Here is a 541,736-nt window from a genome sequence, read left to right as displayed (position 1 = left end):
CATTTTCCAATGTTTCTGAGGAAACAGATGTTGTGGAAGAATAGTAGCTGGAAAACAATGTCCCATGGCACTGCAAAAGCACAATGAGCACCTGGGAGTCCAGAAAGCATCGAGGGAGGTGACCTGGATCCTGCTGGTTGTGCTTCTTTCTACCATAACCAGGTTTCCTCTCCAAAGTTCTAAGCCTGTGTGTGGGTTTGTGTCCCTGGTATTTAGGTCTGATGGGCCACCTGGGGAACCCTGGGCAGTTGCATGCTTCAACTTTTTCCTCTTTCAGTATTGCATGCCATTCCCTGTGTTCTTGAACTTTGCTGTGAGACATGCATGAATCTTGCAGATAGCAATGTATGTAAATGGAGATTTTTATACATTTAAACAAAAAGCTTGTATATAGACATGTATTTAACTGTATTTATATTTAGCATTGAGCTAGATTTTCAAGCATTTATCTCTGTTTAGATTCCCTTTACCCCATGTACAGATTCATTATTTTCCTGAATCAGGAAACCAAAAGAAAAATCAAGAGTAAATTTTTTTCCAATCTCACTTTATAACATCATCTGATAAAATGGAAATTCATACTCCAGATAAACTGTAAAAAAGTGAGGCCTTTGCCAGAATCTCTACAGTGCATGTAAAATACTTAACAGAGGGCTTGTTTTGACAAAATGGTATCACCCCTAATTGTCAAATCCATTCCAAACAAAGGTGGGAGAAGATGGGTGGGGACTGTTTTTTGTCATTAGTCGGGACTTTGGGAAGGTCATTGTGAACCATAATGTTTAACTTGTGAAGGTGGATGTGACAGGACAGTGTTTGGGAAGAGAAGGGCTGAGCTGATCCCCACCAGGTGTGTGCAGACCTGGACCAGCCCAGGCTGGACGGGGGCAGGGCTGGGCAGCAGTGACAGAAAGGTCCAGACACATCAGCCCAGGTACAACAAGGGTTCTTGGAGTTTTTGGAGTAACATGTGTCAGGAATGATGTTTCTTCACCCTCTTGCACTCCCCATAAGGCATCATCTTTTCTCTTTTTCTCAACTCCTTTACACTTTGGAATTCCTTTGAGACTTGTTCCCTGTACTGTTTCTTCAGTATTGTGTTGCTTAGAGGTATTGTCTTCCTTTCTCTAAGGTCTTTGCATTTTTAACTGGAATTAATGACATTTGGGCCAGACAGCCAAGAGAAAACTGGATCCTTCCAGCTTAGGGACCAACTTTGTCGGCACTGAAGAACAACCAGCCATGGGGATTGTTGAAATAAAGGGAGGCCACACACCCTTCTCTGCGTGGATAGTTTAAAGTCTTTATTTTCAAACAACTCCGATTTTTTGGAGAAAAGAAAAAAACACAGGATACACTTACGAGGGAAATAATTTCTAAAGCTGTGCCAGATCCCCAGCTCTCTCCTCTGGCCCAGCACTGAGAAGCAATCTTTAGGCTGCCTGCAGAGGACATCTGGTGATCCTGTGGTGTAGGGGAGTCATCGTGCTGCTTTAGCCACTTCAGGACATCTGCTCTTTTGAGCTTTTGGAGAGCAATGGGATACAGCCAGAATTTACAGTATTTTGAAATGGATCTTTCAGCAGAATAGTCCCTGGAGAGTTTTATTCCTGTGGTGTAATTTCAGGTTGGTCTCTCTTTGCTATTTTCAAATCAGCCAGAAAGAACCCAGTGTACCTCCAGCTGAGAACGAGGAGTTTTCAAGCATCTTTTATCACCTCTGTGGACTCTGCCCAAAAAGTAAGTTTTCAGGCAGGAGAGACCTCTTCTGAACACTGAATAATTTTATTTTTTTTTTTTTTTTTGTCCTAAGAAACGCCTTAGCCAATAGTAAGGAGAATTGTGTAGCTTTATAGTCAACAGAAATCCAGAGCTGTGGATCATCCCGAGCCACTGAGAGCACAGGGCAGTTGGTAGAGCTCTGAACTTCCCTGGCCATGAACTCAATGTGAGATGATTGCAATTGCCTGATGTGCTGGTGATGTTTCTGTCAGAAATGCCAAAGCTCCAACCATCAGCACTGCTCCCCCTGGACCATTTTCCCACCCTATTTCTCTGTTCTTGGATTCAAAGCATCAAGGACTTGATTGCATGGAGTTATGGTTTATTTGCTACAAAACACGCACATAGACTTGGTCTTGCTGTTCCTATTTGAACAAAAAAACAGAGTAAATCATTCAAAAATCCATTGTGATGGAATCAGAAAGAGAAAAATCTACCTGAAAAGTGGGTGGATCATGAATTAATCACCTTCTCCCATTCCCTGTTGCCCTCTCTTTTGGTAAAGATGGCCCAACTTTTACCAAGAAAATAGGATAATAAGAAGATAAACTCATTTGGCATGATGTCAAGGGGGTTGATATAGAACTTTCCATCCACTCCCATGCTATACAGAGCAGGTGAAGAATTAGACCATTTATTTTGTTGCTTTTCTAACTAATTATTCCATTTCATTATTCTCATAAGTGATTAAAACATAATGTGTAAATCAGGATTGATTCCCCCCAAAAGTCTGATGGTTTTTCTTCTAGACAAGTTAGCACTCTTGGAAAACACACTGTAACTTCTGTAGGGATGAAATGAACTGGAACCTATGGAATGGCATCATCTCTCTTAGCTCTGAGTTGGTATGTACCAAAAAATGTAAACTACTTCTATACTTATAATGTAGAATGCCAGAGAGGGAGTTCTAGGAAAATTATTAGGAGGATTGTGTCTGACTTGTGTGATATTAATTTAACCCTGTCCTAAACAGATAAAAATTCACTGCCAACAGTTTGTGTAAATGTGAATTCCTCTTAAAGCATCTTAAGCACTGAGAAGTAAACTGAGCTGTGGAATAAGCTGTGGAATAATGACCACTGCTTTCAGAAAAGATTTGTGTTGTTTATGCAGTCACTGAATTTGGTGCAGAATCATTTAATCCTGTAGATCTGATCTCCTGAAATCTTCTTTAAATTTAAGCCTCTTCTGCAGGTCTTCTAGGGACAGATACATTTCTAGAGACATTTAGAATTTTAAACACTTTTTAAGACTGCTGGCACCAGTGATATGCATAATTCACAAGTTCCACATTGCAGACATGTTGAGGCAAATGAGCTGTTGCAAACATGTAACTGGCTACTGTGTATGTACAAACCCAGAAGTAAATAATCATACTTCAAGCCCAGTGCAAAATGCCTTTTTGCTATTGAAATAGAGAAGCAGCATTTTATTATTTCCATGGCCACTAAGAAGTACGAGGGTAATTGATGGATTTCAGTATTTTTGTCATGATGGAGAAGACCACTTATTTTCCTTTCCACAAACCTTAATTTTTAAAAAGTGTAAATATAAGTGATTAGAATTTTAAATAGAAATGCATATGTTAAGGAAATTTCTCCTCTGCTTTCCTTGCACAGAATCCAAGATCCCTCTCCTGAATTGACTAACAAATGCAGAAGAAGTTTTTGAAGCACTTCTTGTGCAAATCTCAGCCAGAAAAGAGAAGCAGTGACCCCTCAGGGTCCTGAACTGCCTCAAGGAAAATGGCAACATCAACATTTACATTTATATTTGCATCAACATTTAGGTGAGTTGACGCAGAATTTTTTATATGGGGATCCTCTGCATTATTAAAGGTCCCTTTGTTTCTCCAGTGCCTGTGAAGGGAGACAAAATGCTGGTTGTTATTCTTTGTCTACTGCTCCTTAGTTCATTACCATTTTTCTGCTTCACAGCATTAACCACTGCATGGAGCAACACTCTCCCTGTGCTTCAGACATCACAAAAAGCCACCCATGCTTCTGAGAGATGCTCCTGGCTTTCATGGCAGTGCAGGGCAGCAAATGGGACGAAAGACTTCAAAGCAGGCAAATTGAAAATGATCTCTAAGATAAACATGTATTATTCAGTAATGTCTGAAGTCCATACCTCTTGCTTTGTGTTGCCCAGGGCCTGTTCTTTGTCTGTTGTCAGGTTTTCAGTGTACCACTGGGGGTGGCTGACTTTTCCATTCATTTCCAGGCATAACTATTTTCCCACTATTCAGTCAAGTTTTGTGACATTTGCATGAATTCCACCAGGAGTGAGGAAGAGAAAGATGTAGCACATTTCCAGCGAGACAACTCAAATTCTAGTATTTCTGCCACACTCCTCTGTCCCTGCCCAAAATAATCAAAAAACTTTACCTTTTGTACCTTTATATAGCTTCAGTGGTACCTTCTATACCTATTGATTCATTGTTTCTGAATTTTTCTTATTTTTGTATTTTATATGTACCCTCTTCCTGTTTAACAAAGGAGATGGAAGAAGGAAAAATAACTGCTTTCAGTCATTCTACCGGGACTAAAGATGAGTAAGTTTTGGATTTTTCATACCAGTGGCATGAGAAGGGTGCAGGGACCATGGAGATTTTATTTATTGCATATGAAAATACGAATGATTGGTATAAAGCACAAGTTTACTGCAGTTATCACTTTAGTGAAGCTCACTTTTGGCAAGGCTCAGTGAGAGGAGCAGGGGAACCACTGTTTACCATTTGGGTTTTTCCCATTCATAGCAGAAAAGGATGAAAATTAGAGCCCTGTCAAACATAGGAGATCCATCTCATGCAGGGTCTTGAAATATGGCTTTGTTTCAAACTGGGACAAAGCTCCAAAATTTCCAAATATTCAATGAAGAAAATTGTCGGAGAAAAACAGTCTAACCCATGCTCACAGAATTAGTTCATTTTGTGAGAAGTGAAGTGCCCTGTTTTCACTTTGATTACTTCATATTTCTTATATAATGCATCTAACCTGATGCTAAATAAAATACCTCTTGCAAAACTTTCAAGTCCAACAACACTGGAAAATGACATCATCCAGGGATTCCACTTTGAAAGAAGAGTTTCCAAAATCTTCATGGCTGTCTACTGAGATGGTTGAGAGGTGAATTTCAGTCATTTATTGGTTTGTACTCGCTCGTTCAAATGAGCAGTATTAAACCATGTTGCCAAAGTCCCCCATCATAAAACATCAAGAAGCAGGGAGGCCCCCTGACATACACCCAACCCTGCCCAGTAATTCCATCAGAGTGAGATCCCAGCAGTCCCTGAGGAACCCCAGGAAGATGTGAGGAGGGGTCACAGTGTGGGCTGTGTGCCTCTTAACCCAGTGCTCCAGGTCCCAAACCTCTTCAGATGAAGGGTGAACAGTCCTGGCAGACAAGGTTAACAAGTTCCCCTCATGGTGGACTGTAAGCTGGGTTTCCATAACCTTGGAAGATACTCCTGCCAATAAACTTTGATTAGGAACCAGCAGGAGCGAGGTCAGCACATGTGCCTGGCCCGCACCAGGCGGGGTTTTAGGTGTCCTAGAACAGCCATTGGCTATAATGAAATATTTAATGGCTGCATTATCCTTTTTGTAATTATTTCCAGTACCTATCTAGAACATAACCTGGCTGTGTAAGTGGGAATACGTGTTTTGAAACGACTGAAGCCAGCCCTGGGAAAAATGCTGTGCTGCCCCTTCTCAGCTGCCACAATGTTGATCCTGAGAGGCTTGTTGGGTTTTGTTTGTTTAGTAATCAAGCAGGGGCCTTTTTAGTCATTGTATAATCACTGGGGCATAACTTGCTCACATGTGGTCATGACACAGCTCCCTCACAATCCCTCCCTGCTGAGTACACGAGGTGTGAGCTCAGCCCAGCCTTGGGGGGCATTGCTCACCCTTGTTCCACACCACACTTAGAGCTCAGTCAGTGCAGCGCAATCACTGATGTATGACTGTGTGGGAGCTCAAACCACCACATCTCTCAAGTTAACTTGGTGCTAGAGAGTAGACCTCTAAAATGCAAAGCATTAGGGTGGAGAGTTGGTTGACTCCTGCCATTCATCTATTTTTTGCAGAGCATTGATGCACTGAAACTCCCATCACAAGGAACTATCATTACATTTATTTGCTTAAGGAGTCTAATAATCAATCATCAAAATTTTCCACTTGTTTTCTGGCATTGTATTTCATCACTTGGTAAAGTACGAAACATTATCATTCTTTACACAAGTTTGTTAACGGAATATTTATTTGAAGACGTTTCAGTATAAATAAAGATTTTCTACACATATTCCTTTAAACAGATTTATTTTCATTTCAACTATTTGCTTTCCTATGAAAAATTTATGTGAAAAAATAATCCAAAAATGTAAATGCCATGAAAATGGAATTATCCATCAGATGGGAAGGGGTGATCACTCCAAGCCAGGTATGCGGGTTTGGGTGGGCTACAGCAAATGGCTTCATTGGTTTATATGTTTGGGGGATTTCTCTGCAAGCCCCTCTATCCCCACTACTGTAGTCCATTTATTCTTTGGGAAGGAAAAGAAAGGCTGGTATAAATTAGGAATGGTAATGTAAAAGCTTATGCCCACTGCATAAAAGTTTTTCAAATCATTACAAGCATTAAATTGCCAAACTTCTTTCCATATACTGCCAGTATTAAACATGACATGCCTGCTAGGGTTGGTATAAAGTTTTGTCAACATTTTTGGCGTACAAGGTCTCAGCCTGGGGTCAATATTTTCTCAACCAAATTTTGTTGTTTCAGTTGCCTTTTTACACTCATATATTGTAACTCAAACATTTCCAAAAAAATGAAATTTGGCAGGCTATTAGTCCATAATGTGGTCTGATGCCTTTGGGTATTTTTTTAAATGTAAATCACTGAGATATTTAAGGTTTGAGGTTTAAGAACTGTGCACACACTTTAACAACTTCTTTTAAAAATATTTAGTATGCATATTTACTACATATGTATCTTATAGAGACTAGAGATTAAACTGGAGATTACATGCTAAAATATGCAAACTGCTGTCCATGAATAAACATCCTCATGAACTCCTATTGAAAGTTTCTTATTAAGGAAAAAATGTTTAAAGCTACAATAAAAACAAAGGGAAGTAAGATGAGGGGAGAAAAAAAATCAACATTTAAATAATTTTAATGGTTTAACTTGGCCACAGAAAATAAAGAAGTTCATTTTTTTTCTTCTCTCCTGGAATCTAATCCAAAGCCCACTGAGGCCAAAAGAAGGCTTTCCACCTATCCCCATGTGCACTGGAGCTATGCTCTGCTCTGCTGCTCCCTCACTGCCTTGTGTTGATGGGCTCAGGCAGCAGCTCCCACAACATTCCCATCCCTCTGCCTTGTGCACTACTTAATGTTGGGGTCAGCTACTGGTGGCAGGGGAACCCTCCTCTGGAGTGTCCCCTCTCTGTAAATTTGAATCAGATTTCCCCTTTTGCTTCCACTAATGTATTAGTGCTTCCCAGTCATTTGTTACAGTCCTCACACAGTGAAGTGTGGGAGAAAAGATTTTAGAATCCTGCCATGGCCCAAATGTCCCTGTGCCCACACTGGTGTTATGTCCCACACAGCATCCCCATCCTGAGAGCCCCAGGTACTAACCTCATTTCAAAGTAACTTCTAGCATCAGCCTGGGAACACATTCCCTGATTTTTGTTAGTTACAAATGACAGGATTTGTGCAATCGAGGAGCACTGGTGCCATCCCATGCAATGCTCCTTAGAGTGCAGCTCCTGCAGTTCCTGGACAATCTGTTCCTTATGGCCATTGCTGGGAGCTTGCAAACTCTCACTAAGATGCTGGCAATATCAACCAAACATCTCAGACACATTGTCTTTCTGAACCTGAACTTTTTTAATGGTGGTTAAACATGTTGTCTGCTTTAGTTTCCTGTCTATCTTCATCATAAGCCAGCACCTGTTTCCAATAAATTATACACAGAGCTGTATCAGCAACACCTTGGCAGCAGCTGCCACCCTGAAAAGCAGAATGCCCTGGAGGACAATACACCTGTGAACACATACAGTGTTTATTTAGCTGAAAGGCAAAACTTTAAGTTACATAAAGCAATTATCTAAAGCCTAATGCATGCCCATTATTAACACAAAATAACCTTGTTCTTTAAAACCAATAAAAATCTATTTAAAGGCTTTTTCCAAATCCCAGGGAAACATGTACTAGCACCATGGATCTGCTATTAGCCTAGGAGTTCAATGTCTGATGGTGGGAACACGTGTGGGGGAGGCTACATGTGCAGCTACAAAGAAATAAGGCACAGATTTGGAGTTCATTATGCAAAGACATGAGAGAAGAAGCCAAATCATTTTCGGAGAGATTGTTGAACAACAGAGTTGGTTTTTGTTTCTTCAGTTGCACATTATAAAGAAGCATTTTGTTGCTGAAATATAGAACTACTGTGTTTAGAAAAGTGTTTGATCTTTCCATCACTATGAGACAGTAGAAAAAAAGTAGTTCTAAGAAAAAGGTTTTCTTATTACTGGAACAAACCTTTCATTTCCAGTTCACAACCAGCACTGGCCTTTCATGTAAGAGCAGCCTATTTTAGCAGCAGTAAGTAGACTTGGTTGTTTGCAGCAGATCACAGGATAATGGAAATGAAAAAAGGTTATGATTAAAATAGAACACAAATCTGAGAAAAGTTCTCAAGTTTTGATAAAGCAAGAACAGTAGGAACTCTGTAGTTCAAGGAAAGTGTAACATACATTTTCAGTGTAACATGCATACTTTAATGATTATTTGGCACACAAACCTTGGAAATAATTTAAAAGGGAAGATATTTTCTATCTGGTGTTTTTAAAATTTGCACTAAATATAAGAAGTTTATATATGTGCATGCATATATGTATCAATTGTATTAAATGCCCATAAAATGCCTACTTTCAAAGGCATAGTGTAGAATAATTTCATTTCCTGTCTTATGCCTCCTGATGCCATTTAAGTGATCAGTAGGAATGCTCTTAGGTGAAAATGTGTCTCAACACTTCTGTTTGACCAGACCTGAAAGCTGTGGAAGGACTTGTTCATGGGTATTACAGCCTTCTTAAGTGTCATTTTTCTTAGCCCTTACAATGCTGAATACAAATGCAGGTAGAGTGGTGATGCCAGCATGTAGATATTCTCCCACCAATAATACTGGAGAATTAAATCCCAGGGGTTATGCCATATTTAATGAAATGTAAAATAAAATTCCAAGAGAATAGCATTAGCTTAACCTCTAAATAAATACCTTGTCTTTCAAATGTTACTGGTAGATCTATTTAGTTTCATATTTTATTATTAGACAGTCCAAAGTTTAACATATCTATATTTTTTTACAGTTGACTTCCTTAAAACTGTTCTATTTTCTTCTCAGAACAAGCATCTGAGCTAAAACATATGGATTAAGTCAGTGATTCAATTTCTAAACCTCCAAATGACTGTTCTGATTACTCATGCAAATCTATATTTTTGCCAGATTTCCTGAAGACTTTAATACGAGTAAAATTAATATTAATATATTTTCTTCTCCTGATGCCTGTGAGAATATGATGGAATAATGATCTCCATGCTTTGATACAAACCTGTGTCTTGATTCTAATTTTCTTGGCTGTGTTTGACTCTAATTGAATATAAATGCTATGAGCACCCAGCTAAGATTCCATCTGAAAGGAAATACAACTATGGCTACAGAACAAAAACTATTTATTTTCCCCTGGAGTGTCTAGCTTTTATTAAATGTCAACAAATCCAAAATCAGGCTTTACTAACCTATGGTTTGCATGGGAAATAAGTCACAAGCACAAGTCACTGAAGATAATGTTTGCTTTGCTTTAAATAAACAGGTTCCAGGGAACTGAAATCTCACACAAGCATTTAAAACCTACCCCTTATTTTCCCTTAACATTTGTGAGATCTCCCACTGGTGCTGAACAATGCCAAGATGGATGCAGCGCGGGGGCTGGAAGCAGACCTACATTTGGGATTGTTTACTGCCCTCTGTGATGAGTTTATCCATTAGTTTCCTTCCTGTTGACTTTCGTGCATGCTATTAACCCAGGATGTTACATGTTCTTAAACAGAAAATGGAATTACAAGTGGAAGACGCTGCCACCTGCGGGGTCTGCCTTTGTTCTGCCCACTGGAGCTGCCTTGGGAGTGAGGACTGGAGACACAGCTTTGTGCTGGGACCTGCAGGCACCCCCCACCTTTCCAGAGTGCTCTGGTTCCTCCTGAGCTCACATCTGTGTTCACACAAGTTTGGCTGAGATTGGGACATCAGAGTGGAGATAAGCCCTGCAATATGAGAAAATGTGGCCAAAGAGCTCACAGCCACTGTGCTGTGCCTGGCACGGCCTTTCAGAGATTCAGGGGGGGCACCAGGAGTGCAGGGCCATGTGGGTCACTCTAGTCCCACCCTACAGCTATCAGGTGTGGTTTGATGTGGTGAAGAGGTTTTATAAAGCTGAGCTGCCCTGTGCAGGGATGGGACAGGGCAAACCATGAGTGATACATGGCATTGCAGCTAATATGGCCAGGAGAGACATTCTGAGACAAAGAAAGGGAGAGTGGAGCTGTGGAAACCTGTCACCATCTCAGCAGCATCCTTGCTGCAGTGTGGCCTCTTCTTTGCATTGGCTGTTACCACTGGATTTCTCACAGGGTGGTGCTTGAGCCAGGTAAATGCAGGGCTTGGCTTTGGTCTGCAGTCGGATGATATCCAAAAAAGGTATCAAAAGAAACACACATCTTTCTAAAAAGCCAAAGAGAAGTACAAATGACAAGACAGTTTGAGTATGGAAGGCAAACAACCACAAATAAGGTTAAGTATGTATCAAATCATCTTGGAGAACCTTTTATCTCAGGCACAGTAAGGTGGCAAAAGAACCAATGGAATGAGTTTGCTTTGTTGAGATGTTTCTTTATGACTTTAATTAAGTTTCTTTCCACTCAAGAAGATACAAAGAACAATAAAAGAAAGTAATATGAAAGTTCATAGTATACAAGATTCGTCTTGCATTCACAGGTTTTGTATAACTTGTTTTAAGCTGATGTTTGCTTGTTTAAGAATGCACACCTGCATATTAGCACTTGTGGTAAATAAGTTTATTAGCCAAAGAATGTCTGAATTCTTACTGGAAAACCCATATAAATGCAATTATGTTTTCTTTCAAGATCCCATTTTGGTGAAACATGCTATCCCCACTCTCATACTCCAGAGCAAAAAGAGGCAGTAAATGATGTACAAACATGCAGGAAAGATTCAGGTGAAAACATTCACAGTGCTTAAAACTGTCACATGCCTTATGATTCAGTGTCTTTCCATGTATAATTTCAGCACTTGGTTTCATATTATATTCATGTCAGATCAAATGCTCCTCTCAGAGACTAGGACTTTATTAGTGTCTCATTTGTATTTGTTTTTACTTTGAATTAAAACCTAAAAGTGGTGACAGAAGAAATTCTGATGCTTGGCATAGGATTAATACTTGAGAGCCCTTCAACTTCGTTAATCATCCATTTGAAGAGAATTTCCTTATGCAAAGAGTTTGCTCCACTTTGGACAAAACAATTTTTTCATCTCTGAACTCTGAAAGAGCAGAAGGGTGGAAAGAAATTGAGGGGAGGCAAAGGAGCAAAGGGAGACAGAGCAAAGTGTGAAGCTTTGATCCTTTCACAGAGAGGCTGAGGCAGTTAAAAATGAAAGAATCTCTCACCATTAAAAAAAAAAGAAAAAGGAAGAGAAACAGAGAGAGCAGTATGACAGGAGACAAAAAGTGAAGCAGGAAGAAAATCCTCAAAGTAAAGGAGTCGTGCCAGGCTCTGAAGGGGAAGCTTAGCAAGGAACAGAAGAGGAAGCACCTTGGCTTTCTAAATGCGAAGAACTTCCAAGAGAAATAAAGAAATAACAGCAATTAAAGATGTTCAAGCGAATTCTGATTTTGCATTTCTCATTACATTTCTTACCCTATCTAAATTATAAAATAACTGTGCTATAACTGAACACTCTGGACCTATAGATATAAAACACACCGAAGCAATTGGGCCAGTGCAACAGGAGCACTGGCCCCAAAGCCTTCAGCAGTGGGACTGAAAACCCCCATTTCTAAAGCAGAGAGGTGCCTGAGTGTGGGACAGTTTGGGGAAGGTGCAGCGCTGGTTAGGGTAAACTCAAGAGAAAAGTGATCCAGCAGCAGGTCAATAACTACTGTGTGTAAGTAATTATAAACAATGTATGAATCCAGTGCCTGAAGACCTGCCATCTTGTTTTTCCTACAAACAGCAGTCACTGCTCATGAATTTAAGTAATAGAAATAGAATGCACAGCTTCCCACTGTAATTTATGTCATCCATTTCCAACAAGGTGTCCTCTTTGCAAAAAAACCCTTGAAAAATCCACATCAATCCTTCATCTCTCCTCTGAGGAATGTGTATTTATATTATTCTTGAGCCAAGAATGGATCATCATTCACAATTCAAAAGAAACATTATATTACTTACAGAGTATGGCAAATCTTGTTTTATTCTTTTTACATTTTTTTTGTGCAGTTATACATAAAACCAGTGCCTCTGCTGAGTTTAATAGGAGTACCTGGAACCTTTCACAGAAAAGGGTGCTAAGAGACTGGGTGCAAAATTCTATTACTTTTATAGAGGAATAATATAAGGAGAGGCTTGGGCAAGTTATAGCAAGGTGCTGTTTTCTGAATTCTTCTGGAAATACTATTTGCAAGCAAGCCAGACCTTTTCTTTGTCTCAGTCAATGTCCATGGTCGAAGAGAACACGACTTCGCATTTATTTAGCTGTATATGTCTGTTATTTCAAGTAAAACTCTCAAACCATCAAAAGGTCTCTATACATGAGGTATTTCAAGAAAGTAGACACAGGCACAGCAGATCAAAGGTACACAATACAGTCTGATTAGACTAATTCTTTTAAAGTGCATCAGAAGAAATTTTGATACAGGGAACATGAAAACCAAACTACCTTTTTTAAAAAAGTGCCAATGAAATCCAATATTTTCTTATAATTTAAGAAATTCAGTGGCTTTAATGATTCTTTGCCTTTGCCTTCTAATATGTCAACTAGAGTGGGACAGAACTGTTTCATGAAATATATATGGGGTCAAAGCCTAAAGCAGAGCCATCAATAACATCATCTGCAGAATACCTTTTTCTTTGAATTTCATCCCACTTTAGAGTAAAGATGTTTGCAAAAGTCACAGCAAGTAGTGACATTTTAGATTGCTCACTAAAAAATAAGCAGAGGCCAAACCTGTAAAAGGTGCACTTTATATACTTTTACCCCTTTTAATTAATTTGGAGACTTCTGTTCAGCATTTATTGTGTTTAGCTACCACATGGTTGGTCTCACAAGATGTAAACTATCCCCAATACCTAGGACATCAGAAACATCATGGGAAAAGCACATATAGAATATGACTCATGAAAGCAGTTAGACATGAGTCCTCTCTATATCTTATTTCAAGTAGAATTGTAGTATCTGCTCACTGTGTGCTCAGCTTTAAAAATTAGCTCCTTTCCTCCATATTCAAATGCTGCTATTGTTTTCTTACCGTTTTTCATTGAAAAAAATGAAGAAACATATCCCTGAAGATCTGAAGTTCTGGGATTTTTGTCTTTTCCATTGAAAAAAAGCAGCTAAAGTCTGAAAATACACAGCTTTATTCCCGAGCTGTGCCAACAGCAGCACACTTCACTGTCACACTTTCAGTATCAACTTATACGTGGTAGAACCTCCAATATCTAGTTTCCAGTCAGTCTGGGAAGTACATGCTGTCCTCCTAATTTATAATTTCTCTTTCTCCTGTAAGAAATTGCCTGTAAGTTTTTGTCTGTCCATCAGATTTGGTTTCCTGCCCAGCGGGGTTTCCTCAATCCTCTTTCTTACTCTCAGTTCTCTTGTCTCTCACTTCCACAGCCTTTCAACTTTTATCTTCAAACCATCCTTCAGAAGCTCCTGAATTCTCTGAACAGATGAGCCTTTCTCATGGCATTTTGTACATTCTTGAACCCAGTCTTTGCTTACTGGTGAACAGATCTTCTGCACAGTTTCTTCTTCTCTAGAATTAACAGTATGGCATCTATTGGAAGTACTGCATAAAAGTCACCAAATACATCTATTTTTCTACTTTCTATTTATGACCCGATCTTGTTTTGAAAACTGATAGGTGAAAGCCAAGATTATGAAAATTTTTCCCAGGAGTAAGTAAACTTTACAAGTTATGCTTCTAAAGATGTGATAACTATAACCATCATGAAGCCTATGAGTTTTCAGCACTGGCAAGCACAAAAAATACAGCTGAGTAAGTGCCACAGGCTGTTAATGGATTCCTTGGCATAATGACAGAAATAAGAAAATGTCTGTTGAACAGTCTATTTTACCTGTTTGACATGTGTCTAATAACAGTCACCTTGACCACTTGTTGTGTGGTTCTTGCTCACTTCCAGGGTATTGATGCAAACACAGGCTTTGGACTGTGATTGCAATAATGAAAAACCTAAAGTCTCACCAAGTGATTGAGTGCAAGGGGGCTGAAGAAGCTGTCAGACATTACCATGTGTTGTCTGTGCTGTAATTGTTTCCAGTGGTCAGCAAAACCTGAAACAGAACCATAAGGTTTTGAAGATTAGGCTTAATGTCTCCCGCGTAGTCTCATCCATGATCTGGCCCTTTCCTGGAACACTGCAGCTCTCAAAGAGAGTGATGAAGCAGAAGAATGGGCACTATGCCATTGCATCAGATGAAAGGGACACTGGTGGATATTTGCCATGGGAATACTTGACTGGAAAGCACTTGATCTACTGTCTGTTAGCTCATGGGAATGGAACTGGTAAACTTGGAAAACCTCAAATAAATTCCCATTGTATATATAATATAATCCAAAACAGAATCTTCTCGGGAACAATTGCTAACGATACTGGAAGTCATCCTTGTTTAGTGGAAGAAGAGACAATTTTCTAGCATGCATTTCAGACTTCTACATTGAAAAGCTTTACCCCAATATTTACAAGATGGGAAGTCTGTCATTAGTGAAATCTTCTTTTTAAACACCAGTTTACCAGGGGATTACAAAAATATTTTTTTAAAAAGCCTGTATCTGCCACCCTTGAAATGACATGAAGAACCTTTAAAATTACCTAGATGATAAATTACTGTTTCAGAAGATTCTTGAATGAGCTCATCTTTGTACGTATCCACCATAGTCATGGTTTCTGTTACAAACCAGATGAGCTGAACATATATCTTGAATCTTTTTTCTAATTTACGAAAATAATGTGTAATAAAGACTAAGTTTCACATACAAGCATTTTCACTGACATCCAATGATTTGTCAGACAATCCAGTGATTTTTGTCACTGTATGTTCAGAGACAAAATTATTTAAAAATTCTTCCTTAGCCCAAAGTTTTCCTTAGCCTGTAAATTTTTTTAATCATCTGCAGATACCTCACACTGAATAAGTCATGCATTTCTAAATAGCTTTCTTAAAGGATTTTTATTCAGTGTTTAATAGAAACCATTGAGTGGATCAAATCAGAATACACAGCAAACATATTAAGAAGTCTAGAATAAAATAACTGAGGTCAATTTGTAAAGAATTTTTCTTTTACTTACTAGACCCCAAACAATGAATCAACATAGACCCATGAATGATATATCAAATGTAACTCATTTATAAGATACATATAAATAAATAATGTGGTACTGCAGTTGAGGACATGAAATACAACAAAAAGTTTACACGTGTTCATTTAGAAAGTAAATCAACTGGTGTAAGTTTAATAACTCTTTTTGGTTATAATAACAGTTTAATAACAATATAAAAATAATTTTCTCTCCCTTGCAGATTTGCTCTTGTTTTAAGTTTTCTTCTCTAACCCTTGAAAGCAAGTTTCTCTACTTGCTGTCTAAAACCCAGTATCTCCATTCAGATTTTATCTCAAAACATCTTTTTTTGCCCACTTCTTTTACTTTCACAAGACATAGCCAGAGAATAATGTGTCTCAGCTGCCCCAGAATGCATTCCACCAAAAGAATGCACCCAAATTTGACCCAGGGAACAAGATACACCCCACAGTATATAAAAACCTTAATAGTAAGTTGCCAGAAGGGTATCTGGCAAGCTCTAAATTAAATGTCTTTTCAGACAACTCCAGCTACTCTGTTACTCCATAACCTTCTCATGGCCCATTGCTTCTATTACTTTAAAAAAAAAAAAAGAAAAAAAAAAGAAAATCATTTTTTTGGAAAGACAAGTCTTTTCACAATAAATCCAAGGTGCAGGGGAAACTCCGTTTTCCTATTTAAATTATGCTCAGTTTTCATTCCCCTCTTTGTCTACATTCTTCTCCCTTTCCCTTTCTTTCCTGTTCTTGTTTCTGAATGGATTAAAATTAAATTAAGCTCTTTAAAAATAAGGGAGAAAAAAGACTCACACGTGTCTTCTCACCTGTTTTTAAAAATCTCTCAGCCCTAATAAAAAATACTATATACCTATGCATTTCAAAACAACATTATTTTTGCTGTGAAAACACCACGTGCTTGTTCTCAGACATGAGTCCTCTGTGCAAGATCTTCTCACACGTGGAAAAACAGCTGACATTTCATCACTTTCATGAAGGAATAAATAGAAGAATCATGGAAGAGAAATCCACCGCTGTTCTTGCCTGTTTTTCTAGTCACAGATGCTGCTTCTTCAGCATCAGGGTTGTGCATGTGGATATTAATCATGGAAGTAATTTTCTTATATAGTTTCTACTCCAGTGTCTGTTGCATCAAAAATTTAAATTATTTCAGTGTGCCCTGCACACAAACTTCCTACGAAATGAGGAGAAAAGCTCATTCCTTAAACCTGCCTCCCTCTGAACCTAATGCAAGAACTGACCACTATCCTATTTCAAGAATCACAGAATGGCTGAGGTTGGAAGGGAGAGTGGAGGCCATTTCACACAATCCCCCTGCTCCAGCAGGACATCTGAGGTCCAGTTATCTCAAACCATGTCCAGATGGCTTTGGAACTCCTCAAAGGATGGAGACTCTACAACCTCTCTGTCCAGCCTGTGCTACTGTTTGGTAAAACTCACGGAAAAAAGTGTTTCCTGGTGTTCTGCCAGAGCCTTCTGTGTTCAGTTTGTGTCCACTGCCTGTCCTGCCACTGGGCACCACTGGGCACCAAAAGCCTGGCTGGATCTTCTTTAACCCACCCTTCAGAGGTTTATTGGTGATACATCAATGATTTATTATTGATTATATTCCTCAGTCTTTTTTCATATGAGAGGTGCTCCAGGCCCTCACTCATCTTTATGGTGATTCTCTGATCTCTCTCCAGTATGTGCAATATCTGCAAGTAAGGATGGGTTCAAAGCAAAGCAGAGCCTGAGTTAAACACACTCGAACAGTGCAGCAGCACGGGCAGTGACACAGAAACAAAAAAGCTGTGCAAATATAAAATATCAAAGGTAATCTTGTTACACCTTGGATTTTGTACAGAAAGCCTTAGCACCCAGGAATACAACCTGCGTGGGGCATGTTCTGTTCTGTTTCTGATGGGGAACAAAGAGGGAAAACCAGAGAAGCAGCAGGTTCAGGGAGACAGCAGAGATGTTCAGAGGAGCCGTGCGTCTCTGGGCGCACATGTCCGTGTGTCTGTCTGTGCGGGTGCCTACAGACAGTGTCTGCTACTGCTGAGGCTCTGTAATCTGATGCAAACTGTTTCATATATTAAAAAGCTGTAGTAGTAAGGAGATCTTTTCAGAAACAGACAGATGTGGTATCTATGCCAAAAAATGACATTGCAAAGGGATTAACTGTTTAAGTGGTCAAATTAAACACGACAGAAATAGTTAGCTTCCCTTGGCCTGCAGCTCCTCTGCATGAGGCAGCTTGTCTCAAGTTGCCAATAGCTCATTGCTGCTAAAGCTAGGAGACAGTAATGTTAGGAATTGGGACATTTCCCAGTCTCTCACTGTCTGAACCTATGCCTCCTACTCTTATCTGTGCTGGGGAAGAATCCTCCAATCTCCCTGTGCCTAAACCTGGGCCACAGCAGAGTGCAGCTCCCAGTGCAGCTCTTTCTACATCACTGTCCTAGCTCTTGGCATAGACATGTTTATTCTGGCAAAACTGAACTTCTGCTGCGTAATATGGGTGAAATAATAAAAATACAGAGTTTTGTCATATCTAAGTCCACAGCAGGGACTTCTGCTGACACAACAAGGGATAATACTCATACTCATCAACTGATACTGCAGTTTGTAGTGGAAGTCTGGCCTAAATCGAGGACTGGGACTTATCATCATCATGGACATCATCATCATCATCATCATCATCATCATCATTATTAGTCTTATTTAGATTAAAGCCCTGGCTTGATGCTTGGTTCAAGATATTAGGAATAGCACTGGGAGAAAGGACAGAGGCAAAGAGTTCCTCCAGCCAGATCCATGGCTGTCCCAACACCATTGCATTGTCTCTTGCACTTGGCTTTACTCTTTCATAGCTCAGCTATTTTTGGACAGTTCTTCATAAGATTAATAAAATATTATTAGCCAATGTCAGAAAATATCAGCTGGTTGGGCTTTTTTCCTACTTTTCAGCAGAAAAAACCTACTTTTTAAATGCCTACCTAGCTGTTTCAGTCTCAAGTCTCATAGCAAAGTATGTGAGATGTGCTTTAGTACTAGACTAGCAATATCAATTTACAGTATAAAATGAATGAAGCTGTTTTCAAAGTCAGCCTAATCATTCCAAAGACTATACCTGCCCCCTTCTCCATCCCTGTTGTCCAAATATCACAATTATTCCACACTCTGTCTGCACACATCCTGTCACTGCTTGCTGCACTGATGAGTGGCATCTTTCACTGGATTAACAAATGCCCGCTCTGGGTTCATTTTTCTCCTTCCAACTGGGATAACACCTCTGCAGCAAACCTGACCTGAGCTGCACATTTCCTGGGCTGCTACAACCCAATGCCAGGAATTTTGTACAAGTGTCTCTGTAACTTATCGAAGGTCTGTCCTGGCACAGCTCTTGGAGCATCTTGAGCTAGATTATTTGGACAGAGTTACTTAAGAACACTAGGGCTTTTACCTCTCAGTTGCAGTAATCCAGTGCTGTTGTGGTGTTTTAGGATAGACATAGGCATTTTCCTGCCTCTCACATAAGGTATCCTAAATGGTTCACTGACCCTGCTCTGGACCACATATGATCATCATGCCAGAGGGATCAACTGAAGTCTGACAGACTTTTCACTACTAAAACCTCCTGCAGTTCCTGAGCAAAATGCCAGAGACTGTTAAAGGCCCTAACTAATGAAAATTGGCTTTGCAACCACCGTAAATTGGAAAGGGGACAACAACACTTGTTGCTGATACCAGGCTATGAAAAATAAAAGCATTTGCAGAAGAATTGTATTGGAATGAACACACAGTCCCACACAGAGCAAAAGGGGGACACTGAGGTACTTACCAGCACTCCCAGGGAATGAGATCTGGTGCCATAACAGATGTGCTTGGGAGAGCACCAGCTCACAGCAAGCCAGACCATGAGGAATTATTAGAAAAGAAAAACAAAACTAAGAACTATCCTGTGCCCTGTGCCCACATTTTAAATGCTGGGTACAATCTTGGTGTTCTACATTGCAAAAATAGTGGAGCTAGAAAAGGTCCATAAAAGGGTACCAAAAACTGGCCAGTCCATGGAGGGGCAGGGACAGAAATCCGAGCTGTGTATGGCATGATCCCCTTGCTATCAGTGGCATCAGAGGCACAGTGTAGCCTTTGCTGGATCTCTGATCAGCCTTTTGGGGTTTTTAACATGAAAGTCCTGCATGGAGCTAAATCTGCATGGCCTTGAGACAAAATGTCAAGAATCTCTGAAAGAGCCAGTCAACACAGCTGGTAAAAATGTTCTGGATAAGGAATTGCAGGCAGTAGAAGTGCTGAAATGTAGTTAGATTAAACTAGTGCTGTTCTGAGCAGACTGACAAAAACATGCCTGCACACGCAGTATCTTCAGCATCATTCACAAAGCTGCTAGTGTCAGTGAAGCTGACTATTTAGCCAAATGTGCCCAAAATAATCATGCATTTTTCTACTTTTATCTAGGTTTAGAAAAATATCAGCTCTAATATCTGGAAGTCAGCTGGACAAACAGACAGGGATTCACACACGCAGTCACTGGAGTTGCATCCAAATTCTGGTGAGCTACAGCAAACAGAGCAGCTGGAGAGCCTGTCATGATCCAGGGGCTGCCCAGGTGTCAGATGGCCAAAGTACTAACACAGCAAATTGCTGGAAAAATGCTAAGTACAATACACCACTGATTCTGTCTTATTTGTGCTACATTTCTCATTCATGGTGTCATGTCTGACTATTGCTATAGCTTTGATCATAGAGGGGCCTGGCAAAGGCCCATTCAAAAAAACAGTTTGGATTGTTCTTTCTGGGAGCAGGCTCAGCATGGTCATATCTCCCTGTGCACGTTGCCTGTTTGCCATGTGTTATCCTTATTTATAGACATATGCACACACCGATTAATAAGTTAATTTAACACAAGAATTCGATGGTGAGACAGAGGACCCCGAGAGGAAAGTTCTTTCCTGTTGAGATAAAGCAGTTACTCTGTTAGCTTAAGCCAGCAGAGACTTTTTTTACCTTACCCAGAATTGCTTAGACTAAGATTTTCTGAACATCTATGCATTCAAAAAAGACTAAACTATTTGAAAGGAGCTATTAGCATGCATGCTTTAACTTCACTTCTTTCTCATGTTAGGCTCTTACGGAAAAATACCAGATTTTGATATGAACATCTGTTTCATGTTTTTCTAAATGTGAGCTTAGTATGAAAATTAACCCCTGAATTTTTGGTTTCAGCAACTTTCTAGCTTTTCAGAGTGCATTCAGTAGCCTTGTCTTTCTAGCTCTGCTAGGAACTCAGCTCAGCCTATGGCTCTGTCGTCTTCTGAAAATAACTTGGCCAGCACTGGATGTGTTCAGATGTTTCATGACCTTTTTTTTCAATTAGTTTCCATTAGCTGTTGTCACTCGTTTTTTACTAAGGCGCTCCAAGAGAAGTTACTCATTTCTCAGTCTTGTGCAACCTCATTTAACTTTTATCCCAGGAAAATGCAGGGAAATAACAATCATATTTGCTCTTTCCAGAAATGTGTTTTAGTTACCAACAGGCCCAGCAGATGTTTAGCAACTGGGAAACCACTGTAGAGAGCATAAGTCTGAGCTTGATTTAGTGGGCAATTCTTCCTCCCACCCCAGAGGATGAAGACATTAGGCACCATCATACTTTCATCTACCAAAACAAAGGCAATTTTCTATCCTACCAGCTGAGGGTACATTAGCTAAAGATAGCGAAAACTGCCAAATGTCCCCAAATGCAGGAGTTCCTTTCAGTGTGGGTAGCCCCCAAAAGCCAGAGGATGTTCCGAGTTATCCAAATTCCCACACCAACAAAAACAGACCATTGGTTCTTCCTGTCTCAGGCTGGCTCAGAAATTGCTCAAATGTGCTTCCTTTTTGACAGATAAGCCGTTCCCATTTCAGGTTAAAGGGGATATACAAGGAGAAAGAAAAGAACTGAACCAGAAGAAAATATTTTATTCACTTTAAACCCTACCAAGTGCTTGACCTCGACCTGGGTGATTCAGGTACAATTCATCTCTCACGAGTCTGGCTGTCTGAGATCATAATGAGGGTCTCCTTCAGTTACGAAAATTGTGGGTATTCTATTCTGTTACTACATGAAGAAATATTCTTGCCAGAGTGAGACAGTTTTGCATGCATTTTCACTGAGAACCTAAAAATTCCAATACTGACATCTTTCAAAGCTGCTGAGACACTGTTAACTTCCCCTTCAAATGTATGGATGACATACAGGGTTTGCTTTTAATATCTGTTTATGTATATTTTTTTTTCATGCTACCATTGTATTTCTGAGGCCATCAGTGACATCCAGTGGCCAACTAGATTAAGCCTAAACATGTTTTATATGACATCTGCCCACTGCTTTCATTAGTAAAAAAAAAAAATCAATATAAATGTTAAACATGCAGTTGACTTCTTCAGTTTAATTCTCTCACAGGTGTGATGGGAATCTTCTGGTAGAAGACTCTCAGGACTGGATGCTCACTCTGTTCCCTCCCTTTGAGATGGTGAGCCCCATGGGAGCCACATGGATGTGATTCCAGCTCTGTGTTCTGTGCCAGTATCAGTCAAAATTAGAGCTGTGGTCTCTCAGGATTTGCATTGGTGCACAATTATAAATAGATAGGTTTTGGTTTTGATGCAGGCAGACATGCACTTAAATATAAGTGTGTTCTTAATTAATTAGTTGTCATTAATGTCATTAATTATGTGTCATTAATGAATTTTTACTTTTACTAGTTTATTTTAAATTAGCTACTCTAAAAGCAGCTGATACAAATATTTATTCAGCCAGAATCATACATCTGAATAAAAAATTGAATTGAAAAAATTAAACACTGTAGAACAGGTAGTCATACTGTATCTAACAGAAATGTAGAAATAAAATCAGGTGTGATAACAAATTTTCAATACCGAATTGTACACGTCCTTGCAGTGAGTGACTGTTGCTAGCTCAGTTAAACAGCCCTTACTGGGTTACAGAGAGCTGTTCTGGAGGAGGTGCTTGATGATGTTCAGCCCTTCCAGTGGGGACAGCACGGGGGTTGTATCTGACCCTGGCAGTGCAGCTCTCCCTGAGGGTGTGAGGTTGATGTCACCCCCTCCTCCTGGCCCTCCCTGGGGCACTGAGCTCAGGGCACTGGTCTCATCCCCAGGGTATTGTCTCATCCAGCAGTGAGGATGTCACACCTGGTGAAAATGAATGGGGGAATGTTTGCTCTCCCCTGGGTAGCCCATGCAAAGTAGAAACTCATTATATTTTAATGAGTAAAAGATATCTTTAAATAGAAAATGGTATGAAAAGAGTAGAAGTTGAGGACCAAAACTTTTGTTGTGCAGTTCCTGGGGCACAGGATGGGTTCAGTTCCTGGTTTAGCAAAGCACAGGCAACAGTACCATGCTTGCTCCCATGGTGTTCCAGCAGCCATAGTGGTCATTGTGCTGCTCACATGTCTGTTCTGTGGTGCCTCTCATCTTTAGTAGACAGTCAATTTTCCTGTGACCTGTTTCAATAAACTATTACGTCTGTACTTTGCAAAAAAATTAAGGAGCTAAATGCAGTGCTTTGGAAAAGGACATTCATGCCAGCTATTACCATTGTCATATATGTGATTTATTTCCTTCCCCCCCTCATTATCCTTTTTCCATAGCTGGCATAAATTAAGAAGTGGGGCTGCCTATGAAAAATAGTTGCAGTCATCAGAAACAAGGAGAAAAAATAATAAATTCCAGAACTCTAGTTTAGAATAAAGTGGCTCACTTCTGGGAAACATAGTGTAAGTATAAAGTAGCAGTGACTAAAAGCTAAATGTCTGTTGTTCATTAGTCCACCAGATAATGAACTAACAATACTTCATGGATTAGGGCATGCAAAGATGGAATCTGTGCCCATCTGTACAACTGACACTGGGGAAGAGCATCAATAAAACTTACAGGACAGACACTCACTTTCTCCCTGTAGGCAGAAATTTTCCATCATCTCAACAATCCTTACTACACTTCTGCTCCTACTCTTTCCACAGTAACCAGCAGCCACTGAAATGGCAGCCCTGTGCACCTGGCTGTGAGCAATAGGGAAGGACTGCAAATATGTACTTTTAAACACTTGTAGAGAATTTATATATTATATATATTATATATTATATCTATTATATATATTATATATATTATATATTATATCTATTATATCTATTATATATATATATATATATATATATATATATATATATATATATAGTGGCCAAATATACCTTTTTTTCATGCCAAGCCCTTGTTCATAAACAGCACTTTAATGAATCTATTAAGGTGTCAATACAAATATCCGTGTTCAGTTCCAGGGTTTGAGTGCCTTCATTTCTTCATTTTTCTCAGTGGGAGACCAAGAGTTTCCTCCAATTTCACAGCAAAGAGAAAGGGCAAAGCTTGCAAAGCTGCTGCAAATGAAATACAGAAAAATGTTGTGGATCATTTCTGTAGTAATTCCCTGTGAAAGCCAGTAATAGATTTAGAAACTTGCAATTATACATGCAAGGCATCTTTACTGGCAAGTAGCACTGCAATGAAAGGCTGTACAGTTTGTATTGCGGTCACTGACAGTTTGCTCTGTTCTGCTGTATGGTTTCCTTTTTATGTATCATGTAAAGATATTTTGATGATGTTTCACCACTGTAATATACAAACAGCATTTTCTGTGAGGCAGAAAATTAAAATCAAAGGTGGATACCCAAAGGCATTGGGAAAGTATGTTAGCTTCTTTATTTATGCAGTTATTTAAAGAATCTCGTAGGAAAACTGGCATAGCTAAGTCAAGAGTACTCATTTGAATAGTTGAGCTCAAGGTCTTCAACTCACTATCAGCTACATATTCTGCTCATTGCAGGAGCTTTTGCCACGTTTGCTTTGAACAGTGCTGATAACCCACATTGTAAAAATGCCACTTCTTCAGTCAGTGTGGAGCATTTGCTAATTTTTTTCAGCGAAACTAATCATAGCTGCATTTTGGAAATCTAACTTTCAAAAGGCTCCTTTGCACTTCTAACGTTGGGGCTCAGGTCTGCTAAGCTCCTTCTCATTGCTGAGCCTATTTTCATTAACTTTTCCTGGCTCAACAGAGAGCTGGTCACAGCCCTGCCAGCACAGGGTTTCCATCTAAGGTTTGTCTCAGTTTTGGTCTAGATTAGAGCAATTATGGAATTAATTATTGACTGTACAGCTGTTCTCCCTGCAGCCTGCCAAAAGGCAGCCTAGCATACAGTCTTCCCTGCAAAAAATGCTGGTGACAAAGCAAATCTGGTGTGCTTAGTCTGATAGAGTCACAGCAAGTCCCATCATAGAGCCAAACCAGAGAGTTACAGAAACTGCTTGCCAGGAACTGCTGCCATGCCCCCAGCATGCCTGACCCTCTGCAGGCTTTGGGCAGGGGTTCTGAACTCCTCTCTGGGATCCGTACCATGGAATAGCTGAGGATCAGGGATGCAGGCATGTCTACACATAAAAAGTTTTATCCTCTGTTTAGGCCACCAAATCCTCCACCCATGTATCCCAATACTGAACCTGCTTCATCAGTTGTAGGAGAGTTATTTCTCAAGTGCATTGTTTGTGCTTTTGATCCTGTGCATTTCAATATGCCAGAAGAGTCCTGTTTGGTCCACTGCCTTTATTGACATGGACACATTTTCTCTAAGAACTAGAGGTAAAATCAGCAATACTTCAACCTAACTGGTTGCACTTTCCCCTTTCCATCTGCTTCCCTACATCCTGCCCAACCACCAGCCCACACCATACCTCATGTGCTTCAGCAGAGGATCAATTATAGTTATAAAATATCCTTTTAAAGCCTGAATAATAACGAGTATCATTGGAAATTCGTGCTCCCGCATGGTCCAGCATGATTTAATTTCTCTTGCAAGATTTACTGCTGGGCAGCTGCTGCTCTCAAAGCCACATCTTGCCTGCTTCTCTGCTTGAACTAACCAAGTGAATTTCAATATTGGTTTAGTCTTTGGGGATTTAGGTGATTTTCACCTCTGCTTACAAACTGATGGACCATCCTGTGCTTCACGTTGCATGGAAGCTGAAGTGGTGTGCCAGGAGAAACGAGGGCAGTCTGGGACAAGTGTGTGGTGTCCCAGTGCCAGGGCAGGGCACAGGGGACCCTCTCAGCCAGGGAGGGACACAGACCTGGCAGGGCTGCTGTGGGCACTGCCTGTCCCTGCCCCAGGACAGGAGCTCACAGGAGCTCACAGCTCCTCTGCAGGTGTGAGGTGTGGGCACAGACCTCACCTGGGGCCTTTGATTACGTGTCCCTGGTTCCTTTGCTTTAGTCAAAACTGCAAACACACACCTCGTCCTGCTACAACCCAGTAGAAGTGGCAAGAAACTTTGATGCTCTAAGAAAAAATCAAGAACCTGTAGGACAAAACACAGCTGCCATGAAGCAACCTGGGCTGATTTTAAAGCTGCATCTTGAGCAAAAGTCATCTGCAGTGGCTACAGCTCAGCAGAGCTCCTCCTAGGGCTCTCACCAAGGACATCATCTCAGTCCATAATCCCCAAGGCAGCTCAGTGTAAAAGCATCCACTGTGCTACATGCTATTGTCACCACTGGAGACCTGGAGAACTTGAGGCCTACAAAGATGAGTCAGGCTTTCAAAGATAGCACTAATTCTCCATTGTTGTGCTTGCAATTTGCAATTCATTGGATTGCATAAATCACCCATTAGCAAACTGAAACTTTGCCCAATTGCTGCAGAAGCCAACCACACCAAGGCTTCTGACATTTGAATAGTGAACCCTTACAGTGAACTGCTTGTGTGCTATTCAAAAAGCAAAGCAACATTTTGAAGAAAAGGCAAGTAATTTTTGACAAATAGAATGGATAATTTAAAAAAATCTGCATGCCAAAAAAATGACTCGTTGTAGTTTAAACTTTCAGCATGAACATCTTCTAAACCAAATCCCATAGCCAGGTGTTTGCACTCTGACTGTCCTCACAAGAGCTTTACTCAACAGCTAGCAGAATTGTTGAGATTTTTTTTTAGAATTGTTTTCATTTGGAAGCATTATGTTAACTATAAAAAGCAGTAATAAGAACTTTTTGGAGTTATATATTTATTTCCTAATGAAATATATTTCTATTGTTATCACACTCTGTAAGTGAAATCTGAATTGGCCCTCTAATATCTGTGAAACTGCTTCCATGTTGAACTCTTTCATTGCTTTCAGTGACTTTCAGTAAGTTGTCCAGTGGCTCCCTGCCAATCTGAAAGTCTCTGTAAATGCAAAGCAATTCTCTGAGGAGCATTTTGGAAGCACAAGTGCATTTGGTTTCAGTAACAGACAAGGCAGAATCTAAAAAACATTTTTGGATATTTATTTATACAGCATAAATGGGTATAACACTGTGTACGATGCTGTTGGCATTTTAATTCCCAAAATGCATCTTAGAAATTCAGAGCTTTTCCCTTCCCACAGTGAAGCCTGAATGTGGCAGAAACACAGAGAAAGAAATGAGATTTTTTGAACCAGATGATCTTTCCAGTCCCTTCCAAACCAAACCATCCTATGATTATCAATAACTGAGCTATCAAATTTCACCCCTCTGGTACATACGATGTACGTGGTTATAAATGTGAAAAAAGCTTCAGCTGCATCACTCCCAGACGTATCTGACATTGCAATTTTGCTTCTCTGTGATGTTCATCAGCTGCTTTTCTACCTGTGCTCTTAATTGCAGGCACAGAGACAGGACCACACACCTTCACACAGGGCACAGGACCTGCAAGCTGAGCACTGCTGCTGTCCAGGGAAACAGAACAAGCTTTTGAAGAAGTGTGTGCTCAGGACTGGACGTGCAGTCCAGCACTCCTGGCTCAAGCAGTCAGGATCACAGGTGAGGTCTGTAGGTGGTAACACCTCCTTTCAGTGGCTGTTTATGGTGGAGGACTGGACAACCAGGCAATTAACCCTGGGGTTTGCTATTGTTGGTTAGCTGAGTGGTTGGAGTCTTTTTACATCTCTGAAGAATGTTAAAAATTTGCAAAGCAGAACTGGGCAGAGAGTCTACTGGAAAAACAGGAGAATCATAGGAACGACCAGATGTTAGGACTGAAGTTTCATCTACCCCAAAATAAGCAAGAATTATATTGGATAAAATTCTTTGGGGCCAGACAAGTTTCATTTCAACTGAAGTGTTCAGGGGGTTGCTTCTCTTTTGAGTGGGATTATTTCTGGCTAGCTTTTATTGACCTGATTTTTTTTGGTAAAAATGAACTGTCAAAAAACTTCATCCACCTCAGCTGTATAGGTCATTTTTACACAGAACTACTCATTGCAGAGCAGTGGAAGTTCATCTATCATTTCTCCCCACCAACACAAGAGAAATAGTGGATCCCACCACGCTTGGGATGGAAACAGCACAGACTGTGTGAGTTTGAAGAGGTGTGAGCACAGACACTTGCTGGGAGATCAACAGGACTGGGCATCTCTCCCTGCCCTCTCACTTGGTTTTTCAGTCGTAAAATACTGTACCATTTTCTCTGATCTCAGATAGAATCATCTCTCTCTAATCCATGGAGATCCTGGGACTGAAAAGCAGAGGTAGGGATTTTTTCCCTAACAACCACTCACAACCAGTGAGTATGCTAGTCTCACTAGTATGCTCACTGTCTTCCCTGAGGTGTACTGATTCAGTCAATGCATGAGATTGCACCATCAGCTTGAGTAAAGGGACATCTGAGACAAATTTTTTTCCTAAAAAACTACTGTGAGAATGTATGTACAGCAAATACAAAAATACAGTACACTGAATACACAACATTTTCTTCTTCACCAGATAACACACTGCTTTAGCTGCCATTGGTGTAAACAAATAAGCAAAATCAGGAGACATGCAGAAAGAGTTCATTCTCCTGCAAAATGTTGTTTGCCTGCTAAACTGATTACTCAAGACAGGAATCAGTCCTGACTGGAGATGGCTGCTGACACAAGAGTGAGTGGTACTCAAAGCCCACCGAGGAGCATCATCAGCTGACCTCAGTGGGGATTCTTTTTGCTTTGCATGCCAGAATGACCCCACAAGCATTGATTATATTAAAACAAATATTGGTTATGCTTGCCACACCATGTCAGATAGCAGGTGCATCTTAAAAGACAAGTAATTGTAACCTTCCAAGATTATTAGATTAGCAAAAATACAGAGGCAAAACAACATAGAAGCAAATTTAATTACCATGGTAATTTTCTCTTGCTATGAGAAATACTGACTATACTTCTGTGATTGCTTACTTTATGCAGCAATCAAGTCTTGCCACTACTACTGTTTAAGTTACCAAAGCACTTAAAAACATAGAAATGGATTTTAGATGTGAAGTTTTATGCTGGAACAGCCTATGAGTATTGTGTAGTCCTAGGATCTTTAAAAAAATTATTTTCATCCTTTTTAGGGAAAATAAAAGCTGGAGCTGCTGAGCACTAGGTAGAATACATATGTATTTGTTCAAACTCTGTCTCCTGTTAAGAAATTCTAAAGTTTTAATAATTGATACAAAAGGAAAGAGTTTTGTGAAAAATCTGGGTATTTTCTCCCTTGCCAATTAGCATTTTAGCATCGCTAATAAGAGTCTTTCTAGTGAAAGGATGGAAGGAATCAGCAGGATATTCACTAAGAAAATGCTCAGACTGGGCCCAGACCCTTAAATTTTCTGACACTTCTACTAAGAAAAAGTGGAACTTGACACTGAGACCTGTATGAGTTCAATCATCCAGTCTTTAACATCAAACCCCCACAGCTCTCCATATCTTTAGTGTCGTGGGATCAAAGTTTTTTTTAAAAATCAAGAAAAGAGTGGCTATGCTTACTTTGCTGCCTGATAGATGTAGACAATGTTGCTGATGGGAGACCGGAAAATGCCATTGCTCAGGTACCATAGGAGACTTTTGATCAGGTCCCCTAGAAGACAATTCATTTTGGACATCAGAAATATCTACCAGTCTTTTTTTTTTTCCCCTCCTGTTCTGTTTCAAAAATTTACCTCTTGTTCAGTTTATATTTACTTTAGATAGCAACAACTACCTTTAATTTTTATTTGATAATATTTGCTGCAGCTGGGACTGGTATTCAGGAACAAAGAAGTGTGCAACATAAGCCTTCAAGGAACAATCTGCCCTCAGATGTTCATGGACAAGTTCCATTGAAGCTAAAGCATAACTTAATCTCATAAATTGGTTTTATCAGCAGAATAATATTTCTCTATAAAGTGTTCTGGATTTCTAGAGCAAATGTAAAGTGCTATTTCTGAACACTAATGCTATTTCCTCCACAAAAGTAGAATATGCTTCAATTTTTGGCAGGAAACTCCCTTTCTACCCTGGGATACATTGCGTGAGTAAAAGGAACAAGCCACTATGAACTGAATACTCAGAAAGAAAAAAAGAAAGCTCGCTCTCGTCCTGGTTGCAAAGAGAAGATTGGTTCATTCGCTCACGCTGTGCAAAACCTGCCACAGAGTCCTTTGTGTCATCAGAATGAAAAGAATCCTTTGCCCAGGCAGGAGATTAAGATGGCCAGCAGGAATCCCTGCACCCGAAATTCAGATCAGAATGGGTAAGTTCATGGGAAGTTGGGATTTTAAAGCGATTGTTCTGATGATGCCAAAAGAGCAGCAGGAACAGCCAGCTCTGCTGCAGGTCCATCCAAATCTCGGTTTTCTCTCTCAGTAAAGACACACCGAGGGGACAGAGTGGTAGGGGCTGGTTTTGTTCACCTTTCAGGAGCGTTATGCAGGAGCCAACCATAAAGGGGCGGGCAAGTCCATCGGGCACCCGCGGAGCCCCCAGCCCAGCCCTCCCTGCCCTTTAAACCCCGCGGGGCTGGCGCTGGGGCTGGCAGTGACCTGCAGCACAACCCCTGCATCCACCAGCACAACCTCTGCATCCACCAGCACAACCCCTGCCCCACCAGTACAACCTCTGCATCCACCAGCACAACCCCTGCCCCACCAGCACAACCCCTGCAGCCACCAGTACAACCCCTGCCTCCACCAGTACAACCCCTGCAGCCACCAGCACAACCCCTGCAGCCACCAGCACAACCCCTGCCCCCACCAGTACAACCCCTGCCCCACCAGCACAACCCCTGCAGCCACCAGCACAACCCCTGCCCCACCAGCACAACCCCTGCAGCCACCAGCACAACCCCTGCCTCCACCAGTACAACCCCTGCCTCCACCAGTACAACCCCTGCCTCCACCAGTACAACCTCTGCCCCACCAGTACAACCCCTGCCTCCACCAGTACAACCCCTGCCCCACCAGTACAACCCCTGCATCCACCAGCACAACCCCTGCAGCCACCAGTACAACCCCTGCCCCACCAGTACAACCCCTGCATCCACCAGCACAACCCCTGCAGCCACCAGCACAACCCCTGCCTCCACCAGTACAACCCCTGCCTCCACCAGCACAACCCCTGCATCCACCAGTACAACCCCTGCAGCCACCAGTACAACCCCTGCCTCCACCAGTACAACCCCTGCCCCACCAGCACAACCCCTGCCCCACCAGTACAACCCCTGCCCCCACCAGTACAACCCCTGCATCCACCAGTACAACCCCTGCCTCCACCAGTACAACCCCTGCATCCACCAGTACAACCCCTGCATCCACCAGTACAACCCCTGCCTCCACCAGTACAACCCCTGCCCCACCAGCACAACCCCTGCCTCCACCAGTACAACCCCTGACCCCACCAGTACAACCCCTGCAGCCACCAGCACAACCCCTGCCTCCACCAGTACAACCCCTGCATCCACCAGTACAACCCCTGCCCCACCAGTACAACCCCTGCCCCACCAGTACAACCTCTGCCCCACCAGTACAACCCCTGCCCCCACCAGTACAACCCCTGCCTCCACCAGTACAACCCCTGCCCCCACCAGTACAACCCCTGCAGCCACCAGTACAACCCCTGCCCCACCAGTACAACCCCTGCCCCACCAGTACAACCCCTGCATCCATGCCCGGACAGGGGGCTGTCCCCCCGCTCCCGGGGCCATCCCAGCCCCGAGCAGGGCAGCGGCACCGGGCGCAGGCGATGCAGCCGCAGCTGCCACTCCCCTCCTGTGCCCGCGATTGTGCCGCCCCTCGGGAGCGCTCCCCGCCCGCTCCAAAGACCTCCGAATTAACCTTTTCAATGGAAAAGAGATTGGGGCCCTATAGAAAAGGATGAATTCAGAGCAAAGCCTTTCTGCAGGATTAGTCCATTAGAGGCAAAAGAGAAAGGTTTTTTTGTTGTTCTGCAAAATATAAGTGATTACGGGATTTAAAGGTGGGGGGGAATGGTCTGTCTATAGTAGGGAATATCAGTGTTGGAACAATGAATGCTCTTATCCTCTGCCTTAGTCCTTGAACTGCCCTTATCTCCACCCCATCGGCCTGGCTGCCAGGAGAGCGAGCTAACAGAGATAGAGTAACCACTGTCCTGTGTGGTCCTCCCTCCTTGCTGCCTCCAGAGAAAAAGGTGTGGGAGAGATGGGGATCTGCTTCCACACCGCTTTTGTAGGCAAGGGGGTGGGCTGCGCTAAGATTTTATATCAGAGGAGAAAAAAGTCACCTGATTCCGTGACAGAGTTTATTCTTGTTTACTTTTTGACTTTTTTTTGGGGAGGTGGTGTTTTCTTCCCCCATCCTCCTGCTTTTCCAAGTTTTTCCAAGTCAGTAATTCATCCTATTAATAACCAAAGCATCACCAGCTGCTCATCTCACCTTTGGGAGAACAGTAAAAAACTGTGGACTGTGGATTTATCATCACCTTTAAAACAAAAGATTGTTACATATTTTCTTTTTAAAAGATCCATACACTTGGTTAGAATACAAAGGATTATTTTTTTTAATCAATTAATGGGAGGGCATTTTCAATCAGGTCACAAATCTGAAGAATCTTAAAAGAGCAAGATTTTTTTCTTCCCAAGGGCTGAAGAACAGCTCTTAAACTCTTAACAGCTCTAAAGCTCTTAACAGAAACCAGCTCCCTGTTCAGTACCTGATAGAAAGAGTGAACACCTCTCTTTTAATTCATCATGCAACTTTAAAAAAAAAGTGGGGTTCCTTTAGGCTCCATAGTAACTTAGGGTAAAAGGATTTCAAACTTCAGACCTTGCAGTCCTTATGTCAAAACTGGTCAGTCCAGACCTTATGATCAGACTTTCAAATAGATTCTGATCTTTGGAAACCATCTGGCCAAAGAAAAACAGCCAACTGTTTCAGCTCTTTTTAAATTTTTTTATTTTTGTCACCTCATCCCAAAAATATATTTTGTGAGCAGCATTCCACTTTTCACCCCTATGTGTCAAATGAGATAAAGGACTTTTAAATACCCAATGTATGTTCTTTACACATAACAAAGTTTGTGTAATCACGTGCTTTTAGCAGTAAAATTCAATATTTCTCTTTACAGATGGTACAGTAATTATCATATAGCTCCCAGAATATAACTCAGGGTGTGGAAAAGACGCACAAAGTTTACCTGCATGCTAATCTACCCTTTTACAGAATTTCAAATGTAACCAGTTTTTTTTTTTTGGTGTATGGTCACATAAAATTCCCCTTTTGCAACACTTTATACAAAAAACAAACACCTGGATTCAAAGTTTCCTAAAGGAGTCATCTGAAAATAGGTACTCTCTGCCAAAATGTCACCAAGATTTATGTGCCTACATTCATGGATTAAATTGAGGACAGGTGGGAGAACATTCAAGTATGAGAAGGAATGATAGCAAATTTATGTGTTAAAAAAGGTGGGGGGAAGGAGGGTAGTTATTATGATTTCTGGTGGTTTAGATAAAACAGACATAGATTTTGTAAAAGGGAAGGTACCATGCCTGGAAAGCCATCCTTCAGCAGTGAAATAATTACCTATGGGATTGTATTTCCTTAAAGTGAAGTGAGAGGCATTCTGGAATTCAAAACAGAATGTTTTGAATGCTCTGCCTCCACCACCAGCTCGACCCTGAATGGCACTGGGATGCTGCACGGGGCATGGGAGCAGAGGTTCGTGGGGTGGGTTTGCTGTGCACCAGCACGGGGCAAGCAGGCACTGAAAGTCTGCAGCTGCTTCCCTTCCCCGGCCAGGGGAATTGTGCCTCTCCCAGGGACACCCCCTTCCAGCTCAGAGGAGAACCAGGGGCTCACTGCCCTTCCCTGGAGCCCCTCGGACCTGGACACTCACACTGAGTAAGCTGCAGTGAAAGCAGCAGGGGCACCAAGCTGTTTGTGAAAATTTGGTTTTATGCTGGTCTTTATTTCTGACAACTTTCTAATCCCCAAGTAGCCTTGAAGCAGGACTACACGATGCCTGGCCTGCTAGGAAGGGTTGCTGGATTCTGACAAATTTCTGCCTGGATTTTAGTGGGGGTTGGGGCAGTGGCATCCATTAAAAGCCTCTGTTGGGCCTGGCTACCAAAGCTGCACCATGCAAACCCAAAACAAGTCCTGCTGTGCTCAGATCCCATATAAGACACTTGCAAACTAAATTTTACACTGAAGAAAAAAAGCCCTATAACATAGCTCAATAGTCAGCCAAGCCAACTGCAGTTCTAGCCTCTCTAAAACACCATCCCAACTATTATTAGGATCCATAGCTAAGATATGCTGTAAATCAAGCTGTTCAGTGCTCACTAAGTTCCTTTCAGAATAAAATTAACTTGATTCCAATCCATGCACCCAAAGCTGGCTGTGTATACCTTATCATTCCTTCAAAACAGTGATGCAATGAAGAACAACATATTCCCACCTTTTAAATCACAGAGGATGATTACATTGAGGCAAATGAAAACTGAAGCATATTGACAAGATCAGGGGTTTTTCTTCCCCACTCTGCAGGAAATGATTCTAGAGGTAGGCAGTCTAGTGTTTCACAGAAGTACTGTGTTTTATATAAATAAATATATAGCTAGGAACAGTCACAGAGGTTAAAGGGCATCTGTAAAGAGAAAACTATGATTCTTAGGCTCTGTTAAATTTATTTAGTAGAGGGACTAAAGAAAGTTTCAGACTGGGCTGTAAGGTGCTAATAGCCCAAGGAGATAAATGTTAGCTTCCCAAGTCTGGATGCCAGAAGAAACTGTAAATGACTAAGAGCTGACACAAAATTCTTCTATCCAAGAAAAACATGTTATCCTGCACAAAAAACAAACAAACAAACAAACAAACAAACAAACCCATATATACATATATATAGGGCATAGAGTATTATATCTCGGTATAACATTGTTTTATAATTCTTTCTCAACCTCTGGACTTCAGGAGGGTGCAGTGTTATCATTCTATATTAATCCTCCCATGCATAAATTTATCTTTAAAATTGTTAAGTAGAAGCCATTTAGCTATGCTTCATAATTTAATATTTATTTTTATTCACTGTTGCCTACAATTACTTCTTAGAAATTTAAAGCTGCATTAGATTTCCTCTCTGAATTTATTTTTTCTGTATCACACATACCTAAAGATTTATCAACATGGAGCACTTGCATGCTGAACCACCAGAATTGCTCTTCTGTCTAGAACTGAACTAAATTATTTGTACAGAGACAATGACTTTTGGATTAGACCTTAATTACAGCAACATTTCTGCAAGCAAAACAGGTTGAATATAGCAAGCTTATAATTGATAATCACTTTTAACAACCTGCTCGGTGAGCATTTCACTATTAGTTTAACAGCATGCTTTAGGAGGTGCTCTAAACACAGGGGCATTTCTGAGTCTTTAGTTACCCTGTAACTACAGAGTTTGATTCCTGACCATAATCAGGGGAACACTGACTCATCTGGATCTTCCTCCAAAATCTGAGAGAAGGGTTACTTTAAAAACTATGACTTGTCATTTCATCTCGTGAGGTACAACTGAAACTTCTAGAAACTCATTGTTCTTCAGATAACATGGAGTTTCCTGGCTACAGTTCACCAGCTTAGCACAGCCTCTGGATATATTTAAGTTACACTAATATGTTATAGCTGTGTTGTTTGCAGCCCTTTAAAAAGTGGCAGATTCAACATACTCTCTTTTCCCAGCAGGACATTTAATTTTTGGTACCTATTTGCATGGTTGGATCAAATTCCATCCTGATTTTCACCTGTACAACCGCACTGAAACCAGTGGAAAAAGCCAAGTGAAAAAGAAAGCAAATGTAAAGTGAGGTCACTGTTCCCCTTTTCTCAAAGATAAGAAGTTTTCACATAGCAGCAGCCTTGGGAAACAATCCATTTTAGACCAAATTAGTCCCAGCGGTAGTGTTGATTTTTAGCAACTCTGTTACACCAGGGATACATTTAATTCCACTGTTCTTTGTTGTTCTCATTAATAAGCCACCTTATGTCACTCAGTCTGCATGCAATAGTGTGATTACTGCTATTTAGTTACTTTGTTTTTGAAGGAAAAAACGACCCAATTGCGTTAAGAATAACCAGCAATGTCCAAATTAAAGTTGTGCACTCCAACCCAAATATTTTTTCTTTGTTTCTGCACATATAATTGCATGTAATTCTTAGTTGTATACAGAATTTTTACAATAAAACTCCGTTAATCACAAATTCATCAATGCAGCAAAAATACATCCAAAGAAACGTGGTATAATGTTACAAACATAATACATGTTTTAGGATGGAAAGAGGCCAGGATTCCCATCTTCATCTATCCCCTAATGTTACATAAATGACTAAGTCATCATATCCGTGGTTTTCACATGGAAACATAAACACCACTGAAATTCCGTACACTATAAATGGCTATGACTCTAAAATTGCCAAGAGGACTGTAAGATCAGCGTGCACAATATCCACTGAGGGGTGAGAGCAGGCAGGGCAGCGCTGGCAGTGGGTGCTGTTCATGCAGGGCACTACTTCTCACCCAGGCTCCCAGTCCTGGCTGTGCTGTCACCTTCCCTGTGCCCTCACACTGGGGTCCCTCCAGATCTCTGGACAGTCGGCTCTCCCTCGCTCCTGAAGTGGTTTTTGTTATGCTTCTGTCACTCAGATTAGTCTGAAGGTCTGGCATGCAGGCTATGGCTCCTGAGAGAATAGGGGCTCAAAGTTTATTTAGCTCCTGAAGGCTTGTTCTAGCACTAATTAAAAGTAACCTTTCATGTGGGGCACTGTGGGCTCAGCTCCTGCACAGCCAAGGAGCTGAAGTCAGGGAACCTGACTCCAAATGTAAAGCAGCATCCAGGTGAGAAAAATTTCTTTCTCACTGTGCTTTTGCAACTAAACCAAAACTAGGGTCTATTCTAATCTAATTATAGTCCTTAAATCAGGAGTGTGTTACCAACTCAGGTTCTTTTTATCTTCAGAGCCTCAAGAAGACAATTCATAAACAAACAGTGGTTGTGAAATCCAGTCAGGCAAGAGATGCCTCTGATTTCAGAGCAGAAATCCATATTATGTTGATGGCATTACTGGCTCAAATATCATATTTACATTCTAGTTCTTAATGGCTTGCAGTTAGGAATCAGACAAGCTGTTCTGTAGGTGGTCTAAATTATATCCTATGTGCACGCTGCATGCTGAGAGGAGTTTGCTGATCTAACAAATGATAAAAGACTAAGCAATCACCCACTGTAAGTCCAAATCTTTACCCTGGCAAACCTTACGCTGATTTTTCACAGGGGTTTTGCCTGAGTAATGGCTGTAGAATTTGGCCCATTTTGACCACTCCAATGATTAACAGTCAGCTATCAGGACCCCTGTCTCTCTGCTCCATTTTAGGTATTTAAAGCTGATTCACATTAGTGCAATAGCAAAAAAAAAATTACTATTTTCTATAGCCTTTTTTGACCTCAAATTTCTCTGTGATGAAGATATTTTCCCCATTTAATGTTAATATTTTTTAGACATATCTGATTACCTAAATATGCACATATGTGACTGGTGGGATCTTCAAGAATAGCTGGGTGTCTGTCTCTCACTAAAATCAAGGAGAATTAATAGCTAAATATCTTTCATGAGTGATACCAAACTGATTGATTAAAAAAAATAATATTAGAAAGCTTTAACAAAGCTTTTATTCTGCCACCCATATGTCAAACCACTATTCAGGTCCCTGCATTTGACTTCTGCTAAGAGAGTCAGTCTCCTTTTTCTTTAACTCACTACATTTCATGTCCTTTAAAAATGGGAGTCTCTAAGATATGACCAGGTCTTTCAATCTGTGCATAGCTAGCATTAAGGCTCTTAAACTTGACTGAGACCGGAAATTAAAGAATCACAGAATAGTCTGAGTTGGATTGGACCCACAATGGGCATTGAGTCTAGCTTCCTAAGCAAATGGCCCATACGAAGCCTCAGCCTTGGGGTCATTAGCAACATGCTCCAATCAACTGAGATTATTTCAGAGAACTGGATTAATTTAACTGCAATGAAAGGTAAAACATAGAAATTGTAGTGGCACCAGTGGAGAGCTGACACTCCAGTTTTGGTTTTAATATATTTGAAACAAAATACTTACAAGGAAGGATTCTTATTAGGGAGGGTGGGTGAATAGAATTCAAACAATTCTACGACAGGCCCCTAAACGATACCCAAAATTAACACCTTTGTGTTATAAAAAGCAAAGGAAAAGATGCTCTGCTCCCTCCCCTGCTCCAAGGTTTGGGCATATCTGAGCCCTCTTCCCTGCAGCTGCTGAGGGCAGGCTCAGCAGGAGTGAGCCCAACCCCTTGAGGACGTTCACTGCCCCATCTGGGGCAGCAAGGAGCAGGGCAGACACGGTGGGTTCCATCCTCTGGGCCCCAGAGCAACACTGACTGCTGTGCTGGGGGAAAAGGGATTTAACTCCAGGACAACCCTATGGCCTGGGCTCACATTGATGGCAGCAGCCCAGGAGGTGTCTTTGGAGCACACCTCCTAGGAATTTGTGCTCTGAAAACACACTGGCTAGCGGGAACAATTGGGGGGATTTACCTCCAAATCCCAAGTAACATGAGACATCATGTAAAAATAAGATTAAAATGATTAATTTGAGGCAATTGCAGGAGAAACAGCCCTTTATGTCACTTTTTCATAATCCTGAAATAACCCCTGGTAGTAGGCAAATTTGAGTTTCCTTCAACACCTGCTAATATGTTTGAGATAAAAGTTGTAACCCTTATTCCTCCTTCCTGTATCTTGCTGGACTATGGCTTCTGGGGAGAGATTTTTGTCTCTGTTCTTGAATAGAGCTCTGCTTGCAGCAATAAGTAAAGTCTCTGCTCCCAGCACTCCACCAGGTTTGGAACATTTTAGCAGATAAGATGCTTGCTTCCCCACATTATCCCATTTCCTTCCTCCAGAGCCACTAAAGAGCAGGGATTAGGAATACCAGGGCCATCTCATCATTCTCCATAAAACACTGCTGTGGTTGTGAATAACCATGGAAGGACAGAGGAAATGCCTCAGCAAGTCAAACCCACTGCCAGGCCTGATGGTCAGGCAGAGGAGGGAGCTGGTGGGACTCAATGGGGACACTCAGTGGGGTGGGGGCAAGGGGAGCAGGCAGCAACCCCTGTGCAGGTCTCCTCTGTGGGAGCTGCTGCCACGGTTCATGAACAGGCCATGGAATGCAGCTTCCAATCCCTCTTGTAGTAGTTATTAGCAGTATAAGAGTTAATATTTTAATTTACAAGCAAAAAAGTTACTCTTTTCTTTCTGTTCTGCCGGACAAGCACTACTGAGAGCTGATTGGAAATGTATTGATCTGAATGGTATTCTCCACCTGAGTGCAACTGCCCTGGAGAAGGTGGGACACCTGCACGGTGTCAGTGGGTGCTATCCCACAAAGGGGTTAGAGCCTGTGGAGGGAAGGAAGAGCTTCTTCTCCAGAAACAAAACCCTCATCTCCATGCCTTGCAGGCCCTCAGCAGCCAAAATTCCAATTCTCCATGATTATGCTTTGCCCCCTTTCCCATCCCTGGAGGCTGCCCACAGCTCTGCCTTAGGGCTGCAGGGCACTCCCTGCTCTCAGTGACCCGGAATGAACCATGAGCTGCTGAACTCTCAAACTTGCTTTTTTGTTTTTGGTGGGTGCACACAGTTACGTTTTGTCTGCTGCTCCTTTATCTTGAGTTCATTTGTCTTTGGTGTTTCCCACAGATGGTTACAATAAGACTGAAAATGGTTTCTTTATTTATTAAAAAAAAAAAGGCAACAAACTCCCCCCTCTCCTTTCCATTTACTTAAGTGAAACTTAGATGTCTTAGTTAGGAAGTAAAGTCTGGATATTAACTTAAACTGTATTGTGAAGTCATTTTAGTTTGGGTCACCTGGATTTTTAAGCAGTCAAATCTCTTCTGGCTGGAAATGTTTTGTCTCCACTCCCCAGGAAAGAAGAATCTGTTCTGCAGTAGCTTAGGTGGTAAAGGCTATAGATAATAAATAACAGCATGGTTGTATTTTCAAAACTATCCTTGGTCATGGCATTAATCACTCCTATGCATAAAGGTAGGCTTTGTGATCTGCATATATATTGTTCTGCATATTTATTCATTGTTTGTGGGTTTTTTTTTCTCATCTAGCTTGCTGGATTGTGATGGGATAACTTCAGGAAATCTGTAGCCAGATTCCCTCCTGCTTGCACTGACTCTCCTCTGAACAGCAGAACATCTACTCCAAACTAACAGAAGAAAAATAAAAACAAGTTTTCTCTATGAGCAGTTCCTCTCCTACTTAATTTAGACTTCCTGGGAAAAGGGATGAAAATAGCTTTTAAAATGAAAAGGCTGCTCTAGCTGACTCCTCCCTGGGGTTTGTCACATCCCATTAGCAGTGATCTAGAAATATCAGAGCCATAACTTGCTGGAAATCACTCACCTTCACCAGTATCATGTGAATGCCCATCCATGGTAATGTTCAGCCAGCACTGGAACACCTCCAAAGAGATTGTGTAACAGGAGAGAATGTTAATGCAGATAGGCTTTCCTGGGATGAGTCAGAGTGAAGGAATAACCTGCTTTATCCTGTAGAGTCAGTGCACACTAGGCAAAAATCATCCACAGCACAGGGGCTTTCACCACTTATGAAGATTTTACATTTTAGATACTATTTTATCTCCATTAAAATCCCTTGCTATGCATGTTTTTCATGTCCATGGTGTTTGTTGAGGTTTCGATCTAAAATATAGCCTCTCTGCTTAATAAAACTGCATTTTTTTGCACTTATGTTAAATTAGATCCATTTTATAACAGAATTAGGTCAATTTTATTACAGAAAACTATATGTTCAGTCATTTTAAGGGATTACTATTTTATATTCCAATAAAAAAAAATTGTTCACTTTTAGGATAAACTGAGTAGGAAATTGCTTCCAAAGTACTTTCATCAATATGCTGTCAGCTTTTAGCTGATGCCTTTTAATTACATGGTATTTTTTCTGGAGATTTATCCTTAAATCTCTCAATAACCCCTGCAAATTCTTCCTGTCAGCTAATGGACCACTCCCAATGCAACTGCATCAGACAAAGAAAAAGATCTAAAGAGCCCCTTTCCTTTTTCCTCAATTTAATATTATTAAATGGGAATTGAATGTAGGAAATGACAGTCCACAAACAAGAAAACTCCCAGTAAAAGAGACTGGGTTACTTGTGCTCCTGTGAACAGAAAACATTCAGCTGCAAGTCTGTGGCATGCAATTTCATCTTTCAGGAATTTTCTTCATACTCACAAATGAATACATATTATTCAGCTTTTGTCTGCAAATGATAAAACAAAGCCAGCACAAGTTCAGAACAGGAAACAGAGCCAAGCCGAAGAATAGCCTTGAACACGGAACAAAATCTAGATGCGAGGTGGCTGAGCTGTGTGAAATATAATTGCAGTTACAGATATTCCAGGCTGGCTGGGTGGAATCGGGTGAGTAAATAAAGAACTGGGTGCGAACAGGCCGTAGACGCAGGCCCGGGCGAGGTGCCATCCATCCATCCATCCATCCATCCATCCATCCATCCATCCACCCACCCATGCGTCCGTCCGTCCGTCCGTCCGTCCGTCCCTGCGGAGCCGCGGAGGTTCCGCACGGCTCTGCGCTGCCCAGGCGCTGGGAGCTGCCAGGGATCACTCATCAGCCCCGCTGCAGGCCCCGCGCCAGCCCGTCGAGTGCTGGGCTCGCAGCCAGTCTGTCATGGTTTGGGGCTGGTAGCCAAGCAGTAACTTTGATGTTTAAGGGGTTAGCCAACTGGTATGTGAGGGTGGCCTATCAGCTCAGAAATAATATACCGCACTCAAAGGTCATGAGTTCTGAAACTAATCTGGCTGTTATAATATTTCTAATAAAAACTGAGGTAGACCTTTTATATTGTAAAAAGTGTTCAAATTATTTCAGTATTTGTTTTGATTAAAATTTCCATTACACGTGCTTTTCATTACGCAACTCAATTAGTATATAAAAGATTTTCTGTTTAAAATGTTCAAATGAGCATAATTGTTCAATTTGGAACGATTACAATGCTTTTATTTAATTAACACTGTAATAAATACTTCATTTTGTAATGAACCCCATACTTTTGGACCATTAACCATTCAATAAATTTACAGTATGGAAGGTTCTTTATGGGGAAGAAGATAAATAAAGCGATTTAAATGAATGTGCAACAGCTCTGATGCTAAGCAGCAAATTATAGCTTTTTGCTTCCCATCCAATAGAGACGTACCTTGATTGCAAACATATGGGAAGGTAATAAACACTATACATTTCAATTACTGTTTTGAACATGAGTTACACAACACTTTCAAATTTGCTACGTAGAAATGCTACATTTGCAGCATCTTCCCAGATAAAGAAGATAAAATAAATTTTCATCTGCCTTTCACCTTCCCTTCCTCCCACCTCAACCACTGCATCTTTGGTTCTGAAAACCTGTGTGGGAATTCCCTAGTTTAGAGACGATCGTTTGTTTCTTCATGAGAGTAAAATGAACCAAAAAACATCCCAGCCATTCAACAGTTTGTTATTCGTAAAACAAGGGAGGAAATTCCCGTGCCCATAGTGCGTCATGGTGTGCTTAAACACGCCAGTGAAATCACAGAAATCAGAGATGTGACAGAATAAAAGGAGCACAGCTTGAGCCCCAGTGCTCCAGCTGGATCATGTCCATCCATCCCTCCATTCTGAGGTCTACAAGTGTGTCTAAATTCATAAATCGCGAAGAGGATCAAGAGGTGAAAGTGGCTGTGTCAGGCAGTAGAAGTACTGCTCCGTGTTGGATGGGAAGCAAGAGCCTGGAGTCACAGAGCCATTTAGATTGGAAAAGACCTCCAGGATCATTGAGTTCAACCATGAACCTCCAGGTCCCCACAGGCTGGGTGATCTGAGCCCCCAGGCCTGACTGATCCCAAGGTGTTAAATGCCTTCAAATCCCAACAAAATCACGGAGCTGGGGGCTGTGGGAGCTGGGAGCTGTGTGCAGGAGCTGTGCAGAATCCTTTTTCATCCAAGCTGCCAGGGACCTGCCATGCCACCCACCTGCCGGGGAGCTCTCATGGAAAAGGGACTCACTTCTGTCAATATTTTGTGTCATTTCATGGTTGGACGCATGGAGGGCAAAGCTATTTCAGATTTACAGGGTTTCTCAGCCAAAAATGCTCATAAAACTCCAGTTTGCCAAAAATGGTAACATTACCAGTAACAAAATCTAATTTGTGAACTTCACTACGAAAAAAGGCTCTTTGTAAAACCATGATTTCATCTAGGAATATGAATTCAAAAGATTTTATTATTCCATTGACCATAGCTCTCTTTCCCTCTTCCAAAAAATTGCAATCTCGAATCCTTAAGTGAAAACCATAAAAACAAACCCCAAAACACCCCAAACAAAACCAACAAGACAACAACCCCAGAAAATACTTTTGAAATTATTAGACATTTTTTCACACTTTTAAAATAGATTGGACAGCATTTTTCCACAATGTCCACTGGAGTCAATTCAGATGTTGTGCTGTGTTTACAGTATCAGTAGTTTACAATAATTATGAAATTAAATTAAGCCACATAAACATGTATTTAGGCATTCCTTGTGAACTGTAACCACTGAGCAAACTACTTGAAAAACAAACACCGCATGTTTTAGTTCTCAACCCTTACTTGGATTTTTTTCCTAATCTGAAAATAATACATAAATAGCATGGACATAAAATGCATAAAACCTAGACTTCAAGAATATTTAAAACTACAGGTGAAAACAAAAAGTACTACTAAAACTTGATTGATGAAAAGATTTTCTTGAGATCATTCAAGATTCCTAAGTGTACCTTAAAACAATTAAACATTTCAATTAGATTTTTATTGGGAAATATAGCCACCTGTTTTTGCATATTATCTGGAGAGGAAAAAAAGATGGACTCCTGTCGTACAAAAATGAATTTTGCAGTTTGTCTTAACTATATTAAAGATGACCAATTTTTAAAGCTAGCAGTGAGACATAAATATTTAACACAAGGGTCTCTTTCTTACAGAAGCTTTGAATAAGGACATGCCTTATAGTTTTAAACTAAAGATTTACAGGCAGAGAAGGAGCAAAATATTTTAAAATATTAACTGTATAGTCTAGTCAATGAAAGTGTTAAAATCAGATTAAAAACTCAACACGCCACAAGCTTTCCTGTAGTAGTTCCTTAGTCCCTGGCACTTGCAAACCTGGTGAATTAGGATATGGTCTCATTAGAAGGCTGCTCTCACTGCCATAACAAACTCTCCATTGCTAGGAGAAGAAAAGATATATCCTTTAAAGTCTATTTTGTGGGCCTATTTTAAGGACCCGATTAATAATCGAGACATTTAAGCATGTGCTACATTTCATGGTACTTAAAAACAAGTTTATGAATTAGTTTAGTTTAACTCTGATAGTGATCTCTGTCTGATTACTAGTTTTTTTCCAAATGTCCAACTATTTGAACTGCCTCTGTCTTGTTTAACTGCAGGTTTTAAGGTCAACTAGATTGAGAAATGATAAAAGATTCCTTTATAATTAACTGATTTTATCAAACTCTAGACAAAAAATTCAAATATTCTGAAAAATCAGGTTCTCCAGTGCATTTCTGAAGTATTGTCTCTGAATCCTCTAGAAAGGGAGACACCTCTGGTTTAGAGCTCATGTACCAAAGAAATAAGATATTACTATCTTTCATCTAAATGGCAAATAAAAATCACAAGAAACAGCCATAATAGTCTAAGGAATAAATTATTGATTTCCTAGTTTTGACTGTTTTGCTAAAATTACTTCTGTTTACACAAAGGAAGTTGATTTAGTTTTTAAACACCTTGCTTCCTGCTCTTATCCCAATCCTGCAAACTCCTCACTCTTCTTGTATGGAAATATAAACACTGAAAGTAACAATGATTCTCTCACCAATGCTGTCTTTGTTCATACTTGGACACCTTAATCTATTTATGGCATCTCAAGAAAATTATTTAAATCACCAGAACAGTGTTTCTTTCACTCATTCAATACACGAATATGAAACAAAATAAATTCTTTTGTGAAGTATATGCTGGTAGGACCCTGGCATGGTCAAGCTGGGAATATGGTCAAGAATGTTAACATTTTGACCAAGCTGTCTCATAATAGCAGTAGAAAGGGCTGGGGCTTTATAGGCCTCTTTATTTATTTATTTATTTATTTATTTATTTTCCTTTAGCTTTGCAGAAGTCTGAAACAATGCCATTGAGACACTTCTGAATTACATGGCCAACAGACAGTCTTGTCTGGTTCCTTAAATGAAAGTCTTCTTTATTATCTGGATCAGAAGTTGAAGTATTGCCCGTCTCATATGCACAGCACTCAGCACTCAGTGTGAGCTCTTCTGAGATCCTTATCTCTAAACCAGTTTTTCTTCAAAGTCATAAACATCTGGAAATTGTGCACTATTCTTGTTATAGAAATCAAACACTCTAGTCCTTATTTGATCTCCCAGAGAACATTCCCATTGCTTTCTTCTGTTGTGTAGGTGCTACAGGATTTGGCTTTTCTATTTGACAGCTTCTTTCCTTAGGTGACTGGGAATCAGTCAGACAAGGATAAATTAGGTCCTTTTTTGCCAGCTTTTTTGCCTTATTTAACTGACTAAATACTGCAATGTTTGAGAGACAGTCGGAGGTTTTCTAGCGAGATAAAATTGTTACAAGAGAAAATAGGAAGTCTTTTTTTGCACTTACCACAAAGAGTGCCCAGTGTCATTCAGGATTTACCTAGAAATCTGTGGGCCATTATGAAATCCAAACTCTCAAACATGCTCCTGCTTGTGGGTGAGACATATGCCTAGCAGGAAGGAAAAGAAATAACCAAAGTATGCAAACAGTGATTTCTTCCTCCAGAAGACCTTGCAGCTTCTGACAGTGTCTGACTTTGGGACTTCCTAATTTGCTTCCTAAGAGATAACACTCAGTACTCTCACCTAATTGAAACATTAATAGTTTTTTCCAAAAGAGACGGATCTTTCTTCATCTGAATCCAGCAGAAGCTGAGCTTGGTTTGATGTTTCAGAATGGAAATTTCCATAGCAGCTTCTAAAACCAGGTCTCAATAGAAGGCTCTTGTGTATGGCCACAGCTCAGGTTTAAAAGGAAGAGCTTTAAAGGATTGTTGGAAAGTTTTTACTATCTCATTCTGATTTTCCCATTTTCTCTGTTACTTCCATCAGGTGACCTCAGTAGCTTCACAAGGAATTGAGGATATTTTTTAATTAGTTGAAATAAAAATCAGTGGTATATGTTACACTCCTGGTTATTCTTTAGAACTAGAGATTACCATGCCCCTTACCATAGTGGTCCCATTGGCTTTACAGTTGAAAACCTGCTCCCATCCAAGCAGAGCAGCCAGTATAACATTTTGTTTGTAGTTGTTCATTTAAAGATTCAGATGTCTCACACATCTCAGGAAAAAAAAAGCATGAGCTAAATCTTACATGAAAAATAGTTTGAATAAAGCAACATGAAAACAGAGATATGAACTGCACATCAGAGAAACAAATCTTCCATTGTTCATATAAAACACATAAAATTCCTCTTTAGAAAAGTTTTCTGCCTGTGTTTTCTCTCCCAAAGAGTATGTGGTTCCCTTCCATTATTGTTTTTATTTTTATTTTCTTTTAATGTTTCTTTCAGGGAAAAAACAATTCTGACTAGGTCTACTTTCCTGGATGCTCAAATAAAAAATTTCCCTGGCAGTTTTGTGTCTGCAGGACACTACCCCTTGCATGGAGTGGGAGTTTCTGGAGGAGCTGGGCCATCAGACTACCTCATACATGGGAGAGACCAGCAGAAGGTGAGCAAATGCGCCATATTTCAGATGCCACTGTGTCTTTCTGCCCTAAAATCCTGAAATCATTTTATATAAATGCCTTAATAGTGAGGCTGTAAATAAAGGCTGTAAATAAAGATTCTGGAAGGGAAGTTATGAAAATACATTTTCTTTGCACGTCGCACCCACATCCTTAAAATCTCTGAAGAATAGTCTATATTTCTTAAACCTTTCTTTTTGCAGAACCCTTTACAAAACATTTAAGTATTAAAATTCATTTGGAGGATATTTATAGCTCTGATGAAGGATAACAAGTTTCATGTGGGCATCTGAATATTTAGGAATAAAAAAGCAGCAAGTGTGACTGACTATACACGGGTAAAGCATCAAATATGTATTTGCTTTCTTGAGTTCAGGATACCTAGCTAGTTTATGAGCAGCTGAATGAAATAGAGCCATAAGTGAGTTCAAGTTAGTGGTCATTTCATATCAGTAAAAAATCCTACACTGCTACCCTTGGATTTAACCACTGGAGGTGTTCCCTGTCATGTTGGACCTTGTATATTATCTGTGCAATAAGGCTCTTCAAGGGGTCTAAAATACCACATTTAGTGGTATTAGTAAGCAATTGTGCTGCAGGAATCTTTGTGGCTGTCTGTCTTGTTCTGGTCTGGGAATTGTCAATCTCTGTACAGCACGTGAGAATAACATGTTGGGATGCCACAAGAATGTGGGTAACATTTATGTAACCTTCAGCCTTTGTGGGAAAATAAAATCCTTTGTTACTTGGAGTTGACTCTGCACCAGATGGTATGAATAAATGTTTGCAATGCCAGTGCTGTTCAGCTTGGCTGATCAATTCTGTCATACTCCCAAGGAGGTAGAGAGGCCTTAAATAACTGATTCAGGATGTAGAAAATATTTTCCTTTTCCTGTTGCAGTAGTATTATGCATAAGTGATGCTATTCTGACTGCCAGCTTCTCACTCAGCAGGATGAATGAATTATGTAAATATTGATCAGCCTTTTAGCAAAGCTGACACAGCTCATTGCTAACATTTTTATGTATTTTAATTAATTGCAAAGATGATTAAAGCACAATAGTCACTAACTTTCTTTTTTTTATTTTTTATTTTCTGTTCTGGTACTACTGTTGCCTGAAGAAACCGAAGCTGATGCAAAACTTCTGTTGGGTTCTTTATGAAATTCTCTCTCTTTTCCAGTCTGGCTAACAAGTGCATTCTTATGGCAGAACAGTTTGGCAAACCTCTCTCAGCCAGTATGAGCCTGATGACAGCAATCTCCTTCTTTCCTATGTGTGGAATATAGTGCCTAGTGCTGGCCTGAAGCTGACTCAGGGTTTCTAGGTGCACACTATGAACAAATCCAACAAACTGCCTCATTTATAGAGTTTGTATAACACCTTTTCTCCTTCTTCACATTTTCCCCTTTTTTTCACAACCCAAGGTGGTGGATCTCAAAAACACAGGCAGCAGAGCTTTTTTTGGAGGGTTCAATCCTTTTGCCACACATCCTCTAAAGGCTTCTGCCCATAAAGTTTGATCCTCTGCCAAACCTTATGTGGACCCTGCTAAACTGAATCGCAGAGCTCAAACTGCTATTTTTTTTCTGAGCAAATGCAATCAAAAAATCTCACAGATTTTTCATCACTGCCTAAAACAAGTGCTGCTTTCAACTTCCGTCCTACAAACAAAAATTTGCTGAAACATCTACTGTGATATCAGGTGGGGAAAATTACTTTCTGCATGCACACCAATTTTTATTTTGTCAATGTCAGATAAACACCTTTATGTAATTTTGACTTTTCAAACTCCCAGTCTATTTTAACTCACCTCTTCCATTTACACTGCGTTATGTCAATTAGAAAACTGTGAAACCTCCAAGGGGTTTTCAGCCCTTTTATATCCTTACCACAGCATGTATCAGACTTGTTCTGCAGAGAATTCCCTCTGCTCTTATCAGACCACAGAAAATATAATTTTCTCTATGTCTATAAGTGGGACAGATGCATAAGTATTTACATATTGGTATTATTCCAAAGAACAGAAAAAAGTCTATGAAAAATTTGCATATGAGTAGTTTCTTTGATACCAATAGAGCAAAGCTGCATTTACAATATTGTAACTTAGAAAGAAATTCCCCTATACCTGTCCTACCTGAATTTATAGCAGACATGCAAGCACACATTTGGCTGTATACATTATGAACATAGAACTGTTGTCACAGCACTTGGGACTAGATTTGAACCTGTACATGTGGTGTACACCTGTGCTTTGTATGACAATGCACTTGATTTGCAGTGTGGCAGACTCCCAAGTTCAAAGTTAATCTGGTGTCTTTTTTATTCTTTCTCTTACAAGATTGTTTTAAGATTTTCTCTGTAATTCTCACACGACTTCTGAGGTAAATTTAGTTCAACTTCCTTTAAGAGTATGGAACTTCTTTTCACTAATGCAGAATTAACTACTATGAAAAGAGCACCAAGGATTATAAGTCACAGCAGCGTGGCTCTTCAAATGTCCCTCTCTATATATTTTCTCTTAAAGCTAATAATGCTCAGGAAGAAATCATTTTCAGCAAATTAAAAAAAGGACAGAAAGCCAAACCCACAGGTAAATTTAGAGTTTCTTCACTGCTTCACTTCAAAAACCATAATCACAGTCCCTGCTCTATTCACCCTGCAAACAAGCCTTGCACTTTCCTGGGATGAGCATTGTGGAGGCATTGTACAACTACTTTTCTTTCCATTTTACTCATTCAAAGAAAGATCACCAAGCACATCTCTTTCTCCCAGGCCAGACTTCTCATGGACCCAACTGGGACCATCCACCTCCCTTTCCTTTCCCTTCCTCCCCCTCCCTTGCTCTGCTCAAGGCAGCTGCTGCATCCTAAACTGAACAATAACAGAGGTTGGCTATCTGGACTTTTCCAGGCAAAATGGCCATATCCCATATATGGAGCATACTAGCCTCTTTGTAATTTAATGCTGGCATCCTTGACAAGGTAGCTGCATTCTGTCTCACAGCATGTTGTATATTTTAAATGCTGTTGTACAACTGCTGGCCAGACCGCACAGTATAAAGTAACGGCTGAACAAAAAAGAAATTCAGTACTAACAGGCAAACCACAGAAGTTTTGGCTGAGCATCCCAAACTGCTAATGCTTATCGGGACCTCCTGAGAGCCCCCCTCCTTCCTGCAGCCCAGAAACCTCCATTGCCAACTGTCCTGATCCTCATTAACTTCACATCACTGTCATTTGCTAGATTTTTGCAGCAGCAGCTTCCACAAGCTGCCTTGGCACTTCCCAAACACAATATGAGACATGCTTTGCTATTGTTTCCTCTTTTTTTTTTTACTTTTTTTTTTTTTGGGGGGGGGGTGGAGGGTGGGGTTGGACAGCAGGAGACATGAGCTGTGCTGGAGAAATTAGAGAATTAGTGCAAGCCTTGCCCTGTGCCTGTGCAGCAATGAGGTGCCATCTGATGAGAGCTGGAATCTGGCCTCCCCAGCCCTTCAGGGGTCCTTTGCTATTTGTCACACCATCAGGCCTCCAATCCTGCCAGCTCAGTCTGAAGCATGGAGGCAGCTCCATTAAGTTCAAAAAGACATCCATTTTAAATGTTCTGCCAAGAGAGTTTACATCTGAGCAGAGACAAGGGCTCTTACACACGTGAAGTGAGAGTGCATCAAAGTGCAGTGAAGGAAAGATTGAACACAACTCTTTACATAAATGCCTAAAACACTTGTTTACCTGCCAGACAGCAACTTCTCAAGCTTTCCCTTCTCCTCTCCATTCCTGCTCAGCCTGTGTCTGCAGCAGGATGACAGCTGCCATCCTCAGCACAGCTGTCAAATGCAGTGCTCAGACTCCATGCATTTCTCCTGACCGAAATACCATCACTGGTCCTTTCCTCTGCCTCCTGCAAAACCGTTAGGGGGTTTATGCAATTTCTTAGAAATGTCCTGGGATTACAGCTGAGTGTCAGCATGCACCATGTAACCACAACTCTACCTGAAAACTGCAATTACCCTTACAAAGGACAGAAAGGAGAGAAAGACAACACAGACCCCATCACAGGATCAACTGGATTCACTAGTACTTTTTTGGTTTTCCTTTCCTTTCCTTTCCTTTCCTTTCCTTTCCTTTCCTTTCCTTTCCTTTCCTTTCCTTTCCTTTCCTTTCCTTTCCTTTCCTTTCCTTTCCTTTCCCTTTCCCTTTCCCTTTCCCTTTCCCTTTCCCTTTCCCTTTCCCTTTCTCTTCCTTCTTATCTGGATGCTCTTCTACTGCTATTTTACCCATTTGGATTCTCATTACAGGCTTCTCTGCTTCCTGCCCCTTGATCTCCTTTCTTTGCTTCTCCCGTGGTTTGTAATGTTTTATTTCTACATCACAATTAGTAAATTAAATCTGCACTCACAGGACCCAGTGTCTGGATGACCCATCAGTAGAAAGATTAGCAAAACTAATTTTTCTACAGACAGTTAAGAATCACAGTTTTTCAGGAAAGCAACTACTCTCATGAATCTGTGACCTGCCAGTGCCCTGGGGAATATCTGTTAGGTGTCACCAACACTCAGATAAAAACACTTGCTAACATGATTTCACTCACTCAGTGTGATAATATGATGTTATCCCTTGGATCTGATCCACAGCACCAAAAAGGGTGAGCATGTATTGGGAGGTTTTGTTTTGTTTTTTTTTTTAACAACAGCAAACATGGCTTCTGGCTTCCTTGTGGGTGGTATATTAAATTTGAATTTTTTCCCCCTAAAGTGGTTCAGCTATAAATTTATTTTCTCCCTGCCTTGCTTGAACCATAATATTGTGGTAATATTAGTTACATATTTGGATTGCTACAAATCAGATATGCTGATTTAAAGATTTTCTTCTTGTTTTGTGCCAAGTGTTAGAAGTAATTAATTAGCATATAATGTAGCACCAAAAAGATCTTGATTCCCTGGATTTTTATAATGTGCAATATCTTCTTACAGACATAATCTTGCTGTAGATAATAAAATAGTGTATGTTCAGTACTTGTGGGGTTTCCTTAGCAAAGGGCAGCAGTGTAGATTTAAACAGCAAATTCTCAGAGTTATGATTAGAAAATTCTCATGAAGCCACAGACAATCCCTGGGACATGAAGTGGTACAAGCACCTGTGAGATGGCTCTAATTAACAATGTAGGGCTTGTTGGCAGTTGAAAAAATAAATCAGCCTTTAATTTAGGAGAGAACTTGAATCCAAATAATAACTGTCTGAGGGAAAAAAAGCCCACCATGCAGCACATCCTTCATTGCTCTTTAATTTCTCACATTTATAAGGAAATGGGCTTTTCTTTCCACATCTGGTCAATAAGAAAATAATGCACATCTCACAAAGCAAATCTGGTTTTTAACTGTACATTAGAATTAACCAAATCATCTAACATTCTGCATAATGAACAAGAAATTGAACTTATGCATATAGCTGAGTAGGTGTGCTACAAAAGGAATAAATCCTACCCGAAATCATTCTGCTAAAGGTTGGATATCGCTTATGTGAAGTTATGATTTTACATTAACTCTTATCAGTGGACACCGTAGTTTGGCCAAGGATTGCACACCAACTGCATTTGCATTTCATAATTGCATATGGTTCCATAGATCCTTCACATCACTCTACTGCTTCCCTCGTGCTGCTGGATAACCTCACAGAGGAGGGGAACAAGGCCTTTATTCCCTGTTTCCCTGAAATTGAGTCTTACTTAAGGTAAAAATATGTGTTCAAAATGGCTTGAGATGTTTCACAAGCAAGAAACTAGACACCATGCCTCCTAACCCATCTCTTAGAACCATTAGATATAGTGGTTTCCCACTAAGAAGTCACTTCCAAGCACTTTGGCTCGTTGGTTGGGCACTGTAAGAGGCATTTATGTATACATTGGATTATATACAATCTTTGTCTGGCTAAGTCTTTTGCTTTTAAGTTTGTTAATCCTGGTATCTTTGGGCTCTGACTCACAAGTCAGATAGTTATCTTTGGAATTCTGCAGTGATTCTTGCTCTTTGGTGCCTGGACCACCCATCTCCCAGAGCTCTCCCCCAGGCCCACCTTTCTCCCACTGCAGTGGGACTCAGGCTGTGACTGAGCCACCATTCCCATGGACCAGCTGTCCCTGTCTCCCATCTCTGCAAGGAGGGAATGACAGCAGCCCACACCACCTGCAGCACAGAGCTCATCTGCAACACGGGCAATGCACACTGTGCTCCCCTTGCTTTAAGGTACTTACACTCACTTTAGCTGAATTAATCTGAAATCTGGGCAAATGGTAGAAGGATTTCTCCTTACCTCCTTTCCCAGAGGCTTCTTCAGCACTCACTCAGCCCCACTCAATGCAAGTCCCTTTTCTATAGATCAGGTCCAGCCCTGTTCAGAAGCAGATAGTCAAGGGTTTAGGGATATTTAGGTGTTTAGAGATATTTACAGCTACAAATATATTCATGCAGGAATTCAAACAAACTGAGGTCTTAGCTACAGGGAAATATTTCAGGACCTAAATTTAAAGCACTCAAGTCCCTAAAGAGAGCCTTACATGCTAGTTGGTGACTGTTTCAATGCTAATGGGGAAGTGAGCAAGAAAATAAAGATTGCTAAAACATGTGTGGCACAGAGTTTGAAAGACCATGGTAAGCAATGTAAGGAGTGACAAGACCAGAACACTCATTTTGACACGTGCTTCTTTGGGTTGTATATGATGTAGAATTCTGTTTTCATGATGATGGAATTTAGCAAGGATAGTGTTTTGCCTTGTAGTCCACTTTCTTGAAAGTGGACACCCCACTGGTTGTGAAGAGATGGACAAATACCAAAAATTTGTGTGAAATGTTAGAAACTGTCTCTGAGACCAGTTCACTGTACAAAGTTAATCACTATTCTGTAAAGAAAAAAACCCACATTTTGGTGAGCACTGACCTCTCTGAAAACCTTTTCTAAAAGCTTCCAGTGTTGATTTTGATTCCAGAGAATAATAAAAAGTGTGTGCTGTTATACAAATCTTCCCACTATTTTCTCTTGGTAATGGAAAGATTATTATTTTTAATACAAAGTCTTCCGTGTTCCTACTTGGAACAAGTCATCTCTAGTACTGACATTCAACCTGGGAAAAATGTATTAGCACCCTGACTAATACTTAGGCAAGGCACCTAGTACTAGTCTATGCTTAAATTTTTGACTGCAAACCTTGTTTCAGCTCTTCATGTCATGGTTCTCTGTCACCTGTCGAAACAATATTATTTAACAGGGTTTTCTTATCCTCAGACAGTTCTTCACAGAATTTTACCATCTGGCTGTCATGGCCTGTTTTTCTGCATGTCATCTGTTTTCAATTTAATAATTCTGGTTTGTGGTTTAGAAACTCTGTCTGTGACCTCTGTATCTTGAATATTCTCTGCAAGTCACCTTCTTCATTACTGTCTTCTAATTCCTCTCATTTCTTCTGATCTCCTGTTATTATACCTGACTAAATAGATTTGTTTGTTTTGGCCCTAGTCTAGCCTCTGATCTTGTGCTTATTTAATCCTTAATCCTCTTAACACCTCAGTTGAAAGAGATACATTTTTCTTTATGGGGCATCTGTTCTTTCTAAATTAATTCTTAACAAAAATAGTGTCTTAAGCAGCCACTTAATATTTAGATATTCCTGCTCCTTCAACATTATTAGCATTCAAAATTTGTTATTACTGCCAGTAATGCAGAGCCCAAGCAGTAGGTGGAAGACAGAGCTCAATTAAACCATGGCTCCTGTAACATTTTCATTGCTCACATAAATGCAGCCACACACATGAGCTAAGGCCCTGAGACAGAATTTCCTCCAATATACATTGTGCAGCTGGCAGGAGGGGATATAAGGCTTTCTTTGGTTTGGCATTTTATCCAACAGTAAACTGATATCCAGGTTTCCCTCTATTGCCTGTGAAGAGCCAACAGTGAAGTCAACACTACTAAATCTTTTCAGTACAAGTCTCTGAAGGTCACTGACCACCTTTGATAGACTTTCCTATTACAAATGGGATGAACCACCCCTAATATTTCTTCATTACTCCTGTATGAAAAATTAATTTCATAAAAATTGAGTGTAAACCTGCTGAAATGCAACAAAGACTGAAGTAACGTGCATCGATTCAGAGATTTATTGTACTTCTTCCACAAGACTAGTGATCAGGACAAAATATGGATCACTGATGTAGTGATCTGGAGACAATAATTTAGATTTTTATTTATTTTTTTTTTTACTAAATATATCTTCTCCAAAAACCTTGCCTGTTTGCCTAATTGCTTTACTTGGAGCCTGTCTGAGCTAGCTGTCAGAGGTGGGAGCATCACCCAGCACATCTGTGTCATCTTTTTGGTTTTCAGTTTTGCAGTATGGTCTGTCATGAATTCACAGAAAGGCAGCAGATGCTGGGCATATTGATTGCTGTGCTGTTCCTGGAGATTTCTCACACTGTTGTCCTGGCTGGCTAAGCAAACCATCAGCCAGACCTTGGCACTTTGGTCTGTCCTACAGAGAGCTGCTCTTAGCACCTTCTGCATTAACCAGTGCAACTCTCCAGGGGGGGCACTCTGAATATCTCCTACACCATCTGCTCCTGCCAGTGCAAAACATTTCTTTGTAAAAACTGGGCTGTGCCATGGGCACAGGAAAGAACTGGATTTGTGTTTCATTTATGCATCTTCTTTATCCTATCACATACCCATTTCAACATGTCTTGATAAAGAGAGAGGAACAAAACCAGAGTCTTCCACATGTACCAGTCTGGTTGCTCTTCATTGCCACACAACTCTTGTAGCCATATCAAATACCAATCAGTATTTCTTGTTCCGTATCACGTACAACACACAAAACCCTTGCTGAAAATACTACTGAATACAACCTTGACAAAATGATGAGGCGGTCTAAGACATCTGTACCTGTCTTAGAAGTGTTTTTCAGGGAAAGATGCTTAAGGGAAAACTTAAATAATCCAGCTATCCAGCTTTTAACAGATAGCAGATAAAAAGTCATTAAAACTTCAGTCTTTGACTATGCTGACCTTAGTGACTTTTCTCAGTTTTGGAACTTTTATCAGTTTTCCTATCAAATCCCCTTAATTCATGAGCCTTTGCTGTCAACAGTGTCTCATATATGAGAGGTCTTCATTAAGGAGAAAAGGAACACTTAAAATATTTGCTTTGCTTAATATATATGCTGGGAAAATTATTTAATTACTAGAGAAGTAAATACAACTGAAGTGGTATTTAACGCAGATAGTTCCTGAAAATTCAAGAAAATTATCTGACAGTAAACTATTTTGTTAGAGAAATATATATTTTTAACATTTCTTTCTCTCTTTGAGCTTTTTTGTTCTTGTTTCACAAGGGCTTCATACAAACATTTTGTATATGGCTGAACTCAAAAAACAGAAAATCTGTATGATACATGAAATAGGAACAGTGTCACATTAATTTCTGTCTTCATGATGGACATTGAAGAATTTTACTTAGTTTCCAAACACTTTCCATGCTTAGGTACAATATTTGTGGTTAATAAAAGCTTGTGTTTCAAACAGACAGAGATCTCTTTTTCTGCCTTGAATTAAATTCTGACTTCTGGAACGTGACTAATTTACATTTGCTAATGTGGTGGTAAAAAAACATGCTCATCCACAGCTCAGTGAATGTGAGCAAACATGCCTTGCCATGCCTGGCCACTGTCAGGACTGTATTTGCAGTCAAGTTGAACTAGACAGACCCAGACCTTGGCTACAACCTGGCAGAGGGAGAGTATATAGATGTGTGTGGATAATTTTATCATTCTATCATCTGTGGCCTTGGTAAGGTTGATGTAAAAGCAATGATAAATCACATCTCTGTGAAATTGTCACTGTGCTGTCTCTTGGCTGCTGTGGCTTTGGAGTAGGGCAACATAAACCCATTGCTTCTGTAGATACCTAATATCTTTAGAAAGGAAAGGACAAAACTTGTCCTGAAAAGCTCCTGTTTCACACTTCAGCTGGCATTTGAGTTCTTTGAAAGAACACATTACTCAAAGAGGTGTGTACAGTTAGGTACCACTTGGCTTTGTCATATAATATGAAACATATATGGGAAATATAAATCCTGCTTCTAGCTCTGCTAATTCACAGCGAGCTGCTGGCAATTTTCAGGTCTTCTACTTTGATTTAGACTTTCCCTCTCCCCAAGTAAGAACAATAATACTTGTCTCTGGATCTTTGGAAACTGTCTGGAAACAAATACAGAACTGTGCAATTACTATGCCTTTAAAAGAGCAGAACCTCACATTTGTATAGCTCTTCTAGAAGAGCTGCTGAATTACTTGTGATGGTTTCTCTGCTCCAACAACTGCTTCATAACTTCAAAAATATTATCTCTGTTCTCATCTCCTTATTAGATAATTTTAACCACTTTGAAGACCTGGCAAATCCACCTTATTAGTGAGGAAAAAAACCCCATGCATAGTTTTCACAGTTGAGATGTTTCAACATAAAAGCAAATATTTCCTTCAGAAAGATAATTTGCTATCCAAACAAATATAATTGGAAGCAATCTGGTGAAATAACACTTACAGTCCAATTAATGTAGAAGAAACTAAGAGAAAATACAAAACTAAATAGTACCTACAATCTTTTCTGAGTGTTCTTGTCTGATTTATTCTAATTCGTCCATTATCCAAATTTTAGATGTGAACAAGGCAATGTTGAAGTAATCTTGCCATTCAAAGACCAAGTCTGGACTGTAATTACTTTTCTTCCTTGAAAAATATAGTAAGCAATTCTGCAGTGTATATGATTTAGTTTATCATTGGCCATGATAATTCGTATATACTTTACCCTTTCCAGCTCAAAGGAAAAACATTGCAAAAGTGAAAGATGTAGAAATAGCCCTCATTTGTATAAGTTATAAACATGAATAAATGTACCAGTTTGCAGCAATAACAGATCCAACCCTCTGGAGAGCATTGAGCATTTCTGAACTGTTCAAGCACTCATTAGCTGTTGACATTCTTCAGAAATTAATAATTTGTTTGAGTTTGGGAGAGTAGCACATGATCTAATAAAATAAACAAGTCATTGTCATCTGCAGGTACTGTGCCAGATATATGACTTAAGCCTTGGTGGAAGCACTAGTGCTATTTGCATAGAATACTCATTTGGTGCTAATGTTCAGCAAGCTCTGCTGACATCTCTGGCCTCTGCAGGGAGATATGAATCTTCACCTGCTGTCTGCTCCCACCTGCTGCTGAGGTGTCTTGTAAACTTAAGGACAGTCCTTGGGTCCTCTAAGAAAAAATGAACCATTCCATATATAAGTATCAACAGCAGTCATTTAAAGCATAACTTGCAGCCTCAACCTTTTTATCAGTACTTATATGAGCGAGCTAGGCTGTGTCTTGTGAAAATAAATACAAGGGGAGTGATTTGTGATTGGTGCCTTCTGCTCTGCTCGGACTGAGGACAAGGGCTGCACACAGCATCCTTTTCCCAGGCAGTTCTCCTGGCTGAGCAGACCCCAGCTGGCATGTTCTGTGCTTCCTGGTGAAAGGGTGTCCCACCCGAGAGGCAGCCACTCTGTATGCCAGCCCTTAGCTCCAGAGACAGCCGGCTGGTCCTAAGGAGCTGACTACGACTTGGCAGAGTTATCTTTAACGCCAGCACAGAAAACTGCATCAGCTCCCTCAAGCACATTACGTCTACTCAAATGCTTGTTATTTACCACACTCAAGGGTTTTGTTTTGCCCAAAGGACATGAACATAGCACCAACTAGAAGGAACATTTTAAAAGTTCATGGATTTGTAATAAAATTGCAGATTACACCAACTGTTACACCACGGGAACTGACAAAATGTATAATATCAAATTTAACTGACTTGCTAGTTGTCATACAAAGAAAAAGGCACGGATTTGTAAATGTGTTAAGCATCAGTTCACAAAGCAGGAACTAATTAAGCATGCATTTATGATCTATGATCTTATGAAACAAGAATTAATGAAACTTCAAAGTGTTACCTTTTGAAGTACAAAGCTGGCAAAAACAGCTCCAGATAATTGCCTAACTGCTCAGAGACAGGACCAAGACTAGGCTCCAAGACTGGTTTAAAAATCCATCACCACCCTCTCCTGTAGCCACAAGGAAGTGGACAATCCATCTGGACTAACTTCTGATAGTGGCCTTTAAGGACTTGCTCAGCACCCCAACATTTATATTTATATAATATGAACAACCTCCAGCAGGAAGCAAGGAATACCATCACCTTGCCAAGAGGAAACAGCTGGAGGCTAAACTACACAAAGCTGTTCAGTCCTGTGTCTGCAAGAGAGTGTTTTGAAGTTAACAGAGAGAAGACAAATTCCTGATTTTGGCAGCTGGAGCTTTACAGCTTTGCTATCAGGAACTTCATAAACCAGTGTTTAGGAGTTTCTCTGGATAATGTACCAAGGGAGTGACAAAACCCAGGGTTGGAGTGTCCAACTCCTATTGCTTCCCTCCCTGCCTAGTGAAGAGTTAGCTAATACAAAGCAGGACAGCTAGAAAATTAAAATCAGGGACACATCCAGAAATAACAAATAGTCTGGTAGCTAAGGATGCATGCCAGACGTGCAGAAGACTGCCTTGTAGGTCCTGGCTCTGAACCAAGGCCATGCAAGGACTTGGGTTTGGTATCCAACACTTGTATCAGCAGGTTACAGAGGTCATTCAAGGAGCACTTGTATCCTCCATCAGCAAAAATATTTTACTAGGCTAGAGAAACACTGTGAGAAATTACTTGGTTTGGAATTTTTCACAATTTGTCAGTATAAGATGTGCCACTTCAAAAAATCCAAGGATGAGACTACCTGGGACAGAGAACTAATGTTGAGGTACTTTTTCAGTTCACCCTTATTATCTCACCTGAACTTCCAAGGCTTCAGTAACAAATGAGAAACCATCATTAGCTACTCTTCAGACTCTTTCAAAATGTGCTTAATCCAAAAGATTCTGTTGCTGATTTTTCACCTTGACCACAAATTGCACTTCTAAAGAACCAGTTGCTATCTGGCTTGCTGGACTATGAGCAGAATGCATGTAATATGAAAAATGGCTTATGCCCTGGCAAGAAAAATACAGTCATTCTCACATTCTAACATCCAATTGCTTCAGGGTCACTTACATGAAATATAACTCTATAACATTCAATATGTTCCCTCTACCAAAAGTTCAGCTCATTACTGGCTTTCACCAAAAGGACTTTACACCTTTGTGTCAGGGAAAGCCTTTATAGGAACTGTGTCAGACAATCAGACAAAGACTTTATAGGAACTACAGATTGTAACCACTATCACAAATGTCCTATAAATATGAAAACAGTTTGCATACTACCAGTATTTAATATGTGCCTAGAGGAAAAACTTCTCAATCTAACAAATTAAATGCACTTTCTTCCTCCAGGTACTGTAGGAGAGCAATAAGTGACATTCCTAGCCTCTTAGGTGAAGTTTATGATTTTAATAGATGTCAGGTGTCTGTGTGTGAAGCATGGAACAAGTTTGGGACTTCAGCCTGGGTTCATTTCACACAACAATAGAAAATGGTACTGTGCAACAACATAGCTCAAACTTCCCAAAGTCTGCATACTGATTTTTAGATGTAAAGAGATAATTTTCAGCATTTCATAGTTTGCTCATGCACTCCCATTTAGGATTTAGAATATTTCACTGTTGACCTACTCTAACGTATCTTGTCATCCACTTTACCTCTTGCTGTGTGAACTGCTGCCTCCCCACATTTCACACTGTATATCATAAAGACTTTGAACCACATCTGAGATGTCTGGAGTTTTAGTCTCTCCCAAATTACTGTGACTTTAACTTCTTCAACAGCTCAGGTTTTGATCTGATTTATTAGTACTTGTCCTTCTTATTTTTACTATGGTATCAAAGAAGAAAACAAAAACTGTCATGTAAATTATTGTTCTCATACATATACTGGAAATCCAGATAAGGACATGGGATTTAGATTTAAAGTTTCTTCCTTTTATTTAAAACTAATAAGATTATTTTCATTAGAATATCTATTAAACTTTTTTGTAGATATGCTCTTGCCCTTTTTTCTTCAGATGGAAAAATATTTTCAAAGGACATTTGGATATATTTCAAAAGTATCCATAACCATTGCACAGTCACAAAATATGCAGGATCATATCCTCAGCTGGTGTAAACTGATGACAATCCATTTCTTTAAAAGCTAGCTTTGTGCAACCACCCCGTTTATTGCCAGTTGTGGCTCAAAAACTATCTGGAAAACAACCACTTTGGAAATGTTTATGTGCCTGGCTGATCTTATTCTATCCTGTTTTGTTTATATCTAAAATATTTTGGACCAGATATATGATTAATTCAGTGGAAATTTTACCCTCGTTACTCATGAGTTTCTTTACAGCGGTTTGATTTCACTTCAGGGAGTGGAGAGATTGTGTTTACTGATGGAGGAGAACAAAACAGCAGCGATAAACTCCACTCTTTGACACTGCCGATGTGCAGGAATGCTGCATTCCGCCCTGTCAGCATTGCACCATGCTCTCGTACTTCTCTCACAGCTTACCGGGGAGATTCAAGATTCCTGAAACTCCCAAAATAACCAAATCTTCAAGACTGAGGCCAAAATCAAGTTATCACAGTAAACTTCAGTGAATTGTTGCAGCTTTTCAAACTGTATTTATAGGTCAAGAGGAGGATTTGGTTTGGTTTTTTTCCTCTTTGAAGCCTCATATACTTTTTAACAAGATATTATCTTCTAATTAGAAAAAAAGAAAAGGCTTTCTGGCCCTAAAATCTATGGCGTGCAAAATAAACATACAAGTTTCCTTCTTTCATGTTTTCCAGACCAGACATCTTTACACTCCTGGGAAGATGTACCTCCTGTTGCTGTCAAAGGGAGACAGCAAGGAGGGGGATAAGGGAAGCTGGGGCTTTCAAAATTGGTTTATTGGGGGTTCAATTGTAGACTCTGCAATGCTGCTTTTGTTTTACACACACATCAGGACTCGCAGCTTCCTTCCTTCCACAGACTCCAAACCTCCCTTGTCCTCCCTAGTACTTCAGTAGCTATCAGAGCTTTCAGCTACACAGAAGCTGTAATTTGCAGATCCAATCTCCAACAAAGCTCAGCTAAGTTGGGGAAATAACTTTCATAAAAAGCTAGTTTGAACACAAGCTATTATCCCAGTTTGTCCAGCAGCTCCCCCTGCTACTTCCTACTCTTGAAAGATTGGGCAAAAGCCACTTCTTTTTCCATTGCAAAGAAAAGTTTTAATGTAATGATGCAGGCATTGGAAATGAACTTTACATGTCTACCTTAAAAATACTTCACTGTGTGAAACAGAGGTTGAGAGAAAATCCTGCAGTCAACTGAATGAACAGGGAGAAGATGAGCATGTGAATATAACTCCCACAGTGCTGCTCAAGGCATGGCAGTTGCTCATGAGCAGCAGGAACACAGTCAAAACACATCAAGTGTTTTCAGCTGTCATTTCATGAGAAATAGCAGGTAGAAATAGGCAGACGAGAGAAGCAGCAGCTCACCACAGCCCACCAGAGCACCACAGAGATCTTTTGTCAGGAGGATTTAATTCTGTAAAGCTGAATTAACTTTCTAGTTAACCCGATCTACACACCCAGAAGTTATGAATGAGACCCCCAAAATCGGGAGAACAGTTTTAATGTGAGATTTGAGAAAAATATGACTGTTTTATTTGCTTTCTGGGTGTTCAGCCTCCAGGGTTAACATTTCCAGGATTCTGTTTGTAATCACAAGGTCTAGAAACTCACTGTTTAACTTCAATTTGTACGTGCTTCAAGGACCGAGGTGTGAAGGAAAACCCTGAGCCTTGTAAGAGATGTGAAGAAGTCGTCATAGCTGGCAGTGCTGGATATTATGTGGCTTGGCCCTACCCAGGATTAAAAAATTCTCTCCAGCTGCTGATCTTTCAAGTTCTCCTGGTTTCTACTGGAGATATCGCTCAGTCTCAGGCAATTCTTACACCTTTGCACAACTCTTCTGAACTCTGAAATGTTTAGAGTTTATTCCACAGTAAACTGAGCCCAAGCCTGAAGGGGCTAACCAGCCAAGAAGCCAACATCAACAGCTTTTCACAGTCTGGTTGGCCCCAGGGGTGCCAAATATACCATAGCAGATATAAATCTGAAACATATAATATTATTGCAAAAAGAGAGCTAATTTTCTCAATATCTAATTGAATTCTCTAGTAGTTTCACTGTGAAGTGTTGTGCTGGTTTCATCTCAACATTTAATGGATACTGATTTTTTTAAAGAAACTGTTTATTTGCATTAAAATTTTACTTCCCCACACTCCTCAAAGTATCAAAAGAAATTGAATGTTAGATTTATAATTAATGTGGTTTGGATTTTAAAAGAAATTTTTTACAGTAAAGAACATTTCCATAAATCATGTCCATGATTGAAAAAACATGGTCATAACTGAAGACAAAACTGCTTCATTTTGCATCTGTTTCACATATATAAAAATGTCAGGTTTACTTAGAACACACTGATAAAGATGAGGAAGAAGGAAGAAAATGATAAAAATAGCCTAGGTTGTATCTGTACCTCCTTTATTATAATTCTCTCTGATACTATTGTGACCACTCATTACTTTTCTTGCCTGGTTTAGTCAATTAAGCTTTTAAAAAGTTAAAAGAAAAACAACTTTTAGGAATTAAGCTCTTAGTTCAACCCTAGAAAAAAGCTGGCGCGTGCAATGTGTCATTGCTTTATTTTCTTCTGACCATTTCAGAGATAACAGCCCTAAATTAGTTCATCACAACTGATTTCTTTCTGCTCACACCAAATGTGGTCCTGTTGGTCACTGTAACTTCAGGATCAGTGCTGGTAGGACACTGCCAGTTTGCACCATGAGAGAATCTACCCAGTGTTCCCACAACGCAGCAGAAGTAAAGAAATTTGCCAACAGAACCACTTATTAAATGCAATGTCCTACTCGCAGTATTCCATAGCATAACATATGTCTTCCAAATAAATAACTTTGCTGCCTAGTCAGCCAACAGTCTGCAGTTAATAAAAAAAGTAACACTAATATGTTTCTTCTAATATTTTTAATTACAATATACATCTTTAATATATTTGACTTCTTTTTACTACAGCAGTTTGGCATGAAGCATCAGAGAAAACAAGAGTATACAGCAAAAATAATTAAGTGTTGAACCTACCACCATCTTGATGGGAAAACATATGAAGTAAATTTTTCAAATAGAGGTAAGCAATGTGCTACATAATTCTTTTCTTCTAACAAGTGTGTAGTTGGTGTGGCTAATATGAAGTCTATGTCTTTCACACATAAAGGCCCTCTAAAGTTATTTCTAGGCTCTTTCCATTTATATTGAAATCCTTTTCTGTTTACTTAGGACTTAAGGATTTAACTCTGTGCTTAACAAAAAAATAAGCATTTCTTATTTCCTTCAGCTTATTTTAGGAACAATACATTGTCTAGGAAAAAAAACATACTTGTGAGAAATTTCTGCCAAAAGATATCCAGCCCTTCAGTGGTAAGACATATTTCTTTTTATGTTACATCCATTTTCAAATTAACGGGGTGGGAATTCTTAAACATTTTCAAGAAATGGCAGGTAAGGGAGCTAAGAAGTAAAACTATGTTTTCAAGTGTTTAGTTAAATTTGCAAGCAGTTTGAAGCTCAAAGGGATCTAAAAGAGACTCCAGCCCTTACACTGCTCCCCCAGTCCAGCCTCTAGAGGTTCCGACAGCCGGCGCGTGGCAGCCTCATTATTGCTTTGTGCTTCCTTTTTATTTTAGTTGGCGTTTATTTACTTGCTGAGGGCAAGGTATCTTCCAAACTAAAGCAAACCGCACTTTTAGAGGCCCAGGGAGCAAGAAATGATACAATTTGTGCTGACAAGATGGAAAGCGGATTGTGTTTCCCCACAGCCCCAGCAGCCACTCAGCTGTGCCTGGCCACAGGGCCTTGACATGGCCACAGGGCCTTGACATGGCTGTGGGGACCTGACATGGCTGTGGGGACCTAACATGGCTGCAGGGCCTTGACATGGCTGTGGGGACCTGACATGGCTGTGGGGCCTTGACATGGCCACAGGGCCCTGACATGGCTGTGGGGACCTGACATGGCTGCAGGGCCCTGACGTGGCTGTGGGGACCTGACATGGCTGTGGGGACCTGACATGGCTGCAGGGCCTTGACATGGCCACAGGGCCCTGACATGGCTGTGGGGACCTGACATGGCCACAGGGCCCTGACATGGCTGTGGGGACCTGACATGGCCACAGGGCCCTGACATGGCTGTGGGGCCTTGACATGACTGCAGAGCCCTGATATGGCCACAGGGCCCTGACATGGCTGTGGGGCCCTAACATGGCTGCCTGGCTGGGGCCAGGCCTGCGCTACAGCCCGCAGCCTTGGATGCCGGGCCACGTGGCATCCCCGAGCACAAACATGTGTGAATATTGATCCCATTTGGTATCAGATGCCCCCACCCATCCCATTGTCCCGACTGACATTTGAAAGGGCTTTAAAGGTCCCGTGCCCTCCCCGCAGTGTGTGAGTAGAGTGCAACCAAGGCTGTGCTCCAAGGGGCTTCTTGGCCAAAAAAGCCTTGCATCAGGGAAGGACCTGGCCCCACTCCCTTCCCAGGGCCAAGAAACATCGAGCCAACAGCCACAATGGAAGTGTCCTTGCTGGAAGTGTCCTTGCTGGTGTCACCAGGGGTCTCTGAGACTCTGCCACGGCTGTCCTGGCACTGTCCCGTCCCATTCTGAGACTGCGGGAACACAACGCCAGACAAAATGAAGGGCCTGGGGGAGGAGGAGGAGGCAGGACAAGGGAAAGTGGCAGAGTTAGAAATAACTATAAATAAAACAGTGGAAGGGAAACAAGAGGGTGAACCTGTCTAAAGCCTGGGCTGCTGGCAGCCAGCCTGGCACAGGACATGGCCCAGAGCAGAAGGTTGTCTGTGCACCAGGGCTGGGAGGATTTTGGGAGAGCCATGTCTGTGCTTTCCCTGTGGCCTCTGAGCAAACCTGAGTCCTCTGCACCTCTGTGCTGACCAATTTGTTGTGACTTCAACAGACACCAACAGCCCAGCAAGGAAGGATATGCCAAGGGCCTGAACAGCTGGAGAAATGTTATTGATCCTAAGAAGCAAATGACCTAGTCATGAGATCTTCCCCCTAATATGAATATGCTGTATGAGGAGTTGGTTTTGCATGAGCAAGGCTGCAGGACTGAGCCTAGGGACCACCTTACAAAGATGAAATATTTCTTTTGATTTGGTTTTAATATTCCAAGTCCTTGCATTAGCCAATCTTCCAAATAGCAGCAGTGCCAAACTTCCTTCCAGGCTCAGTCAGATGGCTTTAGGTGCCCAGCCAAAACCAAAAAAGAATTTATTGTGTGCTGCTATCTTCAGCTCCTAACAATATATTATTCAAAACTTGAAAATTTTAACTGTGCCAAACATTCTTTATCAAGGAGGTACCTGGATAGGAACCTTAATTTCTGAGTGTTTCTGCAAAACATACACTACTGCTCAATGGTAGGAACATTAAAAGATGGATATATTCTGCCTCTAGAAATTTGAATTATGTGCTGATTTAACCCCATATATGCAGGAATATAAGAACAGCCATGCTGGGGTGAATCCAACCAACTCCAGCCTGCAGCAGTGTCTCAGCTAGCATACAGGGAAATGAAAATTAAAAAACAACAAAAAAAATGAAAGAAAGGGAAAGGGAAAGGGAAAGGGAAAGGGAAAGGGAAAGGGAAAGGGAAAGGGAAAGGGAAAGGGAAAGGGAAAGGGAAAGGGAAAGGGAAAGGGAAAGGGAAAGGGAAAGGGAAAGGGAAAGGGAAAGGGAAAGGGAAAGGGAAAGGGAAAGGGAAAGGGAAAGGGAAAGGGAAAGGGAAAGGGAAAGGGAAAGGGAAAGGGAAAGGAAAGGAAAGGAAAGGAAAGGAAAGGAAAGGAAAGGAAAGGAAAGGAAAGGAAAGGAAAGGAAAGGAAAGGAAAGGAAAGGAAAGGAAAGGAAAGGAAAGGAAAGGAAAGGAAAGGAAAGGAAAGGGTGTTCAATATTCCCAGTCCTGAGAGCATTCTCAGCTCCACTGAATCTCAACCACAGTCTGGTTTGCTCCCTAACCCCCATAGGGTCTTTCTCATGACTATTTGTTTCTCCAGTGGTGGCTGGAGCCCATGTGAGAGCCTGACACCTAAAATATTCTCAGCCCAGAATATCTGCTCATCTTACAGAGAATTTGGGGTCTTGGGCCTTGGTCCCCACAGTCCCTCACCTGTGAACCCTTGTTCTCTTAGGCAAGAATCAACCCCAGTCCACCCACTTACAGTTTTCTAAACTTAAAAGTAAGCGGTAAGGCATTGTGCTTTTAAGAGGTGGGGGGCAAATGAAGAAAAAAGCAATTAGGAGGTAATAGCTCCGCTGAGAGAGCTATTGAAACACTTTGATTTCCACATTAAACCAGCAAAACTCTGATGTTTCCAAGTTCACTGGGATGTGTGTCCAAATTGACCTTTTATTGCATATGGTCAAGTGCTGTGAAAAATCCCACCACTTAGCATCTCTCTGTTATCTCAGTCACAGGCAGGGAAATTCCCCCCTTCAAAGAGAACCATAAAATGAGATAACAGAGACAAGGGCTTCTGTGCCATCAGCATTTCAAACTCCACATCCCCTCAGGAAAAGAAGAGGGTTTTTGTAAGGGAAAAGAGGGTTATTTGTAAGAGTAAACTGATCAATGGCTGTAGTTTCTCACTGCTCAGTCTCCTGCAACCCCTAGAAGAAATGCCTCCAGGCTCTCTACCTGGAAAGTGAAGTAGCAAACCAGTGCAGGTACAATCCTTGAAGTACCAATCTTGCACCAATGGCATTGGAAAATAATTTTTACCAGATACACAGGATTACAGTTCTCCCATATATCTACAGTGCAAAGACAGATTTCTACCCCAGTCTTCCACATTTTCAGCCCCCTTTTTACCAAGGACTGTGATTTTTCTTACACTAATAGATCTATAGTCCAAACTGCTGCTGTGTACTGAATGCCAAAATAGATGCTGCTGTGTGGGTGGGAGGGGGAAGAAGTCTGCCAGTATAGCACATTTAATTCAGGGAACTGGTATAAACTACATACAGACAAAACACTAGCTTGCCAGTATAAGCTGTGGCTACACTAGGAAAGTTTGCCAGAATAGCAAACTGCCAAATCTTTTCTAGCACAGACAATCCATGCTATCCCACAGATAAATGTTGCTTCAGACATTAACTCTTTCCAGTCTCACCATACTGCATTGTAGGAGACATCACTGAGATATGCTACTGCTTTTGTCCATAATCTGTCACAGGTCAGCAATTTCAGGAGGCCCAAAGGCTTTTGAAGAAGATGGGAAGGGAAGAAGCATTTGGAGGCTGGGTTATGCTCCCCTGCATTTCCTGTGATGGGACAGTTGCACTAGGGCAAGGTCCCTGCCACATAAAGAGGCAGAAGAACTGCATTAGAAATGGGACTGCCATTCCATTCTTCTTGATGGAAGAGTCACTAAGATCCTCAAGTGATTTCATCAAACTGTCTTCTATCATAAAACATGAAGGAAATTAATTTTACTTGCAAGTGACAGAATTGGACAACAGCTTGATGATGAGTTGGAATGAGAGCAAGAAGAAAAAGAATCCCCTGATACAGCAACACTAATCCATTTCACACTGTTTCCCACATGTTTGTGCAGGACTTTTTCAAGTACCACCTATGGACATTTTTCTTGTACTTTTACCCAGAGCAAAACTTCACAAAGGGTAGGCACAGAAAGGCCAGAACATCTAGCAGAGTAAATACCATAGATACAGAAGTGGGATTATCAGTTTTACACAGTGCATTTCCTTTTTTTTTTTTTTTCCAGATGGTACTTTAAATTAAAGTCAAGAGTTTTGCTGGGAAAACATGTAAAAATCACACATGAAAACACAACAAAAAAAATATTTAAAAGATCATTCTATATTTAAAGCATTTACCACAGCCTGAGAAAATCCTTTTTATTGTTCAAAGTAATGGTTGATCTCAGCATCTGAAAGCAGATAGAGGGAGGCAAAGCAGATCATCATTTACCAAAGCAGAGTATTGAATATATGGCTTTTTCTGTGCAGGTTTCTTTTTTCCTCACCTTCACCAAATCTTGATAATTAACATTCTAAGAAGATTTAAACACTAGTGGTCTAGAGTACAGGAAATTAAAGCATTGAAACTATCAGGAATAACCTGTCTTAACAAAATTTTAAAGATGGTGTTTCAAGACCTTTAAATAATGGCTCATGCTTTTGCCACAGCAAAATTTCTGATATAGGTTTAAATTCCAATCTCCCTCTCTATTTTTCTCTTTTTGAGACTTTTTCTTTCCACTTTGCAGGTAGGTTGTCTGCTTTCTTATTTAACGTATGCATTTCATTCGCTCCCATATCATTCAGTATTTTATTAATCTAATTTCTGATAAAAATGAAGTCTTCAGATTTCCCTGCATCCCCAGGCTGTCTGGCAGTTGGTCTTACACTGTTAAAGGGGAGATGACAGTTTATTAAGCATTAAGCTACAGACTAATGAGTTCTTGCCAGAGCCTGCCAAAATTAATTCATTTTCCAATGCAGTGAAACAAGTGGCTGAATGGATCAATACAATTGCCTGCAATCAGTGCTCCATAATAAATGCAGGAAAGCACTGCCTCTGGTATTCTGCTGTATTTGCCATTAGTAACTGAAGTGTCAAATTACCCAGATTCTTTTCTGATGCAAAAAATGATTTGCCAGGGAGGGTGAGGAAATTCAGGCAAAGTAAATAACAGTGTTATTAGCCAATTTCTTATTCTTGTTCAACATTTTCCCAAATATTGCCCACATTTGTCAGCACTCAGATTTCATGTCTCCTTTGACTTTCAGGAAGAAATATTTCAGTTTCTCGTAAGGACCAGATCTTGGCTATCTTACCATTGTATGGGATCTGGCTTCAGAGACAGGTTTTTGAGAGGGCACCAAAAAAGGAAAAAAAAAATAAAATAAAATAAGGGGAGAAAAACAGCAGAGCAAAGGGTTTTGCATCAGTGGAAATACACATTCCTGGGTTAGGCAACTCCACAGTGTGAGCCAAGGTGTTAGCATGTTGCCACCAGGTTATCTAGACTGATTTATTTTAAACACCACTTTTTATTATTACAACTTATTTCACAGTTTTGTCCATAATTCCTGAGTCCCTGAGTTGGTCACTGCGACTCATTCCCCTGAATGCTGCTGTTCTGTCCCCTCACAGTTGAAAAAGAAATGAAGAAATTCCCCTTCCCCACTGTCCCAGTCATCTTTCCTGAGGATAGCATGGCCTAATTCTCTTCACAGCAGCTCTGGAAAAGGCTCTGGGAGCCCTTTAACAAAGCCACTGACTGATTTAAGAGGCGATTCTTATTTATTATACATTATAGTAATTCATTTTTCATTGTTTGGGAGGTTCAGGGGGCTTTGTGTTACCTTTAAGGAAAGTGCTGACAAGCTACCACAAGTGTAAGGAGAGAGGCCACACAAGAGGAGGAAAAGAACCCCAGTGCTAATGGCTGTTTGCTCGGATATGGCTGGTGTTCTTCAGTCAGTCCATGTTTATTCAGGAACTCAAGGAATATTACAGTTGTGGCAACTAGTCAGGGACTACATCATTTTATAAACTGGCTCGCTTATGCATGCCAAGTGCTCGAATGCAATGAATGTCCTGGTCTGGGATGTGGCTCGGAAGCGCGGAGTGCCCAAGGAGGGCAGGGAGCTGCCTCTCCCAGCCCAGGACCCAGCAGGCAGTGATGCCTGGCTGCTGCAGCAGGGCTGGGCTGGGCTGGGAGCCGTGCTAGGCACTGCCTTGTGCTCCAGCCCAGCCCAGCACCACTGCCTTGGCTCTGCACACAAACAAGGGAGCTCCTCTCTTCGCACTTGGACATAGGAAGCAGAGCCCAGTTTTCCTTTAACGTGTTTACTTATTTCTCCTGTCTTCTGCTTTTAGACAGATGAAATATATTGACTTTCTAGGATCAAGAATTTAAAATATTGAGAATGATCCCATCTCAGGGTATCTTCATAAGCAACCTCCCTGTGTGATAGCAGTTTCTCTGTCAACAGCAGAGCCAGCAAAGCTTGCTTTCCTGAGAATTTGTGCCTGACACTGAACTGCTGCATGGACGCACCGTTATCTGTAATAAGAGATTAACGTTCACTGCAACCTGCTCCTTGGTAGTGATCCAAGTTAAGTCCCTTTTCTCTGCTGGGTTATTTTTAAAAAATAAATTAAAATGGAAGCTATTTTAGAATTCTCCCCTTCTGCAGATTTTGGTTTAAGCACCACTGGATGAGGAAGGAGGCAAACTGACAGCCAAAAACCCCCTTCAAGAACAAGCATTAAGTACTATGTAGACCAAAAGTGGGGAAATCTAATCAAATCTACAGCTGGTAAGAAACAAACAGAGTAATTTTTCAGTGACTAGCATTCAACCGATTAATAAACTCTGTGAAGTATTTATAAAATTCAGAAAAGGAAGAAAAATAAGCAATGTAAAAAATGCCACAGTATTTACAGAATTATACCTCATGCCCTCTAAAGTAGATATACAGTAAGAGAAGAGTGATATTTTCTCACGTCTTTTACACTATTTCTACCTTTCATCACTAGCTAATTCTAAGATATATTTTTATTTCCTTTCAACTCTGCATTCCGTAGAGATAACATTATAGAATAAATTTACCAGTCCTAGGCCCCACAGTTTCCTATGTTCAGTTACTATACTAATACGTCTGGATTATGCACAAAAAAATAAAAGCAGACAAACAGCACATGTTTGAAACACTAAATAATTACTTTCAAGCCAATATCTCAGTACTTTGAGGAAGACATATGGAGCAGGGTGACACCAATGTGCTCTTTCAGCAAGAAAGATACCCACATTCAGAGTGCTCTTTTGATGGCCATGCTTAGAGCTGAAGTTATTTTATTTTTTAATCAAATCTGCAGCTCCATTACCAGTCTGTCAGATTGAAACTATTGGCCTAAGTAACAGAGCTCCCTCTAATGGTGTTTCTATAGCTATACTGATTTATAGTGCATTGTATTTATGTTCTTCCTACTTGTTGCTAGTAAACTTTACGTCAAGCTCAGGACTGCCTTTGTTGGATGTATTTGTGTTTATTCATTCCCACTTGGTACTGCATCTTTTCTTTCTGAGGTAGGAGCAGTTCCTTGCAATGGTGTCTGAACATCAAAGGAAGCTTGTGCAGAAGAGGATCATTATTATGTATTAAGGAATCCAAAAAGGAAGCAAAAGCATTAGCATCTGGGTCATATTTTATAAGGCTTTTCCCCCTGTTGCAAATACTGGTTCCTTGCTTGCAAAAAGCATACATTAAGAAAGATAGTAATATTTCCTTTGCATGTTTGGATTTTCTTTATTATTTTCTTATCCTGGCATCCCACCATGGAAGAGGCTCCTGCTGTCTTTGGGATACTGCCAGGCATATAATTGTTGAGGTGGATTGAAGACAATTTAGAATTCAAAGAGTAAATTTGAGGAAAATTGTAAGCACTTAACAAACATAAAAGATAATATGAAAACTTGCTAATGCAGAATGTTGGTTTATTCACTTGCTTTTCAGCTAGAAATTGGCCTAAGACAGATTTATTTCAGATAATTCTCCCTGACCCATTCCACTTGTTGCAAGTGTTGCAAGACACAAAGGCAAACTAGTCCTAATTTTGATCCAAATAAACTTATCTACAACAAAAATTCTGCTTGTTTTACTCACAAAGCACTCCAATTTTGCCCAATTGAGAGTTCCAAATATTCCAGTGAGACCACAAGTATAAATATTTTGCAGTATCTCATTTTTCCCTTCATTTGTGCACATCACCAAGCTTAGTAAATCAGCAAAATTACTGCTTCTCAGTGAAGGAGTAAGTGTAACATGGAAGGGATATTGCCAGCATGAAACAAGAGGTATTGACATGGTCTTGTAAAGTCAGAACCATTAATTCACTCTTTAGTACCAGTACGGAATTCACGCACACATCTTAAACAAAACAGAACTGGACAGAAACTTCACTGTGCAATGTTGAAAGAAGAATAAAGGTAAGACCATCTGTCCAAGAAAAATTTAAAAATAAGGGCAGGAGAAAAGGGAACAGAAGCTGTTGGAAAGGAACCTGGTTTTGCAGAACTGTAACTATGCACAGCTATGTTTGTACTTATTTTGTGCTTTATAAAAAAAATGAGTATACACCACATTGGTTTAAGAAAAAAGAGCAGCAGAAGTACTGAGAGAAATAAAACACACCCTTGGCTAAGTATCCTGGTCTGTCTCCCCGGGGAGAAAAAGTATTTTTAGTGGTCAGGCAAAAAGGAAAGCAGGGATTCATTATTATTACTTTTGTAAAACTATGTTCTACTTGCAAAAGGCAAGAATACACAGAGGGCATTTATTTTTACTTTCCCATGTATTTAATTGGTAGCACAATTGTAAATAACTCATTTTCATTCTGCTTGGTACCTGCCTATAAAAGGCTTGGCCAGTAATCACCTCCTTTCTTAAGTTTTAGGAGCTTTTAAGCTGGTATTGTTGTATATCCATGTCTTCAAAAAAAAAAAAAATAAATTCACAAGTCCAAAACCCTGGAAAACAAGACCCAACAGAGGCATCATCATTCAGCAGCTGGGGCACTGCAGGTGGAGAGGTTTCAGGTCCCACTCAGGTCACAGTAATGGGTGGCAGTGGGTGGCACTGGTGGTGGCTTATTTGATCCTAAGCTACCATCTTATTTGAGTTGGAAAAAATGCCTATTTGTGGTTTTTAAATTATGGAATGAACTTAATTAAACTGTAAAACATTTAACAACAGCAGGAAAGGTGATATCCTTGTGGAAGAAAAGAAAAAAGAATAAATCAAGTTCTTAAGTGACTTGGAGAAAATAAATGAAGTGGCTGTAAAAATAAACCAAAAATTTCCAGTCCCATCTACCACCTGTTTAGTGGAAAAAGCAAGGTGAGTCTGTTTTTTCAGAGAAAAATGTCTTTATAGAAAAAAAAAAGAAAAAGCTGATATATAGATGCATGTCCTTACATCCTTGAGAAAGAATATTGGTTCATTTTTCTTTTTTTCTCTTCTTCTTCCCCTCTCCCCTGATGTCACTGTCCTGCTAAGAGCTGCACACTCCAAAGAGTTCTAATGTTTTTCCAAAGCTGAAGAAACATGGTAATATGTGGAGCATTACAACATTACCATTCTAATTTATCAAAAGTTTGGAATGTTTCTCAATATGTGCGAGTGGGAAGGCAGAAAAAGGCATTTTTGACATGTAAAATCATGACTGGAGAGATTCATACGAAGTGCAGGCAAAAAAAGGAGAGCAAAGGAAAAAAAAGCAGAAAATAAAAGCAGAAAAAAAGTGTGGTGGAGAAATAAACTCTCAAGTGTATCTGACATTAGTTTTTTACAGAATAAAAACCTGTCATAAATTGTAAAGATTTCCTGCATAATAATTGAAAGAAGAAATCAGATGAAGTCTGACATGGGACCAAAAAATGTGTTTCTACCAGCTGTCATGAAAATATTGGACAATGACTGGCACAAAAAACTAACCTTCAGTGGTTTTGGGTCTTTTTCTGATGGTTTTGAGTTAGAGGGGTTTTATTTTGGGGGGGGGGGGGGGGTTGTTTGTTTATGTTTGTGGGGGTTTATTGTGGGTTTTTTTGTTTGTTTTGGTTTGGTTTTGGTTTTGTTGTTGTTGTTTTGTTTTTGTTTATTTGGTTTTTTTGGGCTTTTTTTAAGTATAATGAATGCATAGAAAAGCTAAACTGGAAAAAGAAGTTACCACTTTGTATTTAACTTTCAAGCAAGCAAAAGCCTGATTCTTCTCTTACTCTGTACAGTGCACAACAACTGCAGACAATGTCATACTGAGAGATGAATTCAACAAGACACTTAGCAGTGTGCCCGGCTCCAGCTCAGAACCACTGCTCCCCTGGGTCAGGGAAATTCTTTATCAGGATTGCATCAAAAATCAGAGACAATCTTAACTTGCAGAGAAGAAACCGTCAGCAAGAAATGAAAGTCCTTGGTCTTTAGAGGACTCGTGGAACTGAGTAAATCACAGGGACTGACCAGCAATGTGAGGACAAAGACTGTCAAAGAGATAGGCTGGGACTGTGTAACACCTTACAAACAAGGAAAGCAATTTCAAAACCAGTATGGTATTTGACTGGCAGCCAATACATTTTCAAAATAAATCGAATGTGCTCTTGTCATCTCCTTTTCATAAAAAACCTGGCAGCCACATTCTGTGCTAGTTGGAGTTTATGTAAAGTCCCCGGTTCCCTTAACATAGTGAAAACCCAGCCTGCATTACAAGTATTTGCACTGTTCATCCAAACCATACTCGCATCCTCAAACACTACTCTGTTTTCCCATGATTTTTCATCATATTGCATTAATGAAGAGCCTTTAAAAAGTGGGATTGTGACGATAAAAAAATCTTAAAAAAAAATTTGCTTGCACTGAGAGTTCTCAGGAAATCTTTATTTATCATAAATAAAAAATAAAAGATTGATTTTGTATCTATAATTGAATGCTAAACAAAAACTGACCATTTTCAGAGACTAAATTAACTGTTCTCATTAAATTTGGAATGAACTATTCCTTTCTGAGATTCATTTCAATTTAGTACATTAATAGGTCCTTAATATGATGTTGGTCTTTTTCCAAGCATGAAGTATTAGTAGTGAGAATTGATATTTACTGAACAGAAACAAAATATTTCAGCATCAGTTGACTTATGAGTAACAAATGAGTAATTTCCAAAGATTAAGCAGAGAGGGAATTGGCAACAAACCGTGGGAGGAGCAGGAAAGCAAAGGTATGGCTAATCATTGAAAGGGAGGGAAAGATGCATGCAGGAATGGTGCAATAAATCTACCTTTAGGAAACAATGAAGTAATCAGCCAAAATAGATAATGAAGGGCTATGCCATGACACACAGTAATCAGCAGGAACAAAGGCTGTGAGTGGAGAAATTGTTTTTTTTACATCGCTTTATACAAACTGAAAAATCCAAATTACCGAAGTTCAATTAGATTTTTTAAAATCCAATTATATACAAAAGTCAGGATTCTTAATATCAGACTCTTGATTATAATTTAGGGAAGATTCTATTAGAAACAGCCAAGACCAATATAGCAAGCAGAATATTAAGTGAGAGAAAAAACTCAATGGATAGCATGTGCTGTCATAAATGTCTTTATAAGGGCAAAGAGCAAGTGATTTCTGGGTAAATAGCAGAACCAATTTTATTTAACATTTTTATTAATATCTGTAAGTGGAAGCACACAGCACACTAACTAAATAGGCATGACACATTAATTGGGAAGTGCAAATATCAGGAAGGACCCAGAAATGTTCAAAACCCCAGAAAGAAAGAAACAGAGTACCACCCAATAAATGTATGTTAATACCCTGGTAAAGGAGATGGCTAAATTCTGCACTGAAATTGGAGGTCTAGTGGCTTTTACAATATATGCTGAAAGCAAATTAACTGTGCAACACTTGCTTCACATAATGTGACACAGGGAGAAACCATCCTGAATGTTTTGTGTGTCTCCTTTGAGACAGGGAAAGATATTTAAGCTCCACTGTGGCAAGGTTAGGTCTTTGCAATGATGCAGCAAGGCAAGAATGCCACATTTGGCTCGCATTTATGTAGATAAGCAGGTGAATTATTATGCTTTTTCCTAATTCATAGGAATATCTTACATCTTTCCCCACTTTTAAACCAGAAGGATCCTCCCACTGATCCCAAATATGAATCCTAATTAAAAAAGAGATCACAGTGCAAGTTGATTGCAGTGTTTTACAAGTTATTTGTCTAAATTATGTGCCCTATGTATGAATAATTACTCCTTATCATTCAGTTTGCTCTCTATAAAGATAGCTGAAAGCTAATTAAAAGCTGTTCAGTGGTTAGCCAGCACTGTCTTTGATCACTCCTTGCTTTTAAAGTTTGTGCCTGTGCCCATATTGCATTCCCAAGATGTTTTCATTTACCATCAGGAAAGCAGACAAAATTAGATCACATCACAGGAAAGGAGTGTTGAGAGAATGAGTAAAAATCAATACCAAAAACAGGGTAGTTACATTTTATCTCACAAGTCTGAAAAAAAAGCCCAAAACACAAATTAGGTACTTTAAGACTTTTAGTAAAGAAATTAAATTTGTACAGTCTTTCCAATTTGCCTATGATAAAAACCACATCGTGACAGCCAAATATCCCGTGCTCATTGCTCATTGCTTCAATAGGTCCTTGTTAATTCACTTAAGTCAAATATTGGAAGTTATGTTTGGGAAGCCCCACTCAAAATTTACATGGCCAACTGACTCAGAAACATCCCCCTGCTTCCATTAACTCTTTTTATATCTTCCTTTCAAAGCCCCATCACTCATGGAAAATGAGTCATTTGTGGCAGTTTCTGATTTTGAGAGGAATGCCACAGGAAAGGCAATGCCTCCATGGGCAGGGTGGGCAGAAGGCAGATCCTGTAGCACTCTCCAAAGCTCTTGTGGGTGCATTCAGTATCACGGTAAACAAGGAACTTATCAGGATGGACTCCACACCACTGGCCATTTGATACCTGATTATGCAGCAGGATTGCCAGCAAACTTGCTGGATAGGCTTTAAAATATCTTATATGGCTCAGTGGTCTCATAATCCCCATTATATGAGACCTGGAACATCTCTTTTAGAATTCACCTCTGCTTTGCTCAGAGTAAGCCTAACTGTCTTCAGTCTGAGCAGAACATATTGATTCTATTTGATTCTACAATGCATCTGCTGCCATCACAGCTTTTACTGGGAGGAAACTTCTCCATAAAGGGCAGCCTGCTGCCTGCCCAGCATTTATCAATACCTATCTTCAGGGGAAAGGAGCTCATTTGTAATGTGCTGTGCGGAAGGTCTGGGAACAGGGAAACTGCATGACAAATGACAACCCATAAATTAGAAAGCAAAACATGCTGGAACAGGGGTGGACAAATTTGACATCACAGCAATGTCCCTGTCTATGCCTGGGAGTAAAGGAGGTCTGCACTGCGTTTGAAGTTTATTTGACAGAGTAAACAGTAAGTACTGCTCTTGCATTTGTCTTGCAGAATTAGCAGTGTGGTTAGAAATTGCTCTTCTGGGAAAAGCTTTACATTTTATGTTCCACATCTTCTTGGGAATTGTTGGCACCTCTGTCTAAATCTTATCAGTAGGTTTTACCAGCTATCTTCTTCCTCAGTCCAATTAGCATAGAAAGAAAAGAGCATTTGTCTTTTTCTTCAGGGGCTGAACAAGGTGAGAGGAGCAGTACATACTGGATGCATTACTGGAATTTTTAGACCCATAATTGCTTGCAGTATACCCCACAGCACAGATTTTGAGTTCCTGGTGCTCTCCAGTCCCAGAGGCCTTCTACAACCAGAAGTATGGTAAGCAGGGACGTGTATTTTAAATGGTGAGAGTGACTGTTCTGAGTTTGCAACAGAAACTTGCTCACTTCCTTAAGAAGACAAGCCCCAAGCTTTACATACACGGGTGCCAGTACTGCACCAGATCAAAGGTTCACCCAGCTCAGTGGTGCCTCTGACAGCAGCCTTGGCACCCAAGGAGAGGGTTCATCTGAATCTGGAGATACAGCTAAAGACAAGTGGCAGTGGCACCCCCTCCAACACTTGCCCTCTGAACTTCCAGTCACAAGGACATCCAGAGCTGGGAGCTTCACCTGCATCATAGGTGTTAACAGTCCCCAAAGGATTAAATCTCTGTAAATGCACTAGTTCCTTTTTACCTGTTACACTTTCAAAAACACGGGCCCAAGGGTCATTGCTTCCCTCACAGGAATGCCTTCCCTCCCTTCCATCAGCTCACAGGGAAGAGAGAGACAGTCAGACCACGCAATCAATCACTTGGCTCTGGCTGCTTGGCTGCACCTCTTTTGGAAATTTCTTATGATTGCTGGGGTGACACTGGAGAAAGGGGTAAGCAGGACTTCTGTTTTCATCATGTTTAAAAACAAACTTCCAGCACCACCTCAGCAGTCTGGCAGTAAATGGAATTGTATCCATTCCTGCAAGTCCTGTGTGGCAGATGGGTCTGTTAGATGTGAACCCACTGGTGCTTCAGAGCAGCGTTTGAACCATGAAAGAACAGACTCCTCACAAACTGGCTCTGCTACGGAAAATTAAGCAGAGTCTTTCTCTAAGAGATTAGAAGGTGCTGGAAACAAGTTTGCTGGTCTGCAAATTAGCTGTGCTGGATATACTGGCACTTTTAAGATGTTGTTCAAGGAAAATAAAGTGCTACAATACAAGATAGACAAAGTAGATAATGAGGCCCAAAACAGGATTTCTAAGAATAGTTCTGCGTGTCTGAGAAAACCAAAAGAGGGAAAAGGGATTTTTGCTGTACACGGTGGCCTGAGGACCTGTAGTACTGGGGGAGGACTGGGTGCTGGTTTCTTTGATCTCTGCCAGAGGAGCACCATGCAAAAAGCAATATACTCTGTAGGAGTTGGTTACCCAGCACAGGGGGCCCTTCCACACCAATGGGAAGTTCCCAGAGACTGGAGTATCTCAAAGGTGGCTCAAGGCTGGGAATTAAGTCCCCCATCTGCTCACCACCTCTGCTCCCAGGGTGAAATATGGCTTTTTGACCTTGTCTTCTCTAACAATATTTATCTCGTAAATGGCCAAGAAGCTGCCATGGGGCAGCCTTTTACCTTTGGGTTGGGGTGAGACTCTCCAGGGGCTGCTGTGATTCATGCATGGGTGGAAAGCTCTACAAAGAGACAGGGGAGCCCCATAGCCCCATTTCTGTGCTCTGATGGTTTGGGAAACTGACTCTCCTTGCTGAACACAGCACCTAGTTGTTCATTGCACGTGCTAATTTCTCATTTCAGTCAAGTCAAATACTCACCTAGAACTAGCTCTGAAGTTCTTTTCTGAAAACATTTTTCTCAGAGAAGTTTGGCAACCAGATTATAACCAAAGGGAGAAGAAATTCTCAAAATTTCTTTTCTTTTGCACTCACGTTCCTCTGATATCAGCCTGCTCATTTTGGCAAGTGCAATATGTATTGAGTATTTTTAAATTTAAGGTTTTTATTCTGACCCTTCTTGAGTTTCATCTGAGAGTAAATATGCACAAATTTCTATTCTGAAATCCTTCCTTTTTTTCTTTCCAGTTTCCTGTTTCTTCCTCTCTCTTTCCTCTGACCTCACAATTGGGACCTAGCTCAGAAAGCATCTGCAGTGTCTCTGTCTCATAGACCTCAGTGAAGCGGCTGTTTAAATTGCCTCCATGGTTCCTGAAGAGAGGCCAGATAAAATGCATCTTTAAATCTAAGTCCGGGTGTTGCAGTTAGCAGAGGCACAGTGCAAAGCCTCAGCAAGGCAGCTTGTGGGAATAGGGACCACTCACCTCTATTACAGTGCTAAAAGCACCGGGTTTCTAATCCTGATGTGCTTTAAAGTCGCATAAACAGAGACCTCTCAGTGCCTGGTGAACAAGAGCAGTTTTGGTGCATACAGCAACTGCTCTGCATTTACAGCCCCAATTCAGCTTGTTTAGATATCCGCAAGTTGCATGCGAATAGGTTTGTTCCCGTTCCCCTGCTGCATTCTTGTCCCTTCTGTCACTGAATGCTGCTGCAGTGGATGACAAACAACTCCCCACATTAAAGGCAAGCTAAAGGTCATCCTGCTGCTTCATTCTGAAAGCACAACTACTCAATTTCATCTGCTGTGAGAGCAGACACAGTCCTCAAGGGTTCTGAGCTGAACCGGAATTATTTGGATACAGAGGGGGCAACATCTTGCAAATGCCTGAGGTACCAGATCCATCCCCTAAAACTGGAACTCAGCTGCCCTGGTGCCAGCACAGTGGTCCATAGGCATCAGTGCCAGGCCTCAGGATGGCAGAGATGTTTTTTAATTTTTAGGAATTACTTCAGGAGGAAGGTATGGAGGGAGTGTCCAAAATTCAGAAACATCTACTTTGATGTTGCATGCTTTTCCCCTGTCATTCAAACACATGTTTTTTTGTTTAAGGATGATTAATATATTTTTAATGTTTTTCCTAACTGAAGGGAAACCTGTGCTATATATTAACTGAGTCTAGAAAAACACCCCGAAAGCTGAGCTGGCATAAGTGGGCAGCCTGTGTGTGATGTTTATTATGATTTTTCCTTAAGATCCTTGTCTTCTCATTTTTCACTGTTTCTTTTTGCATTTGTCACTGCCCTGTTTGAGGCATCTTGTCTTCACTCTCACATTGCTCCAAGTCCCAAGAAAAAGTCAACCCAAAACACTCTCTGGGAAAGCTTTAGTAAGTACAAGAACGAGCCAAGCTCCAGGCAGAGCTTGCAGAATTTACATAGCAGTAACTTACTGCCACTGCAGCTTCACTGGCCAAAAAATCTGGGTTTGCTGGTGCAGGTTTCAGGGCGTTTGTCAGGTGTCTGGATTAGGGGACAATCTGGACCATTCACACCTGGCTGTGGCAGGGGAAGAGGAGCATTCCCCCAGAAATCCCAGGCCAGGGCTCATCTCGCCCTGCCTGTCCCAGGTGAGCTCTTGCCTCCCCTCCACCTCCTGGGCATGGAAAGGCCACGTCAGGGTCTAACCCTGAGTGCCAGCAGGTACAAGTCCCACTGAAGGCAGGGGGGGCTTTTGGTCATATCATGATGACACTTTGCATTTTCAGAGGAAGGTGATGCTTGGCACAAGGAAAAAAAAACAAAACAAAACAACAGCAGAAGTTTGTCAGTAAACATGCAAAGTAAATAATTCTGGAGCTGGAGTCACACTTGTCAAGCACTGGAAGTGGGAGAGGTACCAGGTTTAGCAGCAATAGCTGAATCTGAGCTCAGGCTTACAGGTCAGATGGAACAGCTGCTCAAGTGTCCAGAAAAAATGACTACTCCACTGGCATGTGGCACAAACTGTAATATTTATCAGAGAAATAAACACTACTCCATGAGGTCCTCAAATCCATTCACTTCTATCCCTATCTTTTTCACCTTGCAGATAAGACAAAAAGCCTCATTATATTTTACTTTCCTAAGTTTTATGGCTCTGACATAGACTCAGAATGATTGCCTTTGCTGCTGTTAACTACCTGCCAGCTCTCTTATTAGAGTTCATTTAGGAATAATCTATTACCAAAAAGGAAAGGTCCAAGTTTCAAGGATGGATTATTTAAATCACAGCATGCCATTCTGCAGCAACAGGAAGACAGCCAGTTCCCCCCACCAGCACCTTTCAGAGCTGCTCAGTGGGGGAAGAGGCAGCCCTTGGGAAGGTGGATTGAATTTCCAGATGGAAAACTAATGGCAGAAAACTCAGGTCACCACAGCTCTGGACAAGTGCAAAAGAGCAATATTTCACTCTAGTATGAAGAACTGCATAAAAGGAATATATATTCTGCACTCTCCCTTAAAAAACTATCCAGATAAATTGAACATTTAAGATAACATAGGCCATGCAATTTTATTTGCATATAGGGCATTCTTATTTGCATTTATAAAATAGAAATAAAAGTAAAGATACAAACATAGGCAGAATACAAAGTATAAGGTTACTCTAAACTAAGGTAATAATGCAGATATCCATTTTTCTTTTCTTTGATTTAACAAAAAATCTATAAACTTAAATGTATGCTTGAATGAAAATTTAACAAATATTATCATTTATATTACTATCCAACTACCTTTGATGGTTCACTTAAAATATTTCTCATCTATATTAAGTTTTAAAATGCGTTTAAGCATAAATATTTTAGGAGACAAAAGCCAGCCCAAAAAATCTAATGGAATAAGAGTGGAAAAAAATCAAGTCATGTTGACTGACGCACAAAAGGTAGGCTTTGTTAATGTTATATTCATTACCTTACAAAATGTTTTACAGGAAGTGTAGTAAATCCACCACAGATGTGATAAAGATTAAAACCTCTTTTAAAGAAAGTCTGTCCATTTAAAATAACCTAAAAGGTATGTGCAACGTTTCTCAGCAATTTTCCAAATAAATAGCTGATGAAACAAACTCAATATTAAACTGAAGCATTTCATAATTTCTATGTAAATGCAGTCCTGTAAATCAGGACAAAAATCACAGAACCCCCATTTTTCCCTTCATCTCCTAGAGATATTAAAAAACACTTAAAAGGTGATTTGGAATGGCAGCCCATTTGCTCCAGCACTGGGCTACCACCACGGCACACAAACCCACTCACAGGGCAACACACTGCAAGGAAAATACAAGCATTTCCCTAGAGCACTAGTTAAATTTAGAAAAATCATTTTGAAATACAAGTATCTAAATTAAGAGTACATTATTTTACACACTTAAGGGAGGAAAAGTTACAATTTTTATCCATATTTCATTTTGGGTTTTTAACAGACCATCTTTAGATGAACCAGGATTAAATATTTGCTTTCAGCTCACCTGTAAATGTTCCAGATGGGTCCTGTCAACCCAAACACCACAAATGGCTTGAAAAATACTGATTACTAAATGCATATTAAATCAGCATTAACATTTTCCCCTAAAGATTTATATAACAGTGCAGTGGAGTTAAATAAGGCTTTAAAAAGAAAGAATCAAACCAGGCACTTCATCCCGGTAATGTGGTATTTCACTCTCCTCCTATGAATGTCCCCACCTTGCAGTTTTTGATTAGGGTTTCTACCATTCTCCTGTACATTTAACAAATGTTTTAAAGCAGTTAGTAAAGGAGCATTTAGACCAACAACAGACAGTCAGAAGAAAACACACAGATATATTTTGCTATTTCTTTGTAAGATATGGTATGACTTGATCAGGGCATACCATTCCCCTACATGAGAGTTATAGAATACCAAAATGGTGAAATGGTGCAGCTGAAGAGCAAAAACACCCTTGGGACTCAAACCTGCAAACATTTCTTCCCATGATTAACAACTCTGCCATGAGGAATTTCATTTGAATCATTAAGAGTACTCAAAGTACCAAAGGTAAATACATACATAAGAATTTACAGGCTTGGACTTTGATGTGACCCAAGGAAATAGCAAAGAAACCCAGTCCCTATTATTTTTTTTTTTCTCAACTGAGCTGATTCCCATTACTAACAGAAAGGATTTACTCAGGAAAAAGATGGGTCATTGGGTGGAAGCTTTCCCTGGAGACACAAAATTTTAAATCATACTGTTAATTTTAAGAAAAAGCTATCTCTCCCCAACAAAAGCAGTATAAAAAGAACACTTGTGCAGATTGGAGCCCATAAAACAGCCATGTATAACATTAAGTATTTGCTTATCTTCTTATGTTAGCTTGGCAAGAATTAAATTTGCTACTCATGACTACTGCTGACATTCCAAGTTCATGCCAAGAAATGTATTTACTACCACACACTGCCATCTTTTATATAACATGTGTGTTTATATGCATATACATATATGCATACACAGTCAAAAAAGAGCAGTGCCACAAATAATAAATCAAGTGAAAGTAATATTTAACCCACAACCCCAAACCTGCTAATAAACATGTGCAATGTACAGACAAAACCTATGCTAGACTTTCATCATGATGTAATTGCTATTTCAGATCAAAATGAGAAAATTAATATGCCAGCAAAACTAACATGAAGTAGGCTAATTTGGCCAAAACATTCAATTTCTCACTTTCTTTCTGCAATAAAAATATTACTGAAAAATTCCAATTATGTAAATAAGGTAGGAATAAATAAAGTATTAAAAATATAAAACAGTTTCAATAGAGAAGGAACACACAAGGGCATGAACTCTGCTTCTCAATCAGGCTAATTCTCTGCTGAGGAAAAGAGTGCACAGATCAGGGGATGCCAGAAAGAGCACAGTGCCTGAAATCCAGAACAGTGTGTTACAAGGGAAAATAATCTTTTCTTAAATTAAAGCAGTGCAGTAAGTGACTAAACTTAAATGCTTAAGAAATTTTCCCTGTGGATGACATACACAATTAACTGGAATTGACATCAAATCTTTCACTCATCCACGAGCATGCTACTGCCTAAAAGCATTAACCAAGAAGCAAGCATGCTTCCAATAAATTCTCTGATGTCCCATGTGCCATGTCTCCACAACAGGACACTGGCCTAAGTGGTGCCCAGGGCACAACAGCCATGGCATGGACTCGGGCAGAGCCCAGGTCCTGGCAGATATTTGCATTCTCTGCTGCTCAGCAAGTGGGATGTGATCAGTGCTGAGCTCAAGAGCCAGGATTTACCTTTCATTTCTGCATCAGGACTTGAGAGGACTCTGTATCCAGATGCTCAGGGGTGTGCTGTGCTGGTACCAGATATCCTCTTACAACACTCATGGACCCCTGTCTTTGTTTTGTTCCACCAAACAGCACAGCTAGTTGTGTAAAGGGGTTCTCACCTGCTGAAACATTCCCTGGAGTCACTGGGAAGGACACTTGGTGCAGTTTAGAGAAGCTACACCGAGCCCCAAAGCAGCTATGAGCAGAGACTGCCATTTCCACACCATTTGTGCACCCGTGTATTGATTGGGTTCTTCCAAATCTGCATCTGAGCCTGGAGCCCAGCAAGAGCTGCAGTGACTTGCAGGGCTCACATCATGGAAATCCGCACAAAGGCCAGTAGGCTCCTCATGTCACAGATGTCTCTGGCCAATATCAAATGTTTATGTAGTCCATGACCACATCAATTCTACAAATTAATGTAAAGTTCACCAGAAAAGAGAAAATCAAAACATGTGGGTCAATACACAAAATTCCACAGAGTGCACCCTCAGGATTTCGTCTAATGAGATAGAGCAAAATGCCCATAAAATGTGGACAGCTGGTAATAACATCATGGCAAAGAAGCCTCTATGGATTGCTTAGAAGCTCAAGTACATTTCAATTTTAAAATGCTTAAGCAAACTACATAAACTGAGTGCAAATCATATTTCCTTATAAATAAGAAAAACTATTACAGGGAAACTGGAATATACAGTTTTAGAATTTATTTGCATAAGAAAAGCACATTCTAATTTTTGTAATATATACTGTTAACAGTATATATTTAAATATGCCTTTATAATTTCTCCTCCTGCTCCTCTAAGTGTTTTTTAAACCAACAGAAAGAGAGGCTTTGATGTCAGCAGTCCTGAGGAAGCACGGTGTTTCTCCTGTGAGAGCTGTGCAAAGCTCAGGGCTCCCCACAAGGTACCCATGGAGCAGGGATGCTCCCTGGCCTGCTGGGAGCTGGTGGCTCTGGTTCTGGCACAGCTGTCCCTGCACACACACTGCTTTCTTCTTCATGTGAAGGTCTCAGAATCTGATCTAATTTAAATTTAAGTTGGAAAACAAAACTACAATTTTAATAATACATTAAAGCCAGAACTAGACAAGCTAACTACTGGTTCCTGCCTGCCTTTCCAGATACAAGCCAACTACAATTTCAGAAACAAAGTGGATAAAGAGCTCTCATGCTGACACCAAACATAAGATCTGTCAATGGAGCAAATAGTAACTTCTGTAGTAAGAATGTCAAAAAATCAGCTTTTCAGCATAGAGCTCATCAAAAGCATCCATCTAATAAGAAAAAATAGATTGTGGATTATTTTGAAATTCAAAGTGTTTTATCAGCTCCTGAGAGATATTAGGAGTGCATTTGTGATGCTCCTCTGGCATGACCCAGGAGGTATCTTAATCAGTCTTTGGAGGAGCTTTAACCAAAGTTTTGGGGTCCTTGTGCTCTCCAGAGACATCAGAACATCTCTCAGGCTCCACTGATCCTTGCAGCAGAATAAATAGCAGAGGGAAAGGGATGTATCCCATCCCTGGAGTGCTGAGTGTCCCCTGAGCGAGCCCAGCCAGGGCTGATTGCAGGTGGGCAGAGGGACACAGCAGGGGCAGCAGGGGTGGCTGGGACTGTCACCTCCCTCCCCTGCTCTGGCTCCCTGACCTGCAAGGGGGTTGTAGCAAGCTGGGCTCAGTCTCTTCTCCCCAGTGACAAAGAAATAGGATGAGAGGAAATGGCCTCCAGTTGCCACAGGCGATGTTTAATCCCCTAATTTGATATTTCTAATTGGAAAATTTCTTCCCCAAAAGGCTTTTCAAGCACTGGGACTGGCTGCCCAGGCTCCACCTGCAGTGATTGGAGTTGCCACCCCTGGAGAGATTTAAAAGATGTGTAGATGTGGCACACAGGGACATGGTCTGGTGGTGGCCTGGGCAGTGCTGGGTTAATGGCTGCACTTGATAATATTAAAGGTCTTTTCCCACCTAAGTGATTCTCTGAGACACTGAACCCAGTGCCATATGGCCTGGAATATCCCTTTGGCCAGCTGGGATCAGCTGTCCCTGCTGTGTCACCACCCAAATTCTCTTGCCCTGCTCAGTCTCCTGCCCATTGTTACAGCAGGAGAAACTGAACAGTCCTTGACTGGTACAAACACTGCTCAGAAACAAAAACATCAGGGTGGTATCAGCTTTATTCTTATCCTAAACACTGCACTGTACCAGTAGTACTCGGAACAAAATGGACTCAATCCCAGCTGAAACCAGGACAACAGGAACCCCTGCCCATCCTGCCCATCCAGAGACAGTTTCTTCCCTGCACTGTCTGCCAGTAATGGGTACCACAGCAGGAGAATGAGATGTGTGGGAGCTATAGCAAGCAGCTATGGAGCAATCTTCCTGAAAGAACAAATTCTTCTGAGCCCTTAGCCTAGGATCTGAATGTCTGCACTTGCACGTGTTCTGAGCGTTAAAGAACATTCGGATATATTTTAATGTATGTAATAATTTAATTGTAATAGCTGTCCGTGGGGTGTGTTGTTTGTGTAAAGAAGTCTCAGGCAAGGTCTGGACATTTGGAGGATTTAATTAACAATTTCCTGGAAATTATTACTTGAAAACTGACTAAGTTACTGAGTGTGCAAGTGACTGTCACCTGCAGCGTTGTGAAAGAGTCACCAAAATCATTTATGAAACTTAAAAAAAAAAGAAGAGACTGCCTCGTCTCATTTTCAATCTGATGAATGACATATGTGAGCGTGCCCTTAAACAAATAAACAAAACAAAAACAAAATGAAAAAAAAAGTTTTCCTGATTAAATAATGAGCTATTGCCTGGAACAGCAAAAACACATAAACAAATACAGTGACTGTGAGAGCTAAAATGAGGAGAGAAAACTCTTTCAGTAAAGAGCAGGATCCTCTCCAGAGCACGAGCTGTGAGCAGCAAGCCGAGCCCACGTCATCAGTATGGTTGGCACCAACTACTACTGAGGCCATTAGTTACTAAAATGTGCTGACCTTTTTTTTAGCCCTGACCCAAGTTCCTTCCATCTCCTGGACTGCATTCCCCCCCCTCCCCCTTTTTTTTTTTATCATTGTGGGTTTGTTTTGGGATTTTTTAAAGTAGCAACACAAAGAGTTGGAACAGGCTGATACAGCGATGGCATCACATTTTGATTTCTTACTTCAAACAAAAGATGCACACCCAGCTATCAAAATAAAGTGAACTTTGTTTAACACTACTTGCCTGACTTTCCCTTGTCTTTTACCCTGCGTAGTCATATAGAACTGAGCCAACAGGATATAAAATGTTACCCAACCAGAACTGTCCACCATGCTGACATTTGATACCCTATTGCCTCTGCTTGTTTCTGAAGTCATTTTAGAAATGTCCTTAGTCTTCTTTGTAATATTTAAGAATTTAAAAAAGAATAACAGACTCATCTAACTCACACTGTCAGACTAGCAAAGTCATTTTTCTAGGACAGCTTCCCTTCCTTTCTGTCAAAGGACAGCAGGCTATGGCAGGTCCCAAAGCAGGGGACTGACTGATTTGCAGAAATGCTATGCGAGGAAACCCTTCTCTGTTAAGCAAGAACAGCTGCAGCTGCTACAGTGGTATCATCATTATGTGCAGTGTTCTTTCAAAAGGCTTAGTTATGATATCAGTGTGCAACTAAGAACTTCCACACCATCTGTATTTTAACATTGCCCAACCAGAAATATGTCATTGTATATATATTATTCATAGGGATTCCAAACTTTTAGATATCTCAATCTGGGAAAACAAACAACATTCCCCCTGCTCCCTCCAAGCTTCCCATTTCCTATTCCTGCAAGGCAATAAAAATACTTGCAAAAGTTTTTGGATACTCTCCTATCTTTTCTCCTGTTTGAGGAGAAAAATAAATGTTCCTCAGATTCCTTATAACAGAGAGAGGTTTAAAATAGTTTCTAAAAGATTTTATAGCATCTTAAAATATTCTCTTTTATCTTTTATATTTTTCTTACAGTGTCTGTAGATTATGGGCTGAGTTTAAAAAACCCTTGGGTGCTACTTTTGGAGTTGAGAGTATGCATATGGTGCACACATTTCCAACTAAGTGATGACTTCCATGAGACGTAGTACTACATGTGGGTGGGATGCTGGCAAATAACATATTTTAATGTACAATTCAAATAAGGGCATGAAAATCCAAGTTCTGCAATAAAAGAAACATGTCGAAATTCAATGGGAGAAATTTAAAGTTATTTATTCTAAGCCTTCAAAAGAGCTGGGAATTTTGGTTCTGTCCTGAGGCTGCACAAAATGGCTACATGGAAAATCTGTCTCCAACCAAATCTGCCCAGGACTGCAGGCATCAGGCTGGTTTTGTGATGTCATCTAGAGTATTGTTTCACAGAAAATATGGAATTGATTGCATTTTGCTAAGTGAAGTGGAAACAAAGCGATTTCTCATGCTCAGATGTAATCACTTCAAAATTAGGGCTAATACATCTTTCTGCCCTCAACAGGAACCTCTCTACCTGTCAGTGCCTCCTGCAGCCTCCAGTGAGGGGTGCCAATATCACTGTAGCCCTGGCCACAGCAGGGTGGGGACAGTGTGGTCTTTCAAGCTGGAGTAGCAACACTACCCAAATTCTTTGCCCAAGGCACTAACATAATTAGGGATGGCTCTGATCGTTAGTGCTGGAGAAGCAGTTATATTGTTTAGCAATTTATCCAGTACAAGCAACATGCTCAGCTCTGTACAGTACATAGCTCACATTTATTTCCTTCCCCAAGGAAAGTATAGATTGACCACACCACGAAATGTACTGTAACTGGGACATTGTGTACCAAAAATCCTGTAACATGCTCTGGTCTTTGTTGGGTAGACACTGTTACTGAATTGTGTTGTAGCTCTACATTAATAAAATATTTTTATGTCTTTAAGAGTGCTGACAGAATAGTACATAACAGATAACCACTAGATTCTTGAAAGCTTAACATCAAGTTTTTACAGATCCAAGACAAAAGTCTTAGAGGAAATATTTATTATAAACATAGTTTCTGAAGAAAGAAAAGTAGAGGTCTGTTTACTACAAAAATGGGAAGATGTTCTTGTAAACGGAGGGGGTGGGTGGTGACAGCACAAGGCATAGGAACGTAAGTGGGAGAAGGATGAAGAATCTGGGGGACGTGGTACCACGAAAGAGCAGGAGGTTATGTAAAACTAATGAGACATGCAGAGCCCTAAAACCACATGCTATTACCCAGGGATCAAATCCCACAAACATCCCATGCAATTTAAGAAAATCATTTTTTCTCATCACATCTAAGACATACAGTGTAGTAGGAAAATAGTGTCTCCTGGTTTTTTATGCTTGGCACACCATCAAAGTGTCCCATGAACTCAAAGAAAAGCACCTCCACCCTAAACTGAGGCTTCTACATGGGGAAAGAAAATATATTCTCTTCACTGGCTGTTTCTACCAAAGAAAGCAGAAACCAGGTGGGAGACGCACAGAGCCATCAGCTCTTCCCCTTCCACCTTAATTAATCTGGAATTCAGCCAGGACATTACTCTTGTAACAATGCTATCAAAACCTGAGGTGGTCCAGTCCCACCCCTACACAAAGATGACACTTTTGGAAGGCCACCACTTCCTCAAGCTCTCATTTGCCCCTGACTCAGAAGGGCTGTGCCTCCCAGTAGCCCACTGGGCCAGGTCTTTGGTGGCTTCCCAGAATGATGGAGGCCTGGCCTCGCCCTCGCCTGGGAGCTGGCAGCTCCCAGGCCAACAGGGAATGGCTGCAGACTTGAAAGACACGCTGCTTAAAAGGCTCTCTCATGTTTCAGCTGACCATGTGTTTTCTCTTAGTACCCTGTGAGTTCAAATACCTCTGTATAACAGAAGTCAGACTGAAAAGGCATTGTGCATAAAATAATTCTTATCCGCGTTGGTACGAGCCTTTGTGCTCTTTAAAAGCATATACAAGTAGGCAGGGTCCTATTCACACTGCTTGGTCCACAGATTGTGTCTTGTTCAAATTCAGTGATAAAAAAAGGGTTGTAAAGGTTTTCTTTTAAACCTGATATGTAGCAGCACAGAAATATTTAACAACATCCACATCATTCATAGGTAACTATCTTTTGAGAAAGACCAGATTTCTCCCTCTTCCCGTGAAACACTGCCAACTCGAGTACATTTGCCAACAGCAAGATCAGGCTCAAGGGAATGACAGAATTTGCAACAGCATCCTACCAGGTCCTAAAGCCAATCCTAATCCACAGCTGTTAAAAAAATTAAAATAAATTATAAAAAAAACCAACAAAAAACCACAAACCAAACAATCAAAAAAAATAAACAAAAAAATCATAGTCCGGAACTATTTCAAAAGTACTGAAGGATGCAAATGTACCAGTGGCAAGAAATCAGAAATATGCCAACAAGGTGTGTGGTGGACACACCCCAATTCAGAAAAAGTATATTTTACCTCTGATTTGTATTACCTATTTAATAGTACTGGTTTTACAGTTTATTCAATGCACTCAGATTGCCAATAAATTAATAATCACTGAAGTAAAACTTCCACACAGACTGAGTCGTCACTGTAGCAAAATAAGTTGGTATTGATTCAACTCAGAAACTGGGACTTCTTGTAGACAACAGCTTAAGAAAGAATTTTGATTAAATTGAGAGGCTCATATGTCACTATGCTTTCTGCAAAGGTAGTCATTGTCCACAATAAAAAAATTCTGCAGCACTCCTCAAAGTCTTTGCATTTATACTGCAGCCTCTGGCATTTTCTCACAAATATAATTTAGGACAATGTGGTGGACTCTGCATATTTGATCTCATCATTTACTTTCCACACTAAACCAGTTGCTCACTCATTGGCGTGGGAGCCAGGGAGCAGCTGAGAGGTGCCTTCACTGATGCTTTTAGCTACTAAAACATGGAAAATGGTGATCTTCTGGTGGAGACTTTCCAGCCTTACAGATGCATAGCCTAAAATGAACTGCAGACACACACTTTCCCCCAGGCACCCTCAAGTCCAGGGTGGTGCAGCAGGTTTGCTTCCAAGACTCAGGAGCCTTTTGAAGCAGGGCCCCACTGTACAGCACTGTCCTTGCTCCACATCCTCCCTCTTGCAGCCCTGGCATGCCTTTGCCACTGCCATGTACTCTGTTCTTCTATTCAGCACAAACCATGATACAAACAGGATTGCTGAGAGTGCCCACAGACTCCAGACTCCTGGAGACCCATGGTTAAAGTCAGCCATTAGGGATTTAGCCAGCCATCCATATAAGTTTGAAATAACTTCTCTCCAGCCTCTCCCCTGCTTAGTAGACAATGTCCAAGAGCCAGAGAGGACAAGGATGTGTTTTGAGGCAGCAAAAATAACAATCTCTTAGGGTTATTATCTCTTAATGATAATAATCCTGGAGTCTTAGAGTTCAGGAGTCCTTTCCCAAACCAGGTCAGGAGGGCTGGGGAAGCTTTGCCTCCTGCATCATGGGGCATTTGGCTGCTGAGCCACCTGAGCAAGCCACATGCAGCAGCTGACAGCTGCCAAAGCTTTGGTGAGTGCAGCACAGGGCAGGTCCTATTCTCTGTGTCCAGTTTCACTTCCCAGTTTCTCCTAATCAGCCCCAGTGAAGCACCTCACTGCTACAATCATGTTATTCTGAGTACTGACCCCATTCCCTGGGTTGTGCTGTGAACTTCCCTTAATAGTCTGAGGAACTCAGTCTCTATGACCTGATGCTCTCCTATGGAGTTTTGGAAACTCTGAATTCTTGTAAAACCTACATTAACATACTATTGTCATGAAAATTTTTATCATTAAAGAAAATTCCAGTGTCATGAAAGCATTTAGTAATTATTTCCATGTCAGAACAGTGTTTTGAAGAGGCATTTCTCATTTAATAAAAATCAGCCTACCTACTTTATTAAGTCAAATGTTCCCAAGAAAAGGCAAGCCTAACTCAAGAACAGCAAAGATGATTGCAACTTGTATTGCTTGTATCTGAGCCAGAAACAATTAGTTATAAGATGGTTATTAATGGGTGCCTTTAATACTCTGACTCAGCCTTCTGTGTGTTTCTTTCCCTTATACCCCACTTTATATCATCCATCCTCTCTGTTCACACAGAAACCTGAGACTGGCAGCCTTTAAGAAGCATGATAGCTGGAAGAGTTAGAGGTATATTCCAGATCTCATGTATTAAATTCCCTCAGCCTGCTGACCTCTTCTAGTCCCAGGGAAAACGCAGGCTGCATCACTGGGCAGGACTTCAAAACAATTAGGGACAGGGATCAGACACCACTGCACCAGTGTCTAATTTCTTTCTTCAAAGAAAGAAAACCTACGAGACATGCTTCAGCTCTCCTTCACAGCTTTTCTGGAGCACAACATGTTCTGTGTTGCTATGGGTTATGAACACGAGTTAGGGAAATTAAATAAGTACCTAATCCAAGCACCACTCTGTAATTAATGCTGTGCTGTTAACAGGGCTGTAACTGCATGTGTTTCATGAGAATTAACAAGATTTGTTTGCATTAGCATGGTCTTCCATCTCCCAGGTGACAGCAGGAACCATGAAACAGGGATTTATTCTCTCCTGGGCACTGCCAGCAGTGCCCAGAGGGGGTGGGCAGGGACACTGGCACTGCTGCCTGGGGGCTCTGGTTGTCACCCATCACCTCCAGCGCCCTCCCAGGAAGGGCACAACTTGCACCCGCTGCTGAAGCCAACTGCACCTCGTGGGGGAACTGCGGATGGCTCGGCACAGACTGAGGGGAGATGACCCTCTGGCCTCCCAATTAAATGGACTAGAACTGAACTTGCAACAAAAATAAACGCAGCAAGTACACAAATCAGCAACACTTGCGTGACTTTATGAAGACAAAAATCAAATTACTTCAAGATGATCTTTACAACTACGTTAGCAAGTTCAATAGAGCATCGAAGTTGACAGCTGTAGCTTTGTGTGGTGAGGAGCCGCAGAAGGCGGTGCCAGAGCCCCTCTTCAGCAGGCTGGGCTGAGCCCCTCTTCCCTCCCATTCATCAGCCATTAGTCACACGAGTGCCATGAAGAATTCCATGGCTCTGTACTGGGAAGAAAGATAGAAGTGGAGTTCTGCTTTGTGTCTGGCACCGGTTAGGCAAAACTTCTACTACTTTTAGTTCATGATTCCCTCCAGTTGTCCCTCTTCCATCGTTCCTCTCCCCAGCTTTGCAAACTCCTACAAATACAAAGTTTATAGCTTTGGTTACTCATTTGATGTGGACTGCACAAGGATTAGCCAAATGACACAGGCCACATTACAGGGCAGATTTCTATAGATCTAAGATGAGGTCCACATATTACTCTAGTCTGCTCATTTGCAAACATCTGTAGCAGAACACAGTGATCTTCCACTAAAAAAAAAACAAAACCCACACAAATGGAGACAGTTCCATTTGTTTTCCATATATGGGAAGAACGTTCTCTAAACAAATTTAATTCTTGACTCCAAGTGGAATTGAAGATGCTTTTCAGATAACAAGTGGTAAAATAAAATCACAAAAGATCACAGAAGATGATGTTGTTATTCCCTTCCTGCAGCATTCATCTAATTTTATATTTCACATTGGGGCAGTTTGGCCTTCTCTAAGACCAGAAAGACAGCAGAAAAACAGCAGTTGAGTGGTGGTTAGACTGCACTCATGTAACCCAGCAATCATAACTCAAGGGAGAAAATTATTTCCTGTCAGAAATATAGACTGAAACTGCCAAGAAAATCTCTCCAAAGCTACAAACTTATCACCATTCACCCCTTAGACTTGTGATGAAGACAAAAATCACGACTGCACTGCTTAGTAAACCATGGATGGAATACCACGCAGAGAGAAGGAAAGGAAGACATAGCCATGAAGTCAGCTTGAGTTCTAGTAAATACTCTGTTCTGAAATCACATTTCTGAAAAAATCAGAGAAGTAGGTAAAAATACAGTTGCATTTACAGCCTACCCACTGTGACATTTTTTCCAGACAACTGGCAAGATTTCACTTTAGCTACAGAGCCATGTCTTAACAATCTTGTGGATTTACTCATCTCTCCACCCTTGGTGCCAGAACATTCATGTGTGATGAGGGCTTGGGTTGGCTCTAGGACACGATGCACATGGTGAGCAACCCAGGGAACACAACCTGGAAGCAAGTGCCTGCCTAAGGGTTCAAACCTCCCAGCTGCACTCCAGCTTTCGTCAGGTTCATACCACAATTAAATTTTTTTTCAAAATGAAATAACCAAGAAAAGAAAGATTGAGAGGTGACATCTCCTGGGCTTTTTCAGAAGTATTTGCCCAATGATAGCAAATTTTTCTCCCTGGGAAAGAGTGTTCTGCTCCTTTGGTACCAACAGTGGGAAAAGGGAGAAAAGCCTGCACAGTGTGATTTCCTGATTAAGCTACTCATAACCTGTAACCTTCTTAGTCTGTTCTAATATGTTTTGCTCTATTGTGTTTTCCCTTTTGCAGTTTCATCTGCTGAGCCCAAAGGAGATCCAGTTTATAGCTGGATGGCTGGTTCATAGCCACATTATCAAAAATTTTCAGATGTGAAACCCTTGTCCATTCTTTCACACTGGCATCCACAGCAGATAAAGAATCATTATTAATGCATTATCCAACGTATTATTTCAATGTCCTAGAGAAAAACAGACTGAAATTCAATTATCTATTGCCACAAAACACTTTGTTACACCATGAAAGCAAAACACAAAGCTGATTGATTTTTTTTCATAGAACTCCAGAACACAAAACTTATCAAGAAATGAGAAACACAGTAAGAGCTGAATCTAACTTTAAATTCTGACATATATCCACTTACAATGATTAATGACTAAGAAAAAGAAAAGAGAACTGAACTGACATTAAGACACACAACTATTTTAAATATTTTCCCTTCTAATTACCTGTATCTTACTACTGCAAAATATTCATCATACAAAACCCGATTGGCTCTCCTGCCTCTCTCAAAAGCAGCAGGCAGTCAAATAAGCTCTGACAAGCCAATTCAAACGCCACAAAGTAAAACAACACTGCTGTTTCTTCCATAGAAAATCAAAATAAAGGTCATTTACTTCTCTTGGGAGCATAAGACAAAAGTATTAACACACAGCAGAGTTTTTCTATAGCAATTTATGAACAAAGAGACTGAATGCCCCAACTTGCAGTCACTACTACAGCCTCACTACAGCCTCCATTATATTTGCTTATATCTCAGTGAGAGCTTAAGGAAAGGGCTGTGGCCACACTAACTCATCTTGTTCACCATTTCAAGAGTGATGTCCAAAAGACATAAACAAGATAGAGCTCCAGAGTGCACTAGTAACACCATTCAGGATATGCCACTTTGTTCACTACTTTCCAAGGACCAAAATTCTTTTCCTGGGCAGAAGGGCTGATTAAGACAGCTCTACAGCTAAGGCATGGCGTTTCACATCCTACAGGACCAAGACAGCAGCTTACACAGACCAAAGCCACTGAGCACACAGTTTCAGGGGCTGTGTTGGGTGTTTCTGAGGCATGAGAGTACAGGTCACACCACGGGTCCCAGCAAGGCCACATCTGGCATAAAGCAGGTGCCTAGTGACAGAAAACAAACCCCATCCCTTCATGCCAAAAAGTTTAACAAAAAGTTTAACAGTGTGTTTGGGGATATCAAGGTGCCCTCTTTTCTGTCCACGACCATGCAAGATGGAAATAGTATCATTTGTCACTGGTTCCATGCCACGTAGCACATCTGGAACCAGGGTGTTGGCCATGTTTGTGTTATGCTCTCAGCAGGAGACGATTTGCTGGTAGAGATCATGTCAGCACTGCTGGAGATGAAAACATCCAAAATAGTGTCCATGACTGGCAACTTTTATTTTGCAACATATGTCAAACTCCTGCCTGTGACGTGGCACAACTAGCTATCGTATGATGTAAGGGCTACAGCACATATTTTAACATATAATGCAATTGTCTGGGAGAAGTTAATGTGACTCCCCACTGCGAGACACATTTCACGACAACCAAGTCCTGAAAAGTGCTGTTGCTCACTTGAAACTGAACTGAAAGGGCTTCTCACAAGGCGGGACGCACTGGGCAGAAATTTCCAGAAGAGAACTGTAGATGGAAAACTTTTAAGCAAACACCAATATTAACCAAACTGGATGCAGAATTACTAGCATGGGTTGGGCCTCCTCAGAGTAATGAAGCAATTCCCTTAGAAATGCCTCTATATGTTCAGAGCCTGCTCTTAAAGCAGATTAGCTATGTTGTCATCTTATGTGAATATCAGTCTTTGCTTGGGAAAATGAATTAAGACCACACCAAAATGACTCCAGTGAAGGGCTCTCAACAGCACTCATAACCTCAGGGATGCTGTACCAGCAAAAGGAACCAGCAAAATGCAGACTGGTTTCCCAAAGCTGTTTTACTGTAAAGCAAAAACACAGTTTATGAAATCGAAACACAGCGAGGAAACACTTCAGTCAGGCCACAGCATGGTGATACAGTTCCTCAAGGAAAGAAAGTCATTTTTCATCCCTTCCAACATGGAGCTTAGGAAAAAATCACATGTGATGTGAGTCATCTTCCCATTCAGACATGAATTCAGTTTATCCTTGCTGGAAGGATGATCTAACCCTTACCTTCTCCAGACTTTCTCAACAGGGGATCGAGACACAGGGTAGAGAGGAGCTCAGTGACAGAGGTGAAAAGAGGAAGGAAAAACATACACAAACACACAGAAAAGTGATAATTATGGAGCTTTCCTCCAGGAAGTGCTGTGCCACTGCACAGCAACAAAAATAACCCAGGGGTTCCCTCTCTGCTCCGGCTCCCTGTGAGGAGCCACTTTAAAGCTTTTAGAACATTTGCAGAGTTTGAGAGAAATGTTTTTTGTTTAACTTCAGCTACTTCAGAAATGCCTGGGGCCTGAAGAAACATATTTTTGGATTGCTCCTAAAGAACAGGCTGAACTTTGAAGTTTGGGGATTTTTTTTCAGATCAAATGCTAAATTAATAAACACCAACATGACAAACCCTTCTGAGAATTGGGGGGGGGGAAATTAACAATCACTAAAAGATCTTCTTGGATTAATTAATTGTGGCATATTGTTAGTTACTCTAATATGTTGATGTGTCTGGCAATTCAAGTCCTGTAAGCCATGCTGCATATGTGGAGTTTCTTTACTAACTAAGTACTTTTGATATAACTGCCTATTTTTCCCTATAATATAAAAGGCATATCATCACCAGCATCAGCCTGGGTAAGAATGAGATCATAACTAGTTTACTTATGGATGGTTTAAGAAATGCACACAACAATTCAAAGCAGCTGGATTCTAAGAGACTTTGTACACAGCTTATTTATAACAGAAATGTCATCGATGCCACTGAATTTACCTTGCACTTTCTTGTTGATTGAGGTGTCCCACGTGACTTATTTTCCTTTCACTGTATTGCAAGAAATGGCTGGATAAGGAACCCTTGAGTCCCTGGGAAGCCATGGGTCAGTTGGCTGCAAGCCACACACCAACTATTAATTACAGCTATATGGTCAGAGCCCTCTGCTAACACTGCAAATAGGAACAGGATCGTGCCAGCATTGCCACATCCACATTTTTGTATTCTTGCCTCAATTTTCCTCACCCTATTTTCAGAAGGAAAATCATGATTCATTTCTAATAGGTGCCCTAGTAAATAATTAAAAAGTGATAATGTAAAACAACCTCCCTCTATAAACACTCGCAAACAACAGTTTGCTCATTGCTGTAGTTCCTTGCCATCCCAGGCAATTATAGAGGGGATACATATACACACACACACACACACACATATATATACGTATATATAGGGACACTTTTTTTTCAGGAATCTGAGGACTGTGATTTGAATCCAGAATTGTACCTGCAGGGACCACTGGAGCAAATTTGCTTCTCACAAGACCATTTATTTATTTCAAAAAATCTGTAAAACTCACCCTCTCACATCCTAGTCTATTCTCATTCATACAAGCCAGGTTAATTGCACCAGGATATTCCTCCCATGGGATGGAGCTGAGGGAGGAGAGCTCCTACTGATGCTCTCCCTGTGGACTCCTAGAGCAGAATCAGCTCCTGGGCAAACGCGGTTGGGGTGGAGGGCCAGGTCCTGAGCCTGCACTGATGGACAGGGTGCTTTTAACACCACAAGCTCCTGACCCAGAACATCAGCGCCCTGAGGAGGATTCCAACAAACATCTGCTACCATTAAAGATCTCTGGTTGAGATCTACACCCTGAGAGGGCCAGGGCTCAGGGATTGCATAGTTCCTCTCTGAGGCTGAAACAGCACACAGATTTGAATGTTAGTGGAGCAACATTTAAGGAAATCAGCATCAGAGTAAGGAATGAGGAATGTGAAGTTATTCATTTAGTGGTTTCTCTAATGCTTCTCCATTTAATATTTGCAAATTTAATATTTACACATGCAAGTCTTACAAAAATTATGTTACAAGGAACAGCTTCTGTACTTCTTATAATAAACAACCAACCAAAAATACATGGTATGTATAGCAGGGGGTTACAGCTGGGATCCTATATTACTTCTTAGAGTAACTTATCTAAGATCTAGTATCTATAAAAAGCCTCTCTGTTTGCTATTTACACAGGTGTCCTGGAGCATTATATAATCATGTAGCAGATCAACATAGCCTTAGGATCTCAAAGTATAATAAAAGTACATTAGGATCATGACGTAGAGGGAAAGAGTTGGCTAGCGTTTGACACTGGCCTTTTATTCCATCCAGAAGTTCACCTGGGCATGGAGGATGGATGTCTTTAGTTCTTCATGAGAATAAGACAAAGAAAATATAATTTTCTAGATTTTTAAAATGTACAGTCAAGCTGGCTCCTCACATAAATGTTTAAATTTTGCCACTCTTATTTACGCTATGTGGTTCCACTAAGCTTGGCAACAGATCTCCTACAGTAAGGTCCACAAGCCAAGGTTCTGGCAAGATGTCTACTTTCAAGAATCAGACTTTAAAAAAGTAAAGCCATAGTAACCTAAAGTATTCAAAATATACACCACCAAGGAGGATGAGAAGACATGAGAGATGGCAGAGTCTACACAAGGCGTAGATGTTTCCACATAGTCTCTAACCACAGCGAGGATCAGAAAATATATTACAAATTAAAGCAGATTCTGTGATAAAAATGCCCTCCAGGAAAGGCATCTATCATCCCTTTAAGAAAAGAAGGAGAAGAAGAAAAAAAAAAGAATGTGATGTATTATCCATAAAGTCCTCCACAATGACTAATCTATCATTTCAGTCAGCCAAATCCAGATGACAAGTTTGAATTGTAACAAGGTAACAACAAAATCCACTAGAATGTAAGAACAAGGGACATATTCAGTTCCTATTACATCTGGCTTCATTAGAACTTATTCTGCTTTTAATCTGCTGTAATAAAATTCTTACGTTTGAGCAAAGATCTTAGACTTTGACATGCTCACACATATAGAAAATATAGAAATACATATTGCATGCAAGGACAATACAGGTACATCAGGCCTTGTACTTAGTATGAATGAATTATGTCCTTCATTCATGAAGTCCTACTGTCTTTCTTTACCAAAGTATCTCCTACACAGGGTCAACACTGTCTCTTTACAAGAGACAACATCAGGAGGAATCAGCTTCCACCTCCTATTCCCTAGGCTGTGTATAGCTGCTGCTTATGCCAAGACATTCACCCTCACCCAGTATTTTTATCAGCTATTCAGATTCTCATATATATTAGAAGGCTGTAGCAGAAAAAATAATTCATATGTAGATACATATGTATATAATTCAATGTAAATTGTCACACTTTCACAAACGTTTTAGAAAACCTTATCACCTATTTGCAAGTACAAGCATGTCATCATGCTTACTGGGGATTGCCAGAGATCATCAGGAACAAGCATTCCATATAATGCATATAACTACCAGGGAATTGTTCCCAGGCTCCTGTCATGGGATTTTGCCTACTTACTTATACAAATCTTTGGTACTTTGGCTTAAAATGGACATTCAGTCCTTGACACTACCAACCATTTGCCTGTGAGACAGCTACAGCAACACTAACCCTTAAAGCATTTGTTTGCTGCATCCTGCACTGCTATCTTTCTCCATAGTGGTTTTTTTTGATCTGTTTCTCAGGTGATGGTTTTACTTCTAGTTATTTAAGTCCTCAAACTTGATTTACTTATGGCCTCTTTACCCACAAATGTACTATGCAAGATGAAAATAGCAAGGGATTACTTTGATCCAGAAAACATATATGCAGAAACACACATATTCTCAATTTTATATGAATGGCAATCAACACCAAGGGAGACTGCTAACAAAGTCAATGAATTATTTTCTCCAAGTATTACTAGTTCACATCTCACTGAGTATCAACTTTCTTTTTCATGCTGTGAATATTTTTGCCCAAAGAAAAGCATAAAAATACATCTGAACAGTATTTTATAGCATTAATGACCTCAGCCTCCCTGCCGCAGGTAATGACCAGTTCAAGTTTGCTCAGGGATTACCCTTCACTTCTCCAAGGCTGCTGATTTACAAAGCAAAGAGATACTTGAGAAGCCCGAGCACTATTTGCCTACTAAGCATTACCTCTTCTGAGATCAATAGTCATGGAAAGTAAATCCAAGCCCCTACTTGAGAAAAACCATGAAAAGTTATAATTTTCTGTATGAAAAACAACAGAAGACAAGAGGATAAGGAGAAGGTAAGCCAGGAGATGGTAAGGCTTGCTTGAGTGGGCAAAAGAAGAGGCAGAAAGCAGCAGCAGAAAGCAGCAGCCAGTGCTTTTAAGACTGACAAGCTGCAGCTGCTGCACTCTGCTAACAACTGCCCGGGAGAAGCGGGAGGAAACCTTGAGGGATGGGTGGTTTCTGGAAGTGGCTCTTGCCATGGAACCTGTCACTGAGGTCTGGGAGTCACTGGAGGGATGGCACAGAAATTATCACCTTTTATTGAGGGGACCAGATCCTTTGCTCAGGGTGTTCAAGAAAATTGCTTTTAAAAAAGCAAAAACAAAACTTTAAAAAAGATGGATGGTTGGTATGGAGTGCTTAATGAAGACAGAACAAAACCAAAAAAGAACTGTGAGCCATGCTATGAACTCTACACTAGAGTTTGCATTTTTAAAATTCCTCACAATGGATCTGGAATAAATCAGCAATGGGTCAAACCGGTTCAGAAAGTGTTTGAATAACTGCCCATGGAGTGGCCAGAGGTTCTCCGTCAGCAGAGTATTTTGACTGCTGCTGTTCAATTACCATTTGAGAAAGCAGGACTGCTGGGAAAGACAACACAAGGTAAACCAACACTGGCTACAAAAGCAATCAGTGCACCAATACCCACACTGCAGAGCCCAGCCCTCGGAGACGTTCCCAAAAGCAGCTTCACCCCACGCTGCTCCGAGCCAGCAGTGCTCCACAGCCAAAGGTAAGGGGCTGTCAACAAATCAGGAGAGCCCGAAATATCTCGTTTTATCTCTATAATAGAAACTGTAATTGACAAATCATTATTTTACATTTATAAAATATATGATGAGGAACATACCACATGCATTCTAGACTTTCTGTCTGCACTGGAAATCAACTGGGAAATTAGGAGGTATGGCGTAGAAACATCACTACGAATATACCGTATTACTGCTTTTGCAGCTGCAGCCCCAGAATTTGTTTCACAATAATTCAGTTACCCATGTTTAAACAACCAGCCAGCAGAAGAAAGGCTGATATATTTCATATGCATTCTCTTTGAGCAGGGGGGCCTTCACGTCTGGTCGAAAAATGTCAGGCTCATATGACACCACCAGAGTCAGGAGAGATGCCTAACCATAACTAAAAGCAGAATTTGGCCAACACAATTGGAAAATACCAGCACAGTATATACAAATGCACACACGCAATCTCATATAGGAGCAGAGCATGAGACAGAATGGATTTTTTAATCACACCTTTAAAGAAAACAGTATTTCATGTACAAACCTCTCGCTGCACTCCTATGTGGATCCTTTATCCCACTGCAACATAAACAGACATACCAGAGTCTGGAGTAGGGAAGAAAGATTCTCCCCCCCCCCCCAATTGAGGACTTTAAACACAATTTGAAAAACAAAAGAACAGATCTGGCCTGCCTTCCAAACTGACTTCAATAATAGATAGTTTTAAGACTACCACAGTCAGCAAGTACATACATAAGCTTTACATTAATATACTTACCTGTATTTTTAAGAGAGCTTCATTTTTCTTGTTCTTGGTTTCCTCTAGCATATAGCCCAGTAGAAGAAAAACTACTTTTCCTACTATTTTTCCTGATTCACCAATATCATGCTATTATTCCTCAAAACTTCTTATCCAAAGAAAAGCAGCCTTTCTATCAGCTTCAGTATCAATTCCTACAAGTTTTTTATGATCTTTCTAAGATCGTGCTATCAAACAAATCCTTCAGAAAGGAAGGATTTTAACTTGCATCCTGCATGCAGTGTCTGACTTGAAGCTGCCATTCTCTTCAAGTCTCTTATCTCTGGTGCACTTCCTGGTAACACCTGAGGGCTTTGGTACTTTGCAAAAACAGGGTGGATCTCAGTATTGGCAAAGACAAAACCAAACACAAACATTTGAATTTATTACTAAAAAAAAAAAAAACAAACCACCAAGATTCTGAAACAGTATTTTTAAACAAAATTAAACAGATAAACTTTGGTGCAAATTAAAAACAACTCTCTTGTATCCGAGTCCATAATGACTATTTTGACTAGAGATTATTTACTGCTGGCAATAAAGAAGTTTTTTGGTAACTTTTCTGTTATTGGGAAGAGTCTGAATACAATCCAGTAAAAAAAAAATGCTGACTTTCCTAAACAGGGGCTGTGTTTTTGCAATAAAGAATACTGGTCAATATACAAGTGGAGGAAAACTGAACCAGATGTCAGTAATAGGACCACAGAACGTTGCGTTTGCCCAGAATTGCTATTTTAAACACATGATGTTGGTCTACTGGTTTGTGGGATAATACATTCTTGGCAGTCAGAAGGAGTTTCAATATGTTAGAAGGTTATCCTTGAGGAAAAAAAAAAAAAAAAAAGTGGAGAAGAGAGGTAAAGAAAGACCACTAATTCATCAAGTTACCACTAGCAAAAAATTCAGTTCAAAGAGAAACCAGTCTCAAAACAGAAAGCTTGGGGTTCGTATTAATTTTTGTTTTCTGCTTTACTTCCTTAATATGAATACTTCATTCATCCTTCATTGCACTTTGCCTTCCTGTTTTTTTTTAAGGATTCCTCCTCTCATTTCTGGTGAGCTCCCACCTTGCAGCTGCACGCAGCGCGGTCGGAGCGATGTGGGGAGCCGCCCCGCACAGCCAGAGCGCACAGAGCCAGCACCCAGGGCTTCTCCTTGCTCACACCAGGATCCTGCTGCCCTCACTGGCATCGCTGAAGGCAGCTACCCCAGCATCCCTGAAGGCAGCCCTGCAAGCCGTAAGCGTGCAAGTAACAACCCAGGTCCCTGTCCACTGGCAATTTAGTAGTTATCCATCTCTAAAATGCTTCCTAACTCAGACTCGCAGGGGCTTCTGAGTGGTTTTTTGGTGTGTTTTTTTGGTTTGGGTTTTTTTTTCCCCTTCTACTTAAGAAGTAGTTACATCTGTAAGTCTTCTTAATACTGAAATAAAACTTCAGAATGTACTTTGTATGTTTGGCCAACAAACACTTCCCCGTTTTACCATGTAGTAAATTTAAAAATCAACTCTGCCCATTGTCTTAACAAACCCTCCTCTGAAAGATAATTAAAACCACTTCCCAATATACAACCAAAGTTTTATTTTTATAGTCTATCTTCAATTATGGCATAATCCTTTCTTTTTTTTTAACCAGTGAAATATACAAATCACACAAGACAGAAATATGTACATTAAATGTACAGAACAGAGGAAAGGACATAGAAGATTTACATATCGGAATGACAAGTAAAATATTTTACATTAAATAGGGTTTTAGTAGCTAGGATCATGAGATTCAATTCTGCTCAGACAGAAATCACTAAAAAGGAACATGAGGTGATTCAGCAAATGAAAAAAAAGATCATGGTTTTTGTACAATAAAAACCAAAGTGACATATTCAATGAATTAGTGCTTTATTTATTTCTCTTACTTTAAAGATATTCTTTGCAAACATCTGAAGATGAGGGGTAAATATGTCCTTGTACAATAAATTAAGAGCAATAAAGCGCCATTAAGAAGCTGATAAATGATCAAGATTAATTTAATGATACAGCTTTAAAGGCTTGTGAAAAGTCAAGGCTTCAGTACAACTAGGCTAAAGTGAAAGGTTTTCCTCACTTGGTATCTGCAAAACCATTTTCTTTAATTTGCAGGATGAGACTGAATTGGAAAGAGGCATGTAGACCAAAGATTGACTCCTGTGTAACACACAGCGTGGGGGGAACACATACTGTTTGACAAACAATTCTCTGTTCAAAAACTGAAAAGCAAGGGCCGAATGCAGCACATTTTGGAGTTGGAAGGTGTTTCCTTTCAGCAATAATCAATAATGCCCTAAAAGTGAGAGTGGAATAGAAGTGATCTCCAGACTGGTATCAATTCAAGTGCAGGGTGCTGCCTCTACCAACCACCCAAGGAAGTCCTGAAATTGGGAAGAGGCTTACTTCTTTGTGATTATCCTTTAAATTTTTGAATGTTAAAAGTTCTTTAAAAAAAATAATAATTAAAAATAAAAACCCACCAAAAGCTTAAAATCAATCTAAACACCTGAAGAGATCTGAAAAAGAAAATAAGGGATGAACTGCCCCTTTAATTTAGATGTTTTATTATTTTCTAAATCATTAAAATATATATGTACAAAAATCTTTGAAGTATCAGACACCAGAGACCACAGTTCTCTCTCCCATATATATGTAACTGCTCGAGTATAGTCTGAACAGTTGTAGTGTATATCTGCAATATATTATCAAAAGCATGTGTATTAAAGACATAGGATGATAAATTTGGTATTGCTGCAACATTTCATTGAACTATAATAGTCAGTTAATGTTATTAAAATATGAAACTATTGTCTCCTTGAGTGAAAACGTTCCCAAAATCTGCAAAAAAAAATAAAAATCAATCATTCCAAAAGCGGATATCTAATGATTTATTTTCTCACATAAAATTAGAGGAGTTATTTGTCAAGCTGTGTTTTGAAAGCCAGCCAGCTATTACACCATTTTAAGGCATTTTCAGATTTGGGGAACTCTCCTTTCCATGGGCTTTCCAGGCTGGGAACCAAAGCTGTTTGTAAGCATTGCCCAGCTCCAGTGCTCCGGGCAGCCTGCCCCGGGCTGCTCCACACCCGGCAGCAGGGCAGGGCTGCTCCGGCACACGAGACACAATTAGCTGATGAGACCAAGCTCTGCCTTGAAGAACATCTTCGTTATTCACCAAGGCAGATTAGAATTTTTTTCTGGGTTTTTTTCCCTGTCTTTCTGGGTTCTGGAACCAGCCCTGGTGACTCAGGGATAGCTCAGTTGAAGCCTTTCTGATCCTTTGCTCTTTGCCCTCTGGTGATCCTTGGCGGGCAACCGACACCACACCTTGTGATGAACATACCCCTTATTTACAGAGCCCTACATGCACTGAACAGCTTTATACACCCTATTCTAGGAACTTCTAGTGTCTGAACCTAATAGTCATGGACAGGTCTGTGTGTTCCTCACATCCATAAGGATTGCTCTAACATCCCAAGCACATTACATGGTTGCTCTGCCTACTGCACATGTATTACGTTCTGTGGATCTAAATTAGCATATGTCAGATTTTCCCCTGAAACTACTCTATTGTTTGTAAGAAAAGTCAATTATTTTTTTCACTTTGCAAAATAAATATTCTCAGATTCTCCTCCATTATTGCCAAAAATATAAGCCTCACACAGTTCTGGGATGGACACAGAGAGGGTTTCCAGGCACTTCGCTTTGCAACCTTTATATTTTTCTTTTTTCTTTCTTTTTTTTTCCTTCCCCGCCCTTTCTTTTTTTTTTTTCTTTTTTTATTTTCTTAAAAGAAGACGAAAACTCGTTGGACTCTATAAATAAAGTGGAGATAGTCCTGCGGAAAGGGAGAGGGGCCTGCACCCCTTGCTGGCAGGCGGCTGCAGTTCCTCCCACCTCGTCCGTGCCCTATTTGCACACAAACTGGTCCACGATCTCTGTGCACAACTTGCATTTCACGTAGCAGCACCAGTGGAACTTGCAGTGGCAGCGCTCTCGCTGCACCGTCTTGAACTGGTCGTAGCCCCGGCCGCAGCACATGAGTTCACAGCCGTCCATGCCCTCCGAGGTCTTATTGCACAGGCGGCCCTGGGTGCCCAGGGAGCCGGTGCTCTCGTTGCGCACGCAGTAGTCGGGGCTGGGGTCGATGTACACCAGGTCGTGGATGGTGGGGGCGTTGAAGCGGCTGTTCACCTGCACCAGCTTCCCCCGGCTGTTGAGCTTCATGGCGGCGGCGCTGTCGTACTTCTCCTTCAGGGCATCGCCCACCTTGCGGAAATCGGCGAGCTGCAGCCAGCAGGTCTTCAGGCTGCAGGAGCCAGAGACGCCGTGGCACTTACAGGCCACGTCAGCCAGGTTGTACACCGTCTGCAGGAGTCGGGGAGAGAGGCAAAAACCACGATGAAAGACCAGCATGGCTGTGAGAGCGTTCACACCCCTCATCTCCTGCCCTCTGTCCTATTCCCACTGGCCCCTCCATGGTATTCACCTGAGCGTCCTCTCCCCTCCTCCAGTACAGTGGGAAGGACAAGTCAACTGACACACCCATACACCCCCAGCACCCCGAAGAACCAGGAGGAGGAGGAGGAGGAGAAGCAGGAGGAGGAGGAGGGGAGAGCCTCACCAGCCTCTCCCCACAACAAAGACAGCCTCAAGAGCACACACTCGGACAGCAGCATCACTCAGGCTGCGCTCAAATTTTAGGAATTCGTTCTCACGCCAGCAAAATTGAGAAATGTAAAACATCTTATTTTCTATCTGAGTTACTCTCCCTATTGATCTCCGCTTGAGGCTGCAATTAGGGAAAGAGTTAAGATTCCTCTTGCTCCTGGCTCAGCTGCAGCTGATTGTCTACTCTTGGCTCGGCATCCTTCTCCTATCCCAAATACTGCTCTGGAAGAGAGACTTAATCCAAGAATAAACCCCCAAACACCTATGGGTGGGAGTCAGAGCTACATAGCAATATCCTCTTTACAAAGCTTTGGCAGGGAAACCTCAGTCATTTGCCCTGTACAAATAAAATAAGAGTCAGTGTTGACACTGCCCCAAAAATCCTGGGGTCTGACACATTAGATGATACTGTAGACAGCTTCCACCCAGCAGTTACAGAGTCTTAGTGCTGCCAAATGGCACTGCAAGGATGAGGCTGAGGAAGGAAAAAACTCCTCGAGTCTCCGTAAGCAACTGTGAAAGTGTAATTTTTCTTCTTGCTAATAGCAATTGGCCTGTCCATTGCTTTCAGACACCCTCCTCTTACATTTAAATACTATTAATTTTCAATTCTATTTCATCCTTCTTTACTCTAGAACACAAGTGTGAAGTCTCAGCCGACTATTGCTGGCACTTCAAGCTCTAGGAAAATAATGATTTTGGCTGTTCATATTCAGACCATTTAAAAAAAAGTTTACACCCATTCATTTAAAGCATTTTTGAGATTAAAGAAACCATGAAGACATGTTCAACCACAGAAGACCACGTTTTCTGATAGCATAGAGAAGCTTTTCACATACTATAAAACCAGGCAAAGAAAAAAAGTCAGAACCATCCTGTGGCACAATTCCAGCCTGGGAAGCCCAGCACACCCCTCTTCCTTCCAACACACACTGTCCTGGTTGGAAATACCAACTAATAAAATTCTGCTCTACAGAGAATCCACAGCGAGCAGGGTGCTTTTCACAAAACAATACAGAGGGAAACACAACACGCTTTGGTCCCAGCCTCCCCCACGAGGAAACCAACAGGACTGTCAGACAACAAAAAGCAACACCAACTCACGCACTCCCCACCCACCCACACCCCGCATTCGCCTTCTTCTTGTTTTGTGCGTCGAAGCAAAGACAAGCTACGGTGGCTGCCCTGTGCCCCACCGTTTTTCCCACAAAGAAGGAATGAGGAGGAGCGCGGAGGGACACGCTGCTGTGCAAACACTCACTCTTCTGCCGGCCTCGTTGTTGTGCAGGTTCATCATGATGCGGGCGCTCTCGTAGGAGCCTCGCTGGTAAACTCGCTCGCGCTCCCGGGCGTCCACGAACTCCTTGGCGAAGCGATATCCGTACTCGATGTTGTCCCCGCAGCCGCCCCACAGCCAGTCCCGCGGCAGGTCCTTGGGGCGCGCGGCGCGGCTGCAGCCGCAGGAGGACAGCTCGCCCTCCCGGCACGCGCGGCTCATGGCGTTGACCACGCCGGCCGCGCTCACCGCGTACGTGAACGCTGTCTCCCGGCTGCCTGCAGAGACACGAGCGGGGTTAGGGGACAGCCACCACTCCGCTGACGGGCCAGGAGGACAAAGGTTCCCCAGAGCCACCAAGCTGACTCGCACAGTAGAAGGTAGAGTAACCCTGAACCACGCTGTCCAAAAACACCCTCGCTCTGAAAGAACCAAACGAACCCAAGCCATTCGAGCACACACAGTTTGTCAAGAGCAGAAATCACTTCTCATTCACGCTAGGCCAAAGCAGCCATGCCTGCATGTGAGGGGAGGGAAGGGCAACAGGCTCCCTGTCCTTCAGAAGAAAGAGATGTTAAATACAACCTTTAAAAGTCCGGTTCTTAAATTACTACTTTTCAAATGTGATTGATGCTCTTCACCCACTTATTCCAATTTATTTAAAGTTCAAGGGTTTTACTAAGTCTCCTGGTATCAAAAGAAACACTCAGCAGAACAACAGACAGCTTTCCACCCTAGAACAACACACAACTTTCCACCCTATATGTTAGCCAGACACTTCTGGAGGAGACTATTTAAACCTAACAACCTGTGCTGGTTATTGTCCACCACTCCAGCCCTTGTGAATATGGCAAGGGAACCCATGGACAATAATTTTTACAAATTACAGGGAAGGAAAAACCCTTGGCACAAGGTGGCCTTCAAGGTTTTCTCCTGCATCTGGTGCCTTTAAATGGAAATGGAAAACCTCAAGTTTCCAGCTTTCGTTAAGAAAAAGTTACAATACCCATAATGTAAGACATGGCCATATACCATCCTATTGACAGAATCTGTTCCCATCTCATTAAGTGTCTGACTTTCCCAATCACTTTTCCATGGCTGCCACAAGTTCTGAGTACAACTAGCAAAGCTTGTAGATAAACAAGAACAAAACTTGCACCAGAGAGCAACACTCGAAGTTTGTTTTTCTCCTTAGGAGACATCATCCCAATGGGTGTTTTCCAAGATTCTCAGAATGATTGAGAATAGACTAAATACTTTTTTTTCTGTTTATATAATTTAAGTTTTATTCCTAATCTTTAGTCTAATCAATAGATCAAGACAGCTTTTAATCTTGATTTTACGTGATTTTACTTAGGGAATATCATGGACCTTTGAAAAATTAGGACTTTAAGAGGCCACATTTTTGGGCAAGTCATCTATATTTAGACAGCAACATTTTTAGACAAAATTTCTTTGTGCAAGATGCATCATGACAGGTCAAATCTAATAGGAGCTTTCAAGCACTTCTGAAACATAAATAATTTGAAGCATGGTTCATATTTAACATCACAATGACACCGTTATCAGAGCAGCTTTGTCAATATAACAGCTGTCATCCGCTGGATTAATTTTATTAACTGAGGCTGGGTTTAAACGGGAAAAATCAGAAATCTTATGTCAGGGAAGATGAGACTTAAGGAAGATCAGAAGCATTTTGCTACCTTACAGTGATCTATATTCACCAACACCTGCTCTTGGAAGTATCTAGATGAATTGTGGGTATAAAGGGTTACAGGAGTAGCATTTTCAGTTAAAAAAAAACCATTGGCTTGATGTGGTGACTTAGGCCCTGCATCTACTGCAAACTGTAGCAGGGGGAACCTCATACAGATTTTAATGTTCCCGTTTGCTCTGTAACACACATTTTTGGATTAATTCCTTAAGCAAAATTTCCATTATATTGAGAGGAAAGAAACGTGGTCTGCTTTGGACCACAGGACTCGCCTCTTCCGTTCCATTTTTGTTCTTTTTCATGTTTAGTTAGCTCATGCTTTCACATGGTTAACTCTGCCGCTTATTGCGGGATTTCAACTCGTAAAGCTGACTATTTTTGACTAGTTTGCATTATTACCCTGGAACAAATTTTAAAGAACTTACCCTTAGTGGGAAGGAGAAGGAAAGGCTTGGGTACAGGAAGGCGAGTTACCCTGCAAGTTCCCTCCTTGAACATTTAGGCAAATTATAAAATAGCATCAGCTGCTGAAGTACACTTCAAGCCAACACTGCCTCAAGTCATCAACCCCAGGATCACATTAAGAGTCGTGGTTCCACACGGATGAGTTACTCTGAGTTTTCTCTTTTTTTTTTCTTCTTTTTTCAGTGTTTAGGCACAACTGTGCTTTCCTTCACTGTCAAACATATCTGTCTTTTCCCACAGTCCAGGATTTCTCTCTATTGTAGCCATGGCAAGCAAACACACATTCCAAACACGTTTGAGTCCCCTCTCTCCCATATATATAAAACACAGAAATGGAACTGTTCAATATACACACACTGTAGGAAGCCACCCACAGAGCAAGGCACTGAGCTTTACACTTGATCTGAATAAGTCTGCAAGAACAGAACCTTTTCTTTTTTTTATACCTGAACATAAGATACAAAATGTTCTTTGTCTTGCATTTTAGAAGCATTCAACACCAGGCTGAAGGCAGAATAAACTGGACCCCAACCACACGGAGCTGTAGGGGGAGGATGCAGTGATTTTGTTTCCTGTTAGCACTTAGCTGTATGTGCAAAGCCCATGTGCAGCCTGCACGGGGCTGGCCACAAAGCCAGGGGATGGCAGTGAGCACTGTGCCCAACCTGGGAGCCAGCACCCAAGGAGAGCAGTGCAGAACACAGGCCCTGAAACTTTACAGTTCAATAAGCCACAGAGCAAGTTTCCAAACCCAAGGGCAGGTTTATTTGTACAGCTTTAGCTAACTGCAGGGTAAATCCTGGAAGAAAGGCTGTCCATTGACACACGGGGCCGTGGCTGTGCCGGCGGGCAGTGCCGTGCCCGGGAACTCTCTGGGGCGCAACCAAGGGCACATGGCAAAATGTCCCAAACAATGTGCACTCAGAGTCTGCCCCTCCTGCACTGCTGGGAGCAAGGGCTATCCCACAGCCCACCACACAGGCCATGGCAGGCTGAAGTCAGTGGAACAAGGCTCTCAAAGTGTCCACTTTTTCTTCCATGCACAGCAACACCAACTGGTCATTAGTGAGGGTCAACAAGAAATACCACAACTGCTACACCTCTTTCCTTGCTCTCAGTGAATACACTCTTCATGCTCTAACTCCTGAATATGGCTATTAACTTTGCTTCCATCAGCAATTAAAATAAGTGGCTTAATTACATGATGAATTGCTGTGTAGACATCAGGTAATACAGTCACATCCAGCAATAGGGTGCGGCAAAGTTATTTAACTTGAAAGGAACCACCTTTAAATAGATCTGTCATACCTGCAGAGGGCAGAAACATTGATTCCAGAGAGAGACACCACAAATCACGGGCCCCATCCTGTACACTCCTTCACACCCTGAGCTAATTTTTACTTGATTGGATAATAAATAAAGGCTGAAGGCCTGAATTTTAAACAGATTAATTTTCTGACATTTGTTAGATTACTAGAACATAGAGGTGTACAGAAGAAGTTTGCTTTCATGTTTTTAGACTTTTGCTTGGGCAAGGTACAAAAAAAACCACCTCTAGGGAGGGTTAATACTGTGCTTTAAAAAGCCTAGGGAAGGTTGTTCATCTAAAATCAAATGTTCCAATTCAGTACTTTCATGCAATAGATTTTCTCTATTTGTCTGACAATCTCCAAATAAAAACTTTTAACAAAAATATGAATTGGTGACCAAATGTGAATTGATGCATTCCTTCAACTTTAACTGCAGTCAGCCCATTTACAGACAAACCTAGATTGAGACTGATTTTAAAACTTTTTTCTTTTTCTAAAGCAGGACAGAAAATCACTGCCATAAAAGCTTTACTTTACAACTCCATCTAAAAAGCGGCGCTGCATTTGCCAGTGTACCGCTCACTACGTAAAAGATCACAAGTGTCACCCAGAAAAATAGGCATTTTTCAGTTGATTACCCAAAATCAGCTGACTTGAGAAAGTCAGAGGAAGGTTTCACCATGAACCCCGTTCAAGAGCACTGGTTAAAATTTTGCCAAGGACTTTAAAATACTATGAGGCCCTCAAATGCCAGGAAAGGCAGGCAGCACGGGAGCACTGGAGAAGGCCATTTCGAAGAGGATCTGATAGGGTTGGGTGTCCACCAAATTGAGATAAAATGTAAAAAAAGAATCTGTCTCTTACCAGTGATGCAATTTCATTAAAGGTCAGTTACAAGGAAAAGCACATATCTTACCATGACAGAACTGATCTCATGAATGTTACAGTAATTTAAAAATAATTTTTTCCCTAAAAAAGATAAAAAATATTCTATCTGGAAATAAGCAAAGAGGAATTGCCTATAAACACTAATCAACAGAGCAGCAATTTTCAGTTAACCTCTGGACCAAGAGCGATTTATTATCCAGCTGCTAACTTTCGAACTAGACAAGGACATCTTTAATTTTACAAGATGCTGATGGTTTTAATTCTTGTAGGTTGCTTTCGTTTTTGTCTCAGGTTTTCTAAAACAGAGATTTCAGGGCCTCATTTTCCTTTCTCCCTTATTCCCATATGCAAATATATATTCCTATTTTGTTTTCCAAGACATATGGCTGGACAGTGGTGGGAAATCACCTCCAGCTAAAAATAATCCAACTCCTTTGCCAACTTTTAGAAACACTTGATTGTATACAGTACTCAGTAAGAACCTGGCAAGAGATTCAAGTCCAGAACAGTGTGTGCCATACATATCCTTAGACAAGAGTTTAATCATAAAGATGTTGCTTCCTACCTATCTGCATGACTCTGCCAAAAACAGAGTTGTTGTCCACAGTGCTGCAATTCCATCTTCTGTGTCTGAATTGATACTGGCACTCCTTAATGCCCGTCTTTGCACCCTCTCCAATGAACTGCATATGGTCCTGATACAACTGGCAGAGTTTCTTCTGTCCTTGGGAAAGCCCTGCTAGCTGGCTGCATAGTGGCTGGGCTCCTATGATATACACCTCTGACATCTGAACAGGGTTCATGGGGTTCATGGGGTTCATCCCTAAAGACCTGCACAAAGAAATATTTGCATTAATGAACAGAAGACATCAAAATAAAATAAATTTTTTAAAAAATCCATAAATCCCAGACAGAACTGTATCTTATACAGGAGTACACAATTGTTTTTGTTAACAAGTGGGGAGAAACCCCAGACACTTAAATATGAAACTTTTGTTTTAAGAACAGGACAGAAATTAGCAGTTTCCACCCATGTGGTTATCACCATACATTAGATACTGAAGTATGACACAGACTTGGAAGACTTACATCTAGGCAGCTTTTTACCAGCTTAAATTGACACAGTAAAAATAACAGAAGCGCCAAACAACTGCAAGGCCAGGAAAATAAATAAAACAAAAATGAAAAAAGCTCTCCAAATCCCAATTTGTCTTAACACATATTTTATATTTAAGTCTGGGTTTTTCAATCCGATCTATTATAAACAAATAGGGAAACCCTTAGCAAGCTAGAAGTTAGAAACTTGCTACAGACTACTTCTATCTTCCTCCAAATGACAACACAGAAACACATACAGACAAATATATTCATTCTAAACAAAAACAACTTTGTTTTCTTAATTCTTAAAGTGCTCTTCACATGACACATTCCAGTTAAAAAGTGGCTATTAATCCAAAAGGCATCACTTGAAGGAGCAGAGAAACACCTATTTCAAGAACTCTCAGCATTGTACACTACACAGACAATTTGCCAAACCAGGAATTTAAATGTACTCCTTTGTAACAAAATATATTTGTAAACCTTTCAGTTACACAAAACTTCAAACTGAAACTTTAAGCTTTTCCTTGCAAATCAGCATTTTCTCTTGTACATACAAAACATCTAACATAAGGGATGTAGAAACGTCTCTTTTAAAAGAGAAACAATTATAGTAATTTAAGGATGATAAAATGCATAGAGAATCCACCAGACAGCATTCTAAAAACCGTATTTTACAAGACGAGATGTTGCACATTTACTCTCATTCGACAGACCCGTTCCTTTTCCTACACAACATATTCCAACCAGCACACTTCTCCCCTGCTGCCTCGCTCCTGCCGCACTCTCGTAGAAACAAAGTACAGAAGAAGCACAGAGACATTGAAGCAAGCAAATCTTGACACCCCCTTTCAAAACCAAGTCGATACGAGATGCTTACCACCAAGAGCTGGCTTCTATTACAACCTGGGTAAAAGAGGAGAAAACGGCCAGAGCCACTACGAGGTACTGAGAAGCCATTGTACTGCCAACTGTCCCCACAGCACCTCCGTGGATTAATACTGCGCTGGATTTCTAGAGGGGGGGAGAAAAAGGATCAGATTGTTTATTGCTTCTCAGACCATTTTCGAGCATTCAAGTTTAAACAACGGAAGTCTCCGGGCCCCTTTTAACTTGACTCTGACTCGCCGGCCCTTCTCCCCGCCGAGGCTCTGGTGCCAGACACAGGCACGTCGCAGCTCCCGCTCCAGCGGGCAGAACCCACCCCCGCACCCCCACCCCCGACACCGCCTTCCCGGGGCGCCCGCCCGTCCCTCTGCCCCGGCCCCGCCGCTCCCGCACCCCGCACCGGGACGGGACGGGACCAGGCGCAGCAGCTGCTCCGGACACGGGACCCATCCCCGCTGCCCCGGGGCTGCAGCCACCCGCGGGTCCCGGGCCGGGCATTACCCCATCGCTGCCCGCGCCGGGACGCGAAAGGCTCACGGCTGGCTAAAGGCGGCTTCAGGTTTGCAAAGCGAGCCCGAGAGGGAGGGGGACCGGTGCCCCGAGGGGTCGGTTCCGCGGCGGGCCTCAGGGCTCCCGCTCGGGGGTGATGCGGCCGGTCCTTGCCCTCCCCCGTCGTCCCCTAAAACATCTCGGCGCGGCCTCGGGGCTCCCGCCCTCCGCGACCGCCGAGGCAGCCCCGAGCTCCGCGCCGGCACCGCGGTGACTGCCCCGACGGCAGCCCCAGGGCCGGTACCGGCCCGGGGAGGTACCAGGAGCGACAAGGAGCAGCTCCGCGTCCCGACCCGGACCCTGCAACAACCGGGCTGCCGTCCTGGAAGTCAAACGCTTCCCCGACAGGTCCCGCGATCACCGTCTGGTCCTCACACGGGACTCTTTCACTCGTTCCCCAGAGCCATTCCCGGGGTTTATCTCCCCTCCCCTCGGAAGGGAAAAAAAAAAAAAAAAGAAAGAAAAAAAAAAGTCATTCCGACACTTGGGGGCTCCCTATTCCCTATTCATTCTCAAAAGGCCCTTAACGCTGAATTGAAGGTGTTCTTAATTCTAATTTATTTCTGTTTGCGAAAGGGCCGGGAGGAGCGGAGCGTTGGCAGCGGGGCCGGGCAGGGAACCTGCCCGGGCACACGCAGGGAAGCTGCCGCAGCGTGGGGATCCCCATGCGGCGCTCCCCGACACCGCTCCGGGGCTGCAGCCTCCCCGCGGCTTAAACATCCCCTGCCCAGGGGAGATGAGCACCCCCCCCCCCCCCCCCCAGGTCCCCACTGCTGGAGGTGGGTAAATGGGGGCAGGTCTCCTGCAGCAGAAAGAGCAAAGAGCCCGCCCGCCCCACAGGGGCTCACCCCCGGCAAAGGTGCGAACGCCGAGGGCGCACAAAGCGAGGGACGAGGCGAAGCGAGGTGTGCGCGGGGCGAGCCGCGACAGCCAGCAGCGCACAGCGCGCCGGGCTCCTTTCATCTGTTACTTCTTGAAATAATGACAGTAACAAAGAAGCGCTACGAAAGTGCCCGAGCCCTGAGGAGGTCGGAGGCGCCGGTGCCCACCCGGGACGCCGACAGCTGCGCAGCCGCCCGGCCCGGCAGTCAGCCCGGACACGCCGAGCTGCCCGGCCGGGACAGCGCCGGGAGCGGGGCGCTGACCGCCCTGCGGGATGCGCTGGGCAGAGTCAAAGGGCGCTGCCCCGTTGCAAGGGGCCGGGTGCCCCCCGAGCTCGGGCGCTGCTCCGAGCCCCCGGCCCGGTGGCGGCGCCCCGGGGAGCGCTGGCGGTCCGCTCCCAACAGGGGGCGGCCGCGCTCGGCGGCTCTGCCCTTCCGACGGCAGCTCCGCCGGGCCCCGGCCCCGCTGCCATCGCCCTCCTCGGCTGCGGACACCGCGCCGAGCTCCGAGGCGAAGGAGGCACCTGCGCCCGGGATCGCGGGGGGACCCGGCCCTTCTGCACGTAGCAGCTGACAACGTGCCACCAGAAACAACACAAAAAAAAAAAAAAAAGAAAAAAAAAAGCCAAGAGTAAAAGAACAAAAAAAAAAAAAAAACCAGGAAAAAAAAGAAAAAAACAAAAGGGAGACTGCCCAGCAGCACGGAGCACGGGAGATCAAGGAGCGTGAGGTTCCATGTTGAACTTTGTAGGGCCGCGGAGATTGAGTTTTGGTATTTAACGCACCCCATGCGGAGCCCGCGCTCCTTGCCGAGATGAAAAGAGAGGCTTTTACAGATCCTGCACCGCGGGATCGCCTCTGATCCTGTTTTACACGGGGTGTCTGGAAAGCCTGCGAAGGCATCTGGTTTTCTAGGAGCACTACCAGCGGGCAGGCGGCATCCAGAGCCTGGCTCCGGAGGGCTGTAAACCGCGGGAGGCGCAGCGGCTCCGCGGGGACCCCCCGGCCGCCCCCTGCTCCCCGCTGCGCCTTCACAGCCATTTGGAGGAGCGAGACCACGTCTCACGTTTGCAGGGAAAGGCACTGGTCGGGTCCCGGCCCAGCTCTCCCCACCGAAGGCGCAGAGGGGTTGTTTTCCCGGGGGTGAAGGCACATCGTGTCCTTCCCTCGGCGCCCGGGGACAGCCTCGCTCTTCGGTCTCGCTGAACTCCCCGTGACCCTCAGAGCGCAGCCCATTTACCATACAATTGACAATTAAAAACAAACAAACAACAAAAAGCCAACAGCCTTTCCAACATGGAGTCCTCGCAGCGCCAAGGGGACCCCGAGGAGCCGCGCTCCTCCGCGCTGACCCAGGCGGGACCCGCTGCAGATGCAGAGTGATAATCTCCAGAAACTGAGAATAAAATTAAATGGGGATGGGGGGGGGGGGGCTGACTCCGGGTCCTCCGCTGGCCCCCAGCCAGTTCTCCTTAAAGGTACAGGCCACCATTAGCGCCGACGTTGGGCTCCACCATAGCGATCCTCCTCGGGAAAGTTTGGGAAGTTTGGAAAGATGTCTTTAAACTCGCGTTAGGAGCCGCTGCCAGAAAGATGCACCGGGGCGCAGCGGGCAGAGCGAGCCCAGCAAGTGTCCCTGCGGCGGGCAGCCTCTCTTCGGGGGGAAATTTGAAAGGAGAAGGAAAACCAGAAAATACAAGAGCTTTTCCCAAGTGGAGAGCAGAACTCTCTTTCCACGGTGGGTGAGAGCGGAGAGGTGGGAGCGACCGGCGGTAGCCGAGGAGGGGAGGAGAGGCCGCCCCGCGCCGGGGCCCCGCACCCCGCCGAGCGCAGCCCACCCTGCGCGCCCGCGGCCCCCGCGGCGCGGAGCCCCCGCGCCCTGGCGGACTCACCTCCATCGCGCGGGATCGCCGAGCGGGAGCAGACAAGTAATCCAAGCGGAGCAGGAGCAGAAACGGCGAGACGAAAGTAAAATCCTGGCTCGCAGGAGCCGGGTGGTATCGTCCCGAGCCGCGGCCGGGAGAGCGCGGGGGCCCGCGGAGCTGGCGGGGGGCGGCGGGCGAGCGGCCGCCCTGTCCGGCGCAAACCGAGCGTGTCCGACTGCGGAGCGGGGCACCAGTGCAGCCTTCTTTCCAAGGTCCATCAGCAATCGCAGTAATTAGGGCTTTCCACCAGCAGAAGAAGGAGGTAAAAAAAAAAAAAAAAAAAAAAAAAAAAGCCAAAAAAAAGGCAAAAAAAAAAAAAAAAAAAAGAAGCCAACCCAACACACGCACACAACGCCCGTGGGCGTGATTGTGCGGAAGCAAATAAAAATCTTCACAAGCGGCAGCGAAAGCGCCGCGGGCGACGATCCGTCCCACCAGCCCAGGTGGTGCCGCCGCGGGGCTCCCCGCGCTCCCACCCGGCTCCGCCGGCGCTCGGGCCGCCGACCGCCCCCTCTGCAGCTCGGCGAGGACCGGCCCGCCAGAGGGGGACGATGGAGCCGAGCGGGTGCAGGGCTCCCCCCTGCCCGTCCCCCCTTCACTTGCTTAAAGGCTGCGCGGTGCAGAGCCGGGGGTCCGCCGCTGCAGAGCCATCCCGGGGCCGGCTCCCTCCATTTTACACTGAGAAGAAAAAGCCCAAACAGAAAAAGAACTTTCTGCACAAGCGGGAAGGGGGAGGGGGGCTGTGCACGCGTGAGCCTGTCTTACGGGGCGACTGATCCTGCAAGGCGAGCAGGAGCAGGGGGAGGGGAGAAGTCCGGGCTTCAGGAGCTGCGGCTCCCCCAATCCATCGGTGCCAGAGGCGCCCAGCGCCGGGGAGCGGGATACCCGGGAGAAGAGCCGGGAGAGCAAGCCGGGGCAGGCGGCGTCGCGGCAGCCGACCCTTCCTCCGCGGCGCTCTGCCCCCGCCCGCTGCAGCCGGCACCGCTCCCCCGCGTCTCTCCCTCGTTCCTCTTCACCCCGCTGCTTAAAACTGCGAAAGGGGAAAAAAAAAAAAAAAAAAAAAAGAAAAGAAAAAAAGTTAAGAGAGCCAACGGCAGCTGGAAAACTTTCTCGGCAGCGCATGCGCCCAGAGCCGACCTATTGCAGACGGGGCTGGATTTTAAAGCTGTACGGCAGCGAGCGGGACCCCGCGCAGCCCCCGGGCGGGCGGCGAGCGCCCGCGGTCCGCTTCAGCCCGCGTCCCTGTCCCTGTCCCTGTCCCGTCCGCCACGCTGAGCCCCGCATCACCGCGCCGTTCTCGCTGGTCAAGCACGGCGTGAGGCCCCGTGAGGGCAAATTCTTCCTGCAAAGCTGTGTCCCTGCGCCCATGCCGGGCGGCGGGGTGCGTGCGGGGGTACACGGCCCCTCCAGCACCGCCGGCTGCTCATTCTGGGGCGGGATGGGGACACACCTACACCCATATGCACCCACCTACCCCCGTTTCCATCCGTGTGCACACACCTGCACCCGTGTACACCCACCTACTCCCACGTACACCCAGGTTCTGCCGGGCCGGCCCCGCGGTGCTCCCCCTCGCACACGTGCACACAATGTGCGGCGCACATGGCCGTGCCGAGGGGCTGTTCCGGCTCGGTGACAAGTCCTCCTTGTCCAATGCTCCGAGGCGCGGAGGCGGCCGCGTGTGCCGCCTGCCGAAAGGGGGACGGAGCGAGCTCGACGGCTCGTGTTCCCCTTCTGCAGCGGCTTTTTGCCCCTGTAAATTTGGGAAGTTGTCGACAGAACTGTTCGGGTTAAATCAAGTAAGACCCAATGAGAGCTACAGGGGAAAGAGACTTCGCGGACCCTTTGTCACCTCCCCGCTCTTTGCCTGCTCTGCAGCCCTCGGGTTTTTATCGCACCTCTCCCGTCCCCTGTGCGCCCAAGCTGAGGAAATGGGAGCGTTCCTCCAGCCACACCGTAACTTCGCAGCGCTTCCCCTGTATCCGTCTGCAACTGTGGGTCCACGAGGGGATGCGGGGGAGGGGGCACATTATCAAAGCAGCCCTGGGAAATCCAACCAGGCTGCGAGAGCAGCTCCGCTATCAATAAATGCATTCACTCCTTCAAAGCCATTCCAGCGCGAACAAAATCCCTTCAGGAGGCCGATGGTGGAGAAGGCACATCCCGGCCGGGCCGAGCCGCTGCCGCTGCCCACCTGCTCCCGAGCCAAGAGCTCGTCCGCCCCGCCGGGGCGCTGCCCCCCAGGTAAGCGCAGCCTCCGGGGGCCGAGCGGGCCAGCTGCCCCCGCCAGGCCCCGATGGCCACGGCTCCCCCTCGGCCCTGCGCCCCCCGGGCCGCCCCGAGCCCCCCGGGAGGAGTCGCGCTGCAGGGGCCGCCGAGGGGGCGCGGAGCCCCTCGGCCCCCGGGGGACAGGGATCAGTGAGCCCGGGGCTCTGGGACACCTGAGCGCCCCGGCGGGGGCCGAGCCCGCAGCATCGCTCCCGGCAGGTTTCTTTACTCTGTAACATCCAAAGAGCCTTTCCTCACTGTTAGGAATCCTCACTGCTGTTCGTACCTCGGGACGCCTGGTGAGGAATTTAGAAATTAGGTGTAGCACCAGGTCCGGGGAGAGGGAAGGAATAAGGGGGCTGTTCGTTTCTTTAAGAAGACCAACCTTAGTTTTATGCCTAGTAAATAATATTTTATTGCCTTTGGTTTACTGTGGCATTTCAATTATCCCCTTTAGGAGTCTGCAAACTGCGTAGGTTAAAGGTCATTTCTCAAATCACTAGAATTAGTAAAGAATAGCAGAAAACTGTAAAAGGGGGAGGAGCCGAGCAGTAAAACAAGAAAGATCTCCTGGAATAAACTAATAAAGAGCCCCGAGCTGTTTACCTCTCGCATTTGTATTCCCGAATGATGTTTATCATCGTGTAATTGCATAATGTCATCGGGCACAAGAAAACGCCAAGCCCGGGACGATCCACACGGGCAGGGCTGTGAGCAGCAGCTGGGTGAAGCCAGCACCAGATCATTTTCTTTGCCGGGATTCCTAGTCGCTGCTTTTAAAAAGAGAACTGAAGGGGGAATTTATAAATCATGGGCAAATTTTCAAGCTATGGCGCATATAAGTGGAAATAAAGGGCAGAAATCCAAACATCCTGCAAGGCTTTAAGAATTTTAATTTCTCCTCACTATTTAAAACAGCTGGGTGAAGCTAGAGGGGGCAGGAGGGAGAAGTATCGACAATGTTACAGGCATTCTTGCTGCCCAAGGTTTTGTTTTCCAGGTTTGTTAGTGATGGAGCTCTAAAGGTAACCAGACAGTTGATCTGTCTGGCTTTACTGCCACTATTGAAGTGTTTTCTGGAGAAAAAAAAATTTCTCAGAGTAATGTCAAAAGAAGTGTGATGATATCGTTGAAACAGCACAACCTCAAAAAGCAGCACTGTAGGATTTTAGAGATTTAGGTCTGTTACAGCTTTGCAATTCTTTGTAGGGCAGAAGTAAATTATTTCTGGTCCTTTCGATGTGTTTCTGCCATTTTTCTGCAGGGTAATGCATTTTAACAAAGGGGTGGTCACGTAAAAGCTTTGCACTCCTGCGTTCATTGGAATGTGTGGTGCTGTGTGATTTACATCTTTCCACCTTGGCCAATGGCAGGGTTTTCGGCATGAAGAACCTGTTTGGCAAACAGACCTTTCAAGGAAAGGAGGTGTTTTCCTGTATGTCTTCTTAGCTCATTATGGAATTGGAGTTTATAATGTAGGAATAATGATACATCTCGCACTGAACCATTGTGAAGGCACAGCCCATGTGAGGCTGGTTTGGTATTATTACAGTGAATCTGCTTTTTTTAGGTTGGGTTGTACCATAATGCCCATTTGACAGAGCAAAGATGTCACATCACTTTGGACATGTAACCTGCACTCTGCCCACCATCTTCTCGAGGGATTACTTTATTTTAAGCTCCCAGGGATTTAGATGTAACTGCTTCGAAATCATATATGTACTTTCCTAAGGCTGCTTTCTTTCCCAAAACATGCTGTTGCTTTTTTTTTTTTTCCATTTTCTTTCTATAGACCACCCTGTCATCCAAAAGATGGCTAAACTCCAAAAAAAAAAATGTCAAAGATGATAATTTTATGCCAGATACTGCAATAAGTGTTATTTTCCTAATCCTCATCCAGTAGAGGCAAGAAATAGCATGGGAAACTCTCTTTGTAGACAATAATTCTGTATTTCTATCTTGCCTAAATTCTGAACAGACTTCGACAAGTTAAGAGTCCAGAAGACAAAGAAAAAAGTATAGATGTATATCCATGTATGGGTGTACCCCCAGCATGTTCCTTTTCCATCTCTCAAATCTCTAACTCATGATGTTGAAAGATGCCAGCGTATCATGAGCAGCAATAAACCACTAGAGAGGAAGAAATAAGACTGTAGATTAGCATTCATGTTTACCAGATGAAGACATACTTCAGATGCTGTGAGATGCAAATAAGAGGCAGCAGGCAAAAGAGGAAAGTTTACAGGGTAATGAAGTATAGCAAATTCGGGTGAATACACCAAGCTCCAAAGCCTGTAGAAAAGAAATATATACCACTTTACATTTAAATTGATGATAACTATACCAATTTATTATTACTAGTAATGAACTGCATAGCAAACAGCCCCCATTTGTCTGCATTATCAGCTAGAGAAGGACAGCTGTGGGCTCATTTTTCATGTGCAAAACACACGTGGGTTCTCTCCATTTCCTTCTTCTGATGTATTATAAACCCCAGTGCCACTGCAGAAAGCACAGCCCAGGTACAAGGCATGCTGGGTCACGGAGGAAAATAAGGAGATGAGAAAATAATTAAAAAAATATAGCAGAAGTAACAAAAAGCTACTGAACCAGGATGCCAACTGGATGAACATCTATTGCAGCATGGGGCTCCTCTGCCATCAGCTCAGCCAGGTGGAAGATGGTAAAAAAATGCCCTTTCACAAGAGCAGGGAAGGCTGTGCTTTGGTGCCTCACAGCAAAACTGGTGCCATGGGCAGCAGCTTGTGCCTGCCCTGGCTCTGGCACACTGAGCTCAGTGAGCTGAGGTGCAGGTGCTGATGGCAGTGATGGTGTCCAAAGGTGTTCAAGGAGGACATGAGTCCCCTGCAGCCAACAGGACATGGGAAAATTGTCTGGACCTCTGGAGTTAGAGAGACTGTGGGAGGGTTCTGACATTTTTAAATTTGATCTCTGGAATAATAAGGTTGTTGAAGGTAACTATCAGAGGGATAAATGTACACCCCTAGAAAAAATGTGCTGTTTTCTGTCCTGTCCTGTCCGGCCTCTCTCTGGGGCATGTGTCCCTCTCCTCACACCTTGTACCTTCGTCTCTGTCTGTGGGTCTTTATCTCGGTGATACCTTGCCCATCCACATCTTGGCTGTCCCCCTGCTGCCACCATATGTCATTGGAATGTTTCAAGTAGTGAGTCTGGTTTACTTAAAGAATAGTGCTTTTAGAGGAATAATACTTTGCTTTGTTTCCATTAGGACCTGAAAAAAAAAAAAAACGTTTATGGGAGGAAAAATAAACAATCCCACCACCACTCCTTAACAACAGAGTACTTACCCTCTCCTAATGCTACCAGTTCCTTCTTTCACTGAGGCCAAAGGCACCTCCCATAAACTCTGGAGGGCTCTTACATGTTTCTTCTGAGTGCCCTGAACATAACTCTCCCCAGTCCGTACACACAAAGGCACACAGAGACTTCATTTTCCAGAGGTGACCGGGCAGGGAGTTCTGTCACACTGACTACAGCCCAGTGAGGTGTCCTGGCTGCTCCTCACAGAGCTGCACAATAGGTGGCACAGGGAAGGCCACGGCAGAGGGGTCAGCATGGGAGACAGTGGGACAAGGACAGCACAAGGCACTTTTCCACAGCCCCTCCGCACCCCTCCTGTGGAACAGCCAGTCCTGTTCTCCATGCAGTCTCTGCCACGGTGCTGTGCTTCAGTTCCCAAGTGCAGGTGCAAAGGGCTGGAGGAGCAGCCCAGCAGCAGCTTAGAGGTGAGGGATCGCTCAGGGACCTCTGCTCTTTGAACACACCCCCTGGGACCTTAGGAGGTAGGACTCCTACCTTAGGAGGCTTTTAAATCGCATTTTCCTGGCATATTTTACTGGTGTTGGTGTGATCGCTGTGCCGCACTCACGAACTGCAGGTAACAGGATTATCAGGAGATTTTATTGACGGCAAAGGAGCAGACCATGAACTGGGAAGAAGGAGAAGAGAGGAAATGGCTCCACAGGCCCTTTCTATAGGCATGGACCAGTCTGACACCCACTCCTGACGTGGTCACAGCCATGTGTGGTTGCCTGGGGCCACACCCTCTCCTGAATAGCACTCCTTACCTCCAAGAAGATTAGAAGATTAGGCTGGAGTTTATAATTGTAGCAATATTAGATCCTCATATTCCGCATAGCTCAAGGAGGAATGTAGGTGGATGTTGTTTGAAGCTCTCACCTGAAATATCTCCAAGGATTTCTTTAGGATATGTACACACACATGTCATCACTAAAGTGTGTTTAAGAGTGAGAGAAGGGATCTTAGTTAGCCCCTGTATGACACTTATCTTAAAGAGTACTTAGCTAATTCATCATTTCCTTAGGACTAAAGATATGTCATAACAGCTAAGCCAGTGTGTATTTGTCCATGACTGCTAAACCCAGTATCATTCTGAAGATAGCGATTAATCTAGGCACCATGAGCAAAACATCTGATACATTTAACCCTTCCAAGCTCCAGAGTAGTCTGTCAATCGACCTTGATGCTTTCAGTTTATTTAGAATATGGCATTATTTAAAACTCATTTTAAAATATATTTAAGGTTAAGATGACTTTTGAGCTCTTTATTTTAAGTATTTGATCAGAAAAACTTTGTGACTTTTTTCCTTGGTGATATTATTTTCATTATTTTTCATGATCAAGGTACTATTTTAGCTCTACATTATTTTCCTCAATTTACATAAAAGTGTGGAGACTTTTGCAAATGGCACTGACAGTGTGTATGTTTGCCCACAGTGAAGAACATAAGACTACACTGACAGCAGAGACATGGGACCAGACTGAGGAATATGTACTAAGATTCTACACAGAATAGCTGAAAAGGGCACATGGCACTTGGTTCTCCTGCTAAAATAAGTAACTTGGAAAGTTGGAAATTGGTTTATTATGAACCACCTCTTATTCTCGTCTGCTCTTTAGAGCCTGTAGAGTGTCACTTTTTGAGGTGTGACCTGACAAGATGTGTTTATAGTATAATCTTGGAAGAAACAAGGACCACAGTGGTGAAAAATGCATTGTCCTTCCAGGCAGGACATGAGGTCTCACTGCCCTCCAACCTCTCTAGGTCCTGGTGTCAAAATCCATAGCCTGTGTGTGTGTGACTCTTGTTCTTCACCCAAAGGCAGAGAAACAGCATCTGAGCAGCTCTTGGGGCTGACAGTCCCACGGGGATGGAAGATGATCTGTCCTTCATAAGGGTACAGAACACGGTAAACATTTCCATCAAGTAGCTGTACTTTTGCTTCTGGGAGAGTGTGACAGGTACTCATTAGTGCCCAGTGTGATGGTAATTGCCCAGCCCTGCCTTCTTGGCACCTGTCCTGGTGGCAGCATTTCTTCCAGCCAGACAGTGATAACCTATAATTCAAAGCAGAGTGGTGACTCCATGATAGCACTTTCAACAAAGCAGCCAAGCAAAGGAACAGCTACAGGAGTAGCCACTTAATTGCTAGATAATAGTCACTGCACTTCAGTTTATCTAATAGTCTTTATTACAGGTTGACAATTTTGCATTTTTTCCTTATTTAGTCCGTTGTTTTGCCAATATTTACATAAAACACTTCCTTCCAGATTATCTGAAGCATACAGGGGAGCTTACAGAGGTGGATGTACTGAATAACCCACAGCTGCTTGTAGTGAACTTCAGGGGAAAGCCAAACCTCATTCCTTTCTGTAAGGTTTTATACAGAACATTTATTGCATTTTCATGGTCAGGTAGGTGTATTTCTACAGCCTTATTTTTTGGTTTTTGACAGTAGTGTCATGATGTTATTGTGGGGGCTGCATTAGCACGGGTAAGATGTTCTGAGGATATTTCCACGGAATCTGATAGCATTCTTCACTACCCCACATTATCAGCTTGTATTTGTTCAGAAAATATTCCCCAGATTTTCAGTATCTTCTTTGTACTCTTCCTCTGTGTCAAAAAGGTGCCTTAGTTGTAAGTCCCAGCTTGCCTCTGTAAAAAGAGTATAGAATATACATTGTAAAAGTCACTTAAATAGTTAAACGTGTGTCACAGCAGGGCTTTTTGCCACTAAATGGGCAGGGCACTCCCCTTCCAAATGCTGGACTTTATACTTGCCATTTGCACTGCAATGCATATTGACAGTCCTGTCCCTGAGACCAGAGCACTTTTGGGGAAAGCACTCCTTGTCTGAAACACAATTTGAGCAGTATTTTATTATACTGTGACCCTGTGAGCATACATTCAGGAGGGACTTTTGGGGTTTATTTCAGCTGATTATGGAACACAGACCAGAATACAGCCAGTGACCTCTGTAAATGATCACATATTTGACTTTTGGATAAGAAGTCATCTAGTCATAAATGATTTATCTAAAAGATTCTATCTGATCTGAGGCTAAGCTTCACACAGCTGCATTAGGAAAGGAAAGCATGTAACAATTTATAATTTTCACATACTGTAGTACTTTAGAAAATATATTTATGTTCTATATTCTTTACATATATCTGGACTGGATTTTGAAAGCTAACTCAAAGTAAAATCAGATTTTTTAAATGTTTGTAACAAAGCTCTTCCTAAAAGTCTGGCATTCATTTCAAGATGATATCCTGTATTTAATAAGAATTGTTAATATTGTCTGTGTAGCATAATTACAAAACTGTACTAAGATGTGGCGTTCAAAAGATGTGTCCTTTTCATCTTCATTCCTGTGGTGCAAGTAGGATGTGCATCACATCAAAACTATCTCTTCAACTGCCATTTTGTTTATAACACAGTCCAAGGCAGCAGCTTTGAAATGAATATGCAAATAGGAAAAAATTTAGAAAAATAAAAACATCTGATTTTTTTGATTTGTCTCATTCCTCTGGTGCTTGACCTTCCTGGAAGTACTGGGTCATCACATATCAAGGCACCATTCCTTTCATACAAATTACTCAATTCAAATACTACATTTACTTTATTTTCAGGCTGCAGTTTAATATCTGTGTTGGTGAGTAATCTAAACTCTTCTCCAAACTTGCTCTGGTGGCAAGGCCAACCAAACCAGTTGCAGAGAATGCCCCTCCAATGCAATTCTTCTCTAATCCTTCAGAGTTTACCAAATCTGCATGCATCACAGTTTGTATTTGGACTTTCAGAATTGAGAGGGAAAAATAATTGAGCCAAACTAGGCAGGTAAAATCTGAAAAAAACATTTCAAAACAACCAATTTTGATATTTCCTGGTTTGCCTGATTCCTTGGGACACTGATGATGGCAGCGTAATATGCATCCAGAAGGTTTTGTAATTTTTCATTGTATTTCAGCCTCTGTTGTGCCAGTTGCTGATTATATTCAAATCCCACAGCAGTCAAAGGGCACTGGACACATGGGTAATCCAAGTCTCAAGCATGTGCTCCATTTCAGGCAGTCTTACCTTAGGTGCCTCCTGCCTCATGCCAAATTCTCTCTGCACCCCCAGAGAAGATGGCAAAGCACTGAAGAATCACAGGGTTCCTCCATGAAGAAGCTTTCAAAGACTGCATATGGAACTTCTCTGTGAGGGAATTTAGAGCTAAAAAATGTGCAAAGCAGTAGAGGAAGCAGAAAAAACAATGGAGAAGAGCAGCAATGCATAAACATTGTAAGCTGCATCTTTCCCTGTGACCTGTGCAGAGAACAGATGTGGACAAGGATTGCTGTGAAAAGGTACCAGTATGACCACAAGCATTCACATTAACCCAAATGCATTTATAATTGATTTCAGGCTTTAAGTCCTGTAAAAATTTGCTCACATGAGTACTTGTATTCTTCTATAAGCTGTCTGACCAATTACAGCCCCAAATACCAAGCACTGATATCCCTCACTCACTGGAGAAGGACTGAGAGTAATTCTTTCTTTTCAGTAGCGTGGGAACAAGGTGCTCCTCCTGCTTCCTGATTTTAAACTTGTAACCTGTTTCACGGACACTACTGAATATAATAACATTTATAGTCATCTTAGTAAATGGTTCTCTGTATTTTAGCAGAATAACTACATACAGTCTGCTATGCTTCACAGAGAAGGAAGATTGCAAGACATTTCAGTTAATTTAGCTACAAATCACATTAACTGATGGTAACCTTGAAGAAAAATAAAGAATATCTGCAAAATAATCAGGTCTGAGGAAGAGGCTTCCTCTGAAATATTAATTTTCTTTTTAACCAAGACAAAAACATTCTTATCATATGAGCTGGACAGGTCTTTTCCCGTCGTTTCCAGACTCTGATGTTTTATTGACCAAACTCCTTGCTTTAGACTTGAGCTCATGTTCTCTGAGGAAGTACAAGTGGTAATTATGCAAGTCTTTCCTTCCCTGTCATGGGCAACATTCACAAGGGAGATTTACAGCCTTCAGCTTTCAGATACGGAGACTACTTATTTAACTTCAGAGAGAACAACTCTGACATGGTGAATGGCATCAGAATTGGAACAAATCCTCTAGAAACTGGCTACATGGACAGTCCTGGGAGTTAATAATTGTGGTGGGGGGGGGGGGGGGGGGAACGGGACTGGCCTCTTCTTACTCCTGTAGTAACCCCAGCAGCAAGATTGCTCAGAATTCAATTTGTTTCAGAAAAGAGACGCCTAAAAAAAAATGCATTTAACTCCTCTAGGCAATAGCAGACTTACCTTTAGCAATAGCAAAGTAAGCAACGGACTGAATGATATTTATTAAATCGTAACAAATTCAGTGAGATAAGTGATCATAATGTAAAGACACCACAATGAAAGATTGTATTAAGAGTTGGTAGGAGTTGAGTGCTGGCCTAAATACACAGTCAAGACAACTATAGACAAAATATACTGTAAATGAACTTCAGTAATGTGATCTAAGATCTATTTTCTTATCACAAAGCATTCAAAAAGTCAGGCAGTCTGTTCATCTGACTTACATTTAGCTGGAATTTTGATATATACAAGAAACAGTTTGGCCCCATGCTCCTGTAAATGTACACATTTGCTTCAGAAAGAAGAAAGTGGGTTACCATCAGAAACTTACTTTTAATCAATGGTCTTTCATTTCACTTCAGTAAAGTTTGGATTAGCCCCTTAATGCACATGCTTATCATGACTGACAACGGTCCTGCCTTCAAACATTTGGTTGATCTAAGCCTGGGGAAGGTGCAGAGGGCAGGAGAGCTGTACAAGGAATATGCCTGGTCTGTAACGGCTGCATTTTTGTGACCCTTTGTGCATTGTAATAAGGATCTTTTTATTAAAACAAAACAAGACTGCAAGAGCTTGGGGGCAGATCTGTGTTCTCTTTTGGCCTTTGTTAACCTCTAACTAAAATCTGGCCATTAAAAAACAATGTACTTCAGCTGTTTTTCTTTATTTTTGGAAGTTTAAAATGAAATATAAAGCGCATAATAAAATGCACATGAGGACACAAATCAATAGACATGAGAACTATGTTAAGAACTATGCAACCATCAAGTTCTTCATTAACAAGGGTGTTCTACTCGTGAAATTCAGAAAATGCTCTTATTCAATTGTATGCATGTTGTTGTTTGTGTCATTATTTATTTCTATGGTAACCAAAACAGTAAAGACAGCAATATTAGACAAAATAATCAAGAAGAAAAAAACTACCTCATTGCAAAAGGAGACAACTGAGAGCCAAAACAGAGGTGTTTAGATGATGGAGTAATTTGCTATAATAACTGTTTAACCACATATTTGGCAAGCCCTGGATAACTCACTTATGAGTAATGCATTTGTCCAAATTACATTCAAATAAAAAGTAGTTACCATGCTCCATTATCATGTGTTCTGCACAGAGACTTCCTCCCTATCGATTTTCCCACGGCAAGAAGGCTTCTCCCTGAAGCCAGGTTAGCTGTGGATTGGTGCTGATTTCTCTTGTGCAGCCCCTGCGAAGCTGGTTAGGTGCTCTGGAGCCACATATCATCAGTCCATTGCTATCTGGAGCTATCAAACTTCCTTGTGCAGCCTCCCACTCTCCTGTTCCCTGTCTGCTCCATCTGGAGGGAGCTTGGCTGCTCTCCTCCAGCCCCAGCTCCCCTAGTGCACGGCGGCTGCAGCTGCCAGAACATCTGCTGTCTCCTGGCCTTACAGGGGTGAGGACCAAAAGCACGGCCTTTTTAAAGTTGGACACTTGCCTCCATTTGAGACTGGAGGAGTTCAAAGTTCTTCTGTTTGTCCTGAGACTTGCAGCTTCATGGGAATACACAACTGTCTGTAACACAAATTCAAGTATACGTTTCAAAGGGATACAATGCATTGTCTTTAGGATGCACTGGCATCGTGCCTGCTTTTCCCCTGCATCTGTGGAGATTTGGGGTTAGAACAGTCTCATTCTGAAGAAAGAGTAATTTTCAAGAGCAAAGAGTGGAAGGAATGCAAACCCAAACAAAATTAGACCTTGATTCTGCAACTGCATCCATCAAGGGTGGGCACCAGTGCCTCCAGCCTCATACAAAAGCTGAAACAATGTGCCCTGGGCTATTCGTGATGAAGGCAGAGGTTGCCTCTTGTTTGAAGAAGAGATATCTTATTTGAAAAGTTATGAGAATGAAATAACATCCCTGTAATCTCAGAGGAGGAAAATCTGCACGGCAGCCCCTCATCAGCTGTACTTTTCATCTGTGGGTCAAATCATGCCCTGGCTACGTGCAGAGCTCCCACTGACATCATAATGGGAAATGTATTGCTTATTTAGAGCTGACTTGGCTTTATTTAGAATGATTTAATACTTTGGTTATTAAAAGTTTTGTGGTTTGGAGACGGAGTATCAACAGGTGACACACACCCTTCTTTGCCACTCTCTTCTGTACTTTCTGACAGGTTTCTGCATGGGGGAGGACCCAGTGTGTGCTGGTTAGTGGGGGTCTTCCAGGAACAAATGCTGGACCTCGAGCACAGTGTGAATAACCTGGGATGCAGTAGGAGATCAGCTTTATCCAACTCGTGCTGGCATGGAGCTGTTTGTGACTCTCAAAACATGTTGGCTGAAATGCAAGCTGACACAGCTTCATCCCCTGAACATCCCCCACTGCTTATACTCCTGCTTGCTCAAACCTTGAACTACTCTGGCTCAGGCCTGGAGTGAACAAACAGCCTCTCTGAGGAGGAAACCTCAAGCTCAGAAGAGCTTGATCCTTAATCAGGCTGTCTCAGAGCTGGAGGAGCTCTTGACTGTATGAACTCAAACTTCAACATCAGTGGAGATGTTCCCGCACCCAGAACTGCCCTCTGGGGAGCTCCCCACCTCTGCAGCACCCACAGACATGAATATATTAGTCCTGCTCTTCCCCTGAGGCCCTGACAGCTGCTTTTTACAGAGGAAAGGTCCTTGCAGAAAACCATCTTACAGAGAATAGGCTTTAAGGGCTTTTGACAGTTTCCCTAAATCCACTGTGGTCCTCTCCATCTCCTCAGTAAGATACATTGGTACCTGTCCCTCTCACCAGGTGGGAAAGCAGGAGGAAGTGATCAATACTGAAAACAATCAAAAATGTGTCTCCAATGAGATGGAGAGCCCCCTGAAATGGATACCAACAGAACACAGAACAAGCTGCTCCAAATAATTGTGCAGGTCTGAAAAGCAGATAGAAGCTACTGCTATTCAATTTGTACCATTGCAGCTCAAAGCTAAGTAGGCATAAGTAGAATACACAATAAATGTATATTTAGCTGTAGTTAAAAGTGAAACAATATCCTATGTTAGTACATAGTACTCTCTTACAAAGAAAACTAGTTTATAGGTAAAGAAACAGCTTAAAACTAAGAGACTGTGTGGTTTTAAACAAGCTAAGTAAAATGCATACTTACTTACCTTTTATTCTCCTGCTGCATGTGCCCTGAGCTGGTCCAGGGAGTTCTATGAGGTAAGAAATTCCTGGTCAACAAAAGTTCCTTTTCTAAAAAAAGTGAACATAATGGAAACGGGGTGCCACTTACCAGGCAGCTGAAAAAGGAGCTGACTGTGCAGAGAATTTCACACCTTATGGCTTTTGGTCAGTAAAGTACATAAACAAAATGTAATTTTCTATGCAATTACGCAGGGTCACACAAGAATATTATGTTTTAGAAACCCACTCAAAAGCATATTGCTCTCTAAGAGCCCAATCCAGAAAATGGTTCCTCACTTTAGTAAAGTTGCTTGTAAGTATTTCTGAGAGTGGGGCCTACAAGACATTTTCTTTTTTATGCTTTTTAAAACAGTTTATGTGATAGTAACAACAGGAAGATAAATTACTTTGAATGGTAGCAATTACAGAAATAAGGAGTGTGATAGATTTACCATGTGGAAAACATCTCTCACACATTTTCCTACAGTCATTAAACCTGCTTTTAATGACACAAAACTGATTTCAGAAAGAAAAAGTTTATTTGATGAAAATAAACAAGCTGATCAACACTAAATACTTCCCATACACATGATAACAATGTTATGAACTCTAAATACCTTGGTACTTTACACTTCTACAAGACATTAAATTACAATGACTGTCTAATACATGCCCACTGGTAATTTCTAGGAATTCCTTAGTTTCATATCAATGTCCTTAGCCATATATCAATATCACAATCCAGAACATGCCACTCACTTGAAAAAATTATTACAAGAAGCACTATCAAATGAGGATCTAAGGTAAATAGGGGATACTGACCCATTGCTGCAGAACATCACATTCAAACGTCACCCTACGCACACAAAAGAAACATTGCAGATATAATTTGTGTCAACACGTCTGAGGTCTTTTCATAAACACTGTTTAAAAAGTAAATTGAAACCCACTTTCAAATGAAAGTCAATGTGCAGGTACGTGCATACTGGATACACAAAATTCATTAAATACAAAATTCATACTGTACATTTAAATGAAAGAAAGACTGTGCAGTACAAGACTGATCTCACATTAAAATAATAACCATTATCTTAAATGTTAAGCAAAAGTTGGTTTGCTTCATTACACTCAGAGGGGGGGGGAAATCTACCAAACATTGCTCAAATAAAATATTTCCCAACATCACAGTGTTTATTGTAAACCCCGAGATTCTATTTTAGGATATGAAAAGATTTTCTCCAAACATCATAGAATATCACATGAAATGAAAAGGAGGAGAGAAAAAAAGCAAACAAAACAAAGCAAGAAAGAAAAACTCAATGTTAGACAAAATTTTCCTCTTTAGGGGCTAACTTTTAGGCCCTGATAAAAGTTTAGATCAATACTCATACCAACATGATTGGAGCAAAAATGCCCCTAAAATAATATCTGTGACAAAATTGGCACGTACATATAAATATCTAACTATACAGCTTTGTATCTGTGACCCTATTTCCCCCTAGTTTATATCCTATTTCAAGTATTCGGTTGCAGAGTTAAGGTAAAGACCTGATTGTAAGAGACACAGACGATTGTCCCCTACTGCGACAACAAATTTGTCATGAGAAACCAGTTTTGTTGTCTGAGTTTCCAAGTGCAACATTTGTCATATGTGCTAAATATACTCCCAAAAGCTTTGCTGTTTCAAAAACAAAGATCTAAAATGCCATTGATAGTTAAAGGACAAACTTTTTAAACATGAATGAAATTGAGATTTTCTACACTATGCTATTTCTATACATTTTATTCTATTTACTGACAAGAGTAACATCCAGCAGGACTCCTGCTCAGATAAATTTCTCTTTGACTGCACCAAGAATCATGGTACAAATAAATAAAATATCATCTCTAGACAATAATTTTAAGGGAATCACTACGTATGGCTCATGTAGGATGTTTAGGGTTAATTGCACCACAGGTTCAAAAAAAACTTTTTCTAAATTCAGTGCAAGACTTTAGGAGTATCCATTTAGATTTTTTTTTTTCCTTTTTTTTTTTTTTAACAGCAGCAAAGAAAAACTACTAAGGATTAAGGCCACCCATGCTTAAATTTATTGTTTGTCCTTTAAAAATGCAGATATTCTATTTCCACTGCCATCAGCATGGAAGAATTTCTTCCATGGACAAAAAGATGCCTCAACAAAACAGCCAAACATTTGCACATGTTTGCCAGACTGACTAAAAAATATTTGTGGAGTCAGAAGGAACCTCTCCTTGAGAAGTGGTAGAGATCTCACTGTCAGTTAAGAGTCTCTCACTGAATGTAATGACTTCACATTTTTATTTTTCCTTGCATGTGCTTTATTTTACTAGACACATTTTGTTGGCACAAACAGCCTTCAAGTGCTGTTTGTTCATTGGTATTTTCTTTAACATCTAAGATTCATTGGGGTCCATGTTGGAGACTGTTTTTCAATGTAGAGAACAGTAACAAACAGTTCCACATTTACAGGAGACCTAGTGCATATACTGTATTCACAGCAATCTTTTGTTGTTGTTGTTGTTGTTTTTGCTTTTGTTTGTTTCTTTAAGAGTCCCAGCTTTCATTGTTGAAAACATGTATGCATTTGGATGGTAAAAGGTTGATACATCCTTGTGTACATGTCCATATACACACACATATGTATTTATATACACCTCAAGCTTTTACCATCCAGGAATAGATACATCTTGTATATAATCATATATTTATGTTCAAATTAGATGTCCTATGCATTGTCAGAGACACACACCATATTTTCATAAAACTAAGCTTTGTCATCAGTTGTTAGTACCAAAAATTGATTTCATTTCCAACCTGGCCCAGAGCTTAATACCGGTTATAGTATCAATATTTGGTTTTGGTTTGTTTTTAATTTATATTATTTTATCAGTAGAGAAAAGAAAACAGAGGAGGGTAAAGGCTTGTTTTTGTTTCTGTGGAAAAGCCTGTATCTAACTAGGGGTAAAGTTAATGCCAGCACCCTTATATAGCATTTTATTAATACCTCTTTGATAATCTAGTGCAATAGAAGTGAAACTTTAGAATAGACTAGGTAAAATCAGCAAATGCAGATACCACATCTAAGGGGATCTGAATTACCTATTAAAATCAATATTAATTTACCAAAAATTAGTTAAATAACCTGTTTAACTGAACTTCATGAAATAACTATATTCTGAACAGATGGTTTCTTTATAAAAACAGAGTAACTCACAAGACCCATTAAAGACAGAAATGAAGCTCTTAAAATTTCTGCTTGAGTCTCCTTCATTATTTTCCAAAGTATCTAATTTCACAATAGACTACAAGAAATAATGGAGAAAATGCTAATTAATGCAGCATTTCATTAGATGTCAACCTTAGCATTCATTTTCTGCATCTGTGATCTTCTCCAGGATATCATGGTCATGTTTGGAGATCCAATGCAATAGATTATCATTGTTACCTTCCAGAAGTTTTTTCTTCCTTTTTCACTAGTTCCTCTGACAACTGTAACAAGGGAAAAAAATATTCCAATTAACAACATGACTGAAGCATCCAGAACATCTTAGTTCTCATCTAATCAAGATTCTCATCCATATGAGTGGAGATAATGCTTTTCTAGGGGCTGAGGATTAAATAAGGCGTTTAAATTCAATTTGAACCCACTTATGTTCATAGAGTGGCAATTGGTTTTATTGCTGATTTGTATGACACGCTTCCCCCTAAATGGGAAATATTTTAAATTCCTAAGATGTCAAATTCTGTTGCACTTGTGATTGTGTAAACAGTGGGTTTTCTGATCTTGTCTGCAAGCACAGTAACTTTGAAAGGGAAATGCTATTAATAAATTAAATATTTTTCTGTGGGAACCAAGGGAATAATTCGTTTATTTCTACTCAGTTCCATGGCAGGTGGGAATGTGTAATACCTCTACCAGCCTTCCAAAATTGAAGCACCGTTTTCCTGTCATATTTTAAGCACTTTAAGTTCACTTTAATTTGCAGAACAGTGGAGAAAGGTTTTATGGATACAAGAAGCTCAGATTTGCAGAAGTTAGAACACACAGCAACGTGTTAGGAGGTTTTCAGCCACACACCCACTAATCACAGGTGCTCTGCCTGGCTTGGCTGGCACTGCTGAAACCCAGGGACTACAAGAGGGAGCTGGGGTCAGCACAGCTCAGCCAGTGGGAAGCATCTTCCTGCCTTCCACTAACTTTGGATGAGACTGTCTGATTGTGACTACAGAGTGAGGCTTCAATGATTTTTATTGTTACTTCAGTTGTGCTGCAAGCAAGCAGCACAGTATTCTTGAACAGAGAGCAGTGAATTTGTCTTATTCACGTTATCTGTTTATCTGATGAGTGGGAGGAATTAGATTATTCCTTTAGAGGGCAGATGTTCATTAATCCACTGACTATGTTTCTAGAAAATTTGAAATGCATTATGTATGGGATTCTCCATTATTGCCCTTCCATTTATGTAACCTCAAAAATTTCCAAAACATCCCATTTTATGAAAAAGAATTTGCCATGCAATGCAATGGGTTTTGTATGCAGCTGAAAAGTTGTAAGACTAAAATTCCCCTTTAAAATTTCAGTATCTAATATTTATCAGATAAATTATTCTGTGAGTAAAGTGAAACACTGTTTACAGAATAAGCTATCGCATAATTTTAAATCCCTGTTTTCAAGTTCACATCTTGCTGGGAAGCACACATAGCAGTTTATATCATGCGAACATAGACAAATAGTTCTACTTTTGCAGTGAGAGGTTCTGGTTAATTCTTCTGGTTAAAACACTTAGGGACTTATCCAAAGCCCACTGAAATGTGGAAAGGTTCCCACCGATTTTAACAAGTTTTGGATCTGGCCCTTGAACAGTCTAAAAATGACTTCTGCAGAGTTGGAAAGCCAGGGAGTTCCTAAAGTAGATCATGTTACTAGTTCTGGCACATAAAATCGTTGCAAACTTCTTATGAAAACTGTAAGTCAGTGCATGCATTGTGTTTGGTGAACTGTGCATAGCTCCCATTCTTTTGCGTGCTGACAATTTCTTAATCATCTTTCAAAGAGATACTCGGGCAGAGGAAGCACACCTATAAATTAATGAGGAGAGCACATTCCAGAAACTGCAGCACAATAATGCCTAGGTTTTTTAAAACTAAAACGTAATCACAGCAAATCTTCAATGTAGTTGCTATTTTACAAGCTGAAGTTCCTCTGCAATTAACACTTTTATGCGCAGAAAAAATAAGAACCCAGAATAAAGTGTCCAATCTGAGGAACAGCAGCAAAGTACAAAATGCACTCCCTCTCCAGCCTGCTCTTCAGATTTTCACTGGGGTTTTACTACAGAATGAAAGCCCCCAAATAAACCTCACCCACTTAATCAACCCACCCATTCATCAGGAAACCATACATGTATTGGAAGTGTAACAAAAACTTGTTCACCACAGGTAGGAAATGCAAAGTATTTCTCAAGTAAGTCAAATAAATATATAAAAGGATATTGCTGTCAAATACCAACTGAGGTTGAGTAAATTAAATTTATATTTGTTTCTTCAATGCTATACTTGGTAAAATTCACTGAGCCTTTAAAACAGAAATAAAATTTGGTAACATGCATTGGCCTGAATTCAGCAGTGCTCCAGCTGAAATTATTGTCTTATGAGTTTGGCACCTCTGTCAGTCCATTAGATACCAGTCAATGAAAACAGCAGAAGGATGTGAAGGTATAAAAGTGTAGTAGCCCACAAATATTTGTTCAGATTGTTTTTGCTTTGGATAAAGACACCTGTCTGATTAGTACTTTTTACCTCCAGTCCTTTCCTCTCAGCAGTGATTTGCAGAAACAAGCTGGAGAGGGTGGGTAAACACAAAGGGGTTAAAGGGGAAACTGTTTAATAACAGTAGTAAAATGCAGGCTATTTTTGACATCTGGGTTAATGTCCATTATGCTCCATATGCTTTCCAAATGTTTGCAACGAGCACCCAGATACAAAAACAGATACCCATTCACATAGGCTTAAATTGCCCTCTCCTAACCTGTTACACATGGTACCTACATAAAAGGCCAACGACTGATATGGTAATTAGTGAGTAAGAAAGGGAGGGAATAGGCACTTTATTGCAGGGAACTGGTATCTGACCAAATGTTAGTAGAGAAGGATATAATTAATGAAAACCTGTGAGGGCTATTTCTGCTCCCTAATCTACAACAAGGCCTCTGTACTATAATGTGACATCCTTGAAAAAGGACGAATTCCTCAGTTTCCTTCTCCAGACCCATTCATCATTACTGCAATAAGAGTACCAAAAAATGATGGGAATTTATTTCATTTTCTGCAAACAAGTAACTAAATTGGAATAAGGCTATAACTCATAAAGTCTTTCTCAAGCGATGTCCTGGGATTTGCCTGTGCCTCTTGCAACAACATAATGTAAATTATAGGAAGGAGAAAAAAAAAAAAAAAGCATTCTCAATTTTTACCTTTGTCCAAAACCATGAAAAAATTACTCCATTTAAGTCAAAGCCCTGACACTCCATATTGTGTCCCTGCCACCAGCCTATTGTGGGACCAAGGAAAAAGGCATATCATTTTCTGTGCTTAACTTGCTCTTTGCTACAGCAGGCATAACATCAGGCTCCTAACAGGAATTTGCAAGGCTTAATGTTTCTAATGTGCCTTAAGAGTCTTGGATGAGTGCTAAGTATTATTATTTTTCAGTTCCTGCATTTGATTAAAACTGAACTAACACAGTAAAAATTAAATTAATATATTAAGTTACAAGTAAAGAGCAAGCATGTGGTTTGTGGAGCTACTTGTAACACTTTTAATATGAACATGTATTACAGAGTAGGTGATTCCCAAGGTCTGTACTGACACGTACCATGTGGGCATAACTTAACAACTGAAAAACCCCCCAGAAGTTTGATTCAGCCAAAAATCTGTTCGTGGCTTCTGTGTGAGCTCAGAGCTCGGGCCGCAGGGAGCACTGTGGGCTGCTTTCCCCTGCCCCTGAAGTACAGTTGCAAACACAATCACAGCCCAGATATTTGCAACAAAAGCAACAAGCAACGAAATTGGGCAGCACAGATCTGCTGGAGTGCTCGCCCGTGTAGAGGTCCCTTAACACAGGATGTGACAATGGAATGATATGTGCTGTTTGAACCTCCCTGTCCTTACAGCCCAACAATAAATACTGGTTTTGCTACTTCCTCCTGGCCTAACTCTTGAGGAAAGAAAGAAAACCCACGTATCACTTTCTAGAGAATACAGTAACCTGTTAAAGCCTGTTAATATCGACATGGAAATCTCTCATGAGGAGGGCCAAGAAGAAAAATAATTAAGGCTTAAGTTTGTATCCAACCTACGTAGAAAATTTTCAGTGCTGAGATGCCAAAGACACCTAAGACACTTGTTGAGCAGAGTGAAAAGGTAAAATCTAGTTTAAATTTATAGCATTCCTTCAGTGTCCCTCTAGGAGTTTGGCTTTTTGCCAGTGTTCCTTGTTAAAAATTTGTTAAACGTGTTTGGCATTAATGCAAACACAAAGTGCTCATTTGTTACAAATTCTATTGGAATGCATTCATTTAAGGCAATGAAGTAGTTACCAGAAAAGAAAAAATGTTCATTAAGTACATTTTAAAAATACAATGATGTATGCGGTGCATAACTATGGCGCCCCAGTGGCTATATAAATATCTGACAGAATAACCACAAGTTGTGTTTGGTTTGAAATTGGAATCTCTTAAACATAACCGATAGAACAAAAACTGGTTTTGTTTGTTGTCAAAACTGATGTTAGTCTTTCTTGTTTAGATCTAGTTATAATAACCTAAGTTTTGCCATACAATTTCTTTACATCTCAAATCAATAAAGCCCACGGGTTAAAGTAATGCTCAAGGAACTTTCTTGACTCAAAAGGTAAGTGCAGCACTGCACATTATCTGGAGAACACTGGACGCAGAAAGTAAACACCCTGCTTGGAGGAGAACAAATTTTAGTCATTCTTAAAAACTCCACTTAAGGAAATGTTACCTGGGAGATCTGCAACTGTCTGACAACATTCAGGTTCACCTCAGCAAAAGGTGTCCTGCTCTACTCCTTTCAGAAAATAAAGGGCTCAGACCTAGTTTACAATATCCCAATAACAAATCCCTCTTTCATAATAATGTGAAATATCCCTGGTAATGATAACTCTTGATATTGAATAAGCAACTCTGAATCTGTTTCTTAGATGTGAGAAAATATCTTCTGATCTGCACTGTGAAACTATTTTCTCTCTATTTTTTTCCCAATGATTTATAGCTACTTACAAAAATGTTAAAAAATTATAAATACCTAAGTAAAACGTATTCAAAAGAAAGATCCAGAAACCATGTGTTTTAATTAAATATTGAAAGGTTCACAAAAATCCACCAGCATAAAAATTTATTTATAATGACAGAATTAACTTTGCTCCAATTCTGGCAAAGAAATTACTTATCCCATTTGTTGCTATTTATGTTTTAAATTCATTACACAGTAAACTTCAGAAGGATCTGCAGCTGGTGGCAGAATCATTGCACGAATGTGATGAACTTTCCATACTGCTATAATGCCAGAATAGTTAATCTTAGTTAGGGATAAAAGCAGATACCATTGGGATGAATAAAATCAAATGGATTCAAGCCCTCTAGACAGTAAGAGTTCTTGAAACTACTGTACAATTATATCATAAAATTAGATGAAGTTTATGAACCTTGAGACTATTTGGACAAGGATGCCTTCTCTGCTGGGAAAGTTTATAAATCAAAATTAGACAAGTGCTATATGAGTTAAAAGACAGCTATTTTTTTCTTTGCATAAAACAAGTCCAGTCCGAATCAAAGCTGTTCAGAAATATGACAACAGTCAGTACATATCCTTCAATCCGACACTTGGACACTGAATTAAAGAGAGGGTTACAGGGGGTGTTAAGGGTGGCTTCAGAGCAGGACTTTGCAGTGGGCTGAGCTGGAGCGAAGGTGATGGAAGAGTTTCCATGGATTCCACGAGAGCCCGGGGCCGCACGGGAGGCGGCCGGGATTCGGCAGCGCAGGGCACGGGGCTCTTTGGCAGGACGTTTATGACATCCTACAGATAGAGCACATTGACACCACCGGTACGTTTTGTGCCTGTTGCTATTTAAATCGAATTGAAGTGACAAGAAAAGAAGAGTTCTTGCGTTTAAGTGCCACAAACAGCGACGCCCCCAACGCGATCCTGAAAGCCGCGGGTAGCGGGGAATCACTTGGCGAAGTTGGAAGGTGCCTTTTCCATCCTGGCTGGTGTGGAATGCCATTTATTCTCATGCGCGGGATTAATTAGGGGCCCTTTTCTTGTGTGTGTGTGCGTGTGTGTTTTTGTTTGGTTGTTTTTGGGGTTTTTTTTGGGTGTTGTTGTAGTTGTTTTTTGTTGTTGTAGTTGTTTTCTGAAGATCAAGGTTTCGCGCTCGGTGCTGCCTAATAACACGGTGTGCCTGCCCGCCACCTGGCCCGGCTCCGGCTGCGGCTGCGGCTCCGGCACCGCCTCGGGCCACGGCAAGTGCGGGCAGGAAACGGCGGCACGGCCGCGCTTAACCCGCGCTCTGCCGGCCCCGAGCCCGCCCTGCGACCCAGCAGCGACCCTGACTGCGGCTGCAAATGTGGCAAACGCGTCTCTGAGAGCCAAGTTACTGCAGCGGAGAGCGGCCGGAGCGCGCCCGCAGCGAACCCGCGCCTGCTGCCTGGGAAAAGAAGTGGTTAAATAAACGCTGTGTCGAGCCCCCAATCTAATAAGTCATCTTATTAGGAAGTTGTGATGCCCTGTTTGCCCTCGCCTGTGGCTTGTCTGCTCCACTGAAAGGTCTCCTGCTGGGACCTTTGTGGCATTATACGAGGTAGAGAGGGCTGCTGCAATATATGAGCCTTGGTTTGGAGCAGCCAAAACAGCAGGAGAACTAAGCTGCAAAGAATTAAACATGTAACAACTTTGTAAAAGCACAGACAGTGATTGAGGTTGGCCCTTTTGCTGTTGACACATTCTGGCCCCTGTAGGTTGTGGTCACTAAGCCCATTAGAGCTGCAGTGTGGCAACATCCAGCAAGTTCAATGTGTTTCTGGTTTATTTCTAAATACTGGATGCAAGCTGGCAGTGATAGGAGAGTGGAATATGGCACCAGAAATATGTCATAAACACGGTCGTCATTGTCAGGAATGTGAAATAACTTTTCAAACTATTTATTTTTGGCAGATGGAGGGGGGGTGGTGTATTTTTGCACTTTGTTAACTGAAATTTAATTGCAACTTGCTGCGTGTTTTGTTTAATTAAGAAAAAAAAAAGAGACAGGAAACCTCAAGATGCTGTTTTCTCTTAAAAGAGAAAATTTCACTAGAGAGAGAAATCTTTGTTGCTAGAAATTCACTGCAAAATGAAACCAGGAAAAAAAAAAGCCAGTAAAATCTCAGCTGGGATAGGTTTCACTTATGAGCATCCACTTATTTAAATATAAACTCCCCACTGTACTTTTCCCCCCCCATTTCTTTAAGATAAGATGTATATTTAATTCAGATTTTAAAACTTGGGTTGTGAAAGGGACAAGAAAGATTAATTAAATTAATGAAAGGAGGTATTACAGACATAACAGGGGGTAGATTTAAGTTCTAAACCCAAATATGCAGAAGAATACACCTTCCCATCTCCTTGTGGACCACTCTTCCTCAGGGAACAGTGCAAGGTTCCTGTTGCACATTGGTGAGGATGCTGGTGGCTCCTCGGCTCTGAGGGCTTTGTTTGCCTCTCAAAACTGTGTCGTGGTCCCAGGTTTTATGAGTCCCTGCAGAATCATGTCTGCCCAGAGCTGCCAGCCTGTAGATCCGGAGCAAGGGACGACTTGGCTGAACACTTGTGCATCTGAAACCTTTGTGTCTCCCTCGAGCCTGTTCTGCTGCCTCTGCCCTCCTCCCCAGCTGAGCCAAAGCTTATGTAAGAGGTGAAATGTGCAGAGAGGGATAAAAACAGGTCACAGCTGAAGGAGGGAGGGTTTGGCAATCTTTTGTTCTGTGTGTCTGTAGCACAGGCATTTCCCTGGTGCTGTCCCCTGTCTTGTTCGGGGGTTTTTGCTCAGGCGTGGTCGCCCTTCGGGTGCCCTGAGCTCCCTGCTCTGGCAGCACAGCTGAGGGTCCCTGATCCCCTGATCCAGCTTGCTGATCCACAGAAATGACTGGCCACTCCTTTTGGAGGGATGAAAATTATGTCAGGGCCAAAGCACATTCTTTCTTTGGCCACCAGTGATGAAGGAGCATTTCTTTTCTGTTCTTAAAAGTTTGTCTGAGCCAAGCAAGGTCAGAGCTGTGGCTTTTCTCTGGATAAGGGAAGTTTCTAGAATTTGTAGGAGGTGTTTTTTTTTTTTCTGCCACCTTTTAAGATCTGCTGATAATTTGTGACTAGAAGGAAATTCTTAAAATCTCGCACATATTTGTCTGGTTGTAGGGTGTATGATTTGGGTTTTGCCTCATGCATCCTACCAGAGTCAGTCAATATTCAACAGCTAAAATTGGCTGTCTGTTGTGCTTGGAGAACTCTAGTTACTGTGGCTGCTACCACACTGTTGTTAGAAGCATATTGGTTACTAGATGTTGTACCAGAGTAAATACTAATAAACGTGGTGGTTGTGGAGAGGAAGTTTATTCCAAAAGCATCCCAGCCAGCGAGGAGGCACACAAGGCTGTACTCCTTCTCTTGCTTCACCCAAAGGCTGGATGGAGTCGGGCAGGAGAGAGGTGGTGAGGGCTGAGTGCAGCTTTGAGGTGCTTTATGTGTGTGCCTATTTCTGCCTTTAGGAAAAGGGTGGATCCTTGGCCAGGGCAGAAAAGTCTTCTTAGAAATGCTGGACACATGACTCCAGTAGGTTATTGAAAGTTTGCTGGGGTTATTTTTTCCTTAACCAAGCAATAAAAATAAATTTAATAAAGATGCATGTCATGGCTTAGTCCTGTTTTCCCAATCACCTCAGATTTCTCATCTAAAGCCAAGAATAAACTAAAGAGCTTCAGGGTATTGCTCTGTGGATCTGAATATTTGCACCAACATCTGTATGTCCCACTTATACTTTATAATTTAAATAAACCATTAACATGCCATTTCCTTCGTTTGTTCTTCTAGTTGATAACCCAGTACTTACTGAAGTTATCCTACCAGGTGTATCTAAACACTGACTGTGCTGTGAAAGGCATGGTGAGATATGCTTATTAGCAATAACAATATAAAATTAATCAGAATGTCAAAGTATAGTCAGAGTTCTATTGTACACAAAAAGCCTGTTTTACAATACATGAGATATACTCTCACCTTTTTCCCCTCCAAATGATCCTAAATACATTTTTTTTGATTTTACACAGTTCGTGATACAAAACTGCTTATAAAAATGGTGTCTGATGTACAGTTGTGTCTTCTAATGTTAAGAAGAAAGAAATACAACTAAGGCGAGTGTTAGTAGGTTTGGTCTGTTTGGAGACCAATGCTGAATCCATTCAAAGCCCTTCAAACTGCTAAAGCATTACAATGACTGTGTGTGGCACTGGGAACAGGACCATACATGCTCGACAGCTACTTATTTTTTAAATACCCATCCAAGTAACACGCAGCATTTTGAAATCTAACTTGTGTGGTCTAATTATGCAATAATTTTTATAATTTAGGCCCCAATATTATGAGCTTCTCCACAATTATGGCTCTGCCCACGCATTTCTCAGTGCATGATAGGGAAGACTTAGAGGCCAGCTCTATTAAACATACAAACATATGTTTTAATTTTTAAATGTTTACTCTATGTGAAACTTAAAAATGGACTTAATATTAAGAGAAGGCTTAAGAGTCTATCCTGAATGGGACCTTGGAGGCTTTCATTTAACTAAAGGCACACGTATATAATTCCATGCAGACTAAGGACCCACATTCATCAGCATTCCAATGATAATGAGTATTACATAAAGAAAAATGATAAAATAGCAGTAAACAAAATTTTGCTCCCTTCAAACACCACCTTTATAATCACTGTACACACTCGAAAACATCCATGTGTAAGAGTTGGAGAGATCAGAGGCTTAGACTGCAAGATTTCCAAGGATACTCAAACCATCCATGCAAGTGTCAAACGACAGGTAAACATGTACAACTAAAAACATGAACTTCATTACGAAATCACATAAAACTACAATGGTGACATTTTCTACTTGATACTATTTTTTAAAAATTGGATGCATAGCGATTAAAACTGTTTAGCAAAACAAGACAAGTAAATTAATGAACAAGAATAATCACCACAATTCATTGCTAAGTACAATTTACACTGAGTAATACTTTTTTCCTAGTGAACACCTAATTCTCTATGCTCATTTTCTTTCTCCTCTCAATCTCCCATTTCAGCTGGGCACAGACCTTGTCTGACTTCTCTCTATATTCTTCTGCTTGCTTAAACTTTATTTCTCCCCACTTTTTTTTAAATTCCATTCTCTGCAGCAGAGCTCTTTCCCCTCTGTCAGGCTGTTGCCAACCTCTGCCCAACTCACTGCTGAATGGTGGCATTGGCCAACAGCTGGAAATGGTGTGACACCATCACCCTCTGCTTTCCCTGCATCTCGCAGTTCTGGAACAAGATGAAACATGAGAAGAGTAGTTAACAAAAAAAGCAGCTTTGAGGACACTAATTTTCTAATTAGAAACAGCAAAACAAAACCCAGAAGATGCTCTTGATGTGCATGCACAAATGTGTCAACACCACTGAGGAAAAGGTAAAGCCCAGAGTGGAACTTAATTAACGGAAACAACTTGGAAAATAAGAATAATGATGGCAGTACAAAAATTTTTCATTCCTTCATTAATTTTAGGAAGAGCAGCAACCAAACAGGGAGTTATAAAAAAAATCCTTCCCACCAAAACAACTAGAAGAAGGACAAGATAGTTTTAGGGCTACTTTCCAGAAAGTTTGTTTTCGCCAACTCTCTTCTTCAAGAAGGTAAAATCATATTTGACAACATAGCCTAATTTCTCATTAAATACTCTAAATGCAAACAAAATTATCTAGCCCGTTTAAGTAAAATTTTCTGGATTTTTCTCACACTCGCGTATCTTACCTCATTTTCTACAGGATTTTAAAGATATAATATATAGGTCACTGCTTCTAGATACACCTCTACATTAATATTTTACAGTCTGGAAATGAGACAGTCTGTGCTGTAGAAAGAATATTGGATTTGAACAAAAAGATGTGGGGAATTCAGCAAAAAAAAAAGCACAGCTGGATTATTATTTCATATCTGAATGCAGCATGTTGTATTAAGAAAATGTGAGGATTAAGTCAAAGAATGCAGTTTCACTGCATTTTTTATGAGGAAATCTTGGTTTACAAACATTTCCAGAGACCAAATCGAGCTAACTTTTTACTAATTTATCTAAGCTACTTGTTCTTTTGAACAATCCATGTTTTTTTTTTAGAATATACCCCAACTGTAATTTATCAATTCTTTTGCCATCAGAAGTTATTGTTTAAGCCAGGAATAGTTTTTTGGCAGAGCTCAATGGTTAATCATGAAAAAAAAAAAAAAAAGCCAAAAAACAAACAGTAATTTCTCATGTAAGTCACAAGTTCACAAACAGGGGATGTGAAAAAGGAGAAAAGGAGGAAGAAGGTCACCTGTGTCCTTTGCAGATTTTTTTCCAATAGAATATCTGGGGATCTTGCATTTCATTAAATCTTATTTTTACTTCCCCAAGGTATGCACTTTCCATGATCAGGCATTACCACAGTAATGATCACAAAATATTCTGTAGGCTCGTTGTAGAAAATGCAGCTTGTTCCAACAATAATTTCTAATTTATATGTCTTCCAAATTTTAAAGTGTGGGTCAGGAACCTTCCATCATCCCTCTGCAGAAGGAAGGAGGGAATGAACCCTCCAGGCTCCCTGCAATGCACGTGGCCCCCAGCTCAGGGCTCCTGCTAAACCAAGAACATGGCATTTAATGATCCTCAGGAGGCCAATACCATCCACAAATCACTTAGCACAGTTCCAGTTTCATTTTTCCTCGAGGTCTCTGCAGCTGGCACAGTAAGCCTGCCAGCAGTTCCATGATATCTGAGTCAGCACTGCTTGTGCTCCATCCAGAACCAATGCCAGCCCATTTCACTGAGTATCCGTATTGCAGGAAAATCTACCACTCAATTCATCTTCACCCCCTTCAGATTATTAATGATTTTACAGATTCATCGTATTTCTATTTCTTTCCCAAATTGAATATTTATATCGCAGTAGCTTCTCTTTACATAGACAAAATTTAAAATCTAATTTTTATTTTTTTTGGTTTTTAGCCTTTGTTGTGGTCTCTGCTCTTTCTCAGTGGCTTGTCAGAAATGGGTAGAATAGCAAAGATGTGGGCAAGTCTTGAACGGGGGTTAAAAATGGCTGTGTGTTTAAATAACTTTTTCTTTTCCAACTATTTATTACATTGTTTCCCTTTTTTATTATTGCTGCAAATAAAGGTTAAGTTTTTAGAGGACAGTGCACAGGAATTCCAACATCTCCATGCTGAAGGGTAACAGCTAATATTATATCCTGATAATTACCATGTAGTCTTAGAGTTTGGGATTGCTTTTCTTCCATACGCTTCATTTTACATTTATCTGAAGGTAATTACATCTGCCCAGTCCCTCAAGTCACTGCAACCTAGATTTTTCATTTTCAGAATTCCTTCAGAACAACAAAACAGATTTCGAAACCATTTTGTGGGAAATCCCCATTAAATATAGCTGTTTTTTTGAAAAGAATGAGCTGAAACCTGCAGGGCAGCTGGGATGGAGGGAAGGCAACAGACACAGCTCCATTCTGTGCATAATTCAACAAAGTGCCAAGCCATGCTTGTGGAATCCTTTGCTGTGCTGGTGCTGCTGGCTGACATAGTGTCAGCATTTTTCAGCATTACACCATTATCAGCCTGTACTGGGACCCTTTAAAACAGCAGAAATAAAAGAGCTCTTTCTGCATACTTATGCCATCCTGCTTGGAGCACTTCCTGTTGGCCCCAGTAAATCTCTGCTAAATTTCAATCGACTCTCATGGTGTTCCAGCTGTTAGATAAACTTCCAAGGATATTTTTGTGACAGGTACAAACCTAGACAGGAAATCTCAAGAAGAAATCCTAAATTAATTATATGTCAACATTCAAGCCACAAGAAGGAGCAATTGTCATAAATTTTTGGAAGTTAGAACCCAATTTTAGTTGTAAGTGCAAAAAAGTTCACTGACTCATTTGTGATTCAGTGCCAATAAAATAATATATTTCATATTCTTCAGCAGTTCGCTTTGGCTAAACATAGAAAGGAAGCTAAGAACAGTGAGCTGTATATTAAAGTCACATAAAAACTCAGATGCAAACTAATAACAAATTGCACAGTTACAATTTATAATTCAGAATTGCCTAATCTTATCCCACCTTTTTGAAAAGATACAACATATAAACTAATTCTGTGTTAAATGAAAACATCTTCACTACCTAAAAATCTGATAATGGTGCCAAGAATACCTTTCTGCACAGAGTCCACCTCTCTTCTCTCCCCCAAACACGGCACCTTTCGTGTGTTTTGTGAATGTTGGTAAGGCAGTAAGGAGGGGTTGAGAGGGCACGGGGTGCTGTAACAGTCCTAACCCACAGAGCATTGCCCGTCTTTCCTTGGTTTTAGCATTGCTGTGGAATTCTTGACAACTTCTGCCATCCCTCTGTCACGCGTCCTTGGAGAAGCTGTGTCGGTGTCTGGGCCACAGGGATGGTGTGGGTGCTCCGCAGCAGCACGGGCTGCTCGGCCGGCAGAGGTTCAGCCATCCTGCTCCCCCAGCACCCCTAACATTTCCCTGCAATGCTGCTGTGGTCCATAGCCCTCGCCGTGCTCCCCAGACGTGCTGCCCCAGCAGCAGCGCGGGTTTCTCTCCAGGGCAGAGCTCCCAGCCCCGAGCAGCTGAAAAAGCCAACACCTGTGTGTCATCAGGTGCTCAAAAGCGACCTCGTGCTGGAACCTGGCAGGGACCCTTCCCAACCTGTCTGTCTAAACACAAAAGGGAGAGTTTTGAGACACCTGTTGTCCCAGTAGAGAGAAAAATGTGTCGTGGCAGGGGGAGAGGGAGAGTGCAAGAAAAGCCCATGAAGCTCTGCAGGCTGCTGGATGCAGCTCTGTGGCACATGTGGGACATGCTTGTGGTCCTCATGCTGGCACCAGGTCTGCCCCAAGCTCTGGCAAGGACCCGAGCACAGGGCACTTTTCCAAACCCTGCAGCCACTGCTCTGGCCCTCAGCAGAGCTCACTGGATATTTGAGAAGGGAAGAATCATTGCTCCAGACAGGAAAGCCCAAGCAAGGAGCTGCAGCCACCATCCTTAGGCACAGGCAGGAGGAAGGAAGCAAGGCAGGGGATCTGCTTTGCAGCAGCAAGAGCTGCAGCTCAGAGGGAGAGCAGGATAGTTCAGGCTATTGACAGGAGAGGCAAGGAAACACATCACACACCATAGGCACAAGGCCACAGCTGAATATTCTCTTTGTACATGATGTTCTTTAACACAAAGCAGGTAACATTCCCTGTGCTTTACTGAGTACTTTCTCTTCCCAGGCACTAAAAGGATCCATCCAGAATCTTCCAAACAATTTCAGTGGAGATATATCAAGTAGTCCCAGGAAGCAAACACTCAAGAGCCCCATCTGCAGCCAAAACTGGGCCCACAGCACAAACACAAATACATCAGAAATCCTGCAAGGAACCAGCAGCAACATACTGCACTTAGCTGACCACCTTGATTCTGTGTCTCTCAAATACCATGGATAAATAACTACTTATGTCACTCTGGGAGAAAAGGAATGCATGATATGGCTATGAAACCACCTGGATTTTTTATATATAAAAAGTGTTTTCACTACTTATGGAAAGCCAGACATGTAAATTACACTGCCCTTAGCAGGAAAAATATGTGCCAAAGACCATGCCTAGGAGCAGAACTCAGGAAGAATGGAGGTATGGTCATGCCAGCTTTGCAATGTTTTCTTTTACAAGCCTGTTTTACTGCTGAGGTGGGGGAGACTAATGTTATTGCTTCCTCAGAAAGCTGTTCTCACAGGATTTGACTATTGATCACAAAACTCTTATAAGGTCAGACAATCCTGCAAGATTTCAACAAATTGAAAGTTTACACGTGTTCCCAAGATTCCGGTTATGTCTGTTTCTAAGATGGAAAGTAATCCCCTTAACAATGTGCATCGCCTGGGAAACAAGAATTAAATAAAGGCAAACCTGGAGACCTTACTCAGTACCCTTGAAAGTTTACAGAAATTTGTTATCAAATATTTTATCTACTTTCAGCCTTTCCGCACGGACAGATATAGGTGGCACGACCAGAAAACAACACCTGCATATTCAGTATGGAAGTAAAGTATAGACTTGGCCTGTTCCCTTGGTGCTGATCCTGTGAAGGATTCTGCAAGAACAAGAAGAAACAGCCACAGCATCCTACGCCATTAGAAGTCCCTTCAAGGCTGATTGTTAGCATTAGAACTTTAGCACTCCGGGTATTTATCAAAATGTGGACACTAGAGTGGCTTGAAGTAGTTTCACTTCCTCTTAAATGATAATAAATTGGCAGCATGAGCATTGACTGCCTGCAATGCAGCTTCATTACTGCAGAGGTTAATGGAGCAACCTCTCTCTGTTCATCTTCCTGTCACCATTGGCTACAAAAGACTCTCTGACACAGTGCAATTTTCAGGAGAGGCACAAGTACAACAGAGATTAACCACATCAAAAAGAATACTGTCCCACTCCATTATATTCTGCAAAGCTGGTGTGCAGCAAATCGCAGTGGCCAGCAGTGTTATCTGCCTTGTCTGGCAATGAAATCAGCATAAAAAGAGGTGATGATGCTCTGTAAGAGACACCTTTCCATCTTAAAAAAAAAAAAGGAAAAAGAAAAAAAAAAGACTAAATGAAAAAAGAGGAGGAGAGGAGAGGAGAGGAGAGGAGAGGAGAGGAGAGGAGAGGAGAGGAGAGGAGAGGAGAGGAGAGGAGAGGAGAGGAGAGGAGAGGAGAGGAGAGGAGAGGAGAGGAGAGGAGAGGAGAGGAGAGGAGAGGAGAGGAGAGGAGAGGAGAGGAGAGGAGAGGAGAGGAGAGGAGAGGAGAGGAGAGGAGAGGAGAGGAGAGGAGATTAATAATAAGAAGGGAATACTTTAATTATGATGTAAATATTGGAGCCACTTACCTTGAGCTATTTTTCACTAATTCTGTAAAACTCCTCTAGTATTTCTTACAGAAAGCTACACAGTGAATTAACCAAACTATTATTCTTTTGAATGCTGGACTCATGATTTTGCAGGAGATGAAATCTGACAGGAATAGAGTAGGAGGTGGCCATGAGATTCAAAGAGGATTACATTTAATGCTGGCTAAGTGAATAACCCTCTGAATGAAAATGTATTCATTTAGGGAAATGTGCCTCTTCTTGTTACAGGTTACTGCCCTGAATGCCTGGCAGGCATGTTAACTTTCAATAATTCATAACTCCTGTTGATCACTAACAACACAATGAATGTGTCCCTCAGTTGTGAGCAGAGAACACTGCCCAAGGACGCTGAACATTCTGTACATCCCATGCACAAACACTTAGAAGTCACTTCCCAGAAGGGAGGTTACTCCTGTCCTACCAGCAGCATCTAGTTTGTCAGGAGCACAAACACAAGTTCACAGTACACCCAGGCTAGTTTTATTTTTGTGCATGAAATACAATGGCTCGTTGGAAATATTTCATTTTGTTCAATATTTCTGTTCTCTTCAGCAGATTGACAGACAAACAGGTAACTAACAGTGCATCAGACATGCAATTACAGCACTGTAAATGCATGCACATATCCAGTAATTACATGTGTAGTTGTGCAAACCATTCAGGGGTGTTTCAGGTCACTTGCATCCACTCTCCACTTCCCAACCCCACCAGTGTTTAGGAAGGGACTTAGCCAGTCTGACAACACCTCTACAACAAATACATCAAATTCTTGTTGAACTCTTACCTTTTGGAGGTCTCAATTAGAAGTGAATACTTTTGAGCATGAAAACCATCAGCCTGAATGAAAGCACCAACTTCCTACACACACACAGTGCCACGTACTTGGACTTTTTCTTAGAAGAAACATTGATAATAAGGAGTGTCTGCTGATAGCATAAAGGAGGAGAATCCTACTGGAAATTACAGGAGATAAGGAAGATTGGGATTTCTTGCTGGAGAAGCAAACGGGGTGAGATTCCAGGACAGAACTCCTCCAAACACCAGAGCAAATGTACCCTACCAGCCTGTGACCTAAATGTTGTGAATGAGACAGGAGTTCAGTGTTCAGCTCTGACTGTGTCAGTGGCTCTGTTGAGACCTCTGTCAAGCTTCTTAATCTCTGTCAAGATTTTCTCAACTGTAAAATCCAAAAAAGCTGCTACTAAACATGGAGAAATCCCTTTCAAATTAAAATCAAAGTAGAATGCAAATTCTACAGTTTCTCCTGCATTATTACACCATTTTCAGTTTCTTTAAGTTGATAAATATATGCAATGTTATCTAAATTCAGGCTGACAAGGAACCATGGTTTACCTTTTAAAAGCATAAATAGTGGATCTGGATGGCAAATTTGAAAAAAAAGTTAAATGTTTTACTTTCACAAAGTATTCAGTCTCTCCCTAACTTAAGGTCCAAAACTGAGGTCCACCAGTTTGAAGTCAGGTTTTTAATAGCTGCTATGCAGCTGTGGAAAGATAATCCTTTACTGAAGGATTCACATAAGAATTAGGACACCTCATCCTTGGAAGTGTTCAAAGCCAGGTTGGATGGGGCTCTGAGCTACTGGCCTAGTGGAAGGTGTCCTTGCCCATGGCAGGGCGTGGAACTGGGTGAACTTTAAGGTCTCTTCTGACCCAAACAGTTCTATGATTCTATGGACTGAAGAGAAAAAAATTGGTATTTCTGTGTCATATTGGCTCCGTGAATGTTAGAGCTGAGAGCATCTATCCCATAAACATGCCAGAATCAAACCAGACATTTAAGGTGACAGTGCTGCAGGTTCTAAAAGTTCCCATTTCTAATATTTCAAAAAGATACTGTCCTACTGAAAAGACTTTGAGAAATAACACAATGGCAGAGCAATATTAATTGAATATCAGAGTGTAAAACAACTCTTAAACATGGGAAAACTCCACCTCTGCATGCACAGAATACCAGATGCAGCAATATACACTTCAAAGATGCATTGCTGCAGAGAGAATCAGCCACAGCTTTCTTTGTAGACTTTGCTTTGAAGAAGGAACTTCATGGGTAAGTGGGTGCATAACCACTCACAGCTACATAAAGTTGTTCATCCTTACACCAGAACACTTCATTTTTGCTCCAGTCAAAAATAGCAGCTAAAGAGTGGCTGATCTATAAGTTAAGAAAATATTTTTGGATATCAGTGAGAATTTAATTCCAGCTTTTCTTCAATGGCCATAGATATTTTTTGTACTTATTTTTTATACCTCTAAATCAAGTTCAGCTCTACTGAAATGTTGCTGCTGCAATGCCAATATATAATACAATGCACTGCTAACATCATGGACAACAACAAATTGCGTAATTCTATCCTGCATCACAATGAATACTGCTGTGGATACATTTATATAAAAGCATTTCACTTGAACAACCCAGAGGAAGAAAAAGCCTGTTAAGTATTTCAGAATCTCTTCAGTACCACCACCTAACAAAACACATGTGACCTTGGACAAAGGTAAGTTTTAAGAAACAAGAAGCTTGTCTCAAAAATCCCAATACGACAGCAAGTTCTATATTTTCTGACAAAGGAGTGTGTTATTACTGATATCAGGTGTCAGTTTTTATTGATGTTGTGTATGGTTACAAATTCCTTATTCCCCAACACTGGAGCACATCAGGGCACTTTTGTCTGAGAGGGAGCAGCTCCCATTCTCAGCACATCACTGGAGTTAAAGCAACAACCTGAACTGCAGAAACTATAGACAGTTTATAAAACAGCTACTGTTACCTACATTTTAATTACATGTAGGGTTAAAAAAAGTCTATGGCAGGTAAAATAATCCTAAGTATTTTAAATATTTCACGGGGGGGAAATATTCTGGATCTTCAGAATAGATTCTGATTTTGCATTCTCAACTTTTTTTCTCTAAAAACTCTTCTGATTTTTCTTAATTAGAATTTTTAACAACCAAAGAGAGAAAACTTAGAGGGAAGTCTGTACCAATATATTTTTCAATAAGAGGCAGACTTTAGGATTTTCTTTTGTAAAAAAAGCAGCACTTTTTTGACCTTTATCTCCATTTGCATGGTAGAAGTATTCAAAGGAATGAAATACTACAGTCATTAGTAAGTAAAAGAGATATCAAGTGTACTAAACTCCAAGACTATCCATCAGAAATGAAACAAAAGAAAGACTCTACAAGTATAGGATAGGCTCTTTTTCTGCTGGCTGAAATCTTTCATATGGTATATAATGCTGGCAAAACAGAATTTTTCTATTCACCTTTTCCCTATTGAAAAGCAATGCTTTCTTTATCTAACCTTTTCTAAACCACCATTGAAAATTGTATTTTCTGACTCAAACAAAACATTGTTTTTCTTTCTGCCTCATATGGCTAATAATAAAGACTTGAGGTAAATCTCCCTACAGCTGCTTCCAGTTCATTTTAAGTCAATGAAACCTATATAATCCTGTAATACAGTCAATTGTTTCTTTTCCACTAGGCCTGAAGGGCTGCAAGTTTAGAAAGGGAAGAATTACTGTTTTGCTTTTAAGCAGCTATTAATATTTTGCCCCTCCAGCAGTTCTTTTTTTTTTTTCCCCTTTGAAGCCTTTTTCCCACTAAATTAATGTTTAACAATTAAATCAAGCTGAAGGAGATCTTAAAAGATCTAGACAATTACTGATTGGGTAGAAGAACAGGCCTTTAATTTAAATGGGAAACATCTCTGAAACGATGGTATGAGACCCCACAACTAATTACATAATTTTCTGCATCTGAGAAAACATGAGCTGAGAGAATGCAAATAGAGACACACATGGAATACTAGGAAGAAAAGCCGGTACCCTAACATCTATCTATCATCTTTGAGAATAGAGCAATTTGTAGAAAAACAAGCTTTGAGCTACTAGACGGAGTAAAAATATAACTTAAATAAATATTCAATGGATGGCATCTCTTTTTCAGGCAAATATTGCCAATACACTTAGAATGGCAATCCTAAGTCTCTATGTAAACATCACAAGCAGGCCTAAGAGCCCTTTCAAAAGTGTGTATTCTTTGTATATATATAATATACTTTTGTGTACTTGTGAGATAGAAGTGTTCTGCGTTTCCTGCTTTCTTCCACAGCAATGTGTATGTTACCTTAAAAATATATCCCCACTAAGGTATGATAATGGAGGTTTTCTCTTAGGCCTGGATAAATAGAGTTTGTTCTGAATGAAAATCCTTAAGCTGAACTCAAGAGCTGGCCAGTGGCCAACACCTTTGTCACACCCTGGAGCACCTGTTCAGAGACCTGTCCTGCACCTGGATTGTTCTGCGGGCACTGAGATCTGCTCAGACCTCACAAATCAATGTGTGCTAACACCAAAAACACTGCTCTTCTTTCCTCCCAGCCCAAGAAGAATATTGTGGTTAGTCTTTCTTCTTAAAAGGGGCCAGACTGAACTATGGCCAGGGAGTGTTTGGACCAAATGTGCACTGCTGAGACCTAATTAATGTCAGTGACATTATCCCCCATCCAACAGAGGTGCAGAAGCACCTAAGGGCACCTACTAGGACATCCAAGAAAATGATGGATCGTGCCAGCAGGAACTGGATATAACCATGGTGTGAAACTTCCCACACTGGACATGTGCCTTTTAAGTTTGTCCATCACACCAGCATTAGGGACAGACGTTCCATGAACTGGACACCTAATTTCCCAGTAGACCCTCTAAAGTATTTCCAAAGGAATCTGGCTCCCACTGATTCCAAATATACAAGAAAACAGCAGTTTGAAAGAGAGATACTTTATGTTGGTTCCAGTTAAAACAGAACAGCTGAACTCTCAGAGAACTTGAAAGTTTTTGTTTGCAGTTTCAATGTTGACCAAACTATAGCTATTCTTTAAACATTTCAGAAATTGCACATTTTTCTCTGGTGATCTCAAGTACTTCTTACTACAAGACCAGCCACAGGCAAATGAATTAATAAAAATGCCAACAGATTTTCATTATTCAAATACGTGCTTAATATTTCAGATAGAGTTTTCTCTAATTTAACAGTTTTACTCATCCCTAGATAAAATCAAAACAATCTGAGGGAAAAAGTGTTACTCAGTTTTATGATTCATCAAATAATTGTGAAGCACCAAGCACATTTTAGCTCACCATCTGTTACATAACCTCAATACAAAGTAAAAAAATATTCTGTTTTTGGCTACAAACCTGAATTCCATTTTCAGAAAAAGGTTGGGATGACAAACAGACTACTATGAAGGACACATTCAGCCAACAAAAAAAAACTCTAGCACTTCCAGGAATTAAGCCTCTCATTCCTGTAATAACAAGAACCATCACTAACATAAGAAGGTCATGTCCTTTCCTGCTTTTAATATATTTTTTTTAAGTAATTCTTTAGTATCTTTCTATTACTCATTGTAAATGCTTCATTTCACCAAGCCAATTATATTCACAATATATTTCCCAATACAGACTGTAACTTATTCATGAATGTGTGTGTAGCAGAGGCATGTGCACTGAAAAGCAATCTCTAGTCAAATGCTTTTGGTTTTTGTCCACAGAAAGAAAAAATAGGTAACCTCACATGTGTAATACACACAGCACACTGTTAAAAATCAACAAAACTGAGAATCACACATTTTGTGCAAAACCACCAAAAGCACACACCCCCACACGCTCAGGACATTCTACAGTAACATTTCATTTATGTTCCTGAAAGGAATCGACTCTCTCAAGCAAATATAAACACTGAGGGCCACCATGAGCAGACAGCTCAGCACAGTCTCTGCTCACAGCTTTGTCCCACTTGTCCCTGTTTGAAATCCTCTGTGTGAGAGGGGCTGGGATGGGTGACACCTCTGGGGCTGTGACCATCAAGAGGAGAAGACCCAGCCAGGGAATCAGGCTGGAGCTCAGGGCTCCCACCAGCACTGGCATCAGCTGGGTGCAGAATGCGCTGGCGATAGCTCCGAAATGACAAATCCGGGGTGTGGCTCTAGGGCTCTTACTGCTTTACAACCAGCACTGATTTATTTACCTGTTGCTGCTTTTTTCCCTTCTGAGTCACAGTGCGTGCTGCCAGGAGCAGCTGTCCCACACAGCCAGGGTCTCCAGCTGCTCGAGTGCTGCTCTCCTGCCTGGGCAGGGGACAGTCCCTGGGGTGCAGTGCCTGTGACTTGGGAAGGGACACACAGGACAGCTTCTACCAGGAAAAATACCAATGGCAGCACCCACCAAGCCTCAGATAAGCAGTGGGAAACCTGTGGCATGCCCTCATGTCCTCATTCTTTCCCCTCCATTCCACACCCCAAGTAAATCTGATGAGGACACTGTCCTCTGACACCTCTGTTCCAGAGAAACTACAGAACAAGCAAAGAAGTTGCTAACACTCCAAGAATGTGCTGAGCTGGGCAGCGAGTTTGCTAAGGATTGCCTGAGAAGGCAGAACCACCCTCCTGGGGCAATCTGAAGGGAGCACAGTCTTAAACACTGTTTTTAAATCCAGGATAGGGTGGGTCAAGAAGACAGATGATGCAAAAAGCAGGAGAAGGGTGAACAAAGGCACAGGCTTTGGGCCAAAGAATAAACCCTCCTTACTGTGGAACGGCAAAGGTGAAGGGGAGTTGGCTGGCAGCAAGAAACAGTCCAAAGAGGGACCGTGCCCCCCTCTGAAAGCCGTGCTCCTACCACAGGAACAAGGTGATGCAAGGACATAGAGATGTTTCTGTATTCTGGACTCAGCGTATTCTGGGCAATGTCAAAAGCTCAGTTCCATCTGAGCCTGAAGAAGAACAGTGTGAACATTTGAGTTTTGTGGAGGTGGGAGGTTGTTCCTGGAGATGTGGTGTGAACACAGCAGAGAGCGAGCAGGGAAGGGCCCGAGCCAAAGGCAGAGCTGGGCTCTGCTCAGAGGCAGGAGAAGGAGCCAGCACTGCCCCAGCCCGCTGGGACTGACAGACAGAGCTTGGGGAGCATCCAGCCTGGGGAGTCTATCCAGAGCCATGACACCAGGAACAAATAAATAGCAAACAAAGATGTGCCGGGGACAGCAAACAGCTTTAGAAGTTAACAGGAGAAACCTGGAAAGTGTAAAACGTACTTGTGTTGCTAGGCAAAGGCACTGAAACTAATTCTAGAGTAATGCTGTGTCAAGTAGAGTTTTGCACAGATGAATTCAAAGACCAGAAAACAAGGGAGATTAATTGTTATTTAAATTTCCAGACTTGGATCGCTCCCATAAGCTTGACAATGAAAAATTAATAATGCGGATTCGTGAAGTTTGCAATAAAAAGAAAGAGGCCAATGTTATGTTCTTACCAGACATTAGCTAAGGGGCATGGAAAGGTTTAAACTGTTACCATTCAGAGCGGTGATGATGAGTGAAAAGTGACACAGGAAACTTAGGGACTGTTTTTAATCACCCTTGCATAGCTGTTAAAGGCACAATAAAATGGCAACACGACATTTTAAATAGAGCATGTAAAAGAGCCTTCTGTGACAGGCAGAACTGTGACAGATGTCCTTATTAGACAGGTTGGTTTAAGCATTCAGTCTGTCACCCTCCCCAGCAGGTCAAATGCTCTGTCCCAACTCAAAGTGAACTCAGCTTGTTCGGCTTTGCTTGGCCCAACTCCGGGTTAATATTGAAAGGGTGATTTATCACCCTTTCAATATTAAGTTAGTTTAAAAAGCAAAGTTAGTTTAAGTTAGTTTAAAAAGCAAAGAGAGCACCAGCACAAGTGTGTCCCGATATTTTCAATTTCACAGAAAGGATGTCAGGTTTGTTGTAAAAGCCTCACATGATGTGAAATACTATTTAAACAATCTGGAATTCTTGGAGATAGATTTGTAGAAAAGAGACCATCTACCCACAAAGACACTGGGAGAGGCTGGAGCCCCTGGAGATTTCTGGTTGTGTCAGAACTGAATTTTGCACATCTGTCTGTGAACCACCCCAAAAAGAACATTTCAAAACATTGTCTTTGCCCCGGTTTTCAAAGAATTCTAATACCAATAATTCCTACTAAAGTCACTGGGAACATGCAACCAGTGAAAGGAATCTGAACTTTTATGCAATTTATGACGAATAAATTATCATCAATCTATTTAGTCTTAAAATGTGGCCTGCAAACATATTAAATTCTAGATATTATTCATAATTTACAGCAAGAGTTCCAGCATGGAGCCTGAAAGCTTAAAAAGAAAAAATCAAGACATATTTCTGGTTTTTATAATTCACTTTGGATTCTTATTTCCCTGCCAGATATGAACTGTAACATTGAACATAAAAACCAGCTATCTTCAGAGTGAGCACTGAAGAATTACAAATTTGTTTCCAGCTGTTATTTCCTTTAGCTATTACATCACAGATGTGCATACATTTATTTTACTAAAAACTTAATGCATTTAAGGCCACAGTTAAAGAAAATGGGGTCTCCTTCTAATGAATTGTTAGCAATACCTGCTCTTCATAATCGTACAACAATATATAGCATGAAGCCCATAAAAAGGAATATTGGTGCTCATGTTGTTTAAATTTCATATCCTTCCTTCCTCTCCCCAAATGTGTACTGTGTTCACCTAATCTCACTTGTCATTCTCAGAAATGTTTGAAATAATGAAAAGAAAGAGAAAGACGATTTCCCGTAAGGCTAGGCATAACTAAGTATTGTAAGGAAATAATATCTGTAGTGTTCAAAGAGAAAGGATCTTCCAGAAGACCTACAATTTTGGACATTTTTATTTACATTTTTCTTCCAAAGAGAGGGCAGAATATCAGCAATTAAGAACCATGAATTTTTGGTAGATCACTCAACAGAATTAAAAAAAAAAAAAAATCCCAACAAATACTAAAAATTCACTCACTAAAATCTTGGAAAGGAAATTAAACAGCAATTAAATAAATATGATTATATTTAAGTGTGCACTTAATACATGTAGTAAATCCTCCCAGTTTTTGTAAACAAATGAGAGTGCAAAGAAGAAGTTCACAGATAAGTCAACCACCCTGCACTTCTGCAGACATGCCCCACCTCATCAGGAGGCAGCTGTGTGCACAGTAGACCAAACCTTTCAGATGTCATGTCCTAAGATTAAAAAAGAACACACAGCAGTATCTTACTATTGTTATCTTTACTTTTTCATGTTGTACATTTTTGTTCCATTGCAAACTACTCCATTCTCATGGCTCAGAGAAGCTGCAGACAAGCCATAAAATTATGCCACTACCTCCCTACCTTTTCCACTTTACTGTATTCAGCTGTTCTTAAATGAAATACATTTTAAAATCTTTTTTCCTCAACAAATATCTCCTTATACAAAGATTGTCTGTGAAATAATTAAGATTGCTCAATGCTAACCTAGAAAAGGATTGCACAGCACTGACAAATAACCCCCTAGACATAAGGACATGGCAAATGACAGGATGTCAAAAGCAAAAGGAGGGAGACACCTGCAAATTAATTCTGTCATCTGCTCCCTGCTCACCCACTCACATCACATGGGGCTGAAGAATGAGGGACTTCACCTCAGCACGGTGGTGAAAGGATCAGAAGAAAGAACAAAGCAGCAGCTGATCATAACAGTTACAATTGAAATTTGGAAGGGAAAAGCACAGGGAAAATTGAAAAACTGAATTTAATACAGAGTTGGAGAAAGAGAGAAGAGTTAAAAGGCTATTAAAGGCTGCATTAGAAGAAAAGCAGGGGTTAGCCCGGCATGTCAAACAGAGGCAGCAGCAGACACACCTGAGGGACCCTCTGTGCCAGGGGAGGCACTGCTGCTTCTGAGCCTGCAGAGCAATTCCCCAGCTCTGGAAGAGGAAGAAGGCAGGTACAGGCACGAGTGATATCCACCTTCTCTGCTGAACTCCACTGGAAGGCTGCCAAAAAGTGAGCACAGTTGAGGATTAATTAAACTATGAGCAAACTAGCACTGCTGAGCAAATCCTTTGCCTCCTCCCTGTGCCTGAGAACCTGGGAGAGGGAAGACTGAAGTGCAGAGATGGAGCAGGAGCACCCATGACCCTGAGGATGGCTTTGTGGCTCTGGAGGATCCCCTGAGGTATTTGCTGCTCTCTTCACGTGGGCAAACCACGCTGCTCCTGCTGCACTACAGGCTCAAAGCAAACATGGAGCAACCAGCAGGGAAACTGTCTGTATTTCTTGCTGGTTTTTTCTCATTAGTGTTACAGTGGTCCTAACATCAGGATACAGATGCCTGGCCAAAAATCTGCAAGTTTACCTGACGGCATGCCTTTAAGGAAATATTTGTGGAGAAGGGCTATGAGTGTGGGAATATACCTTAGGGTATCCTTATCAATGCACATTTGCTTTCCCTCCTTGGGAGCAGGTACCACTATCAGTGCAAAATGATAGACTGATTGCTGGAGTACTTACATGGTTTTAATCAGTAGCTGCTTAAATGGTCCAGCAATTCCACACACAAATATTCGACCCCAGGGCTACAGTAATTTATCGACCTCCCAATTACAGAAAGTTCTCTTTTTTCCTTTGCTTTGCACTTGGACTGTTCCTTTTCTTACTCACTGTTCCCCCATGGAGCTTCAGGTGAATGTGGGAAATGACAGAGGGAGATGTACCTTGCCCACACATGTGAGGGAAAAGGGTGCATTTATTTACAAACATAGCAAAGAAAGTACAGGAATTGTGGAGAAGTTTATGTGGGAAAGTTCCAGGTAACTTTTCTTTTTTTTTTTTCTAGAACAGTGCAAAAAAGGATGTGAGCTAAAAAATGAGGTCCAGAGCTAAAGGTTCAATATGATATCTATATTTGCCCATAGTTAAATGTTGAAATACTGACCTTTTAGGTGTCAATAACTGCTGTAAATGTTTATGAGGGGGGAAAATGGAAATTCTCATCTAATTCAAGTCATGCCAGAAACATATTTGCATTGTCTACAGTGATATAGAAACCATATCAAGCACAGGCTGACCATATTAAAACTTTTAATTACTAAGTCCTATGCAACTATGAACAAAATCTTTGCATGTTCCTTCATGAAGTCTAACTTAAGACAAACATTCCAGTACTTAAAAACTCTCGCTGTTTATGGTAAAGGATTCATTAAAGTACTTTCAAAATATAAATTCTATATCTTTCATATATTTGCAAAATCTGCTTTAGATGTGTGTTTCTCAGTGCTAATAATACTACAACAGAACTGGAAGAGAAGAAAGCCAAAAGTAATCTCTGTCTAATGAATAACAACATTTTCAACTATTTGGACGAGCTAAAAATACACAGCTTGGATGAGGAAGGATAGCTTTGAGCTAAAAATAGCAGAAACAAAAAATATTTAAGACAAAAAAGAAAAAAAATCCCAAGGCATACTTAAGAATTTGTGCAGAGCTTTAATATTTATAACCTCTTTTCCCAAGCAGAGCTTCAAAACACAAAGAGGACGTGAAATTGATAACAAAGGAAAGACGCCAAGAACGTACAAAATAGAAAAGAATTTCTGCATTCCTTCTATGAACATGGAAGTCCTCCCTCTGAAGCAATTTATCTTGGCTGATGAGGGATTGGTGGGTGTGCCCAAGACAAAACTGGTCAGACAAAGACATATTTGTTTGCTTTTCATTTATCTTGAAGTCAAAAGCACAATATGTGTCAGTGCCAATGTGGGCCTTTCCAGATCTTCACCCTGCAGTGGGATATGAGATGAAGAGAAATTTTCTGCCAAAGGGAGGACAGGTCTGTAACTAACTCCATGGTTATCATAAATTTGTATAATAAGCAGCCTTTGGAATGGCTGTACAAGCATAGTGAAAAGCATTCTAAACAGATAAGCCAAACAAAGCCTGAAAGCAGCATCAGACAGAGGTGGCACAGTCTGTTCCACCTCCTACAGCACAAGAATGGCCCACTCATTGCTGCAACTGTTGGTCTATAGGGCCTTGCTCCCTGCAGTGATGTTCCACCCTACAGAAATGTAGATCCTTAAATTAGCATAAATTCATCACTCAGAACCCACTCCAGCTAAAAACTCAAGCCTAACTGAAAGACAAACTTTTTTATGTTTTTAATCCCAGTCTTGCACATGCTAAAAATTTCTCCTTGCAGGTGAGATATTATCCAAAATTAATAGCACTGGGAACAAGACAACAAAAGTTGTTGCTTAGGGAGTAGGAAGATGGAATGGATGAACTGATACATATATTTTAAAATTCAAATTGTCCATGTTTCCATGTGGGCAAAAATTGACCCTGAAGGCTGCATTGCCAGTAAAATCAGAATACAATTAACTTTCTGTTTAGAACAAGATTAAAGCTCTCTGGAAGACAGAGAGTCAACACTTTACTTCAAAGATAGGTACGCAAATTTATTCTGACAGAACAAAACAATATAAAGTGGAAAGTCAGAAAAATTGCCTTGGATTAATTAATCAACGTTGCTTTTCTAAAAATGGAAGTCCAAGAGATCCATCATCATCAACTCTTTGTAGATGAACTACATGTTAAGTGACCAGTTAAAATCAATTTATCAATGCCACATCTGGCTTTTCATGCATTATATCTGATATTATTTTATATTTTTAACTGCACCTTGTTTTAAGATGCAAGGAGACAATTGCAAAGCAGAATTTCTGGAAACTGTGAAGTTTTGAAAACCTGAATTATTGCTACACCACTCAGGGTTAAATTCTCCCTTGTCTGCTTTTGACAGATTGACAAGAATAATAGAAATAGTACCATGCTAATCTTTTCTTTTGGTGAAATTTGACTAGTTCTAGTTACTTTTATACCCTTATTAATCTCTTGGGATTACTAGTTTTAAAGTACACAAACTAAAATGTATTATCTGATGCAATCATTTGATAAAATTAATGGGCTAAGTTATTACTACAGAAAATGAGTGCTCAGTACCCCAGGGAATGAGGGCCTAACAAGGGGATAGCAAGGCATTGCTTTTTTGTCCAAAATTTAATAGTTACATAATATTTACTGTTACCCACCCATATATTAAAACACATAATGCAGTTGGTATTTAACTCGAATTTGTATCATTCTCGGAATAGCCCGTGGGGATTTTATTTACTCACAAGGACACTGAAGAAAGAAGATATCCACTGCACTTGCATAATTCCTGGTCAAGACCTAGGGCTGGCTTTAGGCTGTATGACCTTTACAGGTCTCACAGCCTCCCTGCTGGAGTGTGCCAAATCCTACCAAAGCCTGAATTTTAGCCCTGCTATCCTCAATCCTGGATAGAATTCTACTGCTGTTTTAAAATAAGAAAATCAGAGGGAGTCCTTCAAACTCTGTGGCAATAAATGGCATTTGATAGCTTGTCCACAGCCTATTTACCACAGGAAGAACCCATGAAAAGGGAGGGGTGAGGTCGGTGCCTTCCAGAAGCAAGGTGGGGAGAAAAGCTGCCTAAAAAAGATGCTACAAGAAATTTATCATGAGTTTCAGAAGAAAGAACAATATTGTTGGTTTTGTCACAATCCCTTTTTTCCAGCATTCAACCAGTTCTATCTCACACGCCTGTTACTCAAATATTTGAAGACCACTAAAATGCCCTAGACCACTGTTAAGAAGTATTTCTGTTTTCAGAGGCAGTTCATATCACATACAGGACATGGTATATGAAATGTGGACTCTCTCATGCAATGTCTGACATTTATCTTTTAAGCAGACAGTGACTGCATGGCACAAAATAAATCCAATTAAGTAGCAAAGCCCAGTAACAATGAGGTTATAAGGAAATTTTGAACTGACTGCAGTGCAGCAAGTTATCCTTTTCTACAGGTTTTACTTCTAAAGTCCAGAAACTTTGGAAAAATTATATCTTTTCATAAGATTCATATAAAATGCAAAACATTCATAAATATGGTTTTAAGCTACTTCAAATATAATGCTGTAAATCTTATTACAGACTTCAGATGTAATTGTTCTGCTGTTTGTCTCATAACGCTGTGCCTCTTAACTTTATATGGTTACAAAGGGGATTAATTTTGCTTTAGTCCTTTGTTTTCTTTTGCTAATAAAGACCAGACTTTTTTATTCATTTTCTTTCAAGTACTTCTGTTTCTTATAGCATGAGCTCATACAGATGTAACATAGAAAATCAGTATAAAAGTCTAGATGGATCAGGTAAAGTACAAAAATTTGGACAACTGAAGAATCATCACAAGCTTTAGGGATCATTCATTCCTCTTTTATTCCCTCTTATATTTCTTATATTCCCTCTTATATTTATTTATCTCTATATTTTCCTTTTATTTCAAACTAATAAAAATTTTTTTCTCTCCTCCTAACTTCATATGCTTTCGTCTCAAAATCCAATTTTCTCTTTCCAAAACATCCCCTACAACTGAGAATACCTAGCTATTAAGGGCTTATAAGTCCATCTCCTTTAAAGGTCATCCTGACAACAAGGATGTACATTTCCAGAAAAGCCCATCTGATCCTAGTGCCAGCTGAAAGCCCTGTGGATGTGTAGGACTTCACTGGTATGAATGTGTAGGTGTGTGGCAGATTTCCCATATGGCATATCTAGATCAGGTCCAACAGTAAAAGCTTTATGCATTCTGGAAAAAAAAAATTAAAAAGAAAAAGACATTTTGTATAGTACTAGAGTAGAAATGCCTTCAAAGTTTAAATATAACATAAATATTAATTGAAATTATTTTGTATTGCGTGCCCCTAGCCTGTGCTGTGAACCTGAATACAACAGAATTACGAACAAAAAGACCAGCTTAGGTAATTGCCAAAATGAAATGAAAATCTGCAACTGAACTGAGTGTTAGAATCTAGATTTTGGTACTCTCTTCTGTTGCAGAATCCCAAAATATTAGTTACAAATAGGAGCTACATAGTTTACCTTGACAACATTCCTTTTTATTCTCTAGCTTTAATTCTATTTTAAGGAAGAAATACAGTTTTAAATAAAAGAATCATGAAAACAGGTCTTTTCATTGTATTCTTCTGACAGCAGAGGTGCCTCTGACCTGTAATTTCCTAGACTACAGCTTATGTGCATATAATGAAGCTCCCACTTGCTATTGGCAAAAATTTTCCTTTAACTTAATGAGATATAAGCTCTTAGAATGCAAATACCAGAAATATCAGGAAGTTTACTTATGGATTTTTTTTTTACCCATCTCATGCAGCTGTCTAAGGCAGGATGAACAAAACTCAAACACTGCTATGGTGTTTATATAGACCTTCATACAGACTTTGTGACTTCATCTCCCCTTCCCCTCTCAATGCACCATGTCCTAAGCACTGTACAGCTCTGCTTGTACATGCACTTGGTACTAACAAGTTTGAAGTAGGAAGTGATGGTGATGTGATAGCAAATGAATGTTGGCAAGATGTCAAATGTCCGGTGTAAAATTTTATGAGCATGCACATTCCAAAGTAATGTGGACACAAGCCATCCACTGTAGTTCATTTTGGCAGAAATATTGCAAAAATATATAATTTTAGCATCTATTACAATTCACTTGCAGACACTTAAAAATACATCCATCAACCTCCCCAGAAAGGTCAAAGGAACACATGGGCAGAGCAGATACAAGAGGAACTGGGGCATTCAAACTAACACACAGACAGATGAGTCCAAGCTCCTGCACAGGTTCCTCAGTGCTGACTAGAAATAAAAACACATCTAACATCAGGCAAATGTAAGTGAGCAGGGCTTTGCTGATGCTACTGCCAGCAGGCTGTGCAAAGTCAGACACTTCTGAACCAAATCTCTGTAAACCAAATCTCTGTGCACCAGTGACAGCATTACAGACACTCAAACACACCTCTGAAACATCTTTATAAATATACTCAAGTCTGCTATGTGTAACATAGGCAATATATAGTTGACACTCATAAGAGCAGGGTTAAAAAAGAAAGCACAATAGAGTTTAAAATTTTGTTAAAGCATTTGAGCTGATACGTTTTGAAATAAGAAATCATTATATTACCCAATTTCATACTTCTAAACACATAGTCATTGACAATTAGCAATTTTCAGAATGGACAGAAATATCCATCCAAAGAGTTACGATGTTAACTCTTATTTATATAATCAATTCCAGTTCATAAAAGGAAATGTGACATTTCCCATACTTGGAGAGCTGTGGCGTGCAGTGTTTCTTAATGTCCCAAAAATCAAACTCTTTAGTTGTCAGAAAACACCTGATACCTGGAAGAATTGACCTCTTGGAATATTCATCTCTAGACATTATTTAATCACAAAGCAATATAATGTGAAAAAAAGGGGAACCTTAGCCAAGGCTTTGAGATCCTCTTCTATAACTTTCAAACCCACTAACTGTGAGACAAAACTCTTCTTGTAAAAAAACACATGACATGCCTCACAGCTCTATCTGTCCAAGGCTCGTTAGCAGTAAGTGATAAAGGACATTAACGAGGGAGATATTTTTTAATATTGCACATTGTGTGTCTGCAGGCAGCCTGACCCCTTCTTGTGGCCCTTGGGCTCCTGTCTTACCAAAACAGATCTCCTCTCATGCAATTTTGCTCCTTTGGCTTTTGTCAGAGCTTTACAAGCTGTAATGAAGCAAGTAAACTAAAACCCAAATAAAATCCTGCTAAGTACCAGCCAAAGCATTTGTTATGGCTGCACAAGAGTGTGCAAACACTCATCAAATTCAGGTCCCCCAGATAACAACAGGTGAAGTTGCTTTCACAGCAGAGGTTGTGCATCACAGAGTGTCTAACAACTGCTGTTAGTGAATGATCAAAACCAGCCAATGTCCTTTACCAGGCTTTGTGTGGTCAGGATTATCCCATTGGAGTGGCAACCTTCAGAGAAAAAAAAAAAAAAAGGCAAAGATACTTAAGAATTTTTGTGATTGTAGAGGCCATGAGTAGTTAAGGAAATGTCCTAGTGCATCACACACCCACAAAATCCTTATCATAGGCTTTGGCTAGGTCAGCTTCAGGCAGAAGCTAATGGAGAAGACCTCTAATGGTGGAGTGGAAATGGGAAAGTAACACTGATTGTCAAAGGTGCCTTGGGAACACTGCCCGAGACCCTTAAGAACCACCTCAATGACTTTTTCATTTTTCTCCAGAGTTTCCAGAAGTCTAGACTTACTATCTTGGAAATGTCAGCATCAGACAAATTTATGGCGAGAAGCAAAGTTCATGAGATAATGTGGGTGGGGAAAAGAGGATGTTGAGGGGAGGGAGAGGGAAGAGAGAGAGATAGTAAGTCTAGACTTTATTTTTAATATATCTTCCATTTTGTGACATCATCTTAACTTCTAAGGATCTGGTTGATCTTGAGCTCATGAGGAAATAAATCCACTTCACAGACAATGGCATCAGTTCATTTGACTATGATACAATTTGACAAAAACAACAAGCCTTGATTTTATCCAGTTCAAGCATCTAATGGCCAGGGATTCATCATGATGCACATATAGCTAATGCCCAAGTCAAAAAAAGTATCAATTCAAAAGCTGCAGAGAAAGACTGCAAGCCAGGGTCACACAGAAATGCATAAATATGATGCAAAACTACCAGGATTTCCTTAAGTGAGTTCTTCAGTCAAAGCTGGGACTAAAAGTAGTGTAGATGACAGTACTGCCCAAGGTTCCTTCCAGTCTTAGCATTCAACAGTCCTCAATTCATGGTTGTGTTGAACTTCAGTTGTACTGTGTATATTGTACATATTCCTCAATTAATGCTTACAAATGTGCCCATTTCACCCGATGAACAGGCGGACCAGAATGAGCTGCCAACCTGTCTGGTTAAACAGAGAAAGGCAAACCTGAAAACAGTACAGGGCTTAAGCATTCCCTTTGATTGTCATTAGCTGATTTACATCTGGAAAAGGCATCACGGAACATAATGTGACAAAACTAATAGCTTAAGATGTTTGCAGAACAAGAATAATCCTTACGCTATAGACAGGAAATAGTCAACTCAGAATGAAGTTTAATGAGGGCAAAATAAAGCCTAGGCATGTGGAAATGCTCCTCTTTGAGGATATTCTTTATTCCAATTACTCTTCAAAGGTAATGCATCAATGTTTTTGGCAAAAGATTACAATTAAATCAGATGAATAGTTTCCAGTGTTTTTGCATCTAATGTGCTCAAAAAATGTTCTTTTGCTCGTATCATGAATCTGTCATCCTTGTATTTTATTTTGGCAATACATATATATATATATATATATGTATATATATGTGAATTTCAATTCTGTCAAGAATTCAAAAATATCTCAGCCTATGAATCTAGTTTATGACATGACAAATAATTATTTTGTTTTCATTATTGCTTTTTGTTTTCCAGGAATATTCCATGGGGAGTAAAATTGCCAGTTAATTCCTACTTGTTTCCTATTTCTTCCAGAGACTTGTGTTCTTATTTTTATGACTAAAATATTTTCCTTAAAGATTGACCATTGTCTTGAGATTTACAATCTCTTCCAATTTGTCTCTAAAAAATTCTTCTGCCTTGATGTGCTTCTGATATGAGCACAGCGATGAAGTAACACAACACAATAATTCCCTGATAAAGCTCAATTTTGACACAAAAGAGAACACTGAGTGCAAACTGGAGAGGCACATCTGAGTTGGGATATTTGTCAGTGTTTAACATCCCACATATGACCTCAAAAATTTAACCCTGTGATTCAAAAACAATGCTCTAATAATTTTTTTCTTCCCACAAACTTCAGTAACAGCAGTAAGGTATATTTTCCCTTCCTGGATACAGAGATTCTTTTTCTCAGGAAAAAAAAAAGGACTTCAAAAAAAAGATTCAGGAGATGAAATGCACAACAAAGTAATGAATGCACTTAAGTGACAAGAGCAGGAGTTGAAATCTCCCATGTCGTACACCCCATACCTTAAACTCTGGATTGCTCTCTCTCACACCTTTTCCTACTCTGCCTACACCATTCCAAGTTCTCCCATGTTTGCCATACCCTGCTCTGCACAGGAAACCCCACCTTTGCAGGACTCACCAATTCAGCCTTTTTCTGACCTGCATTCTGGGACTCCTGAGTTCTTCCCCAAAATAAGGCCATGCCCAGTGGAGTTAGACTCTGCCAAGGTTTTTGCAAGCGCTTTTGGGTCACAGAAAGCTGTCCATAGAAAGAAGTGGGCGTTGGGAGATATGAATATTTATTCAAAAAACAGAAGAAAATCGTGACACAGGAGAGAGTCACAGGAAAGAACCTCAGTGAGGAGGAAGACTGGCTGTCCTGTGTTTTCAGACAGAAGTAGTTTTTTTAAAAATCCCTGTCAAAAGAGTTGGAGGAAGACAATTTTTATCTAAGGATGACAAGCAAAGGACAGCCTGGGCTGGGACAAAGCAGCCTCAGGCCACAGGTGGGGATGGAAGGACTCCTGACAGTTTAGCTCAGGAAGACACCCCTTTCATATTATCAGGACTTTGAATGAAATAGCAGCCAAAAATAAGTGTGTTGAACAGGGCTTTTTGGGTTAAAGGAGAAAAAAAAAACCCAACATTTATATTAAGAACAGGTCATCCTTGTGTTTAAACTTCTGTTTTCAAAACACACAAGGGAGTACATAGGGACTTTCTATTAATCTAAGGGGTTTCTTTTGTTTTTTGGAGATTAATATTAATTACCTAACCAATATAAATAGAAAATATCAATATGAAAGGTATAGTACTCTCAGACTCCCAAACCCTAGCTGGATTTGACCTCAACTTCCTAGATCCCAGTTACTTTAAATTGCAGTTCTCAGCTCATTGTATGATTCTTCTTGAATTATTTAACATACTGCTTTAACCTCTTTACTTAGTCCATACCTATTTCCACTGCCATGCTGCCCAATAACAAATCCTCATGTTAATTTTTACATATTATAATTGTTTGTAGCTTTAATTTTGCAGGATGACAGGATCACATTAAAGACAACAGAATATACTCTCCCTTTGTGTCCTAGTGTATTACAAAGAATCTGCAGGTAAATTCATATATACAACTAGCATTTTATTCCTTTCCTATAATGGGGTTTGTGCCATTCTCCCTGCAATTATAATGAAAATAAAATAGACACACTACATCAGCTATCAAAAGAAAAGGAAGAAATTTGTACCTCTTAATAGCATAACAGTCTACTAAATTAGGGAAAGAAGATGGATTTGAGTGGAAACAATGTACTTCTTCTGCTCAAAAATGCAACAAATCTGACTCAACCTAAGTGCTTTATTTAGAATTAGTGTCAGGAGGCAATGTCCTGATGCTCCTATTCCCTTCTCCCATCAGTGTTCAGCACTGAGGAACCCTTGCTCATCCCTGGGCTATGAAGTGCATCCTCAGCCAGAGATCCACATCCCATCACACATCCTTGAGGAATTTGATGCCATTTACCTTAACTACTATTCTCCAGCATAAGAGTAGAGCAGGCATTCTGATTATAAATAGTGGCAGACATTTGAAACACTCAGGTCTTCCAGTAAAGGTGCTGTAAATTTAGAAGAGGTTATTGGATGAAATGGTCTTAAACTGTGTCTTCAGTGCCTGTTGCTGCTCTTCATCCTTTTTTCAACAAATACTTTTGGACACTGCTGTAGTTCTTTGGTTTTACCTAAGGCAGAGGAGCCTGCATTCCTGTTTAATCACTGTGGCCTGATGTGCCTAGCATTGTTTCCTGGGATGTGGGGTGACCAGAAGCCTGTGGGTCACAGGTTAAACTTTCTGGGATACATGCATACATTTCCAGCATTAATCCTGATTTTGATTTTCAGGATATTCAAGAACTTTGAGGCTCGGCTGAAAGAAGAGTATTGTCCTATTATAGAAAAGGGGGGATGGGAGGGGAAGTGTATAGAAAACAGTTTTCTGAAAGGCAGCCCCTTCTCTGCCAGAATAATTTCAAAATACCAGTTGAATTGCAAGTACAATTTCTGTTCCTTGCACCTCTAAGTGGACTTGACTGTGGATTCAAAAAAAAAATGTACCTGTTTATTCTCTAAGGGAAGACTATTTAGAATAAGTGTATGCTTACAATTATGGTAATGCTTAGAAACCTCAGTTATGAAAGGATTTGGTTTGGGTATTTTTGTTTTTTTTTTTTCTTTTTGCATAAAGTTGCAGAGAAATCTAATGAATTGTATTGAAAATGCATGATTTTTGCATTTGCATCACATTGTTCCTTCTCTGTTCACAAAGTCTCATAAATGTAACCAAGACAGATCAAGTTTCACTGAGAAAATTAGGCTAAGAAAAAAAAGCAGAATTGCCTTCCACTACCACCCTTTCTGCTTCCCTCATACACTCACAAGAGAAAGACTGAGGTAACATCAGCTGCACAGAGAAGGAAAAATTTAGGTCCAAACTTGACATTTCATGCTATGTACAGACTGTGCATTTAAGGGAGCTTTACATATGCTCATATTTGTGAATAAAAATATGGCTCTACTTAAATTCACAGAAACTGTGAAACACACTGAATACTGCCTTTACTTTTTTACTTATCCTCTAAATTTTGTCTCCATATGCAGAAGAATGAAGATTACCTGTCAAAATAAAATGCTGTAAGAATGAAATACACAGCATGTACTGTGGGAAAGTACTTGGTTTCCCTACAGATGCAGCAGCTGGTGTGCACTGCTCACAAGTGCTTATTTTATTCAGCCAGAAAAATAAAATAGTTTATGGCACATTTCAAGTGAAGACATCTTGAATTTTTCACATGATTAGTATTCACTATTTTTTTTACTTTAATATTCATAATTCTTCACTGAAAATTGGCACTTTTTATAATATAAAAGGTAATTTTTAAATTCTCTTTCCCATTCAATGTAATATACTATTACACAGCAAGGAAATCAAGATGTCTTTTAAATCCAGCTTCAAGTATCTACACACTTCATGTTAAGCTGCAATGCTTAATTTCATATCTGTGCAGGACTGGTAAACATTTTACACAATGGATTATGTAGCCTAAGGGACAAAGCCACAGCATTCAGAAGGTGGTATAATAGGTTTGAAGGATGACTGTACACTTGAGAGCAGGCAGAAAAACCCAAAGCAAGGAAATCTTTACCATAATTGCCACAAAATAATGTAGTCACTATGTGAGCACACCCTCTGGCACTCTCTTCTGTTAGGACAGGAGAGAAGCCTACAGTACTGTCATGGTCCACAGGCTACAAATGTTCCCAATGTAGCTTTGTATTCAAAGCTTTTGACAAAAAAGGTCAACAGCTGTGGTTCACTGAAAGTCTGGGGGCAATAATTCTGTGTTTTAATGACATAAATGACAATAGTTTTTCAAGAGAAAGGACAGAGAGAGAGGAAAGACAGCAAAAATGAAAAATAAAATTAGTCTTATTGTATTTCCTTTCTGCATTACTAGTTGGAATAAAACATAAAATATTGTTCCAAATTCCCTCAAGTGCTTGAACTCATTCTTCAAAATGCAAAGCGTTAATTACCTGCAGCAGTTCTGTTCATCCAATGCAACAAGATTTCATTTAGCCTGTCCAACCTCCTCAGAGCTGCTATTGCACTTTTATTTGGGCAGTGAAGGGAGGGCATGCATGTTGTTATGAAGAGACTCAATCCCAAATATGCAAACAAAAATTCCTCAAGGATCAAAGCAAATCAGATCATTAATATCATATTTGCACATATATTTAAAATTGCATTGCTAAATACTGGCACAGAAAACAAAAGATTCTGTAAGTACTGCACATGACTCTGAAAATGCATACAGCACTTCCACAAGTGATGTAAAAAAATAAGTGTCTAGGGAAGATAAAATGCTTCCTACATGATATTAATATTATCATTTAGGATAAGCCAAAAAATATCCTTCTGCAATTTCAACTAAACTGCTTGGGAAACTCTGGGATCAAAATATTTACTAGATGCAGATGTTATGAACTTATGAACCAAAAACCCCCTTCCTTCTACACTTCTACTGTTTTCCTGCCATTCCTACCATTTCGTGATGTGCTTGTGATTTTTCACAGGAGCTCAAAAGGTTCAGCTCAGCCAGGGATCCAATGGAACAACTTTCTGCTCTCTTGTTCTCATAATCTCTTTTATCCCCAGAACACACCTCCCGCCACTGGCCATGCGTGTCGTCTGCGTGATCCTTTTCTCCTTCACTGACACCAGCAGCCTGAGTGCCACAGTTTTGTCTCCAGCGTGATCCCTAGGAGCTGAATTCTCTGCTCCTAATGCAGATTGGTTTTCTTTTTTTCTCTCAGATTCATAACAAAGCCAATAAAAATGGAAGGTCTGCTCATGGAATCAGTTCCACACATACTTGTCTTATGGAGGTGAATAATCCTGCTGATTTCAAAAGAATGACAAATGTGCATGAAGTTCAACATAAGTGTAACTGATTGCAGGCTCGTGGCCTGGATGCTGATCCCAGGATTTGGCTCCAGCAGCAAAACCTTATGCAGCTTGTGCTGATAAGCCTTATTTTAATATTAGTAAAGGGGGTATGGCACAGAATGTGTCTGTTAAAAGGTTTAAAATACATGTGTATTTTATTTAAGAAACGTTGAATTTCTGGGCAACCTCCCTAAATTCCTTTAGTTTGCTGAACAATTAGAATCAGCTTTGGCATTCTTGTGTAATGACGCAGCGGAGAGTTAAATGACAGACCATATGTATATGAAATGTATGTAAATTCATACAAACATGCAGTAAAGTTAAAGTTAGACATATTCTAAAAGAAAAAAAATGCAAAAGTATATGCTGGTTTATGCACACAAGGTTCAACACTGTGCTAAAAAACCTCCTGTGCTCATCTATCAATTTATCTTAACTTGCCTCATCTATAGAGCAAAACAAATGTTTAAAACTTATTTTAAAGCCCTCTTTTCCAAAGAAAGTGCATGATTGTTCAGCAAGTCTGACCTGAATTTTGCACACTGTATAGCACCTTTCAAAACTATTTTTGGAAACAAATTTCAATTTTTCAACAAAAATGCTCCTAATTCTCCCCATATAAGGATAATTCTTATATACTAGAAGACACCGAGGCCCAAACTAGCAACAAATACTGAATCCTAGGAAAAGGAAGCAGATTTCTCTTATCTGTGTGCACAGGCACTTTTGTACAAGAGCTTGAGAGGCACATGCACACAGAGGCACTGGTGCAGGCACTCAGTGCTGAGGGACAGCACTGCAGTCGTGGTGTCACCACACAGAGCCCTTGGCTTACACAGTGCCTGTCACAAGTATTCTAACACCCACAGCAAGATGTCACACTGCTTACAGAGCAATCTCTCAGAAGCACGGGCACACTCGATGATCAGCTTTCCATCCTTCACTGCCATTCCCGTGGGACACTGGCCCAGGGCTGCTCTGCCCTGCATCACTCCCGGGCTCCCGGCATGGAAAGGGCAGTCTGCATTTCCCTGCTGCTCCATGGGCAAAAGGCATCTCCAGCAACTGTCCAGCTCTTCCTGAGCACAGAGCATGAAAGAATCCTGCACTTCAGCCGTGCCGATAATGCTGGGAAACAGAGCTGGAGACATCTCACCTGCACAGGTAGAGCACGGGGAGTGGCAGCTCCCCTGCCCAGGGGACAGCAGAGAAGGGACCAAGAGTGAGCACCCAGAGCAGGCACTGCCCGGGGCCCCGGGCTGCAGGACAGAAATGCTGCAGGGAGCTCTGCAGTCCTGGGCAGGACAGAAAGGCTGCAGGGAGCCCTGCAGTCCTGGGCAGGACAGAAATGCTGCAGGGAGCCCTGCAGTCCTGGGCAGGACAGAAATGCTGCAGGGAGCTCTGCAGTCCTGGGCAGGACAGAAATGCTGCAGGGAGCTCTGCAGTCCTGGGCAGGACAGAAAGGCTGCAGGGAGCCCTGCAGTCCTGGGCAGGACAGAAAGGCTGCAGGGAGCCCTGCAGTCCTGGGCAGGACAGAAAGGCTGCAGGGAGCTCTGCAGTCCTGGGCAGGACAGAAATGCTGCAGGGAGCTCTGCAGTCCTGCTCCCCTGGTCTCTGCAGTTTGCACCTCACATTAGATTCTCTGAAACTGGCACCATACCACCTTTTGTACGGGTGACTGGTTTTGGAAACAGGAATGACACCATGGCATGTGTAATCTCATGGCTTAGTTGCTGGTTATCTTTTCATACAAATAATTAATGAAAGCTTTGCTTTCATGCACAGTGAATTTTGAAGTACATCAGTAGTTTAGCATAGAATTAGGGAAAAAAAAATTACAAAGTTAGCCTGCTTTTTGAGAGAAACCATTAATCTGGAAGAAGAAAAGAGCACAGTAGATTTTGGAAACATTTCCCAAAATACTTCAGGCCAGAATTTCTACAGGGTTTCTGAACCACGATCACAGAATTTATGATGTATGTATGATGACTTATTACAGATTTCCATCTAGCCTAAGGCATTTACTTTCCTAATTTGTTACATATCATAACAAGAAGAAAGTGAAAATAGTTTGTAATGACCACCAATGAAGAAAGATTTGTAAAATACAGGCCACATTGATCCATGTCAATAAGAAACACGGGTTGAAAACAATTTTCCCTCAAAATGCTCAAAAAACCCTCTCCAAATGCAGCACTGATTTATCATTAAAGAATAGAGAAATTTTAAAATAAAACCCCATCTCTATTCATCCATCGATCTGCTTTATACATCAAATAGGAAAACAATAAATCTGTATGGTCCACAATCTAGATATAAACACCTGTTAAAATAAAGTTTTGTTAACAATTCTGTAGTCGTTTACTGCAGTTGTTATTTCAATAGAATTACCTTTGCAATAGAAGAAACTCCTAACCAAGAAAAAACCCAAACCACCCAAATCCAGATATTAACATTGGTTGAACTCATTAGCCAAAGCAGCCACCCTTATTGTGGGAAATTCCTCCTCACTGTGGACAATCCTAACTGAGTAAGGAACATTTCCTTACTTGGTTAACTAAGATAAATTCAAACTAATGTGCTTGTCCTTTGCATACATTATTTCCCTACGAGCCAGCCCAAGTTCTCATCTGCTACTGCAGTTTCCAACTGGTCTCAGAATTAGAACAGACTCCTTGAATTTATGAGTGTCTGTTCTGAAGCTGGACAACTCCCAGGACACAAGATATGAACGTGACCCTCTGATCTGCTCAATACTGCTCAAGGAAAGAACTTTCAGAGTGTTCAGTGGAAACACAAGCTTGCATATACTGAACGCAGCCCTCTGCGCCCCCAAAATTCTGCCCAAAAACTATAGTTTGTGTCCATACTTTTGTTATTGTGCAGGGACTGGGAAACATAGCTGACATCTGAAAACTACCTGGCAATAATGCAAAGAATTTATAATAATGGGCACGGTTCTTGCTTCAGAGAATTTTATATCCATTAAAATCAAAGTTGAGTTGTGGAGATAAAAGAAATCACACTGGTATCAAAGCCATAACACTAATTCAGTGATTTTTCCAGCAATAGTTTATGTCATATACACAGCAGTAATTTTTCTTCAAAAGAAACTTGTTCTATGTTTGTACTCTTGCTGCATGGATTGGTGATGACAAAACTAACACTGGTCACAGACTTTTGCTGTAAAACTACCCAGTTTATGAAAAAGTTAGGGAAAACTACCAGTTTTGCTGTTTGAAAGTATTTCCTAACAAATACTAAACCAAAATATAGCTCTTTTTACTTTCATAAAAAAAAATACCAAGTGTATTTTAAGCATAGAGCATTATTCTTCAGCCACATGCTATAGATATACAGATGATCACTAAAGATAAAAATCCACTAATGGCAGATCCCTTCAGCACAGATATCTGTCACTGCAGATTTATCAGTTTAATTATGGCACCCAAGAAAGCCTGTGCAGCTGTTTTTGTTAACAGCTACATATCCTGTGGTAGTGCTAAGTTAAAAGGTTTGGAAAGAATGTCCTTTACTCACCACTACCTGTTCAGCAGCTCCATCCCCACAGCACAGCAGAGCTGTGGCATTTTGGCAGAGTGCTTACTGGGAGTCATACATGACTGAGCTTTGATAGTCATGCTATGCCCTTCTACCCAGAAAAAAAAGAATGCAACCCATGTACCAGTTAATTTCCTGTATTTTGTGATTTAGTTATACTCTTAATGCTTAGTTTAATGTCGTAGTATTAATAATTACTAACTGATTTATGAGGAATTAAAAAATTAATCTGTAAGCTTCAAGAAACATTAGACTTGCCATTGGATATTTCCAGACCTTCCATATCCAAACTGAGGGTATAGAGCAGGAATGCAGACTAGAAATTGAAAACAGATAATAAGTGCTTCCCTTGTGAATGACACAAAAGCAGGGAAGGATTTAGATGGCTCTGTGATTGGCATTGTTTTACTGCTTCAATAAATCATTCCTGGTCTCATACACATTTAAAGTTGCCAAATGCTATTTTTTTATTTTTTAACTATTATATTCTTAAGTCATGTTGTGAATGGATTTAAAAAAATAAGTGTGACTAAGGAATTTGGCAACCTCAGCCAACTTCAATTCATCTTTTTTTCTGGTTGAAAGAAAAAACAATTCCTATATTCTATTTTACTCCCGAATCTTAAAATAAACATAAGAGAAATGTAGACTCAATATTAAATACATTTCATGCATAGGCATCATGTATCAAATACACTTATAGACATTAAGTAACAATTACACATCAAGTTTTTCATTGCTGGTAAGTTCCAATTAATTGATAAAACAGTTAATCTAGAGAGCCCTTTAAATTTCCATTCACATTCCTTTATTAAAAGATGTGCAACACCTGGAATCTTGTAACAGGCTTGTATCAAATCTTCTGTACAGTGGAGGAGAAGGTCATATAAAATGGACCCTCTTTCAGATATCATCAAGATTCACTTTTTATTAACTATTTTATTTAAGATATGCAAGTTAAAAATGCTTAAGTCTGACTGATGAGATATTTCTGTACATTCTGTATTGAATAAATACTCATTACTGAAAATATTGCATGAAATGATACATATTGATTTTTTTATGTCAGGTCGCGGGGAGTTTAAAGTTGTCTGGAAGATGCAAGGCTTCAGTGATCAGAGAAATTCCCATACATGTGTATATGTATAAAATGCACTCTTAAGTTCTCTATAGGAATAGTAAATCTCTCAATATGAGGATAACGGGGGGTGCTGAAGTTCTGACTTGCATAAATAACAGAAAACAAAAACCTAGAAAAAAAAGTTTTCTTAAAAATATTAAATAAATATATATAAATAAATGCAGTCAAAATTAACTAGGAAAGAAAATATACCGAATACTAGGAAATCTGAATATCTGACAAAAATCACTACAGGGCAAGCTTCTGATTAGACCTCTGGAAAGCCCAATTCAATCAAACAACAGCTGTCAAACTGGAAGCTGACACGTCAACCATGTCCTGTCCAGTGCTGTCCATCATGGGAACAAATGCACCATATTATACAGCAGTGCAAAAAAACGCCCCAGCTACAGAACTGCAGTGGAAATCTTGGCCCCCTGCCTCCCCCCCACAATTGTTATTTACATTAAAATAATGCCCGGAGGCTGTAAACAGGATTGGAAGCTGGGAACGAGTTCTGACAGCTCTTTGCGTGGCGCTGTCTACGCTTGTTGAATCAGTATGTGTACACAAATGAACATGTGTGTGTACACACACCAGCACCAGCCCCGCTCACTGCACATACAAACACAGCCCCCATTTGCATACTCCATGACTTGACACTGTCAGCATCTCAGATAAATACATATTTTTGTATCCTATATAATGACTTCTAGGTCCATAACTGGGCCGAGTAGACACTTGTTTTATTTAAAAAGCAACCTAGCACAAAATCATCTGAGACCTGCTAGTTTTGTAAGCAAAGTCCATAGTACTCACATACATTTTAGCATTATTTTCCTCACTCTTCTCCATTTTATAAATTCATAATATATAAAGAAAATATCTAGTTACACTTATTTGCTCGTTATCTGACCAGTCTTCTGAACATGGGATAAGGTAGACATATTTTTCTGCTGCTTTCTCATTTCTGAGCCCCTATAGCAAATACCTGATCAAGACTAAGGTAAAAATCCCTTAAATAGGACTTTTTCCTTATACCTCATGTTAGAAGACATGCAGACATGGATTCACAGCAGCTCTGTTAACTAGGCAGGGAAGAATGCCCTTCAATTCTCTCCAGAATTATAGAGTATTATGTTCTGCTGTGGTTATCATAATCCATAGATATTCTTAGCCTGGACACACAAATCCCTCTGTAAATCACTTTGCACCTTGTGACAATTTAAGTTTTATATCTGTGTCTGCAATCTGAAGGGGAGGGAAAGCAGGAAGATAAATCTATGGTATATCTTAGCTCCATGATGAGACCTCTGTTAATTAGGTCTTCCCCAATCATCACCTCTTTAATTGGCATTTTTCTAGTATCAGGAAGAGACGCCTAAGATTTAGATGTCAGATGCTGCATAAAAAGGCCACCAATAATGCACAGCCCTGTGCCAGCAGGGCAGCATCTGCTGATAACAGAATTACTTCTTGTTTTAAAAACAAAGTCTAAGCAATGAAGTACTTATAGCGTCAGAAGTGAAAAAGAGTTTGGGGAAAGATGAGCAGAAAAATTGTTACAGGCTGTTTCTAAAAAGATAAATATTCTTCAGTCAAATGGAAGGACCACCATAAGATTAGGAAGACAGAAAAATAAGAGGTCTGTACCAATGGGAAAACTCTGAGCCCAGATGACAATCTCTTGGTATTCCATAGGTTTCTAGGCAGAATATTCCAATATATTTTCTGTTTGAAGATGTATAGATTAAGATTTCAGAATTACAGTACACCTCAGGCTTGCATGAGCTTTCTGTAGGGTTTTTATTTTGGGCTGTCTTGGTTGTACAAGGACTACGAAAATAAATTCTAAACACTTCAACATCTCTTTCCTCCTTTCTGTCTCTTGTTCACTGCAAATTATTTTTTTCTAGTCCTGTGATATTTGTCTCATGCTCCTTTTTCATCTTAAGGAGCCATATCTTCTGGAAGAGCTTACCTGCTAATATTTTCAACCATTTAAAAAAAAAATCCTACAGAATGCAAAGCAATATTGTTCAACTAGCTACAAATACATTTATTATGCATTCCTTCATTCCTTTTGAGCAAAATCTGATTTGGCCCTACATCTTATGTTTCTTAAAGATAAACAGGGCATTATTAAAAAGAAGTTCTTGTTTAGGCATAAGCCAAATGCACCTTGGTGAAATATGACAACAGTTCTTATTTATGTACAAGTAAATCAAGGCTGTATTTGCACTATACAGTTTTAAGGGTTTTCTGACATTATGAGTTAAATTGATTCTGTTAATTGTTTAGGAAAGATGAGATGCATTCAGCTCTTTGATAATATTTTATGCTGAATGACTGACTGATGGTTATACCTTTTGTTCAAGATAAATGTTTTTTAATATTTTTACTGAGAATGTGTTCTAAATAAATTTATCTAGCACTACATTTTATTAATCAACAAAAGTGCTAGTGATTAGATGTTTATGATGTAGCCAATAGAACAGTTTTGTCTGAAAATCTACACATCTTAAAGAAAGAAAGAAAGAACAAGGGCAGGATGGAACTTTTTTTTTTGTTATCTAGAGCTGGATATATTTAAACTAAAGGGTTGTTTAATAGCTGCTCAGGCTTTGATTTACTTCACACTGAAGGGATTTCATCCCACATCAAAGATGTCTGTTAAAGAAAAAGAAAGATTATTTTCTTATAACCCTCCCCCCCGCAAACTTTGGCTGGACACATAATTTTCAATTTAGGAGCAGGTGACAGTGAGATATCTCCCAAGGGCAGAGTATTTAGACTTTTATGGAACTAAACAACCCTGTTGTGATGAAAGCTGGACATTCCTCAGTGTTGGGATCAAATGAAAACATTGGTGTTTCCCTAAACTTTGAGACTGACAATGTAAGAGTTTTGCAACAACCATTAAACATTTATCATCACATCCTGCAAATTACATTTAGACAAGGGAAACAGTTACATAAAGCAAACAATCTGGCATAGAGTAAAAAAAGAAAAAATACAAACAAACAAACAAAAAAACCCAAAAAACAAAAAAACAGAAACTTCATAAAAATGGTTGCATATTTAAGAACGATGCTTCTTTGCAACCTGTCAGCAATAATGGGTTTCCATAAACAGGAAATGGTATTTTAAAAATAGGAACAGATTATTATAATCTCTGATGACAGAAACTAAATGCTTTCTTTCTTCTGATTATGCTCAGTGCAAAGTCCATCAAGCTGAGCACTTGCACAGACCAAATAACAGGAAACTGTAAGGTCAGAAGAGAACAGAGGAAGTTTCTGCAAAACAACTGTGGCAAAAGTTGTGGCCACTGAAGATCAGTAGGAAAAGGCTAAAGAGGTGGGAGAAATGATGTAACCTGGGAAAGTGAGGTTTCAAGTTTGGAAAAAGAGGGTTTGAAGAGCCTGCAGTTACTAATGTGGAAAGAAGGGAAAAAAGGCTGGAGATAGGATTGAAAAGAAATCAAATGAGCCTGAAAGCCTGGAAGGAATATTGCAAGTGGAAAAGGCTGTAGAGGGAAAGGAGATGAGAGAATGAAGAGTCACTAGAGGCTCTAAGAAAGGAGACACTGAAATCCTGAACACAAAATTTTAAAAGAGCAAATCTGGGAAATATGGATAAGGTGCTTCCTTGAATTAGGAAGACAAAGTTGAATATGAGGCATATCCATGCAAGTGCTGAGATATTAGTAACGGGAATATTGCAACATTTTTAATTTAGAAAAATTCTCTTAATGACATGAGGCAAATTGTCTTTGACAGGAGTGGTTGGCACATGAAAAGCTCTCGATACTCGAGGAAAACTGGAAGACAAATTTGGAGAGATAGCACAGTTCAGGATTTCTTGGATGCCAAGAGTGTAGAAATGGGAGAGACAATAGAAAGTGATAGTCTTGTTTGGCCTATAAAATCTAGAAAAGGAAGCTTCTATATTTTAGAACAATGTCTTACAAATCTTACAGGCACTAAACACCTTGAAAATTAGCTAAACCAGATCAATTTTAGGAACATATGCCACCTTTTAAATATGCCTTTAAGTGCCTGTACAAACCCTTGCTGTAAGAGAAACTGCCCTCATCTGTGTTGCAAAACACCATTTCTAGAAGTGACTCTTGGTCTCATTGAAACATAGATAAATATTTGTGTTCAGATGATGAATTCGCTTGCTTGTTCTAAAGATTCATTATTTGATTCTGCATCTATAAGAAAAACAAATTTGCACAAAGGTTTATCACGACTCCATTTCAATAGTGCACAGAAAACCAAAACTGCTGGAAATGCACAACAGTGCTTTATGCAACAAAAGCCTATTTATAAATTATGACTCTATACACAATATGCCTTGGGGATTGTTCCTGTTCTAATCAAATACTTTTGCAAATTTGTTGCCAAGAATTGAAAAAATATTTACCTGTAATAGGTGAAAAAATGATACTATCAGGTAAAATATGTTTTCACATACACTGTGGATATTTTATCCACTCACTAGCCAGCTTCTAAAGGTTTTCCACAAAAAAATTAAATCACATAGCTTAAATATTTGTCTGCAAGTAACACTGGTTAAATAACTCCACAACATCTGGTTTCCTTTTCTGTTTGCTATTTGAGAGCTTTTTCTGAGTATAATTAATCCTTATAAAATGGGAATAAAGCAAGTTATTGTCTTTTGGAAACTGATGAAGTATATTACAACTACAGAGAAAGGGACTGTACTTCATTCTGCACAGCAGAGTTAAGATGCCCACAAAGAGGAAAAAAAAAGTTTATGTTCATGTGAAAATGGTACTTGTAGCTCAGAAGTCTAGATTCACTTAACAAATTTAGTAAAACAAAGTACTTAGAATAACCACAAAGCTGAAGTGGAGAATTTCAGCGGAAGGACAGTTGGAAGAGTTGGAAAATAAAAGCACAGAGAGGCATGACAGGGCAGTTTCTGTCTGGCTTGATTTTCCAGGGCTCTGTGCCAACACAGACTGAATTTGTGGGCCAGTATAGATAATCAAAGTGGGAGAAAAAACCCAACATGTGAATGGTGCTTCTATGGGAGCTGTGGTAACATGCACAAGTATTTCCATGTTCATGACAGTACTGATCTAAGACCAAGAAAAGGTTTTGTCCTCCCTGTATCTGTCAGTCTGCACAGGAGAACAAAGCCACACTCCTAAGAAATCATCTTGGAATTGAGGATTCATTACTGTAACACTTCAACCAGCAGACCTTGACAGGGCAGCTCCAAAGCAAGCTGTTTAAAAAACTCTACATCAACATTACTACATTATTATGCTAATTACAGTAGGCAAAACTAACACATCCCAATCCTTCTTTTAGAAATCAATAAAACTTTTGCTTTCGTGCTCCATAAACAAAGGTTTAACACAAAAAGGTCAACAAGAGGCACTGAATCTTGATGAAAATACTGTTCTACCCTCCTGTTCCTGTTTCACAGGAAAAAAAAAATAAAGAAAAAAATTAGAAGCAATACTAAATTTAGTAAAAGCGTCTTTCCTACTTATTCAGTTCAGGTACTTGGTCCACACATAAAAACAAATTAAAGGGTGGATTTTTTTCTCGCCTTTAAAATCAATTCTGTCACGTCATCAAAATCACCAAAGGAGATTCATGTCAATCAACTAATTATGTATTTATAATGCATAATAAAATATCTACTTTATGTTTCTGTTTTGAGGCTTGATCTGATTTTGCCTTGTAAAACACAAAATCCTACATCTGTAACTTTCTTTGTCATCTTTTATAATCAAAGCTTATTTTACATTTCAACAAAGTATTACCCACAAAAGGATTCAGACTTAAGGAAGAGGCTGGTCCAACCCCTTTGCCACCTACACAAGCTTGAACCTCAGACTCCAAAACATAACAAAGAGCATGACTTTTTTCAAGAAAATCTCAGCAGGATTCAGGATGTAACCTTCAGTATCCCTCAGCACTTCTGACTGTACAATGTATATGAAAGAAGAGTGGGTAATGCACATAGGAGTCACACAGTCATAATAATCTAAAGCACAACTGTCCACTGTTCATTGTATTCAGTTCAATAAAACTCTTGATTTTGCAACCCTCTTCACTGTATCTTAAGAATAGGATTTGGCCTGCTGCATACCTAGAAGTGTTTTGGATATTTTTTGCTGGATCAAATTAAAACAATTAATTGGCATTGCCACTTTGGCCAAAATTTATGAAGTACTCTAGGTATGCCGCATTACACCGTTTCAAAAAATCAGTTTGCTAAAAGAAATCTTCCCAGTGAAAATGTATTTTTTTTTTTTCAATATGCTTCAAATTTCTGCATTTTTCTGCATCAATTTGTTATGGAACTATCTTTCATATTCTCCCTGCTTTTATTTTCTTTGGTGTTTGTTTTTAAGTAGAGTCATAAATGTATTTCCATTTCATGCTATTTCCAGTTAGGAATAAAATGACGGTACTTCCAAGCAAGAAAATTACCCGGGAATCTGTTCTGCATTTGTAGACAGGAGAGAGGCACTTTGAATGGAGAAGAAGAATTAAATTAGCCCCAGATATAAGGGCTGAACACTAGCCATGTGTTTTTGAAGTGAGTATCTGCAAACCCTTTCCTATAGATCCTTTATAGTCTGAACTTTATAACAATAAAGGTATAAGCTGGTAAAAAGTTCGCTGCCCTACAGCAAGCACAAAACACTTTTTTTTATCTTTCTTCATCCAAAGGAACCACTGGTCTTTGAATAAAATATTTTTACCTTCCCCCACGGCCACCAGTTTAGAATGAAAGCATATTCCATCTTTAAGATTCTATATTTACTCAGTTTAAATATTTATGGGTGAGATGTATATACAGTATTGAATAAAACAGAAACCAGATTCATTCCTTAATGAGTGAGAAAGAATAAACTTCATATGGGGCAAAAAACAGTGCTAGTAATTGTCACTGCTTTCAAGTCAGCAGCCACAAGAAATGTTGTCTTCTCACCTACTGTACAGAAGAACAAAACCAAAACCAAGCACTATTAGTTTTTCCTCTATGTTATCAATTTTTTATGACAAAGGTTAGAACGTTGAAAAATGTGTTTAAATTTATTCAGCTGCTCTCATAGTTTCATGTTTCGCTGGGTTGCTACACTGCATTATGTTCCCATATGGCCAGATTAAAGCTATCTAACAGCCTGGTGAAGTTATTAGTCCAGTACCTGAATACTTGTTCTGAACCTTCTTCAGCAAGGATCGACAAGCTGCAAAAGTCACATGGATTTGGTTTGGATATTTTTTAACAGGGCATCCATGGTATTTGTCAGATCAGCACTTCTAAAGAGTGCTCTTCCTCCAAAGACACTGATAAACTAAAAGTGGCCTTAAAGCCACTTGTAGGGAGACTGGACAGCCCAAGGGAGAGGTAATGGGATACAGAGACTTTAACCTTTAGGTCATCAATTTAAATTCAGCTCAAGTTGATCATGACCAACATTCCCACATGATGAATGTTTGTTAGCCTGTGTAAAGAAATAGACAAAATCAATATTGGTGGACACATTACCAAGGTAACTGATCCCTTCTGGTAATCTCAAAAGAATACCTACACTCTGACAGGTCACCAAACAGTCGTGATTCCTCTGGCTTCATGGAATCCATCCTCACTGCAGACTTCAAAACAATGTCCTAACCACCATCAAAGTACTTTCAACATGTTCTGGATTTTTTTTTTTTTTCATTAAGTGGATATTTCAACCAGAAGTATCCTCAGCAGTGATCACAGAGTTATCTTATCATAATAAAGTTGAGTGTGCAAATACAAAGGACTATATTGAAAAATGGTATTAAATTCATTGTTATAACCCAAGTCTACTTTTAGGCAGATTTGGTTGAACTATTAAAAGAATGGATATAGGAAAAACAGAAAAACCCAACACAGCTGACAGGAATAACCAGAGGCATGGAAATACAGTTCTATATGGAGTCTGAGACTGAGATTTAGTTTAGAGTCCAGATTAACAAATGTTGCCTGGTATGAAAATATAGAATAATGATTATTACAGGCATTTCTTCAGAGCCTGAGGGTTATGAATAAAGCTAAGCACAAAGGTTCTTTCCCAGCCTATAAGAATTCTGAAGATTTCAGAAAGGTCTTGTTAGTATTGGGACAAATCCTTTCACAATTTTCACAAAAGCAGAGATACCCAACCTATTACAGACAATAGTCCAGTGGTAAAGACAGTTGCCTTGGATGCATTAGATATTCAGCTGGATTTAAGTCTCTATTCAGCTGGATTCAGAAAAGGAAATTGAACCAAAGTCGCATGTCTTAAAGGATAATGCCCTAACTATTAGGCTCTGGGTATTGTAATGCAGATTTCTCTCAAGGTTTCTTTTTCAGCAGTTCCATTTCCAATAAATTATTTATTAGCTATTTGAAATTAAAGCATTCTAAAGGAATTTTTTTAAACTACCCTTGACACGAGAGAGGTTTCAGGTTTGATAAAGCAGCCATTTCTATCAAAAACTCTGTTAACTTGGAAAAACCCCTATTAGCTTTAGTATTTCCAAGAGCAGATGAAAAAATTTCAGACACTTGTAAACAACCTTTTTCCTTTGTGGCAACATTAAAAAGAGGACAGCAAGACCATGCCATGCAATCCTTTCCTCCTCAAGATATCAAGTGATTTAAGGCTGAGGAATCATTGCTACTAATCATATACACATCAACTTCTCCTATTAACAAAATATGTAATAAAATTTAAAATGTTTGTGTGTAAAATTGATCAAGGAAAACACAACAGCATTCACACTACTTCTTTCTTTTTTTCCTAATAATGAACTTGACTATTTTTATAGCTGGGAGGATAAGGTCTTTAATGTGGGCTTTCACTAACACATGAGTCATATTTACAGTGATTTACCCTCCCAATCTATAATATTTTGAAGTATACTTTTCCCAAATGAAATAGCAATTTTCATGTGATTTGAACCACAAGTCTGTTTTTCTTAGCTTGTTCTTCAATAGCTGATCTTGCATTTGATTACTGCCTCCACCAAGGTGCTTATTGATCACAACTTTTACTTATTGTAACTGCCTTATGCAGAGCTTCCCAAATTACACTGACTGAAATCAACCAAAGTCATGTAATATAGTTTATCCACAGTTATACAAAATTTATTCTTTTTTTAAGACCTCTACTCACCTCCCAAGTTTACCACTCCACTCTTTAGTTTACCAACTCATAGCTTTCTGTAGCATTGTTTTTCCCTCCCCCCTCCTTCTCAGTTTTCCCATTCTGGCTTTCGTCCAATCCTCTCTACCTTTCTCTGTCATCGTGGGGGTTACTACAGTGCATTTTTTAGTTATTTATCCCAAATTCATAACAGTGGTATCTAAAGATCCCCCCCTTAACACACCAATACACACCTGCTTTAAAGCAATAAAGTCAACACTGTGCTAAGCAGCTCCCTACAGCAATGCACACAGAATTGTTAATATGATCACAGGCTTTATCAATTTAACTTCTGTTCACTGGGAAAGGAGAGACATTAATGTTACACTGAGCAAATGGTAGCCCTGTTAAAGCCAGATTATGGGACAGTGAAAGTCCTGTGTGTGGAACCATAAATGCTGCCAAAGGAACTGCAGCTCAACCATGAACAACTGGGTACAGACTGCATCCTTCCTACTTCTGAGTGTTCTTCTACTGCATAAGAAGTTCTCTTGCAATGAAAATAGACACTAGCAAGGCAGAAAAAGACTTGTCTTTAAAATCAACCACCTGTCCTGAATAAAGTTTATATTCCCACCTCCACCATTCCTAATTCACCATATTACAAAGCAGCAATAGTTCCCATTTGGATACCAAACCAGCTGATGCATCTACTGCCAGGAAAGTAATGTTTAATGAATCACATTATTCTTACAGTGTTTTAAACAGGTAGAAACAATCTTAGAAAAACTACCAAGGAAATCTACAGCTACAATTTTATACTATCTGTAGGTCTTGAGATAAAAAACAATGCACAGATGTAATTTTCAAAATTGGCATGTCTATTAAAAAGAAAACCAGACTCATCCTAGTTGATCTTCGACTTATTCACCAGAATAATTCCATCAAGGCAGACAAATACATTTGCATGAATAAGGGCCTGCACTGCAGAACTTCATAAAAACATACATATGGAACCAAAAAAGAGCCTAGGAATTAAGTCAGTAGTTTTGACAAACTTTTGTTTTGTAACTGTGATGCAGTCAATTTAGTTGGCTATTCCTAAGATTAGATCTAATACAAACTGCTCTACAGTACTGCCTGAACAGCACTGAAGCGTTCAAACCAATTTCACTTTTTAAACTTCAAAACACACTATGTTTGTCTCCAGTTCTTCACTGTTCGTGCACATTTGAACCACAAACTCTTCCTATCATCTTGCCTAATTGTAACACATTCTTTAAAACTTAGCTTTTGTTTGAAAAACAGGTTCATAAAACCTCTCAGTTCTACATTCAAAAGAGCTATTAAATTAAACTAATCAAAAGTCTAAAAATGTAGGAATTCAAAATGGGCTGTGAGAAGAATTTAGGCATGTGTAGCCAGAATGGTGATCCTGGAGGCCCCTACCCCATCCTGCAGATGTTCCTGGTGGCAATAAAGGTTTTGAGGGTAACACAGGTCAGACCCAGAAGCAGCATCTCTGTGCATGGCCATAGTTTACCTGCTCAGCCAGGGTGCTTCATCTCACAGCTCAGTTTATGCCCAGTCCTGTGGGGACCAGCACAGGTGATCTGAGCAGTCTGACCCACCACGTGCTCTCAAAGTCAGCCTTATAAACACCAACCAGGTGGGTTCCCTACAAAATTCTTCAGGTGCTATTTCTTTCTGAACTGGCACGTGAGCACCAGTCCTTCCCAGCCTGGCAGCAGCACCACTCATCCCAGAAGCCAAATCCCCTGTTCCCATTCCTTCTTCAGCCCAGGACCCAGCAATGCCTGTTAGCAGAACGTTCCAATCAGCTGGGTACAGGCTGAAGAAAATGCTGAGGCAGGGAGAGGGAGATAGCAAAGTTCTACCACTGAAGCTCTTTGATTGTACAGAAAATAATTCAAGATTCATTGGGCTGGAGAAAGAACACAAGAGGGAGCAAGAGTCTGTAGCCTAGTGATTTGGGCACTCAGCTGGGAAAAGGAGTCCTGGGTTCCTGGCCTATGCTCCATAGAAGGTTCATGCAATTTATCTAACAGCCTTTCAACAATCTAAGTCTTAGCTTGGATCTGGCCATGTCTTCCTTCCTGATCCAAGTCTATAAATAACATTTTGTTTGCAAACATCAACATATCTCTTGTATGCTTTTAATGCTAAATTGTAAATAGGAAACACCAATAAAACTGATATATCCCAAAACCTGAAAGCTTGTTTCATATTCATTTTCCTTTGATAAATATAAGGACTGACTTAAAATACAAGAACTTATTTGTTATCAGGTTAAAAATACTATTAAAATGCAAACACATGGTTTTACCTGTGTCAATAATACTGCTTTGAATCACTAAATTGGAATTTATTTTTTCATCTCATCTTTCTCAGGATGAGGTAAGATTTTTAAGAAGTTATAACAATAGTAATAGCCTTCTAACATCTTTATTCTGCTCAGTTTCTGATTCTCACTTAACAGTATTTTCATTTGCTGGTTCTCATTCCCTAGCACAACAGTGCAATGTCATGCAGGCAACTTTAAATCCAAGCAAGGTTACCCTGAAATTCCCACTCCAACAATTTCATGGACATATTTCTGGTTTTGCTAAACATTCTTTTCATAATAGCTTCATTTTGGGCCTAAGCCTACATAACAGGGTCCCTTTAAATAATATTCCATGCCTTGAAACATATTACAAAAACTGTTATATCAAGGGGAGTTATGCAAGGGCTCTCTATGGTTTTAGCATATTTACTCTGTCACGCCATGTGTGAGACTGCAGCCTCCACAACAAAACCTTTACACACTGAAGTCATTATCTCTGTGAAGTCTGCAACTGGCATTTAAAACTTATTGATGGCCTGGGTATTGGTGGCTCAGTAGGCAGCACTCTTGCCGGAGGCCCAGGAGGTCAGGGGTTCACATTCTGCTCAAAGAACAAGTTGGACATGTTCCAGGTTTGTGTGTGGGCTGTGCTACACTCCTAAAGGGGCAGTCCTTAGGACAGTAAGCGAAACCCTGGCTTTCTGGGGATATCAAAATCCTCTTGCAAAGGGAAGAGGAATAGTGAGAAGTTTAACCAGTGAACAAACACGATCGCACTGGCCGGGGACCTGGATATTTGGTTGTGTGCTAAATACGGAATGGTCCAGCCAGAGTACACTGAACAGTTTAAACAAGCTGCACCATCTCAGGCTCTGTGGTCAGCACATGTTCAGGGAGAAGTACAGACTCCAGGCATGCTCAGTATTAGCCAACTTCCTCAACAGCAGAGTGACTTTGGGTTCAATTTCACACCACAGCACGATGAAAAATACATGTGCAGTTTCAGCAAGTGAGCAGTCCAAAGGAAAATGCTTTAACACTGGAACAACTTCCACCCATACTATATAATCACTGAAAAAAATCTCCACCCAATATCCAAGTCAAAACTAGAACACATATAGAGAATAATATAAATCAAGATTCGACCTGCTCTGGTGTTAAACTTTGATACTTGAATATCCCAGATGTCTCCCTCCTCCTCTTCTTCTTTATAGACAGGTAAAGATGGATCTCTTGAAGGAACTGGGGATCACACTCTAGGCAAAGGTTGGACAGGTGATCAATGTACAGCATGAGATTTTGCCGTGGCTATGTGCCTCCAACAGTGACTGGATCATCTGGTTTAGAAAAACAATTCAAAATTGTCATATTTTCTAAAGCACTTACAAGGGAAAAATTAGCAAAAGGGAGAACATGTAATTTTTATAACATGGAATATATCACAGAAATTCTTTCCATGATTTTATATTTAATTTCAAAATATCATTTATTTCTTGTTTAACATATAGCTCATTAACTTTTCAATTCCTTAGAAGACAGTCTTGAGAGGACTGCATCCCATTTCCACTGGCAGAACGTGTTCAAAGTTATCGCTGAAATATGAAGTTACTCTTATATGTGCCAATATAGATATATATTTTTTTTGGCATCTAGATTTAGACACAACCCTACAAAGTGCCAGGGGCAGGGCCAGCCCATTCCTTAAACAGGTTTTGGAGAAAGCCAATATTCATGATCCAAATGGGATTCTACTCTGCAGTGCTCTTCAGGAGGTAAGCACAGAGTTAATGAAGATACATCTCCCAACACTCCCTTTATGTCAACAGAATGAAAGAACATTTCCTAAAGGACCATTCAGAGAACTTGAATGATACCTTTTCTTCCAGCATTTAGGAACACCATCTTTTATCTACCTATCTTTTACATGGCACCTTCTTTTTATTTTACCATCATGGAAAAACAAATACTGCCCCCCTTCCCAGAAATATCCATTAGTATAGTGGATCTTTAGCTTTAAGTTTGGTGAAATCAACCTGTATTTAAGCAACAGTGTTTACACACAGTAAAAGAGATAATTAATTACAAGCATCATGACATCTTTAAGGTATCATACAATTGATGTATAAGCAACGAGCTGCTTAAATGAAACAAGATATTGATGGCATTATTTCAAGTTCAGAAACAGAGGAACTCCTAACATAATCCCGGTGCAAATTTGCAAAGAATTACATGTTCATTTTGTCACTAAAATATGAAAAGCAGCTATTTCAAGGAACGAAGGATGTCCTCTTAACCTGCAACAACAAGTTTGTTTGTTTTTTTCTCTTCTCAGTAAGAAAGCAATTAGGATTTTTTCCAATAAAAATATCCTTGTCCATATATAAACACTCTTGGTAATCATGTAATTACCTTACCCAATCAGATTAAATTGCTGTCAGTTGAGTTCCCACCGTTGATTAACTTTTGTGTACTCTGAACCTAAATGAAGTCTTTGGTAAAGTCACTTAGTCATTTACAAAGGTGTCTCTATGGTTCCAAAAAGGGTAACAGCAATATATTATTTGCTATAATCATCAAATATCCAAGGTCAAGGATAGATCACAGTGGACCCCTTTTTTAAAAACCAAAGAAACACAGAATTAAACTATGTTGCTTATTTTTGTGTTTCTTGCCATGACTTCTAAATGTAATAGTAACCTTTGACCCCCCCCCCCCCCCCATATTAAACACCATAATTATGTAATTAAAACTAATTATGCAATTTAACATACATATTTTTGTCCTACAACAGGCAGGTCAATTACCTCACTCATTGACCTTGGAAGCTTTCACAGTTTAAACAAAACAATGAGGCTTTCAATTAATTTTAAAGTACAAACAGAGAAGGAGCAGCAGAACCACAAGTCTTCACACGGATACCGCATGGAGGAATCACTTACAAACCTCTTCATTTTGGATTCCATCGATTAAAACCCTTGAAAAAAGCTGTTAAACGTCTTTCTTTTATGTTGCTACCATTAGAAATATTAACACTTTTGTGATCATATATACACATTACTCGCTAAACACAAGAAAGGAGACCAAATAATGTTTTCTTTGTTCCACTTCTTTTTTTCAGTATTGTGTCCTCTGCTTCCTCCCATACTTCACTGCCTCTATCCCTGTTTCACCTCCTCTTCCTGAAGTCTTTTTTTCCTTTTCTCTTCATTATCTTCTCTGTTCCATTTCTAGCTGTGAAGTTTATCATTATATCAAATTGCTGTAGCTGTTGTCTTTTCCATCTGCACCCCTGACCCCATTCTCAGGGTTTCTCAGCAGCTCTTGGCACCAGGTGGCTTCTGATGATGATGATCTAGCTGAGAGGGAACTTTGGACTGCAGAAAGTTACAGCTGAAGAAAACATGGTACATGCTCTAAAATGAATTTTTTAGAGAGGGAAGTTGGGTACAGGTGAGAGACACTTTATTAAATTGTTGAAATATATTTCGATAATACCTTTTTTCTCTTTAAACACTTAGGTAAGCTCTGTATACTGCACTGAGGGTTTTTCAAATTGTACAAGAGATACTCATGCAATATTACATTGCATCCAAAGAACTTGTTCAACGAATAAAATTCGCATCCTCATTTAACCACGTTTATTCTTCAGTAAACTAAATCCCATTCTCTAAGGAATAATTCTTAAAGCAAACATAAACCTAGGAGCTCTGCATTTAAAAAGATCATGTTCTGCTATCCTGTTTTTTTTTTCAATTGCTATATTGACCACAAATAGATCCAGTAAAGTTAATAGGCTTTAGGTGTGAAGTAAAGGGACAGACCACCTATAGATAAATACTCCCTACATATATATATATATATATATATATATATATATATATATATATACACACACACACTCCATATATATATATACACATGCATACATATGCCAACCAAGCTTTAAGTTGTTTTCTCTAAACCTTGTTTCATGTGGGGATCAGAAAATAGCAACTGGAAAAACATATATGAAAATCTTTCCTGACTCCTTGAAAGGCTGGCAAAAACACCTACAGTGCACTCTGTGCTTTGGTGTCATTGCTTACACCATTTTTGGAGTCCTCTCAGTTCTCTGCTTTAATTAAGCCTGACTTGCACAAGGAGCTTAAAAAGATTTCAGTAAACCCTTGACATAATGGAAACAAGGAGCACTGAACCCTGAATGAGGAGTTACAACAGGAAAGAAACAATTTAGGATGGTAGGCAGGCGTTATTGCAACATTAAACCTCAAACTGGATCTGTTTTACACAAAGTAAACCAATATATTGAAATAGTGCCCCAAACTTCTGGACAAAAGTTTGAAGGAAAATAATACAGTGCATGTGTAGAGATTCTGTCCAGGGGACTGGAGGAGATTATTCCTTATATTCTCATTTAACAAAAAGGCTCCTTCTGTTTTGAACGGAACATTAAAATTCTAATTCAGCTCATAGAGCATCCCAAACAGAGCAGCAAAAGAATCTGTGAAGGAGCCCAAATATGGTGCTATTGAAACAGAGTGGATTAGAGGAATTGGGATAGAATCCTACAAGTGGCTAAGCAGCAGCAGGAGGTCAGCTTCACAAACAGCAGGATGCTGTTCTTGCCAGACGTGAGTGACATAATACAGGCAAAACAATCGAGATTTCAGCTGATAAATGTATGCCTGAGGAAATGCCTTGCTGTAGAACTTTCATAAGCAACAAATATTTAAGCAAATTCTGTAGAACTAATTTAACCAGGAGAGCATTTTTTCTTATACAAACATGTCACAATCATGTAGAGTAGAATTCTTTATAACACAGAGACTATAATTTTAAGAGCCTAAATGTAGAAAATACAGGAGTCTTTCCTCAATTATTCAGTAAAGGGATTAAACAAAGAGCTTTCACAGTTTGATGAGCTTCAAGTGTGTCCCACACAATTCTGTCTACATTAGGACAAAACACATAAAAATATTAGCTCCAAATAACTAGGATATCCAGAAAGAGTAATAGAATCCATGTAGCCCCATCAGTTATTCACAAATTTAATTTATCAGTAGTATTAGACAAGTTTCAAGGCTCTGAAGGGAACAGTTGCATTTGTAAGGAGACACAGAGATAGTAAAGCAATATGATCAATAAATCATTTCAGTTTCTAAATTTTATGGTATTAAATTAGATTTTTATTCTAAACATCTATTTTTCACTTCTACTTTAAAAGTAAATTTTAAAAAGCTGATATTCCACTTATTTTTCATTTTATGCTATGAGCAATTAGAAGAAAATTTACTCAATTGCTTTTTAGCCAGGGAAGTGCAAAACATTCATCTGTCTACCCCAAGTTCTTCTCTGTCCTCCACAAAATACCCTTTTGGGCTAAATACTTTTGCAAGTCTGAAATAAATTGTAATTCTGTCAGATTCCAGCCTGGAGTAGAGACCAAACTTCCCCTAGACTCTTAGGACACTGTGAAACAAGAATTTCTACATGGTGCAGTTGACTGTTTTCATTCAGAAATCAGATTAAGAGAAGTTGGGCCTTTGAGAACATGAGCTGAAGTGGTTGAGGAAGCAGGACAGAGAAAAGGCCAGCCAGAAGCACCAGGGCATAGAACTCTCCTGCCACGGCTTGGGCAATCACATCAGAGCACCATGGCATTGGCAGAAGACACCTGAGGACACTGTATTCCCTGACCTTTTCCACACGGCCAGGAGCCCTCCTGTGACCTGAGCACAAAGAGGGACTTTCACACCATGAAGAACCATGAAGACCATGAAGAGGATGTCTATATTCTGGTGACTCCATGGACATGTGAATAACCTACGGCCATTTCTGCTGGAGAAGGACCAGACTGCAGGGAGGCCAAGCTTGTGCCATCTGTCATCTCAGTGAGAGTGATTTCTGGAGACCTTTCATAAAACCATATAATCAGGAATTTGAAATGATGTGGACACAGCCATGGCATCCGGCAGTCCCTGCTCCAGGCCCCTGCTCATCTGGAAGAGGAGGTGATGCTGCTTCCCCCTCACCTGCAGCACTGTGCTGTTACTGCAGCCCAGAGTCATCCAGTTGTCACCACCACAGGCACTGGGACCTATTTCCATGCACGGGTCTGCTGCACATTTATAGCTTGTTTGGTGTGGGGCAGAGCAGCTCGGTAAAAGCTGATTAAGATGTGCTGAGCTAAAAACTGGATGCTTTGTGAATATCTGTGTTTTGGCCTTTGCCCAAATGTCTTCCCCCAACAAGTGAAAGAGGACAGCTGCAGCAGATGAACTTTCTGTACCCAAGAGACTGTTTTTCTTTCCTTTGAAGGTATTACTTGCCTGTTATTACATTTACATAAAGGATCTTTATTCTTTTCCATATATAGTAAATGGCACTCCTGTATGTGAAAACTGTGTGGCCATTTCCCCCCAAATACAAAATGGAATTATCCTCACTGTCATTCAAGCTTTTCTTTTCCTCCCATTACAAAGAATTGATGCAAATCTATTTTTGTTTGGTCTGGTTTATGCTGACAGCAATTAATTCTAAGGCCTCAGCATAAAGACATACGAGAATCACATATGTTTTTAATCTACAAGCAAGTTATCCAATTATTTTAGGTAAACTTCATGATCACAACCATCCTTACCAACTCTGATATGATAGGCTATTTTCTTCTTAATGGCTTAAGACTAATATACACTGCTGCAGGGAATATACTCTTCAACATTCCTCATGTTCTACCTCCTGATCTTGAAATAATAATATGGTCAATGAGCACATTTTGTTTATACTTGTTAGTAAAAAGTCACTAAAAGCATGCTGGGAAATAATATTCCATGCCTTAGGACTCAAACAAGTTCTCTTTATAGATAGAGCTTGTGTAAATCACAGACAAAGTTGACAAATTTCATGGATTAGTCATGGTGAAAATATCAGATTTAAAACAGATTAATAGGAAAATCATATTACAATTCTGATTATCCAAATTCTGCATCTTGCTGAAGAATGAAATTAAAAAGTAGTGATAATTCTCGAGCCAATTCACTAAATTACACTTGCACTGAGTTGTCTACAGAGGGTAAAGATTCCTCATTAACCTTGTAAAACCTCTGAAATCTGTATTTAGCTACATGGAAACAAGAACATCACAAATTGTAGAGATTAGAGTACACTGAAGCTATTTAAGTACATTTTCCGATCAAATTATGCTAGCATGAAATTATTCTGTCACCTTGCTGAAAAGAAAAATTGGGAAGAAACTGATTCGAAGTAAAAGCTCCTATGTTCACAATTATTTGTATTTGGTGCACTTATTTAAAAATTAGTGAAATAATAGCTGAAAGAAGATCCACTTTAACAGAACATCTCATTATTCCTGTAAAAGTATAAAATTCATAACCGTGATAACCAACATTTGGAGTTAAGGAAAACTATCAGCTTACACATCGAACTTCATGGTTTGTAAGTCTTTCATGATGATGTAATTTAAATTGAGGCCTTATTTAAAAGAGAGGTTACACATAACCATGTGATTCAAAGAGACTTGTTGACTACATAACAATTTGGCTTGATGCCTCCGTGTCCTCCACTGAGCTGCACAGACCACTTGTCATCCTTGCATCTGAAGACAGCCAATTTGTCAGACATTTGCTTTAATTCTTTTTCTTTCTCTTCCTTACAATATCCTTCATATGCATCCTGGTCATCAATATCATATATCTGACTGGAGGATGGAAATTCATTTGCGTTTCCGTCTTATTTTCTTTGCATGCAATCCTCCTGGGTCTTATAGGATGTGCTTAATAAGAACCATATTATTCTGCTAAAGGAAGTCCTTGAGCAGACTTTGAGAAGCAGTATGGCAAATTAGTTTCAGAATGTGGAAGGTCAGGTTGAAAATAAAAAGCTGCAGTTATCTACAGTGCTTTCTGCAGTTCAGAAAGTAAGAAAAAGAGGCCTAACCTTCAAGAATGGATTTGTTTGATGTTTTTTCTTTAGAAAGCTGGACTAATTTATGCTCAAACAATAAAGTGTTGAACATTAGCTGAAACTAATTAAAATTAGCTTTTAGTTAAATTCACATTTGTAATAAATAAACATTAACAGTTCTCTTCCAACTGCATTTGAATGTTTTTGCTTCCACAAACAGAACGTTGTTTGCACCAAATTCTATGCCATTCAAATATTTGAATTTAAAAGTGTGCTTGAGTTTGAACATAAATAGCTCTCTGCTTGGGAATGCCAGGTTTATAGGTGTCCTTAAAACCTTAATTCTGCCCCCTGGTGTCTATAAATCATGGCTATTTCTAACTAATGATTACACGTTACTTTTCACTCCAGGGTCTGTGTCACTCTGTCCACAGGACAACTGCTCCTTACACAGTGCAGTTGCTTTCACCACTATCAAAGTTCCTAAAATGCTGCTTTTGCTAAGCATCTCCCTGAAACTATAGTGCTGTTTGCTTTCTGGATTTCCTTGGGCTGCTCATCACCCTATGTGGATCTCTTTAGAGCACCAACAATCCACTTTCTTCTTTGTGATAGGAGAAGAACATTGTTATCTGTGTGGGAAAAGATGGTGCACAGACATTGGGCACAGTTTCAAAAGTCTTTGTTGCAGATGTCTTTTTCATTTGCTCTGATGTATTAGGCTTACTTGTGTAAAGTTCTTCAGTTTTTATAGTCCTTCTCATTTTTGAAACAGTTACATAGACTTCAAGATGTTGTATTTGACACATCTCTATAAAATAAAATTGTAATTTTTTTTACTTTCCTGACTTTGTAGATGTGAAAAAAAAGTTGCTTTTTTCCTAGCAGCCCACAAAACTGTCAGAGGTAGCCTAAAGCTCGGAACCACTCCTGCTTCAGCACTGGTTTTGCTCCTGATGACCAGACACTCCTCCTGGTGTCATGGCAGAGTTTTCATCACTCTGAAGCTGAGGGCGCTCTCTGCATCTCAGACAGGCCCTGTCTGAATGAAACAGAAGTTCACAGAATACCTCTATTTTGGTCTACACGACTTTTTAGCACAAAAAATCTGAAGCAAGCAAGGACAGGGCTAAGTTGCCCAACTTCTTGTCTCTTCTTGTCCCATTTAAAATGCAGCTCAGATATGGAGTCAGTGCAATGGGGAGCAAGCATGGAACAGAAGTGAGGTGCTACAGAAATGGCTGTGCAACTGAAAAGTGCTGTGACATGTAACCAAAAAGATACCTAAAAAAAAAAAAAAATTACGCCAGCTACTTTAAATCTTTCCAACTTCCAGGCTTTCAATTTAAATGCTACTACCCATTTAATGAAACCATTGTGTTGTCTTGCAATATGTGTTTGCTGTATTAAAAGACAAAAGTTACAGAATACTTTAATGATGGCTTGTGAGCATCAGAAGCAAAGTTTGAGTTTTTAACAGAGTAAAAACTCATGAAATGCATGTACACAACATTTTGAATAGACCAGCTGCTATTTGGGATCACTTCAAATAAGTGTTATGCACTGAAAGGCATTCTGACACATATACCTGAGCAAACGAAGGCATTTTGGTTTGATTTGCTTTGTTTATTGTTAAGGCACACTGGAGCATAAATCCTTCACTTGCTCTCTGAACAAAATCTGAGTGCCCTCTGGAGTTGTCATGCAAACTAAAACATAGTGAAAATAGGACTTCTGATTCTTTAAACCTACCAGCTTTCCTTCCCTACTTTGAGAGAGAACTGATCCAAAAATCAGCTGGACTTCTAAGGAGCTTTTTTGTTGATTCCCCAGTGCAGCTTGGAGCAGTGTGAGCAATGCATATGGTCAAGTTAAAAACCAGATCTACTCTTTGTTTTTACCCTCTGGCTCTCAATCACACTCACAGACATCAATGGATTTCTCATGATCTAACATCAGTAAATTAAAATCAGCTACAGAATTCAACTACGTGAATTTATTCATAGAACCAATGAATGCATCATTAAGATGCAATAGTAGTCTCAGGCACATCTATCAAAAACTTTCTATTTTCTTTGGCAAGATGAGAATAAAACTGAGGTGGTATGAAAAATCCAATTTACTCTCCAGTAGTGAGTCTTGTGTTTGTACTTCATTCTCCTCAGTCATGAAAAAAATTACAGTCAGATTTTGGTTCTTAATAGAACTGCAAAAGACACATTTGATTTTTCTATTGACCCTGAAATTAGAAAAAAACTCACATTGTTTCCTTACAATTCCAAACCCACCCCCTTCCCCAAATAACAACAAAGAAAAACCTAAACAGAAAAAAACAAAACAAACAATACCAAAACAAAACAAACTTGGTCTACATTTGGTCAAAACTTTGACATAATAATCTATTTCCCACCTTCTCATACAATGAAACAAATCAGTAATTCGTGTTTGTAAAATGTTTTAATGACCTCAAATGAAAATTACAGAAATGCAAAGCAAGTATGATTGTTGTTCCGATGATGAAAATGTCTCGTTCTACTCACCATGTTCATTGCCTAAAGTAACACAGTGGGTTGCCTGTTATTAGTAAAGGAATAAACTTTTTCATCAACCACTCTTTATAAAAATATTTCCCTGGAAATGTAACACAGCATGTAGCAAGACTACTACAATTTTCCATCAACTATGAGTACATGCAGCATAGGTACTGTTTTTAGATAATTTCACCCGACCTTTTTGGCAATAGTTCCTCTCAAGGAAACCTACATTAATCAGAAATTTAGAGTCTGTTATCCCCAGGCCAGCTTCATTGGAATTTTTAATATGGCACTGTCTATCCAACAGTTGTGTGTAAAATGCCAATAAACTGGCCAGAAAAGAGCTGAAGGGCTAATTGCCTTTTAACTCCACTGTGATGATAAAGTCACGTAGAAAGAAAGGAAAAACTCCCACTGCTTTAACAAGTTTATCTGACTGCCAATTTAACATTCTCTGTCTGCATGCACTTTAGTGCATTCACCAATAAAAGGATAAAAGCATTCAAAATGCTGTACCCTCAATAACTAAGAAGTCCAGATTCAAAACGTCTGCTCTGCTGGAATCAGCCCATTAGGTCAGCCAGCTTTTTGCCTGGTACTTGATTTCAACTATACAGTATGTACCAGGGGAAAAAAAAAAACCTTTCCTCTTGATGCAAAAGATTATAAATCCTTAGGAAACTGGAGTGACAGAAGAAAAGGAAGGATATAATTTTGAAATAGTAATGCTTCTCAAAGATGAAGGGTGAAATAGTACCAATCAAGCCAGTGGTGAAAATCCCATTGACCTTAAAAGGTCAAGGAATTAACTTAAAAAAAAATAAAATACAGGAAAATATAGCATAATTTATAAGCTGGATAAACATGTAATTTTAATTTCTTCTCTGTTCCCTCAAATACATTTTATATTATTCCCTTCAGCATTTCCTTTTCAAAAATCCAGTTTTATAAACATGATTTCTTTCATCAGAACAAGATTTTCTACCTAATTCTTCCTTTCTGCACTTTCTTCATAATGTAAATGCTTATTAATCTATAATTAAAAGTAGACATAGAATAACATCACTTCTGGAACTCAGTGCTGTAGACAAAAGGTGCGTTTTCCTTTGCCACCTGAGCAATCACCATCCTTGTTCTCCTTGATTCCACAAAATGAGACAGTTGTTAAAAGACATTTCACAGAATGATTGAAAAGAAGAAACTAGTGGTCATTTAATTTAATATTTTTTGCTAGACCTGTATTTTTTTTTTTTTTGCCAGAGAAGGAACACAGTCAGCTCTGACAGCGAATTGACCTGTTCCACTTAATAAAATAAAAGCAGCAGTAGAGTCATTGTGATTGCCAGCTGCAAACCACTGAGTGTTGGTCTTTTCTATTAAAAATCTCTTCCATGTTTTTCTTATTGTAACCTGGAAAGAGTACAAAATCTGAAATCCAAAGGAATTTCTATTGAAAAGAATACTGTTAACGCTGAAAGTTCCTCAAGTACTCACCCAAGCAAATGTTATGTCACATTACAGTAAAATTTAAAAGCAGAAGTTCAAATTAAAAATTAAGTGTCCTTCAAAACAGACTCATGTGCATCAGAACCTATGTATTAATGCACTTATTTCCATACAGCTCTGCATTTCCCTTCTCCATAACTTTGTAATTTGTTCCAGATTTTGTTATTTCTTTCACATTTGAAGGTACATTGTTCCACAGTTGAGTGATGAAAGACTGAACTGGATGGAAGTATACTGAAATATTAGAGGGAGAATGAAAACAAAAATGAAGTTAAATTTTCAATTTATAAGGTAGTAACTAGTGAAATAAATAAACAAAGAAATAAATAAACATCTCTTAACAAATAAAGAAAATGCGCTCAGGGAGACCCAGAGTGGTCACGTTCACAATACAAAATAAACAACTTTGCTGTACTTCCAAATTTAAAATGCCAATACCTAAGAGAAGCAATGAATTTCTCCCTAACAATACACTACTTTTAGGTTGTCACTGCAGTCCAGGGGTATTTTTAAAGCTTAGATCTTTCTTACTAGATTAGAAGGCAGAGTAAACTAAAAGATCAAGCTAATCTAGGATAAACTTCTTTTCCACAGTTCAAAGGCATTGGCCTTTCCACAAGTTCAATTGCAGGTTTCTTTGAAGATGTGCCCTAAAGTTCATTAAAGAAATTTCAGTGACTTGAACTGATTTCAACATTAAAAAGATAATGTGAGAGCTTCATTCCCATAAAGAACCTGACAGACTGACTTTGAAGCTTTTTGAGGTGGCATTAATTTTTTTATTCTTGCACTAAAAGCCTTACTTAAACATATCTTTATGTTTAAATGCTTATACTTACTTTAAAAATTAATGAAAAAAAACCACTTGGAAACACAGAGTTTTAAAAATCCAGCTAAAAAATCAGTAATTAATTATTTCTACAGAATTCAAAGTCACCATCAGTGATGTTTTTCCCCTCACCGACTGTACTTAACAATATTTCCAGGTGGTACTGCACACAGTGCTTAAGCAGCATCTAATCTACATAGAATTTTGAGAAGAATCATATGGTAAAAAGTACTTCAGATTTTAACAATGTAAGACTTAGACAGATGCACATAGACACCTTTGTCTTAATAACTGGTCCTCCAGAGCCTGTGACAATAGTAAACTGAAGAGGAAACCATTGCTTAAAATTTCCCCAACCTCTGCTGAAATTCAGACACATTTTCGGCATTTTCTGATTTTAACTCCAGAACTACAGTTGATGGTTAAGATAAACCTTTGGTTTCTTATATTAGGAAAAATGCTCATCTCATTATTCAGAAAAAAAAACCAAACCAAAACAAAAAACAACCCTACAAACATAACTTTCATGAATTTATGAAATAGCTTGTGGTGTATTACACTTTATACCTCTTTTAATATAAAATAGTGCACTGATGAAAATAATGCTCTGTGTGAAGGCACAGAAGAATTCCCAAATCAAGGGCCAGCACCTTGGCATCAGTTTTCTGAATAACCAGATACTTTCCAAGTTTCCAGAAGAGAAGCTTGTGGTTCCTGGTTACCACAGATTTCAGACTTCTGCACCAGACTCACAAAAAAGGATTCATTAATTCCTTCCATTCCATCATGTTTACTCTATGTAGCACCTTACTGACCAGATTCTGTCAAATAAAAACCCCATCGTGCAGTGTGACACCCATTGTTTTGTAAACACTGCTCATGCATGGGCCTTGTCTTCTTGGACAAAAAACTCTACATATTTAGATAAACTAAATACTTCCATTGCCTCAAAAAGCTGCCTACAGGAAAAGCCAGATATTCTGGCTGTACCCTATTCCACCTTCAAGTTTTTATACCTTGAACTTTTATGAGAAAATCCTAAACAGAGAGCCATCATATGTACTGAGGTTTATTTGCAACATGTCATCCTCAGCTTTCTGATTTATCCTCTGTTACTGTTTCTCTTCACAAAAGCACACAGCTGTCTCTTTTAGCCTATTTGTTTTATTTACTTTTTGCTTTGCCGAGTTCAAGATTTTATGTTGCAGATTAAAAAAGAAAAAAAAAAGTGACAGAACTATTTGCCAATGTTGACACATTCAGGTTCTCTAGTAAAAGCTGTCAGGCCATGCAGCTCATTCAAAGAAACAGTGTCTTACTGTGCAATTGATTACAAAAGAATTACTAAAAATATTACAAGCTGACTGATATAGGTATACATACTGAAGATGAAACAAATTACAGCTTTTGTTAATTAGCGGATCTCTTGCTGTATATTTAAATTCTTGCAGGGATGAACAGGCAAATACTTTACTGATTAAAAAGATATTGGGAAGTTGGTCTTTCTTTCTTTCCTCTACCTACCTTAATGTTAACTGCACAATACAATTAAAGCCTAGACGTTCATCACATTTAATCTTGCGTACAATTGACTTCATGTGTTCTCCCCACACAGAAAAGGTATCAGCTTATGAGTTGAAATGAGCAAAATGTGAAAAGTTCCAGAACTAAGATCACCTCTTCAGCTTGAATTATGAACCTTATTAGATAATAGTTATGATACAGTCCTTAATTCTGCATATTTTGGTTTACCCCAGGACTCCTGCCACAGAAGGAATATCAGGCCTACGACCAACCAGCCAAGATATTTCATCCATCTTCAAACTGGTTAACTGAATGTTGCTCAGAAACTAATGTCAAACAAATGCACTGATTCATTCAGGCTTTTCTAGGGCATCCTTTATTGTGACATTATTGCATCCATTTACCTGAGTGTCAGTGTCCACTACTTGCTCCACTTGCAGTTATCCTCATCTCTCCAGACTCTCTTCAGTTTCTGCCATTAGGGATTTTGCTCTGTCAATTCCAATATTCCCTCCATCTTCAATCATTTTTTTTTCCTCCAGTTCTCATCTCCCCATCCTCTCCTGCAGAGTTTAGCAGCTTCCTCCTCGTCTCCTGAAGCTCCAACCATTATTCCAACCTGTTTGCCCAGGTACCTCAGCTCTATCTCACTCCTTTATCCTCACTCCTGACTTATCCTTTCTTTCCTATGCAGATGAATTCCCTAAGAATCTCACAGAAAGCACAATTCTTCTATGGTAACCAAATTTAACCAACATTTTCTTGGACAACATAAAATATATATATGAAATTAACACTGTCCAACTGCTAACACTCAGGACACCGTGTTGAAGCAACTGGATCAGTAAATCTTTTTAAACAAGTATTATTTACAAGTTTGTTGGTTTGTTTGTTTGTTTTTCCTTTATTCTCTGTGTTGGAAATAGCTGAGACTTTCCAGCTAAGCACCTGGAACCACCTGTGCAGAGTATCAACTCTTCAGACAGATACCTCACTTGGCAAGTGTCCCAAGGAATTTTATAAAATTATCAGCTAAAAGAAAGGATTTCTTTATAGGAAAGGTCAGACAACCTTTAAAAGAAGAAAGGATAACTAGGCAGGATTATAAACTGGGAATATATAATGTAGACAAATAAACTCCATACTACTTCTTTACTGTAATGACTTATGTAATTTCTTTCTTTTTGCTGTCAGGAAGGAAATTCTGAAGTGCTGCAATTATAAAGTAAAAAAGATGTGGAAAATCTTGTTTAACAATGATGTTAAAGTAGCTGAAAAACTCTATTAAAACTCAGGAGAACAACAGTAAATATAGATAAAATTCTTATTAACAAATTTTATTGACAATTAGCTTTTTTATATATTTATCTATTTTTCCCATATTGGTTTAAATTGTGATGTATTTATACAATTTTGACACTCATCTTCTTAAGAATGATAGAAATAAAAAATTATTTCATCCATATATTCAATAGAATGAAAAAAATATATAACTCTTTCAAGCTACAGTACTGCCAGCTCATTAAATACATATAAATCTATCATAACAATATTTTTTTCTTTTAATATTTTGCACTATAGTAGTATCCATGGTGAAATTAGGGACACAATTTGTCAGAGACCAGGTCAATACAAATACATAAATAATAATTTATGTACAGGTCTTCATAATTCAATTTCAAAATGGCAATATAATTGCTCCTTCTTGCAATTCATTTTGTGAAGTTTTAATTTATTGAAAAGACAACAAATTAGCAGCAGCAATTAGCACCAGGTACTGATTACAGTTGAAGATGCAATCGAAGTGCTCACAGAGGAACATAATGCATAAACTGTACACATAACACCTAAAAAAAATGGGCTGCTTGAACAACACCCTCACGCTTCAGCAGAGAAGGTAAAAGTTGCTTTTATGGTTTGATGTAAAAGGTAATGGTTGGCTCTCAGCTGACATTGATGGATTGGAGATCACACCTTCAAACCCAGCTGGAGGGATTCCAGTTTTCATAGGTGTGATATCACTATCAGTATTGCTGCCACAGTCAAATAATTGACCAGTGACATCAGAGCCAAATTGTAAGATTTTATTTGGGGGCCATGGGCTGCCATGAGTTTAATGCTACAGTGTACCGTGAGGGCCTTTAAAGCATTTCCTTTTAATTTTTCCTCTGCTAGGTGGGTTATTAACTGTATTAGCAGTATTTCCTACTCTGAATATAGGAAATACCTGCTCGTACCAGTAATACCTTGTCAAACTGTAAAAAAACTAGAAGGAAACTATCCACTATCTTACACTCCATAAATACATCAAGCTCTTAGGCACATAAAAGTGAGACCCTGCAATCCCTGGTTAATACCAGACAGATCTCTGTTACAGTATTTTGGCTCCTTCTACACACACACACCACCATTAAATTTGATTCAAATTAATCCTGCCTAAAATTAAAGTAATGCTATTGTTTACTATATTGAAGGTGAATTCTTACTATAAGAGAAAAACAACTAAATAGAAGAAGTGACAGGAATTAGAGACGTTTGAAATATTTGTCATTTTTAAACATAAAGTTTTAAGATTAAAATATATGATATTTAAAAATCAGATTTATTTGCTGACCAAAAAAAAAGGTTATAGGCAATGTCTGTTGAATTCAACAAGCGTATCATCTTATTTCTTAGGACGAAGACAATTAATAAAAATACAAACATATTTTATCTTCCTTGGGATCCATTTTTTGCTTGGGCACAAGAGTTTTGCTAATTGCATGAATGAAGGAAAAACACAAAAGCCTTGGGTTTTCTCACTTCAAAGATAAAAAGTCCAAACTACATTTTAATCCATTTAGTTACACCTTGAGATCGACAAAGTCTGAAAGCCCAGATAAGTCCACTGATATTCTGCATTTATTAGGTATTTGAAAGACACATCCTTATTTCTAAAAAGGTTACTTTTAAATAACAACTTCAAGGATCATTGTAGATATTGAGTTATATTTAGAATTGTAAAGAACTTTTTTCCTTTTAGAGGACCATAGAGAACCGTATACATATGAAAACATTTTTATTTATTAAAATTTAGTCATCTCCTTTCTGGCTTTTTGTACCACAAACAGATGCAGAAATGCATAATATTCAGTGTTTCTAAAAATGAAAGGCACCAGAGTATAAGCCAGACTCAAATTCTTTCCCAGCATTAATTCCACCCTTTTTTCCTCCACCATGCATTCTTGCCCCTTCTACAACAAGCCTTGAAGTTTAGCAGCTTGAAATCATATGTCTGTCTGTTAAGCTGCTGGTATGTGGAAACAAAGTTTTTAGGAGACCCATAAAATCAAACAAGATCAGACTAAATTATCTGCTGCTGATCTGAACTGATACATTGCTGCTAGCCACTAAACCAGTCACTTAGGGTCCTCAAAAAAATTCAAGGGCAATGAACCATGATGTGCAACTTCATTGAAAGCTAGTTAAGCACATTATCAGACAGAAAAAGCATTTTGGACCCCCTCTGTTGTCACCCTGGAAAATAGTACCAGCGGTAATTACCTCCTTAGCACTGGTAGGGACCAGCTGAAATATTACACCACGAAAGCCCCTTCATTCCACAAACTGATCTCCTACTGACTAGGAATGCATTCAACTATTTTTTAATTTTGGGGTAGAAATTATGCTCCCAAACTTGTGCAGAGGTCTACCTGGTGAAAAGAGGGCTGCACTTCAATCATTTTCTCCACGGTCATGCCTGTGCAGGTCCCTTATCCTACATGCCAGTATCCAAGATCAGTCAGATCAAAATGGGGCTGCTGGGCTTCCACCACTGCTCCTTTTCCTTTGGGAAGACACTGTCAGACACTGCCTTGTCTACCTCCCACTGTAAAGCTGTAGCTGGGCAGTGGAGTTCTCTCCTCACTCCTCTGCTCTCGCTCCTGTTTCACACACTCAGAGTCTGTTTTGCTCTCAGGTTTATAATTTTTAAGACAAGAAAGGGACTGCAGCAAACATCTAAACATGGTCATATCAACATTTTCAGATCACCGGCTGATTTTAATTGGAAGTAAATCTGTACACAAGTGTAGAAATGATCACAACTCTCTTATGCTGGGTATTAAAAACTATGAACAAGTGTGTAAAAACTGTGTGGAGCATGTATTTGTGCATGAGCTTCCAGAGAAAAGTCTTGATCCTGGAGGACAGCAGCGTGTCTATCAACCATTCTTTATAGCGCAATTCTCCAGGTCCTCTGCCCTGTGCAATTACCCTCATGGCTAAAGCCACAAGAAAACAACTGATAAAGAGCCCCCATGACATCATGCAAACATGTAACATGTCTTCAAGCGATTCCTTCAACAGACACAGAATTTTTGGTTTAGCTGGAACAGTGTATCTGAAGTGAAAGTTTCAGAATTACAGAATCCACCACAATTTTCTGGTGTTCAATTCTTTCCAGTTGAAGATTTCTCTTATCTGCCCCATTAATATTGTATGTGTGCATGAAATACATGCTTCAATTAGTTCCATTGCAGATTGCCAGTCATCCTAAGTGGATAATTTTCAGTCTGTGAATGTCGTGACAGTGCTTCTGAGCATTTCATCCCCTATTCTCTTCTACAGATATGACTGATAGTTTTGTCTGATTTATACTCTTCCTTATCAGACTCCTTTAAATTCTGCTTCCTGCAAGAGTGTATTTCTGTTTTCCACATTCTCTGTTCCTGCTCTCACTTTGCAAAAAATCACAGGAAAAAGCCTCCTACCTCTGTGGCTTCCTCTGTTATAATACAGTGAACTACAGAAAGGCTGATGGCATGCCCTGGCTATGTAGGGCTTGTAATTTAAAATATGACAGTTTGTAGGTTGAAGGTATAACTATGGTAGTTTTAAACCACATTCCTAATCATGAATCTTGCAATCTGCCATCTCTCCTAATATTGCAATATCCACCCTTGTTATTAATATCCCAGCCTTTTTATGGACTCAATTTAATTACCAACATTTGAAAAATATTTTGGCTCAAATAAAATTAAATGTCTTTATTGTTGTTCCAAGAGATAAATCCTTAAAGGCTCCAAAACTTTGGCTATGAAAATAAGCATCTAAGTCTTTGATTCTTTGGATACTTACCTTCTCTGAATACATAAAGGAAAAATAAGCAAATAAATAACCCAACTTTGAACTGGTATGCCTGAGACCTTCAGGTAGCAAACAACAATACTTGACTGAGGTATGTTAACTAAGAACCCAAATATCCCAGATACAATACCATGGAAATGCTCTGAACAGGGGAAACGAAAGCCACTATACACAACAATACCATGGTTTTTAACTCTCTCTAAACACACGAAGCATCTTAAAAGTCAATATGATGCACATTAGATATATGCCCCATTTTCCTATTCTGCCTTTGATCATTGGAATATCTTTTTTAAATTATTAATATTTCTAAATATAGGGCAAAAACAAAAGCAAAAACAATCACAGATTGGTTTACAAAGACAATTATCAGCCAAGAGCTGCGGAACTTTCACAAACTAACTTTCTCAATGCCTTGGACTTGCATGGTTAGCCCCTATATTTTCAGTGCCATTGTCAGCAGTTATAGGCAGGCACATACAAACTGAAAAAATATTAATTAATTCTACTCCTAAATTCTAATCACTCCTGAGTGATGTGGGAGACATCACTTAGAAAAGGCACAAAATGATCCAAGATTAAACAACATGCTCGGTAATTCATCTACACTTTTACAGCTCTGCTAGGATTGCACAGTGAACACCTACAGAGGGCACACAGCAAAGCCAAGGGACCTCATTAAACTGGGAACCTCAACTGACCAAGCTCAGCCTCTTGTTTCAATAGTCCTTTCCTGAGTCCACATTTTCCACTGAGAAGAATTACTCACCTGTCTGTAAAAAGGACAGCTATGATTATAGATGTCTTCTGACCTCTCAAAAATTGGCAGTCCTTCTATGGTTTATTAGATAAGAACTGACTTATCCTCTGTTGCTTCATTTAGAGTGCCTACAACATAAAACCTGCAGACTACAATGAACAAGTAAAAAAACTAGCCCTCTGAGACAAAAAGCCTAAAGAGCAAAACTGACTCCTAGTAATTTACACTTTTAGAAAAAAAAAATAAAAAATATTGAAACTTTTTAAGGAAGGTAGGAAATAATCTGCTTCAGAGCAAGAGCATGCAATGGCTGTAAGGGTGAGGATACAGCTTTCCCAGCTCTCCAGACAGTCACAATCCTAAGAAACTGTGGGGTAAAATTTCCCCTATCCTCTCTCTGCCCCAGTAAAGGATCTGCACAAGAATGGCCAAGAACTGCTATTTTATAGAATTGCTTTCAATAAACTTCCCTGAGCACACATCTCCAGATTTGTCATGCCCTGTGATTTACTGAAAGCAAAAATTTAAAATCACAGATTGTAACATCCAGAATTAGTAATTTCTATTACAATTGTACCTATTATCCATTCAAAGACGTCAGTCCCTTTTGTCCAAATTTTTACACCTTCAGATAAAATTGTAAAGAAACAAATAAAGGTGAGATAAATAGGAAGATAGAGCCCTTATCTGAATGAGTGCTTATCAGCTTTGCTCATCACTTGACCCTCTTTTGTCAGACAGAAGTGAATAGCCTTCAAGGATAGTTATTAGGTATTTAAAGGGAGACATGGTGGTGAGTTTATAGATTTGTACAGAGCTTACCTTGAAGAAATATGAGAGAAACTGATTCTGTGATCTGCTAAGCCATGGGGGAACTGAACGGAACAAAACCAGGAATCAAGGACACCAAGTAGTTACAGCACTTTTTCCTTTCTTCTGTGCTCAGGAGGCCAAGTTGTGTATATTAGAGTGCAGATATAGGTCTGTAACAGAGGCAGGTCACTACAAACTGTCTCTGTTCCTAGAATAAGTGCACCAGGCCCCAAACATGAGCAAGTTAAAAGTGAGTCATTGCATTAAAGAGCTTGGATATTCATAGTATCTCACCTTGGGGGAGATGGAAGAGCCATTGTTATTGGAAAAGATCACCCCTTAAAAGCTGTAGTAACAGGAGAACGTACCTTTGAAGAAGAAAAGCAGCTGTTTGCACTGCTGTGAAACCTTACAAGCACATCTGGGGTTCCATACAAAAAGAATTTTATTTGTATTTCATCTGAAATATATTTTATTCCAAATTATTTGCCTAGTTTAGTATGGACATGTATTCAATTATTATTTTGATTAAAGAAGTAATGAGGTGACTTAGAACTGAAAAGCACTAATTTAAAATCACGCAGTTTTATTTTTGTAGTGTTTTTAAATACACTTGGACAAATGCACAAGTAAGCAGCCCCCAAGCACATGCCAGTAACCACATCTGCCAAGTCTCATGTGCTAAACATGAAATTCATTCTTTTGACCTTGTCTCACGCTCTCCTGCTGCAAGAGCTCATGCATTTACTGCATGGTGCTGCTTCTTCTCTCCAAATCCATAACCTAATGTGCTGCACACTGACAGGATCACCAGCCAAGTTCATGCAGTGGGACTTAGGTGGCAGTGGGGAGGTGACAAGGGCAGCTCAGGCAGCTGAACAAGCACGGGGCCGGCATGGGCTGGGCTGTCTCTGTCGTGGGAGAAACATCCATCTCCCACTCACACAGCTCACATGTTGGGATTCCAATAAACTGAAAGGACTGGAGCATGCAGGAGGGATTGACATGTGGAAAATCAAATATGGAGGGGAAACACTTCTTTTATGATGCACAAAACCCATTGGTGTGGTCAACAGATGGAATGTAGCCAGATGCTCATTACAGCAATGCTATTGACATTGCTACAATTAAGGTAAGAGTCACTGTTTCCACTGTAAACTCCTGTTTGCAAGACCTTATAAATTGGCCGTAAAACTTCACTTCAGGCAGAACCTTAACACACAAGGTCTCAGCATTAAAGTATGTTTCACATATATTAAAAAAATTGTGTGCCTTTCAGATTACATGGTAGCTCAAAACAGGTTTCTCATTCTTGTTCTAGTATTCTCTGCACTCCTTGCACTCAGAAAAGCCTTTGTGTCTCCTGAGTAGAATGATGGAATTTTCCATTCTAATTACAATTTTCCATAGTTGGGAGCAGTTCCATTTCTTATTTTACTATTGCATTAATAAGCTAAGTCGTTAGCATTGGAAAACTGGCTATCATCTTTCAAAACAGTATTTGTAATCCACAACAGCTCCTATATATTCATTTAACATAATCAAAAGGATGCATTATAGTTTTTGAGTCTATTTTCCTCACATAAACACTCTCTCCCATTGTAAAATAAATTCCGCTAGATAATACAGTATGTTATCCTTTGTCCCTGAAGCAAGAGGGGAGAAAACTTCCTTGGATTTCAACAGGAGCAGATCCAAGCTTTCAAAATCCATGGGTGCATTACACTATAATTATTTCTTATTTATGGAGTGGTGACAGTAGGCTCAGTGCTGTGCAAACAAAAGAAGACTTGGTCCCTGCCCCTTGGGGCTTGCAATCTGAAAACACAACAATTGAGGCACATAAAACATCAAGTGGTGATACAGTCCACAGTGGAACACTGACGTGTTTGTTTTCCCATAAATAAATCAATTTCAGGGGTGAAGAGAAAAGGGGCAGATAGTCTTCTTCAATTTGCTCCTTAAGAGAGGATTTGAAAGAATTCAAATTCCAAGCACCCTGTCTTCCAAATTCCCCATGAAGCATGACTGTGAGAAAAACAATATATAATATGTAAGGACTTAGTAGACCTTACCACAGAAAAAAATAAAGTTTGCATTTCTTTAAAATGCTGCTGTATGTTTGCACTGAAGAGCACACATCAGCCTATTTCTGCACAGAATATATCTGCCTTTGTAAACACACTACTGCACAACTCACACGGCTGGGAGTCAGACCAAACAAGGGACTTTTCAGATGAGAATAAAGAGATTTTGTGCTTGTGAAACTTGCGTTGAGATACACAAACCCAGTGCACTTTGTCTCTAAAGAACAACTGCAGGCAGATTTTCTAAAGCTCAGGAAGGACACTGGTCTAAGTGCTCAAGACAGGGCCCATTTCAGCAGCCCTCCAGGAGACAGAGAACACTTCATTCCCTTCCCTCCGAGGCACATTCCAGGGACATTCCCAGCAGACAGACTCACCCTATACTATAGAGCAAGTTCTTGGTTTAGAACAGTAGTTTTAAACTTAATTTAATCAAACCAGCTGTAACTCAAACATTAGTGGAAGGCCAACCACTTCTTTCTCCTGATTTCATCTCTGGCCAGTGACAGCTATACCATGGGCACTGTATGTCTTCCGCTGCCAAATTCAACGAGGAAAAATGTTGGAAACAGGAAGACATTTTGGCACATGCAACACAATCCCAACTAAAGTGCTGATGTTAATGCTTCTGGAGCACTCCCCAGTTGTGTATATGACAAAATCCAGTCAAAACTTTGTAAGAGCAAAATCCTGCAGCTTGTAAACTCCACAGTGCAAGTGCCTGAGACTACGGCTTTGCATTCTTCACATAAACTTCTTATGACCTGTGGCTTATAGCTGGATAGAGTTTTTAAATTAATCCAGCCTTGGTTATTTATCATCACACTGGGTCAGCGACAAGTTTTTAAAAAACTATTCGTTAAATAAACATTTATGCTGTTAACTTAATAGACTGTAATGTCTCCACAGAATTATAGCATGGTGGTTCTGTTGTGGGTTTGTTTTTGGTTTTTTTTTAAGACAAAGGTCTAAAATTTGACCTATCCTAGAAGTGATCCTCCTTTACATTTATTTATTTTTTCTACCCTGTCACTAGTGAAATGAAATTAATGAAAGGCAAGTGATATTAGCAACAAAAGAATTAATGTCTAGGGACAACTATAAGAAACTATACATAAGTAACAACAAAAAAAATATGAAATAATGTGCAAGGTTGTTTGTTTACTGAAATCACACCCCCCCCCCCCCCCCCCCCCCAAGAGGAATCCTAGGGCTTGGAAAAGGAGCACATAGTAACTGAAAGGAAGGATGTTGGTGGAGGGGAGATGCCATCCCTGCCCATGGCAGAGGGACAAGGACAGGGCGTTTGAGGGTCCTTGCCAACCCAAACTAATTCATGACTCTGTGATAAAGCAGCTATGGCAGACTAAGTCAAATGTGCAGGTTTTCTCATCCAAATAATGAAAGAGTGTACTAAATAAACTTCAGTATAATTACAGTAGGGTTGAATATTTTAGAAGACACAGTGGAAAATCGAGGATTAGAAAAAACAAAGTGAAGCAGCACTTAATTTTTGACTGCCCAGTGAAATAGAATTTGTGCTGACTGCACTTTGCAAATAGAAACATGAAAGAAAATGTAAGTGAACACCGTCCCTACATCTGCACTGTAACACACATTTCTGAGAGTTCTTCCTCTGCTATGCCCCAATATTATGATTAAACCCACTTATGCTACTTAAGACATCTTTGCACTGTTACTACATTCAGAAGCAATGAAGAGTGTTATTTACACACTGATTGGAGGTGGATGTACATGGTGTCTAGAAATATAAACTGTCATGAGGGACATCTTAGGGATAAAAAATGACATTTAAGTCAACACAGCTAAGACTCTATCCAGACTTAACTACAACCCATTCAGAAAGAGGTATTTGCAAGGTAGGTATAGATTGATTTTTACCTTGAAAATATTATAGAATCCCTAAACAGCTTGAATAGCAAAGAAAGAATTGGAAAACGCATGGTAAGTCTGAAGACACAGAAGATGCTCTGTGATGGAATTTGCTGTGGCTGGGCACACACTGCAATCACAGCCAGGTACAAGAGCTACCCCTGAATCCTCCCCTGCTCCTGCTGGCCACTGTCCCCTGCTGAACAGAACCTGCCTCCTCCTCTCCTGGCAATGGTGTGCTGGGGATGAAGGTCACTACATTCTGCTGACCTTCTAGATTGTGATTTTTTTTTTTTCTCCCCTAAAAGAATCTGTCTCTGTTGCATTCCTTACAGACACTCCCTGTTAAAAACAGTTATTCATACACACAATATACATGACTTCAATATAAGCCCTGGGGAAAGATTCATTAGTGAGCAAACAATGACTAAATGAAACCACTTTAAAAGAAAACCACAACGACCATTTGGTCATTCTCTTGTAAGAACACATGAAATTATCTCATGCAAAATTCATGCCTACAGACTTGCCAAATACCATGAGTTGAGTGTTGGTTTCACACATCTAAGCAAAGCAATTTAACTGCAATTTTCAAGACTATTTTTAAATCTCTAACATCAGACTAAATTCTGTCATATTAAGATAAAAGAATCAGTAAATAAAGAAATCTGTGTAAGCTGCATTTTTTTCCTAAAATATATTTTGTTATTTGGAAGACCAATAAAATTCAGAGCTGCAATGAAGCACTTCTCAGTTTTCATCACCGTAGATATCTATTTCTCTTTCATGTTAAGGGATTGTCATGGCAAGGTAGGGAGCTTGCTGTGACTTCTATTGTTTGTATTGAGTTCTGCAGGACCAAGGCTTTGAACTGTAGGTCACCTTTTGGAATGTAAATTACAGCAGACCAATGGCTGTCATCTATTTATATATTTTTTGCTTAAGTTTCAAATCCTCCTTTCTACATTTGGAATGGCCCATTATGTAGAAGTAATTCTGTTTCCCTCTACTTTGACTTCACTCATTGTGTTGCTCAGTTGTCCCTGAAAACTCTGTACATATTTATGATTGTAATAAACAGAAAACTTTCTCTGTGTTTAAAATAATAGATATTTAAATCCAGTGCTAGTTCATGTGTAAGCATCTTTAATACATTTAAACTTTAAAATATTTAATGCATTTCTACATAAAGACATCTGTTGCCAGGGATTAATCTATCACTGACAGAAAAGTTTTATTAATGCCAACTGAAAAGCAATTGACTTAACAACCTGGAACAGGATACAAAACTCTCTTACAGAACTCCCCTTTTTGCTCCTTGCTGGGGTTGGCTCAGTCACAGGGAAAGGAGGAATCTTATCTTCTCTTTGATAAAAGGCTATTGCAGATACCCTTCTGATATCCAGGAAATATCATGTCTAATGAATAGGCACTTTGTTACTGAAGTTCAACTTCTGGCTAGAAATAATTTTTCAAGTGCTATATATAAGAAATGACAAGTGAAATCTATCTAAAGAAGGACTAGTCTGAACGATTTACAGCTGGCAATGATGGGAAAAATCCATTTTTGTTATGCTGAATCAGTAAGGAATGATGAATTTGGGTGAAATTCACAGGGTGAATTTGTATTTGACCTTTAAAGAATGGGCTATGTAGGTAAAATCTAAAGACCTCATGTTAGGGAACTGTTTAGAGGAAACAAAACCCCCCTGATCACTTGAACACATCAGAAGTCCAAACTCCTTGGACAATTTTTTGTTTGTTTTAGCAGCATCTTCCTAAACCAGCACCAACATGCAGCAACTCTGGATATTTCACAGGATGCCAGTGGACATAGTTTTGTAATTGCCTTCACTTTATCTGCTCTTCTGCTAAAAGTGGACATCCTGCCTTCCTATGCCCCCTCTCCCTGAGCCTCCCAAGCACAGACTGCAGTTCTCATCACTGACCTTTTTTGGCTTCAATATACTTTTGGCAGCCGGTAAGCTGGATAAACTCACTGATTCAACAGAGCAATATTTTTTGGTAAGGGTTGGTATTCAGCCAGATCTGCAGGCTGAGCATGAGTACTAAGAATGGCAAAAAGGACCCAGGAGTCAAGGAAAGGGCAGGAGCATCCTTCACAGAAGCACCAGTACAGTCAGACCAGCTCTCACATTTTGTACTTCCCATATACACTGCTCTGTCTCTCCTTTTGCATGTATAATTGCTGCCTTCTGAGAGGTATTTTTTGCTTATTCATATCACATGGCTATGAAATATCAAAGTAAGATTAATTAGAATGTCTTACTCTCCTATAAAATGTTAAAGAAGCTTGCAAGTTCCTTTGACTTCTTTGTTATGAAGGTAGGAAAAATGGACAAGGCTGTTGAAAATGGAATGTAAAGCTCTTCTTTAGGTAACAGATTCCAGTTAATAATTACTGCAAAATTCCTATAGCCTAATAAGAGCCTTATAGTAACACTGATTAGTTACTATCATCTATGAACCAGATCTTAACAGACACTAAGCAGTACTATATGGTTGACCAGTACAGTATTATGAGAAATCTAAAGGGAAAAATCAAGGAGCTAAGACAAAATTCAGGGTTTGCAAATAGAGAAAAGAGGTTCATTCATAGGGTTCTTCTGACTTCTCTAATAAATTCACATCCCAAAGTGTATTAGCACTCGTGGCGTCACCAGGAAGTTATGTGAAAATTCCCTTCAGAGCTGCTCAATCTCACATAGAAAAAGGGCATTTAATGCTATGTAGATATGCTAGATATACAGGTAAGAGTGATTCTTAAATTCCCTGCTCCTGACTGACTGCTGATGAACTAAAATTTCTTTGATACAAGCCCCAAGTTCTCCTGCTGAGAAGACTCATTTAAATTTAACTTGCGAAGCCAGAAAAGATCTTTCAGTTACATCTGGTACTTTATAATAACCTCTGAATCTTTGCTTCACCTTAGCTGGCCTGAAAGGCAGACAGGCAAATGCATAAATATTCTCATTTCTGTACTACCTGTCTGTATGTGTCTATAAATTTCACTGACCATATACTCTTGAGTTCTTGGTAAAATACCTCTGACCAAGCAAGCCTAATCTAACTTTGAAGACAGCACTGCTTCAAGCAGGAATGTCACCTTAGGTAAAAATCTATTTATGCTAACATATAGCAGAAAATTTATACAAAATATTAATTGCTGGCTTTTACATAAGATTTTGATTTATCCGTGAAATCTCTCTGAATAGGAATGAGTGCCACAGCACCCCAAACCATTAAACACGTTTGGCTCAGGAAAGATTTATTCCCCTTTGCCCATCAATGAACATGCCTTTAAAAGTGATCTGAGTGCCACTTGGTTGTGAAGCACCCATACACGAGGGTGGTTTATACACAACTGCCTATTCTCTGAGAAGATAAATCAGCAGCAATTTTTTTGATATTATTCTCTATGTACACCTGCACTGTTCAAGAACATTACCTGAGGAACTCCCTGGAACTGCTTTCTGCATGTGTGTATGTCAGCTTTTCCCCTTGAGCAGAGCTGCTCTTTTCCTGCAGCACCCCCTGAACCATGCCTGTTAAAAATTGTCACTCCCATGTAACATAATCCCAGCTAAAATTCACGTGCAAGATGTAATCAAAGCAAGCCACTTGGAATCATCTCTGAAATGAGTAAAAGCCTGCATTCTTCCAAGGGAAGGAATCAATACGATAACAGTGTCTCAGATGGATGTCTAATCTGTCCACATGAGAACCTGCCAGGAGAACAGTCACTCACAGTGTAAGATTAAACCACCTTTATAATCTGTCATTAGAAGGAAGAGGGATTCATTCATTTTCCAAAGCTTCCCTTGGACTCTCGGTTAAACCTTTCACATTTCCATGCCTGTATAGAAACTGGGAGACAAAATGCATTGCAAAAAGTAAATAGAAAAATCCAATTTCTTTCACAAATTCCTGTTTTGTTTTGTCTCTAAAAATCTACTTCCATTCATATCCTTCCTCCAGAACAAGTACATAAGGTTTAACCACTAAAACAAGATATCAAGAGTTCCACTGCCTTTAAATTGTGACATTTTGTTTTTAAGTTAACAAATACATAGCTGAAAACACAACAGTCACCTTTGTGCATTAACACTGAACATATGTCCAAGTAATTATTGACAGTAATACAGAAAATATTACATTTCCAAGGCAAACTTCGAATCAGGAATCCAGTTATCAGCTTTATTTTAATGCAGGCTAGTTAAAGTTCCACATGAAACAGCATAAACCAACCAAATAGCCAAACATATATTTAATCACTAAAAAACACCAAGTATTTCCAAGAAAATACATCTGCAGCTCAATGTAACCAAAAGCATTATTTCATAATGTCTTCTGCAATTAATTTGTTTCAAATATTACTTTAGAAAATCCTTTGCACTGACACTTTTTTCATTACTGTTCTTTAAAGGCAAGGAATTTTTGCCTCAAAAACTACCTCCTGGGTAGTTTTCTGTGTTGTCTCCCCACAGGAACAGGAGAGGTTACCAGTTTAAGAATAAAAGAATGAAAAGTCAGTGGCTAAAAAAAGGCTTTCTAGAGGAACTAAATATAAGCTAATTCTGACAGCTTTGCTAATCACTTGATTAATCATCTTCAGAAATAATATTAGGGTATATGACAGTAGTTTATCTTTGTAACATCTGTCATCCAGACGGGTATCCACCCACCCTTTAAACCAAGTATATATGAAACAAGAGACTTCAAGACACACCTCGTTTTGGGTAAAATCAACAAAAGTTAAATAAAACTATCAGTGTGATTGAACAGTTGAGGAAAATAAATAAAACGTACTGACTCCAACAAAAAATAGAATGCAGACTTTGAAGTGAAGCAGAATATCAAGAAAATGACTGCCTTAGTTAGATTTGAATCTACAGAGCAATACTTTCATGAAAAATGTGGTGATCTGAAGACGACCTGAAAATGGTGACACACACCCAGTATGACAGCAAACAGCCTAATATATTCTTTTGTCAGAAGCAATGTTATCATCATGATTTCACCATGAGTAAAGCAACCTACTGGCATAAAAAGGAGCTGGCTTGAATTCTCCATGTCAGACCAGAAGAGCAGTAACCAGGCTATGCCTCTCTCATCTCATGCAGCCTTTACAGCACTGGGCAACTCTGGTGCTGATTGACCATCACTTAACTACACAAGCAGTACTTTTTGACTCACTAGGAAGCATCAAACTTTTCTCTTTATCTGTGACTCTTGTAGTCAGCACAGTACAGATGTAGTGTCCCCTAGAATGAGATTTGGAAATTTCTTATCAGGGCATGGGCTGCTGTAGGTAGATAAGCATGGAGCTCTAATCCCTCAGAAACAATCTTCCCCCCAAAAATATCTATGCCTTCTTCTAGCACAAAATACCAACCCCAGCTTCCACTCTGAGCCAAAGGCTCATATGTTATACATTACCTTATGTAATATAAGGTAATACCTTGCATTTTCTGAAGGTATTAACCTACACCTGAACATCTGAGCACCAGAAGCAGCACAGCTTTCCAACCTGATGAATATCTCGGGACAACTTGTGTCTCTACTGTCAAAATACTGTCTCCATAAGGCATGACATCCTTGAAATTCTGCATTCATTACAGAATTACAGTTTGCAAGCATTAACCTTGAGAATTAAATAAATTCCTGTTCCTATAAGGCAGAAATCAGGAACTTGCTAGAAGAACAAATTGTTGTTATTCACTCCACCTAGGGGGAATTTTTTTGTGGTCATTATTTTAAGCAGTACAATAAAGCACATAGTAAGAATCTTTCTTTGCTCCAAGAAACACTGAAATAGCACGCTCTGTTTCATTAAGATTGATCCTATGGGAATAGTGCAGTTCCCCATGGCAGAGGCTACCTGGGAAAGTGGGGTCCAGGTAATACTTAAAGATGTCTCACTAATTCCAACAGAATAGGCACCAGTTCACAGTCTGCAGTCTGTGCAGCTGTATCAATTCCCAAATAAAATCCAGCAGGATGCTTTTTCTACACTCTAAAATCAACAGCGTGTCACTTTCCTCTAAGGATCCCTGTTATAGCTTATCCATGATACATAAGGTTTCTTGTATTCTCACGCACATCTGCTTCTAAGTTTTTTATCAGTCACTCCTCCATACTGTGCACTTTGTTAAATCATCAAAAATCCCTGATTTGTGTTTCAAAGGAAGCACCATACTGCTTAAAATTTATGCTAAAAGATGATCATAGATGATCCTCCTAGAATGAACATATGCCCTTTTGATTCCATGGACTTTTATTTCCATAGTTTAAGACACAAATATTTTTGACCAAGGAAAAAGCAAAGAGAGGGAAAGAAAATGAATGTGGTATCAATGCTACTGAGAATAATTTTTTTTTTAAAGCACCACTATTATTTACAGCTTGGAAAATAAAAACCAGAGACCAACTGAGGTGTCAGTTTTTTAATTCACAGTATGACAAAATGATTACCAGGTGTCAATCCAGGTATGCAATTGATGGGCTGGCTTGAGAAATCAGGTGGGAATTTTTGCAAACTGTTTTCAGAAATTGAGATGGATTACTTTATCCCCGTGAAGTGAAGTCCCACCAGAAAATGCTACCCAGACATAAATGCAACAAGGACCTGAAAACAGAGCCTTTCAAGACTAGGGTCACACCTAGGAGCAAAGCAGAGGCATGGACCTAAACCGGGTGGCAAAGTTATATACACAAAATTTCAAAATGAAATTTCAACCTTAAATTCTAGAACTGGCCCAGCTTTGGAAATAGCAAACAAAACAGATCTTTCTTAAAACAAGGTGTGAATGCTATCAGTAATAACGTGAATTGCTTTTTACACTAAAATATGAAAAATAGAAAAAAGGTTTTTTTTACTCACTTTGTCCTAGGGTGACTTTATGATGCTTGTAACCCCCAACTGTCTGTTGTGTTTGTGCTGCATGTTGAGTTCTGCACCTTTGGGACTGGTTCCAAGAGGGGAAAAAGAAGTGCACAGTTTGTTTTCAGAAAGTGCCCTTGCTGCCCCACATCCTCCTCTCAGACTGTGTTGTCTGCAGCATGGACAAACAGCAGGAAAGGGCTCTCCTCAGCTTTTTAGTTAGTTGGGGTGGTTTTTATTGTTTTGTTTTGTTTTAGCTAGCTGAGGCAGAGAAGTTCCCCAGACCGTGTTTGTTCTTTTTCTTGGAACTGATCACCAGATGAGTTTGTTGGAGTGCAAACCCAGAAGGGCACCAGGAGCTCACACCTGTGGCCCACTGGAGGGACTGAGACTGAGCTGAGCTACAGCCCACAGCAAGGACTCTGCCACTCTGCCATCTCCTCAGGACAGCAAGAGCTTTCACCATTTCATATCATCAATTCTTTATGCTTGTGAATACTTTGCCCGTTAAATGAAAAGGTTTTATTCCACTTCTCTCCAAGGAAACCTTTTCCCAAACCAGTTGGAGGAGGGGCGCTTGAATCTGCTTACTAGAGGGACCCCTTCCAAAGTTTCCTCCCAAATTTGCCCTCAGCCAAGACACACTTGGATACAAATACAGTGTAATTTAAAAACTTGAGACCTTGTTTCCATACAATGGATTTAGGTACTCAGCCTAGCAATCGCCTTTCAACATTTTTTATTATTGCTATTATTTAATATTGAAATTTGAAAGAGAATTATTTGTTATTGAAGAAGATTCAAACTAATTCAAATTTTATTTTTATTTAAGAAAACAAAAACCGACACTTGCTCCATCTTAGGCCCCCACCTGATAAGTAAATAAATAAATAAATAGTATTTTTATGTTTATGGCAAGTAGCCAATGCTTAAATTTGCCTCCTTGAGAGGCTGATAGAGCTGTTTAGTCACTACCACTTTGTTTGAAAAACTGAATGAAAAGCAGGGAGGCTAAAAATGTCTTGGTTTACATTCACTAATACATAAGAGAAAAGAAAGAGTGATAATGGATACAGTGAGGGTAGCTATGCCTAAATACTTTAGAGTCAGTCTCCTTAAAAACAATGTAGGAGGGAAAAAAAGATTCTAAAAAAATCTCCTTGTTCTAATTGCTTTTCATGAGACTAATTGGTTGGAAGTGACACTGGAGCTTCTCAAAAATGAACTACATTCTTATTAAAATTTTAAAAGGTTTAAAATAAAGCATAATTTCTTTATTTCATCCAAATTTATTGTAAATTCCTTGCTTTCCTCTTAAAAGACTCAGAATTGTCCCACTGTGGGGGCTCTAGTTCACTCCATCTTTTCATCCCCCTTAAAGCCTCTGCATAACAAAAGTTGTTTAATGATAGCAGACTCTGGGAGCCCCAGAAAGAAGCAGAAGGAAGAGCCTAGAGTAGAATGCTTGCTTCAGATTTGTTGTTTACCCTGTGTAGCTACTCACACTCTTGAGCATGCTGCAAATTTAAAATACCAAAAAGTTATACATTTATTATTTTAATTGCAATACAAAGATTAGAAAAATATCATCATGGAGAGAAACTAAACCCTACAGAAAACAAGTTTGTTGGGTTTTTTTAACTTTGACTGCAACTGAATATAAAGTTTTGTTATTTTGAAAATGTTTTGACATATGCTGAATTAAAGTTGAAAAACAATTTCTAATGTAGTAAAATCTGGTCTAGAGATGAACTGAAAAATTTACTGGTTCAACGTCGTGGCAAGAAAGCTTGGCAATGATACTTATTTTTTGAAGTCATTATAAAGCTGGGAGATTAGTTTCTCACCTGATGTATCATGTGGAAATATACCTTACCAGACCCATTACTTCTTAATGCAATTTAAATTATATCCAGTGGATTTAAGCAGACACTAGAAGCAGTACTCCATTTTTAAAAGACTGTCATTCATCATTGTACTTAACCAAAAATCAAATGAGATCAGAAAAAACCAGATCTGACCTTTCTTCAGTCCTACTTATATCCTAAAAAATCTTCAGTATCTGCCAGAGCACTTGGGCATATCACCAGAGCATTATCACCAAGAGATTATTTGTCCACTCTACCTCAAAGCATTTAACATTAAGAGACAAAGTTTCCTGTAAATTTTCATGTTCCTTATCTTCATTAGTGTTTTACATCAGTAAGGCTTACTTCCCATTGTGGAAAATACTGAAGCAAACTTGCTATAAGTAATTGTTAATTACAAGTATTACAAAGTACAAAGTGGTCTGTGCAAGAAGGGCTCCTTGGCAGCAACTTTGAAAACTGAACCAAGGTATTTGAGAATTAATCTGCTGCTGAATGTGGCCCTACAAGTGCAGATTTGGAAATGAAAGTAAAAGAAGCTACTGCTGGCAACCACAAGTCACTTCAAATACCAAAAATATAAAGAAAAAAAGACGGATAAATCCTCAAAAAGACAAATCATAATCATAAAGAGTGACGAGAAAAAATCCTACAGACCTACTAGCAAGGGTCAGATGAGGTCCTCTTACTCTATGCCTTTTATTTTCCAATGACATGGGTGCATTTTGTCTCAAGAAGGAGAGCTATGTGAAGAAAAATTTCTTGAGATTTACATGACTTTTAAGATTTTAATTTAAATTAAGTAAAAAGCTCGGTTTCAGCATTCCTTATTAGTAGCCATGTTACAAAGACCAGCAAATTGGGAGCTAAAGCTGCTTTAGCAGTGATGCTTATCTGACTTCAACACATCTTTCTTCATGTTTCAATCAAAGAACAGCTGCTGCCATCCTCCTGAGAAAACAGTGATAGCAGAACAGGGAGCCAGCCTTCAAACCTGCTAACACAGGAGCCTTTGTGGAAGCTTTTCCTCTGTTGTGGAAATAACTCATCTACCCTAAAACTCCACATACAGCAAAGCTTGGCATTGAGGCAAAAGGATGGAGGTATCTGGAACTTTTTTTTCAAAGGCTTGTGCTCCCTTTTCCAGAAGAACTGCTCAGATCCAAGACCTTGTTCTCCAGCTGCTGCACCGTGATCTCCAGATAACCACAAGGACAGTCTGTCAGCAGCCAGCCTGTCAGAATGATCACAAGCTACTAAATCCATCAGTGCCCCATCAAAAACCTTTAAGACAAAGCATGGTTTGTCCTAACATTGACAATAATATTAGCAAAAAAAAAATTAAATTAAATGAATTATTAAACTGCTATTCAGTGTTTCTTTATTTTGACTGACAAGAGTTTTGTGAGTTTTGGGTTTTTAATAGGTGTAGAAATTAATTCTACTGTTCAGTGAATTATTTGGGGAAACATGTCCCCTTAGGAAAAAGATTTAAACCCTAGTAGTTTCAGTAAAAATATTGTTCTAGATCAAATGGAGTAGTGAAAATGACTGTCCTACCATTACCTTTAATGGCAGGACAGTGCATTGAGATGTCACGTCCCAGAGAAAGGAGGGAATTCCTTGGACTAGCTACCTTTAACAGGAATCATCTGTAGTTTTTTATTTGGTGCAGATGAGAAGAAAGTGAAAGTTTCATAAACATAACACTTCAATTGATCGAAATTTACTCAGTTTTTTATATGAATGAGATCTGTGTACTTTTCAAAACATAGCCATACATTTTCTTTAATACATGCAGAATATTAAAGTCCTCAAAAGTTTTATAACATTAGCAACTAAGGAATGAACTAATTTTAGGAGGCCGAGGACCATTCTTTTTTCAAAGGAAGATAGGGAAAATGAAAAGTGAAAATCCTTCTAGGATTTCACATCGTTGCTATAACTTCCAGGAAATAACTGCTGATACATAAAATCTCTAAAGATTTAAACAAACCACACGGACCAACATATCGACCTCCAACCTAAAATAACTTTTACTGTATCCTGACCTTCCTCATACAGTTGTTTCTTTGCCTCGATAAATAAAACAGAATACTGAGCACGCTGCATACTGTACCCTTGTTAACACAAGAAATTCCCATGAAGAAATGTGTGCAAGGAACACCTCAGACCTGGACGTGCTCACTTTGCCAGTTGCTAACCACTTTGGTAAGTAAAACTTCCTGCCAATATGAACATTTCGATCCTTTGGGAGGGAAAACTGGTGTGCTCTGCCTCATCACCCTGGGGCTCACAGCACACAGGCAGCCAAGGCACACTGAGCAGCACCTATTCCAGCACACACATGTTCTGCTGGGCCCTGGGGACAGCAGCTGGGGCATTGCTCCTCAGTGTCTCCTTTATAAGTCCTTCCTTCTTCCCCTGCCTCACAGAGGATGCTACTGGTCAAGCTGGTCTCACAAAATAATAAACACTGTTTGACTACGCCTGCAAGAAACATGCAACCCATACAGCTCAAAATGCAAATTCAACGGGATGGGCAAATGCCAGATGGATTTGCATTCATGTGGGTTCAGCTCAGGTATGAGTGATTGGAATGATTTGACTCTGAAAGCTTCCAGTCACTCTGTGTAAATAAGGATGAATAAAAAAAACTGGCACCACTGCTCAGTCCCGGAAAGAAGAGTCGAGTCAAGCCAGCTAGCCAAAGGAATTTAGATCTGGACTTCCTTGAATATGTCAGGATAATAAAATAGATCATTAAAAATGTATCTTAATCACTAAAAAAAGAGCCATGACATGCATTCTTTCAGCCTCAAATCTTGATATATTTATTTTTAAATGCGTGTCAAATTTTCAAGCTTTCAGAAAATAAAATAATTAGGAAAATGCTGATCTAATTAGTACAATATATCTACAGCTTAGAGTGTGCTTGCAAACATAAAATAAACCAACAAAACATAGCATATATGTCCAGGCAACTAAGGAGATTTCTTTGAAGTTGCTGTAAATAGGAAGAAAATGCAAATATGCCCTTATAGAACCGTGAAAGTCATGCCAGAGGGCATCTTGTAATTTTTGAAATATTGTTTTAAATAAGCAGATTGACCAGTTGATTAATTCCCAGTGATGACACTGCAGATATCTTTGGGTTTTTTTAGCTCAATGGCCATACTGTAATTTATTGAGTGCTAGATAACCTACCAGATTCCTACCTAGAAACTCAATAAACAGCACCGTCCTAACCACAAAACCAAAATAGCTGAGTTTATACTTTTAAGACTTCTGCACAACAAGCTGCCTTTTTACGAAGTGGCAAACCCTTGGGAAAACACTACAGACCCAATCTGGAATCTGGTAGAGCTGATTTCTGCCGGAACATAAAGACAGCTTAAATTTGGTGAATCAAACCCTCTCACAGATTTTTAGCATTGGGAATTCTTTGATGGTGTATGGGCACTTTGGTCATGTTCTTTACCATCATACAGCTTTTGCACCACAGTAATGCAAATAGTGCACAATTCTAAGAAAATCAGAAGAAAAGGGAAATTTAGCAGATGCCAAATGGCAAAAAAAGCAACTATCAAAAGAGTATATAGGTTCTTACATAAGCATGAGAGCCTTTCATCTGCTGTCAATGACAGTTTGCAAAAACAATACTATAATAGATGTAAATGTACATGTCATAGTAATTTAAGGAAACCAGTATTTTTAAATACAGATATAAAATTATGTGCATCAAACATACTGATGCTTAACTTACATTTGATTCATTTTCTCAATCTGCATGTGTGTACTGGCCATTGCTCAGTAAAGGGGAGAAAAAAGGATTTGGACATGTAGGCCTTGGTGCACTACATCATACTGCAACCCAGTTTGAGGTTGCGATTTTTTTATGACATGTTAATTTTGTTTTAAAATGGAATTCTTTCTGCTAAACCTGTAAAGCTTTTGATTATTGACTCCAAGCACAGAGATTTCACATTGTAAAGTTATTTAAACTATGTGCACACCCAACAGATTAGTAAGTGCCAAATTCTTCCATTGTTTCCAAATTTTTGTCCTGCTTCGAATATCATACAAGCTGTCCTACACAATACAACGTTGTCTTTGCCAGAAATTGCTAAAGTGAGAACAAGTGTTCAAGACTCATTTCAGCAGTTGCCTTGGAAATTGGCAATAAGGACCCAAAATTCCTTCTCTACCACACACCCAAAGCTTTGAGTCATTCCTGCTTTCATATGAGTAAATTTATACTGTGCACCCTGTATTCACAGATTCTTTCTACATTCTCTTCTTCATGTTCCACAGGAAAACAGACAAACAGAAATTAAGATGCATCCGCTTGTCTGGAGGGAGAACAGTAAGATGGATTCCTATGACTAAACCAGATTTGGAGCAGACTTGAAAGTCTGCCAAGGAGCAGCCCTTGACTGTCTTTGTAGAGTGAAGAGTCCAGCAGACAAGGCCCTGGCTCTTAGAAATGAAAAGCAGGGTGTCAGTGATGCTCCATCCACACTGAGGGAAAAAGTAATTTACTTTATCTTCTGTACCACTTCCTACACCATTTCTGATTAGTCCTTAGCTCCTGAAAATTATTTAGAATGTGTTAAATTCTGTGAAGACCTTTCAAACTCTTCGTTCTACCAAGTGAAAAACAGAACACATTTGAGGGGTTTAATTCAAAAACTCATCAACTAATAAACGTCATAAAAATATTAAAATATATTTTATGTTCTATATCTAACTGCATTGTATATGTGTGTTTCTGAATCCATTATATATGTCAGAATTCTCCATCCACTAATGGACAATTCTTAAAAAAAAAATAAAAATCAAAACCTAAATGCAGCCTGGCTATCTTATTGAATTTAGATATCTGACATAAAAATCAGGTATGATGTTTTTTTCAGTATAGGTTCAGTTGGATGCGGAGAACAAAAGAACAATTTTTTAATCTTTCCTAAACGGAGTAGAGCTTTTGCAAGAACTGACAAAAACCCACAATGAAAGAAGAAAAGTTCTCACTGCTCATGTGATATTGGTAGCTCACAAAAGCAAATAAAAGCATCTGAAACAAATAATATCAGTTACAATACTATTGGTTTAATAGTTTGTTGTGGGTTTTTTTACTTAAAATGTGACGTGTTCTTCAGCTACTTTTTCTATGCTCTGTTCTGTATATAATTGAAGACCATGTAACTCACTGTGTCAATTATGACTATTTCCTACTTCCTGCATGGTTTTTGTCATGCTTTATTGTAGTAATGTAATCAATATAAATTGTCTAACTCAATTGGAAGAGCCTTTCAGAAGATTTGTCTTTGGGCTGGCAGGATGCTGTGTATGCTACATCTCCATCCATCCTAAATCCCAGGCAGGCTATTTTGTATTAAAACTTCTGTGTAGTGACTCACTTAGAGTAGCAGACAGTTTACATGTGTTAGTTACTACCTTTAACAATTAATAAAACAACTGTTTTCTATTCTTAAAGTCAGCTTTCTAAAGGGGCTTTCACATTCATAGGCTGAAGTAATCACCAAAACAAAAGCTGCTTTAGTACAACACAGACAAAAACAAAGGCAGAAGGAAAACCACCTCCTCCTTTGTGTTCTAGACCTCACCTCCCTCTCCTTTCCTGCTTTGAGGTTTCAGCTGTGTGCTGTTCATTCTACATACCTGCAAAAGTAAATTACATATTGTGGTAATTTGACCACTTGGGGAATCTAACCAAATTAATTAAACCAAACTATTAGAAGAGTTAAATTATGAAACAAGGAAACAGAAGCAAAAGGTAGATGATCTACTTTACATATATTTCCTCAGGTTAATAACTGGATACCTAAGGTTGCAGTAGCCATGATTTTAACTGGGAGAAAACAAGTTGGATCTGGGGTAGGAATGCAGATTATGAACTACAGCAAAGCCACAGTAAATAAGTTGTACTTTCAAGTAAGATTATCCAAAGACCAGAGGGGAAAAAAAACATGAGAAAAGGAAAATAGGAGAAAATGGAAATAAAGGGAATTCAAAAGAACGATGGAGAAAACCCACCAAAGATTACCTTGAAGAGTTGAAAGAAATTATGACTATTTTTCTCTCAGTCCTTTGTTGTTCTTCCCATATCCTAATTCTACCCCTAAAGCTCTTAGCACACAGTTTACCTACCCCTCTCATTGGACATAACCCAAATAACCTGTTTTGCCATTCACCTTTTCACTCCATCTCAGAAGTTCAATCCTGCCAATACAAACTACACCCTGCCCTAGTGCTAAAACTAAGCCAGTTCTCCAGCTCCTTCCTGCTTCCCCCTGCTGAAAACACACTCAGGACTGCAGGTCTATCATTAATCACATACAACAATCACAGGTTTGGAGAGGGCTCCTTTCCTCAAGCTGCAGTCCCAGAAAGCCAATTCCCAGCTTCACAACCAATCTCTTCCTTCTCACTCCCATCGCACCAAGCCAAATGTCTCCTCCTCACTACTGGCAGTGGGAATGAAAAAGCAGCAGAAGAAAGCCAGCATATTATTTAGCCAAAATTGCTAAATCTTGATCCAAGTACAACTGTACAGTTTTTTGGATGAAGTTTCAGTTCCTTTTTAAGAGTGGCAAAACCAAAAAGAAATTCTTATTCTATAAGGCAGGAAGAATATTATCTGTCACCTCATCATGCTTCATTTCAGTTCCTGGGAATAGCAGTGTCTTCCTGCAGTTCCTGCAATTTTAATTTAAGGACCACTACCTTATACAAGCAGTACTGTTGTCATAGGCATTGAAACATTTAGTAATTCTGCAGAATCCACACAATTCTTCAGGACATTAATTACCACTAGGTTTTAAAAGATCATCTACTACCAGAAACTACATCTTACTATGTTACTCATATGGTGGCCCTAGGGACTAAACTAGGAAAATAAACCAAAAGGTCAAACACTGAAACCAAGCAAAAAAACCCAAACCGTAAAGGGGGACAATTTTTTTTTAAATTAAAATGCAGATTTAATATCATATTGTACTATAAATTTAAACGCATCCCTTATTTCAAAAGCACCAGTTGTAACAAGACACTCGGATACTTCCTGTTGGTGGTTTAAAACCTTTCGTTCTCTCCCCCACCCCCCATTTTCATTCAGTATTTTCAAAGCAGCATCTGGGTGAAATATGCTCTAAACATAGTGATTTATTTATTGGCTGCAACAATACTTGGCAATAGGAATATGCATGCAACAACCTCAGACAACACTTGCAAAGGCACTGAGAAAAAGCAAGCTCTCCTAAAAGACAACTAGTTTGCTGAGCAGCCGGGCAGGCAGCAACAAGCATTTTGAATGACATGTCTAAGTTTCAACAGCAGCTTGCAGGAAACATTTACATTTGAAAAATCCCTACTTTGACCTCTTTTTCCCCAGTTTGCTCGCTGGCAGATAGGAGTACATGACAAATGAACCTAATTGAAGTGGGCTGGATGCCAGACTGCCTGTTAAAAAAGAGCACCTGATCGTGCTTTAGGTGAGAGGTCAGTGACACTGAACAGCAGCAGGTGTAATAACAACCGCAGGCTTTCTGTAAAGGAAATGCAAGCAAGAACTCAGCCCCGGGTTATTCGGGTTATTCGGGCCAGAGCCGACCTGCTCAGGGCTGTGGGATTGGCAGGGCTGCGTTCGCAGCCTGGTGATGCTTTGTCACAATCGTGTCGTGACACGGCTTTGAGCAGTGCGGCACAAAACACGGAGTCTTGAGCTAAAATCGTGAAGCAACATAAAACTGGGCACCGAAGAAGAAAGCAGTTTTTCTACTATTAAAAACAAAAGGCCCCCAAAGACATAGAATGAGTCTTGCTGATGCTCAGCACCTGTTTTTACCTTGCCATCACTTAAAACCTACACTGCTGGAACTACCTGACCATCAGTCTTGGAAATATTTGACAAGAGAGTAACTTGTTCTTGCACACTCTGCATACTTTACCCACCGCTTCTGGGAAGAATGTAGAAAAACAGTATGTAAATAACATTTTAAACCAATGTTATTCCATCTTACTAAATTACATTATTTTGTCAAACACCTCTCCTGCAGATTTGGAGGTTTTCTATTCCAGCTATTGTTTTTTGTCTAAGGAAAAGTGATTGCTGATAAACAATATTTTTCTTATACCAAAGGCTTGCTAAAATTGCATTGTAATACCAATAGCAAGGCAAAAATTTGGACCAACGACAATGCAGTCTTGCAACAAAGCTACTAATCAGTGCAGTTTTCATAGATTTGGGAGCTTTATTTTACAGAATATCACATCCACACTTGGTTTTTTGAATATTTGCATCTTTTTTAATTTTAGATTTATACATTCCAAGTTACTTCAGAATCTGGCAATGGACCTCTGCCCATTCCAAAAATTCCACCGTGGTATTAAAAGAATATGAGTTCTTGGGCAACAGGATAAATACTTTAATTAATGTTTGCACGATCTTAGAAAAAAACCCATCTGTTTCATATGTATACCTACATTTCATTTCACATGATAAAATACTGAAAAAAAATTGGCTTCATAATTAGCTGAGAGGTCTCTGAATGATGACACGTGGTAGATCCTGCTTGGTGAGACAGTTGTTTTTATTTTCTTTCACATAAAAAATATCTATACTACAATTAATTCTTAATGAATTTTTTCTTAAGATGATGTTCCATCAGACAATTCAAGTGAGGCCACTTATTAAAAAGCCTCATTGTTGAAATTTTTCTGTCATAACCGGAGTAGAATACAGCAAAGGTGTGTTATATTTAGATTTTGGTCACTGTATTCTGATTTATAATTCAAAGAGAGTCAAAATCATGGAAATGAGAACAGCATAGCTGACATTCTCTCCAAATTTCTGGTGTAAAGTCTTGTCCTCAAAAAGCCAGCGGGACAACGCCAGAGTTTACTGACATCAATGTGTTGCTGTGTTGTAAGTCTTTCATGACAGAGGAAGCTTCATGTGCTACATTCTTCCTCTTCAACAAACATGTATTTGGCACTTAATAAATAAAATATGATGAAACAATGAGAAGGAGAAAAAAAAAGCTATTTCTAAACCCAGTATTATAGTTACAGGAAAAAAAAAATAAATTGAAACACCCACTGTCATTACTTCTGGAGCTTAAACAGTCTGTGGCTTTCAGATCTTCCAGCTGGTCGAGTCTGTTTCTGAGCAGCTTTTATGTATAAAACCATGTACCACCACACCCTGCAGGGCTGTTGCACCATACTGCAAATTCATGGTGCAGTTTTCACTATTAATGGATTTTTCCAAGTATAGAAAGCACACACAAATGAAAAATACGTAACCACTTACATGTGGAAAGAGCTTTTTTTTCTGAAAATAAAAATGCAATTTTCATAAGGTGCTTAGCAATTCTTCCTTCAGAGAATTTCCTATTCTAAGACAATTTAGTTGCACTTACATGCATCAGATCAAATAAAACCATAAAATCGAATGCACAAAGACAGCATTTGAAATACTTCTAACATCAGTTATTAAGTGAAGTTTGCTTTGTGGGTGCTAAGCAGATACTCAGCTTTGTCCCTCCACCCATTTAGGGGAGAATGTACTTATGTGTTAATCACCTGCTGGGTGGTGGTGAGGAATCTATCCTTTGATCAAAGGGAGACATACTGGTTTTACTTTACATCCTGTCTCTCTCACTCTCTACTGGCCCATAGCTGGAGGGATTCATTTCAGGATTTTTCTTTATTCCAAGTATTCTGTTACTGGCTGCATACCACCACTCAAAGCATCAGGGCTAAAACCAAACACTCTTTGTGGTACAACCATATGACAGACTTCAAAAATGGAAACAATATTGAAGTTAAACCTGTAAGATCAAGTTTGCTGAAACCCTGCAATGCATGAAGCTTTTGAACACTTCAGCATCAGATCAAAGATTGACAGACAGACTCAAGGAGAGAATCAGTACATTTAAACCTATCAATCCTCAAGGAAAAACAGAGCACATTGGTAAAAATACAGTTGACAGTACTCATTTTGTCTTGGTGCTAACAGCAGTCAAGTATAGCCAGAGACCTCACAGGTTTTTCACTATACTGTACCTTTCTTCTGTAACTAAGGTAGGGTTTTCTTGCTCAGTTGTTTAAAGTAAATTTTTGGAGCTACACTGTTTTTAAGAGGGAAAGATAGGGTATTTTTCTTCTGAAGAATCACTTCCAGATAAAACTTTCCAAACTTCCTTCAAGCAATAAGTTTATCTGCGGATGATCCACATACAAGTTCAGTAGTTTTCATATTAAGACCTCTCTTTCCCACAAAATCAAAAGAAAAGGTATCCTAAGACACTGCAATTTTTGAACAAGTTGTCTTCATATCTTCTAATTAAAAATTAGAAAACTTACTAAGTAAAAGAGGTGGAGGGAAAAAAAGGCACTTAGCACTCTGAGCTCTTTTCTCAGTTGCAGGCTCTTTTTGGTTGACAGGGTCAATTCTAAGACCTATTACTACTAGCAGATATTTTTGAGGATTATTTGTTTTCCTAAAAATAAAGATTCATTCTAGTTCTATATATGTTTCCACCTGTTAACTGCACAATGGAAATAGATTATAAGCCTCAATGTAAAGAGATTTGCAACACTGCTTATAAAACAGCTCATTTCAAATATAAAACAGTTAACAATACAACAGATTCTTATTAAAGTTTCTGCCACTGACTTTAGAAATTAAGTAAATTTACAAACGGAGAATAAGATCTATTAGAAGATGAATTGTGAAATGGATGGATTAAAAACTGAATGTGGTTTGGTAAAGAAATCTGGTGAAGAAAAGCAGCTAGAAGATTTCAAGCAGCTTTACAAGTTGTTTTTTAATGTCCTATCACTCTTAAATATTTTACAAATGAGTGCTTTGGGATCTATATAAATTTTTCAACAGTTTTGTCAATCTCAGACATAGTATGAGTGTGGATTAGTTGAATAAGGTGGATAAGGAGTTATGTTGTTGTTTAATCTAACCACAGAGTTATATCACAGCTGCAACATAAAGTAAGGCACACAAGAGTATTTAGAAACTTGGTAAGAACCACTTCTTTTAGCAGCAGAACACTGAAGGCAAAAAACCCTTATCATTTCTTTTTCCCCCTGCAACTAATGTACACAAGGATATAATACTCAATTGCTTAAAAAAAAACAAACAAAAAAAAACCAAACAAATGTAAGGGCAATCTTAGAGCACTTTCAATGCAAAAGGCTTGAACACAATTCAATCAGAATGTTGGAATCTGTTATTACTTACGCAGGTATAAATTCCTATTGGTCTGTAGAACCAAAGTCAGACCTAAAGCCTCTAATTGACATAATCAAAATCATCCTAGCTAACAGAATCCCTAAATCATTAAAAACTTACCTCAGTGTTTACATTTGACTCTCACCATATTCTTAGAGCTAAAATGAAACCTCATGAAAAGCTCACAAGCAGGCCAGGTCAGCAGATGTAAGACACATCACAAAGAATGTGACTGTGCTGCTTTGATGGCACCAGCAAACTCAGATTTAGGCCTCAGCCACACTGGGAACAGTAGCCATTTGTAAGCTTCCAGCTTTGTTTGAGATTCATCACCCAATTTCAAAGTCCTAGAATCACGTGTGACAAAATTAAACATATTATTAATATAACTGGCTCAGGAAAAGCATGTTGCAAGATCTATCAAAAAATCCCAACCAAAAAAATAATTAGAAGAATTTGTTTTCCTAAAACGTGACACAGATTTACTCTCCAAAAATATAGCTCCATGGAAAATATCATTTATTACTGATCTCCATGCTTGCATCTGGTAGAAATATGTCTATCTGCAAAATGAACAAAGAGATTCTGATTCTGATTAGTTAAACAAGAAAACTGCACTGGATAAATTTAAATTATTTTAATAACCTGATTACCTAAATTGGTGCTATAGCCTTTGAAGATAAAGTGAATTCAGGAAGGGTCATTCTGTTTTAAACTTATGGATATAATTCTCTTCCAGACTAAGGTTTTCCACTTGAAGATGTCAGTGCCACTGGCTGCTCTCCCCCAGCCATCAGCTGGATGTTCTCACTGCTCCTCCTGCTCCCTGTCCACAGCAGGCAAGGACAAGCAGGCTGTCCTGATGAATGGGCACTCACCACTGCTTATGCTAGTGATCTCCTCATCACCTGGCTCAGCTGCCTTGAAGTGGATAAGGGATTGATTTCTTCTGCTGATGGATCTGGGGGGTTACAATCTCAGCAGAAAAATAGCAGCGATGGTGGGTGGCAATAATGTCCTCAGCTGGCACAGCTGCACCTCTTGGGCTGGGGACAGACTTCCTCATCCATTCAGGTGTGCTGTGGAAGGAATCCAGTTTCTCATCCCTCTCCCTTACAAGACTGTGACCTTTTCAAACCCCACAGCACTCAAGTGAGTAGCTTGCTCATTTTAGCAAAATAGTTCTGGTTTAAAGTAAAACTAATACATAAACTGTTTAATCAGCTTGGCAGGATTTGGAAGAACTCAGAGCCAAGCTGAAGAAGAGCTCATGGTCTGGCCAGCCAGATGTGCTGAAAGGCTCCAGGAGGGAACCAGTGAAATCATCACAGCTCTTCTGGAAAACCCACCTATACACATTTTCACTGGTTAATTGTCTGTAAAGCAAAGATCAAAACAGAAACAAAATGAAACAGTAAGACTCTGCCATTTCTGATATGCAGGGACACTGCATCACCACTGGAAATGAGCAATAAGCCCAAAAGATTTTTTTTAACAAATAAGAATATTGATGCCAAAACAGATGACTAATTGGAGAGGGACAGTGCAGTGAAATGACAAATACTAACAGGCATTTCTTAGCTATTTCTAACTCATTACATTAGTGTTTATTACTAGAGCAAAAGTATACAAATAGCTTAATATTGTCAAAACAATGTCAAGATGCGAATACTGAAGTTAATTAAAACACATGAAGCAGCACTTTTCTTAGATTCCTGCGTTTTTACTCTCTGTTGTAGAATTATTTATAAATTATCATGCTTCAGCCACTGATTTGAGGCTCATACTCAAGACAGTCCCATTCTCCCCAATGCCTTTACTCTGTCAGAAAAAGGAAAATATTCAAGGATGCCTGCTGGAACAGCCATACACTTTTATATTTCTTAGCACCTACACCTCCCTCAGCTGAGCCTAGGCACCACTCCCTGAAGATGTGTTTCCATTATTGAAGGTGTGTGATCTGACAACCTGCTTCCATATAAAGCCAGTGCCAGAAGAGCAGAAACCATAACTGAGAGAGTGGATGTGACTCCCAAGTGGCTCCAGGCTTGTGCCTGGTGGGACTGTCTATCTCTGACAGCAGTCATCACTTCTCAGAGGTTTTCCTTGAGAAAAACCAAGAGACAAATGCAATGACAACTGGTATTTCACTGACGTTAAGTAGGTCAACACAGGGAGGTTTTCTTACTTTTTTTCTTATTTTCAAAGCGGCATTATAGTATCGTAACTAATAGAATATTAAAAATAGATATTGGAAGATTTTAATTAGGTATAAATTTGTCATCCTTTGATGAACATATTCTCTTGTATTTTTTCATAAACTTCCCAGAACGATTTATATAAACCTAGTTTATTCAAAATTGGGCTTTTTCATCTTTTTGTGTTCAGTTGTAAAAATCTTACAGTCAAAAGTTTGTCATATGACCTTTGATTAGGTCAGGAGGTTCTTTTGCTTCCAAACCAAGACCTTCCAATCCGAATGATCTGCAGGCTTTCACATACCTCAATATTCACTAACAACTCTTTGTAACTGTTTTCAAGATAATTAAAAATAATAGTAATTTCCCACATTCACATGATGATTTGTAGAATTGAAATACAACACAATGTAATTCATCACTGAATTCATCTCTTTAGAGTAGATTTTTGCTATTTTTTTCCAAGATGTCAGCTTCAGATTTTAAACATCAACTAGATTATTTTACTAGTGTGAAATCAGTAATTAACTCCTCCAGTTTACAGCAACTAAAGCATTTCAAAAGAAAGACAAAACAGCCTTTTCTCACTTTCTACAGTGTTTAAAACTGCTCTGGCATGCCTTTTTTTTTTTTTTTTTTAATGTGGAAGATTATAAAAGAGCACGACTGTTGATGATAGTAGGTCCTGTGATTGTTGTCTTCAGACTAACTACATCAAAAGCTTTAAATTTTAGTTCATTGGCCACATTTTCTCTTTCTTTGTATACCTTCTGCACCTTTAGTGAAAAAGCTGAGGCCAAAGTTCAGGTAGAATGGCCTGACTCACACAGCTAAAATACAAGTGAGAGACAAAAAAATATTGAATTTATGTAATTCAGTTCTACAGCTACACATGAGGGTGATTTGGTGCCTCATAAATTGAATGTTTAAGATTAGATAAATGCCTGTCAAAGAATATCCAATACTTTTGAGTATTATACATATATATATTGTATATATACAATGCAAATACTTTTGAGAATACATTTGTGTATATGCATAGGTGATTTTCTATTAGGAATAGAACAATCAAAAAAAGAAGAAACTGCTCTGAGTAAAAACTGAACAGTACTGAAATAAATAACAGGTCTTTCATTAACTCCAACAGGCCCAGGCTTTCAACTTCCTGCCTAAATCCTGTGTCAAATGATTGACATATTGCCAGACTATAATCAATAAAAAATAACCAAATACATGCAGCTAAACAAATTCCTACTTTTAATGAAAATGCTCTGTCTTCAGCAGTGAGCAATTAATACCTAAAAATACTAGCAGTAGTAATGAAATCTTTAAAAATAAAAGAAAGTCAACTTTTTAACTAATATAAAATGTCCCAATTAAAAAAAAAAGCTATAAATGTCTTCCATTAAGAATAAAAATATTGTAACAGGAGTAAAGACTTGTCACAATTCTGTCCATGGTTTGGAAAACAAACATCGCTTTGGAGGTTCCTCCTTTTGTTTATTAAAAACTAAGTTACAGTAAAACAACAATCATGCCTAAAAATGCACAAATCCAAAATGCCCTTGGGCTCCAGTCAATGTAGCTACACGCATTTATCTAATTAAGCATAGAGCTGGTATTCACACACTCAATGAGAAAATTACAATGAACACTGCAAACTGCCATGTTCTTTATTTTTCTCTTGCCTTGCATGCTACTGATGCTTATTTCAAAGTTAGCATGTTTCTTCCAAAACAGGCCAAACAAAAAGAAAAATAAATGATTTACAAAAGTCATAACTTGAAATAATGAGAACAAAAAGCAGAACAATAGCTAATAGTTAATGTCTTTAAACATATCCTTATATAGCAATATGACCAAATTTTGTTGTGCTTTATACTGCTGTTAGCAAGCACATCTTGAAAGAGAACCGTTCACATCTCAGCAAAGACTAATCTAGGCCCCTCATTTGTTTTATAACAGCCTCCTCCTCCTCCCTGAAGCATATGAAACACATCCAACAGCTCGAAGTGAACAGGGAACATTTGCCTGAGCAATATTCTTCCATCCATGTTGCAGACAATTTCTGTTTTGAAGGAGTTTTTTACTGAATGGCACTAAGGCCTTCTGAAGGATACCTATACACTGTCTACTAAGGCCAAATTTTAAATTCAGACTTTATGGGCTGCTCCTAAATCCAAACTTAGCAGCCAAGCTTTATGATCCTATTTTCAGAAGCACTAGACATCAGTTGCTGGCAGGCACAGGCTTCAGGTGCTCCTTTTCACGTGTGAAGGTAACCCTGCTCTGAGCATGTCACAGACAATAAATCTGTGCAAACATTCCTCAGCATCTTCTCAAACATCCGATCTACTTCACTTCCGACACAGAACCAAGTCTACAGCAGTGTACAAACAAAATACTGTACAGACAGGTTTTGTGCTGGGCTCTCATGCACACATGGACAGCTTGTGGCCAAGTCTGAACTGTTTTCCCAGAGTCTGCTGCACTTCAGTGGTTGGAACTGGAAAGGGGAAGCAAGCACTTGTGTTCTACCTGCACTCCTCAGCTGTGCCACAAAACATTTTCTGAGGGTCACATGCCTTCAGTTACCCATGACAGATTACTATACAGGCTTAATTCTTAAAACTTATCATCACCTCATGATTTTCTTTCTTCTTTTTTTTTTTTTTTTTTTTTTCTGTAAGGGTGAGGACAGGGGAAGAGATTTTGTTTCTAACAAGACTTGAGCACTGCAGCTACACTGGCTACAGAATGGGTTGGCCAGTGAGATTTCCCTGAACACCCTGTCAGTTCCTTCACGAGTAAATAACTCTAACAGCTCTCTATAACCTCACAACACTTACTCATCCTGCCACGCTGCATCTCCACCAGTATTTCATGTCACTCCTGTGTAATCGTTGAGCACTCAAGTGGTAAAGTTTAAAGGGACTTCACTTATTTTTAATTTAAACACATTTAGAGGACCAGCCTGCACGATCTGCACTGAGGCAGAGTCCCACCTCGTGGACTCTGGAAAAGCTCTGACTGCATTCATCAGTTATAACAATTGGTCTTGGAAAAAAAAAAAAAGATCAGAAGTTAAATGTTTTGGTATATCAGACACTTTTTTTCTTTGGTAGGAAAAAAAATCTTCAAGAAAAATCAACTACAATTCAAAAGGCTATAATCTATTTTACACTGCTTTAATAAATGCTAAATAAATATGCCGTCACTATCCTGTCAGCCAGCTTTCAAAATCATTGTATTCTTTATGCACAAGTTTTCTTAAATCAAATCAAATGTGGTTTTCAGTCTCTAAAAGAGCAAAAATATGTTTGCAAGTGTTGCAATGGAAATGCATTAATAGTTTTAATAACTTAAACTATGTAACTACAAATTATGACAAATATACAAAGTATAAAATAGTAAGGTAAAGATTTTTTTTCTAGAAAGCCACATTCCTGCAGTTAAAATACTTTTAAAATTAAATTGTTTCTACTCTATTTTCCTCTCCAACATAAAATATATTCCTTGTGTTCATTTTCATCGAGTCTCTTGTTTTCTTCATGTTCACAGTTAGCTTTTGGTCGATGTCTGCAGTAACAAGACAAACACATAGAAGCTTTCCAAATAAGACCGATATACACCCAATTTAATTTTATTAATGTTGTGTTTTAATATGCACTCATTTGACTGAGAGATCTGATTTCCCTCAGCCACACAACTTGTTATGAAAATCAGCAGAGTGTGAGAGGTGGAATGGTAAAATGCCAAAAGCAATACAATGTGTGGAAGCTTTAATAAGACATTAACCTTTGCTTATGTGAGTAGATTTTGCTCCTCTGAACAGGCCTATTGTAGTAAATAAAGTTGTTCCTGTAAGAAGTAGTGAGCAACATTTTCTACATGCAATCCACCAAAGGTCAGTGTCTTCAGCAGTGTTGAGACCATGGGGAATTTGAGCCACAAATTACCCACAGCTTCAAAGGCAAACCCCAAACAAGAGGATATGCATCAAGCAATAACTGACAAACCATAACAATACAGTATTTACTCATATTTTGAGAGACAAACAATACAAACTGCACTTTGTATTCTTGAATATCACAAGCAAATTACTGTATGGATGTTACTCCATGATAATATTTCAGGGAAAGAGCATGTATTGCACAGAGAGATTACACTTCCCTTATTAAACATCTGCTCCTTGTTTTAAAATGTCAATAAAACATTTCAGCTTAAGAGGTAGTCTCATGTTTTTCCATGCATATCATAAATTCTATTCCAGTAAAACTGCATGCTTAATCTGTGGCAAAATTTAAGTATCAAACTTTCTTACACATTCTGCAAAGATATTAAAGATATTACAGTGCTCATACAAGGATTTTAGAAAGGATACAGCAAATTAATACTAGTTTAAAGAACTTATCTACTGAAAAAAAGAAAATTGTTTAGACAGATACAAAGAGATGTCTTTTAAAGTTCTGTACCTACCTATACCTTTAGCCACAATAAGTTATGAAACAAACTAAACCACTGGAACACTAAACCATTAGACACAGTTTCTCATTTTTCACTGCATATGAGAAAACATCCTTACAGCATTCACAAATGCATTTGTCAAGAAACACACAGCTCCATGCAGTGTAAAAGAAAACACAACAATTAGACTGCAGCTTGAAAAAGAGAGAAAAGAGAGTTTCTCACCCCTCGAAACAAAACTGGAACTTTGGTTTACAGGAACGGCTATGCCCATATACCCTCCTCATCATCCTGTGTGCCAGACATGGGAGATGCACAGAGCAGGTGTTGGCATTGGAAAGAAACAAAAAGAAAGAAAGAAAGGTTAGTTACTTTGGTGCATATAAAATACAATTTTCCTGGCTGTTAATAACCTTTTTTTTTTTTTAATGTAAGCCAGCGAACACAACTGAGCAAGCTTGTGTTACATATACAAGAATCTGCATCTATAGCAACCAGAAAAACAACAACAGTCATGTAAAATTTTTTCCCTCCAGTTAAAACAGTGTGTAGGAAGGTGATTATAAGATTAAATATTAAAAGATTATCTGTTTTTTAATTGCATGCAATTCTAACCAACACTGAAAGCCATGAAAAGGTCAAAACTTTAAGTGAGCAAAAAAATTAATCAGACTGTCTTACATTTTGTTAAAAGATACGAAAGGGCTGCCTAGCCCAAAAAGTTGTCATTAGCAAAGTAAAAGTACTTATCCAATATGCTATCAATTAAACTTATCTTTTCCACAGATGTTAAACACTGCACATTTTTTGGATACTATTAAATAGTTCTCCCCCTTTTTTCCATTTTTCCAGTTTTGAACCATTAGGTTTATTAATTTCAAGTTTTATGGATAAATAACATTAATGACAAATACAAAAATTCATAACAATTTCTTGAATTTGTTTTTTAAAGGGACTAATTTATGGCAGATAAGATGAAAGCGAAAGTCTTTCTTAATATTTATTATAAACTTGAAGTTAAATAAAGACAAATTTTCATAAAAATTTAAAAGTAAACATGAACTAAACCAGGAGATTGAAATGCTCTTCCCCAGGTATGCCAAGGCTGCAATTCCACAATGACTCTTTCTCTATACACACAGAGATGTGCACAGCTATCTCTAGATACAGTTCTACTGTGCCCAATGATGTGATGCTCAGCTTCTAGAACTTAGAGGTGCATAGCACAGTGTTTTTCATTTAACCCAGCCTTTCAAAATCCAATAAAATCATATCATTTTAGATATCCATAAAACTCACCCATCCATATCTTAGAAACACTAAAAACCCCATTCTGTAATTTCAAAACCTTGAAAATTTGCTGGTGTAACATATTGCTGACACTTAATTAAGTAAGCATAAAAATTTAATTAAATTAATGGCAATTAATTGTGATTGAAATAGACAGGAATTTTAGCCTGAAAATACACACTGCCAGTATCACTACTGTTCCTAACCCATTCTCGGAATAAAAAAGAGCTCCCAGATGTCAACTGTTATTAAAAACCAGATGTTAAGATAGATGTCTTGTATGTTGCTGAATTAAGTAAAGAAATCTGACAGTCCACTATAAACTTAGCTATCATTTAACCCAGAAGAAATGTGGGTAAATATTTACAGTTAACTTGGAACACATCTGATTTATAAGGTCCACACAAATACACCACAAAGCTAAGGCAGAGTAAGGTCTGAATATCCTTATTTATTTTTGAAACAAAGGGACAGGTTCTGTAAAACCTCCAAGAAGCTGGGTTTGCCTCACTGAAAACACAAGTTATTCCCTCTGAATTCTGCAGGAGCCACTCCTGGTCAGGCCCACAAATGCTAATGGAACTGACTTTCAAGCTGGCAAGAGTTTTTGCCAGGGTAAAGGTTGAAGAAAGAATGAAGGATTTCCTTTCCACTGAGTAGTTTGATCCTATTTCACTAACATAATGTGTTAGGTTAATCTTTGGTGATATCCTCAGAAACAGCAAGAAATCAACAAAATGGACAATGCAACAGGTTTCCAAGTGACTCCTCCCCTAACTGTGCACAGCTGGTTTGCTGTTAGAGTATTGCAATTCTTCATACAGGCAATTCTTCTTTTTTTACTTCAATTATTTGTGCCATCTCCTTTTGGCGGAATTCTAGAATAGTTTAAAGATCAAATATTTTCAAATATTTGTGAAGAGTTTTATAGGAAACTGAAGAAAAATATAGTTTGACACTGATCCTGATATACAAAAGCAATAAATTAAAAGCTGGAACTCAGTTAACGTCAATCACCATGGCTTTATTGAGTACCAGTCCTGTCAAAATAACCTTCTATCTTTTCCACTTACAGAGAGCCTCTTTTTGATAAGGTAAGGGCTTTGAAATAATATGCTGAGATTTCTGTAAGGCATTTGATTACGTGCCACACGACACAGTGTCAGAACAATTAGCTCTATACTGAATGAATGTTTGCTGGAGAAGGAAGTGGATATCTTTCTCATCCCATACTTCCATATTCACATGATCTGAAAGAAAAGCCTGACAAAGTCTTCTTGGAAAAGTGAACAGATTTGGAATATCTGAATAAATGTTATCAGACATGTACACATATGCCTGAAATCATGAATCCATGATCATAACTGCAAAACATAAGGCAGGCTTAGAAGAAAGGGAACTGGTTCTGAAATCAAGGACATCAAAAAGGTCTTTACAGGTTGTGGTGGAAATGAACACGTGGTACAATGTTGGATTTACCAAGAGAAATACAGGCAGAGAAATAAAACTCAGAACTTTTGCTGTGTCTCTATACAGTAGCATAAGACCATTGAGAGAATTACACATCTGGTGCTCATGTCACACTCTTCTGAATATTTGAAAGACTGTAACCAGATCAGGAAACAGCTAAAAATGACTGAAAAATAAACTTGGCAGTGAGACACAAGAGACTCAACCTAAATGATCCCTCAGAAAACATTAAAAGATTTTCTGATCATTATTAACTAATATAGAGAAAAGGAGACAGCTCTTTTGTCTAGTAAAAAACGTCTAGATAGAGATTTAGAGGATGTAGTTACCCCTGCAAATACAGGACATATTTTTTAGTAACTCATCATTACTGGATGATTTGAAGATTTCATATCAAGTCTTAGACACTAGCATAAAAGAGATGGTTAATTATATACAGGCTAATTTATAAAGTTATAGATTTGATGAAGAAATTATTGAGAGGTCCAGATTATGAGCACAGTCCGCTTCACCTTCAATATCTACAATTAATAAAAGTCCTCTTCCATCATTTTTCCTTCACATCTGTTTCAATGAGAATGTGTGTGCCATGATCCATCTTATCCTGTACACAAAAAGTTTATTACATATTTTCCATTTTTTTTTATTTACAACTTAATAAAATTAAGCACAGTGTTCTGACATAAAATTGAATAAAAATAATTTTAAAAAACCCAAACAATAATATCACTGTGTTTTAAACTTTTAATACTAAGAGCAATCTCAAAACCAATCTTAACTGGTGTAAATCTTAACTTACAGTTACAATTTTTTTCTGTATGGATAGGAGCAAGTATCCAAAAGCACTGAATAAAAAGCACATAATAATCAGGACTGTAATTTTGATAAGTTCCATGAATAAAGTATTGTATCAAGAAGCTAAGGTTTGGTGCCTCAGTGCAAACAGGTAATGGAAGGAATACAGAATGCTTCATGGGAGTTCTGAGACAAATGAAATTCACTACTTAGTTCTGTATTCTTGACACACAGTGAAGCAAAATAAAAGCTGCAGTTATGCCTTATCATTTATTAATATTGGAACAGATGATTCCAGAAGCATGCTTAGTTTTTCATATCAGTGTGTATCCTACAGAATCATTAATCTATGGCTCCTTCAAACAATAAACTATAATCAAGCAGTTTTTCATTAATGTTTGTGTACATTAACTGCTTTTTAAACTTGGATCTTTCATTGGTTTATAAGGTCAAGAATAGCAATTCAATGACAAAAACTGCAAAGTAAAATCTCAGTTACTGACAAGCAAAACAGGAAAAAAACCCCAAATTTGAGATAGACCATTTGACTTGAGAAATTAGGATATACACTCGTTATAAAATTGTTATCAATTCAGAGTGTTTAAAATATTGAACGCCTTGAATTTTTAGGACAGACATCCCAGTATCTAATTTGGACCTGTATTTATAGTAAAATGGAATAATCACAAATACTATTAAGGCCTTTTACAAATCACTGATTTTATTTCATACTTTTGCTAGTTCTTTATTTTTTTTTTATTTCTGTGCTGCTATTTACCATAATTGCCTGCTATCTTAAGAAGAAGTATCCGTTGTCACTAAATGTGATTTACTGCTCTGATCCGAATGCCACAGAACCTCAAATACGGTTTCAAACTATTGAAATAAGGAACTTTAAAAATAGTGGTTGGAAAACACTATACACAGATGTAGAAGGCTTGCATAGAGACACTTTCTGTTTTGTTATTGGAATATATCTCAATGCAAGCTTTGCAGGCAGATTTCTCAGCCATTAATTCTTTCAGCAGTAAATTTGAGACAATGACCTTCAGGTAACAGGAGCTACCTTACACAGCAGGTTAGAAACAAAGGAGAACTCTAATCATGGTCTACACGAGTAGGTCTGTCTATAAAGTTTCAATAATCAGATGCCAGAAATTATCAGCCCAGTCATAGCCATTCTGCATGAAGCATATTCTTGATTACTTGTGAGCACGGAGTAACAGCCAAAGGCGATAAATATTTAGAAGTGTGTTCCAACAGCAGCAGATCCATAGCCACTACAATGGTCCTGAGAGTTCCCTCCGTACAATACACCTGTCTTGGGGGGGTATTCTGAATTAATTCTACCCAAAAGTGCATTCCTGTAGCAATTTCACAGCGTTGGAGGACCTCCTTGAGTCTATCTTCCAGTTAAGTTCAACCAAAAAGAAACTGGGGCGCTCAATCCAACACCACATCTGGATATGAAGCATATGCAAGAAGTGGGGATGACCATGAGGATTTGATTCAAATCTGCATTCTTGATCACAACTAAAACCCTAATGTAGGTGCACTCAAAGACTGCAAAAGCCTTTATTACTATGTGGCCACCTCATGAAAATACGTGCATAAAATTTTACAGCACAATCCCCCGTGCTCCTGTGGCATGCAAATATCTTTATAAAATCTATTATTTAAAAAAAATATAATAAAATCCTGATCTCCTTTTAGTTTTTGCAATACAGGCAACATTAAAAACTTGATGAGTTAAGTTTTTCTGGCTCTCTTCCCACAATAGGAGGCCCTTCCTGACAAGGCTCATCACACTTCCCTTTCATGTGCTGCATGCTAAGAATTAATGTCTTGGGTTAAATAAATCTAGCGATAACCTGCTCATCTCTGCAGCTTATATATGATGCATAACCTGCATCATTTCTGATGACTGATTTACACTGCTCTCCTTATTAACTACGGCTACTAATGGGTTATTAAATGTGTAACTGCTGGCTCTGAACTATGAAATTGTCCTACTTACAGCAGTTACATTTACAAATACTAATTTCTCCTTTTTACAAATAAATGTACCTGCAAAGCAATGACATTTCTTTCAAATCAAGACTTAGTCTAAAACTCAGAATCTTTCAGAGCTTAGAGAGACTTTCACCTGCTGCTCAGCTTCTAGGAGCAAACATAGCTGAGGACTAATCACACAAACTCTCCATGCACAGAACAATTGACTACAGAAGAGTTTTGTGCATGAATGATTTCAAGAACTGAGCCTGTAGCTAAAAAGTGGAAAGACTAACAGTGGATTCATTTAAGTGTTTGGGGCATAGAGCTTTAAAAGGTCTTTATTTTATGTTTCATTTGTATATTCAAGAAAGCTGAATAAATCTTAAAAATTGCTTCAGCAATATGTATTTATGTCAGAGATCTATTTTCAAAGTTATCCATTAGAGAAGGGGTCACAAGTGGTCATGCATCACCCAGTTATGAAAATGGCCTTAAGTCCCATCTCACCATTTGCTCTATTTGTATATAGTTGGGTTAAAATCAATCACAAATACGGCCAGGGGGGAAAGTGAAAGGTTGTTTCTGACCATTTACAGCACCCAGACTAGCATTAACATGAATAAGATGTTTCACCAGATACTCATGCATTCTGAAGTTTTATCACTAGATGAAGTGGAAACTCAATGCTTCTTACAAGAAGTGGTCCGTGAAATCAGATTTGCAATGCAAAAATTTATAGTCCCCTTTGTAGTGAAAGCCTGTGACATGTTATCTCACTTAAGCAACCAGTGCCAGATATGCAACTTTTGTTATCAAGTTACTGTCTCTCAGAAATGCATTTTTGGCTCTCTCAGTTGGTCTAAAGACCTATTTTAGACTATGATGGTGGCAGATAATTTTTCTACTAAGAAATGTAAGATAAATGTAAACCTCTATATAAGTGTTGTATATTATAACACACACATTCAGAGGAAATGAAGGGGAGAGATTTCTATAGCTAAACATGATCTCAAAAAATTCTTCCATATGTGGAAAAGACTGGAAAGCTAACATATAAATACAGATATATATAAATATACACACTGCTCAGTGTGTATACATTTATATCACATTCATTAAACCTCAAAATATAAAATAAATTCATTTCTGTAAGCAAAGGAGAGGTATAATTTTCAACGTGCAAGATCCATCTCCTGGAGTATCAAAGACAGCAAAACCTATTTCCTACTTTTTGTTTTTAATACAACCCCAGTTTAGCTGGTCTTTTTGTAAATTAAAAATTTAGTATCATTAAAAGATGTTTGAAAAGTAACCTGGCTACAATATAATTGCAATTAAGAGGCTGGAATAACAAAACCATTATAAATATTCCAAATTTCTATTGGCTTTTAATTTCAAGTCAGAAATCTGGAGTAGCTCACAATGTTTGTAACTGCAAAATGCCAGCAAATCAAAATCAAGAACCAGAGTATCCCCGAAAGATACATTCAGATTCAGAGATACTCTTCCAAACTTCAAGGCTCTTTCTTTTATTCCATCACAAGTACAAATGTAACTTACAATGGCCCTTAGGTTTGTGGCCAAACCTCAAAACGTGGGCAAGCCTCTGTGGAAGGCTATTTCAGTTTTCTTTTTAGGATAAAGTAGACAAAAATACCTAGATAGATATCAGAGGCAGGCAAATTTTTTTATATCTACTGAAATAAGCACATGATAACACTCACTGAGTTTTGGGAAATACTTAGACAGAAATTACTTCCTCATTAAAACAGAAGTATTTTCCATTCAGTAGCTGTTTATAATAAACAATATAGCTGTATGATAACTGCGTATAACTTAATTAGAAAATTGGCATTTTAAAGGTGACCATGATACAAACAGGATTTTAGTGCATTCAGTTCAACAAGTCTGAACAATGTGTGATATGAATCACAAGTTCTTTGTTCCAGAAGAATAATATGTGTAGCAAAGACTGAAAATTAAAGGAAAGATTAAAAATTTGAAAGCACTTATATGACTAATTTGCACTGCACTTTTGAGTACTCAAAGCACTAATTCAGCACAATACTAGTTATTTACAGTGGATATGTCTGGGATTGTTTATACTGAATGTACTGACAAGCAAACCTTGCCCTGCCCAAATTCCTAAATTAAATAAATCCATGTGACTCCAATGAGCTTAGTGCAGGCTCAGCTCGGTGCTAATGCAATTGCGTGCTGCCCTGCAGCTTGAGGCACCAGCAGAACAAGCTCACATCCATTTGGGGAGCAGACAAGAGCAAGCTCACACCTGCCCAAAAACAATGTGTAAACATACAGGATAAAGAAACACACAGAATATCAAACAAAATCTGGGTCAGGGAGGAAGGCAATAATTCCAATTTATTGCATTGGGCAGCTACATCATATCCCTCGTTTTGTGTAGGACAATGTAATTAGTTTTCCCCGTCTATTCTTTATTCTTCTTTTTTCCTGAACAACTAAAAGACAAAGTTTCAACAATGCAGAAAACTCCCAAACAAGATATTTCATCTTTACAGGTACTAAGCTTCTGCTCTGACAGAATTTTCCATTCACAATCTAAAGAAATTTGAAGAATGTTATGCTTTTCAAAAAAACATGGTTATCTGCATTATCTAAAATAATCTGTTTTGGTTAATGTTTTTACGACATTTAGGTTTAGTTGTTTGGTTTTGTGTTGGTTTTTTTTTTTTTTAAGGAAAAATCTCTGTTTCAATATTCCTGAGGCCTGTATGAGTTTGAGGTTGGCAATTTTCCAGGGTGGCCACAGAATATAAGGCATTATGCTAACAACCAGGACTGCCAAAATACACAAAGAACTGTGCTCCCCCTTCCCCTAAAATTACATATGGATCAATACAGTGATTTGTAGATCAGGATCCAGACACTAAAATAATAACCATTGTTTGACTGTCCTGCGGTTCTGATTTCCAAGTCATCCACCTCAAACAAAATCCCACCTGACCTGCTCAGAGTTTTTCAAATATCGTCTTTCAGCAACTCCAAGGACATTTAGCAGTTCCAGCTGATGAATAAAGACCTGTTGCCAAGACCAGTCACCACTTTACAAATCAATAAACACTTTTATTTCACAGCACATGGTCTTCTTCAAAAAGTTAGTTTTTAGTGGCATACACCTACTTGGTGACAGTCAGTTTGTTGTCAAGTTTCACGCATCAGTGGATGTGATTTCTTTTCTCAGATGCTGGAGTTCACCAGCATGCTTTTGAAAAGCCTGTTTAGAACGAGGTATGTTTAAGAGTAAGACAGCTACAGGTTCATTCTGGAACAGTTGGCTTTGTGACTGGAGAGTGGCAGGAAGGGAAGATCCAGAGGTACACCCTGGCCCATCGCTTCCCTGATAAGGAGGACTTTTCCTTTAGATAAGAGGATAATTCAGAAACCTTGAACTACCTTTTAGGCCCCTTTGCTGAGATCTCTGAGGAACAGAAAACTTGGTGAGTTTGTAACAAATTACTTCTAAACACAAAATCTTGTAGAAGGGCCATCAAAAATGTTTTAAGTAGGAAAAAAAATCTCTATGTAGCCAGACAGGATTAAAAGATGTAAAAGGACATCTTTTTACATGCTTAGGCACCATGTGACATTCCATCCTCAATTATAGCTTCTAAGAATAGGGCCGACTCTTTGGAAAGCAGCCAGTTCCTAAAGCACGCCCTATGATATTCACATTTTTCTAAAAATCAGATTCTTTTCTATGAGCACATAATCTCTTAAAAAAAAAAATTAAAATGTATTTGTAGCCCTGGGGACCACAAAGCATTCAGCTTTGAATCCACTAAAACTCAGGTATTCAGGAAACTCTTAGGAGATTAAGAACACTATACATTTTATTTCTTTAAAAATCTCTAGTACTGTGGGAAGTAAGAAGATTTGATAGTTGTTATAATCATAAGGACTGGCATGAAAATTCTTCAGATACTATACCTCCACTCTTACAGGGTGATAATACAGAATCAAACTCTTCCCTATGACCTCTCACATAGCCTAATTTCCTATTAAGTATGCCATCAGACTAACTTAAGTATATCTGAGACATATGCATGTCAGATTACCTACACTTCTTTTTTTCATGTAGAGATGCCACTTTTAATTTAATAATCAATCACAGTTTTTTACTAAATAATCCATAAGCAAAATCTGGAACTTAGAACCTTCAACCACATCTTACTGTTCTCATGAAGTTGAAGAAGTCCTGGGTAATAACCAAAGATTGTTACTCATTGTGTGGAGACCATCCTGGAGTTAAGGTCATACATGCCAGTAAGTTGAGGACGGTAAGGACTTCCAGCAGGGAATGAAAAATGCCCACAGAAATGAACAGTAAGTGAATATGGGTGACTAGAGCCTCAAACAAACAGGAAACAAACAGGGAGGGACTGAGAGGCTCCTGAGATTATAAAACCAAAGGGAATGAGATGTCACAAATTGACCAGAACTGTGGTTCAGAACAGAATTCTCTGCTGGCTGGTAAGTCACAGGCCTTTCCCAAACTGAAAGGATCAAAGTGACAGAAGGAGGGCTGCTCAGTGAGGCAGGGAATACAAATGTGCTGATTCCTAACAACTTTCAATACCAGCAATTTGCCTCAAGAGCACACAATCACTGATGTGACACAAGCAGGAACTTCCCCCAAAACATTTTCCATAAAAGGGGGAAAACAGAAAGGTCATGTGGGCAAATGAGGCCAAGACAAAAAGGTTTTAAGGAAAAACAGTAAGGATGTAGAAGTGAGAAACCCAAGAGGCAGGGATCTGGACAGCAGGGCTTGGGAGAAAGTCTATGATGTGGGGCAAGATAACTGCTGAATCTGGAAGTTCAAATTTATGAAGCCATAGGGGTTTTTTTGTTCCAGATAGCTCCTGGATGCAACAATCCAGATTAGATTACTGTAATGTACACTACAAGGGGCTGCATACTACAACTCCTTGGAAACTGAAGCTAGAGCAAAATGTTTAATAAGCTTTTTCATTCTAGGAGTATTACACCAACACTTCAGGACACACAGTGACTGCCAAAATGTTTCCAGGTGGAAACTAAGAAAGACTGCCAACTCTCAAGACAAATTTAAGTTTTTGTGCAAAGCTGCAAAATTATCTTTTTTTCCTGTTTTTTAACAACTAGTAAAAAATGGTTGATATATGTTATTGACATGGCAGCACTCAATCCCGAGAAATTTATTTATGTCAAATAAAAATCAGGTGCACCAACATAACCAGGGATCACATCATGACCAACTGTACCAAGACCACATGTATGGGCAGATGAGAGTTGAAGTCTTCCTACTGTTTATGAAGTTTCCTTACACTTTGACCGGAGTTGGATCCAGACAAGGATGGCAAAAAAAGGTCACCAATCTATGCCTCTCCCTAGAGAGCAAAAAACAGAGGGAATAAAGGCAAAAAAATGGCTGGAAATTTGTCTTTGTTCCCTAGCAGCAGCCAGAGGACCTAAACACACCCACTATATCTGAAAAAAGGTGCTCAACTAACTAGTTACTTCAAGAGAAGTAAGAGATCCTATCCTTCACTAAGTCTAGAGTCATTCTGCCACATGCTGCCCTTGGCAGGATAGGAGACCAGGTAGGAGTTACAAAAAAAATTATAATTAAAAAAACATCAATACCTGAATAGGAAAGCTTCTCATAAAAATTGTGCCTAGGTCAAACAGGAAGCACGTCTTCCAAGAACCTGCTGGTACACCTTTCTCTTCACAGAAGGTACAGATAAGTCTTATTCTTTGTCACAAACATATACTCCAGTGCTCATGTACCTACTTTCACAGCATGCATTTCTCTATGTAAATGGAGCATGTAGATTAGAAAATCCAGTATTACCTATAGAAATTAAGAATGTTCATCTGCTGTTCAGCTGACCCTGCCTTTCAAGAAGTTGGGAGAAAACTTTTAAAATCCCGCCCCAGAATTCACCAAATTAAACTACTAATTTATGCTACAACATACACAACTTCTTCATCTCCTTAAAAAAACTAAAAATGCCCTCTGGTGCTTTGCAGGTTTATTGTTTTCCCAGTTTTTCCTGTGCTTTTAAACCACATGTTGGATTATAGCCACATTTCTAGAATCTGTGTGTAATATTGAATGGGAAATACAGGTTTCTATGGCACACAGCAATCAAATTGCTGGACAAATGAATGCTGTAAAGAGGGGTAAACACAAAAAGTAAAGAAAAAGCTGAAATCCATAACTGAAAAATGTAGGATGAAGCAATACCTAGAGTTCACTCATGATTGTCTGCGCTGTCCTCAAAGACTATTTCAGCAAGGATTTTGCTATGAATCTCCTGTTTGCTTCCTTTACACTGTTTACAGAGTCTGTGGAAATTTTGGGATGACAGCACTTCAGGAGAACACCTATTCTGTGTCCAACACAAGATGAAAAAAAGCTATATTCATCGATCCTGGTCTCAGAAACCTCCAAGAAAGGACCTTCCATTACACGTATATGAAAGAATGTCCACATTTTGTTTCCACTTACAGATTCATTAGACTCCTAGTGACAAAGTCTTCTTTTTAACAACTAACCTAGTTATTCTTGGCAAAATTAAATTTACTGCTCCTACCCTTTCTCCATTGGGCACTGGAATACAATTGATCATCGTCTTCTTTACAACAACATTTTATGTATTAGAAGACTTATGTCTCCCCTTTGGTACTTTCTAGACTAAACAAACCATGTTCTTTAAGCCTTCCCCACAGGTCATGTTCTCTAAAACTTCTATCATTCTTGTTGCTCTCCTTTTGTCCCTTTCTACTTTGTCTATGTTTCCTAAAGCACGGAGATCAAAACTGTAAACAGCTTTTCAGATCAGCTCTCACCAGTGCTCGAAGGAACAGAATAATTGCTTCCTGCTTCTTCTCCAGTACTATACCTATCCCAGAATTACATCTAGCTTCATTGCAATGGTATTCCACTGTGCAATTTAAATTCCTTTTCCCATGCTATTACCTCATCAGCACATGTGACTTCTCCCCTGTAAGCAGATTTGTCTTTGCCAAATTTCAAATTACTTTTTCTAGACTCTTTCTAGTTTTTCAGGACTGGAGCAACTTATTGAGCAGTTTGACTGTTCCTACTGTGCTTGGAGCTTCTTACAGCTCAATTCATGATCAACAATATTAGTGACATTTCTATTTCACCACTGAAATAATCACTAAAAACGTACTCCACAGAATCAGATAAAGGACAGACCTCTTTGGAACCCTGCTATAACTGGCCCTCCTGTCTGAAAATGAATAATGGAAAATTTGTCTGTTGGTTGCACATCCATCTCATAGCAATCTCATAATTATTTAAATTAAAAAATTAATTAAAGTTGTTTTATCATTTCAATTCATATTACATTAGTTATTCATTACATAAAAATATGTATTTATTTGCATCTTAAAAATATCTAGTGGGACAGTGTTAAACACCTGATGAATTAAAAGCCACCACCGTCTGCTTTAACCACAAAACCAGTTACCTTATCAAAGGAAATTAGATTTGCTTGACATAATTTTCCTTGACAAATTCAAGCAGACTAAATATAGGATGAGTATGCTAGACCTGCATTCTTTTTAAGAAAATGGCCCAAAACCATCACCTAGGAAAAAACCTGAGAGTATAAGTGCTAGCAAATCCTAGTAAAATAGCTACTGGTTTACGTGCTCTATCTTTAATCAGGCACCTATTTCCACCATTCATAGAATGTCTCAATGTTCTTGAATATGTTTCATACTGACTTCCATTATGCTTCTTACCCATCCTCTTCCCTGGATAAGTTGTTACCATGCATTGAAAAGCACTTGACTAAATGTTAGCTCTTTCACATTGTCTTGTGCCTCAATCTTTTTTCACAGGTTCAGGTTTCTTATATTAGTTGAAAACAGTGTCTGGGTTTCAGTAACACTGTGGTGGTTTTTACTTGTTTTTTCACATTTCTTACCTTCATTCTGGGTGTTTTTTTTTTCATTCCGCTCCTTGCATAAAGCCAAAGCTTTTTTGTTTTTTTTTTAATTTTTATTTTTAACTTATTTTACAGATATTTCCTTACAATTTTTTCCTCCTTTTATAAACTCAGCCTACTTATCTCTGTTAATCAGAAACAGAACCAAACCAAGACAGCAAGTCCTTAATTCCCTTCTCCTCTTTCTGACAGAAAAAGTTGTTCTTAACAGGTTCCAAGAAGTCAAAGGATTATGTGTTATGTTGCTCAGGTTAGTGGCTTGTGGTTTTGCTTTCTTCTTCTTTGTGTTAGTATCCAAGAAATCGTGTTATCTCATTCTTACCTGTTCCTGACTCTAACACAATTCCATTGGTCACGCTGTAAAAAAGTGTAATTTGCCTTTTATCTTCTTCTCCCAATTAAGTAGTCTATCATGCATCCCCATTACATTTTCATCCCTGCTTTTCCCTCTTATTTCTACACAGATATTATGAACTCACAACCTATTTTAGTATAAAAAAAAATATTTTCTCATATAATACAATGCTAAATTTTCCCTCAGGCTCCTTCACCTGAAAATTAGTTACTTCCTTCTACAGACTGTTTTTCTACTCCAGAAAAATTTTAAACTATTTCAGGATGGAAATAAATACCAGGGCTATTAGTTTCAGTTCAAAGAAGGCATCACTGCTTATTAGTTCTTCAGAAAAGTTATTTTATTCTGAAATAGCAAAACAATGAAGTTATAAAACTGAGGGTGAAGAAAGAGGTGACCAACCTGATCTGGAGAGGGTCTGTGGTTGTGTTGTGTCCTCCCAGGAGACCGATGGTGGTGGTGGTGGTGATGGTGGTGGTAGTGGTGATGGTCATCATCATAGTTATCTGCCATCAGCTTCATTCTGTTTTGTGTCTGCAAAGCAAGACAATTTTATTACGTGTTGGAATGTATTATTCTGACAGTGTTTTAGGAAGATCTTGGCTCTGGGGGTTTTTCGGGAGTTTTTTTCTTTTTGTTTTTTGGTTTTTTTGTTTGTTTGTTTGTTTGTTTTGTTGTTGTTGTTGGTTTTTTTTGAGCTGAAGTATCTAGGAATAGAAATCCAGACAAAGAAAGGAAAAAGAAACTGAGAAATAAAGTATGTGGACACATCCTCTGTTTCAGTTTTCACATTCATAGAATGACATGAAGAAATCAGAAAAGTAAATGATGGTGGATGATGTGTTTGAAGGGTGAAAGACATTCAGCTTTTCTAAATATATTATTTTAGAGCTGTTTCCTATTATTCCAGTCTAACATTATGTCTTAGAAATTAACTTTTTAAATCTCACTGAAAGGAGTATTCAGTGTACATCTAACATTTACACTTGGCTACCAAGGCATGTCAGCAACAATCATGAATAGTTGTTCAAAAAGATCTATTTTGGGTAATTTATTTAAATTGTACACCAGGATCACCCTGCTAAACAATAAGTAAAATGAATATGAAAACTAAGTGATCGAGACAAGGCACTTAGAGAAATAAGTGATTATGGAACTTAACATGTTACTGAATGGAAGTAAGTCTAAGATACAGATATTGAAAAAGAGATCAACACTTCAGCTACAGCTGTGTACAGATAATAAAATCTGTGTCACCGTGGGATAACGAGATACACTGCTGCTCTTTATCCCTATTACAATTATTCCATACCATGAAATACATAGACTTGAATAATTCAAACCTTGCTCATAACACCAAAAATATCTTAGTACCAATAGTCTGATACCAATGGATACAGTCATTACTTTCTTCATGGTACCAGGACTGAAGTCTCTCTCAGGCAAACCTGTTAAACTGCAATCAAGTTTTAATTAATTTTGCACTAACAAAACCCAGAAAAAAATGCTGTCAACTCCCAAAGATCTCTTCCAAAATTAGAATAATAATATACAATTAATAGCACACAGAGGACTGAAGGAAAGATGGCACTGATGCCATGCCATGCTCCAAGGCAGCAGGATTCATAGTAACCCCATTACGGATAGAAGCTAAACACATTCCCCAGGACTTTGCCCAGATTAATGAGTTCCAAAGGAGCAACATAAGCAGATGAACTTGACCACAACTCATTTGTTCAGTATGTTCCCATATTCACTGGTCTAACTGCCCTCCAATGCAAAGTGCCCAAGAGATAACTCGTGTCCCATAGTTAGCATGTGGCAAATTTACTTCCATGACTGCTCTAATTTGATTTTTCTTCGACAGCAATTCTATATCAATGTCTCTGTTTGGAAAATTTCACTGGCAAGTATATTTTAATTGAAAATGTAAAACTCAAGGATTGCTATTAAATTCCCTAACTTTAATGCTTTTTGCTGAAGTTGAAAAGGGATTTGAAATAACAAGCAAACTAAATATTCATACTACATAACATATCAAGTATAGCAAAGTCTAATGCAAGAAAACAGCCACAAAATCCTAGGAAATCCTGATGTGCCTTTTCAGCAATTAATTTTTTTTCAGTTTCACGTTTCTCAAGCACTTCAGATGATGTTCAATAGAGGATCATAGAAGACTGTATTACAGGAGGGAAGCTGTACTCAGTTTAAGTAAAAACAACCAACTAACCCAACCAAACCCTCAAGACATCCACAACAAAAAGACAGAGGAAAAATCCCAGGTCAGATGTGCACTGTCAGTCTTTCTGAGCATTTCCATAGCACTGTAAGAGCCTTTTCTCAGTATGTTACAGAGTGAGAAGGATCTGCACACTTGGAAATATTCAATTTTTCTCCCTACCAAATACAAAGATGGAAGCAAACACCTGTATGAATTTCAATTGTGACTTTCTATCAATTTTGCTAAAAAGATCATCGCAGTCTGAATTATAGTTGCTCTGTCTTTAGATTCAAAGAGGAAGGTCTTGTGAACAAAAGAGTGGAAAAGATGGAGAATTAATAGACAAATAATAAGCCACTTACTGTAAACACTGTCAAACCCTGCTTACCCTTTGGGGAAGCTCCTAAAATTTTATAAGTTTATTTTCTTATCAATGAACTGCCTTAAATTTCCTACCTTTCAACTGTATTCCATAAAGAATGCAAAAGTTAAACAAGATGAGATATGCAATCCTAAAAGTGTCCTCTGTAATGAGGTGTTGGGGATTAGGCGTGTCATGGGATAAGAACTGTAAATGAATGATGTCATCTTTCTAATTTGGTGCTGAAATATAAATAAACTACTTCTAATGTTTCTTCCTTTTGCATGCCAGATTGCAGTAAAATGTGCACAAAGTAATGTTAATGCTCTAGAAGCCTCCCTTTAGTGTGCCTGCTCTGGGAGCAAAATGTACAAGAAATATGAAATGAGAACTTCTTTTCTACTTAAGTAACCACCAAACCATGTAAACTTCAACATGACTTGTAAGTGTCATTAATTTCTTAAAATGATGCAGCTTAGCTGGCAAAATATTACTTTTAAAAGCTTTTTGTTTTTATTTGCTAGCCCTTCAAATGACAGCAAATACAATTCTGATGTTCTGTTTGTCTTTGCTTTAGCTACTGCTAGTGCTACACCTCCATACTGAACTGTACTTTCCAGGTGTGCTTAGCTTTGACTCACCAAGTACAATCATCTTATGACTTCAAACTTTTAAAAGCAAGACTTTTGAGGAGGACAAGCAGGAGGATTTCTGGAGGGGAACAAAAGTACAGCTATCCTGAGGAACAATACAATCCTTTTCACACCCTTCTAAACAAAAATCTGTAACATTACTTCTGCTTTCTCTCTTTGCTAGCTTCTGATATGTAGCAGGCTTTGAAATGCCAACTATATTTGTATTTGAGGAAGGAATTAATTAACCACATTGGAATTTGTGCAGGACCCCAGGGCTTCACACCCCTACACCTTCCTACAGGCACACACAGGAAGGTGTGTACGTGTTGGGACCCTGGTTTATCCGTCAGAGGAAAATCCTCGTGGTCTGGGTGCCAGAACAACACACTCAGGGACTGCTTCAGTGCTGCGTGAGAGGGGAAAGCACCACACAGTGACCTGGCAATGCTGTCATTTCCTGCAACATCTCCAGCATGCCTGAAAGGTTCCTATTCAAGGACACCCAAGACCTTTTCTTACGTTTCTTCAGAAAGCACAGCGCATTGCTCTCTATGACTTTTCTAGATGATCAAGCAATTGAATCTTGAAATATACAATTCATGGAAATTAGAGCGGTGATCACACATACGTTCAAACCGTGTAATACCTAATGTGTACCACTGGTTACTCTGCACAAGTCACACCTTATCTGAAATAGTTATATTGCATAGGTCAAACTTTTACTCACATTCTCCTCTCAAACCTGAAAATGGGGTTTCACAAAATTTATGTAGCCACAGCTCTCACCAAAAATTGTTATGCCAATGTTCTTTTTGAAAATGTCTCGAGAGAACAGGCCCACACTTGAGAAGGGACATGTTTTAATTTGGATTTATATTAGAAAATAAAACCACATTAACATGTAAAAGGCAACAATTAATTAACTCTTCCTCCTGAAGACCGTGTATGGCCTTACTAGTTCTAGTCTAAACAGTGCTGAATTTTTTTGCTCTTAATTTATTGACTACATTCAAAAAATACTGTGTCCATTTTGAAATAAAGGAATGATCGAGGAATTAAAAGCAGCTTAGATCTACTTGCACAGGTATATTAACCCTTAGGGCTTGAAATGGTTGTCTTTGATCATTCAATATCACTATTTGCTAAGCTTTCAAGGTCATGAATGGTATGTGTAACTGAATTTTTAACCCACTTACCAAAGAATTTATGACCTAGCACTGTAAGAAAACTGACAGATATTTCTTGTCCTCCTAAAAGTCTGTTGAGTTTAAGGAAGGATATACCAAAGTGAAATGAAAGTCTTTGATTGACTGGTAACAGACTAAATAGCTTAACAGCAATCTGTAACTGTAAAACCGTAATATTAAAACTGTCTTTTACAAAATATTTTAGCAAGGTGGCAATAGGGAACTATGCTTTCATCTGTCATCTTGATCAAGTTAACAACAAAACTCTCATGAGTGAGGTTCAAATGAAGAAAAATAGTAATATTTGTTGCTCTGGGATATAGGTGTAATACAATTCAATAGCTATTACTTTCCTTTGGATTTTCTTCTCAATCTCTTTAATTTAATGGAATTTGAAATATTTCTAGAATATTCACTTTCATTAGGGTAGGATTTTTTCCCTATATGAAAAGGAGGCAGATATAAGGCCTGCAAACTGTCCTGGAGCTATCCAGGGGCCTAATTCTTAAAGCAAAAAATTTCAAATCTAGAGACCTGCATTCTAGATTTGACTCTGCAATGGCCTGTAGTTGTCTTCAATGACACTGAGACTTTTTCTGGCAATCTCACTGTTTGAAAATAAGCATTCTAATATTTCCACAAAAAACTCTTAAAACTTCATGGGGCAGGCATTTAGTTCTAGTCTTCATTATTTTTTAATAGGCAATTTTATCTGAGCTTTTTTTTTCTCCTGAGACAATATTTTAGAAAACAGAAAAAGGCAATGATCTAAAAAATTGCATTCTTCAGACTACAAAGTTTGCCAAGCTTATCCAGAAGCTGCATGAACTTATTGGAATGAACCTAGATTTAATGAAAGCACGTACAACTGCAATTGGTTTTCCCATATGAATCCAGTGCTTCAGGCCTAAGTTGAATTAACAGAGGGTTAACAAAATTTCTGCTAATTAAGTCAGCTCTGGCCTTGCTCTCTCCAAATAAAAATAGTTTTCACATCAGAACAATATTTTTGTATGTCCTTTGAAAATTGTCATCTGAAGACAAGGGAAGAATTTCTTACCATTTCTACTGCTGCACAACTCAGGTATTACTGCCTGCCATGGAATACAATTTATAGTGGATTCGATATTTGGCAAGTTACAGTTCATTAAATGTTGGACAGCAAATGCTGTGCTTGACCTCAAACACACCTAAAGTTCAAGAAATTACATTTGTCACTCACAATTTTGTTAAGGGACTATAAAGGTTTGCATAAAATCATGACTTTATTTAAAAAGTGCATTTTCTTATTAAAAAAAATACTGTAATAAACCAATGCAGACTACTATGCTTATGTAACAGAGGAAGACAGTCTTGGAAAGTAGCTACAAAAGGCATTTCAGAAGGCACCACAGAATCCCGTGCTTCTAAGTAACCCTTATGGTGACTTCTGGTAACTAAAGAGTCATCACAAGCTACAAAGAAAACTAAAATTAAACCCTGTGTAAAGCCTGTACTTCCAGAGCTTTAAAAAGGTCATTATTCCTTTTCTGTTGTTTTTTTTTCTTTAAACCCTCTTAAGCAAGTTTTCCTTTATTCTACTTCTGTTGTCTCATGATAATTAAATATTTTTCTGACATCAAAAATAACAAGTTCAAGTTCCAACCGTGGAGCCTCAAGAAAATCATGTTCAACCTCAGTGTCATTGTTCCACCTGCTTTTAGCATCTCAAGCCTGTAGAGATACCTGCATCCTGCACAAGTGATGTGAAAATAAGCCAAAGAGTGGGATTAATTTGCCATCCAGAAAAGATACTTAGGAGAGATTCCTCTGCAATGTTTCAGTTTAAACTTTTGTTAAAACCTCTTGATATACTTTGGGGCACTGTTTCATTAACTATCCAGCTGCAGCAGAAAAGAAAATTCCAAGGCTAGGAACGTTTGGCCAGAAAGCCAAACTTTGAGACTGCTCCATTTTTAATGGTAGCACTCTTCTTGAATCCGCATGATTAAATGAGACAAATTGTTAAAACATCCACCAAGTATGGCTTTGATAGAAGTGTTGCTTTTCCACAAGCCAGAGGATCTGTTAACCAGTTATTGCTTTGAAGGAGCTTCTGCCAATATTAGAGCTGCATGGAAGAAGTGGACTTCAAGAGACTTCCATGCTAATTACTCAGGCCACTTTCAGCAGCATAATACTAACAACATAATGCTAATTACTTCCAAAATAAATTATATTCTTGTCCTCAATGAGTATAAATATGCAATAATATTCAACTCGGGCTTCTTTGTTGCTTATGCAGGGAGGTTTCAGATGCCAAGAAAACTCCAATGGAAAAAAAATGAGGGAAAGACTCTTTAAGTTTGCAAGCACTCATCAGTAAGCAGAAGATAACAAAAACATTGCAGTATGTTAACTAACCAGCAACTCCAAATGCTAAATAAGTATGATAATCATAACCGTATGGGTGTTGGAATGCATCACTATGGGGCAGTGTTATGTTTTACTGAGTGCTTTAATTATGCATTTTCTTTTTATAACATCCCTGTAATGTAATCTGTTCTTATATTCTTACTCTTAACTACATTTTAACATGGGTTTTGCTGCTTTGTTTCCTGCCTCCATTGAAGAACACAATTTTTTCCCTGTTAAAATTCCAAATGGGCTAATAAGCATGTTTTTCTTTTCCTGTTATAGTGCATGACTTGTCTTGGAAAGTGTGAGAGACAGGATGCATGCAGGCTCAGAGTGTGCATGATAGCTCACTGTAGAAAAGCTTGGCTACTCTGCATTTAACTCTTTTTAGGTTTTACCTCATTAATGATAAGACTGTTCCATACAATGTAAGGAACACAGTCAAGTTCTCATGCTAAGAAAGTATATATAGTCTTCTTTCTCACATCTATATTTAGTTATATACTAAGCTTAATTAACGTGGTGTTTTTACATTTGAATCTTAGAATTCTCATCACCTGTAACATGTAGCCCAGAGCAATTTATGTTCAGGCCCTGTCTGCCCTCACAGGACAGAAAATAGAGATTAAGAAAAGGTACTGACCATTTTCCAAGTTTTCATTAAATCCAACATTCCTCCCAGGGAAAATACAAAATCAAATGGACAAATGAATACTCTGACTCCTCTGCAGCAGAGCAAAGTAACTTCCATGTAAATCTTTTCACAGACTCAGGTCTGGTAATACAGTGTTGAACATGAGCACAGAAGCTTTACAGACACTTCAGTTCTTTTTTACTTAGAGCACTGTTTAACTGCTATGAACGGCCATTACACCTGCTGCTTTGCAAGACTGCTAAATGTGACTGACTTACCCTGAAAGAAGTTAAAGCTCAGAGTGAGCCTCCCTGTTCACAAGCTAAGGACAGCAGCCTCCCAAACACCAGCTGGGATATTGGACACTTGGCAGATGGAGACAGGCAGCACTTCCAAGTGCCAAGCAGACACTTATCTAAAGTACTGAGGCCAAACTTCAACTTTTCTGACACTTGTGATTAAACAAAGCTATGTTGAATTGAACGTGGCCCGTCTGACTTTTTTTGGGGCATTTTCCTGCATTTAGAATTTGTGGTTTTGAAGTCTTTTAAAGCTCTGTGAATTAAAAGTATGGCTTGAAGCACAGGAAATATCTTGTAATAATACAGCATACTCAGTAATGTATAGGCTCAAGTCATGCTAAAGGTATTTGTCTCAGTCCTACTACTAAACTTGGTAATTACATAGAAGTATGTAAGAACATAGACACAAAGAAGTGGGTTAAAAAGCATAATTAAAGCTCTGAAACTGTAGTTGCCTGAGGACATCTCAGGCCAGGTCCTACTAAAAACAGACAAGCAACGGAAGAAGGAAGGTTCTCTTTTTCCCTTTTTATAACAGGAAATAACTCATTAAAAAGATACTTCCCCATAATAATTATTTTAAACCAGACATGAATCAGAAATTCAGCTGCAAAACAAGACCTTAGAAAATCTGCAAATCTCTGGTTTAGCAGCACTGGTCATTTTTCATGAACTTTAATGTCTGAATAGTGAGTTTCAGCTGTAATTTTTACAATTTCAATTCCCATTTGCATCATATACAAGATACAGCTTAAGCTGAAATTACTACATTTCTTCCATTTTATGCAACAAAAAATGGTAAATATAACATACATTTCAATACATGGGGTGTGTATCAAAATGTGGACTGAAATGGAGATAACATCACACCACTGTCTTGATGTGCTTAATAGAGCCACCTTACATATTACTAACTTCTTTTTGATGCTGGATTGTAAGAATTACCAGTTTTATCCACAATTACAGCATCGCAAATATCTGACACCTAGTTTTCACTGTATTTTTTTTTAATAGCTGACTACTTAGCACTGCATTTGAGAACAAGTGTTAAACTATATTTAGTCTTATTATCATGGGGTATGTTGCAGTAGAACATAAGGATTTGTTTCAAATATGTCACATGAAGAAAAATCCTTTCGGCTTGGGAGTTCAGATTGTTATAAGGGAGATATTCACTATTTTTATTTGAGATACTTAATAACCATACATTTTCACCTACCGAGCAAGCCAGATCCAGAATTACAAAAGTTCCAGTATTAATATAGACATTATTTTATATCTGCATTACCTACTTTTTTCCATTTAGGATTTTCAGTCACAGTGAAGTTAAGCCATATGAACAAAGTTCTAGGAAAAGTTCAAAACCAGATTATCACCAGTAAAAAAAGGCTGCCTTGAGCCATGACCAGATTTAAGTTGTGACACAGATCCTTCAAGAATCAAAAAACTCTGAACAGAGAACAAACAGAAGCAGATTTTAAAGCAGGAAAGGGCTTATGTACCAAGCCTGCGGTGTTTTCATGGGCAGACTGCTATAGGCAAAAGAAGCCTCTCTCATTGGAAAAGGTTTGTGTAAAAATACCACGCAAAAGACTTTGGATTCCTGAGAGCATAAGGAGGAAAATGTGATGCCATATCCAGCTATGACCCGAGTCCATCAAATTTTATAACATAAATTGTCAAATCTTACTGAGAATATGTGAAAAATGTTATGAGAGCACTGCCAACATTTTGAGTACTTTTCCAACACAGAATGTCTTTTGAATCAACTTAAGTTGTTCAGGCAAAGCTACAATCACACATTGCCTTTCCTCCTTGTGCCCCTCCTGTGTTAAGCTACAGGGAAAAGTGGCACTCTGCACTTGCACCCCCACAGGAATCTGCACTGGGCAAAAGTGAGATGCAATTCAATTGCAATGACTGTCATGGCCCATGTTCAAAAACACATTCAAAATCAGGTTAAAAATTAGGAGAATAAACCCCAATGGTAAGACATGCAGAAATATTACTTTGGGATATTTCTAATTAATAGAAAAGTATAAACTAAAAAGATTTTTAAGATAGCAAGGCCACTGAATGTCTTGTATTGACATAAATGGGATACGAACAGTCACACTTAATATCAGAGAGTAAAAGCCATTTTACTACATTTTCTGAGAACTTTCAAGGAAAAAATAACCAGGGTGATTATGAAGCTATAGGTCATCTATTCTTACCTGTCCAAAATAAACAAAGCTAAGTGCACACTTTTACTGCGTAGCATGAGTGCAACAAAAATAAAACTTAAGGGTCTCAGACTTCTCTTGCTCAAAATTAGGTGCCTAAAGCTTGAACAAGACCAATATTATAAGCAATAGTAAACAGCATAAACCAGAGAGGTAAAAAAGAAGCAGGGTGGTCAATTATGTCTGCAGTACCCACGGGAAGGGATTCTTAACGTGGATTCCACTCACTGTGCAGTAATACTTGGATTCAACTGCACCCTAAATGTCTTTCTGAAGCAGATCTGTGTAAGCAACACAGCAGCAATACAATAACAATAATAACGACAACAAGACAAATAATAAAATGACATGGTCCCATAATATTCACAAATGAATGTGAAATTCAAGGCAATCAGGAAGATTAAGTTAGTACAGCATCAGAAACCTAAGCAACAGTGATTAGGAACCAACACTAAATTGCTGCTGGCCACAAGTGCTACAGATGACAATGTCTACACTGTATGAAACCATTGCATGACTTTTTTGCTCCCACACTTGTCAAACATATAGAGAGCTTAAATGCAATTAATTAATTCACAGTGCTTCAGAACAATGTTTTGGACTGCCAGAATAATTGCAATCACAACAACTTCTAATCATATTCTTTTTCTCACACAGTAATATAAACACTTTCAATATAAAATACACAGTTCAAGAAAGCTGAAATAATGTATCAGGGAAAATGCAATTTGGGGGATTTTGTTATTCTTGAATGCTTGATGCTACCACCATAATAGCACAGCAGCAAGGTTTCTGAAGTACTTAACTAGAGCAGTATATGGAATGCAACACGCTGCCTACAATTCCACTTTATTCATATGCTGCTGAAAGAGCTTTTTAAAATATTTACAGGGTAATTGGTAAAAAATAATTCTGCGTATTGCATGCAGGAGAAAATATTGCTAGTTGTTAGTTTGCTGAGGAAGCGTGATCACATACTCTTTTTAAATTCCTTGATTGTTTCTCATCCTTTTTGGTGCATTAGCAATATGTTGATGTGATGAAATACAGAGCAGTGAACTAAAAAACTGAGAACTCTGCCAAACACCAGCTTTGCCTCTGGCCAGAGTATTCTGTACACCTGCAGTCCTGAAAGCACTGGAAAGGTTTCTAATTTCATGTTTTGAGAAGAAAAATAAAATGCTCTCAAAGAGTTAGAAGACCTTGCATTTTGGCCGACTGCACTTACATTTTTGGCACTATATCCTAAAAGTGAAAAGAGACAACCGGAAAATTTTCTCGCAGTATCCAAGTTCAGGATGAATCAGTAACATAGCAGTGTCTTCTCTCTTACCAAAATCTCTTGAGATGTTCTAAAAATGGACTTTTTAGCTAATTATTTCATGAAGGATTGCATCACTGTACAAATTTATCTAAAAATACCTTCTCAGAATTCTCAGAAGGAATCTTGGCCAGGGCGATTATACACATTACATAATCACTCAGCCAAGCCCACATGGTAATTTTGTTTAATACTGTAATTCTGAGAGGTTTTTTTAAAGCTTACTGTGAAGTTCTACAGCTCTCAAAATACAGCACTGGTGTATAAATCCAAGCAATTCCAGTGGTTTTGTTTTGCTGGGAGTGTATTACTATGCTTCCCAATCATTTAAGCACTAAACAATAAATATTTAACTGACAGATTGCAGCTGCTAAAACGTATTTAAATCATTACAATTAAATGCTGTGATACAAATAATTTTTCTAGGTTTTGACATAAGAACAATTCTCTTCTTCCATCTTAAAAATAACAGAACTTTTACTTAAACTCACACAGTCACAACCCATAAAAAGATGGCTCAACTCATTAATATAAATAACAAATTAATCTTTAAAATGCAATATGCCTATCTGTAGCTTTATTTAAATAAATCATAAATAGTCTCATTTTCTGACAAAGGCAGATTTCTCTAAGATGCCTCATTTTCTTTTGCAGTGTGAAAAATTGTGACAAATTACTTTAAAATCAATGTCTTAATAGGAGTTTACAATGTGTTTGATATTCACAAAGGCCACAAAATGTGGATATATATGAGAGGAATATAGATTTTATTTTTTTTTATCATGGACCAACATGCTATTTTGCCTCTCAAAGCAAAAATTCCTCCTACAGTATAGAACAGGGATGAATTTAGGGCTTTATGATAATATTTAGCATTATCTAGTGATTCATCTTCCAATATTTATAAATATTTCTCCTTTGAGGATCACATTAGGTTGGAGAAGTTAGGCTTTTTTGAATTCTCTCTTTCAGCAGTGGAACAGCTGTGGAAATGGAGGATGGGACAAATGAGACCAGAAGAAAAACAAGTGATGCTGCAGCTGATCCTTCACTGAAGTTCCTGTGAATCAGAAACTGCTCAAGAGACAGCATCTCTCAAGGAACCAGAGGAACTGGGGGATGGATCACACGGGGGGGATCTGCCACTGCCCCCTGGCCAGCAAAGTCAGAGCAAGCCTTTGTGGTGGGAGCACATGAGAAACCTTTGGGGGCTGACAGTGGCTCTCCATAAAGGGATTAAAGAAGCATGAGTGAAGTCTACAGCCTCTATTATCAGATAATTCTTAAGTGTAATAAAGGGGTGACCTAGTTAAACCACATTCCTGTTCCTGGTGACTCTTTTTTTGTGGTGTCTGAGATAACAGGGAGATTATTTTGGCATCAATTTAATCTAGTTAAATAGCTTTACTGAAGATCTTTATCGCTATAAATAATGAAGGTATTTGAAGTATTTGGTTACAATTCTAACTGAAGTTATCCAACACAGTGCTTCTCTAGCAAACCTTTTCTGCTGCTCTTATTCTATGTCTGAAGAAAATTATCAATGTTTTGAGCACCCTCCAGCAATAGCTTAAAGGTACAACACCTAAACAAAATAAGCACAACAACAAAACAGTTGCCCCGTTCTCTGATGAATATTTTTAAAATATCCACGATAGGCATCATGGAACATGGCAAAGGGGTGTATTAATTTACTCTTCAGTAACCTAAGATAAAGGTAAAAAAAGGAAGCTATCTAAAAAAGAAAATAAGTGCCCTCTCTTTTACAAAGCAAAATGAAAATCACTAAAATTATTTGGAACTCAACATCATCTACTCTGGTACAGCACAGTGTGATGAAGTGATAAAAAGCTTGAAGCATATCTGCCTATTTATCATACTTATTTTGCTGAAATGTCTCCTGGGCAGCTGACTGACCTGAGACACAACTTCATCATGGCCAGAACATACGTGACAGTAACTGTTTCTAGAGGTTTTTCTAACTATGTGGTTCTTATTTAAACCTCAAATGACTTACAGTGTTGAAGAAACAGTGATTTTTACCCATTTGACAATTAATTTTAAGGATAATTGCAACTTCTAGATAACCTCTCAAAAAGCCTGAAGCCTTCTGAAAACAGAATTATTTTACAACAGATAAGCAAATAACTGAACAAGAGGAGGTTAAAAAGAGTCAACAGAATGGACAGATCTTGTTTTATGCAAAGAACATCTGCTGTCCTCTCTCATAGAATTAAGAAGGTTGGAAACTGTATATGAAGAGGGAAAACAAAATGTATTGGCTACATATAATATGAGCCAAGCAAATGTACAGCTAATTCTTAACAACTCCAGAGAAGCAATAAACACTGTAATGGAACACATCCTACCTTGTGCAACTGCTGTCATGTGTCAGACCTGCCTTGAAGGCTTCCAAAAGGACATCAGCATAAAACAGTACAAATTAAAATAGTGCCAGTTTTCTCTTGCCAAGGAAGTATGAAAAGCAATGTCTCCCCACCTGCTGCTTTAACTGATGCACTAATCTGTCCTTCTCTCGCTTAAGAGCCATTACTTCATCTTGAGTCTTCTTTTTCTTTGAAGCAGACAGCTCAAGCAAGGCAATATTTGCATCTTTTTCACTAATTGCAGCAAGCAAAGCTTCCTGTCTGATAAAATAAAACAAAATTAGAATTGTTATATTCTCATTAAAACAGAATATATGCTACTATACCACACTAAGTGAGATGTTTCTTTCAATCACTAGGAGAACAATCACCTACCTTCTGAACACTCTAAACAGAAAACATTGTCAGGTCTAACCAAATCATGAAATAAACTAATTAGCCAAAAATTTGCCTTTACAGACTTGTCATTATTTGCTCCATCAACCATTTATCTCAGTCTATTTTACTACAATATGATATCTAACAACAGTTCTGTGAAATTTCTTGCTTTTAAAAATATTTGATTCTTTTTGCAATTCACTTTCCTGAATTCTAGAATACCATACACAAATCTCTTTTGACTTATGCAGATCATAGAGATTGAATAATAGAAAGGAAAGTGATATAGATAAAATCAATTTTTAAATTATCCTGTTAACTTGGTACCCTAGGGTCCTCAGCGCAGGGATCTCTGGATGTCTTCCTCTTATTTACTTACATGTTTTCCCATGGATTTATTATTAGTCACTGTGTCAACACAAGAATATATTTCTAAAAGTAAAATACAAGTTTCTTGATTCGATTGCTCAGAGAAATAATTTCCTTTGCAATCTCAACCCCTCAATTTTCAAGCACAAACAGAATCTTACAGCACTCAGACATACATTGGATAATGCAGACACTCTCAGGGGCACATCACAAATAGGTTTTGAGGACATAAGGAAAAGGACATAAGACAATTTTTCAGAATATACAGTTGAAAGCACAGATCCTGCAGTATCTTATACCCTAAAAAGCTCATGCTCTGGCAAGGATATAATCTGCCCTTTAATTTCATAAATAAAATAAATATATTCACCTTCTGCAGTGTATTTAGTGGCAGACTATGACTTATCAGCCAAGAAAGATCCCTAATACCTAACTCTTTTAGAAAAGAATATGTTATGGCCTGTGCCTTTTCCCAGAACTATATAAGATCAATCATTAAAAAATAAACATGGATAAATGAATCATAAATTAACCTTAGGCTCCAACTGCTAATAAATGTAAGAATACAGCTCGTGAACTTCATACAGTCAAGGTGAGCTAAAAGTTTGGAATTCTCACAGTCCTTTGCTTGCCAGCAAAAATGTCAAGTAAGTTAGTTCACTTTTATTTCAAAATTCCTAATGTATTAATATAAATATTTATAGGACAATATTTCTGATGGAGTCAAAGAAAAACAACCCATTTATTTTAGTCAAAGTTATGTGAGATGGATCAATTTTAGATAAACAGTTGCATTTTATTCATACACTTTAATAGTTTCATTTATTATTCTGTCTTGTTCATTCAAATCTCAGTTAAATGATGTTTAAAAGAGAATGTTGTAAGACTCCAACAGTCTTACTTGAAATTACAGCCATTAATTACTTTAAATAACCAATATTAAACAAATATATGTATCAGAGGGGTTGCATATCCATAATGCTAATTTGAAATTAAATGGAGGTATATTGTTTTTTCTATCAACCTCATAATAATGCATAAAAATTGCTGTGTAGTAATTTGTAAAAGATTTCCAGTTTGTCTACGTATTGTGCTCAACTACCTATTCCATAACATTTTCATTAAAATATTAAATTTTTAATACATCAAACAGAAGAAAGGTGATTTGTTTACTCTATCCATTTCCCCTGAACTTGCAGAAAGCAAGGAATTTATCATAAAATCATGGAATGGTTTGGGTTGGGAGGGACCTTAAAGGCCATCCAGTGCCACCCCACCATAGGCAGGGACACCTTCCACTAGCCAGGGTGCTCCAAGCCCATTCCAGCCTGGCCTTGGACACTTCCAGGGAAGGAGCAGCCACAGCTTCCCTGGCACCCTGTTCCAGGGCCTCACCACCCTCACAGATGTCAGGCATGACAGCACAAGTTCTCTGGCAGAAATAAAGGTATTCTCTGACTTTCAAACCACCGAAAAAGAAACAGCATATTGCATATAGACATAAAACATGTTCTTCTAAATAAGGTTCACTCCTCTGCAGTCTTCTGAGAGCACACAGCCATAAAATTACAGAGAAAAGTTAGTTAGAAATGTAACAATGTTCCAGTTATAATATCTGAAGATAAACATTAATGCTACTATCACAAACCTACCTATTTTCATTGTACGCATATTAAAGAAATCTACATCTCAGGATTCCCAAGTCTTCAGAAGATATTTATGTTCGCTCTTAAGTTGTGTAAGTTAACTCCATGCCAGCCAGCCCCAATATAGTATGTCTGCTCTCTAATAGCAAATTCCACAGTAAATACTTGTCACCCATGAGGTTTTTAGTGATGCATAGTTATTTAACACATATTACAGCTGTAAAAAGCTGAAAATGGAATAAAAGGTTTAAATTAAAGGTTTAAAACTACATGAAGCTATGCTGAAATTTTACTTCTCTGAAGTTTAGATCAGGTCACTACCTCTAAATTGGCAGTAAAAACACAAACCTGACTAGAGAGGAAAAAGAGTCAGAACTACTGAATTATTTAGCATCATTTCACCATCTGATAATCGGATTCAGTCACATCCATATTTTTTGCATTGCCACAAAATGATCCCATATTCTCGTGATCTTAACTGTTCAGCTGCGCAACATTCTCCACTCCACATTAACAGATGAGGTAGAACCTTTCATGGGAGAGGAAAGCCAGTCAATAGGCTTTGAAAAATCTGCACTCTGGATTCTGCAGCCCCAAACCCACAAAACTTTGCAGACCTCAGCATGTATTTGCTCAACTGATGGGGATTTTCCTATCTTGGGAAAATGCTTGGGAAAATATGTAACCAACCACTTTACTCCAGGAAATAATGACTCATATCCAGCACTTCCAGGAAATGATGGTTCATAGTCATGTGAAATAGCTGCTGTCAAAAGACACCACAAGTGGTCCACTGAGACACTCCAAGATTTGAATCAAACCCACAGCACATATATGTCTGAACTACCCCCCTCACAATTATTGCCAACATATTTTTTAAATCTTATCTTTACAGTTAATTTAAGTGGAGCTGGGAAGCCTTTAACCGATGAATGTGGAGAGACGACTGCGCGATACGAGGCCAGGGATTTCTGTGGAAGTGTTCCCCAGCCACGTGCAATGAGGAACACATCAAATGCAAACTCACACCGCCAGCACTCGTGGAGCCACCCAAATGTGAGTGAGCCTCTGTTCAGAAGCTGCAAAGCCTCAGTTATCTGAGACAAGGTGTTTCAGCTCGGGCATAGTGCCACGCAATGCGCTGATGGCTTCCACACTGGGGCTGGCTCACACAGCCTGCCCAGCGTGGGCACAGCACCTGTCTGCACAGACATATTCCTGCAAGTGTCAGCATATTATCCCTGTTTATTAACAGGGACAATCTGAACAGCAACAACCTCAAATACAAGCGGCATTTAACCAGGCATCCAGGTTAACAAGAGGTTGGCACAGCTGGGCTGCATAGTCTACCAAATGACATGTTGGTTGCTTTAATTATTGTTAATTAACTACTTGTGTACAGAGGGAAGACAGAGAAGCCCAACAGATTTTATTTTTTTTTATATAGTACAAAATAAAGATGCAGGTTTTGACAGAGCACCTGAGGAAAGCCATATCCTCCTTTACTCCTGCACGACCCAGCATCCAGCCCCCACTAAGTCCCTGGAAGACAGAGGTTGAAAAAGACCTTGCCCACACTTGTGAGGCATTGGAATTGAAGAGATCCAAGCATTTATGAATCTGCCTCTCAGGACTGATCAGGATCTCTACATTATCATATCCTATTTACAGATTTTATTATTACATATTTCACGCTAGTTTACCCACGTCTGTGAAAGTTGTTATGCTAGCTTGCCATCATACTCCAGGTTTCCTATGGAAGAATAAAACCTCATGGACAGAAGCAATTTATATCAGTTATCCAGCGACCTTGCTAAAAAATTAACATCACTGTTTTTGCAGCAAACATTTGAAATGAGATTATCTGCCCACTAGGAACAAGGTTAAGATGCCAGAAAAGTGGCTGACAATAATGATTTTCTCACCTATAAACATGAAGTAACTTCATTCAAAAATGGTGGCAAGGTTTTTACCTAAATCTCTCATGTAAGACATACACTTCTACTTTGCTGCTAGAAAATAAAACTCATCATCAGCTGTAGTGCAAGAATTTCTGAAAATCAAGCCCTGAATTGGCAACAAGAACAACATACAGGCTGATACACTCTCAGCTAAAGTGCCTAAGAGTGTAACCATAATTTATAATTCCTAATTATCTACTGTGTCACGAAAAAAAATTACTATCCAAATACAGTTCTACAGAGATGTTATCACTACTTGCAGCCAAAATGTCTCCTTATTGTTTAATAAATTATAGCAATAAAATACATTTTAAAATAATTTATTAGATGAGTGGATTAAATGACATTCTTTAACAGTAATATTTATAAAGAGTAATCCTTTTTGTTATTAGTAGTTTTTCCTCTCTTTTTTTGGCAAACTAATCTGTTATACAAATAACATGGTAGTACTTTTAACACAAAAAAAAAAAATCACTAACTTTTCACAATAAAAGTAAATTCTCAAATTAAAAAATACATATTAAACCTAACAGTAAATGCTCCAAATTGGTGATTATTCTGTACAATTTTCTTTCACCTGCATAAAGTAATTCCTAGGATTCCCAACATCTATCTTCCACTATAATATGCAGCCTATTGCAAGGAGAGGAGGGAGAACTTCTCCCTGGAAAAGCAAAACCTATGAAATGAAATTTCTCCTCCCCTGACTGCAGCCATCACACTCTGATGGCCAGGAACTCACTAATTTATACAAGTTGTGTTCTATCCAAAATTCCAGTTTGTATAATGTTTGCATTAGCTAACAAATGATGGACTAGAAAATCTACTTGTTACATTTCAACAAGGCTTCAGATTAGGAGGATTTTCATGTTCCACCAAGACAGAATAAAATTGGTCTTTACAAACCGAAGGTGCTGTCTAGAAAAGTAAGGAGAAATTCCACATTGATGATCTGTTGTGAATAAGGTGAGTACCATATTAAGAAGTAAAAACAAAAATAGATTGCAAGGCAGAAGTGAGTCTTTTCATCTACACAAAAGGTCTTAGCTGCAATACTGAATCCAGTATTCTCTGAAAAATGTGGAAAAAGGCAGAGAAATTACTGATGAGAAAACACCGGGAAAATCTGCAATAGTCTATGAGTGACAACATGACAACAAGAACCTAAAATGCTACGTCAAATTGAAAGAGAACTTCTTTATCCTGTATTCATGGCACACAGAACAAGAAGTAATATCCATAAATTGCAGAAGAAAGTAGCACATTTTTTCCTCCTAATATCTAGCCAAGGTGGAATGATAAGGACCATTCCTCAGTGATAGTCAGATTACTTTTCATTGGAGGAATGATCAATTATTAATCTGATAATAGAGATAGATTTTAAACAAAGTATAAAATAATATAAATCTCTTAGTGAAGTCACTGGAAGTAATGTCAAAGAAAAATCTTAATTAAAAAAAATACTTTACCTAGGTTTAGAGAAAGCAGATGATAGCCAAGTAACTCAACTATAAATGTTACGTAACACCTGAAAAATGCAATCTTATGGATCTCTAGCAATACACACACACACACACAGAGTTTGCATTTGTGAAAGCATCTGTCCTGGAGTGAAAAAATTACTTAATATGAAAAGGAAGTCTTAGCATACTAGAAGGGAAGATAAGATAATGCTAGAAGAAATAAATCCATGAAAGTCTCTGTTGAATGCCAAACTGAAAAAGTATATTGTACACAGTATTTTATCAAACTTCAGCCTAAACAAATGTCAAATGGAATCATTTCTTTAACAAATATGGGCAACAACTGAGAAAAAAGGGTTGCTCACTAGCATATATTTAGTCAAGATTAACTAAGGATAAAAAAATGTACTAAGAACAGATTTAATAACCCTAAACTGTCATTCAGCTAGTAGGAGGTATTCAAGATACAGCTAATAAAACACAAAAAAATGGTTCTAACCACCCACAAAAAAATCTCAGTAGTATAAAACACTGAAGGATGACCACTAAGATAAATGCTTTCTTTTGAGAGCTGCCTTGCAGTTAACCTTCTTAAAGAGTCTCCCAGAAACTTCTAATCATAATACATTGCATTGCCACTTATCACAGTCAATTTAGAAGTGAGCTCTGTAAACACTCCTGCCTTACTCCCCACCTCTGTTAGTCTAAGAATAATTTTTTGAGCTTTAATAAAAGAACCCATGACAACTTTTTGAGAAGTGTGGTGAGTTCTTAGAAACAATTCAATTGTAACCTAACAGAATTTCAAGATTAAGATTTATAGAAACAAGACCCTCTAATGAGAACTTTTACTGTCTTTACTGTTTCCACAAAATACAGAAATGCAATTTAAAAAGTCACTATTAAAGCTAAATCAAGTCCGAAATGTTTGAACTAATGATATACGGTACAGTACTCCTTCAGCTTCTTGCATGCTAATCATACTGAAGGACAAAAAACCCCCAGTTCAATCAACTTTTTCACTTTAATTATTGTTTTCTTTCCCTCGTGACCCCCGGTATTCAACCTTAAGTTCAGTAGGAGGTGACTAGAGATAGACGGTGATGAGAGATCCTGTTTGAAACAGCTTCTCTCTGTCACTCCTAAAGCAAATAAATGGTTTGTTAAAACAGGCTGTTAATCCATTATGGATGTGCATGCATCTTAGAAAATAAACTTCAGAATATTATTGGTATTTTAAAGCTTTTTGTGACAGAAAATTTATCTCTCTAATTGCTTGACAGAAGCACATTTCTAGATTACTCCTTTTAAATGAACAATCATCTTGCACTGTATTCAAAGAAGAAACCCTTTTGAAATACTTTAAGAGGACAAAGACAGCATTAAATGGCATTTTGGGTTGTCCTGGTTCCCTTAACAGCAAACACAGACAACTATTGAAGCTCCACAGCCCAACACACTAAGAAAAGGCTGCTCCATTTAGAGTGGGACAGAAAAAGGGGACCTGCTCTTACACACCCCACACCACACTCCAACCCACCAAGCACTTTTCCTCATATTATCCGAGTATCAAATCTTGAGTTTTCCATCTGATCAAGTCTTCTGCTGGAAGCAGGTGCGAGGATGAAATACCAGTGCTTACACTTTGTGAGACAGACAACAAATAGTGCCTATATTACACCTGTATTAGATTAATATTAGATGTAGATTAGACTAAAATCAAGGAGAAAAGGGAAGATTCATCTGTTCCTAATGTGAAATTTCAGAGTAAAAGGAAAGAAGCAAAAGAAAGGACCTGATTCTAAGTAATCTCAGAGGAGTCTCTTGACAAAGCAGTTTCCTTATTGATCTGCTCACTTCTTCCATTCTACCTCCCCAGAGCCACAGTTCATTACTCCCACAATCACACCTCTACTTACATCTCCCACATTGCCTTGACATTGGCAATTTCAAAGTACTTACTTTTTTCCCCTCCTTAACAGCAATTTGAAATGTGCACATAGGTCCTTTGTTAATGAAACAAAACTAATCCGGATTTTAAAAGGTAAAGAAAGAAGTTCATGTCCATCTTTTGGGATCGTTTTCAAGTAAGAAATAGCCACCCAACTGCCCTTTGAATTCTTGGAACTTTTTCAAGCCCTATAACATTGTACTTCTGATGTCTTGATAACTGATATTTTAGAAATGACAGATAAGTAAAACAGATGCCCCATAAAAGACATTGTGAAAGCAATTACATCGTAGTTTCATATATCATGCTTCCATAACCACTGCATTATCATTTCACTGAAATAGGCAGCATTGCTCACGCAGGAGTAGATGTAACAAGCTTCAGATTGTGTGAGAAATGCAGAAGAAAAAATAATTCACAGTCCTGCGAAGCACAGCAGAAGAAATCAGATTACAATTATTCCTCAGTTCTGCAGCTTTTTACCGGAACTGAGTCCTCATTTGGCTTTGTTTGATTCTCCCCAGGAAAGACACCAACACTTGGATAAAATACCTCTGCCTGCTTTATGCCACAGCCCAAAGTGGTGCAGAAATGGGGATTACTGGGAAGAACAATGGGATCTGAGCACATGGGATTGTGTTACAGCACAACATGGCACTGCACAGGGTCCACCTAAGTTAAACAGGAAAACAAAACTACAGGTAATCTGTCATTGTCAGCCCACTCATCCTTCAACACTGCTTTCTTTGTTTATAGAAGACAAAGATAAAAGTGCTTTGGAAGAGAAATGGTTTGATCTTTAGAATATAGTTCTTGGTGATGTTTTTGAGCTGCCAAATAAAGGTTTAAGCTTGGAAAAGACGTTACTATTAAGAGTTATTATGGTTTTAATGAATTTGCAGAGAATTCAGAATATTTGGGTCAAAAAACGTATAAGACTGAGATGAAGAAATGCAATATTTAAAAAACCCAAACCTTTGTTTTTAACCTTTGTTAATTGTAATCTGTCCTTAATATTGAGTTGACAATATATCCAAATAACCATTTGTTACAAAGTAGATGGTTATATTAAATAATCAGTGGGGCTTTTCCCAACTTTTAATAAATGCTGATCAAGAAAATTATCTACACAAACAAAAATATACAAAAACTCTATTTCCTTCCTTTCCACTGGAAATTTACTGGGTAACTTAAGGTCTTCCTTCTAATCTTCACAATGGTACAAAGAGTTGCCCTTTGGACAACAAGCATAAAACTCATAAAATCCAATTTAGATCACAGTGAATTTAAAAATATGTCACAAATTGGCTCCATTTTGAAACAAAATATAGAAACAATTATTACTGTATTAGAATCCATGCCTTGCGCTTTATAGTGCATTAGAAGGCAATTTTGACAAATACAACTGCCTGGGCACCTACAGACTTGGCAGAATGCACTGTCCTGGCAGTTCGTAATTCATATTTGCTAACTGATCTGAGGACACAGTTTAAATGCTCACTTACTAAACGGGGTGTCAGACCAGTGCAAACCAATGCCATACAAATTCCACCAGTCACAAATCCATGTCAGAGTACACGCTGCATGTGAACCTGACACCAAGAAACCCCTCAGATGTTTGAACACCCCTGATACACTACCACAAGAAGGCTGACATATTCAGATTTTAACTATTTAAATTTAGATCTGTGATTTGTATGATGACACTCATCACTTACTTCTACATTATGAGTGTGTGTTAAGAGTTCCACACTTTAACTTGACTGATATAGGAAATTCTACCAATTATTACAAGTCTACATTTTTATTTTGTAAAATTATGGTTTTGCTAAATTTGCTGGATTGATAAGGTATTGATAAGACACAGAAGAAACTTTAACATATAATTTCTCATAATTTCATTATATCTGGAACTACTGGAATAAGCCACAGAAAACCAAGTATCAACACCAATAGTTATTGGAGCTAATATTAAAACAAACAAACAAACAAACAAACAAATAGAAAAATAAGTAGACACCTGGATAGAGAAGTTGTTTTTAATTCTTCTCTAACTAGCAGGCCACAATTTCTTTAGGTGCAGGATGTCTTAAGACCTAATTGCCTAAGAAAATGTTATCAGAGAGTATTTATTAAAACCCTGCTGCTATTACTTTATCTCAGTGGAAAAAAACCCCAACCTTCATTTACCTTCATTTTTAATAAAATACTCCATACACTCAAGATACAGCATAAGAAATTAATAACTGTAAAATAGAAAACTATTGGTAAAGACTGTGAAAGCCTGGAGTAAGAACAAAATATTTTATTTATAAGGAGAGAGGAAATTAGGCAGCAGCACACAAATATTTCTCTAATTAGTATCTTAAAAGATTTGGAATGAAAGAGATAGGATGCCACATGATGCTATTTAATTACATGACTTCCCTGCTAATAGAGCTGTTCACAAGCATTGCCAGAAGCATGAAGACCTCACATGATTCAGCTTTGCCTAAAGAAATTTCCTCATTGATCTTCTTTGGTGGGTTAACTGTTTCAAAATCTGTTTCTGACTAAGGAAACATTTTAGAAAATGTCTATGTAGAGTCCTGGAGCTCTACAATAACCCCACTGGCTCACAGTAAAGACACTTGGCACTGACTTTCTCAAAGCAGAATAAAGAGGTATAAACCATATCTGATCAGGTTTAGAGCCCACAGGACAGATGTTGGGATGGCAATAAGGACTCATCCCAGTAGAAAAACAGAACTGAGACATCTCAATACAGTTCCACAATGAATTGTAGCATGTTTTGTCTTGATAAATAACTTCTTACACATCATACCAAACTAATACATTAAGTCCCTATTGATTTCAAAAATATTTCTGACAGTCTTTAGCAAAACTTCTTAAACTGAAGGACTTTTATTACAGGAAAAATGGTCTGCTTTTGTGCTAAGATCAAGTCGGCTAAAATTCTACTACAAAAATGGATAATAAAATCACTTAATCCATAAGACTACACTGATTACTGAAAATCAGTACTAGATGACACTTTTGAAATTATTAAAATCAGTGAACTGGAATTTAAAAAATTATAAGGCTCTTACTGTTGGTTGGGTAGGTCAATCAAACTGGTTTTTCTTTCTTGTCAATATTTTAGCTATCATCTCTTTCCATTGTTAGAACACTTCCTTCTCAAGCTATCAGCCAGGTCTGTGTCAGAAACCACCCAGTCTAGTTGGGTATTCTCTTTATATGTTAAAATAATTTAGGTGAATCTTCTTGGGAAAAGAAGGTATTGAGACTTTTCCAGAAGCAGCTACCAAACACACATCAGATAGCAAAATCAGGTTTCCCCTGGGATAGTCATACAAGAGGTATGTTTGCAAGAACATTTGAATTAATAAACATTGTTAAATTTCTATAACAGTTATGGTACAAAAATCTATAATTCCTTCCAAAACATATGACATGGACTGTACATCTAACAAAAATCAATAGTGCTTTTGGAAAAATAACCAAATTCAGCAACTAAAAAAAAAACAAAACAAACCAACCCTCTTTACCCTGTGAAGAATTGAATAGAGAACATGTTCTGGGGCCTCTGCACACCCATGGTTGATTTTTTTTTTTTCTAAACAATGTACAAAGTTGTACATTTAATGCAACCATGGATGAGCTCTAGAATCCAAGGCAACAAAAAAATTAAATATTTCTGAGCAGGATTTTGAACATTACCTGAATCAACAGCACATCTGGAAAGAATTGTGGCAGAATCAGCCAAGAAGTGGTTGCTATGGAAAATGCTGGCTGAAATCACTATCTGGGTGGCCTTGTGACTCACACAAATAACGTGATCCATTTTCAGATGAGCTGTCACTAGAAGGAGGGATGCTAATACAAATGCCATTGCTATGAGAAATGAAACAGCAGCTGTTAATTTCTGCAATGAGCAGAGATTCAGTACAGGTGGGAGGAAATAATGGCACCTCAGCTGCTCAAAGAAGCCAGAAGTAACCAAATCAAAGCCTACATACAATGGTAGGTGTAGGATTTTTTTCCTGTTGCACAAAAGAGACCTCCTTAGTCACTACAACTCAGCTCTGCAGGTACCTCTGCTGCTGAATGTGTGCTCCAGTACAAAAGAAAATGCACACTCTCAGAATACAAAATTATGTGAAGTATTCTAGACACTACTTTAAAGCATATGAGAGTCATTTCCCAACAATACTTTCCCAAATAAGAAAATAACACAAAAACTTGCCAAAAAGACTCTCAAAGTGAGAATGCAGCATAATCCTTTCTGGACTAGAGGATTAACCAAAAGACCAAAAATCCACGTCAGAATCGAGCATAAAGAAATTTTATTTATGTCTGCCTTATTTTTTCCAAATAAACAGAGAAATGCATGCAGGTTATTATTACATTGATTACAAAACCCTGTGATTTAACAACAGAAAATAAAGTTTTAGTTAACAAATAACTGAGGTATTTTTAAATGTAAGAAACACTATATAAAAATCTAATAAATAAAATATTTAAAACATTTAAAACTACATTCAAGTATTGAAAACCTGGCAAAAACATAGTGGGTTTGGTTGTTTTACTCATTTGAAAGCTACCTTTTGAACACTGCTCATGGTTCTACAGTTAAGGTTGACTTCAGCTTATCCTTAAGGCAGAGACTGGTATTGTACAAAGTACAAAGGGAAAGAGTTTGTTTCTCCCCAAATTACTTCCATGCTTCTGACCATTACTAGAAGTTACTCTGTACTGAACAATTACTAACAGCTACAATTGTTTGGGAGGAACAGAGTACATATGATGTTTATCAAGGCTGGCATATTCAGTTCACATTTACAGGAAGCAGAGTGGCTTGAAGCAAGAGAGCTGAACAAGGAACTCATCCTATCAGTGCTGACTACCTAAGTGAAAAGCAAATCAGCAAAGTGTCTGGAAACACAATTTCACATGTTGACAACACCTCCAAATGTTTTCTGAGAAAACACTTTCTCAGACACTCATATAGTAAGGAAAATAATTTTTATTTCTCTGTAATCAATACAGTGAATAAGACACATGCACAATATAATAAAAGGAGGCTTTCCATGTGAGTGTAACCAATGTCACCAGCTGCCAACCTCTTTGCATCTGAAAATCTAAGGAGTAATGTCCCAGTGAGTGATCCAACACAACACCCTGCTCATTCACAATCCCATACTGCTCCCACCTGTCTTCTGTCCTAGCAGGTACTGCTGCCACTTCCACTTAATCTCAGTACCAACAGCTCCTCCACACCCTGCAGCTGTGCCTTAGCACTGTCACTCAGCCAGGAAGGTGGCTGCCTTGAAATCTCTGCCCTGAGCACCCCAGCATCCAGCCAGCTGATACACAGATAACTGATAGACTGCATAAACCTAAAACCTATCTGGCAGAGCTTACCAGAGCATTTCACACTCTACAGTGCCTCGTCATTAAGTTTCTGTCATTATCTGGTAACAAAAGCAGCAGCCATAATGCAGCACTATGAATAAATCAGAGCACAATCAAAATCTGCTGAAAACAATCTCAAAGTTTAAGACTGTGTATGTGACCAATTCTTGAACTTAGAGATGGACAGAACCCCAACTGTGTCCCCAACACAGTTTCTGTGTCCAGAAACCCCTTTAATTCCTCCAAGGACCCAAGAATATGTTCTGACTGTTGAGAGACCTTAGTCTTTCAGGTAGCAGAACAGAGACTCAGGAACTATTTCCAAGTCCACAAAGAAATGATTGCCAACAATGACTACTGCAGCTCACTAGAAATTTGCTAAAGGTGTTCATAAAAGTTGCTGGTTAAAAAGCTGTGCCATTCATTTTCTTAAGATCAATCTAATACAAATCACCTTAAATTAATATATACCAGCAGCAAAACCTCAGCTGCTGAAGGAGAGGAGAGAAGCTACCAAAAGATCAAATAGCATTTCCCAACATTTAACAATTAACAGATCAATTTTCAATTGTCGTCTTCAAGGTGAACTAGTGTTTTTTAATATATAATTACAAACCCTCCAAATTTCAAATTCTTTCATAATGTGCATAGCAAAATATGTGCCTACAATTTCTTTAAAAAGCCTGTAACTTCAGCCTAACTGATTAAAGAAAAACAAAGTTATTGAAGAACACTCAATACATCCCACAGATCCTTTTTGCACAGAAACTGAAGTGGTGAGAAACCTACAAAGGGCCACAAAACTCTTGGACTGAGTTTATTGTTGTTTATTCCAACCAGCTAAGACCACAGTTTAGGAAATCCTAATCAAGAAATACTTTAGGTAAAACTCATTACTGTGTCAGCATCCAGCACAAAGTCACTGCTTCCAGGTGTTGTGTGATTATATCCCAGGAACCAATGCAAGCATCTCTCTCAGGAGCCAGACTAGATCACCTGAGCAGAATGTCCACACTGAAACAGGGAACAGGAGAACTTGCTGGCAGGTTTTAGAGAAACACTCACACATGAGAAACACAAGTCCTTTGCTCCTTGCGTGATCTATGACTGGCCCATGGACCTGTGAAAATGCTCTCCTGCACCTTCACAAGCCCTAACCACAGTAATGCACAAGCTACTCTAGTACCGCAGGACTTGAGCTAAACGATTAAGTTTCATGTTGCTCCTGCCAGGAATCCCCAGAAAAAATTATCAGAATGTGTCTTCTGAGTATAATAAAATAGAGATATTGAGAATTCCAGGCATCTTTTTTTCTATTCAATACAGACAAGCAATAGTATAGCTAACTAAACCACAGCAACCCTCCAGAGTAAAAAAATCCAGCTGCTACATTTGGTCCAAGTCTAATTCTGCAAAGGGACCCCAAGGACTCTAGTCCTCATAAGGTCGCCATGTGGTATCAATTGGCCTAAAGTGCCTTTCCAAGCACCTTTTTTTGTCAAAGATTCTTGGTTCCCCACTCTCCATGCAACCTGCACAGCTGGCACACATTATTCTTCAGCTCATCCAGATTGGGGGCCTGGTTTTAACAAGGTCAGAGGATCAGAGGGCACACCAACTCTCTTCTATCTTAAATCCTTCACAGTTCCCTTCCTGTGGAAGTTGAGCATAAAGGTGAGTTGATGGGATTACTTGCAGATCTCATCCTGCCATCCTTCAGAGAATCTCCATTTGCAGACTTTCAGCACAGTCCATCAAGAAGAGATGATCTTGAAGAAGTACAAAGCTCTGTTTTAAGAAAAGATGTATTTCAAGGTGCCAGAGGAAAAGGCCACATGTCCAATTCATTCCAGTTCTGGCTTTGTCCTTCCCTTGCAGAGTCTCCATAGAAGATGAAACTGGGAAGGCAGCGTGTCCAAGAACAGATCCTCTCCTACCAAGAGGTTCTCACTCTGGACACGGTCAGTTTGAATGAAAAATATTACCATCCTAGCAAGGACATCTGAGTGCATAAAGGCTAGGGACTCGAGACTTGGGCAATACAGCAGCAGAGGTGCCAGGGTCAGAGCTTAAGTGTGAATCAGTGCAGTCCTAAATCAAGCAGCTGCTTCAGATTAGCATCACCGTGGGCATTACCTTCTTCTAGAGTCCTTCCCTGACTTCATTTGCATGGTGGGATGACATGGGCCTAAATGATACACAGAATGTCTCAATTACATTCATCAGGAAAAAGTGAACCAGTAGCTGCTCCAGCTACTATTGACATATGTTTAAAAATTAATTGTGTTACACATATGACAAATTGATATTTTCAGTCCAACTCTCAGTACTTTTACTTTCCAAATACTATTTCCATTGTACTCCCACTAGCAAATGTTTACACACCATATCTCAATCCAGAAAGACAACAAACTAAGAGATTACAAAGAATTTCTCAAACATGGCTGCCACTCATTCCCAGTGTAGAATTGGCCAAACTTTCTGTATACATTTCATGTTATTCAGTTTTATTTCCTTTCAATTTTTAGAACATTTTAAATCCGAGGAAAATTAAGTCATAACATTTATAGGCATTCATAAAATACTAAAATCCAGGTAAACAAACAAAATTTAAAACTAGTGTGAAGGCTCTGATGACAATTATATTGAGACTTAATTATTGCCCAAATCAAGGATTTCTGTAAGCTGCAAATTTTCAGTTCCTTAGAAATGATGAGACTCACAACTCCAGTAGTGAAAATATTATTGCTTCTGTAAACTCCAAGCTCATGTATAAAGTAGATATGTAATCTTCAACTCCCTAAACACTCCAATTTGGCCACTAAAGATGCTGTTTTACATTTCCAAACATTTTCCCCTGTCACTACTTTTTATACTTCAGTTCTCAGGTTGTAAGTATTTGTTACTTGCAAAGCAACTCCTTTTGAACGCAGAATCATGGGAGGCATTTGTTACTAACTGCTAATGCAGCCTGCCAAACAAAAACTCCCTGCTGGTGACATGACCACCTAGTGACCTCTAAAAATGTTTTAACAATGTGAAAAATATCTCCCTCTTGTAGGAAACAGCAATTTTTTAAATTAAATGTACATTGAATGTTCGCTTACATACAGATAAATGGTATTCAGAGTCACCTTCTCTGTTTCCAATTTCAATCTTTTGAAACCCAGCCCAAACCTAAATAAATAAACGTTGATACTAAGAGGAAACTAAGAGCTCAAGAGCCTTGTGATTCCACAAACAGCTTTTTTCCATTTTCTAAAATCTAAACTCCGAGCCAGACATAGAACAGGTAATGAAAAGAAACAAGTTTGGCAGCTCCTATGTGGGTCTAAGTTGAAAATATGTCAGGCAAAAATAAGTGGCTATAATTTGGCAGATTTAAAGTCTTTAAAAGTTTGCAGCTTGCAGAACTGATTTTTTTTTTAGTATGTAAAATTTGCAAATTGAAACGCTATAACTGTGTTGAAAAGTGACTGTTACATAATGCCACCATAAGCAAGCTTTTAAACATCACTTTACCACTACCTATCCCTCATGCAATAGTATCACACAGAGAAAAACAAATTAGGATAGCTACTAATATGATAATAAACATCTAATGCTTAAATATGGTATATTTCTTTAGTATTCATTGAGGGCGTTTTTTTGCAAGTTACCAGGACATTGACAGCTTTCAAGCAAATACTCTTTAGATAGTTATAACTCGTTCATTTACTTCTTTCTTATTTAGAAGACATTGGATTAAAACACTGCTACTTGATAGGGTCTTAAACAAAACATAGGTTTCTGGAATATTAACGTGTAATTACCTCAGATCATTCATGAAGAACAAATTTGCCAATCTTACTCCATCAACATTTATGATTTTACCAAGAATAAACCAGCTGAGATACAAATATTGAATCTCTCCTCCTCACAACCCTTTGTCCCTCTGATCCAATAGTATCAGGCTAAAACAGGCTCAACAGGCTGATGCCACAAGACTGACCAAAGTCACAGCTCCTTCCAGGTCGTTGCCACAATTGCTCACAACTTCAAGCACGACGTATAAATTCAAGGATTTCAGTCCTGTTATTAAAAAAACCATGTTTTCACCCTCTCCCATATTTAGGCTTTGAAGGAAAAGTCAGAAAAGCTGAGATACTAGAGCTGAACAGCTGAAATACTGATACCACAAATAATCCAGAAGAACTGCCCACAGATTTTGAAAACATTCAGTAAAGTCCTTGTTACACTGGAATACTACATCAATGCCCAAGGGCATGCATTTGCTGATGTGTGGCTTCCAAGAATATTATACTGCACTAATCAGCAGTGATACCTATAAAGCATGAATAATTTTAATGGAATCAGGAGGTACACTCTTTCTAGTGCTCTAAGACAACTTTTTATCTAGATAAAACTCTAATTCTGCATATAACATAATTAGCAACATACAAAGGTTTTAAACACAGCTAGAGTGTGTAGTTACTAACAGCTTTTAGGAAAAGTACACCTATAATGAGCTACTAAAACTTTTACTCCTAAACTTTATTCATAAGCTACAGGCTATGTCTGCCTGATTCCCCCTCTATTCCAAAGGGAATTGTGTTATTAACTCTTCTAGAATTGCAGGAACTGCCAAAAAGTAAAAGGATACATTTCAGGTTCTGAGTACCACAACAGAATGCTCATCACTAGAATAAGACCCAAGGCACTGAATTATTTCTCATCTTCGACCCTGACCAAATGCTGTTGTTATTTGGGAAGCCTTACACTGGCTCCCACATGTGTCTGGAAGTGATCTGGAGCAAGGTGTTCTCCATTCAGAAGCTCTCTCAGCCAATATTCACTAACAGACATCTGATATAGACAGCAAGATAACTACAACTCACCTCCTTTAAATCTGATGCACGACACACTTGTGGAAAAAATCATAAACTAATTAAAACAGAAAGATAATCCTTACATTTCATTACTTTTTCACCAAAGCAGAATCTTCTGATTTATGTGAAGTGATGCCCTTTTTGATCCTCATACAAGAACATATTCCCAGAGCTAATTCTCACCTGTAATTTCAGTGTGCTTTTGTAGGCAGTGGACAGAGCTTTACATAATGTTCCTTGAATCAGATCTCCAGCTGGTACACATTTTGTAAATTCCACTAAAAACACAAGGAATGTCCTAGTTTAGCCTTAATGGTCTGGTACATAAACCTTGCACTGAGTCAAACTACCTTACATTCAAATTATAAAGATGTTATTATGATTGCTAGGATTGTATTTATTAGTGCAAAATTATAAAAATAAAGCATATTTTAATGGTTTTCTATACTTGCTAATATGTTTTATGCCTTTTTTTTCCCCTACAGTGTTTCTTTATAGGTTTCATAACAAACTGGGGGCAAGACATGTCTCAAATTCCATCTCCCAGTAATAGATTACTGACTCTCTGCTTAATACATTATATGGTTTTATTCAGCCTGCTACGACTACTGCACAGGAAGAGCTACTCAAAGTTTTATTTCTTCTTCTTTTTTTTTTTTTTTTTCCACAACAGTGGGAGACATGCCAGCTGGGACATTTTAAGACTCTTTCATTAAAAAAAGGTTAAGGTCAAAATAAGTATGATAAACATGGTAGTTCATCTTCTCAAAACTGAAGATGAAAGACTAAACAGAAGAGAATATTTTAACCTCACTAACTGTAAAATCTATTAAATCTTTTTTTTTTCCTTAATGCATAATTAGAAGCATAAAGTACTTGGGAAAAAAACCTTTTTTTGCTATAAACTTTTCTCTTTAAGTGTACTCGGTAGTTAATTTAACAACTATATAACTATGCCATTTATTAAATGTTTTCAATTATCTAGATGACTGACATTTTCAAGTTTTATGGGGGATTATGAAGAGTAAAACACTTAGAGAAAAGAAATACATTTTCCCGTGGTAAATGGGGAAAAAAATTAAAAGAGAATCTACTTTGTGTTTTGGTTAAATTTGTTGTCCATTGTCTAAAAATTTCTAAATTCTGTCTTTGAGATCATTGCAAGTAAGACTATATCAAAATGCAGTAAATCCATATACTTTGAATTTTTATACTAAAATACTTTGTTAGAGGAACACTAAAATATGTTTTCACTCACTTTCTCAAAGAAAAAAATAGCCCAAAGGTTATCAGATGAATGGGGACAATAGATTAACTTCCAAAGAACTATATTCTGTTTCTTGTAAAAGAAAAGTAAATTTATAGCACACCAAGCTTTTATTCCCAGGAGAATATAATAACTGGAATGCAAAAGTCTAAAACTGGCAACAAGTAAAGCTGGTCAGAGTATAAGTAATGAAACTTGAAACGAGGCAAAGAGATTTGAGAGGTTAAAGGGAGATAGGGTGGAAAGCTCACAAGGCAGACCTGTTCTCCCTCAAAACCATAAGAAAAATCTTCAGTACAGCAAAAGCAGCAAGGGTTGCATAAATTTGAAGTGACAGAGCCTTTTGGACTGTGGTGTTATTTAAAGTGGAAGAATCTTTTGGGGGGTGGCAGAGACTCACAGAGCACTACAGAGGGACAACTTTTTGCCCAGCCTTAAGGGTTAAAATGAAAGGAGAAATATCAAAAAGATGATATTAAAATAACTTTTCCTCAAGGACTGGTGTAGTGAATTACCCATGGAGAGATAAGGGGGAAAAAAGGCTCAACTCCTCAGTTAACCCAAGAATATTGATTTTTTTTTTTTTTTTGTACTTTTTTAGAGCATAAAAAAAATTTAAATCACAGAAGCTTTAACAGATCTATTGATTATTCTTAATGGATAACACAAGTCACGTGGCACCAGTGGGTGCAATGTCCCCAAGAGGCTGACACACATTTTATTTGAGGAAGAGGGGAAGGTTTCTAGTTAGTAGTTATAGAGAACAAGCAGCTCACAATGGTGTCAGTTCAACAACTAATATCATAACTGTTCTGATTTAGATACCATATACCCTGGGATGGCTAGCACTGTAGAAACTGTAAAGCCAGGTAAGAATTTAGTCTAAAACGCCCTCTTGGGCAAATTACTGTGCTCAACATGAGGCAACTCCAGGGCTGATGCAAGGGTAGATCTGAGCTAATGCAGAAGCAGAAATCCATTTAGCAAATCATGTATTTTAGAAAAAGATCTTTTCACCAATACTCTGTGACCTGCAGTGGCTGTCTGCCAACATCTGTGTGGAACTGAAAGTTCCAGTTTTGATCCACAGTCTTAAATAGCTTGGCGCCTGCTCCCTGGGAATATTCCCTCTTTCCTTTTCTTTGTGCTGGGCAGCTTAAGAGACCTGGTGTGAGAGTATTCCCAATGGAAGTGTGAGTGTTAGGAGACAGCAGGGGAGAAAGGAATAGGGATAAAGGAAGGAGGGAAAAAACTGCACATCTTGATGTGAAGCAGTCCATGAGGTTATGCTGTAAGAACCATCACTTCACTTGAGTGCCTGAAGAGGATATGAGCTCCTATTCACACCTGCTGGTTGTACAAACTAACTACTGGCAAAAATTCAGCCTTTGACTTCATAAATCGCGAAATTATTCTGAGGTTTCCTTTATCCCTTGGCTTTACCTGTGGCATTTCCTTAAAGAATTATTAAAAGATACTTTGAGTGGTACCTAATTTTTTTAAGCCATCATTACACAGCTAAATAACAAAAAATAATAGCAAGGCTTTGTATTTTCACATGATGTCTAAAATCCATAGTAAAAACCAAATGTATGTTATTAAAAATCCATATTTTTATCAGTGCTTAAAGTGTATCTTACTCCCAGACAATTAGTCTCTGCATTCAGTGGTGCTGCTCTGAATTTGCTACCTTAAGGTTGAAGAACTGCACTTAGTGTAAAGACAGACATTCAGATATAAAATAAATTGCATAGCAATAATTTCCAGAGAAAGGCCTTGTTCACAACAGCAATAAAACAGACTTATAGATTTTGCAACTGAATGTTTGGAATGGTCAATGAGTAGAACACTGATTTAATGACTGTGAAAGACACACATCACATAATGCTTTTGCACACTTGGCATCCAGCTCTTCCCTTAGCATAGAAGCAGTTAAAAGGTACCGAATCAGGATAAGGAAAAGTAGTCATAAAATTCAGTTGTTATTCAATATATTATTGTACATTTTCACATATTCCCTCAAGGAAATGAGAGCAGAAGCCTTGCTGTGCAGTCAGCTGCACAGCTCAGTTATGACGCTACTGAATTCAAGCAGTGGCTAAAGCCTGGGAGATTTCCCTCAGGATACCCCTACTAAATACTCCTCTGTGATTTAATCTAGTTAGCCACAGGGTGTCAACACTGGTCCACACAGAGGCAGGCTCACCAAATTTGTATTTGCCAGTTTAGAAATAAATCTTAAATAAAACAATCTAGAAATAACAGTTTGAACAATTTGACACGTACAATAAACATATGGAATGACTTACAAGGGAAGGAGACTGAAGCACAGAGCAAAAGTGAGTTCAGGAGACACCCAGTCCTGTTACTTAACCAAGCAGTGAAAAGGAAAAAAATTCATTTTGCTTAGTGCAAATGGGACTAAATACATGTCTCAGACAAACAGGGTTTAGATAACAGGGAAAAGGGAAGATTAGGATAAATGGAAAAGAGCATCAGGCATTTTCTTCACCCATTTATAATGATGCTCTCCAGGTTCTTTCCCCAATGACATCCAGAATCCAGTTTTGTTTGTTTTTTTTTCAAAGCTGATCATGCTATTAAAATTGTAACTGCACAGCCTGTATGCAGCTAATTAATCTGCAATGCAAAATCATCCAAAATAAAAGTTCCATTTTACTGATCTCATGCATATAAGATGGCAGTACCCTCTTTACTTACCCATTATTGAGCAAAATACCTACGTTTTGCCAAATGCACTAAAAATAGCTGCTCACCTTCAAAGCATAGTAAATCTTCAAGTTTACTTTATATACAGTAGCTTTTTTCCAAATCTATTGATTCTGTTCTATGAGTTAATGTATAATACAGCAACAAAGTATATATTTGCATATTCTACTTTAATCACAGAATCACTGGGTTGGAAGAGACCTTCAATATCATTGAGTCCAACCCATGCCCTAACACCTGAACTAAACCATGGCACCAAGTGCCACATCCAGCCTTTTATTAAAACACATCCAGGGATGGTGACTCCACCACCTCCCCAGGCAGACCATTCCAGTACTTTATCACTCCTTCCATAAATAAACTTTTCCTTAATATCCGACCTAAATTTCCCTTGGTGCAGCTTAAGACCACGTCCCCTGGTTCTGTCAGTGCTGCCTGGAGAAAGAGACCAACCCACACCTGAGCACAGCCACCTTTCAGGGAGTTACAGAGTGATAAAGTCACCTCTGAGTCTCCTTTTCTCCAGGCTGAACAACCCCAGCTCCCTCAGCCGTTCCTCACAGGGTTTGAGTTCCTTTGCTTTACAAAAGTTGCCAAATTAAGTTTGAACAGAACTTTGGGCTCCTGAATTTTTTTTCCTACATGCCCTAGGAACCCCCTTAAATGCTTCCTGAGAGACCTGACCCTCCTTACAAAGATGATGCATCCTCTTTTTATTCCTAAGTTCCTTCAAAATCTTGTTCCCATCCAGGCTGGATGTTTGCCTCGTCGACTCACCTTTCAGCACACAGGGACCATCTGCTCCTGTGCCCTCAAGATCTCTGCTTTGAAGCACGCCCACCTTTCCTGAACTCCTTTGTTTTTTAAGGGCTGCTTCCCAAAGAACTCTCTGAATAAATAGGCCAAAGTCTTATTGATATTCCTCCTGATTTCACCAAATACCAAGAACTGTATAATTTTGTGATCCCGGTGCCCCAAGGGGCCTCCAACCACCACATCTCCCACCAGCCCATTTCCATTTGCAAACAACAGATCTAACACAGTCCCTCCCCTGGTGGGCTCACTCACCAGCTGCGACAAAAAAGACACACACTCTAAGAACTTTCTGGACTGCCTCTTTTCAGCTGTATTAAGTTCCCAGCAGATGTCTGGTAGGTTGAAGTCACCTACAAGAACAAGGGCTGGTGATCCTGAAATGTTATTGTGATAATTGAAAGAAGATTGCGCTGCTTGCTCCGTCTATATCAAATAAAGCAATCTAAATTCTGCTAAAAATATTGAGACTTTGTTTCTCATTTATAACAATTATCCAGCTGCTTATAGAATAAGTTGCCCACTTCTGCCTGGCTGGGTGGATGATAATGGAGTCCCAGAAGGATGTCAGCCTTGTTGGCCTTCCCCTTAATTCTTACCCACAGACATTATCTATTAATAATTGAAAACCACTGTGACAAAGCAAAATTGCACTAGATAAAATGCAATCTTTATAACAAAAGTTAGACTAACAACTGTTCCACTCTAAATGAGCACTTTAAAATCAGTAATTCTAACAGAAAGAAATGAAACCTCATACAACTGCAACAGAATGAAAAGGTCCATCTAAAACTTGAGAGCTATAAAAATGACTTTGCGCTTATCAGGGGTTTTTCACCATGACCAAAGCTGCCAAAATAATTTTCCTATCCAGAATTTCATCTGCTACCTAGAATTTACATCACTTTCCTGCTCTAGAATTTCTGGGTTATGATTATTTCCTTGCATAATATATTTGAAATTCACCAGTTAAATACGGTTTTCTCTTCACCCCAAATGTGAAGTTCCCCCAGGCCTATTGTTAAACAAAAAACGAAAAATTTCCATACAGCTCCACTGAGTTACAACAGCAAAAGAAATTTTCCAGATTACTAAAGATACAGTTTATAAGGAAAGTCAGAAACACTGTAAAAGAGATATATACATATATAGAAGTCTTAACAGGAACAAGTGACTCTGAGAGTTCATTCAGTCGGGGGGTACAAAGAAGTGGGCAAAAACCTGCACTCACATTAGGCTTATACTCCAAGTTTACAGAATCCCTTTGAGAATTTTTTTCTTGACTACTAGGGTCAAGTCCTGAAAGCCACAGAGTGGTCTGCTCCTGCACTAAAGCATTTCAGTGTATGCTCTCTCACAAGCAACTCAGATGTGGACTCAGTAGAACTACCCACATGCTTCAGCTGAGTAAGTGCCTAAGTGCTTTGCTAGGAACAGCAAGATTCCTACTTGTAAGATCCTCCCTTAAATCCCATCCATTTGTGGTTGTAGCAGTTGGTAAAGGGTCACAAATAGACCCCACCTTTATATTCCTCAGAATCCTGTTTAATCTTCAGATAAGAACAACTATCAGCTGTTTCAGCATTTTTAAAAGCAAACTTGGTGGTCAAAAAATCTAATGAACCAGGTTAAGGAAAGGACACCTTAGAAAATTAAAATCCTTTGTAATCCTCCCTTACTTCCAGTGGCAAACCTCAATACTGGCAGGCAGACATGGCACTTCTGCCTTTTCCATAGTGGATTTTAATTCAGAGCCATGTAAGAGTCAGTCACTTGTCTATGCTGGGCAGACAGTAAGAGAAATATTGTTCCAAACTAAAATCATGGTGATAATGATTTGCAAGAGGTGATGAACACACACACTTAATACTGGTGGATGCCTGACTGCTCTAAAAAGCAATACACCTAAAGAAAAACAATTTTATATTAAAAAACTGGTACCTTTTGATGTTCTGGCCAACTGAGTTCAAGGAGTTTGAGATTTATTGGTACCTTAGATCAGTTATACTGCACAGGTCCTCACCTGGGCTTCACTTTATGTCCTTCTTTAAAGCACAGTATAAATCTATAATCCTACCACCTTTAGAAACTTCTTTAAGTTACAGTAATTCACATTATTTTGATAGTTTTTAAGTCTAACAAGCCTTTACACCAAGACCATTAAGTCTAGACTGGAATAACACAAATGATTATTTGAAAGTGTCATCTTTCCAGTTTTCTTAAGCAACTGTACTTTATGCAAAACCTCCCTGGAAGAATGATCACCCAGTCTATGTGTCAGAGATCAGTATTTCTCTGCAGAGAGAATTTATAGAGAAGCAGTGAATCAATTTTAAGATCTTCTGCTAACAGACAGTGCTCTGCATGACCTTGCTCTTTGCTCTATCATGTTTACATTTTCTACTACAGAATGTCTCTAATCCCCAAAGTGTCCCTAAGGGAACTTTACTGTTTTTTAAGTCATGCTCGACTGTTGAACTTTGCAAAACACAGACAGGGAAGAAAAAAAAAAAAAAAAAAAAAAAGTGAACCAATAAAAAACTTGAAAAAACTTGTTTTCTATCTTAATTTCTCCCAGTTAAATATTAGAGAGTGATTGTTTCTTAATTTAAGAGATCTAGAGTTATGATAGTCATTCATTCTGTATTTTCTCAGGAAAAAAATTTAAAGAATCAGTGTCTTTTTATTTATAAATTCCTCACTACTATGCAAAGTAATAAAGAACTATGACATAAAATTTGAGAGATAATTTTGATGCACAGTAGTAAGATCACCACTTTTGGGACACAAATTTGACTAACTTGTCTGTAAGTACTTTGAATTTCAATAAACTCCTCCAAGCTGTCTGTGTGATAGACTACTCTCATTAACATATGTATCTTGAAATGATCCCATGTGAACTAACACTTAAGGCACCTTCATTATTAATATCTTAACACACCACGAGGAAATTTTGTACTGATACCAGTGAAAATTTTAAAAATTCATACACTCTCTCTCCATGCTGCAGTCATAAAAATAATTCCACAACAGGATGCATAGCATCTCTCATCTCCAATATTGCTGCTTAAGTGAATGGTATTTGAAGACTATGACATAAGACGATACAGTTTTATACTTATATGTTCTTATACCCTTGCCAAAACATGCAAAGGAAATCTAGGCTACAACTATTGTCAACAGGCAATGCAGTAGGCACTTCTGAAGGTAGATGATGAAAACAGGAAGATAAGGCAGAACCTCTTGCCGTGCAGACATGGCATGCTGGAGTGGAGGCAATGAATCTTTGTTAACTGCAAGCAGAGCAGAGCTTTCAGAGAAAGATGAACAGCTAACATGCACAATATGGAAGAGAGCTGCTATGTGCCTGTGGACACAACGACTGAATACTGTCATACATCTCTGATGTCCTAACCTGCTCACAGCATTCTTAACAACCTCTCCAGAACACAGCTTCACATTTTCATGTCTAGTTCTGACTAGTCCAGAACTAACATGCCCAGTACTAACAGCCCAGTAGAGTTAGAGGACCAGGCACGAGATAATTATGTGCCTCTTGCCTCTGTTCTAGGTTCTACAAATCACTTGGGTAAAGTTACTGAAAGAAAAAATAGGAAAAAATACTTTACAACTTTTTAGGAAAAAAATTGTACTTAAATATTTAAAGATATAGATAGTAACTCAACAGAATTTCTGAAAAATATATCCTGGTAATTAGTAAACAATCCATGGCAAATAGAACACATTGCTAATTACATCTCAAATCTTCACCATCAGGGGAGCTGGAAACTCACGGGCTTTCAACACAGTGATATACTTTGTTTGCATCTTTTCTACCAAACATTCCTGAGAGTTTCAGTAATAAAGACACTCCTGCTCCAGAGGAAAGAAAAGATGGCTACCTACATTCATGAAGCTCTTTTTTATATCAAGTGATAGATCTCCCATAGGAACTTGCTTATCATAGGTGACACCCAAGGTATGAATCACAGAAGCTAGTGCTGATAATACTTCTAGATTATGGCATGAAAAAGATTTCCATCACTGACCCTGAAATTTTAGAAAATACTGAAGATCTGTTTCTTAATTGTGTAGATACATCCAGAATTCTTCAAATCTCCTTGTCTCTTCCTATATTAACTCTAATCTACCAAATAAGAATCACATTAGGAACATCACGAGTTACCTACACTGGTGTTGCTATGACTCTTAGATGTAAACACACCTGGCTGATATATTGATATAAAATAGAGCTATTATGCCACTTAAAACATTTTTTTTTTTTTTTGCTAAGGATACACGCCTTTATTCCTCCTCCTAAATTCAAAATATCCTGAGTAAAAATTTGCATAAAGAGATTGAGTAATTTAGACAGCAAACTTTTCATGCTTATACGTGGTCCTGTGAGTCAGATACCTTTCACCCATTAGAAGTCAGTGTTGGCTACTCATACAGCAAGACCAGAAATACCAGACCTTAGCACTAAACATTATGCAACTGCAAAAACTTTATCTTACGTGGACAACCTGGAAAATCTGGTTTTCACAAACCCCAACAGCAAAGGACGGATTGCAATGCAAGGCATTCAGATACCAAGGGATGCAAAAATATACAAAGTGCAAGTTCTTTTCTGTTTGCAATTGCAGTTAAGCATTTTATTTTTTACAACATCTGGAATGAGCAATGGTATGTTATGGTAACTTTTGCCAAAAGGCACGTAAAATCAGCATACATATACATAGATACACAACATTTGGCCATATTCTGATACAAGAGAAGGTGATGGCTTTGGGAGTTACAGTTGAGGAATGGGTGTTTTTATAAGCGATAAATGAATCCCTAGTGCCATTCTACTGATCTACCAGAAAAAAAACAGGGATTAATCTGGCCCAGGACACCAACTGCAATAGTAAAATTATTTTGTGGCTGCTTTTCTATGTAGATTTATTATCCCTCACTGCGCAGACATATATTGTCAATAAATAACGTCCCTGTTCACCTAGGAAAAGGCCTTTCCTCTTAAAAAACTATATATGGTAAGTCTGTGTTTGAGCACTTCCAATTTTTACATCATCTTCAACAGAGATTTGAAAGCTTCCTCAACTGGCTTCACGAAACAACTCTGAATTTTGCTTTTCTTCTGAGAGACATACTAAACAGAATTTTCTGTATTAATAATGAAGCTTACAGCTCTCATTTGGGAATATCCAGAGGCTTTGATTCTGGAAGTAGTTACAAATGTACATGATAAAAATCAGGGAAAGTATTTGCATTCTAAAAATCAAGCAATACTTAAACATTGGCAGGGGTGGGTCATAGTGTGATTCCATTAAAATTAAAAAAAAAAATGGTATTCACTTACAACTTATTTCTTAAGCACTTTCTTCCCTCACTTCTTTTTTTAAGAGGAGTGTAACACAAAGGGAGAATAGAAAAACTAACCATCTTCACTCAGGAGCGCAATTGAATTTTTTTCTCAGTTTCTATATGAATACATATACTATAACCTGATTTTTTTTTAAAGGAGAAACAGCAGTTCAAGGTTAATTTTGCATATGGAAAACAAGCCACAACAAAATATTGGACAAAATCCTGAAATCATAAAAGCCATGGCTTTAATATCAGGTAAGGAAGACATTCTACTTTCAAACTTCAGCTTCATTTTGATCACAGAATTTTTTTCTGGGATCAAAACATTTGGGAAAAGCGCAATAGTGAATTTATACTAGGATGTCATAATTTTTTAATACAAACTTTCTCAAGGGGGATGTTGTTTCCACTGCAGTTTGTCAAGTTTTCCTTTTCATTCATCAATATATAATCATTTTTCAAAAAGGATATATTTTCCATCTCACAGGGAAAGTATAATCATATTACATTGCCCGGAACATTGCCCTCAGCTTGATCTTGAAATGATTGCATAGGAAGATAAATGATATTTCCGTTGCAAAATCTCCACAAATAACTGTGTTTTAATAGTGTATTCTCCAGATATACTTTTTACTTAGCCCTTCAAAAGTGACAGTGTCAGGCAAGATGATTAATACAGCAATGTAAAGGTGAAATTGGCTCTATACACCAAAAGCCACAGGTAATACAGTTAAATACCAGGAAAAGGCAAGAACAGCAGTGAGATCCATCTTGCCTCACACTGGGTTTGCTGGCTCAAAGGGCTCGTGTGGCACAGCACAAATTAAATAACTCCAGCTCCATTGGCTCAGAGCTGCATCCCAGCTAACAAGACCTGACAAGGTTAATTGCTTCAGATGGAGATGTACTGCTGCAGCTTCTAGAATTCCTAGAATTCAAACTTGCATTGCTCTGCAGAACAGGAAGATCAGCCTCAGTTAATAAGTGTGTTTCCAACACTGCATTCCTGCTAACCTTTCTATGAGCTTTCCATTAAAATTGAGTCAGCATTTGTAAAAATCACTCATGTCTGTCTTCTACACCAGAATGCATAAACCAAAGTTTCCCAGGAGATGATTGGTCTGAATTACTCAATATTATGCCAACCACCTAAATTTAAAAATCCCCATCCTACAGAACCACCTGCTTACAAGCTCTTTTTGCTGCTAATGTCCATATTAGCAACATTTCAACACCACAGCAGAAGGCCTGTTCTGTACAGAATGAAATTTATTCTGCAGAATAAAACATTTTATAATAATTACTTCATAGCATTCAATGGACCTTGGATGGAGGGTCCCAAAAGGCACAGCACTGTTTTCAAGTTGTCTTTTCATGCCCATGGACTTAATTAAAAGGAGCCACGAGGACAAACACACCTCCAGTCCTTTCCCACAATTCCACACTCACAGTCCCACATTCAGAGCTGCTCATCCATGGTGGAGGACAGGAAAGCAGCCAAATTCTCAAATATACCAAACAGCCAAGGCATGCCCACAGTACCACTAAAAGCAACTTCCCCACACAGAATGTCACCACTGCTTTTTACCAGCACTTCTGGAAGGGCACAACATGTCACAAAAGCAGAAGTAAAGCAATATAATGCAGGTTTCCCAATTTCCCCTATGAACTCCACTGAATTGGAAGCTGTCTTTGGACAGATTGCTTCCTTGTTTTGGACTTGTTTCTGGAATTTTCTTTCTTTTTGTTTATTCTTCTATCATCTTTGACAAAAGGGCAAGGATTGCCCTGTCACCTCAGTCAAAACTTTAATAAACCCTGAGGATTATACTTCCTCCACTAAAAGTCCAAACTTTTTTAAATTTAATCTTCTTATACACATCTCAAAGAAAGCAATGATTAGCTTCAGCTCTGTTCTGAAACATGAGGGGTCCATAACAACAGCAGTTTGCTCTTGACTTCCTTTATAAACCATGAAGTAGAAAGAAGTGAAATGTGGAAAAGCTAAGAGACAGAAATAATGTACAAGAATTTCTAGACACGGTACTTTAGCTTTAATCTTTCTCTATTTAACAACAAAGATCAAACTGCTGAAAACTTTCTGCTTTCTAAAATATGCGTATTCTTACGATTTCCAAATAATTACAATTTAATTGGCATTGTATCATAAATCATACCTAAAATTAAGAGAACTCCATATGCTCATACAGTTGTTTGCTAATCTTTCTTAGCTGAGGTGTGGAATAGGATGCCGATCATCAGTACACTCTGTAGAATGAATTTTTCACTGAACACTATAGTTGTGTGCCAGCAAGATAGGAAACACAGTTTTAATTTTTATTTATTTCTCGTTTTGTATGTTTTGGACTTGCCATGTAAAATATAATAAAAGCATTATAGACAGCTTTATTTTCTGTTTCTTACCATTTATTAAGTCTTCTACACAAGTTAAGGGGTGACAAGACATCAGGAAAAAACAGGAATGTGTTATTTTTTATGCAACAACCACTATTATAAGCACTTAAAGTGCTGTACTTTCTCTCAAGACCCTCACCCACGATTGTGTATCTTATGTATCCATGCACATGGAAGACATAAAATATATGTCAAACAAAATAAAGCAAGTTATTAAGTCAAAATAGACCCTAAATCTTAGTGGAAGTCAACAGATAAACATACTACAGGTCTAGCATAGCCTAAGTACACAATGCATAATTCAGAGCTGAACTAAGTTTATAACTTATTGCAATATTTCTTACTCAGAGAGAGGTCTGGTGTATTAAAGCACTGTTCACCCCAAATTCAGCAAAACTCATGAGAAACTTCCTCTTTTTTTTTTTTTAAGCCTCTACAGTGCTATCTCTCCCATGATAGGCATGCCTGGGAAGAAAAAAAAATATGGTCTGAATCTGTGTATAATTAAACACAGAAATTTATTGCTAAATTATTTGTACCCTGCTCTCACTGCCACATTCCTACATATATCGCTTTATGTCATTCCGTTACAACTGCTAGCAAAGGCTTTTTCCCTTATCATTGGCTTTCCCAGGCATCCATCCTCCTGGACATTGCCAGCTGAAATATAAACATCCTTAGCAAAAAGAGACCCGTTCATCTCCAGAGGGCACAATATAAATACATCATGCAGAGTGTAAGGAGGCTTCCAAGGCATGAGGAGCTTGTGAAGGAACAGTAGGACATTGGAATCCAGTAAGAGGGAGAAGGACAGTTGGGGTGGAGACAGAAGACTGCAATGTCTACTTTACACTCATGTCCCAAATCTAAACCAGGGGCTATGACTCCTGAGCACTTCAGCTTCCTGTTGTCCAGCCAACATTCAGGGCTCAGCTCAGTTCAGGTACTTGCACCACAAATGCTTTCTCTGTGGGATGAAGAATTTGGCACCGGTTGTGACAAATCCTCGATCTTCATTGGCCACATATTAATAGGAAATAAAACGACACTATTTTTAAATCATAACACTGGGATCCCATGAGAAATGGTGACCTCACATATGGTTCTTTACTGGTGACTCAGGGTTGAGAACTATGTTAAGACCCTGTAGTGAAACAACTTCCACAAGTACTTAACTGGTAAAATGCCACTGCATCAGTCCAGACCACTGATGGGAAAAGATGGTTGTTACTTACAAAGTGTCCCTGAGGTGAACAAAGACTGGTTTTACATTAAATAAGTACTTCTATAGAAACAGTGCTGCTCTTTAGTACTGACTCTCCTAACTGTTTTTCAGCATCTCCATACTAACCCTTTTTTCTCTCCAGTATTTCCTCCCTGGTTCAGCTATATCCATTGGTATTTCTACTTTCCATACAAATCACCAAGAATTTACTCATCCTAATCTTTTTCGCCTCCTCTCATTTTCTAACATTCTAAAATCACAGACTTATCAAAGAGCCAAGAATGGTTTGGGTTGGAAGAGATCTTAAAGACTATCTTGCTACAAACCTGCCAAAGACTTGTTCCACTAGCTACCTTTTTCCCAGCATTTACTCCACTTCCTAAGTAAACCTAAACATATTTAGTAATAAAACTTTTAAAAAATCAGTAAGATAACTTTTTTATACAATTCTTGCGTCCTCAATTAGTTATTGTATGGCACAAATACATCAGGTGTTCCAGCCATTTAAATTGAACAGCAGTGGTATTGCAATTTAGTCATGAAATGCTTTGCATGTTTCCATATTTCTTCCAGCCTGCTTTTAAGAGTGATGCCCATGAACAAAAAGTCAAGCACAGTTGTTTAGGATGATAAACACGTGTTGTAAAATAACTTTCATAAACTAAATTAAAGGATTTATAAAAGAAAATAAATATTTTTGTATTTTTTTCCACTTTTAACATCTGAGATTTGGGATATAGGGAGCAGTTTCTGATCAAGCATCTCAAAAAGGATGCCTCTTATTCACATACTTTTAAAATTAATATTCCATTATAAATTTCAGTTACAAGAATTGAAGTTGAATGCATAGAAACACTAGTCTTCATTTTCTTTAGAGTCAAATTTCTTAACAAAAATTCCATGTCAAAAGAAAAAAAAGAAAGACGGATAAATGCATCACTCACAAGGCAAACCCAGGATATGACAAATTATTATGGGACAATACTTAATTTCATGCCAGTGCCCAAATGGCATATTTTCAGAGACAGGCTTGTCATCATTATTAAGAACTTCCCCCGTTCCCCCAGTGATGAAGAAACACATTACAGACAAACACATTAATCTTTCCACACAGTACAATGTAAAACCTTAATTACAACCTCATGCTTCCCCCCACAAACACACAACATACCACAGACCCAAACCATACATATGTCAACCCTGACTATCTGTTGATGTTCTTAAGATTGCAGTAAGGCTTTGTGTTGAACTCGAGGGAGATCACTATTATTGAACACAGTATGGTTTTTCCTCAATTAAAAGTTTAGAAAAGAACCAAGGATATCCACTCTGGACTCATGAATTTGGGGCTACAGGTTTGTGCACATATACAGGCTCCTGAAACAGAGAGGTTGCCAGCAGTAGGACTAAATTATCTTTTTAAGTTAAAGGCAGAACTCAACACAAAAGTGCAGTTCAGTGACAAAAACATAAAATCATAAAAGCAATGCACTCAAATGTCATTTCTGTGCTGATCAGAGGCAACACCTTGTATCAGAAATTGAACTCGGCAACTCAATATCTCTATGTTCCCAATATCTTAGTCCAGTAAAAGAAGTTTGGAAAAAAACTGTTTGCAAATCAATGCAAAGAAAGCATTTTTTTTTTTTTCCACAAAAGCAAAACAATTAAGAGTAACTGAAGAATTAAAGTTAAATGTTGTTTTTTTTTCTTTAAATTCACTGGTACAAGGATTGGAATCCAGGTGTCCCATAAACAGAGTGATATTTCTTTTCTCTTTCCAGATCATTATTGCAAATGTATCAACAGAAAGTGACTGCCAGTCACCAGGTTACAACATTTTTCCAGGCAGATGAAGCATGTGGATTCAACCACAACCTATTAATTACAATGAAACCAGTACCCTTCTCTAAGAACCTAAGCATTACCTTTCTTTCTGCTGCAATGACTGAAGGAGTGAAACAAAAAATTCTTGCTTGTTTTGAGAAGAAAGAAACGACTTCCTCCCCTCACTGGACAAACTGCAAAACAATTCTACAGATAGAAATATGGAAGCTTACTTGATTAGTAAAATGTGGTCACACAGCGACACTTTTACAAAAATAATTTTGATTCCTACATGTTGCTGAATTTGCTTGCACTTTACAACTCATTTTCCATTACAGCAAGCTTGTATTAGCCTTCTGCTGCTGAAAAATTGCAGGTCATCACTCCATTTGACCTCCATCCTGTATTATTGCAATGCTACGATTAAGGATTACCCTTGAGATCACTAAGACATGTCAGTCAGCATACTTCAACAGTGGAAGCAAGGATTCCCATGGTTTTGTTCACAAAAGTACAACTTAATAAATGAGACAATGGGCAAGGATTGGATAACGGAATTTGTCTGAACAATGTTCAATAGATGTAACAGGATATGCCTTTCACATACAAAACTGTAGCAGAGAACTCAGGGCATTAATTTATTCCCACTTGAGTAGGACTCATGAGGCTTCACTTTTTCTGCCTGTGCTCCTAATGTAGCTAGAAGATACGCTGCAAACACTGAGGTTTCTCAAGTCTGACAGAGAATGTCAGAACAAAGAAATGTTGATTTCTCAACTACCAAACACAGGTAAACATAGACTTCTCTACTAGCTTACACAGGTTTTAAAGAACAGCTAGAGCTCATGCTATAACAAAACTAACTGCTTCTGTTTTATGGATACACAGCTATGAAAGGCAAAATACAGATCTTTATTTACTTTTCTAAAATATTTTAAAATATTATAAGGGGACAGTAAAAAACCTGCTGGCTGCAGTGCTATGCTGAGATTTAATGGTTCATCAAAACTTTCCAGGGAATAAATTAATTTCTTAGAAGAAATATATTTTCACAAAGCAATTCCAAAGCTTTATGGAATAAATGTAAATTAGAGACCTGTATCTGTGATATGCTCAGGACCTGTGACTGCCCTTCAGCAAAACCGTGTCCCACAGGATTTCTTCAGCAGATCAGCCTCGATGAGATGAGACTGTGCTATCAGGTTCTGGTCATTTTTACAGGGTCTTAATAAAACAGTGATCAAAAGAAATGTCTCTGATCCTCTGTAGATTTACATTAGTTGAACTGCCAATATTTCTTAATTCGCAATGAAATTCTGCAGGGCACCCTTCATAAATATTTATCCAAAATGTTAGACAACTGAATTTTAGTAGAGTGCCAAGCTATAAAAGTAACTGAAAGACTATTTGTACTTCCAGGGAACAGACATCAAGGTAACCAACTTCCTCTCCGAGTACCAAATCTACAGGAATATCACTTCCTTTTTTTTTTTTTAGCAGCTCATTACTTAGCTGAATAGTGATTATTTACACTTCTAAATGTGCTGGAATTCAGATTGTGTGGTAGACCCGCTATTTGTATTGTTATAGGATAGACCTCAGTCTCTTCTTGAACTTGGAAATTACATGTAATGAGTCATTTCCTGAATGGAAGATTGCTTTATAGAGCTATTTATCCATTATAGTAAGTTATTTTTAGTGATTATCTTAAGTGAAATAAAATTCCAAAAGAAACAGAAACCGTGCATATTCTACAATAGTTTATTTCCTTATATATTCTGTAAGCATGATGCATTCAATAAAACATAATCTACTTTGTGTCATATGAAATATCTAATATTTAGTTCTCAGTTTATACTAAGCTCAAAGGTGAGTAATTCCACATTAGGAAAAATGTCACTAATAGACTCTGTACATGTGTAAAGGGCATTAAAAAGGTCAAAGAGACCAAAGTCTGGCTTTCATGAGGTCTCCCAGCTACAAGGCGTTTGTCTTTGTTGTTGGTGCCAGTTAAGGCATGTCTGGCTTATTTGATCCCCCAGATTAATACAAAGAAGATAGCTGAACTGTGAAAAAAAAAACAAAACAAAAAAAAAACACAACAGGAAGCTTAAATGCAGCCATATGGACCATCTGATTCTTTCAACCCCTTAACAGATGAGGGTTGAAATAACTTCCTTTGCTTATTAGCTAATTAAATCATCCTAAACAGTGTATAAAATGGCTATAATAAAAGTGAGTTTAACCATAACCTCCAGCTATGTTCCATTAGGTCTCACATTCTAGGTCATCTAACTGTACAGTGTACAACGTACTGCTAACTGAGGCATAAATACATTTTTTCTCAGCTTAAAGAAAACTCTCATTTTAAAATTAATACATTTCACAGGAAGACACAAAATAAAAAAATATTATCCATTACTATATATTAATACTTTTTAACCAAGATTAAATAATTACCTTTACATGGCATTAAAGAAAAGTCACTTATGCTTTTGCTCCTATTGAACTTTCTGGATTACATTACAGAACCCATAGTACCTAAAACTGCTTGTTTGGTTGGGGGGGGGAGGGGGTGTGTTAAGGTTTTCTTAACACAAGGAATAGTGGGGAATCCATCATAGTAGAATTGAAATCTCTTTTAAAATAAATTATTAAATACTGTGCATTACATGCATGAATATACATTAACTCTTCTTGTTTTTCTACTGCCCTTTTTATGATATACCATTAAATGATGACTTAAAAAACTGTCTGTGATTCTAATGCCTACGTATCACCTCCAATCTTCCTTATTCACCTCTTCCTTTATCACGTTCTGATGAATTTTAATTAATACAGCTGGAAGGACTCTACAAAATTTATTATCAGAACTAGAGCAAAGCCTGTGAGTCTTTCTAGAATGACTGAAAGCTCCTTTATATTCCATTATCTCCAAATGATAACTGTACCTTTCAGTGTATATTTATTTCTCCCAGACAGGAATAGCTAAGTACATTTCCACAACATATGACTTCCATTAGAAGATGTGATGAATGACCCACTCTCAACAGCCTGAGGAAAAGCTCATCTGTGCATACTGAAGTAACAAGACTACAATGAAATTTTTCCACACATTTCACCATATATTATCAATTGACATGCGCTGTAATTTTGCAAGAGATAGCTAGATATAGCATCCTGCCTGAAAAATTAAAAATCATTCCCAAACTGCAGTTTTCAAGGATGCTAAGTTTTTTATTGATGCTTTGAAACCCCTCTTCCTTAGAATTTGAACAGCTTACAATCCACATCCTAGTGCTGCCAAAAGTGGCTAGTAGTCTTTGAACCAACAATCATTTGAAAGAAGAAAATCTTCCTTGTAATTGAATATAAGAGTTACATAATTTTATCTCAGCTACATGAACTGATATTCACTGAGGCATGAAAAATCAGTTCAAAGCACCCTGGATCACTTAGGCTTGTACTAACTTGCATTGACAAAGCTACCATTAGCAAACTAAAGCGAGGTGCTTCCATATTTATTGCACGTTAGTAAGTTAGGAGAATGTGGATGGAGCAAGGAGGTGCTATTTCAAAAAACACAAGTCTTTTGTGATGATGCCAAAAGAAACAAGAAAGACAGCTGGTTACAGTAAATGAGGAAGTCATATCCTGTGGATGGGGGAAGACTACTCTGGCTGAAAGTATTCCTGCAAATAAATAATGATCTAAAAATTATCAACTGCACTCCTTCCTCGTGTGTGCCTCCTTCTTCCTGCTAATCTATCCAAAACCCTAACCACCCTCTAACACTCTTCTGTACACAGGAGGAAAAGATGAGTCCATCTGTGCTGCTGATGGTTGCCCACACTTCATATTGGCAGAGTAGTCATAAATAAATAGTCAGCAAATACAGGGGTTAATCAGCTCATGGTTTTGCAACTCTAACCATAACCTCATTTCAAACATTCACAGGAGCACGGGCACACCCACACATTGCAAATGAATCCCTAAATTCTACCAACTTTCAACAGTAGTCTCACTTGCCACAGCACTGAAAATCTCTAAAAATGGAGCTTCCCCACTTCCACTGTTTTAAATCTTAGCTGCATAACTTCCCATAAGCATCATGTGAGGAAACACCCCCAACTCTTCAGACTTCACAGCATATAAACATGCAGTGCTGAACATGAGGAGGCAACTCCATAACCAGATTCAGCTGCTGCCAGAACAGGGTGTATGAATGGAGGCAAAGACACACAGGACAGTTAAATCAATCGTGGAAAATGTACCAGCATTTTTACTCCATCCACTGAGATTACGGTACAAAGATTAAAATAAAGTCCATTGACTATTGCTTAAAATCAAGCTACATTCAAAATAAACAAAATCCCAACATGGATAAGATATGCCATCTCAAAGAAAAAAAAACAAAACAAAAACAGTCAGTGTCCCTCTACTCCATTTTGGCAGTTTTATCACAATAATATTTCAGTTGTTCTACTCTATTAGTACACAGCTGTGCTGTCAACAAGTTGAAAATTATTCTGGGACAAATGCATAACGAAACAGTAATGAAAAAAACTATGCTATGGCCAGGAGGAGATACCAGTGATGAAATAAGTATTCAGGAAACCAGCAAGAAAATTCTAAGCTGCAGTGACTCACTGTGACAGCCTGCAAGCAGAAGGATTGCACAAATTTTGTATTACTTGAATGAATTCATGCTTCAGGGTTATCTTATTATCAGTATTACACAGAAGAATAAAACAATATTGAATTTTCAACATCCAGTCAAGTTATTTACTTCTTAGGTTACTGTTTCCATGTTACTGAGGTGTCATGTGCCCACAGGAAAAAAAACCCACACTCCCTAGTTCAAGAACCTTTCATTGTCAATCACCCAACACAAAGCTTAAGCAACACTATTTGCAGTAGAGTCCAATGTAAACATCAGCAGCACCATCAAAATGATCCTAACACAGAAGTTGCATAATACTACTAAAAATAATGAGATGAAACTGCACTTGTGATACAAAATCACAAACACATACATTCTGATTATGATATAAGAAAGCAGTTTGCCTTGGTTAGGAAAACATTTTAGCCTTGTTTTAGCAAAGCACCATAGCTCTAAATGCACAAAGATCTGTGCAGTGTTGAAAGCAGTGTGTGAGCCCAGCGGTGCAAAAAGGCTGAAGTGTGAATAACTGCATTTCTATCATGACAGCTGATGATAAAACAGGGTGTTTCTTCCAATTTTAAATTACCTGCAGGAGGACAGAAATGCTTCCTGCATAGAATATTTCAGCTGGGAGGGACTTACAGTGACCATGTAGTCCAAGAGCCTGATGAAAAATTAGTGCATGTTAAGGGCATTGTTCAAGCACCTCTTAAACACTGACAGGAAGGGGTACTGACCACCTCTCTAGGAAGCCTGTCCTAGTGTTTGACTACACTGACTGTAAAAAAATGTTTCCTAATGTCCAGTCTAAACATCCCCTGGTGCAGCTCTGAGCTATTCTCACATGATACATCCTATCACCAGATCCCAGAGAAAAGAGATCAGCACCTCCCACCTCATTTCCCTGCCTCGGGAAGCTGTAGAGAGCCAAGAGTTTGCCCCTCAGTCTCCTTTTCTCCAAACTGGAAAAGTCCTTAGGCTGTCCTCGCAGGACAAACCATCCAGCCCTTTCATCAGCTTTGCTGCCTTCCTCTAGATGCATTCCAACACCTTAATGTCCTTGTTAAATGGTGGGTCCCAGAACTGCTCACAGTACTCCAGCTAAGGTCACGCCAATGGTGAATACAATGGGGTAATATTCTCCTTTAAACCCCTGTTTATACTGTGTTTTGTACACCCCAGAGTGCAGTTTGTCCTCTTGGATGCCAAGGCAGAGCAGTCACACAATATCAGACAACATCGGATGTAGAATAGGGTCTACCAGAAGCAACATGCTTTCTGAAAAAAGGAGCCACAAGAGCAAGCTTCCACAGAATTCATATTTACTGACATTATTGGTCTGTGAATAACTTCCCTAAATCTGCATTTAGTGTCTCCTGAAAGAAAAATCCAAGTTTGATAAAGAATTGCAGCCAGATTGGACCATGCTGCTTCCAGGTAAAACGGCCTCAAATTCCTGCTCAAAACAAAAAGTTTTGGGATTATGCATCCCTCCCACATCAGTTCCCTACTGGCAGAACGTCCTAAGCATGTTCTCCCTGAGTCAGTAGCTCACACAACTCCAGGTACTCCACATCCTCTATGCACACATCCTCCTTTACAGACTTGACATTGCATCCCCATGACAGTGAACTCACCTGTACGATTCTGCTCCTTTACTACTACAGATTTACTGGCACACTTGCAGTTTCCATCTAGAACTGCCTGCAGCATTTTTATGATGCATGCTGACCCCCTCACTAACATTTCCCGAGCTGTATCTCACAGTTAAACTGAGCTATGTCCACAGTGACCACAGTGAACACCTTTTCCAGTCCAAACTACCTCTCCCCTTCACTCTCCTCCCTGCTTTTTCCTTTTACATTTGTGTCCCTGGTATGAAGTTGATTCATTCCAGTCATGACTCAGAGACTTACCCAACAGTATGGCAGAGCAAACAAAAAATAATCCTTTAAGAGCAATTGTCAAGATGACAAACCTTAAAAATCAGGATTAGAACCTTTAAAAGTCTCTACTAATCTAGTTGCCTCCTTTTCTGAGTACCCAACTTTACCTACAGCTGCATGTAATCAGCAGATGATAATATTTTTCTACTGGAAACCTCGGGTTGAAAAATTGTTATTAAACTGTGACTTCAAAATCTTGAGAAAGCAGTAGAAAAACAGAGAACAGAACTAAAATATCCTAATCTTTATTCCAGTATCATAAATACTGTGTCAAGTTTTTGCTCTTCTTTTTCAGTCATTTACCTTGGGCTAAATAATATCTTTAGAAATATACTCACACTTTAGGTATTATTGAATTTAGAATACCACATGTACTAGTTAAAAATTTGAGGCACTGGCTAGTGTATGTAACACCTAACTCCCCAAACTAAGCATTTTGTTCTTCACTGTTTATTATGCTCCTGTTACCATTTCCAGCTATTTCTAAATATACAATAATTTATACCAAGTTCTTTTGTGAAATACAGATGCAGCATAAATTCTATATAACAAAAGCCATATTCAATGTTCACCTTATAATGTAAATACATACTACATCACAACTATATACATTGTGAAATTCATACACATGTGAAACAAAATAATTGAAGTGCAGATCTTCAAGTTTAAAAGTTATGAGAGTAGAGGGCACAAGTATATACACAGAGATCTGTTAAATCACAAGTATTTCAATTACAGATTAGCATTGCATTTCAGCATACTATATTTTTCTCACTTTAACTGTTTTCCATGTTGACTTTAATTTTTTTTTTATTATTTGCTTGGTATATTGAACCCTGGCTTGGAATAAATGGATTCAAATAAACACAATTCAGTGCCAGAATTGCCACAGGCACATTTTTTTTTCTTTCAGTGGTCCTGGGAAGTGGTTTGTTAAGCTATTGTTCTCAATTAAAAACTCATGTGTTTGTTCAGTACAATATGGGTCGCTGCTTTGAGTGAAAGATTCCCTTGACATGGCAAAACCTCTAATTGTAACAAGTCCATGCCAAGTATGCTTAACCAGATGCAGCCCCGGGTTTGATTAGCAGCCACTGGATTCCATGTACAATCAGATAATGATGGTTTTGCTTCTCTGCTGAGCAAACATCCTCAGCTTTTAATCAAATATGTCTGTGTATCTATAGATGTATGTACATATATGTGTATATATCTAAAAACCTCTACACACACCATTATGAGTGGCAAAACTATTTTAAAACTATAGTTCATCTCAACTTATTTGACCTCTGACTGTTTAATCTTAGAAGGACCTGTGTAATACCAACTGAAAATAAATGGAATAAAATATTTATTTTGGCAGACACCATATAGATATAGTGAAGAGACATGTGGTGCATGGAAATTTTTTACCACACATGTAGACAGCAGAAAAGGCTCTGGAATACATTTTTGTTTTCCCACTTGTGGGATAGCATCTATTGGATAATGATGATATTAGAACTGCAAAGACACGTGCCATTTTGGAACAACATTCCAATACTTAACTATGCCTGAGGGAAGGTGGTGAAGCTTGGTGTTTATCTTATAAAAAAGTGGGTATTAGTTAAGTTTGCTAATATGACTTGAAGAATATTTTGGGTTCTGCTATTTGCATTATTTTTTTACTTGTGTGTATGCAATAAGGGCTTTTAGTGGAAGCTTATAAAACTAATTTCTATCCCCCTTTTAAAGCCTGGACATCTTTTATTTTCGAAATAAACACAAATACCCAAAACAATCAGCAAAATTTTTCACATAAAGAAATAAATGTTCTTCTTCTATACACTAAATACACAACCATCTTGAATTTTGCCCTGCCCTGCATTGATTTCTTTTGTTCAAAAGTACAGAACTGAGGGTTTGTTTTTTTTTTTTTTAAAAAAAAAAGGCAAGGAGAATTAAAAATAATAGTAATGGCCAATCTAGTCTAAAAGTAAAACAAATTTTAAAAATCTAAATGAAGGTTATACAGTTGTGTCTTTCAAGTATTTATCTTCCACAAAAGTCAATAACACATACATATTCTGCAGTACAGTTAAATATATTTTCCTCTACACTAACATATAAAAGTATATTTATTTCTATATGAACGAGCAGTTACACTGAGAAGAAAGTGTAAACTTAGCTACATGAAGTACATAAAAGTAAAGAAACTAAACTTAAAACTACATAACTAGTTAAAAACAGGCTATTTTTTAACTGACTTGCTGAAATTAATACATCTCGATTAATCATCATTTCAAGGGCATTGTATTGTAAATGTATTGGTGTCCTGGCCTCTGTCATTCCCATTCATAACCAGCTGAGAGATATGGAAAAGTTACTTGCATGTACTTTCTACCACAGTCTTCAAACCAAGGCTGGTTAAAACAGCACAGAAGACATTTCTAATTTTCCTCACTTAAGCTTTTCCTTTTGCATTTTCACAGTGAAAGCTAATGCAATGCACCATTCTAGACTATAGTTACACTTCAAGTGTTACAGACATTTTAAGAGTAGCAGCATCTCCTTATCACAGGCTTCACATTGAATTTTCATCATGTAGATAAGCAGCTAAAAGGTGGTTGAAAACCACTCAAAAGTCAGTACATATATTTTATCTTCTTCAGCTAAACTTCTTTCTTATGTTTACTTAGCAAAGTAGAAGATTTGGGGGCAGCGAGGAGGAATTGTCCTGCTTTCTATCTACATTACAGCACTTAGTACTGTGTTACACTCCTCTGTCATGCTGCATCATAACCCCATGGATATGTATTAATTCCTCCATCACAGTGTTCTTCATTCACATTTCTCTGCTGAGTACTGTGTGGTCTTAATTTCCTAACACCCTGAAATAAACCATGACATGAAATAAGTCATGTTATGTTTGATTTCGGAGATCATAAATTGAAATATGTATAATAGTAGCAAATAAATGATGGCAGTTGCAGATTTCACCTGATCCTAAAAGAAACACCCAACTTTTAAGAAAAAAGTGTCCAGAGATAACTTGGACAGCAACCCCTCCTCCATGAGGTTTGACTACAGGCCACAGCTGCAAGATAAATTCACTGTTTTCTCTTTGCCACTGCAACTGGCTGCTTGTAGTAGCTTTGTTATATTTTTACAGTAACCTCAAGTGTTTTTGAAATGTTGTCTTTAACACAGACATATTTTATGGGTGTGATACAGACAGGAAAAGCATTGCAGAACCATATCTGCAAAACAAAAATGAAGTTTTCCCATTTTTAGGAGATTAATTAAAGAAGCACCCTGGGAAATTAGGCAGTTGAACATCAGCTCCAGGATGCAGAACAGGAGAGTACACACATCCTGACTTCCTAGTTCCCAGCTGTTTGCAGCCCTTATGTAGAACTGAGATAACAGGCAGAAATGACAAATCCCCATGGAAGAATAGAGATATTCCTACACTGCAGTCCCTCAAGGGCTCTGGTAGTTGTGGAGAGCTGGTGAAAACTGACACAGCAGAGCAGCTCCTCCTCTGGCAAGACTGGCCTGCATCCCTGCAGGACAACTCCTGCAATGCAGCACTGAATGCCAGTGGAGCCATCAGCAAATGCTGCTGCCTGGGAAAAGAAATCGCCTGACACTGTACCCTGAGGATAAAAAAACTTTGGCTTTGTTAAACCATGCATGTGTCTGTGTAAGAGAATTCCACAGTCAACAGACCTCCACTGAGAAAGCCCTGCCACCAGATGTTTAAATCCAGGGATTGTTAGTGCACCAGCTGATCCCAATTGCTGCTGGTGGTAGTGGAGGCACTTTTGGCTCTGTCCTTTGAATTGGGCTGTTGTCTCCCTAGGTGGGGCTGTCATTTTAATAATACATCATTGTATTTCCCAGTAGGAGGCCCACTGTCATGGTCCTGAGGAGGATGGGGAGAATTAAGCTCCTGTTTAATATTTTGTTGTTATGTCATATCTTACAAACAGCATTGTTTTACTCTATGGTCCATGGAGAGATCTCATGCTTAGGACTTATATGGAAGAAACAGAATTTTCAGATTTACTTACACAGAAGAGTTAGCTTATAAGCCTGTGCACGCAAAACAGAGCATTTAGGAACACTGCCAGAGATATGACATGTTAAAAAAAAAGAAATCAGTGCGCTGTATGTGTGGTCTAATGAGTTGAATGAAGGTCTGGTAGCCAGGAACAATTCAATTCCTCTGCACTTAGCTCTACTACGTGGCTAAATACAACATTTCAGTTATAAGGCAGTTCTAATCAAAGCATCATATCGCGTATTTTGTGCAGTTGAGAAAATCTCATTTATCTAAATGAATGCCAATGTGATGAACAGAGATGCATATTTGTATATCACAACACTCAGGTGCATTTCTGAAAAAATGCACAGGCAGCAAAGTAGGAAATGCACATCATGAATTAGTTTGAAACTAGCATATTGCCTAATGCTCACATTGAAAAAAGCTCCAGTAAAAAAGTCTAATTTACATGGCTTTATATCTCCAGTTATCTGCAGAGTAAAAACTGCAGAAGCACTACCCCTCCACCAAACCAGGATGTTTCAAGAACATGTAGATCATATATAACACATATAGAATATATAGAATATAACATATAGAGAATATATAGAATACAACATATAGAGAATATATAGAATATAACATATAGATCATTTATGAATTATAAAAATACTGCTCTATAAAGAAGTAGGTGATGATGCCTCAGATTCAGTGCTGTTCAATTCCCACAGATTGTTATTTTTAAACACAACCTTACCTGCAAAATATGACATTTTCGGGAATTTATAACATTAGCATGCATTCCATTCTGATATTTTGCCTCTAACCCATTCACACATATTGACAAATCCAATGTATATTGCAGTTGTCAGGGAACTCGTTTATCATATGAACCCTATGCTGCAATGTTCCTGCTACATTTGGAGCTCACAGTGTAAATTACATAATTTTCAGGAATCAGGAACTAAGATTCTACTGAAATCAAAGCTTAAGAAGTATGAATACCCTCACAGCCAAAATGTTTTCAAATATTTGACAGCAAGTAATTAAAGCGCAACTCAATTTTTCTTCTATAAAGCACTGATAATCTTTATTTCTATCTTTATATAGATAAATAACTTGTTCCATATTTGTTCAGCAATCTTCATATATATGTTTTTTAGCACACAAGTCAAAAGACAATAGAATTAAACAAATGAATGTCTTATTTACAACACTTAGGAAACACTATTCATGGATTAAAATAAAGTATAACTTGTCCAAGAGGACTTAATCCATTAAAGACATAGGAAACCAGCTTAATTTGTCAGAATGGCAGCCATTAACTCTGCAAGGTTATGCAAATACAGCAGATGACTGAGAAAGTGCAGACCATCCCTACTGTGTCAAACATAAAAAAAACCTCTGTATGAAATTGGCAGCCAATATATTTGTTGTGTAGAAAAGGTACATAAGGAAACACAAATGCTTTTGTCCTTAAATGGGAATAATTTAAGTAATTCCATAGATGTTGTAAAGTCTGTGAAATTATACAGCTACTTTTGTTCCAAATGGCTAATATGTTTCTTGGTCTCTCGGGTTCCCTAGAGGGAGCAAAGCTTTTGAATCTCTTGACACTCTGTCTGCATGGAACTGGCATGTCAGCTGGTAATTACAGACCTATAGGAAGTACTTAAGCACAGGCTAAGGATAAATTTAGATAAATGAACAATTTTGCTAATGAATAATATTATTGACATGGAAAAGCTTGCATTTCAGAAATATGTGATTTTCCCAACTCCATCAGGTCAACAAGTGCTTTTAAAAGCAGTAATTCCTGAACCTATTAGACAGCAGAACAGGGTTAAAGGGTCTTTCACATCACTGACAAGTACAAAATGTGCACGTATGTATGTGTTTTATAGATGTAGACAGGTACAGAAAAATTGACAAAGATCATGTAAAAGTGAAATGAACAAAATTCAAAAGTGAATCATACAGGTTTACAAGTCAGTACATCACTAATAGCTTCAAAATGCATCATTCCTCTCTATTGTCACTGTCATCTGGATTTTTCATGCTTAGAGGCCCTTTCCTCTAAACATGGCTGTGGATAAACGACATGGTCAAAAATTTGTGAAGGGGCAGAGGATGTCAATTTAGGAAAGTACATGAAAACCTTCAAGAGTAAGAGATGCTGATAAGCATAAACAAGGTCATTAAAAGAAACACAGAAACATGTAAGTCCACATGATTGGTCTTTATGAGGGAGAGGAGAAAAGGAGAGAAAGAAGCACCCAAATCAATTTGAACAATAGTGTAACAGTCAGATAACCCAAACACACAGAAGATTACATTGTACAGAAATAAGATCATCATGATCTATTATGTAGCATTAGGGAAAGAGTCAGGCATAAATTTCATTACACTAAACACATGTGCAACCAGTTTGAGGATTCTACTTTTTTGTTGTTTTGCCTGGAACAATTTTTATTCCTACTTTTCAAAAAAAGAAGTTCACATAACCAGCCACATGATCCTAAATGATGACTACAAATAGCTTTGAGGTAATTGCTATATATTAGGCAGCATATGCAAACAAAAGGTCAAAGAGAAGATAAATTGTGAGAGAGTGCTTGAAGCAAGCTCTAGCTTTCACTGGGCAATTTCAGAAGGAAGACAGCAGGAACAAAGTTGTTTACATCCTCTGGGGTCTTCAATGCTAGAATCCCCCTTAGATAAACTTTATCAGTTCCAGTTATCACTACAACTGAACAACCCCTAATGTACCTCTTGACCACTGACCTCTTATTTATACTTGTTGATCTCCCTTTTTTTCCCCCCAGCTTTTCCACAACTACAGGAAAAAGAATCATTCTAAACCTGAATATTGGTGGATGTTTTTTCCTCAGCCTTCTCTACCCCTTTTTCTATTTTCAGCTTCTGGAATGGGCATTTTCTCCCACCTCAACTGGCAATTTTGTTTTTCTTTCAACATTATAGGACAACTCACAGTTCATGAACTTCTCCATGCTGTCAGGAAAAGACACCCTTGGACCACCTCTCCTTAGGTTAGGCCCTAGCTGTGCATGACTGGAGAATTTGCTACCTAAACAGCTCAGAATGCTCACAATATCACATGATCTACTAATAGTGCTGCTTTTAATGGGCTACAACACACAAAAAAATAAGCCATACAAGACAGTTCATCTCCATCATACCAAAACCATTTATCAAACATATTAATATCTTTTTCATCATTAAAACACTTAAATATACTGCTAACCAAAATAATTCGAGATAAAGTCTTATTTTTATTGATTCATTCCACTACTCTCTCTTCCTCTGCCCCAAGAACTCAGTCTTCACACTTCTGACTAACAGCTATGCTTAAAAGTTAGAAAAAGATACAGAGCTATAGGAAATGCTTCTCTGAAGTTTCACTAATGAGGAAGCAGATCTTAAGGCTCTTGCTGCTATTGAGCTCATTTGTATTTTTTATGAGCTGATGTACTAGTGGGTAGAAAAGAGACAGACTCTCTCCTGGCAGATAACCAGCCCTCTAAAGGTGCCTGCCATTAATTTCAGTTATTCATCTGCACATCTGTCTCCACCCAACTGTGGCATGACTACTGCTTCTTGCAGCTCACTTCATTTAATCAGGAGCTTTTCCCCACTGAAATCTGTCAGCCTGTTTTGCCGTATTACAAAACCTAAACTCCACTTATAAACTAGCTGAAGATCAGATCACTCATTTCCACTAGTGGGAAAAAAATCATCTAAAAAAAAAATCATCCCTGATACCAGGAATTTTAAGGTAGTGGTTATCTATCATGTTTATTCACCACATTACTGACGTGATGGCTCCTAACAGCTGGTATTTCTATTATTTTCCTAAGAAAACATGCTTTGCTACCCCCAGACTGTCCCAGCTGTGACTCTGAGGGAGCTAGTCACACTGTCCAAATCTCTCCAGAGCCGCAAAATTTCATAGACAATTCCCCTACCATCCAATGGAGGGAAAATTGGCCTGTATCAGATTTGAAACAAATACTTTTTTTCTCATTGGAGAGTGTTGCTTTTTTTCTCCAAAGCTTTTCCCTCTTACATATCTTAATAAATTAACATCTTTACCTTCCTTTTCTTGACTTTGACTTCAACAACTGACTGTTACTACCACCCACCTACAAAGTGTAGTGCATTAACATTTCAGAAAGAATATTCAGTACATGACTGTACATGACAGCTCATTTGAGCTCAGCTCTTGCCCCAGTACTGCTTCCTTAACTTAGGGAATTAGAGAGTTTTCCAGGCTTTCCATAGATTTGGGAAGTAGGACCCTGACAAAGACAGGACTGATGGATTGATACTATACTCTGAATTTATTTTTTTTTTTTTTTTTTTCGGAGACCCCAACCTGACTGCTTTATGGTTCAACTGACTTAGAAACAAGTGGTGTAGCAGTAGCAGCACTGGGATTAGAACACATTAAATGGTCTCTGCATGCATTCACATATTTTTCATGCAAATTCTACGTAGAAGAGTTTATGGTCTTTCTCATCTACAAAACATGATCCAACCACAATGTTCAGTGTCAAAAGAATCACTTGGTACAGAAATCAGTTCATTCCTTCATGAGGCAAGGTATCTGCTCTCAATATGAATCTTTTACCTGGTGGTCAGTTAATCTGCTACTGTTCTTATCCGTCTGAGGTTTAGTAACCTGAAGGAATATAAATGAAGATTTTCTTCCTCTCACAGTCTTACCAGATTTACCACAATACTGAGTCTCCCAAATCAGGCTATTTTCCTAACACTTTCTTTAAAGCAACTGCCTGCTCACTTTAGGATAACAGAATAACACAGAAAAGACCCACAACCACTGCTAGAATTTGCCTGTGGATTACCCTGTATCTAGCCTTTCAATATGTTTCTCAATATATTTTTGTAATACCTAATAACTGTTCAGTCAAATTTGATTATTTGCACAGACTTAGATTCAGCTATCCTCAGTGGAACCAGGCACACTGCAAAGCTCTAACCATTAGCAGATTCCCACAAATCCTACCACACCACGTCTCTTCTGTGCCACAGCAGAAGGAGCCACTTTATTCTGAGCAAGAGGTAAAACTGTCAGACTGCCCGGATGCACTGGATCACTCATAGGGCTGACTTGCATGGGATCAAAGAAAATAAGCCACCATAGGTACATTTCTACTATCTCAAAACTGAGCTACTTTTAAAAAGTGCAGGGTAGGAAAAAAGCTGTTTCTTATAAAAGTCGCCCTGCCTATCACCTGTGTCTGGGGTTTTTACAAGTCTTTCCAGAGACAGGGGTAGACAGCTTTTATAATCAAATTTCAGGATGCACACATACAGTCACCATTATTTAAAACAAGCTGAAAATTTAGTGGGTCAGTGAACACTTCTACAAGCAGACTCAGACTACTTATAAAAGGCAAACTCAAAGATAACTGCAGATCAGCTGAGACAAATTTAGTGTCTTATTTTAGTGAATGTTAATTTAATTTTGAAGGTCTCAACAGATTTAATGTAACAGGATGTTAATACAAACATCCTTTCTAGAAAAGATTTTTCTCCTCCTAGTGTCTCTACTTGTTTCAATAATCATTACTGTGAACTCTGTGATGTGTGCCAGTGTTCAAGAGATTATTATTGTTTCATTTGCTCTGGCTTGTTGTGGCTTTTTAACCTGTTCAAACTCTGGAACTTCTGCTTGAGTCAAAACATGTGACCTAATGTACCGCTTTCCAGTGGCAGAATAAACATCTGGAGTTGTCCTAGGAAAGCCCCAGTTGGCACAGTACTGTCACAGGGACCATCCTAATGACACACAATGCAGAGAACGCTCTGGAGGCACGCAGGAATTGTTTTGGCTGCCTCATGTTTTATTGATCACAGCTGCTACAAATTCCATCTGAAGATGTTAACAAGATCCCCAAGAAAAGGCAGCCCAAGATGTGCTTGAGTCAGGACTGAACCAGAAGTAGCTTCAGAACTGGGGAGAGTAAAATCCTCAATTTAGGAGAAGTTCTGTGCTAAAGGGACAACATCCAAGTGCTTAGGCAGTTAATATTGGAATCCTCCTTCCACAGGGATGTTTCTTATATTACAATTCTGACAAAGAAGTTAAAACTGTGAAAATGAAGTTGTAAGGTACCATAAATATAAATTAAACAGTTTCAGGCAATTCCGTATGACTACCATTAATTACATGTATTTAGCTTGAAAAAAAAATTGAATGGAATTCATACCATAGCCCTGTTTAGAATTCCTAGGGTATGTGTATCTGGTCTTCACAGAATTCCTTATAATCTCTTTACATACTTCTACAACTCAAAGTAGTGACACTATGCCTTTCTTAGGGTATCACTTGGACACAGGTTGGTAACAGTCTCTCCACTGCATTTTCAGAAATCTAGAATAACAAGTGATGGGGTTCATTTTCTGACCACACAAAACTACTTTTAACGTTTCATGAACATATATTTTCAAATATGTGAAGAATTTGTAAAACCTTAGAGAGATTAAAGCAGTTTTCATTAGAACAATTTTAATTCACAAACCACCAATGACTGCATGGAACTAGTGAAAAAGGTAAAAGAAGACAAATATTTCTATTAGAGGAAAAGTCAGTAAAATTGCTGCAACTGAACATTAAACTTACATAAAAGGAATTTAATTTTATTGAAAACATATATAGTTCAAACAACAACAGGATTTTTAGAGTTCACAGCTTTACTCTCTCTTTTCTTAAATAAAAGCAGTCATGGTTCCATTTATAATGTTATTTAAAGCTTGCTATTTTCTAAAGATAGATAATAGTCTTCCAGTGTTAAAATATGTATTGTTCAAAATGTCAGAAAAAAAAAAAAAAAAACAAACCAACAGTTCTACTCCAAAAGAACAAGTCATATTTTTTTTCCCCTCAAATGCCACATGCACTTTGTCAGGATTTATCCTCAAAACACAGTAAAATCAATATAAAAACTGTGGTGAAAACCATCTGCAATGAAGCAAAGAATGAATGCTGCTAATCTGAAGAAAATAAAGGATGGGCTGGTTTAAAAAAAAATCTTACATTAAAATTAGAATTTTCTTATTTAAGTTTATTTGTAAACAGCTCCTGAAACTCAGTACACCTTTTGTGTTCTAATAGTTTGAACAGAAATAAAGTCACTCTAATTTGGCTCTTGACAGCTAAATCCACAACATAAGGTAGTAAATATGAAAGGCTATCACCTAAAATAAAATGTGAGCTTGTGAAATGATTACTTCCTTTAGTAGGATTTATTAAAGCTTTCTTTAGAGTTACAAATCATTCTTTAAGTCAATTAAATTTTAGAATTGTTCAGCGCTTTTGAAAAAATTATTCTCAGAGTGTTTGATATTAGTACCTACCTTTCTGCTTTGACTTTCCACAGCACCACTGAACCATTTGAGAGGCAATGAAACAATCAACATTTATTTTGATCAGTAAAATTCTACCCTTCACTCCAACTTCATTTTATGATGGGTTCCTTAGATGCCCAGATCAAGGGTTATGATAGACATTATGCATACTTTCCCAAAAAACATGCCAAAATGTTGAATGCTCTCCATCAGACTCCTGAGCAACTCTGAAATAGCTCAAAAATATGCCTAAATTTTTTTCTTCAGACCTTCTTTCCCCAGGGGAATGACCACTGTGAAAAAAACCAACTTTAATTCTACTTAGATTTTAAAAAACAGCCCTCCCCAAACAAAATCAAGAACAACAAAAAAGCACAGTTCCCCAGGGCTGTACTTCTGCAGCAGGGGGAATCAGCATGCATTACTTTAGAGCAATACGTTCTGCCTGCTTAGCTCTTTAGTATATGAAGTCACTTCATCAACTCAATTATTTCTTTTTTTCCCTGTTTTCCCCCCAAAATAACTCTGAACTACTCTAAAACACCTTCATTAGAGAAATGATTCAACAAGCACTGCTGCAAACCATGGAAATGTAAAAGCTGTTAAAAATGTATTAAATGTTGCCCATGCCACAAGGGTACTAGTGTAAAATGACCTTAGGTTTAAAGGCTCCCTATGAAGGCAGAACAGTATCTGCTCTGCTTCTCCTAATGAATAACAAATGGGCCTTCACAATTCATTTAGTTCAGTACAAGCTGCCATTACAGCCCATTCTGTTTTTCTAACTTTGTGGTAATGTATCATCTTGCCTGACTCTATGTCATCTTCTTGAGGGTCACCCAAGGTATGTAACTCCACTCTCAAGAATGAATAAAAAGGAGGAAGGAAAAAGAGATATGACAAATTTTGACAAAGCACTGGCCAGTCTGTTCTGATATACTGCATCACACAGTAAGGCTCACACTTCCTACACAAAAATGCTTCCTGAACTGTAAAGAAAGTCAGAAAATCACTGAAGTCTTCAAAAAGATTGTTTTTTAAGTAATAACTAAAATAAAACAATATCTGGGAAATAATTATTTGTCCTTCTATTTACTTTCTCTTGATTTTTGTTATGCCCTAAAATACAGTCTGAACCTGGGCATTTAAAAAGACAACGAATCTTAATTCACAGATATTTAGAAATGTGCACTATGTTGCTATGGACAATTAGCCTTTTATCCAATTTTAGCTGATAGTTTAACTCACTCACCCTAAGGTTTTAATTATCCCCTCAGTCTGCATGCTCAGGTCTCGATTCATGCAGCTGGAAATCTGCCTCAGTGATGTTATAACCTTGTTAATGTAACAAAAGAGGAGTTTACTTAAAACTGTACTGACTGTGGACTTAAGCCAAATTTACTTGAAAGAGGAAAGAGACTGTCAAAAATCCTACAATAAACACAGAAATGCAGTTCTTTCATAACCTTCACCTTAATTCATATAGACAAGCAATTTACATGTAAGTGGATTCATATGGGCTGAGAGGGGCCTCCTCTCTGGAGCTGGACTATTCTCCACACCCTACCCTCCCCTTGAAGAAAAAAAACTCCAACAGATCACTTTACAAAACTGGCAGAGTATCTGCAATCTTTTTTAATCACAATAAAAGATAATTAAGATAAACATTTATAAAGCTAGTCAGTATCAATAAAGGCAGCGTAATTCCACAAAGCAAATTTCACCTTAGTTCAGCTAGTCCTTTGTTAAATTCATATTTAAATTCAATAAAGGTTTTATTTGGAAAGTGAAAACTTGTACTAATGAGGTAAGAGTTACACTAGCCTTAAGTGGAACTCGGTTGTCAGATATTGATATCCCCTATTCATTTAGCTGCTAAATTACAAGAGGGATTTCCTAAACTCATCTGTTAATTAGATTCATTTTTAGACTAGATACTACCAAAAAAACCTACATTAGACTAAACAAAACATCACAGTATTGAAGTGGTCGAAGGGAGATTATTCTGAGAGAAAAGATTATAAATTCTATTTCTTAATAGAATTGTGAAAATCCTGTACATAAATTTCCTTCCTGACTGGATGCTTGCAGTACTTTTACAAGGGAGCAGTGTGCACCTGGGTGGGATGCACAGACACAAGAACAGGAACACTGCTTTCATGTCAGCAGTTTTCTGTCAGTCACTGACAAAATAATCCAGGTGGGCACAGAGGGTAACGGGTGCCCAAAACAAAACTGGAAAGCAGTCAAGTTTGTTTCATGCCTGCTGCAGGTTTAATCATTTTTCATTAGGTGAAAAGTCTTTTCTTTCAAGCTCCTGAATGTCAGAACATTTTCCACTCTGCGTATCAGGTTGCTGGATGTTAGATGATGATCTACCCTGCTTCTTGGGCTCCTACTCTTTTGGTGTTATGTAATAATCCCTGCTTTTTGCTACTGAATTTCACACTAGTCCTAACACCAGCTTCTGCTCTAAACCTCACAGACATCAGTTGTTTAACTTTTGTTTACTGACCACACAGAAACTTCTCAAGGTTGTCACGCAAGAGCTGGATGAAGCTGTCCAGCTCATAAACAATTTTCACAAGTTAACAAAATGACAGAATTCTGTATTTTGGGACTTTTAGAGTAGGGGTAAATGTTCCTTTTAGTTTAAAAGCTCTCCCTGTCAGCTGCACTTAACCAGCCTCTGGGATGCAGTTTGCCATAACATGCAGACAGGTGACCATAACTACCACAAAGTCCCCTCACACAAAACCCCCTTCCTTTGGCATTTTCTACTCAGTACCTCTGTTCCCTAACCATAATCAAGGCAAGGAGGTTGGAAACAAAAAAACCACAACCAAAGCACATTTCAATGACTGTGTCTGTTAGATCCATCTACATTTGACCCTCACACCTAGAAGATGAGAATCATGGAAGACGGTTTTCAAACTGTGCAAGAAGTTTGTTGGGAAGTCGAGAAGAAAAATCCATCATAACTAGAATGATTTTAGCAATATGGTCATCATCAGAGTCCTGTGTGGCCTAATTTTGGTCAGAGCTGAAGGCAACAATGACAAACTACATGTTTGAGGTAGGAGTGGTTAGAAACTGGGAAGAGTTTAACCACAAAAAAAAGTGTTTTACATTTCTAATCTAAGCCAATAAATCACTGTTTCCCCTTCAGTATCTGCACATTTACAAAACTGAAACTGGATGGGTTTTGAGAAAATCATTATTAAATATGAGGAGAAAAAAATTCTTCACTTGCATCCCCCAGTAAAACTTTCAGTACTAAAATATAACACAATACCAGAGTACTCCTACTAAAATTATGCAAGCTCCTCTACAAAAGTAACATTTCTCTTTACCAGCAACCATAAAATCTTTCACTAAAGATATTTTGTGTAAGTTTGTGCCATCACCCAGCTTTTGTTTCACCTTGATAAAGTTTGTCTATTCAGTTGAAGCCACTTCACCCTAAGGAAGCATTCCAAGGTGTCCTTTTAAGGTGATGTTTATGCTGAACAAAACAGCTTGACTATAGGACTTAGGACAGACTTATATAATGTACTTTCTTAAACAGGGGTTTTCTTTGCTGAGATACCTTGGTACATAGCACAACAGCATGGACTTGCCAGCTTTGTTCACAACCAGAGAAAATTGAGATGAGCTCCTCCTGATTTCCACTGTTATCACATAATTCATCATCTGTTAGTCTCTGCTAAACAGCAACACAGCATTGAAAGGAGAGGTGCTGTTCCTTGAAGAGGTAGGGCTTTAGCATATTTGTATGCTATGACATTTTTTACCAATCCCATTTGAAGCATTCTCTTTGCTGCAATGTTTCCATATTCACATTGTTCAGATAGCGTTGACGGTCATAACATCATGTGTGCTCTTATTATTTGTGTATTAGAGTTATGATGGATGGGAACCCATTATACCTGGTACTGTATTAATAAAGGGGATGGATCAGTCCTGTCAGGGTCACAGTCAGTAATCTAGACATGGTTCAGTGGGAGGGCACAAACACCACCACAGGTGTGTCTCCTCCTCCAAAAGGCAAACTTTTTACTCATTTCAAGATAGAGGTACAGACCTCTAGGACGATACATTTTTACAGGTGTCACTATAAAAGTTAAATAAAAGAGTAAATGTTACTTACAGCCTAACAGGCAGAAGGGCTGCCCTGTGAGCTCACACCTCACAAAGCACAAGAGAAAGCACATTAGAGACCCATCAGTGAACCCCCACTTGGACAAAAGAGCACAAAACTCCAATCATACTTTGCACCTTACTACAAGAAAGAGCTAAGGAATGGGAATTTAGATGTGTTTTTCCACAGCACAGAGAGAATTTTTTTTGTAGGGGCATGGAGAAGACTAAGGATGCACAGGAAGAAGGTAGCAGTGGATTTACTTTGCAGCACCTTAGAAGCAATGGGAAGGCAGAGAAAGCTAATCAAACCTTTCCCTTCTGCTGCTAAGAAAACTGCTCCTGTTTGATTGCTTCTGACTCTGTCCTGACTTTATAAGACCTTTTACTTCTAACAGAAAACATGCATTTCTAAGCATATTTTATATTTTGTATTTTTTTACAATATTAAAGAATACTCCACCAGTTCAGTTTATATGATGCAATCCTTTAAAATTTCTTTGGTTCTCCATCTTTGAAGATCTGAGTTTACATTAAGTTCAGCATTATCCCACCGGGGACACCTTCAGCTCATAATTCCTATCATAGAATTGCATGGCCGGCGTCTCAAGCATGCAAGAGTTGCCACTTGAAAAACCCTGACCCATCACATTGTGAGGTTTAAAATGCTGAAACATCTGCTAGAATCATACTGAGCTGGCCGAGGTTAGGAATATGGGAGCCTGCAGTTGATCAGTGCTGCCCTAGGTGACATGGAGGCCAGTGGGAATTACACTAAGAGGGTTTCAGTAGACAAGGGTGTAATTCAGTCAGCTTTAAAAAAAAATCCATGAAACAGAAGCCTAACTTTTTCTTTCTTTTTTTTTTTTAACTTTCAGCCTCCTACTCCTTCCTTTCTGACTTTTGAGCCATTTACTTTTTTGAGTGTATTATCAGAGGTGGAGGCCTCTACACTCCCATGCTGACTGAACTTCAAAACAAATGCCATCCTATATAATAATTTTTACCATCATTAATTTTTTACCTAAGAAAAGCATTTTTAAAGGTACTTTTAAAACAAAGTATATACAGTTTTGTCAAGATCACTAATTGCAGGGTATGATCTTTCCTATGCCTTATATTTTCTAACATTGCAAATAATGAAGCTGTGCAATAGAAACCAGACAGAAGTGTTTATTACTTGGTAGACAGCACAGTCACTTTTTCTTCTTTGTCTAGAAATTAAGGTTGCTAAACTGCTCAGTAATTTAAATTCAGATAAAAATAACAAGGTTCCTTAGAAAACTTCCCTCCCTAACATACTTACACATAAAAAACAGAAAAGCATTTTAATTTAAAGAGATTGATTTAAAAGGAAAAGGAAATAATGGAGGAAGTAAAGGCATTGATTTTCAATTGCAATTGTTTCTTCAAATTTTCAGTCACATTACAAAAGGCTAGAATACTCTGCATCTCCACATCCTTCAAGCAGTTTGAAACACCTATAAACCTGAAACACTGTTAATCCTGCCTGTCTTCTAACTGGTTAAATCACTAGAGAATGTCATGTAACTGTCATATCTCACTTATAACCTGCACTTTAAGCCAATCATTTTGTCACTTACATCATCTTGTAAATCCACTTATACACAGTACGGCAACAGAAGACACAAAAGGCCATTCAAAGTACACTCATTGCTTTTTCCATACTCTTTTAGTGGACTTAATATAATAAGATCTTAAAAAAATTAAAATTAAAAAGGAGTTAGAAATCATCTTATTACTGTATGTGTTTCAGCAAAACTGAGCAATGTGGGAGAAAAGAGCTGATATTGCAGACAGAAAATAAATTTTAGGAGCACAGGTCAAGAACAACAGCCAGAGTATAAACAACTCCATAAAGAGCCAGCTCTTGTCTGTGAATTTGTCTAACCCCTTTTGAAATCAGCTGATGTCTCTGTGGAAGCAAGTTGCAGAAGGTCACCAACCAACCACTCCACAAAGCAGCACTTCTCCCTTCAAATCAATCACTGATTAACTTCAGCAAGTGCCTGATACTCCTCAGGCTGGGAGATGTAGCCAAACTCTACACTGAGTTTATGCCTTCCTTTCTGCTTCTTCAAACATATCCTCCCCCTGCCTTACCCTCCCCAGAGTCAGAAGTCTTTTAAGTATCTCCCTCATAAAGCAGTTGCAGGATTGCCTTGATCTCTCTACCATTCAGGGCCTGGAGAAAGCACTAAATCCCTGGAAAGTATTGCAGAATTTCCAACATAAAATGTTTGCTGGAGCACTGACTGTAATTTTTCTATTGAGGCAAGGTACCAGAATGGGTAAAGAACAATGGCAACAAAACTGGAAAGCAAAGTGCACTCATAGGAGAAAGACTGGGAGCAACCACCGAATTTTCTTCCTGCCTGGCAAGTGCCTGAAATCATGTAGATCAAGGGAACCTGAAAAATCACTTGTGCAACCAGAGACAAAATCCTTCTGAATGAAGAAAACAAGCCAAACTTGTTTTCTAGCTCAGAAAAGTATGCTAACCATTACAACCATAATATGCATTGTCTGGAATATGTTTGAACTCCTGGTCTGCCTTCAGACAATGCCTCTGTGACATAAGCACTGCTACCTTTCCAAAACAGAGAGAAGGACTCCCTGGAGTCAGAGAGATGCCTCCCTGGAAACACTTAGAAAAGGCTGTTACTGCCCTCTCCCACTGTCTAAAGGGGACCCAACTTCCTTTACTTAGATATTGATATAAAATAGCCAAAACACAGCCTCTTATATAGGAGTTTGTAGAAATCCTAAATTGATCTTACTAACCTTCAATAGCAGGTGACAACCTATTTTGAAAGTAAATTATGACCTTAAAAAGAACAATATTAAGAAAATAAATTTGTTTTTCATGCTGATGAAATTTCAAACATTATGAATCTTACAGAATAAAATAAAAGTATACTACCATTTAATGTGAACATAGGAGACTCTCTCAGATAAGCAGGAACTTGGTGACTGACACTCATATTGTCTTCAAGAGAAGCACTGACAAGTTCACAGCTCACTCATTCTGTTCTCACAGAGAGAAACACTTTATTGCTTAGAGCCCCTTCTTTATTTACAAAAGAAAAACATCATTTTAGTCAAGAAAGCTTCTGTTCCAGAGAACAAAGCCTTCATTTGGCCCTCTCTAATCTTTATGGTGTTTGCAAGTTGGTGTCAAAAATGTTAGTCAAGGCATGCTGTGTTACAGGTCTCTGGGGCAAAAACAGTCACAAGAGACTTTCCACCCAAGTTAGGAGACCGCATTACCGTTCTAACTACTTCCTATGGAAGTCACAGTTGTATCAACATCCTGCTGTTTTGTTTGTATTTAACTTGGGATATGACTCTCTACACTCTCAGCATGAAACCTACAATTAAATAGAAGCAGTCCACAGGTTACTAAAAAACAGTCGTGTTCTGCATTTGAAGTGGCACAATTTTTGAGGCAATCAGCTTGCTACCTGAACATGTTTATAGTATATATTACCACAGCTGAAAAAAGTCAGAATAATGTTTCTAATAAAATTATAAAAAATTAGTAAACTTCTTCCTGAAAATTACTTTTCCCTTACAGCTATTTATACACGTTCTGTTATCTAAACTATTGAGTAAAGACATGTTAAAGAATTCACATTAGAGAAATTATCATAGCTATCCTTCTCCAAATATAAGATGAAATACAGCTGGAAAACTACAGAAAAATTCTTCCTTCAAAATAGTAAGTTATTAATAATATATGAAATCTGACCCTCATTGTCTTTGCTTAAACTTCAGAGAGAGTCATTTAATGTCATGTATCCACTACTGCTCATTCAGTAGAACTAGAACTATTCCAAGGAAGGTACTGGCTGTTTTTAGCATAAACCAGCCTTTATATAGGAACATAAACTAAGCAACCTTGCCCACACCTTTTAGTGTAACACCTCAGGTTCCAGCACAGGGAAGAGAAGGGATTATCCCCCTTCCTGCTTTCCTTTTGGAGAAGATGGGTGATGGGGAAAGTTCTGCCTGGCTGCAACACAGAAAGCAGGTGAGTCTGTAGGGAAACCATCCTTTTAAGTGGTTTTAAGTGAGTTCCACAGATTTCAAAGAGCGGTTCCAAGCCTAAATCACTTTGCCAATTTCTCCTACCTTGCTATATTCTTTTCCTAGTCCTTCATTCTGTATGGAAGAACAAAAAAAAAAAAAAAAAAAGGGGGGGGGGGGGGATTAACTTCATGACTACATGCAAGTAGAGTCCCTGCAATTTCATCAGGAATTTTCCTGTCAATGAGTGTCATGCCTCTGGCCTGTGCTTGCCCTGAACAGGTGAATTGCATACATAATTACTGTGAAACATTCCAGATGCACTGGATTTACTATTCACACAGAGATTTCAGAAGCACTTCTCACTATTGCTGTATCAGAGCAATGAGGAAGAAACCACTCTTCTGTGGGTGTCAGAACCTCTTAGGGTTGAGCAATTAGGACATAAATAAAGGCAAACATGTTGAGGTCCCTCCCCAGGTGACAGTTTCACATGGTGATGGATGGAAATAGTAATAGGATAATGTAAGGCAGGGACATGAGCTGATTTGTCCAGGTGCTGGAAACGCATCTAGACAGATTCTCTGGACATCCAACAGCTCTTGTCTGAGCTGAAACTCCTGCTGAGCTGCTACACAGATGTGAAATCCCCTACTTCTACTCCAGTAAAATTTATAGGTGGAAAAAAGGGGAATGCCTGCAGAAAACCAGATAAAGGGTAAAATTCCTTATACTTCTGCCACTAGTACTTCATAAAGCATTTTGACTTCCGTACAAATTCTGACTCTTTAGTTTTACATTTTACACAGTCTCTCCCTTAGGCTGTGACCCCTGACTTCCAGAATCCATTCAAAGACCCTCTTCATCCCTGCAATATCCTGAAAAATCCACTGAAAGCCATTTGCATGCTTTTCCATGCCTGAAGCTCTTGCTGTCCAAGGCAGGAGGGCAGTCAGAGCAGGTGACAGACAAAGGGACAAAGCACAATCTCCTGTCCCAACAGGACAAGCTTCCTCCTCACCCTGTGCTGCTGCTCACATTTGAACCATGGTCTTGCACCCAAGGCAGGCATCTGGTGGCAAATTCAAGTGCCCTCTCCTTGGCTGGCAGAGCAGCTGAGCCACTGCCCTAGCAGGCAAAGGGCACTGTGTGCTCAGCACTTCTGCACAGAGGGGCAGCTGCTGGGACTAAACGATTGGTGGGAAAAAAAACCAAAAAACATTATATCCCCTTCTTCCCACAATTATTTCATCCCTGACTGTACAGAGGTGCTGTTAAATGAATAAATCTACTGGAAAACAAAGATAAGCAATATTCTTTTCTTAATTTCTGTGAAAAAAATGGTGACCGTATGTAAACAAAGGAAGGGATGCTTAATTTTATACTGTCACTGTAAAAAAAAGTTTACTGCAAAACCAAATTTAAAATATTTTTTGGACAGCACAGTAATGTTCTATTTTTGTTACTGAATAAAATAACTAGTAGCTGGGGTTTTCTTTCAAGATCTTTAATGCTTCATTACCAATCATCAGATTTATTTCACATAAGGGAAAATATATTTTCTTGTGGAAATTTGTAGTGAATTTCAGGGCACAGTCAATTACAACAAAACTGATTTAGCAATACCCACAGGTGATGGTATGAACTCTATTAAAGGCAAGGAAATTGCCTTTCAAACTCTTGGCAAGAATTCTGAAACCTTCAGAGCATTGAGTATGCTGAGTTACCAGAGGAAACACCCAGAAATTAACAACTAAATCTCAAAAATTAAGATTTGTCAGCTCTTCAGGTCAAAACATGAAGTTAGGTCTTTTGGGGAATTAATCACATGGACGCTCATTAAGTGCAGTGTTTGCCACATGTAACTAAGTCGCTGAAGATCATCAAATTAAAGCAAAACCACAATGAAATATTTTCTAACCTCGTATTTAAACAATACTTAAAAATAAGTAAACAGCGTGGAAAATCAACTTAAAAATTATCAACCAAGAAAACACTAAATATTCATAACAAAGTTCAGGGAAGCTTTGGTGTTGGAGTTTCATGTTTCCTTTTTAACTTTAGAGGTTGCAGTTGAAGATAAAATGCATATAGTTTAAAACTTGAACTTACAAAAAGAGTGCCAATCATTTTTATATCTTTTCCACCACATGCCATTAGACTTTCTTTTATGACTTTTGGCTCTCCAGGTCAAACTTTATATCTTCCAAAGGGAAAATAGTTTTGACCATTTCTAAAAAGATGATCTGTCCCATGGAGCAAAACCCACTTTCCATGCGGGCAGGCATTTATTTCACATATATACATATAAAAGGCAATTTTAATATTATATAAATACTCATTCATCTATCTATACAGCTACCTAATTTTGTTACAAGCAGGTTTATGAGTTTTGGAAGGAACCACCACATAGGAAAGGAGATCTGTATGAAAGCACTGTGGTCATGAAAGTATGCTGAACAAATATGGCATTTCTGAAACATCTGACAAATCTCCACCACATCACAGTGCTGAAACTTCTCCTACCCTCAAGCTCTTCATGTTACAAAATGAATAAGCTTTTCTAGGCAAGCCTTGTGAAGCTCTCAGGAGGTTGTGCTCCTACTTGCACACTCTCAGAAAAACAAAAACAATGTCTGGAAAAAGCAGTCAGGATATATTTCTAACTACCATATTTAAAGTCCAGGCCAACTGAAATATTTCTATGGATGATAAATACATTTTTAAAAGAGCATTACCATGGCTTCTGTCACACTATGCAATAGAGATTTTTTTTGATGTATCACTTACTAAAAAATAAAAAATGCAATGATTTTTGTTTTATGCTCAGAGATAGAAAGAGCACAAAGCAACAAGACAATTAGACAAAATGATGGATTTGAACACATGCTGCATTTTACTGTTAACATGTATGCATAACTTCCATTAATGTCAGTATGAGTTATGCGTTCACTGCTAAAATAATATGACCATAACAAAAATAATTCCTCCAGAACTAATACAGTAATATTTTTAACAGACATGTTAAAAAAAATCACATATTCAGAAATTAACATGCAAATGCAACTCCTCCTTCACACTTATACTTTCAATCACTTTAACCTTATTTTTTTCACAAATTGGCATCAAGTTAAGAAAGAGTTGGTTTTATCAAGCCAACTTTCATTTAATGGGTACTTATCTTGTTTCCAGCTCAAAAAGACCAACCAGATATGAACAAGACTAGACCACTATCCATTTTTATTCTAAACTTCCATAAATAACCAAATTTATATGGGAACAAGAAATGACAATTGAAGAAATTATCTAAAACTGACAACTGATTGTGGCCAGTAAATTAAGATGGATCTTGACAATGACAGCCAGATGGGCCTAGAATGCAGAGTTATGGCTGGAACTTGAACATAATGTAAGCATAGGAAATCATCATGAATGTTCTTAAACACAAACTTCATGCCTATTTAACTGGAAACTCATAGCAAAAATCTGTAATCACTCAATACTGAATTTTTTAAACAATAAACAGAAATTATGGTCAATGCTTCCAAGTAATAAATTACCTTAAAATGCCAGAGATATATTAGTACAACACAGAATTATCATTATTCTGCTGCAGATGTCTAGGTCCTAGCTAGCATCTAAAATCTGTTTTTGAGAATAGCTTGTTCATTTAAAAAAAAAAAAATCAAATAAATTGTCATAATGCAGGAGTTGTATAAAGTTTGCTACACTTATTCCAGTGAGCAATTGCAAAAATTACACTACTGTAATGAAATATCTGAATTGTTTCTAAAACACATTTATGAACAGAATCATAGAATGGTTTGGGTTTGAAGAGACCCTGAAGATCATCTATTTCCCATATCCCTACCACGGGAGGAACACCTTCCACTGGACCAGGTTGTTAATTCTATTGTTTTAGTTTTAAAATTTATACTGAAAAAACACTCTATATGTTTATATCTGATTTTAAATTCCACATTATTCCTAACTAGGATCTTTGCTACTGAGTCTTTCATCCCTAATACCACTCACTCAGCCCTTCAATCATAAAATAGAACAGTTTTTGTCAAAACGAGTTTTTACCTCACCAGTTTTCACCAATCTCATTTTTCACATTGTTCTCTGAGGTTTTGTGAGGAATTTTAAAAGTCACATTAACAGAATTAAAGATATGTCCTTTATTTTGTTCAGCAATTGTCAATTAAGATTTAAAAAAAAAAATAAATCTTATGATTAGAACTAAAAAAGGGTACTTGAGGAAAAAGACCAAAGCACTATATGGAAAATAGATGACTGCACTGAGCATCTGAGCTATGATGGGACAATTAATATGTACATACAATGGAAAAGTTTAAAAATATTAAAATGTATCTATTATGGAATATAATGTCACATAGTATTCTAATTCATATATGATCCCACTTTTTTGTATGCATATAGACCTCATTAAAGTGAAAACCAGAAATTCTTTAGATATCCCTGGAAACATTTGTGCTTCCATTACAGTATTTCTGCACCTGTGTTACATGGCAGACATTCCTAAAATCCATTTTTACAAAACCTTGCTAAGTATGTGACTCCATTTCCACTTTGTCCTATTGACAATAACTTTACAAAAGCCATTTTCCTTCCTTTAAAAACACAAGGATAACTATAACGATTGACCTGAAGTTATATATGGCTTCCTCCCTCAAAAAAACTCTTTCAAAATTACAACTGTGAATTTTCTTTGTTGAATGCTAACTACACAATTACCAGCCTAGCCAAGTCACAGCAGGTTCACCCTTTTTGCCAATTTTAAAGATCATATCAGAGCTTTAATGCCCCATAATTACAGATATTTACTTTTCTTTGCATGGAGGTAGTTAGATTCAAATTATATGTCTCTCTTCCTTCTTCATTCTGAACACATGTACCCAGTAATGAAGTGTATGCAAAAACTACTTTGTTAGTTGGGAGTGTTTTTAACCAATTCAAAGCAATAAACTTTGCACCATCAACAGAAAGTTAATAACTCCCTTCCCTTGAATGTGACACTGGCAGAGATTCCAGCATTGCATTCCCACTGGGGCTTTAGATTCTCAGTCTCACATAGAAGATATGTAGTGCTGATATTTTTATTTGCATGTAACAAAGGACAACTTAAAAAAAATCTTGAGTACTGCTAAAATAAAAGACTTGCACTTCCATGCTTTTAAAGGAATTTACGTGCCTTAAAACTATTAGAAATCTTTTGATTCAGACTTAAATATATGCAGGGGAAAAATAAATAACACCAAAAGAAACCCATCACAACTTTCTCCTACAGCAAAATTATTTTCCTTTTTTTTCCTAGAAATTAGAGAAATCAAGGTACTTACTTCATTTCTAGAATTTCTTCAAGCTGTTTCCTTCGCTCTATTCTCAGGTTAGCCAGATGTGCTTCTTTTTCAGCCAAAGACTGCTGTGTTGAGGCAAGACGGGCTTTGGTAGAATCTAATTCTTGTCTGGTCTTTTCCAGTGCATTCATCAGCTCTTCTACCTAAGAGAGAGGACATTTTAAACTCCATATTCTTTACAACTTTAAAATATTAAATCCATGTAAATATGGGGTGGAGGGGGGGAATAGAGCACACTAAAGGAATTATTTTCTGTAAATAGTTGTTCAAATCTCTTCCTATCATAGCTTTTAAAACTAACAGTGGTGTTTCAAAAAAAAAAAAAAAAACAAACCCTGAAAGTCTCCATGAAATGTTTATTAGTAATAAACAATATTTATACAAAATAGAACTAACACAGATCACCAGAAATCTATTTAACGTGGGCCACTGCCACATACAGATGCCATTAATAAATATGTCCTGCACCATTTGTATTATTTAAATTCAGGGTAGTGGTAACTCATCACAGAAGCAATTTCAGAAATTTTAAATGCAGCTATAGATGAGTGTTCATGAAAAGCCAACATTTTTCATAAAAAATGCATGCTTTTGCAAAACAAGTTACCTTGGGAAACTGTAAATTCTCCAGTCCTTGAGTATTTTAAGATTTTGACTGAATGAAGCGTAGACAATCAGATCCAACTTTGAAGTTATTCCTGCTTTGAGCAGGGCTTTATAGCGCATTGCCTCTAGTGGTCCCTTCTAATCAAATTATTTTATCATCCTGAACTTTAAAGATCTGTAACTGCTCTAATAACAATCAAGTTAATTTCCTCCTGGTAACTGTGAGAATCTCTGAAGCATGAAGTGTGGGAAAGTTGTGGTGATCCCACTCTTTCCTTAGCATCGAGAAATGTCACGGAGAATTTTAATGTACACAGTAAAGAATGGAGACTATACAATGACACCTGTCTGGCAGCAGAACCTTTACTTGTGGGGTAACCTTTACTTTACCAGCATGCCAATGGGACTTCCCCCTCTTCAAAAGATACAGTTCACATAAAGTGAAATGGATTTTTTTTTTTTTTTGGTGAGACATAATGATTTGAATAATGAAAGGTCTTATTTCCTCTGTGTTCTTTCTCATCTCTTTTGTACAATTATCATTATTTTATAAACTAGAAAACACTTCAGGAAGAACTTCTAAATGAAATAAAATAAAATCAAATGGGAAATAGGATATATTCCATTCATCTGTGTTATGCAAAGCATTGAAAAGACTTCACTTCTGCTGTAAATTGAGAAGTCTGACCAAATTCCACAGTGCTCATTCTAGTGTGGCTACTTCTCCCAAGCCCATGCTTAACTGCTGTTCTCCAAAGCCTCCTAGCAGGCAATCAGTGCTTATAAGCCACATTTTTGTTTCAGTTCCAGTATACATGGGCTTCTATATAAAAAGTTCAATGAATAATACAAATAAATAACAGAGTTGTAAGGAATTATAATGAGGACTCACAGCCCTTGTGCCAATGACACACTGATTCCTTACTCCTTCCACACCATCTACACAAACACTCCAATAAGATCAATGAAATACTAGAACGTGTCTGACACCCTGCAGTGAAGTGAAATTTTATGAACACAGATAAGAATTACCAATAGTATTGAAACTTCTGATGTTCAACCTTCCACTCAAAGTCAAAGCAGTGTAATGATGACATCAGTGAAATAGCAAGGAGTGCAACTCATAAGTCTCTGCAGATGAAAGATTCCACTGGAGAAACCATGAAGAAAGATGATGACTTGAGATACCTTTGTAAAATGACTGTCAAGTAACCACTCTTAGTAGAAGCAGCAGAGGAACATATACTTGAGGGAAATAAAGAAATAAAAAAGCTGGATTTGCACTTAAATCCCATTAAAAAAGAATTAACAGGCCAGAAGGAAAGAGTCAGATCATATTTTTTTTAAAAACAGATTCAATTTCTAATACAACACCAGGTACTTCATCTTCTGCTTTAGTGCAAGAACATAAACCCATGCTGTCTCCAACAAGACTCAACTACTGAAACATATGATATTTGTAACTGTATCATGGTTATTTCTTAGGCTTTTCCTTGTCCCTTTTAAAAACTGCATCTAGTTTCTGCTGAGCATCCACTCTATCACTTAAGTCCAGACAACATATCTAAATGGAAACTGTAGTAAGGATCAGAAGTGACAAGTTATTAATTCATACAAACTCCAGCTTTGAGACAGTATCTTTAAGTATCAAGACACTCCCCACTTGCTGATATTTTGGGCAAATAAGAATTTTAAAAAGCAGAATTCTTGTACTTTTGTATTTTTTAGTATCATTGCGCTCCCTTTCCGTGTTCTCAATTTGTTATCCAACCTGATGATTGACTGAATCCTCACCCCAGTTCATATCACATATATCACATAATTTACATTTCAAAACATTTAAAAGAATTAAAGACTTGTGGAAAACAAAGCTGTGGATTTGTAAATGTCTATTAATAACACACTCTTACATTACCAGACAAAAGAGATCAAAGTTTAAAAGAGAAGGGAAAAAAAACTTTTAAAACTTAAATATGAAAACTTTTTCAAACCACAAATCGTTAACACGTGTCGACTTGAAAGTTCTATTTTCATTTACACTTTCAACACAGTATTTGCCAGCTAGTTCTTCCTTCATGTTCTGAACGTGGCCCAAGTTCATGGTTGCACATTTTCCCAGTTATTTGTCCTACCAACACCTACAGCCGAACTCGACTGGAGGCATGTGCACAAGAAACTGATTTTTTTTTAATCAACTCCTATCAAATGTAAACATCTGAATGTTGAAGTTGCACAAAGAATCCTCTCAGCATGTTAACTGCATAGCTGTAGCAGATGTGTTAGGATGGAAAATAAACCACTGAAGGCAGTATTATAGATGATGAAAATTCTGGCTTTGGGCAATCCCTGCCCCAGCCCAGCAGCACCACCTGGCAGGGGCAGAGGCACTGGGGGCACTTCCCACCTGGGAGCTGCTCCCTTTTCCCAGCCCTATCCCTCACTGCAAATGCTCCTAATCACAAACCCTGCTCGTTTTGAATTCCCAGGAACACAAGTTTTGAAAGAGTTTACAGTGAGAACCTCAGTGAATGCACTTAGCTCAGGAGTATTCTATGCCCTGAATATGTTATTAGCTGGGTTTTCTTCCCTTTTGCAAGACAACGGCCTCATTTTATCCTTCACATTTTGTAATAAAAGCCGTTTTTTTCATACATCCAGAAAGAGCTTAACTGGCCTTGGCACTTAGAGTATTTTATTAAAATCTGCACTAGAATTAAGTTTACATTTCGGTATGGCAGAAACCCAGCAAACTAAACTACAGTAATTATTTCTTAGTTTTGAGTCTATTTTCAGTGAACGCTTTCTACTTGCTCTGCAGCCTCACATTTTTAAATGCTATCAGCAGTGTTTCACACCAAGATAAGAAAAGGAAAAGAAATGAATGTGACTGAAGAATACATCTGTGCTACCAGATTCTGCAAATTAAAGGAGGTTAGAGTTCAAATGAATGACAGTTTATTAAAAATGCCCCGGAGCATTCTTAATTCCAGATTGGATTCGGCTCAGTACAACTCAGGCTAGCACAATACTGTTCCAGTTTGTGGGAATGAAGAGGGGGAGGGACAATTGCATGTTTTCTCAGTTCAAATATAATATATATTTCTGCAGGATGACAAAGAGCTGGCAATATTCCAGCAGTCAAGGTTAGTACTACTACCTTTAAAGGGTTGGCACTTCATTTTGGCAACAATATTGGTGATAAATACAAGAGTTTTGGATTTCCCTGACTTTTTCAAGTATCAGTAGCTATACAAAAACTTCATACCTATTTTATCTTATAACCTAATCTTGTGCTAGCACACAGATCATTTATGAATTTTACATAGTAAAAAGGAAATAAAGAAATCCATCTATTTAGAGATTCTTTTACTTTAGTATTAAAATAGTAACCATTAATTTTTTAAAAAAGTTTAACAATTACATTCATTCAATAAAACTGGATGCATTTTGATAATAAGTCGTTCAGTGTAAGAATCCAACCAGTTGTTTTGAAAGGGCTTTTTTTACTATTTCCTAAGGAAATGCTTTGTTTTCTCTACTCCAAGTTACACACTACATAAATTTCAATCATCTGCAGCTCTGTGAAGATTAATTTAATAAAAATAATATTCAGGGTTTTCCCCCCAAGATTAAGCATGAGACTGTAAAAAAGGAAAGACTATAATCCTCAAACTTTCTCTTTGTGGCTTTCCTACAAATTTATTCTGTCACTGGACTAAGAGGGCATAGAAAACACATTCACAGAGATGAGGGACAACAGATAAAAGCCAGAATTTTTCCTCACCAAATATCCACCTACCAGCTCCAGAGACATCAGCCTTTGACATTACCACATTCCCTGTGCCTCTCACAGAGAAGGGGAGTGCCAGGCATGCCAGGATCCTGTGCCAGCAGCTGCTGGCCATGCAGGGAACCACTTTATCTCATGGCTAAGTCTCTTAGACACCCACAGGAGGGCCAGAAGCAGTCATGTGGACCTTTTAAAATTGTCAGTGCTGTTCGAAAATGTGGTTTGTAAATACCTTGTTTCTTCCTGTTTCTCAGGCAAATTTCTACAGTGTGCAACTGTTCTCAAGTTTCATTACAAAGGTGTTTTGCACAGAAGCAAACACACAGTGATGTGTCATGCTGAGCTTTGCAAGACATGGAAATAAACTCTTTGTCACCCTCCCCTCTACTCTCTTCCCATCCCATTTGTCACCCATAGACAAATTCCTCACCTCTGACTCCCATCACAGCTCCTAAACCCAGGAAAAAGCTCTAACAAAGCCAGGACAGTTATGGAGGCTGAAGCTCCCAAACCTTTCCAAAGACCTTAGACACGTGTTGTATCTCACAACTTCGGGAATTGTCAGAGAAGAGAAAATTAACCACACTCTAGAATTCATAAAAGCTTTTAAATAAACATCATAGGTGAAGGATTTGACAGAGTATTAAGCAGTATTCATAAATTACAGGTGGGCTTTTCAACTAGCAAAAGACTAGACACATAGGGCCCAGTGACATCAGCCAGCAATGCAGTGGCAGCTCGACACAAAGCACCAGGAGCAGCTGTCCCCTGGGAAGGACCCTGGCCTTAGGAACACAACAGCACAGTCAGCAAACAGGATGCCGTGCTGCAGAATTTGACATCAAAAAACTCACTGAGATTACTTCATTATCAAAAGTAGGATTTAAAGTATTTGAATTCTCCCGCAGAGAATTATGTTAGGAATACATGCGGTTTTGTTTCATTCAAATAAAGAAGAGGCAGCATAGAGAGGGCACATATCTCCCATCCAGCCCTGCAGGGACCACAGTCAGGGAGAGAAGGCTCTTTAGTTTCCTTAGTATTCCCTTGGCTGGCTGTCACATGGTGGTTACCAGTCATGTTAATTTATTTAAGCACTGTTATGACAGAGACATATGTCCATCTCTCCATAGAATTATTCTGGAATTTAGTGGATTCTCATAGCTAAAATAAATAGAAACCATAAATGAAAAGATTACTAATTCTGTGGTCTTTATTAAGTTAAGATTTTGCAAGAAAGTTCTGGGAACTGTATTCAAGTGGTTCACTTTCCTGGTACTGGCAGTTAGAACATTGATCATCTTATTCTAAAGGTCAGTAATTCAATAAAATATAGGGCCACAACATTATCATTCTTAGATTCATTATCTGTGGTTTGGTTTTCCAACTAATATAGCGATTTCACCTATAACTGAAAAACATAATTAAATAATTTTGGGAAATCCTGGTCGTGATCACTTACATAGAGTAACTATCAGTTTAAAAAGCCAAACCAAACCAACAACTGAAAGCAACACCTTTTTTTTTTAATCAAATAAAATTATGATCTAAATAACAGTATCTCTGTGCTCTAGGGTCGTGTTCCTAGACAGGTGAAAACAAAAGCTATTCTCAAGTACAAACAAAAGTGCTGCTTCGTCTGCAGTCCCAGGAATACTGTCATCTATTTAAACACTTAATCTTGTAAAACACCACTGCCCCCCAGTTAAAGTGTTCTCACTTAGCTTCAGCTGAACTACACTGTATGACAACCCAATGACAAAATGTGAATGCGACCCTCAGGAAAACTGAAAAGGATGGGCAAGAAAACAGAATGCTTCTCTCAGATGCAGCTGGAATGTTTTGTCCCAAACAGAAGCTCTTTCATCAAAAGCAAAACACTGTTATATATATGATGAATTAATTAACATCACATTCTGATACTTCAAGGCTAGATACATTTAAAAATAAAAAATAAAAACAAGCCCCCAGACCAGTCACTAAAGATACAGTATTAAAGTGCTGCAAGAATCAGTCAAAAAATGTTCTTTTTTACCAAGGCAAATTTCATGCTGACAAGGCCTAATTCACACTTGGCCCCATTCAGCTCAGTCACCCAGACATTCACTGTGATGGAAACAAAACCAATTCCATTTCTTCAGAGGGAAAGGGGAAAAAAAGCAACCTTTTATTTTTGCTTTTACCTTGAAAATTGGTTATTTCATTGACATAGCTCATTAATTTTTTCCCCTTTTCCATTGAGCATCATCTGAGCAAGTCTGTGATCTTTTTAATCAGCTGGTAGCCTTAGCTCTGCTCTTACACTTGTGCAATACTGTCCAAACCTAATCACAAAGGTAGCATGAAAACTTTTTTATAATTATGCAAGTGAAAGCAAATTTGATGTATTGATAAATTAAAAAGCTCAATCTAATGTTTTCAGAAGAATAAAAGTAAAGTAAACTGAGCTGACTATTGAACATATGCTGATTTCAGTAGGACACTCAGTTGTCCTCCAGGATATTGTATCTGGAGGAGAACCCTCATGGGCTGAAAACAATTAGGCTGTGTGATTTTGGTGTTGAGTCCTTTCAGATAAACCATGCAAGCAGAGCAGAGCAACTCTTTAGCTGGTGTTAAAGCCCAGCGCTGTCAGAGCAGCCTCCCTGGTTAATGTCAATAGCACTGCGTATAAAAGGTGACTAAAGTGTGTACAAATGTTGATCTTTGGAGAAGGCATGCCTAGAATCATGCACACATCTACTATTTCATCCACCAGGTCAGCTTCTGGGACAGAGGGCAAACTGGGAGTTTTCTTGCCAAAAAGTTGATTCTCAGCACTCTGGTTAGAGTGCACAAAGCTATTTCCCCACTGCTTTTAATCCATAATCCCAATATATTATTAAAGTTAGAAATGCTTCCTTAGAATGTATCCAAACACAGCAGAGATTCACATGGTGCGCATTATGTCTTACTGCAAAGAGGTAGTTTATGTAAGCAAGAGGTTTTCCACACCCTGGATTGTGCTTACATATTGCTAAATAACAAGTAAGACTTATTAAGGTGAAAATGTTACTCTACGAAAATACTTGGACAATTTAATGTGAGGAATCTGAGAAAAAACAATTTCCTAACAAGGTTTGACACAATGAATATTAATAAATAATATTAATAGACAGCAATATAAATATTCATGTAACTGATTGGAAGATATAGCTTCTGCATCAATGAAAATTTAATGCCATCTTTAACAGTTCTGTGACTTTTAAAAGTTCTTGTGCATCCAAAGAACACACATCTGTGCTCTTCTCTTAATACAGATAATACTGCCCCGTTTACTTAATCCTAGGGTACTTTTGCTATAAAATTATTTATGTAATATTTTATTGGCGTGACATACATAAAGAAGTCACTGGCATGGACATGCTATCCCCTGAAAAACTAAAATTATCTCCTATTGTATATAGTGCAATATCAGCTATATCAATAACTTCAAGTCAAGTATATCTGTCATGAAAGAGCCAAGTTTTAGTTCTGGCACACCCAGTTACAGATCACTCTTAACAAGGAAAATTTTAATACTTGCAATTGATAGTTACAACCTGACTCAAATGTATTCAGAGCCACGGGGAAAGTACTGGAGAACACATGGAGCAGAACTACAAACAGTTGACTGATTTAATTGTTTCAGATACAGAAAGTACACAAGCAACACGAGCTTACTAATACGGTAATATAATAATTAAAAAATAAAGCAATTAAAAACAGCTTTGGAGAATCCCTTCAGGAAGAGGCCAGTCAGCAGGAGCAGAACTGAAGTGCTTATGAGGCTGTCCAGGGTAGGGCAACCCATGGGACAGTCAGGGAGGCCTGAGGGGGACAACAAAATGTCTGATAACTGGACTCCATTATTAACACATGATAAGCTAGGAACAATCACATGATGGAACAAAAATATCAGCGCAGAATTTGTCAACAGGAATTCCTCCATGAAGGCAGTTGACAATCAGCATGTCAAATTTTCAGAGCACTAAAGAGAAATCTTGCTCAAATACATCTCCCTGTCCCTGAAACTGTCCCCAGAGCTACTGCCCAGGAATAACCTCACCGGGTACATCAGTTCCAGATCACGGTGCCTCCCTCAGCCAACAGGGCACAGACAGGAATTCCCTGTGCGTGGAAGAAGCAGGGCTCGAGGGGCAGGATGCTGAGCTGGATTCAACACCAGCCCCAGGAAACAGAGCTTGTGTGAAAGGGGAGCCAGGTGGGAGGTGGTGGCACAGGCTCAGCTGCCTCTGGAAGCTGCACAGCCAGCACTTGGCAAAAGCCAAGGGCAGGAACAGAGCCCTTGGACACCTCCAGGGCACTTGGAGCTCAGCAGGAAACCAGCACCTGAACTGGTCCTTACACGACTGCACAGCCACGAGGGCTGCAAAGCTGCAGAGAGACTGAATGTGCACAATTCTACACGCACACATTATGCAGAAAATAAACTCTCTAAGAACGGTTTGCTGTGGTTACAGAGGTGGGAGAAGAAAATCAGGTGGGGGAGAGAATACTCACAAGTGTAGGAAGATAGCCCAAGAAATACTATCCTTCCAGAACTGAACATTTTTTCTCAATAACTAATTGAATGAAAAACATGTAAAAGACTTCAGAACAATGGGTTTATACCAGGTTAGCTCCTGAAAAGTTGATCTTCATTTCTTTGGGAAATCGAGCAGTAGTTCACATTTTTTGGGAAAAACAAAGATGCTGAATTATAGAACTTGCACTTCTCCAAGCAACAAAGCCACACTGTCTGACTACTGCTAAATCAAAACAAATTTCAGTGGTATATCTCAGTGAAGAAAAAGAACTGGAACTTAAACCTTTGCTTCATCTACAAAGAAAACAAATATTTCAATTCTGTCAGATCAGTTTGTGAGAATTTGGAACAAGTTATAAAAATGCAAATACTGCAACTCAGAAGAAGAAACCCAAGAGAAATTGTACTCTAAAGCTCTGGCCTGAACCATAATAATTCCTCTGTGGAATTTAGTAAAGGTTTTCCTATTGTAACGCTCTTGTATGGGCATTGTTTAGATACCTAAGTAATGGCCTTTATAAGTTAGGCTGATATAAAAATGTAATTTTTGTACAGCTATGTATTTTTGTAGGCAAAATATATTAGACAAAATTTGATGAGAATAATAGTATTTGTCCCCAGATGAAAAAAGGAAAAGTAGTCACAGAATCTTAACTAACATAAGCTGCCTTTTATTCCTCATCTAAAAGTTTTGCTTTCCTTTTATGTCTCTCAAGTCTCTTCCCGTATGAGGCAACATTCAGGAGAGTATAAACAATAAACATGAAGATCTACAAGTTGGTATTATTCACTGTTTTGAGGCCAAATAGATGGGCATTCAGACCACAAGTTAAGTGGCAGGACTTAAAAAACTTACAGGTGGGAGGATTAAACTGGCCTTGATGAGAACTTTATTTTGGATCTGCTTGATCTTGCCTGTAAACTAACTGACTTGCCACTGCTTATATTCTGTGTAATAACTCTCATGAGGACACATATTTTATTATCTTTACATCTCTCTCTTCCAAAGGCAGGTTTGATTTTGGAGAGCAGAGATGACTACACACCCATCAAGTTGTGCATTTGAAGGATTTTTTAATATCTAGTCTTTATCCATGGAACACACAATCCCACAAGTGAGGATACATTAAAACTATATTAGAATGTGTTTGCAAACATACATATTTAACCTGTATTTATAAATTAATGCTTCCTTTCCTTTCCAACTTTGTACAGGCCTTTGTCCTACAGAAAAAACTTCATTACAGACGTCTCTGCTATACCCAGCAGTCCTTAAAGGAATCACATTTATATTTCACTTGTTCAAGCAGAAATTTGAATACAAACCCAAGAGATTCTTAGATTTATCATGTATTAAAGTAGCAGCTATCCAGTGTTAAATAAGATGTCAGTTTTTTAAGGCAGAAAAGCTTTTCTATCCATTTCAAGATGCCTGATACTGCATATATTCCATTTCAGATTGGCTATTCAGTCCCTCAAATTAGCTCCAGTACCTGCTACAGTAAATGAAATTTATATTGTATCGATGTGTCTTAGGAAATATTGTCTCCAAAATGTTCAGCAAAGAAAAGGTAATTTTTTTTTCAACTACAGCCCAACAAAAGCAGTAACCCCAACAATACAACTGTGTGCTCACAACATACATTTTCAGTTAAAAAACTGCCTACAATGGCTGAAATTAAGCATACAGGGCTGTTAGAAGCAGGTCATGCAGTTATTTATTTTATTCTTTGCATTTCCAATCAGATACAAATATTTTTTAAATTTTTGGGAATGAGGATAGTCTAAATATATTTCTAGTGGAAATAACATTTGTTCCATTTAGGCCTCAGATACTGCTGATGGCAGAACAAGATTGGAATGTGCAGATAATTATCTTTGAGGCCAGTCAACAGCTAGAAGGCCTTCAAAATATCACCTTTAAGATCAAGCCAAGACATTCCAGTCTGAATCAAAGTTTATTTATTAAAGGATTTAGCACTTTTAGATCCAATATTGCCTGGAAGACCACCAATTTCCATTTCCAAATATCTAATTTCTCCAGTTTCTTGGTGCATACAGAAGAGCTTCAAAATCACTTCAGTGAGCACAGACATATGCACATAAATGACATCTAAATTCCTTCCCCTCTCTAAGATTAATTCCACAGGAAACACCTACAAAGTAAAATCTCCACAAAGAGAGATCTATAGGAACTTCCATTAATTCTCACTCATTTAGGCAACACAGTTTAGACAACTGCAGTGTTTTTTTAGTGAAAGATTTTGGATTTTTCTCATAAGGGATACTGAGAAAAATAATGTTGCATAAATATAAGATGTGCTTTGAATATTTTCTTATCTAGGAAGAGAGCTTGGCACTTAAAACTTCAGTGTTTACTTCTTTTTCCTTTTAAGAAACACTGTTTACAGTGAGTAAATAAAATTATTTTTCAGAAGTAAAGATCAGCAATCCTCTTGTTCTAAGTTGGGTTTTTTTCAGTCTGGGGTCCTTTTTCGTGCTGGTGCCACTTATCTAAAATCTACTGTTCATGACAAGATCAAAAGTAACGGTTTATAATATAACATCTGTTCTGTAAATTCATAGCATAATCTTACAGAGGGGCTCTATAAATGAACAAAAAAGATATATAGTCTTTCTACTTATAATGGATTTGGTCAACAAAAAGCCTAAATAATCACAGTATGATCCTGGTTATCCAAACCTCCCTGCTGTACAATGTCTTCCTGTCCAACAGTGACTCCTCATAATACAAACCCGTGAGTCCCCCGGATAAATGGGGTGTGACACAAGTTGTTTGAATAAGTGCTATCCTACTGTATTGCATTATGAATATAGTTTAATCTGTCGTGGTACTTGATGTAATGCTATACAAGATTCCAACTCAAGAGCAGGGAAAATTAGCCATCATAAAAGAGTAACTCGCACTGCTATAAATGCACACTAACATGAGATAATAAAAATAATAACTGCTATTGACTTACTGTGTTATTCTAATACTACAAATCAGCTAGTATTTCATAGTCAAAAAGCCAAAATACTGGCAAAGAATGCTTAAAGAAGTTTCCTTTGGTTTGTTTTTTGAAGAAAGAGAAAAAAAGAGCATCTACTTTTCAAAGACAGTATTTTTTTCTATGTCTCTCCTTCACTTTAATTAAGCAGAGTTAGTAATTAAGCTGCCAAAGGGAAGCCCAGAAGATAAAAGATTTCCCAAACCAAATAACATAGGTTTCCTAAACATAGGAAAGATTCAACTTCCTTATCTAAAAGGACAGGAACCTTCCTCCCTGCCCCCTGCCTTCTCCAAATATCATTTCAAAGGGAAAAAGAAAAAAGTGCCAATTACACGCTCTGCCAGGAGGATATGTTCTTCTTGCATGTACTACCCATTGCTTCAGCAGGACAGAAGTAGTGGAGTTAATAAGGATAGCAATCTGCTATTATTTTTACTCAGCATTGTAATTATAAACTAGAACCATTTTCCTATTCCCAGCACAGGCTTATGGTTAAAAGCCCACATGGTCCCATATACCCTGTAATATCTAAAACGAAAGTCTTGAAAAAACAAAGAACTGAACCAAAGCTAAGCGCATTGCTGTCTTTACCAGAGAAGTCAACTCAGAAATAAACACAACTGTTCATGAGAAAGATATTAGAAGCAATAAATTTTCTAGTGATGAGTGTTTTTAGGTGTATAATTTATGTGTGCACTCACTGGTAGCATAACCAGAAACACAGATACCACAGAATGAAAAGGAGAAAAAATAGGGGAAAGTAGAAGATACAGATATATGCTCTACTAGGCTGCTAAAAAAAATAGCCAACTTATATGAAAGACTAGATTGTGACATATTTTCACAAAAGCAAAAATGAGCGTTGTTGACTCAAGAATGAACATTGGCAGGAAGCTGCCATTAGGTCTTCTGTAGTTTACACTATATTTTTTCCTTCCAGACGCTGCCAGTGGGAGGTTTTAAAGCATAATGATATACTGAGAAACTTATGACAAGCATGTCCAAACAAAGTAAAACATATTTTTCACAAAACAGTAAACTCTGATAGCTTTAAATCCATGGAGCCAGAGGTAGCCTGAAGACTAATTACAGCAGAATTGTTAACTTGCAAAACCTGTTTAAGGTATTTAGGTATCCTTGACTTTTTTCCAGAAAACACTGTTGTAGCAGGAAGTTACTTATTAAAAAAAAAAAAAATAGGAAAGATGTTTTTCATGCCAAAAAGAAAAGTGAACAGTAAGATGTTTAATAGCTTGATAACAGCAAAAATAGACAAATATGTTAATCAGCATCAATTAGAAAATTTATCAGGCATTACAGTAAAAAGAATTTTAGAGGATGGAGTAGGTATAAAACTTGAATAGTTTTTTTTATTCCTGGAAGCTGTCTTTTCTAAGTCATACTTAGAATGTGTTAATAAATTGGTACATGAGGGTGTACCTAAGTCTGAGTATATTTAAATAATGTGTTGTATAAATGGAGTTTACTCACTATCACTACAGTCACACATGCAGTCACTGCTGTAACTTTTATTGTACAACCACTTAACCAAGCACCATAAACCTATATGAACAGATAAAACCCTTCTCACGTATTAAAACAAATTTACCTGAGCCTGTATAGAATAATAAGATTGCTGAAGAAGAACCAAAAGTATGTCAAAATAATATGGGTGTGAAATATTTTTTTTTTCTTTCTTTTATTTATATTAAAACACAAGTGTGACCCAAGGAAAATAAGGTCAAATCAGTATCTTAGGAGTCTCCTGACACTTTCAGACAGAGAAGATGAAGTATGAAACATTTCTCTGGATATGGAGTCCAGTCCCAAATCTATGCCATAGACTTAGCCACAACCTGACCATTTGGTATGTGAGGAGTGCTGACTATGTACATTACAATGATTTCCCCCCTTATTTCCTAATATAAGAAATCAATATTACTTTAATTCTAATAATCCATAAGAGGAAATCAAAGAAGGAATTGATAGGAACTACGATGTGGCTTTTTTTTATAGAGGTGTAATTCCATTCTCAGCAGGGCCTTGTGAGAACAAAGATAATCTCCTAGCATGTTTACATGGCACTTGTAGTCACAAGCAGAAATTTAGTTGTTTGTTCATCTTTTTCAATGATCCTAACTAAGGAAATAATGAACAGGTTCAGCAATACCCAGACACAACACATCTACTCTGCCTAATACCTTGGTGCATAACTTCTCTCAGAAATAAAGGGGCCAGCTAGAAGCCAGGGCCTTGAGATGACTGGGATCAGGGATCAGGGGCACAGGTGGCATTCCCCAGGGCTCCTGGGGAATTTGTGCCAGTACCACCAATGAACACAGTGAGGGGATTGAGGGCACCCTCAGTACATTTACAGATGGCTCCAAGTTAGGTGGGAGTGTTGTTCTGCTGGAGGGTAGGAGGGCTCTGCTGAGGGGTCTGGACAGGCCGGATCAATGAGCCAAGACCAGTGGTGTGAGGTTCAACAAGGTAAAGGTGGATCCTGCCTTTGGGTCACAACCCCCTGCATCTCCAGGCTGGGGGCAGAGTGGCTGGAAAGCTGCCTGGCAGGAGAAGATCCGGGGGTGCTGGTTGACAGCAGCTGAACACGAGCCAGCGTGTGCCCGGGTGCCCAAGAAGGGCAGTGGCATCCTGGCTGGATCAGCAGTGGTGTGGCCAGCAGGAGCAGGGCAGTGATTGTCCCCCTGCACTGTCGAGGCCACAGCTCAAATCCTGGGTTCAGTTTTGGGCCCCTCAAGACAAGATGCACATCGAGGGGCTGGAGCTTATACAGAGAAGGGAAAGGGAGCTGGAGCCCAAGGCTGATGAGGAGCAGCTGAGGGAGCTGGGGGTGCTTAGCCTGGGGAAAAGCAGGCTGAAGGGAACCTTATCACTCCACAACACCTGAAAGGAGATTTTAGTCAGGTGGGGTTGGTCTCTCCTTCCAGTTAACAAGTGACAGGATAAGAGGAGAGGTTTAGATTGGATATTAAGAGAAAATTCTTCACCAAAAGCACTGTCAAGCACTGGAACGGGCTGCCCAGTGCAGCGGTGGAGTCACCTTCCCTGAAGGTGTTTAAAACCCAAAGCTGTGGCATGGAGGGTCATGGGTTAGTGATGGCCCTGGCAGTGCTGGGCAAGCAGTCATCTTAGAGGTCTTTTCCAACCTAAATGGTACTGTGATTCTCTGATATGGGATAGACAAATAATCTTGATTATGACAGCTGTAAAAGAATACCAGGATCAGGTATTATTTTAGGTAATTAACTATGTTTTTCAGCTACCCCTCTCACACATAGACCTAAATGTACTGATGGCATAACACTTACATTCCATATGTATAATTCAGAGTTTAGTCCGTAAATTCTCTGAAGTCATTCTTCTGCCATTACTGAAGTACTTCTTTAAATACATATTGACTAATCTATGGTTTCATACATCAAGTAGACTATTTTTCATATACAGACTAAAATCTGGCTTTAAAAACTGTACGATGAATTGTAAAAACAGTTTAAAGTTATGATTGGCTGATAAAGTGAAACTCTACTCCATTTCACTTGGATTAGTGTGCAGCTGCAAGATATAAATTCTGTGTGAGAAACAGTACATTTTTTAATGCTCTTTGAATTATCATGTTTTTGCAAAATGAAAGACAACTGGTTTCATATGCAGGTAAGAAATATTGGCATAAGGAATGTTATTTGATTTTAACTGAGTCATGTTGCCAGAATGCATGAAACAGCTGCTCGAGCTGAGTATCTGCCTGAGGCTACAACTATATTTCCCCCATCTTTTACCACCTGTCTGTGCTAAAGTTACTGGATGCTGGTAGATACCAAACCCCATTGGGATCGTTAACTATCATAATTATGAAATGGATTCTCCACTGTCCTATTGCCTTTTCATGTCCAAGTATTTTTTACTAGATGAGACAGCATTATCCCTTTCATTTAAAAACTTTTAAAAGAATGCTGTGAATGAACTCACAAACAAAATGACTAAAGCTATACTGAAAGAGGGAGGCTTGCCTCTGTTAAGCTTACTCTTTGGCACATCTGAAAATTTATTAAATGATTATGCCAAGACCACCAAAAGGCTTTTTATATCATTCTTTAGCCAAGGGTAGCACTGATCCAATAGTACAATTAACACTGAGATGTTTTCATACTAGCTAGATACAGGCAATTTTGCCCTCAGAGTAGAAATGACTGATAAAATCTCAGAGTTGTTGAAAACAAAAGTGGTTTTGAGAACTCTTGGACAGCAACTGTGATACCAAAACGCCACGGAATGAAAAATATAATTTTGATCTTTAAAAAAAAAAAAAAAAAAGAAAAGAAGACTGGAGAATTATGGATAAGTCAGTTTTGATTTGGAGACTTACTGGAACAAGTCTGCTTCAGACTGTTTTCAGACACCTAGAATGAATACAGAGTTCCCAGGCAGCCATATCAAATTATTTTTTTCATATGACAGAGAAATTGGCTTTAGTGAAGAACAGGAGTAGCAGTCATATCTGGTAACAAATTTCAAGATATTCACATAGCCAAATTAAAGAAAAATATAACCCAAATGAAAGCCACCTAACATGGACACCAAACTTGTTTGGAAACTGTGGTGAATCACCAACTCATTCACCAGTTCATTGCTAAAAGAAAAAGATGTTAAAAATAATGGAATTTTGCAGGACCACAGGATATTCAGTTCCCAAAAAACCCCAACTATAATGACTACAAAGTTGCAGTAAGAAAAAAACAAAGGGATCTTAAAGATAGAACTAAACAGGAAAAAAAAATAATGTTATTTAATAGAGAAAAAAGCAAGGTCATTCACTTCAGCAGAACTGATCAACTCCACAAATCCAGGAAAAGGAATAACTGATTAAGAAGTTGTCTTTTTCTACTAAAGAAAAGGATCAAGAGGCACTAAGGTGACAAGTCAACAGTGTCATGTTGTTGCAAAAAACACACTATGGAGAGATGTATATTTAGTAATAATCTTTCTGTTTTCTTTGGCACCAACAAGATCTCAGCAGGAGAACTGGATCAAATTTTACCCATTCAAAGATGTGAGCAAACTGGAAAGACTACAAAGAAAAGCAACAAGGATAATAAGAAAACTAGAAAACAAAACTTCCATGGTAAGACTGAAAGAATTGGGGTCTATGAACTTCAAGAAGAGAAAACTACGGAACGTGGTATACATTTGCACTTATAGGCCATCACAAAGGATGAGCAAACTTATTATGAATTTATTGCATCTAGTGTGGATAAGACAAGAAACAACAGCCTGAAATTACAAGAGACTAAGATAAAAATAGAGAATTTTTTTCATACCTGTGGACTGTGAATAAGAAACAAAGCTACTGTATATGTCACTAAAACCAAGACAAACATCTCAGAAATAACAGCAGTACAACTGATACTCACTTAGTACTATGGATGCACTACAAGATACTGTCTCAACCCTTCTGGACTTGTTTTCTGTGAAATTTCAATTTAAAATGTATATAAAGCCTGTTTATCTTATTTCCTAGTATAAAATGCACAAAAGAATCACTAGACAAAACTTGCCAGACCTGCCAAAAATAATTGTAGACGAATCTACTCTCCCAGTTAAGAAGGGGAAACACAGTCATCTCAATGAGGAAAGGCAGACTTTCAAGCAGGACTTTTCACCTTGGAAAATGCACTACTGAAAAAAGAAGCAAGAGACTATAAATGCTATGGAAAAGGTGAACTGGGAACTATTGTTCACTGTTTCTCACAGCTGAAGAATTATGGGCACCTAAGGACATTACTAGGCAACAGGCTTAAAAACCACATAAAAGGAAAAAAATTTAATATGACATTTTACATTGTACAGCTCAAGGATCTGGGGTGGTTTTCAGCCCCAAAATGAGTGCCCAAAAGTTTTGAATGCTTTATTGATTTTAAGTCCTTTGGCTTCTAAACATGGCAATGTGTGTGCTAATTCCAGCCCAAAAGGTCCCTAAAGCTACCCACTGGTAAACCTGAGACAGGATAATGAGGAAAAAACACTCTGCCTAAACACATTTTTTTCCATGCACCAATTCATGGATTATTTTACTTTTTTTTTTTTTTTTCCTGCTGAGCAGGACAAAACAAATTAAGTAGATGCAGCTCTTATCTGATCCAGTTCTTATGCTGATGATTCCTTCTTTGAAAACACTGATGTAACCAACACGTTCTCAATTGATCAGGAAGGCATATTTATCACACTAATACCCACAGAGGGTAGCTGTCATGCAAAATTATAGAATGAGTTTCCAAGCTGTGGGGACCGATCACAAAAACTGCAAATGTTAATTAAAGTTACTGTTGTGCATGGCTTGGAATCTGAGTCATTCTGGGGAAATACCAAAAAACCACTCAGGTTTGTGACACAGGTTACACTAAATCAGCCTCAGAGCCTCAGTAATGTAATGTATTACCTTATATGGAATCAGCTTTTAAAAATATATAAATAAAAAAAACCTACAAACAAACCCAAAACCACCCTGGGTAAAAAGTACTTAGAGAAATGCAAAAAACATTCACATCTCAAAGAAAATTTTCAGTCAATTTATGCATGGAGTGACGGAAACACTTTCAGCGAGATCATTATAGATCTTAATCAACTAAGTTTCCAAAACAGAAAAATATAAGTCAAATCCCTTTATGTTTCTACCTAAAATCAAGAGTTAATGATAGTAACTATAATAAAAGTACAAAAAGCACTTCAGCTTCATTGAAAAAAAAAATTAGGAAAGGACAGAATATATCATACATTTAAAAGGACTCAAGTATGGAGAATAAAGTGGTTAGTACTGATCACCAAAAGGCACTACAGGAGCTGGATGCTCGTGATCTCCCCACTAACCTGAAGAATGACATGTCCCCTACCCTTCAGGAAAACTTCACTTCTCAGCAGCCAGCTTCGTCTATAAATCAAGTTGTTTATAGAAATATGTATTAGTTGCTTAAATACAGCTGTGAGTAGATAAGACCTGACAGATACTCTTTACTGTACCAGGTCCTCTGGTATTCAGTAATGTGGATAGAAGTGCCCTACTGTAAATCACAATATGTTACACTAATGCAATGCACATTTTTCCTTGACAACACTGGAATTTAAAATGTATATATACCATATCATTACATACATTATTACTTACTGAGTGTAATGATCGTATGAAAATCTCAGGAAACCATTTTTCTCCAAAAGACTCTGTATGTACCACAGCTCAGATGACTCACAAAACACAGTCATTTGAGCTGCCATTTTGGATTCTTTCCTTGGAAAGTAACACACCAGCTGGATTGATTATGGGTCTTGATGTCTAGAGTTTATTCTGGGATTTTACAAGCAATTGGTGATTTACATCATAAAGTTGTTTTTTTTATGTTCAGGATATGGTTGTGGGGCTGGGAGAGAAGAACAGAGAAAATTATATAAATTCTTCTCCAGGTACAAAAGTCTAAGGCTTTTGTTCAGATTTAAAAGTTTAAAGAAAAAAATTTAAAAGCTCTATGAAAACAAAATTTATTCCACAGACTCTTAAAAAGATTCAAGCATAATATTTTTACCTTTTTCCTGCAGTTACAGACATTCTAAAATATTTTTGTAAATATTTCTACAGTGTTTTAGAAAGCATAGTGCTAACTGGTAGTATGCTCAAGGTTATAAAATATGGGTCTTAAATTTATTATATTAATCTTCTACTAGCTAAGTCTGAAGTACTTGAGCAACAGACCCAATGTACCCAGGGAGCAGGTAAAGCCCATCCTCCTTCCTTAGGCATTACCTGGGCATTGAACAACTCCAGAAGCTCTGAGCCAGGACAGTACCAAGCACCTCCATTTCACTTCTGCAGCCTAAGAACACCTTCCCTACATGTTCCAGTTCCTTTTCACATTTATAGCTTAAATTTATAGCTCACAGTAACCAGCAAAAATTTTGGGGTCCTGCAGAAATAAATGGATCATGTTTTCAGTGTCAGGGAACTATAGTTTTCCTGAATTTCATTAAAAAATTAATTTTACCTTTCTTACGGGCTACAAAAAATTCTCAACAATTATCTTGATGCAGATTTCCCCAAAATGCTGTATAGAGTACCACTCCTTCTAGATTAGTTTTACTGCTGCTTCTGTTGTCACCAGAAAATTTTTCATGTTAACATATTTCCTAGATGTCTCTGTTACGCATAATTAAAGGACCAATGAAATCAGTGCGTTGTTCTTTCACTTTGAAGGGAAAATTGCAATGGATTCAAACATAGCTCAGTTAAGCTTCAGGTCCAAATGTATGCTCACTGAGAGCAGGAGATGCTTAATTCTTTAGTTATAGGAGTTTCCTTGTTTGAGTTTACTGTCTTTAAAAGATTTATATATGCTTATTTTTTTTTAATCTAAGACACATTCTGGCTGCATGTGAAATGGGTCTCCTGTGTGACTCTTGAGCCACATGTATAGTGGATAGGTCAAATGAAGTTCTCATGCCCGGGTTTCATTACACAACTGATAACAGTGCTTTGCAGTAAGAATACAGCTGGATAATCTGAATCCCTGGCTGGCAAGGAAAAGAACCAGTTAAAAAGATGAGATTGATTTATATGCCAGTTCCATGGATAAAGCAGATTCATTCAGAGACCCCCTAGAGACGGAGTCATTTCCTATTTGCTAAACAAGATCAAGAGCCTATCTTCAACCTCCCCACTTTTGATATTCAAAGGTGTAAGTCTTGTGGCTCTCATCCATACATTTTTTTGGTTCAAAGGTTTTCAGATTAAGGAATCCAGTCAGGTCTGGTATACAGTCTCACCCACCCTACAGACAAAACTCTATTCTCCTTTCTAACCTACTATTGTAGCTTTTAGTAATTAGTACAATGAGAAAAAGCATATCTTACACACAATATTCTTCAATCCCAGCTCAACTGATGAGGTCACGTCATGATATATGAAGTGAGAATTTATAATGTCTTTTCTGTTCCTTCTATTCAGCTCCTGACTTTCTTAGCTAGAATTCAGCCCACATCAAAAGCTGCAGGTTTGTATTGGTGCCCGAACTATGACTTCCCAAAGAAATGGACATTTTCATTGTTTATAGTAGGTTAAAAAAATAAATAATTTCAGAATTCTCTATGCTGGTAGCCTGATATTTCCTATAACTCCAGTGTATTTCTAGCATTCCATCTCTCCAGAAACTTTTATGCCACTTCCCACAAGGCTACAGCATTACCTCTGTAATTACAGCTACAGTGTCTGACACTTTTTTCCTGGGCAGTTTTCAAGGAGTGCCCTCACTGATGAAATGTCTATTAACAGGACCAAACTGTCCAAAGTGTCAGAACAAGAGTGCAGAAGCCTTTCACATGTTTATAAATCTACATAAAGGCCACATGCAGACAGAACCTCTCTCTGCTGCCTGTCCCTGGAGAAAAGGATGCTGCGAAGAACATAAAATAAGGGTAGAATACAAGTCTTTTACACACATTCTTCAACATCAACATGACATCTTCTAGAAGAAAAACCTGTAACATCTTCATGGAAAGAAATAACTTCACATCCCACTGGTAACAAGCTTTACCCAGCCATATTCCTGCTGCTTACAAATTGCACACATCTCTTGGTGAAAAACTAATCTAGAAAATAAAAGAGAGAGAGAGATCAAAGGGTACATACTAGCAGCTTTTTTATTCTTAGTTATAGCAGAAACCTACTGGGACATTCTGCACACACCACTAAAATAAAAGAAAACAACAAAACAGGTGGAGGGAAGTCTACACTAAATTACAGTTTTCAACCACAGACATTTAGCATGAAAGAGTCCCTCTCCCTAACCTGTTTCAGTTCTTGACTTACCGTGGGAAGAGAACACAAAAATAGCTGCACTCAGATGCATTCAGGACACAGTCCTTGCCTTCCAAGTAGCACAAGGCTGGCTATGCAGCATTAAGAATAAAAGCTCTCTCCCTCCCTGTGATTCCTGACACACTTTTCAAAGTGCTTAGTTTTCTAGTTTCTCTCCTATTACCCACAGGTTCCTATTGCAATAGTTTACTGTGGTGAAGCTGCTTTTCTAATTTCTATTTAATGAACTGAAGGCAAATTTTTGCTTAAGAAATAGTAGAGTTCCAAGATTAATTAAAAATCTAATGCAAATTCACGTTTCTTCAACAGACTATAGTTTTGAGGAACACTTCAACAGAGTAACTAATTTCAATCTTCTTTGAAGATGAAAATAATTTTGCCATCTGAAAGTAAGTGAAGGACATACAAAATTTATAATTTTTAGATAAACATTTGATAGTTCATTTGAGGATGCTAAGTTGTTCCAGTCCACAAAGCCAACACAAAATTAAAACTATAGTGAAAGTGCACATATAATCACCATAATGTCAGGTCTGAAACTATTTTTTGCAGGTAACACCTTCGCAATACACACAATAAAATTCTGAAATACTAAGTTTTCAAAATTAACCTTATGCTCAGCTGTTTTGAGCTGTAATATTTGGCTAAGGTTACATGTGAAGTTTTCAAAACTGTAATTCAAAAACTGGCCGAACTCTGCAAACTTCACAAACACTACCCACCCCCTTTCTTTTCTTTTTTTAAAATGACAACCTGAGTGTAACCAGTAAAATTTCTAGGCCAAAGGAAAGCTTAAAGCGTGATCAGTTTTGTAACCTTATAAATGGGGCCACAAACATAACCCCTTAATAATGTGAAGAATAATATGTTTTTGATTTGACCATACAATGCAAGAAAAAATAATGGGATAGGAATTTGATAGCCTTAACTTCCCAAATCCCATATGGTATGTTTATCATTTACCATATGTGTAGTGTCTGATGTGCATATAACAACCATGGATTTGAGACACTTCTCAGATCAGCAGCTTGAATGTATCGTATCCCACAGCTTCACAAGATCCAAATGAGATGCAGAACATGCACCATTTACTGCACAGGCGTGACTGTCTCCAGGGAAAGTGGTATTTACATGACCAGATTTAAGAGATACTTGTTAATAAGTGATGGCAAGAAAAAAACCTATCTCCTTTTCTTACACTGTTCAGTGTTTGGCATGTCTTAATTATGTCATTTCATAATCTGAAACACGCACAAGGAAGGCTAAGTATCTAACATTATCACTTCCACTAAAAAATGTTCCCCAAATGGACTCAAAGACACCTTATCATTTCAGGTGCAACATTTTTGTTCAAATTCTGCTGTAACACAAAAATGAGAGAAAACCTTCTGAGTAATCCCTTCCTTATACATGGGCAGTAAAAAGGTTTTTACTGAGTATAGAGATGCTTATCCATTAAGACTCAGAAATAGAAAAGCAGCTCAAGAAAAATGCATAACGAAACAAAGACAGGGGGAAAATGAAAATCAGCGTTGTGTGAAACCTGGCTGTTAAGGAATGTATGGTTCATCCAAACCTTTTCCTTGGCTTTGGTTCACATCCCAAATGTTTCTTTGACTTCTGGGCTTGAAGAAAGCCAAAACTCCAAGCGAAACATTGCCAAATCCAACATATTTTTGCAGGTTTAAGGTCTAAACCATGCAAACCCACAGAATTCCTCCTACCACCATAAATCAACCTGAGTTTGCCAAAATGTTCTTTTCTGTTCTGCATAACCTTTTCCACTAAACTTTTTGCAGTAACATTTAAAATTTAGCCAGCAGTACTACATTTAGTAACACATTAGATTACATAGCTTCGTGTGGTAAAGGCCTTCTTACTCTGTAACAGTTGTCATTTTTGTTTTAACATTCTCTTATGGGGTTTGTTTTTAAGTACTATCTAGTTTGCAGGGATCACAACTAAAGTAGTAATCTTCGGTGTTCAAGTGGATGGTGTTTTATTTCTTTAAACTATTCCCTCTTATTCAGGCGTTTTAAAAACATGACAGAGTCTCAATGCATATTCCCATTGGACTTCTGAAAAATATAATGGCTTGTAAACTTACAAGGAATGACTTAATTTTTCAGAAAAGCACTTGGCTTCTTTACCAACTTGTTGGTAAAATAGTTGGTCAAATGCCCACTAATTCTAATTTTTAAAAACAATTTCTCTTGACTTTTCCAATGAGGATATCACACGTGGAGGTAGTTTTCCAAAACTTTTATGGAACTCTTTTTAGAAAGAGATATCATATTAGATACCCTCCAGTTCTTAGGCAAGTTAGAAATTCACATACTTCACCTTTAATTTTCAAGAAGCATGAAAACTGCTTGGTACTGAGAGGAACTTGGCCTGACTACAAGCTCACCCTACGTTTAACAAGAGTTTCAACTTGGTGGTACCTTTCAACCTGAATTATCCTCTGATCCTATGACGACAGCACTGTTAATTTTGGCAACTGTTGTGCAGTGCCTTCTGCTGTTGCCTCACTCTGAGATGCATCTTCCAACACTTCAACCATAAAAAGGAGATCTAGAAGCAGAACCTACCCAAGTTGTTTTTCTGTGAACATCAGAACAAGAAATACCTTCCATTTTTTTTTTTTTTTGTCCTCATGACCCCATTTTCTGAAAGCACTCTTTATATGTCTTGATTATCTTTGGCTCTAGAGATTCTCTGGCTGGGTTCTGCCTTTTGACACATTTGAAAACTTCCAGTTAGAGTTCATTTCATTATTTATTCCTTATTGTACTTCTTGAATTTCATGGTCTGACTATTTGTGCTTTTTTACTTGCCAGGCATTATCTTTTTTTTTTCCAACTAGACAAATTTCAGTTCTGAGAAAGTTGGTTTTGTTTTGGGATTTTTTTTGGTTTGTTTTTTTTTTTTTGATCACTTCCTTTACCTGCTGTTTAATTGTGCTCGTTTCCGTTTGGTCTTATTAAAGCGGTTTATGATAGGTGGTATCCATTTCCTCTGAACCAGTACAATTTTCTTTAAATAGCCTTCATGATGCCTGTAAAGATTTTATTCCTTTGACTGTCCTTTTTAAACACTTCTTGACATGTAACAGCAATATGGATGCTGAATGTGACTAAAAGTCTCAGAAAATGCATGTTCTCTTAAGCAGACTTCCATTGGTTCATATTTCAAATATTAATCCTATGAAGTAGAGATACTTTCCAGAAACACACATGAACTTCTACACTAACAGAAGTCGTCTACATTATTTGCAAAATTCAATCTGGATTCATACTGTAGCTGACATATTCATACTATGGACTAGATTTTGTTCAATTACATTTAAAAAGGTAGTGGAAAAGTTCTTTTTTTTTCCCTTGGGAATACATATTCTGTGCTAAATAATCTCAAATTTTCATGCAAATACTGAGGTATTTTTCAGCATCCTAACATTCCAAAAAACATTTACCAGCTCACTGAGTTTATGACTGATACACTTCCCTTTAAAGCACAAATGCTATAGTTACATTCTGCCTGATTTGCTGGCTTTCAGTCACTACTTGAAACATCTGGTCACCTGTTTTATACTCGAGAACTAGTTTGGGGAACAATAAGTTTGAGGGGATAAAAAATTTAAAAAACAGATGACAAAACAAAACACAAAACTTGTCAGACACACCAGGACCTTCAGAACCTTGCTAGATAACATACATTTCTACCTCTTTTACCTATATCTGGGTTAGAGAATAAATGCACAAGTGGTCACTGCACATGTGAAAAAACCTGTGGTGAAGAATGTAATACATGTGCACCAAAGACATTTCTATACTACCCATTAGAAATTCTTGTTCCTTTCCCAGAATTTTCATCTAGCAATACCAATCAGATACCTCTTCATTGTAAAATATAAGGAAAATGAATATACCACATAGTAATACTGAAATTAATTTAAATATTTTAACTGAATTACTACTACTCAACTATATTAAGTGAAAACACTGGTTTTATGTACAATGTTCCCCTTTCAATCTTGAGGGTTTTGCTTTGTATTTGAGTGATGTTTCCAGCTGAGATAAAACTCAGTGGTACAGGATATTTCTGGTAGGCTCTGCTTGGTTAAAATACTAAGAGTAGAGACAGAGCAAAGGATGTACAGAAGCTCCAGAAAGCCTTTACTTTTCAGCACTTCTCCCTTACACACTGAATAATTCCTATTCTTATTTTTATTTGCATTTTTTTAGGCTTCTGTGTGAAATCAGTAGGTCCAACCAACGTTAAGGTGAAGGACACAGTGTACATCATGTAGGTGTAGGGTTACCATACCTGATAAACTTACACCTACGTTACCACTACTTGGGCACAGGTCAGCAGAGGTCAGCTGTGACCACTGCCCTGGGAAGCCTGTTCAGTTCCCAACCAAGAAGAACCTTTTCCTAATATCCAACCTAAACCTTCCCTGACACAACTTCATGCCATTCCCTCACTTCCTGCCGCTGGTCAGCAGACAGAGATTAATTAGATAAGAAAAGAATGCAATTTGCCATTGAAAATTGGAATAGAGAATCTTAGAGCACCAGCAATACACAAGTTAGCTTATGTTAGCCAGCTAAGCATAGCTTAGAATTCATGTCCAGCAGGATGGATTTAGGATACCTTCACCAGGTATCCACAGCAAAGGTTTCTATGCAGGAAGCTACTAGGTGATGTTTTGTATGACAGCTTTCTAGTGTTCTTGTGATGCACTTATTTCACATTGAGAAAAAAAGAGACAAAAGAGGAGTTCAAGTTACTAGTTATCCTACTTATAACACTAATTATTTTAGTGTTTATCAGTTTCATAAGAAAAAGGTTAACAAAGCCATCATGCATACAGGATCAAAGCCTAAGTTGAAAGCACAAGAGCCAGACAGCAACCTCTGAGCAATCTTTTCTAATGTCTGTATTAAGAGAAATAATTATATTTGCTAGGACTTGGCAGCCAAATGCTCTTATAAAAGAACACCCAGACAGAAAAGCCAATTTTGACAAGCCTTACAGCTGACTGCAGAAGGACTTTCCCACAAATTACAATTCCCATCAACAGATCAGATGTAAATGATGAATGACAATGGACTGTTTCCATTTTTACTTGAGATCTGCTTTTGCAATGACCTTTTAAGTTTATTTTTTGTCTGTACAGGGTTTTTAAAAATTATTTTCTCTATATGTGAGAAATCTTTGTCTGACAAGGCTGTGGCAAAAATTGCATTAACTTTAGTAGAGCCAGGAATTCACCCCATATGCAGGAAAACACAAAATTCTTTCTTCAAAATGAAGCGACTATAGCACTCATGTGACACACTGTTCACATTGTTATAACATCCCTTTGAAGTTTAAAAAAACAAAGAGGAGGAGGGGATCACAAACACCTGGCTTTTATCTCTGACATAACTTCTAGATGGCTAAATTATGGTAGCTCTCAATATGACAAAGGTATGTGACAGCTAAAGAAGAGGTGTAAAATGCTTCTTTCATTATGCCAATATGCAGCTGTGAAAAGAAATGTAACTACCTGATGCCAAATAATATTCCTCAATAAAACCTTACTCCACTGAAGAACAAATGCATTTGAAAAAGCATTTCTAATTCATGTCACTAAAATATCATAGAAATACAAATAATAATTCAAAATATATTTTTAAAAGGCAATATGAAAAAAAATATGTATTCTATGCATGGCTGTGACTTTTCAGATTCGAAGTTAATATTTTTATAGTTCATTTATATCGGACTAATATTTCAAAAGTTCATTTTTTCCCTATATGTCGTAGAAAAAAATCTCTAACTGTATTGATACATTTATTTAGTGAAAACATTCAACAATATCCCAAATTTGTCAAGCTTTCTGCAAGGTGTTTGCAGAGTATGCAGAAAGCTCAAGAGACTTTCCCAAGGAAAAGGAGAAATGGAAAATATAAACAGAAGGAATGGATCAAAGAAATGCTTGTTAAGGAAAAAAGAGCACTCTGTAAAATGTAATATATTGCACTCCAGTGTTTACTGTTGAATTATCTGATTATCTTGACAATTCTGCTTAAAAAGACAGCTGTCTCTAAACTGCAAATATCAGTACTCTTCTATTTCTTCACGTGCAGTTATTATTCACCATCCTCTGAGAATCAAGAGACTTACTAAATTGCAAAATATTTAATATGGTATGTGCTTTCCCTTGTCTTTCATGTCCTAAACACAAACTTTTGATCACTCACTGGACCAAAAACTATATCAACTTCACCTGTACTAAGTACCTCAATCAGTAACAACTCATTAGCAACATTTTTAGTATCATGAGTAAAATATTCTGAGTCAACAGTTCAGACAAGTAAAGGAATATTGGATAGACACAGTCTGTGCTCCTTAATGTTTCCATCAACCATCTGGGACATCTTGCACACAACCTTTATATTGCATGAAACTTAGGCATAAGAAATATTACTTACAATTCTATTCTTAAAGATACTCTGAGATCGATTAATAAAGACTGCTTTTGTCAAGTTTGGAAGTTTTTAATTTAACACCACTTTTTAATTTTTTTTTTACCTTACAATGAAATTTGGCCCTGGATTTTTCTACTGAGAGATTTTTCATCTCTCACATAAAAGCTTCTGAGAGCAAAGATGGGGTTACAAGGTAGGACAAGATGATATGAAAGGGCTTTGCCTTCCTTCTCTTTCCAGTCTGAACACAAGGGAGTCTGTAAATAATAATGTATAAGGCTATTACAGAATACTCATAATGAGAGATAAGTATAAATCTGGCTTATTAGCAACCAACCAAAATCATTCTACTTAGACTTACTCAAGCAGAACTTCTGTTGCTGAGCAGATGTATTAGTAACAGACTTCAAAATGATCTATGGAGAGTGACAAAAAGCAGCAGCAGCCCTCACTGGTTACTTACCAGGTAAATACAAGACCAAATTATGGAACTAGGTAGAAATCTGAGCTTGATGCAGACCACAAGAAGGTTTTTGAAAACCTTTTTATATTTCCACCCAGCCTATCAAGCTTTCAGCAAAAATGTTACAGCCTGTGGATAAGCTATGACTATAAGTATGTGGAGGGAGTTTGCACAGAATTTAGGTAACTGGTTGTACTTTTAGAACATATTTACTATTTTTTTTTATTCTTTATATATAGGAAAACAGCTTTCATTTGCATTAACTGAAAATAAAAAAATCTATAGGTAACATTTTTAAGCAATGCTTAAATTGGAAAATCTACACTAATACTATTTACCATTGCGCCTCTTTTATATTACAGGGTTAAACATCCTATATTCATCTTATATTGAAGGCAGCTACACAAATAGGGTCAGACATTTTATTGCAATTTCACTTTGTAGAATTGCCATCTAAATCATTGCTTTTGTCATTGATTATAATTTATGTAACATAGAGTGTTTAAATACATAATTCAGTAACATATTAGATGAGCTATAACTCAATGTAAAAGCTAAAAATGAGCTATATGTGGAATGCTATATTGGACAGTCATGTGCTGAAATACCAACATCTAATATAATGAGGTTATTGATGTAGAGTTGACATACAGCTTGATTTGCTGATGCCCTTCCGACTAACCTTTTGCAACTATATCTCAGTGTAAACCTGTGGTAATTATTGCTGGGTAGGGAGACTTGGTTTAACTGAACTATTTCTTTTGATGCATGTGAATGCAATTGCTCCCTGGAGACTACAGAGTCCTGCATGTGTGAGTTATTACATTTTCAGGGGGAGAAAAGAAAGTTGTATCACATTAAATTTTTTTCTGCTTCCTATTGTTGCAGTTTTGTTTTTTCCAAAAGCAACATTCCCCTCCAGTGCCTTGCCACATATGCCCTTTTCAACTAACAAAATACATTCAAGCTCATAGTGGAAATAACTGATTTAATTGAAACATCAAGTACTTGTCAATAGTTACAGTTCACAGATTTCTAAACAACTGCAAGTCAGGAAGTCCAGGTTTTCTTCCTGGATAACTAAAGCCAGGGAATTAACATTACAGAGACAATACTGAAAAACATCAAGTTTCTGACTTAACTGTAAAAACTGAGAAAGTCAGTATTCATTGTCTGATATGGGATGGCCTACAAGTCTTTGTAATAATGCAAAAAGTGTATTAAAAATTGTACATAATACTCTAGTATACTGCGTGCTTGCATAAAACCCCAACATTAATAGATTGTGGTATTTCTAAGAATAGAAATTGTTTTATTTTATACTTACTCTTCTGATGGAATACACCAGTCAAAAGAAAGGATACAACTGCTCAGAACAGTTTTGCTGATACTGCTTTGCCCACTACAATTTTTTTTTTCATATTATATGTGGTTAGATCAACACAGCAGAGAACACTGCAGGACTTCTGTCAACCCACCACTTCTGACAACTCACCAATTATGACAAAGAAAAAAAGAAGTTCAGAGGCTCTGATTCTAGTAGAAATTGATCTGCAAGTGAGATTTTCACATATTGTCTATAGGGACATTTTATAATAGAAGTGGTTTTGGCTTCTGTGGATTACACTGCACAATGAAAACAAATGTCAAAGTAAATCCCCCCAAAAAACCCACTTCTGGTATTGATACTCAGACCTACCAATCAACCTTCCTGCCCTCTGCAGATTCTAAAATACCTTTCTTCATCTGAAACCTTTTAGAAATATTTTCTTCAACATAATCTTAAACTACTGGCTGAAGTTCAACACACGTTTCAGCAACACATATGGAATTTATCCACAGCATAAGGAACTTCCACAGGCCAAGGAAGGAAAATTCCTAACTGTCCATCCATGTTCACAATCTGAATTTATATTTATATTATGTTGGAAATCTGAAGATAAGTACACTAGCTGTGTCCTCAATAGTCTTATATGTGTTTGAGTGGACTATCCTGAGATTTTTAAGTATGCATTTCTAAGCTGGTAATATTCTTTCAATACATTGCACTACAGTATCATAGGTTTACTAATATTTTTTTCTATTGCCCAGCCTCCTCTCAGAGTCGTGGCATTTTTATAGATTCATTATCAATGAGTACAGAAAAGACTTTCATTAAACATCTATTAAAAATTTATGTTCAGCTACACAAAAATAACTTTTCTTGAAAAGAATATATTTTTCCTAGATATTTACAAGAGGAAAAAAAAAGTTCCCTGAATTGTGTGAACCTTATAATATGCTATACATTTTGCTGAAGGCTGGACATTTTTGAGCTTGTAGTTATTCCTACACTCTATCCTGGCAAAACCCACCTACAATTAGAGAAGCAGAGAAAAGCTGAAGGAGTACCCATGAACACATCATTACTGCTCTCAATTGTGCACTTTGCTAAGTACTCTCCATTTTCTAGTACATAACTCTTGCTTTATAAGGGTGAAACTAACTGATGTGTACACGAACACTTATTTTCTTACAAATTGACCCAACTTCAGCTTAACCACTCAAAGAAACTGTAGTTTGAAACATACATACAATAAGAGCATACAATGTCATATGTTAGTTTAAAATGAAGAGAATTATGTAGATACATTAAAAAAAACTGCTATAAATATTGATTTTCACATTTCTTCATATGTTAATTCATTAATTTAATAGTCTTAGGCCAAAATATTTCAAAAATTGATCACCTGAAATTAACTCACTTTTTTAAAAGTATTTGCAACAGCTTGAACAAATATATCCATTCAGGAAAAAAATGAAAGATACCAAACAATTTAATGTGAAACTTTAGAAATAACACTGTTGCTGAAACTATTTCTCTATGGGCTGCAATAGTAAAGAGGACATCTATAACACAAGACTATCACAGTCTTGAATCTTAAATGTCAGATACATCATTACACTTCCACTTTAATCATACAAAAGCGTCGGTAAAATTAAGTTTTGAACTCATTACAATCATAACAGAAATTAATTTATATTCTGCATTTTCCCCAGACAAGGCCATGGGTACTTTTAAGGGAAAACTTAATACTCAGTGTTGCTTACCCCACCTTCTGAATTTGTCACTGAACTGGCTCCAACAAACATCTTACACAAGGACTGAGGACTTTGTGTAGCTGACTTTTACGCAGACTTAGAAAAAAAAAAAAAAAACAGCTTTTGTTTCAAAATATCCATATCTGATAGCAGAAATCTTAGGGAGAAGGAAGGTATCACAAGCATTGCAGGCAATATCTCATCCATCCTCTTGCCTCTGAACATATTTCAAAAGTCTATCTACAATATATCTCATCTATGTGTTCTGATTGCTCATATTACTAAGAAAAGAAAATTAAGAGAGGTCACCTCATTCCCCTGATTCTCTGCCCACAACACAATGAGAGGTACTGAGTAATTCTGCAATCCTACACATCAGAGGTAGACCACAACTTACAATTCACACATGCACATCATGGAAATCTCAGGAATGGTGCAGATAGGTAAAATCCCTACCTTACCTCTGCCTGCCACCCACAAAAATTACCAGCCCTTTAAAGACAGAAACATAAAGAACCCTGAGAATTATTAAGCGCTGAGAATTATCAAAGCTGTCCAAAAAGGCATAGGCCCACCTGAGGACAGATGCTTCAATGAGAATTTACTTTTAATACAATAGCTCATGATTTTAATCTCTTAAAAGGTTGTGTTTTGTCACTGCATATGAATTTCAGCACTGTTAATACGAAGCTGTATGTTTATGTAATGAATTCTCTCCTGCCTTGTGTCAGCTCCATTCACTAATGCCTGTCTGCATAGCAGTCAGGACTGCTTCCTCTGTCTCTGAACTGATTACACTGCTCTGTTCATTTTTGTTTGCAAGACTTCATCCCACTCCCTAGCTTCCTCTTTTTATTTATATTAAAGCATCAAAGCTTTTCAGACAATGCAGTAGGAAATACACTGCATTAAGAGAAGTCATAGCAAACTCATAATAATGTCAGATATACCCTTGTTTAGGCCATGCTATTTTATATGAGACAGAAATAACATACAGCAATGTGCAATGTCTCGGGTACATTTTGTATTTTTAGAGCTATTATGGAGTTGAAAATTATATGGTAAAGCACACAGTGACAAATAAAGAAACAAATCCAGGGTTAAGGATTCACAGTGACTAGCTGTGAAAACTCTTGGGAGCTATTTTCAGTGATTAAGATATCACAGATATTCACATGGCAAGAATCAGAAAGCAGTAATATTAACTAGCCAGGCTTTTTTTTTCTCTTTTGACAGGACTTCCTCTTGATCATGCTTTAATCATTACCTAAGACTAAATTTCCAGCCAGTACAGAGCTATTGGAAAACTGGAACTCTCGCCTTGTCTCAATACATCCCATGAAAAAGCATGACAGACAAGCTGAACTCTGTTTAAAAAGTGAGGTATTTACACCTGGAAAATGTACATGTGTACACAATCTGTTCCACAGTACTGCAGGCTTAAACCATTGATCAAGCTGCCTGTATATGATACTTGAAATCAATGAGAACTACACACTGTCTCACTCAAAAACAATTTTTTTAGTGAAATATCTCTTTTCTGCATGTGGATTTCCAGCCAAAGAAAACCCAAGCTACCTCAAAAAGAATTGTGACAAATTACCCAAACATTTAAAACATAAGGAGAGTCAAAAACTTTGCCAGCAGATGAACTGGAAAGGGGAAAACACCCAGAAGCTGCAGATCAGGGCAGAATAGGATATAAAACTTTTTTCAGGTTCATCCCTGAGCTTTTTTTTTGTGACACATATGTTTTGGACAGTTTACATAAAATTTCCACAAGGAAGAGTTTTTAGACTTAGATCACTTATTGATGCATTACTTCTATGAAAAGCATAATCAGACAAAAGTGTATATTCAATTCCCTTTGAGGTTATTTCATGATACACATGGGGATATTATTAGTGCACCTTATTATTGCTTATTTTAGAGAAACAAAAAGACTTCGTTGTTGTTATTATAGCAGATTTGAAAATCAGAATCAAAACCAAATGCATTCAAATTATCAATGTTATGCAAATGTTTCCTTTCCCAATTCTACTGAGGTGCCAGCGTTACTGGAAGAAACATGTTCCACACAAGAATCAAGAAAAAATAATCTCAGGGAATAAACAAGTCTTACAGCTCCAGCGTTTCAAGACCCTGCAAAGAGATTTGAAGAAATATGCACAAATCTATGACATGATAGCTGTATATTTCTTAGCTCAGTGTTTCTCAAAAAGGCTTATCATTTTTAAGACAATCCAAAAAGAGAGAGAAAAATGAAGGCATGTTAGATACACCACTCTCAAAAAAATTCATGATAAAGTGTTCAAGGTCCAGCTCTCCTGCTGTGATGCTTCGTGTAATATATGACCATCATGTCTGGCAAGATTTGCACAGGTCTGCCCTTGATTTGTGTTAGGAAAAGAAAGAAAACCTCACAACTATTCTTCATTCCCACAAATTAATCTGGCTCCCTGATGTTTCCAATTTTACAGTGATCCAAAAAAACCCCCCAAAACCACACCTGAAGCATCACTCACAATTACAGGTGATAGCTGAGGGAGACCAAAGTGAGTTCCCTCCCCAGGCATCCCAGAACACTCTCCATCACAGCAGTGGCCCTGGGGTGCTGTGAGACGGGGCCACCAGAGACTCCAACTCGCCCTGCAAGCAGTGACACTGGCACGTGAACCAGCTTTGAGAGGCTTTTACCTGAGAAGATTGTGAAAAGTGTCACCAGTACACATGGTGCTACAGGAACTAGCACATTCTATTAAAGCTTCCAAGAAACCAGAGACCTGTGAACCTCTTCAGAGCCATCAGAAAGGAGAGGAGCAGCTCAGTGGGTGCAGCTTCAGCCCAGTGTGACCTGTGCAGAAAGGGCAGCACTCGATGGCCTCCGTTTGCCCTGAGCGGCCCTGAACGGTCCATGGACAACTGTGCTCACTTTATTTCATCTTTTCCATTACTTCTGCAAAAGGCACCGAGACCTGGCTGGAGCAAATGTAATTTGAGCAGTCTGACTGCTCCTCAATTCTCAGCTGAGCTTATCACAGCCAGCCAACAGCCAGCTTATCACAGCTAGCCAACAAATACAGTCATTACATCAGACCAGAGAATTTTAGGATACACTTTTCCCCTAACAGCTCCATACATCATTCACAAATGTAACAAGTACACTGTAGACACAAGTACTGTGTCTCATAAATGCATATAAATGCAGGGTGTTTCCACTAAAAGCAGCAGAAGTTATTATGAACAGTAAGAAAAGGTGGTCAGGTTCCTATGTTTTAGTAAGATGTTAATTAAATATTTATTGAAACACCAGGCAATATTGTCTTTAGTTAGCAGATGCACAGCACTCCTAGAATATTTTTTCAAAGTATATTGTGTATGTCACATCATTTGTCTCCCCAAAAATGCTGCCTTCGTTTAAATCCTTAGGTCACTGCAGCTACTTTTTACCCAACTCCATGAAGGAGGAAAGGTTTTCTTAAAAAATTATGAAAAAAATTTCCTTTCTGTACCAAGACTAATTGACTGGAGCTTCAGCATTTGTTTGGTTTTTCAACAAGTCAATCACCTACTTATCAGATTCATATAACATAAGACTTGATGGTCTCATATAGCATTTGTAACTACCTTACACACACCAAACAAATCAACTGAACCAGTGAAAAACTTTAAATAAAAATACTTGCCTATCAGCTCAATAAATGTACATCAGTCACATCACCTGCATTGTGACATGACTGCTCAATGTCAGAGCATTTACTTTACTTGCAAGATTCACTATGGTGTTTTTGTAGAGCAACAAAACCTTGCAACATCTTGCAATCCCAGGGAAACCTCAAGCTTCCATGCACTTTTCAGCACAAAGAAACGCTCGAGAAGAAATAAGCCAAGGAAACGTGGAAATCTTTGACAGAAGAAATACAACAACCACTGGTAGCAGCAAACTGATAACAAGAGCTGATTGTCTATAGGGCAGAGAAGGCAGGATTATCCCCACCAGCAATCCAGCAGCACAGACAACTGTAGACAACATTCTTCAGCAGAACTATACACCAGACAGGCATTTTCTTTCTAAATTCAAGCCATTCAGCCACACCACATACATTTGTTAGACCCAATCTCACCTCATGAGCAGAAACCTCTAAGTTCAGCAGTTACATCAAAGATCCTGAGAATAGCTTCTACTCTCTAGCCACCACCCTACTTTAATAGATTTCCAAAATAATACTGAAAAATAAGCTTAATTTATTATCTTTACTGAATTACAAATAATTACAAGTAGCTGTTCAACACTGAAATTTAATTTTGATATATCATATTGCCAGACCAAATCCTTCACAAGCTTTTATTGCTCTATCCTGTGCAGTGGAATGCATGGTGATGCAATCAGTATGTAATGACCAAGGCTGTAAAGTAAACGTAATACTGCACAGATGCATAAATAATGTATCATTTCCTGAACTTGACTCTGACATAAAGCTTCACCAACACAAGCCTAAAGAGATGTGGTGTTAATTTTTCCATTTTGCATATAGGAACACATGAGAAATACAACCATATGAAGCATGAGAGGGTCAAATTCCATCCACTGGAAATTTTCCAGAAGCATATTATATTAACCAGATCAAGGCAAAATTGATATTTTGCACTGTAAATTGCCTATAAACACTGGGCATGGAGACACTGATGTTGTCAACAGAAATCAGCACTTCTCTTTGTGGTTTTTCAGTCAGGTCTCAGAGAATACTTTTAAGTCAAGCATCAAATTTGTGGCCTTGAATACAAGTTCCCTGGTATGTAATGTATCACTTAAATAGATCAGTTTAAGAACATTCATTTCTCAACCACCAAACTCAGTAGCTTACAAACTGTAGAACTTCTCCTGGAATAAGGCTCAAAGTCTATCCGAAATATAGAAGAGATACACTTGAACCTTTTCTTCCCAACTCTAAGAAAAAAAACAGTTGCTGGGGTAGTAAAACTGTGCAGAGGTCTTCAAATTCTACTGTTTTTTCCTCACCCTAAATAGTAAATATTTCATGGCTATAACTGAGGTGAGCAGTGCATCCTCTGGTAGAAAAGGAAGGAACTATCAGCTCTTTGGGGGAACAGATTCATGACACAATCTGGAAGACACACACTGGAACAGAAGTGTATTTTCTTCGAAAGCTTTAAAAGAATGGAAAAATAAACTCACTTGTAAATGTTGAGAGTTGTCAGTCATGTTGTCCTCTCGCCTACGAACTTCTTCCAAGAGCTGTGCATTCTTCTTTTTCTCCAATTGTTGATTGTGCTTCAGATTGGCAACCTTCTTGTTTTGGTCCTTCATATGTCTAAGAATTGCACACACACACACCCATCAGAGTTAATGACTGCAATCACTTCTTCTGCAACAGAGATTAATTTTGTGACTACAACACAGGACATCAATTCTCCAATGGACACAAGTTTTCCAAGCATCAGTACTAAAAATAAAACTTCAGCTTGTTTTCAAGATGACACATCAAAACATCTTTCAATTATAGAGTGGTAAAGCAATTGATTTAGGCTTACAAGGTTTACCCCTTTTTATGATTTCCTCACAAAAATGCATACATATTCTGAGCTCTATGCAGAAAAATTGATGAAAGAGGGAGATTATCCAACAATCTTTACACACTCTGCATTCAGAAGCAATTTGAATAAGTGCTTCAAGTAGCATTAATTTCAAAGGAAGCAGTTGGTGATGACTAATGTACGTTGTGAAAAACCTGGACTACAAATACAGAGTTTAGGAGGATTAAAGTGTGATGGGGTAGGTCAGGTCATAAATATGCCATGAAAAATAAAGGATGCCTTTACAAATAGCTTTGTACATGACAAAAACATTTTATCATTTTGAACAATGGGACCTCTTTCTACAAAAGACAATCAACAAACAAATTTATGAGCCATTCCTAAGGAAATGAAACAATCTTTGCCACCATTATATGTTTTCTTTTGTTAAGATTGTATTAATAAGAAGGAATTAGCTGTTTCAATTTTAATTATCTTTTCTTGTAGAGGTTATTAATTAAGTTACCAGAAGCATTTCTGAGACTTAGCATACACCTTTTTAAGAAAGAAGGCAAACTAATGTTGTCTGTCAGGTAATGAAAACATATCCTTGCAGTAATACCTCCTACCTGCTTGAATTCCTAGATATTATTTTCCAGACTTTCTTTGACTTAGAGGAATTTGCTCCCTTTTATCTATAAAAAATAAGTCACGTGCAAATTCCGAATGAGATCTACTCACTAATCCTATTGTGGCAAATGAAGAGAATATTATCCAATGCCCAAAAGGATCACTGAAAATCCCTCCTTTACTTCCACATCAGAAGTATTGAAAAAAGTTATAGATTACATTTCTTGCACAGATTTTATTATGCTAAAGAAACTGGGTCATTCAATATTTACTTCTATCACTGGTTTCTTTGCCCTACCAGGTTTTTTTACCATTTATTTATGCTGAAAAATTAACAATTAATTTGCAATTAATAAATGTGTCATGGTATTAAAAACTCTTAAAAGGCACTTCATGTGGAAGTTCATAAGTACAGAACATTAGAGAAAATCCCATCAATTATAACTAAAAACAAAGTACCATAAACCTGCCCAGGAAAAAAAGCACGGATAACTAGTTCAAATATAGGTTATTTGCTCACAACTCCAAGTGAAAATCAGTTCCCTGTCACGAGTCTGTCTCATAATTGTAAGCACAGACTTACTCAGCATAAAACTAAAACTAATATTGGGAAAAAAAACTATTTCCACAACGTCATATATAAATGTATTTGGCAGAAATTTTGGTAATGCAACATGGCTTTGTGCTAAAAAAAAAAAACTACAAAACATAAATTGGCTTCCAATCTCATGCTGAGTAAATGATAAATTCATTTGCATTTAATCTCTGTAAGAAGTTCAATTTTATGCCAATGCTAGCTTCTTTCATCACCCCTCCCTCACCAAGTTCCCATTCCAGCTTCTCCCTAACAGCACTCTGAGAAGTAGAACATGGTAAAGCTGCACAGGAAAAACATCCGGTGCCTGTGATACACAAAATCTTGAAGAGAGGGAAATAAAAGAAAGCTCTGTCATAGATTCTCTTTATTCCTCAACTGGCTACATACCTATGGAAATGAAAAGAAAATGCTACAGTTAAGTAGCCTAGCTCAGGAGTCTTCTTTCAGGCCTGCATTAAAACTACTGGGGGAGTTCAGTGCAGCAAAGAAGTACACAAACATGTTTTCCAACAGATTTTTTTTTTTATAGCAAATATCAAATATAATCCTTGGTCCAGAAATTTTTGAGTTGCTTGCTCTGCTATGTTTTCATGTGGTTCTTCTGTTTCTAAAATGCTTTTGAATAAAGTAGATTAGGATAAGTAAAAAATATGCATGAGAAGTAGAAAAATATTTGGGAAGAGTACCCAATCACCATAAAATATCATATGCCATGACCATAGAGGATATATGATAAAATATCCACATAGCTTACTAATAACAGTGCTGATATGCACAGTTGAGTCTACATCACTTTTATCATGTGGAATTCATTTCATTTGTTCTGCTACTCTGCTTGAATTTAAAGCTCTAAGACTGCAAAATTCATTAGACAATAAAATAAACAAAAAGACTACTGCTTAAGACATATGTCTTTAAAATCTGCAGCATATATTTTAGAGGTCTGGTCAGTAGAAATCCTCTTACCATCACAAGTTAATAATTTGCTGCTAATGTAGCATTTTGTGATAGTAGAGCAGGAAGATGAAATCCACAGCTCTCTCATTCTCCACACTATTATAGCTCATTTTGAAATCAGGCATCTATTGCCTTTTAGGGTTGATTTTATTATTTTATTCTTTTTATCTATTCTCTTTTAGGTTAATTCTTTAACCTCTGAGCCAGGCATTACAGTCATCCTAAGCTAGTTTAAACCCACCACTCTGCTGCATTTTACAAACTTCACAGAACTGGAAAGCCAGGCTACAAACCAGGTCTGAAGCACTCAAGTCCACACTACAATTGAAGTAGTGCCAACACTACTCTTGGCTTAAAGAAATTATGTTCTGAGCTCATAAACATTTCAGAAACAAAGCAGACTAAAAAAGCAGTGTAGATGACTAACTCTCTACACAGATGCTTAATCTTGGCCAACCCTTAAAAGTAGGATTGATGAAAGTTTTGCAGATAACAAATTTGTTTGTGTTCCTATGGTTAAAGCCAATCAGCAACTGTTATAGAATGTCTAGCAGCTTAGGAACCAAAAAAAAAAATCAGAGTGAAACTAAACTGTCTTGAAAACAGAGCTAGAATATAAACCTACCTTGAATAGTGCAAAATAAAAATAAATTGTTTTAAAAATTTAAAAAAGGAAATTAGTTTTTTTCTGTTCCAAAATTACAAATTAAAGGATGATCTCCTAGGCATCTCTTAACTCTTGATAATTCAATATCAGAGAAGCAGCATCCAGCAAACACTCCATGCCACATAAATACTAGATACCAATAATATTGGCAGCTAATATAGAGATGAACACTAGGAAAAAGAAAAAATTCTAAATAAAATATTATTTTAGTACATTGGACATTCTCTTGCTCCTAAAGAAGATAAAAAGATAAAGTAACATACTCCTCTAGAAGCTACCTTCTACTCATTAAATTTAGTTTATTAATTTGTTATACCTTAACTGAATATTCATTCACCTTAGATATGCTACTCCATAAAAATCAGCCTCTTCCTGACTCTTTCTGACCTGGGATAACTTTTTATACTCTTTCTCAATACACAGAGTGCTCCACAGTAACTAATTTGCACCTCAACTGGGCACTAGACTTAAAACCAGGTATCTAAATGCCAGCAATGCCTACACCTCTGTTTTCCTCAGCATCAAACAGTTTTTGAGCAAAGTGTTCCCAGAATGCCAGTGCTGGAGCCAACAGACTGCAGCAGCTCTGACTTCTCTGCTGCTGAAGAACCATCATCTACAACTGAAATATTTAGATACACTTGGTGTATCACAGATCCAAGCAAGACAGGAAAAGACAAAACATTCTCAAGCAGCCCTTTATCTCTCATGACATCCAGTCCAAAGGACTTAAGAGACATCAATCCTCCTGAGCAAACAGCAAGATGCACTTACCTCAAATGCACTTTTCTATTGAATTCTATTTAATTTAATTTCTATTTTATTCTATTTAATCTTTTGACTGAAATGTCTTTGTAGCAAACAGACATCAGTGACATGGAGACCCAGACCCTGGACCAGCTGAAAGACAAGCAGCAGAACAGTAGCACCACTTAGATTCCTGCTAGTATGAATCTAACTGTAATGACTACATGTAAACCATGTTTGGGGCTTTTTGTTGTTCTGCAGTAGCACACACATGGGTCTCACTGGTCTAACTATAAGATATTTAATTCCTTCAGTTCAACTTTGGAAGACAAATATTAAACACTAAATTTCTGCATATACATGAGTAGCATTCAGATTTTATTTTACAGTAGTGTGTATTGTCTAACCTCCAATGCTTTCATCTCTGATAGCTACAGAAAATCTCACTATTTCATTACATTCCCTGTTTTAATTAGCCACCTGGGTACCTTGGCCACAAAGCTGGCAATGTCAGCCAAAAATAAGTGTTATATGTTAGCATAGCCTTTACTCTATTTCATAAAGGGTTTTTTTTTTCCCTCAAAGCATCCAAAAAATGCAGACATGCAAAATACTCCCAAGAGCAAAATCTGTAACATTTTCTAAAGGAATATGTCTCTGCAACAATTTTAATTACTTTAAACAGCATTGTAATGGGACCAGCTGTCTGCAAGTCAATCAAAAAATTCTCCAGTGTGCTAGGAAGTTGTGCTCCTCAGCAAATAAAAGATAAAAAAAACAAACAGAGCGCAAAGAATGTTTTCAGGGAAACAAGCAAAAAAAACATCAACCCCAAGCCAAACCAACCAGATCTATTTTATGAAATACAATGTATTCAAAACAAGTAATTATATAAAATAAGAAGTTCTCAAAAATGTTTAAAAATTCAATATAATGCACTTATTTTAAATAAAAAAAAAAATCCCAATGTTCTAGGCTGGCACTGGGCAGAATATTACCATCATAAGTACTTGAAATTTTTATCTCTTTCTCCTTTATAGGTAGTCCACACTTTTACAAAGCATTTATGTATGTGATCAATGAAACAAATCTTAACATTTTACTAGGCACTCTGGATCTCAGCAGCTAGTCATGCAGAAGACCTGATCCTGTAAATCCCAACCATGTGAATGTCCATTCCAAATTACATTGCTTTGGTAAGACTCAGTAGAAATATTCCTAACAGTTCAGTTCTCACTGTCTTAAGAATAAGAGTCTATGCAGGTGCTTCACTGAGTCATGACCAAACCAGCATAAGGATAATGCTTCAAAATTCAGGTCTAACCTCACTGAAATCCAAAAGCTGGAATTCTAGGATACAAGCAAGTTAAGTATTGTTTCTGACATTTTCATGGGATACAAATGCATTTGCTACTACTTATCTGTAAACCTGAAAAACAAAGCTGGATTGGACTCCAAGAGACTAAAATAACCACAAGAGATGGTAAGAGAGGTTCTGACAGACACATTCCTGACACAAATAAGGACACTGTTTTTTCACTTACAGCCCAGAGATTGATTTTAATGTAGAAAATAGATATTATCATGGTAAGAAAACCTCTACCTGTGACAGGCTGAATTTATAATATAACAAGAAAACAAATCTCAAAGAAAAGCAATTTTTTCTAAAAGAAAAACCTCATGCTTGATTACTAAACTGATTTAATAAGCTAGACTATAGTCACTGTGTTTTATAATATGGTAATAAAAAAACTAAGCAGTGACTTTCTGTGCTCTCATTTGCATTTAAAACTTTGACGTTGGGTTTTTCTTTTCCGATCAAGATCATATAACCTAAAGAATTATTAGTGTCCAAGATATAATCTAAAATCTGCTGTCTCCTTATTGTTAGACTTTTTTTCTTTTGTTAACTGACACAATTGTCACACTGATAGCAAATTAAATACCTGAAATGAATAAACAAAAGCAACTATCCCAACATTCAAGAAAATAATCGGTCTACAAATTAGAACATTAAAAGTAAAAATTCTCCTACAGTCAAAGACCCTTTAAAAAGCTCACAGATTAATACAGACCACTACATAGGTATGGGGTTTTGAATGAAAACTTCTAAAGGGAGAAATAACTAATAAATAAATAAGTATTCCTTGGTTTTGTTAAACATACTCAAAAGAAAACAAACAAAATCAAGAACTTTTTACATGGCTCCTGTCATAAAGACCACATCACTCAGGAGGAATGCTTCATCCCAAATTTCAAGGAATTCCTTTCTCTTTGCACATCTGACTAACCTATTGCCATCCTATAGAAAAAAAAAAAATCCTGCATATCTGTCTCAGAATTGCCCTTCTTGCTTGCCCTCGTAATTCCAAAGCAGAAAATCTAGCAGACCTTATTCCCTCTCTCCCCTTTCTCTTTAAAATAACTACGTTTCCCCCTCTCTTTCCCCCTGAAAAGGAGCAGGAACAAGAACTTCAACTCCCTTTACAATTGCTTAAACTCCTAACCTGCGTGACAACATAATCTATAGCCCACTAAATTTCATTTTTACAATTGTGTTATTTGATCTTGTAACTTAAAAAAAAATCTATCTACGGTGACATAAATGGAAGAAGTTCAGTTGCTTTAGCATGTTTATTATCATTTGGGATGAGAACGCAAGCTCGAGTGGAAGCCCCCTGTAGAGACAGGAAAATATTACCAGCCCATGGCTGGATCTCCCCTGTTGCCAGGAAGGCTAATGGGACATTAAGAACTTCCCATAGGAAAAAAGCTTAGGAAAACTCAGTAAAATTTTGGTGCCTTTTGAACAAGAGAATTTGGAGAGAGGCAATTCTCTCTGGTTAACCTTGGCCAAATTGACTTTAGAAAGCAAAAGCCACTATTTTCCTCAGAAAATACTATCCCAAGAAATTAATATTATCTCTGACTGAAGTAGAATGCTTGCTCTTCTTTCTGCCATTCACCTGATGCTGAGACAATGGCAAAGTCCCCATCACAGTTCATCTGCCCATCAGAACTGGGAGGCACCCCTCTGTGTTCTCTCCACATCTCTTTGATAGAAAGAAGCAGAAGCAAAAAGACAACACAAACATGGGAGGAACAAATCATCCAAACCACGTAATATTAATTTTAAAATATCTTTTAAAAAATTCCTATATCCCTAACTCTCCAGCTGAATTCAAAAACACCATCATGCCCAGAATTAGCAGCTAAGATAAATGACTTTTAGTATATTGCATGTTTTCATTACATTCCCAGCTCCTATTACTGATAGGTTACATAGCTATTTCAGTTTCACCCAAAAGAGCAGGCTTGTAGCCCACAGAGACCTGTACATCTCAAAAAAACCCTTCTTCTCACCCCCTTGCACTCCTCTCCCTTTTAAATCTCATCATTTCAATTGCCTGAAGGCTGGCTTCAGGTTTCTTAATATGAGTATTATGACAATTTTTCATTGGGACAATTATTTTGCCTCCAAGTGTAGCCCAAAACAATATTATTGTCCTGGGACAACCGAGAACTCTGCCTGGTAGAAATAAAGCGAGTGTCACAGAAGTCACTGAAACATTTCTCACCTCAAAGGCAAAAATGTGGGAGGAAGGGTTTACCCAACACACACTCTGGGAAGTTTTCCAAAATCTTTATTTAAGAAGTGTTTAGTCTGACACAGTTCCCTCCAAAGCCCTGGAGACATGCTAGAAATATCCATGTGAGGATAATGCATGAATGAAAGAGATGTACTAAAATCCTGTTCCAAACTATGGTTTGTGTCACTTTGTCTCAGTGCAGATCTGCACTGCAGCCACAGAAACTCAGCCCAGCGTTGCACTGCTGCCTTCCTCAGCACATTCCTGCTGGATGACACTTCACATGAACATGTGTGAAATTCATACCAGAGCACTCATCTGTCACACATCTCTCTCATACACCCAGGATTGTCGTGCATTTTCTTCTGATGTTCTTCTTTAAAAAAAAAAATAAAATAAAAGCCCTGCTGATGACAGCACACTAGACGAGAAGGATATTTGATCTGAATTAATATTGCAATTGCTTGCTCAGCGATTTTACTAATTGAGACCATTAACAATAACTGTATCCAATTACTGGTTTGACTGCAACTGAACTGCAACTGAAATTTGCAGTCAAGAAGTTGCAGCTCTGCTACTGGTCCATCAGGTCCTTCCCAACTGTAGTCCAGAAAAGCTTTTTTCTTTAAAATACCAAACTTAAAAAAGCATCTCCACACAAACAAAAGAACAGAAAAAAAGCTCCACCACCTCCTGAGTCTTTGCAGTTTTTCTCTGCATCTTCCACAGCATGTCCAGCCCAGCCTGACAGCAGTCAGGATCACACCTCCTCTGCAGCACTCCACGTTTCATTGCAATTTCCTTCTGGATCAAATCTTTTGACTGCAACTCCTGGCTCACCCTAGAAGTTCTCAGGACCAATCCAGTCATTATCATCCAAAACATAAATCAAGCTTTCCATACTTTTGCAGTAACTTCTTCAGACCTCCAAGTAAATCAGGTACACTTAGTATGATACTCATTTAGACATGCAAACTTCCCCTTATTATAAACTCAGATCACAGCACTGTCACGTCGCCCGGGCATGCTGCTCCTGCATTCTAAAGCAAACGATGAGTGGAAGGAGTGGTTCCACCAGCAGCCCAATTCCTAAATTTAGTGCCCCTGTCTCTTTTCAGTCACAGCTTTTTGAGGGCAAGCTGTGCTATCTCACAATGATTCTTCACTCCCACACCCCTCCACCGTGCACAGGGAATCCTGTCAGGATTCAATTCAATCCTGACAGCATCGAGCTCAGGCAGTCACCAAGCTCCCCAGGGTGTGCTAAGGGGCTGCTTTATGCACAGGGTCAAGAGGTAAAGAAATCTGCCCTCTGCATCTTGCCCCTGAGGAAAACTAGTGCAGGCAGCAGGTCTGGAGAAGCATAAGAAATATTAATGTCTTGAACCAATAATCATGAAAGGGAAGATTAACAGCTCCTGCTGTTCTCTCTTCCCCAACGCAGAGTTGTGGTGTCACATCCAACCGAATCCAAGGTTGATACTTTTCCTTCAGCGAGGTAGAGCTCTTTCCTCCTCGCATCCACTCCATTCTGCATAACCATTTACTTTACAGAATATTTACCCTCCAAATCAAATATCAAAAAAAAAAGAAAAAAGAAAATCACTGAGAAATTATAGTATATCCTCATTTAAATAATTCCTTTCTATTTCAACCTGTTTCATGGCTTTCAGAAAACTGAAAGGGAAAGTACAGAACAACGCAGAAAAGTTCAGAAGTGAGTGGGATGAAATTGAACAACAGTGCATCACCCAGGGCCCTGTTTGTATCTTTTTATTGTTCATCACTATGATTTCTGCTTATTTTGGAATATAATAATTTCTTTTTTGCCCCCCTAAAGTAGAATAGCAAAGAAATGCACTTTCTACTTTACTACTTCTTATAAAATGAAATCCACAAAAGTTTAAAACCACACATCAGATCAATCTATATAAACTCATCCCAAAATGTCATCTCTTCCAAAATGTTTTAATGCTAAAACATTGATCCTGAATATGTAGCAAACAGAATAAAAGAGAATGACATGTCAGCAATCTGCCTGTTATCCAACGTGACAACTGTTTCTCACTCAGAATAACCAGTCTCTCAGAAGAGTAATGTATATCACAGATTCTCTCAGTTTTCAGTAGTACACTATCTCAATTTCTCCAGGGAAGTTATCTTTGAACAACATATCACTCTGCCCTTGGAACCTTCAACCTGACATTTGACAAAACTGTGGACGGCTTGTAGGTTAAATTTAAAACTCTGTTGAACCTTCCCTTGCACATCTCACTGAGCTCTGGCCTCCCACGGAAACAATTAGGAAGGCCAACACCACAGCTGGTGGGAAGCTTTCTAGCACTGCTCAGCACAATTCACGTGGGAAAAATATCCATCTTCTCCTTATCTGCAGGTAAAAACGTTTGGGGAGTATATAACCTGCTGTAACCTAAAGGTGTGGGGATGTCACTGCACTGATGGTTGTACTCAGAATATTTTTATCTTGTACAGGCAGGTGCACATGAGGGCATTATGCCAATGTATTTGATTTTCTAGTTTGTCATCAGTATCCAAAGCCTACCTTGTTATAAAACAGATGCAGCATTTTTCTAACCAAAACCCCATAGGAGTATGGGTGACTAAAATGACAGCTAAGAACATACTGATCAGCAGAAATTATGGAAATTAATAGATCTGTTTCTTAAATTAAGTTTTCACCCTAATGAAGTTTCAAGCTGAGAAAACTTAACACTTCACTGAATTCCCACAATAAATTCTAATCATACACTACAACTTATCTGGGACTCTAGGGATGGAAGTTGGCAGGGTTATGAGGACAGTTTGCTTCAACAAGGTCAGTCAGTTTTTAGGTCAATAAAACATAACAGAAATTGCACCTCCAACTGCTGAACAAATGTTTCTGCATAATCATCGAATTCCAGTGAAATCAACCATAATGACAAGCACATAGCATAATACCTTTCTTTAGGCTCTCTTGTGCTAGAGACATTTTCAGTCAATGTTGAGTATGCTCTGATAGAAATGCAAAGTGGTCACATTCAGACAATAATTTCATTAGGGCCAACTCCATAATAAATGCATTTAATTACTTCTGGAAGAAAGAAATATTCTGAAAATAAATTGTTGAAGTATTTTCACAGTCTGGGTATAATAACTATCCCTTCAAGCACACAAAAATTTGCTTGAAGTAGATAGACAGTAAATTTAGAGTTCATCCAATTCTTTACTGCAACCAATAAGCCTCAAATTTCAGAAACAAAACTTTTCAGCTGGAAAGTAACTTGTGATTGTGAAATGCACCAAAATAAATTGGGGGAAAAACAATCTTGTCAATCTTTTTGCAATGAGCCATCTTTAGCTGGGAAGTTTGAAGACATCCCCGTCAGAGACTACTCTGACATTTCTGAACTTTGAAATGTGAATTGTGCTTGGTTTTGAGGCTGAGGCAAAAACTCTCCCAAGATAAAACATCAAAAAGATGTTTCAAGACTTTGCTAACTTACAATTTACTGCCACCTATAAGCATGAGAAAGCAAATTAACATCAAAGCCTAATAAGAGAAAAGAATGTCAACCAGATCAATTTTTACTTCCAACAAGCACCACAAGACATTGTAATACTTGAAAAGTTTACTCAGAAACAATGTGCAAAGACAAATGCCAGCTAAAGTAATCTACAACCTGGAAGAATTTAAAACGTGAACCTGAGTAGATGAGGTAACAAACACAGCATAAAACGCCATAGAGACAACTCCTTTACAGTTATGTGCTGGTCCAGAATCTGGCCAGCAAAATCAGCTAAATGTTTCTAAATCACTGCAACTGCTCCTATTCTGGTTGCAAGCAGTAAAAGGGGCAATGGCAAAGTATTAAGAATTTGGATTGGACTCGATTATCTTGAAGATAAGATCTTCCAACCTAGTGATTCTGTGAATAAGTTTCTGATCTTAGGTATAAATCTCTCTGTATACAATTGTCACTGTTCATTACCTGCTGGGTTGGGTTATCTACCAAAAAATTATTCCCAGTGCTGAACTCCCTAAACAAAGAAAACGTAAGCAAAACTGAAAGAAGAAAAAATCTTCACATAAAACAACATACTACTTGAATATGTTGTTAATAAACATTTTTTCTTACAGGCGTTCAAGAAAAAGATTCATTTACTGGAAAGTTTCTGGTCTAGAAATGAAATTACCAAAAACTTCACAACAGGGGCAAGCAGAATAAAAGCAACAAAATACAAACATAAATTAACAGTGTAGAATCAAAACAACCAAATAAATGAAGCATCAATGAAAACCTTCATTGTGGAAGGAGCATCAAGTAGGAGAGCAGAAAATACTGACCTGGAAGTCAAGCTGGTTGGAGTAGGGATGAAAGCAGCAGTTTGGAGAAAGATAGGGAAGAAGACAGCAAAAGAGAATAAGGGAGGAACACATTAGTTCTTCTAAAATATAACAAGCAGATGTTATATTAGCAGATTATTTAAAAAAAAAATTTAAAAAAAAGGAAAGGGAAGGGAAGGATAAACAAGAACTAAAATGAAATTTCTGCAGAGAAATTTCTATATCCTTCCTGTGCACTGAAGAAAACAAACTTTAAGTCCAAAGGGCATCACGTCATTAGTAGACAGTGGAAAGAGATCTGTATTTCTAACCATCCAAATTCCAAATTCATATACACACCAAATAGAACAAATAAATTGGATTAACATTGGCAGCATTTGCTGCCACACAAACATCTCATCATATGCCACAAGGAAGTTTCATTTGAACTGCCATAGGCTGGTGACCCTCATTCATCAAATCTTCCAATGGAAGTCAAAGCAGCTAAACAATTTGGCAACTTGTTCAAAGATATTTAGAAGTTCATAAAGCACTGTAGTTAAAATCAAAGATGAAGATTTGACACCCCACCCCATGCAGGAAATGCAGCCCCTTCCAATGGTGACAATGAATGTTTAATTCAGTTTGAAGAGAATTAATAGTTCAGCATGGAAAACACTCTGATTTTTGATAACTTTATTTGTTAAAAAAATACCTAACACACCCTTTTCAAATAAGTAAGGTCAAAACAATCCTCATCCAGCTAGACTAGTCCCTAACTTTGTCCCTGATATACTGCATTTGGTGCATTTAGGAAAAGGAGCATATTTAACAGCCATAAGTATTTTTTTTAAATGCAGTTATTCTATAAGCTGGTATTTTGTCTCTTGTGCAATGACTTTTCTCTGCTGTGTGGACTTACCTTCATGAGAATTCAAATCCAAACCAATTTAGAATGAATTAATTATAGTCTGAATACCCCAAGAGCTTGAATACACATCTATAATGTTATATACGCATCGCATATGAGAAGTGGATAACAACAAAAAATAACTTCTTGCTTAAGAATAAATAGATCTGTCTCATGGCTAGTACAATATATAAAATGAACTTTTATATTGCAGCAATCTTTACTGAGAAGCTACACTTAGCCAAGCAAATGACTGAGTATCTCACATACCACTGGAGAAAAGTGGATCCAAGTTTTTAGAATCTTCACCGTGTTGTCAGCATTTTCTTTCTCTTTTCAGTGTAAATTTATCAATGGATAATTTATATTGCATTATGTGCCAGGGCCCTTTTACTGAAATCACTCTTCTTTCCCTGCAGTGCCTACCCCTTCACATATTTATACAGAACAAGCATCCCTACAGAGCTTTGCTTTGCCAGAAAATAAACCACTGCTGCTTAGACTCCTCCTGTGTCATGAGCACTTCATTCCTTCTTAGCAGCCCTCTCTGCACCTGTTTCAGTTTTAATTCAGCTTCCTGGCATATGACTGATGAGAAGTACACAGCAGCGTTCCACACGGAGCCTTGCCAGCACCTGATGACATTAATACCTTCCTATCCTTACTGCAGATGTTTATTCTGACATATCAGGATTCACTCCTCATTATTTAGATCTCTGCTTCATTATTTAGATGACTCATAATGACACAGCCATAAGCAAATCCACCCAATCTTTCTTTTCCTGAACTGTATCAAGGATTATCCTTAGTTTATATCAGGCAGCCTTACTGGTCCTAACTTCACAAACATGAATTTTATGCCACTGCATTTCACTTCATTTTGTGATTCAAACTCTCTATCACATTTCATAAATATACTTCTCATTCTAACACCATTAATAAAAGCTTTAAACAATATACTCCTTCAATCCTGACAGTTCTGTTCCAGCTGCAGCTGCCTCTCCTTGGTGAGGCTCTTTGCATTAAAGCTTGAGCTGATCTCTATCTTATCCAGTTTCATTTAAATTATTAAAAAAACCCACAAAAATAAAGACCAAAAAATGCTGAACCACATTTGCTTCATCCAGAAAACCAAAGAAATACAGCAGGCTAAGTTCAAAAAAGCACATTATACATTAAATGTAATATCTTGCATTTAATTTGAAACTTTTTAAAATTATAAACAGATAAATTGTGAAAATTGTAATAAAAGTTATCAAGTAGCTTTAGTATAGAAGAAGGAATAGGTTCTCCTGTGTATTAATAAGAAACTAAAATACAAAGTTAATATAGAGAATTTAAGAAACAGACCAATGTGATTTTATATGAGCAATAATATTAATCTGAAGTGATGATGCTCAGGAGTGTGATGGTTTCTGAGCCAAAAAAAATCACATTTAAACCAAAAGAATTACCATTCATATGAAGACTTCTTCATAATTATTAATAATGTTCACCTGCCAAGTAGCACACACTTATAAATTTAACTGCCTATATCTTATAGCAGATATTTCTACCCCTGAGTATTTGACACTTCATGTGCCAGTGCTTTCTGACTAGCAGAATGTCAGTATTCATCATCTCAGTTTTTGTTTGAATTTGTAAATGATAGCTTTATTACAACCATCTTTACTTTTCGAAATTATTTATGCAAGCACACATTATGTTGAAGAATTTATATGCAAATGTAACAAATATTGTGAGGATACCACGGTTTGCAATAGTCAAGGTTATCACTTCCTCAGAAATTTATGTTGATATATTTTGAAAATGTATGTTGTTGCAATTATCTTGCAATGTAAAGATGTTGGCAGAGCAGTGAACATGGATCCCAGCATGCTATGAATGAATAAATGCATTTTAACATCACATTCATTTTCCTACTGGGCCCCAGAAATGCCCTTGCATCTGAAGTTTGAGGAAATGTCAAATATATGCTAAAGGTCCATAGTAAAGTTTAACCACTCCATCACATTCTAAGTACAGTACATCCTCTTCAGAAGTCTGTGCTCACTCAGCAGTACCACATCATTTTCTGAGAAGTTATTTCAGGGTCAACACCCCATTAACAGTAACAGACTAGAAACTGGTGTTCCAAAACTTCACTGCTAAGAGTATAACAAATTTGAAAAGAAAATGAATACAAAAATAGAAAATTCTCTCCATTGCATCACCCATTACAGGATTCTCAGACAGTAAGAAGCAGATTTTATGCTGACAATGCTGTACCAGTATCTCTGGACCCCTTTGTTCCTTGTACGTTTGTAATTGGTGTTTTGCAATCAATAATTCTCAGTTCAAATGAATTTACTGCTTTCTCTCAACTCTTTATCTCTTTTTACATAAACTATTTAAACCAAATGAACATTTCCAGAAATGTGAGATCACAAGCTTCAGTACTTCATCATGATGATCTTTTGATTTTGTCATTTTAACATTCAGACATTCAACACATTCATAACTGCTATCTAATAAAGTTCTTAAGATTACCCTCTTGAACACAAGATTACTGTGCCTACTGTTGAGTCTGGTGTCACACAATAATTCAGTTTTACAGTGCAAGGAGGGGATCAGTTGCTGTTTACACCTGGTGGTCACACCTGGAGTTGCTGCATTACAAGTCTGGGTTCCTAATTTCCCTTGCAGCCCCTGCACCACTGCATGGAAAAGGCAGCACTTTCTCATCCACACAAAACCTCTAACTGTGGTGCCTTGCCCAATATGCTGGTTTAGGATTTTGGAGACTGCAGGCAGAGCTCAAAGCCATGATGCACAAAGTGACCACTTGATTACTCACTTGCTCTGGGACCACCTTTACACATTAAAATAGGTGCAAGCACTTGAGTATTCTAAACTCTGATGTGGTGAGAGAGACAAATGCCAATTGAAGTTGTCTTTATGTAAATAATCAGTTCTATTTTAAACACAAATCTTCTGTCACTTTGAATTTGAGGTCTCCATTTCATGACACTTAACAATTACTAAACTACACAAACATCTGCAAAGAGTAATAAGTTTTGGCAGCAGGTAGCTGTGAAGGTTGATAAGTCATCCTCAGTAAAAGCTGATCTGCACATCTATCTTTCCATGCTGGCTGTTTTCTGCTCCCCAAGGTAACCAACATTTCTCACATGCTCCTCTCTTTCATGGCTCCCTAAAGGGTGCTTTGTCTTGACTGGAACTACAGCAATGATCACTAACATGAAATCACTCAAACTTCTTTTCTAGAACCAGGGAACAGTTTTCTTCTGCTGAAGAAGGTCAGCACGTCTGTGATCAGACTTGATCACAATCAAACAATTATATAAATTACTTGAAAACACAGAATTCCCTCTCTCATTCAAGTAAGAATGTCTAATTAAAGGAAGAGAACAAAGAAAACAGATCAGTCAAATAAATAGCAGGACACCATATGGGAGAAGGTTCCAAGATCTCTTTAATTACTAAGAGCATGAGACAAATCCCAAAGCCCTACTCTCTCCATTATGGAAACCTTCCCAGAAAAAAAGGCAATCACTGCCTGGTCAACATCAGAAGATAATCTTTTGAAGCAAAGACTACAGGAACACTGAGAAATAGCTAAAACTATTATTAAATAGTCAGGGGATGGGTTAGAAATACGTACCAGTACTTTTCAGGACCTCTGAGAATGACTGATGATGTTCACACTTGAAGAAACATGAGAGGGCAGGTCTGATTCTCCAGCTATAAAACACAGGTTTGTTCCCCAACACAGTTTTCTGGGGGGGTTGTTGTGCCTGTAAATTGCACATGACTTTTCCTATATATGCTTGTTTTATGAAGAGCACTAAAAAATTGAAACCTTAAATTTTTCCAAAGTCAGCCAACAGGAGATGCAGTTCCCAAATAGCCCATTTTTGTTCTTTTACAAGGCATAACAAATATTCTCTTCAAAAACATACTCCACTTCTAACTTCTCTATTTTTGAGATGAAGATCAAGTAAGTAAAAATGCTACTCAATATAAGAGAAATAATACAAAAATTACCTTTCTAACTCAGCAATTTTCTTATCTTTGTCATTCTTCTCATTCTCTACTTCCTTGAGTATTTCTAGAAGTCTGTCAACCTCAGCCTGAGCTTTGCCACATTCTTCTCTATAGTATGATGCCTCTTTATCAAGCTGTTTCATTCTGTCTGCAAATTCTGGATTCATCCGTGCCTCCTCTTCAGCTTCATGAGCCTTCAGAATCAATATTTCAAAAAAAGATAAGGATGACAATAACTTAAATAGCCTTAAGAGCTTTACTTTTTCAGTCTTGGAGTTCAAGTTTTCACTAAAAAGGATTATGGGTATTCCTGTCTGATGTTGCTTTTCTACAGCTGTATTATAAAATTAAATTAAAATATCTATGAAGTAAAGTTCTCCTGAAAGGAGAGGGGATTTTTAGGGGGGGTTTTGCATTTTAGAGGTGTTGTTCAAATTAAAAAAAAAAAAAAAACAAAAAACAACTCACCTTGTAATTAATTAAATTCACATTAATCTCAGTGTGTTTTGAACATATAGGCAATCTCTTAACAAATCATATCCTCTTTCCCTATATATAAAAACACACACTTTGTCCATGTATAAATGTACAAACACAGACACATATATACATATTGTATGTATCTGTATCACCAGATGTCTCAAAGACAGCTTGATACAAGGAATTTAAAGGAAAGAAATTGTTTTTAATGCAGAGGTGATTTTAAAAGATAAACCACTAAATTAAGAAGCTGCTTTCAGCAGACATCTTACCCAATAATCCTTTTTATCTTATCATTAATACTTAACCTGAAACATCAGAGGAACAAGCCCATTGGTGAAAACAGCACAAACCTGGCAAACACATGCATGGATGGGTGGCAGTTTCACAGACAAGAGAGAAGGCAATGAAAACAACAACAGTGCAGAGCCCAGTCCAACTCCCATCAAACCTAATGGCAAAAACCCAATTAACTTCAATGGGAGCACGACCTGGCACCGAGTGCTTTAAACTGTTGGCTGAATAATCACAGACAGATGGAAACAACGATGCACTGCAATGCTTAGCCTACCCCTTGCTTCCCATTATTCCTAATTGGCATCTTGAAAGAGCAGGCAAGGAAAAAACAAGTAGTTTAAGGCAGTGCACATTAAACATAGAAAATTCAGGTAACGTACAGGATTTTTACAGAAATTCATAATACTTAGAACTGAAGGTCCTCCAACTACCTTAGTACGCAGAGAAGATGTGGACTTACTTATCCTTCTTAATGTCAGGGAACAGACAATGCAAGCAAGCAATGAAAGAAATGCAGATTAAAATGAAGCATGCATGTTTGGGAAAGAATTAATATAAACTACAGATACTAGAAGGTCCATATTCTTTGCAATGGTTACAAATTTCTGTATAAATAAAGAACAAGTCTGAGTTTACTGTAAGTACAACCAAAAAATTGAAGTTAGTAGAGAAGAAACTTAGGGGGCTTGCATGTAACATATCATTTAAGCATGAGGATAAGAAGAAGATAGATTTGAAGTGTTATTTATCCTACTCAGAGGTTTTTATTCAGAAGAAATATTTCATCACCAAAAAAAGCCAAGGGAATGACATGAGGAGCCTAATAAACCTATTGACCTTGCTCTTCAAAACCTCTCTTTTGATACATGCTCCAGTCCTGAACTCCATGCAGATACAGGACTTTTTAAACCCAGAACTTGTTTCAAGGTAACATTCAAAGAGTATCTTGATTTTACTGTTTGAGTGAGATGCCAGCAACAGATTCCTTTTCAGGCTCATAATCTTCCTTAATCAGCTTGGATTTCTTTTATACCAGTTGTTAATTGTATCAAGAAATTTACTTTCACCTAGCTTTGCAATTTGTGAAGTCAATTTAATACTCAGACTCAAGACCAATTACCTGAGAAAACAATTTGATTGTCCATCACAGACAAATATATCATAAGATATTTTACACTTTATCATTATGTAACTTCACAAGGAATAAATTAATTCCATAGGTAAATTCACTCTGGAAAAAGAAACACAACCCAACTCCCACCTTCAAGTTACTAAGGAACTTAGGCAAAAAGCATATTGTTCCCTATTCTTCAGATATCTCCTCCTCTCCCAAGGGTAAATCCAAAATTTCATAGTTCCCCTCTAAAGGCTCTTGCTGTTTCATGTAACTCCCTGTCACCTTTTTGTCCCTTCCCTTTACTTTGGTACACAAGTAATTACATGCCAGCCTTGCTTCCATCATTTCATAATGAGGAAAATCACCTTCCCTCCTCTAACCAGTCTTTCCTTTAGCATGAAGTAAGTCTCAGCTTCAGCCCAAACTTTCTTCTCCATGTAGTTCTACCCTTCTCTTATCCCAGGGCAAGAAGCAATGCAGATGAGAGAAGCTTGTCTCTTTTTATGTTTCATGGGCACATTGCACCTTCTACAAGGAAAATGCATAACTCAACATGATAGCATCACCAGTGCAGAGGTACCAAAAGTTCTGACACCATGGAGTATTCCTGTCACAAAGCAGCTCAGAAATGTACTGAAAAAATTATCTACTGCACAGCTGATAAGCAAATCATCACCTGAAATAATATATTCCTCAGTTTAGCCCTTTAAATCTTTGTTTAACAGCATGCTAAGGAAATCAGGATTAAGTTGCAAAAGTATTTTCAGTTCTTGTGTTTTCTGTGGTACTCATGCTATTCCATATCTGTGGGATGTGTTTTTGGAAAATTCTGCAGCACAAACTGGGTAACTGCATTTCCCCAACACGAAGAGGAACTTCTAGGGTATGATTAAATGTAATTAAGCATCCAACCAATGTCACATATAAATCAATGTAAGCATTCAGTTACTACAAAGTTACTGTTACTATAAAAAGAGAAAAAAACAACACACCAAAAAAATGCCCAAAAAACCCCAACCACCCACCAGGACTGCAAACCACCAATTTAGCCAATTGCATCTACTTTTCAAAGCACTTTGAGAATCTTTTTTGGACTATTGGCAGGAGCTAGATTTCTACAATGGTAGTGCCCAAATGAAGAAATAAAGGATAATTAGTTAAAAAGGGAGAGCAAGAACAAAAAAAAAAAAAAAAAAAAAAAAAAAAACAAGTTTTACAAAGAGGTAGCTTTCTGCAGGTGCTACTTTAACCTGCAATTCCCTCTAAGGGAATCCTCACGCTGTAAACAAAGCTGCTGATACTAAAAAAGAGCAAAACACAATCCATGTGACATGGCCAGGACAAAGGCACAGAATTACTCACAAGGCCCCATTTTTATTTGCTGGCTTTGAAAGATGTGTTTGGATGTGAACTAGGCACCTTTTTGAATTTGTTGTGTCCAGATCAGGGGTGATTTGCTGACAGATGGAACTTGACTTTTGAGGTCAAACAGTAGGCCCAAAGGAGTTAAAAGGCAGCTCAGTCGATATTGCCCCTGCTCCTGGCAGGACAGGACAGATTTTTTTGGTTGTTTTTAGGCTGTGGACTGAACTGTTGGATCAGAAGATGCATAGTATCACATGAATCAGAAAGTCTCTGCCTATTTCTGCTGTGTCTCCTTTTGCTGTTTAATTTCTGTCCCCTGTTTACTTCCCTAAGTTCTCTGTTACCTTGGAAAACACATTTTCTGTTTCTCTGGGGCTTTTTTGGGTAAGAGGGACGAGTCCATGTGTATTTTCAGCTTTCTTAAATCTGGATCTGCAAATGATAACCCTTGTGTTTGCAGATTAGGCTAATTTCAAACTAACCCACTCATTTTAGGATGCTTTTTCTCCCAATATTATGACTGTGATGTTGTATGTTATTTTTACAACTGAGTAAAAATAGCATATCACTCTATTAGAATTCCACACATTTTTACATTAATTTTACATCTATTCTGATCTTTGCTTCATAAGCACTGCAAATGCTTTAGAAGAAAAGTAACATTTCCTTATGTAAACCACGAATTTCCTACAGAAACATCATAACAATGTGGCACAGACATGCAACATTAATTATTTAGGCTATTAAAGTCTTATGGTACAGTCATGCATAATTCTGCATAACAGAAATGGACGGATGGATAGATGAGTATTTCATTTTTAAAGCTTCAGACACAAACATACACAGAAATCAAGTGGGTACTTAATTTTTTTTAAAAAAAGAAAAGGAACAGCAGAATTTACATGCAAGATATTACTTTGTGAGATCCTTCAAATTTTATTACTTGCAAGAATAAATGGGGGGAAAAAAAGATTGCTGTCACATGAATTTCTTTGTCTCTCTAAAACTCAGGAGGTTTTCATTGAACTTTAGGGACTGCTCTAAGTTACAGTGTATTCTGCAAGTACTTAAGATTTTAATCTGACATTTCTCTGATAGAAGATCTTGGAAAAATTAGTCTTTAATATTCAGAAAAAGGTTCACCTGAACTCCAGACTCAGTACAGCATGATATTTTCATTACAGCACAGAGGCAATAATGTAATTTCTTAATCAATTTTGCATAAAATCTCATTGGGTATTTCAAAAACTTCACCCTTAAAGCATGAAGAAATGCATGCCCGATTCTATTTACGACTTATTCTTATATATTTAGGAGAAGAAGGAAAGTGAGCAAGAGAAATTTATTTTCAAAAATCATTTTGTGGGTATAGTAAAATTGCTGCCTGGTGCCAAAGGAAAAGGATCTTGCATCCGTTGTTTTGCAATTTCCAACAGGCTGTCCTTTTGAAAATTAACCACATAAAGGCAGGAAAAACAGTTAAGAAAAGGACTGACTTTGGAATACTGCACACAAACAGATTAGGAAGTAACAAATGAATGCTATGTAGCAGAATCACTAATATTGAGCTAATGACTGGCCAGCATTTATGAAAACCAAGCTAAAAACTAACAGTAAAATGACTCCAGTCTGAAAAGTCATGCACAGGAGCAGTGCAAATGATACAAATAGAAGCATAACTACCACAAAAGTGACCCAAGATGATACAGAAAAAAAGTAGTTTATCACTGAAAGGGACAAGCTGTTTCTCCAGCACTGTGCTGGAGGGTAGAGGTGATGATATCAGGTTTTATGTTATTGTGCTACAGTTTATGACTGAATTCTAAAAAACAGGTAACCCATAACTTTACAAGTAAATACAACACATTCTGTGGGACTCTCTTCCTACACAAAAGTCATGATATATTCATTACATGGTTAGAACTACAAAACCTAATAGATTCCAAAGCTGGAATCCTGGTCCATGGACACTTATGGCAAAACTCCCTTTGACTTCAGTGATGGCAATACCTCCTCTAATGGTAAGAGTAGTGTATCACATTACTTCAGCTACAAACCCAGTTCTATATATACACTATCCCAATTACATAATGGTTCTGACTAGGATTACTATATGTAAACTATAGCTTTTAAATGGCTCTTAGAGTTACATCATTTTTCTGTCCTGCGATGCTCACAGCACATTAAATGTAACAGTCTCAGCCAAAAAGATGGAAACTCCTCTCTGCACAGAAAATGTTTGTTGCTGCTCTTCTACAAATTGAAAAAGGAGTCAAGTCAAAAGAGATACTGTGCAATTAAAACAGGCATTGGTGAGAATATTAACACTAAACAAGCCAAAGCAATATTGCACTTTTGAAAAAACTGCCTTTTGCATTTATCATTTTATTTTTTAGTATTTTCTTCACTTAAATACAAAGTTTCCATGTTCTTAGTGTATATATGCTAAATGTATACACTATTTCATGAGTAGATTCATCTATTTTAGTCATAGACTTTTGAAACTACTGCCAGTCATTTCCTAGATATTATTATTCATCTAATTAACTCAGCCGCGAGATAAACTAAACAAATTAGGAGTTACATAAGTTTGAAGGATCAAATAAAGTACTGCACAAGGAGGAATTAAAAAGCAAAGCAAAAGGGAAAAAAAAAATCTGCATGCGTTTTCTAATGAAGAAGTTGAGGACCTAAAGGACGTTTGTTTTCTCGGAAACACAGTATGTACCTATTTAATACATTTCAGATTCTTAAAATGGCCTTCAAGTCCACAAAGTTCATTTATTTGGATATAATGGATACAGCATAGTGAGCATCAGGAGAGTTCTGCAAAGCTCCACAGAGGAAGAGCACAACACAGTAAAGGGATGGATCCTCATGCTTCCATATGTTACAGCGGGCATTTTAAAAATGAACTTACTGGATTGTACATCTGATTGAACAACTGCTCAGCTTGCTACATTGCAAAGTTGGTAGGGAGTGAAGCACAGACAGGAAAAGAAGGAAAGATCCAGGAAAATAGCATTAGCTCAACAAAACCAGTGCATTTGCACAGAACTCGTCATATTAAAAAAAAATAAAAATAAAAAGATAAAAAAAAGTAGAAATTTAAGATTCTAAACATTCCTTGGTGAAAGTGAGAGGCACTGGAGAAACATAAATGTTGACTTTGGCTCCTAAAAAAGAATAGCTGGAGTAAGAAATTTAAGGTTTGTGTTACTTTCCCTTTCTCAAGTTAAATAACCCATGAAATAAAGAGAGGTGTCCACTTTTGATGATACATTAAGTGCTGGTCTCAAGCAATGAATCACGAGAAGTGCTTTTGGCTGAGGCTGCAATTTATCACCAAAGCTTCAAAGACAGTAATAATAAAAGATTAATTAAATCGTATCATTAAATTTATTACTTTCCTTTTGTTTAACGCAATACTGAATTTTCTATGCAGAATGACTTTCAAATAGTGCAGCTTGGCAAATAGTACTTTAGCAACTGCAAATATGTCAGTAAGTAAGTAAATCTAAGATAATGAGAAACAACAAAAGGAGGAAATTCTAGAGTGGATAATAAAGATTATATATACACACACACATATATATATATGTATATATATATATAGAAAACACTTTGCTACCTATTAGGTAATTCCTGCTGTTCTTTCACAAGTAGAAATACAAAGTAAGTCAACAAAAATCTGTGGAATTTTTGGGAAAAAAGCATTGACCATTCTCTGGTATTTAGAATTTTTTCTACTAATTTTTTTAAGAATTTCAATCCATAATATTTATCACAAAAATGTTCAACAAAGCACATCTATAATTTAAAACATTATTTTTATACCAAAATATAGCAGACTCACAAATAAATACTTTGCACAAATATTCTTTTCATTGTTTTGAAATGTGCCTACTGTGTAAGATTGTGGGTTTAGAATCAAGATATTCTTTCGTGCTGAACTGCAAAAAATCCAGTTATGCAGTACTGAAAAATATTTGGATCCAATCAGATCCAATAAAAACCATCTTTATTATCAATAAATCAATCTTATTGTCTCAAAAAAAAAAAAAAAAAAAAAAAAAACAAAGCAGGGAAAGCTGGGGAGGAGAAACTCCAGCAGTTGTTTTGGTGGTTTTTATTTACAGTTTTGGTTTGGACTTTCCCCTTGTGCACATCTTCCTCCACACTTAGCACTTACCACCATTAGTGCTCATGCAAAACTAACTCCCAGCAAGCATGCACAGAGTACTACCTTCATATTCCTCAGTTCAATTTGCTAAAACCTGTAAATCAGCGCTGAGCTGTAATTATTTTACAGCAGCATAACAAAGCACCTCCTCTATGATATTTTTAGAGAGGAGTACTGTGTAAGCTACGTGGGATTTCCTGAAGGAGCCAGGCCCTTGGAGCAGGCTCTGAAAGAGATGGAAGCAGTGCCAGATGCCTGCGCTGCCGCAGTGGTTGATGCTCACACGTTACGGGGAGCGCTCCCGTGGGACACGTGGGTTCATTTATGACCCCGGTGCTGTCCCCTCCTGCTCTGACCCAGACATGTGCCAGGGTGACCCGGGTTTCTGTTTCACTCAGTTTCCTGAGCAGTGAGAACACGGGGCAGGAATTTTTTCTGGGGACCAATTACTTTTAACGCAGGGTATTTACAGGTTTGGACATAAAGTATTTCATTAAAGAAAATGTGAATTGAAAATGACTGTTTGGAGTCTACTGTCATTAACAGTCACTGTTTCTGTTCAATTAAGCGTGCCCAGAAAGAAGGTTGTAACTACATTTTATTGTGGAAATACCTGGTCTCCTACAAATGGTGGGTGAATTTCCATTGGGGCTTTATGCTGTATTTATGATATAATAAAACCATTATGTTTTCAACTTTCATTCAATAACTGTTTGTATTTATACACAAGAAACATGCTCCCTTTTTATACAAAAGACATCCCAGACACTCTCTGACTTTTGTAAGTGCCTGTTTTTCCATGACTGTATGATGTGTTTATATGCACAGTCATAAATGATTGACTTAGGATTTCAAGTCCTTCGAGAGGATTTTGCTGAGGGCTTTTTAAGTGATCTGTGCTTCCAGGGCTCTTTTAACCATATTTTTTAAATAAAGCAAAAAAGATATTTCATATTGTAATGAAATACCTGTTGTAATGGAGTGCAAAGTAAGCAAACATATATTCTAACAAACTAAAGCAAACTAAATGACTTTGAGAGAAACCTTTTCTTTGGAGATTTTAGTTCTGCCATCAAAAGCATTTTTAAGCTATCGGACATTTAAATTATTTGTGTTTCCATTTGTATTGCTTATTGAAAAAAGCTTCCTTACCTCTCAACTAAAGATCTAATGCAGGCACATAATTGCACATATTCATTCTGAATTAAGAAATAATACAAGTATAAGGTTTACATGCTGATATCCTTTATACTTTGCAATACTTCCTTCACAGGCCAGGCTATTGAAACAATGCTTAATCACTGAGCAGGATACTACTCAACCTGGGTAAAAAGAGCGTCACAATATTATGCTAACAGTGATAACATTCACAGAATGAATATCATTTACCAAGAAATGAAAAACTATATCAATATTAAAAAAAAACAAAACACTTGATGTACACGTAGTCGTGAAGTGCAGAAGGCAAACGTAATGCCTGACCCCATCAAATATGTAATGAGAACAATGAGAGCAGACATTACCAAACAACACAGAGAAAGGTCAAAGAAACAATGGTATCAAAACACTTGCAAATCATTTAAGCAAAATCTAGTTTATTGCAGCAATTTAAGTAAAACCGTGTAATAAAATACAGGGTTTGTATGTTTTCCTTTAAATGCCTGCTTCCACTTCTTGTTGAATAGAAATACTGAACTGCCAGCTGATATTTGATTATTTTGCTTAATTAGCACAAACGTGTTCACCAACAAAGCCAAAAATACATCAAAATAAAACCTAGCTAGAGTTTTCATTTTAGAAGCTGATTTTTTTCATTAGGAATGCCAGCATTTCTTGGACAAGCCTTTAATTTCTTTCTCATCCTGCAAACATTTCCGTTTACTTCTAAAAGTGGTGTTAATTCACATACATATAAATTGCTGGTTTGATGATTTCTTTCTGCCCTTTTCCCTCCAATACCCTGCTCTCAGTTCATCTATTTGTTGCAGCTTCTCAGAATTCCCTCACAGAGGTACTCAGGACAATTTCTGAGGCTCACTAGTGGCTTTGGTACAAACCTCTTGAGAAAAAGCAGTATTTGATGCAAGCATCAGCAAATAGCATAAGATGGGTGGATTATAGATTTACTCCAGAAGAGTAAATAAGCTCATCATTTCAAAATGAGGGTATGGGATGCTGATTTTTGTTTTGCTGATTGTTTGTTTTAAGATGGAACTTACCTTTTTCAACTGTGCTTCCAACTTACTACACTCTTCTTTCTTTTGTTCTATGGCTATTTCTAAAGACTTAAGTTTGGAGTCTCTTTTCAGCCCTGCTGATGCCAATGAAGATGCATGTTCTTTGAGATCGATTAAACTAGACTGGAAAACGACCAAGAGTAAAAAGTTAATTCCTAGTCACCGGGACACTAACTCATTGCCAACTTAGCAATCACTTGGATCCTGTTCCCCCTCCCCCAGAAAGAGTTAACTCAAAGATAAGTATTGATAGCAAAAGACACCATTTTGTGCATACAGCTGGAACCACAGGAGCTGGCATGCAGAGAAACACAGAAACATCATAATACAGACGAGCTCGTGTCATATTCTGGAGGTACAAACACACTGCAAACTGTTTCTCTGACTGACAAACAAAACCAGGAGCAGCAATGGAATATCTGAGCCTAGTGGAAACTCAGGTAAAGGACAAAGTAGAGATTATGATGCATAACTACGTAAAAACTGAAACAATATTTTATGTACAAATAAGGACTGTGAAGAATGCTTAAGAAAGCAGCAGCTCTGAAGCTGAACACTGAAATGGCAGAATTTCAGTACTTTACACAATTAAAGAGTAATTCTAATGCACTTTCTTTCATCCTAATGACATAGAAGAGCAGAGTTTTTAATAAAAGACTGACCTCTTTTTCTGTCAGTTCAGCTTGTAAAGCATTAACTTTCTCCTTCAGGTCCTTGTTTTCTTTTTTGTAAGATTCAATTTCTTCAAGTCTTTCTCTGTCATCTCGATCCCTTTGCTCCTTCAGACGCTCTATTATTCTTTCCTAACAAGGGAAAGAATTACAAAATGGGAAAGTTCTGAATAATTTTGAGAAAATACAGAATTAAATTTGTTTGCATTATGTAGCACTTATTAAGAAAACCTGCAGAAGCAGAGGATGACTGAATTAATGGTATTAAAGTCAATGCAAGATTTCTCTAGATTTCAAAACCATAAGATCAAGTTTTAAATACTTGATAAGAATAACACAGTACAGGAACTTCATTAAAGAGCTATACTGATAAGAGTATGTTTTGTGATAGATGTGGAAAGATACTCACTTCAATATTGTATTTCCTTTACTCATAAGTCTTGAATAAAATTCAAAACAAGCAATGAATAGTTTCCTCAGAGGCTACGACCAGTTAATTCAGCCACAAATTTGTTATTTTGTTACAGTGCTTGCAATAAGATGTCAAGGTTCCCCATCTAACCAGAAATCAGCCACTTGCTAACTAACAGTAACTTGCAGTTTTCATGTATTATATTTTGAGATGCCAAAAAACAGTTGTCCAAGACACAGACATACCCTGATACAGATTATGGAACACAAAAGAAGATTTTTCTCTGTCTAATTAACAGTAACTCTACAGACACTTAAACTCAACCATGTTTTTGTGTATTTTGCTGATTTCCAATAACTATTCCAAGGTTTGCTGAAAATCACCAGTCATTGACTGGGTGATTAATTCTAAGGGTGGAAGTGGAAAAAGCAGATACAGTAGTGTGGTTTTGTTAAGCTCTTATTATGTTCTACAAAATCACATTTCATCAGTACTTGAGGGATGCAAATACTAATCACAGAGAAATACTCAGAGCACAATGAAATAACCACTAGAATTGCATTTTAATTGGAAGCAAGCCTTTAAGCAGAGTATCAGAACTGCTGGTATCATTTGGGTGGTGGCAGGCAGGGGGGCAGTAGGAGCAGCATCATTTAGGTTCTGCACCTGGGTTAGGGCAAATCCCAGGCTCAGCAGAGAACAGACAGAGCAGCCCAGAGGAGGAGGAGGACTTGGTTGTGCAGTGACAAAAAGCTCAGCACGACTCAGCCATGAGCACTCAGAGCCCAGAAACCACCAGTGATCCTGGAGAGCATCCACTGCTCCCGGAGCGCATCCAGTGATCCCGGAGCGCATCCAGTGATCCTGGAGTGCATTCACTGCCCCCGGAGCGCATCCACTGCCCCCGGAGCGCATCCACTGCCCCCGGAGGGCATCCAGTGATCCCGGAGGGCATCCACTGCCCCCGGAGGGCATCCAGTGATCCCGGAGGGCATCCACTGCCCCCGGAGGGCATCCACAGCTCCCGGAGGGCATCCAGTGCTCCCGGAGGGCATCCAGGGCAGCGCGGCCAGCAGGGCAGGGGAAAGGGCTGCACCTCTGCCCTACCCTGCTGACACCCACCTGGGGAAGATCTGCATCCAGCTCTGGGGCCCCAAGGTAAGGACACACCTTGATGGAGAGGGTCCTGAGGAGATCTAAGGGCTGGAACAACCTGGTCTAATGGAAGGTGTCCCCGCCCACAGCGAGGGGTGACGATCTTTCACATCCCTCCAATCTAAACTTATGACACTAAGTAACTTCAGATTTTTTCCTAACAAACAATATAAATTCTTAAACAATATAAATTCTTAATACCTTGAATATTAAGATGTTGGCCTCCACAAATTAGAATAGTTTAATAATCATAAACATTCAGATTCCGCATGGTAATATTCAGAATTAGTTTAATACCAATTCCTTCTTGAAGATTTATTTACCCAAATGATTTTTTCATCTATTAAAAATTAAACATAACATTATTTCATCTTTTTAATGAACAGTATATTTTTTTCTCAGTCAATCACAAAAGAAGACTAATTTATCTGTCAGCTGCATAAGGCTAAATGTCAGAAACGTGTTAAAAGGCCCCAATATACCATGTTTTACTTGATTAACAGCTAACTTGCAGAAATCCCAACAATGTGTTCTTGTTTCAGTCCTGTTTGCATTGGGCAGCTTTCCTTATGCACTAATCTGGGACCTCACAGGTCTAATCTATTTGCACTTTATCAGAGCAGCAGGAACTGAATTGCCCCAGCATATAGCTCCATTATCAGACATACTCCATTGCTTATCTGCTGTGTGCTGCTACAGTAGGACCAACTTTATAAATATCAGCTTCATGAAAGCAACCTCTTGAGCTGCTTTGGGGCAGTCCAAGAGCTGAGATATTCTTTGAAAAGTTTCTTGTTATAACATCAAGGCAGCTGATAGCACTTTTGCATAGTCTGATTTTCAAACCTTTTTTCTTTTTTTTCCTTTTTAGATTGCAACGTAATCCTTTTTGTTGTTGTTACGAATTTCAGTTCTTAGGAGAGGCTGTGAAATTAGGGATAAATAGTTGAATGAATATGTTTTGCAGCTTACATATAAAATGAACTCAAATGTGACTGAAGTTAATTTGTTTCTGATTCCTGACAAGAGGACAAATCACACCAGCAATATCATCAGGAAAATACTAGGATTAAAAGAAATAAAATTTGACATTGTTTTATGATGTCTACATTAATTTCCCATTTAGTATTCCCAAGATACCTAATCACTAAACAGGAAAGAAAATCAATAAACTGATACTCAGGAAAACCTATTTTCATAAAGAATAAGGAAACACATTTTCTAATTCAGAGCCAAAATCTTAACGTATTTGTTTTCAAGAAAAATGCTGGAAAACATTTGAGTTTTGGACTTTAAAAACAGTTTTATAGTTAATTAAGATCATATGATCATGTTTTAATTTGTTTTTCTTCCTATAGAAGCTAAGAAAAGCAATTCAATCCAATTGCAGTAAATTGTGGTTAGCTAAACTGGTATGAATAATTTTTATTTTTATTTTAAAAAAGCTTCCCATGATGCTCTTGAAGACTTTCATTCATTATTTTTAAATTAAAATTCTAAAAACTATTGAATGGACAAAGAATTAATATAATGCAAAAAACAGCGTAATCTCAGAGCATAAACAAAAAAATTATATAGTTGAAAAGTAGGTCCGATACAATTTCTAGAAAGAGAAGGCATGCAAACAATTCATTTCCATGGAAGTAGGAATCAGGTATTCTTAAATGAAAGCATCATCCTTTCTTGACAGCACTACATACTGTACTTTAAAAGTACTTATACTGGTGCACTTGTTAACAAAAAACTCACTAAGGGTTCCTGGTTTGTTCCATTTGGACAAACCTCTATTCTGTATTTCTACCAGTATTCCCCGTGGAAATATTTAATAACTCTTGATAAAGTCTGCAGGCCTTAAGAATGTTACTGCATAAGGAAGTTATTGCGAGCAGCGAGGAGGAATTGGGAAGCTGGACACAGAACGGAATGAGGCACATGTGTAAACACACACTGTCAAAGTATTTAGCTGCCAAAAGACAGAAGAAAGCCAGGCATCATTGTACATTTGGAATTTCTAGATGATGGCTACTGGCTTCTTTCAGTGTGTAAGTACATCCCAGGAATCACACCTGACTTGGAAAAATCTGCCCTTCCAAGTGTGGCCTTCAAGGGACTTAACAATGGAAAAGAAACTGAGAGTGATTTCCCTGAACAACAAACAAAATGATACAGAGAGATGCATTTGCCCTGGAACCTTTCTCCTCATTGTGTCTCACGCTCTCAGATCAAGCATCCCATTTTTCAAAAGTTAATCTGAATCCTGACTCTGCAGTGTTGCTTGCCTCCTACTCCTATGCAAGTCCCCACTGTGACAGCCACTCTGCTTCCCAAAGGACTGTTTTAAAAACCCCTCAGCTGCCTCTGTGGGCATTTTGGGAAAGTGATTAATCCAAAAAAAGATAGTTTACAAGGAGAGAAAACAGATTAAAAAGTACTTTCTGTCCTTTTTTATTAATATGGTGTGAAACTGATGAACACCGTATCCAGATCAGCAATGAAAGATTACAGAAATGTGTAATTTTACTGTATAAGTAAAAGCTTACCCACATGACTCAATACTAATGGCAACTTTTTTCACTGTTGTTGACAAAGCAAATACCAGGATAACAATTAAACACACAAGAAACAAAAATTCTGACATTAACACTGTATGTGTCAGTGCCAACATCACAGAGGTATTTTCAAGACCTATAGTCATAAATAGCTTCATAGGATTACACACTGCAGCATGGCACATATTACTTTAATTAGTCACACTCACCTGTTCACATTTAGGTAGCATATATTAAGATCTGTGAGCTGCAGAATGTGGATATTTTTACTAATTTTTTGGGCACTTGCATTACCTCGTATTCAAAGCCCACTGAAAGAGGAAACCTGACCTCACTGAAATTGGTAGGAATGTTGCCAGTAAGTTAAACAGTCTAGATTTATCCCCTCTCCTACGTATTTTCAAATTAAAGGGTAGAGTTTATAAAGAAAAAAATAAAACCGAATTCTCAAATATTTCTTTTATTAAACAGTTTCCCTTAAAAATGAAGTGTAGGAAGCCAGTAGTGCTCACAGTAAGGCAAGGTAAGAGTTGGCACAGCCACTTGCTCTTGGCCCCTGCTTAATGGACAAAAGAACAGGACAATCAAGATCACAAAGACAGAAAAATGTCCAAAAGTCTACATTCTTTATGCCACGTGTCCAATGGCTTTCAGTTCTTTCAGGGAATGACCACTCATCTCATTGACCAAGGCAAAATCTTCCCACGTCCTGGGCCATTTTCTCTGTGACCATTCAAAGGACATCACTCCTTCCCGTCCACATCCTGTGCCAGCTCTTCTCCTGGCAGTCACTCCCTGCTCATCCAACCGGAACAGGGCCACCTGCTTCCCTGACAAGGCCCATAGCCTTTGGGAGAGCTGTCAGGCCACCTTAGGAGGACATTTTCTGCACACACTTCACCCACAAGAGCAGCACACAAAGCTTTTCCTGAGAAAACATTACCTTTTCTGATAGCGCTTCCTCTAAGGTTGCTAGTGCTGTGTCTGTATTACTGGAATCCGTCTGCAGCGACTTCACTCTGTCTTTTAGATTAGTCAGTTGTTTGTCTTTGTCCCTAAGTTGCTCCTGTAGATTTTCAATCTGTAAATAAAAACATTACAATAAGCATCAACCTTGCCATAATGTTCCAAGAGGGACTTGGGTGCTGAGTGCGTACACATCACACATACGATACACATGCCTCAGTATACTGCCACGTTTGTAACTGCTGTATCATCAACAGTTTTAAGCTTCAGTCCTTTCTGTTCTGTTTTCTTTTGCTGAAGAGGTATAATTTTCTAATACAATAAAGGAAAAATCTCAATGCAGTCAGGTATTTTATTACTTAAGTCATTTCTGATATTAATCACTCTAGTTTAAGGTACTGCATTATCTCAGTAATTCAAAGTATGTCTGGAATTACCCCTTTAGATTATTCTAGTTCAATAAGAAGGACAAAGAAAGGGTGAGGCAAAGCAAGTTGAATGAGCCTTAAAATGAGGATGAAGAAAGATTATAACCTGCCTATCTAAAAATCTCTTCTTCCATGATGCCCTGCTGCAAAGAAAACTCAGCTGGGCAGAAATCAGGATGTTTGTTCTTGAAAAGGCCAAACTCACAACCAACGAAACAAAAAATCTCAGAGGACACCACTTCCATTCACTTTCTTCACCTCCACAAATATTCGAAGTATATCACTCTATTTTGGATATTTTAGCTTTTTTTAAATAAATCTGTGTCCTCGTCTAGAAATTATTTTAACATATTGCTAAAGTACCTATAAGCACACTGTCATAATTTATAGTCGTTAAATCAGGAAGAGTTAAATCACAAGAGTTTTGCACCAAAAGTTGTCCACAGAGCAATGTGGATGGACTTTGGAAGCAAATGTGAATAAAAGCACTCAGTTGCTGATTGTCATGGCAATCCCCTCTGTGGCTGTAAGGCACTGTGACCTCTGGGCAGAATGCAGGGGGGACGTGTGTTATGTGAGATGTGTAAAATTTCATTAATTGTCTGTCAGAAGAATCCCCCTCCCTCCGCCCTGCACTCTCAGTGCCACTCACTATTATGCACAAACTGGCACAAACCCAGGATTTGTTACTTAAGACTTCACACAAATAAATAGTAACATGAAAATTAAGTGGCCTGTTATTTTAGTATGCCACTTTAGATAATATAAGAAAATATGCCAAAATCCATGAAGTATCATTTGTTCAAAACCGGTTTTAAATATGTTGTCAACATCAGACAAATTATTACTGTCAACAGACATTCAAATTCTTACTTCCGTCAGTGATTTTTCACTTTGGATCACATTCTCTTGCTACTGAAACGAATGCAGTTTTCCTGTTCATTTTATAATGTAATGTTTTGGTTTTTTTTCACATAGCCAACACCTTTCCATTTAAAGCAATACAGATTTTAACAGAAGCGGGAGCTTTTACAGTTACTTTAAGGTTTTCTTTACAAACCTGAAGTTGAATTCAATGCATGTGCAGCTCTGCAGAAGTCAAGAGTTACATCAATAAAAATTTTATCTCCATATGCAAGAACATACCATCATAATCAAATACACTTTAATTTGGGGCACACCTCGGTAAAAATTCTCCTCCTACTACATTACACAAGTGCGGGAGAAAAAATCCTGAAGTTTTGACATCATGTATGTCTACAATTAACAAGTCATAAAATCCACAGTGTAGCTGTGTGCACTGTATAAAGTCTGTTTTAAAAAAATAATTTTAAAATAATTTAAACCAAAATTAAAATAAAATTTGAAAGCAAATTTGGAGGAGCACAGTTCAATTAGAAATTCTTTATAGTAGGGCAAATACAAGTCTTGTACCTTTCTTTCTTTTTCTTTTTTTTTATATACATAGTTTGGTATATCAGATTACTGCTATGAGACAAAGATTCCACTTGCTGTGTAAACTATAAATTACCAAGGAATATGGAGAAAGGTCTTTTTGGGAAGACCTGACATAGAATAGCTTACTCTTGAGAATGACCTCTTGCAATATTTTTCTTCGAGTGTATATTTTATACAGATACAGAAACATGATACACGTGTTAATGAGTTAAGAACTTTTTATTTTATGGCATGTGTATTAGTCACATCTAAAATTACATTAACTGGAATTCAGAGGACTGCACACTATGTTTCTTTCTTTACTTCATCCAAGTATTAATGATTCCAACAACTACCTCATGACACCCTGTGGAATACTTAAGCAATTGCACATTTCAGCTTCACCAAAACAAATTCTCAAGTAAAAGGGAAATAAAACAGGAGAGTGAATATTGATTGCATGTTCTCTGAAACAAAGCTAAGTTCTGGTCCTTTACTATCATCAGCTTGACCTACCAATTCTATGCACCCTAAATTAAAGTACTTATTTCCTATGCACAGTGCTTATCTGAATTCCACAGCATTTACACTATTTCCTTCCTCTTAAAACTAATTGAAAATATGAGCCAACCCTTAACCAAGAAAACATGTTCTAAAATTATTCAGCATTTACAAAATTCTTTCCTCAGAGGTAAAAGAGAACAGGCAGCAAATTAAAAACATCCCCATTGAATCACAACAGCTTCAAAATAAGTCACTCAATACATACTCCATAGATAGAATAAGAGGAAAGGATCTAATTATTCTTCTATTTGTGCTATATAAACCTGAAGGAAATAATTTGATGGCAACAGGACCACACTGGGGTATGCAGAAGTAGAATCAGTACCACAGAGTATTTGTTTGTTGGGATGGGCATAGGATTAGTGAAGACCTACTGATGCAGACAAGACTTAATGACCACTTTATTACAGAGTTCTTCTCAACAAGATTACAGGAGACAAAGAGATTGAGAGGTCTCACATGCTAAAATCTTGGAACACAAGATATGACTTAGTTCTTCCTGAGTTTTTTTTAAACCCAAAAAGAGCAACAAACCCTCTGATAACCTCTGTCATTCTCCAACGTAAATATATATTTGGGTACCAGCATTTATGTAAGAATACAATTCTATTACTGAATAATGACTTTTGAGAATGCCTGAATTCAGTGTATGGCAGGGACTGTTAAGACCTTCTCAAGAACTTGTATTTATTTTTCTGATAGGAAGTTAGTTACTGTGAAGTTTTGTCAACATTTTTTACCTCTATAAACTGCTATGTCCCTGTACCAGGATGAAAAGAAACTGCTCTATTCTTTCTGTATTTCACAAAGTGTGCATCTTCCCACAGCTTAACCCAGACTTTATTCCTTCTTTTAAAACAATACCCTTGCAGATAAGGGTCTTTCCTATGAGGCATCCTGTCAATAAACCTCAAGTGCTAATCTTGTCACCTTTTGGCAACAGTCTCAAGAATGCTTATTAAATACTCAAGGGATTAAATTAAATCTCACCTGCAGACAGGCTTTAAAAAAAAAATCCTTTCATTGTCAAAATTAAGGTACTGTACTATGGAACTTACAAGAAAATTATATAATCAAAGAAAATGTTCCATGCTGCAACAATTTGCCTTCAGAGATGCATTAAAGTGTAAGAGAATTTAAGAACCCGTAAGAGAGAAATTACCTAAGACTTCTCAGGCCTAGCTAATGAAACCATAAAGCCATATATTTAAACTTAGCTGCAAGTATTTCCCTCTCTGCTCTGTATTTGAGTTTGAAATAACTCAGACAGTAAGTATCTTGTATCAATGAGGATTTTTACTCCAAAAGTTCATTTTGCTCTATTCTAAATTTCTATAAGCAGAAGCGTTCAAGATTTGTTTCATATTGAAGTACAGACCATGTCAATTCCAGTGAAGTAGATCAATAATATCAGTTTAGCTTGATATAAATTTAAAATTGAAACCTAGGAGAGAAAACAGAACTTTTGTACATATCATTTGCATTACTTACTTACAAAAAAAAAATCTTCGTATTTTAAGAAAGTAAATCCTACTAAACAATTTTCTAAGTACTGTTACAGTCTACATTAAACAAGTACTGGAATTACAGGGAAAAGGGATTTAATAAGCAGCATTCATCCAACATGAGCATTATCTATGACTACTGTAAAACTTAGTATTCATTTTCAGACTTTAGCTTCTGCCTTATAGACATAGATAGCAAATGATAAAAATAATGTAGCTATTAATCAGAACAGGAAAAAAAACCAGGTATAGTTCAAACATAAAACTAAATGGCTACTTACACATAATTTATTTTTATTGGTAAGACTCATGGTAAATGTTCTGGCTCATATGGTCCTTTTCAGAAACATCACAAGACATCCCAGAACATTAAACCAGCTTTGGTATTGACTCAGCAAAAAAGATGTCTACAGACATCCCAACATCTCCTTTTGGTGTGTGTGGATGCATGTAGGCTTAATTTGCAATGAAATAGCCAGAAAAAATAAAATTACTTGACCCTTCCATGACTATAAAAATATTACTACCTGAGTAGTAATAGCAGACTTGATACAGAGGTATAGTTTTTGGAGAGCCCTACTGATTTTTAGCAAGAATTTTTTTACCAAACGGTGTACAGTGACTAAATATCATATCAGCCAAAACAGTTGAAAATTACCAGGATTTACATCAGCTATTTGAAGCTTCAGTATATGGAGTGAGAGGGAAAATTTTCCTTAGAGTCACAATACCACCAAAATGCAGTTCTTAGTTTAAGCAGAATTCCCAATAGGAGAATGAGCCTGTTGAGGGGCACCTTCTGCTTCAACAGCTTGACATTGTAGATTGCCTTTGGACTTATAAGAGACTGCCCCAAAAGTGCTTTCTCAACCAGTACCAGTAACTTTCATTTTGTTTTTCTTCCTTTTAAGTAGGTAGATGGACAAGCACTAACTAGGAATATTTTTTTCAAAAGTAAAACATTACATCCTTTTAGATTCCAAAAATTAAAATAAATGCTTAAAAATCGTCCTATGATATAAAACTCCTTAAAATATTATAAAGCTGCTGCTTGCAGCTGAATACGTTCATTAAAGTGTAAGATTTGTACTAATCTTTGGCTTGACTAATGTAACTGGAAAAAAGCTTATAATGACATGATAAAATATTGTTGGATTCCATAAGCAGATCCAATATCCACTAAAGTGCTTGATTATGTCTCAGAAGAATAACACTTCTTCCTGATAGCTGCCTATTGCACAATATGTTTTCAATTTAAAATATTTCCAAAGTGCTTTCCTGTTATTACCTTGCAAATTTATATTTTCCAAATTGAAGTAATACAGCAGCATTTTTTTACTTCAGATTACAATAGGAATCATGGTTCAATAGTACTTTTTAGCTCTATATTCTTATATTATTTTGCCCCACAAGGCTTTCTTCATTACCAGAGGTTCTAGATGGCCCAAAGCATATGGCCAGCTCAATCCTACTGGATCGCCAAATCAGAGACAGTAAAGGTATTTTTAAAGCTGTTCATAAATATTGCACAGCATTTTAGGTTATGCAGAAGAACATCTCCAACTATGGAATGCTGTGTACCCAAAGAGAAAGCTCCAGTCAGTAGGTCTGCAAGGTTTCCACAAGAAGTGATTGATCTGCCTGAAGATTTTTAACCTAGAACTGCTTCAGGAGGACAGTTCCAAGTGCCACAGTGCAGCTGCCAAGTGACTGTCAAAAGGAGCAAATGGAGCAAGCCTTGCTCCAGACATCAACCCTCACACCAACCCAGCCACAAGGGAACAGAGAGTGGCATGAGCTGGCAACCTCCCCACTGCCACCTTCCCTACCTAATCCCAGAAGGGAGAGAATAATCCTTCAGAATCTAGCTCTGCCTGAAAAGCTTAAAAAGCAGAAGTATACATAAGACCAGAATAGGAAACCAGAACAAAAAAAAAAAAAAACAAACAAAACAAAACAAAAAGCAATCAGAGCATTTTTCATTATCTACATTTGCATTGTTACCCTGCAAAGTTACAGAAATTCAATATAACACATTTTCCACTTCTTTAAATTCGTATTTTTGCTGTTAGGCTCACACAGCTGATCAGATTAATACTAGGGTTTGAAAACTTAATTTTATACCTATATTCTATATATTCATTTACATTATCAACCACATGATTGTGTCCATTTTATTCAATGCAGAACCATCATCCTCCTTTTTCCTTTGTTTGAAGTTGCTGATTTTTACATGCAATTTTTCTCTAAAGAAGCAGCAAGTACTTTGAGCCAGAAGGATGTTAGTTTACACAGTGTTTAAGCAACGTAAGACTTCAGATTCTAACTGGTGACTAATTGAACACTAAAGCTATAGTAGCAACCAAATAAAAAGAAAATAAAAGGCAAAAAAAACCCCAACTTTACACAGATGCTGATATGTGGAGATTGGAATTTTCATGGAATAAATTGAAGAAAATAGAACAGGCAAAAAGAAGAGAAAGGTATAAAATGATGAAGTATGATTAACACTGACAGCAGAATCACAGCTGTGGGGTTCTGCCACCTGAAGAGCACTAAGAGTTACTTTTATATTGTATCTTACTAAAAATGTCACATATTTTTAAACAAATCTCTGTCCCAAGGAGTAAGCAGTTTAGGAATAGAGGAATCTTTTAAGATCTAGCAGACACTCTTGCTATAAAAAGTTTATTCCCATATGTTCACTCTGACTATCCATCCATTTGACAGTCTACTCAACACATCCACCACAGTATAGTCGTAAAGCTGCAAATACAAAAAAATTACATTAATGAACACAGGAAATTTACATTGATACGAAGCTTCTGAACAGCTGTTACACAGTAATTAAACTTTCCCAGAGTACACAAAGGAAAGCAAGTTAGTTTGTGGCAGAATCCAAAGATCTACTCACATAATGTGCAGGTATTTCCCACACCATTATTTGTTCTGTATGATTCAGCTTGTTAAATGAATTGACTGAGGATCAGAGAAATCTCAGAGAAAACAGCACAGTACAGAAGCATAAAGTATTATTACATTATATTAAAATTCCAGTAGGATTCGAAGTTTACTTAAATATAAAATACATACACCAAATAATTTTGGAGAGAGGAAAAATATATATAAAGAAGGAAAATAATTTAAGAACTGTTGATCAGTAGGGGAAAATGTAAGTCATTGACTGGGATATGCAGCAAAATTCTCTGGTCAGTACCTGTTATAGGCAACTTTTTAAAAATTGTCTTTATTCCATGATTGGAAACATCAGTCTACTGTTTCATGCACACAAAGAAATTGAGAACATCCTATTGCATCAATAAATAGAAGCAAATGCAACTAAAATTGGAGATCAAAAGTGATAAGTATCTTTTCTTCTTCTTCCAAAACAAGCACATATATTTGTTTTATTGTGCAGTCACTGAAGGAAATAGTTCATCCAACTTTACTTACTGTAAGATTCTAGATCCTTTCATAATACAGGATTCAAAGGTACACATACAGGAAGGATTCAGAGGAATCAACAAGCATTATGAAAGAAGAGGTGTGCACTGAGTTTTCATACAGAGAGCAGAAGAAAACTCCCCCAGGGCTGCTTAGGGAAGAGCTCTGCCCTCAAGTCAGCTGATACTTTTACAGGGCTATAAAAGCAGGTCAGTGGGCAAATGAGCCAAGAGAGGAGAAAGCTGTCACACAGAAAGGAGCTCCTGGACTGAAAGCTTGGCTTCTGTTGCCAGACTCCAGCTGAGAAAGAGCTGGAACTTAATGCTAAAATTAACCTTCACCAGGAAGCTAGCCAAAAGAAGCCTGGGCTGATAATATCCACTTGTGTATCTGGAAATACTCAGTCTCTGTCTCCTCCTCCTCAGGGGCCAATAAATTCTCCGAACAAAACAGCTTGACTCTTGGACTCTTCTAAGCAGGACTCAATATTGTGAGCCATCCACTGAAAAGCTTTTGCTCTCATTATGTGTATTTACTGTGATGTAATTCAGAACGCAATAGGTGTTTTCCAGATAGTAAATACAGAAATACAAAATAGACTAACACATTATTCCATTTTTGACAAGAGGAGGCAAACATGCATTCTTAAGCTGATGGTTCTTATAATGTCTGTCTGTATATATGAAGGCCAGATTTTCAAGCTGGGTTGGTTGGGTACCTACATCTCACCATATTTTATGAGTTACAGGCTGATTACTGAAATCTTTTTGAAGTCTAGCCCAATTTACACATTGAGAGCGCCTGAACTACTTGTCAAAGTTAACCATGAAAAATCGTACCTTTTTCCTCAATACTACCTTTCTGGTGCTTGAAAACATCTGGTGATATTTTACTCATGGCCAGTTTTGTACTATTTGGTGTATATGCCTATAAATTAGGCTACATTAGCTTACACAAAAATTTTTAAAGAGAACTGCATGAAAAACTATTACACGATGTGATATGCCAGTGAGAGAAGTACATCTACTTTAATATACTATAATGTAAATTCACGTGGAAGGGAATAAACCAAAAACGCTGCTTTGGCATTCTTATACTTGTAATACAGGTCAAAGCTGAATGTGATTTTTTAGTGCTCATCTTGTCACTCCTACTATGTCTGTATCAATTGGGAAGACTTGGGGACCTCTGTCCAGACTGAAAAGTTACAGCACATCTCATTAATAAGTTAACAGATATCTCATTAAAAAGTTAACAGATGGTGAGAAGAGAGAGGCGGCTGACAAGTTGTACAGACAAGTGTTGGGCAACAGGGAGCACTGAAAAGGGAAGCTACAAAAGAAACAGAGTAAGAATAGGCACCTCAGGAGGCTGCAGAACGAGAGCAGGAGCCAGCTCGACAGTAGCTTGGGAAGTTTTCCAGAGCAATGAACACAGAGAAATCAAAAGGCTGTACAAGAACAGGGAGTAACAAAAGGTGCATGGTGTGTGCTGTGCTTTAAAATACAGGTATATCTAAAGGGAAATGTATGTATAAAAAAGGAAAAACAACCTAAGCTGTGAAATAGATCACCAGTCTTTTCTGAAAGCAGATTTAGTTTGGATATCCAAAGTATTACAAGAAAAACACTAAAAAGCATATTACCTTACTTTTAATTTAAATTATTTCACTTTATAACATGTTATTAAAATAAATATAGCTATTAAAGAGCAATATAGTCATTTTATATCCTTAAGAAAATTATTAAGATAGGAAAACAGACAGACATCCAGAAAAAAAGATTTCCATTACAGAAAAGAGCCATAACCTTGAGCTCTCAATAAGAGGCAGAAACCTTACAAACTGCTTCATTTCAAAGTGAAAAAGGTTGAGCAGGTTGTGATGTGGAAAGGCTCGAAGCCTGACTTCATCCCTGGAGAAAAAGCAATGTTTTCATTCACTGTAAGAATCTCCTTCAAATCCTGCTTGTGGGCAGTGGAACATACTATAATACCTTAAGATCCTTTCCAGGACTGCCTATGTTACCCAGCAATGAAAAACCTATGATAATTGAATTTCCTTTCCCATTTGAAAGCTATCCAATCACTTAATAGATGACCTTGTCAATCTGATTTCATGCTACTCATTTTCTAAGATTTACACTGTCCAAAATAATTTATCCTCATTTGTGATATTTATACCTTCAGAATGTTAAAATAAAAAACTAAGCTCTACTGACTTTAGACAGATACCCAAACCTGACGGGTTCCTAACTGTTCTTCTTGTCTGACACTTTCACATTTCCATCCTTCTTTTGACCACGAGATGTCTGAAATCACACATGGTTTTTCAGGTGGGATGACACAAGTCATTTAGAGAGCAGTTATCTTTTGCTCCACTACCCATTATTTCTGCAGACAGAATATTGGCAATTTTCACTACCACATCCCATTTGAAATACTTTTCAAAACTGTATTAATAATTGCCTTCAGCTTTCTGGCGTTAACACTCCAAATTTCTTTTTGGGCTAGTCATCATCTCCTTTTCTTCATCCGCATTCAGAGGTGGTTGGCTTTATTTTCCCTAACTGAAACACTGAAAAATATTTTCTAAATGAAAATGCTAAATAAAGTTACATCTGAGACAAAAGTCTGCCCTCTCACTCCAAATAAGTCCCTCTCATCTTAACTGCAGTTGTTTTTATTCTTTTTGACCATTCTTCAATCAACTTCAAAAAAGTTTTTATTATTACCTAAAGTTTTTGTTTTATCACTTGTATGCTTGCTCTCTTGGATTTTTTTTTTTATATTCAATCCAGAATTATGATTTATAATAACATATTTCAAATCTAGGAAGTCACTGCTCCACTGAAATACCATATATTTGATGTAAGCAATCCAGTTAAGGAATTGACACCAAATTTAAACTCTATCATAATTTGCAGTATCCCAGGTTTTTTTGCCTATTTTTCATATTTTAGTTTATGCACATGTGCACTTTAATGCTTTCAAAATATCTGTTTTATTTTTACTAACACCACTGTATATTTCTATTGATGGCTTAAGGTTACTCTTTAAATCACCAGCCTGAGTGAAAGAAAAAAATACCTTTATTTCCTCTCCTGGAAAGTTTAGAGAGATATTTAACATGCTTTGTAAGGTTTGAATTTGAAACTCAATACATTTCCCATTTAAACAACTCCTGTAGTTTTGATTCCAATGCAAAGCTATAAAAGATACAAGAGTCTAGACAAAAGCAAAATAAATGCACATTCAAACATCATCACTGTAGAGGACACTGTTCCAAAGGACAGTGTAACTCAGATCATCCACAATTCCAAAAACAGCAAATGCCTAATTGCAGCATGCTACAACTACTTTTGTCAGAAGACCTGGCCATAAATTACATTATCACTGTAATTTTATATCTCCTTATATGAACAGTTTCACAACATCCCTTTAACACAGAACTGTGTGACAATATTAAACATATTTGGTACGAAGACTACAAAAATACAGACAGATAATCCACTCAACAGATGATGTTAGTTTTATTTTATTGTTTCAGAACACAGAGAAGTCCTAGTATACTTCTGTTAATTGAGAAACTTTCAGATAAATGAACTGCTCCTAATTTGAAAGAGAAAATTAATTGCATAAAACTTGTAAATCACAGACATTTCACACCTGAAGGGAAAAACATTGCAAGCATGGTGCTTTAAAATGGCACAATCCTGTTTAGTCCTTAATTATGTATCTCTTTCCACACTTGCAAATTTTCTTGAGATTTCCCATATTCTCTTATTTTCCAGTTTTCTTCTAAAATATTCTACTTAGTAATATAATGCATTACCAACAGAGGAAAAATATTAAACCTCACTACTTTTTTTTTCTCAAATTAAGGCATAAAGAGGCAGAAAGATTTAAAAGGGAGGAGGGATACCCTAAAAATTGAAACTAATTTCAGATGAAAAAGAAAAATTAAAATTTGTAATAGCAAAAAATTTTACATTGAAAATAAAAATAACAGCCCTGGCCCCCCACTACTATAAATAATGGGTATTGGAATTCAACACAGCTATGTTGATTTCTACTATAAGAACATCCTGGCCTTAGAAGTCACATTTAAAACGTTGTAATGAAGAATCCAGTTTCACATGGTACCATTTCATACGAGTTTCCTGAAGTACCAGTGGTAAAAAGTAGGGAAAAAAACCCAGAGCAGCAAAGCTGAAATGGTTAGAGAGTAATTAATCAGAAAAAATAGTATTCTTCCAATTGGAAAGTTTCCTTTTAGCTCCTTGGTTACAGAAACTATCTATATCATATATAAGGGACAGTGGATTACATTTACATGAAAGAAAAGCTTTTGCAGAAGGATAACAGACCCCTGCCCCTTGTTTAGAGATGTCTTTTCTAAATCATTCTAAATTAACATATGGTCAATGCACATAGGTTTAGACCCATTAAGAGTTGAAGTGTTCAAAACGTTCATCAGAGAACTCAGATTCTTGTTACTATGAGATGTAATTTAACATTTTCACTATAGCTGCACCAAAGACAATGCACATATTGAGTTTCACCATTAGTTACTGCAGGCCAGACACAGTCTTTCTACACATAAACTATCAAAGCACCGCTAAAGTTAAACTGAAATGTTAAATGCAGCAACTTGGATGTCTTTAATCAACATCTGCTGAACAGTTTAGTTTCTCTACAGCAGCAAAGGTAAGACAGCAATGCTTTTATGGAAATGTCTGAATAGGAAGTAATCTGTAAACTGATACAGTTTTTTGTTTAAAATAGTTTGCTTTATATATAAAAAATGTCCTTTAAAAAAAAAATACTGAATTTCCTTTATCTTGTATCTCCTCAAAACCAGCAGGTTGGTATGTGAAACTTAGCCTTACTCTAATACCATCAGCTACACAAATTAAAGGAAAATTTTTATCAAGTACAACTATGACAGAAATACTTTTCTGTCTGAATCAGTTTTCCATTAGGACTTTGATGCCTACAATTTGTTAATCAATGTAGCCATCCTTGTCCATTTGGCTTCCTTCAGTTTTTTCAATTTATTGTAAAAGCTTTGATGAAAGGACCTATGAAGACCAGTCATTGTCCCTCTGGCAATTACAGGAAAGTCCTGAAAATGCATTTGAAGGTAACCTGCTGCTGCAACATCAGTGACACTGAAACCCTATACCAAAATATGTCAATTTTTTCCTATGATTTATGTTTCTTTGCTGGACAATGAGAAGTTTCAGCAACTGTCAGAAGCAGTCCTCTCCCACTGAGCTTCATGTTCACTCCATGAACCATGTGCCCTTCTGCATGGTGGGGTTTGACAGACACTGGATAAAACCCTCCCAAGAGTGGTGAGTTAGGAACACTTGGAAGTCCTTTAGAGGTGTGTTTGCATCAATGCACTGCAGGCTGTATGGACACATTGCACAGATGAGTGCAATGTGCCAAAAGATAGACACCAATGAGAGTCTCTGCACTTCTGCAAGCATTAGAGCTATTACCAATTCGTTTTTGTCAGGCTTTCTCTTCAAGAACATGCACTTAATTTTAATAGTAAAATTCTCCAAAAAACTTGAGAATCACTTAACAGTGAAGCTACAAATAGTGTGACAACAGCTCCATTTTCAGTGTCTCCCATTCAGATGGTAGATGCTACTGACAGTTTGGATTGAATGATGACAAGTTCAGTGCTACAGAACAGTCAGAGACAGAAAAGAGCTACCTGTCCATGGATGAATCTTCTTTCCCCTCTCCAAAGGAGGAGACTTATTGGGACTCATGGAAGGTGTTGCAATCAAAAAAATTAAGACAGAGGATGAATTAGACTACATTTCATAAACTGACAGTACATGGAAATCAGTAACAGTTGAATTGGGCAAACAGTGAGAACTGATGAACAAAAAATGTCACGCAAAAAAAATTATGGTATCTCTAATCATTGTGATTTTAACACAAGACAAGCTCCCAAGTACAGTTTACAGGGGTGACCTCTTTTGCATCTAAATTAGCAAACTCCTGTTTTCTATTACTGTATTTCAGTTCTATACTTTGAAGTTCTTCCCATTTGATCAGCTGTTTACTATCCTCCTAATATTCAAAGAATCCCAAAAGTCATGGATTTGATTTTCATTAAACAGACATTCAAATCAAACTATTTCTGGCTCCCATGACAGCCACAACAAAACCTCAGACTTAACCATGAATGAAGGTTTTGGGATAGGACAGGTAGTTCACTAAAACTTAAATTATGCTTTAACACCCTCCCCATCCTGTATGTCAACAAGCTTTAAGTTGGAGACTTGACGGGTTCCTGGGGACCTTTAGCAGCTCCTCCCTCAAGACCAGCAGAAGGCTCCACAGAGAGCAGCGTGCAGAGATTCCCATGGTGTACAGTCACTTTAGTATGGGGTTAAGCACAGACCAATAAAGGACTCTGTGCCTTTCTGGGGAGGTTAATGCAGATTTCTGCTGTCAAATTGAGGCATCTCTTAGGCAATAAATACAGTGGGCCTGATTTTTCTCCCTGATAAGTAAGGGGGGTTGCTGGCATAATTACCTTTAGCAAATTTACTGCAGATTTATTCTTAAGTGAATGGTAAATATGCCAAATACTTCTTTCACATATGAAAGATTACACAATGTTATGCCATTTTTCCTTTTTACTTTCTAAGAATTGCTTTACTCCCTTCTCTTAATTTCACTTTGATCTTAGCACTGTGCTTGGTTGGGCGTTAAAAATTAAAGTCAGGTGTGCTAGAAAGAAGTGAATTAGCTTCAGATTCCATTCTAAAGTTGGACTTATTCTACTCATATTCAAACATACCACTGCTGATTCTCCCACCAAGAAATACATACTACTTGGCAACAAGAAAATTATCAAAGCAATCTGACCAAATTGGCACCACAAGCTCGGGCCACATCTGGTAACAATAATACAAAGGGAGAAGTATGAAGATAACAATTCTCATTTATTGTTACCATTAAACTTATCTGCATGCATACTCCTGAGTCTTTGAACTTCATGATTTCACAAAGCCAGTAACAGCTCCACTCAAAGGTGAAGGGTGATGCTTTTCCAAATGTGATTAAATACCCAATTTACTGAGGTATTAGAGTCTCTGGTCCCAGAGGGCTCAGTCAGAGGGACAGCAATGAAATACCACCAGGAAAGCACAACTGCCAACATTAAGGAGCTCTAGCAATGTCTAAACTAGGCTGGTTGATTCGATGCCAACAGAAGAGTAGAGTTTTATATACCACCAAATTGCTAAAACCCAACTGATAATGCATAACCCTACCTTTTATATTTAGTAGGAAATGTTTCTTTTTCATTTCTAGATATGACCAACGTGGATATACATTAGGTAAAGCTGCAGATCAAGTGTAACTGCCTATCCTAGCAAGTGGGTGAACAAGGGCAGTGGGATCTATTTATTTCAGGATTAGGCAGGGATGGTTTATCCTGATTAGTAAGTTATTCAGTCACTATATTGCTGAATATTTCACACATCAGACTACAAAAAATTAATTTCTCAGATTAAATCATAGATGAAGTGTATCATTTCTGAATCACATAAGATTTAAAAGTCTGTTTTCATGGGAGGTACTGCACACAATTAACAAGCTGATTCACTTATTTTCCTAAGGAACATTTGATAAAATTAAGAATTGAGATCTGCCTATTCCTGTGAATCCCCCTCATCAATGTTCGTGTCAGTCACTGAAGGTGAGAAACCACCCAATCTCCTTCCTCCCTACCATAAATCACTCACCTGGAGCATGGACCCTGAAAGAGTTTCCAAGGAAAACATCAGCATGTAATAAGACATACAAGCCTTTTGGGCTTGTGCAATACTCAGATCCATGCACTGCTTCTTGGGGGATCTGATTTTGTGTCATTTCCATGAGTTGTCAAGGATTCAGTGCTAAACTGCTGGCAGGAACAAAACCAGCTGAATCTGTCATGTTGAGACAGTAGGAAAATAGCCAGGCTGCCACTCAAAGATGCAGTTCCAAGAGCAGGGAATCACATGAATACACCCTCAGTCAGCAGTTAAAAATTCTAAGTGAGTCATGACAGCAGGATTCCTCTCTATGCAAAATTATTCTATTACACTTATAAAACTCTCCCTTATAATTTTTAATTCCAATCAGTAGACTTCTATTACATTTTTGGAAAGAAATTTCATTTCTTCCAAGAAAAATATATCTTTCTCCTAAACAATTCTGATTTTCCCTGATTCTTTTTCAGATATATAGGTAGCCATCAATTTCCCTAAATAATTTTTTATGGTTTACTGAACCTACAAAATACGACAACTCCTACTTCCCTTTTGCCCAGTCACTCTACATGTAACTGAGCACCTTCACACTTCAAAAGAAATTTCCCCCAACTCTATTAAAAAGAAAATATTACTCTTCACACAGCTTAAAATTCCCAGCATGCGAGTTGGCTGTTTTCTCAGCATGAATAAAACTTAATACCTTGTTTAAAGATAACTTTGTCAATTAGTATTGACATTTCAGAGCTGAAGGGCAGCTTCCTTCCCCCCCAGCAGCAGAGGAGCCACACCAGCAGTGTGAAACTCTTATGTAAGTGCCTCATTAGGCTCAGTCCCACTCTGCAGATGACACACTGTGTCTAGGAGCACTTGTGTATGCTATGAACAGCCTGAGGGTTCCATGATCCCAGTCTCTTCATCGTGTGAGGAATCCTCTCAAAACCAGCTAGCATAACATGATCTACAATAACTTATTATAGTGTAGACAACTGCAGTCAATATTTCTTCTTATTGGAGAGTCCATGATTTACAAAACACCTGATATTCAAAAATTACCATGTTTACAGAACGGGCATCACATAAAAGTTTTTAAATATTGTAATCTCATGAAACTCTATCTGAGGAATTTGGTGATTCTTCTCCTACAAAGGTAAGTGCTTATTTTCAAATAGGCCAATAAGCAGAAGTGTGTCATCCATCTGTTCTACTTTTGAAGGGTAGGCTTGAAAGAGAACAGCAGTAGCAAGCAGGTCGTGGAGAATAGAGGAGGGGAGAGCAACAAAATTCTGGACTTCCAGCCTCAGCAGGTCCCAAATTCATTGGAAAGGACAATCCATTCAAGCAAAGGCTGGAAAAGTTTATAATGACCCTGAATGTCTATGTGCAAGGATTTACCTAGACTCATAACTATGGTTTTAGGCTGGATGAACATTCAGGTTTGCTTCACTAAGTGAATGTGTATTAGGCAACATATTTCTAGTGATCTTTTATAAACTGCAAAAAGTTAATAGCACATTGTGTTACAAAGAGTGGAAAATTAACCTAAAGAAAAATCAAAATTATCCCTGCCTCTGATCTTAATGGCACTGCTCTCAGTGTTTCTGTGTACAGGGTGAGAGCACCCCAACAGCTGTTCTGGTTAGGCTTAAGGGGAATTTGTGTTTAGCAAACAGTCCCAAAGTTGCATTTGATTGTGCAGATTCCTTGAGGACATTTTTCTGATAATGTAGTGGAATCAGTAACACCATCACCCTGGACAAACAATTTACTATAATTAGTTCGATTTCACTTTCAGACTGTTCTGAAAAACATACCATGATCTGGCAAAGCCACAAGTCTAAGCAGCCAACAAAGTACAGATTTCTAATACTCAGTACATGGAACACTGTATTCTTAAAATGGACATACACCATTAAAGATTCAATTCTTGAATTAAAAAAAAATCTTTATAGCCACCATAGCACCTTTGTAACATCAAAATTTTCATGCTACACAAGAAAGAATTCCTAATTTCTTTTTTTTTTAACACCTGAAATCTGCAGTCAGAACATTGACCTGTTTTGCAGAACAGCTCATTCAGAATTTGTCACCTGACTCCAGAAACACAATAGACCTCTGATTTCTGATTGTGAAATGCCAGCTCACATAGCAGCCTATTTACAGTGTTCTCATAGAATTTGACACAGTTAATAAAAAAATGTTCTTTTTCATGCCCTGATCCCTTCCCTGGAATATGAAAACATGCTCACAGCTGATAAAACCATGGAGAAAGAACAATAATCCAAAGACATCTTCTATCAGCAACATGCTTGCAGTGCTCTCCTTGTAGCTTGCATCAAGCAGTAACACTGATGGAAATTTCTCAGCCCAAGAGTAGGACTTCTTTGTTTCCAACAATCACTTCTAACCTGACCACATGTACATTTCCTCCTTTTTAGAGGACAGCCAACAGCAATGCATCTGATTAATTGTGCCACACAATTTAACACAAACTGGACAATATCACCTAATGTGCACAGTCCAGCCACTCCAGGTAAAGATTCCAATTATTACATGAGAACTAAGACTTTATGACATTTCCTACAAACGCTAATTAGCTGGTAGGTTAAGGCCCTTAGTCATGTAGCACTTCATCAATCACAAAGCTTAAACTATTAAAGATGGAAACTGTAACATTTTACATTAAAAGTTATGTAGTAAGTCAAGGTAGAAGATTATATTAGCCCCCTTTAGCTGGTGTTCTTTTATGATAGTTCCCACAAAAGAATTTCCACAAGCTGTTGTCCTAATATGATCCAGGTCTACATCCTGTACACTGTTCTTGTCTCAACAGCTACTGTTTTCATCACTGACACTCCTACTTCAGAGTATATAACTGGAATTTTCAGCTATCCGTAGATTCCTAGAGGACAAAACACTCCACTCCTACCTACTGTACAAAAGGCAAAAATTGGGAGCAAGAAGGGGATGCCATCCAGCTCAGCACTTTTGCCCTCCAGCCTACAACTCAGCCATATTCATAGAACTGGAACGTTCTGGTAAGAAATACATAAAGATTTCTGAGGTCTGCCCCTCTGCATGCTAAACTGACAGATATGAGGTGTAAGACTAGCTTTGCCAGGTTAAACAAGGCTATTAAAACAGCATACCCAAATTTACTGGCACTAAAAATGGAACAGTGGTGCCAAAGGTTCTAAAAGAAAGAAATATTAAGTAATATTGCACCTCTGACATTGACATAAGTTTATTATTACTCCATGCCAATCTACCTTGATCCAAATCCTCTAAACACATGCTGCTCCAGTGCTGGGCCTCCCTTAAGCCTGCAAATTGCACTGAATAGTGCAGCAGTTTTTCAATTTGGTCAAAAAATACACCCAAATCTCTGCATGGAAAGAGAATGCACCATCAGATCCTTATCTAGCCCATACATTTTTCTACATCTTATTACTCTATATTCATTCCTATGGCATCCCATACTCTTACCACAGGTGTTTTGGGTTTGATTCTTCTACACCTTTGGTAGGGAGCACTCAACAGAACCTGTCCCACCCTCCCAGTGTGACAGCTATCCAGAAAAGAGAAGGAACTGCTCCAGTTTCCAAAGGAAATTTTTCAGGGTTTGGTTTTGTCTCCTTTGTATTTTTTTTCCCATACAGCAGATGGTGGATATAAGAGAAGGAATACAGATTAGAAATTGCATATTTCCAAGTTACATATTCCTTCCTACTCACTTTCAGGTTATTACTGACAAATATTTTTAGGCACTAAACACAAATTCTTCCTTCTTCAGGTACTTGAATACAACCATTAAAACCTAAAATGTTATTTTAGGCTGAGTGAGGGATTTCAGGCTGAGTGGAGAGAGATGTAGCCATCTATCTTGCATCAACAACTGAAGGCAGGAACACAACTGGTTTTTCACAAGTCTCATATCAAAAGTAAACAAAAATACAAGGGCAAAAAATTTGGTCCTGAGCAGAAAGAAGAAAATGGAGGCAAGCATTATAACCGAGTCAGACGAATCTGATGTCCAGATAGAAGCTGCAAAGAAGAACTAGAAGCACTTCCTTCATTTTCAGAAGGGTTTTCAGGAAAGTAAACAGAACCAGAGCAGTCCTGGATGAGGGAGGATATGTAAACATAGGGCAACCCACTGTGAGGCCCAGTCATTGTTCCATGCCTCAGAGAAGCAAGTCTACACATAACTTATGTGCTGCAAATGTAGTATTTTTTTTTAAGTAATTATCAAAATTCATTCTTCTCTAAGTAAACCCAGTATTTGGCCCATAGAAGAAAAACTGAACTTAACAAGTTCCCTAATGAAAAGAAATAAAAACCTCCCAAATAGAAAATGCTACTGGAAGTGCTACTTCCAGTTTTTAAAAAATCAGTTCAGTACTAGCTCCAATTTTCCACCCAGCTGTTAGCAGGATTTCTCTCTTTGTAGAATAGAGCTCATGAGGCTATGATATATTTTCCTCCATGATCTAGTAAAGAGAGAGGGTGCAGTTTGACAGTGATTATGTTCATTAAGAAGCAAGTGCAAAAGAGGCAGGATCATATGCACACCCCAATAAAATGGCCATGATTTATTAAAAACAGGACAAGTACTATGCTGCATACTTCTGAGGACAAAGCCATGATAGCTCTGTGATAGTTACTCATCACAAAATTTTCATCACTGAATATACATTCCTCTTACTGACCCGTTTCCTCAAGATCTAAGTACAAGAGAAATTGTTAATTGTTCATTTGTTCAGGTTTTTGGAAGGATTTTACGAATGCACACCATAAGAAAAGATGCATTATATTCTTCAGAATGCTCAAGAAATGTCCAAAACTAGTTAGCACTCAGGACAAAAGCCTTGAACTTTACTTTTACATGATCAAGGCAAAAATTCAGAAATAGGATTAAAGTGGGTTACTTATATTCCAGCTTTGATAGGCCTTATTTCCCAGACCTGAAAAAGCAGCCCTCTCAGTTTCTGGAAAATAAGAACTTGGCTTTTTTAATTCGGTGCTTAAGCAACTGCAGACAGAAGCACAACTAGAGCATGTGAACCCTGTATGAATCCTGGAGGAAAACCACAGTAACATGAACTACCTACATAATAATAGAGTAAGGAGGAGCAGACATTCTTTGAGTAGATGTAAAAGGAGGGGAGAATAATAAAATACTGGTGATGCCAGGAGCTTTTCTTCCATTTCTCTGTATGCTCACAAGTGCATCTCTGTATGGTAAAGAGTGACACACAGGACACAAACAGTACATGCCTGGTAGCATAAATGTTTTTGTCAATGTGAGAGAAAAAGGATGTGGAAATGCACACTCTACTACTGTATGCAGAACCCTTGCAGAGCTGCCTCTACAGGAAACTCCTTCTCCACTCCCCCAGGTGGAAACTGTAACGATTGAATTCAACTTCCAAAGACAGCAAATGCAGTTAGCTAAATCTGTGGAAAATTAGAAATAAGATTATGTGGCTGTTTGGAGGGAACCTCCCTTCTTAATGTCTTTAAACCACAGGGAAAGTAGATAACTGACTTAATTTAGATTCCTTCTCCACTCTCCTCCTCTACCCCCAGAAAATAAAGTCCTTCAGGCTAAAAATGCAATATCCCAATCCTTTATGCCCACACATTCTATTTGCATTGTTTGGGAAGAGTAGTAACCAGCTTATAAGGATATTGTAATCCCTTTTGTTAAGGGATACGAAGTTTTATCAGGATTTTCAGTACTTGAACTCCAATGATTTTGTGACAACTGCAGAATCTAATATTTTTCTGATATAATATATATGACATAATACTATAAAAAATGTACCCACTAAAAACAGAAAGACATTTTATATTAGAGAATTTTACTATTACAGACTCTATGCATCTTTTTTAATATATTAAAAGCAATACACTATAAGAAACAGAAGTATTTCCTTTAAATGTGCCTCAAAAGTTGCACAACATATCCTTTCATCAGTGATCTTACCTTTTTCTGAAGGACATTAATTTTTCTTTCTTTTACTTCCAACATGTCTTTCATATCTCTAATTTCTCCAGCAAGGGTTCCTTTCTCTTCTGTGAGGTCTTGAAGTTGTTTTGTTTTTTTATTCAGAAAGGTTTCTTTTTCTTCCAATCGTAACCGCAAGGCATCAACCTACAGTAAGTAAATCAAACATATTTAGGGTTCAGTGTAGATCATTAGCATATTTTTTCCTAATACTCTTCTATTGACACTTGAGAAATGTTTTATTTCTCTTCTATGCAATTTTTCATACTGAACTTTAAGACACTGTTTTAGTTGTTGTACTTTTTTCCAGTGTTTATTTCACAAGTCTCTTACCAAATGGGTCTGACTACTTCTCTGGAGTAAGCACAAATCCCCAGCAAACAAAATAAGGGATATTCAAGGATTTTTCTAAGCAAAATGCTCTGCACATAATAACTGCTGGGGTAGTTTTGGGGTTTTTTTGTACTAAAAAAGAAAAACCAAAACCCAATAGAATTCCAGCAGCCCAGAATATCTAAGCACCCTTGATTTTTTCATTTCTTTCTGTGTAAATACTCAAGTATGCAAAATTGTTATTCTCTTAATGCAATTCAAACAGTAATAAAGCAGCAGAGATCTCAAATCATTAAAGAAAGAGAATATGTTTGGCTTTATCCATCGTTACTTCAAGAATAACACCTGATGTGTATTGGTGCCTTCAGGAACACTTCTACTGTTTATACATACTCTGGTTCAGAAAAGCAGCTACAAATGAATTGCTCTCAGCATATAATACTGGGTGCGGGGAATATTTGTGAGTAAGGAACAGAATTCATCATATATGAAGTTTTTGAAAACCAAGACTTCTTTTTCACTGTGAGCTTGATATTACTGAAAGCTAATTTGTAAATTAAATAATACAAGAAAACATACATCCATGAAATTCGGTTAGTGCTAATAAACACCATGGAAAGTAGAGAACTCAGTTAAAGGGAGTGCAATCATTCATTGTAACAGGGACAGGTTTCCTTGAAGAGAGGCTTTTCCTGCTCCTCTAAACCATGAGGTGTTCACAATTCAGTGGACTCACAGGCTTTCTTTGGCTGCAAGGCTCACCACTGAGAAGTCAGGGTTTGGATTGAAAAAGTATGATGTGGCAATTTAGAATAATTCTCCATCTACAAGAGAACTGCAGGCAGTCAGGCAAGTGACAAATATTAGATTCACTAATCCAAATTTCAAACATACCAATTTTAGAAAATAAAGAACAAGAGTTTAAAGTTTATATTTCCTAGAAATGCATAATGTAATTCATAATAAAAAGCTAGATGGAAGAAACTGAAGGGGCATAAATGGAGGCTTAGCATTTTTAAGTTTTGCAGATGGAACAGTCAGAAAGGGTCTTCTCTATCAACCAATTTGTTCCCTAGTTAATCGAAATCCTATCAAAGTGCAAAACAATCAGCAAATCTATATTTATGTATATTCTGAGTTTTGTAACACTAAATTTATTCAAAGCAGAAGTATTTTCAATGCCACTTCAAAACTTGGTTTGGGACCAATTTAGATGATATACTGGACCTCAAAATGCATGTTCTTCCTGCTTTTAAAATGGCTCATTGCCTTTCTATACACTGGGGGAAAAAAAAAATCTATATTCCACTGGATTTATTTTATTTTTAAGATATTTTTACAATATTACAGTAACAGGATCTCTCCGTTTGTAAGCAGCATGCAGTAAGGATTCAAAAACTACTTTTTCAATTAGAAAACAAGAAATAATAGTAGCAGCAAGCTTTCAGACCTCTCTTAATAAACAAAAAAGACCTCATCTGAATCTCATTACCACATCTTCTTTATACTTAATCACTTATTTATTTCACGTCTGAAAGCAATCCTTGAAGTCAAATCACAGAAATCTCTGTTGGGCCTTGGAGCAGGCTCTCAGGAAGGGCTCCCCCCATCAGGCACTGCCAGGCTCATCCCCAGCTGCCACAAGGCAGAAGCCTAAAGCTTCAAGTGGAGGGGGCTGGAGGTGATGAATCCCCAGTAGCAAGGCACTGGCACCATTCCCCCGTGGCTGGGAGAACCCAGCAGCTCCCACAGCAGTTCTGTCCTGCCTGGCTGAACACAACAATCAGTCATGTTTGCTTCTCTGCCCATCCAGTCCCTGCCCCAAGGGCTCAGCAGAAAACTCTCGCTCTTCACCAAGTCCTTCCCACACATCCTGCCATCATGGCTCTCCAGATTCAACTCAGAAATGGGGAGGGGTTCAGGCAATAAAACTTGAGAGCACAAGGAAGGTGCAGAGGGTGAGCAAGTGGCTCTGAATGCCCAGGGTGACAACCTGCATGGGAAAGAGGAGCAGAGCTCCTGTCCACTGTCCACTCCAGCTTCTCACACTCAAATCCTGCTTTAGCTTCAAATAAACTCTTTAAGGCATGACAAAAGTGCAGCTTCAACTGCACTGAGAAACAGCCAAAGAATCTCAATCCCACCAACCCAAATTCACACGAGGACAGTGCAAGAGTTGGGAAGGAAAGAGCACAGCATGTCCACCACAGCCGTAAGTGGCAGAAAAAACATCTGCCAAATGCATATCTAGTTTCTTACATCTCCTTGTCTTGAGACTGATACAGCAGAGCACTTTAATTCAAAGACCCTCCTGCACAATGAAGTATTTCAATGGAATAGGTATATCCTCCCCAAACTAACATTCACAGCAAGGAGCCGTTCTGAAAGTGGAGGCAGAACTCTGAGCCAGTGCCAGCCTGGAAGAGGGAAAAGACAGCTCATGCTGTGTGTGGTCTTGGGTGTGCAGATGGATTTTCTACTCACAGGAATGCAGTGTGGAGGTTTAGGAGAACATCAGTTATGTCAGTCATTTTCTCCTTCCCTAAAGTCATCTTTCTGCCTCTAGTAATCATGAACCAAGACTTTTACATTCTCATAATAGGAAACAAAACTACCTCGGCATGAACTGCAGGCGACCTTTCACTATCTGTTCAGCACTGTGCATGACATCATTTCATAAGTCAAGTCAGAACCTCCAGATGGCAGAAAAGCAAAATGCTGCTAAATCAGTTCCTCATCTTGTGAATGACCAGAAGCAAAGCATGCTACTTAATTTTTGGCCAGGGTAAATTTGCCAATATAAGATTTTGGTCTCTTCCCTGAAAATGGTACTGTGAAATTGCATCTCCCAAAATGAAGTAACACAACAGTAAAGTAGAATATTCTAGAGCATGCCAGCACACTATGAGGAATGTCTGCCATTTTGTTACTACTACTTTTCTATCTAAAGCATTTTAAATATGATTTGAAAGGAAATTAAATCCGGGTCATTTTACAGCAACAGACATATATATATATACACACACACATATATATATGTATTTATTTATATTTGAAAAGTTAAGGATTTCTTGTACACAAAACCCCCCTCTTTGACTTTTCACTTAACACTACCTTATTTTAAGAGGCCTTCACTGATTTTTCCCAAGCTCTCCAGTATATTTACTAGTAAAACTTGGCAGTCTGAAGAACACCATAATTTTCAAGAAAAATAAAGCAAAACCAGATCTGATAGCTAACACAAAGTATTTCAAAGACCTCTCTCCAATTAAATTGTTTTTTAATTTTGTCTAACTTCTTTTTCCTCAGCAGCTACTTATTTCTACTGTTTAATGCAAAAAACTCTGTCACTTGCTCTGGAAATACACAACTCACTGTAAAAACTTCAGGATTGGGTTATACTTTAGGAAAAAAAGAGTTCATGTAAGTGGCAAAAATTGCCAAATTCAAAGTCAAACTTTATTAATCTTCATGTCATCACCCACCATTCATGACCAGCTTCAGTAGTGATGTTACTCCTTTAAGTTGCTTACTGCTCACTGTTTAACTTAGAGGCCATATCACATACATCATTTATGAAAGTGGTTTAGTGCTAAGGAGCTCCATGGGGAAGTAAAACATGAAGCAGCACTACTGTGTTTCACTGTTAAGAATTATTTACTATACCATCATAAATAGATACATTCAAAGCAAATGTTTGACTGTATTTTATTTAAGTAAACCTGAAGGTCCCACTGAAGTGCTTGCTAAGTGTGCTGCAGTACCACAGCTGGGGTAATGAGACAAAACTGAACCCACTGCTAATGCCCCTCCTGAGCCCTCCCTGTTCCAGAGCCCTGCAGCCAAAATTCACCACTGTGCCCTGGAGTCCAGCTCCTCCCTTTCTGCACCATCATTCTCTCCCTTCCTCATGGTCACTGCAGGTTCCACAGGCCTGTACACGTTTGCTGGGCTATTACTTGCTCTCTTGACATAGTATGCAGCCACTTTTTGGAGAAAAACTTTAGTTAAACAAAAAAACCACAAATTTCTATTAAAGATCTTAGGGCTTGTGTTTATGCATCCACATACACCTGGGGAAATTTTAAGCTGTTATTATGAAAACCAATTTAAACCAAGAATAAAAGAGCAAATTTCCATACAGAAGTACTGACTTATTAGTACAGAGAGCATATTCTCACAGGGATCCTTCTGCAAATATGAGAACTGAACTACAAGTACAGAAAGGCTATCATGTGTCCCAAGTGTACTCTCCAGAGCCACCAAAAAACCCCTCAGAAAAACACAAAAAAATCCCAACCAAAAATAAATAAATCAACACACACCAAAAAAGCCAAATCAACCTATTTCTAAATAATCAAATACAACCCTATTCTAAAATAAGAAAATATAATTAAAACTATCTCCTGATCATATTTGGCCATCATTTTTCAGTCTGATGTGATAAATACTATCATTTTCAAAGCAAAATTGTACTGGCAAGCCATACATTCATTTCTATCAAAAACACCTGATGTATGTAAAATTCAAGGCCTAAAATGCAGAACATTTTGAAGCTGCAGACACCTTAATTTTGCACCTGAATTTTTAAATTTATATCTTTGCCCATTCTTACCACTAAAATTAAGTGGTTTAAAGCAACTAGCCCAAAGTTCAGAATTTAATATTCAGTTTAGTTCCAGCAAACTTTGGAAAACACATGGGAAATGTAACTCATGTGCTAATATTTATAGTTTTTGTTAATAAAACTTCCAACACTGACCTTACCTCATTGAATTTACCTCACTGATTTTTATGCTCACTATAAAACTAGAGCTATCATAATACTTTTGAATTGCCACAAAAGGAAGTCGGTCATTCCAGAGTCAATGTTATTTAGCAACATAATGATAGTTATAAATTCAAAATACTTAATACCAATTTGTAAAACTATCAATCTTGGAAGCTTTTAACTTTTGAAATTTCTGTCTTCAATAACATTCAAATTTTATTGTACTGCAATAGACTAATAGAAAGTTAATTAGAAGGCCATAGTGTTCTTTTTTAAAGTTAAGCCAAAGTGTTTAACTGCTACATGAAAAACAATGTGCAGAATTCCATGAAAAAATAATCAATATCCATTAATTTTATATATGGTACAAGTAGAATTTATACATGAACTGGGTTTTGTTTAACTTTTTCCACTGGTAGGATTCAAAAAGTAGTAATTAAAAATAGCTGACACAGCAATGAATGTGCGACTTTCAAAAATCGCATTTATGTTTGTAACCTACTCAGAATAAAGGAGGTGCCTGCAGGTAAAACCTCTCTGCAGCTGAGCTAGGTGCCTGTGTTGTGCTTGTAGGGATGAGCTGTATCCTTGACCTCAGTCTCAATTTCACATCTTTTGAGTGAGACACATCTCAGAGGAGATTCTTGAGATTCACCCTGTTCTGAAACTGGAGCACCTGGTTGTGTCACCTACTTGATTATCAGATATTCCTACAGCAGCAGGTCCAGCTGGAATCAGCTCAGCTACAAACTTATCTTCCAGAATCTACAGCCAGCTCACAGAGTGACATTCAACATCTTGGGCATTATTTTTCATTTATTTATAAGCACATAGCAAACAAAGAAGGTTAAAATAATACACGAAACATATATTGCTTCTTTTAAATACAACACAGCATTTTCTCCATGAAATATGCAATTTTGATTCTTATCTCTCTCCTGCCCACATTCTTCCAGAAACAGCCTTTTCTCTGAAAACTGCTGCATTTTTCACGAGAGTGAATAAGGTTCAAATACTTGTAATCCCTCCAATTAAAATTCACCTCTAAAACTTCCCAAATATAAAAGCTGAGAGTGAAGTCATCTCTCTCTCAAAAGGCCAGGCTCCCTAATCTGCTAGACAGTAGGAAACATCAAGTGGTTTGATAAAAACCTTGTTTACCAGGAAGAATTACAGGTCAGCTTCACTCCACGACACATCCTCCAGACCAACCTTCAGTCCTCTGGGCCCTTCTAGAACTCAGAACTTTCCCACTGGCTCTGGCTTGTGAGCCATGCAAGGCAAGGCATGCCTTTTGCTTATTTCCCCTGCATATGTGAGCAAGATGATATTCAGGGATATTCTGAGCCCTTCACAAAACTGCCCTGTGAAATTCTTTATCACATTTATTTATTTATTTATTTATTAAAATGGCAAGGATTGATTTTTTTTAAATGAAGTACTTGAACCAAAAAGCAGACTCTGCTCCTACTGAAACAAAAGTACAACTGTTCTGGCTATCTTGGACACTGCAAAAATATTTCCTTCTTTATGCTGGAAACAGAATCCCAAAACAGCTTCCAGAGATTGCGCTGGCTTGTGATAAGAATTCCAGACAAGAAGGGCTACTTAGATCATGAGAGGCTCCTGTCAAAAGACTAAAAGGACTGTTTCAGATTCCAAACTGGTAACTCCTTACTTGTGTCACCTTCGCAGTAACATTTTTCACTCTAAAGAACTTCAGTAATTACAGGAATGATAGACCTTCATCTCATATTTTAAGTGTTTCAAAAAGGTTAAGGCAAGTAATGAGATGCCAACAATAGCGTAAAACAAGGCATGAGATTGGAACTACGGAAATAAAAATAACAATTTCATTATTTTCATAAATACAACGATATTAATAGAGGCTAGATGGTAAATTAAAAATTAAAATGTTACACAGGAATGAAATCAGACAAGTTTCAGTTGCAGGCTGCCTAACTTCCTAAGGGAGATTACCTTGCCAATACTTGCACTGAATCCAGTCTGCCAGATCATCTAGCAGCAAGACAGAGACAAGTCAAGATTTGATCTTGCATTTATTTATTATTCATCTGGAAGCTACAGGTTTAGTAGTTTACCACAGTTGTATTCCATCTGGGACAAAGTTTCTCAGGACAGAATAGCATCTGCATGAGCAAGATAAAGCAAAACTGGTAAGTGCTGCTTTCCTCACTGTCTTGACACTAAACAAGCCATGTGAAGTCAGATATGAAAACAATCCCTATCACAGAAATGGTCTTACACTGTCAAATATGTAAGGGATGCTTTCAGGAGAAAAATCAGCAGTGAAATAACTCTCAAAAACTACTTTCAGAGTAAGTTGAGTAAGTTCTAAATGAATAGAGTGTCCTCAACTGAGCTAGATACAGGCCAACTCTGGCTCTTCACAGCAGTCTTGAACCCACAGATCTCTTAATTAATTTCCAGTGCCCCTAGAAAGTGCAGTGTACTCCTACTCAAGTAGCCTGTGAAAAGTTTCCCATATTCAAAAGCTTGAAGCAAACGTTCAGCTGGGCTAACAAAAAGAACTTAAAATGGGCATTTCAAATAATTTCATTCAGAATGAAAGCTTTCCTTCATTTAATTTCCTCAAAAAAGTCAATGTGAGAAAAGTATGAACAAAATTCTCAAGACAAGACAGATTCCATTTTTTAAGGGGACAGGAGAAAGAAACCTCTACATATTTTTGTGCACAAAACAAACTCAAATTGTTGAAACACCAGAGTATGACATCTAAATACTACTAAATTGACAAATAACATTTAAGCTACAAGATGCTGAGCACAGACTGACAATTCCACCTTGGTAAAAACAATTTATTCATTTTTTAAAGTATTTTAGAGTCTGCTCAGATTACCTCATGTAAACAATCAAAGTTGTTTAAAAACTTGCTCATCCTTGAATTGGAAACTACTACTCCTTAGCCAGTACATCATAGCTGAAATAAAGAAACAAGAACATCACCAGTTCACAACAGTGGATAAGCAACACAAACTGGCTGCAATGATTCCTGCAAATGAAACCACAATGCAGTGACAGATTTGAGCCTTTTTAGCATCATAAGGAAGTTTATTTTATTTTCCTGATCATCCCCCTAACTCTTCATCTCTGCTATCTATCAGGAATTCATCTTCTTGAACCTGGATGACTGCATTTCAAATGAGATCTCAGAGAGTACACAAAAACATTCCCCAATTTCTGTAACAAAAATTTCTTTCCTGATACATTCTAGTATCAGATTTTCTACAGCCAGGTTTTATTGCTGACTAACAGCAATCCTCTAACACACTATTATTACCTTTACCTAAACTTTTACACTACAAAGTTTTCAACGGGCATAATCCTGCATTTTTAATACCCTATCTCATCAGTTTTAGTCACTTCAGCATTCAGGGTCATTGCCAGGGACTCCAATCTCTGTGTGTCTCCCGGTGCGTGCTTCCAAATTCTGGCAAGCTGAGCTATGTAAACATGAAATAAGCCTCACTGCAGTATCAGGGCTTGAGAAGTTTCACCAATATTTTTCCCCAACCTGGTCTGTCCTCTTCCTGCTATATCCACTGCTCCTCTGTTCACCAGTATTTCACCACTTTGGCCACTCTTGGACTGAAGCATGTCCCACTTTAAACACCTGAACACAGTACAGCACAGGAGGAAAGCCCTCCTAAGATACAGCTAAATTAGACATTATGTATATTTGCTGTTTAAAGATTAGCAGTCTTATCAAAAAAGATACTGCTTTAACTTAATTCAGCCAAATTCCCAACCAAAATGGATGTACAGCAGCTCTCTAAAACTGAAAAGGTTTTTTCCTACACCAGAAAAATAATCTTTTCTAGCAAATCCAAAGGGGGATAATCAGAATAAGATACATTTTTACTTTAGATATAAATGGATTTTTACTATTTGTTCAAGCTTGATATCCTGTTTGGGAATGGAAGTGTTAAAATTCAATTCTAAATCCCGTGTTACCAATGAAGTTGCAAACACTGGATTCTGTTCCAAAAATATCACCAGAATTCCTGCTTTTTCAATTGATTATGTTTAAAAGACATCTGCTGGAAGTTTCTGGACTTGAAACTGTGTCTTCGAAATACTTCTAGGATGTAATCATCTAGGATTTCAACCCTTTCAACAAATGTTATCCTTAAGCATAAAGATACAAACAATGGTAGAAATTGTTTCCCTATCATGCTATAAAAAAATGTGGAAGAAAAATTAATTTTTAAAAAAATACTATTTAATAATTAACATTATTTTTGTGTATATAGTGTACATATTTTGAGTTTATTCTTTTTAGTCCATCTATAAGCAGTACATATATACATATATATGCATATTCATGTATAAACAAATATTACTGCTAAAAGAATCAGGGTATAAATAATTTAAGACAGAAGGAGAGGCTACATGAAATCAGATTTACATGTCATAGGAATGAAACCTGAGTATGAAAATTCATTCCCCAATTTCTGACAGCTGACATTAACGTGGAGCCTTATAAATCTGCCCTTTAAGAAAATTCTAAAAGTAAATAAATAAATAAAGTACTGTTCCTCATCTGCTTTTCTTTTCCTGGAAAGCATTCGGAAAGTAATCTTTTTCCCAGACATGGATAATTCTGCACATGGGTGCAATTCTGCTCGTTTTTTCAATCTCTTCAGAAGATTGAGAAAATAAAGACACATTTCAAGAAACAGGACCATGCCAGCACACCAAAGGAATCTTAATGTAAAGTTTAGCATATATTAACTACACAGGACCCTGCACTGCAGTATGTAAAGTTAATTGTATTTATCAACATGTAAGAGTATCACAATACCATCTCTCAAGTGGAAGCAAAGCAAAAAAACAAAGCCAAAACCAACCCCCTAGAAAACCCTAACCACCTTTCAAACCAGTAAGTTATAAAAGACACAAGTCCTAATACTTCTTTCTGCAGCTGCCAAGCTGTCTTAAAGAACTTTGTTTCCAAGTACTCCTTTAGTTAAGATGATTTCTAAGAAGTGAAGAGCAGGTAGCTGGCAGATAACAGCAACCATGTAAGATTTAATGAATTTATTAAATTTACATCTACTTTAACATTGCAGTACGAAAGCATATCTTTGAATACACAGATGTATTAGCCCTGTTGATTTCTATCTCTATAAAAAGCAGGGGAGTTTATGCCTATCATTCCTGAAAATTACATTGAGGACAGCAAAGTCAGCTGTTGTTGCTCCTGCATATGTTAAACCCCCAGTAACACCTCACCAGGCTGCCTGTGAACTTGTGCAGATGCAATTAAGTGCTCCTGTAACTGACACTTCCTAAGCCTCTGCATTATTTATGCAAGAAGAAATATAACCTTCTACCCTCATTCCTCTCTGTACTGGACTGCAAGACCTAACAGAAGACTACAAAAAATTATTTACTGAATTATATATAGAGATGTGATTTTGAATGTCAACCGTATGTCAAATGTATGTAATCAACAGCACAGGGATAAAATAAAACAGTCTCCACTTTCTCGTGATTTCTTTACGTATAGTAGAAATTTATAAATTTTATATAGACATATGCATAAATATTTAATTTCTTCAGCCACTGAAATGATACCATTAATTATGCTCCTAAGTGGATGGTTTTCCATTTTCTACATCTTAATTCCAAGTACCTGTCTAAAGATCTAAATTGGCATCATTATCCTAGGAACATGTAAGACTAAATGAATCTAGGAATAATAAAATGCTTTGCCCTTAGCAGGCCTCCTGTATCAAAAACATTTAAAAGTGTACAAAAGATTGACTTCAGGTATTTCACACAGGAATAAGGGCTCTTTTTCAGCACAACTGCTGATTACAATTAATAATAGTAAACTATGCAATTTTTATATATTTATATTTTTCCTGTGAGTTAGACAACATTAAGCATCCAAGGAAGACAAACATACACTTAATTAGCCTTAGAGTAACACGCTAGAAAAATCATTATGCCACTGAAATCGAGGAAACTTTGAAACAAAGGCAGGATCATGAGTTTGCAAGTTTCACAAAAAGGAAAATGCACATCATGTATCAAAAGTCAATGTACAGAATACAGCCTTTCAATAACAGCAAGCACCCTTTCCCTGGTCAAGTTTTCAACACTGGGTTGCAACCCTTAACACTGGTCTAAAACTTTCTTGTCTTATTTTGAAAGAAATTTATTCAGGATTTCTCTCAAGCATGGCACTGGCTGAGAGAGCAAGTCAGACAACTGTACATCATGCAAAAGCTCCAGTCTTACTCTTTCAGCTTTTAATGGCAGGTGCCTGATTATGACACTACAGCAATAGCTTTGACCTGTTTAACTTACTAACACAGTTAAAGGAAAAGAAAAAAAAACAAAATCCAAAATACACAATTCATGAAGCAGCATATTTTCCACAATTAATTTTCTCAACGTTTACAATATCTTCACTAATTCTCCGTAACTGGATATGTTCTGGATCCATTCTCAGAGAATCTGTGTAGAATAAACATTTGAAACGTCTTAAAGACTAACTAAAACCATCTTTCTACTACACTGCAAGGCAAATGATTTTTGGATGTTTTGCATTTTTATGCTAAGGAGTGCAGCTGCAATTGATAAAAGCCAATCAAGCTAATTTAAGTCAATCATGTCCAGGAGGTTCTCATCACTTGAGTAAAAATGCTCTCACACTCACTCTAAGACTTTACCACAGCAAGTACCTCCCCCACAATCAAATTTCAATACCTTAAAGTCTCCCCTCCATCTTCTGAAACAAGAAAATATAATTCTTTTGGAATAAGCACATTTATAGTTTTACACTTCAAATCAAACTTCTACATTCCATTTGAATAGAAACTTAGATTGCTAGTACCAGTTGAGCACGAATATGACTCACGACTACAGCAACCCTGTACCTTTACTGCACATCAAGGCACTGGGTCAAAGGCAGAGTAAACTTCTAGCACTGAAAATGCACAACTGTTACCCTCTAATACATAATCTGGATTACATTACTGAGATCATATGTTTTGAATTTTTTTTTTTAATTTATCAATATGGCACATCACAGCTGCCATCCTGAGTTCTCCCTCAGCTGTTGCATTTGACATTTTAAACGCTGATAGTTTATATTTTTAAATTTTGCACTACTGCCACTGCATTTTAAACCTATGAAATGACAACAACCACACAAGAACTCTTTCCTAGATGGGTAAAATCCAGTGTTATAGATCTGAAATCTGTGTTTGATTCTTACCCATTTGGCAAACCCCCATGTGCATGTGACTGCAGACACTTTTCAGCCAGTTCAAAAATAATGAAGTAAATAAAGAGAGGCCCTGAACTGCAAAGTATGCCATGTCCTTATTCCTGTTCCCTTTGAGATGGTTATGGGCTTCAGTGCAGTAACTGGATATGGAAGCAGAAAACCACATCACCCTGCCCTGGATCTCTTTCTCCTCCATGAAGAGGTGAAACCAGGTGACAGCAGATGCTATTAGATTGACATAAACTGCTGCCACAGCTTCTTTGAACGTTTTTTTTTTTGAGAAGCTGCTCACCAAAACCACTTGCTCACTGTTCCAACAAGCAAACAAGGAAAACGCAACAACTTCAAGAAAATCCATCTACCAGTAATCCTGCAACTGACCAAGAGAGGGCTTGAAAAACATACCCTCATCTTCAAATCAGAAAAATTACATCTATCTTTGTAGAGAAAGATAAGGTAATTTCCCAATAATATTTGTCCTATAGCTGTCACAAGGATTTTTGTGAGATAGGAAAGGTTCTCTTTTTATTGACAGAATACTGTGTTGGTGGCTTTTTTAATACACTGAACTGTTAAATGACACATCAAATATTAAGATAAGCTTTTCATCAAACCCTTTATCTTAGAACAGTATGTGGTAATAGTTCTTGGACTTACAGATGACTATTAATAACTATTAGAATTAATAACACATTGCCACTCCAAACTCATATTCTAGAAATGCTTCTTTTGGTTATGCATCAGAACACAAAATTCCTCAGAACAACAGCTAAGCCAGCAGGAAACAAAGCCAGCTAACTGGCACAGGCAGCACATGCCTTGGGGATGGGAAGGCAGTCTCTGGAACACACTCAGAGCTCAGGCTACACTTGGTATGAGTCCAGCTGAAGGTCCCACCTGGATGGGAGGGAACTGACACAGAAAGTACCTGCAGAGGCTGAGCACCAGGTCTGTGCACCCTGACAAAAACACTGCAGCAAGAGGTCAGCGCTGTCTTCAATTATTACTGAGTGGAAGGGCCTGAGAGGGCAGGGCCAGACTTTTCTCAAGGGAGCACTAGGCAGGGATGAGACAAGTGGAATACGGAAATTCCACCCCAACACATGGAAAATATATTTTTGGTTTGGTTTTTGTTTTGTTGGGTATTTTACCACAAGCTTGGTCAACTACTGCAACAGGTGTCCAAATAGGTTATGGAAAATCCATCCCTGAGGTATGCAAAACTTGGCTGGATGCCATCCTGAGCAACCTGCAATAATTAAAACCTACTTAGATCAGAAGTTTGGGCTAGACAACCTCTAACCAGGCCTGACACCACCCTGTGAAGCACCCACAGCCCAATCCTCCCTGAGGAATTCCCCACGGGCACACAGCAACTGGGCAGATTGAGTATAAAATGCACACAGACGAGAGAGTTAGAAGGTCCCAGAATTCCAGCTATCCTGTAATTTTGTTCATAAGACAAGTGGTGAGAATTTATGGTGTACCCGAGCTTTTTACCATCCTTTACACTATGAAGTTGAACAAAGGTGATCTCTCAAGGCTTCTACTAGCCTAAAAACCATTAGAAGCACTACAGAAAGGATTATTTGAAATGAGTTTGCCAGTATCTGCAAAAGATACATACCATAAGAAAAAAAAAGTTTAAGAATTATCCAAGGAACATAAACATAGGGAAACAGATTTCAAATCAGACTATCAGCAACCAGACAAAAATACAGCTTTTCTTGGGGAGAATTCACCCAGAAATTCATAAATCCATACTAGTTACTACAAATCATCTTCTTGTCTGTCATATATGTGGAAATGGCTTCCAGGATTATTCCTTCTTTATTACGACCTCTCCAGGGACCTGTGTAATCAATGGATTTCCCCGGATCCTCCTTCTTGCCTTTTGTAAGACACTGGCTTTCTCCCAGCTCTCAGAAACCTCTCCCAGTTCCCATCACTTTCCAAGGGTAACTGACACAATGCCATCAGCCCTTGCAGGTGCATTCCAAGGGACTTGTATGTGTCTGGTTTCTTTAAATATCCCCTGAGCCGATCTTCCTCCATCAAGGAGAAGTTCACCTGGCACTGGACTTCTGTAGTGGTTTCAGAGACCTGGGATTGCTGAAGGTTGGTCTTTCCAGTAATGAACAAGGTTGCATTCAGTACCCAGACTGTCTCCACCTCCTTTAGGATCAGATCTCCCCTCCCATTCCCATGTTTCCCTTAGCCTTCTTCTATTGCTGTGCCTGTAGAAACCTTCCTTGTTGTCCCTTCTATCTCTTGTTATATTCAAATCCAGATGAGCTTTATTTATCTTAACCCTAAACCTGACTCTTAAAGAGGGTCTCCCTATTCCTCCCAGACACTTGTGCCTGCTCCCACCCTCTTGTCATTCCTTTTCATTTAGCTTCATAATTAGAGAAGTACAAAAGCTGATTTCAGTTATATAAAATTGATCATTTATAATAATGCACGATAGCAAAACATTCTCCTCTATTTTGAACAACTCCTGAAAGCACTCTCTGTCTGGGAAAAACATATATAATTTAAGCTTATTCTCTCATTAGGCATATGACAGCATGCTCCAAAATTCATGACAGAAGATGACACGAAGTAGAGTGGAGCCTGCTGCCAGGCTGCTGGAACACAGAATCACCCTGGAAGAGAAAAAGGTAACAGAGGCCACTGGCACCTCAGTGCAGAGAGATCTGGACTTTTGTTTGGCTCAGAAGCCAACTCAGCTGCAGGGCTGGGCAGAGCCACGAGTCACCAAAGCACACAAGTCTAGGTCAAGTCTGGCAAGGATTTCCTGCCTGATTTAAAATGGGTTTATTTGGTCCAATGGCACTTTTCCTAGAAATGGAAGGCAGGTTGACCACACATGTGCCTGTCTTTATTTGTGGCCTGACACTTGGCAGGATAAACTTCATTATGTTTTTGGTTATGCTTAAGAAAAGTACTGTCAATTGTTTCCAGTCTGGTGCAAACATAAACCTACAAGCTGTATTAAATATATACTATTGTATTTACCACAATGTTGTGAAATCATGCATAAAATCCTAAAATGGAATAAAATAAAGGCAACTTTTCTTTCCCTCCTCCTCCTCCCCCCAACTTCTGGCAGCATTTCAAAATAAACAAGGAACCAAACCAATGCTTCCATCAAAAGGTCAACCAGCACCTGAGTCATGGAAAGATAAAACTGGCCTAAAACAAAAATAAATATATTATTTAGTAAGAGGAAACCAATCTTCTCACATATCACACATGCAGAAAGATTAAACAGGTCCACAGTGAAATATCTTAGTAACAACCGGTGCCTATTAATGAAGAAAATGGAATTTTTTTGACTGAGTGAAATAAAATTTACACTTTACTAGAAAACTAAATTAATAGTAAAAGAAAAGATTGCTTTATTGTCACTCAAATAATGTGGAACTGAGGAGGTACTGAGGAGAATTAAGATTTCCATATTTTATTCCCACACATTCTCATCTCAAGAACCTTACTGTTCCTGACATAAAGCAGATAAATTTAGCTATAGATATTCAAGGAGAGAAAAGAATGTGGAACCACGACACAAAAATACATGTTCTTTTTGAAATTCAGTGTAGCAGAGAATCCATTAGCAACTGTGCACTGTGTTATGTTTCAGAGTTCCTAAACATGTAAAAGATCAGTGAAGTGCAATCTGGAGCTCAAATATACCTGAGCACATTTTCTTCTACAGTTTCCTGTCTTGCCCTGTAAGGACTCTGCTTATTTTTACATGATTTTGCTATTTATCTAAATTTAAAGGTGAAAGATGAGCCTCCAGTAGGAATCTTCCCAGCAGTAATCCATCTTCCATGCAAGCCCCTGACCAAAGAACCTTCTGTTACACTGGATATGGCACACAGGCATCACGAACACTTCTGGTGGAAAGCAAAGAGAAAAGAATCTTAGCAATTCCTATTGGCGGTAACTGCTACTGACAATTTGCTTATTTTATTATTTCTCCTAAGTTTTAAGGCAACATTTGTGTCCTCTATGCAGAGCATTTCAATGACAATGTTTCACCGAATTTACTACTGAAAAACACTGAGTATTTTGGAATACAAAGTCACTTTCTCTGGTCTTGCTATAAAAATGTTTTAATTTCAACCACAAATAATACCTATATTTGGAAAACTGGAATATATTATTTATTCAAAACATTAGATTATAAGATTAGGCAGATATAATTGATACTGATTTCAATTAGGGACTATAGGAAGACTCCACAGTATTTATAAATACTATAATCTTTTCCAGAATCCAAATTACTGCTGCTCAACAACATTCAGAACAATGAGTAAGTGATACAGTGTAAAAGTAATTAAAGAATGGAAAGTATTTTAAGTATTTTCTTGGAACTTCAACAGTTTAAACAGTTGAAAGAGGAAAATACGCATGCAGTGAATGTGAGCCTGAACTGTTTTTATTTACATACTCCTCAGTCTTTTCCACCCTGTACTGATCCTGTGCCTGATCTCACAGCACAGGGCAGCTGGAAGAAAGCAGTCTTGATAGATAAGAAACAGCTGTTATGCTTGTTTGACCTGAGGAAGAACTTAAAAAACAAAAGCAAAAGGACATGAAAATGAAATGAGTCCTCATAAAAGCAGTACTTGCAGAACTGTTCCAGCCTATTTCCAGGCAGCCCTGGTAACAGTATCTGACATGCACCTTGCTTGTATCAAGCTTACTTCCACTGAAAGGCAGAACAAGAAGAGTATCCAGCAAAGGCAATGGTCATTCACAAGTCCTTTATGAATATCTACAAAATCAACCTTTTTAAAAGGAAAATTATTACTCACTGGTGGGGAGGAGGAATTAACACCACACATTACAAAACGTCAGAATTAAGATTTGCCTCCACAAATACAGTCTGACCTCTCATGTTAAAACAGGCAGTCAGATGAACACTACAGTAACAGAAACCAAAAGTATCATTCCCCATTTTATTCCATCTTCTGCTCTACTTCTCAATCCAGCTCGACACATTTTCAAAACTAAATACTTGACTTGTAAATCCCTGATTTTATCTTGTTAAGTCTTAGTTTTACAATACTTAGACACATTTCTAACACGAATAGTAGCAGAACTCCACTGATTTAGACAATTTTTATGCAGTTCTATACTTGGGCACAGATGTTCCTGTCCCAGTGCTCTTACATAACAGCATCTTCTACAGCCCCCTTCCACAATTTCATGCTCTTTTCTTCACTTGTTTCCTGCTGATTTTGTAGAATTCCTAGTTTTCTTCTTCAGATTTATTCTTAATGCGTGACAAAAATAACCTCTTGTTTCCTTCTTTTGCAACTTATTTCTTCAAGTTTATCAGAAATATTTGTTTGCATTTTTAAACCGTTTTTTTCCACTTTCGTAAGCTTTCAATTTTTTGTAGCTTATACAGTTTCCTCTGTAAAACTAGAAACATTATTGGGAACAAGAACTTCAAAACCAGAGACAGATCCGTGGCAAAGAGTTTACAGGGGAAATTCATCAGGATGCAATTGCAGCCTTTAACCAACTACAGCTGGTGGGATGAGCACAGGTAGGAAAAGTATGACCATGAAAAAGCAAAAAAAACCCATATATGGTGTCTGTAATGACATCAGCAAACTTTGGTACTGTCATCACTTTTTACATTGCACAATCCCTTCTCAAAAATACAGAAATTAATATTGAAAATCACAGCAGAAACTTAATCTTGTGTGACAAAGCACATTCAAGGGAGAAGTGCAGAGGAAGCAACTCAAAGCTCTTCTTTATATTTCACAGAACAAATAATAAGTAAAGGCAATTGAACAGATTCGAGTTATTTAATGTCACTTAATGCTACTATTACTTTTAAAAATGTTACTGTATTACAAATTGTATTGCATAGAAATGATTTAATGCTAGCAAGGAGAAAGCGTGTGTTTCTGTAAGAAAGGCAAAAGTGAAGGATTTGTTTGAAGAGCTAAGTTATAATGCCATATTAAAAAAAAAAACACAGGAAAGAATCAAAGAAATGGAGAACTGCGGCACAGTTATCTAACTGAAAAGATTACTAACATCATTAACCACTTCCATGATTTAAGATGTAAAAAGAACACTTCTCAAAGGATGATTTCAGATAATTGTTACAAGCACTTTTTCTTAGTCAAGTCCAGCCTATGTTAATTAGCACCCTGAATTTGAGAGCGTTTTATGTTTTAACTCCATTCAATTCAGAGCCATCTCAATAACCACATATCTTTAAAAATTTTTGCTCCAAGGACATTAAAGCCCTTTTTAACTAGGTGCTCTCATGCACAGTAGTTTTTCAGCCCAGCTCCTTTTTAAGTGTCAGGCCACTGTTTTCATGGTTCTGGGTGCACAACTGCAATTCCTCCCTGCAACAACTTCAAACCAAGATGATTGTTCCCACATGTCTGTGCCAGCCAACAGTCCTCAAGGATTTTTATTTACTAAAGCCTTAAGGCTACACAACCTAACTGCCATGACTTCCCATGGTAGAGTTGAGAAGTACCAAATCTACTTCAGAAAGAAAAGCTTTTGCCACACTTCTCTTATCCTTTGCTTGCCTAAATGAACTAGTGCATCTCTGGGTTTCTATTTCATCCAATTTGTGAAAGGAAAAAGGAACTTAGACTTTCACAGAAAACGAAAATAGAAGCCACAAAACTGGAATTCTATTAAGTTTATCACATCAGCTGTTGAAAACATACCCAATGATGACAGAATTAAACTATTCGGGATAAAATGCAGCTGCTGTTACTTTTGCAAAGGATAATTTGTAAATACTTTTTACCTATAACAATGACAAATCTTTCAACAATTTTAACAGACTGCATTACTTGATTTTAAGCGTGGAAAGAACTAGAAAAATGTAAAATATTATGCAATTATATCATGTTATCACTTGGGACATGAAGTGTATAAGTTCTGTTTGCACGAGCTGATCTTATTTGAACACTTCTCTAAATATTTGCAGGTTACCTCTGAAACCACTAATCTTTCAGAAGCTCAGATCCTTATAGTTTCATTTTCCACTGTGATACCAAGAACTAGCAAGTTCTTTCCTTCTAAAAGTTAAACAAGGGGAAAAGGAAAAAAACAAACAATCCACATCACACAGTTGAGGGGGATGGAGTTGTGTGTCTAATACCTATCAGTATTTGAGAGAGCTTCATTTGTAATACCATTTGTAATTAATTTGTAATTAATTTGTAATAAAGTCACTGGAATGGGTCTGGGGAGGTCACAAGTGCAACCTCCTGCTCAAAGCACAGAGATCCCTGAAATCAGACCAGGCATTTGAGGTGCCTCTGAACAGTCCTGAAATCGGAATCCAATAGGCAGATTGACACCAAAAGAAAAAAACAACAATTGAAAACCCTGCCACCTTTGCTTCACAGTTTACTTCTATTCAGATATAGCACTCTGCCAACCTACATGTTCTTTCAGCTTAAATCTTTGAATTTACTGCTGTGCCACTAGGCTCCTCTCTCCTGTTCTGAACAGCCATAGAGCCTACAAAACGTGAATGCTGCACAGAAACTGAACTATCTGGCACGTTCCACCTGAGACAAAGCTGCACTTGAAATATGGAACTCTTTGTCAAGAGTAGCAGGGGAGAGCTGCAGAGGGACAGAGAGCAAATGGCAGCCGGGTGTCCAGAGCGGCGCTTTGTGCCGTGGGTGATCTCCCTTCGCACGCACAGCACATCCACCAGAACAATGGCCTGGCAGCACAGCAAAGAGACCACACTGAAAGATCTGGCCCACACTGATTTGAAACAAGAAAAATCACAAAACAATAGAAAAAACACAATTTCAAAGTAAAACTCTAACTTCGAAAAATAAAAATGTGAGAGTGAAATAACCATAGTCATACCATTATTGTTGTAAAATTAAAAGCAGATTTACATTTCAAGAAATATCAAATATCAACATTGCAATAGAAAGAAAAATAAAGCTTTTTTCGTCTTGTTCCAAGTATTTTCTGCTGTCTGCTTTTATTTGCTCTTTATGCAAACTAAGAACTGCCAAGAAGTCAATAATTTCACAACCCTTCTCTATAAACAGATTTGTTTAAACAAAAAAGCAGATTGCAATAAATAACTTCTATAACTACCCCTCCTCTTCATTTTTACTAGGTTTTCTATACTAATATGTGTATGCTGAACACATCACTATTCAGCTACAGTACAGACTTCACCTATTTTAATAATCCATTTTCTCTGTTGACAGGACTATGCACGCAATTTACAAAACTTCTTGGTAGACATTTACTTATTTCACAGTTCATTAACCTTCAAACAGCACACCTCCCAGTTTGCAGGTGTGTTATCTAAAGCAGTGATACACTAAGTGCTAAAGTATGTTTGTGTCAGAAATGCTTATGAAACAAATATTTTTCTCCACTGAGCTACCCAGCTGAATTGAATTTATTTGCATCAATTTATGATAAGTTTTTTCCCTGATGGTAAGTGCAGTAGTTAAGTGCAAGTCACTGCAAATATGCACAAAAAACAATCAAACTGTCTACCACTTTTTAAAGTATACAAATGGCAGTGTTTAATCTTTTTACATAATTGAAAAGGATGCTTCACTCCTTAACTTCTTTCCTTCTGCAGTAACACTAAAAGACTTCATTTAAAAATTAACATATTTTAATAGCTCTTTCACACAGCAAGGAAAACCTCATCAAGTGTCGTATTCTCCCTTTTAATAATTCTCTGTGGAGCACAGTGACATTTTCAGTTTTCTGTAGCTGGACTAGCCTTACATTGGCTCATTTTTATCTGACCTCAGGGTTTCCACATCATTAATAAAGAGAATCAAAACAAAGGGTATATACATTAGGGTAGGAAAAGTTTGCACAGTTTGGCACTCTTATCATACATAACCTTTAAAATGGAACAAAATGAAATGCACGTAGCAGAGGTGGTGAACCTTCTAAGGACTGCTTCCAAACATTTTTCCTACTGGCAGTAAACTATTTTCAGACCTCCCAACTCTGGCCACCGTGATAGTTACTGCTGTATGGGGTTTATTTCTTTTTGTTTCATTTCTTTTTGTTTCAGCTGTCAATAAAAACTTCAAGTTTAAGTTCACTGAACACATTTAAATAAAAACAAAACACTGACATCACCTGGACAACAGAAACACCACGCAAGAAGAACACTATTTGGATTCTAGGCTTGTTTGCCAATGATTTTAACTTTTCTCCCATTATGTCATAAAGTCTCACTGCACCTGAAACGTGACAAAAATCTCATCAAAAAAGTTTAAGTGCCCTCGTATTCCTGATGATCTGATACAGCACATGTAAATCACCTAAATCTGCTAGTCATGCCTCAACAGTCGTCAGTATTCTTCAAGATGAAGATCATCACAACTCTGCTTCCGCTTCATTTCTTACTGTTGAAACCAACTGCGTAAGACAGAGCTCAAACTTTAACTACACTTTTAAAGCAGGATTATTTTCTGAGCTAATTTTGCTAAGACATCATGAAAATTCCAAACATGAAATTATACCCAAAATTCCATTCTACCAAACAACAAGCACAGAGAGAATTTGCCAACAAACAGAGTGATACCAATGAACTTCCAGGGATACATGAACTACAAAAAAACTCTCATTAATACCAACATATTACTTCTAAGCCTCATGCTCTTTCACACCTGGCTTGTGAGAACCATGTAGGTAGATGGGGGGGGCTGCCTATCAAGTGGAATCGGGACACCCCAGCAGAACTAGTATTGCATCCCAGGGGTTAATTGGATCCAGTCCTGTTCCATGTCTTCATTAATGATCTGGATGATGGGGTAGGGTGCAGCCCTAGCAAGCGTGCTGGTGGAAAAAAACATGGAGAGGGCAGCTGATACACCAGAGGGTCGTGGTGCTGTTCAGAGGGATTTTGACAAGCTGGAGAAATGTGCTGACATGAACTTCATAGAGTTTAGGGAGAGGAAATGTAAAGTCCTGAACCAGAAGAACAATGCCAAGCACCTGCACGTGCTGGAGTTCACTCAGCTGGAAAGCAGCTTTGCAGAAAAGAACCTCGGGGTCCTGGTGGTCACAATGGTGAACACTAGCAATGTGGCCCTGCAGGGACACACCAGCAGCATCCTGGGCTCAGTAGGAAGGGTGCTGCCACAAGGTTTAGGGAGGTGATCCCTCTTGTCTATCAGTCACTGCTCAGGCCACACCTGAGATATCATCTCCAGTTCTGGGCATACTGGAGACAGCCCAACAAAAGACCATAAAGAAACTAAAGGATTAATTAAGGGCATTATTAAAGCATTGGAGCATCTCTTATATGACAAAAGCCTGAGAGAGCGGAACTGTCCAGCCTAGAAAAGCGAATGGGGCACCTTATCACTCTTCCGTGGTGCCCAGTGAGAGGAAAAGATGCAATGGGCACAAACTGAAACGCAGAGGGTTCCCTGTGAACATGAGAAACACTCACTCTGACCCACGTGGTCCACAGAGGTTGTATCTTGTGCTTTGAGATAGTCAAGAGCCATCTGGATATGGTCCTGGACAGCTGGCTCTAGGTGGCCCTGCTTGAGCAGGGCGGTTGGACCAGATGAGCTCCAGAGCTCCCTTCCAACCTCAACCATTACATGATTCTGTAAATCACATCCCATTGCATCACAGGCAGCTGCTTCAGCAAAACCTGAAGATAAGCTGCAGAGTGCCATTAAGCTAAATAATAAAAAGGCTTCTTATGAAATAACTGAGAGCCTGTGGAGAGTTTCTTTTATTACAGGATTTACTATGCTAATTTAATTGCAACAAGGTGATTACAAAGTAATCCTATTTAGGCAGGAAGTTGACACTGCAACTCTGAATACCTTACTCAGCACCGGATTAGAACTGCCTTTTGATGGTTACTTTCACCTCCAGAAAGCAGCACTTCAAGGCAAGCTATGAACATGTTTTAGGACGCAAAATTGTACAAAAACTGTTCTACAAATAGACAATGTAGACACGTAGGAAGAAAGGAGTGTGGCCCAATGCAGGCCAAAATGTTATTAGCTTTCCTCATCTGGGAATGCCCAACAACAATCGCTTGTACAGTACAGAATTCCTTCCCTAATGACTTCCACCTGCTGGAGGGCTGCCATTTGCCCTGCATCTCCCTGCAGCTGCTTTCCCATCTGCTGCTGGAAGCCACTGCCCTCCCTTAGATAAGACCTGAGGCCTGGAGATAGATGATGCAGTTGCTCCAAACAACCAAAATCTTTCCCCAGCTCCCAGGGAACCAGACCTGCTGTGTCTAGAAGCACTGCTGGGTGCTACCACAGCACAGCCTAGGCTTGATCACATCAAAGGCTCAAGCTCCACAGCCTTGTGCAGAAACTGAGAAGGGGAATTAGATACCTGTCAGAAGGCAATTGTTTCACCACCAGCACTGCAGAATCCCAGCAGCCCTTCAGCAAGAACACTGTAACTCAGTTCTTTGTTTGTAACACACTCCACAAACCAGTCTGATAAGGGATTAGGTAGGCGAATCAGTGGAGAAGCAATGGAATTCATCACCATCCTCAGCAGTACGACAGGTCATGCAAGCCTTGCAAAACAAATTTGCACAGCCCATGATGTAAAATACCCCATCTTTCCTACTCAAATGCTAGACTGAGATCAGCAAAACTGCTGGAGTTTTTAACCTTGTTCTTTTATTATTTTGTATTATACACATATGCTGGGTGGCCCATTAAACACAAGCTGGAAATTCCAAATTTCTTAGCAGGCATCCTCCTAGCATGCAGAGCACAAGACATACAGCAAAACAGAATAATCAGAATCTTAGAAATATTTATTTTGAGCTTCCACAAGAAGGATGAATTTAAGCCAATTTTTTTCCTAGCGTTTTGCTAGCCAGACATTTGAAACATTCTGTAAGATTCCTGTATACCTTAAATAATATACTTCTCTGAATAGAAACTATTTGCACTGTATGTCTAAATTCCACAGGTATTTGTTTCCTGAAAGAAGCAAACACATTAAAAATAAAATCAGGAAGTTTTAATAGCAATCTGTCTAATCAGTATTGTGTTCTCCAAGCCTATGAAGTTTTTCAGAACACCAGGAAAGTAGTTATTGGACTTTTTAAACACTGGATTTACACATTCCCTTAAATGTGACAACCGTCCCAAATAAGTATTCCATTACTCATGTTTTCATGGTCTGATTTTGTAGATACATAATTAATGCACTGGTCTGTTTTAAAGAATGAAATTATTAATATTTTAAAATAAATGTTGACTGCATTTGAAAAAATAACCAGAGATTAATAATATGCAGCTTTCAACAGATCCCTTCAAAATACATCGGTAGCTTCACCCTTCAGAACAGAAATGCACAGAAGAAAAGAAGCATCAACCAGAGCAACTGAGAGAGCAACTCTGTCACCCAACAGATGAGGAAACGGGTCATGATATCACAACAATCAAGTCATTAAGGTCCACCTCCCCCCATTGAAGCCAATGACAATTAGACACAAACACTTTCTTAAAAGGCAATCATAAGCACTTCTAAAAACGTTCTAGAATAAGAGCTGGTGTACTACCAAAATTATATATACACCAAACACATTGGCATTTATATTGTTTTAAATTATTCATTATTCTTTAACAACTTTCCTGCCACATAGACTTGAACCAAACACATCAAAACCTTGATACTGGCCATGAACTCAGTATTTCTATTGCATTTCATGATTGGGAGATACAATACCTCTGTCTGAAGTATGGCAGCTCTCTGTTCTTTGGCAGTAAGAGACTCTTTAAGCACTTCAATGTGTTGCTTGCAATCTGAATTCTGATTGCTAAGGGTTTCAAGCTTAGTTTGTAAGGCAAGAAGTTCTGATTCTTTCTTTGAGAGTTCTTGTTTCAGTTGATCAATCTGCAGTGGGGGGGAAAAGTGAGGTCATTAATTTTGTCTCCAATTCATAGCTGTGCTGGAAATCTGAAAGGTGTGAATGATCATGGTATGACAAATCAGACACCTGTGAATTCTGGAAGAGAATTAAGGTTCAGACTTTTTACACTCACGCCTTCAATTGTGTTTCTTGCAATTTAATGCATTCTATCTTAAGAATCAATGCCCTGTTGTTGGAGAAGTCAAAAGGAAACTCCTGAAGATTATAGGTGATGATCTGGCCCATAAATTCACCACGGACCTCACTTAAGTTCAAAGGCATGAATCCCATGTGAGGCAAGTCTGGCACAACAGCAAAAATGCACAGGAAAAGAAGTGTTCATAAAAGTATAAATTCAATCCTTCCAACAGCATCATTCCCATGACTTATCATTGGCCAGAGTGAATCAGGAATTTTTTAGGAGTCTGATAAAGAAAAAACAGTCATCTTAGAAAGGAGAGGAAAACAGAAAAGTGGACTTTCAACCTTACTCCTCTTCTCACAAATTTGTTGCTGCCCACCATCTCCACCTCCTATTTTTCTCCCTGGCAGCTCACATGGAATTCTCAGGTAGTAGAAAAGCCAAGCCAAGAAGACTAACTTAAGAGAAGTCTGGGGAAAACATTATAAAAAATTATTCACAATGAAAGGGCTGAGAGATTATAAAATCCTGTCCCAGAGGAAACAGCAGAAACACAATACTAAGACAGAGCTTCTGAATTGAAGTGAATTTAAGGTTCATCAGTAAATGTCATGGAATTGTGATTACTCTCCTCCTTCCACAATGATAAATGGGAAGAATCGCCACGGAACACAAAATTGATTGTAGTGGAGTTAGAATATGTGAATCAGAGCAAAGCACTGGACTATATACAGAACTATGTGCATATGTGAAAGGATGGTGAATTAGGTGGCATATAGCTATTCCTAAATTCTTGTGGTATAACACTGGTCACCAGATGAATCCAGATACATCACCTCATGAGGATTATTTGAAATAAAATGCCTCACTGTATCTGCATAACTCAGAGAAATTACTTCCTTTATGTGAAGAGCTCTTTTCCATGTCCCAACACACATTTGGGATGCAAGAAATGTACAAGTGGTAGATGGAAGATGATTCAAAAATTCCCAGGGGAAAAAAAAAATAATATCCATGGGTTGATCTTACTCAACCACATTCCAAAGATCCACATAATAAAACATTTCACAAATTCGGTGTTGTATGGTACTGGAAATATTTGCTGCTGACCAAAATGCTTCTATTTTGTTTTACATTGTGAGTGCATATTTCAAAATTAAATTTTAAAACAATAATTCTTCCAACTACCATCTGTATGCAAGTCTTAATAGATTTATAAATCTATTTTATAAATCCCAATATGTTTGCATTGTTACTTAAGGTGCTCAGATAGTCATCCACGAGCTACTGTGTAAAGGATCTACCCTGGCACTAAAAAAAAAAAAAAAAAAAAAAATCACCTTTGAAGTCTGAAAATATCAAAATAAGAAAAGAAGCATACAAAAACCAGACATAGGGAAAGAATGCAATTAAAATCTGCTAGAAAAAGCTTCCTCTGGAAAGCAAATCACCTTCTTCCATCCCTTGCCAGAACATGTAAGCAAGGATGGCAACCAAGAGAAAATGGATAGAACATGAACAATGGGAAAATCTGTCTCTGAGATGCAAAGACAAAACATAGATCTGCAGCCAATCTGAATTACATCACAGGCTTTATGTGAGACGCATGTGAACATCACAGATGCTTAATCTCTTCTAGAAACTCTTCACCCTTCTCTCCATGACACAACCCACACCCTCAGAAATAATAAAATAAAATTTTAAAAGGCTTTGCTTTCATTGCAGGTGTGCTCTTTGTGTTTTAGAAACGGAATCTGTTTAGTGTAAAGTTCTGGCTAAAAGACCTACAAATTGTCAGGAGTTTAAAAATGCGTTACAGCTCTCAAATAAAAAAAAAATTAAGAGTTAAAACAAACCAAAATACACAAAGATTGTTGAATAAATATGCTGATGTCTTTTTAAAATAAAGTATCATGGTGAAAGAGTACTAAAATTTCCATTTTAAAATTGCCACAGAAAAAAGAGGTATAATAAAAAACTATTAAAACTTATATTAAGAAATTTTAGGCATGGGTATATTCACTTTTTAAAAGTTCTGCAGTATCTCAGTGTGTAAAAAAACTAATTAAACAGGACATAAAATAGATTGTTGCCTCAGCAGATATGTAAGCATTTTTGCTGTATCTAAAGCGATATGGAAAATCAGCTGTCAAAATTCAATGAAACCTCATGATCTCATACAATGCAAGAAAAACATTTTTATACTTTGTAAGGACTAAAGTGAAGAGAACCTACAAGTCTGGATATAATTGCTGTAGCATCAAAAAATTCCAAGTTTGTCCTCTGACCCTGACCTTCCCACTATCTCACATATTTCATGTGTGTAATTTGCCTGTCACCACTTTTTCAGCATTGCCCAATATGATCTTGCTTCACCTCCTTTCCTGAAACTCTAATTCGTTTTTCTTCCTTCTCAATTTACGATTCTGTCACCTCCCATAATTTCAGTTCTTTAGAACCCATTAATTTTCCATTTCCAGAAAACCATTATGGGTGTTCTTCTGTTATTTTTACACACCGAATTCTTATGTGACATTATGCAGAGTAACCAGAAAACAAAGGGGGGGAAAAAAATCAGAGCTTTCCCTCTGAATATTGCACATTAAAATTGATGGGCTAAATAAGTAAATAATTCCATTAAATGAAACTATGCTGATTAATACATTATAGGATTTGGTCTGATGCAACAAATGACAACTGCTTATTAAAGTGAAGGATTTAAGAAAAGGAAAAGGAGTAGCAAATCAAATAATGTGTCTGCATAGAGTATATACTATAAGTCTATCAGTAGATTCTTCAGGTTATACTGGTAAAGGTGTGGTTTTAAGTTGGTTGTTAAATTTCCAGGCCTAACCACACACACCAAAAAAAAAAAAACCAGCAAAAATAAATAAATAAACAAACTGCAGTTCTTTCTCTGTTTTTATTTTTTTGTTTGGTTTTTTTTGTGGGGTTTTTTTGTTTTGTTGTTGTTTTTTTTTTCCTAGAGGATCTCCTAGAACTTGCATGCTTCCTTCATTCAGTATGGAAATTTCCTACATGCAGACATTAATCACAGAACACCTTATTACTGTTTTATCAGTACTTAAAACTCATCTTACTGGAAATTTGCTGAAATTGTACTACAATGTACTACATTTTCATACCCATACCAATGGATAGCATGAGAGCTCTAGTACCCAAAGGACTACTTAAATGCCAAGGGCAAACTCAAACCTGAAAAATAATGCATCTGTGTTCATTTAAATATGTGGCTGACAGCCAAAGGATGAACCCTAGTAAGGGAAGGGAGTGTTCCAAAGCAAAAATTATTAATAAAAGTATGAATCATCCTGTTTTATTCATATTCTCAATTAAGGTATTTGAAGGTGCAGATCTCTTGGTCATATAAACTTTAAGACCTATTTTGACAATTTCTGTATTATGTGAGTAATGACATAATTTCTCCCTTCAAAAACTAAGCAAGGAGAGGCCTTATCAAGTGGGAAAGAAAAAAAAATCTGAGCAAGTTTTCTTTCTCATTTTTACTACTTTTATTTACAACAAGTAAAGCCGATATATTTGGAAGGAGTTTTATATTACTAAGAAATAGTTAAGAAAATAAACACTGCCAAACATTCTCTGCCACTCACATAAATAAATGATGTTCAGTGTTTGCCTTCATTTAACACCTTTGCATTTATTTAAATCAAGAACAGATTGAAAACAAGATTTACTTCAAGAATAAATGAGAAGTATTAAGAGCTTCAAGTACCTCAGGAGAGTTTTTCACTGTTATTTGCCATTAATCCTGTTTATTGGAATTTATCAAAGATCTCAGCTTCAACAAATCATGTACAGCAACATCTGTTTGCTGACAGCTCCACAAATACTTTTCCACCTTGAAAGGTTCTCAGATGAGTGACAAAAATAACATCTTTGGCTGCAAATCTTAATTTTAAGTGGAAGAAAACGACTAGTGAAAGAAAAAGTTCCATCAGAACGTGGCATTTAATAAAGATCAGAAGGCTCTGACAAAACAATGCATACCCAATACTCTTCTCATTCATCTGCTTTCTGTGCTACAGAAACATACTGAAGCCTTTCCTCTCAAAAACGTCAGGAGATCATTAGCATTCTAGGCTTTGTACCTCATTTTTATATCAACAGGTTTGCTGACATGCAGTGGGAGTTTTGCTGTAAGTCACTAAAACTGAATTGCTTTGAAATTAATTATGTTTACGTTAGCAAAGTCATTTTCCTGGTGATAATGCTATTTAGGAAATTTAGTTATTTTTCAGTAGCTTAAGAGCTATTTGTTTTTCAACAGAATAAATATGTTCTTTGATTATTATTTTTTTCTTAATTAATCTGGACTAATTCCACATGGGCACTAACACTTTCATTTCTTCTGTAGCAAAAACCCCCAAACAATGAACAAGCAATAATGCTTTGTGAGTCTGAAACCAGGAAATGTATCACATCACTACATATTTACTATCTGCCTGTGGTCACTCCTAATAGTCTGTGTACAGTAATTTGAAATTAGAGGAACAGAGTCATTAAATTGCTAGTCTTAAAAATAAGAGCAGAGAACAATTTGGTATCATCTATGAAACAGAAGTCCTTCCTGCAAAACTACATCAAAAGCTAAAATCAAGTAATTTTCATTTATCCATAATGCTTCACTCCTTCACATCTACTGATTATTATATAGTAGAGATTTACCAAAACGAGACACACAGCTTCTTCCATTGAAATTGGTCACACCAAACTTTCCATTATTTAAACAGTCTTAATCTCTTTTATAAATAGATCTTACCTTATTTTTCATGAACTTTGAGTGACTCTTGTAAACTTCTATTTGTTTGATTTCTTCTTCTCGGTCCTCTGTATTCAGAACTCCATTTGTCTTTAACATCTGTATTTCATCTTCAAGATCTCTTATATTGCGCTCAAGTGAAGCTATTTTTGTATCCTAAGTTACAAAAAAAGAGTATTGAAAATTACACGAGGCATATATTAAAGAGTAACAGAAGCATGTCTGTACTTGAGTGAATATCAAATAATGAGACAGCAGAAATACATGGTACAAATAGCGAAGGCACATAAACCAGGAGTAATTCTATTGGTTTTAGCTAAAAGTAATGCAGAATTCAGACCAGACCTCTTTCATCATAGTTGCACAGTCTGTAGAGAATACATGCTAGTAAAAAAATCCATTTAATTCCTACACAGGAAGGAAGAGAGAATAGCAGAAGCCCTATTTTCCCACCTACGTATGATAACAAACCTTGTTATCATTGGTAACCATCTAGGCCTGGCCATTCTTCCAAGACCAACCCATGTCTCTGCAGGGCAAAGGCCACTTCACTGTGTGGCTCAAGGACACCATTCCTCTGGAGTTCTGCCTGCTCTCAAGAGGGAGAAAGGTTGTGTCCTCATGTATTTTTCCTTGACTAATCTAGCCACATCACTAAGAGGGGATTTAGCACTTTATTGTGAGTCCCAAGATAAACAAAACCACAACCACTAAAAATTTATACATGCCAACCAATGGCTGCCATGTGTGCCAGAACAGCACTGGAAAACAGTGACATTTTTTTACTTGCAGTCATTTGGAAATTGTATGTCCCTTTTGTGAGACTTATAAAGATTACAGAAGTGATTGCACAAACTTGTCACAATTTTCTGTTTGAAAGAACATTGCAGAATTACTCATTAGGAAATCTGATCAACAACATAAAGGATCAACCATCCATAAAATATTAGAGACTGCATGAAGTTCTAGTTTCATTGAGACCAATATTAAATAAAAATTTTAAAAAACACATAAAACAAATCAATCTGATTCACTCAGACCAGGTGATTAAGGTGGAAAGCTAACTGGGAGGAAAAAATGCAAATGGAATTGATCCTTTGAAAAGGACAAGCTAAGCTCGAATCACTGCAACTTTGTTTCCATTGCTGTCTTTATATTGCCTGAAAAGAAACAAAAACCCCAATTCCTGCAATAACTTATTTCATAATAAAGCTAGATAAATGTAATAATTTAATACAGGAGAATCTGGATGAAGCTCCAAAAAGCGTCTGAATTTTTGGTACTGCAATGAAAAAAATCTCAGATTATTTTCGAAGACCACTGTTATAAATCCATACAGAATGAAAGCTAAGGACTGAGCAACATAATTTAGATGGCCCACTGTCATTCCTCTAACATTTTTGCTTTTATCTTTATAGTCAACAATAAACCTCAAACCGAGAGAACTTTTTCTTTTATAATTTTCTTATTCCAACAAAAATTAATTTTAAAATTAATTCCAATTCTAAAAAAAGGTAAGTAAAATATTGAGATAGATTGAAATAAGGGAATTGAATTTTATCAATTATCAATTTTATCAATTTTATCATTGAATTTTATCATTTAAGGAAGCTGCACAACAGGCAAAATACTGCAAGAAAAGATGGAGAAGTATTTAAAAGCTCTCAGGAATTAAATACAACACCAAAATAAATGTAGATCTCATTATATTACAGTCAATTCAGCTTGCTCCATTGGACTGCATTTCAGAAATATTTTCCTCTTATTTTTGAAGATAAAAGCAAAACCTAAGCTTCACTACACTGTAGAACGATTTTGCAATGAAATATATGCATACTTACATGACCTGTTGTGACATGACATCTGGGAATAGTCTTCATCAGACCTACCCAGCTAAGTCTGCCTTTTTGTACTGCCTTTGTATTTTACGTGTTTGCAAACATAATATGACAGAAGCAATTTCTAGCACAGCCTACCACACTCTTTAGAAGGTTTATACATCACAGAATCACATTTAAGCTTCATGAGAAATACCTAAAATAACTTGTGGAAGCGTTTTTTGTGCTTCTGCTTCATCATAAAATGGAAATCTCTGAGAAAAAGTTTATTTCTAATCAATCTCTGCATACTGTGATTAGAAATGTGTAAAAGCTATCTTCCTGTGTCTTGAAAAATTGTCACTAAGTTTTCTATAAACTTTTTATTGAAACAGAAGCCAGAAATTTCACAAATTTTGTCAAAGGCACTGTTCTCTATGGCATGCATAGAAACCTTACAGGTTTCCTGCCTGGACAACTGCTGGAAAGTGAGGAACCTTGTAGGTGAAAGACAGCACAGAGAGCCCAGAACTCCCAGTGGGTACGGCCACAAGGGAGCTGGGCTGCCTTACAGGATGGAGAGAAACTCAGGTAGCTTTGCATCTGCCAAAAGCTTTGACACGGTCCCATAAAAATCTGATTCTGCTGAATCAGCATTTTCCCCACAGAAAATTTCAATTGGAAAACTCAACCAGTCTTGTTGGGGCACAGGGACTGACAAGCTTTCAGAAACTGAAATGGGAACAGATGCAATATTTCCTCCAAACCTCTAAGATTTATCCCCATTAGCAATGTTCTAAAAACTACATGGGTCTGTGTTGAACCACACCAAAGATTCCTTTGCAACAATATTAAGTAAGCAGCTTAGTTTTAAATGGTACTGATAAACATCTTCTGAGTTCTAAAACAATACAGCATTTGTTCAGATTTTTTTCAGTCAGGCCCTCTAAATCTGTTAAAAGATATAAGATTATGTAGCAGGATTTGTGATAGAGATCAGGGCACCCACCCTAATCTATCCCCTACTTCCAGCAGTAATCAATAAGTCTTCCTTATCTCCTTTATTAGAATAGTGCAGATATTCTGTGAGAGGTTGGGCTATTTAGGTTTCTGCTGGCTGGACCTAGAATGTGAAAAAAATTAGTATGTGTCCTGATGCTGAAGAAAACAGTATTTCACAATGGAAAAAGACTAATAAGTGAGTTTCCACTATGATGTTTCATGAATCATATCAGTCCTTACTAGAGTCCTATAGTACATTTCCTGAAAACTGAGGGGCAGGAAAAGGGCAAAACATTTGTAAATAACCACAGAATGTTCTGAATTGGAAGGGACCACAAAGATCATCAAGTCCAAGCCCATATAATACAGCACTCCAGGCTGCCTTACTCTGAAAGGAAAAGCAAGGAAATGCTACTGTTCATCATTTGAAATACATGATAAATTATGTCTGTAAAATTTTGCTTGCAGGGCATTCAACAAGCAATCAGAAGGAAATATTTGAAAGTTCACATTTACTAAAGCTTGAATTTAAACACACTTATGTACACAGGCTGTCAACAGACCATACACAACTACCCTTATTGTATGAATTTTTACCCTGTCAATTTAATGCAGAGAATATTCAGGTTTATCTTTGAAGATAAGGGTAGTGGAAGTTCATGCAGTCTTAACAATAGAGTATGTTGCACTGCAAACACACACTTCTCTAGAACCAAACCCATACCTGAAATATCACAGCTGGATCAATACATAAAGATGGCTCTTTCTGCAAGTAAGGTAAACCACAAATATTTTCATTTACTTTACAGCTTACATTTACAGAGACGTTATAGCTGCTAGACTCCACGTATTTTTCACTATCCTATCCTTAAGATGAGTTCTAGGCCATACCTGTAGGAAATTTCTGATTTTCTCTCTCAAGTGATATTACTGTTTCAGTGATGATAGAATTAGACCATAGCAACTTGTAATGGCTGGGTTGGAAGTAGCATTTAAATGGCATCTAACCCAACCTCCTGCCATGGGCAGGGACACCTCCCACTATCCCAGGTTGCCCCAATTCCCATCCACCCTGCTGGGGAACACCTTCAAGGAAGAGACATCCACTGTTTGTCCCCATCTTTCTTATATGCCTCCTTTCAGTTCTGAAAGGCTATAGGGCCACTGAGGAGCCTTCTCTTCCCCAGGCTGAAGAGCCCCAGCTCTGCCCTGTCTGAGCAGGAGAGCTCTCCACCCTCTGAGCATGGCTGTGCCTCTCCTCTGGACTTGCTCCAACAGCTCCATGTCTTTTTTGCCCAGTGGAGCCCAGAACAGAAGACAGCACTCCAAGTGGGGCCACAGAAGAGTTGAGCAAGTTTTCACCCGCTTCATGTGCTCAGGAATACTTATATAAAATCAAGTGAAAAGTGTTTTTCCTTTCCATCATTTTTAGTATATTAATAGGTGTTAATTAACATTGAATATTATTGATATTCAGAATAGATTCAAACGTATCAGTCATCTGACATTTGCCAGCACACAATATGTAAGGAAGCATGCATAAGTGCAACTGCAATTAAAGGAAAGGATTTCCATGTACCAGTTTTATTTTATACTTTAACAGAATAAGATTTAGGCATGAAGGGAAAAAAAAGCAGTTTAATCACATATATCCCCAGTCACAAAGTCAAAAGCAACCACCGTATCAAAACTAGACTAGATTGAGGGAATAATAGGGACACGTGGGAGAAAGAAGCATTCTGCCTTCCTTCAGTTTTCTGACTCAGTTTTCCAGAAGGAAAAAAAGGGCTTCTGGAAAATAAGGTTAGTTGCAGAAAAGAGAACTGAGTAAAGAGTGTAGTGAGAAACAACAGAGCAAAAGACATAGGACATCTGGAAGCAAATGTGTCCATGAAGCAAAACCAGAAAGTTAGGAAAGAATGGCCTGTGCAATGCATTTGAAAAGACAATAGCTATCTGGAAAAAAAAAATAAAGAAAGAAAGCAAAACAGGAGTTACAGCATAGGATGCGAATTTTCCATCTTTTTTTTTGTTTGCCCTTTTTTTTATTTTGCATGAATACATAGGAGATAAACACTGGTCAACAAGAGAGCAGTTATGCAGAAAATGCAATTGCTGAAAGGACAAACAACTACCTGCAAAGCTTTGCAGAGAAATGAAGATGACAGGACAGGACACATAGTGCAAAAGATATCTAGGATGAATAAACACATGAGAGGATAGGCAGGAGAAATGGATATGCTTGATTGGATGAAAGGAATACAGACTGAGAAAAGGGACAGAAAGAACTCAGCAGTGGCAAGGGACAGAAGAAAACTACAGTGAGAACAGAAGGATTTATGAAGGAGGGAAAGTTGCATCCTGGCAGAGCCTGGGGAAGCCATGGAAGGCACTCAGACAAAAGCTAAAGTGGTGAGGGGCTGGAAGGGGCTGGGTGTGATGAAAAGAAATGTAAACTGCTTGCAGTCTCTGCATGGGGGAGTGGATGGCCTGAGACTGCCATATTACAGCTAATCCTCTCCCTCCTTCTACCCTCAACATTGTAGGGAAACAATTCCTTCAATGCTTCATCATTCAAAACAAATGTTCCACATTTTTTTTCAAAACAAATGCTGTCTGGATTAAGACAATTTAAATTTACTTGAAAACATTCCAAATCTGGAACTTGTAATGAAAACTGCTGTTCATCATGTGGATTTCAACATCTTACATTTGTCCCTCTTCCTTTTCAATATTAAGTCTACTTTAGACAGGGGCAATCCCAAAGGGGCGAGTGTTCATAGTGACAGAAAGAACTGGGTGCATCAGCGGCAAAAACCAGCTTTGCATCAGCACTCCAGCAACAGGATTGCAGCCTCACTCACAACAAATGAAAGCCCTCACTTTAAACATCCGATTTTTAAAAGTGGAACATTGCACCGGAGGTGGTGCAGAGGTGGAACACCTGTCAAACAGAGGTGGAATCAAACAGAAAACACTTCAGTGTCTTCAAGGGACAGGCATTGTCAGGAGCAACTGCAGTCATCACATGTCATTCATGTGTCCTGTACCCCCACCCTTGTTCTTCTCAAAGACTTTTGGTACAGGAACTGAAAATTAATTTCAGCGTGTCCTTTACATTGTTGTACAACCCACATGAAAGATTATACATTATTCTAACACACTGCTTTTGTATCCCAGAACTTTTAAATCTATAATCCTGAATATGAACAGAAAAACCAAGTTCCTCAGCCAGTATCTTACTTTTCCATTTACTTAGGGTAATGAGTTACAGCAAAAACACAGATTTCATACAAAGACTTCTGAACTACCGTCCAAAGCAAATATGCATCCAAAAATGGAATTCTGTAATCAATGTACCTTTGTTACTCACACAACTCAAACAAATTAATATCTATTAAAAGACAAATCCTGTATTTATAAAGTCCTGCTGTTGTCTTAACTGCGTGTTTACCACAATGTTCAGACATGCTGAACTCATTTGTTCATAACAGAAGTCATTGGCAAAATGAGGCCTTTAATTTGCACTTCCTTCTAAGATTAAAATGAAAGACCATCATTAACGAATTTCGGGCAGCACTGCCAATTCACAAATTATCTCAAGTCTCATGGTATTTCTCTTAAAGATGAACATTACAGACTCATAGAATTATGCAAAAATATCAGTCTTCATTTTTAAATTACTATTTTTTTATTCCCTGTTATTGTGGAGGGAAAAGCCACAACACCTTAGTAATATATATCAAAAAAGAGTAAACTATAGTCAGGACTAAGAGAGCTGTTTCATCAGATTTTGCCATATCTGCTGATGCAACTAGTATTTCCTTAGATTGGTTGTAAAATTACAGCCTCATAACAACCAACAGAAGAACTGGTTTTAAAGTTTGAGGAAGAAAACACTTTACATTAGGCAGTTTATTACATGTGCTTTGGATCTCCTAAAACACACACATACACCCTAGTCTTTTTAAAAAGCTGTTCTTGTTATTCAGCAATGTTACACTTGCTTTTTTTAAATAAATTTTATTTCTAAAACAGACCAGGAGAAATAAATACTTATTATTCCTAGCTAGATAACAAAATAAACTGACATGGTAAAGGAAGCATTCAACGACTAAAGAGCAAAAGCCATAAATCAAGGCCTGGTAGGCAGCTGAGCATCACAGCTGCTTGTTCACTCCCCCTCGGTGGGGCAGGTGAGAGAACCAGAGGGCAAAAGTGGGAAAACCCATTGCTGGAGATAAAAGCCAGTGCAATAGGTAAAGCAAAGCTGTGCACACAAGCAAAGCAACATGGAATTCATGCACTGCTGCCCGTGGGCAGGTAAGGGCCTGGCTGCTCTCGGGAGAGCAGGGCTCCATCAGGCACAAGAGTTATTTGGGAAGACAAATGCCGTGACTCTGAATCTCCTCCCTTCAGCTTGCAGAGGCTGAGCATGACATGACAGTATGGATTATCCCTTTGGGGAATTTGGGTCAGCTGGCCCTACTGTGCTCCCTCCCAGCCTCCTGTCCACCCCCACCCTACTTGCAGGGTGGGAGCAGAGCAAGAAACTGGGAAAGCCTTGACTCTCTCAGACAACAGCTAAAACATCAGTATGTTATCAACACTGCTTTCAGCCTGAAATTCAAAACACAGCACCAGACAGGCTGCTACAGGAAAAATTAACTCCCTCCCGGCCATACCCAGTACACAACTTCATGCTGTAAAAATAACATACAGGGAAACGTGCAAAGCCCATACCTTCATTTCAATGACTGTTTGCAGAGCCTTCGTCTTTGCTGGCTCAGGCTGAAGTTGGGTTCTTCTATGCAATTCCTGTGGAGGGACACGATAGAAATAAGCTTGACGACTCATCTTTCCATTATTTTAATCGCTCACATCAACTCATTGCAACAAAATAAAAGTCTGATGCCAAGAAGCAAGTAACTCCAAGTGCTACAGGTGCTTGCCTGGCTGTAAGCCCTCTGCCACCACTGCACTCCCTATCTCACGTTACAGCCAACTCTGACAGCACATGCGCTATTTCTGAAATCCCTTATCAATAATTAACGTCAAGCGTGACAACCCAGCAAGACATTTCTCAGTCCAGATACAATGCTGCTGTTGCTGCTTAAACACCAAAACTTTATTCAATTGCGTTACTAATTCATACACTGGCAAGTGTTAAATCTTTTGCTGCAGTTTCTTCTTAATTTTTTCTCTAATGCCTGAAATAAGCAATTTAAACACATTATATTCAAATTTGACATTTTAAGGATAATAATTATGTAGTGGGCTGACATAGCACACGCTACAGTAGCATTTACATTTCAGTTTTAACATTTTCATGCTGTTTTTTATGCATCTAAATCCACAGGCAAAAGAAAAATGGATTGCATTAGTTAAGACAAAGTTAACAGTACCAATACATAGTGGTCTTTATAAAAGCAATAATTTAAACAACCCATAAGAGTATGAAGATAGCAGCACTCAGTCTCATGAAACCAGAACTGTATCTTGGTATGATAGATCCCAATAAAAAAACTCACCTAATTACTTGGAAAAAATGTAGTAAAGGTGTGACAAAACACTCATTGGAGAATCTGGTGATGCTTATTCCCTTCCCATAAACCATCTGAGAGTTTATTGACAAAAAAAAAAAAATCTGAAACACAACAGATAAAATCCCATTTCTTCTCTTTTGGAGTCCTGCTCCAAAGGACAGGAGTGCCATCCTTGATGCCTTTATAACCCAGTTCTTTCTACTGCAGTGCTCCACACAGACTCCTGAACTAACCCTGAAGTCATGAAAAAGACATTTATACTTGAGGCCAAGGAGCCAAGGTCATTCACCTAGGTCTTGCCTACCTTTTATAACCCACAAGTTTAAAAGTCATAACTTTTTGTAACACAAACTGTCAATCAGTTTCTTCTTCTGTGTAGCAACAAACATATTGCTTATCCATGACTGTGAGAAACAACTGTTCTCAAAGACTAAGTACTGGGAGTGATTTACTATTTGTCATTAAACTAAATTCTACTGCTAATAAACATCTTTATAAAATATATATCTTTAAAAGGTGCAGCCTAATGTATTAAAATAACTGAAAGAGACACATTAGTATACCTAATGCTATGCTAAAAAAATTGAATTTTATTACATTAAATATACTGCAGGTACATATACATTTATTTAAACTACTGCTAACAGATAACAGTGAACTTGTAATTCTGCTTTTATTCATTTTCCAAATGCTTTGGCGTTCATGAAATTCTTTCTACATTTACAAAATAGTATCTCTGATCAGATCTTTTTCTTACTTTTTTTTTCAATTTAAAAGCAACTCTCCCTATTACCAAAAGCAAGAAATCTTTGCAAATCACCTATGCAAGGAATCTCTCAATCACCACCAGCTGTTTGTCCTGGATAAAATAAGTACCATCACTGCACAAATGTTTAAAAAAATAAGAGTATGTAATGAATTTGTCATACAGCTCCACAAAAGAATAGCTGGCCAGTCATACCACTATCAGATCAGCAAAAATTACAGCTAATTCTAAGACCAGACTCTGCTCCCCAAGGCCACATAAACTGAGCTGGAATATAAACAGGATTCCACACATTGCCCAGGGAGACAAACCAGAGTTTCCACCCCCTCAGCCAGAGATGTATAGACTGCCAAAGATGAGTATTCCGAGATGTCTATCATAGCATGAAGCCTTGCCTCATAATGCTTTTCCTGTTTGCTTTATGAATCAATCTGATGCTGGCTGACTTAAAAGCTTTTCTTCTCTATCCCTGATGGTAAAATGAAGCAGACTTTAGGATTCTGGAGGAGATCAGAAAATGACTCCCACTTTATTATTTTCTGTGGGTTTACTTCCAATCAGATTCAAATGTTCAGAGACTCCCACAGGGCTCAGTTCCTGAATTTATGTCCTTCTATATATGTGCTTTTTCATTTGGGGTACCTGATTCAGGGATATACTTTTGGGGTACTAATTTAAGGATACACTTTACATGCATGATACCTTATCCTGATTGTTTTACTGTCTGAGGTCATCTGGAGGCTTTCAAATTTGCCTGAACAGCTAAGCAAAAGATATTCTAGAGATTTCAGAAAGTCCTCATAGCCTAAAGAAACCAGATATTTATCCATTACATCATTTTTGGAATCATCTGTATTTCTTGTTTTCAATTTCTTTTAATAAAAAGCCTAGGGAAACAAATAATACAATGGGGGGGGGGGGGGGGGGGGAATCAATAACTTACCAGGGATAGTTTCTTTTAACCTAAACTGTATTGAAGGGAGCTCTTGATTCTCATATCCATGAAAAAATTATTTTGTCATCATCTCAACAACAACCAAAGCCCATACTAAAAATCTCTCAGAGATTCAATCATTTATAAAATTAGATTTTCTTTATATCCCTCTATATGACACCTGCAAATAGTAGTAATTCTGAGTAACCACTCTGGACATGCAAATTAATTACAATGCTGTGTAAACAAATGCTCACTCCTCATATTTCCTGATGATGCTTGGTTGTCAATGTGACTAACACACCCACAAAAAATGGCAAGTAACTTGATCTTGACATAAAACTTATTTTAATAGTCTTTGCTTTTAGACTAAAATGAGCTTCAATCCAAACGTGGCCATTGCTTTCTCCTTCCAAAATATTAGGTTAGCATCTTGTATTGGTCTCAGAAGTAACTTTAGCACACAGTCTTACCGCTGACTTAAGCACCAAAAAAATTCCCAAGAAGAGACAGATTATATTTACAGTCTCAAAATACTGGTGGAACAGGAATTCTGCCCTCTGTTTAGAAATTGATAAGAATACATTGCAAGATTTTGTCATTATTCACTGGTGCTGAAAATCCCCACTACATAGCATAATCCAAATCTAATATTAATTACCCAAATAAAACTGTGGTTTTATCCCAGCTTTATTAAAAGACACTTCATGCCTTGGCAACAGGAAAATCAGGGTGCTGCAAACTGAACCTTCTTCACTCTGTTTCTGAAGTATTTTATTAAGGTTCCCAAGACATCAGTGATTGTGCTGTTCTCATTCAACGACACCAACACTTTCAATGTAGTTCAGTGTTTTACCTTTATTTATACAAAACTACCTAAAATAATGACACAAAGTGCTAGAAAGGAAGTGTTCAGAAAAATAGGCAATTTAGAGATGGTGTGAAACTGTGAGGGTCTCCATTGGAAGAAGAAAGAAAAATTATTAAAGAAAGCAGCATAAAACCTGGCATGAGAAACCATTGTGTCAGTAAATGCAGCTTTTTGCCTTCATAGACAAAATGTACAAATCTGCAAATCACAGCAGGCAATGGCGTAGGAGCTGCTAGTTCTCTCCAACACCTCAAAGCACACTGGTTCCATTCTCCTGGAAAAGAAAGCCTTGCTAGTTCTTCTACAGGATCAGCTTGTCTGAACTTTAAAATTTAGATCAGCAGTATTTTAATATTTCAATCAATCATTTAAGTAAAAGCACAGCACTTACCTAAGTGTCTAAACAGTAGTGTTTCTTTAGCCAGAAATACCATTAGAAACACTGATCAAATTCAAGTCAACCAGAATACCAGCAAAATGTAACATACAGGAATTAATTCATTCCTAACATACAGCCTTAGCTGCTGTTTTCTAACTCGTCACATCTATCCCCAGCCAAAACAGCCTCACAGTAATTTAAATGAAAGTAGATTTAAGAAATCCTGATCAAACTCTTTGTCTTTCTGGAAGCTATAAACTGACAACACAAAATTCCCATGTCTGTCTCCAGTGTGCAGGAATAAGGAGCTCTGTTACTAGAAACGATTCTAAAAATCATGTGACCGTGAATTTTCTCTTAAAAATTCACCATTATAGCTATTTGAACTCTGGGAGAACCTGTTAAAGAAATTTGCCAAATTCCAACAAATTTTATAGCTTGAAGAAATGAAAAATTAGAGGCAATATGAAGAGCTGATATCTACAAAAGTTCTGCAGAGATTTTCTTTGTAAATTAGGTGTATTTAAATTTTTTAAGTTCTTAGAATTAAGGAAAATACTCAGAGGCATGCCTAATTCTCTGTTCGTATGTTATTTTAAATAAACAGATACAAATTTTGATGAATAGAAAAAAATTGCGTTAATCAGGGACCACCACCGAACTACAAAACAAAGGTCAATAGTCCATGATGATGGACAAGTCCAGCAATAATCTCAATGGCCTCAATACTGCTCTTGAACAATGAGTCTAACACCATCCCTGGCCTACATTAAAAAACTTGGAGATGTAAAGAGCATGAGGGAGAAAGAAGAAGCTTTCACACCACCTGAAAACCACCATATTGAATCATGAGCCAAAGTACTTCTTTGCAATGATCAGAGTTCCATTTATTGCATCTAAGAGGGGCTTATGAAGTTTTACTAACAGACCTAGAGAGAGACTATGAGGAAAAATAACCCAAGCATTAAGAAACTCAGCTTTTCTTTGACCTCTGTGTCAAAAACACCTTAAGCAACCATGTGTGTTGTCATACTGGAGTTTGTCCTCTGGCAAGAGACCACATACAAAAAGTTTCAAGTGAAAACACGATTGGTACATGGAGCTTGAAATGCATGTGGGACAATTTAGTTTGTAATTGAAAGCACACAGAGTGTTTCCTGAAAGGAGCTACTGAAACTCCACTTTTACCAGAATTCTTGAAAACTTATTTCTTTTCTTTGTAGAAGAAATAAAACTTCTAGAGGACTATTTCTATATTGCACAGTGTCATTAATCTCTTTTCCTCTTACCAAAATTACTTCTCAAAATTTAGGAAAAGGGAAGAGCTATTGCTTCATACATATTTTCAGAAAAAGAAACTTTGATGATAAAGTTTTTTCCCTTTCCATAATTTTCTTTAAGAACACGTACCAAAATGCTCGAGTGTCTGCAGTAAAGGAAGGCCACGTATTTGTTTTCAGGGGTAGTCAACTGAAGTCACAAAACAGACATACCAACTGCTGCTTACACTTCTGCAAAGCAAATATACCCTAGAAACATCTAAAACAAAAATCTCTTTTTGGTGCATATAAAGCATGAAAACTGCATGGAAAAAATATGCCTTTTTTTAACTAAATGTTTAAATAGCCATTTATTAGTAACTCAGGTGCACTTAAGAGTCCTACAATTTGCTGTAGGACACACTAATGAAATATTGTTGGAAGTTATAAACCAGCATTCTTAGCTATTTGGTTCTGGGTGTGGGGTTTTTTTAAAGACTATCTTATTTTAATCACATCTTAAAATGCAAAATACTTATTGTAACAAATCCTTTGTGTAATCCATAGTGCTTAAAAAATCCTTATCCAACAAATCCATTAGTTTAAAGACTTATTTCCACTAGTTCCCTCCCATTTAGAAGCCTGAGCACACAAAGAACTTTTGAATAAGGCTGAATAAGAATGCAATATCCCATCAGTTTTAGAATAAGTGTAACACTAACCATGGAGTAATAATGGAATTCCACCTTAGGGTGTAACTAAGAATAGACTTCCCCTGCTCCTGCCATCAAAAGCATACAGGCAACGCTAAAAAGGGTAAAGTCACAGCAGAGATTACCAAATACAATCCCAAGATCCAGAATGCACAGTAGAGATGCTGCTGGGTGCCAGCTCCACTCTTCATAAATAATAAAAAAACTAAAACCATATTTATATACTGTGGACAGTACTGTGAGATGGGATGTTACCAGCAGCGCCAACGCATAGTGCTTGTGGTATTTCTACAGGCCAGTTCATCTAAACAGAGGAAAGCAGTTTTCCAACAGTTCTTCCCATACTCATACACCTAACCTCCTGATAGTTTCCTTAAACAAGCTAAAACCTAAGAGTTCTGTCCTAGAAAAACAAAAAGACAAAGGGTGATATCCTGTTTAGTGCTTTCCCCACCTTCAAACCTATGCACACACCCAACAATACTTGTTTAATTTCTGCTCTGCACCAGTGTTCCTCTTCAGCCTGACTGCAGATGCAAAAACCATTTAAGTTATTAAATTAAAAACTTGGTTCTCAAATGGCAGCAAAACAGCCCTGCCAAAACCAGAGTCACACTCAACAACTTGAAGCAGAAGTACTACATATTTCACACGCTTGCTGCACAGAGCCCTTAAGGTTACTGAACAATGTGTTAGCTGGTGTTAACATGCACAGAACTTCAAACATGCTGTTCACTTTTCTGGCAGAAATCATTTTATAAACTTTACATTTATAAAACATCAATCACTGTAAACAGCCTGAGCCAACCCAGAAGAGTGCTGGCCCACCCCCATGTTGCAGAATACATCAAATTGATTATCATGGGACTTTTTTTAATTTCGAAAAGCATAGCTGTATCTACTAATGTCCACACTTATTAATGGATATACTGTTTTGTTATTACCTTTTCTAGCCTACCTTTTCATGCCTCTTTTCCCTTCATGTGGACTTGGTGAAATCACTAGCTAAAAAAACTAAAGGGCTTGATTTTCAGTTCTCTAATTCTCCAGAAAGTGCTTTTCTAAATATGGGTGGGTTTTACTTACACGTATTTAAAATTACTGCTGGCTTAGGCTATTTAGTATTTAAACTTAATCAGCAAAGCCTGCAAACATCAGAGTTAATAAGACTTCAAGTATGTAAGTTTATCAGCTCTGTGGTACAGCAAGTTTTTTTAAAATGCAAATAAAGTTTTGTGTGACAATCTTTGTGGCATCCACTAGGGGCCCATACTGATACCAATACTATCCAACATCTCAATCAATGACAAGGAGCAGAGCCTCAGCAAGCTTACAGGTGACACCAGGCTGAGCAGTGCTCCCGGCATTACTGAAGGAAGTGAGAGGGACAGTGACAGGCTGCAGGAATGGGCTCCAGGGAACCTTCAAGAACAAGGTCCTGCACCTGGGTGGAGGAAAGTCCAGTATCAGAACAGGCAGGGTGATGAACGAGTGCACTGAGAGCAGTGCTGCAGAACAGGAGTTGAGATATCGGCAGATGAAAAGTTAGATATTATTTTCTGACGAAGATTACAGTTATCATATTGTCATGTAACAGAATGTCAAAGCTCTCAGTTCATAAAATTAATTTCCCTAGATATTCAGGGAAATGTTATCCCTGCATTCCCAAGTGTTCTATATCACAGTTGGGTTATGCAAATGTGTGGCAGAGGGGGACACGAGAGCAGTAACCTAAAGAGATAAGACAGGCAAATTTTCACACAATTTGAGTGATGGGCATGCTCTGGCAGGTGGGCATTCTGGTTTTGTTTATTTGAAAAAAAACTTGTAAATGGCATGCTTTTTAACCTAAAGGTAAAATTTTATGCTTATCACAACTCACTACACCACAATCTCACTAAAAAAAGAAAGGAATAAATTAGTTTGCACTGACTTAAAAAAAAAAATATCCTATTTTTGGATCCGCCAGAAACTGAATTCAATGCAGTTCTGCCTATCAGTTGAGATTTGCCAACCGAGTCAGTCTTTCTCAAGAGGAAAGAGGTAGGGGGTAATGTCTAAATATTTGAGAATGCAGAACACTTATTTTACTCAGAAATTACAGGAACATATTCAAATCAGAAAAATAGAGTTGATTGTATATGACAATATTGGAGTGAGGCAAACACCAATGTCCTCTACAACAGCCTTGCTGCACAGACTGTGTTCTACAAAAGAAATGTTCAAGTCACATAGGAAAGAACCTGCACAGGTAGTTAATTGAATATTTATGATTCTGTGAAGTTTGTCAAGAGTCTGTTAAAGTGAAGCTCATACATCAGCTGACAATTTTTTAAAAAAGAAAAAGGAATAAAATCCACTTAGCACCTGCTCCAATTTTTTTTCCATTGCCTGGTAAACTAAGTGTTGCTTGGTAACTCAAATCCATCTGTTCAAAGTGCCTCTTCCAGTCTTCCATTTTTATCAGAACAGAAAAACCCACTCTTGAACTGAAAATACGACAAGAAAAAAAAAAGGGGGGGGGGGGGAGAGGGGGGGGCGGTAAAAACCCACCACACATTTTATCACTGCATAAAAGATACAACAGATTCTTATCTGTTTTCAAATTATGGCAGAGCGAAAAGCATCTGATGTCATCTCTTAGAAACAGCAACACTTCATATCACAGATAACTTTTTTTAAGAATGGGAGAAGAAATTCTGGGAAAATATTCCTTTTCCTTACCTCAGGGCAATACAAGGAACAAGACACCACTTCCTCACACAGCTCAGACTTCATCTTTCCTGTATCTATATGCTGACATGAATACCCATAGACCAGGGGCTGAGGGACAGTTAAACTACTTCCCTGTGCATAAATACTCAAAATAAATGCTGAATGCATACATACTATAAATATATCCAAATGCTTAGTTTACTCCACGAAAGAATCCAAAAGAATCTCAACCAAAATTACTGATCTTATCTGTTGCAATTAAAAACAGACCCTAAAAGAGAAGTTTTGAAACTTCACTAATCTATTTAATGATATTTGCATAGATTAAGACTGGAAAACCAGCAAATGGAGAAAAACTGCATGTTGACATAGGATAAATTCTGTACAGAAGACAGGGTTACATGTATTTTAAAAATCCACCATGTTACAAACAGAAGTGGCAGCAATAAAAAACCACTGTTATCTATGCTTTCCATGGTTTATGGGCTTTTTAGGCACTAATCTTACCTCAATTTAGGCATGGGGTTTGGTTTGTTTTGAGAACTTTTGGACTCACTACTGCAGAAGGCCTAAATACAGCAGGTACAGTTTCAACAAATAAAGGTGCCTTAATATACTGAGGAAAAAAAATTACATGCTACATATCTGATTTGTATATCTTTTCAAACTCAAAAACTTGGAATTACTGTTGTTTGTCATATTTGTTTCAGAAGAGAGGCAGAGTCAGCTCAAGGCTTTTCAGAGTAATACTTGGTTTCAGGCGAACTTCAGGAAGAATAAGGTTTAATGTTGTCTTCTGTTAGCCAGACTATGCTTCAGAACACCTTCTCCCTTTTCTGTGGAGCCCAGGACAATGCAATGCTCATGGCCAGCCCAGAGGTACTACAGGGACCTCAATTCATACCTGAGAAGGCACCTTCTCTTCTTTACCACTTGTTCTTTCCCTTGTACATTGAAATTAGAGCTTAACTTACTCAGTCTAAGGCAAGTATGGGATGCATAGACAAGACATCAACCCTTTCAAGCTCTGGTTCATACACTGAAGAACATGTAAAAAGCAGAGGGGTTACAGCAGCCAAAGTTTCAACTTAAGTATTTTTGAACTTCCAGAATCAAAAAGTCTATACATAACTTCCTCCCACCTTGCAGGATTTGTACAAATTGATCAGCAGCACTATTAAATAGACATCTACAGGGACCTTTACATGCCTACTTAACATTGTATGAAATGTATGCATAGATATCACAGTATCAGCTGCTATTCCACAAAATGGTCATTTTTAATCATCAGATTGGAAAATTTCCCACTGTCTGTATGAAACCAGAACAATTTACTCAGGTACAGCCTCTTCCTTTCTGCTCACTGGACAGTTACGCCAGGTTGCACACCACTACCATTTCCATGAAAAGCTTGCAACTCATCCCTAATTCATAGGCCACATGAACATCCATTTTATGTGTAAAAATACAGACATTTCCCATGCATAAGCAGACACATCCTGTCACTAAGTCGTTCCAACAGCATTTTGATCATCCATTAAATCTACTTCTCATTTTAAGGTGGGAAGGAAGGTCAGAACACACATTCAGTGTTTCATCCACCTCACCCACCCAGTCTTGCACAACCCCAGAAGTCCCACTCAGGACCTGCTTCTTCATCAGGACAGTGAAAGACAACTCATGGGACACCTTATGTGCCAGAAGTCATTGGGATCCACAGTTCTAGGAATTTAATGGTGCCTCCTTCCAGGACCAGGAAAGCACAGCAGTGCTCCCCTTCAGCTGAACAGCCTTGAGCAGCACAGGGATAAACTGCACTGCTCTCCAGGGGTGTATTAACGGCAATATAGCCCTTTTATTTATGCAAGTTGGATGAACAAGCCTAACTCATTATTTATGAAAATACTTCTAAACTAGAGAAATTATTTTGAAGCCATTTTGATTCCATTAGCTTGTATCCCCACAACAGGCAAGAGTCAGTTATCTCATTGCTGAGCAGAGATATGTAGAACAGAAACAGAATTCTCAACATTGTGAAAGACTTTTGTTAAAGTCATTTCAGTCAATAAGCCATTTCTTCAAGGTTTGTCTTACACTAAACATGTTCAACTACAAGTTAAGATCCCACTTCAGAATACTTTTTTTCCCCACAAATGCCACAAACATAAAATAACAGCAATGTAAATGAGAAAGGATACACAATAATGTAATCAAAATGACCAATAAAAGTGTTGGTTTACTTCTCCATTCTAATTACGTGAAAAAGATGGGTTTTATACAACTGTGAAACTACCTTCAGCTTGACCAAGAAATTTGCAACAGCACAGGTTGGCAGAGAGCTCTAGTGTTACTATGGAGATTTGATTCATAGAATCCCACTTCTAAAGAGCAATTCTCTTTGGAAAACACAATATGTTGCTAAAGAATCCTTAACCATAATGAGAAAAGCAAATCTGAAAAATTCTTGGTCTATATTTAGCACTTAATAAATGCATTAACACTTTACAGTCTATATACTATTGACAAAATTAGCATAATGAAAACTTGCAGATAAGTGTATAACACAAGAATTCTTTTCAGAATATTTTATGACCTAAAACACCACATAGGAAATGAAGAAAACTTTAGCTTGTGTGCTGACACATGGATTGTGATGTGCATAACAAAGGAGAACCGACCTCTGACTTCTACATACAAATAAGTTTCAAAAAACATCTCACAGACATATTAATAATATAGCTCTGAAATAGCTGAGCAAAAAGTGCTAAATAAGTGAAAACTATACTATTTCACTCAATAATTCCTTGCCAAGTCTCCACCTTAAAGATTACTACATTTTAGGGGATGAAACCATTTTCTTTCATCATTTAGTCTTCAGCCCAGTTATTAGAACATAAATATTAATGCTGTTAACTCACTGATTATCAAGTTAACAGAAAATTTCTATGCACTGAGGCTGCAGTGAGCTGTGGCCCCTCACTTAAATATATTTATGGTTCACCCATCCATCAATTCTGACACTTTGCTTCTGATATTTCTGTTAAAAGTACAGCATCTGTTAATGTTGACACTTCTCTTTAGTGATTCTGTAACTCACACTGACTATTCTTTTTTCTCCACTCTCCCTTCAACACTGTAGAGCAACAATACCACCTGAAATGTTTGATTTCACATTTATTTCATATTTCTTTCTTAAAATTTTTATAGGCTTAGATAAGGTCAGTACTAACAATTCTTTCAAATGTGGCAGTTTATTTTCTATGCCTTCCCAAACATCCCTGTGAGGAATTAAATCTAGGCCTTCTGTAAATCACTAGGGAGCTTAAATCTGTCACTGGTTTAAGCACACAGGACTCACTGAACACGCCAAATCCTCAGTCTAGATACAAATGCCATTCATACGCCTTCCACAGTTTTAATTTGCTGCTTAAGCTACATTTAGAAGCTCTCAACAAGTACAGAATGTACCAAACTGCCACTAAATGACCAAAAAAAAAGAAATCTGCTACATTTCCCAGCAAGTCTATGAATTGGCAGATTTTCCTTAATTGAAACATAGCAGGAGACTAATAATAACCATTACCCAAGCTCTACTGACATGAGATAACAAAGCATATAAATATAGACACTTTGGCACAAGATAATTCAAAACAAAGAGTTCCAAATAGTTTGAGGGTTCAAAACTATAAGAGGTAGGTTAACTGTACAGAGAAGAGGGAAACTGTGTGGAATAAGAACTGAAACCTAGAGAGTATAAAAAGTTAGCTGGTGGAAAATTGCCAACTACATAACTCTGTTGACATATTACAGAAACAATTTATTTCATAGTTTACTTACTGCATTACTTCTTGGTTAAATACTATATGGTTATTTACAGCTCTCTATGGACTCTCACAGTACAGTCAGGCAGATTTTCTAGGCCCTGTCTCTTACCACACAGCCTCTATTTTCAAAATCACTTCTTCACATATCCTGCCAATTGATGGACTTATCCCACAAATGTCAAAAATTCTTGGCATCAACTCCTACCTAACAGCAATATCTTCAAGAGCAGATCCACAGTCAGTACCTCAGCATGCTCAAGGCTTTAGAGGCAGTATTCATTTCCTATTCAGGTATTGCTCTGTGCCTCTTTCCAGAAGACTGGATTTCAGGGCAGAACTTTGCCTCTCAGCAGGTCTCTGTGAACCAATGGTTTGACTCTCTCCTTATTTACATCAGCACAAGTGTAATTCTAGTCAGTGACATCACCACAGCAAAGTCATTGCAGATTATCATGTGCAAGCCTGTTAAGTATAACCATCAATATGAGGATCTTACTGTATTTAGAGGCAATAAAAAGGAAATGGATGTAACATTTTCATTTAGTGGCAAACAAACCAAAGATAAAGCATCAATCTACATTAGATCTCTTATTTGCACTTGTCTCTTTCACTGCTCTAATCTTCCACACCCCATATCTCTGTAAATACAGTTTTGGAAGTGTATTATTCCATGAGAAAAAACTAACGCCAAATTTCTTTGCAATTGTAATAAAAACATACTTTAAAATAACTACATTTTATATGCTTTTATTTAAAGTTCTTTTTCTTATGGCATTTAGATGACAACATTTTCTTTAGAACAGTTTACAACATAAGGACATTTTTATAGAAAAAAATGAGTGCAATGTAATCCTTCTTTTCACAGGCATCTTCTGATCTTATTGTTCATCTCTTCTGTGAGGAAACCATGGTACACAGGGTGATCTAAGAGAAAGAATGGTACAATGATGATTTAATATATTTTATAGAGCAAAGAGGTAAAACGATTGTGATTCTGTACTTTACTTCATTAATATCTATCATGTAGCATTCTAAGAAGCAGCTCTATATAGGCCTCATATCAAATGGGCAGAACTACAAGCCAAGGAACTGCATCATTACCTGCTTCAATTTAGTCTTTCAAGATGGGATCATCAATTTCTTTTTCTGACCTTCCTCCTATGCAATACATTTCCTACCAGATGTTAAGAATCTGCAAGAAAGCAAAAGGGAAAAAGAACCTTAAACTGATCTGTAGCAATTATCATTATCCAGCCCCTTAAAACAAAAAGTAAGCCAAGAAATTAAAATATGATAAAATATGATAAATTTAATTGAAAAATTAGAAAACAAAAATGTTCCCAGATACATGCACAAATTGTTAGCTGTGTGATCACAAACATAAATACAAGTGTGACTGATAAATAATTCATTCACTGGAGCAAACTTACCACAGAAAGGCTGGTAGGACTTGTGTGGTTCACCAGGAGGAATGGGCCACCCTGAGGGCCCCCCTTTGTTCTTCTGCTACACCCTGATGTTCTCCCCATCTGCAGATGCATGCATACAGAACAATCCCTATATATAGAATAAGTACCATTTTATGGGGTTCTTTTGAACATTGGTTAGTGAACATTGATTAGACAACCGTCACTGATTAATGACTGGTTCTCAAAATGAGAAATGGTCAAGTTAATGAGGGCTTTCTTGCTCAGGAACCAGACCTGAATATTGTTCAAAAATTTCACTTGTTGGCCCTCTTCCTGTCTACAGGAAGAGGAGCTGAATCTCAGTATCTTTCTCTCTTTTCTTGAACATATTAATGCTATCAAACTTCTGATAGAATAGTTTTTAAAAACAGCTCTTGGAAATTCAACTCAATTGTCACAGCTTGTCTGGCTGTAAGCAATTATTCTGCAATGATTTATTCACAATAAACAATACTTTAAAGCGTAGAATTAATGAATTGCTGTTTTGCTTATGCATTTCTCAGGGGATTGAGAGGTTGTGTTGTGTTGGTTTGGGATGGGTTTTTTTCCATAATTAAGATTGATATGAATTCTTTTTACCTTAGATTACTCAACAGCCTTTACTCATGAGGTAGGTCTTTCCTGATAGTCATGGGTTTCCAGTACCTGCACACCAAATATTCTAGGCACAGTATTTAAACATGGTCATGCACAGTTACCAACATCTAAATACAGATGTTTATATCCATATTTGGCTGTTAATCATTATTTACCTATACCCATCTGAACTGTGAAAGTTTACTTTATTAGCAGATACCAGGCGAAGAAAAAGCAGACTCTGTACTTCTCTTATTAGATTAGCTCTATAAGATCATTAAATATGGATTGAGGTGACAATAGACCAGAACTTTCAAGGCTGAGTGAGAAAAGACCTTGCCTCAGGGTAAGGCAAGAACTCCTCAGACACAGCAGCAATAGCTGGAGAGCACGAAAACTATTTTCCAGATGATACAACATATACAATTAACTTCATGGGCTTCTCCCACTATCCAAAGACCTGTGACTTCAGAATGTGAGAAACTCAAATCTAAAGCAAACAATCCGAATATTCTCATGGCTGGAAGGTGGGATATCTCTCAAGTCTCTCAGAGATTTAACAGCAATTTATAAGTATAGATACTCAGAATAAAATATTTACATAAAAACTTCCTTGCAACAGTGGAAGGAACATCACTTCCTTTCTGCACATGTTCAGAAATGTCCCTAATACTGTCAGCACTATGATGCAAAGTGCTTGCTCAGAATTGAAATATGTCTGACTTACAGAACATTGCTTGTTTTCCTCTTGGAACCCAGTTTAATGAGGATGTTCAGCATGTGTTCTGCCCTTCCATTCTCCAGTGGCTCTGCTCAGTACACTGCTACTGCCTACCTTCACTAGGGCTGGACATCCTCAAATATCCACCTGGGAAACACGAGATTGCCATGAATGCACAGCTTCTGTCAAACTGCTGGAAAGCCACTGAGTTTTCTTTCCAGTAATTCTGAAAAATCCCAAAATGCTATGGAAAAAGCATTTGCCATTTTAGTAGAGTTTGGGGACTAGAAGTCCCATGGTAGGCTGAATTAGCAAAAAGAAAATTCTCTTTTCATTTTTTGCAGTTTGTAAGAGTTTTACACATTTTTTTTTTAAGCACAAATGCTGTATTTTCACATGAATACATATAAAGCTCACCAGACTTCAAAAGTCCAGGCCCTGAACACATCTTGTGCCATCTTTGTTTCCTACAATTTATTTCTCAAATTTTGCTCAGTGTCCTTCAACCACAAAGAAATTAAGATCATATCCTATTAAGTTCCAAATACCCTAAAATACCAGCATAGCCTATTCAAAGAACCAAGCAAAATCTGAAACAGGTACATCTCACTTCAACTTCTCAGACCACTTCTCTGGCTGTATGACATGAAAACAAAGCATCTTGAATATTCCAAGTCATGAAATTAGATTTTGTCAAGACTTTAAGTAAAATCATGGAAAAAAGCATTACTCAAAGGGTTTTGCCTTCATCAGGAAAACAAACAAACAAACAAAAAAAAACCAAAAAAAAAAAAAACACAAAAAAAACCTGCTGAGATTTTAATGCCAGTAATTTCCAACAGAAAACATTTAACAGAAAGCAGTCTGGGCGCTGCTCAGGTTACAAGTGTATGTATTTTATACTTAAGCTTTTGCATTACCATAACACATTATCTCATATAATTAGATTTTTCCAAAACCTCTAGAAAATGAACTTTCCACATGCTCTGGATTTTTGTTTATTGCCTAAACATGGTATGCATGAACTAAACAATGCATTGCAGCAATAGGAATTATGAAAGAGCAACACTACAGCCTAATGGCCTATAGAAATAGTTCTGTAAAAACATCATTATCTCTGGCACAACATGTCTTAAACATAATACAGACTTTTAGTTTTGATCTTCATACCAAAAAGAAAGGGCAGAGATGAAAAAATCCACCCAATATAAACCCCAAAAACATCCTCAGTACTAATTCCTTAGCTCCAAAGCTATTCTTCTGCTGCTGTGATAATGTACATTCAGTCTAAAAGTCACTGAAGAACTTGTATTTTTCATATGCCACCCACCAAGACTTTTCTCAGTTACCTTCTGGTATTTTTCCTTTCCTGTTTTCTTGCTATTAAGCAATTCAGAGAATAAATAAAAATTTAAAAATAAATTAAAGAAATAAATCACAGCCCATACTGTAACAGTCCATGAGCTACTAATTTTAAAAAATAGTCTGAAACCATATTTTAATTCAGTGCTATTTCATCTTAACACTTCAAGCAAGACAGACTTTCTTCCACTAAAAAGTCAAATAATTGCTTGCTCATTTGACCCCAACCTAGAAAACAAACAAAAAAGTTAGATTTGATTTCTCAGTGCATTAAATTAGACAAGATTAACAGGATCATATATAGAAGTACACTGTATTTTGGCTCAGATGTTATGGTACAATGACATCTAAAACAGCTTTTGACATGTGCTTTCAAGACAAAGCAATATACTGCTTCCAGTTATCACCTATAACATTGACAATTATGAAAAATCAATGACACCTCATTATTTTCACTCCTTCCTCCATAATCAATCATTAACTCAGTTCTTTTTCAAGAAATCCCCAACCGGTCCCTGAAAAATCCCAAAGAACTTGGCTCTTCTCAGGTCATTTCCTGATTTTTTATCTTGCTGCTTTCCATGTTAGGTGAGACTCTGTCTCTCAGTGTGACAACATCTAAAATCTCATGTCCTTCAGGAACTTGCCAGCAAAAAGCAATCCAAGTGTAACGTAATAACGACTTCCAGTTCTGTCATCACATTGAACAATCCCAACACAAATTACTTTGTTCAGGTACCAGAGCACATAAATCCACTCTTAATAAGCTGGTTTAACACAGCTGAGAATACAATGAAAACTTTTAAAGACATTTCCTTTTCCTAGCAATCTTCTGATAGGCTGTTCACTCAAGAAAGCATTGGAAAAACTATTTTCTGAAGTACATCTCCACAACTGCCAGGTGCTCTGTAAGAAACTTCAGTTACAACATGCTCTGTGTAGATATTGCCTCTCCTTCACAGGAAGTGTCAATTCTTGAACTTATTTTTACATCAAGAATCAGGATGTGTAGTGCTTCAAATCTTAAATGTTGGGAGGTCACAGTTTAGACATTCAGAGCTCTGAAGGCATGCAAAAAACAGAATTAGTGCAAAACAGAGGCAGTTCCATTTTATTTCTGAAAACAAAATAGGTATTCTACAGAGAATTGCATTCCTACACTCAAAACCTCACCATTTTCTCCTTTCTAACATTCATATAAATTTTATTCTGTCACTAAAGAAAAGTTACTTTTGCATTTGAAAATGTTCATGACAGAAGCATTGATATTATCTCTCTCAGATTAACTCTCTCATTGATATTATCTCTCTGTGTTTTCATAAGAAAACACTTATGGGTACAGTATACACAAGTCTGAATTTACACTGGAGGAAAAAATACTTGTCTAACATATCTTTACAAGAACATTTGGCTGTCTTCAGAATCCATCTTTTTTTATGAGACATAGTACTCCCATCATGCAAGAGAACTAATACAAATCATCCCTCAAAACATTTTTACAGATCCATGAATACCACAAATATCACTTTATAAGATGCTATATATGTGTTACTTACATAGAACACTATATTCATGTAGCCAGGAAATTCACTTGGAAAAGAAAGATTCATAGTCTGTACACTGGCATGGATTTTGTGTGTGCTGCTTGTATTTATCTAGATGCAGCTGTCATTCCCAAGTAATTGCTTTTGAAGAGGTTGGGAAATAGCTGAAGCCCAAGCTGTGCAGCCAGGCAGGTGTGAGAGCCAGGCAGCCACACGAAGTTACTGCTGTGCTACACACCTGGAACAGAGTTCAAACAGCTGCCACTTATTCTGCACCTGCATCAGGGCTACACTCCCAGCATGAGAGAGGGAAGAACAAGGCATGACTGCTGCTGATCTTTGTGCCACAAGCACAGATGAGAGTGGAAGAGGGTGGGAAGTTGGGTACAGAAAGGCTCAAAACATCTCAAAGAACCCCAGAGGACAGACAAGCTGGTAAACTACTTTTTCCAAGCTGCTTGTCCTGGGGTTTCCCTGTCAGTGAACCCCAAGTACTGTCTAACACTTCAGGAAAGAAAAGCTCTGAATACATTCAGAAACAAATACTTAATAGCAATTGAGGGGGTATTCTGAGAGACAGTAAAATGTTTAAGCTGTCCTTAGGACTAACAGTTCAGGGAAGAAGGGCTCCAAAACTTCAAACAGAAAGGCTTTTCTGGTCTCTAAAAGTGCCAAGTTCTCATTACTTCAATGTGTCTCAAAAGGAATACAGGTTATCATATAATCTGATTGAATGTGTAATTCTGAAACTTATCTTGGGCAAAAATTTTGAGTATGGCTTCATCACAATCACCGGATGAGGAGACACAAACACCAAAGTGAGCCAAAACTCTCCCAGCAAAGTCTATATTGTTTCAGCCTGATACAGACTGAATTCCTCCTCTAATGTGAAATTGAAGAGAGATGGTAGACAAAATTTCAATATACTAGATGTAGAATATTTAACTCAGCTCTGGAAAAGAAGGGGAGGATGTTCTCAAGGAAAGAATTCTTGCAGGTCTTTCCTAAAGCTGTGAGTTGCTGCCACCTCCAGTTGCAGCAGTCCAGTGAAAGACCAGAAACACTCATGACTGCTGAAGTTTACAATACGTAATTTTGACCTGGAGGGCACACAGTCAAATAAATTTAGCTGTCATAATGGCAAATGCAATTATTCCAGCCATGTATAAAACCTATTTCCATCTGGACAAAACAAGCTTTCTTCATAAATTCCTTCATGCTGTAAATTGCCTAAATTTTACTTTCCTGTAGCAAATATCTATCCAAAAAGAAATGCATAACTCCTACAGCTAGCAAACTAAACATGTTAAGCCAGCTCTTTTGCTCCTCTTCCCAGGACAGCATCTACTCGAAGTGTCAGCATTTTGTAAATAATCAGTAAGCATTTCACAAATATCTCAATATCATGATGCACATACCAGTTCCAAACCCTGTTTGACAGCATTTGTAACTGCACAGCCTGCACTTTGCCTTATTTATGGACTTCATCACTGTTATTCTGCTCAATGATTCCAGCAGGAATGGATCATCAGCAATATTCAAATACATTGGACATAAGACCTAAAACTCCACAAAATTGAATGAAATATGCTTATGAAGTTCAACCACCATAAATTCATATTCTGGGAATACTCAGCATGCTGATAATGTATTCAGAATTTGTTTCCAAAGACATAAAAGGGAAGTTTTTAATGAAACTTTATAATTCTATTTTCCTGTAAGACACAAAAACCACTCCGGTTTTTTGGATGTTCAGACCAATATTTTTTTTTTTTTTTAGACTTTGCTGGAAAGCAAGCCATTCAGAAAAAAAAATGGTTAGTAAATGAAATAATTTTTTTTTCACGTGGCACCTGGCTTCCAGATACATGTGATAGAAACAAGAAACTCCTCCTGCTGAAGGACACAGAGGAATCAAAATAACCCCATTTTTGAATCCTTCCAGAAGCTCTATCTCACCATCCTGAAGCCTGCTATTATTTTGATAAATTCTATTATTTGAGCTGGTGTTAAAACAAACTTTTTTCCTGGGGGCCTATGCTTGTCTGTTCCCAATCTCTTGGTAAGAATTCCTTTTTCTGGCCAATCACTCCGTACCTTAACGATGCAGATGGGGAGTAAGCACTGCCAAGACCTCCGTAAACACTCACAATAATGTTGAGAGGCTGAAAGGTAACATGATTTTGATAATGGTTTCTGAAATTTGTTATCAGCAGAAGATCTTTTCTCTGCCACACATCCTCCTATGTGAAAATATGCCATTTGCAAGTTGAGAGCTGAAAATTATTCTCTCCAGGCAGATCAGGAACAAGTGAGAACAAACTGATTGTTCTGACTTAAACATGCAGGTGTTCAGTGCACCAAAGCTCTGAAACAGACCAACATTTTTTGGGGGATAACAACGGATCTGCAACAAAAATCCTTCCTCCTCTGCTACAACGGTACATTTTTAAACAGAATATAGATTCTAAATCCTTTGTGAGAAAGCACTACAGCAGGAAGTTGTTTGTGGCATGTATGTGTAAAGGCACTACTAAATCAGAAAAGTTCATCATTACGATGAATTTATTCATCGTGATGTTACTCAAGCTATGGAAACCTGCACAGGCATCTTTCATTTCAGGTTAAAACAAAATTTTAGTCATTAAAAACAAGAGAATGAATGCTACATCTCAGGGAATTATCAGAATGGTAATTCCTCAAGGACACTGTAGCTCTTTATCAAATCAGACGTTTAATAGATCACAGCAAAGACAACAAGTGAGCAGATAGCATATTGGGTGTTCTCATCTACCTGACACCTGCACACTCATTTATGAAATAGTAAACAGCAACAAGCTTAATTACTCATGACAGAAAAGTTCATCAGCAATGACATTGCCCATGAGTCTTACGGTGTAGCAGACAAATGTGTGCTCTCTCTTGTGAATGGCAGCTTCTTCCCCCAGATACTGACACAAGGAATCCTGGAGCCATGGGAGCACCCAGTGTTTCACAGGTGCCCCAAGCTGAGAGGCTGTGGTTTAATTCAGCACTGCTAAAAACTTGCTAACACTTGAAATGAGCACTGCTGGTTCCCCAATGTGTTTTGGCAGCTGAACTATCAGAGCAGATATGGTGAAACTCCAACCCATTCAAAGAGGAAAATGACCCCTTAGTTTGCTCTTTCACTTCTGTAAATCAAATTACAATCCTCCAGTAACACATTCGGACTGAATTCCACTAATCCCTTCAGACTGCATTCCTGATTTTCTGTAGAAAGCTGCACTATCCTTTTCAGTCTCCTTGCTTTGGTTTTTAGACTTAGTTGTTCTAAACTGCATTCAGATCAGACTAAATTAAAATCTGTGTGGAACTGTCTTTGCATTGACTACCACTGTAAAATGAGCAATGAAAAAATAACAAATAGGGTGAGATTGTCTGTGAAACAAGACTGCAACACAATCCTCATTCAAGAGAGCCATCTAGTGCCTTCATGCTCTACATGAAGGATGCAAATCTTCAAGTTAGCTACTGGCTGATTTTTAGGAATTTAGGACCTCATTTTCCCCCATACTTTCAAATACCTAGTAATCAATGCACTGCACTTTCTTGCTCAACATCTGAAGACCACTGCTTTGGTTAATAAACCTTGAAAAAATTCAGCAGATAATGAAAAAGTAGAAATTGAATTAACTCAGTATTTGCAGAAACTTGCTGAAAGGATCTCATGAACGGAGAAATTTCTTTTAAAGACCATGCATTAGAGGAATATTTTTTCCAATGTGTAGTTTTGAGTCAAATAATGAGCTAAAGAAAATAAACCCACATACTTTAGCTTATATTCATTTTTATAATCTAAAACCCAAGACCTATGTACTTGCATAAAAAAATTCTATTCAGAGAAATTAAATGTGTAAGATCAAAAGCCAATTAGTGTGATTACAAAAAATAGATAACTAGATGCTATTTACCTATTAGAAAATGAAAATAATGCATTCTCCACATGCATAATTTAAGGAGAAAGGTGTTTGAAGCTCTTTCCCTTTAATAAACAGCCCTTTACTAGCCCCTTACTTGGAAGTCTTTCCCAAAAAATACTGGTTTGAACGGCACCAGGAATGCGACAACATTGCAGAACAATGGCAGCATAAAACCTTTGTTAATGGAGGATACAGTAGCCAGAAGTCAGTGAAACACCCTTAAGAACCTGTTTGCAGTACAGCCACCAGCTGACTAAGCATTTCTCTGACAATTATCACATGATTTTTCTTTTTAGCAATATCAGTGGAACTTGGACTACATAAAAAATCTTCCACTGTCACAGGTTCCTAGGAGAAAACACCAAGTGTGTGTTTAGAAAGAATATATTCAATTGAGCAAAAAGCAAGACAATAAAGAACATACAGATCCAGTAACTATTCTAAATATGCTCATTAGACATAAATGGCTCTAAAACATTTGGGTTGTTCTGTTTTGTAAAGGGTTATGTTTCAGGGAGAAGATTATGTGCTGACAAATGGAAAGAAACCAAGCAGGTGAATACATTGGCTCCACCTACAGAAAAGCTACAGTAAATTATTTCCTTCCAACTGTGTAGCCAAGCAGTAACCAAATCTGGATTCATTTATTCTCTCAAATCTAATCCTATTCCCCTTACATCAGTCAATCCCATTGACCTCATCTGACTCAAAGGAAAAAAAAGAATAAAAACACCAAACCACCACAGAATTCTGTCCTCTTTTCAAACACATCCGCATTTTCGGCGGATATGTCTTTCAGAGGACGTTAGAGCTATTCATCCGTATTTCAGCCAAATCTTTATATGAAGATTAAATATATTTATAGCCATTATCAAATTTTGTATTTGTGCAGAAAATAAATTGAGAGCTTTATAATCATGTTGGAATACCAGCCTCAAACTGCTAACAACCAAAAAAAAATTTCTATTATCAGGACTGTCTCACAAGCCAATAACTACATCTATGAAATTAAGGTATGATCATCTACTCACTAAATCAGAAATATTGTTTTGTTAAATAGTTTAATCTAACATTACACTTTTTCTTCATCAAGCTGAGACTTAGGTGAAACTTTAGAAAGGGTTTACATTATTAGCTGTGTTCTACTACCTACAATAAAACTTCCACTTTTATTACTAAAATAAGCCTGCAGATACCAAGGCAAAACTCATTTTCTTACGCAGTTTAAGACTTGTACCAGGAAAATAAAAATAGCAAATGAAAACCCTTTTTTTATCAGGCTGGGGGTGAAGGAGGAAAGAGGTTGTTTTTAAATATGAAAAAGCATTTTGTTCTTTTGAGTCTTTGCATCCTTGCAAAGGAAAAACCGTGTTCATACATATATATGTATGTACATATATAGATGTGGACTCTGGCAGGAGATTGACCTGTTGTGGTTTTCTGGAACTCCAGCTCATGTGACAATACATGGATTTCCAGTCCACGTAAAAGGCTGAATGTTTTCTAAGACAACAGAGTCTCAACTTAGCTATCACAGAGAGTCTCAATCAGAGAAGTGCACACTGGAATTCAAGGGTGGCCAACTCTCCCTTTCCCTGGAAATTCAGTTCTGATTCTGAGAAAATAAATCAACATGTCAGAGCTGTGAGGCACCTCCATAAGCTGCAGCCATTGATATGGAAAAGGAAAGGAAGACGGAGCTAGAGAAAGTCAATTACATTATAGAATAATGAAGTTATTGACATAGAAATGAGTAGCAGCATGTTTACAGACCAGGGAATACAAAAGAAACCAAAATTGATTATTTTTCTCTATTTCATTGTGGCTTGTCTCCAAAACTTTGTGTAAATGTGTGAATGGAGCAAAGAGCCTTGCAAAGACAGTATTTTACATTTACATTTTACTTGAACTACAGCAATTCAAACCAGTCCCCAGACTGCCTTCCAAAGGATGCACTTTCCAGGAATGCTGGCAGGATCGATGCTGATCACCTCCACACATGGAAAGGTACAGAAATCCAGCTTATTTATGGATCTGGTTTTTCTCTCTTCCAAAAATATTTTTATTTGCTAGTATGAGACATGGCAGTTTCAAGCTGACAGGTTTCTCATATATGAGATTCCAGACTACTGGTGGTGGTGTCACAGGGGTCAATCCTGCTTTTAAACTGATTTCTAAATGAACAAAGCTTTCCAATCCTTCATGGACTTATAAAAACTACTGCAACCAAGCACTCTGGCAAGAATATCACAGGCCATAGCAAAATCTGAACAGGCTATGTTAGAAGTAACAGCTGTTCTCTAGAGCATAATCAGGTCCTGTCTACTTTCTCAAGTCTCCAGCAACTGCCAACACTGCAGAGTTCTTCTGTGTACTTAAGGGGTCACCTTAAAAACACATATTACTATTGATATTTTGATAAAAAGCAATTGTCTTTATAGCAAATGATAAGATGAATATTTTGAGTTGAGGCAGTACAAACAAAAGGAAAGAGGTACTAATGAAGCTAATAAAAAAGCCCAGTCTAGAATGGTTGTTAATCTGTGTAACCAATTTCAGGGAAGAAACGTTTGGTGTCGATAAAGCATTTCCTTAGTAAAATTACTACTGGCTCCAGTGTAAGACATTTACAGTAAACACCAAAAGTCTGCAAGGCATCTGTTCTGCTCACAGTGGAAGAAGGAACTTTGCTCCATTAATAACTTTAAAAACATGCAATAACTAATTCATGATGGCAGTTCAAATCCTATCAGCAACCTTCGTTATTTGACCAAGCTGAGTTCAAAGATAAAGCAAAGTTTTTAAAAAACCCTTGAAAGTTTAGAAGCACATTTTAAATTATTATAAAGATGTGTTGTTGTTCTTTCTACTAAATATAAAAAAGCTGTAATGTTAAACCATAAGCAACAATAATTTTAAGAATACATGCAAGATAAGAGTTAAAATGTGTATATAAAATCCTATATGATCTTAGAATCTGTTTCAGTGAAATTGTATGCTGTACAGAGAGGGCATGTGTAATATAGGTGTATGTATATATAATAAAATACTTGCTGGAATTTTAACATTTGACTTCACTAGAGACTTAGTGGGACTCTGCCTTAGGCAAGTTTTTAATAGCAATAATAAAAAAATACTTAATGGTACTTAGGGTAAATAATGTGTGGTCACTATGTTTAAAAAAAAGTAATACCAAACATCTGTACTAGATTTCCACATGATAAAATCCCCATATTACCTACAGTTCTTCCAAAGTTATGGAGAAACAAATGCTTATTTAAAATTCTAGAAGAGACACGTGATAACCAATTTAAGAACTTTAAGGCAGGCATCTGTGTTTTCTGACAGGAATGTATATTTAGTGATCTTCACAATATTTAATTCTGAACATGAAGAAAGCTATAGTATGACGTTATGGCTTCAAGACAGATTTTCAACCACTAACAGACCAAGAATATCCTTTTTCTTAATTCTACTTGTAAAGACCACTTTGTATCCCTGCAGGATACATTAATTTCCTTATCAAAGCAAAACCTATTAGTTTTTTTTTTAGAAAACAACAATAAATTTCATCTACCTTTGAAAAAGACTAACAAAAATACTTGAGTGAATTTATTTAAAGGCATAGGATTCAGTCTAACAGTGATGGAAAAACCAAGTGCAATCTGGGCAGAAATCCTCAGACGCATGAAACAGAGCTCAACATTCTCTTAAGAGGCTACATCTCCTAAACTGAAGCAGAAACACATGCTCACACTATTACTCAGAGCTACATTTGCTCTCTCTTGCTCCCCGAATCAGTAACTAAGGAAAATCTTTAATATAACTCTCTCCAAGCTGGGAATTCAACTATCCCTGTGAAAACTTATTGCCTAGATTTCAAATTCCTTGTTACAAGGAAAGAAATCTAATCCCATTTTTTGCACAGCTTATTTCCCAACATTTTAGTGAACCTTGCCGACACTGACATTCTTTGCTATTCCTGTAAAAGAGCAGGATTCCAACTTCAGCTTTATTCTCCTTTTCCTGCTCTATAATGGGCCTCACATTTGCCATTTCTAAGGCTCCCAAACACAAAGCTTGGGTAAAACTGTCATCACAAGTTTGCTGCTGTGAACCAAAGTTTTATTGGACTGCACATTGCAGAAAGGTACAATCTTTGAGGGCCACAAAGTCAACACATCACAATTAGTCTGCATCTCCTAAGAATATGAAAGCAAATGAAATTTAAAAAAGAAGACTGTTTTATTTTCTGGAGTTATTTCTCTGCCTCTAGTACACCAGCCAATTCCATGACTCTTGCCTGTACTTTCTCTAAGAAATGCCATCTAAAGCCTGGAGAAATTCCAGATCTTTGAAGGCAGCCATAATAATGAAATTCTGCTGAGGCTACTCATAAGGGTGTGTGGGGAACAGGCAAGAAGCAATTAATGGCCTACAACCAAGAAATTTTTGTCTGATTCTTAGCTATCCAGCCAATAAGAACAGTATGATATTTATTTTTGGTAATGTACATTCTTGTGTGAAATGGGCAGAAAATTAATAATTGATGAGGTGGGTAGAGACTTACAGACAATAAGTTATTCCTCCCTACCTAGTTAAGTGAATTTTGAAAAAGTTACCTGCCAGACAAAAGCAGCTGTAGAATAACAACACACCCCTTACTATTCAATTCCTTGTAGGATCAGTGCTCAGGGGGTGCAGCTGAAGGAGAGAACACTGACATTCATTTGAGATACAGGTGTGTTGAAGAGGTTGTCCTTAATTTCCAATGTTTCAAGACCACTTGCTTCACTTTCTCTAATAACACTGTAGTTTAATTCTCTGGTTTGGTAAAATACCACCCATCAGTAATTATTAATAGCTTTCAACACCACCACATTGAATAATCTAAAAGAGGAACAAAATAAATGGACAAAGGAAGAAATTCCAGCTTTGCACTGCTTTAAAGCACAAAGAAATGAAAGCGTAAGAGAAAATTACAGCTGCATTAGGGGAAAATATGGTCAAAAAGCTCAGCAAAATACATGTAAGACTTGAGCTTTCTAGGTTGGTACACAATTAGATTTCATGAACTGAAAAATTCACATCAAAAGTAATTTTAAATTAAATACCGACAGCAAAGGGCTTATGACAGGTCCATCCCTACATTACATTTTCCTGTAGTGTTGAGGCTGTATAAAATCAGTAGTCTTCAGTTTATTTTTTCCATATTTAACTCCATTCACACCATGTTAACCTGTTTCCACAGACAGCACTCTTTCTGCTGGAAACTACAGCAGAATCTATCATTGCAAAGGTAAGCTGACACACACAAACCCTATTTGTTGAATAATTTCATAGGATGCTACACAGAATTTTATCGTCCTTGTTCCACAGAATCAACAAATCATTAAGGTTAGAAAAGATGTCCACGATCACCAAGTCCAAAAGTCTTTGAAAATCTCCACCTTGTCAACACGACCATGGCAGAGTGCCACACGCAGTCATTTTGTGAACACCTTCAGGGATGGTGATCCCATCACTTCCCCGAGTTGTCCATTCCAGCATTTAACAACCCTTTCCATGAGGAAATTCCCCCTGTACCCCTCATGGCACAGACAATTTCAAGTGCAGCAGCAGAAGTAAAATAGCAAAACTAATTAAAGAGAAGAAACAGTCATCCAGGATTTAATCAAACAGAACACACTACACATAACCCAATACTAGTTTCTCAGAAATACACTCAACACTCAAGCTATACTCCAACCTGTAAAAATAAAGAAAGCAGAATATTTTAGATTATGTTCTAAAATTAAAAATATTTTGTTAAAGGTATAGAAAGATTAATAGCATTTGAGTGAATACTAAATAATTCATGAATGAAATTCATTAAAAATGTATCCAAGTTCTGGCTTACTTTTAAAGCATTCTCAGGAGGAAAAAAAATTGTTCAGTAACTCTGCCCGGTGATTTACACAGTTAATATGCAAACCTACAATCCCTAGTTACAGAAAAAAACATTATCAATCCACAGGGCAGGCTGCTGCAGAAACAACAGAAGTAACCTCTGTTTTGTCATATTGAAAACCTGTATCATGCAGGATGAATACTAAAAGCAGAGACAGAAGTTCATATGAGCACTGCAGAACAAGGATTAACCAATCTACACATAAAGATCAAAGGTTGATCTGCTTGGACTTTTAACAAATACTTAATACTTTCAAATTATACATCATGTCTGATGTTACTTCAAAGCATGCAGACAATTTTCCATAACAAGAAAGCAAAAGAAAAAGAAAATTAAACCTCAGTACATTTTCCAAGAGTCCATCAGAACAATAAAATCCAGAGTCCTGCATAAACAAACAGGCACCTACTAAAACATTTTGTTTCTGAAGAATTCCTACAGCCTACACATCAGACTTCCAAGGTCCCTACAACAAACTTCAAATATGCAGAAAGTTAAAAGTAAGTAAAACTAAAACCTATAAATACTATGTGTAACAGAAAGAGAGCTGGAGAGACACTGCACCCAAAGCCTTGAATTCTTAGAAAAAACAAGGAAATTGTGAGCCAAAATCCCCAAAACATTAGACAGTTCCTGCCAATCTGGCTAGGACACACTCCAGGCAACAAATCTAGTAAAATTTTAAACCTTGATCACTTACCAAGGTGTATCAGCATATCATAAGCCGTAAACCCCACTCCATACTTGCAGCACTCCAGACAAAAGACAACCTTTATAATCTCATAGAAACTGAGAGAGAAACAACTTTTTTCCCTGCCCCTGAGAACAACTGGGGGGATACATCAAATTAATTCAGTATAAATACAGGAGAAACATGCACAGTCTATAAATAGCAACAACATCTCCTTTCAGCATGCCTTGGACTAATCAGTAAATTGGATGCCAATTGGACTTTACTTGGAAGCTTACATTTTATCTTTCAAGTTCAATTTAGTTCTATTTCTCACTGTCGTTGATAACCATTCTCATTAGAAATTTTCTTCAGATTTACTCATGTCCCATATATAGCCAAATGTAGGGACCACAAACTTAATTGACACTGATACAACGCATGAAATACAATCACACAATCACCTATTCTTAAAAACAGTGTATGCAGACCTAAATCAAAAAACTTGTCAGCTAGTTCATAGAACTTATTCCACAACCCTCCCTCATCACAAATTCAGCATCATTTGCTCCTTATGCAACTCCATTCAGACTCCATTAATATATTACATCGGTTTTAATTAAAAATCTGCCTGTGAAAAGATTCGGGATCCATACCTTCACAGGAGACGTTTACTGAATTGTATCACAAAATTTTCCACTTTCTAAGCTTCAAACGGGCAGCAGAAACTACTGAGTCCTCAACACATACTCTTGATTAGAGAAGAACATAAGCTAAATATAAGATACTTTGTCCAAAGCAAAGAAAAGATTTTGACAACAGTCTCTAGATGTAAATAGCTGTTCTTAATCTCAAGCACCTACTCTTAAACTCTTGCACTAATTTCATTTGCGCTTTTTGATCTGTCAGGCAAATTGGTGTTTTCAGTGACCACACTGCTGCTGAGTTCCTAAGCAAACAGAACTGTTTCTCCTGACTTCCCTTGCTGTGTGTAGGTTGTACACGACCTCCCTGCAAATTTTCACCCTGCTAAAGGGTCTTTGTGAGGAAGACTGGCCCTGCCTTGTTTGCCTGACACAGTCACATGTGAACACTGCTGGGATCTAAAGGGGCAGATGGGCTTGACAACAGGCCAGATTCCCTTTCAATTGTACTAATCCAATCATCCCAAATCCACTCCCAAAAATGCATTTACAGGTGATGGGGGCAGCTGGTGCAGTTGGGCTTGGGATCAAATTGAGGTTTTCTCAAAGTAGAGCACGGCCAGCAGCACAGCGTTTTAATGTGACATTATGTTATATTTATGGAAAAAGTTGGAGTATCCCCACATGAAAATACATTAGAAATACACAAAGGCAGAAGCCTTCGTTTGTATAGAAGGCAAATGATCTAAAAACACTCTTTTCAAACACTAGAGGCATAAAAATCCAACACAAAGGTAGCATGCACACATGACTCTTCAGAGCAGCAACAGGTGTCACTTCCCTCTCCAGTAGGTCTAGTCTTCACTTGCCAGGTATCACTTTGTCAAAATGAAAGGATAAAAAAAACTTGCAAAGCAACATTTCAGAGACAATATATACCTACCAAATATACCTACTTATATTCCATATTTTCTTATTATTGCTTTTCAGTGTCATACAATCCTGCTAAGTATTTATTGCAGATGTAAAACAAATGCATCCTTTTCATCCAAAATTTAGAGCATAAAATGAAAACACTTCAATAGCCTAATTTCATTTCTAAAACTGCAACAAGTTACATGACTATTTTTAACAAAGATAAATATTTTAAACAAATAAATGAGTTTTTAATTACCTCTCTAAGATGCATGTTTTCCTTCTCCTTCTGATCTAAAATCACTTCTAAATGATTAACCTGAGATTCAGCCTCTGCCATCCTTCGAGTTCTCTCATTGTCATCTTCCATTCCTTTAGAAGGCAAACCTTTACTTTGCAACATCTCTAGAAGCTTTTTAATTGATTCATCTCTTGCATTTAGTGTTTGCTTTTGTGTTTCGATCCTAAGCTCCATCTCTTCTAGAGTTTTTCTCAACAGGAAGAGCTCTTTAGCTTGTCTATCATGTTCTGCCTGAAGTCTTCGAAAATTCTCCTCTGTGAGCTCAATAGTAAAATGCTCAGCCCCTCGGTTCCCACTTTCTTGCTGGAGAAGATGGTTAAGGTCTCTCTGGGTTCTAAGCTCATCTTGAAGTGCCTGGATTGTCATTTGCAGATGCTACAATAAAGAAGAAAAAAAAGAGAAAACAATTAGCTTTGAATCTGAACGCAGAATTTGATTAAAGTTTTGTGGTACGCTGTTACAAAAAGTCATTAGAATTAGTAATGAAAGTATACCAAATGACCTTATAAAATATTAAATGCAGGTGACAATATTTGTAATGATATCTTTCAAGTGCTTCTAGAAAGAAAAAAGAAGACAACACACAGACACACAATAATGTCAGCTACAGATAAAATTAATAGCAACAAATGCAAACACTAGGCAGTGACACATCCATCAGAACAATCAATGTGTACCTACAAAGCTCACAGACTCAGTATTCCATGTTTTCTAAATCACTTCATAGACCAAGGATAAATCTGCTCTTCATGGTGCTCAACAACACTGCTGTTTATAAAGTCAATCAAAGCCCTCACTATAATTAAAGGGGACTTCGGGGAAGAGCTGAGATGGGGCTGGTTGGTTTCATTTTTTCACTTTTGGAAGCTAAAGCTATGAACAAGTTTAGTAAACAGGATTACTGTATCTCTAAAAAGCAAACAAAAACCCACAATAAGCAATACTGAATTTTTGAAAAATAAATTTACTGCAAATAGTGGACAAACCTTTGTTCTTCTGGCATCCAAAAACTGAACAGCATGGCAAATGAAAAAATGAAGCAAATCAACATAAATAAAGGTCAGATGCAAGCAAAGGAGATTCAACAGAAAGAGCTGAATTCAACAAAAATATCTTCAACAGAAAAAAATAATTTTATTGAATTATACAGAAAGGCAACAACAAATTCACAGTACTCAAATACATTAACTTACCAACAGACTTTACTCAATAAATGTGACAAAGAAAAATACATTTCAAATAATCAGTCCCACGATAAATTACAACATTCCTATTAGAAATTAATGTTCTTTTACATTTCTAGGTTTTTCAGAACACTGCAGCTTGTCCTAAAATATTTATAATACATCTGAGTACAGGGATCTGTCTCTGTTCCAGAGATACATCTTGTACTCCCTTACTCAACACAGATCAAAATTGAAATGGATTTTGCCCATGTTAAGGTTGGAATACAGATAATTTGCCTAAATTACTATGGTTTATGATGTTCATTTCAGATTATATCTTTATCTGAGAATTTTTTTATTTTTATTTTTTCCCTCTACTCATTGCCTACACAGCATATTCAGCTTTTAGAAATTTTAACTCCTGAACAGACTCACAGTCTGTACCAGAAGACATTTAACTGTAGGAAATAGGGGACTTAAATGCATGTCATTAGACCTCTTAGGTTTAATTGATGTTCTGCAACTCCACATTCTAAAAACAAGAACAACAGAAACCACACTAAAAAAAAAAAAAATAAAAAAACCCCACCCAAACAGCAACAACACAGACACAAAAATAACAACACAACTTCATTTAATTTGATACTACCTTCAGGTTTTCACAAGCACATGTAAGTATGTCAGGTTTTAGCAATTATTTAAACTAAATGAAAAATTCAAAACTTTGAGAAACCAACCTTTTGAAATAATGTCTTTTATCAGTTATTTCAAACAGACAAGAAGTATTGACAGTGGTAGAATTCAGTTAAACACTTAGATTCTGTTCTGTCATTAAATAAGCACTATATTTAAATATATGTCCAGATCTTCATTCTCTTAGTACCTCCATCTTAATTAGGCACACACTCAGCTGAGAGCATACACACATAGGCTACTCATTAAGAGCCTTGTTTTATGTAATGGCAAATCTTATATTTTCTTAATCTCATCATCTTTTTAACTCTGTATAATAACCAAACTCAAAGCTCCTTTAGATGTAGAAACTTCCCCACTTTGAATCTACTAATGTGCTGTTTGCTACCCCAAGATTGACTACACCTTCTGGATCCCAAAATTATTTCACTGTCCTACTTCTCACACCTAAGAACCTTCTCTGAACTACTGTGCTACAACTAAGCCACAGCAATATTCAGCAACTACCAGTACCCCAGAAATAGTCAATTTTTTTCCTTGATCTGAATAATAATTAGATACATCCTCCTACTGTTAAATCAGACAAAATTTACTCCTTCATGCTACAACCTATCTACAAATAAATGTTTTTCCATAGTCAAGCAGTCTCTATATATCAAATGTCAATATTTCTATAAAAATCTAGCTGAGGAAAAGAAAACTAATTCTAAAATACCATGTTTTTTAACCCACAAATAAAAGTAAACTTGACATACACATTGCTAACACACAAACCTTCTGAATGCAAGCTGGAAAAAACAAAAATTGTTGGATCAACATAAAAATAATTAGAAATCAGAACTCAAATAGCAATTCTGGTTAAGAAAAATGAGACAAGTTCCTTTTCTGCCCGCAGCAGCCTGTGCAGGCTATCCTAGCTCTACCCAGACCCACATTTGTCACTAAGCATGACAGTAGTTCTGGCTGCTTCTCTGTAATTATGTTAAAACTAACAGCCTCAACTGTGGCAGACTACTGCTACTTTGACATAAAATAATCCATTTTGGTACACCTTCAAGACTTAGAACATGGTGGACCAGATTTAGTCATCTGCTGGCACAGATTTTTGTATCTGCAGCTTGCAAAGGAAAGGAAAGAACAAATGTTGTGAGGGTGGAAAGAAATTGTATAATTAACTGCAGGGGAAGGAATGTAGGAGTGCTGTGAATATCTATCACATGGCTGCAATTACACACACAGAACTTCACAGGACTTTTTATAAAACCCATGCAAGATCTATCACATTTTTTATAATTGCTATTAAAAATGGACCAGTTGACCAGAAAAATTTCCATGCCGATTTCTTGACAATATATAAATAGTTCTTTCTAGTTTTTCAATCCTTCTCCAGAGCCCAGCTCCACAAGCAACTCATGGAATTGTGAATTGCCCCATAAACTGAAACAAAACTATAAAAGGAAGATTAACTAATGGCTCTTCAAAGACTTCAATTCATGTTCTACACAAAGAAGTTCCTCTAGTCAACACCGACTAACTACACCCAAAAGAGTTACCTGAGAACTAACCTGCCACAGTGTGTTTTGGGCCACATAAACTTTTTCAGAGCATCCCAAAGCCACAGATGTGATGAACAGTGGAGGGGAATAAATTCACAAGGAGAGTCACTGATTTCAAATTGTAGGTCCACTTAGAGAAGCACACAGGTTCTTGTGCTTTGCCCAATTGAAAGCAAAGAACACATTCAAGAACAGTAAAATGCAGTACAAGAACAGTACACTGCATTTTAGCTCCTGATTCTCCTGTTTCTTTCCCAACCCAGTAAACAGAGAATTGACAGGGATCAATCAGCTGACACAATCTAGTCTTTTGGCAGTGGCAAATATAAAATGATACAAAAGTCTGCAAAAAAAAACCAAACAAAAAAATCCTCCTGTGCAATTGTATGTATAGAAACCTACAGCTATACCTGAACAATACACCTTGACAAATGTAACAGCAAATTATACTGTCAACCATACTCTCATTCTCTAAAATCAAGCTTCCTTATTTATTCCATAATCTGTTCCACCTTAATTCTTCACAGTATGAGGCTCCATCATCGAAAGGAAACAGACTACTTAAAGCTTTCTTAGGAACTGCATCTAAATCTATTTGTATGTTAAATTTAGTTATGTGACTGAAATAAGTACAAGCATTAGACTTGCAAATATTTTTAACTATTGTTAAAGAAAAACATGCAAATCCTAATTTTCTTCTGTAAAGAAAAAAAGAAGAAAGTATCTTCAATTTCCTTTCATTACCATAAATTAAGAAATTGATTCTCTCATGCATTTCCTCAATGCCTATCACAATTTGTAAATCTGGTATCCAAAAGACACCACTGAAAACCAGTTGACTAGAATTTTGCCTGAGTAACATAGAACTGACAGAAAGAGTTGGAAATAGAAGACAGATCTCATTTGTGAGGACTCACAAGAGATTCTGACCGCACACAATGAATCATCAGCATGAAAAATTCTGAGTGTGAGTTGTGAGAGAGCTTTTGCATAACAGTGTTTGCTGATATAATCACATATTTGAAAAGGGAGAATTCTTGTCTTTCCTTTTTTTTTTCTTTATGCCTCCAAATTCGGTGTCTTGTCAAATTCTATAAAGCTTTCCCCTACAATCGTGCTCTGCAAGTTTAATAAGGAATCTTGTCACGTGAACTTAATTCTGCATTTCTTAACACAGATGTGGTGGGCTGACCTTGGCTGGAGGCCAGGACTCCACCAAGCCACCCCATCCCTCCTCTCCTCAGCAGGACTGGGGGCAGGAGAGGAATAAGATAAAATAAACTTCGTGGGTCAAGGTAAAGGCAGTGTAATAAAACAAAAGCAAAGGCCATGCACAGAAGCAAAGGAAAACACAAGACTGATTCTCCATGTCCCATGAGCAGGCCACACGCAGCCACCTCCTGGCCAGTAGGGCTTCAGTGCAGTTGTTCCAAAAGACCCACACTGTAATAAGGGAGATCCCCTCCATCAGCTTCTTGGTCAAACCTTTCCTCCTCTTCCTCTGTTGCTAATCAAATGCCCACCAAGCTGCTCTACCACTCCTCTCCCCTAAGCTTGCCCCTCATCCTCTGCTTTGCAAACTAAATAAGGAATCTGGTGATACACATTTAAATCTCCATTTCTTAATACAGACATATTTAATCTGAAGTAACAGACTTCACTACTATTCAGTCAGCTTCTCTGGGTCATCTCACACAAGTACCTTTGCAAAAAAAAAAAAAAAAAAAGTATTGCCTGAAGACTTCAGGTCATTGATTAAAAATGCATCCCCAAACAGGCTAAAAAGCTTTAGTACTGCAAATTCCAGATCAGTTTTGCACCTATTTCTTAAGGAACAACCTGTAAACACATTTCTTTCCCAATTCCCTTGTTTGCTGTGGGCTGAGAGATGTTGAGGAGCCAAACCTTGTAGCCTCTAATCACAAGAACCAGAAAGTCAAGAGGAAGAGACATTGAGAAATATAAGAAGTTAAAGACGAGAGGAATAGTCTGCAAAGATACATGTTGGGGAAAAAAATCAAGTTCCTCGGTCATTAAAAAGAGGAGGTTTGTTAAAACCTTTGTGATCAGCATCACAGCAAAATACAGGGGTTTGTATTTAGGTGATCCTTACCATGGCAACTTTTAAGCAGTCCAATTATGCTGCTATGACCAGACTATGACAAGACTTTTATTCTGCCTTTTGGAGAAATACTGCTAGTAGTGCCAGAGTCACTAAATAGTATATTACTTGACTGAAAAAATCCTCAGTAACAAATATTTTGACCAATACGAACTCATGTGGAAGAATCTGTTTGCAGATTTCTTCTTACACTTTACAGGAAGAAAACACAAAATGCTTTTTAACAAGGCCTGGAAATTATTATCAGTTTAAGAAAAGCAGATTATTATTTGTTTCTCAATAGTTCTGTCTGCAACATTAACTACTCAGCTAAGAACAATGCATAGTTTAGAAGTCCCGGATACTCAAAGATAAATCTTAGGCATTCATATTTTAAAACTATTCTCAACAGATAAAATAACTACATACTTTGAGAAATCCTCCATCCCCTTATGAACTACAGCTCCTCTGATATTCTTTTACTGCCTGAATAAAAAGTTTCTGCTTTTTTTTCAGGATTGAAGCACTTGAGGCTCCCCAAGGAAGCTTTCAAACCATTTGGGATGGCAAACCTCTACGCTCCCCGCACAAAACTTCCCCCATGGCTTTGGCTTGACATAATCAATACTTGTGATTTGTATTCTGCCTGTTGTTTACCAAAGATGAGCAGAATCCCCGTTCTACAGCTAATCCCAGGAGTAACTGCAACCACTGAACAGAAACATCATCTGAGTTTCCCAACATCACAACACGCGTCTAAGAAAGTAAGAAACCACCAAAGAAAATTCCACTCCCCCATGGACATCACCCACAAGCCCCACTGGTAACAAATAGATACAAGATGAAAGGAAAAACAAGAAGCACAAGGACACACCATTCCTAGCTCTCTTTTTCTCATGAAACAGATTTCCAGTTATCTCCTCAGCCTTTTATCTAGAGGGAACAGTAAGGTTTCAATTCTGCTGATGCACTGTCTGGTGCTTTCTGGAAGCCTTTGTTTTCCAGTTTGCCTTCTCTGCTGTTAAAGCTTTCCCATGAAGAAAGATTTAACACAGTAAATATACCCCTAAAGTAATAATCACAACCTTTCAGAAGGGAACAGTACATTATCAAGGGTTTTCAATTTGTTCTATTTAGACAAGGTATTTGCAGACATGCACAAAGCTCTCAAAACGTTGTGGAAAAAATTCTTAAAACAAAATAAGTGTTCATTAACAAAATACTGCACTGTGTATTTAGTACAGATTGAAATTTTGTTTCTGTTTTACTCCCTCCCAAAAAAAAAAAAAAAAATGGTGGAAATAAAAAAAAAAATTCACCCTGATCTCTACGTTCAAGTCTTCACACACAAAGCAGGTATTTTTTTCCCAGCATAGAGATGTTCAATGTCAACCTTTTCATCAACTAGCACTATATTTCTCTTCTGTTGTAATTAGTGGGGTATTATGTATTCAATCCCCAGTACAGAAACAACCATATCCAGGTTAAGTCAGCAAGTCACAAACAGGTAACTAAAGTGACTGAAAAACTATTAAAATATTATTTGTCTCAGCCTCACCAAACTACAGGCTTTTAGTTCATTTTCATTCCATAAATTTTGTTACATATTTATTATCAACATGGAAATTGATTAATCAAATGTTGGGAGAAGCTAAGAGCATGTTCTTGTTTTGTGGGGATATTTTAGGGGTTTTTAAAGAAAAAAAAAAAATGCAGAGCTCCCTGAAAGTGAAATCACGTAAGTCCCCGGTGGACCAGCAAAAGACTGAGCACCACTGTGACAGATTCCAGAATAGATTACTGATGTATTGGAGTGCAGTTGTCTCTCAGAAAACTCCAGGGACTACATAATGGTTTGGAGTCTTTTAAACAGTAGTAGAATGCCATAGGATCAGCATTCCTCACTGCTGGTTTGGGGCCTGAGGAGAAATAAGGTTTAGTGATGATCACAGTGGGCCAAGAAATTAAAACAAAATGCACATAATGGAAGCGTTTAATTTAGAAGCAGAATTGCATGTGAATTAAGATCTGCATTTGTCATAGGGAACTGAGCTCTATTCCTGTTTCCATGGTCATATACGAGTGAAATGCACCTGTTCAAAAACCTGTGAATATTCTTCTCCTTACTATCATGCCCATGGGATTATGTTCTGTAACACCAGCTAGATGTGAACCATCGTGCAAATTATAGCTAATGAAGAACAGAAAAATAAGAATTTCTTGTCTCCGATTGCCACATTTAAACAAAAAAAAACTGATATGCAAAATAAATATTTGGCAAGTACTTTTCTCTTTCTTTTTGGACAGTATTGTGGAATGTATTGTGCAGCCTGCTGATTCAGTCAAAATAACAGCATAGCAAAAATCTTGGATGCTAAGCAGGCCTTTTACTTTCTTATTTCTCAAAAACTGAGGTTGGGGTATTTTAAAGGAATTTTTTTTACAGGCACAAAGTCAATAAATTGCTTACAAAAGGAGAGCATTGAGAGCAAAAAAGGTCACATTTCAAACACTGAACAACTTCTGGTATTTGATCTTCAGACTCTCCCTTTATTTGCTTGAAATTTTGCTATAGAGTTTCTGCTTCTGGCAGATAACTCACTATCACCTTGAAAAAAAAATGAAAACAAAATGAATGCTCTTCCCAGATTAAAAAAATTTGAACTGGGCTCTATTTGCCTATTTTGTAGTTTGCCTCTAAGGAAACATCTCACTTCTTTCATTAAAGAAATAAAATAAAATCTGAGAAAGGGGATTTCTGAGGACAAAGTGCAGGTTCTGCTGAAGCTACCAAAGAGAAATGCAGATAAAGGAAAAGTACAGAGTTGTCCAAATAGTGTTTCCAATTATAAAGTCATAACAGATCAGAACAGAAATGATTGCTACTATCAGCGAACAGCAAGCCACAAAACACTGAATGGCATTTAAAAAATGGAAACAACTATTCACATAATATGCAGTATGTGCTTGTTTCTCAGAGGACTTCAATACTCAACACACTGTAAGAGTTAATATTTTATGTATCATAGCTAAGAAGCAATACAGGGAACTCCAACAGCCTGAGAGAGCCTGCCAATCTCTCCAGTGGAGATTTTGGTGATTATTTTACACTATATTGAAAGACACAAAAGAGGAAAGTTAGAGGATCAGACAAAACCTCAGCACTGTATTGCAAACCGTGATGTTAAATTTGTGCATGAACTGAGGGCTTGAAGTTTCTTTACAAGAAATCTCTGTTGACAGAAGAGACAAATGCAGAGCATCAGTGAAAGCTGTGGGAAGGGGACATCTTAATATTTGTGCTGACCTTCTTACCCTTGCCACCTTTCCATTTTGTAACTTTCTAGCTATATTTTTTTGTAAAGGCAGCCACTAGAAAAATCATATTAATATAAATTATTCATGTGACAATTTCAAGCACAGCTTTTAGTAAGCCAGAAATCCAAGTTCCAATTTCAACCTCTCCCTAGACTATTTTAATCAGCAAAACACATAAAAGAGCACTCTTCAGCTTTCAATTCTTTTTCAATACTAGGAATAGTACTGTGAGTTGATTAACCATAATACATAATCATTTCCCATTGAAAAAATTTGAAAAGGAGACTTAGAACTATGTGTTCTGATACAGCTAAAGGAAAATTTAAAAAAAAAAAATCAATACAGAGATTCCAGTGGCTCCACTCAAAACAGAGTCCAGTTAGATCCAATAGTGACAAATGATGCATCACAAAGCAAGATGACCATCTGGAAGAACATTTCATCCCAGTTTACTGAAGAAATGCAGATATGCAGGAAAAGAGAAATCATTAGGGCTCAAAAAAAAAAAAAAACCTGCACTTAAATATAGGCTTTCACAAGCCGGGAGAGCTTTGCTTTCGCAGTGCACTTGGTTAAATCTGGATTTACTCTTGTCAGATTTCGCAGGACTCACTTCGCAGCCTAAAGCAGCCCGGAAGATCTCCAGAAAAACTCTGCAGCTATGGAGCGCTCCCACAAGGTGGCACTGAATCCCCAGCCGCCAGAAAACCCTCCCGGGCACAAACCCCCAGAAACCACAGCCGCGCAGCGAGCAAATAAACTGGGAGCGCGTGCATAAATAAGACTATCTACGGATTAGAAATCGCAGGATAGAAAAAATAAAATTATCAGCCTAAATCGGGTATTTTAGAAGAGATTGTAATTTCCCCCTCATAATTCAACAGCTGTAGCGGGAGGACACACAGACACATATAGCACACGTATCTGTATGGATGTGTGTATATCTGTAAATACAGATATATATATATATATATATATGGACACGGACGGACACGGACACACGGACACGTTCAATGTACACAGTGACTTGTAGTCAGCACTTAACCAGAAATCGAGTTGACCTTGGCTCTTGGCTGGCAGCTCTGACACAGAACCAGGTGCTCCTGATGCAGGTCTGGGTTCCCTGCCCTGCTGACAGCGGAGCACTGGGGCAGTGCTGAACCCAAGCCCTGCGTGCTCTGCACGCACCAGCAGTGGGACACAGCCCAGAGCACCTGCACCCTCCCCCAGGGGACACCATTCTTGCATTAAATCCAGAAGAGATGATTCCAACCCCTCCACCTGAGATTCTTCCTCTAACAAACAAGAGAATCATCACTCCACAAGGTGATATTTTTGCACTCCTAGTACCAGAAATAGCCTGTTCCACTTTTTCAAACAGTTTTATCCACATTAATTGCAAAGAAAAATTAATATTGATGACATTTCAAACCACTGCACTGCTTCCAGAGGTAATAAAATTTTGAATTACTGTCCTCTAATTCAGGGCCATCTAAACACTAAGAATTGAGAGAGACCCTGCTCTGAAATACTCTAGTGCTGTACAGATGAGATCATTTGTAGCAGCAAAGGATTAATGGCAGGGGAATTGCTCTCTACTATTTCACATGCTACAGCTCCCATAATTTCCAGTTTGCCTTCTCACCCAGTCTATAAAGAAGCAAATGCACTCTCATCACCTCTGAGGTAAACAGCAATGCAAGATGCTCCTGGAGGTGTAAAATCTGCCCCAGAATCCTCTGGATCAAATCTACATGCTACTCAGCAGATGAGAAGGCCCCACGCAAAGAAAGCTCTTACAGAGGATAAAATCCACCATAAATTATAATTTATATCAGCTATTATAAATGAACTTAGAAGCCTGCGTCTTAAGCCATTAAATATAATACTATACTTATGAAGAAAACTACTATTTGGTTATTTTCAGCTGAAGAAGGGGGGAAAGCAGGGGTTTTTTCTGTATTATCCAACATCTTTACAGTCAAATCTATGAGCCCAAGAAGCCAAGCTTGTGTATAACGCTACGTTCAAAATATGGGAAACAGAAGAGTCTGTTAATTAAACATTAGCATCACTCCAATCAAGAGACATTTTATTAGAGATGCACAGAGAAATTAGCATTAAACACAACACCCTTCTTTCATGCTCCAGAACAGACATTCTTACTTGTAGCCTGTAGATCAACTTGCTGGTGAAATAAGTGGATTGATGATCAAAGAATAATTCACTTATTTCAAATTTACTTAACAGGGGGAAGATAAAGTTGCTAACAACAGGAAGCCACCCCAGGCACATTTATTAAAAGTTATTTCTACACATTTAAGGCATTTTCTCCAAGGAATGATGCCACCTTCAGTGGTATGGAACTGTCACCAATGAAGTAGAATTACAAAAAACATAATAGCCAGACTGTGTTCAAAGACATGGAGAAGAGGACTAGACAGCAAAAAATGTGATCATGGAGTTCAGGAAAGAGATTAGAAATCCTAGAAATGACAATAAAATGGAACATCAAAGGCATTACACTACCTTTTATCCCTAACAAGAACACTTGCTAGGATGGTGGCATTAAAAACTGCATTATGGGCTTTATTTTTTTTTTCTATGACCATTTCATGTATCACATACAGTGACATTACATGATGAGAAAAGCAAATAGGTGGTCAAAGGAACAGTCTCCTTTTGTCAAATCTTACACCCTTATCTCAGACAACATAGGATATGAATTCTACAACTTTTTCCCTTCTCTTCCTGCTTCAACTCCTCTGTATTATCACTTACCTAATTCTATAAAAAAAACAAAAAGAAAGACTACAGCACTAAAACTGTAATTGTACTCACAAACATGACATACTGACCTCATTGATGTTTGCAACAGTGAAACAGAGAGCTTTGAACCTTAGCTCAAAGGCCTATTTCATACTTTTTATTTAATAGAACTCTACTCCTATTCCAAAATTCAATTGAATAATGAACCACTTGCTATCATTTCTAACAAAAAATACAGCACAGTCAATCTATTCAAGCCATGTCAAAGGTACTCACTGGGTTTTTTTTTTTCACCTGTCCCAGCTCTTTTACTGAAATAACCTTGATCAGCTCCATGATTCATCTGTTATTTTGACCCTTTCTTTAATATTCTCAGCTGTATTGGAAACAAGTTCAGTCCTAGATACTGAACTTTATCTATTAAGAGAAAGAAGCCTAGGCCACTTGTGCTCTGAAACTTGGAGCAGAAAAGCCTTTATAGAAAAGTGTACCTTAAAATAGCTCTCTGCCATTTCTACTGCCAAAAACCTTAGTAAAACACATTATACTTTTTAGAGAGGATTAGAGGATTTTTTTTTTTCCCCTTTGATCCACAGAACCTGTAGAAATCCTGAGTGTTATCCATATCCAATAAGAATCAAGGATCTGGATATGATAATGTGAATAACCATTCCATTTTCCTCCGTACATCATAACAAATATTTATTGACAAACCAAAATCTAAAAACTCTCAAGCACTTCTTTTATTATCAATTACTTTAAAAGACAGAGGCTGTCCATTCCAAACCCCACATATTTTCCTTGTATGCCCATTTATATAGAAAAAGCTTGTTAGCTGCAGTAAAATGTAAACATGTATTTGGATTAGCCCTATCTCAGGGCTAATTTTCACCTCTCAGTTCACCAAAGCTGCCATTGTAATCTGTGCTGATGATTTGTGCTTGCATGGGGAGAACTTGCTGTTCCTCAGGCATTTCTCAAAATGGAGGGGGATACCCACATAATCCACGGGTCAAAAAATTCCTCTGGAAAGGATAACAGGGGATGCCGTAATCATTGTAGGGCCCTGTTGGTTCTCTTCAGTTTCAAGAAGGAAAAATAACCCTCAAGGAGAAGTGTTTGGAGAGGCCCATCTAGCTTGCAATGCTTTGCTGTCTGCAAGTTGAAACCTCTTTATTTCTTTAGCTATTTCTCCTCTTTATTTCTTTGTTATTTGTATCTTACTGTTTCATCCTTCCACTGCTCTCCCAGGGGAATGGGTTTGTGCAGCTCAGGTGCCAGCTAGGCTTAAACCACAAGCAAGATAATTGACAATTAAATAAATAAATAATCAATGCACATTTCTAAGTAACTGGTGTGTGTTTATTCTGCATTGTGTTTAGTAAAAGTAATATTTAAAAGGAAGCAAAACGAAATTAAATTTTTATTGTCCTAAATGGCAATTAGTCAATAGCAATTTTCTAGCTTTAATAAGTGTGCTGCCTTTTCTTCCAGTGCCACAGGAGGCTTAATCAAGCTGGACTATAAAAAACAAATTCCAGGAATGATGAAATGCAAAATACCCTGACCTCCTTGGAGAGTAATACTGTTTACCTGCCAAGTGAAAAGCTTTCAGCCAGCTGGATAATTTATTTTTAACTATCACTAAACAGAAGAGAGAATGGCTCCAGGCACTTCAGAAAACAAAGGAAATTAAACATTTAATTGCCTTTGTAATCAAATAGACTTTACATTATTTTATTCTGTAGAATCTTTTATCACCTTTTTTCCCAATAATATCTAGAATGCAAATGCTAGAGTCTTTCTAAGTTCAGGGCAAAGAGTTCAATAGTTTCTTACTTGGGTAGCCTGACAACACAGCAGGGACCTGGTGTAAGACCCCTCTAGCTAAATGTGCTAAGTCTAACCAAGGTTTCAGAATAAATCCTAATAATCAAGCATCTCTACTCAAACTTATTGTGCAACTTGACTTTTATATTCTAGACTAAATCTTCTCCAAAGTTTCTTCATAATGAAACTGTGCTGAGAGCTATCCCAATGGTAAAAGATGGATAACTATATACCTGCCTACAAAATAAAGTATGCTCACAGTTTTTATTGTATTAAATTTAACTGTATGAGACAAAATACCAGAAGGCTGTTATTGCTGATGCACAGATACATTTTTTGTCCTGAAGCCTGATTCAATGCAAGCATCTGATAAAACCATTCAATAAATAAATTTACACACTGCAGCCAGTTATAAATAATACCCAAATGTATTCTACTTCCACCAGCCAGAATTCAAATTTCATTTCAGCAAAAATAATGCAAGTATTTGCAATAGCTTCAGCTAATTAGACTTGTCAGCACATTAATGGCTTTCCTGGCTCTTACTCTGGGAAGCAGTAAAATCAAAATTTTCATGACATACAAAAGAAACATCCAAATGTGCTTACTTAAAAGTTGCAGGAAAAGGAAGCACTTTTAGACTTTTGATTTTAAACTTTACAACCTTTTTGACAGTCCCTCTGAACTCAATTTCATTTTCTTAATTCAGACTTGTATGGTAAAAAAGAACTATTTCTGGTACTTCATATCTGGTGCCTTGGATTTTGAGCACTTTCTAAAGTAAATGGCACCCACTTGAAGACACTTTCTCTATAAAGGTCAGAACAGTCCAGATGGTGCACCTCAGCACTCCTGCTCTCCCCAATAAAACGTTGCCTTTACTAAACACAAATGCATCATCTCCTAAAATATCCTGCAATGAATCTACATGGAAATTTTGTTATTAAGTCTTTATTTGATAGCAGCAGCTCCTGTTGAGAGATCAAAACTTCTCAGTGTTTGAACAGCTTTTGTGAAGTGAATTACCACAACCTGCCTGTGAACAAGAGCATTTGCTCTAGTTTTGCCAACAATTAATTCAGGTTCCCTGTGGGCATGGCTCCAGATTGAGGTGTCCTTTGGGCATGTTTTTCCCTGATTTGGAGAGATTCCTTGGTTGAGAGAACTAGGATGAAAGAATGTCTGGAACACAGACTGATGTATTTCCCTAGATGATGTCACTGTTCATTGATGATGTCATTATTTATGACTGTGATCACTCTGCTCTTATTAAGGGAGGGGTTTGGAATACAAAGCAGGGCCACACAGGTAATTTATCTTTTAAACTTACAGGGAGAGGTGGAGTTTAAATGAAGTTCAAACACAAGCTGAATGCTGTACTTGTATAGAAAATACTGTAATTCTATGACTTAGTGAATGTCTTACAAATCAAAAAAAAAAAGAGGGGGGGAAGGAAAACAAACCCCAAAACTTTCCTAGATGATGGTTCTCAGTTGCTTACCTAGCAAGCAACAGTTTAAGTAACTGGAAGAATTGAAGTACCAGTAACCTTTGATGAACTGGGAAAGCATAGACCCAATTCATTCTTAGGTGATAATAGCAACTACCACACAAGAGAAACCATCACATCCTTGGCTACAAAAGTATTTAGTCCCCCAGTACAGATCAAAAAGCACAAGAGAGCCCAAAAAATAAATTTAGGATCAAAGCAGAAGTATTAGCTCTTCTCAAAAATTGGTCCAGATGCAATATAAGAAATTAAATCATTATTATCAAGGTAGGTGTTCTTTATTTTTTTATTGTGTCAATCATCACAGCAGCTACACAGTGGAATGTGTGCATGTATTAAAAAAGCACATATAATGAAAATCTTTTAAGCACATCAAAATTCAGATGTCTTTAGATAGAAGAAGAAGGACCTCTTGTAACTCCTAAGGAGTTTTTTGTAATGACCTCATTTTTTCCCATTAAAACAGATATCAAAAAATGGCATTTTAGTCTATTCAGTACAAAAGCTTTAACTCCACTTTTTGGCAATTGTACTTAACAAAAGAGATGAGCTCCCCTTTTGCTTGCTTTCTATGAATTATCTTTGACCTAAAGGTACTACAGAATACCTACAATAATACAAACTTTTTATGTTCAAAAATCTAAAGTTGGACCGTTGCTTGTCGCATAGAATCAAGTTATAGAGAAAAACTGTATTGAAAACAATATAAAGAACACAGATTATTCATGGGTATGAGGTTTTGCCTACCTGAATAAGGTTTTGTGCCTTCATTCAAATGCAAGATTTCACAAAATCTAACTTGATTATATAGGAAATTCATAGAGTTATAGAGGTACCAGTCCTACACATCCTTATTAACGGGTACTTGGCACATGTTTCAAAGATTATTTCTATTTCATTTCATAGTGAAGGTCTCTCCATCAAGCTAAACACTGAAGGAACTTCAAGAGCACTTCACATATTGGGATATTCACCTGCAGCTACAAAATGAATATTAAGTGAAGCCCTTTTGCCATTATTTCAGTAAAAATCACAGAAGTGCAATGTCCTGCATATATGAAACTGGGAGGCACGTACTGAACAAGTTGCTTTGCTCATGCATAAAAGTAACATGGGTGTTTCACAAACTGCTGTGACAGATAATAAGATAAGACAGAACAAGAAAAATCATTATGTTGAGGACATTATTTAACATGTTTCCAATCTGCTATTTCAACACATTCACAATTTCTAAAACACAAAGGGCTAAACTCTATAGAATAACTCAAGACTAAAGTCTTTCCTGTGGAGCTTTCTAGGATCTGTGGGGCTATAGAGAGAACTGTGGACCTTGCCTTTCTTTTACAGGTTGAAAATGTCCTGAAGACTTCACAAAATATTCTATTTTCAGACACCTCATAAATTTCCACAGAAATCCATAGTGCCTCATTTCTCACTAGTGGATCAGTCTGCATTAAGTACTAAACCACTACTTTTTCTATTAAAAAAACAAAAGGTAGGTGGTGACAAAATACTTTCCATATAAATATAGTCCGTAATTCAGGCAATTCCTCCATGCAAATTTTAAAGGTAAAATTCACACCCATTTTCTACCCTTTGCTATGGTGAAATAATTGGAGGCTGCCAGAAACAGAAGGGATATCTTAGCACATCTATCCACTTTCCACTGCATAAAAGCCATTTATGCCTTCTAAACGCCGTTATTTCCCCAAGAACACCTAGGGAAGGTCTTAGTGTGGGATACACGCACATTTGATAAATTCTTCACCTAGAAGTCTGCTCCCTCTTGCAAAAATAACATTTATACCAGCATTTGAGGGCTATTTTAGGCCTTCCCAACTGCCAAAATCACACAGAAAAAAGCGCAAGAAAATCCCATCATCAGTGGTTATAATACAGTAAACACCATGCTCAGACCTAAGAGTAGTTCCTCTGAATGAATCAGATATAAATCATCATCCCTTGCAAACATAAATCAAATTTACTTTTTTTATGATACATTTATTCTTGCATGCCTCATGGTTTTATTATAGAAAACAAGTGCACAGTAACATATGGTACATCTGTTTCATATTTTGTCTTTCTGCTGTCGCGCTGTTTCTCTCAACATTCAGTAACACACTTCTGTTGGTACATAATAATTATTTCTAAGCTGTATATGAAACACAGCCCACCTCTACAGTCACTCCAGGGACATGATACTCCTCCCTCCTTCCCTCCTCACAAATGTACACAAAGACAGCAAAACTAAGACAAGAAAAACCATCAGTCATTATCAAACACTTTACATGCCTTCACTTCCACAAGTTTGGTGTTACAAACACTCCTACAGTATAATTCACAGAGGAAGTGATGGCAATGGAAAGGAGATGGTACCAGCAGAAACAATAGTTAAAACTCATTTAAGCAAAACCTAATACTCACTCAAATCTGTACAAAGACATATTCTCCAACTGAATAGGCAACCTCAGGCACTACAGCCATGTGGAAACATCTGTGAGGCAAAAAGCAGGACAAGAACTGGGAGAAAGCACTGAGAAAAGAATGGTGAGGAACTGAAACCAGGAACATGGCATAAGCCAGCAAAAGGTACAAGGGGAGGAAATAGAGGATGAATAGAGCTATTATCTGTAGGGTGAACTTTGAGATGGAAATTCTGAGAATTAATGAAACCTGGCAGTAAAGAAGGGGTAATCTGCAGGAAAACTGGACCCAGAAAAGGGCGATAAAAGCACAACGGGGAGGTGAGATGGGAGCCATGAATAGAGAAATAGTCAAGACAAATTTGAGCACAACATTATGGAGAGAATTTTTTTATACCTGCATACATACAGAATAGCCTGTAAGTTCTCTCAAAAAGAGTAGAGATGGAGAAAATAGAGAGAAACCAAAAAGTAATAATCTTTTGTGAGTGTAATACTGGAAGTTGATGGTGCTGGCATTGCATCAAAAATGCAGTAATAAACATAACTAAAAAAAAATCTTAATTTGTCAAAAATTTGCCTCCAGTCTGTCCAAGAAAATCCAAATACTTCTTAGCAGCTGTCTGTTCCTGTGGGCTTTATGTCACACTTCACAATGGGACACTGATTGGCAAACCTGCATGCCATTTTGTTAAATAAACAAACATTCAATAAAAATAATACAGCACTGTTGCTGAAATGCCAATTTTAATTGCAGGACTTCAAGCCTCCCCATTTCTTTGTGAAGCAGATGGTAGTTTTGCTGGAAAGCAAAGGACTGGAGGTAGTTGGATTTGGCACATGGAAAATTGGCACCGCAAGCTGAAAAGGTTCCATTTCAATTTTGTCACAGGGAAAGATGAATCTATGAATTAGGTCATAAATGGCAAAGTAGAAGCTAAAGGAGCTTTTAACTCTCCAGCCACTTCACCATTAAAGAGCCTGAAGAGTTTCCTCTTATTACACATTTTACAGTATGCTGTAAATACCATAAATTAATAAATTATTCCAGCTCTAACCTAGGGACCTCTTACTGTTTCTTCCCTGTTCTTTGTGCGTAACCACCAAAATAGCTGCACTTCAATAAAAAGTCAGCATGCATATAGTTAAAAAGAAAAAAAAAAGCAAATTATTCTCATTAAGAAAGGTGTTTTTGGCACACGTTAAGCAAACACAGCAATATTATTCATGGGAGGAAAAGGATTTTTAGATATTCATTGATCTGACTGATAACACTGACATGAAATCATCTAACATATTTCAGTACAACATATGGCTTTCAGTAGATTATTTTATGAATTGGACAGTTGACAAAAATAAGCTTTCCAGATATGCCATTGGCACCACACTAAACTGAAATATTGTTACATACCAACATAACAGTATCAATATGCTTCCTAGCTGTACTGAAAGGCGTTTATACATAAAGAATCAATACGAGTTTATAAATATCTAGTCAGAAAATACAAAGTCATACTAAATTGTTTTTACAGGATGATTCAGGATCCCACTAGAAAGGGTAGAGTAGAATTTTTGAAGAGAGCTCTAGAAACAAAACCTCAAAATTTAGATTTTTTAATATAGATAATATTTCAGAAAGTTTTATTTTTCAGTCACAAAAGGAGTGCTAGGTCATTTTCTCAGTATTTTAATAGCAAGTAAACAGGGCATTACTAATAAATAAAATACAATGAATTACCAACTTTCTTCCCCCTGTTTACTTTACAGTCATGAAAATATAGCAGTGTGAGGCTACAGAGTGTGCATTGCATCAGCTTTTCAAAACTTGTGTTTTACTTTAGAACGGGATTTTGCAAGACCTTAAAAGAATTTCACAGCATGAATTCAATAGCTAAATTTAGCGAGATCTGCTCCCAATTTCCCCAGGCATTTTTCACAGCCTCCCTTCAAAGCATTAAGTACAAGCTTGCACAAACTAATTTTAAAAAGAACATTTTTCTCTATCTCAAGAACAGATAGATGAAAATACACTGCTTATCTCAAAAGTGGCATTGTTTGGGTAACATTCACTCCAATTCAAGGAAGGAAGAAACAGGGCCTTCATACACCCCTGCTTCCTTCATGTATCAACAGTACATTCCCTTTCCAGATGTTCTCAGAAGGTCCCCTCCTATCTGCTATTAGATTTGGGTTTGTCCCTCTATTAAAGTACAAGCAGCAGCAGTTACCCAAGAGATACAGAAACTACTGAAAATCACGTTCACAATTTTTCTATTCACTCTCATTTTTTTTACCATGTACTTATAGTTCCACCAATATTCCCCTGCCCCAGCCCTCATCTCTCACGATACATTCATTCAGGGCTGACAGACATGCTATTCCTTAACCATATATTTATTTATGCCACCAACTTCAGCACACAGTAAGGAGGATATAAACAGTTTCAGGGCAGAGTAAACTCAATCATAGGCACGCAGCTAAAATACAGCACAGCATACCTAATCAAACTCTCTCATTTCTCCATTAATTTTTTTCAATTTAAACATTTCTGCAATCACGTTACGAACATTTTTACACTAAGGCAACCTTAAAATGATCACCCAATACTTTTTATTTTAGACAGGTCATATCCTGCCGATTTTTTTTTTTTTGTAAGCTATTGCCTTCTTTTTGCCATGCCTCCACAATACCCAGGGTACCTCAAAACGAAGCAGGCAGAATGCAGTCCTTGCAGTGAAGCCACCTTCACAAATGACACAAGCCCCGAGCTGACATTCAGCTGCTGGTACAGTGCCAGCCTGGACATGCTCCAGGGGCTCAGGGATGGCAGCAGCTGCCAGCTCTGGGCCCTCACCCTCCACCACCAGTGTCTCAGCAGCCAGAGGCACCGGGCACAGCAGCCAAGCACCCACGTGCTGCACAGCACAGCACAGCTGGCAGGTGACAAATGTTCAGGTGATCAAATTTCTTAATGGTAGACATGACCTCACCCAAGAGAAACTAGTAGAGACCAACAGACTTGACCCATCAAATACACACTTCTTTCGTCACGTAATGAAATGTTCAAATGAATGTTCTAGTATTACTCTAATATGTTGGAAGAAGTCAGTTTTGTACATGTTAAAAAATAAATCAAACTGAATTAATATTTTTTGGAAAGGAAGTTAAATTAGCATGCAAAAATATGAAGCTAAATTTGCAGAAACATCCCCTATTTCATGTTATAGAAGGAATTACTCTAGGGATTAATTTATGTTCTTATTCACAACCACTTTTCTAATATAATCATTAAATTCTGTTTTATGAATCACTGTTCTCATCGGGGCTAAAGCAATTAAGTTCTCACGACAGAACAGTAGGTGTGCTGGTGCTAATTAATACTCCCCTGAGGTGAGCCTAAAGTTTGCCTGTGTCTCCAGTACACCTGAGGTTGGCATTAATCAAGATAACAATGTTTTCTTGGCATCTCTCTGAAGGAACAAACTGGGCATTTAGGATCTAACTTGTTTCCAGCAGCACATGCCCTCCACAGGCTCTCCCTGCTCTAGTCCTGACATGTGGCGCTCCCTTGACTTGTAACCAGAATTTCACCCACAAACTGCAGTGCTTCCCATCTAATCCATCTTAAGGAGTCAATACAACACGATTTCAGCTGACTACTGAATTGGTAAAATCTGCTAACAAAGGAAAAAACAACCTGTACACGTGGCACTTAAGACAGCACCTAAGACATAAGGAAAACATCTGAATTCGTACCAAACCCCCACAAAAGCAGTTCTGGCTGTTTCTGTATACCATCTATATTTTTCCTCTTATCCCATTCCTCTACTATTTCAGCCTCTGCCATGAAGCAGGCCAAGAAATTTCTCTTTTTTATTCTCCCCAGAAGTGCTTGGTGTTTTTTTTTCAAAAAACATTTTGATTGTGCTTCAAAGAGTTCTGTTTCCCAGTTATGCTATTGATGGATGTAATGTATGTAAATAGAGACAATTTCTGTTTCTCCTTTTTGTTAAATTTGTTATGTTAGTTTATTCTTGTTGTGCATAAAGTTCTATTCCTGTATTCACAGTCAGGAAGATGAACTAACAAACAAAGTTTCTAATCCTTTTCTGTTATCTTACCAGGTAGGAAATACTGAAGTGTTATAGTTTAAGTCTTAAGATTTTGCTTTAGTTCATTAATTCAAAGTTCCCAGAAAAAATATGCAACTTTTAGAAATGCTACTAAACATTCCTGCACAAAATTCCAAAATCTTGGAAGTTTGAATAAAAAAAAGCTCTTCCCTCTAATAACAGTTTATGGAATAAAAGAGATATGCCACACAAGGTGGGAGGAACCAAATAAAAACAAAACAAAAAAAAAAAAAAAAAAAAAAAAAAAAAAAAAAAAAAAAAAAAAAAACAACCAAGCCTCTAAGACTGCTACTTTCCCAGTACAGGAACAGCAGTCAGTCTTGAAAATACTTGTGTGTGTCAAGATATTTTTAGTCTCACAAAGACGGATGCTGGAATTGCCAAAGGCTTCCAACCATCTAATGGCAGCAAAGAACAGTACAGATACCTAAGAGTCAATGCAAAACTGGATTTCAATAAATGGACTTCTGTAAAGCACTTCCATACTTCTGTGGTACTCTGAGAAGTGTCAGAAGAATTATTTTATTACATTGGTCCACTTCACTGCAAATAATGTCACTTGTTCTTTAACACATCCATGTTTCAGCTTACAAAACAGGGGCTTACCATGAAAAGTCAGAGATGCTGCAAGGGCTGTGAAAAGGCATCCAATGTGCTAGACATACAACGTGGTAGGTGCCAGCACCTATTCCAGACATTTCTGCATTTTTTTATTAATAATAATTGTATTATCACGGGAAAAGCTGCTTATACTCAGGTACATCTGCAAAGTTAGTCAAGGTATACCAAGAACATAACAGAGAATAAATCTAAATCTCAATTTAGAGTATTGTTCTGCAGATTCCAGATTATCAGTTACAAGTGGGGGGGGGGGGGGCGAGGAGAAATGAAATTCACAGTAAGGAATCTGATACACCAAAAATAAAGCATTTCCTGTATCCCTTTAGGCAAAATACTGTTCTGATGTTCGATTGACATGAAACCTCCCAGTTTATATTTTCGTAATCAATGACTATATAAAGAGGTAAATTTCAATACAGGATAATACTAGCAAAAGATTAACGAGAATATTTTTTTTGTAAAAATTTACAGTGGTCTGAAAGGTCAGATTTGGGTTCAGTTTTGATAAGATTTAATCATAAAATGCCTACAGCACAGCAAGAAACCATGCAACTAAAATAGTGAGAACCAGCCTGAGCTGATGGAAAGCTGATGTGATATTTCACACCAGAAAAATCAAAGCCTCAGTCACTGAAGTATAAAAATACTTTTCTGTGATTGACAAAGGCAAATTAAGTTATTTGATGGCAGAGATCCATATTCAAAAACAATGCAGAAATGAAATTCATATGCTTAGATGCTACAAAACCTTTGCCAATAGGGTTTCTGATCATCAACTTTTACACTACATCCAAGAGGCCAAATCTGAAACAGAAAATATTGATCTAGTGAGCACTTCCAGATGCCCAGACATGACAGAGCATGAACCCCTATAGCTGCTGTACAGGGCTTTTTGTTTCTGAAAATTAAAACTCCACAATTTATTTCTCAAATACTGACACTTCTAAAACATTTGTTCCATGTAAAGCACAGCTAAATATTTTAAAGATTCTGTACAAAGAACTGAACGCTCCAGTTTTAACAGGAAACATTGCTAAGGCCTCTTGGTTTGCTGCGTCATTTAGATTTTGCCCAGCTTAAAGGAATTTGTAAACTAAAATAGAATAGCACTACCAAAGTCATGAGAGACTGCTCAGACTCACTTATTTCATTACTCAGATACTAGATAGTTAAAGACATAACTCCTGAAGCAAAAGAATCCACAAGAAAAACAGCAGAAAATGGAAAGGCATTAAAAGAAAAAGCTGTATCATCTCAACAACAGAGACAGATCAGCAGAGTTACTTCACATACAAGAATTATCAATTTCAAATGTAAAGTTTCACCCTGCAGCTGTGCACAGGTAGAATTTAAAGATACCAGTACAGCAAAAGTGCACATCTATTTATTCATTGTAGCAGTTATCACAGCTTGCTCTGTTTCTCCCTCAGATTCTCATCTAGTAGCCTGGCAAATGGAATTGTGAAATAGAGAAGTGTGTACAGTTCCCCACCCTGGCACACTATGAGAAGTGCTACTGCATTTGTTGAGCATTACTATGCAAATTATCAAAGCTACTGCTGGGTCCTCCTGAATTCCTGCCTTTCTTTCAGCTGTTTTACATGTGCTCCTAGAAGACAGGTAAACATCTCCGTGCAATTTCTTCAAACACAGCCAATACATCAATATATCTGCTTTGAAATAAAGCTTCATCTGTATTTGATACTATAGGAATTCTCCTCTTGGAATGAACCTGAACTTGACATTTACCCCATGTTTTACCTACAGAGCAGCAGAAGTTGTGACACATATTGGTCCACAACCAACCTACTTTCGTCTAACATAAAACAAAAGCAAAAGGAAGTGACTTCATAAAATAACCTTTTAATTAAGTTAACCATTCTAAATTATTAAATTCTCTTTAGTTGTATGGTCTGCACTGCTTTTAGCTATCTAACAGTTGCAAAAGTATTGATCTGAAGTTCATTCCTTGCCTCTGCAGGTGACATGAGAATCTCCACCTTCCCTTTTCTCCTGTAACAGCAGTAGGAAATCGCAATTCACACCCAAAGAGAGAATCGCTTCTTAATCTGAAAAAGAAACTACTTCTTTACCAGTTTTGTTTGTGTTTTCTTGCTTTGCAGTTAAAGCATCAGGTTTCATAGTTTCAGAATAATGTTATAATAATAAAATTCATCTAATCATTCTGCTTCAAGTCTTTAGCAACCACATTTCTTAGTGCTTAAAAGAAAGGAACATTTCAAGCCATGGCTATTTTATGTAACAGTTCTCTTTTGGACTGTTGGTGGTGTCTTGCTTTTTTATTGAATTTAGGAGTCAAAGAAAATGAAAAAAGCTGAACAGCACAACAGAGGAAGAGGGGATAATACTGAACTTGTAAGATGTGTAAATGGTATCAATAAGAAGTTTATACAAATTGACTCACTCTTCTTAATCACACATAATCCTGCCAGTAGCCTTTTGTGTGCTGAATTAAAAACAAACAGCAGCAAGTCTCACTATGTGTTTTCCTGAATTTTCTACCATCTGGCAAAAAAAATAGTTAATCAATAAAATGGAAGGAAATTCATAGCAAAACAGATTTACTATAGCTTGTGCAGTAAAAACTGTATGTTTGTGCACATTTTAGAATTCCTCATCTGTTAAGATTATTATTAAAAACAGTTGATCACTTATTCTAAAAAAAAAATGCACAATGAAAATAGGGTTTAAAGGCTGAAATACATTGTAGACACTATTAAGCCAGGATTAGAGAAACAAACACACACAAAAAAAAAAAACCATCCCAGAAACATCCCTACATATTTATTTCTACAGCAGTAGGGAAAGATTGATCTTATTTAAGACAATGAAAATAAGAACCCCAACCATTCAGATTATATGAAGACAGAATTAAAAAAATACATATTTATGGACACTTGAAAATAAAGTGTCCAGGGCAAACACCAAGCACTGTATTAGAGCTAAAATGCACTACTTTGGCCTGCCAAAGAGTGTAATCCAATGGTAAATTGTGCTGTTCACCACAGTCACAATATCATCAGTATCCAACATTCTTATGAAGCAGCTCTGCAAGTGTAAAACACCTGAAAAACCCTAAACATCACGCTGACATCTTAGGGAAAACAGCAGAACATGAGCTGGTCGGCATAGAAATAATGTGATTTTGCAAGTGCTCTATGCCCCTTCCTGCTAAAATCCAAAGTTCTGCAGAAAAAGAATGAATTGGCAAAGGTGAGAAGGCAGTGAAGCACACACACTTGTCAAAGCACAAACTTTTAGGGATATTAAAACACAGTCACTACTCACAAAGAGTAGAACTTGAGATACATGAAATATAATTGAAACACTCTCTTTAAAAAACTCCACAAGCCGAATAACCCATTCCTAATGGACGCTCAAATGGTGAAAGACTGCCCTGAGAGCTATTAAGGGTAACCTTCCTCAGAATGAAAAGACAGATTTCAAAAACAATAGAACTCGTTTTAAAAATGCATATAATACAGTGCTCAGTTTCACAAATTTTCAATTACCCAAAATCTACAAGAGGACTGAAAAAGTTACCCTGAAATAATCCAGTCAGCTGGACAACAGTGCCAGTCTCCAAAACTGGCAGATATGTGCAGCAAATGCACAGAAAGAAGATTGATAGAGAGAAAGGTGGGGGGAAAGGCACCTGCACAAAATAGCTGTAGAAGTTGGGACCAATTTGGTGTGAGGCAAAAGTGTCTTCCTAGATCCAAACTACTTCTCTAGTTTAAGTGGTTTTTCATTAAGATGTGTTCAAATACCTGAAATATTAACAATGCAACACTGGGTTTCAAAATTAGCCATAAAAAATTAAAAATATATAAGAAAAAAATTACTGCCATATTTATTATCCCCATATTATCTTCAAAGTAAGCTTTTGGAATAGCAAATAAAAGATTAGAGTCTACCTCATATTTGGAAACAATTTAACTGGACACAGTTGGGAAATTAACACCTAGAAAAACTTGGGAACAAAATTTGGTTTTCAAATACAGTTTCCAACTGAATCAAGTTACCACTTTCTTCTGAGACCAATAGCATGACAAAAAAAAAAAGAGACCCTATAGTTGAAACAAATAGACAAACTGTAGTCCTAAAGATAATTTTGTTTTCTTGTAAATTTGCATAATCTTTCCTCGAATATTTGATTCTGTGTTTAGCCATCAAGGCACCCCTTCTCTACACAGTGAGGCAATGCTTTATACAAGACCTGAAAAGGATAATGCCCTTGTCCCATTTAACACAGGATCACTGGTGCCTTTAATTCATGTTTTATTGTTACATCTATATATGTCTTAACAAAAAAAAAAAAAAACCCTTCTCTAAAATGTTACTCACAAATATCTTTTCTTGGGCTTTGCCTGACTGGCACTGCTTGTTAATTCTGCAGGGCTGAAGCCAGGACAGTGCAGTGTATTCAGGTGGAAAAGCCCATCACTAGTGTCCTTATCTAATTGCTCAAATTCTCAGTCTGACAGTTCTCCCTCTTCAGGGGATGAGCTGCCTGAACAGCATGAAGAATGTTTTGCTCTCTTAAGCAACTTCTGTGTTTTCTACTCCTCAGCTCTCTCCTCCCTGCCTTTACTGCACCAGGAAATCTGGGAACAAAAATAACTCCAAGTGTAAGCAAAGTACCAGATCCTTCAAGCACAGTTATGCAGCTCAGTCATTCCCATATTTCAACCAAACTAAGAATGTACAAGTTACATGTTACAAATAGAAAAATAAATATACTAATATAACAATATAAACTAAAGTAAATTTTATCCCCCAAAGAGTGATATACAAAGCAGTGGTTGTTAACCAATGATGAAAAATCATGCCAAATCTCTCTTGCTAGCAAAACTTAAACCAGCATACAACCCAATGTGGTTCTGATAACAAATATTTTAGGAAGAACTTCAGATGTCCAGAGTATTGTAGTATCATTCCAGTGGTATATGATAATTTTCATTGCAATCTTCATTATCAAAAATATTACAGGTCGTGGGTTTACTTTGGATTTTTCACAATATATATCAAAACAGATAAGACAATATAATATGTACCTAATGTACTCATGTTAACATCAAATTCACTATAAACCTCCATTTTTCAATAGGTAGCACATACTCCATAGCCCAGATAGCTGTGCTGACAAAAAAGTACATTTTCACAATGATCTGGAAAGAATTTTGCCTTCCAAATAAAGGGTAATTGGGAATTTTGATTTCCCTCAAGATAAAGCTTAGCTTCTGTTCACTCAGGTAACAAATTTAGTGACCATTGAATGCAAAACAGTTCAATTATCACAAGCTATGTAAAATTTTCTAATGTACACATGTGCATAATTACATACACACATCAATAGAACAGCAGGCTTTTATTACAGACACGTTGCCTGCAAACAGTGATTTTTCCAAGTTTGGATTTAAACATTTTATTTATGCTCTGGTGCATCATGATTTAAATATAACCCACTAGTTCACCTCCACCTTCTAGAGTGTCCAGAGGAAATATTATACCATAATATTCAGGCATTTCTTCACTGAATTAGTTAAGACCATTATGCTTTACCAGTAACCAGGTACCTGGAAGTCGATGTCACACACAAGAAAGTTGACACTACCAGGACTATTCTTTCAGCCTTTCTGCCTACAAATTGCAAAAACCTATACATCCATTTACACAGGTTAAATCAAAATATGTAGAAAAGCTCTAATTTACAAAGCACAGCTCCCTGCCTCTTTCTGTGAGTCTCTCCATTTAAATGCAGGCTTTTGCAGTGAGACTTGTACTGTATAAATTTAATGCTGTAGTCAATTAAAGGCAACTTGAGTGAGTTCAAAAAGCAGGCCTTGGTTTAGGGTTTGCTGCTCCTCTGGAGCTGCACCCCAGCGTGTGTGACATCTCTCCTGTAGGTTGTGCTGATCTCTGCTTTTCTGCCACAGAAATGCCACGGGATGAGACCCCACCCTCCCAATTCAAATATAGATGAGCCTGGAATACAGACCTTATATGATCTCAGCATTCTCTGAGTCTCTAACACTGAAATATTCACTGATTTGCCTCAGGATTTTCCTTTTGGTAAACCCATCATTTATTCCTTTTCCTTTGGGGTACAAAGACTGCTTCACATGAAATCTACTGCCTTCTTTTAATATGTGTTTTGTTAGCTTTATCATTTCCCATCACCAAGAGTAAAAGCAGTAACTATCCTGTGGCAGATGCTAAAGGAAATGCAAAAAGTAAATATTTTCCCCATCCCACAGGCTAAATATTCTAAAATTAGTAGATTCAAAAGATTTACTTGCTCCTGCCACAAGCAATCCAACTCAAACCAAAGTTATCCTTTATAAAATATGCCAAGGGTTCCTGAATCCTAGTTTCTTTACCAACTCAGCTGACAGATATTCTAGGAATAAATTGAAGTAACAAGTATCTTGCAGCTGACAGCTTTAAGAAGTGGACTCACAGGTACCAGGGAATACACAGTTCCATAGCCAGGAATGTCAGATACCTTCCACAGAGCAAATGACAAACAATCCAAACCTGGCCCTGCACAGCATTAACCAAGCATAACTCCAGACATGCAAAAACTCAGAAGAAAACTGAACCAATGACAACAGGTTAGGTCACCATCACAATGCCCTTTCCCTGACAACAATCTGAAATGCATCTTAAGTCAGGAGCAAAACAGAATAGAGAAAGGTTAGGAAGAGTCATGCAAGTTTATCTTTAAATTACATACATATATAAAATAAAGAAATATAATGCTTTGCAGCACAGCCAAAAGGGTCATGTTTCTCAGAAACAGCCCAGAGGAGGAGTTCCATATTGCAGGCTAATTGAATATGGCATTATCAATTGCCTGTTAGATGATTTGGGGACAACTGTCAGAAAACACAAGATGCAAGGACCAGAAGGAAGGAAAACATCTGAAATTTTACTAATAAAGCCTAAAAACATAAAATGAAAGACATTACTCTTTTTTCAGTACTTCCTTTTCTCTCTTCCACTTTAGATGATGAAAAATTCTGAAGTAATTTCCAACATTTTTTTCAGATTAAGTCTAAGACCTCAAGGAAGGAAACCAATACAGAGAACCTAACAGAGAAATAAAAATATACTTAAAAAAATACTCCAGAAACTACTGGCTCCATCACACTCAGTGAAAAAGAAATTCCCCAAGGATAACATTTGATGTATTATCTATGACACCTGTGAGAAACTGTACTATTGATGAGATTAAAGCTTTAATTAACATCTCCAGGAGACTTCACTTATGTTTTGTAAAACTTGCTTTCCCAACAAATTCCTGCATTATGAAACCATTTAAAGTTAATGTGATACATCCAACACCACCTAATTCTAACGAAATTCAAAATGGTTTATATACAGTTACCTCTCTCCTGATTTCCTTAAGTCATTCTGACAGCATAAAATACCTTCTAGGATAGAACTGAAGCTGGACTTGCCTAATTTAAGAAAGGAGGAGGTAAAAAGCAGCAGGTGTGACTTAGCAGCAGCTGCTGAAGGACTTCAAGCACCTGCCTGAAGAACCTTCAAGCAGGGCTACAAGAATAAAGCAAGGGTAGCTTAAAGATAGTTTCATCCCAACTAATATTCTGCTAGGTCTACATTTTTTCTAGAGTGGTCTTTTCTGAGACCCTGTCAGAATCCTAGCTTCTGTTCAAGGGTTTTACCACACTGTAACACAACAGTCCCTGCTGAACAACAGAACAAAGGGAAGCAGATGGGGGAACAGAGAATGCAGCATCCATCTGAAATTTCAAGAAAAGTTTAACAAACAGGTTAAATTTGGCTGAAATATCTTCAAAAATAAATAAAAAATGTGTAGCCTTTCAGAATGCTCCTCATGTGATACTTCAGTTTTCAGATGACTACCACCATTACAGGACAAAAAAAAAAATATCCACCAGGAAGAGCAGCATCTTTTGTAGTGTTTTGGGGAGAAACACCAAATGTTAGTTGAGGATGTGACTATGTTCAAAGCTGGTGAGTTCACAGTTCCAAGTCACAGAGCCTCACACAGTTCCAATCACCTACCATTGCAATGATCTTTCTGCTATAGAGTCAATCCACCTCCTCAAAATGTTACTGGTCTTGTTTATTCTTTTTTAAGAACACTCACTGACACTCATCATGAGACTTCAAGATACAAATGACATTTCATGCCAGCACTTGGACACTGGATAATTGAGAACATATATCCTCAATTTAAAGTACATATTTTGCAATATTCAATATTTTTTTTCATTTCCAACATGAATAAAGTACCTTTTGCTCTAAAGAAAACAGTACTCTTTCAGTTACATCTACACCCAGTGCATTCTGAAGACAACAATCCATGGTCCTTATCTTTGCTGAAAAACTGGGGGCAACAGAACAAATACTTTCCTCAGATTTCTTTATACCTCAAAAATGCCCAAAAGGGTATAACTTCTTATTACTGTCCTTTCCAATCTACCACTAACATGCAATGCAGTTTTCATACAGCTTAAACTATTAATTTCTGCTTTTTGACATATATATGAATACTACTACCTGAACCAGAATACCACCAAAAAGCTTCAGCCAAGACCAAACAAGTACTTACACAGTTACAAAGTCACATTTCTATTATTCCTTCCTCTAGCTCAATACTTACCAAGCTTTTTCAGACAAGGTAGGGGGAGTTAAAAGTAACTACATCCCCTCCTTCACCCTCAAGCACTTGCAGGTTAGTACTCCCTCAATTTCCTTGGTTATCTACAGTATTGTGGCCCCCTCCTCAAATTCTACTCCCCACCAGGACCAGGAATGTTCCCTCCTCATCAGCAGGAACAACAAAAGGCAACACACACACTTCTGGCACAGCTTATTGACTGTTCCTCACCAGCTACACACCATCCCTCCTCAGCAGAAGAGTCCTGCTGTTTTTGGCCTCTTCCCATTCCACAGACATTATTATTTTCAATAAAATAATAAAAAAATCCATTGATTTTATTCTACTTTCCTATTCACATGATGACTGTTTGATCTATTCTGTGTGGTTAAAAGCTTAAGTACTTTGTCGCACTTGATAAACTAAGTAAAGAAGAAATATTTTGCACTTACCTAAATTGCCATCAATGTGCATGAGTTTAAATGAAGAAAAGAGTGGAAACATGCAAAATAAAGTTAAAATCAACAAGTATGCGTGCAGCTCAAGACAATTCTTTTTTAAGCTGAAGAAAGCAGGAAACAACAGTACAGTGAAAAACAGAAAATCAGGTGAATGGATGTGATGAACTTACTGGCTTTACAGAATCATCCTGAAACACCTTAAGAAGCTTTTGCTGGCTGTAAACACTATATTCAAATTTGACACTGGAAGTAATTTTTCTTGAAGAGACTCATTTAGGAAAAAGACAGCCAACTCCTTTTTTTTTTAAGATTATTAATATGAAAACATACCTCAGGTAGCATAGTAAACCACAAGCACATTTCCATGCCTCAGGTTCCTAGCTTTGAATTGTATAACCATATACCTCATTAATACACACAATAAGCTTCAAAAAATCCCTTCTGTTTCACACATTTACAACATAATATGGGCTGAAAAGGATTTCTACTCCAAAAAGTCTTCCTCTGACCACACCTGCTATTAACAATGAAAGCTCCTTTCCAACCAGTAACCAAGTGCATACTTGGACACGTTAAGGAAGGCAATACCTACCTATGATCTCACACTAAATACCCAAGTGTTGGCAACTCCCTGCATATTCCACTACAATGAAGCCACAAGAATTTCAGAGAGCATAAACAAAAATATCTAAATATTTTAAAATAATGTATACCTCAGCCTAATTAATGTCTTCCTAGGAACAGTTCAGTTAGTACAGGTAAGGGAAGCACCATTTCAGAATATTTGTCAGTATATTTTCTTTTATTGTTCTATTTAGATACTTGGCATGAATCAAAGTGAAAATGAAGAGCACGTGAAATAACATCGAGTAGCTACTCACAGTTCTGAACTCATGAATACACATTCCCTTCTCTACTGATTATTTTATCAGCTCTGTTCTGCTAATTGCAGCATCAGAGTTATTGCTACAGATAGACAGAAGTTATTCTGAGAAACTACATATAAATAAACTTTTGTATTTAAAACTCTAAGCCTCAGAGGACCTGCTCACTGTCCTTTCTGTCCTCCCTCCATCTCATTAATCAGAAGTAAATTCCTGCAGTATCAGGATAGGAACAAAACTTCAAAAAATTCATAATATGTTTTCAAAGAAAACATTAAGTCAATTAAAATTACCTCATTTTCTGCAAGGGAAAAAAAGGATCATATTCACCCATTTATTTCCAACAACATATAACCATGCCATGACTGAAAAATAGCCACTGTTCATTGCACACAGTGTCCATTCTGTATTAATTATGCAGTATTAAATGATGACATTTTTAAGTAGGTAAAAGGGGCTTTATTTTGTGCAACAGGGCTTAATATGCCTTTTTTAAAATGTCACAGTGATTCAGTTTTTGCAATGGCATAAAGGCAGCATATCAACTGATAAACATTAATGTATTGTATTAGAAGCAGCTAATTCCAAACCAAATTAGTTTTCCCTCTTGACAGACAGGCAACAACCTTGGAAATTAATATTGCTGAATAATGAATGCCTTGTATCTTCCCAGCACTTCCCACCTCATGGCCTTCTGCTCTCCACTGAAACCTTCTACACTAACTCTTCTATACATTACACATTATTTAAATCTTCTATTCAAGCTAGATTAGAGGGAATAACTGTCTACCTAGGGGGAAAAAAGCAAAATCTCTGTTTGAGACATTGTAAATCAATGATTCCAAGATGAAGAAGCAGTTTAAATAGTTCAAAACACTTAGAGTACTTCCTCCCCTATGCATATCAACACAATTCCAGTTATGCTGTGAGAAAATATCACAAGGTATATGAAGAAAGAAAAACCAATTAAATTTGGGCTGGGATAACAAAGCACAAGAAAGCATACACTTTCAGAAATATAACAACTTCCAAAAGAAAAACAGCAATGTCCAAATTACTGCCCATAAACTTCCCCACTGATGTCTTTCTGCTTCCAAAAGATTTCATTTCATCATTTTTCCTGTTGAAACAGATCTTATTACTTCAAATTAATTTATGGATTTGGCAATTTTTTTCATTTATAATCCTACTTCCCAGGATGCTTTTAAGCCTCCCCAGTCTTGACATGATCTGGATGCATAGCACACATCCATCCCTTAGGACATGGATGAAAGCCTCAAGCACATGAGAGATCCCTACCAGGTCCTACTGGAAATCTTCCAGTTTCACCATGAATCACTGATGATTACACTTGGACATAGGCTTCCAATCTAACAGTTCTCCATACAGTAGCAATTCCTGTCATGCTTTCCACCAACTCACTAAAGGGAAATCTTTTGAGGCAAGTTTTCTTCACATCAGTACATTGCTACTGCTTTTCCATTATGCATAAGGTGTGTTTTCCTGTCATCCAACAAACATCAGACGTTTTTGACAAATCCATATTAGGTGTTAGTGTATTTTTTTATTTCTCCCCCCCCCCCCCCCATTTAAAAATAGCTAATTGGTTTTATAAATACAGCTCCCTAATAATTCTTTGGGTTTTGCAGTATTTTTTCAGAAACCACAAAAAAATATGAAACATATTTCACTAATTCTATAATTTCAGTTTTTTGGCAGGCAGATATGCCCTTCTCCAGTCTCCTGGGAGTTCCCAAACTTTGCTGGGAGACCCAGGAATCCAGGCAGAGTTACTTTCATCATGGACAGCCAATGTGCAAACACTTGTGTTTCAGTATGAAACAACCCAGTTTTTTAAGAAGTTTCATAAGCCAGTAAACCTCAGACACACAAGCACAGACTGACCACTTTCAGCATAGATGTGACAGAGCACATCACCTTTTTTGTTCTTTAAAATTAAATTAGAATCATCAAAAAGATGTAAATTAGCTGTCTGAAAGAATCAATAGCCCTCTGGGTAAGGGTGACAAGCTGACACAGCCAGCTTGGGCTTCCAAAGCCATTCCTTCAGAAAGGCTTCTCTCCAAATGCAAGCAGCAATTACGTAAGAGGATAGGTGCTTTTATACACAAATATTTAACTACAAGAGAGGAAATAGCAGAAACACATGGTTGACTCCCAAAACTAACGGAAGGTCCCTGTGGAGTTTTGCTGGAACCTGTGGCTGGGATTTGTGCTGACTGACACTTCCCGAGTACCCAGAGACCAGGGTGATCAGAAGATGACTAATTCTCCTCAACGTGTTTGGCTCTTCAGAACAGTAAAGACAAAAACCAAATGCAAAGAACGACTTTATAAGGAAGGTTAAGCAAATACAGAGGCTGACAGAAGAAATTCAGAGAGATAAAAGTAGCACACAAGTGAAAATAATCCTACCTTAAAATATAACAAGCTGGGATCTAAACTAATTAAAATTAATGGCGAGGGGTTTTTTTCAGCCATGATAGATATTTCCATTAAGATATTAGCTCAGTATTCAGTAGCAGCAAAAATAAAGGCACCCAATACTGGAAAGAACAAAGGAGTTGTTGGGAATTTCTGTGAGACTTACAGAATAAAAGGGCAAACACTACAACATCAACACAACCCATTTTATACCCAAAGACACAAGCTGTTGTGGTCCCCTCGCCTCAAAAAAAGAAAAAATCCTGAACATGTAATAGGCCTGAAAAACATCATGTTACTGTTTCACAAGGAATCATCACACATGGTAAGATTCTCCTGTCTGGAAAAGAGCTGAGGAAGGGATGTGATGATGACAGTGTAAAGTCCTAAGCAGCACTGAGACTGGCACCACACATCAATTATTTATTGCTTCTTTCAGTACAAGGAATGGGAAATCCCAGCTAAAGCAGCCCAAGTCTAGTGCAAAACCAGAAAAATCAGTGGTTCCTCACAGGTAGGTTGGGCTGTAAGAGCCCAGGAGTGGACACTGGCATTTTACACAGGTCCGGAGGTAACTGACTGAATTTAAAGTCCACTGAGTTATTAGGCACAAAGAAACAGCAGCTGGATCATAAGGACTGCTCTCTGGGAATACCACTGTACACTCAACCTCTTCTGTCAATGTTTGGACACTGAGCTACCTAATCTTTGTGTTACTGTATTACAGACTAAGGATTCATGTTAAATACACGCACAAGGCAAGATACATTGTTTTTGGCAGGTTTGCTGTAACAAGAAAATAAGAGCATTTTTCAAAAAAATATGACCTGAATGAACTCATAACTGAGTTACTAGTTTACTTTCCCCTCAAGATAAGGAAAACCAGCTTTCAGGGGGGAAAAAAAAAACCACCAAAACATAAGCTCATTGGTGTGTGGCAAAGTCTCTAAATACATGATTCAAATTCCAAATGTCAATATAAGGTATTAATGTCACATTGCCATAAGGAATACATGAGAGCATATTAGAATATATCTTCTCCTAATGTGATACCAACTACTGCTGTTAAAATATCTAATCAACTAAGTTTTGGAAAAACAGAACCTCCACCATGCATCTTTTTTGGTAATATTGGTTCTAGCAGCATCCTAGTGCATCTGCTATAAATAAATAATCAGCAGCTACTATCATCAGTCTGGATACAGGAGTTACACAAGAAAGTAATAAATTAATTCATTGGACTGAATTCCTGATGACAACCCAGTCAGTTTCCCAGTGAAGTAACTGGTAACAGACTTGCCAGCTCTGTAGATATTTAGGTTGATGGCATGCCTAAAAGGTAGAAAGTTTGCTGAGAAGCTCTAATTGATCACAAACTTGGAAATAATTTAAAAATCCCAGTTGCTGCTGCCTGCCAGCAAAGAAGATTAGATTTGGAATCTAGAAGTGAGAGAAACACAGGACTGTGTTTTTGTCTGGGGAAGTTAACAGATGGATGAAAAAGGAGCAGTTTTAAAATAAGACCAGAAGCCAAAAAGTGTGGAGAAAGAATTTTTTTTGTCTACTCTGTGCTGCTGTTTCATAGAGCTGTGTATATATAGCTATATACTTGATATAGCAAAGTCTCAAAGTTTGACTTGACAGATTCATCCATCCAGATTAAAATATTTCAATCTTTTTATAACTTCAGGAAAATAATGTGACATCATGAATAGAAGTATTTGAAGTACATATTTACAAGATACTCATTTTCTACAATGCAGGTCTCTGAAATGTTACTGGAAACTTTCACTTCACTCTGTGATACAGAAGTACAGAAAGTTGAATATGAGGATTTACCTTCTTTTAACTTTAAAACTGTTAAATCACTGTACAGCTTAAGCAAAATATGCCTCTGGATGTTTATTTTTACTTTTTCAAAAGTGGCTCATTTACCTCTTGAGAAAATGTTGCCAAGACAACATTTAGACAGTTGTTGCAAAAAAAAAAAAAAAAAAAAATAAAAATAAAAACATCCTAGAGAAAGTTCCAAAAATAAGAGAAAGGATAACAACAATTATTTTTTCAATCTAAAATGTGAAGGAATACTGCATGAAGGAAATTAGAACCTAATTATATTTGGATTCTTATTAGAGTGCTTTCCTGCAGTTTAGCAGTCAGAAGCAGATATACCAAGACACAAAATTCCTGTGGCAAATATCAAACTTTGCACTAGATACAGTACCACAAGCAAAACATCAAGTGCTCAGTTCAAATCCACACAGGCTTTCATAATTACTTACCTGATTTTCTTCATGGGAAACTCTCATCTGTTCTTTAAGAACTGACATTCTGGCTGCTTCTTCTTTCCTCAGTACTCTCTCTTTCTTTAGCTCAGGACTCCAGAAAGTTTTGATGCTGTTCATAGAGGACCCCAGCTTGCTGTCCTTAATGTCTAGTTCTTTTCTGAGAAGGTCGTTCTCCCTCTGGAGATCCTTCAGCTGAGCCTGCAGATCTAACATGGTGCTATCTCTAACCTGTCTCAGCATGGAAGGAACCTGGTGGTGGTGGTGGTGCGAGGATGTGGTCAGCCCCCCGTGCTGGTCAGTGTAAGAAAGGACATCTGTATGTGACAGTCCAGCAGAAGCAATGTTGGGGCTGCTCCCCATGGCTGTGACTCTGCCACCATACACAGCTCGATTTGTAGCCCTTCCAAGAGTCATTGTGCCCTTTGGGAACGTAGTAGAAGCTACACCCTCGTGGTCACTCAGGTACATTGGTCCAGACGTTGCATAGGCTGCATTAAGGGACTGGATGTTCTCCATGGATAACGTCTTCCCTGTCCCTCCTCCTCCCCCACTGCTGGTTCTCCTGTGACCCAGGCGAGGGGACCGTGGCAAGCGGGGAGACCTCGAGGGACTTCCTTCCAAGTTGCTGATTGTTCTTGCGCTTCCGTACATTTTTCTTCTGCTTTGAGGTACTATTTAGTAAGAAACTAGTAACACTAAAGTTGAATATTAAATTTATAATTCCAGCTAGAAATACTGGCAGTTTCACTGCATTCTTCCAGCAGGCAAAAAACTGGTTTTCCTCCAAAGACAGATCTGAAATAAAAAAATAAAATAAAAAAAAATCAGAAAATTAAGTTTTCAGTCTGGAAAATAAACTTACAAGTAATCACCACATATCAGAAAAAACAACTTCACAGAGTAATAACTTCAAAAATATAAATCTACTATATATTCTATATTTAGGATGATCAGTTAAAATACATTTTCAAATTCATTTCAATCAAAATAAAACTCCTAATTTCTTTCTTGCTCTTTTGAGCTAAAGTTTATTAAACTAAGTTGGAATGAACAACATAGGACCAATAAGATACCTCAGCTGGTAAGTTAATCAACTTAAATGGCTGACAATATTACATTTATATAAAGAAAATTATTTATTGTTGACATTAGCAACTACCCTCTTAAAACCTCCATTCATTCCCAAGGCACACAGATATAAAGGAATCTCGTTGATTTACTTTTTCAAGTCCTGGCATTTCAACATCACTGTCTAAAACTGCCCCTCCTTTCAGCTGTCATGCAGCATTCAAGACATGACCCAAAGCTTGTTTCACCACAAGAACTTGTGCAGCTTTTCTGCCATCTCAAACACACTGACAAATAAAACAAAAAAGAAAAACAAAACAAAAGAAAAATCATGATGATTAGAAAAATGCAACTGCTTATCCTAATTCTTGAGTGCCAGTCATCCTCTGGCCAAGTAACTCATCAAGCCCTCTGAGAAATCCATCCTTCTATCTTCCTAGTTGCCTGAAATAGTTCTGTAGCACCTTCAAAGACAAATCTCCCATGAGACCAGAGCTGAAAATCACTTTCTTTCCACAGGCTCCTGGCAGATCCTGAGCAAAAGCAATAAATCTTCTAAACTGATACAATTCATTCCACCCTCTCTTGCAAAAAAAAAAAAAAAAAAAAAACAAACAAAAAAAAAAACACACAAGATGCTCACCTGCTTGGCTCAGTATTTTCTTATTTTAAATAGATGCCTTTAACATACATGTGGTTAAATTCATTGTTCTAATCACGAGTTTACTATTCCGCATTGCGAACAAAGCTGTATTTTACATGGATCCTTTTAGGATCCAGAAAATTCAGCATGCATTCTCAACTGGGGGCAGGAAGGCAGGCACTGGACACTTTGCCCCATGCTCTCATCAGCCTTGCAAACCCCAGCAGACATGATACCATTCATGTCAAAGTCCCTCCTGATGCCTGTTCCAAATTCAACTCACCTTATTTTCCACATTCCAGCCCCACCTGATCACCTGCATCCTGCAGCCAACAACACCATGGGTTCACGTTACCCACATGAAGTCTGACAATTCATTTTTTTTGTCTTTTAGCTTTCTATTTCTATAGAAACCTGGAGCATCGGTTTCTAATATGATGCTACTAGAAGATCTCACTCAAATTAGTTTTTAAATCCTTACTTCTGCATTTAACATAATTGCAGAGTTTCCTTGAAATACGATATGCACAGCATCCTGTAAGTTTTGATTTTTACTGGTTACACACTCTTACATGCCGAGAGATGATTTAGGCTTTTAGTGTCCCCTCCTGTGGCCTGAATCACCTAGTCAGCAGGAAGTTTGGTTATCAGCCAAATACTTAATAGCTTTGCACAACTACTTGCCAATATTAACACTGAGCCAAGAGCTCAAACATTTGTAAAAGCACCAAAAGCTTTAAGGAAACCTCTTCTTCAGAGTTTACCTCCCCAAACAATATATGGTGACAGCTGAGTGCAGAAATTACCAGTCCGACTCCAAACTTTCTACAACTGTTTAGTACTATACAGCTCCCTACATATAACCCAAAGAAGCAAAATAGAAAAAAAAAAAGTGATGCAAAACACAATGCTCCCATTCTCTCTGCCAGGACTGCACTTTGAGGTGCCACAAAAGGAAGGAGATGGACAGAAAGATCTATCCCATAAACACATGTATAAGCAAACAATAATCATTATTTTGATAACATCTTCTACATACTCTCGTCACAATAAAAAAAAGTCTGCACACAGAAGACCAGGAGCATGAAGTGGGCATTAAAAGTAGTAAGTCAAAAATGTTTCTAGCACTTTCTTTTGATTTTCCTAGGTTTTCTACTGCTTTCCTAGTGGCACAGTACATTGCCACAGCAGAGAATATTATTTTCTTTATGTTTCTGATGTAAAAAAAAAAACCAAAAAAACCACAAAAAAGGCAGCTGATACAAACTAGATACATTGATAGAGAGAAACCAAATCTGTTGTACAGCATCCTTCCTTTTTTTCGTTAATCTGAGTGAGCAGGCTGGCACATCTTTCAATAAAGTAAAAACAAAAAAAAAAAAAAAAAGCTCTTCATATGGTGTTAGTACAAGACCAGCACTGGTTCTATTAAAAGGACAGAGCACTCTCTTTTCCTCCTTACCAGGCTGACCAAGTTACTTCTCCCCCACCATTTTTTAATCCAAAAAAGAAAATAATCCATTTCTTCCTGCTACTCTACTATTCCTTACAAGTTTGAAAAATAAAGCATACATGGCTACTTCAAAAGCAACATTTTCATTCAGGTTCCTTACAGTATCCTGAATCTTCATTTTTATGTAAATTTAAATTTTACTACATTCTATACAATACATTTCTTTTTACTAGTTAACAGACGTTAATTTATCCCCTCTTGTAGCTCACTGTAAAAATCACATAGGTAGTTGCAAATAAAGTTAGTTCCAAAGCCTGTTTTAATCTTTGTGAGCTGCTCATGTCCCTGAACTCCCATCACTCGTAAATGGAAGAACTGGCATTTATCACCTCACAGGAACAGTTCACCAGGCCTGCCTGCCTTTCATTTCTTTCACACAGAAGAAAATATGAAGGCAAAAGCAGGAGTGGCTGCTCAATAGTCATCTAATGACATATACAGAAAATAAAGCTGTCAGGCATTCTAATGCTGTCAGGTGCAGTGACAGCAATGAGTACTTGTCATGCCATCAGAAAACTCCACCAATTGAAATATTTGCTCCAAATGCCATATTAAAATTCTTGAAAAGGCAGCAATTCTGACACCATTATCAGGACTGTCAATTATCTTACTCTCAAATGTACTTAAGTGAAGGGTCAACAATACCTTTTTAACTCTTTTATACAAGTTTCATGGGTTTAAAACAAGCCAAGTGCTCAAGAGAGGTGCATATCTTTCAAAGCATTTTACTTTTTATTACAACGTTTGAGACATTGTAATTGTTTAAAAACATAATAGTTAGAAATAGGCTGTAAATAATATAAGTAGTATTTAAACTCCACAAGTTGACACCTTCATCATTTTTGAACTTTCAAGTTAAGTCTTTGTTGCTCAAACTCCATTTCTTAACGTTTTATCACTAACATTAAAACAATTCTTTCCTGCAGTCCTGCATGTGACAAGCCTTCCTAGGGTTTCTAAGATGCTTAAAGGGAGGTGAGAAATGCCAAATTCGTTTCATTTCATTTTTCTGTTGTTGTGTAAAATATTAAGACCTGAAAACAGAAACAAGAAAAAAAAAAGAAAAAAAAAGGCTTCTTCTATAGCCAAGCAAAGGTAGTACCATCACATCTAATTTTAACTGTTATGCTAGAGAACACACTGTACCTTTATAAAAAGCTATAGGGCAGCCTATCTGCCAAAGCTGGGCAAACACAGCCCCGTACAGTCTGTACAAGCTACCTGCCCGTGCTGAGCATTTCTCAGCAGCCACTCCCTTCTGAGGTAAGGGTCACCCCACAGAAGCAGGGATCTTCAGCGTTACTCTTTGTTTCAAGTAAGAAGTGCAAGCACCAACAGCGGCGTGAAGAGTTTCAGAAGTGCAGGGTAAAACGCCTCAGCTTGAACTGACTGAAGCTCCCAGTCCCACACTCACTGTGTCATTGTTTTGCTGCCCATCTGCTCTCTCCAACTCTTAACATGGGGATTCTATTTTTTATTGATGGGTGGGAGGGTGGATGGTGTGAATCACAAGCAATAAGGACAGAAACACAACTTCCAAAACATTGCTTGTCCCTCTTCAGTTTTCTGGTTCTCAATTTCCCTGCACCATAATGACCTTCCCAAGACATAGAGATATTTCCAGAGACCTGGCAAGCTTTAAGACTGCCAGAGAAATATTTCCTAACACTTCAGTCCTTGCAGGTATGAAGGTGTCTTGTGTGCTAAATTCTGCATCCTAGTCAGTATTCATCATGCGTTCCATTCTGCAATTGTTAATCACTTGCTTTTATTCCCATCTCAAATAAGAGGTCTCATTTATTAATGCAAGCCTACATTTACAAACTGCAGTATTTTGTGGGGTATTACTCTAAGACACATGGTAAAACAGGCAGACAGTACTTTTCATTTAATAACTATTAAAGAAAAACAGCAACAACCACCATGTGTCTTGAATTTTTACTAAAATTACATTGGAGAAAAATATCAAAATGTAAAAATATACAACATTCTTCAGGGTTACTTGAAAGTTATGCCTAATTATTAGCACAGTTATGCTCTGCTTTTGTCAGCATTTACCTACCTTGAATGACTAAATAACTTACAGAAACAGTTACAGACTGAATTATCCTTGGAGAAGGTAAATCATGCTTATTTTTAAGCTCTAAGAAAACCTAAAAGTTTTCAAGAAAAAAAATCTAAAAGACCAGACTTGTTCTGTCATTCCTATACTGTCAGCATTTATACCAATTCTTTGAAGCAAAAGGCTGATAATATATACGTTAAAGGCATATTAAAGGACTACATTCATTTTAGTAAAATAACCTACTAACTAAAAGTAGTGCAAAAGGCAATTGACTGAGTTCATAACTTTACCAGTAAATCTGTCTATTTTCACATTAAGTATGCTTAAAAATACTCTGTCATTTACAATTAGGTCATACTTTTAAGATGCATTTGTAACTCAATGTTTTAGAAACCAACAGAGATACTCCCACATAGTGGAGTACTTTCAATTGAATTCACTAAGGCTACCCTCATGCGTGCTACTAAACACAGGTTTGCACATTTGCAAGATAAAGCCTTATTTTCCTTTATTTGCTACAAAGCTTCCACTGTCATTAAAAGGGGAATAAAACAGTCATAGGATCAGGTATTAAGACTACCTGTGCAGCCTCCAGCAGTTTCTTAGAATACTTAAATAATGAGATATTTAGCAAGCCTAAATATCCATTCTCATCTTACATTTATTTGATTATAGAATAGCAATATGCCTACTCAAACTGCAAAACAAGAAGCGTATTTGTGCATTCAGCATGTTTTGAAACCATCAAAACTTAAAAACCTGTAGAACATCTCTCCTTTGTTGTCTTTGGTCAGATACAAGAGCATGCATGTTTCAGTGCCATGCCAAAGAAAAACTGGCTGTGCTTCAGCCACATCAGATCAAAGCTGTCCAAGGAACTTACAGGCTCTGTAAGTGATGCAAGTGATTTAGCAGATTAGCTTTCAACTCATCAGAATCGGCATCCTGGAACCATTAGAAGACATTGCACTTCAGGAATTGCCTTTTTATTTACTTATTTATTCACCAGAAGTTGAAGAGTTCCCCAAGCACCTGGTGGCTGGCTCCTAGTTTCATTGCACAGCCCAATCTGCCCCCCTTGGGCTCACACTCAGCTAAGCACAGTCACACCAGTTCACAAGTGCTATTTGTAAGTCCCCACGGGCATCTGACTTCACATTTGAAGTTGACAGCAGATGTTACTGTAACTGTTTCCTTAAGGAAAAACAAATGGTTTGAGCAGATTTCAAATGAGGTCTCTAAATGAAAGCTGAGGTACCTCACGACTGCCAAGACTCAGCCATCAAAAATAAACTTGTTTTACACAGCAAACTCTCTTCCAGAGAAGCTCCTGAGAGTACCCATTGCTTCCACTATTAGCGGACATAGGTCAACAACAAGAACTGTGCTTTATTTACCTGGTCATATTTGTACACTGATCTGAATTGTTCAAATTGTTCCTAAGCGGTAAGAACTGAATTTCAGCAATATATTTTGAGTAAAAGAACACACTACAGATAACTGTTTAAGTCAAAAGCCTCCTCATAACAGAATTAATACAGACCTGCGCTGTTCCATAAAGTAATTAATAATTCAGACACTGCACATGCCAAGAGACAATGAAATATATATCTAAGCAGATTACCAGTAAATTCATTTTACTGATCATGGAAAGTATTTAGATAGCACTGAAAACTGAAGAGGCAACAGCAAAATTTCTAACAGGACTCAACTCATATTTGACAAAGAAAAATCAATTCCAGAGAATTCAAGTACTGTGGCCTCCAAGCCTTGCAATGAAACAATTCAAACATACCAAATAGTGTAACCACAAATACAGGCACATTATTGAAATGAAGGAACCAAGATGTGCTCTATAAACCTCTCAATGTATGGACATGATGTCCCATTAGTCAGCATCCTGAGTGATCTGGTTTATTCACTGGGATGGAAACTGCCCCACACATTACCAATGCCCTGTGCAAAATGAATGTTTGGACTAAATTCAGAAATGAGATGAGATTTCTGTTACATTTCTTGCACTTCAAAATGAATTGCACATTATATCCAATCACTACAGACAATGCTTTCCCTAGTGGCTTCCCACCCCAACTCCACAGCACTTCCCAAAACCACAACACATCATTTCCACACATATCTATACAATCTATATTTGTATATACACCACTTTCACCAATCCTTTTACTCCATTCAATGTCCCATGATATTTATCACACAATGAGACAGATTTTAGAGTTAAATCACTTGGAAAAATCTCTCAATTTTCAATATTTGTAGGATTTAGCTGCAGATTCTACATCTGCACAGTGACTTCAGTTAGAGGAATACATTAATGAGCAGGACAAACAGTGGGAAGTATTAAGAAAAAAAATCAAATAGTATTTTCTGAAAGTGGGGTATTTTAACCAAATAAGAAGTATGATGGTCATTAAGGAAGCCACATGGTAGCTAGCCTGAAACATTTCCAGTGAATGCCAGTCTGCAAAACTGTCTTAGAATGAGTGTTGAAGATAATCTAGAAAGCAACTATTGCCTTTCAAAAACCTAATCTTAAAATTTCACAGAATAGTTCTGGCTTTGCTAACCCTCCAAAATCTTAAAGACTCCCACAGATCCAATCATAACTTGAAACACCGACATACACCTCAGATTCTTAGATACATTCCTTCTTCTTTCCTAAAAGCACAGAAATTCCAACTCTACATATCTCCCTCATTATTTTCATTTTAAAGCAAAGGGACAACACATAACCTGTCCATTGCAGAGTCTAAATTTACTCTAATATCATGAAGGAATTCCAGGTTTCTGTGAACAGAAGTGGTGTAGCAGTAATGGAGCTTTACCCAAGTAGTGCTTGAACAGCTTTGCTCCCCATCTCTTCCTTTGGCAGAGCTCAGCACCTGACAGACTGTCCCTGAAAGGAGATGTGGCTCTTAACTGTTGCCATTACTTCAAATCAAAACCTGGCTCCCTAAGATATTCCAAAACTGGGAATCCAAAAGCTACTATCACTAAATAAATCTTTAAAAAAAAATCCCTGAAATCAGCCACCAAGAAAGCAACAACAAAATTTAAATTCCACAACGCTAATTCATCAGACACCTACATTCTCTGATATTGGAAGGCTTAGAAAGCCTCACAAATTATCAACTGCTGCTTTCCAAGGAAACAAGTTGGGGTTTTTTTACATCTTCCATACAAGCATTAACAAACCAACATAAATCCATCTCACTTGATCTCAGAAAGACTATAAAAGATGGTTTCTTGCTATAAAATACATCTTTTAAAAGTGACTAGAAACAAAATGCTCCACAAACACATTTAACTGATGTTTCTGCTGATATGCCTTTGATACTTTCTTAATGTCAAAGTATCACTCAGAAGAAGCAGCACTATGCAGTCCATTTTCAGAATTTAGTTTCAACTATGACCCTCAAAAAGAAATTATAAAGTCATTTTACTTTCAAATAGCTCTTATCCTTTTTGCCAGGACTTAGTAGAAAACATAAGCTAGCATTAGGGTTGCAAAATATAAATACATTGAGGAAAGCTCATAATTACTAAGTACATATGAGATCATTCAAAAAGTAAGACTTAAATCACAAAAATATTTTAAACACAATCCTAAAAGAAACAAATATCAAATCACAGATAAGAGGGGGGGTCACAATTTTTTTTAAAAAAAAATCACTATCAGAGTAAAATTTTCTAGGTGGATCTAAGATCCTCCATATGTGTGTATATATATAAACATATATCCCAGGCATTAAAAACTAAATTAAATAGAGACTATAACAAACACATCATAATGGATAAAAATATAATAAACACCCTAAGAGACACAGGTGGGGGAACATATGTTGTCTTTGGAAGCGATGCACAGGCTGGCTGCCTCACCCTCTGAGGGGTGAACAACCCACTCTTTTTTCTTAGTCATCCCTCAAAGGTCAGTAACAATCATCTTTCTAAAGCAAAAGAAAAATATCACCTTGAGCATGCTTGTTCAAAAACACACATGCTTAATAGATTATCCTCTAACTATCACACATTGGACATTCTAAAATGGTTGAACATGTTCTTTTGGTATCTGGCTGCTAAGAGCATGGCCCACACC

General features: G+C 38.2%; 3 protein-coding genes across 4 annotated transcripts; 1 reads left to right on the top strand and 2 right to left on the bottom strand.

The window, feature by feature from the left end:
• Positions 1-28,478: 28,478 nt before the first annotated feature.
• LOC134048917 (uncharacterized) lies at positions 28,479-31,732 on the top strand. The gene is made up of 2 exons (XM_062500998.1): positions 28,479-28,496; positions 30,278-31,732. The coding sequence occupies exons 1-2, from the start codon at positions 28,479-28,481 to the stop codon at positions 31,730-31,732; spliced, it is 1,473 nt and encodes a 490-aa protein (XP_062356982.1).
• Positions 31,733-106,994: 75,262 nt separating this feature from the next.
• On the bottom strand, positions 106,995-115,946 carry WNT5A (Wnt family member 5A). Of its 2 annotated transcripts, none has more exons than XM_062500548.1 (4): positions 115,852-115,946; positions 114,439-114,704; positions 109,478-109,774; positions 106,995-107,967 (listed from the first exon to the last, which is right to left on the bottom strand). In XM_062500548.1, exons 1-4 carry the CDS (start codon positions 115,929-115,931, stop codon positions 107,459-107,461), a joined length of 1,152 nt encoding a protein of 383 aa, XP_062356532.1. In that variant the 5' UTR covers positions 115,932-115,946; the 3' UTR covers positions 106,995-107,458. The 2 variants fall into 2 exon arrangements, with proteins under 2 accessions (XP_062356532.1, XP_062356533.1); XM_062500549.1 differs by having other exon boundaries at positions 106,995-107,917; positions 109,482-109,774.
• A 142,165-nt stretch (positions 115,947-258,111) lies between these two features.
• On the bottom strand, positions 258,112-534,358 carry ERC2 (ELKS/RAB6-interacting/CAST family member 2). Its single transcript, XM_062500997.1, has 18 exons — positions 532,328-534,358; positions 496,445-496,468; positions 495,417-495,833; positions 465,081-465,155; positions 457,519-457,674; positions 452,392-452,559; positions 427,232-427,399; positions 406,055-406,192; positions 400,987-401,127; positions 400,307-400,447; positions 396,825-396,860; positions 391,697-391,726; positions 390,646-390,839; positions 385,710-385,721; positions 373,835-373,970; positions 336,746-336,906; positions 271,577-271,724; positions 258,112-258,327 (listed from the first exon to the last, which is right to left on the bottom strand). The coding sequence occupies exons 1-18, from the start codon at positions 532,982-532,984 to the stop codon at positions 258,112-258,114; spliced, it is 3,018 nt and encodes a 1,005-aa protein (XP_062356981.1). The 5' UTR covers positions 532,985-534,358.
• Positions 534,359-541,736: the final 7,378 nt, after the last annotated feature.

This window comes from Cinclus cinclus, chromosome 12, assembly GCF_963662255.1.
Source record: "Cinclus cinclus chromosome 12, bCinCin1.1, whole genome shotgun sequence".
NCBI classification, from domain to species: Eukaryota; Metazoa; Chordata; class Aves; order Passeriformes; family Cinclidae; genus Cinclus; species Cinclus cinclus.
The sequence above is the reverse complement of the archived record's forward strand: the minus strand, read 5'-3'. Positions and strand labels throughout refer to the sequence as shown.

What these genes read in the sequence shown, in the direction of transcription:
- WNT5A (XM_062500548.1), bottom strand. Translation starts at nt 115,931, where the DNA reads ATGGCTTCTCAGTACCTCGTAGTGGCTCTGGCCGTTTTCTCCTCTTTT. An exon ending in TGGCAGAGTCATGCAGATAG is followed by an intron (nt 109,775 to 114,438) that starts GTAGGAAGCAAC and finishes GTGTCTCTGCAG; the next exon opens with GCAGCCGGGAGACAGCGTTC. An exon ending in CGAGGCCGGCAGAAGAGTGA is followed by an intron (nt 107,968 to 109,477) that starts GTGTTTGCACAG and finishes ACGCTCTCACAG; the next exon opens with CCATGCTGGTCTTTCATCGT.
- ERC2 (XM_062500997.1), bottom strand. Translation starts at nt 532,984, where the DNA reads ATGTACGGAAGCGCAAGAACAATCAGCAACTTGGAAGGAAGTCCCTCG. An exon ending in TTAATGTCCTTCAGAAAAAG is followed by an intron (nt 406,193 to 427,231) that starts GTAAGATCACTG and finishes TTTTATTTACAG; the next exon opens with ATTGAAAATCTACAGGAGCA. An exon ending in TGCATCAGTTAAAGCAGCAG is followed by an intron (nt 258,328 to 271,576) that starts GTGGGGAGACAT and finishes CTTGCTTTGCAG; the next exon opens with ACACAAAACAGAATGAAGCT.